The following is a 574,488-nucleotide window of genomic DNA, read 5'->3' on the forward strand; positions in this document are numbered from 1 at the left end:
CAAATCAGAAGTGATGGGACAGGCCACTGGAGACCTGAGTGCCAGGAGGGACACAGCCATGTATCCTTTTAGATGGTGTTCAGGAGAAAGCAGAGAAGGGTGAGGGTGGGTTGAAGAACTTTGCCATCACCTAGTCACAGCTAGAAGGCTAGTACATGGAGGGCAGGGCAGGATGGGGATGGATGGAGAGGAAAACAGGCTGGAAAAGGGAGCAGGGGCTGGGTGGGATGAGCCTAAGGAGTTGGGGTTGACTCTAGGCTGATGGGAGGTTTTGGAAGGTCTGAGCAGGAGTCTGGCTTGATCCAGCTGATGTACAAAGGTCTCACACTCCAAACAGAAGGCGCAAAGCTTAGCAGCATGTGCAGGTCCCAACTGCTCGTCTGTGGGAAGTAAGAGGCAAACGAAGAAACGACAAGAAACAATGTCCTGTGTGTCTGTAGGGCCTGATGAGGTTCAGGTGAGGCCTAGAGTGGAAGGCCATGTGGTGTGCACTGTCAGGTGGCTCTGACTTCATGGCCCTAGTCTACGCATGACTCTTGACCTGACTGCTTGGAGGCTCAGACACTTCCTGTGTTCACCTGTCCTAACCTGTGGGGCTCTGTCATCTGTCTTGTGTGTGTTCCGTTTCAACAACACGTACAGCACAGCTGCCTTGGCCTGGGAACTCACCTGGGAGACTGGGGAGAGGGAATGGAGATGTGGAAATCGTCTGTTTGGGCTGCTGTAACAAAACCCCAGAGGCCGTGCAGCTTCTAAACAACAGAAGTTTGTTTCTGGAGCTAACACCTCTAAGAGAAGAACCCAGTTGATTCAAAGGTCTGTTTTCTGGCTCATAGATGGTTAATGTTTGAGGGCAAGGGATTTCCCTCAAACCTCTCATAAGGGCACAAACCCCATTCATAATGGCTTAGCCCACCACTATTATGACCTCCTCACCTTCCGGTCACCTCTTAATACCATCTTGAAGATTCAGTATACAAATTTTTGCAGAGAGTTGTGCTTTTTGAGACAGGCTGGCCTGGAACTTGCTGTGAACTAGAAGATGAACTCCTGAGCCTCTTGCCTCTACCTCTCAGGTTCTGGGATTATGGATGTACGGCCCTATTACTAGCTCAAGAGATGAATTTTAATGGGGAGTGGGATGCGATCCAAACATTTAGACCATAGCAAGTGGTTTCCTTCACTCTCATTTGATCAGGAGGCCTAGAATCCCTATGGGTCTTTCTACAGTTTGTGGTGAAAGGTGTAGGGTTGTCTACATGCCCACCATCCTGGATTCCTGAGGGCTGGAACGCCTTTATGCTCCAGGACACAGCACAGTGCTTGGTCTCTGATGTGTATACGCATTGATTTGTGCACAGATGATGGTCCACAGTTCCTGGATCCAAAGCAGCTTGGCATCAGAGACTTCTGGGACCATCCTCTAACCACATCTCTTGTTCCTATCTGGCCTTCGTCTTTCTTATCTGTAAATGGAATTCTTGTCTCTGTTCACTTTTTCAGTCACAGCCAGCTCTGAATGGGGATGGTAGCCTGTCATGCTCCAGGACAGCAGGTTAGTTAGAATCAGCACTGGCCTTAAGAAACTCAACCAGGAAAGCGTTTGTTCTGCAACACAAAGACCCAAACTTGATTTTCAGAATTCATGTAAAATGGCCAGATGTGGTGATATACACCCGTAATCCCAGCACGGGGGAGGCAGAGACAGGGTTCCTGAGGCTCACTGGCCAGACAGTCTAGCCTAATTGGTGGAGCCTCAAGCTGGTGAGAGGCAGGAGATGGATGGTTCCTGAGGTTGTCCTCTGGCCTCCAGATGGGTGCACACACATGGGTACACACACATGTAAACACACACTTGTGTGCATGCACACACACACATGCATAAAGAAAAAAAAAACAAAAACAAATCAAATCTGACAAGCTGAGAAGGGTCCCCAACACAGAGTGCAGTTATTTGGACATCAAGGGGAAGTTGTCTTCATGGGGAGGCCCAGGAGTTTCAGAGGAAGATATCCTCTACACAATTTCAGAGGGTTGAGGTCCTTTAAAAAACAAACACTGGAAAATGTATTTAATTTATGTGTAGGGGTGTTTTGTCTGCATGTATGTCTGTGCACTGTGTGCATGCCTGGTGCCCATGGAGGCCAGAAGAAGCAATCAGATCTCCTGAGAGTGTAGTTACAGATAGTTGTGAGTCACCGTGTGAGTGTTGGGAAACGAACCCAGGTCCTCTGAAAGAACAGCCAGTGCTCTCAACTGCTGAACCATTTCTCCAACTGGTTGGGCTTCTTGTCTGCCTTAAAGGATAAGCAGGTGTCCATTAAATTGATAAAAAAGAGAAAAGTCAATCAGAACAGAAGGAAATACACACACACACACACACACCCACACACACACACACACACACACACCCCAAAAACAAACAGACAAAACCACCACCCCACCTCCGAAGTTATAGCTGAGGTTTACTCAGGTGGGGAGGGTGGGGAGATACAGGGCTGGAGTGGGGAGCCAACCAGAGGTCTTGTGGAACCTTGTAGGCAACTCGAAGGGGACTGTGCTGGCTAGTTTTATGTCAACTTGAAACAAACTACAGTCATTTAAGAGCAGGGAACCCCAGTTGAGGAAACACCTCTGTAAATCTGGCTGCAGGCAAGCCTGTAGGGCATTTTCTTAATTAGCGATTGGTGAGGGAGGGCCCAGACCGTTGTGGGTGGGGCCATCCCTGAGCTGGTGGTCCGGGGTTCTATAAGAAAGCAGGCTGAGCAAGGCATGAAGAGCAAGCCAGTAAGCAGCACTCCTCCATGGCCTCTGCATCAGCCTCTACCCCCAGACTCCTGCCTTGTTTGAGTGTTGGTCTGGACTTCCTTTGATGATGAACAGTGATATGGAAGTGTAAGCCAAATAAACCCTTTCCTCCCCAGTTTGATAATAGAACCCCTAATCAGAACAGAAACCTGCGCACCGTCCTGAAGGAAGGAAGGCAAGTGGGACACCACACAATGGACATTGCTTTTGTTTTGTCCTGCCTTTGGAGACAAGGTCTTACTCTGTAACTCTGGCTGGCCAAAAAAACATATGCAGATCCCCCGCCTCTGCCTCCAGGGTGCTGAGAATGCAAGCCTGGTCACTATGCCCAGCTTGTGATTCGGATTTTAGAGAAACCTCTCTGCTGGGGCAGTCCTCTTATTATTCTACTGTTACCCTCCATACCAGGAATGGGGGCCCAGTCACATGCTTGGGCAAAAATCAAGCTTAAACCCAGCCGTCCTGTCCTGTCTTCGGCACCCAAGGGCTTAATCTCTGTGCTTGTCTGCAGTTGTGAAGGCATTGGGTGGAGAGTCCAGGGCTGATTTAGGGGGGGGCCCATCCCAATATCAGGGGGAGAGGAAGAAATAAAATCTTCCTACTCAGTCTCTGGGCTCAACAGTGAATCCAGACCAATGAGCAGGTTTTCTGTCCCATCTACCACAGGTCTGGGATTCTGGGACCGGTTCCAAGTCAAGGAGAGGGTTCCTGTGTCATCGCTGTTACTGTTACAATGGTCCTCCCAGGAGATGATGAGCAGGGTGAATGTCACCCCAAGTGCCCAGGGAAACTGAAGTCCTCTTTACCTTATCCTTCCTCTGCAGGAGCTCTGGGGAAGGGTACACGCCCCCAGTAAGGTCCTCGGAGGGTTTCTCTGGCCTCCCCTGTCTTTCCAGAATTCTGTTCCTCTCAGAGGAATCCCTGGATTCAGTCTGGATGGGGGGACACTCCTATTGTGTCACATGTGGGTGGCCCGGCCCAGTCTGGTTGTCTCTGGGTCAAGTCTGGCCTTGACCTGTCTAAGGCTGGCCTGTGACAATTTCCTTGGGGGCTGAAGGATTTCTCTATCTGAGAAGGGCAGAGTCCCCGTGGGCCAGAGCTGAGAAAACAGACCTGTTTCCTGGTACACAATTTCCACTCAGCTGTGTGGTTTCTGTTTGTGTTTTCCATGGTCCACCGTTTGCACTGCTGCTACACCATCTACATTTTGCTGAACGTTTCTAGGGACCAGCTGACGTCAGGAGACCCCAGAACTGTGCGTAACATGGCTGATTCATCTCCCCAGGCAGCGGACATCTCGACCTGCCCCTGGAGCTCTGCTTTGTCTTCTGTAGGTCAGGGCGCTGGTTTAATTTTTTAATAAATAAAATGGAACCTGACTCACGACTCAAGAGAGGCTACAGCTTGCTCAGTACCTCCAGTGTCTCCATGGCAACAGAGCCATCCGTGAGCACTTGAAAATGTCATTATCAACAGAGACCTTGCATATCCCTTCTCACCTCACAGCAACAGCCTTGGAGCCTCCCCAGCTTTCTCACCCTTGAGGTGGGAGGCTGGATAAATAACCCAGGCTGGACCACACCCCCTCCCAAGAGCAGGAAGTTGAAACTACGCATCCTTGTCCAACCTGCCTACCACTGGGATGTCCTTCTGGAATGGGTTGGGTGGGGGACAGGAATCTCTTTTATGCTGGGACAGGCACTAAGAGTGGGTGGGAAGCCTACACTGGAGCCCCAAAGTTTATGGTTGTCATTCCTAAAGTTGTCTGGTGGATAGACCGCATCGCGGCTGAGGCCTAGAATTCAAATAACGTCCAGGAGCTGATGGCTACAGTGATGACTGACCACCTACCAGCTGTCAGACGGAAGGTAATATCCTATACATCTTATTTTCACGTCCTCACCGGAACTACTCACCTAGTGACGATCTAAATGAGGGCATGAGTTTCAGCTCATTTAGTAACGATGATGCGGAGCATGTGTGACTTGCCAGACACCCCATCAAGCACGTTAATGTTTAATTTCAAGCAGAACACATACGGTTACCCCTGCTTTACAGATGAGTGGACTGGGATCAACGGAGGCGAAGTAACTGCCCAAGGCCACTTATTGAAGGGCGAAGCTGAGTTTCAGGTTCAGGACTGAGTTTGACCTGTGTCTGTGGTCTTGTGACTGCCGAAGGCCCAATGGGGGTTCAAGTTCTGGGCTCAGTAGACAGAGCTTCCAGGACTGCCTGGTTTAAATGTCCTCCAGGAGCCTAGACTGACATTTCTTCCCTGAGGTGGCCCCTGGTGGCCCTCGTCAAGGTGACCCGAGGAGACTGGGTGTTTCTCGTCCACTAGCACCTACGGTTTCAGATTCAGAGGCGCAGGCTACAGGACCATAGGCTAATGGTAAAGAGCTACCACTTGAGAATGTATAGTTAACTGAACTCCTGAGGGTGGGGACCATGTCTTCTTTGAGGCATGCTCAGGGTCTAGCAAGGATGTGGCCCAAGGTCGGGGCTTGATAGCATTTGTAGATCTCAAATGAAGAGTGAGTGGGCACCCCCAAGACCTTCACACTTCCCATTCCTCCACTGCCTCAGCTTGGTGGGACTGTCTGCCAGGCTCTGTCCACTCACTGCTGTGACATCCCCTGCAATGGACAAAGCAGGCCACTTGCTGCTAAAGGAGTCTTTTTTTTTTTTTTTTCAAGACAGGGTTTCTCTGTGTAGCTTTGCGCCTTTCCTGGAACTCGCTTTGGAGACCAGGCTGGCCTCGAACTCACAGAGATCCACCTGTCTCTGCCTCCACCACCGCCCGGCTAAAGGAGTCTATTTTGATAGCAGGAAGAAACTCAGTCTCTAAGCAGGCTTTCCGGAGTGAGGTGAGATGCATCACTTGGGAGGCTGAGGAAGGAGAATTGAGAGTTCAAAGCCAGCCTGGGCGACATAGTGAGACCCTGCCAAAGTTAAAAAAGAAGAAAGAAAGAAAAAGAAAGCATGCAGGTGGAGAAAAGGAAGGAAGAGGTAGTGTCCTGACCTCCAGGTCAAGATCTTAGGTGACAGCCCACAGTGCAGGGGACAGCTTGGGATCTCTTTAGCTTTCTTCCTCTGAGAAGTGCTTATCTCTAATAATAGTAGTAGTCATAGTAAACTGTATTTCATTTTTCTGAGACAATTTCTCACAGTGTAGTCTTGGCTGGCCTTGCATTAACAGAAATTCACCTGCCTCTGTCTCCTGAGTGCTGAGATTAAAGTTGTTTACCACCACACTTGGCAAGTTTAAATTTAAATGTATTATTATTACTGTGTGCATGTGTGCATGATATATGTATGGGAGTGGCTGTGATGCCACCCACATGGAAAGGCCAGAGGACAACTCTTGGGAGTTAGTTGTCTCTTTCCACCTCTACGTGGGCCCCATGAAGAGGACTTGGATTTTCAGACTTCCACAGCAGGCTCCTCACCTGCTGAGCCCTCTTGCTGGCCCCTAACTTGCTTTTAAAATGTATATAAAAAGTGGATAGAAATTCTAAAAGCAAAAACATTAGCAGACACTTTTCTGGAAGTGAGGCTACAGGTTGTACGTGTTCTTCTGTTTATCTCCATTTTCTAGTTTTCCAACAACAAATGCAAATGCAAACTGTATTACTTTCTTTTTCTTTTCTTTTTTTTTTTTTTTTTTGGTTTTTTGACAGGGTTTCTCTGTGTAGCTTTGTGCCTTTCCTGGAACTCACTCTGTAGCTCAGGTTGGCCTCGAACTCACAGAGATCTGCTTGCCTCTGCCTCCGAGTGCTGGGATTAAAGGCATGTGCCACCACCGCCTGGCTACTGTATTACTTTCTAAGTAAGGAAAAAAACCAATACATAGTACGTGTTGTGATTTTACTATGATCCACCTGAATCTCAGTCATAAAAATACCTTATCAGTAGGGTGGTTCAACTGGTGAGGTGCTTGTCACCCAAGGTGAGGACCTGAGTTCATTCCCTGTCTCCCACATAAAAAGCCAGAGGTGATGGCACATGCTTGCGATGGCACATGCTTACAATCCCCGCACTGGGAAGGCAGAGTCAGCTGGATCCCTGGGGCTTGCTGGTCAACCTCAGTCTGATTGACAAGCCACAGATTTTAGTGAGAAACTCTGTCTCAGAAAAATAATGTGGACGGCACCTGAGGAGTGACACCTGAGTCTGATTTTCTGCTTCCATACACACGTGCTCACACATGTGCCCTTATACTACCATACATGCACACCTACCCATGGGTGACCATGCACATGCCCTCTTCAAAAAATACATTAAAAAACAATTTGTAAGTTTGTTATCCCAGTCCTTGGGAAGACAATGCGGGAGAACTGAGTTTGAGATCAGTCTGGGCTATGTAGTGAGACCCTGGATTTTTTGTTTTTATTTTTTTATATTTTATTTTTTATAATAGAATCAGAACCTTATGATTACACCAGGAAAAATCCCTTAGAAGATGTATATTTGTATAAACAAGGACGCAAGAAACTGTTCAAAATATGGGAAATGGCTTTGCAATCATGAATCCTTTTTAGAGTTTATTCACTTATTTTGCGTTTGTGTGTATGTATGTGTGCCTGTGAGAGTTATGTGCACCATGTTCATGCAGGAGCCCAAAAAGGTCAGAAAAGGGCATCAGATTCCCTGGAACTGGAGTTACAGGTGGTTGTGGGCCAGATGTGCATGCTGGAAACCAAACTCAGATCCTTTGCAAGAACCCTGCATGCTCTTAACTGCTAGACATCCATCCCTCCAGCTCCATGATTTCTTCCATTACACAAAAAGAATAACATGGCATAAATATACACGAGGGGAAATATGTTAATACACTAATGGTCTGGTTCTAGAGGGGAGGAGCTAATATGCCTTATATTTCCCATTCTATGCTTCAATTTTCGTGACTCCTACCCCCAATGAAATCATGCTCTTCTTATTCTATTTTACCTTCGTGTGGAGGAACTCAAACTCTCACTTGTCCTAGACCTGTGCTTCCTCTCCTCACCTGCACCTCCAGACCCTTCTCTTCTTTACTTAGAAACATTTTTACTCAAAGAAATTTTAACAGTACAGAAAAGCACTTTGCAAACAATAATAAAGCATATATTCTTCTCCCTCCAACATTAAAATCACTAATATTTTATCCTATGTAATTACAGTTTGTATTTTAAAGAAATAAGCAGAGTCCATTTATAAAGGTACAGTATGATCATGGAAACTATTTCAATTAGAGAGACCTGACTCATGGGGACAGTCCAGCATGGGTGCTCCTACCAGGCCCGGCAAAGCCATGATTAGGAATTTTTAACTTCCGTCCACCTTTAGCTAGAGGCTTGGCTCTTGGTGACTATTTCCAGGATGGAGGCAGCCTGGGGCCAGGGCGCCAGTTTAGGCTGGCACTTCCTTTGGAACCTCAGTGGCAGGCTGGGAGAGGCCAGGAGCAGCCAGTACTTCCCTCCTGAGGTCAGCCGGTGCCCAGCTAGTGTTTACACACAGGGTGGGGCCTGTGCCTCCGGCTCTGAGCCCTTTGCTCTCAGGGGAGCTGGTCCTGGGCAGGCCACAAGCAGAGGATGGTGAAACCACTGTCTCCTGCAGGCCCAGAGACCACAGTGTGGGGAGGATTCTGGGAAAGAGCACCCCCACCTCCAAAGGTGGCCAGATGGTCAGGGAAGGCTGTGAGGACCCAGAAGGAAGAAGTTATAAAGAGGATGAGGTGGACTCTGTCACCTTTATCAGTCACCTGCCCATAGGAAGGCCACTGGATGAGGACCCAGAGCCTCAGAAGGGCAAATGAAGGCACTTGTCCATGGCCTTCTGGCTCCAGTCATCCAGGTTGAGATTGATGCTGACTCCGAGGCTGGGACTCCTGATATCACAGCAGATGGTGGCATCCTGTGGTGCTGTCACGAGAGAGACTCAGCCTGCAGCAAGGCTGGGGACATGTGGAGATGGCTTTCCAGGAGGTGGATGTCTGGGGATGAGACATTCGAGGGTGTCTGTCTTTTCCTGAGTTTGCAGAGAACAAGACTTTCAGGGTCCACAGCCTGCTCTCCAGGAAAATATTTCCGCAGGACTGAGAAGGGGTGAGAGTAGCAGACCCAGTACTGGGTCCACCGGCCCTGCCAAGTCTCAGTCCTTCTAAATCTGGCGTGCATCCCAGAGAAAGACCAGGCCTCGCTGAGGCAGATCTTACTTCCTTGCCTCAAATGCCAGCACCCATGGAGCTTCTGTGCAGAGCCACAGACAGAGTCACAATAAGTTCCCTGGGTAGCCTGCATTTTATTTTTGTTTTTGTTTTTGTTTTTGCAGGCAGTCCTGGCTGTCCTGGAACTTACTCTGTACACCAGGCTGGCCTCGAGCTCATTTATCTATCTGCCTCTGCCTCAGGAGTGCTGGGATTAAAGGTGTGAGCCACCACTGCCTGGCCTACTTGCATCTTTTATCATACTAGATTGGTTAAAATTCTGTCTCTGCCACCTTCAGGCTGTGTGATCTTAGGCAGGTTCCTTAGTATCCCCAAAGCTTGATGCCTTTATAAAACTGGGATGCGCTGGGTGGTGGGAGAGGAAGAGGCAGGTGGATCTCTGTGAGTTCGAGGCCAGCCTGGTCTGCAAAGTGAGTTCCAGGACAGCCAGTCTGGTTACACAGAAACCCTGTCTCAAAAAACCAAAAATAAATTAATTAATAATATTAATAATAAAACTGCGATGCTGCTAGTAACAATGACAGCAAAGGATCATGTCTTGTCCTGTGACTGGAGGGTTAAACACGATAATATGCCAGAAGTGACTGTGGATTTTGCACTCACCAGGAGAACAGCAATGTGAGGTAAGGGCACCTGTGTCTCCCCTCAGCCTCCCTCCTGCCTTAGATTCAGTCCTTAGTCTCCAGTGGCAGAGGGGCCACATAGCCTCTGTCTCCTTCCCCAGTTGCTGAGCAGTCCCCTGATGGGAATGTGGCAGCAGCTGGTAAGCAACCAGAGAGAGGACGGTGGAGGGAGAAGTATCGCTGAGTCTGAGATCCCAGGGACATGGTGCCAGTCCTTGGGTGCCAGCATGTGGACATAGACACACAGACCCCAAATCTTCGCACTTCCAACTTCGATAGCCACATATTGGGCTCCCTTTTCTCCCTTGTCCCTGCTTCCTGAATATTCTCATAGGTAGGCTACTGATGTCTCATGCTGCCCAGGCTGGTGTCGTCGTTGTCGTCATCATCGTCCTCGTCATCATCATCATCATCATCATCATCATCAACAGTGGTGGCTGGTCCCATTGACTGACTATTTATTTCATACCAGGCAATGAGAGATCTTCTCCACAGTTTGATGAAGACACTGAAGTACCAAGAGGCTATGTTGTTTTCTGAAGTCACAGATAAGAAGTGGCCCTGCTGTGATTCTTACTAAGGCTAGGGGAATGTGAGTAGCAGTAAAACCCACTGAACAGGAAGGCATCCCAGACTCTCCTATTGCCAAGATTCATGTGTGGAACGCAGTGGGGTCTGGCAGCCAGCAGCATGACCACCTGAGTTGGCAACCACGGGGTACTGTGGTGGCTTAGTTACAGAATGAGGTCCTAGTAACCCTCACATGTGGTGTTTACCTAGCACTTTGCCCTGTGAGGTTCTTCCCAGATCCAGCAGGGGTTGGAAGCAACTCCCGTGACTATCTCCTTCCAATCTGGGCCAGGCAAGGTCTAGGTAGGGCACCAGTGCCAGATCCAATGACAGAAATGGTTGCCAAGTTCAAAGGAAGTGAAGGGCTGAGGGAGTGGGCAGACAGGCTGTGAACAGCTGTGAACACCACCGCTAGCCCTGAGGCTGCACAGAGCGGAGGAGGTGCAAGAGTTCGGTACTTGGGGCTGCCACCAAGAGAGCAGTTATCATCAGAGATGCCAGGGATTGAGAAAAATGCTCGCCTTCCTGCTCCCATCTTCCTCTAGCACTTGCGTGGAGTAATTCTAGTCAGAAGCCAGTGGGCAAGGAGCTCTGAGGCATGAAATTTGCCTCCAAGGTGCTGAGTGGAGAAAGGCAGGGGATGAATGTGTCCAACAAAGCATGACTAGGACCAGACCTCCTACGGCTACCTCCTGTCCCCATGGCCACTCCCATCTGCCAAGACCTGCTCTTGGGTGAAGAACTGGTTGACAGACTCCCACTGCCCATGACCGTATTTCCTCTAGGAAAGAACCTCTGCCCACCCCGAGACTGTCTTCATCTTCTGCCTTTCTCTGTATGTAGTTTTGGCCACAGGCTGGGAGCTGTTTCCAGGCTCAGCAGTGTCCAGGGAGAGAGAAGAAGAGGGTTCCCTGAAGCTCTCACATAAACACAAGAACGTTCTTCCTAGAAGCTCTCACTTCCCTTCTGTTTACTGGCCTTAACTAGCTCACATGCTCGGTCCCGAGTCCATTTCTCAGAGCTGAAGGGCCAGGTGTTTACAGACTGTTGGAAAAGCTGCCTCTGAATACAGAAGTACAAGCAAAACAGAAAAAGATGCCTGTCTCATGTAATACTTTAGATAAAAACAGTCCAAGACTGGTGGGAGGCTTGGCCATCATCTGCACACAGTTTCCCTTTTTAGCTCTGAGGAGAGTGATTCAGTTTCTGTCACCTCCTAGTCAGGGAGAAGGACAAGGGAAGGGTTCAGGAAGCAGTATACACTCCCTCTGAGGGCACAGCTTAGAAACAATACAATTATTTCTACTCACTGTACATTTGTGAGAGCTTAGATTCATGGCCACGTTCAGCTGCAAGGGAGGCTGGGAAATGTAGTTTTCACCAAAACGGAGCCAACTGCTCAGTCAAAAATCAGTTTTACTCTTTTTTAAATTTAATTTCATGTGCATGTATGTTTTGCCTGCGTGTGTGTGTGTGTGTGTGTGTGTGTGTGTGTGTGTGTGTGTGTGTGTGCGCACTTTGTGTACCTTGTACCAAAGAAGACCCGAAGAGGGTGTCAAATTCCCTAGAACTGGAGTTGTACACAGTTGCAAGGTGCCGCGAGGGCGCTGGAAACTGAACCCAGATCCTTTGGAAGAGCAGCCGGTGCTCTAACCACTGAGAAGTATCTCTAGCCTCCAGTTTTACTCTTAAAGAAGGGGAGAATGGATATTTGTGGATCAAGGAAGTCTTGTTGCACAGGAATTCAAGCCTGAGTTTCTGGGTCGACTCTTGGAAGGGTGGTGAGCCCATGCTTGAGTTGCATACTGGTCATCTCTGCGGAGGCTCAGGCTTTTGCTTGTTGCAACAGCTGAGCTGCTGTTTGGAGTTACACGCGGAGCTTTGCATTTCCTCGGCTCCCTGAGGGAACTGAAAGGAGGAAGGAGCATTGGATAGTCAGTCACCCAGCACAGTTTACTTCATTACCTGCCTGTGAGGTCCTCAGACCATGGAGGAGGGACAGACTTAAACAGCTAACGATGGGCCAACGTGACAAATGGTCACGTAGTAGCAATAGAAGGGCCATATAAAGCCCAGGGGAAGCAGATGGAAAAACTGAGAGAAGTGTCTTCAGGGAGGGAGAAGAGCATTGAGAGTGTGTTTCAGCTGGGTCTTAATTGGTTTGTGAGAATTTCACAAACCCTTGGTAGGGAAGGGGATTTAGACAGAGAGAAGAAGACTATAGAGGTGTGGAGGCTCTCAGGGTGTGTCTTGTGTAGCCAGAGAGCAGCAAGCTAGAGGCCTGTTGGGATAGGACAAGGAAGAGCACCGGAAGCCCTGGGAAAAAGGCAAGCTGCGTGACAGACTTTGGAAGTCAAGAGGGTCAAGACAGGGGAGGTGTGATCAGATTGATATCTTTTTCTGAGGTAGAGACTGGAGAATGACTCGTTAGGGAGCTATTTCATGAATCTGAGTGAGTAAGAAGACAGCCTACATCACACCAGGGGTTTGGTGGGAATGGAGGCTGCGAGCCGGTTCGCGTTCTACCCTAGGGTAGAATGACACAGCTTGGTAACCGGTTGACTGGGGAGGGTTGACTGAGGACGAGGGGGTAGTGGTCGAAAGATGGTTAAATACGATCCTGAGTTTACATGTCTGTGCTGGGAACACAGAAAAAAAAGAGCACAGGAAGTGAACGTTTGGGGGGTGAGAGGAGAAGACGCTGCCCCACTGTCCAGAGCCCAGTCTGCTGCAGACTCTCAAGGCATCTGAACACTCTCTCTCTGTTCTGCAGAGCCCCCTCCCCCAATCTCCAGCTGGTTAAGTCCTCATGTTCTCCAAGAGCCTCGTTTGATTCCCATAATCTGGGTCAGAACCCTTTTCTAGAGTCCTGTCTCTCGCTTCCATATGTCTCACTGAAAGCGACTGCTGTCCCAGAAAGCCTGTCATTTCCCTGAGGGCAGGACCCATGTCTGCCCTGCTTCCTGCTCTAGTAGCAGAACAGAGAGCAGAGCCTGCCTAGCACGCGGTGGGTGTTCACACTCAGCTTGGGGCATTCGCAGCTGCGCCTGGAAATAGGAGTTCACCAATAGTTTAGATCCAGGCCCACCAGATCAGTGGTTTTGACCCAGTGTCACACTGGCCATCTTTGATTGTCCTGACTGAGTGTGTTCATGCTACTGGCCTCAGAGGAGGAGTGACTAGGGATGCTACTGAACACCCTTCCAGGCCAGGGCAGTTCCCCACAAAGAGTGATCCAGCCCAACGTGTCAACAGTGTTGAAGCTGAGAAGTCTGGCTGGAGAGACGGGCAAGTCAGCTGGCACAGTCCAGTTCCAATGCGGCCTACTGGCTGTGACGGCCCGAGTGAGTAAGAGCAGAAGCATAGTGGCTGTCACAAGAAATACGGACTTGTGATGTGCAGCCAGGAACCACCTTGGATGGAGCCTCAGTCAAAGGGCCCACCTTGGGCGGTTTCCCCTTAACTGAACTCCAGGCCATCAGCCCAGCCGGCCCAGCCTGGCGCTCGTCTCTCTCTGACTCACCCCGTTTGGATTTCTCCCACTCTTTAGTGGAAGGGTACCACTTTCTTCCCACCCCATCTGCCTTGCTGATTATTTTCAGCTTGGCTTGCAGAGGTCCAACGCTGCAATTACTCACCAACCTCAATGGCTCCTTCTGAAAATAACATTTGGGTGGAAAGAAACCTCAGTCTGGTGGGCTGGATTTTATACGAAATGGTTAAAGCATGGGTGTGGGTATGGGGGTGGGGCAGAGGACAAGGGAGTGGCTCACTGGTACAATTAAGAGAAGAATCTGGAAGAAAGAAAGTGGTAAGGGCTGCTGCGGAGAGAAAATAGGCCTCCTGGACAGGGGTCCTCCCTCACTCTTCCAGAAGCTGCATGCCAAGTCTTCATGCATGCTTCTAATTGAAGGTTCTGTTTGCTGTAATAACTTGTCCCCTCCCCTGATCTCTGAGGCCTGGGAAATCCATGTCTGCCTGGGGCCAGAAGAATTAAGACTATGGGCATACCAATCTTTATCCAAGCTAGTGACCAAATTTTCCGACCCCAAAATAGGAGACACATGGTTGACATAGGATTTTTGCTCTCGGTCCAGGAGAGAACGGCATTCTGGGATATGTAGTTTTCAGATTCGTAAGTGGAATTTCTGATTACATGGCCAATAGAGGAAGAGTAGAGAAGGGCCGGAAGATGGCTCCCTGGGTAAAGTGCTTGCTGTGCAGCATGAGGACCTAGTTTGTCTACCCAGCACTAGTAAAACGCTGAACGCGGTGGAATGCATTTGTGACCCCAGATCTAGGGTATAGGAACAGGCAGGCTGGGTGGTGGTGGCACACACCTTTAATCCCAGCACTAGGGAGGCAGAGGAAGGCGGATCTCTGTGAGTTCGAGGCCAGCCTGGTCTACAGGCACCAAAACTACACAGAGAAACCCTGTTTCAGAAAAACAAAAACAAAAACACAGGCAGATCCTGGAAGCTTGCTGGTCGGCTACTCTAGCCAAAACGGCAAGCTCCAGGTTCAATTTTTAAAAAAGATTTATTTAGTTATTATGTACATTGAGATTTTGCCTGCATGTATGTCTGTGTGAGGATGCCAGGTCCCCTGGAGCTGGAGTTACAGATAGTTGTTAGCTGCCAAGTGGGTGCTGGGAATTGAACCAGGGTCCTTTGGAAGAGCAGCCAGTGCTCTTAACCTCTGAGTCATCTCTCCAGCCTGCTCCAGGTTCAATTTGAGACCCCATCTCAAAGAAAAAAAAAAAAATAAAGAAAGAAAAAGAGAAAAAAGTGGAGAGCGATTGAGCAACTGAGGCAGACACCTGATGTTAACCTCTGGTTTCCACATGTGCACCCATGTACGCGCAAGCATCCGGGCACACACGTGCATAAACACACACACACACACACACACACACACACACACACACACACACACAGGATCCTTGGGGGGGGGAATTATAGATTTATGGAGTACTTTGGTTCAGAGAGGAAAATGAAAAGCAAAGGTAGATAACCTTGTCCCAACCCTTGCCAGGTGTAGTGGGGGTTTTTGTAGGATGAGGTGGAGACTCACTGGAAGCCCCTATGGGATTTCCAAGGAGGTGGGGGGGGGGGGGGAGAAGGTCATGTGAGGTAAATTTTAGAAAAGAAGTGGGGATAGTTCTACATATTTGTTAAAAGTTTATTTCTGGAGTTTTATTCCAGATGGTTTAAATCCCTGGGTGGACTTCCAACGGCAGCTTGGCATCTCTGGCTCTCCATTTCCTCACTTAAGGTGAGTAGGGCAGGGCTGAGGGGACACATGGACTTGATGTTTCAGGAGCGCTGCAGTGGCGAGGGCACTGGAGAACTGAGGCTGAGGGGGTCTCTCCTGAGAGAGTCCAGTGTTGGAATCCTTGCCCTTGTCATCGTTCCCGCCTCTGAAGTCAGAGCCATCCCACTGGTTTTCTGGAGCCATAGTACCTGGGGAAGGAGCCTCAGACAGGCAATGTCCTGTGTTCTATGGGGGATGTTTCCATCATCTGGGACTGGGAAGGAAGGGCCTTCCTCTCTCCAGGACTCACTCTGCTCACTGGTTCAATATGATTTCTCTCGTCCCTGGTTCTGAGAGAGAGGTATTGGAGACGCAGTGGCAAGTGGGCACAGGCTGTATGCTCCAGGAGCTTTTGGTCCAGTGGGCTAGCAGGTCATTGCAGTACAGTGCTATTAACTGCCCTAATCCACACAGGTGCCAAGCCAGAACACACTAAGGGTGGAGTCCGAAATCCACCTCACCTTAGAAGAAAGGAAGGTCATTAAAGAAGAGTCTTCTAGGCTGGGAAGTGAGTACTGAGTTGGCCAGATCAAAAGTGTGGGAAGAACACTGGGCGGTGGTGGCGCACACCTTTAATCCCAGCACCCAGGAGGCAGAGGCAGGGGGATCTCTGTGAGTTCAAGGCCAGCCTGGTCTACAGGGCTAGTTCCAGGACGATTGGGGGTTACACAGGGAAATCCTATCTTGAAAACAAAACAAAACAAAACAACAAAAAGGTGTGGGAAGAAACTGTTACTGGGACTGGAGAGATGGCTCAGCAGTTAAGAACACTGGCTGATCTTCCAGAGGACCTGGGTTCGATTCCCAGCACCTATAGAGCAGTTTGCAACCATATGCAATTCTAGTTCTATGGAATAAGATGCCCTCTTCTGGCCTCAGGGCACACAAATGATGCACAGGTAACACATACAGATAAAACACTCATATACATAAAATAAAAACAAATAAAGCTGTGTGGGGATACGATTGAGGAGATTATCTTTAAAAAGAAGGAAAGAAGCTATTACTATGACCATTCTGTAGTTAAGGCAACAAAAATCTCAGCTCATAGCTGAGGTGAGCCTCCTCCCTCCTACGCCTGGATTGCCTGACACTGGATTCCCGGAGGCCTTCATACAGACCCTGGCTTTGAAAGAAGGGTGTGATTTGGAGAAATCCTTGGGTTCTTCTAGCATTGGGCTTTTGAAGGGAGGCCCTGGAATCAGGCTGATGGAGTTTGCCTCCTGGCTCTGTGATCTCAGGCAAATTGCTTAACTCCTCTGGGCCTCCCTTTTCTTCTCTGTAAAGATGTAGAAAACAACCACTTCCTAGAGCATCATGAGGCAATTGAATGTGTACAGTGCTTAGAATAGTCCTGGAAACGTTGTCAAAAACCTGAGTACAATGGTTATTATTACCTCTAGACACCCCCAATGTGGTAGGTAAGCTAATTTTAGCTAGCACAAAAACATATTTTATTTGAATAGTTCTGAGTTTATTTTCAGGCTGTGGTTTCTCTAATGTTATCGCTTAGGGCAAGGATACATAAAAAAGGGAATCGATTTAAAGTTAATTTAGAGAAACAGTTAATAAAATAAAAGTCAATTAAAATCTATAATACAGGGCGAATGTGGATATGGGAGACAATCGTGATATCTGCAATTTTTGTGAACATATTGACGTGACATGTTCCCTCCCGCAAAGAAAATGTTCAGGGCAAGATAAGAGGTACAGCATCAGAGATCGGGAGGATCGGGAAGGGAGGCGACTCAAAAGCCAACTCTTCAATTTCTCTCTCCAGGCACGTTTGGGGCGATTTCGGCCCCTGTGATTTTTTTTTTTTTTTTTTGGATCACTGGGTCAGTCAGCCAATACCTCCGGAGAAGTCTAATTCAGCTCAGATCGCAAGCGCAGCTGCCAAAGGTCTCCGCGCCTCTGGCTCCGCCCCTCTTCCCCGCCCAGCACATCTGGAGAAAAGCTTCCCGCCGCGGGGCGGGGCAGAGCGCAGCCTGCGCATGCGCGTCGGCGGGCCCGTGTGCGGCACCGCAGGCCTCCACTCCCAGGACCGCGTTGCAAACTGTTGCATCAGACAGCGGCCCGGGCCGCCAAAGGTTTCTAGGAAGATAGCGAGGTTTTGAGCTCCTCCTTGGTGGCTTAGGCGCGTTAACTGCCCCTTCCTGTGTATACAGCCGGCAACACAAACCCCTAAAATCTCAAGCTCGCGGGTCAGGGTGTCATCCGAGGGACTCTCGCTCCCGCCCCCACCCACGGCCGGCAGCGGGCAGGACCGGCTGAACTGTATTGGGTTTACTTTCTTAACGGCAAGGACCCTGAAGGAAAGAGCTGGGTTTGATTTCTCTTTCCGAGTACAAGAATGCCCCTGAGGAATTTCACACTCTGTGAAAGTGCAAAACTCATTTCCCCAGATTAAGCGCTGCAGACGGTTCCCCAAAGGGCTTGGCAAGCTCCCAGCAGAAATGCGCTGGGAGAGTTTCCAGCTCTGTACCCCGGGCAGCTGAACGTGCAGACGACCCTGCGCTAGGAAGGAGGTCCCCTGGCCACTCGGAACGTCTCTGTAGGAAGACACAGTCCTTCCCAGATAGGTCTACCTTTGGTTTATTCCAGGCCCCAGTGTGGTTGAGATTTGGGGCTTCCGACAGAGAATGCAGAACCACACATTCACGCATAGGCGGCGCCTGTATAGTTTTCTTGACTCAAATAGCTCAAGCGTGCCTGACTGCAGACAAATTTGCCTGTCGCTTCTCCCTCACTCCTCCAGGTTCTAGTCCCGCTGCCGTCCTCAAAGGCATCTAGAAGCGCTGGAAAGTCTTGGGGGTGGCACGTTAAGAACACTAAGTGGTCTGGGGATGGAGCTCGGTAGGTGAGCGCTTGCCTAGCACGCACGCATCCCTGCCTGCCAATCCCAGCACACAGTGAGAGTACCATCTGAATCTCACCTCCATTCTTTTCATTTTTAAAAGTAGGTCAAGGCCAAGATCATTCAATGCTAATAGGTTTTCCAGAAAAAAAGAAAAAAAACTGGTATTTTACCTTAAGTATTCTGTCTTTTTTAGGGTGTGGATGGTGAAAGTCTATTTTGACTGAATAATCTTGAGAGTTAACAAAAGCCCAGTGTTCTTCCTTCCCCTGATTATTGAGACTCACTTAGTTCCAAAATGGAATTAAAAAAAAAAAAATGACTGAAAGCCTGGTAAGCTTTATCCAGTGTGTCCCAACAGTCGATGCTGTTTAAAGTAGCATTTTCCCCTCAGCAATGGAATACTATGTCAGTTTGGGATTTTCATTGTGATATGTGCTTCATAAACATGGCACGTTTTGTTTCAGTCTGAGTAGCAGCACTTTTATGAGCCAAAGGAATGGGATCACAAGCCAGCGGGAGAAGCAAGCTATTTACATCCTGGAGCCAGGCAGGAAAGCTGGAGCAGTGAGGCCTGGGCTCATGCTGGGGTCTTTGCTATATCCCTAGCATCAGTATGTTGCAGGCTATCATCCCAGATCTGTGGAGTGAGTGCTCTGACAGAAGGAAAGGCTGCACCCGGAAGGACCACGAAGAAGCCTACTGTTTTGCAGGAGATAGCTGAGGACCACCTGAGGCCTCTTGTGCTGGGTGAAGAGGGCTAATTCTTCTGGCTTAAAGATACAGTGCAGTAGAGACAGCTATTAAGTGACAAGTCTCCTGAGATCCTTTCTACACGGTTTCCCTGTCTGGAAAAGCCACCAGCTGGTAATGCTATAGTTAAGCAATCATTCTACACAACCACACCTCGGGATGTGATCATTGGTAGCCTCACCTGGATTGAATTTCCCAAACAAACTTCTGGAAAAGTAAGAGGCCTGAGTTACAGATCCAGGGGGCAGGAAAAAAACAATCCCCTGTAAAGCTATATCTTACACCCGGATGGTTAGAGATGCAGGCGTATTCGAAAAGGGTGATTCAGTCTCTTCATCGGAGCACACCCATCAGACACTAGACCAGCCCAGACCCAGACAAAGCTCCTGTTCTAAGAGCCATGATTGAAATTCCTCGTGGAAAGTCTGCCTTTGAGACACTCAGAACACCTCATTTAATTCTCATTTCCTTTTTAAGTCAGGTCCCTCCTTCCCGAGAACCACATTTAAAGCTGCTAGCTGGCTTCCCTTCTGTTTTTGCTCTTTGTGTGCCAGCTTCAAGGGTGGGGAGAGCCACGTTAATTTAAAAATATAGCACACATAGCAAAAGGGGGGTTGATTTAAAGTAAAAGCCACAGGAAGGGTTTTCCCCTTCCCTCCGGTGTTTTTCAGACTTCCCTAGATCCACCTTTATTTCCTCAGAGCCCAGACATAGAAAGTGAGCGAGGCTCATTGGCTGCTCTTCCAAACTGAAGCAAAAAGCCTCCAGTGGACTGCGGCGGGTTTTATTCTCCTGTAGGGTCTTTCTAAGCACTCTAGATTTGGGTCAATTGTGTCCTACCCCTTTGGATCAATTGTATCCACTTTTGGGTTTTGGGAATGTGGCTTTAAGGGTAGAGTTCCTAGATCAAATCCTGATCTCATTATTTATTAGTTTTCTGACTTTACATCAAATGGGAATCATTCAGGCCATAGTGAGTCAAGGTCTAAAAAGGGCCTGGAGCAAAAGGAGCGACCAATAGGAGGCGGCTATTATGAAAATAGACCGGTTCATCTGTCGGCTCCCTCCTTAGTTTCCATCTCCCGTTTTGGAACGGAAAGAAAATTCGTTATCTATTTCAAGTGGAGGATCTACCTCCATTTTAAATCACTCGTGAGCTCACCAGAAGGGGAGGCCAGACCGAGCTGAATTTGCAAATACCTAGGCCTTTTAACCGAATGGAAGCCCGGTCTTTGCGCCTTAACAGAACAAGAGCGAACCGGTTGGGATTTGGGAAGCCTTGAAGGGATGTTAATCGCTCAGTCTAAAGAAGCAGGTCTAAGATACGGGGGTGGGAGGAATTCACCTGAAAAAGGAAAGCCGCTGCAAGGTGTCTGTAGCCTGAGCTGACGGCAGTGAAGCTCCATGCGCGTGCGGCAGCGCCCTCTGCCGGCAGCGGGGGCGCAAATCTGGAGCCTGGCCCCGCGGCTGGTCAAATGGGACTCCGGATCCCTTCTGCTGCCTCCGCCCCCGCTCCGTCCCTTCTCGTGATCGCGCAGCCGGGTCTGGGACTGGATTCCAGAAGAGGCGTCCCCATCCTACGCCTGAAGGCAGGAGCAAGGACGCTGCTCTAAAACACCCGGTTCATCAGCAGAGCGGAGGCTGCAGGAACCTACCCAAACCCACCTGGGGCTGCTTTTGCCTCCCGGAAACCTGGGCAGAAGCCTGCGGGGCGGTCGGAGGTGGTTTGGAAGTGGCATCGCCTATGGCCAAGACCGAGGGTTCTGCGGACAGAGAGGAGCCCTGGGTTCGCTTTCTGCCTCATCCAGCTAGGTGACCTTGGGCAAGGTACTTAAATTTCCATGTGCCTTGTTTTCCTCATCTTTAAGATGGAGAGAACGCTCCCGATCTTAACGGGTTGGCTTTGAGGATTACACGAGAATAGACAGCCTAGGTTGGGATTCTGGCATTGACATTGGCTAGCTGTGTGCCCTGGGGCAGGTTACTTAACCTCTCTGCCCTGGTTTCCTGCAAAATGGGGATCATAACGGTACTTACCTCCGAGGGTTGTTGCCTGCAAAGCGCTTAACACTGCCTTGGCAGAGTAAGCGCTCAATAAACTGTGGCTATTATGGCTGTTGTCGTCATTATTGTCCTTAAGAGTGCTGAGCACAGGAGCAGAGCTCTAGCTGGCTGGTTATTATTAGTCTGTTTCTCGGGTCTGGCTATTTCTTTCCCGGCATTGTTAGAAATTTTTATTATTATTATTATTTTATACATAAGCTATTAGCTCAAGTCCTTATCAATAGCTGAAAAACTAAGAGCCTTCCCGAATTAGCAAAATCTAGGTTCCCTGGGAGGAGAGCCAAGGATGCGGTAGCGGGCTGCAGGGACCCAGACCTGCCGGGAGGAAGCCCGCGCCGGGGTTAGTGCGCGTCAGAGCCGCGGTGACGTCGCCAGGCCCTCGGGCCCCGGAGGCGCGGCCTGCGCTCGCTGGGCGCCTGCGGTGGCAGGGATGGCCGGGTGGTACCCAGAGCCGAACTCCAGCTGCTTTGGTGCCCGACTTTCCGAGCCCCGCGCCTGCCGCTGAGGGGCGCACCCGGGGCTGGAGATGCCAACCTCAGCTCGGGTGTTCCCGCCCCGCCCAGCCTGGCGCACCGCTAGCCTCTTGGAGACTGCTCTGCATCGTCTTGATCCCCCCTTTCCCGGTCCTCTATCCTCCAGAAACCCATTCCTCATCATCCCGCAGGGCCCCAGCTCAGTTTCTGCTTCCTCTGCGTTTGTTGTGACCGACTCCTCCTCGGTTTCTGGCTCCTCCCACTTGCCCGCAGCGCCGGGAGCACGCCCCGCAGGTCCACTTAGCTTGCCATGCACGCGTCTCCAACTCGCCGCATCTTGTCCCCGTTACTCTCCATCGCAGTGAAGGTGACACCACCCACCCGATCACTCGAGATGCGTCCTGGATGCTTTTCCCAGCAGTGGCTACTCCAGCCTAAGCCGCTCTGTCTGTGACCTTGTAAAGTACCCTCACTCCGTTGGCTATTAACATGTTTCTTTCCAAGACCTACTGAGTCTGTCCTGCTTCGTTCAGATCCTTTTTCTAACAGGCCGTGAGCTCCCTACACCCCAGTTAACTCAAGCCTTGCAGCTTCTGCAGGGCGGCCTGGTGCTCCAGGCACTCCCTATTTTCCTGAGCACGCAGGTCTGCCATTTTCTAACGCCTCATAAGCTAGTCCCAGTTTAGACCCTGCCTGGGTCGCGCTATTTAAGGTGTTCAGTACTTACCCCACCTCCGATTACCTTCCTCTTATTCTCCTGAACTCAAGAGTTTCCGCTTCAAGGATGTCCCCTCCTCCTGTTCTACTATCCGGAAATGTTTTTGGGCCCCGATTTTGTCGAGCTCAGAGGAGACACACGACCTTTCTAGGTGGCCAAATGTCTGTGCCCCGCCCCCATTCCACTCCTTTCTTTCCTTAGCTGGGTTCTTTCACATGGAACACCCTTCCACCCATTCTGTTTTCCTCATCCCCCTCCCCCATCCTAAAGAACACCCCCCACGCCTTCTCCCCACCCCACCCCAACCTCGACTTGATAGGTCAAAGGCCAATTTAAAAAAATCTAAAGCTTACAAAACTACATTTATAAAAAGCTTACAAAAACTGCTTGTTTAAACCACATGTTTTCTTTTCTTTGTTAAAACGTAACATTTCCCTATTCAATCCAGTTTCTTAAAAGGAGACAAACCCTTTGGATCTGGATGGAGTCCTCGGAACCAATTTCTGTTCCTTCCCAACAGAGTCACGTTAGTGTTTTGGTGCTTCATTCCCACGCATGCTTTTGTGGTTTTACTCCATACCTTGGTGCCTGTAGGCACTTCAAAAGAGTCATCTGAAATGATTTTAAACGTTGAAGAGATGCTATTAGACTGATGATTGTGTAACTTGCTTTTTTTGACTAGGCAGCATGAACCCACATTAATGTATGTATTTCTAGATCTTCCTTTCTCACTGCCCACGAGGGGCCCATTTTATGAAGTCAGCACACTTTATTTTCCCAGTCTCCTTCTGGAAGATATTTAGCTCATTTTCACTTTATTTTCTGTTAGAAACAATGCTATAATAGCTTTTTAAAAAATCCCATTCCCTGGAGTGAAAGCAGACTTCGGGTAGATAGTTGGGTGTGGGATTGCTGGGCTCAGGACATAGAAACTGGAAGCTTTGTTGGGCACGGCTCAATGGGTTTTCAAAGTGGTTGTACTAATTCACAGTTCCACGAGTTATGTGAGAGTTCCCCCATGTTCCACATCCTCAACACTTGCTAATGTCAAACTTTAAAGATGTTGCCAAGCCGATGGTGTGAAGTGGCATTTCAATGTTTTAATTTGCAATTCCCTGTTTACAAGTGATAGAGATCGGAGCATCCTTTCTCTTTATTGGCCATTTGCCTTTCTTCTTTTTTTAAAATTGGCCATTGGTTTATTTGACAGTGCAGTATTGATCATGTCTTAGTATGTGTAGGAGTTCTTTATATATTCTGGGTACTAATCCTTTGTCAGTCTGTGGCCCATCTGGTGTCTTTTATTCCATTCAATTGCAGTTTTAAGTTGATACGATTATTGGATGAATATCTGATTTTTCTGTTAGACAATGAGTTTATGAGAAGAGGGACTATCTCTTGTAATAAGTGCAATATTAATACATACCGGGAAGTCAATAAATACTTCTGACTGAAATGTATTGATAATTGACATTATTATTATTATTATTAATGTGTCTGCTCTCCTTCCTCTAGCTTTTCCCCTCAATTGCTTGAGAGCAGGAATCTGGTGATATTTTATTTCTTTGTGTCCCCAATGCCCACTGAAGCACAGTACTTTGATCACAGAGCATGCATCCAGTGGTTTTTAAGTTCCTTTGTGGTTTCTCTTTCTATTTTTCCACCTCATTCTTCTCAGGTCATCTTCTATCTCTGAGCCCGGTTTTAGCTCTGCAAGAAGAATAAATAATAAATATCTCCTGTGTGTTTGTGGTAATATACGAGATATGTAAAAATGAAGTACTTGACACTTAGCTATCAATAAATGGTGACTTTCAGTGGCCCCACAACAATCATTTTGGTCACTAAAGGTACACTGTCGTTAATTTTAACAGAAAGATCTTTCAGAGACAGAATAAAAGTGATCCTCCTAAAGATGTGGTGACCGAGTTTTTCCCCCTTTTTTCTTTTTCTTTCCTTTTATTGGCATTTGACCCACAATGAAGGCTTGGTTCCAATGTGGACTCTGAAAAGCATCAAATATCATTCTTCTGCCTTTCTTTTCTAAATTCCAGATATATCAAAGCATGTGAACTGTACATAGAATTCCAGCCTTTAAGAGGAAACATAAAGGCCAGTCCTACATCTTTGGCCAGAAGTCAGAGAGCAGAGAAGGTCTGTGAGCAATGCTAGAGCCAGTTTGAGGTGGTGCAGCTGAGACAAAAGCAGAATTCTTACATCTGTTTCCCACATCTGCATTGATTGCATGACCTTTGATCTATTTATAAAATGAAAATAATAACTCTTGCTTTTTATGGAGCAAGGATTTTATGGTTAAAATTCACTAATTACTCGTTGAAAAGTCTTTGAGATTCCTGACATGAAAGGCAGTTTGCATTTATTTAAACAGAGCTTCCCAAAGGTAAACGGCCTTGCAGAAACACTGTCCCCACAGACATAGCATGTGCGCTGTTTTGCCAGAACATGAGGCCCAGGAGAGCGGATCTAACCCCCTACAACACACCACCACCATTTGTAAGTCACCTACAGGCCAGGCGAGCTCAGGCAGCTGGCTGACCCCCTTTCGCCTACAGCCTGACGTTGGCATGAATGAGCAGTTTCTGGGCAGCCGTATTTGATCATGAGAAACTTGCCAGGAGGCCTGTTATCTCCAGGGCTTCATCCCTGCAGGAGGAAAGCAGGTGTCTATACTGAGTTCACTGTGATTTGAGCCCTCCAGAGTGAGCGCTGAGCCACAAGGACTGCTGGTATAGGTACTTTCCAGAAAGGCCTGGGAGATGCGTCAGGAGAAGGTGGACTGAACCCAGAAAGGCCCAGTGGAAACTGAGCTTTGCCTTACAAGAGCACAGACACACGGCAGGGCCATCTCATGCAGCAGCCTGCGGGCTTTGTCCTTCCTGTACTGCAGGGAAGCAGCAGCCATGTAGTTAGTGTGTGGGCTGACTGAGGAGAGAGCCATCCAGGCAGATCTCACTGCTCAACCCCAAAAGATCACTAAACCTCTGAGCCTCAGGCCTCAGCTGTGGGTCAGGATAAACACACCAATCTGTCAGAGTTACCAGGGAGCTCACAGTCAGTGCGTGTTAGCTCAAAATACCAAAACTCCATTTAAGACTGAGTACATTTTATTTCCTTTAATTAAATTAAAAAAAATTTTTGTGTGTGTGGTACTGGGGCTTGACTCAGTACCTTGAACTTGATAGATAAGATTGTACTGCTAAGCTCCACTACCAGCCCTCTTTTTACTTTTTATTTATTTTTTAAATATGGGGTCTCACTCCTGGTCTCCAACATGCATGTGTGGAGGGAAGCACACACATACACTAGAGAGAGAGAGCGAGAGAGCGAGAGAGCGAGAGAGAAAGAGCGAGAGAGAGAGAGAGAGAGAGAGAGAGAGAGAGAGAGAGAGAGAGAGAGAGAAGAAAACGAAAATTTACGCTTGAAAAATTTTTTCAAGACAGGGTTTCTCTGTGTAGCTTTGGAGCCTGTCCTAGAACTCACTCTGTAGACCAGGCTGGCCTCGAACTCACAGAGATCTGCCTGCCTCCCTAGTGCTAGAATTAAAGGCTTGCACCACTACTGCCCAGCTTAAATTTTTTTTTTTTTTTTTTAAGAATTGGAATCACTATAAATATGGTGTTTGGTGAAACAAACATCTTTCCAGTGGTACACCATCCTATTAAAAAATCAGGGCATGCCTTCACCTTAATACAGACTCCTCTATCAGTGGGAGAGAGTCAGGTGGCACCCCTCCTGTACACTTAGCACATGGCAATGCTCTTCTATTGTGTTCTTGTTCACAGAGGTGGGTGTTGTGGAATATTTGTTTGTTAACTCTGTAAAGATGTGTTGCTGTTTCACCTTGTCTGCCTAAGGCACCTGATTGGTCTAATGAAAAGCTGAATGGCCAGTGGTGAGGGTGCAGGTAGAGGCAGGCTGTCAGTAGGAGGAGGGATTTAAACTCGGGAGGAGAAGGAAAAGAGATGCCAGGGGCCAGCCAGTCGACACCAGGAAACAGGAAAGTAGGAAATATAAAATGAAAGAAAGGTAAAAAGCCCCTAGGCAAAATGTAGAGGAATAGAGACAGGTAAAATTAAGTTATAAGAGCTAGTGGGACAAGCTTGAACTAAGGCTGAGCATTCATAATTAATAATAACGTGTCTATATTTGGGAGCTGTTTGGCAGCCCAAAGAAAACCCCAACTACAGAGGGGATTTCTTTCTGGTACCTAATTGCATAGAAGAAAGACACTGTTTTTTGGGTTTTTTTGTATATCATCTTAGTTTATTGATAATTGATAGTGAATTATTTTATCCGTTGCTTCTCAGCTAATTATCTTGAGTTACTTTATAGTCATAGCCCCTATGATAATTTGGTTTTCCTCTTTTCTATTTACATGCCTTTTTTGTTTATTTGTTTGGTTTGAGAGAGGGTTCCACTCTATAGCCCAGGCTGACCTGGAACTCATTGTGTAGCCCAGGTTGGCTGAAAGCTAGAGGCAATCTTCTGCCTGTGCCTCCTGAGTGCCACAGTTACAGGTGTGAGCTACTACCCTTAGCTGCTGCCATAGTTCTGCTTCTGCAGTATCACTGTAGAGGCCCCTGCTTCCAGAACAGTGTCAAATAAACGGTGATGGTGTTAGTGGCCGTCTGTATTTTATTTGGGTCTCTCAGACATGCTCCCAGCGTTTAGGCTTGGCAGAGGGGCAGCTTTTGGGTTACCCCCAGAATCTACTGTGTTTTCTTTCTGTCTGTCTGGTCTCCTGTAGTGTCATGCTTGAAGTTTCTCTGCATGTTCTCCATAGGTAGAATTCACCCATGAAAGCGTCTGCTTTGACACTTCTTTTGAGTGTGTGTTTCTACTGCATTCTCAATTCAGTCTACCAAATCTGCTGTTTCCCCCACTGTGTATGGAAAAAAACCCCAAAAACCTGAAAAAGCAAGAAAATAAAAAAACTCTCCTGGAATTATTTGCAATGTGTTTTATTTCCCTGGAAAGCCGCCATCCTTGACTGTATTGGATCTTTTTGCTTTGTTTTCTGTGATGGGGTCTCTCTAGGTAGTCCTGGCTGGCCTGGACCTGTATTTGATTTTTTAAAAGTGGCGTTGGGGGTTCTTCTGATGTGCCAGCCCTGACTCCTGCTCTCTAAGCGACTTCAGCTGTGGCTCACTTGCCCAGCTCGGCACTTCGATTTAATTCCCACAAGATCTTTGCCAAGGGGGAAGCAGAGACTCAGAGAGTTAAAAGTAACTCACTGGAGGCCACTGGGCCACAGGCGGGCACAGCTGGCAGACTTGACCTGTCTGCCTCCTCGGACCCATTCTAGGCACACGGCTTCCTACCTGCCAGTTCCACATTCTCCATGTCCCCCGCTGTTAAAGCAACCTAGACACCCACAGTTGGTAGGCTTTTCACTCAGCCGGCTTCCTGAGGTGCCCAGCAGGGTGACTCCCTCTACCTCCTACCACTACTAGCTATTTTTTTTTTGAGGCTTCCTGTGTACCTAACACTGTCCTGGGCACCACTGAGAGAGCAGCTGTGGCAGAGATTATAATCCAGCCAGGTCGATTTAGCTGTGTCATGGGTTCTCATTTAAACTGGGCGGTGGTGACACACGCCTTTAATCCCAGAGGCAGAGGCAGGTAGATCACTGAGTCTGAGGCCTCCTGGTCTACAGAGTGAGATCTACAGCCAGAGCTGCACAGGGAAACCCTGTCTCAACCCTCCCCTCAACAACAACAACAACAAATCTCATTTAAGGGCTAGAGACACAACTTGGAGGTAAGAGTGCGGGATAAGCATTCATGAGGCCCCAAATTCAATCCCCAGTAACACACAGGTACATCCACACATCCACAGAGGGGGCACAGAGAGAGCAGATGGGGTCAGGTCGGGGAGAGACTCTCACTGAGATATCAGAGCAATTGACAGAAAAAAAAAAAAAAGGAAAAACCACGCAAACCCATTATAGTGCCTTGAGGTGCAGTTGTAGAGAGAGTTCACACTGGTTTCAGTCACCCATGGTGGACTCTGGACAACCACCTATCTTTGTCTCTCTGCCACCACATCTACGGAATCTTGACCGTATCACACACTTTGTTCAGGGGCTGGGGGTGCATTTTACACTTGAGGGTGTCTGAGAAGCACACCAGTGAGTCACAAGGGAGTGTCCGTCTCTCCCGATGTGTGTCATGGTCTTGGGTTTGACGACACATAAACAGTGTTTGTTAGGGGCATAGAAGGGGAAAAGGTGAGGTGAAAGGCCAGGTACAGATTCAGGATCGAAATCTACAGTCTACGCCGCCGCACCACGGGAAACACCCTCACGGCTCATTCCTTCAGCAAACACCTACTCTGCCTGTGATCCTGGATGCTGACAGAGGACAAAGACTGATCCTGTGAGCCGGAAACAGAGGAAGGTGTGTAGGGGGGACAGAAGGGGCTGTGTCAGGAGCATGAGCTGACCTCAGAGGTCTTTTCTGGCTGCTTTTCTGTTCTAGATGTAGGGGCTGTGTTTGGAAAAGCCATATGATAGAGAAACGATCTCAGGCTAGCTAGTCGGGCTACTTTCTAGCTGTGTGGCCTTGGTCCAATGACATAACATTTCTGAACCTCAGGAGTCCTATCTATAAAATGGGAAAAATGATAATTCAGGTTTTTTTTTTTTTTGTTGTTGTTGTTGTTGTTTTTGGGTATTTTTGTTTTTTTGAGACAGGGTCTCACTGTGTAGCTCTAACTGACCTAGAACTTTATAGACCAGGCTGGCCTTGAACTCACAGAGACCCACCTGGCTCTGCCTCAAGGTGTGCTCCACCACACCTGGCTTTTTTGTTTTGAGTGCTGAGTAAGAGTTGGATGAGATGTAGTTCTGAAAACCCTTAGCTGAGCTGGAAGTATGAACAAGCCATCACTGAATGGTCCCTTCCTCTCCTCCTTCAACTCTCTTAGCTCTCTTCTGCCTGCCTCCCTCCCTCCTCTTCTTTTTCTGCCTCTCCATCCTCTCCCTCTCCTTCTCCTCAGCTTTACTTCTACTTAAGGACTTTCCAGGCAAGGAATCTCCCGTTCTGCTTGTTGTACATTCTGTTTTGATCTTGGCTCAGAGAAGCCCACTGTACTGAATACATTGACTCTCCCTTCTCTGGAAGTTTCTGGCATTTTCTGTCAACCTTGACAAAGGCCTGAAGAAAGACACTTCCCTCCTGGAGGAAACTGGGAAAATGCAGAGCCTGGGGCTTTGTGCTTTTGCAGTGAGGACTGGAAAAGTTACCGATTCCAAAACATAAAAAGAAAATATTTAAATCTAGAAATGTCTGGTTGAAAGTCTTATTGCAACTTGATATGCCACGTTTGGTGGATATCCCTGGGGGAGGCCTGACCTTTTCTGATGGGAAAGGAGTGGGTGGTGGGGGCGTTGGGGGGGGGGGGAGGGGGAGGAGAGGAGGGAGGGAGGGGAAACCTCGGTCTGGATGTAATATATGAGAGAAGAATAAATAAAAAAGTTTACAAAATATGACATTGTGCTAACTTCATTAGCTATTCCATTTAATGTTTGGTTATTTTTGAAACCTGAGACCCAGGCTAGCCTTGAATATATGGCAACCCTCCTGCCCCCCCTTTCCTTCTTTGGAGTTTTGGAATTTCAGACATGTGCCCTTAATATTATAATATTATTTGTTTGTTTGTTTATTTTGAACAGGGTCTCACTATGTAGTCCAGGCTGGCCTTGAACTCACAGAGATCCTCCTGCCTCTGTCTCCTGAGTGCTGGGATTAAAGGTGTGAGCTACCATGCCGAGTTCCTTAATGTTTTCTCTAGATCTGCAAACAACCCGTAGATTGGATTCTTCTTAGTTTTCAAAAGTCCCAGATATGCACAATAATTACTGAGAAATTTGTCTCCAATTGTAAATGAAGAGACCTATTTGTCAGTTGTGAACTAAATGAGTGTGTTTAGTTAAATACAAAAGCAAAGTTAGAAAAAGGCTTTTCAAATTTGTACAGTTAAAATTGTTAATATGGAATATTTTAAACTGTTTCATGAGACAGAGGCCTCTGTAGGGCAGTCTTTCAATAGTGTGTGTTGTGGTTGGAGGTTGTTGACTTTTTAATACTTTCATTATTTTTCTGCCTTGTGATAGCTGATTTTCTAGCCCATCACGAGATATGCAATATTTGGAATTTGAAATAACTTTGGAAAATATTCACAATGTAATAAAAAATTGCAAAATATTAAACTATAGTTCAATTTGATCTCCAGTAGTTTAAAAATTCATGCGTGCATTAGAAAAGACACTAGACAGAATTTTACCAAAATGTTAGTAGACTCTCTAGGTAGAACAAGATGCATAATTATCTTATTTTTTTTTATACTTTTGAGGCTTTGCGAATTTTCTACAACGAAAATGCATTACAATCAGAACAACAATTTTTGGTAGTTACAATTTTTTTCCCTTACTACAAAAGTAATTTATACTCATTATAGAAAAATCACAAAATACATATAAAGTACAAGGAACGAAAAGAAACATGCAAATTCCACCCACCCAGAAACAGGCACTGGGTCCTTCCAGATCTTTCTCTGCATACATAAACATTTATATTTTTATCACAAAACAGGATCATTCTGTGCAGAGTACTGTTTTGAAACCCGATTTCCCCTCCCGGTCTATGTTGAGAACGCTAGAAAGTGTCAACAGCAAACTTCTAGGAGATGATTTTTAATGGCAGCACACTGCTAGGCTTTGAGGATAAGCCATCATCTACTTAACGCCTAATATTAGACATTTATGTTGTTTCCAGATATTTATTTTTTCTCCCTTCCCCCCTTTTGGTTTTTTTTTTTTTTTTTTTGAGAGAGAGGGTTTCTCTGTGTAGTCCTGGTTGTCCTGGAACTCACTCTAGATCAGGCTAGCCTTGAACTCAGAGCTCTGCCTGCCTCTGTCTCCCAAGTGCTGGGATTAAAGGTGTGTGTCACCACACCAGGCTAAGATTCTGTGTTGTAATTGGATATAGCAGAAAGGCTGTTGGGTCTACTAAGGGTGTCTGTGCGGACAGGTCAATTTCATCGTGCCTACATGCATCAGAGTCCCTGCAACTCCAGTTATAGATGCCTGTTAGCCTCCATGTGGGTGCTGGGAGTTGAACCCAGGTGCTCTGGAAGAGCTGCCAGTGCTCTAACCACTGATCCATCGTTTCGGTTCTCAGATCTTGATAATAACCATGTGATAACCAGCTATGCCATGTCAGGGCTGCCACAGCCAATGGGTCAAGGTCAGCTCCAGCACGGTTTTGTTTGTTTCAGTAGCCGATGCTCACAGCTTGAAAGAGCTCACAGCTTGCCACCATCTTGGACTCTGTCCAAGATCTGTTAAACCAGCCTGGCCCCCTCCACTGGACATGGCTTAAAGCCGTAGGGTTAGGCTCCGAGCAGCGTGTGTGGGGGATGGTAAGACATTCAGGAAATCAGGAGCATGGACATAAGGGCTGAGTGGATAGCCAAAGAATGGTCCAGAGATGGGAATATGGAGAGATGGGGATGCAGGGAGATGGGGAAATGGGGAGATGGATGGCTCATGCAAAGCGCAGACCAGTAGCATTTGTCAAGGGAATGATACTTTCTAACGGTTCCTTAGGAAAACAAGGAGCTCCTGAGAGGCTAGCAAGGCCTCGGCTTGCAGGCATAGCCAACCTTTTAACATTGTGACACAGCGGGCGGTGGTGGCGCACTCCTTTAATCCCAGCACTCGGGAGGCAGAGCCAGGTGGATCTCTGTGAGTTCGAGGCCAGCCTGGGCTACAAAGCGAGTTCCGGGAAAGGCACAAAGCTACACAGAGTAAACCCTGTCTCAAAAAACAAAAAAAAGCCGGGCGGTGGTGGCGCACGCCTTTAATCCCAGCACTCGGGAGGCAGAGGCAGGCGGATCTCTGTGAGTTCGAGGCCAGCCTGGGCTACAGAGGGAGTTGCAAGAAAGACGCAAAGCTACACAGAGAAACCCTGTCTCGAAAAACCAAAAACAAACAAACAAACAAACAAACAAACAAACAAAGAAACAAAAAACGCTGTGACCCAGCATGGTCAACCACAAAGTTCATGATCAAGAACTGAATGGCTGAGTTAGTTTTTTAAAAAAGCACAACAACCTCCTAGTATTTGAGGAGTCTGCGTTGGTCTACCTTTCTTAGCAGTCACTGGCTGCACAGGTCCGGAAGCCCAGGGGAAGATGGTGTTAGAGACAGTAGTAAATTAGAGACTGAGTATAAGAGCAACTGAAATTTGGGTCATCAGATGCTCTTCTAAGCATTTAAAACCGTCTTAACTGGGGCTGAAGAGGCGGTTCAGCAGTTAAGAGCCCTGGCTGCTCTTCCAGAGGTCCTGAGTTCAATTCCCAGCACCCACATGGTGACTCAAGACCATCTATAATGGGATCTGATGCCTTCTTCTGGTGTGCAGACATACATCGAGACAAAACTCCAATGCACATAAGTAAATAAATCTTTAAAAAGCCTTAACTGTCATAATCTCTACAAGGTAGGGACTCACCTGCTTTTTCAGGTGAGAAAAGGGAAGCACAGAGAGGTGAACTGACTTCTCCAAGATCATACAGTACTTGGAGAAAAGAAATCGAGATTTAGACAAAGGTCACCCACTTCTCACAATTCATCCGGCTCTGCTGAATTTTTTGAGGCTGAAGGAAGCAGTCTGTTCGAGGCCTATGGATCTGATTAACTCTGATGTCTCTGTGCAGAGCTAGCTTCTAGAGGTAGTGTCGATGGGTACTGGATTAATGAGTGCATTTGAAGGATGCACTTGGCCTAACCTGGCAGGGAGATGGGAGGGAGGAAAGGTTACTGACTGAGAATGGAAGGTCTTGGTTAGAGAATGTGGGGATGAAAGGTTGGAAAGGGAGGACTCAGGGGGAATCAGGCTAGTGGAGCAGGTGGGAGGGGGTGTCACTGATGCACAGTTGTCTGTGAGTCATTACCTCAGCGGCCTGTGGGCTCATCCCCAGCTCCCCATGTGAGAGTCACACAACACTCACTTGTTCTTAGATTTGGATGGCGAAGCGAACAGGCTTGCAAACTTCTCACATGCTAATTAAGAAACTAATTAAAACCCATGAGTTCTTAAGGACATATGGTTTATTTAAGGTTGATCCAAGATTGATGTTGAGTTAAACAATGTTCTAATAAATCATAAAATAAGTTGGCTTTAATAATACTGGCATGCTGTCTCAGTGTGCAGGATCAGTTCAGGGGAATTCATTCTTTTATTTGAGATATGATAGAAAAGAAATGATGTAGACACAGGGGTCTCAGGACCTTTTCAAGGCAGTTCCCTCCTCCTTGAATCCCACAGCAACCCTGCTGGGCATGTGTGCTCGGAATGCCCATAGAACAGGAAACGAATAATCAAAAGAGGTTAAGAGCTGTGCAAGATGGCACACACCTTTAATCCCAGCACTTGGGAGGCAGAGGCAGGCAGATCTCTGTGAGTTCGAGGCCAGCCTGGTCTATAGAGTGAGTTCCAGGAGAGCCAAGGGCTACACAGAGAAACACTGTCTTAAAAAAAAAAAAGTTAAGGGATTCAGTGAATGTGCAAAAAACTTAGAAACTTGGGGCTTGGGAAAAGTACCTGCTGTGTAAGTATGAGGGCCTGAGGCTTGATCCCAGAAACCACATAAAAAAAAAGCTGGGTGTGAGCCAGGTGTGGTGGCACATTTGGGAGGCAGAGACAAGCCTGTGAGCTGGTGGCTAGTCTGGTCTACATAGCAAGTCCCAGGACAGCCAGGACTATGTAGAGAGACCTTGTCTCGTAACAAAACAAACAACAATAAAAAGCTGAGTGTGGCGACGTGTTATAATTCCAACACTGGAGAGGCCGAGATGGGTGGATCCACAGGGCTCACTGGCCAGCCCGCCTAGCCTAATTAGTGAGGACCAGTACCAGTGAGAGACCCTGCCTCAAAAAACAAGGTGTGTAATGGCTGAGGGAAGAGCCACATCTTAGGTTGACCTCTGACCTCCACACTAATGCCACTCCCCCCCCCCACACACATATAACGTGATGGGGGTGGAAGGAAGAGAGTCTGAGACGGTGAGTAAGAGGAGAAAGTATTAAAAACGTGCTGGTCTGGTGGTGGCACACACCGTTGATCCCAGCACTTGGGGGGGCAGAGACAGGTGGACCTCTGTGAGTTCGAGGTCAGCCTGGTCTACAGAGTGAGTTCTAAGACAGCCAGGTCTATACAGAGAAACCCTGTCTGGAAAAGCAACAACAAAATTAAAATAAAACTAAATAAAAATGCAGCCTTTGTATCACCTATACCTACAAGCAACATTCCATCAGTTTTCTGTATTCTGCTCTTAGAAGAGGGTCATTAGGTCCGGCTTCCACTCAGTGAGAGGGGACCTCGCAAGGCTGCGTGCGAATGGCAGGACTCCTTGGGGACCATTTTAGGGTTTCCCCATGGGTGTCTCTCCTTCTGGATCAGCCACATCATTGCATCTTGTCTCTCCTCACTTCCTCACCCTCCAAATAAGATCACTTTATGAACTTAGTAAGTGGCAATGTGGCCAGTTTGGGGCGATTTATGTCTCCTATAGACAGAGGCATTGAACTACTTAGGAAACCAGGAAGTGGAAAATGGTTATAAAGGGATCCAGTTACTTTCACTGCCAGAGCAATGTAAAAATGTAACATGAAAAAAATGGACTTAATTGGTGAAAAATTAATTAGACAATTAAACTTATTTCTGCTTAAATACATTTGGGTGTTAACTGGTAATCTGCTTAAGGTTTATGTGAAGGTGGATTTGCTGTTTTGACTCTGTCCTAGGAGGATGGTCTCGTCTAGTTTGCTATGAACACTGCAGGTCTTGCTGAGAAACCAAGGCCAGTTCATTGTTGTTCCTCTCCAGGAAGGACCAGCGGGGGTCAGACTGCCCCAGAGGGCAGAGAAGCATTTGTTTGGGAAGCCCAAGAGGGAATTTCTGCTCCTGCCTCAGGTCTTTTTTAGGGGGGTCAGACTGCCCCAGAGGGCAGAGAAGCATTTGTCTGGGAAGCCCAAGACAGAATTTCTGCTCCTGCCTCAGGTCTCTTCTAGGAAGGACAGCAAACTCCAGGAGGGCACAGCTTTGCAAGCAGGAGGCAGAGGGGCTCAAACTCTACTGCTGGACAAGAAACTAAGAAAAAAAGCTTTTAAAAAATATTACATTTGTGTATGTGTGTGTGTGTGTGTGTGTGTGTGTGTGTGTGTGTGTGTGTGTGTGTGTGTTCTGGTAAATTATTCCATTTCTGTGTTGGGAAGTGTTTCTGGTAAATATTACAATTGTGTGTTTGTGTGTGTGTGTGTGTGTGTGTGTGTGTGTGTGTGTGTGTGTGTGTAGGGGGTGTTTCTTGTTTTTTTGAAAATTTACTTAACCTCTCTCGATGATTTCTTTCCTTGTCTATAACGTGGGCTTCTGGCACACTCCCCGGGCTGAGGAGGCCAGAGAATGACTTGTCTGTGTTAGTTCCCTTTCCACCATCTGGGTTCAGGAGATCCAACTTAGGTTGTCCGATTGGTAGGAAACACCTTTACCCCCTGAGCCATCCTGCCCTCTGCACTCAACCCAGGCCATGTCGTTGGGGAAGGTAGGTAGAGAGAAAGAAATTGCAGACCGGAAATGAGATCTGCACACTAAAATGCAAAAAGTTTGCCTTAACTGGATCCTAGAAGGGCCTGGGAACTTCAGGGAATCACTGACAACTGAGTGAGGGCAATGGAGCCAAGTCTGAATGAATGAATGAACGAACGCATGCATGGATACATGGTGGTGTCCCCCTCCCACCAGACTCCCCTCTGCTCCCTGGCAGGAGACTAGAAGCTCCCCAGAGGCAATACCTAGCAAACCCTGAGGATGGTGTTCTTCAGTGAAAAAGCCAACCTGCCTTCCAATAGTGTCACCTCTGAGCAGTGAGAGGTCACCGCTTCACCCAGACCCAAGGGCGTCCCACCAGCTTCCGGGATCACCCTCTCCTAGACGGCTCAGCTAGGACTCACCAGCCATGTGAGGAAAGCTCTGTGTTGAGAAAGAGACTAAAACCAACAGACGAGAGGGCTGGGATGCCGCCCAGTGGGTAGCATGCCCATCTAGCATGCCTAAAGCTCTGAGTTGGATGTCCAGCACCAGGTACACGCCTCCAAGCTAGGGAGGTGGAGGCAGGAGGATCAGACCTTTAAGGCCATCCTTGGCCACATATTGAGTTTGAGGCCAGCCTGGAATACATGAGACGAGAATCTATCTAAAATAAAAATGGACAAAAAGGAAAGATACCATCCAAGGAACAAAAGAAAAATAATAATTTTTCTCAGAGGCAAGAAGATCTCTCTCTCTCTCTCTCTCTCTCTCTCTCTCTCTCTCTCTCTCTCTATATATATATATATATATATATATATATATATATATATATATATATATATATATATATATATATATCTTTCTGCTCAAATGTTACTTCATCAGAAAGACTTCTTCTGGCCATTCACAGTATCTCTTATCACTCTATCTTATTTCAGTAGGAGAGAACAGAGGCAAAGAGTTGAGAACAAATTGAAATAAGTAATACAGAAACTTTCCCCAGAACTGAAGAGTCCTTTGAGTCTCAAGCACAATGAAGGAAAAGAGACACCACCAAGGCCATTGTGACGTTCCAGAACTCAAGGACAAGGAGCCTAAAAGCTTCCCCAGAAATAAAAGAGTGAATTTTTCCCCTAAAGGATCAGCTATCAGAATGGCCTCAGACTGCTCTATAAGAGTATCTTAGAAAGTAGTGTGAGGCCCCAGAACCCCAAGAAGAAGGCTGGAGCTCACTGAGTGGCCAAGGCTGACCTTGAACCACCTCTACCTCCCTACCTGCCATTCTGTTCTCTGCTCAGTTATCAGTGAAGTACTCCAAGGAAATGGAGGGAATGTTAGACACGCAATTTCTCAAAGACTTGCTGTCTCCTCTCTTGGAATAAATCAAGAAAGAGGGTGACAGGGGATCCCAAACCAGGCAAATAGCAAAAGAAAGTCTTAGGACATAGGAAAGCAAAACATCCAGCCCAGACTACAGGGGACAGAGGGAGATGGGAGATCTCTGAGAAAAAATGGGCTGGGTGAATGACCCAGATTCCTTGGTGGGTGGAAACACTGAGGCTGTTGTAAAGTCTAAGACAACAATCTTGACATTCAGAATTTAAAGCAAAAAACCCACAACAAAACCAAACCACCATCACCACCAACAGCCCAGGGTGCTGGGAAGTGGGCTCAGCAGTTAAGAGGACTGCTTTTGCAGAGGACTGGAGTTCGGGGCCCAGCATCCCCATCAGGTGACTCACAACCACCTGTAACTCCAGCGCCAGGGGTCCGATGCTCTCTTCTGGCCTCTGTGTGTACCTGCAGCCACAGGTACACAAACTCACATACATATATGCTGCAAACTTACAAAGGAAAAAAAAAAACAACAACACAGCTCACTGTTAACTTTAGTTACAACAAAAAAGAGCTCAGGGCTGGAGTTGTAGCTGAGTGGTGGAGTTCTTGCCTAGCATGCATGATGCATCAGGCCCTGGGTTGGAGGGTCAGGGCAGGGAGGGAGAGAGAGTGCCACTGTGGAAAACTGTTAGCTGTTAATTTATGCAAGAGTCATAATCATACTGAGCAGAGGAGAAAGTTACTCATTGTTGGTACATCACAAGAGCAGACAGGGTCCAGGCCTGTCTTTAGACATAGGAAGATAAACACCAGAAAATACATTCAACAGCATGATATTGGTCACTCTGAGTCCAAGAGAAAGTAAAATAAAGTGTTTTTCAGTGCTTTTGACTTTTTTTTTTTTTTTGACAGGTCCTCATGTAGCCCAGGCTGGCCTGGAATTCACTAAGCAGCAGAGGCTGATCTTGAACTGCCTTACCTCCCAAGTGCTAGGGTTACAGGATACTCTGCAATTATCACTCCGAGAACCGTCAACATGAAGTTGGAAAGCTCTGATGTGAAGACAGGCATTCTCAGTTCCCAAGACCTGCCAATGGGGACCAGAACAGAATCGCTGCTGGGGAGACCACTGCTCCCCAAGTCTGGTCAGGCTGGGAAGGCTGTCCTGGTCTGGGATCCTAGCCTGGATGATGATGTATGCCTTCAGGGGTGGTGGGCAATGAACTAAGTTAAAGGACATAGTTTTAAATCTCATTTAAATGTTTCTCATGTCAGAAAGCTTTGTTACTATTTTTAAAGTTTATCTCTGTGTATGTGCATGTATGTGTGCGTGTGTGCGTGCATGCCTGTGTGTGCCCGTGCGCAGGCGCAGGTGCACGTGTGGGCATGCTTATGAAGCCCAGGCAAAAGCCTTTCCTGTTGTTTTCAGGTGCTCTGTCCACCTTAGTTTCTTTCTCTCATCAGCTTGAAGCTCACCAAGCAGGTTAGTGTGACTGGCCAGCAAGTTTCTTCCTCTTCAACGTGGGATTACAGCTGTGCCTCCATACCTGGCTTTTTTTTTTTTTTTTTTTTTTAACATGGGTTCTAGGGGATTGAATTTAGGCCCTTATCCAAACACTTTCCCAACTGAGTCATCATCGCAGCCCAACCAGTCGTTTGTTTGAGACAGCGTTAGGTCTCAACCAAACTCACTATGTAGCGGAGGATGACCTTAAACTGAACCCCCGGCCTCTCCCCACAAGCGTGAGGCACACAGGTGTACAGCTGTATACTCCCATACCTGGCTACTGAAAATAGCACATCTTCAAGTCCCCAGACACCCACCACCAGGGCTAACGTTAGACACCACGAATACCATCTTGTCCTTGAGAGCTGAGGACAGACGTGAGTCAGTCTCTTCACCGTTAAAGCCGGACTCATTCAGTTATTCAACAGCTATTTCCTGAGTACCTACTGTGTGCAGGAAGCCTGGCATGGGGCTGGGGAAATGCTGGATTGGTCTATTGCTGGGCTCCAAGTGGCCAGATGGACAGAGCAGATGGAGGAGGGGGGGGATGGGGACGCGGGGACTCACGGGCATGTGGCAAAGGCCCAAACTCAAGGCTTGTGTTCTGGTGGGGGAGGGGTCCCTGGTGTCCCTTTCACCAGCATGGATAGGACTTCAGAGGATGATCTTCAGAGGACTGGAGTCTGGTTTTGGAGGAGGAGACCTTGATAGGGACTGCATAGTATGTGTCCCACGGGCTTCTGTGGCTATTTTGGGAGGCTGAGGGAACTTTAGGAAGTGAGGCCTACCCTGGAGGAAGCAGGTCACTGGGAGTAGGTTCTTTGCGGGAACCTCACCCTTGGCTCCTTCCTGGTCCTCTCTCTGCTTCCTGGTTGGCTGGGTGATCATGAAGTGAATAGCACTACGTCACCACCAACACATGGGGTCATGTGACCATGGACGGACCCAGGCGAATCTGAGAGCCAGACTCAATCTTTCTTCCCCAAATCCTACTATTCCAGGTAATTTGGTCACAATGACAGAAGAATAACAAATGTAAGCTCTAGAAAATGTCTAGGCCATTCATTCCTTTTGCAACTCACAAATCAGTGACACTCCTAAACCAACTCTGCGGGCCAATAGCGTAAGCAGCTGTTTACTCACCACGTGAAGACACAGCAAAGAAACTTCGGGGTGGGGGGACCCTCACCTCATACCTACTGTTATGTCACAACAAAAGCAAGAATTAAAATCTCAAATACAAGACAGTCACTAACAGATTTTTAAGGATGCGCGTCTGTGTCTGTGTGTCTGAATGCCACAGCGTGCACGTGGAGGTCGGAGGGCATCTTGTGGAGTCGGTTTCTTCAGCCACCTTTGTGTGGACTCGGGGAATTGAACTCAGGTCGTCGGGCTTGCGCAGCAAGGGCTTTCACTGGTCAGCCCTCTCAGCAGCCCTACAACAGTCTTTTAAACTGCATACATTTAACGCCTTTCATGAAAGAAAACCAAAACAAACCGCTACTTGAGCCCTCTTTTCTGCTTGTCACTCACGCAGTTCCTCACACCTGGTGCGGTCTCACACCTAAGCCCTAGTGGGTTTAAAGGCTTCCCCTGTCCACGGCTCCTGTCCCAGGCTAGGGCCCCCCAAGCTGATTCTTCAGGTTTTGCTTCTGCACCAGGGTGGGCTCAGGTAAGTCGGGAACAGAATTTAGACCAGCTCTTGCCATCATGAAAGTAAGAGGAAAGTAGGGGAGTGCCCTGGAGTCAAGACAGAGTTCTCTTTCCTCACACCCTCAACTTAGCTTCCTTCCCAGCTGTGGTCTGGGATTTCCGCCCCAGGGACCTCCCTGAGGTCCTGCTCCACCTGGCTATCCTTGACTGCTGGAAGCCTTGGACTTTGCTCACATCCCATTTCTTTCTTTCTATTTTCCCTTAAATCCTCTTTTACATTTCTTTATTTCATTTCATGTGTATCTGTGCATGGTGTGCATGCCTGGTATTCTCGGAGGTCAGAAGAAGGCACTTGGGGCCCCTCGGAGTCAGCTGAGAACACACCCGGACACTGAATTCTCCGCACGAAGGAGATTTATTACCTGGAGGGATAAAGGAGGGGCGTGCCACTGGACTGGACAAAGGCAGACAGCAAGCCGCAGGGGTGGTTTTTAAGGAGAAAAGGGCAAAGTCTGGGCTCAGGTGAGTTGATAAGTTCCCATTGGACAGGTTAGCCAGTGTAGCCAAATAATGAATTTTGATTGCTGGACCTTGGTGTTTTGTCTCAGGAATGAGTCTAGTGGCCAAATAGGGGAATGGACCTTGGGGTCAGCTTTAGGAATGTAATCTAATGGTTTAGCAAGGGAGAGGGAAGGAGAAAGGGTAAAACCTGTTCATGCCGTGTTTGCCTGCTCCGGCCTGTCAGAGAACCCTTCAGGCTTTGGAACCTCTGGAACTGGAGTTATGGATGGTTGGGAGCCGCTCTGTGGGTGCTGGGAATTGAACCTGGGTCCTCTGCAAGAGCAACTGCTGAGCCATCTCTCGAGCCCCGCATTCCCATTTCTCCAGCGTCTCCCTTGGCTTGGACACTAGTCTCTGTTGGTTCCTGGCTCCTTGCAAAGCAGCCCTCTCCACACTCTCCCTTCTGCCGTGAGGACGTGTACATGTCTCTTCCAGAGTCTTTTCCAAACCCCCAGGGATCTCACTGGTGACCATCCCCAGCTTCTACCCCCAGCATCCCGTTCTCTTCCCTGCTTCAGCCTGAGGTTCATGCTCTAACCAGCACTTCCAGTCTCCTCCTAGACTTTCCTGGGCACCTGAGGTGAGGGCTGCAAACAGGGCACTTGTTTCCTCCACGCCTGGTCCACCCTGTGCCCCGAACGCCTTCCTTCGGAGGCGACCTCGGCACCTTCCTCTTCATCCCTCCCCTGGTTGCTTCAGCCTGGTGGTGCTCACCTTCAATCCCAGCCCTGAGGAGGCAGAGGCAGGTGGATCTCTGTGAGTTCCAAGACAACTAGAGCTGTGTAGAGAGACCCTGCCTTAAAAAAAACCACACACACACACACACACACTTACACACACTCACACACTCACACACTTACACACACTCACACACACTCTCACACACACACTCTCACACACACATGTTCACACACACTCACACATACACACACATACACACACTGTTTAATTTCAATTAAACATTGGTGCTGGCCTCTCTTTCACAAACACATCATCGCCTTCAACCTCTCCCCTGTGAAACTTCTGTTAGAGCGAAAACAAAAGCCAGGCATGGAGGCCACATTTCAGTAATCCCAGCACACAGGACATTGCGGCAGGAGCATTGCTGTAAATGGTAGTCTCTCCTTAGCTGCATAATGAGACCTTGTGTCCAAAATCAAAACAAAAATAAACAAATAACCACCAAAGAATCAAAATAAAAATAACAAGGAGTTAAAAAAAAGTGTACTTCTCAGTGCTGGTGAGGCTGCTGCTGAACAGACACTAACTCACCATCAGAAGTTTGACTTGTCCAACCCCTTCAGAATACAGTTTAGGAATGCATACTAAGAACCTAAATATATTCAGTCTTTGACCCAATAGTTTCATTTCTGAGAAGCTAAGGAAATAACCCATCTATGAAAATGCTTCATGCTTTTATAAAAGCTTATTTATTACATCATTATTTACATAAGAAAAAATTAGAAATTACCTAACTACATTACAATTGAAGTAATTTGACGCTGTGTGCCTATTGTACAGCTACTAAAAAGGGCACTCGCTCACAGGAAGAAAGGCGAAATCACGGTGGTAAGATGCTCGCAGTGGTTACTTCCAGCTAGTGGGATTATGGATGATTTTAATTTTCTTCTTTCTTTGTAATTTCCTATATTTTCCAAATTTTCTACAATAAATCACTACTATAATTAGATGAGAAAGTTATTTTTAAATGATGTTCAGAATAAGTTTGTGGTAAAGAAGAGGAAAAAACCCCAGCCATATACCCGATTGTAAATAAGACACAGTCTGAGCACAAACACCAACAAGAACGTAAGTGACAGCCTCTGTGTGATGGCATCCCAGGCATCTGTGTGTCGATTTCAGCATCGTGACTGCTAAGAAACTTGTCTTCAGGATTTAATTCACACCCCTAAGCATCTCACAGTGACCCCCAAAGACTTTTCAAAATTTGAGATGTAGGAGGCTGGGGAGGTGGCTCAGTGGGTAAGAGCACTCGAGGACCTGAGTTCAAATCCACAGCACCCAAGTGACAGAAAGCTTGATGTGGTTGCATGCACTCATAACTCTGGTTAAGGGGCCAGAGAGAAGTGGGTCTGAAGGGCTCACTGAGCTCCACCTTGGCTGAAATGGTGGGATCCTGGTTCAGTGAGCTGTCATGTTTCCAGGTAAGACTGAAGAGAGACACCTGACTCCTGCCTTGGCCTCTGCACACATGAGCACTGGCTTGCACACCTGCATACTCACATATGTGCACACTCTTGTACACTTATACATATCACACCACACCCACACCCATCACCACACCCACATACCCCCCCATTTCAGCCCACATACACCACACACACACACACACACACACACACACACACACACACACACACACACCATACCACACCACACCACACCACAATCCTATACTACCCACCCCCGCCACCATCACAGATTGAGATATAATTCACATACCTTAAGATCCACCCTTTCAGGGCTGGAAAAATGGCTCAGCTGTTAAGAGCACTGGTTGCTCTTCAAGAAGACCCCAGCTTAATTCCCAGCACCCAAACAAGGCAGCTCACAACTGTCTGTAACTCCAGCTCCAGGGGATCCGACATCCACACAGACATACATGCAGGCAGAACACCAATGTACATTAAAAAAAAAAAATCCACCCTTTCATATGTACAACTCAGCGGAGTTTGATATCTTCACAAAGCTGTACTTGCTATTAGCACTCACTCCCCATTCCTCCCTGTCCACAGCCTTGCCAACTGTCGGTGTTCTAGTCTGTGATGCATTTCCCTATTCTGGACATTGTGAAAGATCAAGGGATATGTGGTCCTTTGTCTGGCTTCTTTTGTGTAGCAGAATGTTTTCCAGGTTCATTCCTTCATGAGATGGCATGGACCAGCTCTTTCTTACTGCTGAGTCACAAGCATTCTGGTGAATGGACGTACCACACCTTGTTTATTCACTTGATGAACTGTTGTCTGCATGCTTTGGCTATCATAATTCACACTGCTATCAATATCTACGTGTACATTTTTGTATGGGCATGTGTTTTCTTCTTCTTTTTAATTGTGTGCCTGGACATACATGCACAGCTTGCACGTGGGGGTCAGAGGACAACTTTTCTGGAGTTGGTTCTCTCCTTCTTTTATGTGGGTTCTAGGGTCAAACTCAGGTCCCCAGTTTTTCATGGCAATAGCTACCACCTCCTCCCCCCTCTCCTCCTCCATCTCCCTCCCCCCTTTCCTTCTCTATCTCCCTCCCCCTCTCCTCCTCCATCTCTCTCCTCCCTCTCCTCCTCCATCTCCCTCCTTATTTGAAACAAGGTTTTGCTACAAAGCCCAGCCTGGCCTGGAACTCCCAGGGAGCTTCCCGCTGCCTCAGTCTCCTAAATGCTGGGATTGCAGCTGTGTGCTACCATGCCTGGCATGGATCTATGTTTCAGTTCTCTTGGGTCTGTGTTTAGGAGTGGCTTGTGGGGTGACATGATAACTCCATGCTTAGCTTTTGGAGAGACTGTTTTCCAAAGCAACTACATCGGCTTATGTTCCCACTCATGATGCAAGAAGATTCTAGTTTGACCATATCCTCTCTGACACTTGCTAATGTCTGCCTTTTTTTTTTTTTAATTGCAGCCATTTTGGTATGAAATGGTTTTCGTTTACAGTTCCCTGGTGACTATGGACATCAGACATTTCCCCCCCAGGCATCTTCTCATGTTCTCATTGATCAATGATCAGTACATCTTTGGGGGAAATATCTGTTTAAACCCTTTGGCTTATTTAAATATTTACTTATCCAGTTACAGACAGGGTTTCACTATGCATCCCAGACTAGCTTTGAACTTGCTGTGTAACTCAGTCTGGCTTCAAATTCACAATCCTCTTGTCTCTGCCTCCAAAGTGCTAGGATTACAAGTGTGTACCAGCTGGGCAGTGGTATCACATGCTTTTATTTCCAGCACTCAGGAGGCAGAGGCAAGCAGATCTCTCTGAGTTCAAGGCCAGCCTGCTCTATGGAGTGAGTTCCAGGACAGCCAGGGCTACACAGAGAAACCCTGTCTCGAAAAAAAAAAAAGAAAAAAGAAAAAAAAAAGAAAAACAAACAAACAAAAAAATAAAACCTAACCAAACAAACAAACAAATACAAGTGTGTACCAACCCAGCTACACTTGGCCCATTTTATTTATTATATATTTTACAATTTATTTATTTATTTGCATGTACGTGTGCCACGGCACACACGCGTAGGTCAGAAACAGGTTCTGGGAGTCGGTTCTCACCCTTCCATCCTGATTCTGAAGCTGGGTCTCTCTGCTTCTGTGCTATGTACTCCAAGCTTGGTGGCCTGTGAGCTTCTGGCCAGTTCTCCTTCTCTGTCTCCCACCGCCCTACAAGAGTTTGGGGATTAGAGATACAGGCTGCACATTCGACTAACGACAGGAGTTCCAGGCTTGCACAGTGGGCACCTGCTGGATCCACCTTGTCTCATTTAAGATTAGGTGGCTTGTCTTACTATTGATGAGCTGTATTTCTCACATATTCTGGATGCCTGTCTGCTATCAGATGAATAATTACATACTTGTGTGCCCATCTTTCCTTTCTTTTTTTCAAGATAGTATTTCATGTAGCCCAGGCTGGCCACCAACCCACTGTGTAAACAATCTTATTTTCAAACTGCCAATCTTCCCACCTGCATCTCCCAAGTGCTGGGATTCTTTTCAAGACAGGGTTTCTCTGTGTAGCTTTGGAGCCTGTCCTGGAACTCACTCTGTAGACCACGCTGGCCTCGAACCCACAGAGATCTATCTGCCTGCCTCTGCCTCCCGAGTGCTGGGATTAAAGATGTGTGCCACCACCGCCTGGCAAATGTTGGGATTCTAAGTGTGCACCACTGCAGCTGGACCACTCCCTTGGTGTGTTAGAAGCACAACCTTGCAATTTGATGAAGTCCAGCTTACGGTCTTCTTTCTTTTTAGTATGTGCTCTTGGTGTCCTATTTAACAGGTGTTTGCCCAACCCAGGGCTGTGAGGATGTACGCCTATGCTGTCTTCTGAGAGTTTTGTAGTTTCAGCATTCACAGGCAGGTTTTTGGTTAATTCTGAATTAGTTGTTGTGCATAGTGTGAGACAGGCAGGTGTCCACCTTTCTTCTTTCTCAGGGACCAAACCCTGTAAAAATACTATTCCTTCTCTCTCCCCATACTGAATTATCTTTACACCCTTTCACAAACTAGTCGACATACATAGAGGCCAGGTGACATTTTACATTTTTATGTTATGTGTGTCTGCATGTATGCTTGCACATGTGTATGCAGAGCCCTCAGAGGCCAGAAAAGGGTGTTAGGTCCCCTGCTCCAGGGACAGCTTTCCAGTGTGCTGGGGATTGAACTCTGGACTCCTGGAGCAGTAACAGCTGCTCGTAACCACAGAGTCACGTCTCCAGACTGACATTTTATTGTAGCTTCAGGCTCCCATTTTTTTTTAAATTTTTTTACTCTCTTTTATTTATTTCATAGACAGTATTCTGCCTGCATGTATCCCTGCAGGCCCAAAGAGGGAACCAGACCTCATTACAGATGGTTTTCAGCCACCATGTGGTTGCTGGGAATTGAACTCAGGACCTTTGGAAGAACAGCCAGTGCTCTTAACCTCTGAGCCATCTCTCCAGCCCAGGCTCCCATTTTTGAGCTGGCCCATTCTCTATGCCTTTGTGCACGCTGCCCTTTGCCTGACTTCTGGTCTTGGTGGCTGATGTCCTCACCCTCCAGGCCCTGTCTATATGCACAGCCTTCCATTCCCCTCCAGGCAGTCCGACTCCAGGAGCATTTTTCTTATATTTCTGTCTACCCCTGCTCTGCTTCCATGGTGTTCTTGTTAACAGCAAGTGCTTTTAACCACTGAGACGTCTCTCTGGCCCTCCACCTTACTTTTTGAGACAGTGTCTCTCACTGAACGCAGGACCTATTGGTTCAGTAGGCTGGCTAGCCAGGAAGCTCTAGAGATCTATTTGTCTCAGCCTCACCCAGCACAGGGACAGAGATGCCTGCCACCTGCATAGATTTTATATTGGTGCTGAGGATCCAAACTCAAGTTCCCATGCTTGACAGGTACTTTACCAGCTAAGTTATTTCTCCAGCACCTCAATAGAGTTTGATTTGCATTTCCTTGACTAAAGATGGTGACTATTTTTTTCATGCACTCTTTGAGAAGTGTCTGCTCGTTTTATTTTGTACTTTTGTACCTTTGTTTGTTTGTTTTGAGATAGGGTCTCTCTGTGTCTCCCCGGCTGGCATGGAGGTTGCTATGTAGACCAAGCTGGCCTTGAACTCACAGAGATCCATCTGTCTCTGCCTCCTGAGTGCTGGGATTGAAGGTGTGTGCTGCCATGTCTGGCTCACTTAGTTCTTTTGACGTCTAATAGTTTTCAGGGGTGGGGTTGAGACAAGATCTACTGTAAACTCCCTGTTTAGCTGAAGCCGACTTTGAACTTCTGATCCTCCTGCCTCAACTAACCAAGTCCTCGGGTTACAAGTGTGTCTCTGTGGCCAACCTTGTGTTTAACTGTTTGAGTTATTTATGTATTCTAGGCATTAACTCCCATTGGATGGAGAATTGGCCTGGATCATGGAAGCACTCTTCACTCTGCTGATTGTCTCCCGCGCTGTGGAAAAGCTTTTAGATTCGATGTGATCCTATTTGTCAATCCTGCTATTCTTCCTGTGCTCTTTGAGTCCTATTAAGAACATCCTCTCCTATGCCTAGCTCTTAAAAAAAAGGTTTATTACAGTGTGTGTGTGCGCGTGTGTGCGTGTGCGTGTGTGTGTCAAGGTGGTGGGGGTTGCTCAGAGGACAGCTTTGAAGAGTCAGTTCTCTACTTCTACCATGTAGGTCCTGGGGATTGAACTCAGGTTGTCAGGTTTTGCGGCAAGCACCTTTACCCACTAAGCCATCTCACTGGCCCTCCTGTGCTGAGATCTTGAAGTAGTTTTTTCCTAGACGTATCAAATTTCCAGGTCATGCTTGAAGATCTTTGATCTGCTTCCCGTTGATTTTTGCACAGGGCAGGAGGTAGGGTGCTAGTTTCTTCTGCTTGTAGAAGTCCATTTCCCAGCACAGGACACCTGCTCTCTTGATCCCCCACACCCACCATGCCGTACATTCTATGCACGCCTGTTTTTCTTTGTTTACTGCCTCTTCTTGTGTTTGAATGGAAGCTCTCCGGGGGCAGGGCTTTCTTTGTTTGTTATCTTATATTCCCAAGCTTTGGAATCCTGTTTGCACGTAGTAGGGACTCGGCACATATGAATTAATGAACGGATAACTTTTCATGATTCCATGAGAACGTATAGGGAAGGAAAGGTGGGGACCACTTCACCAAGCACACACGCTTACAATGCTGTCTGAATAAATAGACTCAACCTGGTAGGGGTAGATTGTGAGTGTGGCAGGGACAGGTGTTCCAGACTGCCCTAGTTAGGGGTCTATGGATGTGGTTCAGGTACCAAGGTCAAGAGCAACTTGGGGAGGAAAGAGTTTATTTCCTCTTACAGCTGGTAGTCCATCCTCAAGGGAAGTCAAGGCAGGAACATGGGAAACTTAAGACAGGAACTGTCTTCGGATTTCTATTGCTGTGAAGAGACATCATTCTCATGGCAACTCTTATAAGGAAAACATTTAATTGGGGTGGCTCACTTACAGTTTCAGAGGGTCAGTCCATTATCCTCATGGTGGGGAGCATGGCGTCATGCAGGCAGACATGGTGCTGGCTACATCTTGATATGTAGGCAACAGGAGTTCGACTGAGACATTTGGCAGTATCCTGAGCATAGGAAACCTCAGAGCTGGCCCCTACAGTGACACACTTCCTCCAACAAGGCCATACTCACTCCAACAAAGCCACACCTCCTAATAGTGCCACTTTGTATGAGCCTATGGAGGCCAATTACATTCAAATTACCACAGGAACCTAGAGGCAGAAACTGATGATGCAGAGGCCATGGAGGGGTGCTGCTTACTGGCTTGCTTCCCATGACTTGCTCAGCCTACCTTCTCATAGCACCCGGGACCATCAACCCAGGGGTGGTACCACCCACAGTGAGCTGGGTCCTCCCACATCAATCATCCATCAAGAAAACGTGCCATAGGGTTGTCCACAGGCCAATCTGGTAGGGGCATTTTCTCGATTGAGGTTCCTTCTTCCAAAATGACTCTAGCTTGTGTCACATTGACCCGAAACTAGCCAGCCTGTAGACCACAGATGTGTGCAAAGGCCTGGAGACTGGAAGGGAGTGTTGAACTTGAGAAACTGAGAGAAGGCCAGTGTTGGAACATGAGAGGAAGCTTGTGCAAAGTGGGCAGGAACTAGGCCTTGCAGAGTCTGAGGGAGCATGGCCAGTCTCTGTCCTTGGTTGTAAGAGCAGAGGAAACCCTTGGCCACAAGGCAAGACATGATTAAATTGACATTTGGAAAGCCCCCCCTCTCCAATCCAATTATCATTGCTAATGATGATGAGGAAAAAATGCTTGCGTCTGTATAGTACAAACAATATTTTCCTATCCTCCATGCTAGCCTGTTTATTGAATCTGTCAGCAAAGGCTGCCAGACACGAAGACAAAGTACTCCCTTCTTAGAGGATCTGTCCCCTGAATCCCAAATCAGGTCACATGGTCAGACAAAGGATATTTAAAAAGTACACACAAAGCTACATATTCTAATCACATTTAATTATGCATTTGACAAATGGCCTCAATTAAGACACCACAACGTGCTCAGCTGTCGTGACTGTTGCCGAAAGTTAGACAAAAGGTATTTCGGGAAGGAAGCCCCATTGCAAGACCCTGTCACTCTTTAGAGAGCGATGTGTGCTAACATCCCGAGGCTGGAAGTTCAATCTATCATGACCCTAATCTGAAAGTCAGTCAAAGTTATTATCCCTTAGAAAAACAGAGTGGCTTTCCTGTGATTCCAGGGCTGACTCCTATGGTGGGGTGGTCAGGAAGGTCTGAGACCACTACCCAGGAGGGGCCCAGGGCTCAGGGTCCGTTCTTTTTGAGCCAGGGTCCCTTCAATGAGCTGTCGGCTATAAATTGGAGCTCAGGGATGGACGCAGATTTTTCTGTTTAGGAAAGACACTGGGGAGATGTAGCTCAGCTAGTGGGGTGCTTGCCTACCACGCACAAGACCCTGGCCTCCCTCTCTAGCACCACACAAAACCAAGTGTGTTGGTGATGCCTGTAATCCTAGCCCCAGGGTCATGGAGGCAGGAGGATCACAAGTTCAAGGTCATCCATGGCTACACAGCAAGTTTGAGGCCAGCTTGGAGTACATGTGATTCTATTTCTAAAAACAAAACTAATTTTTAAAAAGGAATACATGACATGAATGAAGAGGCTGAACTAGGCCTGCAAGTGAGGTCACTAGGTGTGACCTCGCCAATTGACTGACAAGCTTGAGAATCCTTCTAGAGTTCTCCTGGGGAAAAGTGGGAAGAGAGGGCGGTTTTCTGGAGCAGGCTTAGAAAGAAGTGGGGCAGCCTCCAGGGATGGGAGGATGCTGGGGACATCAGTGAGTCACCCTCCCCTCTGAGGTGTTAGGAGCCACATGGAAGGACTGGGAAATGGGAGGTTGAGGCTGGCTTCTTAACCGCCTCTCGATGGGGAGGGAGAAGGCTTTTCCCTGAAGCCGAGGGCTGCTTGTCTCTTCCACAGGGAGGAAACCCTTCCCCACACTGGATGTGGGGTTCAAGAGCTTTTCAGATTAAAACGTGAGAATTACCAGATTCTGAGGCTGGCTTTCCTGTTGACCCAGGAAGACTCTGATCTCTGAGCAGGAGGCTTTGAGGTGTGCTCTCCTGACCCGTCAGGCTTCTTTCTCCACACTTTGGGCAACAGTGATCCCAGGACGGAGAGCTGGGGAGACAGCTCAGTCTGCAGTGCTTACCATGGGAGTACAAGGACCTGAGTTTGATTCTAGGCCAACGAAGAGACCCTGTCTCAAAAAATGAGATGGCTGACATCCGAGGAACAATACCCAAGGTTAACCTTTGGTGGACACACATGCATGCATGTAGGTGTGCACTCCCCTCCAAACATACACACACAGATCAATGGATCAATTGGATTCTCATATGGGTGTGGTGGTATACACTTTTAATCTTAGCACTCATGAGGTAGAGGCAGGTAGATCTCTGAGTTCAAGGCCAGCCTGGTCTACAGAGTAAGTTCTCTGCCAGCCAGGGCTACATTGAGACCTTACTCCAAACAACCAAAAGAGTCTTTAGATGATGACTAGTGACCATGGCATCCTAAAGGGTGAGTCTGGGTTTCCTGACAACTGCTCACTCTGCCCTCTTTTTCTTAATGAGGGTAGATTCCAGAAATGTCTCCGTTTTCCTAACAGTCCTCCAATAATCTGAAAGGGATGTTTGGCATTTCAAGGCCTCTTGTCCTCTGAGGCTACTGAGCTCCATTGTTCCTTCATTCATAGTGGAATCCCTGAGTGCCCACCCTCTGCCAGACCTGGAGGCAGACAAAACTGCCAGGCATGAGTACCATGTCGGCTGCAGCCTTGTGCCAGGACGGAGAATATTCCTGAGTTTTATGAGGCCTGAGGTTTGTAGAGTCTGGGAAAACAGACTTTAAGAAGATTACAGAATCATGAAGGAAAGCCCTGTGTCCCTTCCAGTGACATTTGGCAGGAGGAAATGGATGACTGAGAGAGGCCATTGTGTGAAAAAAACAGTAGGTTTAACTGATTGCTCTTGGTGTGCTTTGCAAGACGTGACCATGTAAACCCATCGATGGAGACTCCGTGAGAGCCTTGGGAAGGGCTTACACATCCGTGTCTCCATCCCTTTGTTCCCCCCTCTCTAGGGAGGAGCAGGAGAGACGGATAGTTCCTGGAGTACCCTTGGCTTCAGGGAGGACCTTCTTTTGATGCCCACACTGCAATGCCACTCCATCACAGTACTATGAGGTTCATGCTGTCCTGACTTCATTTTCCTAAGGAAGAGCTGGAGACGCCGGGAGGTTGGGCACTTCTCAGGCAGCTAGAGTATGGCAGGCAGGGCTTTAAACCAGGTTATCCTGAGCCCAGAGTACACCTCCAGCCTGCTCTTGGCCTCTTCTTGGAACCCGTTATGGTTCCCCAGAGGAGCGAAACACACACAAATGTTCCCTCAGTTCATCCAGTCTCTGGAATGTTTCTTCCGCATGGAGGTCACCCCATCTGTATGGAACATTCCTCTCCACTCTTAACACAGCGCTCACAACTTTATTTTTATTTTAAACTGTATGTATGTGCGTGTCTATAGGTGCACGTACACATGAGTGAGAGTGTTCACAGAGGTCAGAGGTGTCAGACGCCTGGGAAGTTTGAGTTCCAGTTGGTTGTGAGCTGTCTGACGTGGGTGCTGGGAACTGAACTCTGTCCTTTGCAAGAGCAGGACATGTTCTTAACCACCGAGCCGTCTCTCCAGCGCCTCCATAGCACTTTTCATCATCTGACATATTATGTATTTATTTTCTGTCCCCACCTTCCCGTGTAAGGGTGTGAGCTTTGTGAGGAGAGGGACCCGTGTGTTTTGTGGCTGTCATATCACTAGGACACTGGTAATGCAGAAAGCATTTTGTACGTAGGTCTTGAACTAACTAATGAATGAACTTAGCAGTTATGGTACCAGTCTGGTTTTGGCAAATACCTGAAGAATGTCACACTCAACAGGTGTTCAAGTGGTTAGAAGACTGAAAAGCTTCCAGACCAGGAACTGGAGACTGGCTGGAGAAGGACGGCTAAGCATGCGTATGTATGCATATATATATATATGTGGCGGGGGAAGGTACGGGATGGTGGCAGTCCAGCAGGCTGCTTGGCATGCCTCCCAGCCTTGTCAGCCTCCTTGGATGTGGGCCTCTGTGCTATATTCACACATCATCTAAGTGGGTTCTTAAACACAGGCACCAGCTACCCAGGGATGCTATGGTCTCCTTCCTTGGAGATCTTTAAAAATAGTCGGAAGCGCTCAACTGTCCCATATTACTGAGGAAGGGAACTGCTGGCAGTACTGCGCTCACAGTGTGTCGGGCACTGTGAGTGTCGTCTCGTGCCGTCCTGTCGGGGCTTCCGTGAGGTTGACTCTCTTCCCCTGAGTCCCATTTTGCAGATGGTGACAGGTAAGTGACCTTCCGGCCTCTGACTGCAGAGCCTGTAGCCTTCTTGGTACCCTGGAGGCTCTTGCAAATTTCTCTTGTAATCCATCCTTTTTTAGAACTTAACACATTCTAGATTAGAATAGTACGTGGTACGCTAAGAGACTGACATTAACTACCAGACTTGTCATAACAATGATGGCAGGGGCTGGAGGGATGGCTCAGCAGTTAAGGGCACTGGCTGTTCTTCCAGCGGACCCAGGTTCGATTCCCAGGATTCACATGACAGTTCACAGCAGGCTGTAAAATTAGTTGTAGGGGACTTGACCCTTTCTCAGGCCACCATGGGCCCTGCACACGTGGTGCACAGTCATGCAGGAAAAACACCCACACACATAAAAACAAACAAACAAACGAAAAACCCCTTACTTAAAAGAGCAGCAAGGGCAAAAGACGTGACTGTAGTCATGTGACTGAATTATTGATTTTAGAGTGGTATTTTAAAGGCAGGGGTTTAGACTTGGCTCATGTTCCTCCTTCAGTATTACTCTATTCTTCTTTGTGTGTCTGTGCATATGCATGGGTATGCAGGGCACCGGGGCCTGTGTATGCACCAGAGGTTGATGGTGTGCGGGGCACCAGGGCCTGTGTATGCACCAGAGGTTGATGGTGTGCGGGGCACCGGGGCCTGTGTATGCACCAGAGGTTGATGGTGTGCGGGGCACCGGGGCCTGTGTATGCACCAGAGGTTGATGGTGTGCGGGGCACCGGGGCCTGTGTATGCACCAGAGGTTGATGGTGGATGCTTTCCTCAGCCACTCTCCTTAGTTTTCAATGATTATTTTATTTATTACTCTCTATACATGTGTACACATGTGTGTATGTGAATGAATGTGGGCGTGCACATGTTACAGCATGTGTTTAAAGGTCAGAGGGCAACTTCTGGGAATCAGTTCTTTCCTTGCACCATGGATTCTAGATTTTTCAGCTCACGTTGTTATGCTTGTATGGCGAGTGCACACCCAGTGGGCTATGTCAATGGTCCAACATCTTATTTGGTTGAGACAGGGTCTCTCATGGAACCCAGGGTTTAATGATTCAGTGAGGCCAGCTGGCCAGAGTACCTCAGAGATAGACCTCTGTCTCCTCAGTGTGGGGGTTACAGATGTGAGCCACCACCATGGCCGTTTTTTTGTGTTTGTTTTTGTTTTTGTTTTTTTTTTTAAAGTTTGAATCCTGGGGATCCAGGCTCAGGGCCTCATGCTTGTGGAGCAAGCCCTTTCCCGATGGCCTGACTGAACCACCTTCCCAGACTTAGCGCTTTTCTGTTTACAGAGAAGTGGTGTGAGTGTAAATTGTGTCCCCTACAGTAAGTCTAAGAGTGAGCATTAAAGAGGTCACTGAATTAAAGAGGTCACCCCGGGATCATTGCATCCCCGAAGTGGAGGTGCTGCTCCATGACGGCAGTGATGACTCGGTACACGCCATGTCAGGGAGACAGATGAGTACGGAGGCAGGGAAGGGAAGGTGAGGACTTGGAAGCCACCTCAACTTGACCTCTTATTCTTGGCATTAGAGAAACAGTGTGCGGTTGACACAAGACATCCCTGGGTTCATAGCCTGTCACCTACTAGCTGGCTGCCTGTGAGAGTGAGACACTCTTTTCTTTTCTGCTCCCCATTCTTGAGTCACATAAAACAGAAAGTAGCTATAGCCCGAGCTGAGGGAACTCAGATTCCTGAGCTGAGAGACAAGCTCTGCCAAGCTCCGCTGCTCCCTCCCTCCCACCCTCTAGGCAGGGTGCTTTGATGGTTGTTTCCACTGTGGCAATATCCACTGAGGGAGGGGGCTCTCTGAGGCAGATATCAGAAGCACAGGTTAGTCATGGCTAACTGAGCCTCGGCTCATGGGTCTGTAAAATGGGCTGATGGCACCTCCTTACAGAGGCTTGTGTGTAGGGATCAGAGGAAGGTCTGAGTGAATGTGTATTGTTGACATAGGCATGACCATGTTGAGCTCTCCAATGCCTCAGTCCCATGGGAGTGGCAAAGCTTTACCTCTGTGAGGCTCACTAGGGGTGGCAAAGCTTTCCTCCAGAGTCCAAATGGGAGTGACCAGTGTGTGCAAAGACTAGCAGCTTCTTCCTTCTGATGTTTACAGCCCCAAACTGCTCATCTACAGAGACCTTCTATGAGACTAGCTAGCCCTCCCCCTGTGCTGTGCATAATAGACATGTTGAGGTTCTGTAGGGTAGTAGCAGACCCCCACCTCATCCCAGCTTTATTGTACCCATGTCGGTGTATGTGACCTTTCTTCATTCCCTTACCATCCCTACTCAGGGTTCCAGGACCCAAGCTGAGTGGCTCTCAGCACTAGTTATAATGTACAAGCTGGTGTGTCTAAGCCAGTGTGTGCACAAAGCCCTCAGGACAGTCACTAGTCAAATGCTTAATATTCCTTTTGCAGATGGCTCATTGCGGTGATATATTGTGGGGAATCACATGCTTTTAATCCCAGTACTTGAGAACCACACACCTTTAATCCTAGCACTCAGGAGGCAGAGATCCGTCTGTGAGTTCAAAGCCACCCTGGACTACATGAGATTGATTCAGTCTAGGAGAGAAACAGAGCCAGGCAGTGGTGGCACACACTTTTAATCCCAATACTTGGGAGTCACATGCCTTTAATCCCAGCATTAGGACGGTTGATACAGGAAGTGATGGCTGGGTAGAGAAAGGTATATAAGGTGTGAGGAGACAGGAACTAAAGGCTTTTTCAGACTGAGGAGTCCAAGAGGTAAGACATGGCAGTGGCTTATTCCTTTGTCTCTCTGATCTTTCAGCAATTAACCCAGTAACTGGTTCCAGGTTTTTATTAAAAGAACTTTTAGAATTCAAGCAACAGCTCATGTTAACTTTTATTTACCCAATTATTGATTCCAGTGTGCAATTTTAAAAGGAAAAAAGCGTCTAAGTATGGTAGTGTCATGCCTGTATTCCAGCATTTGGGAGGCTGAGGCAAGAGGATCTTGATTTCTTGGTCTAGGTTATATAGCCATGTCTTAACTCTAAATAAATAAGTACAGCTATCTCCATACAGCCATAGCAATATCAGTGATTCTCTTAATTTCTCTCCTTCTTCTGTTCTTACGGGGGAAGGTGGCACAGGCTTGTAGTCCCGGCCCTGGGGAACTGGAGATAGGAGCATCCCTGGGGCTGACTAGCCAATCAGTTTAGCCAAATCAGTGAGCTCCAGGTTTAGTGAGAGACCCTGTCTCAAAAACTAAGATGAAGAATGATAGAGGAAGAAACCTGACTGGTCTGTGGCTTGTACATGAACACACACACACACACACACACACACACACACACACACACACACACGCATGACTTAAACTGAAATAAACAAAATAATAAAATCTTTTCCACATGCATGGCTACAGAGAAGAGTAAGCCTGGGGCCGTGGGCCACGCCTTTAATCCCAGCACTTGAGAGGCAGAAGCAGGTGCATCATTGTGGGTTTGAAGCCAGCTTGGTCTATATATTGAGTGTCATGAGAGCCAGAGTTACATAGAGAGAACCTGTCTCAAATAAAGGGGTGTGGAGAGGACAAGGACAAAGATGGAACACAGCACTTTGTTTCTGTAAGGCAAGGACCCTCCCTTTGAGCTACATGGCCAATCCAGCAAATAATAATTTCTTGATATCTTTTAATATGTCCCATTGTCATAGTTACTTTCTACTGTTGTGATAACACACCAGGACCAAGGCAACATACAGAAGGAAGAGTTTATTTGAGGCTTCCAGTTCTAGAGGAGTCCATCACCACCATGGTGGGAGCACAGCAGTCCATCACCACCATGGTGGGAGCACGGCAGCAGGGGGTGGGCATGGCTCAGGAGCAGCAGCTGAGAGCACCCATCTCAATCCACAAACAGGAAGCAGAGACTTACCTGAGGATGGTGAGAGGCTTTTGAAACCTCAAGCCTGCCCGCAGTGACACACCTCCTCCAACAGGGCCACACCTCCTAATTTTTCACAATTAGCCACCAACTGGGGACTAAGTTAAATGCCGGGGACTTATAGGGGACCATTCATTCAAACACCACACTCTATTCACATTTCCTTAGATTTTACTATATAGCCCTGACTGCCTTGGAATTTGCTATGTAGAACAGGCTGCCAACTCCTGAGCGCTGGGATTAAGGGTGTGTCCACCACATCCAACTCCTTGATGACTTTGAAATCCCACCAGGAAACTCGGTTGCCCAGCCCATCCTCTTCACGGGCTCATGGAGGATGAACTTACTGCCATATTTGCCTAAGCCAAACAGAACTGGAAAGGTTACATCGGTTACAGGGGAAGCCCGTGGACTGCATTTCCAGACTACGTAGAGTTCACTCGAAGTTCCCTGCTGTGGTGTATTCAGGTCACCCTCTCCCTGGGTGCCTGCTGTATTTAACACTGCCACGGTTAATGAAAGCTTTTGTAGTTAAACACGCACATGGCATCCTCTTTTCCTCCAGGCTGCATGTCCTGATCTTGCAGCATAGTTCAACAAACATTTATCCAGTGCCCGTTATGTGCACGTTTCTCCTTATAAACTTCACTGTGGAGAACTCATGTTGAACTTCAGAGCTGTTTATTCCCCCTCCTGGTAAACCTGATTTGATTGTCTAAGATAGGAGGGAAGGAACAGCCACATTACAGCCTCACCATGGGTGGAAGGGGGCCTCCAGCGGCTTCTGGCACAACAATTTTACAATTTAAACATGAAAATTAACGAAGTGGGGTTTTTTCCTTTTAATTTTTTTTAATAATTTTTTTATTTCATATGCATTTGTGTGCATGTGTTTTGTCTGCATGTATGTCTGTGTGAAGGTGTCAGATCCCCTGAACCTGGAGTTACAGTTGTGAACTGCAATATGAGTGCTGGGAATTGAACCCTGGTCCTCTGGAAGAGCAGCCAGTGCTCTTAACCGCTAAGCCATCTCTCCAGCCCTTATTTTTTAAACTGCCTATGATGGTTTTTCCAGCAGAGCAAAGAGATTTTCAAAGAAAAGTCTGAAGGGTGGAGCAATGGCTCAGTGGTAAGGGTGCCTGCTACCAAGCCTGGCAGAAGAGGAGAACTGCAAACAGTCTCGGACGCTACGCGTGTGCCGTGGCATGCCCTCCCAACCTGCTACAAAAATAAACCGATACTTAGATCTCTCTCCCTCAAAAAGTTCTTAGGTGCCAGGCAGTCCCAGCACATGGAAGGCAGAGGCAGAGGCAGATAGATCTCTGTGAGTTCAAGGCCAGCCTGGTCTACAGGGCTAGTTCCAGGACAACCAAAGCTACACAGAGAAACCCTGTCTTGAAACAAACAAACAAACAAACAAATAAACCAACAAATCCCCTCCCCCAACACACACAAAGTTCTTAGGCTTTTGTCTGGGCAACTTAGCTTTCAGGATTTGTGATGAAGAGGGAAAGCCAAGAGTTCCAACCTGGATCTAGAAGTCAGAGAAGCCAGAGAAAGTCAGCCTTCAAGACAGCAAAAAGAGAAAGAAAAGTTCCTTTTAAAGCCAGCGTTAAAAAGACCCCACACTGGAGCTGAAGAGAGGGCTTAGCGCTTTAGAGCACTGGCTGCTCTTCCAGAGGACCCAGGTTAGTCTCCTCACACCACACAGCTGCCTCACAAGCATCCATAAATCCAGTTCTGGAGGGCCTGACCTCTGGAAGCACCACAGTGAACAACAGCACACTCATACACATAAAACAATAAATAAATTAAAAGAAAACACTGCAATCAAAAGTCTTAAAAATGACCATACTCTTGGAATTGATCCCAAGGAAATAAACTGGGCTAAACTCAAAGATTTATCCATAGGAATAGTAACCTCAGCATTGTTTATAGCAATAAAAAAAACGGGAATAATCTAAATGTCCAATCAGAGGGGACTGATTAAGGCTGGCCTGAGAACCTATTCAGCATCCTTCTATGATGGAATGTCACGCAGACATTAAAAATGGTATCGCTCTCAGCCAGGATCCGTGGCTCAGGGAATTTCTGAAATCCCATGCATAATTGTTGGGTGTGTGTTTACTTCTGGAAGGAAGGTTCTTAGGAATTCTCAAACAGGGACATGACCCAAGAGAGTATAACAGTCACTGTTGTAGGAAGTAATCAAAGCAGAAAGATGTTGGCAGTGTACTACTAAGGGAGTAAGTGGGAAGGATAGGCTGAAAGCAAATATAAGTGATCTTACTTTTATTAAAAACACATACGCATGTATACATGTGTATAGGAAAAACATGAACGTGTTACTAACCAGAGCAGCAATCATGGTGTGTTGGTTACTTCCCACATGACTGTGGCGAACGCCTCACCGGACAAACTTAAAGCACGAGGATTCATTTCGGTTCACTTTCAAGTGCTGTGGTCTGTCCCTGGTGAGGGAGACATGGTGGCTGGGGGGCATGGTGTCTGGGGGGGATGGTAGTGGGGAGGCATGGTGTCTGGGGGGGATGGTGGTGGGGAGGCATGGTGTCTGGGGGGATGGTAGTGTAGTGGGGAGGCATGGTGTCTGGAGTTGCTCAGTGATGGCAGCTTGCAGAGATGTTTAGTCACATCTTGGTGAGTCAGGAGGCAGAGAAATGAGATTAGAAGCAGAGACCAGCCTCCAGCCCTCTGTGATCACCAGCTCTCACCCCAACTGGACTGGTTTAGACTCGCTTGGGAGACACACCTCTAGGTGTGTCTGTGAGGGCATTTCCAGAGAGGATTAGCTGAGGAGAGAAGATCCACACTGAATGTGGGCTGCACCTTGGCACAAGAGTGAATAAAAAGAACGAAGGGAGCTGAGCACCAGCCTTCCTCTCTCCCTGCTCCCTGTCTGTGGACACGGTGTGACCAGCTGCCTCACATTCTAGCTGCCACAGGAAGAGCTCTGCCATGACGCCTTCTCCACCATGATGACCTGGACCCTCAGAGTGTGAGCCCAAACAAGCCCTTTCTTTCTTCAGCTGCTGCTTGTCAGCTGTCTTTCCACAAGGAACAGGAAAAGGTGACTAATATGACCTGGAAGGCCCAGGTGACACATTGTGCCATCCATCCCAAAGGTTTCCCAACCCTTCCAAAGCAGAACCGGTTGGGGACCAAGTATCAACTCATATGAGCCTTTGGGGAGACTTCTACTGTACACCATAGCAAGTGGTGATCTCAGCAGAGAAGTTGTTACTATTATTTCTTTTTGTCACAGGAGCTTGTGACTGTAGTCCACGTTGGCTTTGAACTCATGTAGTTCAGGATGTCCTCAAATTCCCGATCTTTCTCAGATTCCTAAATGCTGGGATGGCACATGGGAACCACAATGGCTGGAGATTCTCCTCTGCCATTTCCCCCTCCTTTTTTGAGATAGGATCTCATGTATCTCAGGCTGGCCTCCCATTTATTATGTAGCTGAGTCTGACCTTGAACTTCTGACCCTCTGGCCTCCCAGACTCTGTGATTACAGGTGTGTGCCACTGCATCCAGTTTCTTATACATCCACATTGCTTATACCTTAACTTAGCGGCCAAGGGATCCCTAGTGGCTTTCTTTAGTTTTCTAGACCTTCAGTTCCTCGTCTGTAAAGTAGGTTCGATAGTTCTGACCGATAGTTGTGAAATGCCGGGGCTTGGCATGGGGAGGAGTTCATGGAAGGCTGACTGTCGTTAGAAATGCGAAGGTGAGGCAGTGTGGCACAGCAGACAGTACGTGGGCAAAGAAGCACACAGCCTGGGCCCGGCCCAGATTTAAGACTCATTCTCTAATGTTTCCCTTATCCAAGCTTTACTTTTCCCATCTGTAAAATGGATACAGTAATACCAACTTTGCTTTAGCAAAGTGGAGAAAATGAGACATTTCAGTATGTGCATCCTGGGCATAACAGGGGCTTAAAAATGATAGGAGTAGCTCAGTAGTTAAGAGCACTTGTTGCTCTTGCACAAGACCCAGTTCAGTTCCCAGCACCTACACGAGACAGCTCACAACTGTCCCGTAACTCCAGCTCCAGAGTCCAGCGTCTTCTTCTGGCCCCCTCAGGCACCTGCACGCATGTGGTGTACATAAACCCATGCAGACACGTACACCCATGTATACAGAAAAAAAAAAAAACCAATAAATAAATGGTAGGAATGCTTCCGCCAGAGTCTGGCAGCATCCACTGAGCCTCAGGTAAACAGCGCTGCAGGAAGGAAGCTGACCTAGCTTGTCTCTGTGATTACAGAGCGTTACCTATGGCTTTATTATTTTGTACTTGTCCTAGGATGAGTCATTCTTATTTTTCTCTGTACCAAACACAGTTTATCTGCTCTTTCCAGAACTGAGATGCCGACAAGAAGCTACAGAGGGCTTTTAGGGGCTGGCAGAACTTAGCCAGCCTCTCCTGGTTCCCTGTGTGTCCTGCACCCAACCCCCACCCTTACTGGCATATGACCTTGAGAAGGCCATCTTCTCTTGCAAAATTTTATGAGATTTTGGGTGTGTGATGTATATGTATATGAATTGAGTGTGATGGCACATACACACTTGTGACCACAGTGCTCAGGAGGCTGAGGCAGGAGGATCTAGAGTTGGAGGCCAATCCCCAAGGTTCCACTAACAAACTACACAGAATATTTTTTTTATAAATTTTTTTTAAAAAAATGATTTATTTCTGGGTAGTGGTATCATATACCTTTAATCCCAGCAGTTGGGAGGCAGAGGCAAGTGAATCTCTGAGTTCAAGGTCAGCCTGGTCTACACAGCAAGTTCCAAGACAGTCAGGGCTACACAGAGAAACTCTTGAAAAACAAACAAACAAAACAAACAAAAGATTTATTTATTTTTATGTGTATGTGTATGCGATATCTATGTATGTATATATGCATGTATGTATCACATGCATGCCTGGTGTCCTCGGAGGCCAGAAGAGGGCAACAGAACTGGGTAACTGGAGTTACAGAAGGTTGTGAGCCACCATGTGAGTGCGAGGAACCCAACCTGGGTCTTTTGCAAAAGCCGCCAGCACTCTTAACTGATGAACCATAGCTCCAACAGCAACCTTGAAATGAATATTTATTATGTACTTAGCACTCTGTGTGTGTGTGCGTGTGCGTGTACGTGTGCGTGTGCGTGTGCGTGTGTGTGTGTGTGTGTGTGTGTGTGTGTGTGTGTGTGCTGCTGGGGATCAAACCCAGGGCTTTGTGTGTGCTAACTAAGCATGCCCTTTCCCACTGGCCCCCAGTCCTAAGACCTTTCCCCTGTTGCCTTATGTAATGCAGGCTGAAGGACTTTTTGTGTGCTAACTAAGCATGCACTTTCCCACTGGCCCCCAGTCCTAAGACCTTTCCCCTGTTGCCTTATGTAATGCGGGCTGAAGCTTCCATCGCCCTCACAGTCAACATCTAATCCACTGGCAACTTCTCTGGACTCTTCTTGGAAAATATATCCAAAATGAAATCATCTCCCTTACTTCACAGTTACTATTCTTGCCCAAGTGACCATCATCTCTCACCTGGATTTTTTTTAATTAAATAAACTATTTTTAAAGCATCTCTAGCCTCATAGCAAGTTTTACAATTTTTAAAAATTTATTACTGTATGTGTGATGCATGACTGTGAGCATGTGTGCATCACAGCGTGAAGGTGGAGGTCAAAGGATGATTTTTGAAGTCAGTTTTCTTTGACTATCATTATGTGGGTTCCAATGATTAAATCAGGTCCTCAGGCTTGCCCAACAAGCCCTTTACCTACCCAGCTAAGGCATACTGCTGGCTCTGTTTTTTGAGACAGAATGTTACTGTAGCCTGGTACTTGTCATGGAGTCAACACTGATTTCAAACTCATGATGATGCTCCTGCATCACCCTTCCAAATGCTGGGATTACAGGTCTAATTTTATTTTGTGTGTGTGTGGGGTTTGTCATAGGATCTCACTGTATTACATCAGCTGCCTTGAGCTCTTGGCCTCAATGCTCCTCCTGCCTCAGCCTCCTGAGTGACTGCAGCTACAGGCTTTGCTAGAAAACCTGTCCCCCTAGCTAATTCAGCAGGAGGAGCAGAGATTTCCTACAAGCCCCTTCCTCTACACAAGCTTGCCTCCCTCATTAGTGCCTCCACCAGAATGGTGTATTCATTGTAAGCAATGGCCCTGCATCGACACACCATTATTACTCAAAGGCCAATTTACTCTTGGTTGTCTTACAGTCTGCGGGAGGGGCAAACATATACTTACATGTATCTGCCATCATACCTCACCAATACATTGCCACTGCTCCCCGCCAAAATCCCTCAAACTGCTCTGCCTGTCTGTCTCTCTCTCCTTTCTAACTCTACCACCACTAAGCATGTGTCTAGCTCTCTAGTTTTGATTTTTCTAGAAAGCCAGGTAGTTATAACTAGTCAAGTAGCCTCTTCAGTTTGGCTTCCTCACTTATTGTCCTAGGGTTACTATTGCTGTAACCCTGTTGCTTAGGGTTACAGGCTAATGAAACACCATGGCCAAAAGCAAGCTGGGGAGGGAAGGGTTTGGTTGGTTTATGCTTCCCCATTGTAGTCCATCGCTGAAGGAGGTCAGGACAGGAACTCAAACAGGGCAGGAACCTGGAGGCAGGAGCTGATACAGAGGCCATGGAGGCATGCTGCTTACTGGCTTGCTCCTCACAGCTTGCTCAGCCTGCTTTCTTATAGAACACCCTACAGGACTGCCTACAGCCCTAACTTCTGGAAGCCTTTTCTCAACTTAGTTCCCTTCTCTCAGGTGACTACATGTTATGTCAAGTTGACATAAAACTAGCCAGCAAAGGAATATACAGTTGTTTCCTCTGAGTCTTTTCATGATCTGATAGCTCACTTCTTTAAATATAATTTAAATTGTATTTACTTACTTTATGTGCCTGAGAGTTTTGTTTCTATGTCCATGCACCACATGTGTGCCTGGATCCTCGGAGGCAGGAAGAGGGTGTTGGATCCCCTGGAGCTCATTTCTTTTCAACACTGACTATTCCATTGCCACCGTTTATTTACCAGGTCACATAATCAAGGACATCCTGGTTCCTCCATGATTTGGATGAACAATAATGCTACCCCAGCTGTCTCTGCAGATTTTGCTTCCCTTGTGTAAGCATGAATGTGTGCAGGAAGGCATGTTCATATACATGCCTACGTGGTGGAGGTTGGCAGGGAGGCACTGGAGATCAAAGCCAAGGCCTTGTATGTGCTAGGCAAGTACTCGACCACTGAGTGTCTTTCCACCCTTTCCTGCAGGATTTTTGTGTAAGCATATTTCCTATTCCTTTAAGTAAGTGAAAAAAGTGTGTGTGATTCCTAGAGTGTATGTATGGTAAGAGTCTGTTTGTTTGGAAAGAAACTGCTAACTCGTGCTCCAGTCTGGCTCTGCAATTTGGGGTTCCTAGCAGGAGTAAGTGGAGCCCCCATGGTTCTACATCCTCACCAGCTCTTGGTGCTGTCAGTATTCTGGACTCTGGCCATTCTCGTAAGAGTGTAGTGATGCACGATATGCTGGTTGCTTTCATTTGCATTTCCCTAATGGCAAAGGAGAGGAAATAAATGTGGCTGTTAGCTATTAGTATGTATTCTCTGGTGAGATTTTTTTTAAGGCCTTTGGCCCACACTCATGTGTGTGTGTGTGTGTGTGTGTGGTTTGTGCATACTTGTGTGTAGGTGCACATACATGCATACATATGCACTTGTGTGGGAGCCAGAGGGGTTGTGTGCAGGCTGGAGGAGGAGGTTGGGTGTCTTGCTCCATCACTCTCCATTTGAGACAGGGTCTCTCATTGAATCTGTAGTTAAGCTGGTGGCCAACAAGCTCTGGCAATCCTCCTGTCTCTGCCTACCAGGGCTGGGGCTACAGGCACATGAAAACATGCCTAGCTTTGTATGTGGGTGCTAGGGATTTGAATTCAGGTCCTCATGCTTGTACAGCATGTGCTCTTACCCACTGAACCATATAGCCACAGCCTCCATTACAGTAAGACTATTTTCCTTTTAAAAATATTTATTCTTGAGAATGTCATATTTGCAGTTTGTGGCTATTCTTGGTTATCAACTTGACTACATCTGGAGTTAACTAAACCCAAGTGGTTGGGTACACCTGTGAGGGATTTTTTTTCTTAATTAAATCATTTGAAATGGGAAGGCCCACTTTTAAACTGGATCCTTTGAAGTGGGGAAATACACCTTTAATACAGATCTTTTGAGGTGGGAATATTCATCTTCAATCTGGACCACACCTTCTGTTGGCAGCTTATATAAAGGACACGGAAGAAGGAAGCTTGCTCTTTGCCTGCTTGCTCTCACTCTTGATGGCAGGTCCATTCCTTCACTGGCATTAGAGCCTACTTCTTCAGGATTCTGGTGTATACTGAAGATTGGCTGAGACATTTAGGCTCATGGACTGGATTCTTGAACCTTCCATTGTTGGACAGTCATTGTGGGATTAGCTGGACCACAGCCCATAAGCCATTCTAATAAATCCCATATATATACATATATATGTATATATATGTATATATTCATTCTATAAGTTTTGTTCCTTAGAGAACCCTGACCAATACACATATAATGAAATATATTTACTCACATTTCCTCCTTCAATTTCCCCATGTCACTCAATATCCCTCCCTCCTAACTTTATGGTTTTTTTTTATAATCCACTAAGTCCTCTTAGTGATGCCCATATATGCGTGGCTATGGAGTTGCCCACTGGAGTATGGGAAGCCTACAAGTGGTCACATCCTCATCAATAAAGAATGATTCTCTCATTGCCCAGCATGGTGGCCCATGTCTTTAATTTCAGCACTCAGGAGACAGAGGCTGGTAGATCTCTGTGAGTTCTAGGCCAGCCTGGTCTCTAGAGCGAGTTCTAGGACCACCAGTACTATGTAGAGAGACTTTGTCTTAATAAAACAAACAAACAAACAAACAAAAACAAAAAAGAATGCTTTTGTACTCCAGCAACCATTAGCTCCTCAGTTAGTGGTGGAGCCTGGAGTTCATCTATACCGCACACCGCCCCCCCACCCCATCTAGGCTGGAACGTTGACTGGCTTGATCTTGTATAGGTCTTGAGAAGTAACCATGGTTGCTGTGAATTCATGATTACTATAGATATATCAAGTCCAGAAGACAGCATTTCACAGTATGCCCCCCTACCCCATCTTTCAGCTTTTGCATTCTTTCCATCTCCTCTTCCAGTGTGAGCCTGGTATTGGTGGGGTTAATACAGGTATCTCATTTAGGTGTAATGCTCAATCTTTCTTCCTCAGCACTGACCAGTTATGCATTTCTCCACTGACTGCTTCCCACTGCAGAGAGAAGCTTCTGTGACCAAGGTCAAGAGTAGCTCAGGTTTTGTATGTTTTATGTATTCTTTAAAATTTTTTAATATTTTGTTTTTATTTTTAAATGATGTGTGTGTGTGTGTGTGTGTGTGTGTGTGTGTGTGTGTGTGTGTCTGTGCATTTGTAAGTACAAGCATACATGGAGTCAGCTGTTGGACGTGGGTGCATAGGACATTGGTCTTATGCAACAGCAGTACACACTCTTAACTGCTGAGCCATCTCTCCAGCCCCATGTATATTCTTTATGTATTACTTATAGCAACTCCTTATTAGATATATTTGCAAATAGTTCCTCCAAGCCACCATTCTCTTGACAATGCATTTTAAAATCTTTCATTTCAATGAAGACCAGCTTATCTTTTATTTTTTAATGGATGATACCTTTAGACTTATATATTAAAAGCTATTGTTAAAATCAAGGTTGTCTTTCATGGTACCAGAAGGCGCCACACAAGCTTCTAAAGCAGGGAGGTGACTAACGATCCTATCCAGTTGTGACACCTATGAACCATACCAACAAGCAGCGTGACACGATAACCCTAAGGGTGCAGTAGAGGCACACACATTGGTGGTAACCAGTGCCTCTGTAATTGGGCTTAACACCCACCCAACAAGAGGAAGACTGTGCCTGGTACTGGAAACCTGGCCAACTACTCAGTGCTAGTTAAGTCACTGTGATTAGAGGGGAATCTACAACCACTAAATCCCTAATCAAACATGATCCCTAACAACAATCTATAAACATTTGTCCTTTCACTCACAGAAAGGAGTATTCTTCACCGCTCGTCAAGAAACTCCTTTCTCACAGCAGATAGTGACCACTGCAGAAAACCACAATTAATCAAAATGCAGAGGTGTGTAGTTCAGTCCCAGTGGATACACCTACAAAACTCCCACACCCAGGAGTCAGGAAACAATGTGGTTAGGAGGGTAGAAAGACCGTAAGGGCCAGGAGATCAGAGAGTCTGCTGTGCGATTATGTCTCCCAGTCACATAAGGAGCCATACCAACAGAGTTTCATCATCATGACTGCCCAACATGAGCGGAGCAAGGATGACCGCAACAAAGATGCCAAGGAGGACACCCACCAGCTCTAGTCTCCTTTAACATCGTACTGCCTGTTTGAGACCTTTGGCCCCCAAATCCATCTGTTGTTTACTTTGTATAGACATAATGATTTGTTTGTCTTTTTATTAGTGCTGTGCTGAACACACAGTTTAGATAGGGAGGAACTGGCAACCTGAAAATAGTGAGCCGCCACATCATGAACATAGGCTATCTCTCTATTCATTTGGTTCTGCTTCTGTTTCTTCCATGAGAGTTTTGTATTGTTCCTCAAGTAAGTTTTATACACATTTCATTAGATCTAGCTCTACATATTTTATTTTGGGGCTGTTGGTTTAATTGCTATTGTGTTTCTAATATCAAATTTCACTCGCCTGTTGCTGGTTAAAAGCCCAGTTGACTTTCTTATGTTAACTTTGCATCCTGCTCCTTGACTGTCATCCTGTTCTTTGCTGTTCTTTCTGAATATCTTATCTGTTCAGCCCCTGACATCACTGTTTTTACAAATCAACTCTCCAGTCTCTAATAGTAAACTCTCTTTATCAACCGAGGAAATTTGTCTGTGTTCCTAGTTCTCCTCAAGTGTTTGTGTGTGTGTCTGTGTGTCTCTGTGTGTGCACATGTGCCATGTGCCATGTGGCACACATGTGGAGGTTAGAGGTCAACTAGTGGGATTTGCTTCTCTCCTTCCAACCATGTGGCCTCTAAGGATTGGACTCATGTTGTCAGACTTGTCAACAAGTGTCCCTTACCCCTTGAGCCATCATCTAGCTGGTCCATTCCTTCTGTTTACTCCGGATTTAAATTGTTCTTCTTTTCCTTGCTTCCTCAGTAGAATATTAGATGTTTGATTTTAGATCTTCCTTTTCTTCTCTTCTGTATGTGCTATGCTCTAAATATTCCTGGGGCTACGACTTTCACTGCATCCCACAACTTTAATAGATGGTATTTTAATTATAATTTAGTTTAAAAGATTTTTGGAATTTCTTTTGAGTTTTTTTTCTTTGATCCATGTATTACCAAGTATGTTATTTAATTCCCACTTATTTAAGGAACTTTTCCAATAACGTTTCTCTTTTTAAAAAATTTCTGGGTCAGCTGTATCTGGTTCTGAGAGTGGATGTATGATTATGTGTATATATATATATATATATATATATATATATATATATATATATATATATATATTCACACACATATACTTAAATTTAAATTTGTTGAGGTATGTTTTGTTGCCCAGAATGTGGTTAACCTTGATGAATGTTCCATATGAACTTGAGATGAATTTATGTGGTTGTGGTTGCTGGATGAATTGGTTAATGGTATTAATTATAGTCATTGAATTGATGGTGATGTTGAGTCCAGTGGCATTTTTGCTGATGGCCTGCCTGCTGATTCTGTCCCTCTCAGGTCTACCCATTTTTGATTTATGTTTTGATGCTCAGTTGGTAGGCACTTACACATTGAGGATTGATATCTTCTTAGAAAATTGCCCCTTTAACATTATGAAACACCCTTCTGTTTCCTTGATATCCGTTACCCTCGATGGCTGTCTTTGCTCCGCAACTGTCTGAAATGCTGCCTTCTTCTGGGCAGTGTTAGGGTGAGGCTTGTATCCTGCCCATTTACTGTGAGTCATGTGGGTCTTTGAGTTGAAAATAGAGTTCTTTCACATGGGCTGTATTTGGAGCATGATTTTGATCCACTTTCATAAAATTTGACTTTAAAAAAAGCCATATATGTGTGTGTATATGTGTGTGCATGTGTAGGCACATGGGCATGCAGGTATCCTTGGAGGCCAGAAGAGGGCATTGGATCCCCCGGAGCTGGAGTTGCAGGTGGTTGCAAGCTGTTCAAAGTGGGTGATGGGGACCAAACTTGGTTCCTCTGTAAGAGGAAGAGGCATTCTTAAACACAGAGCCATCTCTCTAGTCCCAGGATTATTTTTGTTGTATTTATTTATTTATTTATTTGTTTATTTATTTATTTATTTATTTATTTATTTATTGCTGAGGATCAAACCAAGAGCATTGTGCTTCCTGTGAAAGCATTCTACCATTGAGTTCTACCCTAGCTCTTAAAATTTTGTCTTTTAATTGGTGAATTTTGCTTTGTTTGTTTGGTTTTGGTTTTTCGAGACAGGGTTTCTCTGTGTAGCTTTGCTCCTGTCCTGGAACTCACTCTGTAGCCCAGGTTGGCCTTGAACTCACAGAGATCTGCCTGCCTCTGCCTCCCGAGTGCTGGGATTAAAGGTGTGCGCCACCATGGCCGGCTAATTGGTGAATTTTGATCACTAATGCTCCAACCATTCATTGGATCCTGGTGGCTACAGAACTGAAGACAATGGGTGCCCTTCCCTTAGAATCCATCAGTAGTCAATGGTTTAGGGGGAGGAATAGGACCCTGTGAGGCCCTCTCCAATCCATGATTGTCCTTTGACAGATCCAGTCTAGTGCATGCTCAGTGTGGACAGCCGCAAGTGAGAATCATGATTGCATTCGTTGTATACTGCCTAGAAGACAGCATTTCACAACTTCCCCCTAACTTCTGGGTCTCACGTTCTTCCTGTCTCCTCCTCTGCAATGTTCCCGGAACCTTCAAGGGGTGGTATAAATGTCCTTCTTAGGGCCGAACACTAAACAGTCTCTCTCAGCCCCTGGAACATGACCTCCCCAGCCATGGTTTTTGACCAGGTTTTACAGTACCTGGCATGAATTCCTTCTTGTGGGGCAGCCTTTAAATCTAATCAGAGAAGGCTTGGCTGCCTCCTTAACAGTCATGCCGCTATTCTACCCCCTGGCCCATCTTGTATGGCAGGTTAGTATTGCAGTCACAGGGTTCACAGCTGGTGATGTTCTTCTTCAGCAGCCTGCATACCTCCGTCTAGCCCTGTGTGTGTAGCCGGCTAATCCAGCTAGACTGGCTATAGTGAGCCCCGGGGAGCTCCATCTCTACCTCCACAGTGCCGGGGTTACGGTCATGCTGCTCCATGTGGCTTTTTTCTGTGGGTTCTAGACTATCAACCCAGTTCCTCATGCTTGTGGCGCAGCACTGTACCGACAGCCATCCCTAGCCCAATCCTTAACTTTTGAAAGATCACTTTTCAGAGTCTATGATTCTAGGCTAGTGAATTTTTTTTTCATCAACACTAAATGTGTTACTCTGCTGTTGTCTTCCTTCTACAGTTCTCAAGGGGAGTTAGATATAATTTTACTTTGTTTCTCTCTAAGTTAAGAGGCATTTCTCTTCTGTTTGCCTTCAAGGTTTTTAGTATTTTTTTTTTTTTTTTTTGGTTTTTCGAGACAGGGTTTCTCTGTGTAGCTTTGCGCCTTTCCTGGAACTCGCTTTGGAGACCAGGCTGGCCTCGAACTCACAGAGATCCGCCTGGCTCTGCCTCCCGAGTGCTGGGATTAAAGGCGTGCGCCACCACCGTCCGGCTGGTTTTTAGTATTTTTTATTTTTTCCCTTTAGATGTTGAGATTTTTATTTCTTTGTTGTTGTTGTTTGGGGTTTTTGTTTGTTTTGTTTTTATAGAGCCTTAGTAGCACAGGCTGGTCTTGAGTGGGTGATCCTCTTGCCTAGGCCTCCCAAGTGCGACAGTACAAACATGAAACACCTATTTAATTACTTTTTTTTTTTTTTTGACATTTATCCTCTGAGCATCCCAGATCTGTGGTTTGGTGTTTGACAATTGTGGAGATGTCCTCAGTTACATTTCTCGTCTTCTTGTCTATCTTTCTTCTGGCATTTCCATCATGTATAGGTCACACCTTTCATAGCTGTCCCACAGTTCTTAGGCATTCTATTCTGTTTCAGCCTGTGTTTTGTTTGTTTGTTTGTTGATTGATTTTTGTTCTTGCTTTTCAATTTGCAAGTTCTATTGTGGTGTCCTCAAGCTTGGCTCCTTCCTTATCCACACCTGGTCTACTAATGAACCTGTCAAGCTTATTCTTCATTTATGTTACAGTGTTCTTGACCTCCAGTGTTTATCTTCTATTCTTTTTAGAAGTTCTCTCTGCTTACCTTGCCTGTATTTGCATGCTGTTTATCCATTAGAGTTCTTAGCATCTTTTAAAAAAAAACCTCATTACTTTATTTTATGTGTATGAGTGTTTTGCCTGCATGTAAAGATGTGCATCATGTATGTTCTTGGTAACTCAGAGGCTAGAATAGGGTGTCCCTACAGCTGAAGTTGTAGACAGTTATGAGCCACTATGTGGGTGTTGGGAACTGAGTTCTGGTCCTTTGCAACAGTAGCAACTGCTCTTAACTGTAGCCTGACATGATGGGTAAAAAGGACTATGGTAAAGTGTCATTAGCGATGTACTGGTAAGGTTGGAGGGAGGGGGACGTTCTATAGAGCTGCGATTAGACCTCAGTGTTTTAGTGAGCCTGTGTGCCCGCCACTGAATTTCACAAGTATTTCTTAGTCCCCTGTCCCCTTAAGTAAGAAACAAATGACCAGAACGAGCTGAAGTTGGATATCTCCCTTCCGCAAACCTCAGTGTTTTAGGCTCTGGGAAAACAGCTTATCCGGCAGAGGGTCGACCTCGCTAAGAACAGGGTACTCGGGCCTATTTCAGAATGTCTGATTTCCAGGCCAGAAGCAACGGATTTTTTTTTTTTTTGTTTCCTGTACATGTGTGTGTACATGTATGTGTGTATGTACATGTATGTGGGTACATGTGCATGAATTCAAAAGCCAGAAAGGTATGTGGTATGTCTTCCTTTGCAGCACTCTGTCTTAATGCCTTGAGACAGGGTCTCGCTCTGACCCTCATCCTTGCAGTGAGGCCCGCTTGCCAGCAAGCTATTGTTTATCCTCCCGTCTCCATGACGAGAGGCTGCGGTTACAGAAACATGCAGTCATGCCTAGAGTTTTTACATGGATGCTGGGGATTTAAACTCAGGACCTCAGGCTTGTCCAGCAAACACTCTTACCCACTGGGCCACCTCTAGCTCCAGCAACAGGGTTTTAAACTCTAGTGCTGACTGTGGAAACCTAGTTGAGTTCTTGTAAGGAAACCTCACAGGAGTATAGAAACCTCATCTGTGCGGGCTTTTAAATTTGCCTTTTTCACACTGAGCCTCCAGCAATTACTATTCTGGTTTTCCTACCCATGGCTGGTTTCTGCAGAGCCCCAATGCTTCCTGACGCTGCCTTCACTTTTGTGTCCCTCCAAATCTTAGGGATGGCAGTTTGCCCCGTGACCTCTTTTCTAACAGCTAAGAAGAGCAGTTGATTTTCTGGTTTGCTCAGCCTTTGACTTGCTGTGAGGATGGAGTGGCAACTTCCAGACACTTTGCAGCCTAGAGCAGAAGTCAGAAGTCTCACTGACTTCCTGCTGTAGCTTTCTTTTTTGTCTTTGCCCACAACACAGGAGCTCAAATAAACCTTGGAACAGCCAAGCTGTATTACTTTCCGGGTCAAAATCCTCCAGGGCCCCCATGTCACTCCAAGTAAAGGCTAAGACAGAAGCTCTATATCTGCCCCATCGCCAGCACTCTGTGCGTGTGCGTGCGTGTGCGTGCATGCGTGCGTGCGTGCGTGCGTGCATGTGTGTGTGTGTCCACATGTACGTGTGAAGGCCAGACATTCTCTCACTCAACTGCCCTCTACCTAATTTTTTGTAAGATTTTATTTTTAATTTGTGTGTGTGTGTGTGTGTGTACAGGTGCCCATAGAGGTCAGAAGAGGGTGTCAGATCCCCTTGGAGCTGGAGTTGCAGGTGGTTATTGAACTGCCTGATGTAGGTGCTGGGAACCAAACTTAGTTTTTATTTTATTTCATCTGCATTGGTGTTCGGCCTGCATGTATGTCAGTGTGAGGATGTTGGATCCCCTGGAACTGGAGTTACAGACAGTTGTGAGTTGCCATGTGGGTGTAGGGAATTGAACCCGGGTCCTCTGGAAGAGAAGCCAGTGCCCTTAACCACTGAGCCATCTCTCCAGCCCCCAAACTTGGTTCTTTTGCAAAAGCAGCAAGTTCTCTTAGCCTCTGAGCCATCTCTCTAGTCCCTCCACCTTATTTTGTGAGAAAAAAGTCTCTCTGAATCTGGAGTGAACCAATTTGCCTAGACTAGCTGGCTAGAGAGCCCCAGGGACCCTGGAGTCTCTGTCTCCCCAGCATTGTGATTACAGCTGAATGCTGCTGTGCCCAGCTCTTTGTTTTATCTTTTGAGAGAGTCTTGCTTTGCGGCCTTGGCTGGCTTGAAATACAAATTGGTCATGAACTCAGAGATCTGCCTGCTTCTGCCTCCTGACTGCTGGGATTAAAGGTGTGCACCACCTCACCCAGCCTGTGTGTGCTGCAGATCTAAGAATTCAGGCAGTCCCTTTGCGGACAGTCACTCTCTAGTTCCTGTGCCCAGCTCTGACTGGGTCTTACAGCAAGACCTCCTCCTGTGGTGTCTTGCCTTTACTGTTCCTTGAATTTCCTAAGTGCCTTCTTACCTCCAGGTCTCTGCATCTGCCATTCCCACTGCCCAGAACAACCTTTCCCTGTTTAATTCAGCTTTTCCCTTCCTTTGCTCTAGGTTCAGTGAGGCGTTCTCTAATCCCAGTGTAGATAACAGTAACTCCCCCTAGCCACCCCACTGGCTCCCTTCCCTGCTTGATTTCCCCCCCTAAAACACTATCCGATACACCATATGTTTTACCTTTAAAAAGTCGTATCTTCCCTCTCTGCCAGAACGGGAGGCCGGGGGGCGGGGGGTGGGGGGTAGGGATTTTAGATCTGTGCTGCTTGTGCCGTGGCCGTAGCGTGTAAGTCTCTGTACAGCATTTGGTGGATGGACGATTACCACACTTCCATAGATGAGGCCAGAGACGCAGTTACAGTTCAAACTCGGGTCTCCCTGATGCAACGCTGTGTGCTGAGCGACCATGCTACATTGCCACTCAATTTCATGTTGCATATTGAATAGCCAGCGTGTTCTCCCAAACAGCTATTTCCTACACTCTGGCAGCTTTCCATTTCTTGGCTCTTGCTGGAGTTGATTTTCCTTAGTTAGGAAGAACTCTCTATGAACTGTAGCCTAATCGTTCCTCAAGATCATTGCATTGGGAAATGGGCTGAAAGGAGAAAGCCCAGTGTATCACCAGCAGGGGCCACTCCTCTTACTCTGGCTCCAGCGCAGCCTGTCTGCCCGCTAAGGTCCGAGCGACACCGCTTCTGGCCAAATTCAATCTCAGGTTAAGTAGTCCATATGATACGATCTTTAAAAATATTACAAAGCCCCAAAGGCCCAATACTGCTCCTCCAGTTTGCATGTCTGATAACCTTCCAAGTGCTTCAAGGACATTAGCTATTTCGAAGCTTTATTGATATATACTAACTGTGCAAAATAATGAGTTTCTTTGTGACATTTTCAAACATGCATATTACTTTGGCCACCCCCCCTCCAGTTCCCATATCTCTGATCCTCACCTTCTTTCCTAATAGTCCCTTTCTACTTTCATTCCCTGCCCCCCTTTCAAGTAGATTCCACATTCAATAGTTGTCTTTCTGACTCTGGCTCATTCCATGTAACATAATCATCTCCACTTTTGCCCATTTTCCTGCAAATGACATGATTTCCATTCTTCTTTATGGCTGAGTAGTACTCCGTGTGTGTGTGTGTGTGTGTGTGTGTGTGTGTGTGTGTGATTGTCACCTTTTCATCAGGATAGACACTGAGGCTGGTTTTATAGCTTGGCTATTGTGAATGGTTCCCATTGTGATGCTCACAACAGTCAAGTGCTGTGTGCAATCGTTTAGTGTACAGTTCCACAAACTCAAATCTCGACTGTTAGTGTGCATTGTGTGAACAGGGAGAGATGGGGTGTGTTGGAGCTTTGTGCAGATCTGCCTTCCTTTGGGTGGCAGCTTGAGTTTCCCTCACTGATTGAAGCCTTAGCTTAGCTGTCAGTCAAGGTGACAGAGAAGAGGGCAGACGGTGTTTCATTCAAGCCAAGCCAACGGGACTCAAGGATGAGGAATCTCAGCTACCGTGGCAGAGGATGAACAAAGGCTGTATAAAAACCAGTGTTCTAGACGGGCATGGTGGCACATATCTGTAATCCCAACACTTTCGAGGTGGAGGCAGGAGGATCAAGAGTTCCAAGGCCATGCTCTTTCCTAAAATGAGTTTGAGGCCGTCCTGTGACATGTGAAATCCTGTCAAAGAAAAAGAAGAGGAGGAGAGGAAGGGCCCTGATAAGATGGCAGACTGCCCCTCTTCTGGGACCTCTAAGTTGTTTATAGTTCACCTACCTCACTCTCAGTGACGCTTGATTCTGTGAGCTGACCCATCTTTTTCCTCATCAAATTAGGCAAGGGTTGTTTCTATTGCTTGAAACCAAGAAACACTGCCCGGCACAGGGAAGAATTATGGGAAGCTGATCTCCTGTGAGACTGGGACCCTCTTCTGTCAAGACAAGATGGGGTAAGTGAATGCTCTGTGCAGAGTAGGTCTCCTGGCTTGTCCCGGGGCCTCATGTTATGAAGCCCCAGAGTCAATGAGCATCAGGCTCAGGCTGAGAAGGCTGTGAGAGAAATGGGCTTTTTGGGTCCGCTTAAGAACGTAGATGAGAGACAGAGGGGTTCCAGGAATATTAAGGATGCTACAGAGGTAGGGCAGGCAGAAAGAATGTGACCCAAACTGAGAAAAGAACTTCCTGCTTTGCAGAGAACATTCTACAAAGGCCAGACTTGCCTTGTTCTCAGTCCTGATTCTCGTGTTTGGATAATTGATAAAATTATTAGACACATTACAGATGGAAGGGCTAAGCACTGGTAGATCAGAGGCAAGTCACTGAGTGCCCACCCTCACCCCGGAACACAGCAAGGCTTTTCTTTCAGATGTTTCCTCCCACTCACTCTGTCTCTCTGCCTAGCCGTCACCCATGGTTGCAATGCCAACCACATGCCTGTTGGACAAAACACACCAAGTGTTCGTTTGCTCCCTCTCTTGGGTAAATTCTCCCTTCTAGGAACTCCATGTTATATCTGTGGGGAAACTGAGCTTACCAAGCTGGGAGTGTGGCAGCCAGTACTTTCCTGGGGAACTTAGGCATTCATTCAGTTCACACGGCAGCTGGTGATGTAGAGACCTTATCCCTGTTTGCAGATGAGGAAACCAAGCTCCTGAGAGGTTTAAACAGCTAAGCTACATCACACAGCTAGCACACGACACAGCCGACTCCACACCTCTTTTTCAGTCCTGGGTTTTAATTCTGATTTTGCCTCTTACTACCTCTGAGACGTCTCTGCAAATAAACCTCTCAACTCCTGAATCCATTCATTGATAAAAAAGATGAGAGAGATTGGAAGTGAAGGTGGTTACACATTCTGTGCTAGGAGTCGCTTAGTGGTTCCTAGGAAGACTGTGCGAGGAGACCTTTCATTAGGAGATACTTGTGTTTGCTTAGTGATGTCTGCATGGTCCAGGAAAGGAAGAAAGAACCTTTAGGACACGTATTAGTGACTCCCATGATCCTGAAGTATTTTAGGTTGATGAATATCACGGTCCCTTAATTTATTACGTAAACAGTGTTCTGCCTACATGTATGCCTGCATACCATAAGAGTATACCAAATCTCATTATAGATGGCTGTGAGTCACCATGTGGTTGCTGGGAATTGAACTCAGGACCTCTGGAAGAACAGGCAGTGCTCTTAACCTCTGAGCCATCTCTCCAGCCCCACTTCCTTAATTTAAACACCTTAAGCTCATGAATAAGCATCCTTTTCTGTTAGTTAGATCTGTTTTCTATACTGTTCAAAATCTGTCTTCATGGATCAATTGACTGGGCTTCTAAGGGATCCCCTCTAGCCTAGACAGCCTCTGTGTAGCTGTTCTCTATTGCTGTGCAACTGACCATGCCAGGAAGTCAAGACTCCCTCCTCATGGTGCAGTGTGCTATCAGAAGCTCTGCTCCACATGTCAGCTGGGGGGTCGCCCCGTGCCTGAGTTTAGCTGTGAACTCGGCTGGGGTACCTTTCTCTGTGGGTAGAATGTCCAGTACATTTACCTATGTTCTCTTTATCGAGCAGGGTATCCTGGATAGTCTTCTACACCGGTGGCTTGGATCCGAGAGGGAACACCAAGAAGACAAGGCCTGGTATGCAGACTTACTAAGTCTCTGCCTGTGTCACACGTGCTCCTGTCCCAGACTGGAGAAACGTCGAGTCAGTGTGGTAAGGTATTCCTCCAGATCTTAGATAGCAGACTGGCTCAGTCCAGCAGGGGCCTGCAATGCAGCAGTCGATCATGGTACCCGGTTGCAAGGATTTTCAGGAGTCCTTACACACACACACACACACACACACACACACACACACACACACACACATGACCCTCAAGTGTGTTGTACTGATGCATTCGGTGCTGAATCCTGAGAGGTTAGAGACAGGATCTCTGTATGTGTGGTGTTTCCAGGTCAGTGGATAACGGAGAATATGTCCTGAAAGAATACCGTAACCCATCCCAGCATAGAGTTGTTTTCCACAATTTTACTGTGGATTCATTGCTTCTAATATTTTCTAAGATTTATTCTTTATGTATTTATTTATTTATTTGATACAGGGTCTCACTTTGTAGCTCTGGCTGTCCTGGAACTCACTATGTAGACCAGGCTGGCCTTGAACTTACAGAGATCTACCTGCTCTTGCCTCCAAGTGCTGGGAATAAAAGTGTGAGTCATTATGCCTGGCCTAAGATTTATTTATTTATTTATTTATTTATTTATTTATTTATTTATTTATTTATTTATTTGCTTATTTACTTATTTACTTACTTACTTACTTATTTATTTATTTATTTATTTATTTATTTATTTATTTATTTATTTTCAAGACAGTGTTTCTCTGTATAGCCTTGGTTGCCCTGGAACTAACTCTGTAGACTGGGCTGACCTTGAACTCAGAAATTCACCTGTCTCTGCCTCTGAGTGCTGGGATTAAAGTCATGAACCACCACCACCTAGCTCCAAGAATTATTTTTAATCTTTAGTTATATGTATGTGTGTGGGACAAGTGCATGTGAGTGTAGAGGCCCATGGAGGCCAAAAGAGGGTGCTCGATCCCTTGAAGCTGGAGTTATAGGTCAATTGTGAGCCATCCAACATGGGTGCTGGGAAATGAATTCCTATCCTCTACAAGAGTAGAATGCATTTTTAATCATTAGTCCATCTCACAAGCCCCTACTCCCCCCCAAAACCCAGGTTTTTTTGCATAAGCCAAATGGCCAGCCCATAAAAATTCTTAATCCATAGCACAAATGGGAGGGCTTCTAAAACTCACATATTAAAGTACTAAATCCTGACTTTTTGTACCTGTGGAGGCACTAAAACTGATACTTACTTAATATTCTCCATCCAGTTTACTTGCTTTTAACACTTAACATAACTGTATTTTAAAATAAGATTTCATGTCAGTGCTGAAAAAGCAAAACAAGTGTGATTTGCCCTAAGTTTCAGATAGCCATGCAAGTGAATTAGGATAAAATGAAAAATAGGAATAACATCAAATGCTGGTAAGGATGCTGAGAAACATACTCATCCATGGCTAATGGGAATGTAACGTGGTAGAACCATTCTTGAAAATGGTGTGACAGTTCATTTTCAATGTTAAAAGCAGATTTAATATACAAAGCCTCAATTGCTTGCCTGGGCATTTATTACAGAAAAGAGACTTCTTTTTTATCCATGAATATTCATATCAGTATTGTGCATAATAGTTAGAAAGCTGGAAGCTTGCTAAATGTTGCCAAAGACACAAATGGTTACATTGATTATGGTACATCCTCACCATAGTACTCAGCAATAGGATGAAATGAATGGTTAATAACACACACATCATCTTGGGTAAACCCAAATGAAATGATACCAAGGGAAAGAAAGGAGTCCATAAGGTAGCATATAATAAGAACATTTAGAAAAGTCAGAGTTCTAAAAGTGGAAAAGAATTTAGGGATGAGGGAGAGAGGATGAGTGTATCAAAATTTGGGCAGGAGAGAACCTTGCTGGTGGTGACAGCTCAACAAGGCTCACATATTGATAGCCTTGGTCACACACGCACGCACACACACACACACACACGCACACGCACACGCATACGCACACGCACGCACGCACGCACGCACACATGCACGCACGGTGCATGTAGAACTCACATGAGAGATGGCTCAGTAGGAAAAGGTGCTTACCACCAAGCCTGACTACTGGAGTTTGATCCCTGGGACTCACACGGTGAAAGGAAAGAACTGACTCTCCACAAGCTGTCCTTTGACCTCCACATGTGAGATATCACACACGTGCGTGCACACACACAAAATATATTAACTAAAAACTAATAAGACAGTGAACCCTGTGGAGCATTACCTACCAACTTCTTGGTTTTGATTCAGTGTGGCTGTGAGGTAATAACATGGGGAGACTGGGTGGTGGGTTCGTGAGACTTCCCTGAACATTTCTTTGCAACTTACTGTGATCCCCTAGAATGAAAGTTGAAGTTGTGAAAGGTTGTAGGAACTGCACCTGGGTTCCCTGAAGGAGCGACAAGTGTTTTTAGTCTCTGAGCCATCTCTCCAGCCCCTTCACTGACCAGCTATACCAGCTTTATGTTGAAGTGTTAGATACCAAGGCAGAGATTGACATGCAGGAAGTGGGCTTGCTGTCAATATATGCTAATAAAATGTTTTTTAAACAGAAGAAAACCCAGCTGTGAGAGTCGGGGGACATGAGTTTGAGCAGAGATGTTGAACTGGTGAAGAGGTTTAGCAGCTCTCTTTTCACGATGGCTCTTTAGAGTTGCCTTAATTTGTCAGCGGCCTAAGATATTTTATCTCTTCGTTAGCAAGTCTTGGATGCAGCCTTTCTTCCTCCAGGGATGGGCATACATTTTGGGTTAAACCCCCTTTTCTGCCTTCTGGCTAAGAGCAGTGCCAGGAGAGGAATTGAACTGTGAGTGGTTAGCAACCAACTCTTCTGGAACATGGGAGAACAAAAGTTTCTTCCACTTGGAAGGGACGAGGAAGCATGTGTCCTTCACTGGAGTCCACTACAGTCCACCATTCACATCTGCATGCAGGATACAGTAAGTTGGCCTCCTCTGGATGTGGCTCCACGATTCTCTGTGTGAGCAGATATCAAAGAAGGGGGTGGTAAGAGAAAGAGCACCCCCCAGCTTTCCATGCTGCCGCTAGTCCCTCTCTCCTTGTGGGCACTGCTGTTGGCCTGGCTGCTGACTTGGCTCAGGCTATGGTTCATGAGCTTGTCCATTTACCTCCATGTTGGACAGAGAGATTGAAGAAAGGATCCCAGGGAAACTTCTAGGTTGAAACACATTGATTGTCCTTTGCAACTATTTTATAACAGTCCAACCTCCTGATGATGGCCATGGTCAATAGATCCTGCCAGCATGGTAACACCTTTCTTTGCCTGATGGCCTCTTGGCACAGACACTTAAACAGAGAGCTTAAAGTTGAATTGATTTAATGTGTCACTGATAGTAGGAAACTTGGAGAGCCAAGGATACTGGGTCTCTGGAGCTGAGGTCATTGTCATTGGGAGCACTGACAAACAGAGCCATCCCTGTTTCCACTAGCTGGCTCCTGGATATATTCTACCTACTTGGGACACAGGATCATATAATGGTCATTGACTTGGGGTCCGAACTGTGTCCTGAAGGTGTATTTCATCTTTGCAGGACATCATCCCAAAGTAGATGCTTGAGCTGTACCTTTTGTTTTGTTTTGTTTTGTTTTGTTTTTGGTTTTTCAAGACAGGTTTCTCTGTGTAGCTTTGCGCCTTTCCTGGAACTCTCTTTGTAGACCAGGTTGGCCTTGAACTCACAGAGATCCGCCTGCCTCTGCCTCCTGAGTGCTGGGATTAAAGGCGTGCGCTACCACCGCCCAGCTTGAGCTGTACCTTTAAGACATAATTTAGGGAGCCAGCAAGATGCCTTAGTGCTTAGTGAGTAAAGGCACTTGCCACCAAGCCTGAAGACCTGAATTTGATCCCTGGGACCCATATGGTGGAAGAAGAAAACAAACTTCTGTAATCTGTCCTCTGACCTCAACACAAGTGTTATAGTGAATGCACAGGAGTGCATGCATTCACATGTGAACTCACGGGGACACACACACACACACACACACACACACACACACACACACACACACTCAATCAATTAATGTAATAAAAATTCAAAGGAAAAGATAATTTAGGGTGTGAAGATGGCTCAGTTGGTCAAGCGATTATTGTGCAACCACGAGGATCTGAGTTTGAACTCTGTTATCCATGCCTGTAACTCCAGTGCTGAAGGGTAGAGAGACAGGTAGCTCTTTTAGAAGATAGAACCTTGCTGGAAGAAGTATGTCATTGGGGTTGAGCTTTGAGGCATTATAGCCTTGCCTGACTTCCTGTTTGCTCTCTGCTTCCTGTATGTAGATAAAAATGTGATCAGCCATCTTCCTGCTCCAACCAGCATGCCATACTTCCCCACCATCATGGACTCTAGCCCTCTGGAAACATAACGCAAAATAAACTCTTTTTTCCTCATGTTGTTTTTTTGGTCATGGCATTTTATTGTAGTAACAGAAAAATAACCTCCACACACATCACAGAAGTGCTTAGCAATGGTGTTTGTTGCTGGCAGGTGGCGGTAAGTAGATCCAGCCTTGCTGTATCCTTCACTCATAGCTTTTTTCCCTGCCACCATGGCTACTCTGTTCATGCACCATTATACCAGAATTGGAGAGCTTGATGATCCAGCCTTGCTATATCCACTCCCCATTATTCTATTCTAGTATTTGGCATCTGATCCATGTTGGTTCCCTTGGATGAGTGTTAGCCCAGTAAGTTCCTCCTATTTCATGCATAGTCCTATAGACTTGCCTCTTTCCCAGATCACCTTGCCCCATCTCTTTCCTTCTAGGCTTTGGACCACAAGATCAGGTCAACCATTCCTGCCTGGGATTCTGTACATGTTCTTACTCTCGACTGCTTTTCTTTGCACACAGAGTAGATGGCGAAGTGTAATGGTTAATCTGATGGCCAACATGATTGTATCTGGACTCGACTAAGAGCTGGGCCTCTAGGCAGGTCTATGAGGGTATTTCCAGGGAGAATGAACTGAAGTGGGGACGATCCCTCCCCTAGAGTGGATGACTCCTTCCAGCAGGTCCAGATATAAAGAAGAATGGAGGAGTCGAAGGAAAAGGCGGTATGTCTGCCTGCCTTCCCTTCCTGCTAGGAAATGCATCTACACCCTTGCTGCTGCTGCAGCCTTGGCAGGCGTCAGGGCTCAGCTTCTTAAGCCTTCCAATATGGACTGAAGACCAGCAGCTCTCCAGGAACCCACAAGCCTTCAGCACCAGGTGGACTGGTGGGGCCTCCAGGCGCATGGACTGAGCACCTACCAGGCTCTTAGCCTCCCCAATGTGCAAACAGTTAGCGTGGGACCCCCTGGGCACTGTCATGTAAGCCAGGGGTTCTCAATCTTCCTAATGCTGCTACCCCTTAATACAGTTCCCCATGCTGTGGTGACCCCCACCATAACATCATTTTCATTGCTACTTCACAGATGTAATTTTGCTACTGTTAGGAATTGTAATGTAAATATCTGATAGGCAGATTTTCTTAGGCAACCCCTATAAAAGGATCATTTGACCTCCAAAGAGGTCACAACCTACAGGTTGAGAACCACTGACAAAAGCCACTCTAAGAAATGCCTCATTATTTCTCTACCCACTTTCTGCAACTGCCTTATCCATTTTATGCGTCTTATATAGATATTCATTTTATGTGAATGAGTGTTTCGTCTGCTTGTATGTATGTGCACTATATGAGTGCAGTGTCCATGGAGACGAAAAGAGGGCCTCAGATCACGAGGAGCTAGAGTTACAGATGGTTATGAGCTGCCATATGCACTTCATCTAGGTGCTGGTAGGTACTAGGAACTGAACCTGGGTCTTCTGCAAGAGCAGCCGGTGCTTTTAACCAATGAGCCATCCATTCCCCAGCCACACAAATGTATATGTATACTTATCGTATCAGTTCTGTTCCTCTAGAGACCCTGACTCACATACTAGGAGAATTGTCTAAAGCTCTGCATATTGAGGGACTCGCCCTTTAAAACTACCCCCCTATCACTGGATCTCCCTCCCTGAGCAGAGCAGGAACCCTGCGGCAGTTTGTTTTCAGTTTTCATGGGCATCCTGAGTTGATCCATCTGTGAACCATGTTCAGCCTTTTACTTTCCTCATTAGCTGTCTGTGAAGACTCCCCATGCAGCCGTCTAGGAGAACCAAGGGAGAGGAGCTGGTACAGAAGTGGCTGGTGGTGCAGTAATGTGACCACCTGTTCGTGCAGTTTACATGTGCCCTTACTGTCTGCTTGGGGTCGGTCCTGATGGCTATTTTTTAGTCAATTTGATACAAGCTAGAGTCATCTGCAATAGGGAGCCTCAGCTGAGAGAACGCCTCCATCATATTGGCTTGTAGGCAAGTCTGTGGGGGCGGTTTCTTGACTGATGATTGATGTAAGAAGGCCCAGCTCACCATGGGCAGTGCCAACCCTGGCCAGGGGGTCCTGGGTAGAATCAGAAAGCAGACTGAGAAAGCCAAAAGGAGCAAGCCAGTAAGCAGTGTCCCTCCATGGACTCTGCTTTAGTTTCTGCCTCCAGGTTCCTGCTCTGACTTCCCTCAAAGAGGACCATGACATGGAAGTGTAAGCCAAATAAGCCTTTCCCTCCGAGTTGTTTTTGGTCAGCATTTTATCACAGCTGTAGAAAGCAAACCAAGTATCATCTCCATCTTAGGATGGGGTGTGTCGAGGCCCATATACCTTTAGGACTTGGTGGGCCTGACAGAGTCTAGCTTGGAATTGGCAGCTCCAGCTGGGCAGTCACTCCATGTCCAGAATCAAGCCCTTCTTGGAAGAACACTGGCCGCCAGGTTCTGAGAGGCTATGTAATTCTCTGTTGTAGACAGCATGGGCTTGCCTCAGACCCTCTAAGTGCCATGTTGAGGTCTTGGGGCTTTCCAGAAACTATCATTTTCCTACCATAGATACCACTCGTTAGTACCTTTGGGCCTTCTGTAGCCTAGGCTGCACTGTCTGCAGACTTCCTCCTTCCCCTGGACCACCACCGGAAGCTCACTGCCTTCCTTGTCATTGAGACAATGTTTACAAGTATTGATCACAGTGTCTCTGGAACCTCAAAAGGTCTACCAGGTTGTGACAGGCAGACCCTATGACAGTCCCCACGGATCCCTGTCTCCTGACATTCACTCCCTTTAGTTGCTCCTCGCCTTAAGTGTGATGTGGGTCTGGAAACTTCTATGGAACAAAAAACGGCAGTGGCTATGGGATGGCAGTTGTAAGGTGAGAGTCTTCTGTCTTGGCTGTCTATCATAGCCAGTTGCTTTTGAGGGGGCGCTCAGAACTCATGGGGAGGCACTCATGGAAGAGGTGAAAAGCAGCTCCTCTGAGGTTTGCAAGCAGCCAAGAGCGATCTGGGAAGCAGATGTTCTGGTCTGCAATGAACCTCCAGTCAATGGCCAACATGACTGATACCTTGCCTGTCACCTCCTCAGAGTCTTTCCAGTTGGGTCCCTGATCATGGCATACAAACTGCTGGAGATGAGAATTCACTCTTTCCTGGAGTCCAGTTCTTCTTATAATCAAGTTCTTGTCCTTAGTTTTCCCTGCCCTCTGACGCGATGAGACCCCCTTTATATGCTGCCAACGATACCCTTGAGCATTTACATTTTGCTTCTATCGGCGATTAATCATTCTTGGCCTTTCAATGTCTTTCTCAAATGAATCGGTGCTGCTGCCACCCTCTAGGCACCATGACCTCACTCTATAATCTTTACAAATACTACTTATGCAGAGGCATCAGAGGCTTGGCGGACTGCACCCCGCAAGTGCATCAACCCCCACCTGTGTTGTGTACCAGCTTGCCATCAGGGAACATCTCAGCAATACACTCTATGTGCCAGGGCCCTCCCTGTCCCCCATACTTTCAGTAGTGGTTCTCAGTACCAGTCAGCCAGCAAGTGATACAGCTCCCAAATGCCATTTTGGAAACAGTTTTCTTTAGGCCACCCAACTGTGGTAAGTCAGGTTTCCTGGGAAACGGACTCCAAGCAGGGATTGGTATGCATGCAGTCTAAGGAGGAGTAGTGTGGGGAGCAGTACCTGTGAGGGGAAGGAGAAGCATCTGGGCTGGGTGGAGAGAGATGCTAACAGTCACTGCCGAAGCGGAAGTGGGTTTTGTGGGGAGGTCAGAAGCTGAGTTGGCTCTGTTCAATCAAAACAGGAGATGCCAGGATTTTGTACCCTGAAGCCGACTGCCCTCACAGAGAGAACACCATTTTGGGAAGTGCAGCTTCTTTTGGTCAAAGAAGCTTTTGGCAATTTCTGGAAAGGGCTCCTCGCAGCTGAGTGATGAGGGGGCATCTGACCACACCCATCCTTCTCCTTTCACTGATGGATAGAAGGAACTTTCCCATCTAGGAAGTAACAGAACCAGAGCCCAGTCGCTCTCTGATGCCTCTGGAAGGAGGAGGAAGAGAATCCGTCCCCATGCCTGGGATGGCTGCCAAGGCAAAGAACAATTTAAAAACACCCAGTCTATTTTTGCTATTTCCCAGTCTCCATTTTGGTGCCCTTTTCTTACTCTTGAGAGTCCCTTTGCCAGACTTGGGAGAACAGGAAGCAGATTCCAGGCCTGGGTGTGGAGAAGACGATGCTCCCTGGGTGGGCATAGGCATGCTCAGGGTGGAGGCCATGAACCCATTGGCTGGGGGAAAGGAGTTTGCAAAGACAAGTAGAGAGATCAAGTAGAGAACAAGGCTGAGGTCAAGTCTGTAGGTCTTGAGCAGTCAGCTAGAGAGGCTGAACAGTTCTCTGTCTGCAGTAATGAGGGGAGGGAGGGCTCTGAGCAGAGGGCGGTGAGTAGGGATGATGTCCAAAGGGTTGCTTGAGGAAGATTTACTGTGTTCTCCAAGGACCAAGGATGAGCTGGCAGAAACAGAAATGAAGCCAGAAAATCTGGTTAGAGGCTGTTGTCAGGAACCAGGAACGTAAGGAAGCGCAGACTGTGAGAATGGAAACAGAGGATGCTGGGAGAGACTATTATGGTTTGGATGTAAAACGTTCGCCACAGGCTCATGTGTTTGAACACTTGGCCTCCAGCTGGTGGTCTATTTTGGGAGGTCATAGAACCTTTGAGACTGTGGCCTAGCTAGCAGAAATGGGTTCCTAAAAGTGGGCTTTAAAAATGATATCTCGGTCGGGCGGTGGTGGCGCACGCCTTTAATCCCAGCACTCGGGAGGCAGAGCCAAGCGGATCTCTGTGAGTTCGAGGCCAGCCTGGTCTACCAAGTGAGTTCCAGGAAAGGCACAAAGCTACACAGAGAAACTCTGTCTCGAAAAACCAAAAAAAAAAAAAAAATGATATCTCTTCCAGTTCTGGTCTGAGCTTCCTCATCTGCCACAGTGAGTACTTACAAGTTCCTGCCATAATGGATCAAACTGCCATCACCTTCCTGTTCATAACTGACTATATTCCCTGAACTTAGAGCCCAAAGAAATCTTTCCTCTCTAAAGTCTCCTCTCCATGTACTTTGTCACAATAAAATGACTGTAAGATGCTGGCATTATGTAGGAAGCATGTCAGGAATCATGCATGTTAAAAGCATTCTTCTTGGAAGACGTCGACATGGATAACAGGACTTTAAGTGTGTTAAACTATGAAACTTACAGCAAGCTCCCTGAAGACGAGGCATCTCAGGAGGTTTGCATGGGAAAGCAGCAGAAATTGCTTTCCCACAGCAGAAATCTGTGTACCCTCAATACAACCAACACCATGTGTAAGAGGGCAGGCAAGCTCAGAAGTATGCATTGGTGAACTTAGTAAGGATTATATTTAACAACAGGGATCGTGGATAAGGCACTTGCTGTGTGCCCAGTACTGTTCTCTTCATGAATATCAACTCAACCATTCATTGTCATCATTATGTGAGATAGATATTTCACTGTCTGTATTTCTCAGATAGAAAAATCAAGGTACAGAGGAGGTAAGTAATCTGTCCAGGCTTACCCCAGTATCTGGCCAACTTAGGATGCCATAACAAAATGTCATAAGATGAATGGCATGTAAACCACGGGAATTTATTTCTCACAGTTCTGGGGGGATAGAAGTCCATGGTCAGTACAGTCAGGCTCTGGTGAAGGTCCACTTTTGAATTGCAAGATGGCCTACCTCTCTGTAGCTTCATGGGGCAGAAGCAGAGTAAGGGAGTTTCCCACACTGATGGATTCTCTGGAGAATCCCACTTGAGGCTTCCAGTCTCTTGACTATTCACCTACCAAAGGCCCTGTCCTCTAATACCATCTAGCCAGGATTCAACAGATGGATTCGGAGTGGACACGGCACCTGGCCCACATCACTCAGGAAGTGGAGGGACTGGGACTCCAATCCAGGCAGTGCCTCCACCCTCCCTGCTGCTCATCCCTGTACACTGCTGCAGACATTTCACGCTTAGGATGATGTGAGATAAATCACAGCAGCCATCGGTTCGGCTCTCATTTCTGCTGCTGGAATAAAATACCCTGACCAAAAGCAACTTAAAGGGAGGAAAGGGTTTATTTGGCTTGTGGTTCTGGCTTACAGTCTATCATTGTAGGGAACTTTAATAGACAGGGGAGCTTGAGACAACTGGTCACACTGTATCCACAGTCAAGAGCTTTCTTCTTCACCAAAGTGCTTCATTCATTCATGCATGCATGCATGCATTGCATTACATTCATGAGACCACTCATTGTTCTGGAAACTACTATCTCTGTAGCTACTTTTCCTCTCATCTCTGGTCACTGCTACTGTCTCCTCCAGATCCCCAGTCTAGAACTCCAAGATCCCTGATAGGCAGGTATCTTAGTTAGGGTTTTATGGCTGTGACAAGACATCATGACCATGGCAACTCTTATAAAGGAAAACATTTAATTAGGGCTGGTTTATGGTTCAGAGGTTTAGTGTTGTAGAATATTATTTTAACTATGTAAAGATGTGTTCCATTTGTTTTTGCTGCAGAATATTACTTTAACTGTGTAAAGGTGTGTTACATTTGTTTATGTTGCATTTGTTTAACATGTAAGGATATGGGCTTAATCATGTAAAGATGTGTTACATTGTTTCACCTTGCCTGCCTAAGGCATGGGATTGATCTAATAAAAAGCTGAACAGCCAATAGTTAGGCAGGAAAACGATAGGCCGGGCTGGCAGGGAGAAAGAAGAAATAGGAGGAGAAATCTAGGCTCAAGGTGAACAGGAGAGAAGAAGAAGGAGAGAATGAGGGACATGCCCAGGGCAAGAAGCCAGGCAGACACCAGCCAGCAGACATAAAGAAGCAATAAAGTAAGAGATACAGAAGTAAGAAAGGTAATAAGCCCTGAGGCAAAAGGGAGCTAAAGAGAAACAGGTTAAGTTAAGTTAAAAGAGCTAACCAGAAACATGCCTAAGCTAGGCTGAACATTCAAAACTAGTAAGTCTCTGTGTCATGATTTGGCAGCTGGTTGGTGGCCCAAAAGAAAAAGCCTGGTACAGTTTAGTCTATTATCGTCATGGTGGGAAGCATGGTGGCATGCAGGCAGACAAGGAAGTTCTGCATCTTGATCTGCAGGCAGCAGGAGAGACTGTGTGCTACACTAGGCCTGTCTTGAGCTTCTGAGACCTCAAAGCCTGCCCCCAGTGACACACTTCTTCCAACAAAGCTACGCCCACTCTAGCAAGGCCACACCTCCTAATAGTGCCACTCCCTGTGACCCTATGGGGACCATATTCTTTCAAGCCACCACACCAGGGAAGCACTTGGAGTGTGGATAGGGCTGCTGGGTGGGAATTAGAGGACAAGGCAATTAGTTACTCCATAACGGAAACAATGTTTCCCATTTAAAGACCTTGCCCAGGCACCCTTCTCAACTTGACCTTTAAATACTTTTTAGAAGCTTTTTCTTTCTTTCTTTTTTTCTTTCACCGTCTCAGAGAAAGCTAAGGGATGCTATGTAATTGATATTTTAGTGTATCAACGAGTTAGCTGACTTGCTCAATATGTATTAAATTCTCTGTTCCCCAACTTCATCAACTTCATTTGTATCTATAAAAACAGCAAAGCAAAACTGTTTAAGGACTGGCAAGATGGCTCAGCAGGCAAAGGGGCTTGCCCCCCGAGCCTGACGACCTGGCTTTGGTCTACGTGTGGAAGAAGAGAATCAGCTCCCACAAGTTGTCCTCTGACCCACTGTGGTGCGCACACATGCATACACACACAACCTAAATGACAGCAGTGTGTTTTAAATGTTCAATTAGGTAAGAGAACATATGCATCTGTAAGTACCAAGCATAAGAATATGACGGCTTGTAAACAGCCATGCTGGCTAGTTTTATGCCAACTTGACACAAGCTAGAGTCGTCTGAAAAGAGGAAACCTAAATTGAGAAAATGCCTCCATAATGCCAGCTATAAGACATTTTCTTAATTAGCGATTAGTAGGGGAGGGCCTGGCCCATTGTGGGTGATATTATCCCTGGGCTGGTGATCCTGTGTTGTACAAGAAAGCAGGCTGAGCAAGCCAAGGGGAGCAATACAGTAAGCAGCATGCCTCCATAGCCTCTGCATCCTGCCTTCAGGATCCTACCATTTGAATGGACTTCAGTGATGGACTACAATGTGGAAATGTAAGCCAAATAAACCCCTTCCTCCCCGACTTATTTTTGGTCATGGTGTTTCATTGCAGCAATAGTAACCCTGACTAAGACAAGGGCCTAATTGACCGTCATTCCAACGCTGCCAGCTCCCTGTGAGCTCCTCCCCTGTCCAACTCCCCCAGGGAGCTGTCCTGAATTTGGTGTGGATTGTCTTGCTTTTGATATCTTCATGCCATCTGTGTGCAGTTCCGTTCAATACAGAGTTGACAGTGGCTTGTTTTTTTATATCACACCACATTAGTGAGATTCATTGAGACATTCTCGGCTGTATTTAATTTTCACATCTATTTATTCATTTATTCATTGACATGTGTATGTCTGTGGTGTGTGTTCATGTGTGTGTATATGCACATGTGTTCCCGTGCATGTGGAGGCCTGATATTAACATCAAGAGTATCCATCGATTGCTTTCCGCCTTATTATTGAGTCAGGGTGTCAAAACTGAACCCAGCGCTCACTGGTACTGCTGAGGTAGCCATCTTGCTCTCAGTATAACTGTCTCTGCCTTCCGAGTTCTGAAACTAGGAGGTGCAGCCACTGGCATGTACGTGGGCTCCCGGGATCCGAACTCTTGTCTTTGAACTTATGTGGTGAGCACTTTGATGATGTAGTCATTTCTCTAGCAGCTGCACACTATGACCTCATCAGTACATAATGATTGGGCCCACATAATATTCCATTAGGTGGATTTATCACAATTTATTTATTTAGTTTCTTGCTAAAGGATGTTTAGGTTGTTCTTTGTTTTGCTTATGAATAAGGGGGATAGGAGCATTCTTTTACATGGTTTCTGACCTATATGAGCAATAACTTCTGAGGAGCATTGGTTTTCCAACTGGGATTGATAAATTTTAGTGGATGATGAGATAACTTTAGTAGATATTGTAAAGGTTTTTTTTTTCTTTTTTATAAAATGGAGAGTTACCTGGAGGATGGCTCAGTTGGGTAAAGTATTTGCTGTACAGGTTCAAGGATCTGAGTTCAAATCTCAGCACCCACATGAAAAGATGTGGTGGCCTGATGTCATCATCACAGCTCTCTCTGGGGACACCCAGACAGGTGGGTTCCTAAGACTCCCTGGCCAGCCCACCTAGCCTAATTGGTGAGTTTCAGGTCCCAGGGAGAGACCCTGCCTCAAAAAACAAGATGGATGGCTCCTGGGGAACAACACTCAAGGAACCTCTGGCTTCCACACACACACTCTTGCACACCACACACATACACACACACACACACACACACACACACACACACACACACACACACAGAGTAAGTAAGTAAGTAAATAAATAAATAAATAAATAAATAAATAAATAAATAAATGGGGGAGGGGGAGAAGCAGAAACTTCCGGAGTTGGGATGTGCAGAGTTCATCTGATGGTTCCTGGAAAAGTTCAAAAGGCCTTGCTCTGGGTATGGGGGTGGGATGCTTCTTGCTATCCATGGCGAATTTGAATAGTTTCACAATCTGTCACAGACTGATACCTTTTGTGAAATGCAATAAAAATTAACTACTTGGAAAATGAAATTAAAAAAAAACCAAAACCCCATCAAAGATAAGTTCAGTTTTAGTTACTATGTCTAATTTATGTGAATTGTAATTCAGTAAACATGGCATGGCAATGTTTTCACTGCAGACTCTATGCAGAAGCAACCAAAGTGTCCCTGATGGATGAATGGATATGTAAGATGCAGTGTGTGGGGTGATATAACGGCTCAGTGGGGGAAGTGTTTGCCACAAAGGCTGTTGATCTGAGTTCAATGCCCAGATCCTACGTAAGGGTGGAAGGAGAGAACCGACTCCATGAAGTTGCCCTCTGATCTCCTTATGCCTGCCATAACACATGCACGAGTGTGTGCACACACACACAATACATACATACATACATACATACATACATACATACATACATACATAAATGTAAAAATGTGGGGCTGGAGAGATGCCTCAGTGGTTAAGAGTGCTCCCTGCTCTTCCAGAGGACCTGAGTTCAGTTCCCAGCAACCCATCAGGTAAATCACAATTGCTTATAATTCCAGCTCTAGATGATCTGACCTCCATCTCCTGGCCTCCTGCACACATGTGGTACACACACACACACACACACATACCATAAAATAAGATGTATAATGTAAAAATGCAATATGCTATAGACTTTGTTTCATCTTTGCAAAGGAAGGAAGCTCTGTCACATACGATGATGTTGGAGTCTTGAGGACAGGATGCTAAGTTAAATAGAACAGTCCCTAAGGGACAAATACTGTGTGGTACCACTTGCATGAGGTACTTGGAGTAATCCAAGTTATAATGGAAGAGAGAATGGCAGCTGCCAGGCTCTGGGGGAAAGAGAGATGAGGAGCAATTGGCTATGGAATTGTAGTTGTGGGGAGACAGAAAAAGTTCTAGAGATTGGTAATGGGGATGGTTGCAGGACAATATGAACATACTTAATGCCTCTAAACCATATGCTTTACATGATTAAAATAGTTAATTTAAAGTTATATATATTTTGTCAAGGGGCTGAAAATAAAGAGTAAAAATAAATATAGCATGTCAGGCTGCTATCCATCAATTTTGTTTGTTTGTTTTCTTTTTAGTGATTAGTCTGAATTTCCATGCTTCTATAAGATCATTCACATACTGGCACCTGTCCATGCCTGGCACTTTGAGTAGCATAGTTCCAGACTATAAATCTAATAATACATTAATGGAAACATGGGCAGGGTACACAGTCACCTTTACAAGATAATCCTGAGTTTGTTCCAATTGTCACTTCAGCTAGCAGGTGTGTTGGGAGCTCCCTTTGCCCCTCAGCCTGGCCAATGCTCTCATGCCAATCTTCTGGACAGAAACTAATGTTTTCTTTCTTGGTCTGATTTTGCATTTCTCTGTTTACTAATAAACTCAAGCCTCTTTTGCTATGTTTATTGACCATTTTTTTTCCCTTTGTGAAATGACTTCTTAAATCTTTTGCTCATTTTTTTCTATTGTGTTGCTGGGTTTTTTTTTTAACTATTGATTTGTGGGGTTTTGTTGAGTTAATAAATATTTATTAAATACCTACCATGTGCCAGGTACTCTCTCCTGTATTATATATTATGAAGAAAATACGCTGAAATTCCTGGTCTCATTTTTGAGTTTATAGAAACTGCCAGAGACATATACATACCCCCCACACACAATTTTATCTCTCTCTGTGTGTGTGTGTGTGTGTGTGTGTGTGTGTGTGTGTGTGTGTGTGTGTGCATCATACCATGGCCTGCAGAGGGAGGTCAGAAGATAACCACCCACAGGTGTCAGTCCTCACCCTCCACCTTGTTTGAGGCAAGGTCTCTTATTTTTTGCTAGGCTAGCAGGCTCGCGGGCTTCTGGGATTCTCCTGTCCCCTACTCCATCTCATAGTAGCAGTGCTGGGATTACAGGTGCACACTACCGCATCCAGCTTTTAGTGGGTTCTGGGAATCCAAGCTCAGCTCCTCATGCTTGTGCAGCAAATGCTTTATCCACTGAGCCAAAGCCTTTGACATTTGGGCCAAAGTCCTGAAGGAGAGACAGGGAATGAACATGTAGACAGCTCTAAAGTTTCTGTGGGTTCCTTTATCAATTATTAATATATGCATTACGAAGATCTCTTCATGATTTGTAACTTAACTTTGCACTTTCTTTAGCGGGGCAGTGTGGCGCGTGCCTTTAATCCCAGCACTTGGGAGGCAGAGGCAGGTAGATCTCTATGAGTTCGAGGACAGTCTGGTCTACAGAGTGAGTTCCAGGACAGCCAGGGCTGCACGGAGAAACCCTGTCTAGAAAAAAAAGTATGTTGATAATATAAGTTATTGTCAGGGGCCATGTGAGGGGACCATCAGGCTGTTGTTGGTTGTTTTTGCTCTTTTGGGGGGCCAGCCACCCAGCTCCAAAATAAATCACGCATGGAGGCTTATTCTTAATTATAAATGTTTGGCCTTAGTTTGTCTTGTTGCTAGCCAGCTTTTCTTAATTTTAAATTAACCCATCTGCCTTTTGCCTCTGGGCTTTTAGTTTCTCTATTTCTGTATACTTTTTTTTTTTTTTTTTTTTTTTTTGGTTTTTCGAGACAGGGTTTCTCTGTGTAGCTTTGCGCCTTTCCTGGGACTCACTTGGTAGCCCAGGCTGGCCTCGAACTCACAGAGATCCGCCTGGCTCTGCGCCACCACCGCCCGGCCACTTTTCTTTTTTACTTTGTTGCTGGTTGTATAGCTGGGTGGCTGGCCCCTGGAGTCTTCCTCCTTCTCTGGCTACTTCTTCTTCTCCTCCCAGAATATTCTGTTATCCTCTGCCTGCCAGCCCTGACTATCCTTTCTCCTGCCTTGCAATTGGCCATTCTGCTCTTTATCAGGGTTTTAGACAGGCAAAGTAACACAGCTTCACAGAATTAAATAAATGCAATATAAACAAAAGTAACACACCTTAAAGTAATATTCCCCAGCATTCTCCCTTTTTTCCAAACAAAAATGAAAGGTTTTAACTTTAACATGATAAGACTGTATACAATAAGAACAACTATCAAGTAAAGATTACATTCACAATGTAAAGAATTCCAATTCATTCATGTCCAGTATATTTAAAGAAAATGCTCTAGAATCTATCCTATCTTAGTAAATCCAAAATTTTATACCCAATTTTCTTTCTATCATGTCTAAGGAAAACTGCAGCTATAACTATCTAGTCTTCAACTCCATCAAAGGCCCCAGAAGGATATAATATTACCTAAGTAAACAAAAAGTGCATTGCAAACAACTTCCAAAAACTCTAGTAATGACAGAGACATCTGACTGCATGGACAGTCACCCAAAGTTCCTCTGCAACATTGGGGTGCTGTGGGATGGTCTGTATATCAAATCTGTTGCTCTGATTGGTCAATAAATAAAACACTGATTGGTCAGTGGCCAGGAAGGAAGTATAGGTGGGACTAACAGAGAGGAGAATTGAGAGAACAGGAAGGTGGGAGGAGACACTGCCAGTCACCACCATGACAAGCAGCATGTGAAGATGCCAGTAAGCCACGAGCCACGTGGCAAGGTATAGATTTATAGAAATGGATTAATTTAAGATATAAGAACAGTTAGCAAGAGGCCTGGCACGGCCATACAGTTTGTAAGCAATATAAGTCTCTGTGTTTATTTGGTTGGGTCTGAGCAGCTGTGGGACTGGCGGGTGATAGAGATTTGTCCTGACTGTGGGCCAGGCAAGAAAATTCTAGCTACATTGGGGCATTCATCTTCAGCCTAGAGGCCCATAGTATCTGGCAGACTTTTCAATGAAGCCAGTAATTTGAAAGACTGTCCCACCTATATTGGCAAAGTTCGTCAGTCACTTTCCTCTGTGTCCTGCAGAATGTCTGGCAGTTTCTTTTGTGAAGCAAGAACCCTGCTTTGTTATGGCAAAGTTCAGCAGTCACTTTCCTGTGGGTCCTGTATGTTCAGTTTATACAACATACTGCCAAGCAGTCCAGGCAAGAGCAGCTCCTTGCCCAAATGGCTAGCCTTGCCACATTGAAAGCAAACTCCATAAGGAGTTTCTCTGATGCTCGTCATCTCTGAAGTTGGTGCTTCCAGGAGCAGATGTGTCTCATTGTTATGAGAAGCCCTAAATTAACAAAACATTTTAAATGCCATATTCTGTAGGTCTTTGAAGGGGTTGAAGACCATCTATCTATCTAAAATATATCTCTATATGATCTGGAAAGCATACTTAACCTATCTACAATTTTGATTGTTATAAATGACTAACCTATGTTTCCTGATGATCCTATATAGTTTATAATAATAGCTTTCAAAAGCTAGAACTTCATCCTACATTTCCAAATGAACTGCATAGGCATAATATCCCAAACAAAAATAGAAACATACATACAATATGTTATAACAAAAATAACCTTAAATTTGTATCAATATATTAAAAATCCTTTAAACAAGAGTAGAAATATATATACAGTGTGTTGTAACAAAAATTACCTTAAATTTGTATCAATATACAACATTCCCCTAAATGTTAACAAACATCCGTAACAAATAACCAAAAACCACCCACACCTCCCAACTCTTGGGAATGTGGGCGTAGTTTTCTCTAGACTGCTTCCTGTTGTCTGTGGGCAAAGGGGTCCCTGAAAAAATTTGAGATAATGGCCAAGTCCTGGGAATACCAACAGTAACCTTTGCTGATAGATATCACCTGTCAATATTCAGGAGGTCTCCCCTGATCAAATCTGATCCATATTAACCTTGAAGGAATCCATAGCATCTCATCCCCTGTGGGAACAAAACTCCGAAGCATTTTTTATTTCCATTTGACAAATATACTTTTTTATTTTTTTTAAAGTTAAGGCATTCCTAAAGTATATAGGCTGATTTATTTCATCAGTCTCTCTTCCAATCCCATGTCTCTTAGTAGCTGTTTGCTTATTAACAGTCAAAAGATTCAAAATCAACACAATACTATACAGGATCCAGATTTCCTGTGTGTTTCCCATTTTACCTGGCTTTTTTCTTTCATATTTCTTTTACTCCCAAAGACTTTATTTTTAAATTATGTATTTCTTTCTAAAGCTGTCTATACTTATATTCTTCCTTTCTTAAGCCTACACACATTGTGAAACACACTGGAACCTGTTTAGAGTTTTTTTCCATCCAGACCTCTTTTACTGCATATCTTTTAGCCTTTTTTGACCTTGTGAGCAAACTTTAAACTGCTAAGCTGCACAGGCTAGGACCTCTGACTGTGGCTTTGGCAACTGGCTCCTCCTACTTTTCCAGTCCTGAAAGCCAAGCATAAGGTGCTTTTGATCAGGAACTGCATTCAACATTCTTAGAGCTCTAGAATTCCATTGCTTGCACTGTGGCAAGAGTTTTGCTTAGTTTTTTGTTCCTACTTAATGTACTGGCTGCTCAAGGGCTCACCAGCAGGCAGAAACTCTTAAAGGAGCCATATCCTCTTTTTTTTTTCTCTCAGCTTTCTTAAGCCCTACCTGGAAATACTGGCCCACATTGGAACGCCAAAGTGTTATTGGTTGTTTTTGCTCTTTTGGGGGGCCAGCCACCCAGCTCCCAAATGAGTCACACATGGAGGGTTATTTTTAATTATAAATGCTTGGACCTTAGCTTGTCTTGTTGCTAGCCAGCAACTTGTTATGGATTAACAGAGTGTAAGCAAGCAAGGTATTTTTTCTCAGCCAGTTCTTTTACCTCATCTCTGAGGTAGAAAATCTTGGGGAACAATTTGAAGTTTAGAAAGGCACACTTTCAATAGGTGAGTGAGGGACTCATTGAGGTCACGGAACAAAACAATGGCACCCTGGCTATTATTGGCTGAGGTACCTTACCTTTCTCTCTAGGATGGGCTGGTGATCAAAGGTGATGGTCAATTCCTTGTACCCATTTCTGCCCTCAGCTTCCTGATAGGGTTTCATAAAAAACTGTTGACGAGTGGGTATGCACCCTGAGGATTTAAAGTGGTGCTGACTGGTTTTCATGTATAAAAGTTTACATTTGTGCCGGGCGGTGGTGGCACACGCCTTTAATCCCAGCACTCGGGAGGCAGAGGCAGGCGAATCTCTGTGAGTTCAAGGCCAGCCTGGTCTCCAAAGCGGGTTCCAGGAAAGGCACAAAGCTACACAAAGAAACCCTGTCTTGAGAAACCAAAAAAAAAAAAAAAAAAAGTTTACATTTGTGATTCTTTTAAGATTTTTGATAAGATTACCTTTTGAGATAAATAATAAAGTGACTGATCCTTTCTTTGTAACTGAAAAAAACGCAGCCTGCAAGTAAAAGAACTGGCTGAGAAATACCTTGCTTGTTGTATGTGGGTTCTTGGGTATAATTTGTTTTTCACCTCTAATACATAAAATGCTTAATCATGTAAGGGATATGTGGAAAACATGTTGTCTTTTTACTTATATTCATCATAACTATTGACTTAAAAATAGATTTTAACCACATTGTAATTTTTTTTGTTTGTTTGTCAGGGTTTCTCTGTGTAGTTTTGGTGCCTGTCCTGGATCTTGCTCTGTAGACCAGGCTGGCCTCGAACTCACAGAGATCCACCGGGCTCTGCCTCCTGAGTGCTGGGTTTAAAGACATGCACCACTGCCGCTTGGCACATGTGGTTATTTCTGCTTTGGAGCACTTAGCTTAATGCCATTGGCCCAGTTGTTCACTCTGTACCTTCTATACTGGATTGCTTACTATGTCTTATAGACTGTTTTTATATATAATAGGACAGGCCTTTTCATCTTAATTTAAAAAAAACCAAATCACTCCCCCACTTTGTATTAAGATGTGTTAATGGCGGGTTTAGTGTGACACATCCATGCACGTATCCAGGGTGATTGATCCAGTCCAGTCTCCCTTCCCCACACCACCTCTGCGTTCTTCCCAACCCTCAGCCATCACTACCCTCCTTCCATGTTTGACTCATCTTGCTTACTCTGTATAAATGATAAGATTTAATTCTTCTTTATGACAAAATAATATTCCATTGTGCATATATTTTACATTCTCTTTATCTATTCATCTGTTGATGGCACCTAAGCTGTTTCCATATCTTGGTGATTTTGAAGTGCTATAGTAAACATGGGGATGACGGTATTTCTTGGTAAGCTGATTTCATTTCCTTCAGATGTATACACAAGACTGGAATAGCTGGATCATATGGAAGTTCAGGTTTTGGAGGAATGTCCATATTGCTTTCTATAATGGTTGTGTCAATTTACATTCCTATTAACACCGTAAAGAATGCCTTCCCTCAAACCCTCACCAGAGTTCGTTGTATTTTATTGTTGGTAAATAGCCATTCTAAGTGAAGCAGGATGAAATCTTACTAGGAATTGTGTTTTTTTGTTTGTTTGAGACAAGTTCTGGTTATGTAGCCCAAGCTCCTCCAATTCTTAACCCTCCTGCCTCTGCCTCCTACATTCTGGGAGTACAGCTTTGTACTTCCACATCTGGCTCACTGTGGTTTTGATTCGCCACTTTATTCTTTTTATCAATAATGCCCTGGGTACTTTTCAGACCCTACCCTTCCATATAAACTTTAGAATTAGCTTGTCCAATTACCTGAAAATCACTTTGGGATATCTGACTGAACTTGAATTGAATCTAGATGTATTTGAAGAGAAATGATTCCTTTTAAACTACAAGTGTTTAATTTAATAAGAACAAAGCTCTTCTTTCTACATACTTAAATATTGTTTCATATTTTCAACGAGACTAACTTATCTCTCTTTACAAAGGTCCTCTGCATCTTATATTATGTTGATTCTTAAACACTTTAATTATTGGTACTTTTACAAGTGGCATCTATTAAAACTATGCTTTCTGGCTGGTCGGTGGTGGCACACACCTTTAATCCCAGCACTTGGGAGGCAGAGGCAGGCGGATCTCTGTGAGTTCGAGGCCCGTTTAGGCTACAGAGTGAGTTCCAGAAAAGGCTCCAAAGCTATACAGAGAAACTGTCTCGATACCATCTCCCCACCCCCCAAAAAAAGAAAAACAAAAAAACAAACAAACAAAAAAACTATGCTTTCTGCCGGGCAGTGGTAGCACACACCTTTAATACCAGCACTCAGGAGGCAGAGGCAGGCAGATCTCTGTGAGTTTGAGGCCAGCCTGGTCTACAAAGTGAGTTCCAGGATAGCCAAGACTCTTCAAGGAAACCCCGTCTCAAAACAAAACAAAACAACAACAAACAAACAACAAACAAACCCAACACTCTGCTTTCTGGTTGCTTCTCGAGCACACAATATAACTAGCTTATTTTCTCCATGTACCTTTTCAAATTTTAATTTAAAAACTTTAAAATTAATTCTAGCAACTTATGTACAAAATCACCCATGTTTAAATACTTATATTAACTCTAATAAAAGTTATTATTATGTCTTCCTTTTAAACTTATGCTTTTCTTTTCTTATTGCGCTGGATAGACTCACCCCAGTAGAAAGGGGAGCTGATGTGGACTTTTTCTCTTGTTCCTAGTTTTAAAGGGATGTTCCAGATTTCATTTTTTTTGTTTTGTTTTGTTTTGTTTTTTTGAGACAGGGTTTCTCTGTGTAGCTTTGCGCCTTTCCTGGAACTCGCTTTGGAGACCAGGCTGGCCTTGAACTCACAGAGATCTGCCTGGCTCTGCCTCCTGAGTGCTGGGATTAAAGGCGGGCGCCACCACCGCCCAGCCCAGATTTCATTTTGGAGACTCACACTTATCATGATTTTTTTTTTTTTTTTGTAAAAACTCTGTCAGGGGCTGGAGAGAGGGCTGAGTAGTTAAAGAGTATAGTGCTCCTGCAAAGGGCCCAAGTTAATTTCCCAGCACCCATGTCGGGTGGCTCACAACAGGCTGGAACTTCAGCTCCAGGGGGATTTGAAGGCTCTTGCCTGAAAAGTCACCAGCACTTACGTGTGTATACCCACACATGAACACATACACATAATTAACAATAATTTTAAAAACTATCAGATAGAACATTTTTATAGGTTTATTTGTGTGTGTGTGTTGTCTGCATGTATGTTTGTGTACCGTGTGTGCGAAGTGCCCATGGTGGCCAGAGGAAAGCACTGGATCTTCTGGAATTGGAGTTACAGTCCACTGTGAGCTGCCATGTGGGTGCTGGGAACTGGGGAACTGAATACAAGTCCTCTGCAAGAGCAGCCAGTGCTCTGAACCCCTTAACCATGCCCCGCTCCCCGAGGCCCAGGTAGAGGGTGAATTGGTAATAGGAAAGCAAATGTTCTTTTTCTGTGATCATTTAGTCATGTGGTTCTTCTCCTTTGTCTGTATGAATGTGGCTAATTATACTAATTGTTATTTCTTTTTTTGTGAGCCATAGTCCAGACTGGCCTCAAACTCACTTAGTATCTCAAGTTGACCTAAAACTGGGGCTCCTCTTGTTCCAAGCTCCAGGATGCTAGGATGACAGGCAAGTGTCATTGCACCCAACTAGTATACTTTTCCATTGTTGAATCACACTGCCATTTCTATACTTAACACAACTTGATCATGATACAGTATTTCTTTCTTTATTTTTTTTTTTTCTGAGACAGGGTTTCTCTGTGTAGCTTTGTACCTTTCCTGGAACTTACTCTGTAACCCAGGCTGGCCTTGAACTCACAGAGATCCGCCTGCCTCTGCCTCCTGAGCACTGGCATTAAAGGTGTGCACCACCACTACCCGGCTAGTATTTCTTTATACACTGCTGTGTTGTGGGATATTTGTTTGCACTGTGAAACTTTGAGACTGTGTTAATAAAATTAACTTTGAATCAGGGGGTGGAGCCAGTGAATAATTGACAGGAATTAGCCACAGAGAAGACAGAGAAGCCAGGAATACAGATAGAAAGATGAACAGTAAGGAGTAAGAAAGGACTTAGAGATTCATGTCTTTTTTTTGTTCAGGACAAGTGGAGAGAGGTTCTTTTGCTGGGACTCTGGCCAAAAAGGAAGGTCAACTGGTAGCTTCTCAACTTCTATGATCTAACAGGTTTTCACCCCAATATCTTATTCCCAAGTCTTTATTGGTAAATAGAATGACAGAGACTTAGTTAAAACCTATATTTGGTGGCCATGGCTAAGCTGGTGTCAGCGGGACCAGAAATCCTGCCAGGCTGTGGTCTGAGCAAGGTATGGCTACTAAGCTGACAAAAATATTTGGCGCCCAGCATGGTTCACCAAATACAGTTGGATTTTCTTTGGACTACCAGCTCCCAAATAATGACATGGAGACTTCTTATTAATTATGAAAGCTTAGTCTTAGCTTAGGCTTGTTCCCAACTAGCTCTTAAATCTTAAATTAACCCATTTATATTAATGTAGTTCTGCTACATGACTTGTTACCTCTACTCAGTACTGTAAGTCCTACTTCCTCCATGTCTGGCTGGCAAATTCCCCGCCTTTCTTCTTCTTTTTTTTTTCATTTTTCTTTATTAAGAAATTTTCTACTCACTCCACATGCTATCCACAGACCCCCCTCCTCCCTCCTCCCACCCCTAGCCCTCTTTCCCAAGCCACCCTGCATCCCCACATCCCCCAAATCAAGGTCTCCCATGGGAAGTCAGCAAAGCCCAGCACACTGAGCCTAGGCAGGTCCAAGCCCCTTCCCACTGCACCAAGGCTGTGCAAGGTGTCACACCACAGGCACCGGATTCCAGAAGCCTACCCACAGACCAGGGACAGATCCCGATCTTCATGCCTGGGTGCCCTCCAAACAGTTCGAGCCAAACAAGCATCTTCCGTATCCAGAGGGCCTAGTCCAGTCCCATGGGGGCTCCACAGCCACCAGTCCACAGTTCATGGGCTTCCACTAGTGTGACCGGTCATCTCTGCACGTCCTCCCATCATGATCTCGATGTCCCTCACCTGCAGTATCTCTCCTCTGTCTCATCAATTGGATTCCCAGAGCTCAGCCTGGCACCTGGCCATGGATCTCTGTATCTGCCTCCATTTGTCACTGGACAGCCACTCTGGAAATCAGTATGGAGGTTTCTCAGAAAATTGGGAATAAGTCTTCCTCAAGACCCAGTTATACCACTCTTGGGCATATATCCAAGGAATGCTCAATCTTACCACAAGAACACATGCTCAACTATGTTCATATCAGCATTACTCGTAATAGCAAGAATCTGGAAACAACCTAGATGTCCCTCAACTGAAGAATGGATAAAGAAAATATGGCACATATACACAATGGAGTACTACTCAGCAGTAAAAAACAATGATATCATGAAATTTGCAGGCAAATGGATGGATCTAGAAAATATCATCTTGAGTGAGGTAACCCAGACTCAGAAGGACAAACATAGTATGTACTCACTCATAAGTGGATACTAGATGTGAGGGAAAGGATGGCCAGACTGCAACCCACAACTCCAGAGAGGCTAGCTAACAGGGAAAGACCCTAGGAGGGACACATGGATGATCCTGCAAAGGAGAAGTGGATGAGATCTACATGAGTGGACTCGGGGGGTGGGGGGAGGCAGAGAGTGAGGAGTGGGGAATGAGAACATAGGGAAATGGGAGGGTTGAGCTGGAACAGGGACAGAGTGGGAGGGCAGGGAAGAAGATACCATGACAGATGAGGACATCATCAGGGTGCTGGGGAGGCTCTCAGGAATCCACCAGGCTGACCCCACCTTGGTCTGCTGGCAGTGGTCCAGAGGGTGCCTGGACCAGTCTACTCTGGTGACCAGACTAGCAAATAACCTAATTGTCATCATAGACCCACCTTTCTTCTTTACAGAGTTCCTATCTCTTCCTGGAAGTCCCCCCTATCCTTTCCTGCCAGCTATTGGCTGTTCAGGTCTTTATTAAACCATTCAGAAGGTACCTTGTAGAGACACATCTTCATAGTGTATAAAAAGATTATCTCACAACACTGCTGAACATGATTCTAGTATTCCTTCTCTGAGTGTATAGATGATGAAGCTGACCTCTGGTTTCTCTTTTTCTTTCCCTTCCCTTTTCTTGGAGTGTGTATGTGTATGTGTGTGTGTGTGTGTGTGTGTGTGTGTGTGTGTGTCTGTGATCCTGTGTTTGTATGCATTTGGAGACTGTGTCTCCATATGTAGCCCAGGCCAGCCTCCAGCTCTGGATTCTCCTGCCTCAGCCTCCCAAGTGTTGAGATTATTGGAATGCTGCACTATGAGCAGCTCCTGGTCTCTGATTTTCTTGACCAATTTCATGCCCTTACACTCTTCCAGTCAATTTGTCACCGTTGTGAAACACAGATCAATGACATCTATCTTAGCAGGCCCTTTTCCCTCCTATGCAGGCCACTGAATGGCCTTTCCATTCTGACCTTCCCTCCACACACTGACTCATAGGTAACAGGCATGTAGAGAACAAACAGCTTCTAGAAGGCCACTGGAAGCCTGTGGAGCTGAGGCCCTCAAGGATTGGCTGGTTGCCAGACCATATCTCCTCTGCAAATCTCTTCTGTCTATAGTGTTCACCTTGATGGCCAGCCTGGGCTATACTTTGAGGGCGGAGACCACGTCTTCTTTGTGTCTTTGTCCCCGGGGCTTAGCACACTGTCCCCATAAAGTACTTGCTCATAAACATCTGAGGACTGAGTTCACCCAGCTGAGCCAGAGGGCTCCTGGCTCTGCCACACTGATTTTTAAAATTCTTTTTCAAAATGTTCTAAAGCCTTAAAATATATATATATATATATATATATATATATATATATATGTATGTATATATATATATTTTTTTTTTTTGCACACATGACAAGCATATGCTCTGCCTCCCCAGACAGACAGGGGTTGTTTTGCAGGTAAGACTCACGTGCACTGAGGAATTTCTTTTAACTTTCCAATGCTAACCCCTGCCCTACACAAACCTAAAGTCCCTTCAGAATCTCAAGCCCCTGGTGTTTTCGCCCACACTCATTCTGACACATGGGAACTCTGTCCATATAATCTTGTGGGACTGCTTAAAATCTGTTGCTAACTGAAACATCGTATGGACCTGTGGCCACGTGTACTGCACCCCACCTGTCTGAAAGGCCTCTGTCTCCAGAGTCCTGTGGATTTTCATTCTTCTCGCTGGCCTGTGTGGAGGCTTCTCCACAGTCTGTGTTTGTCATCTATGCCGGTTCAGTGAACAAACACAAACATGAAAGGTGGCCCCCGAGACGCTGAGCCCGGGCTTCCAGCATGCTCCGGTCAGCCCCCTCAGCCACATACTCAAAAGCTGAGCCTAATGTTCCACAGCTGGCCGTATAGTGTGTCCCTCAGCTCATTTAAAGCCAACAGGCAGTTCTGAGATGCATGTCAGATGAGAAACTTGGAGTGCTTGTTTGATGGGGGGGGATCACTAAGAGTGTAAGGAGAGAAATTGAAAACGGACTGAGGCACAGCCTGTGGGAATTGCCGCTATTTTAAAATGCTTGACTTTGGGGCAGGAGTCATTTATCCCTTGACTGTTTGGAGTACTGGGTAGAGAAAACTGAGCACAAATTGTAGACAAGGCCCCTGCCCTCAATAAGCTTATAATTTATGCCACATGCTTTATTTAGCTCAGTCTCCCACAGGGTCTTTCCTCCACATCGTTCTTTTATTTATTTAATTGCATGATCGAGGCTGAACCTTTATGGAACACTGATAATAATGTAAGAAACTTGGAGTTAAGGTCCCAGTGGGCTTGTAAGACAAGCTTGATTAGGTTTTTGTGCTTTTTTCTGTTTATCTATTGCTTTGGGTTGTTTGTTTTTTTCTTGAGAGTCAGTTGAAAGGAAGGAGCCACCATCTACTTGCCTCTTTCAAATCCCCTCAAAGCACAGAGGCTCCTTAACTTATGAAGTTGGGTTGTGGCTCAGTAAACCTTAGTCATAGCTACTATTGCTGTGGGAAAACACCGTGACCAAGAGCAAACTGAGGAGGAAAGGGTTTATTTAGCTTATACTTCTGCATCACAGCCCGGCATTGAAGGAAGTCAGGACAGAAACTCAAACAGGGTAGGAAACTAGAGGGAGGAGCTGATGCAGAAGCCATAGGCGGGTGCTGCTTACTGGCTTGCTCTCCATGGCTTGTTCAGCCTGCTTTCTCACAGCACCGGCCCAGGGATGGCTCCACCCACAATGGACTGGGCCCTCCCCCATCAATCACTAATTAAGAGAACACCCTACAGGCTTGCCTACAGCCCTGTCTCCTGGAGGCATTTTCTCAATTTGGGTCCTCAGCTCTCATCTAGCCCATGTAAGTTGACATAAACCTAGCCAGGACAAGCCCATTGTGAAAAAGACCACATTTGGAAGATGCAGCGAGTGCCCCTGCATTATCCTACCTGACACAGCGTAGTCAGAGTCTCAGTTGGCCATCCTCCTGATCTGGGGTGACCAAGCCACACTCGAACGTCATGACTAGCCCGGGACAAATTCTTAATTCAGAATTGGAAATACAGGACTGGGGAGACGGCTCAGTTGGTAAAGCACTTGCTGCACCAACAAGAGGATGCTGTGGAATAATCCTCTGCACACTGTGCGAATAGATGTCACTGTGATTGGCTTAATAAACAAGCTGACTGACCAATAGCTGAACAGGATAAAGTTAGGCAGGAAAGTCAAACTGAGAATGATGGGATGAGGAAAGGCAGAGTCGGGAGTCACCAGCCAGACACAGAGGAAGCAGGAGATGAAAGTGCCATGATAATAAAGGTACTGCCATGTGGCAGAGTGTAAATAAGGAATATGGGCTAACTTAAAATATAAGAGATAGTTAGTAATAAGTCTGAGCTATTGACCCAGCATTTACAATTAATGTAAGTCTCTGTGTTGTAATTTGGAAGCGGCTCCCAAGAGGTGAAAACTCTGCCTACAAGAGGACCCTGAGTTTCATTCCCAAAACCCTTGTAAATAGATGAGCATGAAGGCACACATTTGTAATTCCAGCACTGTGGAAGCAGATACAGCAGATCCCTGGGCACACTGCTCAGCCAGCAAAGATTCATCTGTGAATGTCAGGCCAATGAAGAGACTCTGTCTCAAAAAATAAGATTGACAGTTTCTGGGGAATTATACCCAAGGTTGACTTCTGCTCTCTATATGCACGTGCAGACATATATACTCCTCCCACAAGTACATACATACACACACACACACACACACACACACACACACACACACACCACACCACACCACACCACACCACACCACACCACACCAAGATGGATGGCACCTAAAGAATGACACCCAAGGTTAACCTCTGGCCTTCATGTGCGTATATGTGTGGATATGCAGCCCCCAACACACATCCAGGTGCACATACATACATACACACAAATTCAACAGGAGTTCCATGAATGAGTATTCCTTTTGTATGGTTTTCATTTTTTCCCTTGATTTTTTTGTGGGAACAAGGTGTCACTCTATCCAGACTAGCCTTGAATTTGTGGCAGTCCTCACAAATGCTTGGATTGTAGGCACCAGCCATCACCTTCAGCACATTGTTCTAAAATAGAAAAAATCCTAAATCGATTCGTGTGAGTCAGGGGTTGTTTGTTTTGGACATTTCCTAAACCTGCATTTGAATCCTGGCTTCCATTTTCCCTCCATGAAGAATTTCAGGACAAGAATCAGCTCTTGAAGGAGGAGGAGGAAGAGGGGAGGAGAGGAAAGAGAGGAGGAGGAGAAGGAGGGAGGGGAGGATGAAAGGAGGAAGGGGGAACAGAAGGAGGGAGAGGAGGGGGAAAAAGAGGGGAAGAGAAAGAGGCTACGAGGAAGAGAGAAAGGGGGGGAGAGGAGAGGAGGAAAGGACAGAGGGGAGAAAAGAAAGAAAACAAAAACCGAGGACAACAGGGTGGCTCAGCCAGTGGAAGACACTTGCTGCTAAGCCCGGGGGACTGTGTTATCCTCAGGACCCGCAAGTGGAAGAAGAGAGCCAGCCTCCGGGAGCTGCCCTCTGAGCCCACACGTGTGATGCGGCACATATTTACACACACACAAATACATACATGTAAGTTTACATGTTTTTAATGAAAACAATGGTTTTTCACAGATTAGCCAAACTATTTTGATCTCAAAGAGATAGCAACCCTGGTCTTCTGTCTGGGCAACAGTGCCCAGCCTAAGACAGCTTTAACATTATTAAAAGAAAATCCCTCCAGCTTGGGGATGCCACTCAGTTGGTAAAGTATTTGCTTAGGATGCCTAAGAGCCCAGTACCATGAAAGCCCACGTAAGCTCACACGCTGGTCATCTCAGCACTTGGAGTCGAGGCAGGAGGATCAGAAGTTTAAGGCCATCCTCAGCGACACAGAAAGTTCAAGGGATATATGAGACCCTGTCTCTAACAAAAGAAAAAAGAAAAACAAACAAAAAACATCACTGGATGCTGGGCGGTGGTGGCACACACCTTTAATCAGGAGGCAGAGCCAGGCGGATCTCTGTGAGTTCGAGGCCAGCGTGATCTACAGAGGAGATCCAGGATAGGCATCAAAGCTACACAGAGAAACCCTGTCTCAAACTTCCCCCCCTGGAACCAACCCCCCCCCCAAAAAAAAAATCACTGGAGTAAATGATTCCAGTGGTGAAGAGTGGTCCGTCTGTCCCCAACCATAGCCTGGAGTGGAGAAGCTGTGGTACAGCAGTTAAACCTCTCACAGCTGACGATGGGTGAAGAAGTCAGGCATCTCTCTCAAGGCTCCAGGGGAGAAGTATCGAGGGGCTGCGTTATCCTGGAACTGCTTCCGCCTTGGGGCTGCTTTCTTGGGATAATTAGGGCTCCTCTGCCACAGCCCCAAGTCAAACCCATCCGGGCTTATGTTATGACACCTTGCAATGTTTGTTGACACTGTTTCCCTCCTTGAATTGCATTCTGTCTTCCGGTGGCGTGGCGGGGTGGGGGTGGGCAGGGGGGGGGGGGCTGTAGGGAGAACAAAAGTCAGTCTCAAGCTCCCACTGGGGCCAGTGCAGGCCGCTCTCCCCACCACGCCTCCGGTAAGATTTTGTCCAGTTTTCCTGTTTTAACTCTCTCCCCACCTCTGCAGGCTCTGCCCCTTTCCCTCGGGAGGTGGGTTTTCATAGTGGATCTCATGTTCCTGACTTTCAGCTTCCAGTACTCACTTAATTCCAGCCATTGTTTCACTTTAAAATGCACATTAAAGAGCTCATCGTTCTCTCTGAGTCTTTTCACCTTGCTGTGTTTATAAATGGAGTGATCGCCCTTGATTTATGAGTTAGCTGAACTGTGTGTAATTATTCCTTCATCTTTACTCATGGATTCTCCCATTCCTTAATCACTCTTGTTTTTCCCCAACCTGCCACTTTCTCTACATTTGTCTGGTAATGAGGCAGCCACGGGGCTGTCCGGTTCCTGTTCCAGGGACTCAGTATCTGAGAGGGCTGCTAATGGGCTCAGGACCAGCCCTGGCCCCTCTGCACGATGAATCAGCCTGTTCCTGTGATTTGTTTGTTTGTTTGTTTGTTTTCCTTCCTGCCCCCACCAGCACTGAACACTTTCATAATTTTAGCCATTCCATTGTATTATTAAAAGTGCATTGAACACAATACGATTCTTCATCTCTCGTCTGTCTCTCTAGTGTTGTGGAGGAAAGGATTGTTCTTGATCTGTGAATGTGTTTGTTCATGGGAGCTTCTCAATCCAGCTCTGCCTCCACTTCCAGATGTTTTTCTGAATCTCCTGTTGTGTGGGGCAATTTAAGGATAGGGATTGGCACTGGGGCTTGTAACCTGGGATGTGGTGTAGAGTGCTTGCCTAGTCATGCGTGGAGTCCTGGGTTTGGTCCCCAGCACCACATTACAATGTATAACACCAGCATCCAGCATCCTCCACTCCGTAGTGAACTTTCTACATGGGTGCTAAGGATCTGAACTCAGGTCCTCATGTTGCCAGCCCTTTACCCACTGAACCATCTCTCCAGCCTCCCTGGCTTCTTAGCTCTTCTTATTACGTCTAAACAGCACTGTGTCTCACAGCCTACCTGTGGGGAACTCAGACAGGCTTTCTGGACAAATCCTTGGTGTGGTCATCTGGCCGGTGGGGTGGGGCTGGGGGGCAGGAGTAGCAGCACATTTTTAAAATGTCAAGTCTGAAGAGCTGCTGAGGTGGGTGGCTGGGGCTGGAGACCTTGGGACATTAGAAATATGAGGGGATGTGAAGGCTGGCCGGATGGCTCCGTGGGTCAAGGCACTTGCCGCCAAACCTGACGACAACCTTTGTTTGATTCACAGGACTAACATGATGGAAGAAGAATCTGACTCCTGTAAAAAGTTGTTTCTGACTTTGATAAGCATCCCATGGAGCTTGCACACAGACACATACATACATACATACACACACATTAAAAAAAAAGCAGTTGTGAGAAGTGATTCACTTGATACTTTTGTGAAGACAAAACACAAGCAAGCTGCTGGAACTTGCCACACCTGAAGCTGATACAGCCTCAGGCTGACAGTGATTTCATTTTGACTCTATTCTGATCGCCTGTAATTTTCAGGCTCACCAGGTTTATCTTGGGGTTAACAAATCCCGTATTGGGTCTGAGTGCAGAGGCAGACTGTGTTGGAGAAGTTTAAGCCAGTTCTGCACAGGGATGTGCAGAAAAAGTCTTTCTCCTTTCTAGGAGAAAACACTTGTGTGTGTGTGTGTGTGTGTGTGTGTGTGTGTGTGTGTGTGTGTGTAGTATGTATAGATACATACAACTTTCTATATAAATGTAAGGTATAAATTCATATATTTATTATATAAGTTTTTGTTTTGAGTGTGTGTGTATACAAGTATACACAGCCCTTGTTATTTTCTTTAACGAACTTTACTGAGGGCTGGGGAGATAGTTCAGATGGTAAAGAACACGCCATGTAAACATGAGGACCCAATACCCCAGTAAAAAGACAGCTTTGGAGGCATATATTTATAATTCCAGTACTGGGGAGATGGGAACTGTAGATGGAAACCTCCTGGGATTTGTTGCCATCTAGCCTAGTCTAATCTCAGAACCTCAGGCTCAAAGAAAGATCCTGTCTCAAAACAGAGAAACAAACAGGATGGATATGGCTACCAAGAAGTGATAGACAAGGCTAACTTCTGGTTTCCACGCCAACATGTATATATGCACATCTGCACACATACGCACTCGAAAATAAAAAAAGTTACTGAACTACAGTATACATTTTCTAAAAATGCACCTGTTTGAATAATAAAATTCAAAAAAAAAAGAAAGAAAGAAAAGAAAAAAGTACAATTTAACCAAATATAGTGGCACATACCTGTGATCTTAGCCTTTGGGTGTCTGAGGGTGGAGGATCATGAGTTTAAGGTCAGCCTGGGCTACATGGTGAGATCCTTTTCCTTGTTTGTTTTTTTAAATCATATAGTTCAAACAGTTTTGAAGCCCATGTAACTGGAAACACATTCAGGTTACCAGACATTCCCATCTCCACAGAAAGTTCCCTTTGTAATCCATCTGCCCCTTTAACCTCACCCTCACCCCATACCCATCTGTTCCTGGGACCTACAGACTGGTCTCAGCAGTTCTGGAGTTTCCCGGTACATGCCAATGTTTTTGTGTCTGGCTCCTTTTTCTCAGCACGTGATCTGTGAGATTCTTTGAGGACATTGCATGCCTCAAGGGTTCCTTCTTATGCTGCTGAGCTGTGGTCTGTCGTTTGGATCCACCACAGTTTGTTTGTCCATTTGCTTACAGATAATATTTGGGTGGATCCAGCTTGGGGTTATTGAAAATAACACTGCTGTAAATAGGGTGCACTAATGTTTTGTGGGCTTCATTTTCTTTGTCATAAGTGCCTGGGACTGGAAGTGACAGTCGTATGGAAATGAAAATAGCTTTAGAAATCAGGAAACTGTTAAGTGGTTCTACCATCTTATGTTCCTGCTAGAATCCTTGCCAGTGTTCACTGAGGTCAGCTAGGATGTGTTTTTATAGCCAGGTTTGTGGTGTATGCAAATGGACTTAGAGAACAGTGCATTACCCAGCTCCACTCAGTCCACAATTACTGTGGTAAGACCAATGGACTTGCTGGACAGAGATTGGTTGTGTCTAAATCCGTTCATCACCTTGCCAGGTTCTAGGTTCTGCCCTTTCATAACTCCGACAGCAGGTAAATATGTCTATTTATGCATTTCTGAAAATGGATGTCATTGTAGTTATGTTTAGAAATAGTAGGAAAGGCTGGGGAAGGCAGAGGCAGGCATACCTCTATGAGTTCAAGGCCAATATTGTCTACTTAGTGAGTTCCAGCCAGCCAGAGCTACATAGTGAGACCTTGTCTCAAAACAAAAAGTGTGGGGGGTTTGGGGGTCGGGGAATGCATTCACATTATCAAAACTGAATAGACTCCTGGTTCTAGGTTAAGGATTGAAGAGAGGAAGGTGGCTGTAATGTCAGTAAGTAAAGGAGAAGCGCTCAGTCAGGCACCCACCTCACACTGACAGGAGCCTAAGGATAGCACTCCAAAGGCTACTGTGGGAGGCTGGAGCGGCAAGATAAAGCAGTATTGCATAGTATGGAATTAATGATTGAGTGAATAAATACGAGCAAGAGAGCAGAGGCAAATCTCCCCCTGAGGAAGATTTTAAATAATTGCTGCAGGTATCCTCGAGGGGTTCAGTTAAGTCCCTACTCCAGGGAGGGCTGCCCTCAGCGACTTCCTTCCAGAGCAAGCCACAAGGAAGGGGCAAAGTAACACTCCACAGAGAAAGCCAAAGAGCAGTGCCCAGGCATCAAGGGTAGTGCCAAGGAAAGACACTGGTGTAGCTGGAGAGTTTTCTCTCCGGGTCCCACCAAGGCCCGGTAGTCCGACAGCCCACTTATAAAATAAACACACAGATGCTTATATTATTTAAACTGTTTGGCCTAATGGCTCAGGCTTCTAGATATCTAGTTCTTACATCTTAAATTAATCCATTTCTATAAATCTATACCTTGCCACGTGGCTTGTGGTTTACCGGCATCTTCACATGCTGCTTGTCATGGCGGCGGCTCGCAGTGTCTCCCTCCGCCTTCCTGTTCTCTCAATTCTCCTCTCTGATAGTCCCGCCTATGCTTCCTGCCTGGCCACTGGCCAATCAGTGTTTTATTTATTGACCAATCAGAGCAACACATTTGACATACAGACCATCCCACAGCACTTCCCCTTTTCTTTCTTTCTTTTTTTTTTTTTTTTTTTTTTTTTGGTTTTTCGAGACAGGGTTTCTCTGTGTAGCTTTGCGCCTTTCCTGGAACTCGCTTTGGAGACCAGGCTGGCCTCGAACTCACAGATCCGCCTGGCTCTGCCTCCCGAGTGCTGGGATTAAAGGCGTGCGCCACCACCGCCCGGCCTCTTTTTTTTTTTTTTTAAAATAGGAAGGTTTTAATTTTTACACCTCTCCAAAGCCAGCTTGGTATATTTGGGAATTTGGGCATATCTTCTCTTACTACTTCCTGCTGGGGGGGCGCTGTATCTTATGGGGACACAAAGAAAATTTTAGGATTATGGAGTAGTCTGTGAGGGTGTATCATCTGAGCCAGTTGCCTTGAAATGGTTCTGGATGTTGGATCATCTGGGCCTTGGTGTCATCAGAGACCTTTTAGGGGGTCTTGGCTGGTCAAACCTGATGTATCTTAATCTGGAACAAATCCATAGCCTCTTGCTTTCTGTGGAAACAAAAGCAGAGCCTCCTTTCCAAAGCAACATATCCTTACATCCAAATTTTGAAGTTAAGGTACCTTTAAAATATACATTTTGGCATAACTCAACAGCTTTTGCAGTCAAGCTTTTTTTAATTTTAGACAAAAAAAGGGGAAATGTGGTGGTATTGTGTTCCCCAAAATATTGTGTACCCTAATAAACTTATCTGGGGTCAGAAACAGAACAGCCACTAGATACAAAGGCTAGAAAATGGTGGCACTCACACCTTTAATCCTAGCACTCCAGAGGTAGAAATCCCTCTGGATCTCTGAGTTCAAGGTCACATTGGAAATAGCCAGGCATGGTGACACACGCCTTTAATCCCAGAAAGTGAGCCTTTAATCCCAGGGAGTGGTGGTAGAAAGCAGAAAAGTATATAAGGCGTGAGGACCAGAAACTAGAGCATTTGGCCTGGTTAAGCATTTGGCCTGGTTAAGCATTCAAGCTTTCTAGCAGCAGTTCAGCTGAGACCCATTCTGGATGAGGACTCAGAGGCCTCCAGTCTGAGGAAACAAGACCAGCTGAGGATCCAGTGAGGTGAGGTAGCTGTGGCTTGTTCTGGTTCTCTGATCTTCCAGTTCACCCCAATACCTGGCCCAGGTTTGATTTTATTAATAAGAACTTTTAAGATTCCTGCTACACACTGGTAGACCATGCCCTTGAGGACAATGACAGTAGTCTCTGCAGTTTCTGCCCCCAACACACAGGCCCAGCTGAGTCGTGAGAAAGATCCCAGTTGAGGAGCATGTAACAGAATACCTGACTGGTACTCTCAGAACTGTTAAGAGTCTGGGACTGGAGAGATGACTCAGTGCTTAAGAGAACTTGCTCCTCTTGCAGAGGAACCAAGTTCAGTTCCCAGCACCCACATAGTGCCTCACAACCATTCATAACTCCAGTTCCAGGAGATCTTACACCCTCCCTCCTCATCTCTCAGGCATCATGCCTATACATAATGTAGTACATACATGCAAGCAAAACTCATACACATAAAATCAGTCAGTCAATCAATCTTTAAAAAAACAACCACCTGTCAAGTTCCAACAGGCAGTACTAATTGGACAAAATAAAGGAGAAGAAGACATGCAAGGGAGGGGTGTCTGGGGGTGCCTGGAGGAACTGGGTGCTCCTGGATGGGAGGGGAGTTGGAATGCATGTGATCAAAAAGCATTCTTGATATGTATGAAATTGTCAAAGAATAAGTCAAAGGTCATAGAAACCAGGAAAGTCTGAGAAAATGTCTCAGCCAAGAGATGCCTAATGGCGACAAGAGGAGACACCATGACTAAATAAATATAATGTGGTGTTCTGGAAAGGGAGTAGAAGTGGAAACTAGGGACATTTGAAAGAAGTGTGGACTTTGCGTAAGTTAATAATGTGTCAGTGATTCAGGCTCCTGCCTTAAATGCTTGAGGCCATGGCTTGATCCTTCCTCAGCACTGCAAAATCAATAGTAATCATGATGGACCAGGTCAAGCTCACAAACTGTAGTGAATGAGCCCTGTTGTGTCCTTCACAGCTCTAGGCATTGACAGTTAGGGTGGTAAGGGAACAAAGAGGCAGGTACACAGGCACAGGAAAGCTGGGGTCAAATGGACTGATTGTCCTCTAATGGAGGAGTCCAAGTACCCTGGGCGCTCAGCATGTTTATTACACACAGTCGAACAAGGAGGTGGGGTTATTACACACAGCCGAACAAGGAGGCGGGGTTATTACACACAGCAGAACAAGGAGGCGGGGTTATTACACACAGCTGACAAGGAGGCGGGGTTATTACACACAGCCGAACAAGGAGGCGGGGTTATTACACACAGCCGAACAAGGAGGTGGGGTTATTATACACAGCTGAACAAGGAGGCGGGGTTATTATACACAGCTGAACAAGGAGGCGGGGTTATTATACACAGCTGAACAAGGAGGCGGGGTTATTACACACAGCCGAACAAGGAGGCGGGGTTATTATACACAGCTGAACAAGGAGGCGGGGTTATTATACACAGCTGAACAAGGCTTAGCTAACCTCGGTAGGAGCAGGCTCGGTAGGGGAGCAGTCTTCAGGCTGCAAACATCGTGCGGGTGGGGAGAAACCTACAGTGGACATTTTCTGTACACACTACCAAATTTAAATTCACACCTGAGGATGGCTTTGTCAATTTCGCATGGCTCTGAGGCATTGTCCTTCACATGGCCGGCTCCTATCAACAACACACATCCACTCAGGACATCGTTCCCTCCCCAAAGAACTCTCCTCAGACAAGGCATTAGTAATGGGGAGGTGGTGCATGAGAGTTCTCTGCGTTATGTTCACAACTTTTTAGTACACTTAAAACTGGTCAGAAATGAATATGTTATTCAATTTCCTTTTCCTTCTAATAGTAAACTGTCTAAATAAAGTACAGTGCCTTCGTTGGAATATACCACAGCCTTTAAAGTAGATGTGATACATGTTTATGTGTGGTATAGAAAGGTATTCTCAAAATATTGTTCAAGTTTTTAAAATCAGTAGTAAAATAGTTTCCATTTAGTAAGTAAATATACATGAAGGAAAAGAATGCAAGGCTATCAAACATGTTCAACGAGGCTTTCTGTAGGTAGGATGGTGTGTGTGTGTGTGTGTGTGTGTGTGTGTGTGTGTGTGTGTGGCCAAAGGGCACCCTCAGGTGTTGCTTCTCAGTTACCACCCTCCTTGTTTATTGAAATAGGATCTCTCCCTCAGTCTCACTTGGAGGTTACTGAGTGTGCTAGGCTGGCCCAAAGCTCCACCTGTCTCCAGCCTCCCAGCACAAGGAGCACTGGTGTGTGCCTTCACACCTAGGTTGTTTTTGTTTTGTTTTTATGTGGGCTCAGGCTCTGGGCATCAAACTCAGGTACCCTATATTTACATTGCAAGAACTTTACCAAATTACCTATCTTTCTAGTACCCAGTAGAAGTTTTTTTCTCTTTTATACTATTTTTTTTTTTCGAGACAGGGTTTCTCTGTGCAGCTTTGGAGCCTCTCCTGGAACTTATTCTGTAGCCCAGGCTGGTCTCAAACTTACAGAAATCCACCTGCCTCTGCCTCCTGAGTGCTGGGATCAAAGGCGTGTGCCACCACCACCCGGCCTCTCCTTTATTCTTTTAAAAGTTTGTCCATATGTGTGAATATGTGCACATGAATGCAGGTGCCTGTGGAGGCCAGAAGAGGATGTCTGATGCCCTGGAGGTACAGTTACAGTCACCCAGTGTGGATGCTGGGGATTGAGCTTGGGTCCTCTAGAAAAGCAGCAAGTGTTCTTAACCATGGAGCCATCTCTCCAGCCCAGGAGAATTTCTAATTGTTACTTTGTTCTTCAATCTGCTGACCTTTGTTTGTTCACTTTTCTCTGATGTCTTAGTATAATATGGATGGTGTGGTAGGCAATTCTAATGTGAATTTAAATGACTGGATAATTCCCTTTCATGGAGGGGGGGACATGTGCCCATGGTAGCAAGTGCTCATAACTGCTGAGTTATTTCTGTAGTCCTATGTTTGACCCATTTTTTAAAAATAAGGTTTTGTGGGGCTGGAGAGATAGATCAGATGGTTATAAGCACTTACTGCTCTTGCAGCAGACTTGGGTTCAATTTCTAGTACCTACATGGTGGCTCACAGCCATCTGTACCTTCAGTTCTAGGGGACTTGACACCCTCTTCTGATCTCTCTGGGAACAAGCATGTGCACATACTTTGATGTAGGCAGAACGCTCCTTTGTTTTTGTTTGTTTGTTTTTCAAGACAGAGTTTCTCTGTGTAGCTTTGGTGCCTTTCTTGGAACTCGCTTTGTAGACCAGGCTGGCCTCGAACTCACAGAGATCCGCCTGGCTCTGCCTCCCGAGTGCTGGGATTAAAGGTGTACACCACCACCGCCCGGCTTGGCAGAGCACTTCTACATATAAAATAAAACAAATAGGGCCTGGAGAGATGGCTCAGTGGTTAAAAGCACTGGCTGCTCTTCCAGAGATCTTAGGTTCAATTCCCAGCACCCACATGGCAGTTCACAACTCCAGTTCCAGGAAATCCAACACCTTCACACTGACATACATGCAGGCAAAACACCAATGCAGATGAAATAGAAATAAACAATAATTTAAAAGGAAACATTTAAAAAATTAAAAATAAAAAATAAATTAAAAAAAGGTTTGTGTTTAATGTCAATAGGGTTCAAAAACATTGGGGTTATAGAGGCTGGAAATGAAGCTCAGTGGTAGAGAGTTTTTCTAGCATGTGTAAGACTATCCTGGGTTTGATCAAGAGGAGGAAGAGGAGGTCATAAACATTATGACAATGAGTGGCACTGCTTTGGCAGCCTGAAGGAGTGTAGGGGTCAAAAAGAGCACCTTGAAGTTTGAAAGTGTGAGAAGCCAGGAGAGGTCACTGGGGAGGGTACAACCTTAGTTACACTAGAGATACCAGGATTTGAAAGGATCATGGAGAAGAGCTGAGGCTTGACATCATCAGGCAGGGTTAGAGTCCCCGAAGAGAGCCCAGGAGAGGCTATTGGTGATGATGCATCTCAGATGCAGGCGGACCCCAGGATATTGGGGATGCCAGGACTATGAGATGCCCACCAAGGATAGTGGCAGGTGTGGAGTGGAGCTGTCCTGAACCTACAAGACAGCTGCATGTGCTACAGAGGGCAGAGCCAGAGAAATGAAGTTTCCTAAGCCCTTTGGAACCCAGAAGACCATGAGTGAGTTCCAATCACTGTACACTGAACTGTTTATGGTGCTGGATTTTGGTTTTGCTTTGATCTAATTGTAATTGTGCACTGGTTCTTCCCTCTTGAAATAAGAAAATATATGTTAATTTTGATTTTACAGAAGCGCACAGTTGAGAGACTTTAGGTGTTTTAAAGAGACTAAACTTTCAGCTGGGTGATGGTGGCACAAGCCTTTAATCCCAGCACTCGGGAGGCAGAGCCAGGCAGATCTCTGTGAGTTTGAGGCCAGCCTGGACTACAGGGTGAGTTCCAGGAAAGGCACCAAAGCTACACAGAGAAACCCTGTCTTGAAAAACCAAAATAAATAAATAAATAAAATAATAACAAACTTTTAAAGTGTTGGAATTTTTAAAGACTGGGACTTTTAAAAAGTTGGAATATATTTTATGATAGTGACATTAACATGAGATCTTTGAAGTTAACAAGAAAGGAAAGGTTGTGATTTAATAGTGATATATTGATGTGTCAAGCTGACAAGGAGTTGATTGTGTTGATAAGTTTTTCTGTTTTAAAATATTTATTTTTTTTACTTTTTGAATTAAAATATAATGACATCTTCTACTTCCCTATCCTCTTTCCAACCCCTCCCATATACTCCCCTTACTCCCTCTCAAATTCATGTCCTCTTTTTTTGTTATGTATTCTTTAATTGATATGTGTGTGTGTGTATATATATATATATATTCCAAAATATGTACATACAATGTACTTAGTCCATATAATGTTGCTTGTATAAACATGATTTCAGGGCTGATCACTTGGTATTGGATAACCAATTAGGGAGCTCACTCCTGGGGAAAACCATCTTTCCAGCTCTCAGTATTCATTAATTGCCTGTAGTTCTTTGTCTGGGGTTGGGTGCTGGTTAGTTTTTGTCAAATTGACACAAGCTAACATCACCTTGGAAGATGGAATCTCAATTGAGAAAATGCCTCCATCAGAATGCCTATGACAAATCTGTGAGGCATTTTCTTGATTGATGATTGATGTGGGGGGCCCAGCCCACTGAGGGTTATGCTATCCCTGGGCAGGTGGTTCTGGTTCTGTTTAAAAGATCAAGCTGAAGGCTGGGCAGTAGTAGCACACACCTTTAATCCTACCACTCTGGAAGGCAGAGGCAGGTGGGTCTCTGGAGTTCAAGACCAGCCTGGTCTACAGAGTGAGTTCCCGCACAGCCAGGGCTACACAGAGGGAAAACAAACAAACAAACAAACAAAAAATAGGCAAGGATCAAGTCAGTAAGCAGCACTCCTCCTTGGCCCCTGTTCTAACTCCTGCCTCCATGTTTCTGCTTGTGTTCCTGCTCTCACTTCCCTTTGTGATGGACTATGAACTGTAAAATGAAATGAAGCCTTTCCTCCCCAAGTTTGTTCTGGTTGTGATTTTTACTGCCATAGAAAGCACAGCCAGGATGGATAGACAGGCAGACAGACAGCTAGAGATACTCTGAAATGTGATTAAGAGTTAAAGATCATGCCTGGCACGGTGACACACTCCTTAAATCCCTCTCACTCAAGAGGCAGAAGCAGGTGGATCTCTGTGAGTTCAAGGGTTGCCTGGCCTCCAAAGTAAGGCCAGGCTGTCAGGGCTACACAGTGAGACCCTGTCTCAAAACAAACAAACAAACAAACAAAGAAGAGTTACGAATCGGGGCTGGGGAGATGGCTCATGGGTGTGAGCTCTTCCTGAGCAAGCATGGAGACTTGAATTGAACTCCTTAGCATCCGTGTGAAAAGCCAAGAGGAGTGGTGAAAACAGCCACTCAGTAAAATGTTGGCCAGACTCTCACAGAGTTCCACCTACGTCCCTTCCTGGCCACATACTACCATTGTCCATTTGGCCGCAACCTGTTTAAGTGTACTTACGTGTACGCCAGAGCCTTTGCTGGTTATTTCCAGCATCACATCGGATCCTTCGTAGAAGATCGCCTTCTGTTGGAGTGTCTACTTTGCTTTTCTACGACTGTGATAAAACACTAACTGAAACCAACTCGGGGAAGCAAGTGTTTATTTGGCTTACACATTACAATCCATCATCAAGGGAAGCTAGTGCAGAGCTCAAGGCGGAAAGTGGAGGCAGAGGCCGTGGAAACTGCTGGTTCCTTTTTTTTTTTTTCCTTTTCTCTTTTTTATTTAACATAATTTCTTTATTGAATCTTTGGGAAGTTCACATCATGCACCCTAATTCTGCTCACCTCCATGTCCTCCCCTCACTCCTGCAGTGCTCCCCCGCAAAGAAAATAAAATCAGCCAAAACAAAGCAAGCAAGCAAGCCACAAAAGGAAAACAAGCAGAAAACAGAAACCTTCTATTCATTCCTCCATCTTTCCCGCCCCTCCAACACCTCTTCATTCGTCCTGGTGGCACGGGGAACCTCCATGTCACACAGTCTACCCTTTTTTCCAATCAGCTTTTTTAGCAAATGTTTTTTGCAATGAGCCACTGGTCTGGCTCAAGGCCTCTGGTTTCTGGTACACCATCATCACTGGATCCTCACTGGAACTCCTCTGGAATATCTATCCCTTGGATCCTGTTCGTATGGGTCCAGAGGGCCAGTCCCTTCATAAGCTCCATCAGGTCCTAGATGGGGTAGATGTCAGGGCAGGTCAACCCAGGCTATGGGTCTGCATGGTAGTTGAGCTGGTCAGTCCAGGCCACTGTCCCACCCCCATGCCCATGCCATCAGGGTCAATTCTCTCTTGCTTGTGGTGAGGGGTGGAGCCATGTCTCCTGAGTGAGGGGGTGGGGTGGGGTGAGGCAGTGAAAGGACCAAGCAGATGCCATAACAGGCTGCTCAGTCTTCTCTCAGAGATCAGGCCTCAATTTCAGTTTCCTGAGACTTGAGCAAGCAGTCTCTGGGAGGGCCGTGAACGAAAGATATAGTCCTTGCAGTAGCTCCCTTTCTGCACGTACTCTGCTCAAAGTTCAGCCAGTTGTTTACTGTCTGGGACCCCTCACCAACTTATAGCTATGTGCGTGAGTCAAGGACAGAGCCTAGACCACTGAGCCAGCCCCCACAGTCAGTATGTGCTAGGCCAGTCAGCCCCCATGGCAGCTCAAGGACAAAGCCTGGGACTTGTCCCAGACAGCCCCCAAAATGATAATTGTAACCCCCAACCAGTAAATTCACCCAATTAAAAGAGAACAGAGACCTTCAAAAATAAAAATAAACCAATCCGAGTTGCACCCGTGCCAAACCCCCAATCCCCCCAACCGCCCTGAAGGGCTTGTGGTTTTTGCCTTTAAATAGCTAGCCTCACAAAGAAAGAGCAACTCCTCCCAGCCTCACTGTGTTGGGTGTAGGAATGAGTTCCCTGTCTAGGCTTGTATCTATAGAATAAACCTTCTTGTTGCATTCTGGACATCCTCAGTCTTCAGTGGTCTCTTTGGGCATAACGGCAGCTCTCCTGTGAGGGCTGGAACCAGCTCTCTTGCTTCAGTGTCCAGCAAGGGACAGGACCAGCTATCCTAGGGTCAGCAAAGTGCAGGGCTGGCTCAGCATGGCCCTCTGATTTCATCACACGTGGTTCCTATGGTCTCCTGAGGTGACACAGGTCACAGACACCAACACAGACCCAAGCTACACCAGGACCACAGACTCAGACATGGCCCTTGGGAGCAGCCTGGTTCTGGTTAGAAGCACAGGCCACTCAGATCAGGATATCTCTGGTGGCAGCACCCTCCACCTCCCCCAACAAGCCCACAGGTTGTGCCCCAACCTAGGGCTTCCATGTACCTTTGGTGGCAACTCAGGTCTTGGACTTCAACACAGACTCTGGCTGGGGTAGGACCATGGACCCATACATGGTCCTTGGCAGCAGCTGGGTCTGGATTTCACCATTGTCCCAGGTGGCAGTGCAGGCCACTCAGATCCACACATCATGGCCCTTGAACACTCACATGACCCCAGATCTCGGGCATCCAGATGTCCTTCAATGGTAACAGGTGGAAGCATTACAGCTTAAATGGAAAGGGATCCTGGCAGTCGGGAGCCAAGGAGTACCACAAAGTCACCATAAGCGTAGCAGCTAACAATCCTGCTCCAGGAAAAGGTTTCCCCAATGTAACAACTCTGCCCAGGCAGGGGAGAGTTTCCCCCTCCAAGTTGTTACACTTCTGTTCAGGTCCCTCTGACTGTAACAACTCTGCTCGGCTAGGGGAAGGTTTCCCCAGAGAAAGTGTTACAGTTCTGCTCCGCTCTGGTGAAAGATGTTACTTCTTTGCTCTGCACCATCTGCCTAAAGGTCTCACCCAAACCTCATTCAAGAGATTTATTGGGAGGGAGGAATTCGCGGCCTCTGCCAGGGTGGAAAGAGGCAGCCGCAAACTGCATAGGCACAGGGCTGATAGAGGGCTTCTTAGGGGTGGAGTTTTTCCAGAACGGAGATTTTTCAGAGTGGGAATTGGTCAGATTTCAATCCCTGAGCTTGGGCAAGCTCGGAGATTGGCTGGATTTTGTGCTCAGAGATTGGCTGGTTTTCCTGCTCAGGGATTGGTTGGTTTTTGTACTGAGTTGATCAGGGGCGAATATGTTTCTTTGGCTCTGGTTTCAGGGCCAAAGTGTGTTTCTTTCACTGGCCCTTTTTAACCTTTCGGCTCTGGTTTCAGGGCCAAAGTGTGTTTCTTTCACTGGCCCTTTTTAATCTTTTGGCTCTGGTTTCAGGGCCAGGGTGTGTTTCTTTGGCTGGTCCTTTTACCCTACAACAGGAACCTTGAACATCAACACAGACATGGCCCTCGGCTGCAGCTCTGGCCCAGATGTCACCATGGCTTCAGGCAGCAGCTCAGGTCACTCAGTTCTGCATGGCCCTGGATGCAGCATGGCCCTTGGCCACCAACATGGAGGCAGGTGGCTGGCCTGACCTGGGGCATCCACACAGCCCTGGGTGGTAACACGGGCCACAGAGTTCAACACAGAGCCCAGTAGGACCTTTGACCCAGACATCACCACGGCCCCAGGTGGTGGCTCCGGCCACCCAGACCAACATGGTCCCTGTGGCAGCACGGCCGTCAGACATCAGCACTGTCCTAGGTGGTGGCCCAGACCCTGGGAATCCTCATGGCAACAAGAGCCACGGACATCAACACAGACCCTGGCTGCTATAGGGTCTCAGACCCAGACATTGCCCTTGGCAGTAGCCTGGACCTGGTTGACACCATGCCAGCGGGTGGTAGCACAGGCCACTCCGGCTGCAGCATGATCCCCAGACTCCAACAAGGTGATAGGTTTCGGCCCAGACCCCAGGGGCTTCCACGTGGCCCCTGGTGGCAACATGGGCCACAGAGTTTAACACAGACCCTGGCTGCAGTAGGACCACAGACCAAGACATGGTCCTTGGCAGCAGCTCGGGTCTGGATGTCACCACGGCCCCAGGTGGCAGCCCAGATCCCAGGAATCAACATGGCCCTTGATGGCAACAGGAGCCACAGACATCAACACAGACCCTGGCTGCAGTAAAGCCACAGACTCAGACATGGCCCCCAGCTGCAGCCCTGGTCCAGACATCACCATGGCACCAGATAGTAGTATGTGCCACTTAGATCTCTATGGCCCCAGATGCAGCATGGCTCTTGGGCACCCACGTGGCTCCAGGTGGCTGATCAGACCCCGGCAATGACAGTTCCCTCAGTTGCAACAGGAGCCCCAGACATCGACTCAGATCCGCGTGGCCAGGAGTGGCACTGTCCACAGTGGGTCAGGCCCTTTCACATCTACCAGCCATCAAGAAAATAGTCACAGAGCGATCTGCTGGAGGCAGATCCCCAGCTATGTTCTCTCCTCCCTGGTGACTCCAGCTTAAGTCAACTTGACCAAAAGTAGGCGGCACAATAGGTGGCATGCATCTCTAACCAGCGTAGTGTGGCTTTCTCTTTAGTTTAAAGACTTCATTTTGAAAAAAAGTGCAAAAAGCACATAGTTCATTCATAAATTTTGTTTTGAAAATGCAAGCCAAGGCTGAGGAGATGGCTCAGTGGGAAAAGGGCTTGTGGCAAAGGCATGAGAAACTGATTTCGAGTCCCCAGAACTTTTACGTCAAGCTGGATGCAGTAGTGCACATCTCTATGGGAGGCTGAGACAGGAGAATTCCTGAAGCTTGGGGGCCAGCTAGCCTAATGTACACAGTAACAGACGAGATCCCCTGTGTCAAATAAGGTGGGAAGTGAGGACCAACACTTGAGGTTGTCCTCTGACCTCCATGAATGTGCCATGATGCATGCACACTTGCACTTACACACATAAAGACACACGTGCACACACACAGACAAAAATGAGTGCCAAGCATCCCCAAGTACTCAGAGTAAAAGTGAGCCTACTCTCACTTACACCCCCAGCCCTAAGCCGCTTCCCCATGCTAATCATGGGGAACAGTTTGCTAGGTGCCCCAGCTTCTGGGCATTTTTCTAAATATGCAAATCTGCGGGTTTTCAAATGTGTACCAATAGGGCTTCCCTGTATATATTGGTCTGCAACTTATTTCTTTACCGCAGTGGCCCGGTCAGGTTTACATTTAATTACATAGACATTTGCATCAGGCTTTTAAACGTCGACCCACTAGTCGATATTAGCGCCACAGTTTTCTCTCTCCCAGTAGACATTAGTGATATTAGCAATTTTCAGTCTAATAAACCGAGCTGCAGCCAACGGCATTGTAATCTCAACCTTGTGTGAATATCTCCAGGGGACAGATGCCTACAAGACAGATCCATGAGCTAAAGAGTTTCTGTCATTGCATTTGAAGACACGCTACCACGACAACCTCAAAAGCTGGCCCCGTCGCTCTTCTATCAACAGGATGTGAGAATAACCCTTTCTCCATCCTTGCCCACACTGGACATTATTAGCCTTTAAAAAATTCTGTCCATTTATGTATGTGTTTGTGGACACGTGCTGCCGTTCATGTGGAGCGGAGAGGAAAACTCGCAGGAGTCAGCTCTCTCTCTCCTGCTACCCTGTGGGTCCTGGGGACTAGAACTCATTGGTTACAATCACCTTCACCCACTGAGTCATTTCTCTGACCCCTGGATATGATTACTCTTGAAAATCTTTATCATCTGGTAACTGAATATTGATAACTTAGTGTTTAGCATTTCTCTGACGATTAGTGAGATTCAGTAATTGGTGTTTTGTTTGTTTGTTTTGTTTTTAGTTACTCCTGTCACATCACCTCAGAAATTGTTAACACACTTTCTAATACATTTCCTTTCCTCGGCTTCTGTAAAAACCTGCACCACACCCTTGGCTTTGCTTCTAGACCCGGCTACTGTTAATGAGTTGCCCAAATGGTCTCCTCCTTGTTCTCCTGATTTTTATTTTTTATTTTAAAATATTTTATTTTTATTTATGTGTATTTGTGTGTGTGTGTGTGTGTACACCCCATGTGTCTGATTCCTTTTGGAGACCAGAAGAGGGTATCAGATCCCCCAGTACTGGAGTTACATATGTAGGTTGTAAAATATGCAACCCTGGTGCTGGAAACTGAACTTGGGTCTTCTGGAAGAGCAGGAAGTGCTCTTAACCACCAAGCCACCCCTACACACACACACACACACACACACACACACACACACACACACACACACGGCCACCTTCTCCTTGGCTCTCGTCCACTGAGTCTTCAGATGACGTCTACATCTGATGAGTCCTGTGTTTATCTCCATCCTGGACTCGTCTCACACTCTAGACTGAAGTCTACTGGGATGTCTCAAGGGCATTCATCAACGCAACTCAAGAGCTCATTCCCCAAAGCTAGTCCTTTTATACGGTTCCCAAACTGAAACAGTCTCACTGACTCCAGTTGCCCATCAAAAACCCAAGGAATCATTGGCAGTGGTAGCACACCCCATTTAATCCCAGCACTTGGGAGGCAGAAGCAGGAATAGCTCTATGAGTCCCAGGCCAGCCAGTACAGCCAGGGCTACACAGAGACCTTGTCTCAACAAAACAAAACAACTACCTGAAAAATCATCCTTGGCAGCTGATTCACCTGCCGTGACTCCAGCATTCAATCCGTGTCTGGTCTATGGGAGCTATGGCGGAACTCTATCAAGGATATCTATCCTCTCTATCTCTGCTGGAACTTTGACAGTAGATTACTAATGGGTTTCCCAAAAGCCACTTGGCCGTGGCCAGCATGTCTCTGCAGTATCGCCAAAAGGAATTTTCAGAGCAGGTTTGATCCTGTTGTCTCCTGTACAAAGATACACAAACTTGCCAGACACAAAATTGTTTAAAGTTATCAAAATAAAGGAAGAAAAAGGAGAGGAAAAAGAAATAACATCAATATTGACAATAGCAAATTTTGACTGGGTGGTGGTGGTGCACACCTTTAATCCCAGCACTGGGGAGGCAGAGGAAGGCAGATGTCTAGGCCAGCCTGGGCTACAGAGTGAGTTCCAGGACAACCAGTGAGACACGGAGAAAACAAAACAAAACAAAACAAAAAAGATTTTGCAAACATACTTAGTATATTCAGATGATGAGGCAACATTTTTTTTTCTTAAAAAACAAAAAACAAAAAACAAATGTAAAGTCAGATGTGATTCACACGCCTTTAGTCCCAGGACTTGGAAGGCAAAGACAGGTAGATCCCAGAGTTCAAGGCCAACTTGGTCTACAGATTAAGGTCCAAGTCAGCCAGGGCTACACAGAGAAACTCTGTCTCAAAAACGAAACAAACCAAAGCAAATGTAGTTCTAATAATTTTTTATTTGGTTTTGAGACAGTGTATAGCCCTGGCTGGCCTAGAACTCACTCTGTAGACCAGGCTGGCCTTGAGCTCACAGAGATCTGCCTGCCTCTGCCTCGTGAGTGCTAGCTAAGTTTAAGGTTGTGCACTATCATGCCTGGACGTTTCTCTTTTTTTGAGAGCGAAAGATCTTGTTATGTAGCTAGCTGGCTCTGAACTCTCAGCTATCCTCCTGCCTCAGCCTTCAGTGTGGTGATCACAGGCATTTGCCACACTTACCTAGCTCCAGCAATTTTAAGGATCAGATGATTGTTGTTATTTAAGGGTCCAGAGCAATGGTTTGTAATAGACATACAAAATGAATCTCGTGTATAATTTAAGATCTAGTATGCCCATTTAAAAAAGTAAAAAGACACAGATAAAATTAATTTGAATGATATATTTTATTTAATCCAATATATATAAATTTTTCATCTCAACATATAATCAGTATAAAAATTACTAATAGGACATTTTTCATTCTTCCTTCACACCGAGTCTTTGAACTTCCGTGCATATTTTACATTGATGGCACATTGCAATGCAGTCTCTAACTTTTCTTCAGACATACTTTTAAAAATGTGTATGGTGTATGTACATGTGTATGCATATATGTATGGGAGTCATTTAGAGGCCAGAAGTCAACAGTGGGTGCCTTTCTGATCACCTTCCCTCTTTGTTTTTCCTGAGACACCACCTCTCACTTAGCCTGGAGCTCGTCGATTTGGCTAGACTGCCTGGCAGGTCAATGAGTGTCAGGGGTCCTTTGTCCTGCCTCCCCAGCACTGAGGTTACAGATGTGTACCACCATGTCTGGGTTTTCTGTGGGTGCCTGGGATGCCAACTCAGGTCCTTAGGAGTGCACTCCAGATCCACCAGGCACTTTACCATATCAGCCATCTCCCTGGCCCCCACCAGAAATTCTCAGCTCTCAGGTTTGATTTGTATAAAATTTACTATTGGAGAGTAGATTCCTGGGCTGAGTAGATGGGTAGGTGGATTGAGCTCAAGTGTGGGGACTGGGGTTGGGGTCCTCGGGACCCATGTAAGAGCTGGACTCAGTGGCACACATCTGTAACCCCGTGCACCTTGGGAGATGGGTCAGAGAGACAGAATTTCTGGAAGTTCATAGGCCAGCCAGCCTGGGTTCACAACAGTGAACAACAGTGTTCCTACCTCAAGGTGGAACATGCAGACCAACACTTGAAGTTGTCTTCTGACCTCACGTGCGTGCTGTGGAGCTCATGCTGGTATTCACACATGTGAACACACATATACCCATGAGCATGCACATACATTCTACACATGTGTGTCTCTCTCTCATACACACACACACACACACACACACACACACACACACACACACACACATTTTAAAGTAGATCCCTGTTATCCCAAACCTAACTAAAAGTTTTCCAATAACTGAATCAAAATTTTTATTTTAATTAATTAATTATTTTTAAATTTAATTAATTTTTAATTAATTAATTAATTTTGAGATAGGGTGTCACAGTGAAGCCCCAGCTGGTCTGGAATTTGACATGTAGACTTGGATGAGTTTTATTTCAATTAATTTTCTTTTTAGGCAGGGTCTTACTCTGTAGCCCAGGTTGTCCTAGAACTCACTATGTAGTCCAGGCTGGCCTTGAACTAAAAATTATCCTTCTTTTTCACTACCTGAAGTTCTGGGGTTACAGGCATGAGCTACCACACCTGTTTTAAACATTGGCTTTTAGGGCTAGAGTGATCCTTCAGCACTCAAGAGCACCTACATTCTTGCAGAGGTCTCCAGAACCTTGTGGTGTCTCATGACCATCCGTAACTCAGGTTCCAAGGGATCCAGTACCTTCTCTGAGCGCAGAGCACACCAGGCATGCATGTGGTGCACATACACCTGCAGCAAAACACTCACAGCCGGGCGGTGGTGGCGCATGCCTTTAATCCCAGCACTCGGGAGGCAGAGACAGGCGGATCTCTGTGAGTTCGAGGCCAGCCTGGGCTACCAAGTGAGTTCCAGGAAAGGCGCAAAGCTACTCAGAGAAACCCTGTCTCGAAAAACCAAAAAAAAAAAAAAAAAAAAAAAAAACACTCACAAATAGAAAATAAAATAAACAAATCCTTAGAAAAATAAAAATAAATATATTGAACCGCACATTTAAAAAAAAAATACATTGGCCCAGCACTTGTAGGGGGCAGAGGCAGACGGATCTCTGTGAGTTTGAGGCCAGCCTGGTCTACAGAGTGAGTTCCAGGACAGGCTCCACAGCTATAGAGAAACCCTGTCTCAAAAACCAAAAACAACAACAACAACAGAAGCAACCAAACATTGGTTTTTAAATTCAAATGTAGGATAACTAAAGGTGAACAAAATTAAAATTTCAGTTCATCAATAGAAGTAGCCACATTTCTACAGTCACACATGCCAAATGGCTACCACATGTTAGGGTAACTTAGCTCTAGGAGAAGATCAGAGTGGACATTGCTTAATTCACTGTAGACTTTCATAATGTTATAATCAATTCCTTCAAAGGGTAAAAATTTCATAACCCTGGGATGGTGGGATGACTCTGTGGGAGAGGGTGCGTGATGCCGAGGCTGGGGACCTGTGTTTCAGGCTGGAAGGGAGAACTCTCTTAGGTTATCCTCTGACCTTCTCATGTGCATCATCATGCACCTGCATGTGTCCACACATACTCACACACACACACACAAAATTAATATATAAAAATTGTAAGTAAAATGCTTCCAAGTAAATGTAACAAAACCACATAAAAATTTATGAGAAAACTGTAAATTCTTGCTTAAAGGCATAAAAGAAGATCTGAAAATAGAGAGACATAATCCAGAAGCCTGGAAAGAAAGACTAGGTTTAGGTAAAGGTGTGAGGTCTTCTGAAATTCATCTATGATTTTAATGTGAGTCCAATCAAAATGCCAAGAGTGGACATTTATGTGCATGCATGCATGTGTATATGTGTTCATGTACATGCATGCATATATGTGTGTGCACGTGTGTGCACCCACACTCACTGGTTAAGCTAATTGTAGTATTTCCCTAAAATAGTAAACAAATGGAATGGCCAAGAGAACAATGAAAATAGATGGTTTGTTCTTTCCAATATAAAACTGTAGTGATTAAAACGTTATGTTGCTGGAGCAGGAAGAGACTGATCAATGGAGGCGGGCTCCTGAATATAGAGACTCATGTATAATGAAGGCGGTATTTCACACTAGTGGGAGAGTATTGATGACTTCATAAAAGTTATGAGTATCACTGAATATCCTTACACCACATCGCAAGTAAATTCCAGAAAGTTCATCAGGATTGGAAACTGACAAACTAGGAATGTTCTAGAAGATGAATCTTCAAGGATTTAGGGTTTGGGAAAGGTCATTGGTGATATTGTCCTAAGTCACATGGAACATGGGAAATTATTGACAAGGTGTGACCCTTTATACAGGGCCAGCCTTGGTAATAGACATTCTAAGATCCGATTAAAAACAAAGAAAAAAGTTATAGCAATTTGTCTTTTTTGTCTTTCTTCACTGCCCACCCCCACCACACACACACATGTGGTTTCTCTGTGTAGCCCTGGCTGTCCTGGAACTGGCTCTATAGACCAGGCTGACCTTGAACTCACAGAGATCCTCCTGCCTCTACCTCCACAGTGCTGGGATTAAAGTTGTGCACCACCACCACCCAGCAGCAATTTTTCTTTTTAGGAACTTTTTTTCTAAAGGAGCAATCAGAAGTGTTGCAGAGATATTTGTAGTAGTATTTAATGTCATTCCTTACAACAGTGAGAAATTTTAAAAGTAGGCAAAAATTGGAATCAGTTTGCAACCGTTAGGATACTACTGAAACAAATTACCGAATATTAATTCAATGGAATGAAATGGAATTCTATGTAGCAGCTCAAAAGGATGGCACATTGCATTAGTGGACAAGATACTTGTAAGCGTAAACAGGAAAATGTAGGTTCCAAGGGTTTGTTAGGGGAGGGAGCGGGGAGGGGGGAAGGGAAAGAAGTATGGAGGGAGAGAGAGAAGAAGAGAGGAAAAGAAAGGAGAAAGGGAGAAGGAAGGATGAGAATGAATGGAGGAAGAGAGAGAGGGGAGAGAGAGAGAGAGACACAGAGAGAGGCGAGCAAAAAACAGGGTGGGGTGGGGTGGGGTGGGGGAGAAGGAAGAGAGGAAGCCTGACTTGGACCAAGCTCTCTTAAACTGAGCTAGGATCCTGAGAAGGCCACAGGATGTGTGTTGATCTGATGACATCTTGATTCTTATTTTGTGTCTTTTGTTCTCTCCTAAAAGACAACCAAAAGTTATAAACAAACAAAATAATTAGGGTGAAGGAAGCGAGCAGCACGGCAGAGACAAGCTTCAGGGCTTCAGGTGGTGAACACTGCCAACGCTGAGCGGTAAGGTAAGCCCCCTTCAGGCAGGCAGTCCCCTGGCTCCTCTGTTCACCTGGCAAGGGCCAGCTGAGCCTGCAGCCTCCGGGCTTCTGTGCAGAGGGAGTCCAGGAAGAAGGGAGATAACATGGGTAAGTGTCTTGGGGATGTCTGAGTAGCCAATAGCCATCCTGTTTTTTCCTTCTAAAAGAGGGTCTATCACGTCATAGCTGACCCAGCTGGGGTGAACCTCGGGTCAAAAAGCTGGTTTGTGCATCTACTAGACTTGCCCCACTGGGCAAGAGAGCTGGCTGCAGTGCCCATGGCCACTTGGGGCAGCTACACAAAACATCTCTTAGTTGGGGCGGTGGAGCACCATTCTATTTCATGAGGCTCCTGGGGTGTTAAAACAAACAACAACAAAGAAATAAGGTTACAAAAACGATGGCATATTTTTAATGTTTATATTGAACAAATTAATGCTTTTAAAGCCGAACAACATTGTGCCACAAAAATGTCCTGTTCACAGGATAATTACAGGATTTATTAAAAAATATTAATTCATAGTGCGCTACAGGCGGTGTGGTCCAGAGCCAAAGGGGCCGGTGCCAACCTCCTGTCCCCTCCTGCCACAAGCCCCCGGGCTGGGAACCCTGGGTAGAGCAGAGCGAGGAGGCAACTCCATGCAGTTGGCAGCAGACAAATGCGGGGGGGGGGGAATTACTCCTCTAATATCTCCCCGAATTCCCAGGCTCCATCCCAGGTCTTTCTGAGGGCCACTGCCCAGGTGCCACATATACCCTGACATCCTTCCCATGAGGTCCTCCACTCTCTAATCCCTCTTAGTGACTATCTATACTCCAGATTCTTCTCTTTCACGGATGCATTTTTCCACTTGAGACCAGGGTCCCTCCCAGGGAGAAAGGGGATTTTTTTTTTTTTTCTGCTTCTATGGAGCCCTGTCAGCAGAGAGTTCATGCATATTCTTCCGAGGTGGAGGAGGACCCGTTGAAAAGATGCTGAGTGGCAGGGAGAAGAATGTCACCTCAACATCCCTCCGCCAAGCCGCCCGCCCGGGAGAGGTTTGGCTGCAACTCAAGGACGCAGGTTCCAGCAAGGGCAGACCTGGCCGCCTCCCTACACCCTGGCTTCCTCCCTGAGCTGCACAGTGTGTGTGTGTGTGTGTGTGTGTGTGTGTGTGTGTGTGTGTGTGTGTGTGTGTGTGTGCTGGGTTGTTCCTCCAGGATCTCTCCTCCAGGGGATTATCCTAAAATTGACCTCTGAAGTCAAGAGTCAGAGACCAGATATTTGTCTCCAAGGGGTTCCTACACTGACTACTCCCCAGAAAGACACAAGTAGCTGGTTCAGCTTAATGGCCTTATTTCTCTGTGATCTCCGAGGTGTCTAGGCTATGAACCATTAACAAAGCAGAACCCCAGTGGCTTTGGGAACCCCATTTCTGCCAGGGGCACCAACCTTTCTTCTTAGTTCCTGCCTCAGGACAGCCGCTAAGGGGATGCTCTGGGGCTTTCTCTTCCCTTCTTACTGAGAACCAGAATTAATTCATTAAGTCAACAGATGTTTTCTGAGTACCTACTTTGATCTCAGTTCCTCTAGGTGCTGGAAATGGAGGGAATGGATAGATGAGGCAGAATCACTCTTCCTTGGAATGTATAATATCACCTTTGACCTCCCCTCCCAATATATACAAAATACAAACAGAAACTTCATAGAAAATTGGGTCTCTTTTCTCTGACCCACCAGACATACTATTTGAGAAAGAGAGAAAATGAATGAGATCTGGAGGGATAGATGGAGGGAGAGGGCAGAGAGAGAGAGAGAGAGAGAGAGAGAGAGAGAGAGAGAGAGAGACAGAGGCAGAGACAGAGACAGACAGACACACACACAGAGAGAAAGAGTGCATTCCCAGTTCTGTGGTAGTTTCCTACAACAAGGGACCCATTTTGTCATTCCTTGTTCAAAAATGTCCCCCACTTGTGGACACGCGCACACATTCACAGTACCCATACTGTTTGCATTCCTAACATGTACAGCTAGAGAGCTGGGAAGTCGGCCTCCCACATCATACAGAACGGATTGGCAGCTGGGACTGAAGGCGATAGAAATAAGCTATTGATCAAGGGTTATAAAAGTACTGCCACTGGGATCCTGTGATGCTTGTGAGCCGAGGGTAGCCATAAAGTGCTACACAAATGCAATAACATTTATAACCCGAGGCAAGTGCTTTTTACATGAAAATAAAAAGCTGATCCTGTTTAATTTTTTCACTTTCCTTGGGTCGAGCTGGCCTTTGACAATTCTGTGAACCAGAGCCTAAGCCAGGCCCCTCTGGATGGACTGGTCTCTTAGTCTGGTTAAATGACAGGGTCTTGTGTGGGTGCCTTCTGGTGGTCTGTGGAGTTACCTGCACTTTTAAAGTTCATCTGGGAGAAGCAGAGAAGTGGATCCATTCTACCACTCAGAGAAGCCAAATGATGCCTTGGTCCTGTGGGTCATGTTTGGTTTGCACTGTGGATGCTACTACCTACGTTTGTTATGAGCTGAACTTTTCACTCAAATGGATACTGGAACATGCTCTGGAGAGCTTCTCTCAATGACATTTGTAAAGAGAGGTTCTTCAGCTTTGGAGGTGAGATAAGGCAATAGATGTATCACAACATCCCAAAAAAGGTGAGTATTTATTCCTAAGAACACCAGCTATAGGTTACTCCATAAGAATGAGCTACACAATCAAAATAAACCAGGAAAAAATATCTTCTGGAAAGTGTCATGCATCTTTGAAACCTAAAGGCTTTGTTAAGTGCCGGGCGGTGGTGGCACATGCCTTTAATCCCAGCACTTGGGAGGCAGAGGCAGGTGAATCTCTGTGAATTTGAGGCCAACCTGATCTACAAAGAGAATTCCAGGACAGGCTCCAAAGCTACACAGAGGAAACCCTGTCTGGAAAAACAAAAAACAAAGCAAGACAAAACACAAAAAGGCTTTGCGAAGTCTTGTAGTGAGGAAGCAAGTTGTCCTGACCTCTACATGGGTGTCCCAGCATGTGTATGTATGCGCGTGCACACACACACACACACACACACACACACACACACACACACACACACACATAAATTCATGTAGAAAAGTTTTAAAGCTAACCACTCCCAAGAAAGCAGAGAATTATGGATTGGAAGCTGTGTGGGTTGCTTCTAATTGTAATCCAACACAGTGCTTCAGGGAATCTTATTCCTAGTTCACACCCTATTGCTGTGGAATAATCCTCACAACTTCTGCCTACACCTTATCCCATCCCTGTTTCATACACAAGGAAAAGTGAGTGAAGCATGAGTGAGTTACCTGTCTAGGCGTTACTGGAGTTGTTCAGGCCCTGACAACCTAACACACTAGGCTGGACCACTCATCCTTAATGGGCCAATTAAAGACATAAAGAAGAGGGGAAAGCAGGGAAAGGAGATTTACTCAGTGGAAAGTGGAAGAGGTAAAGTCCAATGGCCCCTTCCCTCAGTTCAGCTTCTTCTTTGAAGTCTTGATATTAAGGTTTAGGTTTAAACAGAAGGCAAGAGGTTTCTGCAAGACTTAGTGCTCCTGGGCTTCAGAGACGGCTTAGCAGTTAAGAGCACCTCCAAAGGCCCCAGATTCTATTCCCAGCAACTATGTCAGGTGGCTTACAACTGGCCAGCAACTCCAGCTCTAGGGGATCAGACACCCTTGTTTTGCCTTCTCAACACATGGTAAACATTCACAGACACATAAATATAAACAACATAGATCTTTATAAAAAGAGCACACACTTCTGGTCATGGTGGGACCTCAGCCGCCATCCTTGTCTCCAGTCTCTTCTCTGATGCTGTCTGTCCACTGGAAGCTTCTGTCCCTGTGAGACCCCATCTGGCTGGCAGGGGGGCTGCAACCTTCTCCTTCTTCCAGCGTGAGACTCCCTGGGCGATTCCAATAGAGGTGATGGTGGTAGTTATCGTAGTCAGATTTTCCTTTGGGCCACCAGCTCACAAATAATGACTTCTTATTAATTATGAAAGCTTGGCCTTAGCTGAGGCTTGTCCTACTAGCTCTTACAACTTAAATTAACCTGCTTCCATTAATCTACTTTCTAACGTGGCTTTTATCTTTTTTTCATTCTGTATGTTCGACTCCCTCCATGTCTCGTTGGCATCTTGCTGGCATAATTCTCATGCCTAGATTTTTCCTCCTCTTCCTCTCTCTCCCCGGAAATCTCACCTATCCCTCCTGTCTAGCTGTTGGCCATTCAGCTCTTTTTTTGTTTTGTTTTTTCAAGACAGGGTTTCTCTGTGTAGTTTTGGTGCCCGTCCCAGATCTCGCTCTGTACACCAGGCTGGCCTCGAACTCACAGAGATCTGCCTAGTTCTACCTCCCGAGTGCTGGGATTAAAGGCATGCGCCACCACTGCCCGGATCATTCAGCTCTTTATTACACCAATCACAGTAATACATCTTCACACAGTGTACAAATATCCCACAACAGTTCATTTTCTCAATAGTCTGATAGCCACAGGTAGGGGCAGAGGTGTCTCTCCGTATACCTTCCTTACTTCTGCCAAGACTGTTAGCTATGGCCCCTAAACTAGAAGATTTGAGCCCAGACACTTCCAACTCCAGTCCCATACAGTCCGCCATAGCTTCCTCTATAGCATCGGTTCTCAACCTGTGGGCCACGACCCCTTTGCAAACTTCCATCTCCAAAATTATTTACATTACAATTCATAACTGTAGCAAAATTATAGTTATGAAGTAACATGGAAATAATTTTATGGTTGGGGTCACCATAACATGAGGAACTGTATAAAAGGGTCACAGCATTGGGAAGGTTGAGAACCACTGCTCTATAGGGTAGAGTCTGGTGTTTTCACAGAGGGAGAGCTGCTTTTCTTTGGAACCCTTGCCTCAGGAGTCATCCATTCTCAAAGACTCTCCTGGTCCTTCTCAGCCTGGGGTTAGCCCACAGGCCTCAGCAGAGTTCCCAGGACCCACGGAACCTGACTCTATGTAGCCACGGGCAGGAATCCAGTTCTGCCATTCTCTATTTATGTGGCCTTGGGCAGTCACTAGACCCCTCGGCACCTTGCTTTCCTTATCTATAACACTTTAAATGTGTACAAAACATCTGGGCCGGAATGCTTAGTAAAAGGAAGTAGTTATTTCTTTCCTGTTAATCATTAACATCTTCATGGGAAAAATAGGCATTAGGAGTATTTTTGGGATCCCTGCTTTAAACTCCACTGATTATCCTGGCATGACAGGACATGGATAAAGATGAAAACCAGAGGAGGAAGGCACTGGAGAGATGGCTCAGCGCTTAAGAACACCGACGGTTACTCCAGAGGGCAGGGTTTGATTCCCAGCATCCATGCGGCAACTCACAGCCATTTGTAACTCCAGTCTTGGGAGATTCAATGCCCTCTTCTGAACTCTGAGTGTACCAGGCACCCATGTAGTGCACAGACACATGCAGGCAAGCACACTCATAAGACAAGTTAAAAAATAAATAAATAAAACAAGGGTCTGGAGAGATGACTCAGCAGTTAAGAGCACTGTCCAAGAGGATCTGGGTTCAAATCCCAGAATGCACATAGCAGCTCACAACATCTGTAACCCCAGTCCCAGGAGACCCAACACCTTCTTCCAGCTTCTGCAGGCACTACACACATGATGCACAGACATACATGCATGCAAAACATACGTATACATAAAGTAAAAATAAATAACTTTTACAAAGAAAAAGAAAAGAAAAGAAAAATGCTCCTTTAAAGGCAGATCATTGAAGACAGAAAGCTTTGGGACCTGTTTCTCGCTGATATATAAGTAAGGGTGAAGCTAAAACCTCTCTGAAATTACAAGTTTGGTAAAATGAAAATGAAACACTACTGTAAAATATTAGATTTTTAAAAACAACTCCACTTTATTCGTGTGTGTCTGTGAGGAGCACATGTGCCACGGGACAAGTGTGGCAGTCAGAGGACTACTTGCAGGAGTTGGTTCTCCTCATCCACAGTGTGGATCCCTGTGGACCACACTCAGGTCGGTCTTGGTGGCAAGCCCCTTTACCCTCTGAGCCATCTTGCTGACCCAAATGTTAGATAAAGCTCTGTGTGTCAGTGTGTGTGTGTATGTGTGTGTGGGTGGGTGGGGGGGTGTACAGGTGTATATACACAGGTGTGGGTGCTCAAGTAGATGTCAGAAGTCAGTCTCTAGTACCATCCACTTTTCTTTTTTGAAACAGGCTATCTTACTCGCCTAGACTCATCCAGGTAGGTTCATCTGGCTGGTCAGTGAGCTCTAAGAATCCTTCAGTCTCTGCCTTCCCAGCACTGGAATTACAAGTACATGATACCATGCTTGCCTGTGGTGGTTTGAATGAGAATGGCCCTCGGAGGCTCATTATTTGAATTCTTGATCCCCAGTTGGTGGAACTGTTTGGGAAGGATTGGGGGGGGTGGCCTTGTTAGAGGAGGTGTGTCACTGGGGGAGGGCTTTGCAGTTTGAAAAGCCCGTGGCATCCGCAGTTGGTCCTCTTTCTCTGTTTGCCTTGTGCTTCTGGATCAAATGTAAGCCCTTAGCCTCCAGAGCCATGGCTGCCTGCTTTGCTGCCGTGCTCCCTGCCATGACGGTCGTGGGCTCACCCTCTGAAACCGTCATAGTGGAAATTAAATTATCAATGTATATCAGTTTTGTTTTTTTTTTTTTTTTTTTTTTTTTTTTTTTTGGTTTTTCGAGACAGGGTTTCTCTGTGTAGCTTTGCGCCTTTCCTGGTACTCGCTTTGGAGACCAGGCTGGCCTCGAACTCACAGAGATCCGCCTGCCTCTGCCTCCCGAGTGCTGGGATTAAAGGCGTGCGCCACCACCGCCCGGCGTATATCAGTTTTTGAAATAATTTAGTGGTACTATTTCAAGGACAATGGGTATAAAGCTGTGGTTAGATCCGCAGATTTCTGAGCATTTACGGCAAAACACACCTGGGCGATTTGATGTGACTGTGGCTTGGTTTTAGGTGTCCTGGGATTGCAAGTCCTAACAAACTTCTTTCATAAGTTGCCTTGGACATGTTGTCTCTCCACAGCAGTAGAAAAGTAACTAACACACTGGCCTTTTAAAGGGGATTCTGAGACTCGAACTCAGGTTCACATGCTTGTCAAGCAGACACTTTACAGCCTAGGTTATCTCTCAGCCAGTAAAAACTAGGTCTAGACTGTAAGAGTCAGAGATCCTCCTCTTCATAACGGGAGTACTGGAGTCTCAGAGCAGTGAAAGTGAGGCCAGTTTCCTTTTGGTTCCACAGAAGCTGGGTGCCAGCCTGGACAAAAGGCAAGATGGCTGCTGTTCTGATTTGGCACCAAAGAGTGGTTTTTCTATTTCCAAAGGAATTCCCCTGCCCTCTGACTTTCTCGTCGGGTGAGTTCTTCAGGTAAGTACAGTCTCTTCCACTTGCCTAGTATAATCCTTCTGGGGATGATGATCCCCTCCCCTTTTCTGATTTAGTGAGGTCAGCCTGTAGCAGATTGTAACTTTTCAACACTAAGATAAACTCAAAAGCATCCAGGCAAGCAGGCACCAACTACTAGCCAGGAAAGACAGGTGCCTAGTGCCTCCTCCTTGTCTTTGACTCTTTGATGCTCTAAATGCATCTCATAACTGAAAATGGACCATAATGATTTGTTACTTACATAAACCCCCTTCTTCTAGAGACCTATTTATTTCTTTATCTTGAAACACTTGGGGGATCAAAACCCGGGCCTTTTCACACACTAAGCAACATTCTGCTCCAGAGTTTATTTAACTGAAATGTTTATTAGATCTGTCTGTCTATCTATCTATCTATCTATCTATCTATCTATCTATCTATCTATCTATCTGTCTATCTATCTATCTATCTAGTGTATATGCACATGTGTGAATGAGCCCTGGGCATACATGTGGAGATTAAGGAACAAGTTGTGGGAGAAAGTCAGTTCTCTCCTTCCACCATGTGGGTTCTGGGGAATCAAACTCAGGGTGTCAGGCTTGGTGGCAAGTGCTTTCTGAACCGTTTCACCAGCCTGAAGGGCTATTTTTAAAAAGAGGTCACAATGCCAGGAGGTGGTGGTACACATTTGATCCCAGCACTTAGGAGGTAGAGGCAGGTGGATCTCTAGTACTTGGTAAATGGGAGCAAGAGGAGCAGGAGTTCTGGGTCATTCTCCTCAGCAGCAAATCAACTTTGAGGGCCAGCATGGGCTATATGACATCTAGTTTCAAAACAAAACAAACAAACAAAAAACCAAAACCAAAAACCGAAAACACCACTACCAACAAAGACCTAGCTGGGCCCTGTGGTGCACAACTTTAATCCCAGCACTGGGAGTCTGAGGCAGGCTAATCTATAAGAGTTCAAGGCCAGCTTGATTTACATATATAAGCGCCAGGCCAGCCAAAGTTAGAGACCCTGTCTCAGATAAAAACAACAACAACAAAACCCAAACCAACCAACCAAACAAATGAAAAACCCGAGGGAAAATAAATAAATAGTAAGAAGCAAGGCTACTGTCACAAGTTGTTTGATTTTCCTGGTTTTTCACCTTTACTCTTGCCAAACGTCTTTCTTTAAAACAAAATGTCAGTAAATTGACTTAGGTTTCCATAGCTCATGAACAAGAAAGCACCATGTTAATGTTGCCGTAGTCTCCCTCGGTTTCACTCTGTGATCTTTGGGGTTTTGCCTAAGTTGCTGAGGCGGCGAGGACTTTGGAGGGTGAAAATGAGCTGTCTCTAGGCATAGTCACAAAGCCTAGGTCGAAGCATCTGGTCGAGGAACAGGTTGGTTCCCATCAATCCTCCGATGTTTATCAGATGGAGTGATGTGTACCCAGATTGGAAGGGGAATGAGTTTCCTTCTAGTAGATGGACCTTGACAACACAGTGTTCTTGGAAAATAATAAGTTTGTGCTCACGCTAATTGAGGAACTAGTTTTAAAATGAAGTGTCTGTGGCTTCCACATTACACTGTAACAAGCCAGGTGCGAGCCTGCACCTTCAGGGAGTGGAACATCCCCTGGTGGCTGTTGGGAAATACTTCTTGTCCTCTGTTCTTACTCTCAGTAAATTTGAACATGGCACTGTCTCAGGCCCTCGGTGCCCTGCGTCTGCCGCCGAAATGTTCAGCCCCAACCCCTCTGCTGCTTTTTTCTTGTTTTGTCCACTAACCCAGGTGCTGAAATGATATAGGTAGTGTTGTCTTGAGTTCAAGTTTAATTCATTCTCTTTTGTTTGATTACAATGCTACTTCTAAGTTCATTCTTTTACAGTTTAAAAAATTATTTTATTTATTAGTGTTATTATTGCATGAGTGTGTATGATGTGGGGGTGTGGAGGTCAGAGGACAGCTTTTGACAATCAGTCCTCCCCCTTCTCCCAAGAGCTCCTGGGACTGGACTCAGGTTATCAGCATTGGTGGCAAGTGCTTTACTTGTCAAATGTCTTGCCCAGGCCCTGTTTGCCAATTCTGTCTCACCAGTTCTTTGCAAGCAAGAAGAGAATTAAGCATGATGGGCCCATTTTGTGGATGGGGATTATACTGACAATACATTGTCCTCAGCATCCTAGTGCTGAAGACTCTGGGCTTCTTCACACGATGAACGTAAATGGGTTTTCATCAAAGAGGGCTATGTGGTGGAAATGAGGTTTAGACTCCAAGGTTTTTAAAATCTGGGAATCTTAAAGATACTCATTCGTTCGGTCACTCTTGGTTGTTGTTGGTTTTGGTTTTGTTCTCATGTAGCCCTGTCTGACCTGGAACTTACTGTACAGGTGAGGATGACTTCGGCCTCCTGACCCTCTTCCTCCACCTCCCAAGTGCTGGGATTGTCAGCCTGCACCACCACACCTGAACTAATATTTTTCATCTTACTGGTTCTCCCAACATCGACATCTGTGCGTGCCATTTTAGAGGTGAAGAGTACGGGGCTAAAGAGAAAGGAGATGGACTAGATAGAAATTGAAGGAATAAAATCTAGGTTTTCTGCTTCTCTATTCCCACCACTTTGGGGTATGGGTCTTCCATGGGTTCTGGCTTGGATGCCCATGGCTGATTAGTTTAACACTAATGAGTGTCAGGTTCATCCAAAGAGCATGACCTTAGTATGTAAATTATTCAGCAATGAGGTTGATATAACTATTTATAGGTCATAAATCAGTTATGAACTCAGAAATATGAGAGCAGGGTCCTAAACAGAGAGGCAGCTGTTCCCTAGCAAGGGCTTAAGCATGCAGAGCTGAATTTGGGCATAATTTTTTTTTTAAATCAGATCCTGTGTGCATGATGCTGGAGAAGGGGTTACAGAAAGGCTCAGAGTTGAGTCCAGGTCTTGGGCAAGTTCCAAACGACTGATAAAGACTGCCTGATGGGACCAGGTGGATGGTGCACACCTTTAACCCCAGCAGTCAGAGGCAGGTGGAGCTCTGTAAATTTGAGCCCAACTTGTTCTACATATCGAGTTCTAGGCCAGCCAAGACTATATAGTGAGACTCTCCAAACAAACAAAACAAAACTACCTGATGTACAGGCTGTGCCGAGAAGGATCCCAAGGCCAAGTTCAGATGCCAGAAAACCCATGGGCCACAGAACAGCCATCCCTGGCTTGTTGTTGTTGTTGTTTTCCCCCTTCATATTTATTACATAGCACTTAGAGATGCTTTATGACACCTACCTACTGGGAACACTAGTTTTCTAGTTTACGTCTCTGTTACTGTGATAAACACCATGACCAAGCCGGGCAGTGATGGTGCACACCTTTAATCCCAGCACTCGGGAGGCATAGCCAGGTGGATCTCTGTGAGTTCGAGGCCAGCCTGGTCTACAGAGCAAGTTCCAGGACAGACTCCAAAAGCTACACAAAGAAACTCTGTCTCGAAAAACCAAAACTAAAACCAAAACCAAACCAAAACACTCCCCCCAAAACAAACAAACAAACAAAACAAAACAAAAAACACCATGACCAAAAGCAATGTGGGGGGAAAAGGGTTTATTTTAGCTTACCGGTTATAGTCCATCATCGAGGGAAGTCAAGGCAGGAACTCATTGCAGGAGCTTAAAGCAGAAACTGAAGTAGAGACAATGAAACAGCCGTGTGACTCTTTAACACAGCTCCTCATGTTGTGGTGACCCCCAACCATAAAATTATTTTTGTTGCTACTTCATAACTGTAATTTTGCTACTGTTATGAATTGTAGTGCAAATATCTGATGTGCAGGATATCTGATATTCGACCCCTGTGAAAGGGTCCTTTGACCCCTCCCAAGGGGGTTGCAACCCCTGGGTTGAGAACCGCTGTGATGGAGGACTGCTGCTTACTGGCTTGCTTCCCCTGGCCAGCTGTCTTTCTTATATAGCCCAGGCCTACCTGCTGAGGGATGGACTAGGTCCTCTTACGTCAATTGACCATCAAGAAAATGCCTTACAGACAATGCCTCCAGGCCAGTCTGATGGAAGCAAATCCTCCGTGGAGGTCCTCTTCTCAGACGCGCCAAGATGATAACCAAGATCAGCCGTCACAAGTAGGTCACGCTTACTGCTGAATCAATATGTGGATGCATCTCCTAGTGAGGGGGGGAGAATCCAAACTGCTCCCTTTCAAAGATTCCCCAGAAGGAGGAGAAGCTACAGCATACTGAAGAAGAGGGAGGAAAAAAATCTCAGGGAACAGCTGGGATCAATCAGGATCCGGCTGGATTTGGGGGCATTCCATGTTTCTATCATTGGGGGGGACTCCTCTGCCACGGACCCCCCCCCATCCTGCTGAGGCCTTACCCATGGTAGGATGGTGCTCTACCCTTGGAGCACCCCAGTTTCTTCTTTTCTTCTGTAGGAGAGTTTCTTTTCTCATATAGTATTCCAGTTGGTCCAAGTGCAAAACTACACCTTATTCACTGTGAGGGAATGCTGAGTTTAAAGGTCCAAAGTCTCTCATAAACTGCAAGGTGCTGTGGACACTTGGCCCTGGATAAAGCCCTGAAAGAGAGTCCACATTCGTGGGCACAGGCGTTTGCAGACCCTGACTCCAAGGATTATGATTCTGTGGCTGCTGCCTCTCTCTGCTCTCTCTGTGTCCATAGCAAATCACTCTTCGGACTTCCTCTGGTCTCGGAGCAAATCAGGTCATGTCGTGTTTGGATGCCAGGCACACCCTGTGGCTTCTGTTCAGAGCTGCACTATCTTCACAGGTACATGGTTCATCGCCCTGGCTGCCACCTCCAGATATGAGGCTTTCTCTAGCTTGACCATAGACCTACCCTTCTTGCTGCTGTGAGTTCTGGGGCTCTGTGATAACACCCCTGAGCCATTCTGATTCAGTTCTTCTGCTGGACAAAATGCCCCCCCCCTTTTTTTTTTTAAAGAATTCTTGAGATCTCCATAACTCTCTTCCTATTGTCCCCAGGGGCACCATCCTAAAAGGATAATGATTTACTTTTATCGAGAGCTTAAGTGCCAGGCTCATCCAAGTCCATATGAGTGTTACTTCATTTAATCCTAAGGACAATCCTATTATTACCACCCAGTTAACAAATGGAAGCTGAAGCCCTGGAAGGAAATTGTCAAGATCATATATCAAGTGGCGGGTGGATGGTGATGTGACTTTGGCGATCTCAGTCCAGCTGATCATTTTGCTTATCTCCACTTGATAATTCAAAATCACATTTGCAGCTCAAAGACAGTTGCTTGCTATCTTGTCTGGGAAAGTCTCACTATCTTGTTTTTTTTTTTTTTTTCAAATTCACTATAGTCTTTTTTTGTTCCCCCAAATGATGAAACACATGTTTATTGTAGATCCCTCTGACCATTGGAAACACCAGAGAGAGCTGAAGTGTGTTCGCTTTGTGAAAATTTACCAAAAATGAGCAAGGTGTGATGTGTACTTCCCTTTTTGACTACTCCGCTTCAACCAGGGTTTCCAGAGAAAGAGTGTGTGGACACGCGACTTGGTGGTCAAGAGCACTTACTGCGCTCGCAGAGGATCAGGGTCAGTTCCCAGCACCCACAGGGCAACTCACCAGTTCCTGGGGATCTGACGTCCTCTTCTGGCCTCCATGGGTACCACATGCACAAAGTTCACATATATACGTTCAGGCAAAACACTCACACACATGAAATAAAAATACATGACTCTTTTAGAAAGTTCCCAGAAAAGAAACTTTCAGATCCCTTTATTTATATTTTAATTTAGAAACCCCACCTTGCACCCTATTTGAGGACTGCCATGAAATTTGCCAATGCTTGGAGCAAGGTGAATTTCCCAGCAGCATTTAGTTAATATAAATGTTCAAGGAACAGACACCATCGTAGCTGGTCAGGCTAAGCCTGACCCACAAGCTTTATGAGCATGGTAGAGAGGTGACCAAAACTTATGAGAGCCTTATTTCAACGGAAGGAGGACCGTAGGTTATTTCACATACCTGTGTTCTTACTGATTAACTAGAAAGATAGAAGTTGTATACACGTTTTATAATGCTACTGCTTCTGACTGGGATTGGGCATGTAACACATTTTAAAAGGGGCTTCATTAATTAGTGTTTCAGAATTCCAGGTGTCAACGCTGGCAGGAAAGAAGTAACAATAAACGAAACGGTAGGCTTTTGTACAATGTGATTGGACTTACCAAAGGACCTCCATTGACCAGGCTTGTTCCCCACACTGTCAGCTTTAAGTCTCATAACAGCTCTGTAAAGTTGCACCAGTTCTTCTGGGTTTTGCACATAAAGAAACGGCAGCTTATGTCAGGGCATTATTCACCCAAGGCCAACACATACTTATAAATTCTGGAGTTCTTAATTCCTCAAGAGTAAGCCCTGCTGCTTCTCACCAACATTCTGGAGCCCCATGAGCCTGCCGATGAACTATCACTTTCCTGTGCCGGGCAAGACAATAGGTGCATTGAGAAAAAGTGATTGCTTACAGTCCACAGAAGCCACGATCCAGCTCTGGCTCTTTCACGCCAAATTTGGGAATACCTTATACTAGATAGTGCCTTTGCACCAGCCCACAATATAATTTATTTATGTTGATAACAGATAAACTAAAGGTGGAAATAACAAGTTGATAAAATTCTTTCAACATCTCTAGGCTTGGAAGAGAGCCCTGTGGTACTTTAGTGGTTCCAGCAGCTTTAAGGCAGATATTTCTACAGCTCTGATTGGGATCATTTTAGGTTCTGAAGTGTGTGTGTGTGCATGTGGTGTTCCTGGGTATTGTCCATCTTGTTCTTTTTAAGACACAGTCTTTCATTAGCTTAGAACTTACCAGTTCAGCTGGGCTGGCTGGCCAGTGAGCCCCACCAATCTGCCAGTCTCTGATTTCCTCAGCAACAGGAATGCAGACATGTGCCACTAACCCTGTTTTTTTAACCCTGATTTTTTTAACCCGGGTTTTGGGGATCAAACTCAGATCCTCATGCTTACACAGCAATTACTTTACCAACTGAGCTATTGCCCCAGCACCCCATTTTAGTTTTTAATGACAGGCTCCCTGATGTAAACAAGCTGCTTTTGGAAAAGGAATTACAGTGTTTTTACGGATATACTAAAACATGCACAGTTACTGGGGTAAGCCTATCCAGGGTGTTGGGTCTAGTTCAGTGGTTTCCTCTATCCTTGGTTCCCCACCCCAAATTCAGTTAATTTGATATTCCTCCTCCCCCCCCCATCGCTCTCTCCCCCTCTCTCTCTCTGACACACACACACACACACACACACACACACACACACACACACACACACACACCCCTCATTTGGTAATGTTGAAACATACTTTGGTTGTTGCAACTGTGTGCACGCTGCTATCAGTAGTTAGTGGACAATGGCCGAAGATGCTGCTGGACATGCTGCAGTGTCCCTTACAACCACGGAGACGAGCCCGCCCCCCAGAAAGACAGTAGTGGCCCAGGTTGAGAAGCTCTGGTTTAGTTCATCCTATTACACACACACACACACACACACACACACACACACACACACACACCCCTCAAGCTGACCACGGAGATTATAGAGAGTAATGGAATGGAAGCTACTCTTTAGGGAGTGGACTGCTTACTCTCCATATTTGTCTCAAGCTTGTACCTGTTGCTTTTCCAGTCACTGTCCCACCCCCCCCGCCCCCCGACAGGTACACAAAGCTACAGTTAAGGCAAAGAGTTTTCAGACAGGTCTCAGCACTTAGTGGGTGGAGCTAGGAGGGTCAGGGAGTTCCAGGCCTGCCTGGGACACATGACATTCCTTTCCTCTTCCCTCTCTCCCTTACACATACACACACGTGAAAAGTTTTTGAAAGTGATCCTTTGTGTGTATGTTCATACACTTCACGGCACATGTGTGCCATGACACGGAGCAGAGGTCAGTCCGGGTTCTTGCCATCCTTCACGTGGGTCCCAAGGATGGAATTCAGGCTTGACAGTCAGTGCCCGTACTTGCTGACCCATCTCGATGGCCCTAAGAAATATCTCCTTGATTTCTGATTTTAAAGGGATCTCTTCCTATATAATTGTCTCTGATGTTCTAGAGCTTGGCAGAATTTCAAACAGTAAAAACATACCCCCCCCCACCCCTGCCAAGGACTAATTGGCAGCTTTCTCATCCAGTACTGGCCCTCTTTCCTTCTTACACAAGCGCTATTTGTGTGTGTGTGTGTGTGTGTGTGTGTGTGTGTGTGTGTGTGTACATATATACATACAGAAAAAGAGAGAGAACCAGTCACTGTGCAAAACACTTTACTGAAGTATCTCATTCCATTTTTTCAACAGACCTATGAAAGTGGTATCATTCACACACACACACACACACACACACACACACACACACACACACACACACACTCCTATATGGTTTTCCCATCAGAATGAAAATTATGTAGAATTCTAATTATTATTTTAAACAAGGCATTTAAAAATAATTGTAACAAAATAAATAGAAAAGTAGAAACCACAAAAATACAAGAAGCCAGGCATGATGGCACATGCCTGTAATTTCAGCACTTGGGAAGTAGAGGCAGGAAAATGAGAGCTCATCTTTGGCTACACAGCATGGAGTTCAAGGCCAGCCTGGGCTATGTGAAACCCTGTCTCCACAAACCAACCAACCAACCAACCAACCAACCAACAAGCAACAGCTAAAGTTCTAAAAGAAAATTTCAGCATCTTTCTAAATTTGGAGATTGGAACATTGAAAAGACAGGAACATATAGGAAAACAATTATTTGATCTATTGGTTATTTAACGACATTCATAATGTGACTGGCAAGATGACGGGATGGGCCGAGTTTTTGCTGCCAAGCCTGTGGACCCGAGTTCAGCCCCTGGCAGTCACGTTGGAAGGCAGAGAGCGACTTCTGCAGGCTGGCCTTCAGCCAGGTGCATATACAAATATGCCCACATTAAAAAAAAAAACTAAAAATTTCGACTTTTATTTTTGTTCAACAGGGATATGGTGGCAAACTTGCCTTTTTCTTTTTTTAGCTGTAGACTGACCTACCTCGTTCTAGGCAAGCACGCTATCACTAAGCTGTATTTCCAGTCCTTCTGTTTTTATCTTGAACAAGGTCTCACTCATCTCCCTGGCTGGCCTAACACTTGTGCCCGTTCACCTCAGCTTGCAGAGTAGTTGGGGTAACGAGCCTGAACCACCAGGTTTGGATGAAATTAAACTTTTCCAGGGGAGGGCTGGAGAGATGGCTCAGAGGTTAAGAGCACCGACTGCTCTTCTAGAGGTCCTGAGTTCAATTCCCAGCACCCACATGGTGGCTCACAACCATCTGTAATGAGATCTGGCACCCTCTTCTGTATACATAATAAATAAATCTTTAAAAAAAAAAAAAACTTTTCCAGGGGATAATCAGGCAGTGACTGTCCATGTGTGACTATCATTATTGATGCTTCTGTTGTGTGTGTGTGTGCGTCGTCTGGCCTGCTGCTCTCTTCTGAAAGCTGAACACTCACCTCAGCGGAGTTTTTGATAGTAGACTAGATTTCCAGCTCATCCCTGAGAGTTCTGAGAACACTTGTTGCTTCCCTTTGGCATGTATGATTTTAACCCTTACACCAATGACCAGGAGTCATCCGTGTCATGTACGGAACACCAAGGTTCTGAGGGCCGAAGTGCTTTGTCTAGGGCCACAGAGCTTGTGTGTGCCTACTAAGTGCTCCGTGGCAGGCATACAACGATGCTTATAGCATGAGAGCACCTCGGGACCTTGCTGCCTTGACTAGACGGAGACAGATGAACCTCTAAGTCATAACTGCACTGTCAAGGCAAGGCAATGACGCTTGTTCACCTTCTCCAGCTGTGCAGGAAATGAACATTTTGGGCATGAGGAAAGATGGACGTCTCATGCAGTCTCACACACCGAGCACTGTGTGAGGCACTTTCCTGAAGTATCTCAGCTAACCATCTTTTCTTTTGCTTTCCTTTCTCTACCCTTCCTTCCTTTTCTTGAGACGGGGTCTCACTATGTACCCCTGGCTGTCCTAGAACTAGCTATGTAGACCAGGCTGGCCTCGAACTCACCAGAGATCCGCCTGCTTCTGCCTCCCGAGTGCCTCCTCAGCCTCATTCAACCTTTCCAACAGCTCTGTGAAACCTGGCTCATCATCATCATCATCATCGTCTGGGTGCTAGGGATTGAGCCCAGCGCCTCACACATGTTAAGCATGACACTCTGTAACTCAGCTACAAGCCCAGCCCACCACCTTCACTGTACACGAGGACTACTGAGGTGGTGGTGGGGGGGAGTGAAATAATTTGCCCAAAGCAGCTTAGTCGAAAAAGAGACATAAGTTCTTAGGTACCAGAATCCAGGCTCGCGCAATCCCATTATCCTTTACTCTCATTGAGTAAAAACGGAAAGATTGCCTGTCAAGGAATCACAGGGTAGAATGTTCTTCTCCATAAATGTTGAGAGCCTCAAGAATGTTAGACATTACATAGCTAAAACATTTGAAACCAGGAGTGATGGCTCATATCTGTAATTCTAACACTCAGAAGGCTGAAGCAGGTGGAGGCTAACCTGGGCTACACTGTGAATTTTAAACCAGCTTGGGCCACAGCATAAAACCTTGTCACAAGACAAAACAAAATAAACCAACACTCCAAAATAATCCCAAGCCTAGGAATCAAAACAATGATAAAAAAAGAAATTGATGTGTAAATATCTGTTATTTTACAATTCTGATTTCTAATTGCTGTGCGAACACTCCCTGCTGGAAGTTCAATGACTACTCCATCTGAACCCTCATGAGAAGGGATGCACCAAGGATAGCTGCTACATCCTACCCTCCCAGTGCTTGGCTCTGTGATGTCCCAAGAAAGCTAAAATTTAAAAAAAAAAATTGTTTTTTGCTTTTTTAGAAGTTGAAAAAAGTAAAAACAAAACACATTTCATAATATGAAAAGCATATGCAAGTCAAATGTCAATGTGCACAAATAAAACTTTATTAGAACACTCATTTAGACACATTTGTTTACATGTAGTCTGTGGTGGATTTTGTTACAGGAACAGAAGAGTTGAGAAGCTCTCAATTGACTTAGGTACAAAAAAAACCAACTAAGATATTTACAATCTGGGCTCTCACAGAAAATTTGCTTATCTGCTATATAGGGTTTACACATTCATGCCCCATTTGAACATGAGCCAACCCCACCCCCACCCTACCCCACGTTTCTGGAAAAATAAGAGTTTTTTTTTCTCTCCCAAAAAGAACACCAAGGTTGCCTTCCTCTGGGAGGAAAAATGTTGACATCTTCCATTTTGGGATGATTTGAAATGACACCCTTGGATTACTGTTCCAGTGGCCCGCTGCTACAGCTCCCAAAGGCCTACCACCATCTTCAGGACGCTGGTTATCTAAGTGCTGAATGCTGAAGTTAGTCTGAGCGCACAACTTGTCCCTCTTATTTATCTTGACTGCATTCTAGGTTGAGTTTCACACTATGAGTTCATCCAGGCTTCCTGAATCATTAATAGGTACTTTCATTTTTACTCCCAAACTCTTACACTTTCTGCTGTGATCTCTTTTTAACATACAACTACTACTTAGTGACCCTATACATGTAAAATAAACTTTTTTCTTTTTTACTTTTAAGAAATCAGTTTTAAAAAAATGCTTCCTCTTGAGAAGCTAAATTTAAATTTTGCAGCTCACAGAAGAAAATCTCTTCCTATCCAGTGATCTCAGAGCCCCTCTGGTAAGATAAAGAATGTGCGCTTATTTTTAAATACTATTTCTTGGCGAACATATTATTTAATGGAAAAGACGTGACTAGTAACAAATCAAGTCCAAGGCTCTTCCTGGTTCTGCCAATGGCTCACTTTGACTTTGGGCGAATCCTCTCCCTGTTGCTCTTCATCTGCAAAAACTGGACTTCATGCCTGTGGGAGCTGCATGGTTAATCAATGCCTGGAAAATGCGTAGTGGCAGATGCTACAAAAGTGCTGAGCCTTAAAAACAAAACCACCCCCAGCCCCCATTGGCATTCCGTTGAGGTTGAGGTTTATTGTTATTTAACATAGGAAGGCTAACGCTACCTTAAGTCCAGCATGCAGCTCAGAACAGAGATCAGTGTCCAGATGGGATTTTTTTTTTTTTAAGAGCTAGGCAATTTTACTTTTTTTTTTTTTAAATTGTGGTTGGGGGTTATTTTACAACCCAACAATTCACCCGTGCAAAAGCATTAAGCTTTAAGTTGAAAACTATCGATTTAATAATTTAAATGAACCTCCTCAAAGATTTAAAAGAAAAAAAAAAAAAAAAGAGGCCCTCCCCGCCCCGCCAAGAAATCTCTGAAAACAAGAATTCTTGTGATGTCGCCCACCCCCCTGCAGGTCTCCATGTTACAGATCCTTGGAGGTGGACTAGGCATAAAATACTTTCACTAATAAAATATGACAAACCGCCGGATTATACGTGGCCGATTCCCAGTGATTGCCCTGCTACACAAAGCAGAAAAGTAAATGCCATCATCCCCCTTAGAACAAAAGAACTTAGGAATAAAAAACATGGAGAGGGGGGCAGAAAGCAGCAATAAATAAAGGTGAGCGAAGGACCCCGTCCCCCGCCCCTCCCCGGAGCTAGTGTGGGACTCTGTACGGCTAATAAAGTGGTTCAAGGGTAGTTATTTGCAAAGGGGGCGGGGTGGCCGGGGATTGCATGTTGCATTCGACTTGAGCTTGCATCTTCTCCTGTTGCCTGGACCACTCGCTCCCCCATTGCAGTGCTTCCTCCTCGCTCCTGCCTTCTTTCCACCCCCACCCCTGCAAACTGCTGTTGCACTGGAGGGAGTTGGGGCTGCTCGGGGAGCACCCCCAGCAGATCCCGACGGCGGGAGGGGACCGGGGCTCGGGCCTGGCCGGGCTGCGGCGCGGCGGCGGGCCGGGAGTTTGGCGGCCGCTCGGCCCCAGCGCCGCCGCCGCCGCCGCCGCCGCTGCACCGGAGTTTGGCTGCTGCTGCCCTACTTCACTCTAGTTTAGTTTCACTCACTTTACATCCGGGTTTTTTCCCTAGGCAATGGGTGCCGCAGCACACCCCGTTCCTTAGGCAAAGTGAAATAAATTCGCCGCACCGACACGTCAAGTAGTCCGCCCGCCCGAGCGCCGCCGCGGGCCCCACCGCCGCCGCCCCGGGCCCCCGCGGGGTCCTCCCCGCGCCTCCCGCAAGCCACGGGCTCATAGGCAGGGGCGCGGGGCGGCCGGGGCCCGCCGCGGTCCAGCTCCGCCCGGCCCCCCGCCCGCCCGCCCGCCCGGGCTCCCTCGTCCCCGCTTCCCCGGCCCCAGTCCCTCTCGCCCGGCTCTCGGGAGCGGCGGGGGCGCGCACGGCGGCGGCGGCGGCGGGCCGGCGGGGCCGCGCGGCGGGCTCCCGCGCGGGCGAGTGTGTCTGGGCCTGGGCGGAGGGATCCCCGGGCTGAGGCGGCGGAGGTGCTGCGGCCCGGGGCCGGGTGGTGAATGGGCTGGTGGTGCTCGCTGCTGCTGCTGAGAGGAGGAGGAGGAGGAGGAGGAGGAGGATGAAGAGTTGGGCTTGTTTGTCTCCCACAGTTTCTCTCCTGCTGCTCTGATCCCTCCCTCCCCATTCCGGCCCGGGGGCCTGTGTGTGTCTCTCCTGGAGGAGGAGGAGGCTCCAGTTCCTCCCCCCCCACCCCCTCCTCCCCACCCCCCCCTTGCCTGGGGAAGAGGAGGAAAGAAACAGCCCAGAGAGAGAGAGAGAGATAGAGAGAAAGAGAGAGAGAGAGAGAGAGAGAGAGAGAGAGAGAGAGAGAGAGAGAGAGAGAGAGAGAGAGAGAGAGAGAGTGAGGAGAGGAGGAGGAGGAGGAGGGCGAAGGGAACAACCTACCATCTTAACACACTAATATCTAAAAAGTGCGAGAGGCCCAGAGCAGCAGCAGAAGCAGCAGCAGCAGCAGCTCCAGCCTCTTCCCTCCCTCCCCATGAAGAAGAGTTCCCTCCTCCTCCTCCTCCTGCTTCTCCTGCTCAGAGTTCCTGCCTCCAGCTGCCAGGGGGACAGCCAGCCAGCAGCAGGAGGGTGCAGTATCCCAGCTTTTCCATTCTCTCTTCTCCTCACTCTCCTCTCTCTCTCTCTTTTTTTTCTGGAGTAGCTCTATTTCCCCTCCCTCCCTCCCCCCCCCTCCCTCTGTCTTGTCTCTGGTGTTTGTCTCTGGGAAGGAGCAGGGGCTGCTTGCTTGGAGTTTGTTGTGGGGGGGGAGGTAGGGGGAGGGGAGGGGTGTGTGGGAGGGAGGAGGGAAAGGGGGTGTTCTCGACAGGACCCCTCAGTCAACTTGAGATTTCAGCAGTAACTTCCCCTTCGGGGCGCCCCCCTGCGTGCCCTTTCCCTATTCCTCTCCCCCCCCAGGAAAAAAAAAAAAGACAATGGGAATACCTCGGCTCCCCCCTTCCTCCCCTCTGCCCTCCACCCCTCCCTCGGATAGATTGGAAGTAAGTTTACGAGCAGCCTCGGGAGCCTGGGCGCTGAGTGCAGGGCCGGAGCGGGTGACAGGGGCGGCGCGTCGGGGGTGGCGGCGAGGGGGCGACCCAGCGTCCCGCCGGGGGGCCGGGCTGGGGGGGCCGCGGGCCGAGGCCGCCCCCCCCCCCACCGCGCGAGTGCCTGCGGCCGGGGGATGGCCGCCTGGGCCCCTTCCCCGCCCCCACCCCCCGGGATGCTGTCGGGGGGAAGTTTTTATTATGGTTATTTAATTTAATTTTTTTTTTTTTTTTTTTTTGGGAAAACCATCTTGTTTGGTGACTGTGAGATCTGGTTTAAAAAAAAAAAAAAAAAAAAAAAAGCTGCGGCTGCTGACGCCGCCGGGCCCGAGTGTGTGTGAGTGAGTGTGTGTTGGTGCATTTGTCTTGGGTGGCCGGAGCAGCGTTGGGGAAATTCCGCTTATTCTTCTTCTTCTGCAACTTGTTATTCCGAGGAGTCCGCCTGCACCCCTCACCCCGGGGCGGCCCTCCCGCCGTCGCCGCCGGCCCGCCGCCCCGGGACCCCGCGCGGGCCGGGGACTCACAGGCCCCTCCGAGAGGGGCCGCGGCCGCCCCTCCCCCCCGGGCCGCGGGGGGAGGGGCGCGCGGAGTGGGACTCTTTCCGTTTGGTCCAGCCCCGCGGTGCACGCAGTTCCCAACACTTCTCGTCATCCTCTCTCTGCTCTCTTTATTCTGCTGAGCGGTGCTGTTAGGATTTCTTTCTCTCTCTCTTTTTTTCCCTACCTCCTCCTCCTCCTCCTCCTCCTCCCTTGACCACGCTCGCTCGCAATGGTGGGTAGCTGCAAGGTGGCCCTGGCAGGGGAGGGGTTTGATGTGGACATGGGGGCACCGGGCGAGAAAGGTCTCCTTTCAACTTTGTCTTGTGGCTTGCACCCCGGGAGGAGGCCACATGCCGATTGTGGGGTGTAGATGTGCTGGGAGTGATTTCTAAGTAGTTGAGTTGTTGAGATGAGGGTACGACGGCTAATGGTAGACAGGTTTTGTTTTCGTGGGTGAATCCGGTGTCATCATATTCCGGTCATATGTTGAAATATTCTTTGTTTAGGTCTTGAAGTAGAGGATCTCCCTCTGCACGTCCACATTGTGTTGTTTTTAAATGATGTCTTCGGGAGTATGGATTTCTAGAATCTCAAATGTGATTTTAAGGTCTCGGCATGTGTGGGCCTCAGCACTGGCCTTGACAGTGAACTTTGTGGCTGGTTTTTTTTTTTTTTTTACTTCTAAGATTTTACTCCATAGCTGGGATGCTAGTTATACTTAATGGTAGGTATCAGGAATGTAGAGTCTTGAGCTGAGGAAGTTAGAGAGGGAAGGGCATTTATTTATTAATAATTGATAGCTGAATGTTAGAATCAGATTCATTTGGGCTGGCTGAAGGTTTTTTTTCTTCTTTTTTTCCTTTAAGGCAGTTGTGCATTCTAGGAAGGAAGCCCTTTGGCAGACGCTCTTTATGGTGGCTCTTTGGGGGCGCGCGCGCGCGCGGGGCGCGGGGGGGGGGGGGTCACCTTTTAGAGAGATCTTTAGCATCATCTGTAGCTTTTATTGAGGGCCTGTTCAGGGGGCTCAGATTGAGGCTAAGAAGTGTAAGGCTACTTTTGGGAAAAGTCTTTTATGTTATTTGTTTACATTTCATGTTTCCTCACAGTTGGGCAGTAGAAATAAGTAGGTCAGCTCTCTTATTGGTTTTTGAAGGTTAGCCCCCTCCCCCCTTTTCAAAGTTTTACCATCTACTTGGTTTACAGCCTTGTAGGAAAGCATGCCCGAAAATTTCCTGGGAATACTGTTACTCATTTTAATTTCGGTAAGTTCCTTGCTGTTTTCTTCTGTCTTCACTTGTGTATGAAATCTGTTGTGAGCTTTACACTAGCTTACTGAGGGCCATTTTAAATGTCTAAGAATACATTAAAAAAAAAATCTCAGGACATGTTTTGGTGGCAAACAGGAATTTTTGAGTGTAGTAATGCACATGTTTATTAAGAATTTCAGTCCTCAGCTCTTGAGTACGTGTGCTCCTATCCTTAAGTGAAGACTAGTAATAGTGCAGAGAATTCTCAAAGCATAAACATCTTTACTAACGTGTTAGAACTGTTCTAGGGGCTTTCTTGATTAGAGACTTGGGTTTGGGTAGCACAATATGTACATTTTGACTGGCATTACTTGGTTGCCTATTATAAAAATCTTTTTTTTTTTTTGATTTTTTTTCTGAAGTGCTATTGAAGACATTTTTAACTTGAGATTTTAGATGACTTCACACAAAGTCATCAAAGTGGTCAAACTTTGGACTCAGGCAAATCTTTATGGAGCTGGAAGAATAATACATTGAAAAGACACCTGCCTGGGCCATACTTTATTTTACAGGGATAAAAGTGACGGAAGGGGACTCTATTTCCTTTGGCTTTCAGTGGCCAGTTCTTTTTCCTGTTCAATTATCTGGAAGGAGCTGCTTCAGAAACCCGTCTGTTTAACATGAAGATCTCTGGTGCATCCAGCAGGAGGTGCTCCACAAGTTAAAGGCAATCTCTTAATTTTGAGGGTCTTGCTACTTCCTGAAGCTCTCTTAGCTCGTAAGCAACTGGAGTAAAGTTCCAGGAAGATTTAGAGTAAGTCTGTTCTAAAATACTGTTAATAAATAGCCTTTGCTCTTGGAAATCTGCTTTGTACTCGCCTATGATACTATGCAGAATAAGTTTGTTGTTGTGGATGTTGGGGTTAAGAGTAGGGTACTGTTAGGATTATTTTCTTTCAAAGGGGAGTTAGTGTGGTATTGATATGTGGAGTGTAGAATTTGAAAAAATTCTTTGAAGTTGCAATAAACAAAAAGTAAGTGGCATGATGTCGGCTTTAGGTCTTGCAAACATGATAATATAAATAGGATATACAGACATTTTTGGAAAATGGGATATTGTGTGGGGGAAAAATGATTTTTTCAAAGACTGTGATTTTTTAACTATATGTGAAATTAAGTGGAGTGCTCTGTAATTCCAGTACTTGGCCTGTAATCCTAGTAGGCTTGGGAGGCAGGCACTCTGAAAGTCATGGCAGCCTGGCCTACATTCTAAGACCTTGTCTCAAGAAAAATAAATAAACTTGAAGGAAAGTTACACCTGTGTGAATATATCTTTGCTGGTGTGTCCATTAGTAACTTTTAACAATGACTGTAGAAAACTAAAAGTAGCCACTTTAACATTTTCATGGCCTTCATGGTACATGGTCCTTTGAACTTCTTAGTGTTAGATGAATGGATTGTGAGTCAAAATAAGCTACTGTGATTGCTTGTAAAGTTTTGTATCAAAGTTTTGAAACTTAGAAACACAGAGAAAATTTGATGGACCAGCTTTCAATTTTGTAGATACAGTATTGTATTTTTTTTCCAATAAAATCAAATTAAGTAGTACATGTGAAAGTTCTTTGTAAATTGCCAGAAGCCATGTAGACATTGTTGATGAGATAGATAACCAATTAAAACATAAACAAAGTTCTGTTTTAAAATGCTAAGTTCTTCCATATCAGTTAGGACATTAATGCTTAAAAGTACATGCTGGACACTATGAACCCCCCCCCCCCCATTACCCCAAATCTCTTTGTTACACTTTTGAAGCTTTTGTTTTTTTTTTTTTTTTAAAGAAATGCTGCTTAGGCAGTTTTCCATAATATAAAAAAATCATTTTTTTCTTTTGAAGATAGTGTGAAATGTATGTCCCCTATTAAAAGTTTTCTTCCTTTTTCTGTTGTGTGGTAGTGTTGACTTTAGTGAATATTTAAGTTCCTGGACTCTTTGTAGACTTTTATTAATACACAGAGTAACAAATGTCCCTGCTAAAGTTTTGATTGACTGCTAACTTTCTGAAAAGTGCTTCCTTGTTTCACAGTGAAATGTACATTGCTGTGCATTAGTGTTAGGTAAATATATATGTTATTTTGTTTTCTCCTTTTAAAAGGTTATGTGAGGAAATGACTACTCAGTTCTAGAGGCTTAAATGCTTGTGTGTGTGTGTGTGTGTGTGTGTGTGTGTGTGATGTGTGTGTGTCTGTGTAAAATTAACCAAAAAGTGTCTTTCTTCATAGACTCTGATTACAAATTTGGAATGATAAACTTAAGTTAAATAGAGTTAATTGGGAACCCTTGTGTTTAGGAGTGTAGTGTTCTGAATTTTATAAATGAGTGTTCTTCATGAAATAGCCCAAGTTAGAAAGTAAATATGGAAACTTGCTCTTGGGAAGGGCAAGAAAGGCATTAAACTGTTTAGATCAAAAGGAAACTTCTCATGAACATGATAACTTTTTATGCCATGGTGAACACAGGTTATTTATTTATTTATTTTGTAAAGAAATTCTGAGGTTAAAGTTACATCAGTGTGCCTTTAAATTTTTATAGACTTAGTGTTTTAGTGCTGAAGGCTTTTATGATTAGTCTCCTATCCAAAAGGAGACTGGAAGAGATTGAAGTTTTAGTCCTCTGACCTTTGCCAGAATTCCTTTATGTGTCTATTCAGATAGGTGAAACATTTGAATTTTCGTATTGTTTTGTGCTGGCTTTATGTTGACTTCTCAGGAGCATTTGCCTGTGGATTTTTATGTGGGCCTAAGTCATCTTTAGAAGTGTAGCATTGTGTCTTGATCATATTAACCGCACCAAGTGTTTATTTTTGGCACTTTGGTATTTATTTATTTATTTATTTATTTTCTGTTTTTTATTCACATTTTCTATTTCTTTTTTTTTGTATTTATTTTTAAGTGGTAGTATGTTAATACTGCATAAAACTTACTATAGATAATTATTTCTTCTTTAAAAGATTTATTATTTTATGTGTATGTATCAGTGCCTACATGTATGTCTGTGCACCCATGTGCATGCCTGGTGCCCAAGGAGGCCAGAAGTGGTGTCAGATCCCCTAGTGCTAGAGTTATGGGATATTGTGAGCTGCCACGTGGGTGCTGGGAACTAAACCCAGATCCTCTGCAAGAGCAGCTAGTGTTCCTACCACTGAACCATCTTCCCCCTGGATAACTATTTCTAAAGAGCATAGTTTTTTCTTTGTATGCTCCTATGTATATACAGATTTTCTTTTTATAGACTTTTATATAATTCTTTGAATAGTTATCATCTGCAACAATGTTGGAATAGTCTCTTTTTTTCTTTTTGAGGTGAGGTCTTGCTAAGGAGCTCAGGCTGGCCTAGAATTTTTGGTAATCCTCAGGCTTCAGTTTCCCAAGTGCTGGGACCGCAGGCATGAATTACCATGCCCCTCTTGGGATAGACTCTGAAGAACAACGTTCCAATTGCTTGTCTGTCATCGGGGTGCCTGGCTGTGGGGGGGTGAGTCTTCCCATGTAGAGACTGGGGTTCACTCATCACTACTGCTTTGCTGGAGAAACTTTCATTCACAGACTCTGTGGCATTTTGAATCCACCCCCTCTATTCTCCTCCCAACATTCTGCAAGTCCCTCTCCTCTGTTCCCCTTACTTTTATTCATTAAAAAAAAAAAAAAAAGAGTTCATGTACAGTTTCAGGAAACTCTTCTTTCCTGTATTTTCGAATCCACTAAGGCAACATATTTTGCTTTTTAATGTAGAGGAAAAATCAAACCAGTAATATGTAGGTAGGAAGGGGTGGGGCCTAATAGTTTTATTTTGACTCTGTTTGTGGGCCTTGGGGAAAAACATAACTCAGACACAGAGGCCAAAAAGATGGGTTTTGTTTTATTGTTTTGGCTGCATTGAAAATACAAACTGTCAGTGCTTGAGGAACAGGAGCAGCAGAAAGGAATTGATTTTTTTTTTTCCTGCTGCAGATCCAAGTGTTGTTAACCATGTGCATTTCTAAAGTGGCATGCTTACAAATCAGGCAGCACTTGATTTCTCTCCCTCGACAGAACACTGAAGTCTCCTTTTTAACATTTAAGTAAGTACCCGAAACTTCAGGGTAATGACAGTAATTTCATGATAAAAGTGGGTGATAGTAACCATGGCAACTGCTATCTCTGGCCTTATGGACAGTCCTGTTGTATTGATGAGGCTTCAGATACTTTAGTAGCCTGTCACTTTTATGGTGAAATGTGTTAGCACATGCTGCAGGTGACTTTTAGCTGGATTGTGTTAATCTATGTGCCAGCTTATCTCTCCTTGTTAGGAGTTTCTTGGACCATATTCCACAGCATGTTTGCAAAGGTACTGCTGCCTGAAAATAACCCACCACCTGTGGTAAGCCTCCTGATGCAGACTGCACAGTTTTTTCTCAGCTGCCTTCCAGAGTCTTGGAGAAAACAGGGGTGTCAGTAAGGAACTATATATACATAAACTATAGTTCAGATTTGTCAGCTTTGATTTGGACATGTTATTGGTAGCTTACAAAAACTTTTGTATTTTTGCCGGGCGGTGGTGGCGCATGCCTTTAATCCCAGCACTCGGGAGGCAGAGGCAGGTGGATCTCTGTGAGTTCAAGGCCAGCCTGGTCTACAGAGTGAATTCCAGGAAAGGCGCAAAGCTACACAGAGAAACCTTGTCTCGAAAACCAAAAAAAAAAACTTTTGTATTTTTGAAGGAAGTCTGTGAATGAGAGAATTAGGCCTACAGTTAGATAGGCCTATTTTTTTCTAAAAATTCTTTACAGAAATGTGGGTATAGAATTAAGTGTGATGAGTGGTGGGCAAAACCGTTAAGAAAGGATTTGACAAAAGAAGAACTTAGATATTTTCTTGTGAGGATGTGTATGCATATTAGTGTGAGAATATATTCCTAGTGGGCAATCCTAGAGTATAGGAAATGCTTGGCTTGAATTTCTTGAAAAATTTCGAGAAAAATTATTTAAAAATACATCTTGAATAATTGTTAAGACACTGTACAACAAAAAATTTTTGTGGGGAGGGGGAGAAATGATAAGAATGTTGCAACCCGGTCCAACGAAACTTATTTTAAAAAGTATACACAAAAGCTACACAGAGAAACCCTATCTCGAAAAAGACAAAAAACAAAAAAAAAACATTTCTATCATACCAATTATTTTTAAAACATTTTGTGCATTTAAGGTTTTTCTGGTGGGAAATATTAATGCTAATTGATACTTTCTCTAGTATGTGCTAGAGAAGCAGTACTAGAGCAGAGAACAAACAGATTTGATCTTTGATTGGACCCTGAAAATAAGACCTAATCAGATTGCACTCCATAGTTCAGTCTTTCCTGAAACTTGTGGTGAGAAGCTGGTTTACTTACTACAAGTCCCAGGGTGCACTGCAGCTTTTTCTTAACTTCATATTAAAGCATTGCATGCTGGGGCATGTAGTTGGTTTAACTAGCATGGAGAACTCTTCTTTCTTGTCTGCTCCATTTTATATATAGGTCTCCAAGCTTCTAAAAACTTTATTTTTTTTTTTAAAGAAAATTCATTAATTAATAAAATCATGATATTCCACTTCTGAAATTCTAAAGTGAAACTTTATAAACAGCTTAGTGTTCTGGTTTATCTCAGTGCTTTTACTGGCTTCTATAAGATTTAAATGCAGAATAACATATTCAAAACTTGACTTGGAAATTGTAAGTGGTTTCTGTATATGTGGGGAATAGGTTACTAAAGAAGTATGGCAACATTGCTTTCTAGTGTGGGCAGTAGAAGCCTGTTTGATAGGCCTAACACATATGCTCCTTTTGCCCCAGTGGGGACAGAGTGGTTTTTATTCCAGTGTTTAAATTCAGAGTTGTGTGATGCTTCTCTAATAATTGTCAGTACCTTCTAACGGGAGAAAAATTCCTGAAAATAAATGATTCAGTGTAATTGAATTATTTCATTTTATTTATTTTTGAGACAGAGTCTTGCAGTAGAGTCCAAGCTGGACTTGAACTCACAGTCTTATTGCTTCAGGCACCCCCCCCCTCCTTTTTTTTGAGACAGGATCTCACTCTAGTTCAGACTGGTGTCTTTTCCTTGTGATCCTGTTGTCCCTGCTCTGGAGTGCTCGTTGTACAGGGCTTGCTCTACTTCACCTTGCTCCATGTAGATGGAATACTAGAAGATGCAGCCTGAAAGGGAGAGAGAAAGGGAAGGTTCTTAAATAGTTTAGATTTTCATTGGTAAGATTGCAAAACTTTCTTTTGAAAGTTCTTTATTAACTCTTTTAGGGCTGTTACAGGGATTGGGTGCAGAAGTCCACTTACTTAGCATAGTGCTTGGCATGCAATTAAAGCTCAGGAAATGCTTAGAATTAGCAGCAGCCATTTTTATTTAAAATGCTTCCTTCACCTTTTTACTTCTTTTCATGTTGTAATTTGATTAGAAGTTCACGTGGTTTTTAAAGGCCTTGAGATTTTGACTGGTAACGATGTGGCTTAGAATGATTTTGCTGTGCATTAAGTGTCTGTGTGCCTCAGTTTTCAACCGAAATGACACATGCCCAAAACAGGACAAATGAGCCAGTGGCAGGGTGTTGGCAGGATTCAGCTGTACCTGTTCAGTATTATTGTATTACTGTGTTTCATTGACTTCAGAGAGTTTAAAAGATGACGACAATGTCTTCGTTAGTCACGTTTGTACTGTTAGAACATCCAAATAGCTGATTAATAAAAATAAGATTCTGCAGAAATGCTCTTAGTGTCATGATGAGTGCAACTTTGGGGAAACCCTGTCATGTTTTGAGGCACATACCTCTGAATGCAGTGTTAAGGAATTGATGTAGAGGAGGCGTGGATGCATTGAGCTGCGCTCACCCCCATGAAATGTCATTTTAAGTCTGAGTTGTACTTAAAAAATGTGGGCTACACAGAGAAACCCTGTCTTGAAAAACCAAAAAAAAAAAAAAAAAAGTGGGTTCAGAGGATTTTACATTTTAAGTATTTACATCCCCCCTTCCCCAGCTCTGTTTTAAGGTATTGACTTTATTAGGCTCTTAAACTTTTGGGATATTTTTGCTTTTATCTATTTGAGATGAGAAAGGGATGTTTAAGGTAGGACAGGGATACTTGGGAATATTGAAAAATATAAACAGGAATTCCGGTATTTGTGCCTTAGTTGGGATGTAGAAGCATCAGATAATTGTCTTTTTACCTGCTTAACTGGTATCCATTCCCTAGTGTGGACTTCTTAGAACATTATCATAGACTACTGCTGAGCTATTTACTGAAACTATTTCTTGGAAGTATTCAAAGTATCAATTGACTCTAAATCTAACCTTGCCCTCCCGCAAGATCTTTTAGAAGTGTCAAAAAATATATGGAATCTGGTTGGATATGTTTCTATATTATAAATTGTTTTATTTCTTTTCTATTAGTTTGTTTTTAAAGTTAATATTAAAATGAATAAATTCAGTTACCATGAGTTGGATATGGATGACTGAGAGTAAGGAGGGAAATGGCTTTGATATTAACGGGCTACCACAGAAAATAATCACGCTTGTGTGAATTCTCCTGTAAATTGATTGCCGTATGGATTCACATAGTTCCTGAAACACTACAGCAGATCAGGACAGTAAAACTGGGTGGTTACCTGTCTTCACTGTAGAATCTTCAGACATACTAAAATTACTGAACACTGTTCTCCCTTCTCTTCATGAGATGTCCCAGGTCACTGCATATCACATGATGATGTGGTATAAGGAATATCCAGGGAAATTCAGTCTTGTTGGGGGTTAGTTTCCCCAGTGGAAAGTAAATATGAGCTTGCTGTTAAAAGGACTAGATGAGATCGTATTCATGAATGTACTTTATAGATTAAAATAGTATATGTAAATTGAATTTATATTTAAAATACCTATTTTGTTAATATTATAAAATTTTAAGTGTCTGAGTTAGAGTGTAAATGAACCAAAAATTAGTGATCTACTCTGCCCACAGTAGACAAGTTTTAAAGCATTTTGTTTATTTACTTACTTGTATTTTATGTTGTATGGGTGAGTGCCAGCATGTATCGGTGTGTCCCACATGCCTACATATGTGCCTGGAGCCTGGGGAGGCATTGGATCTCTTGGAGCTGGAGTTACAGGCACTTGTGAGTTGCCTGATGTAAGTGCTGTAATCCGAACCTGAGATCTCTGCAAGAGCAGCCAGTGCTCTTAACCACTGAGCCATCCCTCCAGTCTCATTAGACAAGTTTTTGTGAGAGGAAGTCTTGCTGTGAGGCCCAGGCTGGCCTGGAACTTCGGTCTCAGCTTCCTGAGTACTGGCATTATAGGTGTATACCACCATCCCTGGTTCTGACAAGTTTTTTGATGTGTTTAGACATAATTTGTAGCTTGTTCTTGATAGTAGATACTCTGATATGTTTATGTATACATTATAGTGTAGATATGAGAAATGTATCAACAGGTTGTAATGTTTTAATTGTGGCCATTCTTATGTTGGAAAATATTTTCATGTCTTAATAGTGAGTGTACATCAATGTATGTTGTTGGGTTATCTATTAATATTACTTTGTTATTGAGTATATGTATATAGTGCTAATAAGCTTTTACACATAAGTATCTTGTTTAATTATCAGAAATAGTTGAGGATTTGCTGTAATTATCCTACTCCATTTTAGAAGTGTGGAAGTCGGGGTTTCCCGGGAGTCAGGTCGGTGGCAAACACTGCAGCTTGTATCCAGGCCCTGTTTCATCCCTGAGCTCCTGCTCTTACGGGTGCAGAATGCTCTCCAAACTGTGTTGTCCACAGAAACTTAGGGGAGCAGTGTGTAATGTACTGAAGTGACCCCAGCAATGCGGGGTCATTTGGAGACTTCTGTGGTGGTGGTGGAGCTCTGGTGACTGCATAGGAAGCACTGGATGGCCTGGAAGCACAGGCATTTAAGGCAGTGCCTGTCTCGTGGGTGAGCAGGGTGCCTCATGTGGCATAGGTGTGGCCTAATGTCCATGAAGGTCGGCGGGTGACACTTTAGTATGGGCTTTACAAATCTTTTTGGTACATACAAATTGTTTACATTTATGATTTTAGTCTTTATATAGCTTCTGGACATTTTAGAACGTAATTAAGAACGCTTTCTTTGAAGAAATAGTATAAAAGCAGTGTCAGTTATGAAAGTCATTAGAGCAGCATGCATGTAGAGAAGAAAAGTTAAAGGTTTCCTAGTTCTCACCCTGCTTGTGTTTCTGTGCAGTTACATACGTATATATGTATGTGCATACATCTGAGAATGAGTGGAGCCGGGCGATGGTGGAGCACACCTTTAATCCCAGAACTCGGGAGGCAGAGGCCTGCGGATCTCTGTGAGTTCGAGGCCAGCCTGGTCTACAAAGCGAGTTCTAGGAAAGGCGCAAAGCTACACAGAGAAACCCTGTCTCGATAAACCAAAAAAAAAAAAAAAAAATGAGAATGAGTGGAATTGCAGCATAATACACTTTTGAAGTTTTCTTCTTTCAGAAAGATGACCATATAAAAACCTGCTTATTTTTGAAAATAAGGTTCATGTAGAGAATGGGAACAGGGTTGGAAGAAGAGAAATGGGTAAGACTTAAGTGTCCGATTATAAACCTAATGTCCCAGGACTGACTGTTCCTTACGGGACAAAAAGTATCCTAAGTACTTTATTTGTGGCCACCATTACTTTTAAAACACTTCTAAAAAGTCAGCTTAAAGTGACAGTACTGTTTTCTGTACTGTATTTAGGAGGCACCATATGAAACTTAAGATTTTATAGCTTATTTTGGAAGAAACTTACAAAGATAGCAGTTGTATTTTCAGATGAACCTTTCAATTTTGTTCTTTTCAAACTGGTAGTCTTTTGTCAAGCATTCACTTCATATTTACAAAGTAGAGCTTTAAAACCAAGATGGTGATCGAGTAGTATTTTAAATAACGAACCTCTTTAGCTTAGTGGGCAGAAAGAGATGCCGCCTGGGAATTCGTCTTGTGCTTATATCTGCATTTGAGTAGTGTTGGCTGCCTCACCCTGTCAGCTCTGCCCACTCACTCTGCCACCAAATGCCTTGTTGATAATGCCACTAATTTTTTAAGATTTTTTTTAAAGGTAAATTATTTTAGTGCTTTTTGTTTTGATTCTGTTTTGAGTGTTTTAACTTGTTGCTGAGGTTATTTGTCATCATTCACCTTAGTAATTTTTAAATGGAACATTTTCTTGCATAGCTAATAAAAAGTTTTTCATTATAGTAGTTTTTTTTTTTTTTTTTTTTTTTTTAAAAAGCTTTCTAACCCTAAAAATACCCTCTGCACCTCAAGTGCTTTCTGCTTCTTTAGACCCACAGCTGGTCAAGTGCTGAAGCTTTACCTTAAGACTGGGTATGACAGGGTGTCAGTGTTTTAATAAGTCAAGGTAAGAGTGTTTCTCTCTGGTAGCATTCATAAATATGCTTTCATCTTGAGTGGCTCAGACCACGCCTGAGAGAATATTTTCTTCTTCCTCATAAGAGTCTTCTAAGCAAAGAGCTCAGGAAGTCTCACTGGTTGTGAGACTGAGGCACACACAAGAATCCTAGTTGGTTAATGGCACAGCCTGATTTCCCACACTTTTAAAATGTCCTTGGTCTTCTTGACCCATGGTCTCTACCCTTTTTAAAATCATGGCTCCCAGCAAATGTGTAATAATCTGAACTGGTATTTAATATCTTCTGTCAAACATACAGGCAAGTTGGAATTTTAAAAGGCTGAGATTTAAAATGCAAGTTGGGGGTGGGCTTTCTAGGGGTCCACACCCACTTGGATACTAACTGCACTGCCTGGGCCATTTTTTCCTGCAAAAGAGGAGTAGCCATGGGGACAGCTAGAGGATAGTTGGTGAAAGGTGTGGGGCTTTTAAATTGGAGTGATGTTTTGCAGCTCTTTAGTTTTAAAGAATCAGCCTTTCTTTCTTGTGAAAAGCTGAAAGATTGAGAGTAAAGGCCTTGAGAGGTGAGCTTAAAAGACAGAAATACAAGCTTTATTTGTTTTCATCCGAGTTGACCAAAGGGAGGAAAAAGGCTTTCTCCCCTGCTAGTTCCCAATCCCGTAGAAATGGCAGTGCTTTTTTCCTGTTGTTGTTAGGCAGTTTATAGAACGCAGGATAGCTTGGTAAGCGTCTTCTCTGTGCCTGATATGACGTAACACTGTAGAGTATGCGGCATGCATGTTAAGTACAAGTGGTTGTATTTGGCTCGTTGCTGCTGCATTTTTGAGGATGTCTTAGGAAGCAATTATCACAAGCTAGGGTGGATACCATGCAAATCATTGAAATCATCATTTTACCAGGACCAAACTTTGTAACTTGAATGATTCTGTTTAGTATTTGTTTACTTCTTACCCACCCCCAACACTTCAGAGCAGAATTCTTTTTCTGAAAGGAACAGATGCTGTTAACTTATCAGGACTTGATACTAAAAAGCCTACAAAATTCTCTGTGCTGTTTATTTTCTTTATTTAATCTATATGCAAAGCATATTGTAATGATTGCTGTTAGAAGGTTTTAAGCGGACGGCGCCTTCCCACCCTTGTGCTCAGGAGATAGATTAGGAATGCCAATTTCACAACTTGATATAAAGAAATGATGACCACTGAAATAAAACAGTCCGGGTGAAAGGCAAACCAGATAGAAACGTACAATGAAAATGTCTTTTAGTAAAATGTTAGCATGCTGTACTTGGAGCAGATGCCACATTAATTCAAAAGAGAGCCCAGAAAATGTGGCAACTTTACGATGTCAATGGAGGGAGCTGCAATGGCTCCTGTATGCACTGTGAAGTTCTCGGCACCTCCTGGTCCTGTCCTGTGCTGCTCAACTCTGTTTTCTAGGTATTAAGTGTCAATATACAAATTCTTAATTCATGCTGTAGATTCTGTTTGTGTAATTAAATGCATTGTCATGCATTTTAGATATTAGGGTAAGGAGCCCAGTAACTTAAAATACAGCAGTGATTTTTTTAAATTTAAATATGCATATCAAGATACTTAGAATCTGAGGCAAAAATTGACTTTTCTCTGTGCCCTTCCAGTTACTTTCATAATAAGCTTGTTTAAGAATTGAGTCTGTCAAAGAGGCCCAGTGCTTTTCGGATGTAGGATTTGGACAAGTTACAGAATTACGAGTGTTTGCATTTATTTTTTCTCATTTAAATTTATAGTTATCATTGGACATTTGTTAGGATTTTTAAGTAGCTTAGACTCATTCATTCCTTTTGAGGTATGTTGTTGTTTTAATGGCGTTTTGGAAGGAGAAAGGGTGATAGAAGGGTACTGTACACATTCAGATGATTCCAGAGTGACATTCATTTTATAGAGGATTGCACTGGGATGTCTCCAAATTGCCTGTTTCTTACAGTGCATAGCGGGTGTAGGTCTGAGTGTAGAGAAGGGTGGACTGGGGGCTTTTAACCAGATTTCCAGTGTGTAGCTTCCTGAGCAGGGCAATGGTCTATTTGCCAGGGATGTACCCATGTGTCTGGTTCACATGCTTAGAAAGCACTGCTACCAATCTTTCAATTAATCCAAGCATACAATTTACTCATTTGGTGCAAGGTTGAAAGTTTCATTTTCATGTAATTCAAGGCAACTTTTCAGCATGACAGTAGAGTGCAGTTGTTAAGAACCTTGATGCTTGAGCCAGTATGCAACAGGCATAAATCTTGGCTTTGTCATGTATTAGTTTGTGACCATGGCCGGTTCACTTCTCCTGCACCTGCCTCAATTTCTGCAAAGTATGCATAGATAATACCCCCTTCTGAGGTGGTTTTGAAGAATAAGTGAGTGGACTGTAAACTAGGGAAGTGCTGGCTGTGTTTAGGAAGTACTTAATGGTGCCTGTTGCGCTCTGCTCCTTTCTCCTCCCTTCCCACAACTGAGACAAATGTCGCACAGTGGGAACAGAGCCTGCGCCTTGTGGCTTGCCCTGTTGAAATTTCAGTACAACTACTTAAAAATTGAACGTGTAATTTTGAACTATTTAAACTGTCTTCCATAAAGATGGATCTGGTACATGCCACATACAGACTACTGTTCTGGTCAAGTGGGCTTAAGTTTCTTTGTCTATGGTACAGGGTTAGTAGTAGCAACCTCCCTAGGATTCATGTGAAGAGAGTCAATGAGGGCATCTCAAGACACTCAGTAAACAAGATGTAGTATTGCTGTTGATGCAGTCTGGCTAAAAGTTCATGGGAACAGTGTTAATATGGAACAGTTTAGCTGGGAAACAGGCTCTCCTCTCCAAAAAAAAATGCTCTTTTGAAAAAAAAAAGATACATCATAAAAAGTATATCTAATGAGTTCTTATTTATGAATACTCCTGGGAAAAATAGAAAATACATGGGAATATGTTAATTTTAACTGAATCTTTTAAAAATATTTGAGTACTTTATTAAAACTGGTAGTGCTGTAAGCCTCTCCTCCGCCCCTAGCAACCAGAAACCAGCAGCAAGACCATGAGGGAGTTTATAGTGGGCCCCTCAGCATCACTTAACATCAAGTCAAGAGTAGACTATTCCAAGGTGCTAATCAGCCAGTCTGTTGGAGTTGACCAGTTATATATTCAGCCCTTAATGTACGCTCAGGGGTAAGACCTGACAGGAACAGCTGTGGAGCCCTGGCAATGTGAAAGACTACACAAGTGCTTTCTAGGAGTGACAGGCATGGTCTATTTGCTTTCTCATTTGGGCGTTTGCCTCTGTGAGATCCCCTTTCATCTGGTATCTGGTCTTACGCTACTTGTTATGTTCTTTTTCTTTCTGCAACTGTCATAAGCTACCTGTGCCAAACCTAGGAACAGGCTGGTGACAGGTTGATCATCAGAAAAGCCACAGTGACCTCAGAATTAAGGGTTTTTATTTTTTGGTGAAGAATTTAGTTTACTATATCAGAATGTTTGTATGCCTTTTGTCTTCTCCCCCCTCCTCCTAGTAATTGAAGAAGGGGAAAAAGATTAAGTATGTAATAGATTTTTATTTCATTGACTGCTGATTTGTATCTCAAACATTTGTGATGTGTAATCTCTCTGGGATTCAGCAAGTGTAATTTGTACTAGCTTACACAGACACCTGAATATGTGTCTAATCTGCTCGCAAGCATTTGAGTTAAAGTTACCTAACAGTACCCAGTATTGTTCTGTTCTCATTACCCATCTGTACCAGCTGATGAAGGCTTGGTAGGTGAGTCAGTATGTTTACTTATTTTGTCTGCACCCCTAAAACATTGTTTTTGCTTTCTGATTAGAAATTTCAAGTTTGTTCTAACAAAGTGCTATACTTTTGCCCAAGAGGTATTTTAAAAATTAAGCAATATTATAGAGGGTATATAGTTTCTGTCATTAAAAATAATTACAGGGGTTGGGGATTTAGCTCAGTGGTAGAGTGCTTGCCTAGCAAGCGCAAGGCCCTGGGTTTGGTCCTCAGCTCCGACCAAAAAAAAAAAAAAAAATTACAGCATCACTTTACAGCAAATAAATAGGTAAAGTCTTACAACTTTAAAAAATTAGCATAAAATAAGTCTTTAAATTTTTATTTATTGTGTGTGTACATATATGTGTGCATGCATGCTTGCATGCCATAACACTTAGAAATGAGAGGACAGTTTTGGGGAGTTACTTCTTTTCTTCTACCATGTGGGTTCTGGGGATTACACTCAGATTGGCAGCCTTGGTAGCAAAGACCCCTTACCGGCTGAGCCATCTCACCAACCCTGTTTTGTCTTTTGGGAAGGTGATTGGAATAGCACCCAGTCAGGGTACCTGCTAGGTAAGTGCTTTGCTACTGAACCATATTCAGTGTTTCCTTTTGCTCTCTAAAGATAAAACTCAGGGCCTCAGGCTTACTAGACTAATGCTCTCCCACTGTGCTACAGCCCAGCCTCAGTGTGTTTCCTTACTTGAGCCATATGCAGGGTGTCTGAAAGTTATTTCACATGGTTGAATGAAAATTGGGACATCTTAGAAGTGAATTTCATTTTAATAAATATATAGATTAGAAATAGACTCTGTATGTAGCTGTGGTTGATGTTTTCAGAACAGTTTTTCCCTGCTCAATGTGTAGAGATTGGTGCCACCTGTGTTGGGTGAGCACATGCTTTGGTCATACCAGATCATGTCCAATAGCTGCATATAGCAAGATACTGCCTCCTCACACAGTGTTTCTGTGTTCCTTTTCTCTCCTTGCCTCCTATTGGCTTCCATTGTCTTTGTACACTTTCACTTGTATGTTGCACACCACCCCTCCAAAGCCATCATTTTATTTCTGTTTCTTCTAAAAACAAAATACTGTTGTAATTCCTAGTTTTTAAGCAGAGAGCCATTATCATAGCCTTAAAGCTTTAGTAGTTTGTGAAACTCCATTCTCCAATTTCAGCCCTCAACTGGGCTTTGGATAAGTAACTTAAAATTACTTGCAAAGTAACTGAATATTGGTGAATCGTTCTAAGTCTGAACAAAGGGAGAGAATAGAAAAAGACCTTAAAACTGGGCCTAGTAGGGCACACCTTTAATCCCAGCACGCAGCAGGTGGAGGCAGGAGACCTCTGAGAGTTGGAGGCCAGCCTGGTCTACAGAGTGAGCTCCAGGATAGCTAGAGCTAACTAATGCAGAGACTCTATCTCAAAAAACAAACCAAAACCAAAACAAAAGACCTTTTACCTCAGAGATTGCTTTATTTCTGGTAGGGGGTGAGGTAGAGGTTCAGGACAGTCATGCTGCTTCAATAGGGACTTAACAGGAGAAGAAAAGAGATATTTTTATGTTAATGATTTTGCAAGTATTTTCACTTATTAATATAGAAATTGGACCGTGTGGTGGTGGTGCACGCCTTTAATCCCAACACTCCAGAGTCAGAGCCAGGTGGATCTCTGTGAGTTTGAGGCCAGTCTGGTCTATAGAGCAAGATCCAGGACAGGCACCAAAACTACACAGAGAAACTCTATCTCGAAAAACCAAAAGAAAAAAAAAAAAAAGAAAAGAAATTGGAATTGTTTTGATTTGCAAAATACAAAATAGGCTTATGTTGCCTTGTTATTGTGTATTGGTAACTTATGGTTCGTTAACTGATTGATAGCTGCCAAGTAGCAGCTAGTGGTTTTTGAATTCTTTGTTTGTTTTTTGTTTTTTGAGAAAGGATTTTTCTGTGTAACAGCCCTGGCTGTCCTGGAACTCATTCTGTAGACCTGACTGGCCTCAAACTCAAAGAGATCTGTCTGCCTCTACCTTGAGTGCTGGGATCAAAGGTATGCGCTACCACACTCAGCTTGAATTGTTAACTATGTTTTTCAGTTGGAAAAGTAAAACTTGGAAATTTTATTTATTATTTTATATGTATGGGTGTTTTGCCTACATATATGGCATTTGTGTACCTGGTGCCCAGGGAAGCTAGAAAAGGGGATTGGATCCCCTGGAACTGGAGTTGTAGATGATCATGAGCCACCAGTTGAGTCTGGGAATTGAACCTGGGTGCTCTGGAAGAACGGCCAGTGGCATGCTTTTAGCCTTGGAGCCATCTCTCTAGTCCCTAAAATTTGCAATTAATTGTGTTTACTTAAGTTAATGATTATGTTGGATATAAATTCATTAGCTTCTAAGGCAGTGGTTCTCAACCCTCCTAACACTGTGATCCTCTAGCACAGTTCCTCCTGTTGTGGGGACCCCCAGCCATAATGTTATTTTTGTTGCTACTTCATCACTGTGATTCTGCTACTGTTGTGAATCGTAACAGGGTAAAAGGGTTGTTTACCTGCCAAAGGGTCACAGAAACCAGGTTGAGAACCATGGTTCTAAGATCTGTATGAGGGTTTAAAAAAAATAGGTAGTTTATTTTAGTCTTTGAGAATTTTATGCATACATACATGTATTCTGTTTTATTTATTTAATTTTTGAAGCAGGGTTTCACTATGTAGTCTTAGCATCCTAGAATTCACTGCATATACCAGGCTAGCCTTGAATTCATAAGAGATTTACCTGCTCATGCCTTTCAAGTGTTGGGATTAAAGGTGTGTACCACCACACCTGGCTATCTTTTAATAGCCACTGCCCACTCTTCCCCTAACTCTTCCAGGATCCACTTGTTTACTCTCTAGCTACCCCTCCCCCAGCCTCATGCCCTCTTCCCCCTCCCCCCATTTGCTGCCTCTATAGGCATGGCTGTCCAAGCCATCCACTCACTGAGCATGGTCGTCAGACTTTTTTTTAAAGTAATTTTTTAGATTAATATAAAAAGTATACCAAGTTTTTCTTCTGTTACTTAATGATGTACAAAGAAAAATATTTGAGACAAAACCCCTTAACTTTACAGCATTAAAAAAAAAAACTTACAGAAGTTTAAAGTCTTATAAAGGTAGAGTGAAAATGTATAAAAAAAATCTTGTGTACTTGTTACCCAACTTCAGCAGTCACCACAATTTTGCCAGTCTTTATAGTGTGAATACCAAGAGGGCCGGTGAGATGGCTTGGCCAGTAAGATGCTTGCCAACAAGCCTGATGAATTGTGTTTTGCTGTGTGTGATAACTAGAGCTCACACCTGAAAGTTACCCTCTAACTTCCGCATGCACACTGCTGTGGCACGGATATCTTCAACCCCTCCCTACATAATGTGAAAAACAAATAAAAAATATGTACCAAGAAAGAAATGTTTTCAAAACACGTAATGCACATACATGACATTGATATTCTCCAAGGAAAAAATGTATGAGGGGGTGCTGCTTCTTTTATAGATTGTTAAGTCTAATGCTGGCAACCCCTTCTATGGCGGTATGCTCTCAGCTGCTTTTCAGATTATGAAGATGGTTAAGCCACCACTAGCTTAATGAAAGACCATTCCTGCTGGAAAGATTGTAGTTTTCTTACCCTTTTTATTGTTTAGAAATTCTTCAAAACTCTTTAAAAATTTTTCTTTTCTTCTGAGACAAGATGTCATTTATTTAAGCTGATCTCAAATCAGATATGAGTGGTTAGATAACCTTGAACTGGAATTCACAATGTAGGTACCTAACTCCCAGAGATCCGCCTGTTTCTGCCTCTAGAGTGCTGGAATTAAAGGTATGCGCCAACTGCACCCAACAACTTCTGATCTTCTTGCCTCTATATCATGTAAGTGTTGGGATTTCAGGCATGCACCATCGTGCCACCTCATGTGGTGCTGGCCATTGAACCAGGTCTTCCTGCATGCTGAACATGCACTTTACCAATTGAGCTACATCCTCAGACCCTTTTTTTTTTTTGCTTTTTCGAGACAGAGTTTCTTTGTAGTTTTGGTGCCTGCCCTGGATCTCGCTCTGTAGACCAGGCTGACCTCCAACTCACAGAGATTTGCCTGGCTCTGCCTCCCGAGTGCTGGGATTAAAGGCGTGCGCCATTGCCACCCAACCATCCTCAGACCTTTAACTTTACTCTTCTTTTAGGTTGCATCTTATTGTATGTACACTTGACTATCTGTGACTTTTGTATTTGACACCTATAATTGTCATTTTTAGCATCTGTAGGATACTGTATGACAGAGCTGTAAATTACTGTCTCATGTACTTCCTTGTGAGTATTCTGTTTGTATTCAGACTGATTATGTATTGAGGCATTCCTGTTCTAACTTGTAGAGTAGTTTGCTGAGGCAGGAGTTTGAACTGTCTGTTGACTTTAGACCAGGTACGAGTGATGAGGAGCTTAGTTATCTGTTCTCTGTCGGCTTCTCTCTGGAGCAGTAAGTTGCACATGTCCCTGCAGTGTGGGACCCATTCATTACCAGTCAGTAAAGGTGATGCTAGCCTTACTGAATTTCTTTCATTTTATTAGTTTAAATTAGACCCAGAGGGGTAATTATTCCACCCCAGTGCATGGAGAAGTCTAGTCAGTGCAAGTTGTGCATTGAAACCCCCCAGTGCAGTGCATAGAAAATGCATCTTTAATGTTATGATGTTGTTTGGCATATTTAGTTTAGTGCAAGGAGCGTACTTACTTAACAGGACCTTTAATAAGCTCCCTCTACACCAAAGATATATTTTTTAAAATTATACTTAAGAAGACTTTGTAGTATTCCCCAGTAGAGTTCATCTAGAGCAGCAAAAACCTTTCTCAAATAAAACTTATTCCTTTAACCGGTATTCATTTAAGTGGGTTTCTCTGTACTTGGTTTCCATGGAAATAGTGAACAGCTAACGTTATTTATAAGGTGGAAGTAAAATAGGGTGCCTAATGGGACCCCATGCTGCTCTGATGAAGAGACTTAGGGAAAAAAATCCATGCTCATGGGATTTTTTTTTTTTTTAAACAAGGTTAATGGAAGCCCTTATTTCAGTCTTCTGTAATAGAACATAGTTTTGGTTTTAAAGGCTAGCATTACCATCAGGCAAACAACTTCTTTTGAGGTCTGTATTGCTTTCACTTTCAAGTTTTAGGACTACTTAGGATAGAAGCTGTATGCTTCACACTGCTGTTTCTTGGTGGTTTTGTTCCAAAAGTTAAGAGTCCTAACATATTATAATAGTTTCAGTTTCTCATCAGCACGTCTCAGAGTACAGAGAAGATGGATGTTCATCAGTATAGCAGTGAGGGTAAAGAATCCATACGTTGACTACAAAGTTTTTAGAGGTAAATCACATGGGAACCAGTTTTAGTCTTTAGGCCCAAGTCAGGGTTCTGTGTATGTTGCTCAAATTAGTAGGTGGAAAGATTCTGATTTTCTTTGGAGACAGACACAGGGAAGATCTTAATTTCTCTTTCTTTTTTAGAAAGTGGATTGTTGCCAGTGCCTATTAGCTAAAATAAATGTCCATTCTTTAAATCTGTGGATTGGGTTTGGGAAAAGCCTCGCCTGCCCCCTCACTACTTCAGTAAGGCCTGCTCTTAGTTTCCTAGCCCATACCAAAGCCTTGCCTTTCTAAAGTCGGGTCAACTGAAAGAGTATCATTCCCTTTGTGTTGGTTTGCAGAGGGAGGAAAGAGGTGAGAGGAGAGAGATCAAGAGAGGGGGAGGGAGCGACAGAGACTACCTGTTCCATAGCCTGGTGCATTGAGCAGCACTGCACTGAGAGAGAGGCAGGGTGGCACTCAACAGGCCGAGGTGTTGGTGCTTCATGTAGTTCGCTTAGGCTGCCCTTGGCAGTTTGTGATCGTGAGCCATTTGTCTGGGAGGCTCTGGTTTTTGGCTATCAGGACTGCAGGGTTTCTTCCATGTTTAAAAACAGGGTTGTAATGTACCTGGGGCTCCTCCAGGGAAGAGTTCTTGTTTTGTGGTGTGCATATTTCTTTGGATAAGCTTCTCATTGTATTTGATTTTACTGTACCTTAATCAAAAAGCAAAAACAAGAACCTCGGTTGCTTAACCCTGTCCGGTTTGTTTTCATGTCACATGCTTCATACTTAGAAAGACACAGGTTCTTCTGTGCATATTCATATTACTTTATAACTTTCCCTTAGTGTCAGTTTTTTTCTTTAAATGTAGCGCCCCCCCCCCCCCCCCCCCCCGCCTTCTTTTTAAAATCTGGTGTTTACCTTAGTGGCTTTTATTTGAATTGTCATTGTGCTTTAGAGACATAGGATTTTGGGTCTCTTGCCCCATTTCTGAGAGAAGAACTCCCAGGAGTTACAGTTAGTGTGTTAGCAGGGCCTCTGTGGTGAAGAGCTGGGCATTCATCCTCCTCCTTGGTGCTTATGGTCTGTGCTCCAAACTCCCATTAGTGTTAATAGGAGGCACTTGCTAAGTCCCTGTACACCAAGATAAGCCCAGGCTCTTTTATAATGCCTTGTAGATACCTCGGTTGTTTTGTTGATGATGGCAGGAGTTTTGTTCTTGAGGTTAACTGACTATTAAGACTGAGTTTGAGTTGTCTTGGGATATGGAATGAGTTACTAAGTCTGATCTGTAATTAGAAGTTTTCATTGTGATTAGACTCAAAACATTTATGGCTTGTGAGCTGTAGAAACTTTTGATGATTTTTGTACTTTGTACTATGATGAAGCAAGACCTCTTTCTGTTTATTTCTTCTACTATTCTTCAACCACAAATAAGTTTGCGAATATTGTAGGAGAACTTGGTAAAAGTCATCATCATCATCACACTAGTATTTCACTTAGAAGCATTTCCACACTTACTCTCTGGCCTCTGAGTCTTTAGTCAGCTAGTGTGGTTCACACTTTACAAGCATATTGAAGTTGATATGCACTACTGTAGAGCTTAGACACTGCAGCCACTGGTCAAATGTTAACCACGGTTCACTACACCTTTCTGTGAATTAGGGATTCTTATGCCTTTCATTTATACACACACACACACACACACACACACACACACACACACACACACACACACATATAGTTTAAAAGAAGATTTATTTCTTAGATGGAAAGCAGTGATTCTGGAGTTTTGGCTGTACTTTGTTGCCTGTTATCTTTGTGGATTTTTAGTTAGTCCTCTGGATTTCTTAGACCTCTGTACTATGAAATGAAGGTGTGGCTCGGGCTCTCAGAATTGTTCCTTCTAGTTCTAGGCTATCTGAGGGTATGAAGGCACAAAAGGCAGGGGAGTACTGTAAGGTAGGCAGTGTTTTCTAACCTGACTGCCCATCGGGATCTTCTGGGAGAACTATGGGGGAAAAAGCCTAAGTATCTGGGCTCTAAGTAACATATTTGGAATCCAGAAGCTTGAAGGATAAGGCCAGCAACTCTATGTGTATTAGCTTATTTGTGCTTTTTTTTTTTTTTTTTTTTTGGTTTTTTCGAGACAGGGTTTCTCTGTGTAGCTTTGCGCCTTTCCTGGAACTCGCTTTGGAGACCAGGCTGGCCTCGAACTCACAGAGATCCGCCTGGCTCTGCCTCCCGAGTGCTGGGATTAAAGGCGTGCGCCACCACCGCCCGGCTTATTTGTGCTTTTAATTTAGGATTGAAAAGTAATGTATAAGTATCATTTGTACACGTGTGTACCCTGTATATGTGTGCATCTGTGTTTTGGCATACACTTCTGTGTGTGTGCACATGCCTGCATACGTATGTGCGTGCGTGCGTGCATGTGTGTATTCCTGTTAGGGACATAGAGTTGTATAGATTACATTAGGTAGTATGTGGTTAAATTTTAAAATGATGACAGGGCTTAGGGATGGAGCTCAAAGGTACAGCACTTGCCTAGAAAGTGTAAGGTCCTATATTCTGTTTCCAGTGCCACAAAAGAAAGAAAAAAACAATTGAGAAAGATGATAAATACTTTGGAAGTTTAAAGAAAGAGTTACTAGGAATAAGGATGGAAGGGAAGATCTCTGTCAACCAGTGAATCTTTATCTGGTCTCTAGTTTCTGAATGAGATTTGCATAGTTAGAAGGTAAAAGGATATAAGAACATGAGCTTGGTATAAGAAAGAACATGAGTAAAAGTATGAGGAGAAGGACAATTATGATTACAGCTTTAGTTTTTATGTTAATATTCTCTGAACCTCTGGTAGATTTCATAAACAGTTTTGAGAGTGAGCTATGACAAAACTTGGAGGAAGAGAGTGTGCTGACTAGTGGGGAAAACAAGGAGAGCCCTGAGCAGGGCGTGCAGCTTGGAATGACTGAAATGCAGACAAGAAGCTAATAGTGCAGGGGTAGGCTGAGCCCACGTCATTAGTGCTCGTGGACCACTGTTAAAGGACATCGGCTCTCTCTCTGAGTTTGATGCCAAGCCACTGAAGGATTTTGAGTTGAAGGGTAGTGATCTATCTTGGATTTTGAAAAGTTGTTGAGAGACTACTGTAGTAGGGCTGGTGTAGAAAGGGGGAGACAGGCCGGGCGGTGGTGGCGCACGCCTTTAATCCCAGCACTCGGGAGGCAGAGCCAGGCGGATCTCTGTGAGTTCGAGGCCAGCCTGGTCTCCAAAGCGAGTTCCAGGAAAGGCGCAAAGCTACACAGAGAAACCCTGTCTCGAAAAACCAAAAAAAAAGAAAAAAAAAAAAAAAGAAAGGGGGAGACAATCGTCGAGGTCAAATGATACTGATGAGTTGGACTGAAGAAGTGGTAGTGGAGCTGAGACACATGGTCAAAGTAGGTAATGCTGTGAAGGTAGAGGCAACATGGCTAGTTGTATTGGATGTGGGATATGACATTCAATTTTTTTGCTGGAAGACTGGGGTTGCCATTATGGAGATGCTAATGGCTGAGGAGGAGGCTGGAGGCTACAGAGTCAAGAGTTTAATTTTGTGCTGTGGAGTTTAAGATACCTCTGTGTCAAGTATTGAGGGGTGGGCACAGTGCACAGGGGTCTACAGGACTTACCATCAATGGAATTCTGCTCTTTCTCCTAACCATTTATCTCTGTTTGCATTTATTTCAAACTTAATGTGTTTTGTGTTGGAAGTTAGGAAGGACAGACAGAAAGCTATAAAGCTTAAAGCTTGTATATACAACTTAGTTATTGGAAGACTGTCAGATATAGTGAGGGAAGAAGAGAGACTGAATCTTGTAGGTGAGGTAACATTTCCAAGTGTTTTTGAACAATAATTACCTGTGCTATTCTAGTCCCTGATCAAAATTTATGATTGAGCACAGGCTATAAACTTAATTGTTGGAAATTTGTAGTGGGCATATAAAATTTTTAACCTAATTTAAAACATGATCTAGTGTTAAAATTTTCTCTGCAAAATTTGTTTATTGTTTAATGTAGATTAGATGCAAAGCTCTTAGATGCTTTACAAAAGGTACTTAAGAAGTGATTATTAATCATCTTTGATTTATTGATAATGTTTTAAATTTCATAACCATACCAGAAATCTGAATGACTCGTTTCTTTGCCTGCTCTAATTAAAGTAGCTACCTGTGAAGTTCTATAGAGGAGAAGTTTATAAAAAAATGTGTGAAGTTATGTTAGCAAAATAATATTCATCTCTAAAAGCAAAAGAAAAAAATTGTATTTACTCTAACTTGAGTATTTTTGAATGCCTTTTTGTTGACTTATTTAAAACACTGTGTAGCCCAGGTTTTACTGTGTGGCTCAGACCAGCCCGGAATTCTCCATGTTCATCCAGGCTGTTCTGGAACTCTGAATCCCCCTATCTTAGGTGCCTACCACTTGTTAAGGTTGCAGGCACATGGATAGTCTCCATGTCCAGCTCTTGAGTATATTTTTCAAGAAGAAATCCATATTTAAAATATTTAAGCAGATTTAAACAAGGTTTTGAAAGACCTCAGTTACAAGTATGAAATGTAGTAAGAAACAGACAGACCCCTATCAATCTGAAGTGAGGAAATAAAACTTCAGACTTGCGTACATTCTGCACATGGATAGTGCAAAATGTGCAGACTTAGATGTCAGTCTTACATTTGGCTGCTCAGCATTACTAAATTATAGAAAAAAATATTTGCTTTTCTTTTCTTTTTTGGATACTTTCCACTTGGTAGTCAGTTTAACAATCAGTCTTCCAAAGAAATCCTTGAAGTCTTGATGTGCGCACTTTTAAGATGTTAGTCTGAGAGTATTTGCTCTTCTTGGGTGTCTGAGTCTCCTTGAGGGTCTGATTGATGCTATGGACCCGTTTCCCTGAAGCTACATCTCTGCTCACGCATACAGAATCTACTGTCCATCTGTTGCTGGTGGTAGCCCTCTAAAGCCCGCTTGTGATTATCCTTAAGCATAAAGGATATTGAGTTCTAAAATTTGCCCTAAGTAGCTTACGTGTAATTTTTTTTCTCTAAAACTGTGCTGAGACAATTTCTCCATGTTTATTTTTGCTCATTTCTTAGAAGAGCAATGGAGTTCATGCTACTTCAGAGCAGGTGATGTCTGGTGGAGGAGTACGCTCAGTCACTGGGGCCCCAGGCCTTCGAGTTCTTTTCTCCTTACCCACCAACCAGCTGAGTGCCTTTTGAGAAATGTCTCTCAGGCTTTGCTTTCTTGTGTGTTTTCTATATTCTTTATAAGCAATTTATAATCAGTTTCATGATCTTATGGCTTCATGATTTTCACTTTATTAGCTTAGGGTTGGATGTGCCACTGAATTTTGGAGAAAATGCCTGGGCAATAGATACATATGCATACATTGTACTGTCTTTTTGCTGACTTCTCAGAAGAGTTTATGTCATTACACTTTTCTTGACGCTGTATTAAAAAGAAGTTAAACTCATCCTATCCTGATTGTGTTTGAGTATCAATGGATTTTATATATCCTGGGTATATGTATATATATATTTTTTTATTATATATATCACAATTATCTCTCAATTCTTCAGCTCACCTTTTCAATCATACTTTAAAGAATTTATTACATTTATTTATTTATGTGTATGTCCATTCATGCCAGAAGATGATTTGCAGGAATCGTCCACATTGTGAGTTTCCACAATGTGGCTTCCACAATGTGAGTCCTGGGGATCATTAGGCTTGGCTATAAGCCCTTTGACCAACGGAGCTATCTTGCTGGTCTTCATGCATTATAAGGTATTTCATTTTGTGTTTCAAATGAACACAAGTTCTGAATTTTAGTTTAGTCTAATTTGTTAGTCTTTCTCTTTTCATTATATTTTAAAGTGGTATTGTCTTACTTCCTGGTAAATGGTGTAGAAAAAACAGTTTTAGAAACTCATTCATAGCCGGGTGGTGGTAGCACACGCCTTTAATCCCAGCACTCGGGAGGCGGAGCCAGGCGGATCTCTGTGAGTTCGAGGCCAGCCTGGGCTACAGAGTGAGTTCCAGGAGAGGCGCAAAGCTACACAGAGAAACCCTGTCTCGAAAAACCAAAAAAAGAAAAAAAAAAAAAAAAAAGAAACTCATTCATCTATGTAGTTAATACAGTGGAAGACTGATGTCTAAGGCGTTATCTAACAAGAAAGTTGGGGAACTAGGAATCTGAGCCTGGAGCAGTTTGTTTCCATTCAACCAGTCTACTGACTTGACCACTTATTGAGTGCTCACTGTGTGCCTGGCACTGGTTTAGGTATCTCTTGAGTGGTACTGTGGACTCTTCATTATAGTAACTGAAATAATGAGAATCTACTTTTTTTGTGGGCCTAATTATATTTTATTTGAAAGGATTTTAGAAGTTGAGAGGCAGTAATCACAAAAGCTAACTGTATCATTAAGTCACAAAGTTGAAGAAATTTTATTTAAAAAAAAAACGAAGTGGTTCCAAAATAGCTTTTAGTTGTTGAAGACAGCAAAGACAATGTAGGATTTAGAGGATAAAAGTATTTAAAAGCTTGTTAAAGAACACAACAAACAAACAAGCATGAAAAAAATGTGTCTTAGATTTTAAATCCTTTCATAAATTAATATAATTTCTTTTTTCTTCCTTTTTTGTTTTGTTTTTCAAGACAAGGTTTCTCTCTGTAACCACCCTGGCTGTCCTGAACTCACTCTGTAGACCAGACTGGCCTCAAACTCACAGAGATCTACCTGCTTCTGCCTCCTGAGTGCTGGGATTAAAGGCGTACGCCACCACACCCAGTAATGAGTATAATTTTTATGACACTTCACTGACATTCAAACAGCAGAAAACTCGTCTCTAAAGAGAGTCTCAGCACTCTGGGAATTGGTTAAGAATTTACCCTGCATGTGGGATATGTATGAGAAACAACTTAGGAGACTTAGAATATCTGCAAATGTGAAACTGTTTCTGTAAATTGCACCTGTCGACCCTAAATCCAGTTAGTAGGGGTCAGCTATGGCTCAAAGCTCCCATCCTTGGCAGAGAGAGTCATATGAAGCAGGAAGACACTTAGAGTTTAGTTTTTAGTAACTGCATTATTCTACGGATCTGTTGCATGATTTTTCTTGTGGTTGGGAATCCATTCTAATCCCTATGATTAAAATAGCTATTTAGATGGACTCCTGAGAACTTTGAAAAGAACTGTAGTCAGAGAAAAAGGAGGAGCTGGGCATGTTGGCGCACACCTTTAATCCCAGCACTCAGGAAGCAGAAGCAGATGGATCTCTGTGAGTTTGAGGCCAGCCTGGTCTACAGAGTGAGTTCCAGGACAGCCAGGGATATGTAGAAAGACCTTGTCTTAAACACAAACAAAAGAAACAACAATAACAGCAACAAAAAAGAATGAAGAATAGCCAGGTTAATGTCTTTTTGGAAATAAATGTAGACTGCACGAATCAAGGGCCTTTTAAATAACTTTACTGTATGCTTAATATGACTGTACGTGGTTAACAAAAATTTCTCATCTGAGAGACAGGATCTTTGAAATACACTAAGGAAACAAGATACTGTTGGAGTAGCATAGGTCAGCAAACATGTTTTAGGCATAATGAAGACTGAGCATGTCGTGGAGTTTAGATAGTTTAGTGCTCAAAATGTTAAGGACTCCATTTTAATTTTAGTTCCCTAATACTAGGTCAGAATATAAGGATTTCTTTCTGCCTTTATCACTAGTTATGAATGTGACAAAGAAGAACCATTATGGTTTGTGGCTTACAGTCCCAAGCAGTGATAGAAATTTAAGAATATGGATGAAAATTTAATTAAAAATCTGATTATATTATTTATTACTAATATACTAATATTATTTTATACTTATTATACATTATATAATATTGTGACTTTAAAGCTTTGCATGAAGCAAATCCATTTAAAGATTTATTACCAAAAGACCTTTTAGGTGGATCAAACTAAGGACTTACAGTATTCTTTATGCTTTATTGTAAAGAGAGTGCATCGGAGCCATTTGATTAAATAAAATACATATGGCTAGGTCTTTTATCAGTCTACAAAATTTCCACATACGTTCACATGCATTTACAGCCGAGAGCAGTGCAAACAAACGTTAAGTGTCACATCACAGCTACATGAAGCTGGCTGGTAACACTGCATGGTTGGAATAGCTCATAGTCCCTCTTGTTGCTTTCCAAGTGTGGTTCGAGCTCAGGTGTGTAAGTATTTGGAAAATGTGGCAGTGTGCTGGTCTCTCTCTGTGTGGGTGTGCTTATCACTCACTTTTCACTGTTTTTGCATGTTACCTGAAAAGCACAGAGTATCAGTTGATAACTGTTAGTTTCATTGGTTGACAGCTCAAGGTGGAGCTAAGGTAGTTAAGTTTTTTTAGGAACCAAAATTTTTGCTCTAATTTTGTCTCAGGATGTCTGTGCCCTTAGCAATGCCCTCCCCATTGTTCAAGGGTCACCTGTCCTTATTTTTCCTGGTCTTGAAAAGCTGTGTTAAAGCAGAGGTTTAACTGCTCTTGAGTTCCTTCTTTGCTGTAAAAACTTCTCATTTCTTCCTTGTGTACTGTTGGGTTTTAAATTTTAGAGATTGGTATTTGTTTTTTGGGGTTTGTTTTTTTTTTTCTCCTTTAAAGTCAGAAATCTTTTGAGTCTTTAGCTTTTGATGACATCATAAATCTGTTTGTAGTTTTAACTCTGCTTTTCCTTCTGTTACAGGGGATTAGAGAGCTGAAGGAGAGCCAGTTTCCCCAAAATTGGTAAGTACTTTAAGCAAGCATAGTGTGCCTGATTCTAGCTGGACTCATTCAGATATTAAGTGACATTATAAGTGATTTTTTTTCCCTCCAAAAAAAGCTTCCTTCCTCAAAAGAAAGGCTTGGCTGTTTGCACTGAAAGTGAATTTTTAGCTTCACATAGCTGTATCTGAAATACATTTGTGTTTCTTTCTCATAACTCCACTAGACTTGCATGCTCCTGAATTTGATAACTCATTAAAAGTTGAAGGTCCTCTTGCCAAAATGCCCTTAATGCAGTAGTTAGGCCTGAGGATTCAGTCAGGAAAGACAAGTTCATGTTCCCATTGTGTTCTGTATTACTGTGTTGTTACATTTGAGGCTCCCCTATGTATAGACTGGCCAGGTTACTGTAACCATGGGGCCTTCTTCACCTTGAAGTTGGAGCCTCTTGATGTCTATATTCTTACACTTGACATTAGATTGGCTTCAAGTCTGAGATTGCTTTTTAGTGTGTGTTGTTTTGTATAATTTTTAAAAGAAGAGAGAAAGAGACAAGCACATTTTTCTTGATAGTTACTTTCATAGACTTTTTAACAGCTTGTAACTTATACTTATTCAGTTTTTGGATGTCTTAATTCAAGATCCTAGATTGTACTGGGTGATCTGATGCAACTAAGCATCTGACAGATATTTACTTTATTTGGAGAGCATGTGCTTTGAAAAAAAAGAAATCAAGCTTTATTTGTGTAATTCTCTAATGTAAGGCTGCTTAAGAAAATATAACAACAACAAAAAAAAAACCTCTGTCCTCAAATAGTAGTTAACTTATTGTGTAGAATAGTTAGAGCAGATATTTGGTTTTGACTTTTTGAGACAGGATCTCACTCTGTGTAGCATTGGCTGGCCTGAAACTGGCTATATAGACTAGACTGGCTACGAATAAATACACAGATCTGCCTACTGAGTGCTGGGATTAAAGGCGTGCACCACCACCATGCCCAGCAGATTTTTGGCTTTGTGGTCCTACTAGTATCTCTCTGGGTTTTGAAACTGGGATTTGAATGTATGAGGGAGTCTCTTGAGCCAATGTACCTTGAATTTTGCTACTATTTAATTCTATTGCCTTTCCCTCATGGAACCTTGTAAACTAGTAATCAAGACCCTTTACCTTGTGGTGTTCTAGAACCATGGCATCTGTCCTGCATAGCAATTGCTTTGCTTACATCCCTGACAGGTTGTTACTTACTCAGGTGCACATTGAATACTACATTGAAAAAAAAAAAAATGGAGACCTTTGTTTTCTGTAATGAATGTGTTTTGAGAAACTCTGGTTCTACAGAAACTGAAGAAGTATTTCTGAGGTTGGGGCTGGGGTGGGAAAAGGGTTCTGTGGTCAAATAATTTGGGAAATGCTGCACTAAACTAAGTTAAACAGGTTTCTTTACTGCAGGACTTCTCAGAACCTTTAATATGCTAATGTGCATTGTGAATCTCCAAGATGGGGATATGATATGCAGCATTCTTGAATACTTCTAATGACAGGGAGCCCACTACCTCATAAGGTAACCCATTCCTTTTTTGTACAGCTCTAATCCTTAGTTCTTTATACTGATCTGAAATCTATCTTCCAGGACTTTACTTCACTAAGTATGATATGATTGTTTATGCTGGGACCACCACACCTTCCTGTGCTACCGTTTTTTTTTTTTTTTTTTTTTTTTTGTAGTGTATATTTATAAGCTTCTGGCCAGGCTTGCCTGAACAGCTCCCACCCTCAAATCATTGAGTGACTTTTCAGTAAATGTGGCAACCAGTTCTAAAATCTTAGACACTTTATCACTGTGCTTTTGTGCACCACTTCCGACCTTCGTTTTGAGTTTCTGTAAACTAAATTTTACTTCAGTGTTCCCCTTGTTGGGTGTGGTTGAGATTTTAAATGGCATGCTTCCTTTCCCTACGGAAAGATAGGAGGTAGAAGTATGTAAGTGTGCAGGCAGTCTGTGTCCCAGAAGCTGAGTCTGACGAATGCACTGGGATGAGCCTGATGCTGGTAAGACATGCAGCCTCTGAGGAGATGTTGTGGGAATTCCTGGCCTGACCCAGAATCCACAAGAGCCCTTGGGCTGCAGTGCTGTGAACTCTACATAGTCTTTAGAAAAAGAAATGACCTGTTCTCTTCCCTGTAAACCCAGATAAATAGATAATTTAACAGATAAGAAATGTTTATTAATTAGTAAACAACAGATAATTTAACAGATAAGAAACGTTTATTAATTAGTAAACAACAGTAACTATTTAGTTTAATAGTTTGGAAACACCCAGCTAACTGTGGTGGTTTTTGTCAATAGCTGTCATACCAGGACTTGAGCACACAGCCTGGTCAGCCTCTAAAGTCAGGGTTGTCAAGTTTTATGAGGTACATTTTCTGTTGATTTGTGGAGTGTCACCAAAGAAATACCACCCTGAAAATAAGTCAAGATATAATGAAAATTTGCAGAATAATAAGGAAAAAATTAGATTTTCCTATTTAAAAAACACCTGTGAATGTAGATCAGAAGCAGATGCTTGTAAACATAAGAAATGCATGGTATAAAGAGCACAGAGCTCTTTTTAGGGACAGTTTCAGAGCACACTGTGTTATGAACTTATTAAAGTAACTCTTGGTTGGCCTGGCAGATTTGGATAGGAAAAGAATTCTTGTCAGTTTTGTAGTGAAGTATTTTTATTTCTTAGCAATAAAAGAGATTAGAGCTTCCCTACAAGTCCTAAGAGTCATAGCAGAAGACCCAGAGGTCGTGTGCCTTCATGGAGAATGTTCAGAGCAATAGCAGCCTCATTCTTAGACAATTTGGACTTTTTAAATTTTTTTTTTTTTTTTCAATACAGGGTTTCTCTGTGTAGCTTTGCGCCTTTCCTGGAACTCACTTGGTAGTCCAGGCTGGCCTCGAACTCACAGAGATCCACCTGGCTCTGCCTCCCGAGTGCTGGGACTAAAGGTGTGCGCCACCACTGACCGGCGGACTTTTTAAATTTTATTTTTTATTTTTAGATTCATTTTTATTATTTTGGGTGTACAGGTGTTTTGCACGCATGTACATCTATGCACCAAATGAGTTTCTGGTGCCTGAAGAGGTGGTGAGCCTCATATGGATGCTGAGAATCAAACCTGGGTCCTTTGCAAGAACAGCAAGTGATCTCAGCCACTGAGCCAACTCTGCAGCCTGAGAATTTGAGAAAGTTTAAGCATGGAGAAGTATGTCAATAGCCCAAAACTTGGTGGTTTACAACAGGCTTTTCCAAGCCCTTTACTTGATTTAAATCTCATAACAGTCCTGATATAGGTGACATGAGCCCCATTTTCCCAGGGGATAAAATTGGCTACACGATGGATAGTTTTGTTTTGTTTTGTGGGAGGTAGTAAATATTCTTTCTTCACTATCCAGCTACCTTTTTTTTTTTTTTTTTGGATGAGATCTAATTATTGTTTGTTTAGTTTGTTATGATGTTTGGGGTGTGTGTGTGTGTGTGTGAGTGTGTGTGTGTGTTTGAGACAATGCCTCTTTTAGTCCAGGCTGGCCTTGAACTCACTATGTAGCTAAGGATGACCTTGAACTCCTGATCCTTCTGCCTCCACCTTCCATGTGTTAATGATTACAGATGTGTACCCTGGTATCTGGCTGTTTTCTGCTTTGTTTTGTTTTGTTGCTTGAGAAGCTATTAGGTTACCTGATGGTTTAATGTATACAGTGTTGAAGGCAGAAGGTTGGCATGTTGTGCTCGGCAAATGCTCTCTCGGCAGATGCCCTCAGTGATGGAGGTATGTGTAGATGTTGGGTAGAAAGTGTCTGTTACTGTCTTGTGAGTCTGTTTATAGTCACCTTTCAGTCTCTTATCTTCTCTCTCTCTTTCTCTCTCTCTCTCTCTCTCTCTCTCTCTCTCTCTCTCTCTCTCTCTCCTCCTTTCCTTATTAGAATTGGGCAAATGTAATAGATTATCTTTTATACATTTAGAAGTAACAGCTTTTGGGGGCTGATGAGATGGCTCAGCAGGTAAAGGCATTTGCCATCATGCCCGAGGCCCTGTTTGACCCCTTGAACCCACATGGTGGAAGGAAAGAACCAACTCCTTCAAATTGTCCTCTGACCTCCACACATGCTGCATGGCATGTTTGCTCTACCCAGTAAATAAGTGATATTCTAAAAATTTTTAAAAAGTAATACTTTTTGTGAAGCTACAGACTGCCTCTAAATATTATTCACATGATGCTGCATATGCTAAGATTCCAGTGGTTTTTTTGTTTGTTTGTTTGTTGTTGTTGTTGTTGTTTTCCTGAGACAGGGTTTCTCTGTGTAACAGCTCTGCTGTCCTAGAATTCACTCTGTAGGCTAGGCTGGCCTCTGCCTCCTGAGTGCTGGGATTAAAGGCATGTACCACCACTGCCTGGCTTCTAGTGTTTTTTTTTTTTAAGGCTCCAACATGTTAGCTTGAGTTTGTAAATTATAACTTTATGTATTTTAATTTTATAGACCAATCTCTTAAAACAACTGTTCAGAAAGAGACCTTTCTGAAGAAAGATTTCAAAATCGTCTTCTAGTCCTCCTTGAATTTCTTTGTGATCAGTCATGATCTTTTTTAACCCTTCAGTCTTTTTCTAAAACAAAATGGGTAATTGGCATTTAAATGCCTTTGTATATATCTAATAAGCAGACAACAACCTGAAGAGGAAGTACAAGCTGCCAGCTCCTCATTAGCTTGACTGGCAGGCTTGTTGTACAAGGCATGCTTTGACATTTAGAGTCTCCAGGTTAAAACCTTGTTTTTACTCTTTGCTCTGTCCTCTCTGCCCTCCTTCCCTCTACCCTCCTTTTTCTTTCTTTCCTTGAGACAGGATATCATGTAGCCTAGGTTGGTTTCAAACTCATTGTGTAGCTTGGACATTGGCCTTGAACTCCTCTGTCCACTTCTTGAGTGCTTATATTCCAGGAGTGTGCCATCACACCCAAGTACTTTTTTCTTTTTTGAGGTTTTTTTTTTTTTTTTTTTTTTTTTAGGTTATAAATGTTTCTGATGCTTTATTTATTGTCATTTATTTTTTTCTTAGTTGATAGGAGATATGCATTGCTTCTGGAAAAATTTGAGAATATTGATACTCCCCAAAAGAAGAAAGCTAAGTAGCCCTTTCACCCAGAGATGGCTTTCAGCAGGATTATGAAGCGCCATCAGACCCACCCTAGGCAGTTTAGAGTTTATTATTATGCATCTTCAGCAGCATAGGCAAAACCTTCCTTCTTAGATTTGTGTTTCTGTCATTAGTACAGACTGGTGGTTTTATAGTCATTGGTCAGTCATTAAAATTGTTGTGAGTATATATTCATGTTAGGATGAGTTTCATAAAGCTATTTTCACTCACATGACTTTAACTGAATTCACACTTTTTATTGGTCATTCTTATCTCTTGTGAGAATTTTTGTTAATGTGTGAAAGCCTTGACTGTATAAACAATGTTAACCTTTTGTGGTGGGTATTGTAAGTTCTCTGTGTCTGTGATATGCTTGTTTTAAGAGTTGGGTTCAGCTGAGCTGTGGTGTCATGTGTGACCACTGGTGCAGTGAAATAGGCCTTTCTGATTTGGAACATGCTTTTGTAGTGGGGCTATCCTTCACGTAAAAAGAATTGTAGGGAATCTTTTTGGACACATTTTCTGATAGAACTTTGCAAAAATTAAGACCATGTGTTTTTAAAGAGTTGTAATGTAAACTGAGTGTGGTAGATTACATTTATAGTCCCTGCACTCAGGAGGCCAAGGTAGGGGGATTATGAGTTCAAGGCCAGGCTGGTATCTACAGGAAGTTTAAGGCAAGTCTGGGCTACATAGTGAAACCCTGTAAAACAGAACTGTCATGTTGAAATTAAGAGTTTGAAAAGGGAGATTATTTTAGCATTTAAAATTGAAGTAGCTGGTATAGTTTTGAAATTAGCAATTGCAAATCGAGAACGTGTAAATGACAACAAGAAGTCTTGCTCTACATGAGTTAACTAATGATTCTGGTATTTATTATAATTCCAAACAGTTTTTAGGATAGTAAGTGGCTGAAATTCATGATATGTCTCCTTTTAAAAATTATTTCCCCTAAATCTGCCTGCCTGTACGAATTTAAGTTTGGCAAAGTAAATCTTCTAGAGATGTAACTTTGAAAGAATTTTGTACTTTGAGAATTTAATCTTTTTTAGGTTAGAATATTCTGATTTTATATAACATAGTGTATAAACCCTAGAGGAGAGATTGTCATTGATGTTTTAAGCCCAGAGAGATTAAGTAAATATAATGGAAACTAGAACTCCTAAGAATATATTTTATAGTTAACAATTTCATCATAGGTCTGTGAATTCAGTTTTATAACAGACTTTGAGAAACTCAGGCTGATGAGGACTGTCAGTGGATAAATGGTTGCTAGAGAGACTGGTGGTCATGAGTCTCGTCATATTGTTGTCCAAGTTTCCTTCCTCACTGCCAAAAAGCAGCACTAGCTACAGCTTTTATAGGTATAAGGAAGAAAAGAGGTTTTTAATAAAGTTTAAATTTATTCAGACAAAAAATACATTTGAGTTGATAGAATACCCCAAATTATGACCACATTTAAAAAAAAGGAAAAAAAAAGGCTAAAAGAAAAATTAGCCATTTGGTTAAGCTGCAGTAGTGATGGTGTAGGACAGGAAGGTGAGAGTAGGCGTCCCATTTACAATCATAAATCCAGCAGACGACATCTTTACGTACAGTTACGCATATGGTCGGAGAGATGCACTGTCAAGTTTGAAAAGGAGACAGTAGTCACTGCAAAGCTAGAAACATGTACCAGTGTTAGACCATCTCAAAATCTACCCATTAGGGGGGTCCCTCAGTTCCTGGGGTGACTGCAGTGCTGCAGTGCGTCGTATTTGGATTAAATAGTAAGTTGTTAATTAAAACACTTAAGTCACTCAAGGCTTTCCCGTTGTTTTAGGACTTGTTTCTAGAATAGAGTAAGAGTGCAGTCAAGTTAAAATACCTTCCCACGGTGCTTTAACTTAGCCCCCGGGAGACTGGGAACTCTCCAGTCCACTCTGATTTGAAAATGCTTGACTGACCATGTTTTGTGTCTGAGTGCTCTGGATGATGACAGTCTCCCCTGTTAGTTCTCCTCTGGGTGGAAGTGGTCTTTCAGCCCCCTGCCCTCAGTGCTGAACACACAGTGGGTATTTGTTGTCTTTCTTTTCTTAGTTATTTGAAGTATTCTGTAGAGGAATGCTCAAAAGAAGAAAACCCAGGAAGTTTTGGTACTGAACTGTTTTTTAAAAGTCCTTTGGGGATACTTTCTTCGTGTTACAAAATAAAAGATTTTTAATTTAATTATTTTGACAAAAATTTTCTTCATTGATGATCCCAAACATTCTATGATCTCTACAGCTGCAGCAACAAGAGGAGCTTGTTATTTTAAAGGGAGGTGAAGACACTGTAGAATCAGCAGGCAGAAGAAAGGGGAGAAGGCAGAGGATGGAGTTGCAGACCCTACAGGAGGCTCTGAAAGTGGAAATTCAGGTTCACCAGGTATGTCGTGTGTTGGCTACCCATGTATACTGTGTTGCTAAGGAAACAGACCCAGCTCTGTGTTTTGGTCAGGTTATACAATCATTCCAAGACTTAACCAATGACCATGGCATTTGCCCGCAGTTACTGCCCCACAAACGCACTCCTACTGCTTTTGAAAACTTTAAGAAGATATCCCTGACATCTTTTCCAGAAAAAAAAGGGACTGGAAATAGTTTTTTTTCATATCCTAAAGGTATTTGGAAAAAACAACGCTTTTTGCAGTTTTTCTGGCCCATTTGAAGGCCTTTTAAAATACACATGATACCTTCCTTGTGTGTTTTGGCTCTTTTAAATTTATTTTTGATCTTTTGAGACAGGGCCTCCATGGGTTGACTTGGTTGGCCTGGAACTCCCCATGTAAACTCCACTGACTTTGAGCTTGCGTCAGTCCGAATGCCTTTGTTTCCCCAGTGCCGACTTTACTTCACCGTAATAAAGATGAGATGAGCTTAAGCCAAGTGTGTACATACTTACTACACATGCTAACACCTGTGCTCCTCTGTGACTCATCTTTGTGCCTCACTGAAGTGTTTTATTCCTTTTTGATGATTCCAGTCTTTGATAAAGATAATCTGGTTGCTGTTATCAGTATTTAAAATGTTTTAACCCTTATATTTTTATCTCAGATAAAAGTAAACAAACCTTTAAAGTATATAATTATTTATTTATTTATTTATTTTGGTTTTTCGAGACAGGGTTTCTCTGTGTAGCTTTGCGCCTTTCCTGGAACTCACTTGGTAGCCCAGGCTGGCCTCGAACTCACAGAGATCCGCCTGGCTCTGCCTCCCGAGTGCTGGGATTAAAGGCGTGCGCCACCACCGCCCGGCTAGTATATAATTATAAAATGTATATATAAGTTTTATGTTCATTTTATACAGTTGTTTTTATAATATGATAAGCTTAACAATATGTATTTTAATTTGTATATGTTGACACGGAAATATATAAGCATAAACATATAATTATAATCAAGACAGAAAAATAACTACATTGTTAACATTTATTGTATAAACAAACTATTGCTGTTTGTTTCATTTTTTTAGACATCAGCTGGGCATTAGGTTTGAGGCATACAAATAAACATACATGTGCATAATCCTTGGTATTCAAAAGTGATAAATGATGATTTGGCTACTTTTGACCATATAACATTTGTGAATTTGGGGATGGAATGACGGATGAAGGGAACTACTCTGTGTTTGATATTTTGGGTTGAACTCAGGACTTTGCACATGTCAGTGACTGATCTACCACTGAGCTGCATTTCCAGTTAGAATATACTTTTATTTTAGGGTCTCCTTTCAAACTCTTGTCAGTCTTCCTGTTTCAGCTTTCTAAGCACTGGGACTACAAGTTTGAGCCACAACACATACATTACTTTTTAAAAGCGTTTGCTTGGGGGTGTCCTTTCTCTGTTTTTTTCTTGTGTGAGCTAATACAGCATTGATTTCTGAAATTGTTGGGATATACATTGGGTTTTGGATAATTACTGGGTTTTCCTATTGCCCCAGAATTAATGTGGATTAGAGCTGACAGGAAAGCTCTAAGTTTTGTGCTATGTGTGTCGTTGTTGTTTTCCACTTGGAGCTCTTGTTTGGAAGTTCCTGCTGCTGCTTTGGACCTTGTGGATCTTTGCTCAGTAGTCGCCCTGTAGGGTATGCTTCTCTTAGTACACAGTATGCACATCTTGTTTTGTTTGGCCTTGCTTTTGGTCTTTATCGAGGAGAGTAAATATTTATTCATAAAGCCAAAATTTTTTTGGATCAAAATTATTAAAATTATTCTTTTATGTGTATTGCATGTATGTGTACCACATGTGTGCCTGGTGTCTGTGGAGGCCAGAGGAGATTATCAGATCCCCTGGAATTGGAGTTACAGAAAGTTATATGTAAGTGCTAGGAATTGAATCTGGGACCTCTGGGAGAGCAGCCAGGGTTCTTAACCACTGAGCCATCTCTCAGCTCCTGGATGAAAATATTTTAACATAGAGGAATATTGAACCCATTTCAGGTCAGTGGCAAGTAACAAAACTTAAATTCATAATTGTTTAGAGCTGATGTCACCAGTAGATTTTGGGAATATAGTAACAATTTGAAATCTGTGTGAATCAAAGATAATTTTATGGTGGTATATGTGATTTCTAGAATTTTTTTCTCTTAAGAAATTTTAGAATACGGTTTATATTCTTTTAATTTTTCATCATAAGACACATGTCTCAAATAAGTATTTCTTGAAAGAATTATCTATAAATTGAACTTTTTTTAAAAAAAAGATTTATTTTTTAAATATGTATAGTGTTCTGTCTGCCTGTTTGCCTGCATTCCAGAAGAGGGCACCAGATCTCATTATAGATGGTTTGAGTCACCATGTGGTTGCTGGGAATTGAACTCAGGACCTCTGGAAGAGCAGGCAATGCTCTTAACCTCTGAGCCATCTCTCCAGCCCCTAAATTGAACGTTTTAAGTATTATCTTATTTCATAATTTAAATCAAGTATATCACTTACATTAAAATAACAATTTTGAAAAATTTAGTCTTCATGATAATGTTTTAAAGTCTAAAGATTTATAATTAGGGTCAGCAAGGTGACTTGGTAGGAAAAGGTGCTTACTGCTAAGCTTTATGAGTTCGATCCCTGGTATCTACATAGTAGAAGCAGAACTGAGCCCTGAAAATTGTTCTCCACATGTGGGTGCACATGTATGCTCTCTCTTTCTCCCTCATACACATTCTAAATAAAAATAATAACATAGCTGGGCAGTGATGGCACATGCCTTTAATCCTAGCACTCAGGAGGCAGAGGCTAGTGGATCTCTGTGAGTTTGAGGCCAGCCTGGTCTACAGAGTGAGTTCTAGGACAGCCAAAGCTGTTAAACAGAGAAACCCTGTCTAGAAAAACCAAATAAAATAAAATAATAAGTTATACTTGTTGACTCAGGGATATGTATTCTTCTAGTTATTTTAAACACCCTGAATATACGCTGTCAATTTGTTTATATATTTAACTCTTTGTTTTAAGTATAAAATTATAGCCTTTTGCCAGGCGATGATGGCACACACCTTTAATTCCAGCACTCGGGAAGCAGAGCCAGGTGGGTCTCTGTGTGTTCGAGGCCAGCCTGGTCTACAGATCCAGAACAGGCACCAAACTACACAGAAGAAACCCTGTCTCAAAAACAAAAACAAAAACAAAACAACCCCCCCTCAAAAATTATAGCCTTTTAAATTAGATATTTAGTTAAATATTTTATATATATATATATATATATATATATATATGTTTGTGTGTGTCTGAGTATATGTTCTATGCACCTTGTGCATGCAGTGCTCTACTAGGTCAGAAGACAGTGTCAGATTCCATGAAACTAGGGTGATAGGCAGTTGTGAGCCACTTGCTATGAGTGCTGGGAAATAGACCTGGGTCCTCTGCATTAAAGCTAAGTCATCTCTTCAGCCCCCAAATTATAATCCTGTTTTCATCTTTAATTATTATACATTCTATTTGTGTAATTTGCATACCAATTAATGTATTTGAAATTATTTATTTATTTGTGTGTGTGTGTGTGTGTGTGTGTGTGTTTGTGTGTGTGTGTGCATGCATGTGCGTGCACCCACACAGGGCAAGCGTGGATATTGATATCTTTTTCTATCCAACTTTTCTTTTGAGACAGGGTCTCGCACAGAACCTTAAGCTCACTGGTTGGTTGGACTGGCTGACCAGTGAGATTCCAGGATCCCCCTGTCTCTGTCTCAACCCTAGAGTTACAGGTGTACCTCCACACACCTGGCCTATTTTTGTTTGTGTCAGGGATCCAGACTCAGAATTTATGAATGAAGCGCTTTATTGACCGAGCCATCTCCTTAGTCCCCTATCTTTCTATTTTTGAAAAAAAAAATAGCAATAAATCCAAATGATAGTCTTTATTCTGAAAGCTGGTCCTGTTCTGATTGGCTGTATGCTGATGATGCTTGTAGTTCTTGAACAGGATACATTCAGGATAGCCAGAAATGATGCCAGAGCATGGGTCTTGGGTGCTAGGGGGAAGCCAAAGCAAGAATGGACTTTTAACTAAATATTAAAGCAAAAAACACCTTTTGATGCATTTCTGTTTAGGGAAGGAAATTAGGTAAAAGTTAAGCTTTTAAGGTAAAAATCTGTATTAAGAAGTTGCCTAGTGTTGCTGTGGTGGGAGTCTGGTTTCTTTATGTTTTTGCATGTGTAGGCAGAAGCACCAGTGTGTACGTAGTTTATGGTCAATAAATACTTAAGTGATGGTGGCCATTTTTTTGGGGGGTCACCTACATTTAATTGTGTGTGTGTGTGTGTGTGTGTGTGTGTGTGTGTGTGTGTGTGTGTGTATACACTGGAATCTGTTTCAGAGTATTAACTCCATATGGGATGGAGACTAGTGTAAAGCAAGCAGAAGTTAACAAACTTTCTCAGTAAAGGGCTGGATGGTGAAGTATTTTAGACTGCAGGTCATTCATAATCTGTGTCACTCTGCTGTGCTGTTGAGCAGACAGGTCAGCCACCGACAGTGGATAAACACATGGGTGTGGCTCGGTTCCTAAGACTTTATTTAGGAAGCAGGTGGTGGTCTGGGTCTGGCTGCTTGGCTGTTGTTTTCTTATCTTTGATATAATATAGATCATGGAAAATGGTATCAGTCATTGAGTGGAAAATGACTTTGATGACGCAATTCCAGTTGAATGTCACCTGGGGTATGGATGGCCTAGTGAGTTCCTCGTCTTGTCTTGTTTGTGTAAATGTGGTTTAACTACATGTACATAGAAAAGCTGATTTATTTATTTTCTGGAGAGGTAGATCTTACTAGTCAGTTTTTAAATTCTAGTGCCATGGGCTACATCAATTGCTTAGAGGTTAAAAACCCTTGTCACTTTTGCAGAACCCAGGTTTGGTTCCCAGCACCCACATGGTGGCTCACAGCCATCTGTAACTCTAGTTCTAGGGGATCTGACACCTACCTCTGACATCTGAGGGTGACAGGCCTGCATGTGGTGCAAACATGAAGCAGAATATCATACACATACTTACATGCAAGCAAAAAACTTATATACTTTAAATAAATAGATAGCAATAAAAAAAATCCAATGTTATGGAAAAAAAAAACCCTCTTTCAGCCTCAAAAATAACTTTACAGAGAATAACCAGTTCTGCAGTAACCAAATCAAAAAGGACACTCAGACTTTATTTTTTATTTTTAAAGTATTAATTACATTTATTTATTTTATGTGTGTGTCAGTTTGTGTGTCACAGCACACATATAGATGTCAGAAGGCAACTCTGTGGAATAGGTTCTTTGCTCGACCAGGTGGTTTCTAGGAATAGAGCTAAGGTTTTGAGTCTTGGGTGGAAATAACCTTTGCCCACTCAGCCGTCTCCCCAGCCCAAATCAGTTTCTAAAATGGAAGTGTGGCAAGATTTGTAAGGATGTAGACATTCCATTCCATTGGGCTCATAGACAGTGCATTACTGCACAGATTTCGATGAGGCTACTGAAGAGGTAGTTTTGTCAGACATGAAGCAGAATTTCATCATGTACACTTTGTGTATTTGATGGCCTCAGCTATCCAGAATGCATTTTAGTACCAGGAAGAAAGACTTTTGTCCAGTTAGAATACATGTCATATCATTCACCAAGCCTTTCTTGGGCTATTGCAACCGGGTCACTCATCTTAAAATTAGTCCAGTGTGTTTATCACATAGCATTGGAAGCAGCAAGGCTGAGTTGGTGTTCATTGCTTTTAGAAAGTGGCACAATAATAGCAGGGTTTGTTAGCTGATTGCTTGATAATTAAGAATTAAAGGGGTCGACAAGAAGCTAAATGGATAGAGGGCCCTGCTACCAAGCCCAAAGACCTGATTTTAATTCCTGGGACCCACATGGTGGAAAGAGAGAATGAACATCTGAAAGTAATCCTCTTACTTCCACATGTGCACCATGGCACTGGTGCACATACACAAGTAAAATATTTAAAACAATATATATTTAATTAATATATATAAATAAACAAAATATTTAATTTTAAATATTTAAATAAAATATCAATATGTAATAAAAAGAAATATTTTAAATAAAATATTTAATTAATAAAAAAAAGAACTAGGCCAGGTGGTGGTGGCACATGCCTTTAATCGCAGCACTTGGGAGGCAGAGGCTGGTGGATCTCTGTGAACTCAATCAAGGTCTACAGAGCTAGTTCCAGGACAGCCAGGACTACATAAAGAGAAACCCTCAGGAAAAAAAGAAATAAAGAAGAAAGAACTAGACTAAAAAATCTAAAAGGCATAAGGACTCATTATAACATTGTGGTTTGGGGCTTTTTGCAAGTCATATTGTTATATAGTATTGTATATTATCATATTATCACTCCTCTGACTAACTATAAGAGTTTGGTTTCTGTTTAATAAAGTAGATGAGTGTATTGTATATTTTATATTTTTTTATAACAACATTTTAAAAGTGCCTTGTCACCCAAAGAGTGTGACAACTCTTTCTACTATTATATGAAAATTCACTTGGAAAAGAGCTAATCCTAGGTACCCAATCCTGGGTTTTAGGAGGCAGCCTTCTCATATTCCTTTATTGTTTAAATCCCTCTGTCCACAGCTATTGTTACTCTTGGGTTTTTTTTTTTTTTACCAGTTGGGTTAGATCAGATGATATCTATTTATTATTTGATGTGTATGAGTGTTTTGTCTGCATGTATATTTGCATCATATGTGTGCCTGAAGCCTACAGAGGCCAGAAGAGGGGACCCATCTCTGGGCCTGTAGTTACAGGGGATTGAGAGCTGACAGCACAAAGTCACTTGACACGAGGCTCCTTCTACTGTGAGGTACAAACCAGTAGGCCTGCCAGACCTTTACTTTGCTGGATACAAACAGCCCTGTTTGTGTCGGTACAGCTTCTTTACAGACCTTGTTTGGGAATCCAGATGGTGACAGTATTTTAAAGGGCGCCTTTAATCCCAGCACTCGGGAGGCAGAGCCAGGCGGATCTCTGTGAGTTCGAGGCCAGCCTGGGCTACCAAGTGAGTTCCAGGAAAAGACGCAAAGCTGCAAAGAGAAACCTTGTCTCGAAAAAAAAAAAAAAAAAAAAAAAAAAAAAAGGGTATTTGGCCTTTGGAGCATCCTACTTATTTGTTTTGTTTGTTTGTTTTAAGATAGGGACTCACTATGTAGCTGTGGCTGTCTGGAACACACTATATAGACCAGGTTGGCCTCGAGCACACAGAGATCTGCCTGCCTCTGCCTCCTGTTTGCTGGGAGTAAAGGCATGCATCACTCTGCCTGGCCTGTACATCCTGCTTATTTAAATTGCAGAAGTCACTATCCTCCTCCACACTGACAAATCAGGTACTTTTTTATTTTAAAAATAAAGGGATAGTTGATTCTTTATTCTGTTACAAAGAGTGCTTCAATAGTCTTTTACAGACCTCACCAAAACTTTTGGTCTATTTTGATGGTGATACTGATTTATTTTTATTTTTTTTTTTGTGCGTGCATGTTTGCGTGCATGTGTGTGTTCCCAAACCTAGATAGCCATAGGAGTTAGGATGTGAAACTGACGGTTCTTTTTCTCTTTATTACTAGAAACTGGTTGCTCAAATGAAGCAGGATCCACAGGTAAAAATTTCTGTTGTTATTAACTTAATTTTTAAATGTAAAATCAATTGAAAATGACAATAAACTAGTAAAATGCAGATGTTAGTTAAATTTAAAAGTTTCATCCCAAACAGCACATATATTTGCATGTTGATATTTATGTTTTATAGGTCTAAAAAAATCCAGTTGTATAAAATTGCTATCATTTCAACCTTGTTACTGTTATTTTGCTTTTTTGTTAATTGCTATGAATATTTGTTTAAAAAAAAAGGTTTAACAGGCTTCATATAGCTTAAATTTCTTTCTTTAAAAAGCTACTTTTGAAGGGAGTGGGGTGTATATGTGTAACAGGCTTCATATAGCTTAAACTTCTTTCTTTAAAAAGCTACTTTTGAAGGGAGTGGGGTGTATGTGTGTGCACGCTTTTAATCCTAGCACTTGGGAGGCAAGGCAGTGCATCTCTGAGTTTGAGGCCAGCCTGGTCTACAGAGCAAGTTCTAGGACAAACAGGCAAACAACTGTTGACACTCTACCTGGCTGGCTTGAGGCTGTCCATCCTCCTCCCCTGAGCTCTCAAATGCTGGGATTACATGCTGTGTCTCCATATATGGCTTAGATTAAATTCACATATTCAGAATTAAGCAGGCTTTTAAAGTCTCAAAACTTATGAAATGCCCCCAAACCATTTTTAATTGTGTGGAGTTTATATATAGGACACCTGAATATCGGATTTACTACATCCACAGTAAAAATTTTAGAATAATTTATAAAAAGTTTGAAATTTACATTTTGTTTTGTTTTTTGTTTTGGGACAAGATCTCATGTTCCAGGATAGCCCCAAATTTCCTATGTAGCTAAAGATGACATTGGCTTCCTATTACTCCTGCTTTTAATTCTCAAGTGCTGAGATTATAGGTATGTGCCACCATACCTGGCTTTGAAATTTCTATATCTAAAAGAACCCTTAAAAAGAGTTTAGAGGTATCTTATATAATATAATAGTTGATAAAATGTTAAATTTAATTTTTATAGGAGTTTTGACTTGGAAATTTTATTCTCTTCTATGGAGAATTCTTTCTCCAAAGTTACCTTGCCCTCTAGTGATTCATATTATTCAGGTAGTGTCTTCTTGGCATCCATTAGACAGTGGGTCATACATGCCTCTCTATAAAGTAAAATAAATTCTTGAAGAGTAGTACTAAGGCAGATTAATTTTTTCTTTTTAAGTTGGTACAGTATTCATCTCGACTCAGTGGTCTGACTGTTGTATTAATAATTCATTGACTCTGAGAAGTAGCCTTTGTGGCCACATCTGCCTTCCATCAGAAACATGCCTTTTTTAATGTTTATTTAGTGTGTTCACAATTTAAACTGAATTTAGGGAACCAAGTAGCAACAGATTGCCAGGTCCTTTATATTTAATATGGTGATCTATATTGTCAATAATTAAAGTAGTTTCAGAAGCCAGCAGTTCTGATAATTCATGATCATATAACAGTAAATTCTTAACCTGGAAAATCTGAGGGTCAATAACTTATTTGACAACAGTTTAGGTGCCTTCAGAGAAGCCTTATGTTAAATACACCTGAACAATCCCAAATGAGGTAAGCTGAGTACAGAAAGAGTATGTGCCCCAACCCCGACAGACCAGGCAGGGAAATGAGGAACTGTGTGAAACAAGTAAGTCTCTCACTGGGGTAACATTCCGCTTTCCTGCTATGTTAAGCACTTGAAAACTTTAATATCCCATTCCCCCACCTCCCTACCCCCACCCCCGCAAAAGGCAGACATGCTCAGTGCATTTCATCTCAAATAGTACTATTTTTCGATTCCTAGAATTTCAGCATGTTGATTTGAATGATGTGCTGTTAAGGCAGTCACAGTGCTGACAGCTTTCCAAATCTAGGCTAAAATAACAAATGTATTTTACTAAATAAGAGAGAGGACAAGTAGAGAAAAGCCTCTTATCTTTGTTGATAATGCCGCTAAGCAGCGGGGTAGCGTCCTTTAACCTCCATTTTCCTGTTTTTGTCTGATTAGTGGAGCTTTAGGTTTTCTGTCAACTGATACTTTCCATAAAGAATAACAATATTTTAGGAGAAAGGTACTATTAGAGTGCAAGATGAGATTGTATAAAACTTCCTGTAATTTAAAACAGTTAAGAGGAAGCTGCTCCATTCTGTTTTAGGGGTCGATGTTATGCTTATAATTTAATGCATGGAAAATTTGATAGCTAAAGGTTGCTTCAGCACTTGTAATGCAGTATATGCATAAACTTCCTGATACTATTATGTTAACAAATGAATATCTTTCTCACAGATATTTTTTCTTTCCAATCAGAATGCTGACTTAAAGAAACAGCTTCATGAACTCCAAGCCAAAATCACAGCTTTGAGTGAGAAACAGGTAGGGGAAGGCGGGGACATATTTTTAACATTGTGTTCTAAAGATATGTGTGCTTGAAGCTTCTAAGAGAACTGCTGTTTTTCTTCATGTGTGAAAATAAGTGTGGGCAGCCAGACTCAGTTTAATTTTGCTTGAGCTGTTTATCTATTTTTATTTTTGGTTGAAATCAGTCTCTAGAGTATCCCATGAGTATATGCTACTGGCAGATACCTAAAAGCAATGTGGCAGGCTGCCGTTAATGTGTTAATTAAACTGTAATTTACCCATAGGGGAAGGGGCAAAGAAAGTGGGAGTGGGTGTGATATGGAGTCCTGTAGCAGCTGTGTCGTCTTCTTAACTGTTCAAAGATTTGAGCTGACATTTAACTTATTAGGTGGCTCTCCATGTAGGTCTCCTATTGTCAATGTTGTCAGACTTTTATGCTGATGTTCATCAGATGCTGACTTACTCTTTGAAAACTCTTGGATGGAATTTGTTGGAGTCATTCTATGTAGGGCAAGAAAGGCCATCTTGTGTTTTGTACAAGGACTTCTGCAAAGTGCTCTGGTCACTTTGTAGACCAGCTTCCACTTTACCTGCCACCAGGTGGAGTGTGACAGTCACTGGTGCTCTAGGTACATGCCTGTGGTAATCTATGAATCATCCCCTTTTCTTCTTTGCTCACTCTTCTCCCTCTAGTTAAAAGAGCAGTTTCTGTCCTGGAGTAATGAGCAAATAGCTGTGAACCAGTTGACAGTTCAGTGCTAGTGAAATCTTCCTGAAGAGTTTTGTCAAAATGGTCTTCAGTACCTGAGTTTTATGTTGTAGTCTAAATAATAGCAACAAATAATTTTTTTCCTGCAGACTTCTGATCATGTTTTTCATTTCATTGAAGGGAGAAATAAACTTTGAGAACCACAGATAGTTAATCTCCTAAGCTGGGTGAACCACTGTTTTTGATTCCTCTTTCTTTGGTGCTTTCCAATCTTGTCCCTCCACAGACAGTGTTTTAGATTAGGAGGAGCCAGAGTAAAACTGGGAGGTGATGGGCTGCAGAGGAGGGAAAAATTTGTAAGAGAAAATGTAAGCAGGACTTGTTAGTGTGTGACTGGGTTCTCTAAAGTGAAGTATGTTGGTGACAGTGTCTGCCTTTACAGCTCTGTTTCGTTCTGAGCCTTCTGATAGTTGCAGGGTTCCTTTGACAAGATGCCAATGAGTGAGTCACTTTTGCTGAAAGTTTCATGTATTCTAGCAGAGAGAAGTTGAAAATGATTAGTGGAATGGGGGTGGGAAATGCTTTTACAAAGTTAAAAGAACTCAAGGTGCATTTCAGGGAAATGGGGCAATCAAAGAAAAAATTACATTTATTTGAAAATTTTGTTTGTGACAACTAGTGTGAAGGTTTGTGTCTTAGTCACTGTTCTATTGCTGTGAAGAGACACTATGACCAAGGCAACTTTTTTTTTGGGGGGGGGTTTCAAGACAGGGTTTCTCTGTGTAGCCACTGGCTGTCGTGGAACTTACTCTGTAGACCAGGCTGGCCTCGAACTCAAAGATCTGCCTTAATCCCTTCTGAGTGCTGGGATTAAAGGCATGCACCACCACCGCTTGACTACCAAGGCAACTCTTACAAAGGAAAACATTTAATTGGAGTTTGCTTACAGTTTCAGAGGCTTAATCCATTCTCATCATGGCAGGGAGCATTGTGCTTGAATAGTAGCTAAGAGGTATATCAGATTCACAGGCAGAGCATGGGGTATGGGAAGATGGGGATGATGGGGTGGCGGGGAAGGGGGGTGCAGCAGAGAAATAGAGGGAAGGAGGGAAGGAAGAGGGAGAGGGGGAGAGACTGGGCCTGATGGGATTTTGAAGCCTCAAAGCCTGCCCCCAGTGACACACTTCCTCCAACAAGGCTACACCTCCATATCCTTCTAATCCTTTCAAAGAGTTCCACTCCCTGCTGACTAAGCATCCAAATATATGAGCCTATAGAGGCCATTCTTATTCAAACCACTTCAGTTTGGTTTATTCTGTAACTTCTTATTCTTGGCTGACCTCACTTAGAATTATAGTTGTCTAGTCATCACTGACAGAAACATCAGAAAGACCCTAAGCTGAAATGCAGTCTTTCAGATTTGTATTTGCCTAAACTATAAAACAGCCTTCTTGATAGACTAGGACAGGACCGTGTTTAAAGAAGCTGTCCAATGTGAGTGCTGACTCTTCCTCAGCATTCCAGCGGAAATCTTGCTGTTACTCATCAGACTGAAATCTAAAAGAGTTTGATTTTGTAACGAATTTCTGATGCTACCTGTTCTTCCTTGTCAAAGACTACTTAGACCTTGGCAAAACTTTTCCTTTCACTTTAGTAGCTAAAATCTGAGTTATCTTACTCATATGACTAATAGTTTAGCTTAACATTATGTTTTTGTTGTGAGAAAAAGTTAAATACAGAAAAGTCTGAAGAATAATGTCATAGTTACAGTTAAAGACTTAATCCTTGGTTGTTTTTTTGGTTTTTTTTTTTTTTTTTTGAGACAGGGTTTTTCTGTGTAGCCCCAGAACTCACTCTATAGACCAGGCTAGCCTTGAACTCATAGAGATCCACCTGACTCTGCCTCCCGAGTGCTGGGATTAAAGGTGTGCACGGCCACTGCCCAGGTCTCGATACATTCTTATATATCTATTTGTAAAGTTAATTGTACAAGTAAAATATAAACATTTTCTTATTTTTCTTTATTAAAGAAATACAACATTGCAGATAGTCATCAATTCTTAGAGTAGACTTACTACGTTCTTATTCATTAATGCAACTTCAGTCTTTGATAGTGCTTTGTTTGGGAAAATACAGTCTTCGGTGAGCATCCTCTGTGGCTAAAACCCAATGAATTTCCTTGAATGCTTGTTTGGAAATTTCTAGTGCTTTCAAACTGTAGCTTGAGATTCCTGAATAGAAATTCTAGGGTGGATTTAGAAGGCAGCTTCACCTACAGGGATTCAATTTGTCTCTGACAGTTAACTCAAAACATTCCTAGATTCAGTTGGCTAAATAAATTGTATGCTATGTAGCCAATTAAAATCATGGTTTAGTGATGTAGAATAGCTTCTGCTAAGAGACATTTATGATTTAATGTACGTTACATGTGTGTTGGAATACAAATGTATGTGAAAGCAGTATCAGTAGAAAATGTTGGGAGGTGGTGATTTTACATATAGTTGTGTAGCTGGAATTTTCTCCAGTCCCACTCCAGTTCCACTCAGGCCCCCGCAGCTCCACAGCCCACTTATAAAATAATCACTCAGAGCTGGGCGGCGGTGGCGCACGCCTTTAATCCCAGCACTCGGGAGGCAGAGCCAGGCGGATCTCTGTGAGTTCGAGGCCAGCCTGGGCTACCAAGTGAGTCCCAGGAAAGGCGCAAAGCTACACAGAGAAACCCTGTCTCAAAAAAACAAACAAAAAATAATCACTCAGAAGCTCATATTAATTAAAATTGCTTGGCCATTAGCTCAGGCTAACTATTGACTAGCTCTTATATCTTAAATTAACCCAATTCTATTAATCTATGAGTTGCCACGTGGCTTGTGGCTTACCGGTACTTTTACATCTTGCTTCCTCTGTGTCTGGCTGGCGACTCCTGACTCAGCCTTCTTGTTCCCAGAATTCTCTATATTGCTGGTCCCACCTATACTTCCTGCCTGGCTACTGGCCAATCAGCATTTTATTTACCAATCAATCAATCAATCAATCAATCAATCAATCAGAGCAACACATTCATAGTATCCCCAGCATAGTTGTTTTTCCCCCTTATTCTCCTGTGTGTGTTTTTAAAAAATCTGCATAATACATATGTTTCATTTTAAGATAGGGGAAAAAAAAACAAGAAACATTATTCAAAAAAAATTTTTTGACAGCGTTTTTGGTCTGTCCCTGAATAGTTAGCGTTTGAAAACTGTGTGACATTCTCTTCATGATAGATGATCCACTCTAATCAGAGAATTCAACTATTTTGAACCATAGTGAGGCTAACGTGTGGAAGCAGTTATTCATTTCCTTAACAGGATTTATTCTCATTCTACACTTCCCCCTCCATTTATATCTGACAGGCAATATGTGGTCCGTGGCAGAATAGAGAGATTCTGATTCTGGAGCCAAAATGCTCAGGTGCTTTAGTATTCTGTTTTAATTCTAATTTCTTGTAAAAACAATCTTTTTCCTCTTCCTCTTCTTCCTCCTCTTCCTCCTCATCTTCCTCTTCCTCCTCCTCTTCATCCTCCTCCTGTTCTTCCTCTTTCTCTTCCTCCTCCTCTTTTTTTTTTTTTTTTCTCTTGAGAGTTCTGGGGATGGAACCCAGGGCTCTGTGCATGTTAAGCAAGTGCACTATTATAACTGCACTACACCTCTAGCCTAACAGGCAGTCTTAACATTCCAAAGTGTGTCTCTTGTCCTAGGAGGATTTAGGCCAAAGTTGATGTTTGTTCAAGTAGGCTTTCCCTGCCTCAGTTTGCCAGCCTCCCTCTCTGGCTTGCCCACACTGCTGAAAGTTGTTACTTGCTCTGAGGAGCCAACCCTGAAGCCCCTTTCTCCACTCCTAATCTCGTTGAAGCCTCTTTTTTTTCTTTATGGTAAATGCCGTTTGCAAGCCGGTTTGTCTGTGAATGAAACCCCCACATAAAGATGGCTTGAACGGGCATATTCCTACTTCTCTGTCGTCCAGAAGCTCTGTAGTGGACTAGGTTGGAAGGAGCATGTCTACAGTGTCAGCGACCCAGGCACCTCCTGTTCTGATGCTCTGCCATTCTCAGCATGAAGCTTCACATCAGAGTCCTAAATAGCAACTCCATCTGGTGACAAGGGGGAGATCAGCAGAGAGGGAGCCCTGTATTTTTAAGGATGTTTACTGGGAGCTTTATGTACCTTTCCAGTTAAATCTCTTTGATTTGAACTTATTTACATGGCCTCACTAGTTGCAGGGAAGACTGGGAAGTGTAGTTTATTTCTGGAGGCTGTGGCCAGATAAATTTAGGCACGGCATACTGCAGCTAAATACAGTTTCTACCACTGTAGCATATCACTGATTATGATCACATATCTACTTATAATTACTATTTTTGTTTTGTTTTTCGAGACAGGGTTTCTCTGTGTAGTTTCGGTGGCTGTCCTGGATCTTGCTCTGTAGACCAGGCTGGCCTCAAACTCACAGAGATCTGCCTGGCTCTGCGCCGCCCCCCCCCCCCCCCCCCCCCCCCCCCCCCCCCCGCCAGTGCTGGAATTTAAGGCTTGCACCACCACTGCCTGCCCCATAATTACTATTTTTAAAACATTTTACTAAATGGTTTCAAGAAGACAGAGTCCTGACAGTGGGAGTGGGGTGTCTCACTCTTCTGCCTGCTCTTGCGACCCTTTTTCTCCTCCTGGGTTGTTTCACCCAGCCCTGATGTGAGGGTTGTGCCTGGTTTTATTGTGTCTATTTGTGCTGTGTTCCGTTGATGTCACTGGGAGGCTTGTTCTTTTCTTGGGGGAGATAGAGGGGTTGGGTCTTAGGGAGAGGAGAAGTGGGAGGGACTGGGAGGAATGGAGAGGGGGAAGCTGTGGTTGGGATGTATTGTATAAGAGAAAAATAAATAGAAATTTTAATAAAAGAAGGCAGGAATTTTTTTCATTTTCTTCTTTATCCCTAGTATATTTCCCATAATATTTATCATCTTTAGTTTTTGGAGAGAGGTACACCCATGCCATCGTGTGTATGTAGAGGTTAGAGGACACCTTGCAGGAGTGGTTTGTGAGTTCCAGGGATCGAACTCAGGTTCTCACCCTTGGCTGCAGGTGCCTTTACCCTCTGAGCCATCTCATTGGTCCTTTTATAATATATGACAGAGAATAATATGTACCACAGAAAAATATTTTGTAATTCTTTAACAAATTTTGTCTGACTGATCTTCTCTACTTACAGTTTTTTGTTTTTTTTTTTTTTTAACTTTAAAGAACAGTGTGTCTTGCTTTTTAGATTTAATGTATTGGGAACATTTTCTTGGTTTTTGAGTGTTCTTTTTGTTTGTTCACTTTGGAGACAGGGTTTCACTACATTGTCCTGTAGACTGGCCAGGAATTCACTGTGTAGCCCAGGCCGGCCTCGAGCTCAGCTTCACCTGCCTTTGCCTCCTGGGTGCTGGGATTAAAGGTGTGTGCCATCACTCCTGTCTTTGAGTGTTCTTTTAAAACATGATTTTTCACAGCTTCAAGCATTTGTCTGACTATTCGTAATTTAAGAATGTTTTCCTGTTGATGATAGTTATTTTTCCTATTATGAGTATTTTTATGACTAATACCTTTCTTATTATATAAATCTGTTGTTGCTCTGATTGCCTTAGATAAATTCTTGATGTACACTGGATGTATTGATCAGCTCTTATAACAGTTCTATATAACAAACTAGTTTTACTGAGTGACTTATAATGATGTATTTATTTTCACACTAGATCTACAGGTCACTTAGAGTTTTCTTGATCCAGGGGGGCTTTGGTCAGACAGATCTGCTACTGTTTTGGGTTGGCTGGGCCTGCCTCTATCTATGATTGTAGGTATGCTTATATTTACCTTAATGTATTTATTCTGAGACCTAGGTATACTTATTTCATCTTTTATCACCAGAGCACAAGGCCAAGCTACCAAAATTCATGCTGAGATTCTGTTAGCATCAGACTGCTACCATCTTATTAATCAATGTGGCCAGACCTTGCAAAGTTGTATGATAAAAGATGTGGATGTAAATTTTAAAACATAACTAAAAATAATCCACAACTATATTTGGTTAAAGGCTAAGAAGAAAACTTTTCCCGCACTAAATAACAAGCTAGTCATGAGGTGCATGCCTATAATGCAGCACCAAGAGGTTTAGGATTACCTCAAGCTCTAGGCCAGCCTGGGCTACATAGTGAGTTCCAGGTGAGCCTAGGCTGAAAACAAATGGGAAGAGAGATAGTGGTGCATGTTTTCTTTCATATGCAGACTCTACACACACAGAAAGGGTCTGATTGGATGGAGGAGAGGAAGGATGAAAGCAAGTAGTGGGGGGGTGAATATGATCATGGTGTAATGATATATTTTTGTATGAAAACGTTAGACTTGAAACTCATTGAGTGCTAACTAGAGGTATTAATAAACAAAACATAATAATTTAAAAAAGCTTTTTACTATATATTTCCAAATAACCTCCAGAAAAAGCTTTCTCAGAGCAGCATATATTAGCTCTGCTTCTCTCCAGAAGGAGCTCAGGGGGGACATAGTGCTCTGTGTGTTGTGCAGATCATTGGTGTGCAGTCTATGTTGGTGTGCAGTCCATGTTGGTTGTGTGCAGTCCATGTTGGTGGTGTGCAGTCCATGTTGGTTGTGTGCAGTCCATGTTGGTTGTGTGCAGTCCATGTTGGTGGTGTGCAGTCCATGTTGGTGGTGTGCAGTCCATGTTGGTGGTGTGCAGTCCATGTTGCTTGTGTGCAGTCCATGTTGCTTGTGTGCAGTCCATGTTGCTTGTGTGCAGTCCATGTTGGTGGTGTGCAGTCCATGTTGGTGGTGTGCAGTCCATGTTGGTGGTGTGCAGTCCATGTTGGTGGTGTGCAGTCCATGTTGGTGGTGTGCAGTCCATGTTGCTTGTGTGCAGTCCATGTTGCTTGTGTGCAGTCCCTGCTTATCCAAGTTGGACTTTTCAGAGAACTTGCCGTTTGCCACTCAAGGATCTCAGTTATTTGCTCTTCAATCTTAGTTTTTGTTTTCCTTTCATACTTCCTTTTTCTGTATTCTTTCTGGAAAGATAAAATCCTTTGTTGTCTCTGATCTTCTGTATGTTTTTTCCTGTCTCAGGTAAAGTTTCTCTGTTACTTTGTACAGATTGTTTAGCACAATAGATGAGGTACTCTCCTAGGTTTAACAGATCGTTGCCATGTATGGAGCCATTCTCAATTGATCATTTTAGTAAAATTGGTTCTGAAGTCTTTGGAAAGTCTGTCTGCTCTAACTAGGTATATTTCCTATTCATACAACAAGCCAGTTGTGCTGCTGTACGCCTTTCATCCCAACATTTGGGAGGCAGATCTCTGTCAGTTCAGGGCCAGCATGAACATAGTAAGTTCCAGGCCAGGCAGGCTACACAGTGAGACCTTGTCTCAAAAAAAAAAAAAAAAAAAAAAAAAATCCTTCCTGTGCATAGAACAACAATAACATAATCATCATAATTTATTTATTTATTTTGGGTTTTTTTGAGACAGGGTTTCTCTGTGTAGTTTTGGTACCTGTCCTGGATCAAGCTGGCCTTGAAGTCACAGAGATCCACCTGACTCTGCCTTCTGAGTGCTGAGATTAAAGGCGTGCACCACCACCACTCAGCTAGAACAACATAATTTAAACTAAGTCACTTGTATTACTTGGCTTCATGCTACTGTAGTGAAGCACCTGAGGTCATTAATAAAGAAGTTGATAGGTTTAGAGTCCAAGAACATATGGCTCCATACTTTGACGCTCTAGTGAGGGGAGCACATCATAGCAGGAGCACAAGGCATAACAGACTTCTCATTTCACAAATCAAGTAAGAGAGAGGATGAGACTGGGGCTTAGTGACAATACCTCCAGTAAGGTCCTACCTTCTGAAGACCCATATTACTTCCCAGTAGGGCTACCCACCCTGAGGACCAGGCCTGAGCCTGAGCCTTTCAGAGACACTTTCAGTTTTCATGCCATGGATGACAGTAGGTGACTTGAACAGTGGTGAGTGGATAGGAATAGGGGCCCTAGGAATTCATTTCTAGTCCTGACTTTCTAATGGGTTAGTTGTTAAGGTTTCATATTTAAATCATTTAGTGCATCTACTTCCTTATTTATGGAAGATTTGTATGACAATGCCTTTAGCTGTTAATGAACATGTGTCTGTTAATCTCAGGTGGATCAGATTGTTCTACAAGTAAGTGTGTCCAGTCTGGGGAATGTGAATTCTGTTCAGAAGGGAATTGCTGCATTTAGGTGCGTTACTTGTCTATGTAACTCCATCATCCTGTATGTAAAACACTGATTTCTAAGGAGCTAGAGCATTGATATTTAATGCAGGTGTGAGTGCATCATTGTAATACACACACTGAGACATTGACTTTGCAGCTTAGCCTTCACTTTGTAGTTCACCAGACTAGAATCCACAGCAGTGTACGCTTCGTTCAGTTTTAGATAGTAAATTACTTTGTAGGATTTTACCTATTAAATGTTCTTGGAAATAGGACATTAAGCACAATAGTTAATGTTTCTTTTAGTTCTCCTTGATTTGGGGTTGGGCTAATTGGTTACTGTGCTCTAATTTTGGTAACCTGATACTTGATTATCTCTAGTTTCAACCAGTACCCATAGAATGTTCCCCGGTTCACAATTTAGCTAGTGTGATCGGCTAATATTCTCAGCACAATTTAGAAGTGTTATTTCCTTAGAGATGCTTTTATTATCTGTCTTATTTATCCTATCTTCTTATTTATCCAAAGCATACACATCCCCTGTAAGTCACTCTAGTTCATGTTGCCTGTGTCATATTTGTGTGAAACTACTTGACTATTTGTTTGCTCAGTTTGCTGTCACTTGTATACTTAGGATATCAGCACCTCATCCTTTACATCTAATATAGCAAATACAATTTTTCAGATTTCTGGGGAAATTTTTATTTATTTATTTATTTATTTATTTTTTGAGGCAGGGTTTCTTTGTGTAGCTTTGCTCCTTTCCTAGAACTCACTCTGTAGACCAGGCTGGCCTCGACCTCACAGAGATTCACCTGCCTCTGCCTCCCGAGTGCTAGGATTAAAGGCATGTGCCATCACAGCCCGGCCACTTCTGGGGAAATCTTATGGCTTATCTTGGGCAGGGGTGGAGGAAGGATTTGAACATTTGCAATAAATGTGAAGGTTTTAAGACCAAGGTTTCAAGTGAGTGACACGATGTAGTTCACAGTACTATATTTTCTAACCTATCTTTTATTTTTATTCTTGTAGTATAGTTGTCTGTGGCCAATATTTTGTACTTGTCTGGTTAAATATTTGATGATGTCTTTAAGAGAGAGAAGCTTGGTGGAGTAACATTGCTGTGTCATTGCAGAATGCTCACTGTAGCACCATGGAGTAAATCAAGGCAGTCAGTGGCTGAATACTGCCCTCTGTAGCAGCAGTGTTGGGGTGTGTTGGGGGGAGCTGGGGGATGTAAAACTGTCCTCTCAAGAGTTTGTTCTAATCATTTAGTTTCAGTGCTGGCAAGTGGAACAAGTTCAACTTGAAATTCTTAGCTCTCACGTGAGGTGCGCTACATGTTGACCCAGGTGACTAGACTCTATAGTGTGTTCTTTATCTCTTTGCTGGTCTCCTCCTTAGCTTAGAGCCGTCACTTTGAGCCAGTGAAAACCAAGCCAATGCCTCTTCTGGTGGAACTGTTTTCAATCTTCATGGACTCTTTTTGTATTTCAAAATGTTGAGGGGCTCTGGCTATCGGATAGCGTTATTCTGAGGTGTGTAGATAGGTGGTGTAGATGACAGGTGCTTTTACAGGAGCCAGTGTGACTCTCACTCCCCCTTTCAATTTCATTAGGAACTTCCTTTGTGCCTTTGATTCTCCCCGTTTATTCCATTTTTCCTAGGCGCTGTACTTTTTTTAAAAAAAATCTTAGGTAACACCCCTTTCCACTATAACACACACACACTGAGCCTCAAACTCTTGGTTAGCCAACTCTGACCTTGAACTTCTGATCCTCCATACCTCAGCTTGCCAAGCACTGTGATTACAGGCATGCACCACCACACCAGGCTAATCTGCTTTCTGAAACTATAATTCCAAGAACCTGACACACCAATTTATTGCACTTGCATTTATTGAGAATTTACTATGGTGGGAGGAATGGTGGTACCCCGGGAAGGTACAGAGAATGACAGTCTTTGTGTCACTTCCTCAAGCCTGGCCCCTGTAAGGCACTGATGTTCATGAGCACAGACACTTCAGCAGTTCATTCTCTCTGCTTTTCTTGCATCCTTCTCTTTCACTCACACCCTATAAATCCTCAGTGTCAATCTTTCCTCCCAAGGCTCTTCTTAAACCTCATGTTCTTGCAACTGGAATTTCTTTTCTCTTTGCCTGGCACATTCCTGCTTACTTTTTGAAGACCCGTTTGACTACCGTCCTCTAGAAAGCTTTCCTTGGCTCCTCTCTACTCTCTTCCAGGTATAGTACACACACCTTCTGGTTTGTCCCTTACTGTAGTACTTATTAGTAGCCATTGGATTGTTGTGTAATCATCTGTAAGGTCCTGTAGGGCAAGAGCTGTTGTTTTACTAACATCTGTACTCATGAATTCTGGCCTGGTATGCACAAACAGGATATGTTTGAATATATTAATTCATTAAACATCCAGGAGGCTAATGAGGTAGCCAAGGATGTTCATATCAAGGAGGTTCACCATTAAAAGATTCCCATTCAGATAGCCCCAGTCCTTCCTTTTTGTGGAGAGAGATTTTTTAATTGTTTTAAGATTTCTTTTTCTCTTTTCTGTTTTCTCTCTCTCTCTCTCTCTCTCTCTCTCTCTCTCTCTCTCTCTCTCTCTCTCTTTTTCAAGACAGGGTTTTTCTGTGTAACAGCCATGGCTGTCCTAGAACTCACTTTGTATACTAGGCTGGCCTTGAAATCATAAGAGAACCCCTGCCTCTGCCTCCCAAATGCTGGAATTAAAGGAGTGAGCCACCGCGCTCAGCTATTTTATGTATTATGAATGTTTTGCCTGTATGCATGTCTTTGTAACACATACATGTTTGGTTCCTTCCAATATCAGAAGAGGGTTGGGTCTCCTGGGACTGGAGTTACAAGTGGTTATGAGTCATTTTTTGAGTGCTGGGAGTTGAACCCTGGTACTCCAGAAGAGCAGCCAGTGTTAGTAACCACTGAGCCATCTTTGTACCCCTGGCAAGATTCTTAATATCATTTCCTGTGTTACAGTTTTAAGGATGTTCAGAGTAGGTTCACATCAGTTTCATAAAAAGCAAACTTTTATGAACAAAGTTGTAAAAGTAATAAATGAGTCTGAGGTCAACTGTCTTGGAATCTGCCTCCAGTGTTGTTACATGACTTCCCTCTGAAAGCTTTCATCCTCTACCCCATGCCTACCTCTCTATAGCATCCATTCACTGCTGCGGGCCGCAGGAATATATCATAAGAACTCAGCTGGTTATGGCAAAGTCACTACCTGGAGGAATCAGGGAATTCCTCCAGAGGAAGCCAAATCCCAAGGAGTTTTTGGTGTTACTTGGCTTGTTATATATCAGCTGTATTCTGTTATGAAAATCATGTGTGCCTTCATAGTTTTCCCAGTTGACTTTCCCCCAAGAAGGGCTAACACTCTCTGGACATACACATTCCAGGTATTTGGAGAACAGCCTCAGGAAAGGCTTTCTCTGGAATCAGATTATCTCCCTTAGCCACTTTCAAGGACTACAGGAAACACCGCCCAGGGGAGCATCCAACTTTCAAGGACTAACAATGATAACAGCCCACAGGCAAGTCTCCTGACTTAAGGTAAATTCCACAAGGAGACACCGCCTAAGAGAGGTGGGCGTTAAGTAATAGCTTTACACAATTTAGCTCGGACCCTCCCTTTATATACCGGGACTTCCAGGGCACAGGGCGGAGAAGAGAAAAGAGAATGGAAGAACTAGATGGGTAAGAACTTGAGAGGAACAAACTGAGATGGGGAAGAACTAGATTGAAGGGCTAGAAGAGAGGACTAGAGGAACGAGATGGAAGATGAGGAAGAGCCAGGTGGGGAAGAACAAGACAAGGAAGAGCCAGATAAGAGAGAAGGAGACGGGAGAGGAGCTGCTGGGGGAAAGAACTAGATAGATGAGAACCTAGAAGGGACAGAACTAGATGAAGGAATTAAGATAGAACCTAGAGGGGACAGTAGATAAATATAGAGAAATCAGGCAAGAAAGGAGCTAGACATGAGAGCAGAATAGAAGCTGTGCACAGAGAACTATCACAGAATAATAAAGTGTATGAACTAAGTTGTTTCGTGTACATAGATTCATTTCTTTTTATCAAAGATTAATTATCAGCTGGTTGTAGATTCTTCCCGAACCCTGGGAGGGGACTATCGAGGGGCCCCCATAGTCCCTGATAATTCACATTTGGTCCTCTAGACTTATCAAACGCTTGATTCCTTGGTTATGCTCTCCTATTTCTTCAACCTAGGGCATGTCTCCTGCCTGCCTTCCTTAGTGTAACCTAAGCCCACTGTCTTTGTAGCAGCACTTACAGGGTAGTGCCGCACAGGAACAGCCAAGGGAGACACTTCGCAAACAACAGTGGATAAAAACAGCCTGCTGTAGCATGTGATGTGTAAGTGTTAGCTCTTGTAGGCATGCTGTGGAAGTATGCTTTAACTGAATGGGAAGATAGGTGAAAAGTGAAAAAAAAATTTTAAAACATGAACAGTATATATAATTCCTTTTAAAAAATATAAAATACTAAGAAAATCATTTGGCAATTAGGCCTCTGTACTGGCCTGCCTGTAGGGTCCTGACAGGATATATCCTCAGCTGTAGCCCCTGTGCGCATTCGCTACGATTCCTTATTGAAAGGCCCACCTCTCCTCTCCTTTCTCTTTCTCTTCCTTTGCTCCCATCCCCAGGGACTGGGCTCTGCCCCCTTTGCTGCCCCTTCTCTCCCCTCCCCTGCCCTCAATAAACCTCCCACATGGGAAAAGAGAGAGAGAAAAAGGAACAGAAAGAGTCATTTATACTTGAAAAAGTATAAGAACACGTTCAGGTTACCTAGAATTATTGGACACTGGTATTCTCAGTGCTCTAGGAAGTGAGATTCAAGAGCGTGACCACAGAAACTTAGTGTTCTTAAACATAGATGTTCTTTTGTTGTTGGAATTTATTTTTGTAAGGAATACATGCTCCGTTGTTTTTTGTTGTTGTTGATCTGTTTGTTTGTTTGTTTTTGAGACAGGTCTCAATATATAGCCCTGGCTGTCCTAGAACTTCATATGTAGGCCATGCTGATCTCACAGAGATCTGCCCGCCTTTGCCTCCTGAGTGCTGGGATTATGGATGTGTCCTATTACACCCACCTTAGGCCAGGTTTTTAAAATCCATTGATAATACAACTACAGAAAACTACACATTTAAAAGTATATTTATATGTCTTGGCCGATGACTCAGATTTGTTTTTATAGATTGAAACACCTGGGGGACTAGTGCCCTTATCAGTAATCAGAACATTAGCATCACCACAGCAACATTGTTGTGCCTGCTTCCATTCACCCCTTCCCTCCCCAGAGATTCTTTTAACAGTAGAGATTAATTTGGGGACCTGGCTCTATGCTTTCCTGTTTGATGTATTCTATTTAACACTATTTATAAGATTACATCTATTTCTTTTGACATTTAAAACTTTTGAAATAATTATAGATTCATAGAAAGTTACCTTTTGAAATTTTAAATCACTGAAAAATGCTTTGTTGTTCTTGGTATAGTGAAATGCTTTCTTTTTTTGTAAATTAACATTCTCTCGATCTGTGGCTTGTAAATAACTCTTATCATATACCTTTAACCATTTGCTTCTCAGTCTCCTAAAGCCTGAGTTCTCTGACGTGCTTTTCTGTCTGCAACATGGACATTGTAGTTTCCTTTTGTTTCAGGTGCTGTCACCTGGTAGGTAAAGGAAGTCCATCTGAAAGTCACTGATGTAAGTGGGCTCACTGCTTCTGTCCTGAGAACTTGCTTGGGTCACTTAGCTCATGAGCTTCGCAGCACCAGGACCCAGGAATGTTCTTACTGTCTTCTTGGCTACTCATAGCTTGTGACACACTACTTCCTGTCACAGAATGACTGTTGAAGCTCAGTCTTTGCATATTTACACAACAACATTCTGGGCAAGAAAAGGCCTCACTGTCTTTTCCAAAGAGCAAAGAAAACTTTAATTAGAGGCATTAGAATTGTCATTGGTCACAGTTCTGCCTCATGCCAACAGTTAGCTCCTGGAAGGAAGAGTCCAAGACTGATTTACGCCCTCAAGCTGGAATTCACCTCTCAAGTGTTTGGAGGCTGGATAGGCAAATAGGAGGATTGTTTTTTGTTAGGAAGCAGAGGGATAGGGAATAATAAAGACCCCAAAGCTATCAGCATCATCTACCTTTCCATTCATGTAAATTAGATGTAGTGATAAATGAAGACGTGTGCTCACGTACTGTAGTATCAGTAGCCATTTGTGCTCCTCACTGGTTCTGTGGATTATTTTAGAAGTCTACTTTTGCAACCCTAGCTAGCAATCTGCTTTTAAAGCAAAGCCATTTTACTGTTGCTAAAACAAACGTTATTAGAAAGTTGGCCTTTTACAGAAAATAATGTAACTTATTTCAAATGTGAATTACAGATATTTTAAAGTAGTTTGTAAACCGCCACCACCATCATCCTATGCTATTGAAGCAAAGGAGCCTGGTGTCTTTTGCTCACTAATGCCACCACATTGGCATTTCAGGAATGCCACTGCTTAGCAAAAACCATATAATATTTTCATTTTCTTAAAATGTTGAATACTAAATGACAGGCTAAGTCATACATCTTTTTATTTCTTTTCCTGGCAAATTAGAGTGAAATAAAGAGACAGGAAGTAGTTTCCTCTTTATTAAGTACCCTCTCATGGTTCTTGGTTAGTTGAGGCGCTGCTTTGCAAAATTACTTTTTCAGAAGGTGTCCCCAAAGGTGATTTGCTCCTGTGTCAGGGAGTGGACTGAGGTTGAGTCACAGGGTTTGGGCAGCCTTCGTCACAACAACTCTGTCTGCAGGTGACAGTGATGATCAGTTTCCCTCAGTTACAACCCCAACAGTCCTTTGCTCTGAAAAAATAAAGCTCCAGAACTTTTCAGCTGATGTGTCTGTCACTTTTCCTCTGTCCCATCCTTGTTACTGTCTAATAGAACCTCTTCCGCCCTTTTGCCGTAACAAACTGTGCCGTTTTCACCACAGATGTTAAAGGTAGAGATCCGTCGCTGACTTCACCTTATCCAGTGCCTGTGTCTTCTGTTACGGGGCAGGTGGGAAGCCTTTTCCCTCCAGAACAGAGGAGCCCTTTCAAAGTTGTATTGTCTGAGAATTCAGTGAAGCTGGCTAGTGTGTTTAACTAGTAAAATTTGAAATATTCTTTTCTGAGCATGTGACCTCATTTATTTTAGTATAGAAGTTTGTCATGAATTGAAACAATTTTACATAAGATTTTGAGTTAATCCACAGTTACCTTTAATTGAGAATGAGATAGTAGTTTATCCTTTTTTTAAAAAAAAAAAATACCACTTACAAACTCATCTTTTCCATGGAATTTGACTTTAAAAAAAAAAATCTGTAGTGCTGGGTTGGAAAGATAGCTTGGTGTTTAAGAGCATTGGCTGCTTTTCCAGAGGACTCAGATTCAGTTCCCAGCACCCACATGGCAGCTTATAACCATTCATAACTCCAGTTCCAGGGACCTGATGCCCTCTTCTGGCCTCCACAGGCACAGAACATATATGGTGCATAGACATAACGTGCAGGCAAAATACTCAGACACATAAAATAAAAATAATATTAAAAAAAAAAGATCTGTAATGAGTTGTGTATTGGTGGCTCACTGGGTGTAATCCCAGTACTTGGGATGTTGAAGTAGGAGGATGGGGCATTTATAAAGAGACTTACTACATAGTAATACTCCATCTCAAAAAACAATCAAGATTAAGTGAACTCTCCCACACCCAAAACCTCCAAATCAAGTCCATGATAAAAGTCATGGTTACCACAGTTGGTTGAAAGCTGTTTATGCACCTCTGTCTAAAACCCTCGGAGAACACACACTTTTCTCACTGCAGTTTACTTGTCCCATGGATATGAGCTCTTCAGATGAAATGGTGTCTACTGTTCATCAGGAGTGCTTCCCGATGCCTCAGCACTGCTAGCTGATACAATTAAATAGGACTTCTCAAACAGTTTAGTAACCCTTTGTAACTTCCTTTCTCTAAATTTTAGTTGGCTAATTGTCATTTTTAGGTATAAACCCCTTCTAACTGGTATTTTAGAGTATCCTTCCAAAGGAAAATTGATTAGTTCTCCAAAGACTGGTGATTCTCTAGAGCAGCTAGAGATCTGCTCCTGGGCCAGTCTGGCCTACTGCATGATTTTGTAAATGAAGTTGTTGGAATCCAGTTATTCTCTTTCACTTATGTATTGTCTAAGGCTGCTTTCTTGTATTCTAGTAGTGGAATAATCTCAACAAAGAAACTTAAAAAAAAGCTTTTTGCTAGTTACTGGCTGGTTGTTTATAGAAAGTTTGATGACCTTACTCTAGAGGTCTAGAGAAACAATAAGAACAATACTCAACTCTGAAATATTGGCATGCTTTAACAGTGTAGGGCAGGGGGCTATCCTGGACTACTTGGGCTCTGTCTCAATAAAAGCAAAAGCAAGCAAGCAAGGAACAAAGGAACAGTCTAGGAGAGGAATTAGTGCCACACTGAAAACAGGCTTATACTGAAAACCAAGAAATGCCCTTATACACAGGTCAGTCCCTCACTTTTCACACTTCATAATTCTTTTGGACACTTTATTTTACGCCCCACCTTATAGCTGTATTAAGATATAATTACTATACAGTAAACTGCACCTCGTAAGTCTGCAGTCCTAAAATGTTGACAGTGTGACATCATTACAACAGCCAAGTTAAGGAGCCTATCTACCACCTCTGGACATTTTCTTATGTCCCTATTCCTTGGAGATCCTACTCTTCTTCCCCTAACCTGGTCCTCAGCCAAACACTAGTCTACTTCTTGTTGCTGTGCATTTCCTTACAGATGTAGGGTTTTAACAGCTGGACTTGTACAATGTATACTTTGTATTGATTCTGATTTTTCTTTAGCTATTACAAATAAGCTTCTATGGTCATTGATAAGTGTCTGTGTGAAGCACAGACATGTCTTGGGTCAATATCTCAGGATGTCCAGGGTTATATGGTAGCTATGTTTTCTATTTTAAAAAAAGATTTATCTATTATTATTTTATGTATATGAGTGTTTTCTCTGCATTATGTCTATGTACCATTGTTGTGGCACAGCACTTTTCCTGAGGAGACACAACACACATGTCTGCCCACCCACGATAGGGATCCAAGGACAGACCAAAGTACAGATACCACCAAAGCCCAATTTGTTGAAGCAATGAGTTTTATTGGGTTTACTTCCAGGAATATGGGTGAGAGATTACTTACAGGAGCAGAAATGATTCAAAGACAGCTGCATTACCAAAGCCCACCCCAGTATAGGTGGCGATTCACAAAGCTGGGAACATGGAGCTCACTGCAAAAGCCTGCAGGCAGCTCAACAGGTTGGAGAGTGCCTTTTCCAGAGTGACTCTGGTCTAAACCTCTTGCAGGTAGCTTGGCTGGTTTCCGCTTCTTCCAGGCAGTTGGTCTGGTCTCAGAGTCTTCTTTGCAGCGTTTCCCCTCTCAGTCTTTGCAGCTCAGCTTGTCTGAGAGTCTTCTTTGCAGCTTAGCTTCGCTTTGTTTGAGAGGGACTCTCAGCTTTTATTGTATTACTCTGGCAGGGAGGGGCCTTAGTGAATCTGGTCAGTTTTAGGGATTTCCCTAAGTTCTTTTGTTTCCCTTCCTGTTTAAGGAGCTTCCCTACAGAGTGGAATGTTTCAATCTCAGAGGAAGCTGTTACACAACTGTGTGTGTGGTTGTTGTGCTAGGAGCCAAAAGAAGGCATTGGAGCCAGAAGAGGGTGTTCAAATCCTTTGAACTGGATGGAATTATAGATGGTTGTGATCCACTAAGTGTGTGCTGAGAACCAAATCTAGTTCTCCAGAAGAGCAGCCATTGCTCTTAACCACTGAACCATTTCTCCAGCCCATTTTTAACTTTCTAATAAATGCCAAAATGTGGCTTGCCATTTTGTATTTCCACCAGCAAGCATAGGAGAAAGTTAGTCATTTTGCATCCATACCACTTCATTCTTAAATTTTAATATACCATCCAGGTATCACCATTAAAATTAACATTAAAATCAGGACACCTGGAGATTTGGAAGGAATATTGCAAAAGAACTTGTAGCTAGAGTTTTCCTGCCTGGCCCACAGTCAGTACAAATCTCTCTCACCTGCCAGTCCCACAGCTACTCAAACCCGACCAAGTAAACACAGAGACTTATATTGCTTACAAACTGTATGGCCATGGCAGGCTTCTTGCTAACTGTTCTTACAGCTTATATTAATCCATTTCTATTAATCTATACCTTGCCACGTGGCTTGTGGCTTACCAGTACTTTACATCTTCCTTGTCCTGATGGCGGCTGGCAGTGTCTCCCTCACCCAGCTTCCTGTTCTCTCAATTCTCCTCTCTCTTAGTCCCGCCTATACTTCCTGCTTGGCCACTGACCAACCAGTGATTTATTCATTGACCAATCAGCAACACATTTGACATACAGACCATCCCACAGCACTTCCCCTTTTCTTTTCTTAAAAAGGAAGGTTTTAACCTTTACACATCTCTAAAGTCAGCTTGGTATATTTGGGAATTTGGGCGTAGCTTCTCTTACTACTTCCTGCTGGAGGGGGGCGCTGTATCTTCTGGGGAAACAAAGAAAGTTTTAGGATCATGGAGTAGTCCATGAGGCTGTATCGTCTGAGCCAGTTGCCTGGAAACCATTCTGGATGTTGGATCATCTGGGCCTTGGTGTCACCTTTCAGGGGGTCTTGGCTGGTCAAACCTGATGTATCTTAATCTGGAACAAATCCATAGCCTCTGGCTTTCTGTGGGAACAAAAGAGACTCTTTTCCAAAGCAACATATCCTTATATCCAAATTTTGAAGTCAAGGTACCTTTAAAATATACATTTTGGCATAACTCAACAGCTTTTGTAATCAAATGTTTTTCTTTAGTTACGAATATCAAAGAGAACATAATCCAGATTCTTTGTGTGGTAGCCATCTTTACGTGGCTTATTTTTTTTATATTAGCTTGAGCCTATTGCTTTAAACTGCAGCCTTCTAAGCCTGAAACGGCGCTGGCGCTGCTGGCTCTGCCCACTTCAACTTCCCAACATGGGGTGATACGTTTTCCTCCAGCTCTGGGAGCCATCAACTCTCAGAAATAGTGGGTCTATGCTTCTATCAAAGCAGCGTGTATCCCAGAAACCTCTTTTTTTTTTTTTTTTTTGTACTAGCAAAGTCTAAATCCACCATGCAGCTTAATGTGCCACTTGCAGAGGCCTCATTCCCACCATACTGCAGGTCGAGCGCACATGCTAGGAACCCACCAGTAGCTCAAACTGGCAGCTGCTACTCATTTGAGAGAGACAATTAGGAAGCTGTTTTAAGCTCCGTTTTAGAATCTTTTTTGTCAGTTTTTAGGTGGAAACTCTTGCCACCACGTTGGACACCATTTGTAGCTAGAGTTTTCCTGCCTGGCCCACAGTCAGCACAAATCTCTCTCACCTGCCAGTCCCACAGCTACTCAAACCCGACCAAGTAAACACAGAGACTTATATTGCTTACAAACTGTATGGCCATGGCAGGCTTCTTGCTAACTGTTCTTACAGCTTATATTAATCCATTTCTATTAATCTATACCTTGCCACATGGCTTGTGGCTTACCGGTACTTTACATCTTCCTTGTCCTGATGGCGGCTGGCAGTGTCTCCCTCACCCAGCTTCCTGTTCTCTCAATTCTCCTCTCTCTTAGTCCTGCCTATACTTCCTGCCTGGCCACTGACCAATCAGTGATTTATTCATTGACCAATCAGCAACACATTTGACATACAGACCATCCCACAGCAAGAACTCTAAGCTTAGATCCTTGCATCAGCAAGAGAAGATGCTGTACCTGTGAAACATGCACAGGATGCTGGGAATAGTGGAACAATGAAAAAGAAAAATTTTAGTTCACAGAAAGGTTGGAAAAGGAATTACTCTTCCAGTAAATAAATGGAAGAGACTTTGATCAGCAAAGGAGAGAATGTTTACGTGGATCAACTCACAAGGCTGTGTGTTTGAACTAATAGAAGTTTTGAAACTACTGAACAAAGAAAACGTAGAAGAGAAAATCATTCCATGACTAACATAAGGAATTTCACCACCACTGAAGGGCATGTAATACCATATTAATATATTTAACTTAGTGCCTAATACTATGAATAGAAAAAAGCACCCCTCCCATACCAGGGTGGATCATTGTAAAACAATAAAAACAGGAATAAAATACCTAAGCTTCCTTAGAGGAAGAGGAATACAAAACCATTTGCAAATGGGAGATTGGTCCAAGATATATCAAACCACTTAGCAACCCAGGAAGCTAGGACTCATTGAGAGAATGTTTTTAAAGTTCTGTAAACCAGTGATTTCCAATGTAGAATTCTATGTTTAAAACCATCTCTTGATCATATCTGGGAGAAGAAGAAAGAGTTTTAGAAGTGGAAGGTCATAAAATGTAACTGTCACGTATCAGCTTTGAGAATATTTTTCATGAAAATAAGAAATTAAACCCAGAAGATGAAGATAGGAATCTAGAAAATTCAATACAGAAAGGATGACAAAAATATGTTTGAAGAGTCTTGTATAAAAGTCTTAGAGAGGCTAAGCAGGCAGGCCATAGGGTATGTGTCCTAAGCCATTATTTGACTTTTTATAGCTTCTTTGGGGAGCATGGGGAATAATGAAGATGGGAATAGAGAAAACCAGGCAAATGATGAAACGAGGCAAGTTTTAGCTCCAGGAGTAACAAAATGTGCAAGAAGGTATGTATAATTGTAGGGTAGTAGTTACCTCACCAATCACTGTTAACTAAATAGTTCTATTATAAACATTCAGTACTAATTCAGTAGAAATTATAGTCAGTCTGATGGGCTTGGGTAGGAGGAATAGTAATGGAAGTAAAGTTCAGTTATCTGTGGTAGGAATTCAGTGCAGTGAGTCAAATAAAGTCACATACACACTCTGTGATATATGTGAATGTAATGAGATGGTAAATATCTGAAGGAAGTTCTCAGAAGAGTTGAAAGCTGTTTGCTGAAACAATAAAGGTTTGAAAAGAGTTGGTACAAGGCATTTGTAATTTTTTTAATTATTAAAATTTTTTATGTTATATGTATGGGCACTTTGCCTGCATGTATGTATGTGTACCACATGCATGCGCAGTGCCCTCAAAGGCCATAAGAAGCCACTGGATTCCCTAGAAACTCGAGTTATAGACATTTGTGAGCTGCCATATGGGTGCAGGAAATAAAACCTGGGTCTCTGCAAGAGTAACCAGTGCTCTTAACCACTAAACTCTATGTATTATTTTAAGACGAAGTCTAGACCATCCTTAGATAGGTTGCTTAGGCCGGCAACTACCCTGAACTGTTACTTTAGTTACTTTTTCATCACTGGGACCAAAATATTTAAGAAAGGGAAGGTTTATTTTGGTTATGGTGTTAGAATCCATGTGCTTGGACAAAATGTCACTGCCACTGGAGCCGATGGCAGAAGAACTTCTTTACCCCATGATAGACAGGAAACAGAAAGGGCATTCAAGTAGGGGCCTGTGAAAGATATGGACATATCCCCGTAACTGTTCACTCTACAGAATCCCAATATGCAGTTGTGTTATGAATCCAGCAAGGAATTATTTCATGGATTAAGTTAGAGCCATTGTGATCTAATTGTCTATGGAAGTGCCATCACAGACATACCCAAAGCTGTGTGTTACTTATCTTCCAGGTACCCATTGACCCAGACAAGGTGACTAGTCCTAAAGTCTACTACCTGTCACCAGGCAATTTTAGGGCTTCTTAGGGATCTTTCCATCTTTGAGGAGAAGCTTCATGGCCACTACATTTGGCTAAGATGTTACTAGGAGTTTACAGGTTAAAAAACAAAGGCATATACATTTTAGTTTCTTTTCTTGGTGCAGAATATAATCTAGGTCACAGCAACAATGAAAACATAGTGCTGCACCTGAGCCTTTCCCCATTGGATAGTTACCTTTACCCTTAAACTGATACCCAGAAAATGTAAACCTCATGAGGTCTGGGATTTTGTCTGTTTTGTTTATTGATGGACTGGTACTCAGCATTTGCTGAATAAATGGCTATTCCTTGAGTTATTTCAACCTCATTACATGTGTATTGAGAGGTTTTCCTGAGCTCATCATCAGGGAAATGGGTATGTAAACAATTACAGTAAGTCTGAAATCAGATGATTCTTGTATGGTGCTCAGAAAGGGGAGATTCTCCTGACTGAGAGATATCAGTAAAGTGCTACCAACAGAGCTGATGTCTGAGCTAAGTATTAGACCTTAACAGGCCTTTCCCACCAGGATGGGTATTAAGTGTGGGTTGTGTTTGCTTTGAAGCCTGCATATGTCATTTGCCCTGTTGTTGTAATTAACTATTACTAACCCTGCAGATTTAGGAAGATTCCCAAGAAAACAACACCCAGACTTTGGAATTGATGTTTCAAAGTACATTAACTTCCTATATGAAAGTGTTATGATGATCCATATTATTTTATACAATTAATATATACTAATTTTTTTCTGTTTATTTTATTTTATGTGTTTGGGTATTTTGTCTTCATGTATGTCTGTGTTCCATGTACATATCTGTTGCCCACAGAGGCCAGAAGAAGGTACAGAATTCCACAGTTATGAGCTGTGGGTGCTAGGAATCTAATTCAGGTCCTATGGAAGCACCGAGCACCGACTGCTCTTCCAGAGGTCCTGAGTTCAATTCCCAGCACCCACATGGTGGCTCACAACCATCTGTAATGAGATCTGGCGCCCTCTTCTGTATGCATAATAAATAAAGAAATCTTTAAAAAACAAACAAACAAACAAACAAACCAGTTAAGTGCTTTTAGCCACTGAACCATCTCTCTAACCTATGCGCTAATAATTTTTTTAAGTTCTCACCATACTTTAAAACTTAAAAATGGAAATGGTAAAGAATGCTACTGCCACAGCTATAGTTTATAAGAAACATTCTGCACTCTTACCTATAATGCTCTATAAACAAAAGGCCTGGTCCTGTACTACAAGAACCAAATAAAATTTCATTTAAATTAAAATGAAGTGCTTGGATATGTGTGTCAATTTTTTTATGATTCATTGATATATGTAGCTTTTTTCTCGTCTACCAACTACTAGTCCTGATCATTACTGGTTAAGAGAGCCTCTACTGTAATGTGACAAGTTACTACTAGAATGAGGTGTGATCTTTCAGCATTTCATCACCCACAGGTGTTTATGGTGTGCATTCTATGGAGGTACTCTACACAGCTTCAGAGCACAGCTGATATGGCTTCTTTTCTTGAGGAGCTTGTCAGCCAATGGCATTTCTGAAAGTACCATGACTTAAATCATAATGACTATCTCAACAGTTGTAGAATAGTTATCAAAATAAAATCTCGCCGGGCGGTGGTGGCGCACGCCTTTAATCCCAGCACTCGGGAGGCAGAGCCAGGCGGATCTCTGTGAGTTCGAGGCCAGCCTGGGCTACCAAGTGAGTCCCAGGAAAGGCGCAAAGCTACACAGAGAAACCCTGTCTCGAAAAAAAACAAAAAAAAAAAAAACAAAAAAAAAAAAAAAAAAAATCTCGTCTTTGTAATGAGGGCCAAAGCCATAGTTACCTGTAGACTGTTGTTTCTTAACCCCAGCTTAAACCTTGAGTAAACTGAAAAGATTTTGAAAAATGTTGCATCTAGGCCTGTGTTGAATCAGAGTCTCTGAGAGGGGGCCCAGGAATACAGGCACGTGTGCAGGTTAACTGAAGTTAAAATAGTTGGTAATGCCCAAACTATATCTAATAATATCACGTTGATTTGACATTGCTTTTTTCTTCCTGAATCATCTGGGGACCAGTCTGTATACATGTGAATTTGTCAAAATTAATTATTTATTGGAATCTTGCTAGAGAACAGACTTTACATATTATAAAATTCAGGGATTAGTATGATATTAATACTTTGGTTTTCAGCTTTTCCTTTGAGGAAAAAAGTTTCAGAGGTAAGCTGACTTATAGGTAGACATTTGAAACTTTAACCCATGTGTTTTAGCTTTCAGAAATGCTGTATGGCTCAGAAGCTTTATTGAAGGCAACATGCACGCACGCGCGCGCGCGCGCGCGCGCGCACACACACATACTATATTATTTTCTTTAAACATTTAGCTTATATGAAACACTGACTGAGGTTCTTTTTTTTTTTTTAATCAGGAATAACATGTAGTTATTACATGTGGTGAGCAAGATATTGACAACATCTTGAAATAAAATCTCAATCTCTTACCTCATTTTGAATTTTTTGGGACGGTGTCTCATTATGCAACCCAGGCTGCCTGTGACTTGCAGCAATCCTCCTGCCTTAGTTTCCTGAGTTCAGGTGTGCACCACTACACCTTGCAAAGTAAGAACTCTTAAGATGAGTCCATCTGCTGTTGATCTAGAGTCCTTGGAATTGCAGGTGTGGCACATGGATGGCTTTTCTTCCTCGTTCCTGTGAAGCACAGTTGCACATGTATGTGTTTGGCATACATGCACCACTCAAAAGACTGCAGGTCTTCTTAGGCATCTCTTTTCCTTTCCAGAGCAAGTACGTGTACCAGAGGAGGTTATGGCGCTGGTATCCGTGGAGAGAGATGACCTAGTGTTGCATCATGCCAAATTCCAGAATACACATGTTATCTAATTATGAATTTGGGGTTGGAGAGGTGTTGCTAGAGTTTTCCTGCCTGGCCCACAGTCAGGACAAATCTCTGTCACCCGCCAGTCCCACAGCCACTCAGACCCTACCAAGTAAACACAGAGACTTATACTGGTTACAAACTGTATGGCCGTGGCAGGCTTCTTGCTAACTGTTCTTACAGCTTAAATTAATCCATTTCCATTAATCTGTACCTTGCCACATGGCTCGTGGCTTACCGGCATCTTCACATGCTGTTTGTCATCATGGCGGCTGGCAGTGTCTCTCTGACTCAGCCTTCCACTTCCCAGCTTTATTCTCCTCCTTGTCCCGCCTACACTTCCTGCCTAGCCAATGGCCAATCAGTGTTTTATTTATTGACTATTCAGCAACACATTTGCCATACAGAACATCCCACAGCAGAGAGGCAATCTGAATAGTTCAGTTCTGCCCTTCAAATAACACCCTTTTGAAACAGGGCACACAGTCTAGACAGTGAAGTTTCACCTTGTATAGTGCTAGCTTCCTTTTGTTCTTGGTTTGCCCTGTGTGAGAAGTTGCCCTGCTCATCCCCTAGTGTGTCTGAATGCACATGAGCACTCTTCCTGCTTCTTGAAGGTAGGATTGCTCACTTCCCTTTCTGTGATCCTGTTGCTTACCCCTTAAGGTGAGCGTGGTGAGACTGCCTAGGCAAGTATCACCAGGAAGATGGAAAGGGAGAGAGAAGGGAAACGTTTGTTAGTCTGTGAGGCTTGAGCTGCTTTCATAAAGATTCCAGAGCTCCACCAGGGCAAATGATGAGAAACTGGTGGACAACAGAGTTATCTCATGGGTACTAGAAGGAAGGAGCAGTTTAGCCCATTCGTATCTTACTCCTTCTCTCCCTCCCTTCTGTTTTGTTGAACTAGAAATGCCTTCTATGTAGTGCTTAGCAGTTTGAGAAGTTTGTAAAGTAAACAAACATGCCCTCTGCCCAGAGTTCAGGAACCAGAGGCAGCAAGGTTGAGTTGTTTGGCTGATGTATTAGTGAGGATTTTCTGACTTCTAGTAATTGAAACTCAGGTAAACATTTTTGAAGCAAAAGAAATTTATTGGCTTATGTAGCTAGCAAGTTTGAGGATGTGGCAGTGTGTCTCAGGTGTGGGTGAACTGGAGAGTTTTCTGGCATCATTGGCTGTGCACAGACTAGCTTTTACTGACAGGTTGGCTTTAGCAGTTGCAGGTTTGCAAGTGCCCGCCCCCCCCCCCCCCCCAACACACACTTGCTATCCCTAGAAGTGCCAGTCTAAGACGTTGCCACCATTTTCAGGTCTTTTCTTGAGTCAAACTTTGTTCATTGTGGTCAGGGGACCACAGTCTCTTCATTAGCTGTGCTGGCCATGTGCCATCCCTGAAGCAGGACTGGGATGTTGACTGTTGTGTTGATTGTTATCAGGAGAGCAACTTGGGAGACCACCTTTGTTTTGGAGTTCTACTAGTAGATGGAGACACAATGTGGGAAAGTAGTCTTGATAGTCTTAGGTTGTTTCTATGGCCCCAACATCACATGAGACTCCTGACTTCTGAGCAGAAGAATTTCTTTTGTTTACCTTCTCCAGCATGCTTTTCCCTCCTATCACATTCCTTTGGTTTCTTAGTATAAAGTTATTGTTTCTAGTTCTTCTAGCTCTGCTGTGGAGCAGGCTGGACAGTTTCCTCCCCTCCTTGGGCTGAGACATAACTACCATTCTTTTCCTTCAAAGACAGTATTACTGTAGTGCTTAATATACCAGATCAACGAGAACTCCCAGGTTCCTGGTGTACAGAAGACTTGTCTCTAAAGATCTGAGTGGGAGTACCCTGTCTCAGGGTCAGTTAAGTATCTCTGGAAGCCTGAGAATCCTGAACATTGGAAATGTGGGCTTCGAGACTTCTGTAAATGCTCTTGTGCCTATGATGGCTCTGACAATGGAGGCAGGAGGTAAGTTAAATGCTCTGGTTTTCGGTCAGTCACTAGAATTAAAAAAATGACCTAACTGTATTTTGGGCCCCCAAGCAGCATTGAAACGACATGCCACCTGCTGACCTAATCCATTTCATTTCTGGTACTAGGATTGCCAAAGCAATTTGCTCAATTTGCAATTGACTATTTGCTCTTGAAAACAACAATGATTAGATCTAGTGTTAGAAATCATCCACTTTATCACAAATTAAAACTTTGAAGGATACAGTTAATCCTTTTGGAAAAGAAGTCATTTAAGTATATGATATGCATCCCTCAGAGACTAACTGCACTTTTAGAAAACCACCCTTCACTGCTCTTCCAGGAAGGACAGACTGCTGATGAGATCCAAGACAGCAGAAACTAAGTGCAGCAGAGAACTAGGCACTGTATTTAGCTTTAGGTAAAATTTGCAATTTACTAGGAAAAAAAAAATCTGTGTACCATGCAAGAGATGAACTCACGTTAATCAGCGGCTGCTTATCTGGTGAATGGAAGAGAGGGTGTATGCTGTTGCAGTCCTGTGCACTGAGGTTTGGGACATACTACCCTCGATTCAGAGTGTGCCACCCTTCCTTCTCCTTCAGTTTCAGTAAAACCATTTTTCTCTTCATCAAAATGAAACAGGACAATTCAAACTTGAAAATTGCAGTTGCAGAACTGGGACATTGTTGCTAACAGTCACCTATAGAACTGCAGCCGACATGGTAGTTGTAGAAGCACCAGCTTCCCACTCGTCCCAGAGACCCTGACCTCAGGAAGTACCGAGCTGGCAGAAGGAAGGTGTCTGCTTCCAGTTCCACCTCTTCTAGTTCTCCTGGCTCTTGTCATTCTCCAACTATGGAATTTGCTTTCCCTGCATGGGCTGCTCAGAAGCCAGCTCTCCTGCTCTGCTCAACACGCTCACAGTCAGCAGAACAGGAAATCACACTGATCAGTACACCACTCTGTTGATCAAAGGAAGTCAACCACTTTTCTTCAACAAGACCCAGCGGTGTTAGTCACTACGCCTTCTCCTGCCGAGAGCAAGGCCGCTGGAAAGCTGCTGGCAGCGTGAGTCTGTGTGTAGAGAGCATGGATGTTCCCTTTGCCTTGCCTGTGGCCAGGACAAGACAAGGGGGTGAGCAAAGGAGTGAAACACAGTAATGACCAGACTCTTTTCCTTTCTGAAGCTGGGGGTGATGGGTTTCTTTTCGGTGGCAGTCCCTGGTGGCAGTTCTTAACTTTCCTGGGGAAAAAAACTGAATAATTTTTTTAATTATAGAAGAGCAGAGCCCCTCAGCAAATTGAGTGTGTGGTGACTACATGAAATATATGATAGAATATGATTTTACTTTGATTGAGTTAATCACAGGTCTGACAAATTATAAAATTTAAGCGAGCTACATAGTTTTTAATATTTAATCTTGTGTTACATTTCTTTTTACAGTTTGCTAGGTAGTCTTGTTATTTTTTTAGGGAACCTGCAGGTCTCAGTGCTAATTTGTAGGATATAGTCAATAGTGTGCTATTTGTGGCTCTTTCCTGTATGTAATTCCCTTCTTTGTAAGCTGTTGGCATTTTAGTACAGTTTATAATATGGAACATGGAAGGGACCCCCTGAGTAGGACAGTGGCTGCTCTTTGTCACTTGCAGCTGTGTTTGCAAGGGAGCATGCTGGCAGGCAGCAAGGGGAGTGCTGTGACAGGTGGGAAGAGCAGGAGCAGAAATACACTTGCCTTTCTCTTGCCCTCTCTAGTCCCTCCTCCACCCTCCTCTACCTGACCTCCTGTTTTTCGGTTTTTTTTCCTTTCCCTGCTAAAGGCCATCTGTTATTCCCCCCACATTCTGTTTGGCTTGTCAGAGCTACTATACAGGAATGCACTGGAAGCTAGCCTGTGCTTGACCTGTACTTGACCATAGGTATTGGGTCTGGGCTCAGTCTGATGTGTCAACTGAAAGGTGAGGGCCTATCATAGAAGATTTCATATAGCAGTTTGGGACAGCACAGTTTACTGTCTGGATCTGAGGAATAATAGAGAACTTTTAAATTCTGGCACTGCAAAATCTGTAGTACTTTGTGTTAGAGGTGGAAGTAAGGTTATTCTGTGTATAAAGAAAGCTGCTTCTTTGCCTTGGTCTAGGCTTGAGTATAAGGGAGCAGGGAGAAAAGGAGGAAAATGCCCCATCAGTCAGTATCTCCTTTCTAAAAGTGAAGCTTTGCCCTCCCTGCTGTGAGTAATGCACATTGTCACTGACACAGCTTGTCATCTGGCTGAACTAGTTGAGCTATTCCCTGCACAGGCATCCAGCTAAGGATTTCCTTTCTATGGTCTCCCTTCAGTTATCTTCTCCTCGGGCATTGCTGGTGGGAATATAAAACGGTACAGTCACTTGAAAGACAACAGTCTGGCAAGTTTCTCAAAATGCTAAGCATGGAGTTGCCATGTGATTCACAGTCTCACTTGTAGTTAGTTGTGTACCCAAGAGAAATAAGGCAGATGTTAAGGCAGAAGCTCCAACATGAAGGTTGATGTCCTCATTGTTCATGATAGCTCAGAAGTACTAAGGGAAGCACATCAGATGATGAATGGCTAAAGAAAATGTGGTGTATCCAAGGAAGGGAATGTTATTTAACAGTTCAAAGGAATGAAGTACTGATGTATGCTACAGTGTTCATGAATCTTGGAAATTTTAGGCCAAGCATAAGAAACCAGTCACAGAAGGCTACACATTAAATGATTCCATTTATATTAGATGCCTTAAACATACAGATTCATGGTGATGGTGATGGAAAGTTGATCAGTGTTGCCCAGGGGCTATTGGGGTTCTAGGAGTGTCTGCTGATGCATTCAGGGTTTCTTTTTGGGGTGATGAAAATCTTTCTAAGTCTGTTGTGGTTGTGATCACACCACTCTGTGAAGGTGCCTGAATTGTATACTTTAAATGAGTGGATTTAGTACATGTGAGTTATCTCATAAAGCTGTTAACTATTTTGCCTTTCATCTGAGCGAAGACACTGAACTATCTTTCTTAAGGTAGCAGTGTTAGAAGCCACATTCTCAAGATGCCAAGATAGTAACAAACGTGACTTACTTGTTAGCGTGTCATTGTTGGCCGTTCTCACATGCTTTATCCAGTTTGATCCTGGTCAGACCCCATTATGCAAAGGAAATTGACACGCATAAGAAAAAATGGTGGAACAAGTGTTCATTCTCGGGCTTTGTGCACAGTAGCCACTGCCCTCCTAAGGTATGCTGCAAAGAGGAATGACTCGGGTACTTCTCAGACTGATTGTCCTTAACCATTTTGCTTCTTTAATGGAACTAAAAAAGTCACTTTTGGTCTCTGCATTGCTTTCCTTATCTAGAAATGGAGATGATGATACTTTTCACTCCAAAAGTCATTTTCTTCTTCTGGTTTCTGTATATAGAAATGGGAGTTGGGGTGTTCCCTGTCCTGGGGTCATATGTATATGTATATACACACTGCTAGAAGACAGCTAAAACCTCTGCCTGACTGGACAAGTGCTTCACAGTAAACCACTGAGGAGCATTGTTTCTCTTCTGTTTTATGCTTTTCAATTGTACAACCTCAGCAGGATTAATAATAACCACTTATGTCCCTGTTCCCTGAGGAGCAGAGTGCTGTACCGACATCATCCTATCAGCCCCTCATCTTTGCAAGCTACGTGGGAACTGATGTCCCAGGAGCTGGAGTGGAGTAACTTGCCTGAAGCTCTGTCTCAGGCTGGCTCTGTACTGTACCAATTGCTCATTTATTTGTCCCTAGTGGTATTTGTTTGGCCAATTACATCTATTTCTATGGGTTTGTTACTTGTTAAACATGAAAAAAGGCTGGAATGGTGTCACTAGGTGAGCTTAACTCTATTGTAAGTAAAGCTGTTTGTTTTGACCTGGCTGTGTCATCCTTGATCCAGGCTACAGAGCAATACAGAACTTCTGAATGTAACTTTAGTGCGAGCATTCACTCTGAGGAGCAATGCTAACCTACAGTGTGCCCTGCTGTACAGACAGGAAAGGTGCCTAATGAATGGAAATGGTTCTCATCTGTACAGACACTTGTCACACAGAGAAGGCTGACCTCCAAGGCCTCGAGCTTTTCATTGTATTTACATGTAGAAAGTTCATTTCCCATGATTGCCATCATCCCTCTGCCAGGCTTTTTGACAGAGCATGTTTATGAGGGGACCCAAGGTTGATGAGAAGGACCTCTGTGAGACTGTCTGAGAGCAGTTGCTCATAGCCTACCAGAAAGCAAGGAGACACTGGGAACGTGGGGTTCTGGCTTTCTGCAGCCTGGTGTGCAGAGGCACTAGTTTGATGAGGCGGCTCTGCATGCTTTTGTTGTTGCTGTCGAGTGTGTTTCGGTTTTCTCGTTTTCTTGTTTGACCTCTCTACCCCAGAATGGAGTTCTCCCTGCAGAATAGCCTTGTTGGTGTGTTGCCCCACTGGAGAGAGGGCCCCGCTGCTGCTGGCACTGTCCTGTGTACAGTTAATTAAACTGCCTGCTGCAGGCCTGGATTGCTGCTGCTGCTGCTGCTGCTGCTCACTGATGTGTGCGGACTGAGTGAAGCGCATGTATGTAAGCTTGGGAGCACACATGGAAACAAACCCTGAAAACCATAAAAGATGGGAATTGGGGTAAAGCCTTCAGCTTTTAAATAAGCTTGGTAATCTGGCTAGCTGAATGCCAAGCTCACAAAGCTGAGAATTGCATTTCTGAAGATAAGATAGGCCCTTTTTGTATTTTTATCTTTTCCTCCCAAAATGTATTGAGTTTTAATATGGTGCTTTATCTCTGTAAGCAAGGAAACAGAGCCAGTGGTGAATTCATGGGCTGCTAAGTCCAACTCAATAAGGAGTTTCTTTGCCTTTCTCTGATGACCACATCCCAAGAAGCTAGTCCTTGTACAGATTGCTCCTCCTAAAACACCTGGCTGTCATTCCCACACTGCAGCATGAGCTGTGGCTTAGGGGCTCACAAAGGGCAAGGAGTGCTTTCAAAAGTCTGGTACATGCCCTGTGTAGTGACGCACGCCTTTAATCATAGCATTCGGGTGGCAGAGGCTGGTGGGCATCTGTGAGTTCAAGGCCAGCTTGCTCTACAAAGTAAGTTCTAGGACAGCCAGGGCTACACAGAGAAACCCTGTCTTGAAAAACCCAAACCCAGACCAAACAAAACAAAACAAAAGTGTGGTGCAGGGAGGCTGAGCTGGCTCAGCAGGTAAACGTGCTTGTTGTGAAAGTCTGTAGACGTGAGTTGATCCCCAGAGCCCATGTGGAGGTATAGGGAGAGAGAGATGTGGTGGCACACACCTTTAATCCCCCCATTGGGGAGGCAGGGGCAGCTGGATCTCTGTGAGTTCGAGACCAGCCTGGTCTACTTAATGAGTTTCAAGACAGCCAGGGTTACATAGAGAGACTGTGTCTCAATTTAAAAAAAAAGTGTAGGGAGAGAATGGATTCTACAAAGTTCTCTCTGACCTCCATACCATGGCATGCACACTTGCTTGCCTTACTAATAGTATAATGATGCTGATGATGTCTGGTACTTACATGTTTTAGAGAACAGATAGTGATTTAAAGTTTGACTCCTGCCTTTTTTTTTCACTGAACTCAATGTTTAGAGAAAGAATCCTTTTGTCTAGCACCCCTCTTTTGAAACATTTTGTGGTACTTTGAGCCCTTCTTGTGATTCTGTCTATTAAGACTGAGATACAAGCTGCTTATTTAAGGGACTCTGAGTCATTTTCTTTTACTTTCCAACTTGCTTACTTGGGTAAATCATACTAGGGAGTCATAGTAGAGTCTTAAAAATGTATCAGTGACTGAACAGACCACTCACCGCATGATAAAGGTAGCATGTTCGCAGAGAAGAACAGACTGCTGTTAGCATGTGCTGGGCAAAACAGTAGAGCTGACCCTGTCGATATGAGTGAGGGGAACCTGGATCTGAGGGTCTGCGAGCAGGACAACTGGCCTCGCTCCTTGCTGTAGGCTGTATTGGGTGAGCTAGCTGAGGCAGTGCTAGAGAGCTCGCCTGGGTAGTGATGATGAGGGAAAGCTAATGAACTGACCAACCCACCTACCACCCAAGCCCAGAACCAGGACTAAGAATTGGCCCACTCCAACATCCACTTCATCTGTGAACTGTTGGGGCATGTGAAGGGGACGAACCTACAGATCCAAAACAGCAGGATCTAAATGACACGGGACAACAACAGGATATCCAAGATTAGCCCCAGTGAGATTGGAGTGCATGATGTGAAATCCACAAAGAATCAATAAAAGGGGGAAAAAAGAGTTAGCCTGTGCACAAAGAACAGATCACTGTGTGGTAAAGAATTAGTGTGTGCACAAAGAACAGATTACTGTGTGGTAAAGAGTTAGTGTGTGCACAAAGAACAGATCACTGTGTGGTAAAGAGTTAGTGTGTGCACAAAGAACAGATCACTGTGTGGTAAAGAGTTAGTGTGTGCACAGAAAAGAACAGCTATGGTAAGGAGTCAGCATGTGTGCAGTGGAGAAGGCTTGAGAACCCAGGTGGGAAAGAAGGGAGAGAGGTGTATATAGCCCAGATTTTCCTCAAACTCCTGATCATCTTGCTTCTTCCTCCCAAGTGCTAGGATTGCAAGCACGTGGTCCTATGCCCAGCTCAATTGATGGCAATAATCATGTGAACCAAGATGGACAGACACAAACATGATATTGAATACACATGAAACCCTCAGTTTTCCTTTAAAGTGTTGATTAAGAAAATAGACTCGCACAATTATTGCAGGGCCCCCTTGCTTGGACAGCATGGAGCCTCTACCTCTAACTCGACTTGTTTGAAGGGTTTGATCAGTGCCTGTTGCTTAAGTGGGGTTCTTTAACATCTGGCAGGTAGATAAAGCTTGTATTTTGAGGAAATAAGGCTTCATTGGCCTTTATAAATTCAGGGAATTAAATCAGTTCATCCTAGACAGATGTCAGATCTATAGTTAAGAGAGAGCAAGAAATTTTTTCCTTACAAATGGAATCTTGTTTCCTTAATTGTGGGATCTTGGACTATTTGCCTACAAATAAAGTGTTTAAGAATATAAGCCCAGAGCCATGCATGGTTGTGCACACCTTCAATCCCAGCACTGGAGATGACTTTGAGGCTAGCCTGCTCTACCTAGCATGTTCCATGGCTATAGCAGTGAGCTTCTGTAGATTTGGACAAGATCAGCTGATCCTAAAATTCCTAGTTGCATCTTTTACCTTAGTATAGATTTTCTGATAGTTATTTTTATATTAGTTAAAGGCACATTTGGGTTTTGTGTGTGTGTGTGTGTGTGTGTGTGTGTGTGTGTGTGTGTGTGTGTGTACGTACACATGTGCAGGAGTGCATTCTACAATGTTTGTGTAGGTCAAAGGACAATGCAAGAGTCAGTTGTCATTTTTTGCCTTGTGGGTCCCAGGGATCTAGCTCGGGTAGCCAGGTTGGTGGCAGGCACCATCACTTGCTGAGCCATCTCACCAGCCCCACATTTTGATTTAATAATTGTGTTCTCAATGAAACCTCAAGTCACCTCTAACTATACTGAATAGTGGCTTGTCAGTTGGTGTCCCTGTATCTTGTTTTAGATGCTGTTACTTGTCCCATTTAAATATTAGTACTTGTGTTTAAACTTGATTCTAGTCAATTTTATTATGATAGGTTTATCATCTTCTCAAGTGCAGCACACCTGATGCATTGTTACTATATGATGAAGGTAAAAACCAATTTACAGCTGTTAACCAAAGTCCTAACCTTTCCTCCGTTTGCTTGATTTACTACAAATTAATTATGTTACGCCCAATGAAAATCATTAATTACATAATTGAAAGCAGTTGCAGTGGTCCGTCTTTTGCCCTTACAGCCAAATGTAGAACTTCCAGTGTGAAAGGTAGAGACGTGGTTAGAAAACCTCCTTCTGGAATCCTAAGTGAGCACTCACTTCCATGTTGGTGGGTTAGGTTGGGTTCTTGGAGCCCATAGCCAGCAATGCACACCCTACATTCAGGCTGGAGTGTTCAATCCTTGATTCATTTGCCTGATTTAAATATTCATGCTTCATCAGAAGGAAAAGCTGCTGACTTCTAAAAGTGGGCCAGGTTTTGTTTTTGTTTTTGTTTTTTAAATGGCCCGTTTGGCACTCTGTACTGTGTTAATACTGCCTTAGAGAAGGGGATAGTTTGGCAGGACTCACTCTATCACTTCAGGGGCTGATGGAGGGGGAGGGCATTGTAGATATTAATAACTAATGGACTGTGATAGGATTTTCTTTGCTTTATCTGCTTGCTTTTCTGGGCGTGGGCTATTGTATGTTGGCCAGAAAGCATTTATTTGATGTGTATATGGGGGATAAAGGTGATGGTGGAGGTAGGTCAGCTGTATCTTCAGATACATGATGTTCCAGAACAGGCTGCACAATCGTATACATTTGTTTTATTTTTCTGTCTGGATGTGGGAACTTTTGAAAGCCATCTTTCTGTTCATTGTTTTGTTATGAATCTCATTCCTACATTAATCATTTCAGCTTAGGGACTAGAGTGTACTTTTTAAAATTTTTAAAATTTATTTTATTTTATGTGTGTATGCCTGTGTGAGTATGTGAACCATGTGCATGGAGGCCAGTATTAGATCACTTGGAACTGGGGTTAGAAGTGAATCACCCGATGTGGGTGCTAAGAACTGAACCTCAGTCCTCTGCAGGAGCAGCAAGCACTCTTAACTGCTGAGCTGTCTCTGCAGCCCCATAAAATGTACTTTATATTGATTTGACTTCTTACATCTAAGAGACCATATGGAATTTAAACATTCACGTGTCATGTTTTAATCATTACAGAATTAAAAATTTTCATGTCTTTTATGAAGAGTAAGATTGAAGATGTGAGGAAAGAGGAGGTGACAGCAGTCTGAGGTACTGAGGGGAGGGGATCTGGAGATCCTGACTACCATGTGTCTTGGTGCATGGGACTGCTACAGCAAAGCATCTCAGTATGCATAGTCTGCAGATCACAGCCCCACAGGCTGGGAATCCAAGATCAAGATGCCAAAAGATTTAGTATCTGATGAGAGCTTGTTATTTGTGTCCTCACACGGCAGAGGGACAGACCAGCTGCATCAGGCCTCTTCTAAGGGCATGAATCCATTTGTGAGGATGGGCCCTTACGATCTCTACCTCCTAAAAGCCCCATCTCTTGATATTGTGAAATTGGAGATTGAGTTTCAACAAATGAATCTGGGGGATAACTACTTAAAACATAGCCTTATTCCTTAGTCATGGGACTTAGATGAGACTGAGAGAGCTGTCCAGATGAAATGTTACCTATTTCATCATTCTCTTCAGTTTCCCAGTGTTTACAGAAAACATTCAGTAGGTTCAGGGCAACCTTACAGAGTGTTCTTGGCCCATCCTGTACCGTTGGTTCAACTCAGGTGGTAAGGAACTCTTCCAGAGTTTGTTAATCACATGGCTCCTTCTAGTACATACTTTATTATGGTCAAGTCCTATCTCTCAGTTTAAAATGGCCAAAGACCCGTCTAGTGGTCTTAACCTGACTCCAGTATCCAATCTGTTGAAGAATATGATTCGTTATGTAACTTCCCACAGTTCCATTTTTTTTTTTATATGAACATAATGAACTACATTAAGTGCCTGGAACCCTGAAAAATAACCAGAATATTGTGAAACGGTACTTTTGAGGAATTATTTGTTTGCATTCATTTAGACATTAGTTGTGAAGATTATTTTGTAAAATAATGTTAAATATAGCAGGAAAGTTACATTCTAGGGACTGGGGATTTGATTTGGTTGGTAAAATGCTTGCCATATAGGCATAAAGACCAAATTTGGATCCCTAGCACCTATATACAGTCTGGACATGGTGGCACATTCTTCTACCCGGTGTTGGGGAGGAAAAGATAAAAGGATCCTTAGGGCTTGCTGCCAGGCAGTCTAACCAATAGGTAAGCTCTAGGTTCAGTGGGAGACTCTGTCTCAAAAAATGAGGTGGGCATGATGAAAAAGACACCTCCACACACATGCATCCACACATGCACACCAGCCTAAACACACATGTACATTTTTCACATTATTTTACAGTCCTGGAAATTGGATCCATGGCTTTGCACTGAATCACAACCCAGCATAGAAATCACTATTTTTTAACGGATAAGCAGACATCAAGAATTTTAGAAATATGTTAGATGAATCTTGTTTTCTAGGATCACAGAGTGCAGGATTTTAAGGAATTCAGGGCCACAGCTTTGTTGTAAGGCACAGAATCCTTTTGTAATAAGAATATTTCCTGATGAGGGTTTAAGAACTAAATGTTGCCGGGCGGCAGTGACACATGCCTTTAATCCTAGCACTTGGGAGGCAGAGCCAGGTGGATTTCTGTGAGTTCGAGGTCAGCCTGGTCTACAGAGCAAGATCCAGGACAGGAACCAAAACTATACGTAGAAACCCTGTCTTGAAAAACCAAAAAAAAAAAAAAAAAAAAAAGAACTAAATGTCATAAGTTCAAATGAAAGCTGTACTGGTCATGAAGGGTGGAAATATATAGAGAGAGATACAGATATAGATCGATATAGAGATAGATAGAATATAGGTTCATCACAAAGTTCACTGTACTGTTCTTTGAATTTTTCTATATGTTTGAAGTCTTACAGAGAATCATCAAAGTCAGATTGCTTACTAGTTTAAGTTGGAGTCTTTGTGTACTGGGTGTGCTGTAAAGTAACAAGCCAGGCAGTACCTGTACCTTGGGAATCACGTCTTTGCATGCATCCTTCTCCGGGTAGATCATGCCATCCAGAAAGACATAAGAACCTGGGTAGTTGAAGCTAAGGGAAGCAACTCTGAGTTTGGGATTGACATAGCATGAATATGACCTGGATGATGAAAAATAATCTATTTTTAATGTATGTAATAGTGCAGTAGAAATTGTTCCTGCTCAGGAGAAATGAGCACAGTGCTTGGATCATTATTGACACAGCTGTTTCCCTGAGTCTCATAATGAAGCCATCCTCTGACTTTCTTTTCTGGTCATATGACTATGTATTCCAAATAGTGTTTATATGGAATGAGAGGATTCAGTTTTTAAGAAGATAACAATTTTTGCTTCTGTAATGTGTTGTAGGCTTTTGAAAAAGAGAAAGTTGAACTTTAATACATGTTTTTTGAAAAGAAAAAGAAGTATTTGTATTTCAGGCTTGCCACACTATCTTCGCTATGGAAAGTTGGTGAGGGAATCCTGTTTATTATGATGGCATGGTCACCACTGGTGCCTTAATGCAGGTGGAATCAACCTCGAACTCTTGACTGAATCTATCAAGAATGTGTGTGTATGTGTGTGTGTGTGTGTGTGTGTGTGTGTGTGTGTGTCATCGCGCACGCACGCATGCAGTCTTCTATTTTGAGCTCCAAGACTGTAGTTCTTTGAGTGAATAGATTTATATTTAACTAAAAGGGAAGGAGGAGCTATTCCTGGACTGTTGCTGTTTAAATCTTCAATTCATGAGAGAGAGTCTGGGATATAATGAAAAATTGCAGTGATGTTTAAACTTGAATCCTCTACTCTAGCACAGTACACAGTTTTGTGTAAGGTAGTTCAGGATTGAGCAGGCATTTGTTAGCAGCAAGACTCTTGATACAGTCACACATAATTTTCAGTGTGTTGGGCTGTGGTAACTACCGAGCTCTGAGTTTCTAATATATAAGAATGAGTCACCCACTTTCTCTTTTCAGACACTCACTTTGGCTTGAACAAGAGCAACAGAGCTCTAAGCCCTTAACCCCGACCCCACCTTCCTACAGTCGTTATGTAATCACGGTCTCTTCTCTTTATAGTTATCTTGCTCTTCTTTTAGAATTAGAGAGTGCTTTAAACACTTTATTGTCTACGTAATGTACTACTTTTCTTTGTTTATTATTGCCAGTAATGTCATCATTGTAGTGTAGGGATTTTGGTCCACCTCTATCCTACTTGACCTCTGTTTTTCCTCCATCCTTTACTGAGGTAGGACTACTATGTTTGATGAAATTCCATTTCTTTGTGATTTGTGTTATATTATTTCTGTTTGCATAAATCCAGTAGTGGAATGATAACTGCCAAAGGTTGTTCCGTTTTCTGGCATGTTTCATACTCAGAAACTAGCACAGAGAGACGTGGCAGGTTAAATTTTGGTACTGTGGCAGTTTTGCACCGTTAAAAAGGCTATAGAAAGTCTACCCCTCACCGATGCCATTTTCACTGTCTACAGCAAACTCATTTGAGGACTTTTTCATCATTTTAACCATAGGAAAAATTTCAAGTTATTTCTGATGTTAGTCGGGCTGGGGGAGCTGTGGGCTCTAGTTTGGGCCACGAACCTGACAGGGATCTGAAGTTTTAGTTTTCTCTTTGTAGTTTTGCCCTTTTGTGTTTACTATTAGAAAGGTGGAGTACTGAATTTAATTCTGTCATGTTAGAACTAGAAGTGAGCCTGTGCCTATCCTGAGTTTTGAGATCTTTTTTTTTTTTTTTTTTTTTTTTTTTTTGGTTTTTCGAGACAGGGTTTCTCTGTGTAGCTTTGCACCTCTCCTGGAACTCACTTGGTAGCCCAGGCTGGCCTCGAACTCACAGAGATCCGCCTGGCTCTGCCTCCCGAGTGCTGGGATTAAAGGCGTGCGCCACCACTGCCCGGCTAAGATCTTTTTTATTCATAGAAAGAATAGACTATTAGAGAAAGGAGCTCTAGGTTTGAGTCGGTCTTTCCCATACTGATGCCTACAAGCTCCTGAGAGTTAACAGTGCAGTAGGAAAGATTATGCCGAACTGCCTCCTTCAGGATTGTGTCTGCCACCTTTCCCAGAGTGTACTTTGCGGTCATTATCCCAAGGCAAAACCTTCTGTTTTTCATATGTAATTGACTAAGCTAAACCTTTATTTCTAACTCTAGGCGGGCAGGAAAAAGTTTCAAGTTAGGAAGAAATGCTGCAGGTTGGACCTGGGGGAATAAAGCTTAAGAGTCAATCCCCACTTCTACCCCCTCTCCACTGAAACAGCTACCCAAGAAAGCAGGAGCTAGCTTCTCACGTTTTCATTCTTTCTCCTGGTGACATTGAGACTGCATTTCTTCAGTGAATACACACAGGCTGCTCTCCTTACCCTCAGAAGATCCCCTCTGGGTCCTTCCTGCCCTATCCCCCTTTCCCTCTCCTCCAGTCACTCTCGGCTCCTGATCCTCCTACAGCTACAGGCCTGCTTTCACCTTAGAACTTTGTATCACATTCTTAAACAATGTAATTACATTTATTTATGTGAGAAGTGGAGTGCACACACACCATGTCTTATGTATAATGTCAGAGGACAATCTGAGGAATCAGTTCTCTCCTTCTATCATGTGAGTCCCGGATGTTGAACTAAGGTCATCAAGCTTGGTGGTAAGTGATCTTTCCTGCTGACCCAGCTCTTGGGTGGTTGGTCGCACAACTAACTCCTTCACTTCTTTTTTTTTTTTCCACGTTTTTTTAAAATTTATTTTTCTATTATCAGCTCGATACAGTATAAATTCTTATCCTAATTGTGAAATGTTTCATTGAGGCTTGCCCAGTGATTGAGTAAAACCAAAACTTATTATAAGCCACAGTCATCCTAGGGTCCCCTCCTGCTATATAGCCTCCCTGGTTCTGTGGGTTGCAGTCTGATTGTTCTTTGCTTTATATCTAGAATCCACTTATGAGTGAGTACATACCATGTTTGTCCTTCTGGGTTTGGGTTACCTCCCTCAGGATGATATTTTCTAGTTCCATCCATTTGCCTGCAAATTTCATGCTGTCATTGTTTTTCTCTGCTGAGTAGTACTCCATTGTGTATATGTACCACATTTTCTTAATCCATTCTTCAGTTGACAGGTATCTAGGTTGTTTCCAAATTCTGGCTATTACAAATAGTGCTGCTATGAACATAGTTGAGCTTGTATCTTTGTGGTATGATTGAGCATTCCTTGGGTATATGCCCAAGAGTAGTATGGCTGGGTCTTGAGATAGATCGATTCCTAATTTTCTGAGAAACCGCCATACTGATTTCCACAGTGGTTGTACAAGTTTGCATTCTAAACTTAATAGAAGGGAAAGTAGGAAATACTCTTGAACACATTGGCACAGGAGATCACTTCCTAAATATAACACCAGCAGCACAGACACTGAGCACAACAATTAATAAATGGGACCTCTTGAAATGAGATGCTTTTGTAGGGCAAAAGACACGGTCAGTAAGACAAAAAGACAGCCTACAGAATGGGAAAAGACCTTCACCAACCCCACATCTGACAGAGGACTGATCTCCAAAGTATATAAAGAACTCAAGAAACTAGACATCGAAATACTGAACAATCCAATTAAAAAATGGGCTGAAGAGCTAAACAGAATTCTCAAAAGAAGAATAACAAATGGCTGAAAGACATTTAAAGAAATGCTCAACATCTTTAATCATCAGAGAAATGCAAATCAAAATGTCTCTGAGATACCACCTTACACCTGTCAGAATGGCTGTGATCAGAAACACTAATAACAGTCAGTGTTGGAGAGGATGCGGAGCAAAGGGAACACTCCTCCACTGTTGGTAGGAATGCAAACTCCTTTACCTCTTTAAAGAACCTAAAACAGGCCGGGCGGTGGTGGTGCACGCCTTTAATCCCAGCACTCAGGAGGCAGAGGCAGGTGGATCTCTGTGAGTTCGAGGCCAGCCTGGTCTACAGAGCTAGATCCAGGACAGGCACCAAAAACTACACGGAGAAACCCTGTCTCAAAAACAAAACAAAACAAAACCCTAAAACAGTATCTGGCACATCAATAAATGGTTTTGGAGGATTGGGGGTGTATCTCCAAGGTAGAATGCTTGCCTAGTGTTCACAAGGCACTTGATTTGACCCTCAGCACCATCCCAAGAAACCAAGCCAAACAACAGTAATAAGAGTATATATATTAAATACAGCATGGGTGGATAACAGACTAGACTTGGTGTGACTTAAGTTAGTAAAGTAGAAGAAATCTGATGTGGCACAGGGTCAGAGATGGAAAGTAAGTGAGAGGTAAGGAACATGGAAACTGGAGTTAAGATTTAGCCTCTAGAGAATAAGTGTTTCAGAAGACAGGTGCCCATGAAGCTACCGATGAAAAACGGTTGACTCAGAGAAGTCAGCATTTGAGAAAGTTCGTGTCAATCAAGGTTCTTTGGGGGCAAGAGAGACTCATCCTGTTGCTTAAAATGTTAAATTCTCAAGTAAATAGAATGCACCCTAGATTTCTCCTCAGTCCAGGACAAGAGCAGCTGAAAAGAGTTACTTATAGAAGAATGTGAGCTGGGCGGTGGTGGCGCACGCCTTTAATCCCAGCACTCGGGAGGCAGAGTCAGGCGGATCTCTGTGAGTTTGAGGCCAGTCTGGGCTACAGAGTGAGTTCCAGGACAGGCACCAAAGCTACACAGAGAAACTCTGTCTCGAAAAACCAAAAAAAAAAAAAAAAAAAAAAAAAAGGAAGAAGAATGTGAATCAGTTCTATAGTATATTATTTTCTGCACTCCCTCTGAAGATAGAAGAAGAAAGCAGGAGAGTGTGACCCAAGAGCTCTGGACTTCTTAGGGAAAGAATCTTCATGGTGTGAGGATAAAAGACCGACAGTTCTAGATTGCAAAGTATGCTATGAACACAGCCATCCTGAAACATTTTGCAGAAGGATCTTTCCAGCCAAAGTAGTCAGAGAATCAGGGACAGTAAACAAAACCGTCAATTATTTGAAAAGATCATCAAATTTAACAAACTTTTAGCTATCTGAGCTGGAAAGATGGCTCAGCAGTTAAGAGCACTTCCTGCTCTTCCGGAGGACCCCAGTTCAATTCCCAGCACCCACATGGCAGCTCACAACTGTCTGTAACTCCAATTCCAGGGGATCCAACACCTTCACACCGACATAAATTCAGGCAAAACACCAACACACCTGAAATAAAAGTAAATTAAAAAAATTAAAAAAGAAACAAATAAACCTGTAGCTATCTAACCGAGGGCAAAGAGAGAGGATTGTTTTGGATAGTCTCCCTATTGCAGACAAGGTACTGAAAGCTGCTTTCAGCCATTGTTTGCGGGTGACATGCTTGTCTACTTAAGAGAAGAGGAGATTTGGGGTATGTGCTACAACTAGTAGTGGTGAGGTTTCACATAAGGTGAAATCAGACCAAAGCTTTTATTTACTGAGAAAGGAATCCCTGTAACAATTAGCCAAGTCATTGGAGTTAGAGACGTAGCCAATGGTAAGGTACCTGCTTGTCCTGGGTTCAATACTCTGCAGTGGAAAAAAGTTCAGTCACAAAAGAAATATGGTAAAAGCTCTAGGTAAATGTAACTAGGAATGTGCAATACCTGTCCCTTTTCTCAAGATTCACTTTCTCTTCTGGCCTCTCAGTGTTCTGTTTTCTCTCTTCTATTCCAGGCTCCAGCCATTGCCGAGCTTTTTCTCAGTAACTAAATAGACACCATTCTTTCTGAGCCTTCACACTTACTAGTCTCCCTTCTGAGGTACTCTTTCTAACATCTTGGCAGAGGCTTGCACATCCTCAGGCCTTAGTGTGAAAACCACTTCCTTGACCTCTTGACTAGCTTAGGTCTGAATGTTCTTTGAATATATTCTTGTCTTTTTTACCTAACTGTCTTTCTCTGCTTCTAGTTTTAAACTCCACGAGAGTCAGGACTTGGTGTACTTATTCAAGGGGGTAGTCTCTATATATGACATAATGTAATATACTCAGTAAATACACGTAGTCAATGAATCAATTGCTAGAACCAAAACATACTAAAAAGTGGTTGGTGAAATAGTACATTGTTGGTAAGGAACAAACTGATGAGCTAAATAAAACACACTCAGCAGTCAAACTTTCATATCAGTTGGAATTTTATGCATAATAGTAATAGTTCAGGTCAGTACAGAAAGAGGTATTATTTAATTAAACCATCTAAGACCAGTTAGTTTATATATTTTAGAATGAATAGCAAGTGAGTCTCTGGGTTGTGACTTTCAATTACAAATTACGAACTCAACTCAAACTACCCTTAGCCAGAAAGGGTTGTTTATTGAAGGCTGTGAAAGGAAAGCTGTAGTCTCCCCTCCAGAATTCAAGAAGTAGCAAGGCTCTCAGTCTTCAACTGATTAGCGAGCTATGGAGATACTCTCTTGTGCTGTGTTCTGTTTCATTTTCTAGTGTGGCAGAGAATGTAGCCTTCGGGCTTTGTTACCTTTGGAAGAAAAGCAAACTGTCCAGCTCTCTGTGTTGAAAATCCCTGGGGAGGTACTTTGATTCATGTGACTTGGGTCATACGCCCACCCTCCCAATCTACAGCTTAGAACAAGCCCTGTGTCCAAGGAGACCGGGCAGTGTGAAGAGTCGAGTGCGAACTGCAGTGTGGGCTCTGGGAGTCTATATGTGCGTGTGTCTCAGGGTGATGGGATAAAGAAAGCCTTTCTCAAACAAGATAGGGAGTGTAGCTGCCATCTGAGGTGATTTGTGATGGTTTTCGGTTGGTCACTCTGATTGTTTTTGTCCTCTCGTAACCTCTGTTTAGTGTCATATGCAAAAATAAAGTGGATTAGAATTTTATATAAAATCAAAAAATATTAAGAACTGAAAGAAAATGGGATTTTTATTCTTTTTACTGTAGTGGTGGAAGATCTTCGTTAGCATATGAAAGCCAGAAACCAGGAAAAGAGTTAATAACATAAGAGGATAAAAGGGGGAAAAAACTCTTCTTTATGGTAAAGGCAGTAAAATAAAAATTATAAGAATGATAAAATGTCTCAAACTATTTTCACACATCTGACAAAGGGTCATCAGATTTATATGTTAAAGAGTGCTTAACCCAAAAGGATGAGCTCCCAAGGGCAACAAGAGCAGTAATAGGCAACTCACACACAAAAAAGTAAAAATGTTAGTCTGTGTCACAAGAGGAAAACAGTAAGTATACGAGCAATGAGCAGCCTTATACAATGGAAGAAGTACGATTTAAAACCTCGTCTGTGAGCTGTCAATGGTTCAGTGGGTAAAGTCGCTTGCAGCCAAGTCTAATGACCTAGTGTTGGATCCCTAGGACCCACATGGTGGGACAGGAAACTGACCCTATAAGTTGTCCTCTCTTCCTCCATTAAAATGCCGTGTGTCCTCTACCCATAAATAAATTAAAACAAAACAGAAAACCTGTAGCCTGGCTTGTTGGTGCAGGAATATAATCCTTGCTACTTGAGAGACTATAACAGGAGGATCATAAATTCAAAGTCTGTCTGGGCTATGTACAGATTGAATTCAAGGCCAGCCTGTACAGATTATTGAAACCTTGTCTCAAAATAAAAAATTTAAAAGGATCCAAGGGCTGGGTGTAGTGGCACATGTCCTTAATCCAGCACCCAGGAGACAGAGGCAGGTGGATCTCTGTGAGTTCCAGGCCAACCTGGACTACATATTGAGTTCCAGGAGTTCCAGGCCAGCCAGAGTTACATAATGAGATCTGTTTCAAAAAATAAAAATAAACAAATTAATAAAGGTCTGGGGATGTAGCTTAGTGATAGGCTGCCTACCTAGCGTGTGCAATGCTCCAGGTTCAGCTCTTAGTGCCATAATGCTATACATATGCACATATACATACACATAAAACCATGAGATATTGTTTTGACACATTGGCAAAAATTAATGTACACAGTGTCAACAATGGTTACTGGTATAGAGTTGAGAATCTTGTGTACTGCTGGCTGGCTTACCGCAATGAGAAACAAGGTTTGTATTTTGTAGCAGATCTCAAGTGTGCATCTATATGTCCCACCAGTTTTTCTCCTAGATGTATATTCTACAGCATCCTTGTCTAGTGTGGCTACTACAAATGTAAAGTAGCATGTTATAGTCCCTGCATTACAAGAAATAAGCAGAATTAATTTTATTTATGATCATCAGTTTTAGTTATGCATTTTGTAAAATGTACTATTTCACTATAAATTTTAAAGTATTTGGATTAAAATCTGAAATACTTCAACATATGATTAACATTGTAAATTTCCAGTGAGCTATTTTACACTTTTTCCCTACAAAATCTTTGAGTCTGATGTTTGTATTTTCCACCTGCAGCACATCTCATCTGCCATAGCCATGTTTCTATGTTCAGTAGCCACATATGGCTAACAGATACTGTATTGGACAGTGTAGCTGTAGAGATGCCCTTACTGGCGCACAGAGGGACTTGCTCTAGAATATTTATATTGGCCTTTTTCATAATAGCTGAAAAAATTCATAACAGAATCAATCTGAACATCTAAATTGTGGTACATTCTTACAGTGAAATACTATACTTCAGTTACAAAGAAAAATGAACTACAGATTTGTTAATCAATAGGAGAATTTCACAATATTGGAGGAAAATGAAGGTTACAGAAGATACTTGAGAGCTAACAACATATAATTGGGGACTGTGTAGTTGAGTAGTGGAGAACTTGGCTAACGTGAGGATGTGAGGACCTGGGTTAAATCCCTAGTAACACAAGCACGCACACAAACATACATACATACACACACACACACACACACACACACACACACACACACACACACACAGAGACAGAGTTACAAATGGGCAAATGCATATGTAGTAAAATTACAAAGAAAAAAGTGAGTGAAAATTGAGACTAGTACTTGCCTCTTAAGTCAGAGATGGTTACAGCTGGAGAGAAACAGCTTGTAGATACTCAAGATACTGTTGCTAGCCTGTCCATTAGATGAACACACACACACATGCACTCATGCACAACCTGTTCATTACAGATGAACACACACACTCAGCCTGTCCCTTAGAGATAAATGTGCAAGTACATATACACATGTCATTAATGCTCAGTATACAGTTGATGTTCAGTTTCACTAATCAAAGGATAATAAGATAATAATGGAGTGGGGTTTTTTGCCCATGAAATTGGTTTAAAATGTGAAGGTGTCAGGCTGATATGCTTACCACTGATCCCAGGACTTAGGTAATTTAAGTCCAGAAGTTTGAGCATTTTAGGCCATCTGTGCTACATAGCAAGTGGTAGATAGAGAGATACTGTCTCCAACGAAGCAACAATGTGAAGTTCATGTACTTAGAGAGCAGCAGTGCTCATAGATTGAGACTCTGCAGCCTTTTGGATAGTAGAAATACAAATTTTAAATTGGTCTCTGTGCGTGTACACACACATGTGTTTTTGTGTTTATTTTAATTTAGGGTTGGGAATATGGCATACTGGAATTCATGCATGTCTGGTGTGTGTAAGACACCTCAGTCCTCAGCACCAAAAGAAAAAAATTAAATGAAAATACATTTTTGTTTTTCTTGGGAGATGGACATCATTTTATGTAGCTGGGGTTACACTAAGGACGCTGGATGTTGCTCTAGACTTACTAAGTTAGACTCTGGTGCCAGCCTGTCCATGTTTGAGAAATTGATAGAGATTGGCACAGTTCCCACTCTTCTTGCTTCGAAGTGTTGGGATTAAATCTAGACTCCCATGCACATTATAGAGTGTTCAAACACTGAGCTGTGTCCCTAGCCCCAAACATTTCTCTTTAGACCAGCATTTACGATTGGGTTTTGACTGATTTGGCTAACAATAAATAAAACCGTGGTTTTCATTTTGGTATAGAAAAGAACAAAAGGTTGTGCATTTGGGGAAATTGGACAGCTATGTGACCCCAGTACAATCTAGACCTTGAACCTGCTGCTGGCTTAATCAGGCATTCATGTCTCATTCTGATTGAGAGTCACTTCTGAGTATTTAGGGATACTTTCACTTTGAATAGAGTGCTAATAAAGTCTCTGGAAGAGAAAAAAGCATTGAGTTCTTTTCTGAACACTATTTGGCCTCAGAGTTAAACACAGAGGAAAAATGCTTTTGATTTGACCTGCCTCTGTGCCTGTTAAGATTAACAATCTGCCGAGAGCCTGCTAACCGAGCAGTGGAGGTACACATAGACTTCTGCATTTTCGCTTTTCAGGAAGAGTGAATCTGTGCTGCTTCTCCCTCTTTAGAGGATAGTTCCCACTGGCTTTCCCTTCCTCTTGAAGCACATGTCCTTTAGGGCCCAGGAGGATATGATTCTTTTTGGTTCTTTGTTTTTGCCAAGGAAGTGACATAATCCAAACTTTGGTTTCTTTTTTTCTTTTTCTCTGTGTAGTCCTGGCTGTCCTGGAACTCACTCTGTAGACCAGGCTGGCCTCGAACTCACAGAGAACCACCTGCCTCTGCCTCGAGTGCTGGGATTAAAGGCGTGCGCCAACACGCCTGGCTCCAAACTTTGGTTTCTTGATTGTGAACTTGGCAGGCCCGTGTGAAAGGTAGGTAGTTCCAGTCATTTACTGCAGTTGAGGACTGAAAAACCATTTCTGACACAGACAGGAAGCAGAAGGCTTGGGGAGGAGTGGTTGGAATGGACATGTTGCAGAACGAAAAATAGGGATTAGGCATTGACTGAAATGGCCATATGACAGGAAGAAGTAATTCTGCCGTTTTGAGCTGGGTGGTTAAAATGTGCTGCTCAAGAAGAACACTGAGCACTCAAGTCCTCCCTGACGTGTTGGGCCTCAGGGAAGTTTCCTCCCTGGAGCTCCTCATGAGTCCTCCTTGTTTGCTGTGCAGAACAGAGAAAGACCTGAGAACCAATATGGATGAGTCAGCATTCTCTGATCAGTTAACTCTCGACTCCTCTTGGAAATACACACTCTTTCTCTTCCTCCTACCCCCTCTCCTCTCCTTCCCTCTATTGTTTGGAAGAAATAATATTCAAGTTCTTAAAAATCTGAATTTAAAAAGACTTAAAAATAGTTGAAGGAGACAAAAATACTTGAACACTTTCTTTCTTTCTTTTTTTTTTTTTTGAGATAGGGTTTCACTTTGTAGTTCTGGCTGTCCAGGAACTCACTCTGTAGACCAGGCTGTCCTTGAATTTACAGAGGACAGATTACAATAATCCACCTGCCTCAGCCTCCCAAGTGCTGGGATTAAAAGGCATGCACCACTACATCCATCTTGAATACAAAATTTGAGATTTAGTGAAAATTGGTTTTGTTCTCTATGCTACAATTGTTTTAAAATGTTAAATTTTTATTTTTGATTTTGTGTTCAAGATTGTTTAAAATTATTTTTAGGTACATTCAGAGAGTAGACTATGATAAATATATAACAATAGAAAATGAAAACGTGGCTGGGGTTTGAGACACATCCAAGGTACAAAGGAGCAAATATGTTGAGTGAGGTGTTAACAGTTCTTTATATATAGTGAGCACTATAGTTAATAATTGTAGTGTATACAGGATTGTTTGATAAATAAGTTGATTACAACTGTTCTTAGGAGGGTGGCTAGTAACTTAAATGATGGATATGTTCATTTGTTTCACTATTATAACCATTTTATTGCATACATGTGTTTTATATTATGTGTCTTAAATGTACACAGTAAAATTTGTGTTTTTTTTTTTTAAAAAAGTAGGTCAGTGAGATGGCTCAGCTGATAAAGGCCCTTGCTGTGCCAGCCTTATGATCTGAGTTTGGTCCCTGGAACCCATGTAAAGGTGGAGGGAGAGAATTGGATCCATAGAGCTCTTCTTCGGCTCCGCATGCGGATGTGTCATGAATGTACCCATCATCACCATCATAAATAAAATTAAGTTTAATAAAAGTAGAATAAGGAAAAGTATTTCTACATCTCAGCCTAAGAAAGAACACTTTTCTTATTGTGTATATTTAGATTTCTTTTAACAGATGCTAGTATTGAAATCAGGTGTTAATCTCCACAGCTTTAGAGAAGAACTCTTAATGAAAATATTAAGCAAATCATATGGCTAGAAGAAAGATAATGCCATGTCCTCATACAGTAAAGAAATAATTTTTGATTGAAGTAGGAGTTCTAGAGATCAAACATAATTTTTGGTTGTTTTGACACTTGCTTAAAAAAATTGGAGACTAGAGGCCAACAATGTACCTTGGTCATAGTCCCCACAGAGGGTGGGATTCTAAGGCTGCAGTAGCTTTGAGTGTCTTAGCGAGGTGCTGTTCAGATACAGTCAGCAGTTTGCTCTATTGTTTAGTATTTATTCTTTGTCCCAAAAGCTGTAATGTACAACACCACCCTCCTCTGTTAGCTGGGTATGCCAGGGCTTCCTTTTCTTTTTCTTTCTTTCTTTCTTTCTTTCTTTCTTTCTTTCTTTCTTTCTTTCTTTCTTTCTTTCTTTCTTTCTTCAAAGGGTAGTGCGTTACTTTCAGTTTTAAGAATGCATTTCCATGAGAAGAATAATTATCAAATCAAGTTATAAACACCATCCAAAGAATAAGTCTTTGAAACACCTTCAGAAATAAAAAGTATTTCACCTCCCTCTTCCTACCATTATTAACTTTCTTCTTGGCCTATGTTGTTATTTTTACTAACTACAAAACAGCTGGGGGGGAATTTAAAATAATTCTTAACTAAATTGTTACTTTGCATCTGGGTGTGCTACTGGAGATGATGTGGAATAGATTATATTTAAGGAAAATTCGAGGATGAGTACAGCACAGAAGAAGTGTTTGAATCTTAAACTCGGAAGGAAGTGTAGGATAATCACTAGGCTGTTTTCAGAATGGTCACTTAGTTGGGGCTCTAGAAAAGAGGAGGATGTTGTTTGGAGGGAGCTTTTATGTGAGGGAAATTTCAAGTCGAGAAACTATTAGACTTGATGAAAGTCAGTATCAAGTAGTGTCAACTGGTCAAAGAGCATCTTCAGCTGCCAAGTGCAAAAATACATCATCATTAACTTCTCCAGTCAACCCCTTAACTCCTCACTTTCCTGTCATGAGAGCCAGGGCTCTTTCACAACTACACTGTGTTTTAAAACACAAAGGTAGATAAATAAAGCATGATTACATGGGTGTGAGATTTGGGTCTCAATTTGGAGATCCTCCAGGATTGAAAGTACATCTGACGGTCTGTTCTCTTTGGGCTCATGTAGTCCTTCATGGGTGCAGAAAGACTTGTTAAAGTAAAAGAGGAGGTAAAAACACCTTGAAAGGCAAGCTTTTCCAATGGGAAGGAGCTCTTCCACATAAACAGCAAGGTGAGAATTATAGCTGAATCAGGAAGCCGCAGAGGAAGAAAATTTTTCTTAAAATGCAGTAGATATAATTGTTATTTTAATTATGAAGCAATGTATATTTATTGTAAAGTCCCCTGCCAAGTCACCAAGGCAGAAATTGCCTTCAAGCTCACCACTGTGCACATTTTGATACTCAGTGTGTTTCATTTCCATTGGAATTAATGTGAGATTGTTCTAGAAGAACCAAGAGGGATAACTGTGTTCAATGCTTAAAAATTGAAATGATTTTGCAAACTGATACCAAATAAACTCTGGGAAGTTGAAGTTTGGGTGGATAGTTAAGAACACAGAGTCTGGAGAGATGGCTGAGCAGTTGAGAGCATAGAATGAGTACTCTTGCAGAAGACCCCAATTCTGATTCCAGCATCCCTATGGGGTGGCTCACAACTGCCTGTAACTCCAGCTTCGGGGACTCCCAACTCCCTGTTTTGGCCTCCTTGAGCACTATAATCAGGTTCACAAACCCACACCCATACAACCTTTTTTTTAAAGAATACAAATAAAGTTTTGGGTTTTTTTCAATTCTTTTTGTGTTGTATTTTCCAAATTCATTTAAAGAAAAATTTTTTTATGCCCCAACTACTTCTGGCTCAGGCCTTTTGTTAGAGTGCCATCTGTTAAATCATTCTAACTCTAGTAAATGTTAGCCTGTTTGTATTAATAGGCTGATGTGAAATGGTAGTTGACTGACACCACTTTTACCTCGGCACAATGAAGGTTGTATGTTGCATCAGGAGTTTCTGTGACGGCCAAATAAAAATTCTTAATGTACTTAATACAAATAGGAAAGCAAAATATTGGCAACTTTGCCCGTTACCTTCCCCATGTGAATTACATGCCAAAAGCAGGATGGAGAATATGAGATTGTATCCTCAACACTGACTTCTGGGAAGGAAGCGTTCACTCAGGAACAAAGGCATCTCCTCATGGCCTTGGCAGTTAGCCCTGTTGTGCTGGGAGGTGAATAGGGAATGTCTTTTGCACTTGGGTGTTTTAAAGTTCTTAAGCATTACATTTAGTTGATTGGTTTGCTACTTTCTTGAGAAGGAGTTGTATGCGTTAAAGACTTAATCAAATTGCATTGTATTTTGTGTGTTTCCTGTGCAAGCGTCTGCATTCAGGTGTAGGTAGCACTGTTTGCCAAGCCCAGAAAGGGCAGGGTGCTCAGTTGCCTTTATAAAGGTAATTTCTTGGTTGACTGCGATTGAGTGCAGAATTATAATACTGAGAGCTTAATTTATAACAGAAAATGCAGGAGTGCAAACCTGTTAAAGCCCTTCTACATGTATAAATAAGGTAAACAATGGCAGATTAGCATGGAATATTGGTTGATGTGAGTAATCTTAAAAACAAATTTCCTTGGCCTCTGCCTGTCATACCTGTTAGCGTAGAGAAAACTTGTAGGAATCAGGGCATCATCTTTGAAATACAAAATCAGAGTGGAAAAGCAGAATGATATGAGACAGCTGCTGCCTGGATTGGCAGCCTATTTATAATCCGGGAGGCTTGTCGCTAGATTGCCGTGCTGTGTGCTGTGCGCCTGCATCAGATAGGAATGATGATTTGCCTGTGTGTGTGCATGCGCACGGGTGTTCCTGCTCCCAGACTTCTAATTTTTCAGCAAAGGATCCCCTAACCTGCATAGCAATGGAGCATGCCAACCAAAGCAGATTTTAGAGTTGCAAACACTCAACAGTCTCTCCTCAGGACCTGGGCATTCTTGCGTTGCTGGGGAAGAGCTCTGGTGGGCCAGGCATTTAAAGACGCCAGGCCTTCCCTGCATTCTTCTCCAGGCTGCTTCTGCTGAGTGAGTCATGTGGGGCAGGATGTCGCATTTCAGTACCTTTTGGCTATCTGTGCACGTTAGACAATAACCATTGCCAAGCCAACGAGTCTCAGTTTTTTTAATTACGGATTTAAATGCCCACAGGAGCTCTGCTCATATGTTAATTCCACTGTTTGATTTTAAAGGATTTTTTTTTTATATTTTCTAATTCAGATTATAAAAGGCAGTCAGCCACATAAACTTGTTTTGGAGGCAAGCAGGGTAGGAAAAGGTAGCTGAAGCCTTTTAACATTTTCAGTTTGAGAAGGGAATCAACCTTCCTCCTAAGGTTTATTTTCAAGTGTGTTAATAGACAGCCCCTCGACACTTGTTTTCACAAGAACCCTGAAGCACTGGAATGGTCCTCAGCCCCAGCTCCTGTCAGCTCTGTACTCTGTGTGGTGCCTCCTGGTGTCTACGTCATAGATTCTCTGCAACTGAGTTTTCCTCCCAGGCAGTTTCCCCTAAGGCACATTTTACCTCAAAAAACATCCTGTGCTGCTGTGCTGAGGTGTTTCAAAGCACTCTTGTGGAATTTTAATTTTTAAAAATACCAAAAAATTTAAAGCCAAATATAACAGAGTCTGGGGTATCCTGGTATTTTGGTTTATCCTTAGCCCAGATCTCTCACATATATGATTTGTTACATATATTAGTTTCCTCTGATGATCTGTCAGAGACATATAGAAGCCAGAATGTATTTACTAAGAAGGTATGAGCTGGGATTCTCTTTTGCTTAAAGGACATTATTGGGATGTTGGCAAAATCTGAAGAAGGACTATAGATAATATCCCTCTATCAGTGTTGAATTTCTCCTTCCCTCAACACTGTATTTTAAAAAAATTAAGCCGGGCGGTGGTGACGCACGCCTTTAATCCCAGCACTCGGGAGGCAGAGGCAGGCGGATCTCTGTGAGTTCGAGGCCAGCCTGGGCTACCAAGTGAGTCCCAGGAAAGGCGCAAAACTACACAGAGAAACCCTGTCTCGAAAAAAAAAAAAATTAAGCCGGGCGGTGGTGACGCACGCCTTTAATCCCAGCACTTGGGAGGCAGAGCCAGGCGGATCTCTGTGAGTTCGAGGCCAGCCTGGTTTACAGAGTGAGATCCAGGAAAGGCGCAAAGCTACACAGAGAAACCCTGTCTCAAAAAACCAAAAAAAAAAAAAAAAAAAAAAAAAAAATTAAATGTCCAACAAAAGTTGGAAGGGCCTGCAGTGAGCACCCAAGCAGCTGTGGGCCCATTACCAATACATGCATCGTCACACATCTGTTCTCAAAACAGCCTGGCTTGGTTTGTTTTTGTTTTTGTTTGTTTGTTTTCCGAATGGAAGCAAAGGGATATTATTTCTGTAACTTGGAAGAGTCCAGAAAATAGTGGGCAGGGGGTGGAGGAGAGAGGCAGGGCAAGCCTAATAGGACAGAGCACAGGCTTAACACCTGGGGAACTGGGTGAGAAGCACATGGGGACTTCTGTCATCGCAACTTTTCTATAAGCCTGAAATTATGGTAAAATGGCCTTTTGTTGATTTGAGCAGGGTCTCATGGAGCCACACTGGCCCCTCTAAGGGTAGCCTTGACATCTTGGGTTGCTGGAGTTACTTGTGTGTACTATCACATCCATCTCAAAATGGATTTTTAAAACTTATAAATGGTGAAAAATTAATTGTATTAGAATATTGTCAAGATTCTAGAGAATCATCCCTCAGATTGAAGGAATCTTTTATAGCCAGAACAGCAGCTGAGTAGGATTTTATTATGATCTCATCAACAGGACACCTCTGCGAACTTAATCCACTGCTGTGGAAGGTCCAGACTTGGTGCTGAAAGGGTATACATGCTTCATCAGAAGTCACCTAGAAAGTAATGCAGCCTTCCCTTGCCTGTCAGGCCCGTATGGGTAAAAAGGACACAGGGTACTTTAACAGAGAAGAAATTCTGTGGTGGTGGTGAGGCATGAGAAGACTGCCATCCCCTTTTCTTTCGAGAGTACCCATACCCTAATGGAAGAAAAAGGGTTTTAAAAATAAAGTTCACAGGGGCTGGAGAGGGCTCATGGTTAAGAGTATTTGGTGTACAGTCATGAGGACTGGAGTTTGGATCGCTGCACATACAGAACAAGCCAGGCATCCTGTGCAGACCTGTAACTCCAGTTCCAAAAGAGGCAGAAACAGGAGAATTGCAAGCCTTGCACACTTCCAGCCTAGCCAACAAAATATAGGTCCCCCATCACCAAGGTCCATAGAAAGACCCTGTCTTAAAGGAATAGGCAGAGCATGATGGGAGGAAGACATCTGATGCCCTTTTCTGACCTCCGCACACTTGCACAGATGTGCACACCCACATGTGTATGTGTGCATACATTCACATAGACATATACATACAAATATATGTTAGCCTTTAAAAATATACCTGTGGGCCGGGCAGTGGTGGCGCACACCTTTAATCCTAGCACTTGAGAGGCAGAGGCAGGCAGATCTCTGTGATTTTGAGGCAAGCCTGGTCTACAGAGCAGGATCCAGGACAGCTGGGGCCACACAAAGAAACCCTGTCTTTGTGGGGGGTATAGATCTGTGTTTTAGTTAGGATTACTATTGCTGTGGTGAAACACCATGACCTAAAACAAGTTGGGGAGAAAAGGGTTTATTTAACTTACACTTCCATATCCTAGCCCATCACTGAAGGAAGTCAGGACAGAAACTCAAACAGGGCCAGAACATAGAGGCAGGAGATGATGCAGAGGCTATGGAGGAATGCTGCTTACTGACTTGCTCAGCCTGCTTTTTTATAGAACCCAGAACCTCCAGCCCATGAGTGGCACCACCCATAATGGGCTGGGCCCTCCTCCATCAATCACTAATTAGGAAAACGCCCTACAGGCTTGTCTGCAGCTAGATCTTATGGCGGCATTTTTTTAACCGAGGTTCCCTCCTCTCAGAATATTTTAGTTTGTGTCAAATTGACATAAAACTGTCCAGCACAGCTGGGCAGTGATGGCACATGTCTTTAATCCTAGCACTTGGGAGGCAGAGACAGGTGGATCTCTGTGAGTTCGAGGCCAACCTGATCTACAGAGCTAGTTTCAGAAAAGCCAGGTGTGAGCAGAGAAACCAGTCTCAAAAAACAAAACAAAAACAACAACAAAACTACCCAGCACATTATGTATACATACACTTTAATAAAAATAAAAGGTATGGGGCTGGAGAGATGGCTCAGAGGTTAAGAGCACTGACTGCTCTTCCAGAGGTCCTGAGTTCAATTCCCAGCAACCACATGGTGGCTCACAACCATCTGTAATGAGATCTGGTGCCCTCTTCTGGCCTGCAGTCATACATGCTGTATACCTAATAAATAAATAAATCTTAAAAAAAAAAAAAAAAAAAAAAGGTATAACTTATATGCCTGAGAGAAAATTCTTCCTCTTTCCTGTGATCTGCCAGTTACATCTTTTAAGGAAAATTCTTTGTGGGTAGGCAGTGTATATTTTCTTTCTCTTTGTGACTGGGGAGTCAGTTTTGTGCTGCTAAAATAGAATACCATAGACTGGGTATGATGAGGAGCAATAGAAATCTACTTGACTTGTGGTTCTGAAAGGTGGGTAGTACAAGATCAAGGGGCCACAACTTGTAAGGGCTGCCTTGCTACTCATAACATGGCAGGGAATATCACATGGAATGAGCGGGGTAGGGGAGAGAGGGACAGAAAGAGAGAAAGGGGGAGAGAGGGTTGTGTGACTTCCTGGGGAGATATAATAATCTAGTCACCCCAAGTAGAGAGGTCCCCAACAGACCAAAGAAAGGATCCTCTCCATCTTGGTCACCCATCAAGGTTATTGGGGCTTCTTACAGGTTCTACACCACAGGGAATTCCCTTCAGTCAGTTGTTCACCTCTTATGCAATGGCTGCTGGAATCTCAGGGAGGTGACATTTGAGGAGGGTCTTCTGTCTCTTGAGTCCCCCTCTCTCCATGAGTGAGTGTTAATATGCCAGATATCCTGAATGTCTCGTCTGGGTTATCACAGCTGCTGTACTGCCGCACAGCCAGAGTCAGTTCAACTCAGAGGTATGCATGGGTTGAATAACTGCACGTACGGATGAGGGCAGAGACTCTCCTCGTGACCCAGTCACCACTTAAAGGTCCCACCTCTCAACATTTATATTGGAGATGAACCTCTAGGGGACAGCATTCAAACGTAAGAAATAAATCATTGATAGGATCAAGAAGCAAGTGAAACAGCATAACAAAGTGTTGTCTTGAGTACAGCCCTTTGTGGAGTTATTCATTTGAAAGAGTGTTTAGTAACAAGGGCTAATAACCATCTAGACTAGTCTGGAAAGAGGGGGTCACTGTGGTAGAGGAAGGAAAAGAGGAATTGAAGAATATGATTGGCTTTGAGGTAGGGTCTCACTCTGTAGGCCAACGTGGTCCTGAACTCATGCTCTCCCTGCCTTAATCTCCTTAGTGCAGGTGAGCTCTACCATGCCCATTGCAAGCATTGTTTTAGTGGGAGGAAGATATCATTGCTTAAAACAAGTGGACAACAACAGAAAGGAGGGCATTACCAAGAAAATGAACCAAAAGGGGAGAACGGGAACAGAGGAGGCTAACTTCTTATAGTTGAGGTATGAGTAGGAGAATTAGAAAAGTCATGAGAGGTACTAATTTAGTGGGAAGTAACTTTACACCTAGAAAAGACTCTTGTGATGAGAAGAAAAGGAGGAAGACTAGTGACCTGGTTGGTCACAAAGCTGAGAAACATCCCCATATACCACCTGCCCTTTGCTTGGTGCCACAGGAGGCAGGTGTCCCTTTGAGTCTGGCAGTGCCAGCATGTTGCAGGCATTCTGTGAGAAAAGCATCTTGTGATTAGAAAACCTTTAGATGTGCCATTGGGTGTTTCTTCATGTAAGACATTGAACTTGGTGTCTGGTGGACTCTGCAGTCTCCTTCCCAGAACATACCTCGTATCTCAAGGGACATCAGTATTCCTCGCAGCACCCTCTTTAGAAAGAGCAGTTTTCCCTCCTAGTTTCCATACATGGTTTTGGAAATGGATTTTGATACTTCCTGAATGTTGTCTGTCTTCCGACATGTTGCCTAATTCCATCTAATTAATAAGCTCTCTTGTTGAGCACAGAATAGTCCAGTTCAAGGCAGACTCATGGACCGTTCAGAGCAGAGGGGCCTACGTGACTATCCATCAGTTAGTTGTCCCTTTGCACCTTCCAAAGTCCTGGCTTCTTTTCCAGCCCAGAGAATACAAATTCTTTAACTGTTGCTTTTTTTTTTTTTTAATTTTCAATTTTTTCTTTCTCTGAACTACCTCCTTATCATACAAGGCATAAAGCTTCACTCTATGTACTGTAATGGAAATCAACACTGTTTTATTCTATGATAGAAAAATGAAATAGTCATGTGTATATGTGATTAACTTTACTTCTTTTATGCTCTGTTCTTTTCATTTGCTTGGCTTTAGAGATGGGGTCTCATTGTGTAACTCATACAATCCTCCTGCCTCAGCCTCCTGGATCTAGTAATTGCAGGTGTCCAGGATCATGCTGTTATTTGTTTCTCTCATATGTCTCATGAAAGAAAGTATTTGTGGGCCAGCAAGATGGCCAGTAGAGTTGCCTACCTTCAAGCTTGATGATCTGTGTTGAATCCCTGGGGCCCACATAATGGAAGGAGAGGACCAACTCCTTCAGGATGTCTTTGACTGCTACACATATACCATGGCACACATGAACCTTCACACACATATATATACACACACGTGTAGGCACACACAAAATAAATTCAATGAACATATTGTTGACATGCGCCTTCCACAGGCAGACTTTTCTCTGTTCAGTCTTTTAATGCCTGCCTTTTCTGTTGTCCTTTTTTCCCTTCCAAAGTGAATTATTCTGCTTTCCCTCAGGAATTCCCAAAATATGAATAATAGAGAGAGAGAGAGAGAGAGAGAGAGAGAGAGAGAGAGAGAGAGAGAGAGAAAATGGCTTTGTCTTTTGACTGCTTTCCATGGTACATTCTGTGATGCCCTTGGCCCAGTGAGAGTACTACTCTGCACTGACAGTATTGTGGTAGTGGTGGGTGTGTACTTCATAGTTTAGAATTCAGTGTGTTTTTAAAATATGCCTAATGATCCCTTTCATATATCTGACATGCCTAAAGAGTTTTTCCACTATGCCTGTTATAGTTTTATCATGTCAGCATTAAGTTCAAATTGTGCAATATTTGAGAAAATTCATGATGTACAGACTGAAGAGGATAACATTTCATATATGAGGTCTCCCAATGGTATGAGAGACGAGGGGAGAGAAAAGATAAAAGGGGGAGTAGGTAATATCCAGGGCCTGCTTCAGAAGACAGGACAGTCATGGACACATACATAGCACTGTACCTGCCGTGGAGTGCTGCCGCCATTGCCTGTGCATAAGGTTCTTCCCTCCTCCCACTGGACCCAGGCCAAGCAGACTGCCAGAGCAGGCTCTCCTGTTCCTTGGTGGCAGTTTCAGTGAAAAATTGGTTTGCTGCAGGACACTAGCAGCTACTTCTGGGAATTCCAGTGAGATCCCCAGACATGTCACGGGGTGTTTGCTCTACAGCCCCAGCATGTATAAATGAAGTGCCATGTTGGGAATGTCGGAGAGGAACAGAAGACACTAGGAGATGGCATGACTGGTGCCACAAAGTAGGGTCCTTACCCAAGAAAAGTGATCATAGTCCCTGTCAGCATGCTCCTAAGTGGCTGCCCATTCTCTTGTGATCAGTAGTGGAGAGGAACCCCTGATTCATGAGGGTGTTTCTGCCTCTCAGTTAGTCTAGGTTCCTAACATTCATATCAAGTGGCCCTTTTCAAAATGGTGGCCACAGAGGCAGTTGGAAAGTATAGACTAGTGAAACATGCTTTTGAACAGTGTGGTTTGGGGTGGCATCACCAGTGACCTCAGTTATTAGTAACCTTGAGCTTCTTGTGTCGTGTGGTTCTTTCTGCAGAGGTTACAGAACATGCAGGTGTGATGTGTCTCTCCTCCTGTGTAGTGTTGACTTAGACCAAAGCTTAACTTAACTGGAGCAGGATGAAAAATCAAAGGAGCCAGCCAAATCTCACTAGAGAATAAAGAGGCTAAATTTCTCTGGTAAGACTGGAATGTAGCCTGATTGCTGAAGTTAACACAGAAGGTCTTGACAGACATATTTGCAAGTGGACATGGTGCAGTCCATAGCATCAACAAGAACAGGAAACTCCATCATGCCAACACTAGAGCCAGTGTTGGGCCATGGTGGAGTATTTTTAACAAAATTCCTCTTGGCCCTACTTTGAATAGACTTTGTCTAGACTGATCATATCCATGTACTGTATGGGCTTGATTCTATCCACAGAAGTTTTAATAAGGTCTGTAAGTTTAAGAGGCTCAGAATTTTTTTTAATAGAAGCCATCTGTGATGGCACACATTTCTAATCCCAGAACTAAGGAGGCAGAGGCAGGTGGATCTGAGTTTGAGGCTACTAGTCTACAGAATGAGTTCCAGAACAGTCAAGGCGATACAGAGAAACCTGTCTCAAAAAACCAAAAACCAACCAAACAAACAGACAAAAGAAAATAGATTAGACTTACAGTAACTGTGAAGCTTATATTATTATCCTTCTTTTGTTTGTCTATTTATTTTGCCCATGTTTTGACGAGATGAGTTTGCCTTTCCTTGTAACTGGCTTCTATGTGGCTTGTGTGTGCTTACTGCCGACAGTGACAAGATGTGAGTTCTGTGTGGTGCCCTGGGCCGTGCTGCATTCCTCTGAGATGCTGTCTTAGGAATTAGTGATGTGCACCTGTGACAGTACATCATGGTATGCAGTAGGCGGTGTCATTAAGTGAGCATCACATCTGCTCCCACCTGGATTCCTTCTTCAGAGAACGTCGTTGTTGTTTTGGTCTTCCTGAATTTATCAAAAGATTCAGTGTCCATGTCAAAATTCTGTTCATATTTGCTAAACTGTCCTTTGCCAAGTCATGTAATATATACTTGTACTTATAGCTCCTGTAAGAAGTTGAGTCACATAGATAGTGGGATTTAAAAGGAATTCAAATAGACATATAAATTAAATTATTCACAGACAGCTACTTTAGGATAACTATTTCTCTGTATTGACAAGAGATGAGGTCCTTAGACAGTTTTTTTTTCAGTTTTATCAAAATTTTGTATTTTCCTCCATAGATTTGCTCAGCTGGCCATATATACCAGAGCTGAAATTTGAACACTGTACAGTAGAAAAGATGGTACTGAGTAGGGGAGATGGCACCCAGGTCTCAGGATATTCTGGAGGCTTCTGTAAGGTAGTGTAGGAAGCATGGGAATGCCCACAGATAGCTGGGGGAAAGAATCTAACAAATCAGCACCTTTCTCTGTATGTGCCAATTGAGACCCTAAAGGTAGGGAACTTAGAAAGATAGCATGCACTGTGGACAGCTGCTGGCATTTTCCTTCTCTTTGATGCTGTGTTACGTCACTTTCCATTGTTGTAGTTTATCTGAAATCGTTGATGTAAGCTCAGAGTTCCAGAAGGGTTAGCACATAGTCCTTGGTCCATTTGATCCCAAGTCCCTGGTGAGGCAAAACCCCATAATGCCAGGACCTTGTTGCAGAGACTTACCTCATGGTGTGCAGAAAGCAGAGAGTGAGGAAGGACCAGGTTCAGCCTTTAAAGATACCATACCACAGTGACCACCTTCTACCCACAAGGCTGTGCTCCCAAAGTTGACACCATCTCCCCTAACAGCACCCCCAGCTGAGGACCGAGCTCTTGGGTTGAGTTGCATCCAAGAACAGATAGTTTTTTTCAGTTGAACCTGGGTTTATTTGTAAAAGAAAGATGAGTTGTTTGTTTTTTTATGTCAGTCTATATATTTATCATAGTTTTCAGGGACAAAGCTATGTCTTTTGAAGCAAAATTGAAGTTTCCTAAATAATAAAAGTACAGGGTTTATACTTCAGTGCAGTAGGGGAGAGGGGGAGGGAGAGAGACACACAGAGATAGACAGACAGACAGACAGACAGATGACCTAAGAAAAAGTAGTAAGAAGTGTGGCTTCTGGCTTCTCAAGAAGGAGTCACTACTGTTTGCTTTTGGGCTTGTGTAATCTTTATGTTGTAGTATCTAGGGAAACAACATCATGAGCAAGGATAATGGCCCCTTTTCCCAGTTTGTTTTGTTTGAAGAGCAAATCTAGGTGCTCTGTGAATCTAGAAGAGAGAGAAATTAATCTGATAGGGAAGCTTTGTGTGAGAAATGATGTTTTATCTGGATCTTTAAGAATAGATAGGGTTTAATTCCTGGGTTTTACCCAAAACCCCCAAGCACACATCTCACAGAGATACTTGTACATTCATGTTTATGGCAATGCTCTTCACAATAGCTAAGCTGTGGAGTCAGTCTAGGTGTCCAACAGCAGAGAAGTGGGTGAGATGTGGTATGTGTACACAACGGAATTTTTCCATCCATAAAGTAGAACCAAGTTATGGTGTTTGTAGGGAAATGGTGCAAGTAGAGATAATCATATTAAGTGACTTCTGCTGTTGAAGAAGAACAACTCTTATGTGCATTCTCTCATGTGTGGTTCCTAGACTCGAATACAGAGTCGTTTATACAGCATTAAAGTGGGAGTGAGACTCTCTGGGGAAACAGAGGGACTGGTGGATGTCAGCACTCAATGTACACTGGTATAAAACCTAAAACGTCAATCACGGGGGCCAGGGAGATGGCTCAATGGTAAAGGTATCTGCTGCTAACCTGTGTTTGCTCCCCAGAACACACAAGGTAGAAGGAGAGAACCAGCTCCTCAAGGTTGTCTTCTGACCTCCACACACATGCCGTGGCATTTGTCCACACAGGTGAACACACACAATCAATGTTTTTTAAAAACAAATTTTAAAAGCTGGATGTGCTGGCACACGCCTTTAATTTTAGCACTTGGGAGGCAGAGGCAGGCAAATCTCTGAATTCTGTGGTCTACATAATGAGTTCTGGGACAGCCGTGACTGTGTGGAGAGACCCTGTCTCAAAAACCAAAACAAACTAACTAGTTATTTAAAAAGAAAAAAGAGCCAAGCAGTGGTGGTGCACGCCTTTAATCCCAGCACTTGGCAGGTAGAGGCAGGTGGATCTCTGTGAGTTTGAGGCCAGCCTGGTCTACAGAGTGAGTTCCAGGAAAGGTGCAGCTACACAGAGAAACCCTGTCTCAAAAAATAAAAATAAATAAATAAATAAATAAAAAAGGAGAATGAGCACCTAGAGATATAGCTTTGAAGTGAAAAACTCTTGCTGCTTTTTGCAAAAGATCCAGACTGGGTTCCCAGTGTCTACATAATGACTTACAATTGTCTGTAACTCTAATTCCAGGGGATCTGATGCCCTCTTCTGGCCTCTGAGGGTACCATGCACACACTTGGTGCATATGCATATATTTTTACAAACATTTATGCACAAAATAAAATAAATGAATCTTTTAAAAAAGAATATGTAAGGTTTAGATGGGAGAGGTGTTTTAGTGGTAGATAAGGAGTATTTTAAACAAGGGTACAGGTCAGGGACAAACATTTCATATTCTGGGTGTATGAGATATTTAAATAAGTGCTTGAAGACATGGACATTTGGGGAGACGAGGTACAGTTGTGAGGGCTTTAAACATCTTACCCATGAGTTTAGGCTTTATTTCATTACTAAGGATATGCTGGGAAATCTTAAGCAGAGAATGACATGGTGAGGTCTCTTTAAGAAGGATTGTTCTGCCCCCAACTGGATCAGGCCCTCTGGATAAGTGAGACAGTTGATGAGCTTGATCTGTTTGGGAGGCCCCCAGGCAGTGGGACTGGGACCTGTCCTTAGTGCATGAGCTGGCTGTTTGGAACCTGGGGCTTATGCAGGGACTCTGCGCTTAGCCTGGGAGGAGGGGACTGGACCTGCCTGGACTGAATCTACCAGGTTGAGCTGAATCCCCAGGGAAGTCTCTGCTCTGGAGGAGATGGGAATGAGGGGTGGGCTGGGAGCGGGGAGGACAGGGGAATCCATGGCTGATATGTAAAATTAAAATAAATTATAAAATAAAAAAAAAAGGATTGTTCTGCCAGCAAAACATCTGACTGCCCTTTGTGGGGAGATGTCAGTTAGGGACTTAGAAACTGTCTCAATGTAGAGCCTGAATTGTGGTGGGTCAGAAGTACAAGGCAGTGCCAGGACTATGAGCTGTATCTGAGTGAGGATGAGGAGGTGAATATGCCTAGGATTTTCAGCTTGAGCACCTGCAATGTCGTTAAGATGGGCAATTTTAAGAGGTCCCGAGAAGGCCAGGTTGGAGGTGTTGATGGGACAGTATGGTAGGAATGTGAGTAGAGTGCGGGAGAGGCAAGGCTGGAGGTGCAGACTTGGGCTCTGCAAAGTTCTTGGTCCCGTGCTCCCCTCCGTGTACTTCCTCCTCTCGAATTTGGATACTTCTACAGTTGAGCACTCCAATTTGAAAACCCCAAATCCAAACATTCCAGAATCTGAAACTTGAGGAGCAGTGTGGCAATAGAGAGCTTTAGATTTTAAGTTTTTCAGATTAGAGATATTCATCAAGTAAAGTCTATGCACATATTCCAAAATACCCAAACTCTGACATGTGAAGTATCTCTGATACCAAGTATTTTAGATAAAAGATCCTCAACTTGTGTCTGCATTTAAGAAGTGTGTAGGGAGCAGGGCAGAGGTGGTGAATGCCCTTAATCCCAGCACTAGGGAGGCAGCCTGGTCTACACAGTAAGTTCCAGGACAGCCAGGGCTACAAAGAGAAACCCTAAGTCTTAAAACACCAAAAAAAAAAAAAAATAAAAATAAAAAAAAGAAAAGAACGAAAAAAGAAATGGATAGGGGCTGAAGAGATGGCTCAGCAGTTAAGGGCACTTATTATTCTTACAGAGGACTGGGTTCAATTCCCAGCACCCACGAGGCAGCTCACAACTGTCTGAAACTCCAGTTCCAGAGGATCTGATGCCCTCTTCTGGCCTCTGTAGATGGGAATGTGATATATGTACATTTAGACAAAATCTCATGCACATAAAATAAAATTTTAAAAAAGTCAGTAACTTTTTTATAAATAAAGTTAAATAATTGTCTGAGCCCATACAGCCAGTCACAAGTGCAGAATCTTATCCAAGTTATGTCCTCTTCCATAGTCCATGTTGAAAATAACTATAGAATTTATTATAGTTACCCTGGGAGTGAGAAGATGGATGGGGCAGGGGAGGTGAGAACAGAAACTTGAAAAGCATCTGGTTTGAATGTCTCCAAGGGAAATTCACAAATGAGCACATAAGGGTGGAAAGGAGGATGAAGATGGAGGAGTCTGTGGCTGAAGATCAGGGATTCTTTCCGGCAGTGACAGGTGACTCAGGAGTGGGGATTGTCCAGTCAAAAGGAAGGCATGTGAGGGAGAGCATGGTAGTTTGCCTCAGGTACCACTTGGACAGGGAAGCTGTGAGTAGGTGATGGAGTGAAAGATCTGGAGTGGGCGTTTGTTTCTGCTTCTTGTACATAGTATTCTAAAATTATTATAGCTAATTTATAAGAAGCTCTTCTTGTTCCCTTTTGGTATTTGCATATGCAATTTTAAAATTAAATAAAGCAAGGCAGGATTTAAGAGACATTGCTTTGTAGTTAGTAAATAAAAACTGCTCCTGAGATAGGGATGTAGCTTGCGTATGAAGCACTTGCTTAGAGTGTTGAAGGCTCAGTCTCTATCACCCAAACCACGACCACCCTAAGGCTGTCCCTACCTCTCCTCCACAGGGGTCAGAGAGCAGTCCTCAGCCAGACCTCATGAATTCAGAGAGGAAAGGCTCTGATTGGTACCAAGTGGAGCTGTCTTGAAATCATAAAGTTCTGGAGCCAAAAGATACCTTAGAAATTGCCATTCTTATTTCAACACTTGAGCTGTTGAAGTCTTAAAAACATCCTACCATTCACCAGACTCAGAACTTAAGTTACCATTAGAAAAGTTGAATTTTGTCCTCCAGGAGCCCACATGCTAGAACAATGGCTCTCAAACTTAGGGTTGCGACCCCTTTGGGGCCAACAACCCTTTCACAGGGGTCACGTCACCTAAGATCATTGGAAAACACAGATAGTTACATTACGATTCACAACAGTAACAAAATTACAGTTATGAAGTAGCAATAAAAATAATCTTATGGTTGGGGTTGCCGCAATGTGAGGAACTATATTAAAGGGTCGCAGCACTAGGAAGGTTGAGAACCACTGCCCTCAAGGCAAGATCAAAGCTCTGATTCTTTGAGGAAGACAGAAAAGGGGGAAGAACGCTGTGGGTCTGCATTTGTTTTTCTTGCTGTCTGACTTCTGGGCCAAGGCTTTGTACACCAAAGTAAGAAACCTGCTATATTTCCAAAGCTAAGAAGAGTACTCAGAATTCTGTGTTGTGATTGTTGTTGACTTGTACTATTATGAATTATTGGGAGATGAGACCCCCAAATACACTCAGATATGTCCATACCAATATTCCCAACAGAGCAAGGCAGAAGAGTGTGGGCATTCAAAGTAGGAAACAAAGATTTGTGTCCTGGTTCTGCCATTTACCCAAGTCACTAATCTATGTGAGCTTCGCTTTACCCTTCTGCAAAGTAAATCTCTCCACAGGATTCTTACAAGGCATAAGTAATGTAATGTATCAAAGAAATGCTCTGTACACTGTAATGTCAGTTGTATTTATAGAATGCTGACATTTGAAAAATAGTTGTATGTCTTAGACTAATGCTACACCTGTTCCCAGGTGACTTAATCATTGAATTATTAAACTTCCATTATTAATTCTTAGAAATGCTCAAGAGACTTTATGAGTATGGGATAGGAGAGAGCTTTTAGTTTTTGTCTTTGAGTGATCTTCTTCAGTTAATTCTCAAACTAGGATATTCCTCTACTCAGTTTCCTTCCTTCCTTCTTTCTTTCTTTTCTTTTTTTTTTTTTTTTTTTTTGTGTGTGTGTGTGGGGGGTGGGGGTGGGGGGGGATGGGGAGGCAGGGTTTCTATGTAGACCAGGCTGGCTTCGAACTCACAGTGTTGGGATTAAAGGCATGCACCACCACGCCACTTGTTTTCTTTTAGGGTGATAGTGTTAAGTGACTCTGTAAGTGTTTCTTAGACTTCTCAAAAGTTTTTGATTCTGGGCTAGAAGCAGGAATAATCTCTGTCTAGAAGCTGAATAAATTGGGATATTTATTTAATAATTAGAAACTGTAAGTGACCAATAGCGTGTCCACTTCTTTAAAAATTGATTTTTAATTTATTCTTTGAGAATTTCATAGGTGTATACAATGTATTATGATGATATCCATTCCCACGTCTCCCCTACCAACTTCCTGTAAACTCTTAACTCATCACCCTTCCAACTTCCTGTCCTCTTTCTTTTTTTTTTTACATCCCCTCCAGTTAGAGTTGTTCATATGTACATGGACATAGGGTAATCCAAAGGACCATGAGCATCCTAGGAGAGGCTACATCCCTGAAGAAAACGTGTGCTCTTCAACTGCCAATAGCTCTCAGCTAGGGTTGGGGCCTCATGAACCCTCCCCCATCCACATTGGAATGTTGACTAGCTTGATCTTGTGTAGGTAACAACAGTGGCTATGCGTTCATAAATGCAACAGCCCTGGCATCCCAAGGGTAGCATTTCACAACACCCCTCATCTTCCATTGCTTACAGTCACTCTCTGTTCTACAATGTTCTCTGAGACTAGGATGTGTATGTGTAATATAGATAGATGTCCCATTAAGGCTGAATGCTCACAAACACTGATTCTCAGCACCTTGACCAGTTGTGAATCTCTGTATTAACTACTGCTCACTGCACAACATTTTTCTGATAAAGGTTAAATACAGTACAGCTCTATGGAAATAAACATAAATATTTAGAAGACAGTTTGACAACATGATCATTTAGCAAAATAACAACAGTAGGTTTCTACCTCAGGTTCAAGACCTTCCTTGCATGGGCTTTTGAACAGGATCACTGTACTAGGCATGAATTTCCACCTGTGGAACAGGTCTCAAATCAAATTAGAAAGTAATTGATTACTCCATAACAGTTATGACACTATTGCATATGAGCACATCTTCTTTGGCAGGTTGTATTATAGCATGCAGGGTCCAGCAATAGCTAAGACCATTGATGTCTTCTTTCCCCTAGTGGTTCTACATAGCACCTTCAGGCACTGTGAAAGCTAGCCATCAGGAAGTAAGGTTACTAGTCAGTTTAAGATAGATTTCTCTGTCATGCAACCAAAATGTTTTCAGCAATAGGCTCTTACCATCTAATTGTGTAGGCACAGAGGGAAGGGGTGGAAGAGGATGGGGAAACAAAAGGGTAAGGGAGGAGGGTAAACTAAAATGAAGAGCGTGAAAAATCCATATTTATACCTACTGTCTTGCAACCCAATTAAATAATTGGAGGGGATAGTAGGATGCACATGCAATGAAAGGACAGGGGAATGTTCAGGGTTAAAGATTTAAGTTAGGAGGGGCGAGGAGAAAGAAGAAAATATAAGGATAGGTTAACCAAAACCAAGGATACATGAAAAACCCTTATGGAAACCTACTAGTTTGTAAACTCATTTCAAAATACAACTTTTTAAGTGGAGGAAGTTTGAACAGAGGTAACCCGCCTAGGTGTACAGTACTACTTCAAAAGATACGGGTTATTAAATGACAGTCTCAGTGTCGGGTGTAGGATACCTTCCCACATGTTACTAGTCAAGGAGACGGCAGAGGTTGGCAAAACAACAAAGGCCATTGTCATTGCTCTTGGCGCCCTTCTCTCTACTTTTTATGGAAATGTTATATAGGCCAGAAAAAATGCAAGATGATGTGAAATGACCTTGAAGTTTATATATTCTAGGTTCAAAGATAAACAGTATATATCAACATTGAACTAACAGAACTTATGTTGCAGGGTGGATTTTGGGATTATGATTATGGCCTCTGGAGCCAGATCTCATGGTCAGAACTGTACCCCTCTGCTGTGTCCTACCTTTGGGCCCTGGAAAGTCCCTGTTCTGGCTTTAGCTTCTTTTGCAAATTAATAGTATCTGTCTCTTTAGATTGCTTAGAATATTCAATTATGTAATATACACTGTACTTAGAGTGGTATCTGCCACCATACTATAATAACTAGAGCTGCTGTTATTATCACATATTTAGATACTACTGTATAGTTCAGACATTTGATGTAATAAAGTTTCACACAGCATAGGCTGGTAGTCAAGAAAAACTTTGTAGAGAATTGGAACTTATCAGAGCCCTCAAGGATACATGGACAAATAGAGTTGAGAGAAAGACATGTACTCCAGGATGAGCATCAATAACAAAGCTTAAATGTGGGAATCAGTGTGCTGTTTAAAGAGCAGGGAAGGAGGTGGGGGGATCCCAGTTGGTACAGTACTTGCCTAGCAGCTTGAAATTCTGGCTTTAATCCCCAGCAGCACATAAACTGTGTATAGTGGTGCACCATGTAATCCCAGCTGGGGATGTGAAGGCAGGAGGAACAGTTCAGGGTCACCCTCTGCTACATAGCAAAGTTGAGGCCAGACTACATGAGACCCTGTCTCAAAATAAAATAAAATGAAGAATAAATAAGTACAGAAATAGCTTTATTTTTTTCAAGATAAAAAGACCAGGGAAGAGACTGGTCTGATTGTAGGTTCTGATTAAGAGGTAGGATGATTATTGGTCAGATCAGTCATGGGATGGAAGTAAATAAGGATGATGAAAAGTTTGTTAGGCTGGAAATAGCATTCTTCACTTGCAGAATTTGCTTATGTCTAACAAAAATTACTTTATTCAATGGATTTATTTATATGAGTATATAAATGTAATTTTCCCATTTTTTTCAAATAAATGAACTATTCTAGCTACTTTTATGTCAACTTGACATAAGATAAAATTGTCTGAGAGGAGGGAACCTCAGTTGAGAAAATGACCTCCATAAGATCAGGCTGTATGAAAGCATTTTCTTAATTGTTGATTGATGGGGAAGGGCCTAGCCCATTGTGGGTGTTTCTGTTGCTGGGTTGGTAGTCCTAGGTTCTGTAAGAAAAAAGGTTGAACATGCCATGAAGAGCAAGCCAGTAAGCAGTACCCACCCGCCACACACACACACACACACACACACACACACACACACACACACACACACACACACACACACACCCATAGCCTGTGCGTCAGCTCCTAACTCCAGGTTCTGGCCCTATTTGAGTTCCTGTCCTGACTTCCTTTGATGATGAGCAGTGATATGCTGAATAAACCCTTTCCTCCCCAAGTTCCTTTGGTCATGGTGTTTTATCACAGCAATGGAAAACCTAACTAAGACAAGAACTCAGAGAGGTGTGACTTGCCCAGAGAACTAGCATTAGGTTTGCGTGCGTGCGTGTGTGCATGTCTGTCTGTCTATCTGTCTGTCTGTCTGTCTGTCATGGCCCATGTGTGAGATCAAAGGACAACATTTAGGAAACAGTTTTTTCCTTCAACTATGGGACCTGGGGACTGAACTCGGGTCGCGAGGCTTGTGTGACAAGTGCTTTCACATGCGGAATGGCACTGTGCTTTTGTGCTTCAGTTTCAGTCCCGTTCCCACTGTTCTTGCTGTTTCTCTTTCTTTTCTAGTACACAGGGAGACTGGATGTTCAACCCAGCAACCAAAATATACACTGTCCTAGTCTTCTACCATTGACCCATGGAATAGCTGTTAGGATTGACATTCTCTAGTGACACAGATCTGGGTCAAGATGTGATGTATGCCACATGTTTTCTGACTCCTGGGGAAACAAGAAGGAAATTTTTATGAAGTTTTAGCTAATCTCAGAACCCAGTCATAGTGGCCTGAATAGGTCCGCAATGGAGAACTTTACATTTTCTTTAATAAAGGTACCTACACATAGGAAAATTTCAGTTGAAGATCACACAAATATTACAAAGTTTTATTGGATTAGCATCTGAACATTGCGTGTTATTATTGTGTGTGTGTGTGTGTGTGCGCGCGCGCACACACATGCGCACACACACATGCGCACGCGTACACACACACACACACACACACACACACACACACACACACACACACACACACACACACTGTATAAGAAGACACTAAAACATTTCAAGAAAGGTACCTGGGACTGGAATTCACTGGCAGAGCACTTGATTCTCCAGCTGTACCATGGAGACAGAACAGAGCCAGAAGAGACAGAATGGAGTAGACTCTGGTCACTTTCTGCTCATCATTCTGTGTTCATTTCTACCTGCCAGTCCATGAATAGGAAAACAATGAATAAGTCTTACTCAGAGCTCCTCTTATTTCAGGCATGGTAAGCCCAAGAAATACAAAGAGAAAAAGTGGAAGCCAATAGATATGCTGTTAGGAACGTAAGTGACGTAAGGGAGATTGTTGTGATAGATCCTTGTGCATTCTTAGCAAAATGGCAGAGCCTGTTATCCCAAGCCTTGAAAATGATTAAAATAAATCCTACTCATTAAAATGTTAAAGAATGTACATTGTTATGTTATATAAAGGGTACATGTCTTTCTCATCAATTTTTGCCTAAAATCAATATAACTGATTAAAATAAAAACCATGGTGGATCCGATATTCATGTTAGCAGCTTATTCTTGATATGAATAAAATTTAAAGTAGGATTTTTGCATATCTACTGTAAAGAGCCACCAGTTGCTGGTGCTTGGGCTTCTTAAAGGCCGTGTGGCCATTCCTCTCTTAACCCCACTACTGTTTTGTGTATTGTTGGGCACATGGTATGTATGCACTGACCTAGTTTGGTAGATAGAACACTCACATCATGTTGGAAGTAAGAAAGGTCAGTATGGCTGGAGAAGTGGCTCAGCGGTTTAGAGCATTTACTGCTCTTGCAAAGGACTGGAGTTAAATTCCTAGCACCCATGGTGGATGGCTCACAGTGGCTATAATTCCAGCTCCAGGGGTATCTGATGCATCTGGCTTCAACAGGCACTTGCACTCATGTGCATATGCCCCCACACAGACACATACACTTATTTAAAAATAATAAAAATCTTTTTTGAAAAAAGAAGAAATGCCATCATTTTGATTAGTTGTTTTTAAATTTTTTTCCCATAGGGAATCATCTGTGTGATGCCAAAGTACCTTTAGGATTAAAACTCCAAATATCTGGCATAGACAACACACTTAATAAATAATAAATAACTGCTTTTGTTATTGGTATTGTAATGCTTTCATTGACTGCTGTTTTGATTTTTGAAATACTCTGTACTCCTCAAATGTACATATTGTTGGTATGCATTGATTTCTACTCTGTGCATTTGAAGAAAAGGATAGAATGCTGTTCCCTTATGTGTGGGAACTGCTAGTTTTAAAATATTTTGTACCATTTTTTAATGTAGGAGTGTTTGTTACATTAGTGTAGTTCTTTGATTAATACCAGGGAGTTGGTTGAAATCAGATATTTGACCACATGAAGAGATGGAGTAGGTTCAACTGAAATTTCACTGCCCCCGCTAGATGGCGTTAACTCATTAAGTGAAAACTTCATCCTGCTGCCCAGGCAGCCCGTACACAGTTGATTTGAATATCTGGAAGGTGAGTGGCAGCGGCACCTTCTGTTGAGTGGCCTGTGGTTTTCATAAAAGTTTGGTCTTATTGATTCAAACTAAAATGCTCCAGTATATATACTACAGTATTTTGTTAGGTGAATATTAAGTCTGGCTTTGATTTAAGCTTTTCCCTAATTTTATACCCTTCATAAACTTGATGTTTTTTCTTAGTTTATTACCATATTATCATAATTATTACTTGGGTTTCTGGGAATGCTCGAAAACAAATGAAACTGGGAAGCAGAGTTAAAGCAAGTAGGTCGTGCCAGAGAACTAGATCAACAGGACAGAGAAACAGTTGTTGCAGTTCTCTCTCGTTGAGCTAAAGGCAGTTATCATCTACAGAGACATTCCACATTAGATAAACCCATTTTCAGTTTGAAGTTATGCTTTCAGACTTCTTTTTTTTTTTGTAGGTTCTAAATAAGCCATTTTTGTTTTTTGTTTTGTTTTTTTTTCCACTGTTTTTATGAGTTATAGAGTTGAAGTTTTTAATAATATTTATTATTTTTTAAATTCTTATTACATCATTTCCCCCTTCCCTTCCCTCCCTAAAATCCCTCCCATGAATTTCCTTGCTCTCTGTCAAATTCATAGCCTTTATCTTTAATTGTTGTTACATACATAGAGTGCTTTCCATGTGCAAAAAAGTTGCCACAGTTCATTCGAAGTGTTTTTTTTTCCCTCCCTTGATGATCAGACTCACACATCTAGAGCAAATTGTTTTAGAGTTGATAAGATGCTCATCTTGAGCAATGGAGACTTAATTGTGCTAGGGAAATTATTATTGTAGTCATTGCTCATGGGAAGTAAGTGGTTGATGCTGGTGACTTCCTTCTTGTTTGCTGTGCTATTTCAGTGAAAGGCAGTTCAGATTTCTTACTAAAAAGATCAGTTCACTTACTTGCATATAATAAAAATCTGTGAAGAATCAGGAGCTTTTGCCAGTACAGTCAAAATAACTGATTTTATAGTCTAAATAGAAAGGTCTGCATCCTGTTAATCAGAATGTCTTAAAGGAGGGGTTTGCTTTTACTATATCTTTGGATGAGAAAACCAAAAGTTGCTTCTTTTCAACCAGAAGTTTAATACATAAAAGGAATATTGTGACTTATACACATACATCTGACCACAGCAGTGCACACTAATGCTTATGGGTCTGTGTCATGTGTTCAAATATAACTGACGGGGGGGAGAGCAGGTATAGGAGGAGTTGGAGAAAGCATGATGGTGAACATGATAAAAAAATGTATTATATGGATGAAATTCTCAAAAAATTAATAAAAGATTATACTAAAAGTTGAGTTGGATAATCTCAATTTCCATAGAGAAGTCTGCACAGCAGAACTGGTGTTGTAAGGGACAGAGTTATTGATGCACAGCACTCAAGTTCATTCCCTGTGGGTTTGTTTAGGTTTTGTAGGCAGTAAATGGAAGAAAGAACATGAATAAATTTTGAATGACTACAGGTATATGTATGTGTGAATGAGAGAGTGGGAGGGAAGGAAAGGGTAGGGTGTGGTCTCAGAAGGTAGTAGCTGTTTTACAAGCAGATCTTAAAGTATGAGTCCCGTAGTCTGTGGAAACAGTTTAGTGGAGAGAGCTACCCAGTCTTGGTGGGATCTAGTATGCATCCATGGCGAAATATAAGACTGTAACAAAGTAAATACTTCTTCCTTTACAAAAGTTTTATGTAGCTCAGGCATTTCTTCATAGGATATGTAGCCAAGGTTAACCTTGGTCCCCTTGCCTCCACTTCTGTATGCTGTGATCACGGGTGTGTACCCACTTGATGAGGTTCTGGGGATTGAACCCCAGGGCTTACATATAGGCAAGCATTTTGCCAACTTAGCTTCAAAAGTAAATACTTGTGTGCTGTGCAAAATAACATAAAGAAAAGTGAGTTTGTGTTGGATAAATCAATGAACACAGTTCTCTAAAACCCATTGAAAAGAAGCACATTCGATATTCTCTTATAATTATTAATCAGATTGTTTAAGAAATATCAACACTGAACTAGCCAGATGGCTCAGCCAGTAAAGGTTCTTGACACCAAAACCGATGACCTAAGTTTGATGCCCAGTACTTAGATAGTAAGGAGAAAATTGACTCTCCCAAGTTGTCCTCTGGCCTCTACTCACACACTGTGTTCCATTTGCTTGTGTGTGTGTGCTTGTATGTACACACACACACACACACACACAAATAAATGTAATAAAACATTTTAAAGAAATAACATAAGTCGCATAATCTCAGAACAATGTCTCCCCCTAGGATCTCATTTCTTATCTATTAAAAGTAAGAAGATTGTTTTCCTTTGGTAATATGCATCCATGTGTTACTGGGTCCAAGATATATCGGATTGATTCGCCTTGTTATACAGAAACACCATCTATTAGGTCAGATCATTTCTTAGAAAACTGTTGTAGTCAAATGTGGTGGTGCACACCTCTAATCCCAGCGCTTGGGAGGCTGAGGCAAGAAGATTCTGAGTTCCAGGCTAGCCTAGGCTACTTAGCAAGGCTCTATCGTTCATAAATAAATGAACAGAGAGAATATTGACTATAAAGTTCCTCAGTATTGTTTAGTTTTTATGAAAGAGTAAAAATGAATAATCTTACCAGTATATGTAGCTGGATTAAAAATATTTTTAATTAAAACATAAAAAAGACATATGGGCCACAATGTGTTGTTTCAGTACACCTGTACCTTGTGTGATATTCAAATCAGGACAACATAGCTATCTCTTGGAAGAAACGTTTTTCATTTCTTTGTGGCAAGAATAAAGTCCATTCTTCTGGTTTTTGTGACATGTTTAGTTTATCAACATTAGCTAACTTCGGAATGTAGTACCAGAACTTCTCCAACACTTAGTATCCATTGTTCAAACTTGACCACCCCTCATACCCCAGCTACTCTTCCAGCCTCTCAAATTATTTTACATAAACCAGAGCAAAAAAAAAGAGGGAAAATATTTATTCATTGGTATATCTTTTTAATTTTTTTACTTTATGACTCCACTTAAAAAACCAACTGTAATTTTGAAGCAAAGATTCTGAAATTACCACTTTTCTAAAAATACTACTTAAGGCTGAAACTTAATATATCGAAGCATTTTTGTTCTGGAAATGGTACATGTTTTCATAAAGATGTATTTCTAAATGGAAACAGCACCAGGCTCTGAAATAGGGAACCTTTCCAAAACAGACTGTAGTTGGCTGGGTGAAGAATATTAGGTTGCAACACTCAAAAAGGAAATCCTGGTATAGGAAACAGTTGATAAAGGGCAAATGTCTGCATAGTCTAATGAAGCTCTTCAGTGTATTCTCCTGTGCCTGTGTGCAGAATCTTGCCAGGACCTCCAACGTGAACTAACCTCGGCTCTGTTGAGTGCTGGGCCTTGCTCAGTGCTCACTTTGCTGCTGTTGTACATAACCTGTTGTTCTTGCTGTGAGTGTCCTCTCATCCTGGTGAGACCTCCAACCTTGTCTCACTCTGCCCTTGTGAGATGTCGTCATCGCACTGGGTCAGGGCCAGGTTTGGGTTGCTTTACAAGTCTAGGTCGTTGGTATTTTCAAACTATCCATTTATTATTTACTGTCATTGTTAGTTCTCTGGAGATTGAATGTATCAACTTTTTAATTTTATAAAGGTTTTATTTTAGAAGCCGTGGCAGGTTGGCTATCATCCCACTTTCACTGTGGAAACTACCAATAAAGGAAGGCCTAGTGATGACTGCATTCACACAGGTGGTATGGAAAGAAAGGATCCTATTTGGGTCAAACAAATTTTGTTTGTTTCCTTTAGCCCAAACTCTTTCCTCTAAGTAATACGCAGAACTATCTTGGTTCTCTGTTTAAACAAAACCCTTCAGATACAGGTTCTTTTTTCAAAATAACAAATACCTTGGCTTTACAAAATGTTCTGTTGAAGAAATTGTTCTAGTACTGCTTTATAATCTCAGAATGTTTCTAAACAATTCTGAATAGACTCATGCCATTTGGATAAAAGTTACAGAAACAAACTGAGTTGCAAATCGAAAAGAGTTTGAAGTCTGAGTACACAATCTTAGTTATGTTTCTGCTGCAGACACCTCTCTGTGTAGCCACTGTCCATCAAACTAAAAAGTAATAGTGTCAGTCTACTTAATATTTTAACATTGGGTGCTTCGTTTGGGGGACTGTACTTTCTGTTACAAATTTCAATTTTGGTTTTTGCAGAGGGACTTGAATATGTATGTAAGCCAGGAGCTCTGGGGTGTGTGTGTGTGTGTGTGTGTGTGTGTGTGTGTGTGTGTGTGTGTGTATCTGCACTCATGTGTGCATGCCCCCTGTGCTGAATCCATTTGCATGTCTGCACACTTAGAGCATTTGGGGAGAGCATGTTCCCTTATGACTTTGTAAGGCTGTGCAACCCTCCCTTGTCCCAGTGGTAAACTCTGTCATTAAGTCAATTCTTTTGCTAACTTTGACTACAAAACATTTCCCAGCTCAAATGATGAGTCTACATGGTGTTTGTTTGTTATTCAAAATAATGCTTTTACAAAACTAGAAGTGTTCATTGGGGGGTAACTCTCAAATCACAATTAATAAATGAAAAGTGATAATCATAAATTACTGATGGGGAATAGTAATAAGCAAATTTCACAAAATATAACTGTAGGTTACAAATTAGTGTCCTCTGGAACATTGGCATCTCATTATTTTGAGCTATGAAGGCCAGATACAGTAACATCATGAGGATGAAGCAAAGGACAGAGTCGCGCAGAGGAGCCGAACTCGATGTTAAGCAGCACCGTGTGCCAGGTTGTAATGATTCAAATCACTAATGAAATCCCTGTTATTTGGGAGGGATTTAAACAAAAAAAAAGAACCAATATTAAGTGAGGTAGTAATTTTCCAGTAGTCAAATTTTAATGAAAGCATTTACTCATGTAAACTGGAGTTTTATTTTTATATATTAGTTTTGCTGTCTTATTTGTTTATACTAAAAATAGTGACTCTGTATATTTTCTTGTGAAATCCTTCAGAACCACTTCTAGAAATGGCATCATTTTGCCGTAAGTGTTTTGTTTTCTCCCCATCTAGTTTTATGAAGTAGTGTTAACTCTGCCTTAATTTGATTTGGCATCCCTGCAATTGAACATTTGTAAGTATCTTGTATTATGGCCCATCTGGGTTGTCATAGAAACCAAAGACCTCCATCCTCTTCCCTCTAGTTAAAAATGGAATGCAAACAGGGCTTCAAAGTGACGTTCTTCTAGTGCGAGTGACAGCCCTGTGAAGTGCAGAACACCAAGGTTGCTTATTGGTTTTATTCTCCCATGGCCTAGCGTTCCAGTTCATTCTGATATGTGCAGCTTTCCTCTTGAAATATCTGTGAGCTACTAATGGGATTTTTAAAATCTGAGCATCAGAAAGAGGGAAGAATGTAGTTAGTTCCTTTCCTACTCTGCTAAAGAAATGCAAAATTAGCAGTGTTTTGTTCTCCCTGGGTTATTGTCTAGTCTCTTGACACCACAGTCTGTGGTGCGTGTGGCAGAAGCTTGAGCAGTTGTTGCAGCTTTCGATTTCCATTATTGTCCCATTATTTATTTCCTAGGTTATATCAATGCGGCGTTATCTCATTAGAGCCTACAGCCTCGTGGGTTAAGTACACACCAATAATTTATTACAATAGAAATTTACCAATATGCCAATATATAGTGTCCTGTCATTGTACATAGTGAGAAAACATCCTTTTTTTCCTCCTGAGACAAGATTTTATATAGCCCAGGCTGGCCTAAAATTCACTTCCTCTGGGGTTATAAGTGTGTCCCACGTTGCTTGGATCCTTACAGAACAGCTTTATGGCCTCACTCCATTAGTCACAGAACCCTTGACTATACCTAGATAGTTTTCAACCCACATTGCCTTTAGCCTCTCTTCCAGAACCATGCATAGCTCTAAATTTTTTTCTCCTTAAATGTCTGTGATATTTCTGCTCCTAAAGCAGCTATGTTAATTAACTCCAGTATATTTTTGCAGTCGTAATATGTGTTTATCATGGATATTTTTGAGTTATTGGTGTGGCATTATTAAATTTAAAGTGTCAAATTCTCATTTTCTTTTCTTTTTTTTGTTTTTTTTGTTGTTTTTTCAAGACAAGGTTTCTCTGTGTAGCCCTGGCTGTTCTGGAACTCGCTCTATAGACCAGGCTGGTCTCGAACTAAGAGATCCACCTGACTCTGCCTTCCGAGTGCTGAGATTAAAGGTGTACACCACCACAACCTGACTAAATTTTCATTTCAACATAGTTTTTTTTTTTTTGGCGGGGGGGCGGGGGTATTGAGACAGGTTTTCTCTGTGTTGCCCTAGAACTTGCTCTGTAGACCAGGCTAGCCTTGAACTCACAGACATCTGCCTGCCTCTACCTCCAGAGTGCTGTGATTAAAGGTGTATGCCGCCACTGTCTGGTGTAACATAGTTTTAAATACAGAAAAATAGCACAAATAGTGATCTGTAATGTGCAATAAGTGATAAAGAACTGAGGACTAAGTGTGTATCCCAGCAGAAATACTCACAAGGGTGAATTTGAGCTGTCATTAGTTTGTGGAGCATGGGAAGCTTGGGGTCAATTTCAAATCTGTGCTGTTTTTGAAAAGGATGTTATAAAGCCTTCAAGTGACACCTGCAGGTGGACTGCTGCTGCCTAGAGTTTGGGAGCTATACTTGCTTACCTCTAGTCCCACATCTCAACTAATAGCCAGTGGTCACTTTCAGCAGTAACTTGAGAAGCATTAGGAATATTAACCCATGTTAGTGAGTGACCCTGTGAGTCCCCGTGGCCTAGGAAGAAGCAGGATCTAGCTGCTGCTGCCATCAGTAAAGGTACGAGGACACGCTTTCCAATAGCACTGTATTCCTTGGCATGTAGTGTAGAAGCCGATTCTTCATACTAAATATGTTGCTGTTGTCTTTACAGTCTGCTGCCTTTACTTACCATTTTACTGGTGCTTTTTGATTTGTTTTGTTTGCAAGTGTGAGGCAGTTGAGAGAGGGTTAAGTAGCCTCAACTTTCTAACCAGGTTAAAAATTAGAATCTCTCTTAGATCATGATTGTCATTTATCAGTGTCTGTTTAATAAGTCTGGAAATGTTGCTAGTTGTTCATTTAATGTCACGTTGCCACCAGCCTTGCAGAGTACTGTGCTCCCTGAATGCCATGTAGGATAGGCCTTTCTGTTCACACGGAGTGACTCATTCCTGAGAGAAAGGCAAAGTGCTTGTGAACACTGAAACTTGAAGGGCTTGAAAAGAATAATGTGATGAACTTCTCACTTACTGACATGCAGAAATCTCTGGAAGGCATCAGTCTTCACGTGCCTGTGCTTTGTCATTGCCAAATAAGGAAGATGTGCTCCTTTCAATTTGTTTTTTCCTGCATATCATCAGTGTACACTCCTGACTACTGAGCCAGCAATTCCTTCTAAACTGTATTTGAGTCCTGCAGATAGATTTTTAAATCTCCCTTCTCAAATAAGCTTTATTTTTATAAGGAACAGAGCCCAGGGAAGTTCTTCCATTCCTTGTGGGTGGGTGATTAATGGCTGATCCATTAGGAAACTGTGCTCACCCAGTGTCGCGAGAACTCACCTTTTCCCAAAGTAGTAATTTTCAATTAGTGTTGACAACCTGTATTTAATGTTTTTATCAAGAACAAATTTCCTTGGGTTTAGTATTGCTTAAAGTGTATACTCCCCAATGTTTGACCTTGTCTTTTATTTGAGACCTCACTTTCTCTGTTTCCTTCTCTGCATACCTAGAATATTCCAACAGTTTTGCTGTTAACAGTATAAGGAGTAGAGTAGTTTTACTCCGCGAGCATCTTGTGTCCCCTGAAGCAAGGAGAATCTTCTTAAAGAACAGGCACATGTGCTTCTTTGTAATGTTGCAAACCAGTAGGACTATTTACTGTGTATTGCCCCCATCCTTGTTCTGCCCACCATTCTATTCATTGCTCTAACATCTTTCAAAATTAGGATGAGAGCGTGATTAGCGAAGTACATGTAAACAGCAAGCAAATGAATAGTTGTGGATCATTCACAGGATGTTCTAAGAACCTTTCCTAAATTGCATTCAACTTGTGGGGTCACTTCACAGATAGAAACCCACAGAAGACTGAATGGTTTGTATTTGCAGTTCATACTCTGGTCCTCTGAGACTCCACAATCTTTTCAGCCTCCCTCCGCACGTGCATGTATATTCCTGGGTAGTGGGTTGATTGCTGCTGATGGTACTAAAATGTTTTGATAGGAACAAAACCGTACTGCCTTCTTCCTCATGAGCCCAGTGCTGAGATGACCTGTTTGCACGTGGGCCTGTGGTGTATCATTTTTTTCTGAACAGGAGCAATAGAATAAGGTCTGACTCTAGGTGATTGAAGTGGCGGTTTTAGATTCCAATAAGAGGACCTATTGCTGGTGAGGGAGGTTGAAATTGCAGAATGAGTTTGCAGCATGAGGCAGGTCTGCCCAGCAGCGGGTTGATTTGCACCGTGAGACAAGCAGCACACATAAACAGATGGCCCAACAATGAGTCAAAGCGACAGATCCTGAACAGGTACACTGGCTTTTGCCTGATTCCAGAGAGTGGGATTTTATCCTGCCAGTCCGAGGGCTAAAACCAAGCATATAGTGAAAGAGGCATGTTCATTGAGAAATGGAAAGCCTGTGTTGTCGGGCAGAGGAGAAGCCCGAGAAGCCCGACTGTCATGTATCTAGACACCGAGAAGCCAGCATTGCAGGATCCGTTTCTTACAGACGTGAGCTAGCTTTGTCTTTTGGCATGTGCACATTCAACATCCTTTTGCTGTGAATACACCAACATGTAACACAGTGAGAATATAGTAAAATTATGCTGGGTTTTTATCTCATATTGAGGTTAAGGAGAACTTTTTTTAAAAAATACCTCGGTGGTAAGCAATATAGAAATATACCACAACCTCAGTTTGTAATGGTTTAAACAAGGAAAATGTTCATGGAAAAGCCAAAAGAAGAATGTAGTAAATTTCACTCATCCAGTCATCTGTCTTCAGCATATGAGGGTTTCTACAGAACATCTCTCTGCCAAACACTTTCAAAAGTACTTAACGCTGGGCGGTGGTGGTGTAGCCAGGTGGTGGCGGTGCATGCCTTTAATCCTAGCACTCAGAAGGCAGAGGCAGGCGGATCTTTCTGAGCTAGAGACCAGTCTGGTCTACAGAGTGAGATCCAGGACAGCCAGGGCTACACAGAAAAACCCTGTCTCGAAAAAACTAAAAAATAAATAAAAAGAAATAAAACAGTACTTAAGCATCTCACTAATTTTCAAAACCAAGATTTTGTGAAAGTTGTATATACTTGTAATCCCAACACTTCAGAGGCTAAGATGGGGGGATTGCTGAGAAGTTGAGGCCAGCCAGGGCAACATGGTGAGTTCCAGACCACTCTGGACTACATAGTAGAATCCTGGCTTTAAGACAAAACAGGGAGTACAGTAAAGATGCCTGGAGAGTGAACTGATGTATGTGCTGCCTGGACTCCGGCCTCTCAGTCTCCTCCTCCTCAGGGTGTGTTGATTCTTATGCTCATGTCCCCTGTGCACACATGTGTCCCAAGAGGCAGAGCTAGTAGCGAGCAACATTGTTGGGAAGATTGTTGATAGTCCTTAGGTCTCTGTAGTTAGGCTTGTAGAGATGCAAGATACCATGGTGAAAAGCTTGCTCTGAAATGCTATGAGGGCCACGAAGCCATTGGTTAAAGAGGTACAAATGGAGCTACCTTTTGTTTCCCCAATAATTGGGATCCTATTCAAGATAAATTGTGCCAGCACCTACTTTCTAAACTGGCTTTCATTTTATCTTCTCAAGCATGCACACCTAACCGTTACTGAGGGTAGAAAGGCACCACTCTACCTCTGTGCATATGGAAAGGAGTGCTCTGGGCACTGCATCGAAAACTGTAGGAGAATGCATTAATAATGGATTTTTTCCTCTCACTCTCAAAAAGGAAATCATTTATGTGACCATTGTCAAGAAGGATGCAAATGGACATTTATTTTTTTTTAAGTGAGTCACTGAGCAGTACATAAAGAGAAATGCCTTAACAACTAGATACCAACCCTTCATGACGTGCAGCTTGTAGACCCAGTGTGATCCAATTTGATGTAGGTCACCTTGGAATGGTGTCACCTTATAAGCTTTAATGTATCTAATACTATGTTCTGTGTCTCCTACCACTATTAAAGCCTAAAATAAATAACACCGAAGTGATTGTTTTAATACTGTGAAGATTATCAGAAGATCTTCAGATCACATTTATTGACATCAGCTCCTGTCGTTCCAGCTTTCTGCTTTTGGTTTGTCTTTGCCTCCAACTGACTATGTGAGCCAGTAATAGGACTGCTCGCAGCTTCCGCTTAAGTCTGCAGCATTAGAGTATTCCTTTTGTTGCTGTGCTGTTCTTGCAGACTCGGTAGAACCTTATCAAATGCAGCCAGTTGGTGCTGCTGGTATGAAAGCCCAGGAGAGCTCTCATGCGGAAGGTTAATGGAGTGTAATTATAAAGAAAAACGAACTGCTCACCTACTCTATCTCCCTCTACCTCCACCACAAGTGACAAGTGCTCTGATCTTTTGTAAACCCTGGAGCGGAGGTTTAACCATCTAAAATTATGACAGTATAACTGTCACACAAACAAACATCCTGTGAAGTATAGGTGTGCACCCTATGTAGGAATGATGCCCCCCTGTTACAGGAGCCTTGGTGAGGACAGGGTTGCCTTCAACCACAAGGAAAGCTGCTTGTTAAACACTGTACTTGTGTGTCACTTCTTCATTTCCACTCAATTTGTTCCATTTTCCTCTCCTGAAGGAGCTTTCTGCCCTCTCTGATTAGTGGCAGAGCTGATAGCCGGCACATGAGTGGATCTGTCTCACTGTCTCACCAACAGACAACAGATAGCCCTGCCCTGTCCTCCACACAGTCTGTCTTATCTGTCCCACACCATCCTTAAATCAGCTAGAGTGAGGCAAAGTGTGAACACACAGCTTTGAGCATGCTAGGCAAGTGCTCCACCACTGAGCTACACTGTTATCCGCCAGCCCCAGATTCCTTTTAAAGGGTATCAAAATAATCATCTCTTCACAATCTGAGCATCATGAGCAGATGTAGGGAGCTCAGTCAGGTAATATCTGAGCTTGGTCCCTCCAGCATCTTCGTGTAATCCTGAGATTATGTGCATTTCTGTGAGTTTAAGACAGAATTAGATTCTAATGTCCTTTAGTTAAAAATATCATGGGAATATTTTTAATAGGGAAAATGCAGTGAGATGGGTCACGAATGGAGAAAGAGTAGGAGATGTTCAGGGCTTGATGACTTGAACAGGCCTGTGTTACTAGCATCACACTGCCAGGCCATGCTGTGAAGTTACCCTGCTCCTAGAGCTTCCAAAGGGTGAGCTAAGCAGTGCCAGGCCGATGGGTTGATTGAGTGCTTCCGCCAGCTCAGCATAAAACTGAAATAAGGCGTTGCGGAATGATGCAGCTACAACACCCCCTGACATCTTGTTCCTACAAAGCCTGAAACATACCACTCTTGGTGAGGCTGTGCTGCCTACTGAGATAAGAAGATGCAGCATCACATATGTTAGGCCTGTAGAGGCCAAGCAGAAGTGATGTCTGTGTCCCTCTCACAGCAGCCCTACTGACTGAGCCCTGGACCTGTGTGGCAGCTGGGGGAGGAGCAACAGGACCGTACACGCAGTTCTGAAAGCAAGGGAGGTTTTAAAACCGCTTTCTGCGGTTTGTAGTATTATACTCTAGCCACTTTGCATATTGGTTTTGATCATCCTCACTCTATTTTTAAAGACGGGAAGAAAAAAATACATATAGTTTTTATGGCAATATGATAAATCTGTTAGTAATTTTTTTTCTTTTTCATTTTTCTTTTGTTTTTTTTTGGGGGGGGGTTTCATGACAGGGTTTCTCTGTGTAACAGTCCTGGGTTTTCTAGAACTCACTTTGTAGACCAGGCTGCCTCGAACTCACAGAGATCTGCTTACCTCTGCCCCTGGAGTGCTGGGATTAAAGGCTTGTGCCACTACTGCCTGGCTGTAATTAAAATTTTGATTCCAAGATCAGGTGCCAGCCCAGCACTGGAAGGCAGAGGAAGACAGTTCTTGTGAGTTCAAGTTCAATCCAGTCTACATAGTGAGTTCCAGGACAACCAAGGCTCTGTAGAGAGCTCCTGCCTCAAAAACAGACAAACAAACAAAAAAACAAACAAACAAAAGTTTATATCCAGCTTCGTGCTGGTGGCTGGTAAATAAGCTTCCTATGATTTCCTTCTTTAAAAATCCACTGGAGCCCAGCGTTTCCCTGTCCTAATACTGCCAGTGTCCATTCTGTTTATTAACCTGAAGTCATTGTTTTATCACTGAATCCTTTTTCGCTCGAGACTCTCAGGATTGTCCTTATACACCTTAGATAGGGAGGCGTATCATTCTCATTCTCGTTGGGTTAGCTTCATTATGTGTTCCTGCTCAGCTGCTAGAGAAAATGTCAAAGTGACAGAAGTACAGTATTCTTTTTGACATTTTAAAGCAAGTTATGCAGCTCTGTCCAGTTTCTTTGAGAACATCTGCAGCCCTTCTAAATACTCAGAACTCTTTGTAAGAAGTGTGTGTGATATACACACACACATGTATGTATGTATGTATGTATGTATATACTCACACACTACTTTTACCTTGTTATGACCAAAATATTTGGTGAAAACAGCTTAAAGGTGAAAGAGTTTATTTGGCTCAGAGTTTTAGGGTGAACAGCCCATAGTGGCTGGGAAGACAGGGTAGAGTTCCTAACTACGGGAGTGTGAGGTAGAAGCTCTTCACATGGTGGTAGACCAGTGGGCAGAGGACATAGTGTGGAGCCAGAGTGACTATAACTTTGAGAAGCCTGCCCCTGCTGGGGGCTGGGGCAGTAACTTGGCTGGTTAAATGCTTCTCATATGCAAGCATGAGGGCCTGAGTTTGTGTCCTTAGCACCCACACAGATCCAGCATGGCAGCACATGCCTGTAATCTCAGTGCTGGGGAGACAGGGGCGGGAGGATCCCTGGAGCTTGCTGGCCTGACAGTCTAGTTCAGTCTGTGAGCTCCTGGGTTAGTGAGAGACCCTGACTAAAAATATGGTGAACGGTCCAGCAAGATCATTGGGTAAAGGTGCCTGCCACCACACCTGACAGCTGAAGTCTGATCCCCACAACCCACATGGTAAAGGAAGAGAACCGGGTCCTACAAGTTTTCCTTAACTTCCGTTTGCATGCTGTGACACACACACACACACACACACACACACACACACACACACACACACACACACACACAGAGCTTTTTAAAAAGGTGAAAAATAGTTGAGGGAGATAACCACCTACAGATTCTACAGCCTTCAAAATAGTACCACAAGCTGGAAAGCAAGCATTCAAAACCTGAACCTTAATTAAGCCAAGCATACTGGCACACACCTTTAATCCCAGCACATGGGAGGCAGAGGTGGTTGGTTCTCTGTGAGTTCCATGCCAGCCTGATGTAAATAGGAAGTCCCAGGCCAGTTAGGGGTACACAGTGAGACACTGTTTCAAACAAAAACAAAAAGCCTTTGGGAACATTCCATGTAGAAACCATTCATTGTAGGACATTTACTTTGGCATGGTGGTGTAGTTGATTCTGGAACCATCTTTCAATAATCTGCTGGGCAGCAGTGGCACACACTTTTGATGCCAGTACTTCGGAGGCAGAGGCAGGCAGATCTCTGAGTTCAAGGCCAGCTAGGGCTACATAGAGAAATCCTGTCGGGGGGGGGGGGGGGGCACCTGCTTCTCCTGTGGCCGACCTTTTCCTATTACTGCACCTTCTGGCTTCCCTCCTGCTCGGCTCCTTCAGTTCACAGAGCAGGTCACCATTTTCGCTTGGATCCTACGAGCCTGACTCTGCTTGCCAGCACTTTCCTGCATCTGGAGACTGATGACCAGTAAAGCATGCCATTCCCCCAGCCTAGAGCTCCATATCACGGTATATTCTGTCAGTGTACTTGGATGCTACTGTCAGCTACTGTCAGCCCCAGAGAATCTGGTTCAGAAGAATGAGTTTCAGTGATTAGATCGGTGGGGTTGAATGCAAGCTAGGTTTTTGAGGCAGGGATTCCATATTTTAGTCCCTCCCCCACTTTTTAACTATCAGATAGCTGTAACTTGATTGGCATCAGCCACCATGTGCTTCTGTTTTCTCACTGGAATCATTTACTGTTACTTTCATTCACCCCACAGTTTCAAGAATCTTATTTGGTGTGGAAAGTACACAAGTGGAAAGTAATGCATAAACATGGCGGCGGTGCTTATGCTAAAAACGATATCATTAGGGGAATATTTGTATTAAAATGTTTCTTTCAAAATGTAGGGTTCTTGCTGGGCATGGTGGCACATATCTTTAATCCCAGCAATAGGGAGGCAGAGGCAGGGCAGATTTCTGTGAGTTCCATAGCAGCTTGATCTAAATAGGGAGTTCTAGGCCAGCCGGGGCTACATAGTGAGACAGGTCTCAACAAAACAGACATACAAAAACCCAAAGAAAGAAATATCCAAGTACTATGAGACAAGAATCCTCAAATGCTTGAAGTTACTTGTAAGTGTTGTGATTGGATTCTGAGTCCAGTAGTCTATTTGCTTACTGTGATACCTTAGGTGGCTTCAGCAAGAGATTCATTTTTCAGACCTCTAGGGTGTGGTTGCTTAAACAGCTGTTTTCTCCAACCCTACAGACAGCTACCATACAATGTGGAGAATTTGATTCCAGTTGTTCCTTATGTTGGCTCACATGTTGAGAGGTTACATCTCTGTAAGGTGTCTGAGGCTTCTTTGGTATGTAGGCTCCATTTGGGATCATGTTATTATTGCTCTTTCATTCTCACTTTGTGTTTTTATATAGTTATCCTTTTCCTCATGTCCTGGGATGTCTTGTGGTCTTATTGCTGTTGGCAGCTTGATTCTTAGGTTTGCAGTCTTTTCTAAAATCATACTCAGCTTCTTTCATTATGGTAAAACTGTGGTTACTCAGAAGGCCATTTGGATTTTCTGGTTATCTAAAATCCTTTTGACTCACCTCTTGTGGAAAGTTTTCTGTGTGATGATGAGGTCTTCTCTCACTAACATGATAACTACTGTCTTCAGGTTAGGAGTTGATGGCCTCTGGAGAGCAAAGATGCTTTGACTCACGGTGTTCAGAGTAGTCCTTTTCTTCCTATTGTTCTCTGTTGTCTTATAGCTGGCTGGCTTCATTTCTGTGCATTGCCTTTCTGGTCACAAGTGGTCATCCTGTTATTGTTAGCAGAGTGCAGTTTGCACAAGGTCAATGGCTTGGAACTCTCAGGGAAGCTGCTCCTCAGTAACTTAGATTCTCGGGGTACATCCAGGCTACTGAGTGTGAGGATTAGTTTTCTGTGCTCAGTGCTGTAGAGGAGAAGGGAATACCCCCAGGAAATAGCATGTTTGCCGCTAAGAGACTCACATTTTAACAGCAACTGGAAGAGCTGAGGCTAACTGGACAAATAATTGATTTTAGCACCTGTCACAGATCTTCTTTAGTGACAAAAATTAGGCTGAGATCCTTTATTTCTGCGAGTCTCTCTTTTCCTAAAGCAACATGGAGGAAAGTGTACAGTTTGTGTATTTAAATCCGTGAGAGATTATTCCTGCTTTGCCACTACTGACTTAAGATTTCTAGGACTGGAGTTTTAAAACAAAGAAGCAGCCCTGTTCTCACTTCAGGTTTCTTCTGTTTCTGATGTAGAAAACTCAGACTGAACACAGAGCTATGCAGTCACATTGTGTCACATGTCCCAGAAAAGCCAATTGCTGGAAGTTAGCTATCCACATACGTGATGGACTTGTGCCTTCCGAGTTGTTTTATGTAGGGTCTTGTCAGAAAGCCCATTTGTAATGTTGTTACTTTTCTGTTTAAGTGATTCTATATAACAAGTACTAAGATAAATTCAGTTATCCAAACCCAGAAGGCTTGACAAGTTAAGATGCTGTTGACTCAGTAGCTTTAGAATCTTTTAAAAAGTATGTTTATAGTCTCATTATAGATGATGGAAATATGTTCTGAAGCACCAGGACTACCATGTTCAGGATGGTAAAAGTTCAGCGTTTATGGATTTAATAGTTACTTTTGCTTAAATATCAAGAAAATAGTCAGTTTTGCCAGTGCATATTTTCTGTAAAATGTTTACTGCCTGACATGGTACACATCTAATACTGCTATCTTTTTTTCTCAAGAGAAACTTTAGGATTGAAGTTTGTTGAAAGGTGGTGTCAGTTTGGACAGTGTCGCATCTGTGACTTGGTAGATGGTTCTGCATAAACTTCATCATTTCATCTATTTACCTCTTCCTGTATCCACTGTTGTCCAGTGTTTCTGTGAAAGGGGAGTTTCTTACGTTATCTCAAATGATGTCCCAGGAAGACAACATGCTTCATCTCACTAGTAATCCTGAAAAAGACAGGAGGGTTGCTTTTGTTCTCCTTCCAGTTTTAGGGTCATCACTGTGCTTTGTTTTGTTTTGTTTTTTTTGAGTCTCTCTAGGTAGCCCTGATTATCCTGGAATTTGCTGTGTAAACTAGGGAGGATTTGAACTCACAGAGATCTGTCTTCCTCTACCTCCTAAATGCTGGGATTAAAAGCTTATGCTACCACACCCAGCAATCATCACTGTGTTAAATTGTATTTTTATATCCAACTTGTCAGGACAGCTACTGTGTAACCATCTAAAGTCACAGTTCTTTTGTGAGGAAATGGGTAGCAGCTTTAGGGCAGAAGAATGAGATGATTTCAGTAGTGTATTAGACAACTCTGACATTAACAATGCAGTGCTGCCCTTTAAGTTATAGGATATAGCTGTGGGGTTTGGAGTGATGAGCTGGTGGTATGTGTGGCAGTGCTCTATAAACAGCTAGTTACAGGGAGACAAGCTTCTTGATGAACTGAAGCTTTAATTTACAAACTGACAACTTCCATGTCATAGCTCATTGAAGGACAAACACAATGAGTGGGTGCTTTCTCATGTAGCAAAAAGCTCAATTGTGCAGATTGTGAATGATTTTTACTAATAATGGTTTTCTGCTACCCTCACTACTGTGTCTGAGGTCAGTTCATGTTTAAATTCTGTTGTTGGTTGTTTTTGCTCCTTTGGGGGGCCCACCACCCAGAACCCAAATAAGTCACACATGGAGCCTTATTCTTAATTATAAATGCCTGGTCTTAGCTTGGCTTGTTTCTTGTCAGCTTTGCTTAACTTAAAATATCCTGTCTACTTTTTGCCTCTGGGCTTTTCCTGTTCTCTTACTTCTGTAAATCTTACTCTTACTCTGTGACTGGCTGTGTAGCAGGGTGGCTGGCCCCTGATATCTCCTTCCTTCTCCCAGATTTCTCCTTCTGTTCATCCTCTCTGCCTGCCAATCCTGCCTGTTTCTCTCTCTTGCCTCACTATTGGCCATTCAGCTCTTTATTAGACCATCAGGTGTTTTAGACAGGCAAAGTAGCACAGCTTCACAGAGTTAAACAAATGCAACATAAACAAAAGTAACACCTTAAAATAATATTCTACAGTAAAATTCTACATTATTTTATATGTTCTAACTTATGAAAGTCCATAGAGATACAAAGTGTCTTGAGCCAGATTTCAACACAAAGAATGTTTCAGATTGTGTTCGGTTTCTGAGATAAAAAGGCAGTAAGTGGCATTCACTCTCTTGATACTGTATTCTTTTGTTTATAATTTAAAATGACAACAACAACCAAAACATCTTAGCCAGTGGGTAAAGATGTTTGCTGTCAATCCTGAAGATCTGAGTCCCATCCCCTGGATCCACATGGTAGGATGATGAGAGCTTATACTCCTCCAGATTGCCCTCTGACCTCTACATGTGCACTGTGATGGTATGAAAGTGAATGGCCCCATGGGCTCTTATAATTGAGTGTTTAGTTCTCAGCTGGTGGGCTATTTGGGAAGGACTAAGAGGTACAGGCTTGTTGGAGTGGGTGTAGCCTTGTTGGAGGAGGTGTGTCCCTAGAGGTGGACTTTGAGGTTTCAAAAGCCCATGCCAGGCCCAGTCTCCCCCCCCCCCCCTTTCTCTTTCTCTCTTTTTACCTCCCTCCCTCCCTCCATTACTCCCTCCCATCATCTTGCCAGTAAGATGTAAGCTCTCAGCTACTGCTCCAGTACCAGGCCTACCTGTCTGCCACAATGCTCCTGGCCGTGATGGTTATGGACTGACTAACCCTCTGAAACTGTAAGCTCCCAATTAAATGTGTTCCCTTACAAGTTGCTTTGGTCATGGTGTCTCTTCACAGCAATAGAACAGTAATTAAGATGTGTATATGTTCTATATGTCCCCAACACATAAATGTGAAATAAATCATAATAATTTTTTTAAATCTAGCCACTTAGAACTAACATTAAAACAGTTGCTTTGAGCCAAGTGTGCTGGTACACACTTTTAACTCCTGCAGAGGCAGGTGGATCTGTGTGAGTTTGAAGCTAACCTTGTCTATATAGTTAATTCCAGGTCAGCCAGAGCTACATAGTGAGACCCTATCTCAAACAAGCAAACAGCTCTTTTTGTAGCATCCCCTAGGTAGTGACTGTGTCAAGATGAAGCTGAATGAATATCCCCTCCTCAGCCACCGGCTGTCAGAAACTCATTGAAGTAAATAGTGACTACAAGCTTCATGGTTGTTCTACCAGAAGCACATAGCCACAGAAGTAGCTGCTGATGCTCTGTGTGAGAAGGAGGGATTGTGTGGTCTGCATCAGTGGTGGGGATGATTAACAAGATTTCTCCTGAAGCAAGGTGTCCAGGCCCACATGGTAGAATGTGCCCGCTGTTGAGTAAGGGGCATTCTTGTTATAGACCAAGGAGAACTGGAGAGAGGAAGTGCAAGTCTGTTCATGGATGTCAATCTAAGTGTTCTCAACTTGGTTATGTTAAAAAAAGGGAAGGGAGATATTCCTGGACTGACAGATACTACTGTGCCTCATTGGCTGGCGTCCAGAAGAGCTGCAGAATCTGAAAACTTTTCAGTCTCTAAAGTCTCTAAAGTCTGCCAGTATATCGTCAGAAAGCCCCTAAACCAAGAAGGTCAGAGCCTCCTGTTACTGCACGTGTCCTGCGACACAAACACTGATGTATTGCTCTGAAGACACAATGCACTAAGAAAAATGAGGAGGAGGCTGCAGAATATGCTAAACTTTTGGCCAAGAGAGTAAAGGAAGTCAAAGAAAAACACCAGGAACAGATTGCCAAGAGACGTAGGCTGTCCTCGCTGAGAGCTTCTACTTCTAAGTCTGAGCCCAATAAAAAATAAGTCTTTGAGTAACAAATTATCAGACCTTGAAACAAACAATCAAAACATTTGATTTTATGTTTAAAAAAATCTTGTGATTGGAATATAATTGACATTTGAAATAAAAGTAGCATTTAACTGTTGACTTGAGTTGAAAATTCATATCCTCAAATTGTATTATTATTATTAGTTACCTTGTTTTCACACTTCCCTAAGCACTCTTCACCATTAATATGTTGGATCCTTAACGTTTTCTTGAAGCCAAGAGGACAGTACAGTATAGCTTGGGATTTAAGGAGACAGAGAAGATGTAGATTTGAGGAGACTGGCTTGACTCTTGCCCTTTTGGTCTTTCATTATAAATATGACGACTATGGACCAATAGCTGAGGAGCCCCCATGGTACTGGACTGGACCCTCTGAATAGGCGAGCCAGTTGTTTGGCTCTGCTAACTCCCCATGGGAGACCTTGCCTTGGAGGAGGTGGGAATGGGGAGTGGGTTGGTGGGGAGGAAGGCTGGGGGCAGGAGGAGGGAGAACAGGGGAATCTGTGGTTGGTATGTAAAATGAATAGAAAATCTCTTGATTAAAAAAAAAAGAAAAAAATATGATGACTGCTATTTCTAGCATGCAGTGTTCCTTTGTAATCTGGGTGTAACCACTATTGGACCCAGACATACAGGTCTTTACCTTTTTATGGTAGTGGGGATTGAACTGGGGCCTGGAATATACGACAGAAATGCTCTGCCATCACGCTGCACCTCAGCTTCTGTGCTGTGTACTGAGCTCTGTAGCTCTCTCTACACCTTTTCCTGTTGCAGGCCCCAGGCTCTTAGGACCCCTTGGTATGAGTAGAGTTCCACTGTGGCAAAATTATTAGTGTTTCATTGCCATACATACAAAATTTGGGAAGAAGCTGGCGTTGTGCTTACCTGTTAGAATGTGAGTGAACTAAATAAGGAAATTTATTTTTAAAATAAAAACTGCTTTTTATTATTAAAATAAACTGTTTTTCCAATAGACTTACTCTTTAGAGATAGAGTGTAGATCTCAATGACATGGAGACGAAATGTAAAATTCCTTAGTGCAAATAACTATGTACGCATGCATGATGGAGTGTGTGAGACAGAATCTCGCTCTAGTACCCAGGCTGACGTTGGGCTCACAGCAGCTTTCCTGCTTCAGCTTTCTGAGGGCTGGAATTAAAGGTATGAGCCACTGCACCTAGCTGAAGTATGTGTTCTGAAAGAATAAACCCCAAAGCCTTTTTTAATTAAGAAGGTAAGCCACAGCCTAGTCAATATCATGATATGTGTTCTCTGCCGTCTGTTAAACATCCATACAGACAATTATTGGGAAAAGCTTTGGTAATATGAACTCCCCTGCTCCTTAATTCCTTTCTATCAAACTGTACCAATTCCTTGATGCCTTGCAGAAGCTGTTTGTCTAATTCTTAACTAAAACTCATCTCAGAGAGTTCGGGGAAAGCCTTCTAGTATCTTACAAGTGAATAAAATGCAATTATTTTTAGCAAAATATATTTTTACAGCCACTGCTACCAGTACCCCCTCTCCTCCTCCCTGCTGGAATTCCGTCCTGTGCTCCCCCGGGAGCGTTCTCCTATAGCGCACTGCGTAGTTTCCGATTGAGTCTGCTTATTGCATTGAGTGGGGAGTTCACTGTGAGCTCACTGCTTTCCTCCCATTTTTGTGCTCAGAAAATGATGTTTTGTGTTTCTCCTCACAAAATGGTGGAGTCTCACTTAATTCTGTCTCTTTAAACAACACACACCTTTTGTTCAGAGTTGTAGTTTGACCACTAAGGTTAGTAACACATGCAGTTTTGTTTCGTGTTGAAAAGGGGTCTCTGCCTATTCGAGGCTGGCCTAGAGTCCTCCTGTCTCCATGTCCTGAGTGCTAGCTAGGATGGCAGGCTGTGCCACCGTGCATGGCCACATAGAGGACAATTGTATGACACGTTCTGAAGACTGTCATGTCTGTTTGCTGCATCTGCAGTTTCTCTGTTCACATATAATTTAATACTCTGGTTTCATTTTGAGCAGTGGATGAGTCTGAAGACCTGGACATATGCTTGTTGTATTTTGGATGTGAAGATGAATGAAACTGGTTCTTCACATTTTAGTTTCAGAACTTCTTAGTCAGCCTCTTGTTTAAAGGTAAAGGTCACATTTCAGATTCTACATTAGTTCTTGGGGATAAAGGGTAAATGTTTAAGGCATTACTTTGAAAGATTTTTTGAGAGGGTGTGGCTTTCTCTTAATTGATTCAGAATAGATGCTGCTGCACAGAGCACAAACTAGTTGAGTGACCTTGTGCAAAAGCGAAAATTTGAAGCACCAGCATCCATCCAGCTGTGGAGAAAAGGGTCGAGAGCTTGAGTTTCTTCTGAGAGACATGCTCTAGAGTCTGTGCACAGATGTGATGGAAACAAGGAGCGACTCCCATGGGAGTGGTAGGCTTGCCCTCCTGTTCCCCATCTCTTTCTGTGTTCATGGACGGGGAACTTGGAACTGCTGCTTGAGCTAACAGGCATATGAGCCTGTATTCTGTTTATTGGATCTATACAGTTCTGAATGTCACAGTATCGATCGCCGATACCCTGTGAACTCTTCTGCCTGAACAAGCCCAAATGAAACCGTGTGATATAAGAGTCAAGGAGGTGAGGGGCTCGTCCGTCACAGACTAGTTTATAGAACACTTGACAGAGGGATTGGGGGGCAGGACCAGCCCTTCTAGGAGCAGGCCGCACTGGCCGCTGTTTATAGAAAATACACTGGGAGAAGTCTAGAAGCTGTTTACTTTCTCCCTCCTGTCTACCATCATTCTTTCCTAATTTTCTTTTTCTTTTCCTTCAGTTACCACTTCCTTTAAAAACAAAAAACAAAACAAAACAAAAAAACAAACCTTTTTAAGCATGCCTTTAACCCCAGCATTCATGAGGCAGAGGCAGATGGATCTCTGTGAGGTAGAGGCCAGCCTGATCTACATAGTAGGTTCCAGGATAGCCAACACTGTATAGAGGGACCCTCTCTCCAAAATTAATTAGTAATACTAATAATAATCTTTAAAAACCTTTTAAAACTTTTTAGTAATGTCAAATGGCCAGTTTGTGATATTTAATCTTTCCTGAGACCTTCAGGATTATGAACTGAGATAATTTGCCACATTCAAAGATCTTTCTCATATGTGAACACCATTGAAAATCTGTTTATACTAGAGTTACCTCCAGTAATGGCTGGCAAAAAACAAAACAAACAAACACACAAAAACCATGATTTCTTTGTTCAAAACACAGTGGTGACAGTGTAGGCCCATCTGCTGGGTGATGAGAGGATGTCTTTGGTATGAGGCATTGAGAATGCTGCCTGATCACACTTGGTAAGGATTTCTGATACACCATCGTTGTCTTCTCTCACTTGTACCCAGATCTGGTGCTGACCCACGTCCTCTGAACTGTTTTTGTGTGTGTCTGAGTATCGAGACTGTGGGACTTAGAAAATCTCTCAGGCATGCAATGCTCCCTCGGCAGCCTGGCCTTGCTGGTGTGCAGGGCACCTCTGCAACAGAGCTCTCTGCTTTCCGTCCTTGGACTTCTGACTGCACTCAACTCAGATATTTAAGTGACAGGAAGCAACAACATTCCCCAAACCTTGAGCTCTCAAAAATTGCAGACAAACACAGCCATGTGCCTATGGTATTACAGTCGGTGAGAGCAGCAGGGACAGGGACCAGACTGTTCTGGTCTGGGCAAGGCTTTCAAATACTGGAACTGTCTTCTACAGGAAACTTTACCCAGCTCATGAGATCTGAACCGTCCAACCCACAGGCTTTTTTCCTTTCTCTTGAGGACTGATGTAGCTTTACAGGTATTTGGGTGTAGGTTTCCCTCCCCACCAGCAGGTCTCAGGACTTTGTTTTAGGCTCTGGGGAGGAACTGTTATGAATGCAGTGTGACTCACTTGACTCCCACTCCGCCTCTGGTTCTGATTGGCCATCACCCTGCTCTAGCCAGCTGGCTGAAGAGTTCTCTAGCCTGCATCTCTTTAGGTCTTGCCTCTGCGGTTCCTTGCCGTTACCCACACCACGGGGAACAGGTCCTGGGCTTTGTGTCTTCATTGTAGTTCACTTCCGTAGGCTAATCAGGACAACACACTGTAGTTCCTATGGGTGGCTGGAGAGGAGAAAACGCCATGTCCTCCTGTGCCTGGTACACCACTTCACAGCTCCTCCCTTCCCCACCCCCTCTCCCTTTGGCAAGGGCCACCCTTTCGTGTCCTCCTGCTTTCTCACTCTGTTTGTAGAAAGATTTGCAGGAGTCTTTTTCTCTGGTGACGCCTACTTGATATGTGATGAGGAGGAAGACTGAAAGCAATTCTAATAATATTTCACTTCTAAGCATCTAAGTGTCCAGACAGGCACCAGGGTTAACGTCTCAGTGCGGTGCTCACAGTTTCCTGCAGTTCGCCGCCATGAACTGCAGCACCTCCATTGCAGGGCCTTTTATACTCAGGAAATAGTTTGAAGACTTCAACATTATTTTTATAAGTATTTTAAAGTGTATTAAATTTTTATTCTGCTTGTGTCTTCTCCAAAAGCCTTGGACTGCATTAAAAAATTTTTTTATACCCATAAAGGCAGTGCTAATATGGTGTGTAATGTACAGTTGGTTCCCTTCCCTAAATTGGCCTTTATGTAATATTTTCATTATTTGAAAAGAATTAATAACAATATTTTAAAACTTTTCAGGGATGTAAAAGTTAGTATTAACTTAAATGTTTTTTTAAAAATCTATTTTATGGATATTTTACTACTCCAACATGCTAAGTGAAGTAACTTTCGGGTTCAGGTTCTCTAGAGACTTTGAGCAGCAAAGTCAGTTAGAGCCACATTAGTAATTTGCAAATTAACCTGACTGTTCTGGATTCCATGAGCCCCTTATTTAAAGCTTTCTTTTGAGGGCATGGGGTGTAGTTCAGTGGTAGGCTGTTTGACTAGCATACATGAGCCCCTGGGTTTGACCCCCAGCATTGCATAAACTAGGTATGGTGGTGACACATATATTCCCAGAACTCCAAAAATGATCAGTTCAAGGTCATCCTTGACTACACAGTGAGTTTGAGACTAGTGTGGGAAAACCTTATACTTGAGACTTTATCTCAAAAAGTTAATTAATCAAAACTATACTAACCTCAACTAGCACTAAGCTCCATTTTCTTCAGTCATAATCTATATCAGAAAATATCAACCTTTATTATCAAAAATTTCACTTGAAAGTGTTGGAGGAGGAACGATGTTTTCCTTTTGCTAGTGGTTGAGACAGGAAAGTCAGAGACCGGCCTGGCCCCAGATGGTGGGGCAGCTCCTCTGAGCCAGGGACTACTCTGTACACTCTGTGCAGAGGATGAGGAGTGTGCTTAGCAGCACAGTGCTCAGCAGAGTGGAGCTGTGGGCAGAGCCCTGCATCCTCGTAGCTCTCACTTGGTAATCAGATGGACTGGTTGTAGAGTCTGGTGGGGTGGCTAATGGCTGTGTGCTTGCCTAGTGCGCATGGTCAACCCCAGTGCTTCCCAACCTTCCTAGTTAGGCTGCAACTCTTTAATACACTTCCTCATGTTGTGCTGACTCCTAGCCAGAAAATTATTTTCTATAATTTTGCTACTGTTATGAATCATAATGTAAATATCTGTGTTTTCCAATGGCCAAGGTGACCCCTGTAAAAAGGGATCATTTGATCCCCCAAGAGGTTGTGACTCACAGGTTGAGAACCACTTTTCTGTGCCAAAAAAGGAGAGGCAGGTAAGGAGGGATAGATTACTATAATAATGAAAAAAATCAAAAAATACACTTTTTTTTAAAAAAGCACGGCCCAGGAAGTTTATAAACCTTGACTTTAAATTTTCTTATTTCTTTTTTTTTTTTTTTTTTTGAGACAAGATATCACTATGGCTGGTCGGTAGTGGTGCATGCCTTTAATCCCAGCACTCGGGAGGCAGAGCCAGGTGGATCTCTGTGAGTTCGAGGCCAGCCTGATCTACAGAGTGAGCTCCAGGACAGACATCAAAACTATACAGAGAAACCCTGTCTCGAAAAACCAAAAAAAAAAAAAAAAAAAAAAAGGATATCACTATGTATCAGAAACTGTCCTTGAACTCACTATGTAGACAAGGCTAGCCTGGACTCTCAGAGATACACCTGCTTCTGCCTCCAGAATGCTGGGATTAAAGATGTACATCACTTCATCCAACTTGACTTTAAATGTCTCTTCTATGTAATTAAACTTCTATTCTGCCTAAACAGATAGCATATGATTCTATTATATATTCCTAAAATCTGTCCCAGCTAAGAAGTCCTACTCAGTAGTTACACATTTCAGTAGTTCAGAATGCTTTTTGTTTGTATAGCATACAACAGTTTCTTCATTTAAAAATAAGGGTGGGGAGAGAGAGAGAGAGAGAGAGAGAGAGAGAGAGAGAGAGAGAGAGATACTATGGATTGAACTGAAGGCCTTGTGAATGTTACCAAAGTGCTGTACCACTGAGCTATGTCCTGAACCCTACTTAATGTTTCAAACTGGGATAGATACATGATGCTTGCTTAAATTGTTAAATATCAGACAAAAAGTTAATAATGACCAGTAATATGCCAGTCAGTTCTGAGTACTCCATATAGATCAGTTCAGTTGTTGCTCATAAGAGGTGCTCTATGGTCTCATTTTACAGACCAGGGCACTACGGGACAGGTTAGTTAAAAACACGTGCCCAGCATCGTATAAACTGGGCATGTGTTTAGACAGTGTGGCTCTAGAGTTACATTTATACGGCTGTGCTGTTCTGCTCTTCCAGCCTCACATGGTAAATGGACAATGGCCAAGAAATCTGAACTGGCTGTAGCGGCTCATCCCTATAATCCAAGCATTTGGGAGGCTGAAGCAGGACAATGAGTTCAAGGCCCACTGGACTACGTAGTGAAGCTACCTGAAGGAAAGAGTGTGGCAGGGGAGAAAAGAGAAGAGAGGAAGAAAAAAAGGAGGGACAGTGAAAGGGAGGGGCAGTAGGCTCTGCTTCACTTTTTAAATCTGTATGCCTCAGTTTCCTTTATATATAATACGTTTCTTATAGCAGTGGTTTCATATTAATTAAAGTATCTGTAAGGTTCTTTAGTTCCTCATGTTAGAATCTGTAAATTAGATGTAGTAAATGTTAGAGGAAGCTAGAGCGTGAACAGCCTTCTGATGGGTCTTTGTCTTTCCTCGGTAGAAAAGAGTAGTTGAACAGCTGCGGAAGAACCTAATAGTCAAGCAAGAGCAGCCGGACAAGTTCCAGATACAGCCATTGTCACAGTCTGAAAATAAACTACAAACAGCACAGCCGCAGCCACTACAGCCACTGCAGCCACTGCAACAGCAGCAGCAACAGCAGCAGCAGCAGCAGCAGCAGCACGCCCAGCAGTCAGCAGCACCGCCCAGCCTGACTGCATCACAGGTAACCATGTGGGTGGAGCAGCCAAGGCTGAGTGCTGGGTGTTGATTAGTTATTGATCACGTAGAACTGGGTCCTGCTTTAGCTATCCTAAGCTCACCTAACACTAAGCACGTTTTCTGGCTTTTGTTTTGGGTTTTACTATCACTGTAAGGATCAGTTAAATTCATTGGCAGAAGGAAAGAGCCTTCTAGGGAGCAAAAGTCAAATGACTGAGTTGGGAGTGTGGCTCAGTTGGTCGAGGGCATAGCTAGCATTCATGAATCCATGGGTTTGATCCTCAGCACCACATAAAACCAGGTGTGGTGGTTTATGCCTGTGATCCCAACACTCTGAGGTGGAGGCAGAGGGATCAGAAAGTCAGTCACCTTTGACTACATAAGAAATTAAAGTTTGAGGCCAGCTTGGGTTGCATGAGATCTTATCTCAAAAAAAAAAAAAAAGGAGTGAGGAAAAAAAAAGTTAAAAGATTTCCATTGGGAATGGAGCTCAGCAATAGAGTGCTTGCCAACCATGCCCAAGCCTAGCAACACATACACACACACACATGCGTGAACACACATGTATGCATACATATATGCTAAATGATTTTCTACTTGTCATCAACACCAAAGACAAATCACTCCGAGCACCTCAACTGAATTAAAGCCTGGAAATTTCTGGGAGTGTTTATTTGTATTTGTTCTAAAGTGATTTGACCCCTTCTGGAACTGTTTTTCTGAAATTCTTAGCAATTAGGCATAGAGCTGTTCCAGTGCCCATGCTTTTGGGACCACGTAGACAGAAGCATTCAAGAGGGCGATATGTTTTTATTATCCACAGAGATAACATGTTTGCTTCAAGTCCACATTCTTGGAATGAGGGTGCAGGTGAGACTCAGAATGCCTGATGCAGCTGTGGAAACGTTTTACTGGAAAGGGCATTTTACCTAGCACAGAATGTGAGGAGAGAGTCAAGACACACTGAAAGGGCATATTTGGAATTGACATTTGAATAAGAAAATTATTCAAGCTTGACCTCTACAGCCTTAGATATATTATGAATGCACCTTTTTAAAAGGAACCGATGGGCCTGGCGAGGCAGCTCAGTTGGTAACATGCTTGCTGTGTAGCCATGAGGACCTGAGTTCTAACCCCAACACCTACATAAAAAAGACTAGTGCGTGGTCACGTGTGTATGTTTTTAATATCAGTGCTAGGGGAGCAGAGACAGGAGAATCCCTGGAGCTTGCTAGCCAGCCAGCCTATCTGGATCAGTAAGTTCAAGATCCCAGTGAGAGATCCTGTCTCAGATACCAAGGTGAGGCCTGAGAGATGGCTCAGCAGTTATCAGTGTTTGGTGCTCTTGGAGAAGACTTGGGTTCAGTTCCCAGAACCCACGTTGAGAGGCATGCAACAATTTGTTAGTGCAGTTCCAGGAAATCTAGTTCCTCCTTCTGGCTCTCCAGGCATCTGCATGCACAGGGTGCATGTGCACACACCAAATGAATAAATAAAAAACAAAGCAAAGTTGATGATAACTGGAGAACAGCACATGTCTGCACACCTGCACACACTCATACCCAAATAAGTAAATCAACCAAAAAAAAAAAAAAAAGAGGGATGAAGAGACTTGGAAGTTAGGAGTATTCACTGTTCTTACAGAGGACCCCAGTTCAATTCTCAGTACCCACATGGTGGTACTGCCATCCATAACTCTAGTAACAGTGGATTCATGCCTTCTTCTGGCCTCAGTAGGCACCAGGCATGCCCATGGTGCACATATGTGCCTGCAGACAAAACACTTATACACATAAAAGAAGTCATTTTTTTAGGAGTCTAGCTGGGCATGGTGACAAATGCCTTTAATCCCAGCATTCTGTGAGGCAGAGGCAGGAGGATCCTGTGAGTTCAAGGCCAGCCTGGTCTATAGATGGAGTTCCAGGACAGCTAGAACTGTTACAAGAGAAACAGTGTCTTGAAAAACAACAACAAAAAGATTCTAATGTGTTAGGTTGCTGGCTGTATCTCAGCAATAGAGTACTTGTTCCCCATATGTCAGATCCTATGTTCCATCCCCAATGTCTTAGTTAGGGTTTCTATTGCTGTGAAGATACACCATGACCACAGAAACTCTTATGAAGGAAAACATCTAATTGAATGACTTACAGTGTCAGAGGTTTAGTTCATTATCATCATGCATGGCAGTGTGCAGGCAGACATGATGCTAGAGAAGGAGCTACATCTTGATCCCACAGGCAACAGGAAGTATAGCTTGAGCATATATGAGACCTCAAAGCCTGCTTCCATGGTGACACGCTTCCTCCAACAAGGCCATACCTGCTCCAACAAAGCCACACCTCCTAATAGTAATACTCCCTATGAGCTTATGGGGGCCAATTGCATTCAAACTACTACACCCAGCATCACAAAAATAAATGAATAAGAGTAGTGAACAGTAGGTATTAGTCCTTGGAATTGGGTATATCACAAAACCCTTTAGGACTGTTGAAAGCTATGTACCCTTCCCTAGAAAAAATGTACGTTAATACTTAGTACAGTTACTTTACATATTCAGAGTGGTTTGGGTCTTCTGAAACATACCAATACTGAATCTTCACTGTGTATGTAGAGGAAATCTAATTATTATTTGTAGTCTTAGGACTAGTTCATGTATAACTTTTTGTTGTTGTTGTTGTTGTTTGGTTTTTCAAGACAGGGTTTCTTTGTGTAATAGCCTTGGCTGTCCTAGAACTCACTCTGTAGACCAGGCTGGCCTTAAACTCACAGAGATTTGCCTGTCTCTGCCTCCCAAGTGCTGAGATTAAAGGTGTACACTACCACCACCTAGCCATGTATAACATTTTGAAGTGAAGAATTGAACCACCTATTAAAAAAACTAACAATGCCTAGAATTTGATAGAGGCTACTGAATACCAGCATAATACGCAGGGTTTTGCATGTGTAGTGGACATGCTCTTCACTCTTAATCCTACAGTTTAGGTTTTTAGAAAGGAAAATTTAAAACATATATAATAGGTGGTATTCAGTAGAGCCAAAGTTGAACCCAGAAATTCTGAATGAGAAATCTGTCCATTCAGCTACTTGTCTGTGCTGCCAGGCAATGCCAGGTAAGGGGATGCCAGCACAGTGTGAAACCTAGGAAGAGAAAGGAGGTCGGTGAGTTGATTCAGCAGTTAGGAGCATTTGTTGCTCTTACAGAGGACCAGAGTTTGATTCCCAGCATCCATATGGCATCTCTGTCTGTAACTCCATTCCCAGGGCATCCAACACCCTCTTCTAACCTCCAAGGGCACTAGGCAAACATGTAGTGTAAAATGCATGCATTCAGTCAAACACTCATACACATAAAATGATAAAGTAAAAAAATAAATAAATAAATCCCTGTCTTCAATCAGAGAACTAGGGCATCAAACACTTTCCCACTAATCATCCAGTACTATCTGTAAATTAGACATTTTTTTTTTTCCTCCAACAGGGTCTCACGATGTAGTTCCAGCTAACCTGGAACTTACTGTGTAGACCATGCTAGCCTCAAACTCAAATCTCTTCCTGCCTCTGCATGTGAGAGTATTTGCCTGGATGTACATGTACACATCACATGCATGCAGTGCCTGCAGAAGCCAGAATAGGGCATTGGCTTGCCATTGGAGTTACAGCCAGCTGTGAGCTGTCCAGGCTGGCTGGCTGGCTGACTGCCTGCCTGCCTGCCTGCCTGCCTCCCTCCCTCCCTCCCTCCCTCCCTCTCTCCCTTCCTTTCTTCCTTCCTTCCTTCCTTCTTTCAAGGTTTCCTTGAACTTTTATAACTTCCCAAAGATTGCTTATAAATTTACTTTTCCTGGGGTTTTAGGCAGAGTTGAGTTAGGTTCTCTTTTCAAAATGCAGTTAGATCAGAGAGTATTTACATGGAAAGAACAGGGTAGAATTGTTGTTTGGTGATACGCGAGAATTTACTGTTTTAATACATGGAATTTTCTATTCAAGTAATAGTCTATGTTACACAAATCAAGCAGATTTATAAACAAACACCTAATTGGTAGCTTCTCTGTTCACCTGAGTTCTGCATTGGGCTGGTGGACAGCAGGGCCCAGCACTGCCTCCAGAACAGTGTTGCATAGCTTCTCTCCATCTGGTAGCACACCTGATACATTTAATTGATTTAGCTAACCTTGATTTTATATTGTTTTGTTTTGTTTAATGCAAAGGCTTAATGCTAAACCCAACGGCCCTCTGGGTTTCTGTTGTTTGTCTTTGCAGTGAGTTCCATTCAGTGTTTATTGACTGCTCTCTGTGTGCTTGATGGTATACAAAGAGCAACAGTCCCTGCCAAGAATCTGGCATATTATGGTAATTCATTTTCATTCATTTTGTAAATATTTATTGAGTCCACACTGTGTAAGCACTGAGCTAGGAAATGTGGAGGCTAGACTCAAAGTACCAGTGAAGGACTGAAAATACCAGAGAGAAGGTAATTTTCACTAGATGAATCAAAAGCACTTCTTAAAGAAGGTGGCATTAGACAGGATCCGGACCAATGAATGGGATTTCCATGGTGGAGCAGAGAGTAAAGAGCATATAGATGTAGATAGGAAGACAATTAAAAAATGGAGAATTTATAAAAAGTCAATTTGGAACCTGTAGAAGATCTCAGTGGCTAAAAGTATGCACTGCTCTTGTAAAGGATTAGAGTTCACTAACTAGCACCCTTGTCCCTCAGCTCACAACCACCTGTACTTCAGCTCCAGGGGGGATCCATTACCATCTTCTAACCTCCATGAACACCTACACTCATATGCACATTCTAACACACACACACAAGTTTTAAAAATCTTTTAAAGAAGGGCCAGGAGAGGTAGGTTTTGCTGCTAAGAGGTTAAGAGCCTGTACTTTCCCTACAGAAGACCAAAGTTCAGTTTCTCAGCTCTTGTGTTAAGTAACTCAAGCTGCCTCTAACTCTAGTTCCAAGGGACCTGATACCCTCTTCTGACCTCCCCAGGCACTGCACTTACATGCACAAATCCCCACTCAAACACACACATTTACACAAAATTTAAAAATAATAGATCTGGGCAGTGGTGGTACACACCTTTAATCCCAGCACTTGGGAGGCAGATGCAGGAGAATCTGAGTTTGAGACCAGCCTGGTCTACAGAGTGAACTCCAGAATGGCCAGGGCTACACAGAGAAACCTTGTCTCAAAAAAACAAACAAACAAACTATATATATATATATATATATATGAATAAAATCTTTCTTTTAGAGAAGAAAATGCAAAGCCAGGTGTAGTGCTACAGTCCCAGCACTCAGGAGGATGAGTCAGGAGGATGGAGAGTTCAAGGCCAGCCTGGGCTCCATAGTGAGTCTGTCTCAAAACAACAGAAGTAAACAGAAAACAACAAAAGCATGCCTTCTGTCTTAGTTACTGTTCTGTAAGTTGACCAAGGCAACTTACAGAAGAAAGCATTTAATTGGAAGCAGTTTCATAGGGGTAATTTATGATCATTAAGGTGGAGGTGTGGCTGCTGGCCAGCTGGCATGATGTGAAAGCAGTAGTTGAGAGCTTACTTCCTGATCACCAAGCAGGAGGCAGAAAGTGAGTGAGACTGGGCCTGGTTTGGGCTTTTAAAACTTCAAAGCCTATGCCTTCCCCCCCCCACCACCACCACTCCACCCTGCAGTGACACATCTTCTTCAACAAGGCCACACCTCCTGGTCTTTCCTAAATAGTCCAGCACCTGGAAACTAAGCATTCAAATTTATGAGTTTATGGGGGACATTCTCACTCAAGCCACCACACCTTTGAAGTAGCAAGTGGGCTCATGTAGCTAGAACATGGAGTGTGAAATGACGGCAAGAAGGGACTGCCTCTAATGCATGATAAAACTTGGGTATTTGATAATCATATAAAGTCATTAAAAGTCCTAAGAACAGATAGGTTTAAGTATGGTATATATGAGATCTGTAACTTCTAAAAGGAATAACTAATGTTTGTGATCGGAACGGGCAGCAGGGAGATATTATGTGGGGAAGTTTCCTACGCTGAGGGACCCTGCTGTGAGGCGGCAGTGTTTTCTAGACATGACAGGGAAGCTGTATCCATGAAATCTCAACAATGTGGTTGCCCAAACAAGACCTGAGTATTGACAGCATCAGGCTGTCAAGGCCATACCCCTAGATGGAGAGCTACAGGCAGTCAGTGGCTGCTGGGGGGAGAGAAACAACCTTCTCATTTGTAATGATAAAATGCACATAAAAAGAGGTATGTAGTTATTAAAACAAAGGGGAGGACGAGCTCTATTTGTGGTTGAGTATACAGTGGTGACTTCTTACTCAAAATTAAGCAGACACTAGAATAGATGTGGAGGTTAATTGGAGCCCATAGAAATATCCCTTGAGGGGGCTGGAGAGATGGCTCAGCGGTTAAGAGCACTGTCTGCTCTTCCAGAGGTCCTGAGTTCAGTTCCCAGCAACCACATAGTGACTCACAACCATCCATAATTCGATCCAGTGCCCTCTTCTGGCCTGTAAGCATACATGCAGACAGAATACTGTATACACAATAAATAAATAAATATTTTTTTTTAAAGACACTTGTTATTTAAAAAAAAAAAAGAAAGAAAGAAGTTCTGGTTTGTACATTGGATCATATGTTTGTAAGTTTAAATGCCTCATATCTTACAGGCTAACAGTAAAAACTTGGCAAAACATACAAAGGTATTTAGCCAAGCTTTGTGGTTCACACATGTAATCCCAGTGTTCAGGAGGCTGAGACAGGTTTGATTACCACAAGCTTGGACTACCAAGTGAGACTTTGTCCCCAGAAAACCATTTTTAGGATCTGGAGGGATGCTCAGCAGTTGAGAGCACCATTGCTTTTGCAGAGACCTGGGTTTGGTTCCCAGCACTAATATGGCAGTTCACAGGCATCTCTAACTCCATTTCCTCTTCTGACTTCTACAAGCGCTCAGACCCACATATGGTACACATACATACATACAGGCAAAATGCTGATACACATAAAATAAATAAATCTTAAATTTTTAATTAATTAAAGTAAAACAAAAAGGACTTTGCTCTTAGTGTTACTATATATATGTCTGTGTGAACTTCTAGCTGTCAAGTTCACGTTTTGTCATAATTAAAGAACTTTATGCATCTATAATACCTCATCAGACTTGAGCAGCATTAACTAACCAGATCTAAACACAACTTCCTGGAAATCATTGTCTTTGATTCTGGATCCCCATCCTTCCTGCATCTTCTCTTCTTCCCGTTGGGAAAGCTGAGACATTCTCAGTATGTTTACAGGTCAAAGTCCCTTCTGCTCTAAACCCTAACACTCCAAGAGTTTGCTTCATGTAATTCCCAAATATTTGTAATAGAGTAAGCAGCAGACCAGAAGTGAGAACCTTAGCTAAGCCGTGAATACATTCTTTAAGAAGCTTTCACTGTGACATTCATACTACATCTTTGGCCTATATGCTACATAGAATTACATAGATCCTAGAAATATGTGAAATGAAATTAGAGACAGTTAAATACACGTAAAGGAAAATAAAAATGCTGAGTTACAGTGTGAAGTAACTTGTCAGGTTTAATGTTATGGAGCCATTGAGTTAATGGTAAGTATATAATTTAGGTGGATTTGTGTTTTTATTCAGTATTTGCTAGAATAATCAGTTTAGAGTTAATCCAGTATTGATAATGATTTGCCTCAACTAGAGGTGCTTCAAACAAAAGTGTATTGACCTCATTTAAAGCAATATCAACACACAAACTGCTTTAAAAATCTGTGTCATTGAGTTCTGCTGACCAGTCCGCAGCCTGTGTTACACTAAGATTGAAGGCCGTCTGGTATGGCTTGCTCGCTTACCACTTCAAAAGCTCTTGGTTTTCAAGCATTTTAAATTGAAAGATGAGGCTGATTGCATACTGTGTTTAAAACTCTACGACAACTGTCTTTGTGAGAGAGCCTATGCTGCTGCATCTCCGGTGATAAAATGGCAGTTAGCTGTTGTCGCTTTCAACCCTGACCTGCTGCTGCCCAGGTGCCATTTCACATTTGAGACAGCAGTGGCAGGTGGCATGAGCTGCCTGTGTTGTGCCTTGGAAACTAAAGCTAAGATTTGGGGGGGTTTAATTGTAGACACCAATAAGGATTGCTGATTAAATTGTGGTGGGATGGATGAGGCCACCTTATTATGTTTTTCTTGTTGTTGTTAAAAGGAAATTTTAAAAGATGAGTGTGTGTGCATGCATGCACGCACATGTCAGGCAGAAAAGGTAAGTAATTATACACACTCAGTAGCTGGATACATGGTGCTCACATGGCATAGAGGTGAAACTTCTTCAGGGAGGTTTTCCCCGTGTGTGGAGGAGAAAGGGCTGCCATGGAACTCCTGCAGAACTGGGCATGCTCTCACCCCACCACCCAGCTGCTAGTTCCTTGCCACATGTGGCTGAGAAAAATGTGATGAGTACAAGTGCAGGACTGACCTTTTAATTTTTTAATTGAAGTTTATAAAAAGCCAAACTGTAGAGTACATTTTAGAAGGAGAAGTTAAAGTGGAGTAAATAACAGAACCAGTGAGTTGGAGATGAATGTTTGTGTTCCTGAAAGGTCTGCATCTCGAGGGATTGGTAGTAGTGCCAGGTAGATGTGTGTGCCGTGTAGTGAGTGGTTTCTATAACAGACCTTTGTAATTGTTCTAGTAAAACATTAGGCAAATGCAGCTTCAATGCTTCGGAGACAGCCTGGAAGAGTCAGGTCCTCACTGACACTCCTCCTCTGATTCCCAAGGCTTTTGGAAGCCAGGTGTTTGTTCCCACCTTGTTGGTTTCCCTGACTCTTTGATCACTTCCACATCAGTTCTCCAGAGGAAAGACTGTAGGTAGTGGCTCAGCCCCCTTTGGAATAGAAAGCTGGCATTTCCTGTGCTCGTTAGCAGCATCATTATCTGGAGCTTGGGGTTTACTACCTCTGAGGCAGCGGTTATGCTGGTCCTCTTGTGAGTTTCCCTTCTACTTCCCCAGGGGGACCCTCAGACAGATGGAAAGACACTGCCCTTTGCCTTGTGTCACGGGCAGCAAGTAGCCAGATGGGTGAGGTTATAGCAATCAGGGGTAGAGACAGTGTGCAACTTACATATGAGTTAACTCACTTTATCAGAGTTAAGTACACTCATATTCTGTACCTGTAGATGTGCACTGTCCATTGCTTAAAACCTGTGTCTATATGAGTGTGTACTCACTGCAGTGAGCTTTCCTGTTTACAAGTGACCCTAACTTGAGAAACTAGAGGGTTTTTTTCTCTATAGTAAGACGCATATTCTATATCACAAATGTTCATTGGATAGACAAACTTGGTTGCTTTGTTTCCTTTGGGAGTTCAGAAACATAGTGTTCAGTGGGCTCACATTCCAGTGTCCTAATGTCTGTTCTCCGTGTCTCCTAGAAGACTGTAACTACAGCTTCTATGATTACCACAAAGACACTACCTCTCGTCTTGAAAGCAGCAACTGCGACCATGCCTGCCTCTGTTGTGGGCCAGAGACCTACCATTGCTATGGTGACCGCCATCAACAGTCAGAAAGCTGTGCTCAGCACTGATGTGCAGAACACACCAGTCAACCTCCAGACGTCTAGTAAGGTCCCTGGGCCTGGGGCAGAGGCTGTCCAAATTGTGGCAAAAAACACAGTCACTCTGGTAAGCCAGTAGCTGCTCCTCGTGTGTTCACATGAGAGGGTTCAGGTTGTGCATTGTAGAGTGTTTCCATTTTAGGCTCCTGCTGGGTTTCTAAACTCCTATCATTTTCCTAGCAAAGCAAACTCCCCTGTGGGCCTGTCAGTTAACTACAGAGGTGTCCTGACACCAGGGACCGGATTTAGTACACTGTCTGAGGTCAAATTAGGACTTGGTTTGGGAGGGAAAATGTCCTTCACAAAGACACACGCTGTTTCACTTCTCTTTCCCTCCATTCTGTCCACTGCCACCTCCCCACATCCCCCATGAATTCTGAGTGCTGAAACTCCCTGTGCTGTGGTCTGCTTTGAGGAAAACCCCTGCTGCCTCCTTTCTATTCATTATCCCTCTAATTTGAATGCAGCCAGAAAGTACTTAGAGGTGGTTGGGGCACACTTTAAAAATATTAAAGAAATTCAGAGATGAATGTGTCAAAGGCCAAGTCCTACCAGAGGGAGGATCCCTTGGAGGGAATACTTGTACAAGACTGTCCATGAGATTTCCAGGATCGAGCCATTAGACACTGTTGTTCTTGGCAGTTTATGAGAACCAGGTCCAAATTGTGATACTCAGTTATCTTCTTCAAATGACAAAGCTCTTGGTGTTTTTGAATAATGACCAATAATGAATAAAAGTAGCAACCAAGTGAAGCTTTGTCCCTTACCCAGGAGTCCTTAGAGAAGTAGCCCTATCATTCAGCCAGGTACTAGGGTTCAGAGTTCTCGGTAGGAGGAAAGCATTTCAGTCATTCTCTGTTGAGTAAAGCTTGAATCTGTGGGGGGAATCCATTCAGACAGGCAGCAAGTTTGACTTTACTTCAGATATAGTTTTGACTCTTAAAATACCTAAGTGTAAGAGAGTTCATGAGTGTCCAAGATTGCTGAGCCTACTTTGTTCTGCAGAAGGTATGTGAGGAGACAGGCGTGTGGTAGATCACTTTATGGGATCGAGTGTGCAGCAGGAAAGATAGTTTCTAAAGCAGTGTTAATTCACATAGTGAAGTGCATGGCCAGAGCTGGTGGGAATGCTGTGTGCTGTGTGCTGTGGAGGGCAGACACCTGTGTCCTCTGAGTGTCTGCCTCGGACACTGAATTGTGACTGCCCTCTCATGTTTATCTGTCTTTCTTGTTTTTTGTTTGTTTGTTTTAAGCAGGTTCAAGCAACACCTCCTCAGCCCATCAAAGTACCACAGTTTATCCCTCCTCCTAGACTCACTCCACGTCCAAACTTCCTTCCACAGGTGAGTAAGCCAGTGAGAAACCCAGTGGTGGGGGCAGTGGCATGCATCCCCACGGGCTGCCCATGGAGTGGAAGTGGAGCAAAACTCCCTGAATGGAAGGCAGCCGAGACGATGCCAGCGGAAGCATCGTTAGTGGTACTACTAACTTGCCTGAGGGAAATACAGTCAAAACTGTCCTGGCAGTAGGGGGCAGAGATGTGTACCGCTTTTGATGTCTTTTCCCCTTGCTAAAAGGAGACAGAATCAACAGCCAACAGCCAAACAAGTCGTTGTGAATCCTGCTTACAGAAGTTGGAGTAGGAGTTTGCATTGGGCTTTTCTGCCCAGGCCTAAGCAGTACTGCTGCTCCTCACCCCTGGCAGTTCTCCGAGCACTAGACCAACCCTAGTGGACTCCAGGCAGTCCATCCAATAGAGAGGCCAAGAGTTTCTCTCTGAGGTGTAGCTTTCAGACAGAGGAGAGAAGAGTCTGTCTGTGAGGGGTCATGCAGTGCCAGCATGAGAGGAGGCCATCCTGTTATTCTCCAGATACATCTTTAATAAATACTGTGGGTAGCAAACATTGACTAAGCTTTTGTGCCCTGGATATGCTGATTTTCAAGGCACAGTTCTCAGCTGTCTGAGAGTAGCATCACAGTTTCCTATAGGGAATTACAGTGTCCATAAGGGATGTATGGTAGGCTGAGCAGGCAGAAGGGACACTGACCATTCTAGACAGATAGAGAAAGTGCATTCGTGATTTCCTTGAAGAATCTATGTTCGGTGTGAGGCCTAAAGTCCCAGTAAAGTCTGTCTGATAAAATTTTGAAGAAGGAATTTAAAAAATGTCCCAGACTGAGAATACAGTATAAGCTGTGTGTATGGAGTGGAGACACACACATGTGTTCAAGGAACCAAGGAGATTGCTGTGGCTGTGCAGAGACCACGAAGCTGACCCAGTTAGACTTAGAGAAGAGCCTGGGAAAGCACACTGGGGAAGAGCCTGAGGTCCTTGCCGCTGTGCAGAGATGTGGGCTATGTTCTAGCAGCAGTGGGGATCTGTGGAAGTATCTTCAGGCGAGTACATGATATGATCACACTTAATGTTTTAGAAATTCCCTCTTTCTGCTATGCAGACAACAGGTTGGAAGTACTTAAGACTGAGTAGGAAGAGCAGTTAGGGCATTATCAGAAATGATGTGAATCCAATGTCATAGAGGCTGTCTGTTTTCCTTCTCACAGTAGCCCTGTGTAGAGTTTTCAGTAAGGAATCAAAAGGACTAAACATGGACTAAACAATGAAATCAGTGTGGTGTAGATTTCATGAAGCTTTTGTGTTTTAGGAATATATGTCCATGGGTGTTGATAACAATGTTAAACATAGTTCTTACCACTATCTCAGAAGCAGCCATCACAGGATCATTTTAGGTTGAGATAAATATTCAGACTTAAAAGACTGTCATGAGCCACCTTTGGCAGCAGTCAGCCTGGAAATGCTAGAAGCCTTGGCTACCTCCAGTAACACAGTATTCTTCTCTCTCATAGGTCCGCCCCAAGCCTGTGGCCCAGAATAACATTCCTATTGCTCCAGCGCCTCCTCCCATGCTTGCAGCTCCTCAGCTTATCCAGAGGCCTGTCATGCTGACCAAGTTTACACCCACAACCCTCCCCACATCCCAGAATTCCATCCACCCCGTCCGTGTCGTCAATGGGCAGACCGCAACCATAGCCAAAACGTTCCCCATGGCCCAGCTCACCAGCATTGTGATAGCTACTCCAGGGACCAGACTCGCTGGACCTCAGACTGTACAGCTTAGCAAACCAAGCCTTGAAAAACAGGTATGGCAGACTATATACACACCCGCTGTGGCGGTAGCCTTGACCTTGAAGCAGTGTCTGCTAGACACTTTCTAAATATGCTTTGTCAAGGGTTCTTTACCTCAACACCAAATTGACATCCTATTGCTTTATTGTATGATAATTCACTCACATCCAAAGAACCTTTTCTCCTAAAGAAAGTTGGATTGTTTTCCCACCTTAGCTGGCAGAGTCTTGTGTGAGTGAGCTCCCCCTGCTGGCTCTGATGCAGAAATTCACAGCTAAGGTCCTTGCCTCAGTGAGAAAACACGCCTCCAATTGCGCACGCGCGTGCGCGCACACACACACACACACACACACACACACACACACACACACACACACACACACACACACACACACACACACACACACACACACACACACACACACACACACACCTGAATCAGAAAACACAATGTTAGCTTCACCCAGTAAGAACCCAAGTGTGGGCCTGACTATAAAAGTAAGTTAGGAGCAGTAAGCGGAGCAGGGAACGGGACTTCCTCAGGCAACGTGTGATCAAACAAATTTTAACTTCTGAAATTCGCCCTTTGAGCTCTAGACTAGATGCAGCAGACATTTGTTCACGTGTTGAAGCCCTACATTCACATTTTCTAAAGTCAGGTTTTCCTGATAAGTGAGTGAGGCTAGAGCAAAGCTGGTAACCTCCAAAGAAAGCTTCCAAGTAGAACGAGCACTAGAGCAAGGGTCTCCAGGATGTCACTGTCCATCCGGAGAAAGACCAGGGATGAGAAGGAATTCTTCAGACAAAAGCAGTGTTTCCAGAAAGTTGCTTTAACTAGTCGTTGGCCTGCCCAGCATGGTGGGGCACATCTATAATCCCAGTACCCAGGAGCCTGAGGCAGGAAGATTGCCACGACTTGGAGCCAGTCTGAGCCAGGACCACCCTACTCCACTATAGAGCTCCATGCTCCTGGAAACGGCTGCACAGTGCCGCTTCATCACTAGACCTCACTTTTCTTTATGAAGAAAAGCTTTTCTTCATTTTATTTTTCTGTTTCTTTTTCTGATCAGACAGATAATATGTGTGATTTTAAGAAATACTAACAGAAATAGAAATTGTACTCTCCCCCTAATATTCACTTTCTGAAATTTTAACAAAAATTTACCTCCAGTACTTGCTATTAATATTTCCAATTATGTGCCTGCTGCAAAAAGTCATTATCCTGGTCTGTTTTTAATTGCTCAGACTTGACTTCCCATTCATGTGATAATAGTCTCTGGTGATTCTCAGTCTTCTGCCTGAGTGGGTGGCCAGCCGTGATTCAGAGAGGCTGGCCCCTGGCGGGGGCATCACAGAGAATGCTGCTGCCTTGGGCTTCTTGGACAGAGGAACCTTGCACATATACTCCCGGGCCTTGGACTCAGACCACTCATCAGTGCAGCAGATTTGAATTACAAAACCGTATGTTCAGGAAACACACAAGACAGCGTATCACCATTCCTGTGGAACCTGCCCAAACACCAGGAAGTGCTTTGAGGAACATTCTGAAATAAATTATTAACACAGCTCTAGATCAGAAGCTTAGGCTGCTTAGCAGCAGCTGTGCTTCGGTGCTCAGATATGGAAAGTCAGATGCTCAAGCACAGGCCTCAGGGGACAAGTCCTCGAGGGCCGTGCCGACCCTCAGAAGTGCTGCAGGGAGGGGCGGGGCTGGAGAGATGGCTCAGTGGTTAAGAGCAATGTCTGCTCTTCCAGGGACTGGGTTCAATTCCCAGCACCCACATGGCAGTTCACAATTGTCCATAGCTCCAGTTCCAGGGCACCCGACACCCATGGCAAAACACCAATGCACATAAAATAAATAAATTTTTTAAAAAACCTGCAAAAAAAATTTAAAAAAAAAAGAAGTGCTGTGGGGCCTCTGCACCTCAGAAAGCGGTGTCCACAGAGCCTTTTCCATCCTTCACCTTTGGTAAATAAAGAAAAAGCTGTTTTCATTCTCATCTTGTTTTCCCATTTCTTTTTTCTGATTATACAGGGAAATAGATATGATTTAAAAATTGCAAACATCACAGAAATATGAATTCTAGAAGATGCTCTCCCCATAACCTATGCATTTTCTGTAATTTTAATCTGTTACTACCAGTAGTTAATTACTGTTAACATTTTCTATTATGTGCCTGTAGATACTTTCTGTTTATATACTAACAGGATTTTAAAGCCAACTGTGTGTTTTAACCTAATCTTCTCTAGGTTTGGGGCATCTGTTCATGTCTTGCACTTCCGTGTGCATGGTTTTATGGTTTGACTTGAAGAGCACAGAAGTTCTAAGTTGAAGGCCTTCTTGCTAGTAGTATATCCTGGCATCTTCTCTCTGCTAGAGTCTAGGAACCCAGTCATTGCTAGTTTAGTCGGCAGGCCATCTGGCATAGCAGTCCTCCAGATTAGCCCAGTTAACAGGGACTCTCCTTAGACGAGATTCCATTCTTGGGTTCCCTTCTTCAGAGCTTCCACTGAGCTTCTCTTAGGTGGGCTAACGTAGGAGACAAGTAGTCACCTGTTCACAGGATTACTAAGCCTGTGTTCTCCAGGCTTGCTAGGTTTGCTATTTCTTCAAAGGCAATAACCTTATGCACTTCTTAAAAATCTGTTAGTGAGCACTAGGGATGTAGCTCAGTGGTGGAGCTCTGGCCCGGCATGTACGAGGACCTGTGTTCCATCCCTCACACCACCAAAACAAACCCCAACAACAACAACAAAGTCAAGGGCCAGCCACTTTGCTCCTCATGGTGTTTGTATGCAGAGATGAAAAGGAAAGAATCAAAGCCTGTACCACACAGAGCTGTCTCTGGTGTGTTTGGAGCAGGCATTGAGGCTTTGCCTCAGGGAAGGGAGCATGGCAGACTCTGTTGACGCGTGGCCTCTCTTTGTGTGATGTAGGAAAGAAGGGGTGGAGTTACCCTAGCAATAGGCTCTCTGTCTATCGGGAGTCTTCTTACCCACCCTCACTAGAGAGTCTCAGGTGTCTCCCTTACTGAAGCCACATTACACTGTGCTTCTGAGAGAGGAGAAGAGGAGTTTACAGAGCTTGAAAGCTGACAGCACCAGGAGCACCATAAAGACACGTGGGCTTTGGTTCCAGACCACCACAGTTAAGACATACAGTAAGTCCAGGCCCACGACTTACTTGCTCTCCCTGGTACATTTAGAGTCTGTATACACTGCGCTGCAGTCTCAGGCTACAGCAACACTGTGGTGTCCAAAAAATGTGCATATCTCAGTTTTAAAACCTTCAGCAAGTGATAATGTTGCAGCTAGTTGAAGGTCTTGCTCTGATACTGATGACTGTTGACTGATTGAACTCCTTCATCAGTTACACTCCTTTCAGGCGGAATTTCTCTGCAGCATGTGATGTAGTTTGGTGGCACCTTTCCCATGACAGGACTTCTTTCCCCTGACAGGACTTCTTTGAAAAACCAGAATGAATCTCTGATATTCTCTAGATAAGATTCCATCTCAAGAAAACGTTTACTGTTCTCAACATAGGGAACAGCCCCTCCCTGTTGAGAACTTAATCATGGGATGAGTGCAGCGCCGCCACGGCGCCACACTCCACTTCTGATTCTGGTACCTACTGTTCCCACCACCTCTGTTGCTTCTGCGACAATCTTGAACCCCTCAAAATTGTCTGTGAAGATTAGGGTCAACTTCCTGTTAATGCTTATATTTGACCTTCTCTATATATGTCTTGAATTTGAGCATCTAGAATATTGAATCCTTTCCAAAAGGTTTTCAATTGATGGTAGCTATTGCCTTATAAAATGTATTTCTCAAATAATAAGATTTGAAAGTCACAATTGCTCCTTGACCCATGGGCTGTAGAATGGACATTGTGTTAGCAGGTATGAAAACAACGTTAATGTCTTTGTACAACTCCATCAGAGCTCTTGGATGACTGGGTACATTGCCAGTGAGACTATTATTTTGAAAGGAATCTATCTGAGCAGTAAGTCTTAGAGTGGGCTTACACTGTTGATAAACCATTCTGTAAACAGATGTGCTGTCATCTAGGCTGTGTGCTTCATGTATACAGCACAGGCAGAGTAGAGTTAGTGTGGTTATCAGGGGCCCTAGGATTTTCAGAATGAGCACTGGCTTCAACTTAGTCACGGTGGCATCAGTCCTTACCAGGAGAGGCAGCCTGGCCTGCGAAGCTTTGAGCCTGGACACTGACTTCTCTCTAGCTATGAAAGTTCTTGGTGGCATCTTCTTCCAGCAGAAAGCTCTTTTCTTCTACTCGAGCATCTGCTGTCTGGGGTAACCAGGCTTAGCTAGACTGAGACAGCCTGCTGTGGCCTCTGCACCAGCGCCCTCACACCTCCTTGTCCTTTTGTAATACAGTGGCAGTGTCTTTCCTCAAACCCACAAGCCACCCTTGGCTGTCCTCGGACGTTTGCAGCTTCTCTGAGCCGTCATAGAGTTGAAAGGACATGGCTTTTGCCTTGGACTAGCCTTTGTCTTGTGGAATGTTGTGGCTGGTTAGGTCTTCCATAGCAGTAGTAGGCTGTCACTTGCGTGTAGTTCCTGAGTTCATGGAGAAGCACGGTTAACTTCCTCCTTTTCCTTGGGGTGTGTGACTTGGATGTCTGGTAGAAGAGAATCCCCTTTTAGCCTGTGTTAACCTCACTAAGCTTAATCATTTTCTAACTTTTGGTTTAAAATTACAGACATGTGGCTCTTTCTTTCACTTGAACATTTAGAGGCCACTGTGGGTTATTGATTAACCTAATTTCAATATTCTGGAGTCCTGCAAAATAGGGAGGCTCGAGGAGGAGAGGGAACGAAAGCCAATTAGATCACACACATCACTTATCAATTAAGTTCACCTTTTTCAGTGGATGCTGGCTGTGTGTGGCACCCCAGTTACAGTAGTAACACAAGAGATCCACAGACCACTATAGATAGAATCTTGAAAAAGTTTGAAATATTGCAGGAATTACCAAGCATTACAGTAGACACACTTTATTCACAGTGTTGGGGAAATGCCACTGATACAATTGGGTGACATAGGAATGCCACAGACCTCCATCCCTGCCAGTGTCCGTGAAGTTTAGTGCAGGAAACACAGTAGAAGGAGATGACTTGTAGTAGCCCCATGCCTCCCACCACCCACGTGCTTCAAGGACTGTGCAGTGGGACCAACAATGGCTGGTGGTAACATGTGCTAAAGTATATCCTGATGCAGATCCAATTTTCAGGGAATTATGTTTGTCTATTTCTTCTCCCCATCCACACCCTGTGACAAAGACCTCTATATCCCCAAGGCTAAACTGCTTTAAAAAAAGGAGAGGAGGGAGTTCTAGAGGAGAAAAATGGCAGACTACCGCCACCCAGGCCCCACCTTTCATAGGAATCTCAATAGTAGTGTCCTCTCCAGCAGGCATGCTTAGGAGAGTATACATCAGTGCTGTCCAGCCTTCCCTCCCAGTGAGCCTGAGCTGAGAGTACTAGTGACCATAAAGCGGTTTTGCCTTGCCTCTAGTCCGAATTGACATCATTCAAATAGTGAAACTACCTGGACACTTGCCTACTGCCCCTGTCACATGGTGAATTTGAAATCCAGGATATCAATAATTACCTTAGTTCTGGACATGACAAAGTTTGGGGAGTCTGTCTTTTATACATCCAAAAAGGAGCAGGAGTTCATCAGACAGGTGTAGAGGAATGTGTGAAGCAGGAGATAGAAGTGATCAGTGAGTTGGGTAGACAAGTGGACTTCCTATTTTTCCACTTGCTATAGAGCATGACTGTAAGTGATATGTTAATTTCATTCTTAATTCCTCTTAAAATAATCCAACAAGCATGGCTATAATTGACAGTAAAAAAAAAAAATGGGAAAGGCTTATTTTCAAGGAAGCAGCTGCTGCTTGGCAGTAGCCAGTTTTGATCATACAGAAACTTAGAAGTCCACAGTCCAGATGCTTTGAAGAATTGCCTAGTTTTTAAATACTGGTAACTATTTAAACACCACATAAGCAAAAAGGTAACGTCTTCAGGGCAGCTTCAATCCTAATAATGCTTTATTTGCTCTAAGAGAAGAGACCAAACTTTTAGAATCATCGCTCTTCATTTCTTACTTTTTTTTCCCCTTTGGCTTTTTCGACACAGGGTTTCTCTGTGTAGCTTTGAGCCTTTCGTGGATCTCACTCTGTAGTCCAGGCTGGCCTCGAACTCACAGAGATCCGCCTGCCTCTGCCTCCCGAGTGCTGGGATTAAAGACATGTGCCACCACCTCCCAGCATTTCTTACTATTTTTTAACTGAAGTGAGATTCACTTCACAAATAATTAGCCATCCAAAAGTAAACAGTTTAATGGCATTTAGTACATTTACGGTGTTATGCAACCACTGTCTGTCTAGTTGCAAAATATTTTCATTACTTTAAAATAAAGCCCAGTGTCTATTAAGCAGCTACTTTCTATCCATCCCTTTGTTTGTCCTTGGCAAGCCCCCCGCCCCCGGGTCCTGCTGTCTGTGGCATTGATGACTGTTGTCGTTTCATATAAATGGGACAATTTAATAAGTGATCTTTTATGTAAAACTTTTCACCTCTAGCGTGTCTTCAAGATTTGTTTACTTTGTAACATTGCTGATACTTCTTCTTAATGACTGGCTTATATTCATGCATTTTTGTGTGTATCACAATTTGTTGATGGACATTTGAGTTGTGTCTACCTTGTAGCCATGGAGACTAGTGAGTACCATTGGGAGTATTCATGCACAAGCGCCTGTATGTCATTTACAGTTCCTTTGGATGTATAGCTAAGCAGATGATTGCTGTGTCATGTAATGCCATACTTCCTGTAAGTCACACTAAGTAATTTTCATTCCCAACAATAATATATGTGCATTTCATTTGCTTGATAGTCATGCTAATAAAAGAATGTTTTGTTTAAAGCTATCCTAGGGCATGTGAAGTATGCAAAGAAAGTGAGTTTTTTCATCTCCATAATTATTAATACTATTTAGTTTCTTTTCATGTTTATTGGCATTTGTATATATTCTTCAAAGAACAATCTGTTCAAACCCTTTCTCCACTTTTTATTTCAAAAAATTTCTAGATCTATTTATTTTGTGTTTGGTAAGTGTTTTGTTCACATGTGTGTCTGTGCATCATGTACCCATGGAGGTCAGAAGAGGGCATTAGATCCCTTGGAACTGGAGATATAGACAGTTGTGAACCACCATGTGGGTGCTGAGAATCAGACCTGGGTCCTTTCTCTGCAAGAACAACAAGAACTCTTAACCACTGAGCCATCTCTCAAACCCTCTTTGTCCACTTCTAAGTAGAATCGGTACTCTTTCTCTTGGCAAACTGTAGGAATTTTTCACTTAGTGTGCCCTTAGCAGACAACATTATTTTTAATATTTTCTCTTGTTCTGTAGGTTCTTTTTACTTTATTGTTGCTGTCCTTCAATACACTGTTGTACCCTGCAACTTTGCTGAGTTTATTAGCTTTTGGTAGTGGTGTGTGTGTGTGTGTGTGTGTGTGTGTGTGTGTGTGTGTGTGTGTGTGTGTGTTAAAGAGTTTTTAATTTTCAAATTACGTGTGTGTGCAGGTACCTGCAGAGTCCAGAAGAGGGCTTTGGGTCCCTGGAGCTGGAGTTAAAGGTGGTTGTGAGCTGCTTAATATGGGTGTTGTGAACTCAACGCAGGTCCTCTACAAGAACACAAGTGCCCTTAACCACTGAGCCATTTCATCAATTCCTAGGACCCTATTTATTTAAAGGACTTTGACTAATATTCTTTAAATTTGGTGGAGCTCAGATGAACCATCTGATGTTGTTTGGGGAAACTTTGATTACTGTTTCAGTCTAGTGTTTCAATGTTTGTTTAGACTTAACTGTCTCATATTGGGTCAGCTTGGGTAATGTATTTCTAGAGATTTGCCCATTTCTTTTGTGTTACCTGATTATCATACAGTTATCTGATGTAGTCTCTTTAAAATACTATTTCACTACTATAAGTAAGATTAGGAATAATGTCCCTCTTCTGCTTTTTCATTTTTTTCCTTGGTCTCCAGAAGTTTATAACTCTTGTTGATGTTTTTTCCCAGAGGACCAAGTTTGAGTTTTTTGTTCATTTGTTTGTTTATTTTGAGACAAGGTCTCACTATGTAGCCCTGGCTTGCCTTGAATTCACAGAGATTCCCCCTGGCCCTGCCTCTGCACCTGCCCCTCCTATGTTTAAAGTCATGTTATATTACACCAGGCAAAATCAACTCTAAGTTAAAAACACAAAAGGAATAGATGTTTCCTTTTTAAAAAAAGATTTATTTATTTATTTTATTTATTTTTTTTTTCGAGACAGGGTTTCTCTGTGTAGCTTTGCGCCTGTCCTGGAACTCACTTGGTAGCCCAGGCTGGCCTCGAACTCACAGAGATCCGCCTGGCTCTGCCTCCCGAGTGCTGGGATTAAAGGCGTGCGCCACCACCGCCCGGCCGATTTATTTATTTATTATATGGTGTTCTGTCTGCGTGTATGCCTGCAGGCCAGAAGAGGGTACCAGATCTCATTACAGATGGTTGTGAGCCACCATGTGGGTGCTGGGAATTGAACTTAGGACCTCTGGAAGAGCAGCCAGTGTTCTTAACTGCTGAGCCATCTCTCCAGCCCCAGCATAGATGTTTCTTGTGCCAAAATACAGAGATGAAAGAATTGATCTGAAAAGGGGATATAAGAATTTTAATATATGCACCCATCAAGAAAATCCCAAGATTTATGAAGTAAATACTGACAGAATTGAAGAGACAGACTGTCCCACACCAATGGCTGGAAGTATTAATTCCCCAGTTTAGATAATGGCTACAGCACGTAGACAGGAAAACACGAGTAAATAAGAAAACTGAACAAGCTCTATGCTGATCTGCCCCAGAACACACAACAATAGTCTGCTCAGTGTTTCTCCCGTCCGCTCTAGAGTGAGGCTCCAGCGGAAGCATGACTTACCTATCCACTCTGCCACTCTGCCTTTTAGTTGTGGGGTGAATCCAGTTGGACTTCAGTGGTCACCAGTGCGGAGGTACTTGGCTGTGTTGCTGTCTGCATGTCTTACATCGTCTTCTTCCCTTGTTCTTTCAATACTGGCCTTTTTGTGTTTCTTTTTCCTGGTGTACATTTTCATCTCTCCACTATATCCTTCTTTTCCATGTATATTTAATTTTCTTAGTAGTTATAATGAAGATTACAGTTAGCTTTAACAATCTCATTTTAATTAATCCCAGTTCAGTTTCAGTGACACAGAATCTCTGCTCCTGTGCAGTTCTGCTCTACAATGCATGTTGTGTCAAAGTTACATCTTTATAGTGTGTAAGTATAGTCCAGATTTAACAGTTGTCCATACATTCATCTTTATGTAGGAAAAGAGTGAGCAGTTACTAATCAGAACTGCTGTGATGCGGCCTGTGTCGTACTTTGACTGGAGTTCTCTTTGTGGCTTCAGGTGACAGTTTGCTGCCTGTCATTTCTTTACGGCAGGTGTGCTGGCAGTGGATAAGAGGGCCTTAGCTTTTGTTCATCTCAGTCTCTTAATTGATCCTTCATTCTTCAAGGATAGTTTTAACACAATATAGGATTGTTAGGCAATGGCTTTGTTTTTTCTGGGTTTTGTTTGTCTGTTTTACGCAACCCTTTAAGAACATTGCTCCTCTGCCTTCTGGTCTGCAGCTTAGCTGGATAGTTTGGGCTCCAGGCCTCACAAGTTTGTAGTCAAAGGCCAGAGCTGCAGCTGTCCCGAGGCTTAACAAGAGTTGGGTAGTTTATGTCTAAACTCAGTCAAGTGACTCTTGGCCTTGCTTTTTGCTGGTTGTGGGCAGGAGATTATTTCATCCGGCCTGAGTGTCTCCATAGTCCTGGGCACGTGACAGCTGCCCTCTCCTAGAGCCAGGGGTCCTTGAGAGAAAGGACCCTCCCCCTCATGTTTGGATTGCTTTATTTTTGTTTAGATGTGGTTTTTTCAATGTTCTTTATGCGACTCAGTGTGTTCTGCTTTTCAGAGAGAGAAAGAGAAATGTGGGCGTGGGTAACCCTTGGTGCAGAGGGGCTTGCCCTGCCCAGGAGCATTGCTGCCAAGTGTTTGTTCAACCTTGGAAATAGGAGAGAGAGGCTCTCAGGGAACTGTTGATCTGTTCATACAGGAATGGAATACAAACCCTGTGGCTGACCTGTCTCACTCTCCTGTCCTTCCACACTCAACGTCATGAAAATAAGCTAATTCTGAGTACCTCAAACCTTAGTAATGTCACTATGAATGGCTTTCCCATTAAAGGTTTGCTTTATGGAGGAAATAGGCCCTTTTTGGGCTAAATTAAAAACTATGTGGGTAAGGAAGGAGAAGGGGATTGAGAAAGAGACTGAAGTTTGCTTGATTCTCCTGGAGGCCAGTGCTTTATTGAATGCAAGCATGAGGTGCCATGCCAGCTCAAAGGCGTACAGTAACAAGGAGTGCACAAGCAGCCGCTGCTCACATGGCGGCGTGTAGTACAGAGGGAGACTGACTTACGGCAGGGCGGACACTGCTTTGAGCAGTGCAGGGTGCTGCTTAGAGCAGTGGGGCAGCAGCTGGGCCCCGGTGCAGTGACTGCCCCAGTATTGATAAGCACATCTTATACCTATGTAACAGTGTGCAAAGCCAGAGGCAAAGTATGAAAAGAGACTTCAGTATCTTTTTTATGGGGCTGAAGTCTTGCAGTCAGCTCTTGCCTATCAATAATCAGATTTTATTCTAATTTACTTAATTACTTGTTGTTACCTTACAAAAAGACCATTGCACCTACAATTTTCATTAGTTTTCTAAAAGTAAATTAAGTTTGTATTTATAGTTTTATGTCTACTGTTCTAAAACCATTTTATTTCTACAGAACTCACAAAAGAACTAGCCATTACTCATAATAAGAACAGTAATGCAAGACTGCCTGTGTACTAGCTACCATTTGTGTCAGCAGATAGTAATGTGACCGGTGTTTCTGTGTTGAAGTGAATGCTTCTAGGAGTTGGGAGGGATTAGAACTTCAGCCTCTTGCAAGGCAGTTTTTAAGCACCCCAAGTTAAGGTAGTTCTGGGTAGTGCTTGGGGTTGTTCTGAAGAAAAGCTTGGGATAGAAGAACTGTTATGTCACACAGATCTTAAGCACATGTGGACACAGAACTTGTCCTGTATATAACAACAATGGGATGTTTCTGGACATCTCCACATCCCACAGCCAAGGAAAACAGCCTCTACTTTAGTTTTTCTTTGCCTTTAAAAAAATATTTCTTATCACCTTTTAATTTCATATGTTTGGATATTTTGCCTGAATTTATGTCTGTACACCATGTGTGTGCCTGGTGCCCAAATAGGCCAAAAGAGGTTGGTTACAGATGGTTGTGAGCTGCCATGTAGCTGCTGAGAACTGAACCGAGATCCACTTCAAGAGAAGCCAGTGCTTTTAACCTCTGAGCCCTTGTTTGCCTTATTATTTCCTGGGCAGTGAGTGTGCCGTGGTGCTCATGTGGGGGTCAAGAGACACTCAGGGAGGTTAGTTGTCTTTTTCCACCATGTGGATCTTGGGGATCAAATTTCTGGTTATCAAACTTGGCAACAGGTACTTTACCTTCAGCACTTCTGTTTTTATATGTAAGAACTATATACCTTTATCTGATTGTATTTATAGAGTCATATTTACCCCAGTCATGAAATCCAGTGTCTCTTGCTGGACTTTGACATTTTTTCTTCCTCCTCAACAAGATGCATCATATGAACTTATCTGTTAATGTTTTGTATTGGAATACATTATTAAACTGTTTTCAATTCTTTTATAAAAAAACTAATTCTGAATTTTTGCTTAATTGTTCTCTCCTAGACAGTTAAATCCCACACAGAAACAGAGGAGAAACAAGCAGAGAGCCGTACCATCACTCCACCTGCTGCCCCAAAACCAAAACGAGAAGAGAACCCTCAGGTAGGACCCTCTGCACGGCCCGCCAGCTCAGGGCGCGGGGTTTAGTCCTCGCGGTGTTCCTTTCCCTCAGCGGTGCGATTACCACGTCAGGTCGACCTGGGGCAGGGTTTTATAGCACAGAGTCCTGAGGGCCCAAGTATGGGTGCTGAAAGGAAGAGTTCTGAAACCATGTTTTTATATAAATCCTGTAAACTTGGTGCAGAGGATTAGTGATTAATTTCCCAGGTGTCCTGAACATTCCTAAGGAAGGCGGTACTGTGCTTGTCTCAACAACGTCTATAAGGCAGCTGAGGGAATCAGCTGATGTCTCTTTACATTGTGGATTGCCATTGTGTGTTCAGTTTTGTTAGGCTACTTTATTATATTAGAGCAATAAATCCCAAAGGAATTAGTATCTCAAAAGTAGAGTATGAAAGTGGGTTGAAGAAGGTAATGTCCATACTCACTATGACATAAGCAGTCAACAAGCCCCGCCTAGGCAACGGGCTGTCTGTGTGTCCCTGGATGAGAGGACATTCTAGCTTGATGCTCTTGCACAGGCAGAAGTGAAGGAAAACACAGATGGTGGTGTGGTTATGATGGTAAATAGCTGGGGATGGAGTTTATGGGAGCCTCTGTCCTCAATGCATTCTCATAGTGAAACCATACCAGACAGTGGCATGAAGATGATGATCTATTGAACCAGCAGGTACCAAACATACTTCTCTCTGATGTGAAATCAGCTGGATTTTTTAAAGGGCCAGAACTTGAACCAAAAAGAAGCGCTTGTTACCAATATTGCTGAAAAACTTGTAGATCATTCACAAAAAAGTAATGGCAAATATTACACTGAGAGGAAACAGCAAACTTAGCAAAAAGAAACCTTTTTGAGACAGGGGCTTGCTCTATGTTCCTAGCTGAGTTGGAATTGGCTGTATAGCCCAGGCTGGCCTTACACTTGCAGACTCCACCTGCTTCTGCCTCCCTGGTGCTTGGATTACAGGCATTCACCATCATGCACAAACACCGTAGTTTATTTGTAAAAAGAAAGGATATCTCTTGTCAGTGACCCATTGCAGGTACCGTCATGTGTAGTAGCAAATGCTGTCTTCCAGTTGAATATAGCCTTCTGAGATTACTCTCTTGGAGAGGGTGTGTGTGTGTGTGTGTGTGTGTGTGTGTGTGTGTGTGTGTGTGTGTGTAAGACCAAACTTGTTAGTAACTATGGGAATGTGTTGACCAATAGTTGAAGGTGTCTTCATTCACCAGAGACTCTTTCCTTCTCTGTTCTTGGGTCTGTAGGAGCCATGCAGTGCTTCAGTAGACAGTGAAGACATACTTTTCAGATCGCAGCAGCCAAAGCAAAGTATAACCATCAGTCCATTGCTCTTTCCGGTTGAAAGATCTTACGTTCTGTCTCAGGGATACAGGTGCAGGGAAACTGCCCCATGATAGTTAGTTTTCATGTTACCTGAAAATCCCAGTATTAAGCAGAACCACCTACCAGTGTCCCTAAAAACACTAGCTGGTGTTCCTGCTGTCTGGCCGTGGGAGCAAATGTGAGGAACCAGCGTCCCAGTGAAGAGTGGCATGCTTGGAACTCAAAGCTTGCTGCTGTGAGGTTCCCTAGCCCTCTGCATACTCCTCCACTGTGGGTACTCTTTAAGAAGATTCTGCTGAACAAAAAAATCCAAACACCAATCAGTCCAGATGCTGATGTGTGACTTTGCAGAAGTGGGAAATGTTGACCCTTGTCAGAACAGAAAGCCTCTGTGGTGGCTCTTCACGTGAATCCCACCTCTGTCAAGGCAGCTTTCCTGCTCTCTGACTAGGAAACCTATGATTGGCCTTGTGAGATCCCAGACTGAAATATATTCTTTTGTTTCTCTGTCACAGAAACTTGCCTTCATGGTGTCTCTAGGGTTGGTAACACATGACCATCTAGAAGGTAAGAGAAGATATTCTCAGCATGGTCTTTTTCCTAGTTTTGTTCCTAAAAGTACTCTTTGCCTGAATTCCTAGATCAGGAAGTTGGGGCACAAATAGAGTATAATTCAACCAGTGTGGACTGGATTTCCTTTAGAGGAAGAATTGCCTCCTGTCCATGTAATGCCCAAACCCTCCCCTTCCTAGTACCATTCATACTCCTGTCCTTCAGGAAACGTCCTAGCTTCCTGAATGAAGGTGACTCCTGGTCTTTGTCTCACAACAGTGCTCCTTTGACAAGTCTCTGTGTTCCAGTGATGGGCCATCAGGATCCTAAGGACAGTTCCAAAGCTCTGCAGCCCCTTGTTACTTAGTTCGGGGTGCTGAATTTGAGGAATTTGGATTGGTAGTCTGTGGCTACAGTTCATACAGACCTGTATGCACAGCAGTCTAAAAATAAATGAGAATGACTGTGTACAAGAGTGGTCCACATGAGTGCCTCATTCGCAAAGCGGTGCACTGAAGGACAGTGTGGCCTTCCCTGCTGAGAGACACGAATAGTGTGCCTGCTTCTGTTGAGGCCTTAGTGAAACAAAGCCTTGCCCTGTTCCTTACTGATTGCAGGAAACCCAGTACATTAAATGGCCAACTTCTGTTCCTTAGCTTCCTTGTTCCTGTCTTCTAACTGAAGCCTTTCTCTTCTCAAGAAATCCAAAGCAAGAGGCAGGAGCGGAAGAGAAGGACGACCGCGAACCCAGTGTACAGCGGGGCCGTCTTTGAGCCGGAGGTACTGCAGCCAGCACTGGCCCTGCCTGTGCTCTGGCTTCTGGGTGACTTGTTAGTCCCTCCCACTGAAAGCCTGCTGCTAAGAGCAGTGTGACTGTCCTCAGCCTCATCAACTCTGTGAAGTGACATGCTTCTCTCTGCTCAGAATGCTCCTGTGTTATCCATCACTGCTTGCCTCTTAAGGTTTTGTTTTGCTAACTTTGGGTAGATACAATCCTACCTTACAGTTTTAGTTCATCCTGACTTGACCACACTGTCATGGAGCAGAGGCAGGCCCCTTTGAAGTATTTGGAGTATTCTCTCAGAGCCAAATACATATACTAAAACACGTTAGCGTTGAGACCTTGGGATGGTTGGCACAGACTGGTTAGCATGTGATAAGCATGTTTGCAGTGTTCATGGTAACCATGTTATTCAATAGTCACCTCTCCTTCTTAAATCTCCAAAGCGTAAGAAGAGCGCAGTCACCTACCTTAACAGCACAATGCATCCTGGGACGCGGAAGAGAGGTGAGTGCCTTTTAAAAACCCTGTCTTGCTTCTGCCTCTGCTTTCCATGTTGTGTTCTTTTTCTCCTCCCTCCTTCTTTTCCATTGTCCTAGAACCTAGCCCCTCTAGTCCTTGAAAATAGTTTTTTGTTGTTTTCTGAAAATATGGAGGAGAAGAGAGATTTCTTAGTGCTCTGAACACAGGGCTAAAAGCTGACTTTTTGAGTCCTGGCTAAGCTGGCTCAGGAGAATGGCTTAATGCAGCATTTCTGCCCCAAGTATACCAGGCCATCCATGAATAGCTCAGTGAACAGAACACCGTGTGAAAGGAAGTGTTGTGAAAGGAAGTGTTTAGTATCATTAAACAGCTGAGCACTGCTGTTGCCAAGGTGTTCCTAATTGCCTCTTGCCGGTGAGGGTAGAAAGGGACTGAGCTTCCATGATCTGCAGACTTTCCAGGAAGAGAATTTAAAATCTTTTATCATGAGCATCTCTAGCTAAGGAAGAAAAGGATGCTGGGAAAATAGGCTCCTCAATGCAAACATTCCTATCTTCCAGACCTTACTCTAGGCAGACCAAAACAGCAGCAACTCTCATCACACAAGTCTAAGTAGGTCTTAATAGTTCAGGCTTTGACTCATAAACAAGGTACTGAAATCACCCTCTGATGTTAGTAATATATCCCAAGATCCCTTTTTCCATGCGGTAATGTGTCCCTGAGTTACAGTTACAAGCTGGAAAGGTTGCCGAGTGAGTGACTAGCATACTGATCTTTGTGCATGCACACAGACTCTCAGAGCCGTTGGAGACTTTGGAGGTCACCCTGACCTTTGTCTGCCTTGGGCAGACCTACCAATGTGCATTATATTCCTGAGGCACAGCCAGCCTCAGTGACGATCTTTCATCTGTCCTGCCCTGAAAGTGACCAACCCATCTAGATGGGAAACCTTAAGTTATTGCTCTGTACTGACTCCTGGGCCACAGTCATAAGGTACTTTTTGGTTTTGTGTTCAGCTATTTTTTAGTGACCACACTGTTCTCAGACAAGAGGTCCCCAGCCAGTGGCCTCATTTAATTGGCCTGCTGGGAGGTAGTATCTGCTTAGAGAACAGGGGTTAAGTGAGCCAGAAAGGTCAGAGGCTAAAGCCTGCATTTGCAGTGCTGTGGACAGGCCTTATTTGGATAAGCAAAGAGTTTGCCGTCGGTTTCCTTCCTCACAGCACTAGGTTCTGTAGGAAAAGACCGGCCAGTCTGTCTTTGTGACACAGACTCTGTCTGACTGATAGAGGCAGTGCTAGTGTGGTGTCTGGCTGTCATAACTTCTGTGCACGACCCTGAGAGAAACTGACTGGTGGGAAAGCCTTCACCAGTGCTTGTAGGCTAATCAGGCTTCACTGGCTTTTCTTAATTTGGTGTGTTGGGTTTGTACTCATGATCACTGACAGCTTAGAGGCTGTCATCCAACTCTCAGGAGACACGGGTCTTGATTTAGGTGTGTGGTAAGAGCGACTGCCCTAGACTTCCTGTGACCCTGGGCTCTGCTTTTTTAGACTGCTTATAGATTGCTTCAGACTGGACCTTTCACAAAAATGCCCCGTCCTTCCTTAGCATGCAGTCCATGCCTATTGGTGGAGCGAAGCAGTGGGGCAGCTCTTAGAGCAGCACACAGCTACCGAGGCTGGAAGCCTGTGCCTTCACTGTTACACTCTTAGAGCACCACACAGCTACCGAGGCTGGAAGCCTGTGCCTTCACCCTTACACTCTTAGAGCAGCACACAGCTACCGAGGCTGGAAGCCTGTGCCCTCACCGTTACACTCTCACACCCCAGCTCTTCCAGAAACTCCCTCCCAGAGTAGTTGACTGGAACTCTGCCTCCTCACACTGCCTTCCTCCACTCTTACCAGCAGTAAAAGGTCTAAACTGTTGACAAGAGAGACATGGAAAAGCAGAAATGCTGAATAAATCCATTCATAAAAACAGAGGGTCATTAGGAGATGGCTGCAGAAAAAAACCTTAGTGACTAATGCACAAAACACAGGAAAGAAACTCTGTTCTGGCTTTAGGCTCCTTCATGACCCCTGGGTCCTCCTATTAGAAACCTCAGATTGTGGGAGTCCAGGAATGATCATGATCTGCGGAGATGGGGTCTTTTTACAAATGCTAGCACCTTTTACTACTCTCCAAGGCTCCCTTCTCCTCCCTTCTTTTAGAATTCATGTAGTTGTTTCTAATGGCATTGAAATCTTTGCTTCTTTTCTTTCCTCTGGCCTGTGTATTAACCTTCTGTCTGCTACCTCACTTCCTTTTCCATGCTAGCCAATGAGGAACACTGGCCAAAGGTATGTAAGACCATTTTCCCCTGTCTTTCCCTACCCCTTTTCCCCTTTTGTTCCCTTCTCTTGGTATATAGGTCGTCCTCCAAAATACAATGCAGTGCTGGGGTTTGGAGCCCTTACCCCAACATCCCCCCCATCCAGTCATCCCGACTCCCCTGAAAATGAAAAGACAGAGACCACATTCACTTTCCCTGCACCTGTGCAGCCTGTGTCCCTGCCCAGCCCCACCTCCACAGACGTAAGTAACTGGGGGGCATGCACTCTCTCCGAGAGCTCACCTGGGAAAGCCATTGTCCTGTGTTGTCTCCTCACCAGATGGACCCTTCCTCCATAGCCCGAGAACAGCAGCAGACCCTGCAGAATGCCTGCTTACCATGCCAGGCAGCTGTCTTCTGGGGTCTCAGCTCTTTCTGTCCTAGAGAGTCATGTTCACATAAATCCAGGGAGCCCAGGGTTTCAGAGTCTGATTTGATCAGCTCTGCATGAGCTCTCAGAGGAGGGTGGGGACGTGGACTTACACATTTGAGCGGTCTCTGTCATTGGAGTGTTGGAGATAGAGCGTGAGTAGAGCAGAAGTGTCTAGTAGCCCTGCTGCTGTGTTAGGCACACCTCTAGAAGTGTGACATTTTCTGTTTGGAGCTGGTCAGAAGCAGGTTCCTGCACTTACAAAGCAACAAGTTCCCTCAGCAGATCCTCACTGAACACTGTTCTGCTGAGCGAATGCTGTTCATGAGGCTGGGGTGCAGCAAGGAACAACCAAGCAGTGTGCAAGCACTCAGGGCTTGTGTTCTGTAGGAAGAGGTGGACAACAAAGGGACAACTATGTAACCCGTCAGGCAGAGATGAGCACCAGGAGGAGAAATGGAAGGGACAAGGTGCAGTGGCAGGACGGTGAAGGCATGCATCATCCATGCAGAGGGAGAAGGGACCGGAGAGGTGACAGGCCTGCTCACACAGGGCTCTAAGTACAACAGGAGACCACCGGTGCTGGGACATAATCTCCGTCTACAGATGTTCCCAAAGATTCTCAGACCTGGGGAAGGTTGCAGCAGTGGTGTAGTGGACAGTGGCACCATTTGCTCTGATTTATCAATTAACTTGCTATGTTTGTGTCTTCCTTTACATGCTTGCACCCACATACATGTGCAAACGTGCATGTATGCACACTTTTTTCTGAGGCAATTAAAATTTTTCACTTCTAAGAATGACAGTGTTCTGGTGTATAGCCACCATGTGGTAATGAAATTATGGGAATTTAACATTGGTTGTGTACTACTCAGTGCATATTCCAGTTTTTCTACTTGTCCCAGTAATTGCCTTTGTCCAAGGTCACTCTTGGTGTTTGTTATCCTGTTGAATCTCTTTACTCTCCTTTATTCTGAAAGAGTTTCTTAGGCCATCTTTTTTTTAATTACAATTTATTCATTTAGAGTATGTGTATCTGTGTCTTTGTGTATACACCTATGCCACGGCATATGTCTGGAGGTCAGAGAACCGCTTTTGAGAGTCAGTCCTCTCCTTCCACTTTGTGGTCCCCGGAATTGAACTCAGGCTTGGTGACATGTGCATTTATCCACTGAGCTGTCTCGCCAGGCCCTCAGTCCATCTGTGTCTTTCCTAACGGTGGCATCTTTTTCAGTTTGATGGTTGCCCCACTGGGTTGTGTCCAGAAATAGACGGAAGCACCTAGAATCAGGAATGACAGGTTCTTCTCTGTGTATTGCAGCAGGAGGCATGTGACATCAGCCTGTTGGTGGTGGTGTTAACTTTCATCTCTTGAGATAATTTCCATTGAGTTTTTTTGCTTGTAAAAGTCTGTTTTCCCTCTGGCGGGAGACAGCTTTGAGAGCATGTGGATAGTAAGTCTAGTTTCCTAACAGACTGATAACCAAAGACTTCAGCCTCCTTGGGTGGCTCCTGATGCTTATAGAACCAGCTGGATTTTGAAAGGAGCACTGGGGAGAGAGGGACCTTGGGAAGGATGGAATGAAGCAGGGAGACCAATAAGGAGGCTGCTGTGGTGTTCTAGGCAAGAGATGACACCTGACTGGTCCTGATGGAGTGTAATGAGGAGAGAGAATTGTCAAGGATAGCTATGAAGTTCCTGGCCCAAACAAGCAGCAGGCTGATCCTGCCCTTGACTGACGATGACAAGAGGAGCAGGCTGGAGCAACCAAACAGGAATGTCTTTGTCCGTGCCCTCAGCCCTTAGGAATTGCAGAGCTTCTTGTTAGCCATCTTCCGGTGCAATGTTCCTTGAGTTGAAGGTTTTCATGACTTACTAATGGCACTCCCCACTCCACGAAAATGCTACCTGAAGCCCTGAGTTAGAATTTGGGAGACAGCGAACAAAGTATTATCTTTGGATAACTGGGGTCATAGGAGAGGTCTATTTCTAGCAGGTTCCATTCCTGCTGTTGCTGTAGGTACAGACTCTTCCTGGTTCTAAAGACTTGGCGTTCCATCTGTCCTTCCTTTGGCCCTGGTCACCGATGCAGGGTTTCTAACTTCAGGCTGATGTGCACCAGGAGACCCTGTCAGAAGCCATGTTTGCTGGTACCAAAGCCTGTTCCAGTTTTTCCCCAATCAAAGAAGTCAGCAGTCACTGACTCCCTGTGCATTGATGCACAGTGCTGGGGGAGGGGGCTTTGAACCTCTGCCTTCGAGTTTCTTATACCCTCTTGTCTTGGTCTGGGTTCTTTGGTTGAGTTTATGCTTTTCTTTTACAGACTAGACCTAAAGGATCCACTCTGGTCAAATCACAAACTGAAAACTTTTGCTAGATTTCATCTTAAAACACAAAAATAGTTCTTTGCAGAAATCTAAAGGCAAAATAACGCTTTTCTGAAATCACTAAAAATGTTCAGAATTTCCTAAGTTAAACCCAATGGGATACATTTTTTTTTCTAAAGATAATTGACTTCTACTTTTACAGTATCCCAACAACAGCCGTGATTAAAATCAACACACAGAGTTCTGTGTGTTTGCTGCTGGGTAGCATAAGCCTCGACATTAATTAAACAGTAACAGTTGAGAGCCAAGCATTTCCTGGGGATCAATAACTATCTAGAAGGACCTGGTAATACAAGACGCAGCCAGACACTAGTCCTCAGGATGGACCTTGTTGCTGCTGTCATTTTTATGGGAAGGGAAGATATGTTGACTAATTATACATTTTTAGCACACAGTAAAGCTGGAGTTGGTAGAGGCAGCATGTTCCCAGCAATGTCATGATCAGGCACATTTCAGCTTACCATTTGCTTATGACCTGTCACCAGAGTTAAGCCTTTTGATCTCCACTTTTTAGGCAAAGACTGACCTTGATGGATGAATTGTCTCTGTATTTTATATTCATTCTGACATTCTTGGAATTTTTTATTTAAACTGTTAGGCTAGGGCAGTTCTCAAAATATGGTCTGGAGTCACTGGCACTTTTCAGGGGTACATAAACGAAAATTATTTACAAGATAATACTAATGCGTCAGGCACCATTTCAACCTTCTTTCTCAGGACTAGACAAGGGATTTCCAGATACAGCATCCCATGTGCTGTCATGGCTGTTTACTGCTCACTTGTGTTCTGGAGTTGTTCTGTTTCGGTGTACTGTTGCTAGAACTTCTGAGATTCTATAATTAACTCAGAAGTCCTCAATGATTTGCAGTACATAAAAAATCCCAATACTTGGGCTGGAGAGATGGCTGCTCTTCCAGAGGACCTGGGTTCATTTCCCAGCACCCACATGACAGCTCACAGCTGTCTGTAATTCCAATTCCAGGGGGTCCAACAACCTCACAAAGACATACATGTAGGCAAAACACCAGTGCACATTAAAATAAAAATAAATTATAAAAAAAGAAAGAAATTCTACCACTCAAACACTAGATACTGCTGTAGTGTATGTAAATATGAAATTTGAAAGATGGGGCTGGAGAGATACATGTATAAGTGTACATGCACACATACACACAAAGGGAGTTTCCTGCAGAGAGAAACTGTATAACTGGAAGATGCATTCCCTCAGTGGTGTGGTGGTGGAGGAGGGCCTGGGCATCACTTCCTGTCTTGCTGCTTACTCTGCAGTTCTGTGGTAGGCTTTCTAGCAGAATACCGCAGACATCTTAAAGCAGTGTGCTAGCACTGATGTGTTATGTCCTCCAGCTTGTGCCCTGGTTTTCCCTTCCCTGTCGTCCTCATCCATGTGTTGATTCGCATCCAGACAAGTTGCACATTGACTTGGTGAACCACACCTCTTTAAAAGCTCTTGTTTTGTTTTCCCTGTGTTCTTTCCTCTGGATTTTAAATAGATCTGTGTTGTTGTGTTTTGATGGTGTGTTCTGTTCTGAGGGCTCCAGAAGCACCTGAGCCCTGGAACTATCACAAAGGGGGTGGTAGAGTGGACTGGGGCTGCCTCTCTTTTTTCATCTAGTGAAATATTTTATGGAGAAGAATAAAGCCTCCTGCTGGATGATGGTCTGTTGAGCAGCAAATGCCAAATGCTGGTTCTACAGAGCATCATCAGCTGCTACTGTGGCTCCTCCAGTTCCACATGTTAGAAGCTTCGATAAGTTCTCTGCTCCCGGCTTGGGCCTTTCACTTTTGAATATTCACTATACTTTCCCCAAGTAAGCAAGATGCTCAGTTTATTTTGTGCCTATGTTTCCAAATTCTTCTCAAATTCCCTCAAATAATAGATAATAAATGCTGCTCCTCTCATAGTGTGGATCTCTGGTCTGTGAGTTAGATTCTTGGCATTGGAAGTGCCAACCTGTTACCTAAGCCATTGATTTTGGTCCAAGCAACTGAAGATCTTTGCTGTAAACTCCAATTTATAAGGTTAAATTCTCAATCTAAATTTGTAAGTTTAAAGAAAGTCCTTCATGTTTAAATTTCAAGTTAAATTGCCACCCCAGAAACTGAGATTTGTGAGCAGTTGGAAGTTTGTGCTATCGGCGACTCCTTTCCTAACACTAGCGTGTTGGAGGGCCATCTCTGGGCCGCCAGCTCTCTGTCTGTTGAAAACACTTAGTGTAGTCACGGTGTACAAGGTAACGTTGTGTGCTTACCTTCTTCCTTGTCTTTCTTACCTTTCCTCTCCGGCTCATAGGGTGATATCCACGAGGATTTTTGCAGTGTTTGCAGAAAGAGTGGCCAGTTGCTGATGTGTGACACCTGTTCGCGTGTGTATCATCTGGATTGCTTAGACCCTCCTCTGAAAACAATTCCCAAGGGCATGTGGATCTGCCCCAGATGTCAGGACCAGGTACTGGGGGTGGGCCACATGGATGAGGGACCTAGGAAAAGAAAGACAATGCCTTGGAAATTCCTTTCTCTCTCATTCTGGGGAACAAGCTTTTCTGGTCATTGTTCTATAGGCCCCATCCTCCTGGCACAGCATGCAGGCACAGCATGCAGGCACAGCATGCAGGCAGTGTCACTACCTTCTATGAGGAATGACTGACTCATTTTCCCTTTTGAAGTGCAGACCCTCGGTCCCTCATACTGGCACATGCCTCTAATCCTAGCACTTGAAGAGCTGAGCCAAGAGCTTGACAAGTTCAAGGCCAGCCTGAGCTACATAGTGAGACCACCACAAAAAAAAGAAAACAAAAGAAAAAATAAGTTAAGATACATAAAAGCTCCTCCTGGGCCGGTCTGGTTGTGCACACCTTAAGTCCCAGCAATCAGGAAGCTGAGACTGGTGGATCCCTGAGTTTGAGGCCAGTCTGGTGTACATGATGAGTTCCAGTCAAGCCAGGGCAACAAAGTGAAATACTGTATCAAAAACACTAAAATAAAATAAATCAATAAAGCATGATTTGAGACCATTTTTTAAATTTCCCTCTTTTTTTTTTTTTCCTTTTGTAACACCAGGACCCAAATCCAGGGCCTCGTGAATGCTGCTTAGGCTCCCCACTGTTGAGCTTCATCTTAAGTCCACAGTGTATCGAGACAGGGTCTCTCCGGAGCCCAGGCTGCCATTAAACTTGGGTCTCCTGCCTTGGCTTCCTAAGTGCTGGCCTACAGCTATGACCACACCTGTCTTGGTCCTCATCCGGTCGCCTGCCTCTGGTGTAGTCTGGGAGCCCTTCGCCTGCTTTCCTCTCATGTGGCCTTCCTGACGGTGGCCTACACAGGGGCTAGATTATAGATTTACAACTGTATTTAACTTCCTTGGAGTTTTTGAGGGAGATAACAACACTGCATTTGAAACAGGCAGCCTGTGTCAAATCATAGGCAAGATTGCCTGAGGTGACTACCACCATGCTAGGGTCTAGCTTTGTACGCTGGTTCTAGCTGTAGAAAGTGGTTGGAGTTAGATGGCTATTGTTTGCTTGATTGAATGGATGTTTTCATTTTTGCCTTTGTTCTGAGACAGGATTACTGTGTAACCCTGGCTGACCTGGAACTCTCTGTAGACCAGGCTGGCCTCAAACTCACAAAGATCCACCTGCATCTGCCTCCCCAAGTGCTGAGATTTAAGGTGTGCTCCACCATGCCCAGCTCATGTGACATTTTTTTTATGTTTTTACGTATTTGTTTTATGTGCTTCTGTATATCTGTGTACCTTGTAATATGCCTAGTGCTCTAGGCCCTCTGAGCCTAAAAGAGGGTGTCAGATGTCCTGGGACTGGAGTTATAGACTCCATGTGGGTGCTGCCATGTGGGTGCTGGGTTTTGAACCCTGTACATCTGGAAGAATAGCTAGTGCTCTTAACCACTTAGCCATATCTCCAGCCCCTCATGTGGCTTTTCTGAAGATACAGGGATGCTTCCAAGTCTCTACCTCTATCTGTAGTCTGATTTTGGGTGATGCGGCCACAAGCCTCCCTAGATCTTCAGCCACAGACGCTGGTGTTTGCTGTGACCTTGGTTCTCAAGATAGAATTCTAAATTCTTTTCAGATGCTGAAGAAGGAAGAAGCAATTCCATGGCCTGGAACTTTAGCCATTGTTCATTCCTATATTGCCTACAAAGCAGGTAAGGTCCGCCTTTTCAGAAGAAAATGCCACTAGAAGGTGAAGTTGATTTTGTTTTCAAAGGAAAATGAGAATGCGTTATTGAATGGAGTTGAAAGTGTGTGGACCACCTTTTGAGATGGGAGCTGTGAAGGGTAGCACCTTACCCATGTAAAGCCTGGCCCAAGCCCCCAAGGCCAGCACACCAGAAGAAGGAAAGTCCAGGTGGTCAGGTGCTGTGTCCTGGCTGTGTGGCTGAGGGCACTTTAGGCGGCTGTCTTTGGTGAACTTCCTGACCCAGGAAAGCTTTGCAAAGAATCGATCACTTAAAACTTCCTTTCTCCCCAGCAAAAGAAGAGGAGAAGCAGAAGCTACTGAAGTGGAGTTCAGACTTGAAACAGGAGCGAGAGCAACTGGAGCAGAAGGTGAAGGAGCTCAGCAGTTCCATAAGTGTAAGCACCTTCCCTTCTCAGCGCTGGACACGGGTGGGCTCCATTCCTGGGTGTGGACGTCCTGGGTGTGGACGTGAGCAGCTGGGGCAGCCGAAGTCTGCCTTCGGAGTTATTAGTGTGCGGTGCTCAGGAGCCATGGCCATGGGACACGTGGTAGATACTTGCCCAAGCTCGGAGTGTCCTTGTGGCTGCTGTCTGAGAGGGTTTTCAGTCTCTAGGGGCAGAGATTGAGTAGCACCACCCAGTGCCTGTGCAGTTTTGTGTGCTTGGGAGGAGCCTAGAGCCTCTCCTGACCCTGGGCAGACCCAGGCCCGCTTGAGTGACTCTTATAGAGACCTCATTTACTGGACTAAGAGAAGGACCACCAGCTGGTAACCGACCTAGAGGGCCTGGTTCACTGGCTGGAGTCCTTTGTCCTTGACCTCAGGTCTCCTAAACATTACTGGTCCACCCAGGCCCTCACCTCTAAAATATGAGTGAGTAAGTGGTCCTCCACAGACCCTCCAGTCAAATTCCCTGCATCTCTCACTGGCTTTTTAATCCCTGTCACCACGGCAGAAGCTAGCTCCAGGGCGACTCTTTTGGTGACTGTAACATCATAGCATCATCATAAGTGCTCATATCCGATAGATAGAGTTGGCTTTCACCCTGTCCACCGGCCCCGCCTTTCGCGTCTTCCTCCTTTGCTAGTGTCTGCCCCTACCAGGTGGAGCAGCACAGCTGTGCACAGGGACTGGTTTATGGGGGCATTTTCCCCTGGGGCTGCTGGGCCCGGAGGCTGAGTGTTCATCTTGTGACTTGCTGCAGAAATGTATGGAGATGAAGAATACCATCTTGGCACGACAGAAGGAGATGCGCAGCTCCCTGGACAAGGTGAAACAACTCATCCGCCTCATCCATGGCATCGACCTCTCTAAACCTGTAGACTCTGAGGCCACTGTGGGGGCCCTCTCCAATGGCCCAGACTGCACCCCCCCTACCAACGCCGCCTCCACCCCTGCCCCCTCCCCCTCCTCGCAGAGCTGCACAGCGAACTGTAACCAGGGGGAAGAGACTAAATAACAGAGCCCTCCCTCGAGGAGATGCCACAGCCCAGTGGCGAGGAGACTCTAGAGAAGCAAAGCCGGATTTCTTCTGGAAAGTACAGAATTCTTTTGGTTCTTTGGTTCCAGAGAGAGAAAAGATGCTTGTGCCAGTGGCACCGAGTTTGCCAATTGATTCTTCTTGTTCTGTGTGTACATGCAAAGATTGGACCATGTTACATGAAATAGTGCCAGCTGGAGGTTCTTTGCCAGCACCATGCCAAGTGAAATAATATATTTACTCTCTCTATTATACACCAGTGTGTGCCTGCAGCAGCCTCCACAGCCACGGTGGGTTTGTTTTTGTTCTGTTGGGTGGGGAGCAGGGACGGGCGGAGGGAGGAGAGCAGGTTTCAGATCCTTACTGGGAGCCGTTTGTTTAGGTAGAAAAGACAAGTCCAAAGAGTGTGTGGGCTTTCCTGTTCCTAAACTTTCACTACCATAAAACCAAAAAAAAAAAAGAAAAAAAAGAAAAAAAAAAAGGAAATAGAGGTTTAACTAATCCAGTGCCCAGAGGAGGGCCAGGAAGGCTGGGGGGGAGCCAGGGTGGGAAAGTATATGACATAAGCAGTATTTAATGTTCCTGGAGGGGGCTAGTGCCGGGAGAGCCCAGGTCCCCTCCCCAGCTCCGCTCTCCCACGGCCTCCAGCAGCCCTGCCTTCCCTCTGCTTGGGTAGTGCACAGCCCCAGGTGGTCCCCAGGCTGGGAAGCAGGGAAGGGAAGGTATGCGTGGTCCAGGAGGGAGAAAGGCGGATCACAGGTTTTACTTGAAAACAAGCTCCATCCTTTTTCTATATTTATAAGAAGAGAAGGTTCTGAGCAGAGCAGCATGACCCAGGTGTGGCACGATCACGTGTGTGTGAATGGAGACGACCCTTTTCTCTTCTTCAAGTTTATTTTTTATTTCTGTTCTTGTTTAAACAAAGTTTTATTTCATTGTTTATTTTACCTTTTTTGTTTTTGTTTTTTTGTTTTGTTTTGTTTTGTTTTTTTGTAACAAGAACTAAACTAAGGAATAGAAAAGCTGTTTTCAGGCTGACGGTCCTGTTAAGGGTAGTGAGACCTTGCATGGTAGACTAGGCGTTATAGTGTCAGTGAGGTCAGTGAGTCTTTGTGCGTCCTGTGTCATCATTTGGGCACTATTGGTTTTTGTTTGTTTTGTTTTTTGGTGTTTTTTTGTTTTGTTTTGTTTTGTTTTTTTAATGCAAGGGCAAAAAAATCTTTGTACCTGGGGAAAACAACAGCAACTTTCTTTTTTTAATTAAAAAGGAAAATAAAATAAAAGATATTGAGGTCTTCCTAGTGTTACTTAAATTAAGATCAAGGTAAGAAACATTGTAAAAAAAAAATTTACAAAAGTGCTATTTGTTTCCTAAAAAACGGTGATTTATATTAAAAAGGTGTCAGAACTGGAGAAAATGCCGTGTAGTTATAATTTTTTAGCACAGAACCTGCTGATCACGATGACATTTTGCTGTGTTTGTGCCTCTAGACTGGTGGGCCAATGTTCAGAATGGCAGGTCCTCCCACCTCCTCCCTCCTCAGACTGTGCTGTCTTTTTGGTACAGGGATCGCATCTCCTGTGTTTTAAGCCAAAATGGAGTGTGCATGGTGGGGTCTCCCCACGGTCTCAGACCTTGCTGGAGTGCAGGCTTGTGCCCACCTAAGACCTTCCTTTGGTGCTGTTCTCAGTCTCTCAGCCACCAGCGTTATGTATGCCTCGGGGGCACCTGGGGGGAGTGACCAGTGAGGCGCCTCACTGCCTGTACACTTGGCCTCTGGGGGTGGGGTGGGGTGCAGGCTGGCTGCATCAGAACTAAGGAAGGAGAGTCCTTGAGGGTCCCTATGTCTCTGAGAGCCCAGGTGACCTTCAAGTCCATCTTGCACTGAAGAGAGAGGGCTGAAGCTCCAGCTGTCCTCTGCCTCCTGGCACCAGGGTCAGAATTCACTCCCATTCCACCCACCCACACGCTTCTTGGGTGTCCCTGGGCTAGAATCCACTATGCTTGCCTTGCTTGGCCTGTTGTGGCCTTTTCTTCTTGGAAAACTGGGGTTCTAAAAGGCTCTCTAGCCATCTCCCCTACAGTACCATGGGGAAAGTCACTATGAGATGCATGCTCCCACTGGAAACCTTTGGCCATTGCATGGCCTTGAGTGGAGGGACAGAGACCTAGGCTCTGCCGTCAGGTCCACATCAGCATCTCTCTGGAGCCATCCAGGCCCCCAGGTCTAGAAATAGCAGGAAAGGCCCTTTTGCTTCTTCCTTGCCCAGTTAGGTCCAGGGAGAAAGAGCTGGAACCTGACAGTACCTACAGCAGGGAAGGGTGCTTCTGAGAGTGAGCAAGGCCCGTCCACACCAGCCGTCCAATCCTCTCCCAAGCATTTGAGAAGAGGGCATGTAGTTTGGCCATGCAGGCCTCTGACTTCAGGTTGACTGAGGGGGGCAGGAAAGAACCTTCTTTTCTTCTTCAGAGACCAAGGTGCTAAGTCTAGTTCGTGAGCTTTGGAGAAGCCTGGACTAGTCGGAGGAATCTTTGGCAGAGGACCAGAGACCAGCAGCAGGCCGATGCCCCGTCTTGGCTCCTCAACCTCCCAACCCCCTGTTGGACTTGTCTGGGCCCATAGGCCAGGGCTTGGCACACAGTGCCTACCTGCCCCTGTGATGGAAAGAGGTTGAGAAACCAATCACTACAGGCCTTTGCCCCAGAAGAGCTGCTTGCTGGTGACCATGCAGGAGCTGAGCAGCATAGAGTCCCTTCTTCTGATGTTTGGAAATGAGCTGTTTGAGTCGACTGGAGCGGAGTAAAAAAATGGAGCCCTGCTCCAGGCCTCCACTGTGGGCCCTGTTCCTCCATCTACATGCCCTTCACTCTGTCAGCACAGAGCTCCTTGTCCCCTTAGCCCTGTGAGTACCTGTGACCGCGTGGGACACACAAGCTGCTCCTCCTGAGCTGCCCCCACCCCTCCGTCTTCCCTCCCTCCCCCCCCCCCCCCCCCCCCCCCCCCCGCAGTCTATTGCTCTTGCAGCCACATGTGGGAGGCCCACTGACTCGGCAGTTGCTTTGGAGGGCCTTGGACTGGGAGTCCCCTGGGCCCCCAGACCAGGCTGTAAAGGCAGGGAGGCCAGCACCATCCTCTCGTTTCTCACTTGAAGGGGCCTTTCTCTCTCTGAACCCACAGTCTTGCCTGCCTCTGCTGACTCCACCAGTTCTCATCTCTTCCTTCCTTATCTGCCTGCTGACGGCACCCTTCAGGGAGGACTCAGCTAGCGACAGTCCCTGGATGGCACTACCTGTGTGGGGCCTGTCTCTGGAGCCAGTGACAGCCACCAGGCAGCCTCCAGCTGGCCCCCATCTTGGTGATTGATATCCTCTAGGGCTCCCTCTCCTGCTGCTGCTGCTGCTGCTGCTGCTGCTTCCTGTCTGAAGCCCAACAGGCAATGCTCAGGGTCCATGTGTACCCAGCACTGACCCAGGGTTTCCAGCTGTCTGTCTGCATGTTCAGCTGCCTCTCCACCACCTCTTGATGCTTCCTCTTGGGGCTTCTGGAGCCTTCTTGACTCACCACCACCACCACCACCCCGGCTCACACTTCAAGTGGTCTCTTCCCATTAGGTCCTTCTTGGATATGGACCTTACCTAACTAAAGGGCTGAACTCTTGAGGACACTCCTCCCAGGGGCAGGAGTAGGAGGGACCGGTGGCCCTTTTCCGGACACTGGCTTCTCCAGAGCCCATGGCTTCTGTTGAATGCAGGCTACTTTGCTCTGTGTAAATGACTGTGGACCTTGTCCCGCCCCTCATCCGAGCACCCTTGGCAGAAAACGGGAGTCTCGTTTCTCATCCTGCCTTCAGTCTATGCTCCTGTCAGCTCCTCCCCAAGGAGATGGGTGACCCACCGGGAAGATTCCGCTGGTCCTCCCCCAGGAATGAAGAGTCCTGAGAGCCAGGGTGGCACTCTTTAGCAGTTCCACATGGCAGCCTTGGCCCCTGCACCCCTCTCCAGTGTCCTCGCTCTTAGCCCAGGGTGAGTGGCAGTCGGGTGGGTGGGCTGAGCAGACCAGAAGCTCATAGGTAAGAGCCAGCCAGACCCAGTCCTGTCTGTGTCCATGCCCTTTGTGATTTCAGTCTTGGTAGAATTTGTATTTGGAGTTTTGTGCTTCAAACTTTCTGTTTTGTTTGTTTGGTTTTTGTTTGGAGGGGGTGGGGGGGTACAGAGCAGCCGATCAATTTGTATTTATTTATTTTAACATTTTACTAAATAAAGCCAAATAAAGCCTCTCAGCCTCTTGGTGTTGCGTTTGGGGCTAGGGTGGGAAAGTGTGGGTGAGATACTCCATCTCTGGTTTGTGGCCCTTGAGGGTTCAGACTGTCCCGGGACTCTACTGGAATCTACTCCTACTGCCCACTGACGCCCTCAGACCCTAAGAGTCCTTGATTCCCCAGCCAGAGTACAAAAAGTGGTTTTTAAAACTTTTCTGGGGGCTGGAGAGATGGCTCAGCGGTTAAGAACACTGACTGTTCTTCCAGAGGTCCTGAGTTCAATTCCCAGCAACCACATGGTGGCTCACAACCATCTGTAATGAGATCTGGCACCCTCTTCTGGCCTGCAGGTATACATGCAGACAGAATACTGTATACATAATAAATAAATAAATCTTAAAAAAAAAAAAAAAAAAAAAAAAAAAACTTTTCTGTGGGGTGAGAGAAATGGCCCAGGGCTTAAGACCTGGGTTTGGTTCCCAGCACTTACATGGTGGCTCACAGCTACCTATAACTCCAGTTCCAGGGGTCTAAAGCCCTCTTGCACATACATACATATATACAGGCAAAATACTCACATATAAAATGAAAAACCCCAATTTAAAATTTTTTTATTATGAAAGGGGATTGGGGGAACTAGCCCCAAACCAGCTGGGGCAAAGAAGGGCTGGACCCCAACAGGGAAACCAGCCAGGAACCCCGCAGATGCTCCACCCCAGCCCCTCTGACAAAAACCTTAAATAATTTAAATAGCAGTAAGGGTGGGCACCCACCAGGGTTCTCCAGTGTCTTCCGGGAGTGTGTGTGTGTGAGAGAGCCTTGGCCAGGGGCAGCTTGGCAAGCTCAGGCCCGGCTTTGGGACTGCTGCAGGGCAGTGAGGTATTTCAGGGCTGCAGCCCCATAGTGCCGTGATAAGTCCTGGTGGAACTCCTCCTTGAGGGCCTGGAGACAGTCCCGATAGGTGGGGCTGGAGCGGAAGCGGGAGATGTCCAGACTTGGAGCATGGGGCAAGTGGATGGAGAAGGCCTCGGGCAGCACCAGGAGTTCATATTCCTATAAGAATGAGAACAGAAGCCAGGGCTGAACTAGGGAGGAGCAAGTGAGGGCTGAAGTGCAAGCTTGTGCCATGGCCCACCAGGAAGGGGCAGAGCACAGCCAGGGGGCAACAAGGTACCCTCCTCACCTGAGCATCCAGCTCTATGATGTGGGCCACCTTGTTCCAGCCAAAGCCCACAAAGCGAGGATCGTATCGGGGACAGTCACGGGGCACCACCACATAGGGCTCATAGTCAGCTGCCCATTGCACATGGTATGGTGCCTGGGCCTCCCTCCAGTGGGCATAATCGGTGGGCGCATGACCCTGTGGCCATTCATGGTACCTGCATAACAGGATCAGGTGGGAACAGGGCTGAGACTAGGAGTTTGTGAGCTCAAGGGGGGTGGGGAGGGGCAGCATGGAATCAATGGGGCAGAACATGGTCTCTCTTACCTAAAGATGTGGAGAGAGCCTGCATCCAGTAAGGTCAACAGCTCTGCCTTGGAGTTAGGGAAGCTGAAGCGGTAGTGCAGGGTCTCAAACGCAGGCACCACCAAAGCAGCCTTCCGCCGACTGCCCAGCTCCAGCTGCTCGATAGAGGCCCTGGGGAGGGGCATGCGAGGAGTACTCAGCCCATGGGGCTCACCCCTGCTGAGCCACAGCCACCCACTGAGGCCTTCCAGGTAGCCAGTCCGGCTGTTTCAGATAGCCTTGCCACACAGAACTGCTGTTTGAAGTAAGGCATTGCTTCCCTGACTCAGTGGTGGCCCAAAGAAATAGCCTAAGACAAGCCCTGTTTTGCAGAAGCCATTGAGCCCCAGAAAGAAACGGACACAGCAACCTGGGGTTCCCAAGATACCCTGACCCCGACGGTGTATACCCCAAATGCTGCCCCTCTCCTGCCCTCCAGGCCCACCTGAGGTAGTCATAGAGGGAGTAGGCAGGTAAGAAGTCGATGTCACTGAGGAAGACGTAGGGCGTGAGAGCCTGGGCCAAGGCCACATTGCGGAGCTGGTTGACTGGATAGAGGGGACCGTCCCGGTACACTATATGGTAGGCTACATCCTTCCTCGCAGAGAGCACTGGCGAAGTTTCCACGAAATGCAGGAACTGCTGAGCCTCTGCATCTGTCAGGTACAAGGCCAGGCTCATGGGGCCTGACCAGTGCCTGCACAGGGCTTCCAGCATCTGCAGCCTGGGGTGAGGTGGGTGGTCAGCCCTGCTTGGGTCCCTGGTGCACAGAAGCCCAGGATGGCTAGAAATCCTCCCCAAAGTTAGCGGCTGCAGAGCCCCATCCCGTGACTAAGCACCTTACAATCACACAGAGCTGGTCTCTTTTCATCCTTACAACTACCCCCTGGGGTTGCACCCACATTTGACGGACCAGCAAACTGAGGCTTATTCATGGTCCCCCAGCACCCCAGGGGCAGTTCTAGGCAACAGAAAGACTTCCAAAGCCCAAGCTTTTCCCATCATATCCAATGTCTCCAACTTCTGAGACTCTTCCAGGGACCAGCAGCTCACTACCACACCATCAGGCTACCAGATAAAATAGTTCTCTCAAATCCCATCTCAGCCTATACCATGCTACCCGGGGCTGCCCTCCACACCCTCACCGGTCCATAGAGAGCTGGGCCACCAAGGTGACATCATGAGGCCGGGGAGGTGGCGGCTGGTGGGGCAGGAAGGTGATATGCACACGATGTACAGTGAGCTGCTGTTGCCGGAATTCAAAGCAGGGCTCTTCCTCATCCAGCTGTGCCAGGGCCTGTTGCAACTGAGCAGGGTCCAGGGAAAGAAAGAAGGGGGCTGGCCCAGGACAACGTGCCCTCCAGCCAAGGCCCACCTGAGTCCAGAGCGGCAAAACCTCCCAAAGGCAAGGTAGTGTGGCCCCTCTTACCTGCTCAGCCCCAGGAGGGAGCTGGTTGGGGCATCCAAAGAGCTCTCGCCGCAGCAGTTTCCCATCATACCCCAGGAAGGTCAAGTGCAGGTTTCGGAAGAATTCTGCATGCTTGTTCTTCACTCGAAGCTTCTTTGGTGAATTCCAGTGGATCACCTGGGCTCCGGGAGGTGTCAGCGGGGATTTAGACCAGGGAGTGAGCCACAGTCCCCTATCCTGCAGTCTCCACTCACCTTGAGGTCGGCTGCCTCCAAGTAGCAGCGCTCAGCCAGTGTGTGGTCTGACAGCTGCACATTCCAGACACAGGGCAGGGGATGCACCAGCTCGGGATGCTCCTTGATGACAGCATTGAAAACGTCCTAAGCAGTGACAGACATCACATCTCAGCCTCCAGCCTGCCCCTCAGTTCTGTTCCCACAAAGAGTCCTCCAGACCTGGTCAGCCAGAGACGTGGCCATCAGAGTAAGGAGCTCCCGTTTGGCCGTCAAGGTCCACATCTGCTCCCAACCAGTTTGCCGAAGTCTGTCCAGCCACAGCAGGATCACACCTGTCAACAGGGTGAGAGGTTGCCATGCCCACCAAGGACATCCAGATCCCGAATCTTTTGAAATGTTTGTTTTGTAGTACTGGGGGGAGCCCAAATCCTCATACATTCAAGACAATCTCTCTGCCACTGAATTACACCTGCAGCTCCTTTTTAAACTTGAGTTTGAGGGACTGAAGAGATGGATTCATGTTTAAGAACACGTGTGGCCCTTGCAGAGGACCCGGATTCAATGACCAGAACCCACATGGTGACTCACAACCCTCAGAACTCCAATTTCAGAAGCTCCAACACCACCTAACCTCCGCTGGTACCAGGCTGCATGCAGTGCACACACATGTATGCAGACAAAACTTTCATAGACATAAAACAAATTTCCAAAAACAATTATGATGTTGAAATAGGGTCTCACTAAGCTTCTCAGGCCGGCCTCACACTCGCAATCTTTCTGCCTCAGCCTCCCAAGAAACTGGGGTTACCAGCAGCAACAGGCAACGTCACACCAGGCTGCCAGGTGTTAATTGGAGGTCAGTCAGGTGTCACCTAATGGTGCGTTGATCAACAATATAAAGCATACACTATGGTGGTACACAATTATATGAAACGAAAACAACAGACAACACCACACCAGGCTGCCAGGTGTTAACTGGTACAGGTGCTTTGGTCGACGATATAAAGCATACACTATGGATGGGACGTGATTATATGAGATAAAAAAGTCACCCCCTGAGGCTGGGTATATGGCTCAATTGTAGTGCTTGTCTCTCATGCATAAAGCCGCGGCTTATGCCCCAGTATGGCAGAAACCAAGTAGCACATATCTGTAATCCCAGCACCAGAGAGCTAGAGGCAGAAGGATCAGAAGTTCAAGGTCATCCTCAGGTACAGAATGAGTTCAAAGCCAGACTGAGTCCTTGTCAAACCAACCAACCAACCTGCAACCTAGTATTTTTCCTGTGCTGCTTCCATTTTCAACTACACAAATACTTGCCATTGTATTACAGTTACCTGCCTGTCAGTAAACACGCAATTCAGTAACATGCCTGTTGCTCCCAGACCACACCACAGCCTAGAGAAGAGTAGGCCACTCCATCTGGGTGTGTGTAAATACACCCTCTGCTGTTTGTACAGCAATGAAATTGCCTAATGGCAAATCTCTCAGAACGTGCCCAAATTGCTAACACGGAACTATATTTTCTGAGGTTCAGACATAATCACCCATAATTCCCTTGGGTAGAGGGGAGGAGAAGAGCCCTCCCCAGCTGTCTTCTCACAGTTGGTAATGGCAGGACTATCTTAACTCTTCCCATGAAGTGGATGTGAAAACGGGGTCTTAAAGGAAACAATGAGTTGACCACAGCCATTTGGTCCAAACATGCAAAGTGGGAGAGTTCTCTTCATCCCCTGTCCCTTCCACAATGCTGCCAGAGTTTCTTGGGGGCTTCTTAGCATTCTGTGCCCATCCCACCACTGAGGCCCAGCTGCCCACCCCATCCTGCCTCCCTCACCACTGTGCCCACCTGTGTTAAATCCCCTGCCCAAGGCAGGCCAGGGCCTATGGTTCTTCCAGAGGTTGCCCAGGTACCAGTCGCTCTGGTTCTCCACGAGACCAACCACCTGCTTGTCTGGGAGGGGAGGGCAGGAGGGAGCTGCCTGGGGATGTGGGCTCAGGGCTAGTCCACAGCAGGAACCTGGGTAAGCCGGGGAGGGGGCAGGCTAGGGCAGAGTTGCAGGTGTCTCACCAGAAAAGTGAGCAAAGAGTGCCCATAGCTCCGCAATGTCAGAGGAGAAGGTGACATCAGTGTCCAGGACAATGACTCGAGCCAGGCTGAGAGGCAGGATGCTGGGAAGTACTAGCTTCATTAGCCCATATAGGCCAGAGTAGTGCGTGTTGGGGATCCAGGAGATCAGGGGCTGGGGGGAGGGGAGAGCATACCAAGTGGCACAGTGGAAAGCAGCCATGGCCCCCCAAAAGGTGAAAGATTTGGGCTCCAGGTTTGGTAGGACACGGTCTCTCCCCTCCTACCACCCACCGCTGGGGGTAAGGAGAGGATGGGCCTAGCTAGGCAGGAGCGCAGGGGGGGGGGGGGGGAGAGACGGGACCGGGAGACACGACACGGGAGGGGTTCCTGCCTTGAGCTCTTCAGCATCGTAGAATCTGATCACCACAGCCGGCACCATCCATGTTCGGAAGAGCGTCTCCAGGATGTTTCTGGCTACAGCATCGGTTACCAGGTGGAGGTGCAGCGGATTTTTCCTTTTGGGTGGAAAGAGCCTGGCATGGCTGTGCAGGAATCGAGAGGCCCTATCTCCTACAAGGAGCTCTTGAGGATGTTCCGATGAACCCCGCCCCCCCCCCCGCGCCCCCTTCCTAAAAAGAGGACTTCAGTTTCCTCGGTACAGAGGAGGAAACAAACTCAGAACAGTGGTGCGTGGTGGGTGGGTCCTGATCCTCATCCAGGAGGCCTGTCTGTACCTGTAGAACAGCACGGACTTCACGAGGGTGATGACCTCTCGGCTGGAGTTGTATCCCGCACACACGATGGCCACATGCAACAGCTGGGGAGGGAACAGCTAGGTCAAGCAACAGTCCCCAACTTCTACTGGCCGGCCTAGTCAGCCTGACCTAGAACAGTGTAGCCCCACCTTGCATCAGAGCTGGGGAAAGGGTTGCCTAGAGGCAACGCCTGAATTTCACAAGTGGAGAAACTGGGGAGTGAAGGGGGCGTGCGTTCTAAGCGTCCTCAGATGTCCCAGCCGGGTGGCCAGATGTCAGGTACTGTGATTCTCATAGATGCCTAGATGACTGGGCTGGGGTCAGGAACCCTGGGGGTGGCAGCCGCCAGGGGCCACGCTCACCTACCTCGCACTTGGGTGGCAGTAGAGGATGCAGGCCGGAGGCGGAGCGGTTGCGGCTCCCGTACGGGTCTCCATCGAAGGTGGCAGCTGCCCGTAGTCCGTCTGAAAGGACACGTGGCATAAGCAGGCAGAGGGCACATTGGGTCCCCACCTCGCCTGCCCAGCTCACAGTGCTCACACTCAGGGTCTCGGCCGAACAGGAAGAAGCCAACCACCAGCAGCAGCAGCAGCAGCAGCGTGGCGGCCCCCAGTGCCCGGGGGCGCCCTCGGGGCAGCATGGCTGTCTGAGGGACTCAGGGCGGGGAGCGACCCCGGGCAACGGACTCCATCGCGGACCCTGCGGACCAAAGACCAGAGGAGGGGGAGCTCTGGACCGCGGGGCCCGTCGGCTGCTCTACCTGCCCGGGCACAGCCGTCGGCCTCACCTGCTCCGGTGGCTTGGGGAAGGCCCTGTTCCTCCTGCGACTGCGGGGTAGCGGGGACTAGGGCAGAGCCACGAGCCAGCCCCGCCCCCAACCTGGGCTCAGGTTTCACCTTTTGCTAGTCTGGGCTGGAAGGGGCGGGGAGACCCCTGACAGGGCCCCACCCTCACCCTGCACTGGACAGCTCCGAAACCCGCCCCGAACCTACAACCCCCTTTCGGGTGGTTTTGCACCAAGGCACGGGAGGGCTTAAGGCCGCGGGGACAGCTATCCGGGATGGCCTTGTGCCCGCTACCTGCACCCTCCTGGCTCTGGGACCCCATTCCTCCCACTAAGGGGAGGGACCCGTGACCCAGAGCTCAGGATCAAAGGATTGGCCCTGGCACCGCGGGAGTCCAGGGGCGGGGGATGGGAAAGGAATGTCCGGTCCAAGGATTGGAGACACCTGCTCAGGTCGGGACAGGACGCTGGGCCTGCTAGGGACACCTGTAGCCTGCGCGTCCTCCCTGGCCCTTAGTCCAGGTGGCCCAGCCCGGCCCAGCAGCGACTGGAAAACACGGGCACTGCGCCCTTTTGAAGGCCACCTCCTCTCCTGCACAAGAGCTGGCAGAGGGCCTCATTGCCGCCTGGGCAGGGCCGTGGATTCCCCCCGCCCTTGTCTAGAGTGCGTTGATTGTGCCGGGCTCCAAGGCCTGGATGCCTTCCTCCCTCTTCTCTCCTCCACCCCTCAGCAGGCCTCAGGCATGTCTCTGATCCTGTAGGGGTGCAGGGAGCTCTGGGTTGTGAAGGAGACTGGCCATGGTCGGTTGAGCACGTACTGAGTGCCAGGCCCTGAGCTAAGTGTTTGCCAAGCCTCTGCTCAGTTAATCCTCACATCACCCCTGAGGACACAAGATGAGATTGTCCCTGAAGAGTGAAAGGAACCTACCCCCTCTGGCTATTTGTTACTGCTCCTGCACAGACTCCCAGCTGTGACTAGGCCTTCCCTAAGGTCTTCTACCTCGGGACCTGCCCCTGCCCTTCCTTCCCCCGGAATGTAGAACTCTCCACATCTCTTGCTATCTTCCCAGCTCAAGGGTAGCTGAAGTTGCTTGTCTGTTCTGTGGCTCTCCCCCACACCCAATTCCAGGGGTTCAGTGTGTGGAAACTGGACCTGCCCTCCAAGGACTCCACTAGGCCTCACCAGGAGCTCAGGCTGGATCTTTAGCCCAAGATCCAGCTGTATAAAATGAGGCAGACCCATAAACAACAGCCTGGGACTGGCTCCTCCCCCTGGATGATCAGAATGCCTTTCTCTAGGAGATGGGGAATCAGCCTGTGAGCCTTTGGAGGTTGCTATGGAAACCGAAAGCTGCCCCTTGTACATTTAGGAATTAAGTGAATCTAGTCCTCTGAGCTGAGACCCCATTTGAGCCAGCCCTGCCCAGGACTTTACTTTGTGATCTTGGACCTGTCCAGCACCCTCTCTGGGTCTCTGGTGTCCTCATCTGTGCCTGTCCAACTGGTCTTTCTTCCTCTGTGACTTGGGACAGACTGAAGGAGAGAGGATCCAGCCCGATTTATCCAGAGGCCTTTGCCGCCCAGCCCTGCGGCCAGGTCCAGGCAGGAATCCAGCAGGGAGGGGCCTCCTTCCAGTCTGCCCAGCCTGCACACACCTCTGCTCTTTGTCTCGGAGCCTAATCAGGCTTCGGATCTAGAGAGGAAATTCGGGCAGCCCTGCTGCAGACAGCCTGGCTGGGTCCAGTCCCCTGTACTGGAGAGAAGGGCCCTTCACTATCTGGATGTGGAGGGGAGGTGGTATTCCACTCTGTCGTCCAGGCCTCTCCTTCCTCCCCAGAACAAAAGACTGGTAAAATCTTACACACATGTACTTGTCCACATGTACACACAAGTACAAACACACACACCCTCACTCCAGCTGCAGCAGAGGGCTGGAGGAACAGCCCAAAAGGCAGTAAAGTCATTGAGTTCCTGAGCCTAGATCTTAGCCAAGCCTGCCTCATCATGTCATGGCTCATGCTGGGTTAGAGAATGCTCCCAAGGGCCTTTCGGTCAGGGCCTTGCTGTGCTATCTGGGACAAGCAGTTGGGCCTCATCTGTGGACAAGAGTTCCCACCAATCTGACGAGGTTGATGTATTAGTTACTTTGCTCGTAGCTGTGACAAAATGAATCCCTCGCAGAAGCAAGCATAAGGGGAAATTTATTTTGGTTCACAGTTTGAGGGTGTAATCCATCATGGTGGGGCAGCTGTGGTTTCAGAAGCCTGCGGTAACCGGCCATGTTGTATCCTCAATCAGGAGACAGGGAAAGATGCTCATTGATGCCCAGCTTGCTTTCTCTTTTATTCAGCCTAGGACTCTAACCCACGAAATAAGGAGACAAACAGCTAGGCTGAGTCCTCTCGCCTGGAGACACGCCCACAGACCCACTCAGAGGTTTGTTTCTACAGTGATTCCAAGCCCACCAAGTGGACAGTGAAGACTGAACCATCCACCACAAATGCCAATAGGATGAGGAGTACATTGTGGCACTTGGGACGGGCTGAGGAATGACTTCTACGGTGCCCACACCATAGACTCTTCTGAGGTTCAAGCACCTCTCCCTGAATCTTTGTCTGCAGGCATTGGCATGAGTGTGGTTGGCAACAATAGGATCATGGCTCCACATAGACAAAAAAAGGGAAGGAAGTGATAGTGTATTGTGGCTTCCTGGTGAGTGTGGTGCTTAAAATGCCCTGCCTCTGGCTCAAACTAAAGCAGCATTCCAATCATGACTAGACATAGCAGGCATTTTAAAAATAATTTTAATTTAAGTTTTAAAAACAAAGTCTTACTCTAGCTGAGGCTAACCTGGAACTCACTATACGGATAAGACTGGCTTTGTACTTTCATCGATCCCCTTGACTCTGCCTAAATGCTGGAATTACTTACAGGGATGAGCCCCCATGCCCAGCCTTTTATTTTACGATTTATTTCATCATATATCTATATATGAGTTTGGCCTGCATGTCTTTCTGCATACCCACATGTGGGCCTGCCTGGTGCTTGCCAAGAGATCATAAGAAGGCATCTAATCCTCTTAAAACTGGAATTACAGATGGTTGTGAGCCACCATGCAGGTACTGGGAACCAAACCTCGCAAGAGCAACAAGTGCTTTTTCTATGCAGTGCCATACCCAGCTTTTAAAAAGATTCTTAAGTGAACATTTCTTAACCCCTGAGCCATCTCTCCAGTTCCTTTATGAACATTTTTATTAGTGTTTATGAATTGTACAAAACAATGCGCTTCGCCTGTCTTGATGGTACTCGCATTTAATCCCTGCACTTAAGAAGCAGAAGTAGGCAGCTCTGTGAATTTCAGGCCAGTCAAGGATACATAGTGGGACCATCTCAAAACAAACAAACCAAAATATGGGCTTCATGATGGCATTTTCGTACATGCATGTGATATACTGGATGGGCATATCCTGTCCTTGTCTGAAGATAATATTTGATAGGGTATTAAACAAACGTGTTTAATTCAACGGATACCATAAATTCGCGGGCGGAGTCAGCAATGGCGCAGAGTTGCCACGCCCCCTCTTCCCACAGCCAATCAGCTGATTCCCCGGAACGGGTTTCCCCGCCCCCCGCCCCCCACTTCTACAGTGCCTTGACTTTAGCAGTTTTGTTGCTCGGTTCAGAAGTGGATCTCTAGCAGTTACCCCAACTCTTGGGGCTCAGCTGAGAGCCAGGAGGTACATCTAAGGGTCAGAAAACGCTGACATTCGTTCCGAGTTCAAGATCCAAGTCGGCCCCCCAAAATTTTGTAGACAGGGAAATCTGAGGTGCAGATAAGGGAAGTTTATGCGCAGGTTCATCCCTAAGTAGAGAGCAGAAGGCTAGGCCAGGGTATTCTCCGCCGAAGTAGTCATCTGGCTACGGGTTTTGGGGGTCCACATGCCCTGAAGGAGCTGGAGCCGGAGCCACGGCACTAAATCTGCTGGCTAGGTTTGCCTCAGTTTCCTCGGCACTGGCTTTTGTGGGGAACTGGAAACTGGCGGTTTGTGAGACCCATTTACGACAGTTTCGAGGTTCCTTGCGCCTTAAATCCCAAGCCCTTTGCTGTCCCGCCCTCTCGCTCGAGCCTCTCGGCGATCTGCTGGGAAAGCCTGAGACTTCGTGTTCCCTTCTCTAGAATGAACTGCTCAGCCTGCCGCCAAGCTGCAACTGCGCAGGCGCCAAGACAGCCAACCAAGAAGGTTGAAGACCGCATGCCTGAGGCTCTAGGAGCTTCAGGGCGGAGAGTGAGGGAGCCAATGGCTGGAAGGAGGGAGGGTGGGAGCTCACGGTTGCTGGGAGGAGGTGCTAGAGATGGGGTGAAGGGGCGTTCAGGGCCTTCGCGCGTCTAGCTAGTCCTGGGCTGCGGAAGTTGAGCAACTGGGAGGCGGGCTTAGGGCCGGAAGCAGGAAGGAGGGCGCAGGACGCAGGGCGCCGCGCCAGCTGTGCTGTCGGCTAGTGGGACTGTCGGTGGCCGGAGCAGGATGGAGAAGCTGCGACTCCTGGGCCTCCGCTACCAGGAGTACGTGACTCGTCACCCAGCCGCCACGGCCCAGCTGGAGACGGCAGTGCGGGGCCTCAGTTACCTGCTGGCAGGTGCCACACTGACCTTTGACCCATTTCTTCGGGAGCCTGACCCGTGACTTATGGCCCTTTCCTTGCGGACTCAGGGTAGTGGTCACCGTGTTTGAGTTCTGTCTAGGTTCCTGTGGCGTATACAGAGTTAGGGGGCCCAAAGCCGCAGGGTGGAACAAACGCTCACCAACGCCTCCTGTACCTTCTTTCCCAGGTCGCTTCTCCGATTCACACGAGCTGTCTGAGTTGGGTGAGTTGGGCTCTGGACTGGGGAGGGACAAGGCTTCCAGAGGACCACCCTGGCTCCGGGGCCTGGGCTGCCCTTTAGATCAATAAACTTGTCTCTCAGTCAGACAAGTTCAGCTGTCCACTGTCCAGGACCCTTGGTGTTCCCAGAGTAGGGAGACCTTCGAGGGAGGACCTCGACTGGCCATTCACTCCTGGTTTGGCTCAGGATTAAGCGACTTTTCTGCCCTTTCTAGTTGATCAGTCCTATGAGTATGAGGAGGGCACTGTTGTAATGTCTAGCTGAGGGAATAAAAGGTCAGTGAAGCTGGGGAATGGTCCCTGATGTTCGGACCAAATGCCACAACCCCCATACTATAAATGCCTCAGCTGTGTTTGCTTAGCTAGCGGGGGCAGTGATGGTCATGAAAGGGTGAGGTAGATTTTGAAAAGGAGGGGACGATCTGCAGAGAGAGCAAAGGTGACGTGGTGGAGCCACACATCTGGCTGTTGGGAGTACGACAGGCAGTTCTGAATAGCTCAGTAACCAGTGTGCTCCAGCAGAACAAGGGCTAGCTTGTCACTGTAATCAGCTCAGTTATTATTGGTTCAGATGCCATCCTCAGGAGAACAGGGCTCTCGGGAAGTGGGAGAAGAGGCATGTTGGTTTCCACACAGTCTGTGGGTAGCTGAGTAGGACTTGTGACAGGTGATCTGTAGAGCTCTGGGGTAAAGGTGAGAGGGGTGAAGGCCACATCAGAGCCAGCCTCTGAAGACCACGCTCTGCTTCTCAGTGTACTCTGCCTCTAACCTGCTGGTGCTGCTCAATGATGGGATCCTCCGGAAGGAGCTTCGAAAAAAGTTGCCTGTGGTGAGAATTCTGCCGGGAGCTGAGGGTGGGGAGCTCAGGGACTTGGGAAGAAACCAGGAATCACCGGCACACATGTGGTACATGTTGCAGTCTCAGAGTGTGAGACATGCCCGTGTCCATATGCGCCTCAGACCAGTGTTCATTGTCCTAGTCTCATATGCATGAAGTGTCAGGGCGATGGGAAAGCCTATCCCAAGCCAGCCAGCCTGTGAGCAGTGGAGTTGGTGTCTGAACTCAGGTGTGAGGCCTGGAAAAGGGGAAGTCCCCACCTGCAGAGAGCCTCTTTCTCTAGGACAGCACTTGGGGCTAGAGAAGCTCCCTGACCTCTGGGCTTCTTGCAGTCGCTGTCCCAGCAGAAGTTGCTGACATGGCTGAGCGTGCTGGAGTGTGTGGAGGTGTTCATGGAGATGGGGGCTGCCAAGGTGTGGGGTGAAGTAGGCCGTTGGCTCGTCATTGCTCTCATCCAGCTGGCCAAGTAGGTTGGGTTGTGGAGGGCAGGACTGAGGTGGGGTGACCCGGGCCAGCTTTGAGGGTGCTCAGCAGAGCAGCCTTACCACCTGCTTTCTAGCCACTTCCCCTAACTGTACTATACTCCCAACTCAGGGCTGTCCTGCGCATGTTCCTGCTGATCTGGTTCAAGGCTGGCATTCAGACCTCACCCCCCATTGTTCCGCTGGACAGGGAGACCCAGGCACAGCCCTTGGGTAAGCTGCTTCTCTGCCTTGAAGTAGGATGGGACATGGGACTGCACTGTGAATCTGGAGCACATTTCCCATCAGCTCAGCACCCATTATTCTCTAAGAAAGACAAGGTTTGGAGAAAATCAGAACTTCAACTTGGGGGGTTTTATTTATTTTTTGTGATCCTAGCGCTCAAACCCAGGGCCTTGCGCATGTGAGGCAGGTGCTCTACCACTGAGATACGCTCCCACCCTGAACTTGAACTTGTGGTGTCAGAGTCCTCCTTCGGTCTTGTGGGTTTCAGGAAGTAGGACAAGTAGGTGTCCTGCCAACAGTGACTCTGGGCCTGGTTCTGCATCATGAACCACAGCCTCAAGAGGCAGCTCAAGACTGCTTTGGCCCCTCTGTCAGCCTTGTCTCCTCCCTGCCTTGAGTGGAGACAGTGATGTGCCTTCCACATCAACATGTTGACAGCAAAGGACTGAGAGAACATGGCCTCCTGGTCCCATAGCCCCAATAGTTGTGGTTGGGCTGGGCCTTCCCTTTCTTCCTCCAGTGTCTTGGAAGCCTAGGTTCTTGCTTAGCTGTGACTATGATGGCCGCCTTCCTGGGCCAGGGTAGGTTCCAGAATGCTTCCCTCTGTGGAAAGATTTCTTAGTGAACCACAGTCCCTGGGTGTGATTACCTTTGCTCAGGCGCTGCCTCGGGACAGGCTCTTGTGTTCTCCCAGTAGCTCCTCAAGCATTCGCTGTACACATGTTCTCTGCAGGCTCTGCTAGGAATGTGTCCCTCTTACATTATGTCCCGTCTCTACCTGCTAGATGGCGAGCACAACCCAGGCAGCCAGGAGCCATCCTATGTGGGGAAACGGTCAAACAGAGTGGTGCGAACACTCCAGAACAGTAAGTGGAAGATGTAGCTGGACTGGGCACCTAGGTGCTGAGGTCAGTGTGAGCCTGAGGGACTGGCTTCTGTCCGCACCCACTTCAGCTTCCGGCTGACTTGCCTATCCTTATGTTCTAGGCCCATCCCTGCACTCAAGACACTGGGGAGCCCCCCAGGAGCGGGAAATTCGGCAGAAGCAGCAGCAGGAGGAACTGAGCACACCCCCAACCCCTCTGGGGCTGCAGGAGACCATTGCAGAGTCTTTGTATATCGCCCGGCCCCTGCTGCACTGTATCCTTAGCTGTGCTGGAGGTGGGTTGGGGAGGAGCGGAGCTGGACCCTGCACTGGAGACATCCTTGACACCTTGACCGTCAGTGCTCAGCCTGGGCTTCTGGGGTCAGCGGTCATGGACACCCTGGCTACTGTCTGGTGTGGTAGATATGACTAGGTGAGTGTCCGCAAGGGATTCCATTCCTTCCATGGGGCTTTCTGCTTGCTGTTGGGTTATCGTAGTCTATGGCTTTTTCCCTCTCAGTGACATAGTTCATCCTTGTTCCTATGTCCCTTCCCAACAGCCTGAGTCTCCTGAGTGACAGAAAGAGCCTGACCCGAAGGGAGCGGCTAGAGCTGAGGCGCCGTACAATCCTGCTGCTGTACTACCTGCTGCGCTCACCGTTCTATGACCGCTTCTCTGAGTAAGGACCACCTCACATGGGCGGGGCCATCCATGCTGCATGGAGAGAGCTGGGGTCGGCTGAGTACTTGCTGGTTCTGGAGCTGTTCAGGAAGCAGCCACTAGAACCACCTGCCCTTGTCAGGCCAGTGTGAGTTTATAAGGGGAGATTAAGAGTTCTGCAAGGCCACAGTTGAGACAGACCACCTGTCTCCAGCTCTTTTCACCACAGGGTATTCACTTTTCAGAGCAGGTGCTGCACTTCAAAGGGGCTGGCCCATCCCACACTGATCACCTATGAGGGATCAGAGCATCTGCCTTAGCCAGAGAAATCTCTCAGAACAGCCTGCCAGGGTACCTGTGATCTGTGGTGGAGTATCTGACTGAGCAGGAGCTGGACTGTGAGGCCTCTGGGCTCAATTCCTCACCTAAAAAGTGGGGATAGTGATGACACCCATCTGAGAGGATGTTGTTGGGGTCAGATAACTGAATGTGTCTGGCTGTGCTTGGTATCTGCAATGAGCATGTGATAAATGTTAGGTCTTTTTTTAACCTCAGTGCTGCTGGGGACGAAACCCAAGGCCTCAAACATGAACCACACCTCTATCCCATATGTGTTCTTTGATTGTTCCCAATATCATTTTGTCCCACCCCAAGTTCCCCTGTGGAAAGTCCCATATCTTAGACAACAAGCATCTCTTTGAGCCAGCAGGGACCCTTAGCACCGTGTCCCCTTCCTGCTCTGAGCATTGGCTTGTGAGGTTTCTAAGTAGCTCAGCTCTTCTACCAGTTTACCTCCCTCCAGAAACCTCCAGGGCATAGGCCTTGCTGCAAAGGGACCTTTAGGAAGCACTGTTGTTGAATGCCAATGGTAGGAAGGTCGAAAAGAGGGGAGAGTGAGTGTTGTGATGTGTACCAACTGCCAAGTGGACAGAGCTGTGAACAGTAGGTGCAGCTGTAGATAGGTACAGTGCCAGTGACCTGTCCTAGCCCCTTGTTTTCTGAAATGCCTGGTGCTCAGTCAAGGCCTTTAGCTCCGGTGTGCGGGGACCCACCCCACCATGCTGTTCTCTTCCTGTTCAGAGCCAAGATCCTCTTCCTACTCCAGCTCCTTGCAGACCATGTCCCTGGCGTTGGCCTAGTAGCAAGTAAGTATGGGCGGGACAGTGTGGCTGTGGAATGTCCCTGAGGCACAAATGGCCCTATCTTACTGTTTGTTCTCTTTTTGGTTTGATTATTGGGCAGTCAAGTGTGAACCCTAAATTGGTGTTGGGAGGTGACACTCCAGGGCCTAAGTTGACCCATGGAGGTGTGGAGGTGGCTGGAAGAGTACCTGTGTGTAGGATTATTAGGCCACATCAGGTGGCAAGCCCTCTCCTGACTCTGTGACCTGAATCATAGGAGGCAGTCTGATCTGGTAAGGCAAGGAGGGGCCTTGGGGCCTCTCTGGGTACCTGACCATAAAGGAAGACATGCTGGTCATGCTACTTGGCTCCCCTGAAGCCAGGGGTCCTTGTCTGTAAATCACATCTCCAGCATGGCGGCGGCAGAGAGGCAGGAGACAGAGCAGATGGTGCAGGTGTGAGCTGCTGTGCTGGTGGCAGTGCCCGGGGGCCTGGGGCAGTGCCCGGGGGCCCGGCTTAGCCCTAACTCCTCCTCCCTCTCCTTGCAGGGCCGCTCATGGACTACCTGCCCTCCTGGCAGAAAATCTATTTCTACAGTTGGGGCTGACAGACAGCAGGAGTGGGTGCAGGTGCAGGGCGGGTCACGTGGTGTGCTCTGTTGCTCTGGGTGGGCCTTGCCCCAGCCCTCCAGTCCCCCGGGCCCTCTTCTCTAATAAAACGGACTCTGGTAGTGTTCCAGCATGTGGCTCTGTGTCCACCAGCCGGCACCTGCCCTGGCAGTTCTGCTTTCTCAGCCCTGGTCACCACAGCTGTTCCTTCTCACACCTTCCTGGGATGGAGCCACAGCAGCCTGCCTTGTCACTGGGCAGGAAGTCTCCGTCAGGTCCAGGGGGGCAGCTTCATCTCGGCACAGCAGACTGATTCAACTTTCTCCAGCATGGGTCACCATTTGAATGAACTGCGTGACTAGATGCTTCCCTTCTCACTGGTCTCTGGTGAAGACGAGTGGAACCAGGCCATGGAGAACCATGGTCCACTATGCCTTCTAGCCATGGTCTCTGTTTCCCCTTTCCCCCACAGGGCTAAACAGCAAGCCCAGCCCTGCACCCTAGAAGCTCTTCTCTATGGCGGAAGTCAGATCTGCCGGGGCTGGGACGAGATAGAGTGCGAACCTGGATCTGTGTGTGTGCGCCATGCAGGCTATTGTGGGGAAGTGAGAAGAGGGCCTGAACTTCACTGTCCTTAGTGTCTGTCCTCCCGTCTCTCCCTTTGTCCTTCTGTTTCTGTCTTTTAGACAGACTCACTAGCCTCAAACTCATGGCAGTCTCAGTGAGGGACTCTAGGGTTAAGCTGTCACCCCTACCTTGTTCCTGTCCTTTTGTTGCATGGACTGTTCTCAGCAGTGGTGCCCTTGACTTTGGAGGACACTGTTTGCACCTGTCTTTCAGGCCCCCCTCCTCCAATGTGCTCTCATAGCCCCAACTCAACCTGACATGCTTGCCATGTGATTCTGAGAAGCACACCCCTGGGCTCTGAGCAGCAGTGGCAAGGGCAGCCTGTCAGTCTGGGGGCTCTGGAACCTGTGACCCTCTGCTCAGGCTCAAGCATCCTGGGTGCTGCTTACACTGTAGCAGGCTTCAGTGCCATGCAACCTAGGGTCCCCAGCCTCACAGTTCCCGACTAGCAGGTCACCTGTGTATGTACTACAGTGGGATCTTGAAGGTGGAGGTGGTGTGGCAGAGGAGAGCAAGGCCTTCCAGCAGGCGGTGAAACTCAAAACTGCAGGGCTTGTGTTATTCTGGAGATGGGTGGAGACTAACCGCCAAGCCACACCCCTCACCCTGAGGTCAGTTTCCTGACAGCAGCTGGGGCAGGGAGGGCTGTGTGTCGAAAGCAGCTGTGCAGGGTCTTGGTGGAGACAACACTGAAGTGCTGTGCTGTGTGGACATACGGAGTGGATGGCATGAGGCCCAGGGAAAAGTTCGGTAGGGCACCATACCCTTGGTGTTCTGTGCAGAGACGAGAGAGTGGGTGACATCAGCCATGACATGGGCGACGCTCAGTCAAGGCAATGGGGCAGGGGATGAATAACTGCAGCAGACCATGGGGACTGTGTGGGTAGAGGAATAGGGCGGTACCCAGGAGTCCAGTGATGGATGAGGCTTTGGAGTTGGCTAGCATGGCATTCCAGGTCCCTAGAACTGAGGAAGGGAGGTTTCCTGGCAGGGACATAATACTAAAGCAGTGGTATGGAACAAGAGTCTTCTCTGGGCCTGGCAGTAGTGGTGCACACCTTTGATCCCAGCTCTTGGGAGGCAGAGCTCAAGGCCAGCCTGGTCTACAACGTGAGTCCCAGGACAACCAAGGCTACACAGAGAAACCCTGCCTCCAAAGTCTTCAAGACGTGAAGGAAGGCAGTGCTGGTGCTGATGCTGAGCTCTGGAACTAATGTCCTTTGTGAGGTGGCCCTGAGAACTGGCCCCAGGTTCTGTCCTGCTGGGGGAGGGGCAGGCAGAAGCCACAGCAGGGACTGTATAGGAGATGGTTCTCGCCATGCTGGGGGCTCTGTATCCCAGGGCTGGGCTCAGCCTCTTCCTTTTTTACCTCATCCTGGCAGGCGCCCTCCTTCGACCGCAGCCCCAGAGGTAAGGTCAGAGCCTCAGGGCCTAGAAGACTGGACAAGGCTGACCATTATCCTGGGAAGGGTTAGTTTATGGAGACTCCACCCTGGGCTGTCCCGCAAAGGAGAGTGGCTATGGCCTTTGGGGCCAGGGCTCAGCACAGCAACATTTCCCATAGGTCTCTGCGATCTGTTCCTGAGGAATTCTCAGCCCCGCTGGAACTCGCACAGCCGCTCTCAGGCCTAGTGGATGGTAGTATTTCTCTCCCCTCCCCACCCTCCCTCCACAGCAGGTGCCCCTAGAGGTCCCCTAGGGCCAAGTCCTGTGTCTCCTCCTCCCAGACTGCCTCTTCAGAGCTGGCTACAGCCCTATTCCAAGTCAGCAGCCCTTCCCTCCACCCTTATCTTCTTCTCTCTTTAGACTATGGGGTCAGACCCAAGCACCCGTGGCCACGAGGGCCCCGACCCCTTCTCTCTCGGGCCCAGCAGCGCAAGCGGGACGGGCCCAACATGGCTGACTATTACTATGATGTGAATCTGTGATGGGAACCCCGCATAAAGCTATTCTGGGCAGCAAATGCTTGGCTTGCTAGCCTGTGTGTAACAAGAAGGCCCAGCAGGGGTCCGAGTGAATACACCCACTGTGGTCCAGACAGGAAATGGCACTTTAATAGTAGTAGCCAGGTGACAAGACAGTGATGGGGTTGGCTGGGACCAGCTGAGAGGCCTCCTTTCCCTGCCAGGCAGGCCTTGCTGTAGCCCTCTCCTTGCTAGCACACACAAGCCTGCCAGGGCCAGCATGCTGGCCAGGCTGGAGGTCGGAGCTGCCTGGAGGCCCCACGGACAACGTCGGCTGAGAACAAGGTCTTCACTGTCGTGTATTGCCATTTCCTCACTGGAAAGTCCTTGGGAGGTGGTCGGGCTCAGCCTGAGCTCGGGGCTCTAGGTGAGGTGGGGACAGGAAGGTGGGCACTTCCAGGTGGAATGGGCTTTGTCAAGGCAGGAGCCAAGAGCCAGAGAAGCCAGGGTCCCCGGCATGAAACAAGGCCCAGGATAGGGAGGGCAGTGCCTCTGTTCCTAGGGGATCCCTTTGTGGTCAGAGGCCTGACCCCCCCAGCCCCACCTTTCCCCAGTCCCCAGAGAGCCTGTACCGTCCTCCATAGATGAATCTAAACCCATATATTACAATAAACTGCATCTGCCTCTCCCCACACCCCGGCCCCCACCCCAGCAGCCCGCACTTCCCCATTCTCTTGTGGCAGTACCACATCCTGTCCATAGCCAGCTGTCCTACTACTGGCCTGGGGCTGAGGGGCTGCAGAGGGTAGCGGTGCTGCTACTCCAGGTAGATATCTTCTGTAGGACAGGTGTACTCCACAAACTGCTTGTAGAACTGCTGAAATGCACGCCTGGAAAATGGGGGACACTGGGTGACCAGGAGCCTCGAGCCAGGTTCTTCCGAAGGCTCTTGGGGACTCTGGGACGGCTTAGCTCTGTTCTCTGGGCAGTTATTTCCCAAAGAGGAAAGGACTAGTTGAGAAAGGGCCCAGTAGCTAATTATCAAGGAAGTGGTCCAGACCCTGGGCTCCTTAGCACCTCCCAACCTCTTCCAGGAGTGGGGCTCCCAGGACAAGGGTGACAGTAATACACTGGGCATGAAGAAGCTCCAGTCTTGTGACAGGGCATATTACCTGGGCAGACCCTCACCAACACACACACACACACACACACACACACACACACACACGCACGCACATGCATGTACACACACTCTTACCCTACAGACTCTGCCAGGGCTTTGGTGGAGTCTTCAGACACAAAGACATGGCAGGCAAACCGGTGGTCAGCAGGGTGCTTGGTGATGAACCCAAAGTACCTGTGGGAAGGTAGGCAGGCATCTATCTGTAAGACAAGGTTCTTACCCATCCCCACCCATGATGGCCCGGGACTGCCACTGGGACGCTCATGTCTGCCTCTCCTACTTACTTGTTGTTCTTTGGATGGTATCCACAGAAAGAGATGTTTTTTAGCTGGAAAAAGTGGCTACATTTATTTCCCTACAGAAGGGATGAGAGAAGACAGTTTGCAGGGGGAAGCGGGCAGGTGGGCCAGTGGGGATAGGGCAGGTCCACAGGGAGAGGAGAGGCACGCGGCAGGCGAGAAATGAAGGGGAAGGAGACGCACATGGGGCAGGAAGGCTGGGGCCTGAAGGAAGTCACCTTGGCCTCCTGAGCATCATCGGCTTTGACGCCTATTTTGACACCCCTGACACTGATCTCAAGGACACAGCTGGAGGGTGGGTTAAAGTGCACGGTGAGCCGGCGGGTGGTGGCAATCTGCATGAGGAACAGAGCCATGTTGGAAGCTCTGTGTTTCTCTGTGGACCCCTCATGTCCCAGCACTGCCTCCAGACCCTTGTGTACTCTTCCCCGATAGTGAGGGCTGGCTGAGGATAGGCACCCCCCAGGAAAAGGCAAGGAGCCAGATGTGGGTACCTTTTGCATAGCGGCACAGAGGACATCATTGCCCTTGTGATAAGGAACCTGGACGGAGCCCAGGAACTTCACCCGGAACTGGTCAATCCAGTCGCTGTTTTTGGCAAGGGCTAGGAAGCAACCATACAATAAGCAAGAGAGCCATCAGCAGGGGGCTCAGAGCCAAGCCAAGAAGGGACGGTGCAGCATGTGGAGTGACTCAGGCAGCAGAGGATGCTGCCATCCTCACATGCCCTGATTGGCTGCGCCTCACTTACTAACTGGGTAATGGAACCTCTGCTCTCCTCCCCGGCGGCCTAAGACCTGGGGTGCATGTTCACTGGCAGCCAGGTGGGTGGGTAGAAGCAGGGGTGGGTGGGTGGGACCAAACTGGAGGAAAGTACTACCTGCCATGTGCTCAGGCTCCTTGGTGACCTCAATGGCATAGTAGGCAGGAAAGACACCTCGGGCTCCGGTGCGCATGTTATAGGCCTCGTACCAATAGTCTTCTGCCTGCAGCTGCACCAGCAGAGGGTCGTCCACTTCCAGCTCAAGTTCGTCTTCGTGTCGAGGCACAAACCTGTCCCCAAAGGCATGTGAGGTGCTGACCGTCAGGGTTCTTTAGCCTAATGTGGGGTCCTGAGCCACTGACATTTACAAAATACCCATGCGCCTGTCACAGTGCTGTCTCCTAGGGGACACATGACACTCAGATATGCATCTGCTACACAAGATTTCAGGGGCCAGGGAGGAAGGGAGCCTAGGCCTTGATAATGAAAAAGCCATGGAAAATGAGCACCTTGCCTAGAGGCAAGATGGGGCGCAGGTTCTATGCAGGGCAGGTATCTCTCTGGCCCCTCACCAGGTTAGGTGCATAGTCCTAGCTTCCTCATGACACCCCAGCACTGTGTCATTAAGCTAAGTTCCTACAGGGGGACACTATCCCCCAGCAGCAGAGGGATGCCAGTGATGGGCTGGTAGAGGTAGGGAAGGGGGGTAGGGAAGGGGGTAGGGAAGGGGGTAGGGAAGGGGGTAGGGAAGGGGGTAGGGAGGGGCAGCCCTCACCTGAATATAGCCCGATGGGATTGCTCCTGCTCCTCCCCATTGATGACACAGGAGAACAGCCCAAAGGACTCAGCACCTGTAGGAAGTCAAGAGGCTGGAGGAGGTGGCCTCAGCTTGGGGCAAGTAGAAAGCTCTGTCCTGCTCTCAGACAGACCATCAGCTCTCCCTGGCCAGGGTCCCCCCCACATTCCCCGCTCACTGACTCACTGGAGGAGCGAGAGCGGCCACTCATGAAGACGTTCAGAAACTTCTTAGAGAAGTGGACATCGGGCTCATCCGGTGTGGAGTCCTCCGAGAGGCAGGTGGGAGGCCGGGGCTGAGGGGCCTCCTCATACTCCTCACCAATGGCTGACTCATAGGGTGAGGAGGCAGAGGCACAGTTGTCATAGACAGTAGCAGAGTCGCTTTCATCACTGTAGTCTCCGAAGCATGGCCGCAGGCTCACCAGCTCAAGCTGGGCATGCTCATCCACCACCAGTGTGTACTTGACCGAGTCGTAGGACAGGGCGCTGGTGTCCGAGCTCAGTGAGGCCCGTGGAGGCGGCGGTGGCTCCCCGAGGCTTCCCCGCCACCCTCCACCTGGTGGCTCAGCTCGCTCTGGGGATGACAGGCAGTCGAATCCCTCATCCTCTTCACTGATGGAGGGGTGTGGCCGCCCTGCAGTTGCAGAGTAAGCCGCAGGGTCCGGATCAGAGCTCACCGACATCCGGCCCTCAGTGGGTGGCAAGAAGGTGGAGGTGGGCTCTGCAGGGTCTGGGGGCCTCTGCACCGGGGTCAGGTAGATTTCCTCAGTGGCCTCGAGCCGCACATCTGCCTGATAGTGGATTCGGTCTCGATGGGAGTGGCCGCGGCCACCAGGTGCAGCGGCAGGAGGACCACTCGGAGGTGCCATCTGAGTGGCAGCACTGCGGCGGCGAGGGCTGTCGGTGGAGGTGCCGCGATCCTTGGTGGGAACGGGACTGCTCTGGGGCGGCAGTTCGTCACTCAGGCAGATGTGTTCATGTGGAGGTGTCTGCTCCCCTAGAGGACAGGCGAGTTGGTACTGAGAGATGGGCCCCACTCCGGATACCTGCCCCCTCCTCTTCCCAGTTGTCCTCTGCAGCCAGTCACTGGCGACCTCAGCCCAGGTGGGCCAGGGGAAGACACTGGGTCTCCAACTCAGGGAGAGAGGTCTCACTTACCTGTCTTCAGAGGGGAGGATGACCGAGACACGCGGTCCTGCCAACTGTGCTTTTTGCCTAAAGAATTATTATTCAGCGTGTCCTGTGCAGAGAACAAAAGGCTCTTATGAAGAAGCAGTCAGCAGTGCCCGGCACAGGGAGGCCCTGGTCCTGCCCCCATCAGGCCATCCCTAGGCTGTTCCCACCCCATCTGGCCTTGCCAAAGGCCTCTCTGCCAACCTCCCTCTAGCAGGCAGCCAGGGTGGGAAATTACCACCCTCCCCACGGGCCTGCTGGCTTGGAGACAACCCTCAAGAGATGCAATGGTGGTGCTGGCCAGCGTGGGTGCTGAGTAGAGGGTGCGGAGGGGGAAGCACAGCTCCCAGGAGAGTCAGAGCAGTCCCAGCCGCTGACGGAAGACATGTTCTGATGCTCAAACCCAGCCCTGGTGAAGGACGGGAAGACTGGCCCAGAAAGCTGGGGTCTAGCAAAGTGGTGGGGGCACTCTGGTACAAGGAAGGGTCTCCCCAGAAGCTGGCCTGTGGACCTGGATGAATCATTCAAATCATGACTCCATAACACTCACCCCCACGTCACCCCACGTGACTGAGGACTGACAGATGTAGTGTCAGCAGCCCTCCTTCCTGGATCTCCCAGAATGCTCATGCATGCCACATTCAGCCTCCTGAGACCCCTGAACAGTGCCCATGCACAGGGCTCTCCACACACAACTTGGGCTCCCTCTCCAGGGAACACGATAAGCAACACACACACATTCATGAACTGAGCTGCCAGAAGCCATGCCAGAGGATCCTGGGAAAGGGACCAACCTCTTCCCTGCAGCCCCTCAACTCTCCACCAGTAGCTCCACCTCCCCAGCTCCTTCCCTCCCAGTACCTCTCCTGCCTAGGCCTACAAGACAATGGGTCAAGGCAGCCCCGCTTTGGCATCCAGCCACCTGCCAGGGGCCCTAGGCCCCAACTCAGTCAAACAATTCCATCCTCCATCTCTATTGCTGCTTTCTGGAATGTCCAGCTGCTGAGATGTCCAACTGGCTGCAGACCCTAAATTCCCATTCCATCTTCATCCCATTTCAGATGCTCTTTTCTCCAGGCCCTGCTGCTGCCTCAACCTTCACCAAAGCCCCCAACCCAAAGAGGACCCTGTCACGACTGTAGGAACCCAACTCCTTTGTTAGTCCCCTGCGACTCTCCCCACTGGAGTCCCTGGCAACCCCTTCGTCCCTTTCCAGAACCTATACCCAGTCTGCTGGGATCAGCCCTTTTCAGGACAGACTTTCCTGCCCCTGGACAAGTCCTTCCTCTGGCCTACCTGCAGAAAACCTGCTCCTTCCCAGGCACCATGCCAGGGTCCTCGACGCCACCAGCAGGCCCACGCCCCTACATCTTCCCTGTCCACCCAGGGCGCCGCCCCCTCAGCTCTGCCCGGAGCAGCTCACCTGAGACCGCGGCACCTGCGGGAAGAGGTTGAGCGTGGTAGGCCGCTTGGGCCGGTAGGTGTCTCCGCTGCCCGTGCCCGGGCCCTGGCCTTGGCTGCGAGGCGCAGGCTCCTGGCCGGACTCGGCTTTGGGAGGCCCCACTCCCGGCCGTTGGGCAGCGAGCTCGTCGTCCTCCTCCTCGTCGTCGTCCTCAGCTCCGGGAGTGTCACCTGCCGCGTCGATCAGGTCCATCTGCAGCATCTCCGCCTGCAGCCGGCTCCCTGCGTTGCCGCTGCCACCCGCAGACAGCAGCCCGGCGCGCGGGGGCTGCGCGGCGCGGACGGAGGGGCGTCAGGGGAGGGGCCTTGTGAGCGGGGGAGGGGTCTCGCGGGAGGGGCGGGTCTGATGCCGCTGTGCCACGCCTCCCCACCGGACGAGTCCATTCGGCAGCCGCGAAGGGAGGGAGACGGGGAGCCGAGCAGAGACCCAAGCACTGGGCCACTCCCGTCCGCTCCCCCCAACCCCCCACCCACCACGAGGCCGCGTCCCCAGGCCAGAAGGAACCGCCCACGCCTCTCCGCTCCCACGGTCCCCCCCCTCCGGACTCCTTGCACCCTCCCGTTCCCTTGGCAACGGCCAGTGACCTCACTCTGGTGGTAAGCCGAGCCCAGAGTGAAATCACCACTGTTGCCACGGAGACCTAGGGGTCGCCCAGGAATTCCGGCCCCAATAGGGATGGGTGAGACAGCTGGCGTTCGAAGGGGCCATTGAAGCAAACTGGGAAAAGTGCGTGTCAGCCAGGTGAGAAGGACTGCAGTGGGGACTGGAGGCCCTGACTGGACCCCAAGGGGGACTCTGAGGGGGAGCTCCTGCCAGTCAGCTCTAACCTGAACACTTCCCTCATCCAACCCTGCCTTTATAGTCCCTATTTGCTACTTCCGATGTTGCCACTAACTCCTGGCACCTTGGACAGATCCCCTGACTGTATACTGCTGTCTTCCAGGTTACCAGAGAGGAGAGGACACTGCAAAGTGTGCATGAAAGCCACTGAGACTTGGACTAGCTCCCACCGGGGGATTGCCCTAGTTAGTCGAGCACTACCAGGGTAGGGGTGGAGGTGGTTCTGGCTAACTGCAAAAGACCCTCTTGAAAGCTTTGCATGTAGGAGACAGTAGTTTCAAACTCCAGAACAGGTATGGGACCTTCGAGAAGTCGTGACCCAGCTCTGGGACCACTCCCCAAGCCCAGAGGAGAGTGCCACTGCCTCCATCCTTTCTGGCCTGGCCAGAAGGTAGAGGATTGGGAATGGGAACTGGAAAGTCGTCCTCAGGGCTTGCCTTCCTTTGCCTGGAAGTTTCTAAAAGTACTAGGGATAGCAGGAGGTCTAAGACAAATACCCTTCCCTAGCTCACTCTACAGCTATCTAAATGTCACATTTAGCTACTCAAGTACCTGGTTAGATAAAGTGCTGGACTCGGACACTTAGCCCAGTGCACTTGCCTTCCCCATCCTGCAAGCAAGTCTTTGGTTTGTGTTCAGACAACAGAACGGGGATTCCCATCTATCCTGGTACCCTGGCACTCAGACATAACGACAGGAGACAGCCTGTCACTATGGTAAAGCCAAGGGGCTCAGAGCAATACCAATACTGGAAGAACCCCTCGGCAGGCACCACTGAAAGCCCCGAAGGCTGGTAGTGTGGTCAGGGTGGTGCAGCAGCAGCAACAGCAGCAGCAGCAGCAGTCACAGGAGCTAGTCCAGCAGCACCCTGGCTCCCTTCTCCTGCCCCAAAGCACTGCAGAGTCTACCAGACTCCACCCTATACCGCTGCGGGTCCTCTGCCAAGAAGCTCCTGAGAGGCCCCTGCCTTCATTCTGGCCCTCACTGCCTCTGTCCTACATCGCAAGCCCTCCTGCTCCCTCTCTGTGAGCAACTGAAGGAGCTGCCTCCTGCCTTAGCACTGAGAAGACAATACAATATAAAACATTAGGATTTTGCTTTGAGCACCCAAGATGTGCCAAACATTACACTAGGTGCTTCCTGCATTGTTCATTCACTTCCTAGGGGTGCCACACCTACTCAAAAGCTCCTTTGTAAATAGAGGGGTGCCTTCACTTCTGTCCCCATCCCTCCACCCCACGCAGACTCTCTAGACCCAGCCCTTACCCGGAGAGACAATGTGTCTTTGCACTGCAGGCTGATTCCACACTCATCAGTGATCTCTGAAAGGTCTTCATCCTCAAACTCCTCCAGACTGATGTCGTGGGTGAGCCTGGCGGGGACAGAAACCAATGTTACAACCTAGGGGGCCTAAGCCTCAACTAACCCTGCTGGTGTCTCCCTCTTCTCGGGGGAAGCCTCTGGAAGGCAGGTGACAGCTCCCAGATGGAGGACTCAGTCTGTCTGTACCAGTGGCAGGGGAAGGATTTGGGGTTGGAGCCAAAAGGCATTCCACCTAGGGTGGCGGAGGAGGCAGCTCAAGGTTCCTCCAGCATCACCAGCTGGGAGTTCTCCATCCTGCTGCCAACCAGAAGGCGGTCCTAGAAGGCCCAACTGTCCAGAGCCTCAGTTCTGTTGGAGAGATGCCTCCATGGCCAAAGCAAGTGCCAAGGCTAGTTCAACCCCAAGAGGCGCCCAGAGCAGGGAAACCTTTGCACTCCACAGTAACAAGACCCAAAGGCTACCAGAAGGCACAGCAGGGACCCCTTTCTCTTACCCACAAAAAGTACTGAGCCAGGGTAATAGTGAGGGGGACCTGGAATCTGCCTGTTCTAAGAAAAGCTATGACTTTCTTTTACATTCTTGGTCTCGTCTCTTCAACTACACAATCTCCTGAGCAAATGGGGTCAGGGAGGGCCCAGGCTCGGGCTTGTGACAGACCACAAAGAGCCCTTGGGTACCAGACACTCGCAGGCTTCCCGGAGCCCAGGCCAGCCTGTGTGCCCACCTGGGGATGTACTGCTGACAGCCACTGTGATGACGGCCTGTGCCCTGTACCTGCCCATCCCAACCCTGGCACTTTGTCTGGCTCGGCCTAAGTGGGACATCTGGGGAGCTGAAGCGAATGCCTGGGCCTTTTCCCAGAGACCAGGAGATGAGGCACAGAGCAGAGGCACACAAGCTCATCCAAGGTCACCCAGGAAAGGAAGGACGGGGTGCAGCTCCCAGGGAAGCCTAGAAGGCTCACACCTCTGTCTTCTACCTCACTCAATCTGAACAGGGGCCCTGAGCTCAATGGAGCGCCTCCCGACTCACCCCTCCCCCACCCGGAGGTCAGCCCCCAGGACCCTACCAGCGCTCCCACTGATCCTCCAACCAGCTGTCATTGTCTGGGCTCGAATCCATCTTCAGTACCAGCTGCATGGAGAGCCCTGCCCGGCCAGGGGGCTGCGGGGCTCCAGGGCTGCCCTCTCATGCCCAGAAGGGTGGGGGGGGCCAGAGCTCAAGGCAGGGCTGAGGCTCCTAGCCTCCACCAACTGGGCCTGCCTTTCTGCATCCTGCCGGCTGCAGAAGCCTGGGGAGCTCATTAAAAATAGATGGGCCCGAGAGGAGGCCGCAGCTGCCCACCCAGGCCCCAGCCCCAACTCTTCCTGGCCCAGCCCTCAGATGCGGGCAGCTTCCTCCCTAGGCGGCCCGACGCGCTGCGATGTCGCCGCCTCCCCCGCGGGATCAGGTTACTGCAATCAATGCTACTGGCTCCACCTGCCCTTCCAATGCCCCTGTTGGGGGCTGGAGTGACCCTCCCTCCTCCCAAGGCCAGGCTTGTAAGCTGACGGCAGAAATCTGGTATTTTTTTCCCCCTCAAAGCCAGACCCTGATCTGCTTTAAAGGGCCAGCGCCACACTCAGGGTGCCAAGTGGGAAGATGGAGGGGCTTCCAAGGTGCCCCAAAAATGGACACCCGAATTTACACAGTCACAGGCTCCGCCTCCACACCTCGTCTGCAAAGCTTCTGCACGCGCGCCCAGGGCCAGGGAGGTTGGGTCGGGGATTGGGGCTTCTGGAGAGAGAGAGCAATGAGGACCCACTTGGAGCATGGTTGGGAGTCATTTGGGAGTGATTTTGACTGGGTCTGGAGGTCTCTAGTAACAACTGTCCTGGAAGATTCGGACCCCAAGGGGTAACAGGTTTCCAGACATGAGGGTGTGGCCACCAGCTGGCATGGAAGTGGCCAGGGGGCTGGTCCAGAGACCAGAGCATCCTCCGCAGTCTGGCCTTTTGGCCCTGTAGCTGACACTAAACGCAATCTACCTGTAAGGTGTGGGACTCAGGCAGCATGGCAGTTCCTGGGTCCCACTGGGCATCTTCTCTGGAGGTGTCCTCAGATGGCCCAGCTCTACTGGTGCCCTCTGTACACACCTCACTGCCAAACCCTGGTCCAGTTCCTGCATCCACCAGACAAGGGGGTGCCCCTGCCCGCTGGCCTCAGTCTTCCTATACCTGTACTACCCCTCCTATGGGCATGAGGCAAAGTCTCAAGGGACACCAGCATCCCTTCTCTCCTCACTCAAAACCCTCCTGGGCTCTCTGCAAGGGGGCAGATTCTAGCCTTGTGTGCAATTACCTATTTACTGAGCCTTGCTCCTCAAGAATGGGTACCGGGCCCCAACAGTCCCAACCTGGGACTTGCATGGTACACGTGGAAGGCCTTCAAACTGGGCATGCCTACCCCTCTCAATAGGGCAGGCGTCATCCTCTGGTTGGACCCATCAGAGATGCCCTACCCATCTGGCTACAGAGTTGGATGGAATGCGGCCCCCTTATCATCTACATTTCTCCCTTCCTGGCTCCCATCTAGACTGGATGCTCCTGGAGGGCGGAGCTGGTGAGGACGTCAAACACACTATGTGCTCAGCAGACACATGCCAGGTGTTGGCCACAGGAAAGCCTCGGTCTCTACCCCTCCTCTCAAACTGAAGGGTTTGGAGTCGGGCTGCAGGATTCTACATGGCCAGAGGATGTGTCCCTGTGTATCCACGGCCCCTCAGCATGGCCTGATGAGCCCTTTCCTGAACAACGGTCTGAGTGGGACAAGCCAGATGAGGGCACTGGGTTAACTGGACAAAGACAGGAAGAGCTATGGACTAGGGGTCAGGAGCCTTCCATTAATCCTTAGTTGCCTTCAGGGCAGGGAGGGTGTTCTTGCCTTCTCTCACTCCTAAATTCACCCAGGAAAGAAGCCCCAGGGGATGACATGTTCCATCCATTTAGAAACCTTGGTGTCAGTACCCTTGTCTGTCTTTGGGGTGATTCTCCTAAGTGGAATGAGCCGGGCAGAATGACCCCGGGTCAGGCCTGGTAGTAGGAGCATTGAGAGCAAATCCTCCCCCTTCTTAAGATGCCACCAGCAGGGCCACCAACCTTGCCACATTTCTTTACTACCTTGGGATGGGGCTCTGGGCCATCTCACAGAGGAGGGTGCCCTAAGGCTCAGGCACAGGGGTAAGACGCGGTTTCCTTTCTGCCTGCCACCTCAGAATGAGTCCGAGTGTCTGAATTAGAGTGTCAGGAGGAGGCCACTACCAAAGAAGAGGAGGAAGGACTGGCCAAGGGCTGTCCTCTGTTGTCGCCTCACTCTTCTCTAGGCACTGGTGGTCTAGATCTCCCGGGCAGAGCCCAGAGACACTTCGAGAAGGGAAGGGACTGGCAGCTCTGTGTTCAGGGACACCAACAGTAAGGAAGAAGAGAGGGGGGCTGGAGTAACAGGGAGTCGGGAAGGCAGGAGGCTCCTCCCGACCTTGCCCTAAGGCACTTTCTTGGAAATCTGAGCCCTGGTCTGGGAGGTGGCACAGGAGAATCACACAGCCCTGGCAGCTTGGCAGCTTCTTCCTCGGGGCTGGACCTCGGGCAGCCTCCCAGGGTAGCAGCCCGACTTGCCCATGTTGTGCAGACAGACGCACAGCATAGCCATGCTCGCTGGCCCTGTGTCTGAGTTTGGTCACTGGACACCACACCGACTTGGGCATCTGTCTTCCTGCAGTACATACCCTCTTGCAGTGACGGCCCCCAGAACACCTTGCTCAGCTTGTGGCCATGACCACACCCTACGCTCTGCGGCGTCCTGGGCTCAGGCAGAGCTGCTCCGGGATTCTCCTGTGCTTTCAGCTGCCCGGCTGCCTCCGTACTCTTGGCCGTGTGTCCATCCCTGCAGCAGTTCCGGCTGGTCCTCGCCTCCTCACGTACTCCTTCAACCCAGGCACAGGCTGAGGTGGCTGTACCCAGGAAGTGAGGGCCGAGCACAGCGCTGAGCTGTCACTGAGTGAGGCCAGGTGTGGGCTGTCAGAAGCCACTCTTGGGCGTTGTCCTCCAGCTTCCTGTCTAAGTTAAGGAGACTAGCTAAGGAACCTTTGGCCCCAGCCATGGCGCCCCTGGGGGCTTCTTGTGATAGAACCCACCTGAGATCCAGGGGTCCGGCCTGTTCTGGCAGCCCTAAATCTTACAGAGCTGGCTCGCAAGAGATCCTGAGGGTACCCAGTGTCTAGCCCCTTGGCTCCTCTGACTTTGAAGAACAGGACACTCCACCTTTCTGGTGGCTCTTAGCCCCGCCTAGTGGCAGTTTTGGAAAGACAGTAGTTTTCCTTTTGGGTTGTATGACCCACGGTGGCCCCCCCAAAGGGCAGCTGGCCAGTAATGTAAGGTGCCGCGAGGTAAGGGTTGGGCAAACTCCAGCATTCCCGGGTCTTTACATGTTTGCCATGCAAAGGCCTAGGTCAGTTCCCTTTTTGGATCCAACTTCCTGTGTTCTCAACAGAGAGTCTAGGGCAGGCTATCCGGGCCTCTGGGAAAACAGCCTGGCTGAATCTGGAAGGCAGGGTAAGCCAGGTTCTCAGGGTACCCTCATCCCCCTGGCCAGTGGACTAGGTAGTCTAGCTGCTTCTTGATCTAGAATTAATCCCCTTCCATAGGGGATGCATCACCACCATCAGCAACAGGAAAATGTCAACTCGAGAAATGAGTTCCTCCACGGGACAGCCCCCACTCTGGGTTAACCTGCTAAATTTTCCCAAAGACTTCCGAGATATGTGGCAAGGATTCTGTGAACAGTGGCTGACTCAGCTTGGAAGAAACACCCCCAAATGTACAGTTCCACATGTGGAAATCCCTTACATACAAAACTGTGTGTGATGTTGTCCTGGGTGGCACTGCTGACCCAATTTGTGGGACCCTTTAGGCACCAAGCTAGAACTGGGTCACTAGAGCCATGCAGGAGTCTAACCCAGAGTGGGATGGGAAGTGTGGGGCACCGCATTCCACTGAACAGACAGTTTGTGCGTCTTCTGGAATAAACACCACAGAGTCTGTGTGTGAATATGGAGAATGACAACCAAAGAATAAGCAACAGGGCAGTCTGGGCCTGGAGACAGCTCCACCCACAGCTCCACCACAGAGTGCTGGCCTCGCATGCAACGAGGTGCTTGAGCCCCGCACTGCACGGACCTGTGACCCCAGCATTTGGGAGGCAGCAACAAGAGGGACTCAAGCAAGGTCCTCTTCAATTACACAGCAAGTTCCAGGCCAGTCTGGGTGACATGAGACATGGCCTTTTTAAAAGGTGGGGGTTAGATGGAGGAGGCAGGCTGGATGGCCTACGGCTTCCCTGGGAAGACACACACAAGACCCATAGGGACAGGAGCTGTGGGAGGGGTGAAATCTGAGGAGCTTGCCTTTGCTGTACCCGGCAAACATCTGGTTCTGCTTCCCACTGCCTAGCCCCGGATCCCCGCTGCTAGTCTCTCCACGGCTAGTCTCAATCTCCCAAACTCACCCCTTCCTATGCAAAGCTATTCACACAGACACTAACTAAGCACCCGTTAGATGATGGAGTCCTTGGCTGCCTGGGATGGGGGTGGGGAGTGGTGGGGGGTAGGAGCTGTGTGGCCCTTACTTGCATATTCAGTAACAGAACACAGAACACAGTACCAGGAGAGGTTCCCAGAGTTGTATATGAATGTGAGCAGAGCCAGGGGACAAAGATGATATTCTAGAAGACCCCTGAGCTGGGGATGGTGACACCGTTTATAGGAACCTTTAGTCCCCAAGGCAGAATTAGGTTGTACCACTTCCCAGGGATCCAGAGACCCAATGAGGGCTTGAATGCTCGAAGGCTGGGGTAGAACTCCTTCCCTGGCTACAGGTGGGCTGTGTGACGCTAGCCAGCTCCTCTGTTCTACACCATAGGTTCACCAGGAGCCAAGCCAGAGGCAGCAACTGGCCTACCTCACCACACATGGCTGGCTACCGGACCACCTTGTCCTCCACCATCCCCTGGGTTCTTTCTGAGGTGACAGCCATCTTCTCTGAACACTGACACTTCAAGGAACATGGTTCTAGGACATGCCCTCCCCCAAGCTCCATACCCCAAACCAACTGCCCACTCGACTCCACCCACTGGGTCAGCAAAGATCACCAATCTGAAATCTGGAAAGTGCCAAGGTGACTAGACCACGGCCTGCCTGGTTCTCATCTCCCAAGGAACGCCAGTACCAGCTGATCACTGCTGTATCTTCCTCATCCTCCGACTAGGTCCCTCCCTTCCAGTGGGAGGATCTGATCTGCCCCATCCTGTAACCATCTCCCATCCTGTCCCCCATGCAGGCTTCTCATCTGCCTGCAGGATGGGCAGGATGGCTGGTTAGACCACCAGTCTCCTGGCCTCCCCACTTACTCTGTCCAGCAGCCAGAGCGAGAGCAGACTATCCGCCGGCTGCTGTCAGTCCCTGCCTGACCCCAGGCCAGCACCCACTGCTTGTGGCTGAAGAGTCCAGCCTCCTAACACAGCCTCCGGCTTCCTGCACAGCTCTGCTCTCCGCACTGGCAGACAGGTCACCCTGCAGGCTTGCCTGTTCTAGCCTGTCCTCCCCCACTGTACTTTCCTCCTCTGTGAGGACTGCTCGACCTTCCCCTGTGGGCCCTGGACCTGTACGGCCACCACACTTGGCCTAGCTGGTCAGACACTGTCTTCCTCTACATTGTCACCTGCATGGGGGTCAGATCCAGGTCAGGACCTCTGCATACTGCCCTTCCTGGTGAGCCCGGCAAAGGAAGACAGTGTACACAGCTCTGTAAAGAGGTAAATGGGACCCCTGCTCTGTGGTGAGCATCCCTCATGCTCGGGCAGAGCAGTAGGGTCAGTGGAAACCCCAGATGGAGTCTGGGTCCTGGGCTCCATCCCAACCATGTCATTAACTTGCTGTGTGTTCTTGGGGAAGTCACTGGCCCTTTCATGTTTCTACATAAGAGAGAGATCTCCTGGACTGTTTTTCTTTTCTCGAATTTGCTTTCTTCCGCAGTGGTAGAGTTGGAACTTAGGCCCTCCAGCATACTTAGCACTGCATCATACCCCAGCCCTGATAAGTTGATAATCTGAGATCTCCCTTATCCAGAACTCAGTCATATACCCTTAAAGCAGGCTGTTCATATTACTTCTCATGAATACCCCTTTGTTCTGTGGCTCTTCCATTTGGGATGACTGTCCCCGGTTCCACCCCTTCATCCCACACATCCAGGACCAATAGATCCATTGTGTAATGCTCTAAATTCTCTCCCCTAGAGCTTCCTTTATGAAGAACATGGATCAGTTAAAAATATCTTTTTGCTATGCTGTAAGTAACTTAGTAACTTATACACATGCTAATCCAAAAATAAGAAGCCAAATGGTACCCAAACAGGTAAAGTAAAAAGCACAAAGTCCTCGCTCCACCCCACATCCAGACAAACCACTAGGGACCAGATGGAAGATTTCCATAATCAGAAAAACCACCCAGAACACACTCATTTAAATCAATTTCCAACAGACTCTCCCATCTTTCAAGTCCACACATGCTTATCCCTCCAAAGGTGCTCCCCAGTATCCCAGGGCTCTCTTTTTTTAGTGGCAGAATTGAAATAAGACTTTCTGGGTTCACATCAGCTCCTCTACTTCTCTATGCCTTGGTTTCCACATCTGAAAGCAGGGGTAATACTGACCTGTTCCCATGGTTACAGGAGGACACACTCTTGTCCACAACAAGTTCTTAGCATGGTTTCCCTGAGTTCAGCATTCACCACTACTCTGTTTGTTCTCTGGGGAAATGTGCCCAGGACATCCATCCTCAATTCAATAATAAACCAGCGAGGCACTGTTGAGAACCTATTCTGGGCTGAGTAACGGGGACAGCAAAGTGTGAGTATGCACCACTTACACATTCTAGAAGCTCACAGTAGCAATGGGACACACACACACACACACACACACACACACACACACACACACACACACACACACCCCTGAGTTCTAGGACCATCCTGAGCAGGGCCTAAAGAAGACATTTTAAGAACAAAGAAAGACCCAAAGGGCTTAAGTGCCCAGTCTTGGAGCACATAGCTAAAAAGAGCAGTTGAACCCACAACCTACCAAAGAGCCACAAGACAGCATACTTGCTCAGGGTTGAACCGGGCTGGACCAATGGTTGCTTAGGCGGGACCAGAGAAAGGGCAGGGGAGGCTGCTGAAGTAGGCAGCAGGCATGCAGGGCCCAAGACACTGCCCAGCATTATTCCCACGAGTTTGCTTTGTCTCACAGCCAGGGCACAGTGTCCTGGAGGGCCAGCCCACTCCTCAGCCTTTTGGTATACTGTCACCCTCATTCTCCATAGCCCAGATTTGGTCATATGCTCCCTGGCTGGTATCCTTCATCTTAGCTTCTCAGACCTCTATACTAAATGATAACTTCCTGCCAGAATTGGGGGTGTGAGCCTATCCTGGGCCAGAGGTAGGGCCTGTAGGGAGGGGGAACTGAGCAGGCTCAGACCTGGTCTCAGGTTCCAGTCCTGACCCAGTCTCAGACTTTTCTATGGTCCCTAGGCTAGCCCCCCCTGCCCTCTGTATTTTCCAATGTCTCTGCTCTACAAAAGGCAGACCAAGGTACACCTTCAGGGTGGTTGTGAAGGTTCAGTGAACTACCCTGGAGAAATGCTTTGACAGAAACAAGCTGTGCAGCTTCCTGCCGGGGTAGAAGGCTACTTGTTGAACAGTGACTTGATATGTACTATCTCCTTCCCAGGCTGGAATCAATATTAATTAGCCCACTCAACAGATGGGGCCAAAGGAGACAAAAGCATGCTTGGATCAGGCAGTGAGGAAACAGTGGAGGTGGGATTTGAACCCATGGTCCTCACAGTTTATTTTCTTCCCCTGCAAAGTTCTAACCTGCTAGGGAGAATCTGAAGTCTTAGCCTGGAGGCTGCAGTCCTCCAGCCTTCCTTCAGGTTTGGAACCTTCCTCTGGATGCCTCCTTCTGGTTCTTTCAGCTGGGCTCAGGGCCCCCTTGGAGGATTCGGGGACCGATCATATCATTTGAGATCCCTGGGGGGGTCTCTGCCCACCTGAGGACCTGGGAGCCAGAGACCCCTTCAACAGATGAGTTGGCGCCAGAGCCCAGCTGGGGCCTGGCTGGGACAAGGGCCCCAGGAGAGAGAAGGGCGCCTGCTCCTGAGATGGGGGAACAATGAGCTAGGTCTCAGCTTCTTTCTCCTGGATTCTGGAGCAGTGACACCCTTCTCTTCTTCCTCACCAACTCTCTCTCTCTGTCTCTGTCTCTCTCTCCTGTGTGTGTGTGTGTGTGTGTGTGTGTGTGTGTGTGTGTGTGTGTGTGTGTGTGTGTGTGTGTAAGAGAGGACATTACCGGCACAACACATCACCCCTTATGTCTCTGAAATTTACCTGGTCTAATACTAGACTTGGGAGGTGGATAGAAGGGGAGCTCAGGTCAGGGTCCTGAGTATGTATCATAGTAGGGACCTCCAACGACATCCTTGGATATTCACAGGCAGGTTCCCCTCCCACAAGCATATTGGGTTCCACTGGTTGAAAGCGATTCTTCTGCCTATACAACTGACCAGGTGGGAGCTGCCCAAATCCAGACCTTGCCCACGATAGCCTAGCAATCTGGTCAGGCGAGCTGGGGGAGGGGACCACCCTCCTTACAGCATCAAGGTTGTTACCTCAGAGAACTGGGGCCCTCGGGCCCCCAACCCCTAGCTTGCCCCCACCTTGGGCCAGAAACCTTGGAACGCAGTAGGGTAAAGTCTGGACGGGTTGCTGCACCGAGAATTCCATCTAAACCCCAGACCCATTCTCAGCTCCAAGGTGGAGGGGGAAGTCGATCTCCCAGGTCTCTGCCCCAGATCCACCCCGAGCACCCCACCTCAGGACATGAAATGGTGGAGGGAGATGGGGGGAGGGGGGGACACGCGGTGACCACCAACCTGGACCAACCTGGGTTGCAGGGTCTGGGGGCTCGGCCCGGAAGTCACGCCGCCCTCTGGGTCCCCGGGGATCCCGAGGCTCCAGGCCAAGCCGAAGGGCGGGGCGCGCGCGGCCGCTATGCTCACCTGAAATTGGGAGGCGAAGCGATGTGCAGTCCCAGGAATGGGGAGGCGGCCGGCGGGGACGCGGCGCCCCCGCCCAGGCCGCTCTCTCGCTCCGCCATTCCCGGGCGCAGCCCTGGCCATCCGGGCGGAGCGCGGCGCGGGAGGCAGCGGCGGCGGCGGCGGCGGCGGTGGAGGAGGAGGCGCGGCGAGGAGGCCGCCGCCGCCGCGGGGCTCGGACTCGGCTGGGGCGGGCGCGGCTCCGGACCGCGCGCCGCTTTGCCTGCGGCCCCCGCGAGAGCGCCCCGCGCGCGCCCCCGGGCAGGCTGGGGTCTCGTGGCCCCGCCCCCGCCCCGCCCCCCGGCGCTCTCCGAGGTGCTGACGCTTTGGTCCGGTGGCCCTGGGTCCGCCCGGCCTCCCCCAACACTCCCCCAACCCCCGGACTCTACAGGCACCCGCAAAGCTTTGCTTCCCAGAGAGTGGGACCTAGATCCAGGGCATCAGGTTGCTAATGGCAGGGTCCTGCTCCCCAAGTCCGTCTTTGGCCCTCCACAGCAACGGGAGTGGGAAGGAGGGTTTCGGAAGATGGCAGAGAAAGGAGAGAGGGTGGTGGAGTGGAGTCCAAAAGCAGTCAGCTTTGGAGCCAGGTGGCCTAAGACCACAGCTTGGTTCCACAAGTAAACAGGCAATGGGGGCTTGCATTGGTGACCTCACAGCTATAAGGCTTGTCTTTCCCATCTGTAAAATGGGGTATGATTTCTCCATGTCTGTGGTGAGGAAGAAACAGAATAGAAATGCTTGCAGGGAACCCCCACCTGTGCACTGGGATCATCTCTCCCAGAACTCTCTCTAAAGGGGCACCTCTGTCAAGACCCCCTTGAATCCCATTTACCCATGATGACCTGAGCACTGCTCTTGGCTTCTTAGCCCTGTGAAGTCTCTTTATGCCAGGACTCAGGTTGTCCTGGAAGTTACTATGTAACTTAGGCTGACTTTGAACTGGTGACAATTTTGAGTCTCTTGCTAAGCCTGAGGATTAGTGTGAACTCCCATGCCCAGTTCTCCAGCACTTGTCTTCCCACTGTGTTCTTTGCAGAGCACGCCTTTTACACCCACACACTCCTGAACTGGTTTCTCCCACCCTAAGGCCCAGGACTTTCCTCTTGCCCCAGAGCAGACTTTTTGGAGGAGGCCTGTTGGTTGTTTGAAGGCCCAGGATCTTCCTCTTGCTCCAGAGATGGCTTCTTGGGGGCCTGTTGGTTGTTTGAAGGCCCAGGACCTTCCTCTTGCCCCAGAGATGGCTTCTTGGGGGCCTGTTGGTTGTTTGAAGGCCCAGGACCTTCCTCTTGCCCCAGAGATGGCTTCTTGGGGGCCTGTTGGTTGTTTGAAGGCCCAGGACCTTCCTCTTGCCCCAGAGCTGGCTTCTTGGGGGCCTGTTGGTTGTTCCCCACACTCGCTGAGTTTAGCCGCGGTTTCTTCCTGGTCCTGTATTAGGCTTTCTCACACTGCATGGACTAGCAAGGCCAGGGCCCAGCTTGGGTGGGTCAGAGTGCCTCCCACCCACTTTCTTCACTCCTCCGGCCACAGGCCCTGCCCTTCACAGAGGTAGAGCAGGACAGACAAATGCTCTACAGCCTGCGGAGTTCCGTTTGCAAATCTTGACTGCCAACTGGGAACGTTGCCTCCTTTTCTTTCCCAGCAAGAAGCTGCAGGCACCTGCCTTGCAAAATTCAATCTCCCTGCTTTAGCCCTAAGAACATTCTAGAGCCCAGAGCCAGACGCCTTGGCTGCCTCTCCCTCCCTGCCGTTGATGCTTCAAGAGGTGTTTGGTCACTTTAACTTTCTCTTTTGGCTCAGGCCTCTCACACTAGGTCCTGCCCTAACCATCTGCCGTTGTTATGGTGCCTCCCTTCTGCCCAGGAAAGCAGTCTTGCCTAGTTATCATGGCTAACATGTGCTTGCTTCAGATAGGCAGCATCCCCAGGAAGTCAGAAGCATGTGAGTATGTAGGACAGTCCCCTCTTCTAGAACCTTCTGCTCAAGAACAAAGGTATCTCAGCTTCTCCAGCCCAGCCAGAACTACATGAGAAGCCCAGAGAGGGAGGTTGGCCCTGGTCTTGGTAGGAAGTAGGCCAGTGGGGGCTTGGAGGCAGAGCCAGGAATGAGTCCTAGAGTAAAGCTCCTCCTGTCTGTAGAGCAGATTGTGATTTTCTTTGGCTTTGCCTGAGCCCCTCTCCCACCAGGAACACCCATGTGCACGGCACTCTGGCCAGATGGCCCAAAACAGAGCCAGCAACCACGCCTCGGGGCTTGACTGTGGCTTCCTTAACTGTGTCCAGAGGGCACACATGCATTCTTAGACTCTCATAAAGAATGGATGCAGGGCTCTGGATCTCAGTAGGCTGCCTGGTGCCATCGTGAGGTGACATTCAGGAACCTGTCTCGTGCCCGGCATTGTTTCAGCTGACTAACTGACTCTGACCAAGCTCTAGGGTTGCTGCCAGCTTGCTATAGTAGTTTACACAGCCTCCTCTATCCAAGGAGAAATAAGAGACTCGATTACAAGAAAACCAACATGGCCTGGCTTAAAAGCTTTACCCAGGTTCAACCTCAGCAGCACCAGGTTCCAGACCTCCCACAAGATCAACTACACAACACAGCTTTATTCAGACAGGGTCAGACATTTATAAAATGGTAAATTCACAAACAGACTGTGGGAGAAACACACCTTCCCAGCAACAGGGAGCTCTGTAAAGTGCTTCTTGCCTGTGACCACCTCTTCTCCATGCTAGGTCCCAGGAGCAGGACATGGGGCACTGCTCCGTGACAGCCCTCAGAGCCACTCAGGCTAGGCAAAAGGACACATGAAGCCACCCCAGGGCTCCTGGCCAGTCCATCCTGTAGCTCTGGGGGTGGGTGGACTGCTTCATTCATTGGAAAGCTGTCTTGAAAATGGGCCAGCATGTCAAGGAGGTGGGGGGACAGGTGATCCTGCCAACTTGTACCTTGGGAAGAGAGCCATCATCAAAAAAGCACAGAAGGGCATTGTCCCCATAGCTGAAGGTGTTGCAAAATAAATACTGGACCCAGACCTAGCCTTTGATCCTCTCAGACCGGCTCTCCAGGCTCACTTTGCTTTCCCTCCAGCAAGATCGCCTGCCTCTTTGGGGAGCAGAAGGCCAAACCCTAGGGTTCTGAACACACATCACCATGCCGTTCCTTCACACGATCATAGGATGTTTCTAGTCAGAATGATGGACATAAACAGTTGGACTAAAGGCAGCTCTCTAATGAGAAAACCTGAGGCCATCTCAAAAAGAAGCCTGTCAGATGTGCTGGACAGCTGGAGGAGAGGGGAGCCTGGCCCCAGGGTTCTGGTCTGACACAGTGAAGGGCAGGGCCAAGGGTATTAATAACTCTGAGGCTAGGAAAGGTCACAGGGGAGGTAGAGAGGAAAAGGCCCAAAGGCCAGCTTAATAATGTTACATGTGAGAACAAAAATCCAAACAGGAACACACACACACACACACACACACACACACACACACACACACACACACACACACCCTGCACTCACTCCACACACATACACTGTGGCTCAAGTGCAGGCCACAGGGGCGGAAGGAAGACTTGCTCAGTTACCCACAATCCTTTTCATAACTTCTTTCTCCACATGACCCAACAGTGGGAAGGAGAGACGGCTCCCCTGGAAAGCAAGGTTTGGCTTCTCTAGACCAAACCTTCTACTGCCTCTCTGGGAAGGGGATGGTGTGCCAGGTGTGATTTCTATTTGACCTTTCACCTACTGCACCAGGCAGGACCCCACACCTCAGTCCCTCTGTCTGAGTCCCTTGAAGCCCAGTCCCGAAGAGCTGACACGGCAGTATGGGTGCTGATCAGTCCAGGGTGGGCCCTGGAAGCCCGCAGAACACAGACTGGCTAGCTTGCCTGGCTGAGTATCAGCAGTACTTGCTGGAGCATGTGCCTGAGAGTATGGCCAGAGGACCAGGGGCCCTTATGCCATGGGACCTGGTTTCCTCCACCAGCTCTGATCCTGGCCTGTCTACAGCTCCTGGGAGGCTGAGGCTGGCCCCTAGCTGCTAGGGAAGGACAGAAGACTGGAGTCTAGTCCTCACTTGGCTTCTAGAAGGTCCTACAAAGACAGATATGCTGTCTGAGGCTGGCATAGGCAGGACTGAACATACAACACACCAGTCTGCAGTCTTAGACATCGAAGGAAGAGCCCACCAGTGGCATGGGATTTTAAAAGACTGGCCAAGCTGGTTAAGTCTGAATGGGAAGCATCTATTCCAGCCTGCTTAGGTTCTAGTGTCAAAAAGTAGGAACTAAGCCAGCAGGACTCTGGCTGTCTCTGGACCCCCACGCTTTAGGTGAGAGTGAAAAAATGTGGCCCTCTCTTCAGCTGTCTGAAGAGAGGAGGGAGGAAGAGGAGTCTGGGGAAGCAGAGACCAGAACTCCAGCTAGAGTCCTACCACCACGCTCCACTGGGACAAGGGAGAAGGACTCCCAGGGACAGATTTGGGCTGAAGGTCACTGCTGTGGCTTCTTGTCCTGTGTCTGGAGTTGAGGAAGCAGCCCTGGTGACAAGGATGATCCAGAGACTCCTCCAGCCCAGGCAACATTCAGGGTCACGAGAGTGTAAACAGATGCATGCACACGCAAATGGCACACCACGCCTTCCTCTGCACACACACACACTGTTCGCTGTCTGTTGGTGACTGGCTTCTCTGTAGGCCGTGGCAGCTCAGGCACCCGGGCTTTGTCATGGAGCGATGGCTCTCCAGCTGAAAGAGAAAAACACGTGCAAAGAGGGTACTCAGGAGGCTGCTTAGTTGCCCAGGCACCAGCTCCTCTGGCTGCTTCTCTGGGGATCCCCAGACTGGGAGTGGGACAGCCTGGTGAACATGCTGCTTGGGCCACAGTCCCCAGGGCCAGGTTGTTGCTGGGCAACCATGGGAGTGGCTGAATGCTACTTCTCTGAACCCAGGACAACTGCTCCCTGCAGACCCTCTACCCAGGGATGAGGGCAGTAGAGGACAGGGCTACATGGCCATCACTTGACTTCTTGAAGGACACTTGCTCACAAATGGCAAGATCACAGCATTGCTTCTGAGATGGAGAGTCGGGAACAGTAGCTGTGTGAGAAGTTGCCTGGTTCTAGTGATTCTGAAGACTAAGGCAATGACTGTGTTTAGAACCAGCAGGGCAAACTTCCACACACCAATCACAGAACCCTGGCACAGGGCTACAATGGCAGGATGGGGTGGGGGAGAAGGAAAGGAATGGGGACACAAGATGAATCATTTTAAAGATTTAGAACATTCTGGATCTGGGGCAGAGAGAGAGAAATGGCCCTATCAGATACCAGGGGGCAGGGTAAGCCCATCATAATTACTGGGCTGCCTGTAACAACAGGCTGATGGAGTGGTCACAGGGCAGGATTGCTCTTGTGTCCACAATTGATGTCCCCATTTACGTGGCTCAGGTTCTGACTCCCAGCACCTTAGGTTGTGACTCTCTTTAGGTAAAATGAGGTGACTAGGGTGACATAAAATGGAAAAGGAACTTTGATCCAGACAAAACAGAAGGAAAAACCTTCGCAAGCACCAGAGACCATGACCTTGAACTCCAGACTCCAGAGCCAAGGATTTGCTTCTGTGGTGCTTTGCTATGGAGGCCCTCGCAGACCCTCACAGACCCAGACAACCTGTTATACCTCCATTTTCATGAATGAGAAACTGAACTGACAGGAGTGTCCATACAAACAGCCAAGATAGGAATTCCCAGGCCCTCAGGACTCAAAAACTGTGAGCTTCAAAAAAACTACTAATTTTATGTGTAAGAATGTTTTGCCAGCATCTGTCTGTGCACCACATTGAGTATGTGGTGCCCCCAGAAGCCAGTCATGTTCCCCTGGAGCTGGAGTTACAGTTTCAAGCCGCCATGTGGGTGCTGGGAATTGAACCTTGGGTTATCTACAAGAAGCCAGTGCTCCTCCAAGCATCTCTCCTCTAGGCCCTGCTGTTTTGTTTTTAACCAGTAAGTGAACTTTATAATATACCTCACCAAGACTTTTACAAGATGTAAAAAGGAAGAAATTCAACATAGTGGCATAGAGATAGATACCTACACAAGATAGAATGAAGGTATTAGAAATGAGAAAACACTCTTAAAAGTCAGACACATTTGGAGACATGGATCCTAACTTAGCCTTCTAGCACATTCCATCCTATTTTGGTTATTTTTCTTATGCAGTTGAGGCAGCCTTGGACTCCTGATCTTCTTGCTTCCACTTCCTAGGTGCTGGGACTAAGGTGGTCAGAGCTCAGGCAATCCTTCTAAGGCCGCACGCTCCATCTGAAGCCCCTGCACCTGGAGAGTGACACTGTCTAGATTACAGAAGCTGGGCAGCAGGCAGAGCAGAAGCGGATACAGGTGCGGGCAGTTCCCCGGACCTTGTCCTTTAGCCGAGTGCAACTGCAGCCATGCACCTCCCCATGGAGAACGTGCTGCAGCAGGCAGCCATGCTCTTCTGTGAGGAGCACTGTTTTACGGAAACACTGACTGCAGTTTCTGAGCAGAGCTAGCCTGCTGTTAAACCTGAGATGGGCTTCCTCCTGAAACACCAACTCCAGCGCACCTCCACTTTGTTCCTTCTGCCCTCGACTCTTGGGGGCTCATGGAATTATGGACATACCTTTTTAAATTTTAAATTCATTTTAAATGATCCAGAATGGCATAGTATGTGATTTTTAAAAAATGTTTTGCCCCTTCCCTCTTCTCTTCATAGACAGGGCTTCATATAATCCACGCTGGCTTTGAATTTGCTATATAACTAAGGCCCTAGACTGCTGACCCTCCTTCCTTGGTCTTCTGGGTACTGAGACTCCAGGCAGGCATCACCATGCCTAGTTTACCATGTGCTATTCTAACACATGTACACATTACGTATTCCTGAGATCACTTTAAACCTAGTTCCACCACTATTTATCATTTATGAAAAGCACTCAGCCTTCTCTCTTACGGCTCATTTCCATGTCAGGAGCTAAGAATCGGAGCTGAAGTACACCTGAACAGTCTGCAGCCAGCAGCATAGGCCTGGGATGCAGAGCCAGGCTCTTTAGGAGGGCTGGGCTGTCTCCGTCTCCACAATGGATAGACTGTCAGTGACACACCTGCCACATACTAATTGCACAAGTGTCAGAGTAACAAGGAGGATTCTGGAAGTCACGTTCTAGGCAACGAAACCTCAGCATAACAAAGCACAGGCCAGGGAGGGAAGGGGCTCCTTGACCATGACCCTTGTGCGTGGAGGGGCTTCTCTCACTAGATTGCTGTGCAGAGCCGGAAAGGAAAATGAGGCACACATGCTGTCCCACGGTAAAATCACTGGATCAATGAGAGAAGCCGGCGCATAACCGGAGGCTGACGGAACCCTGTGTCAGCAGCTCTGGGGGTTAAGGGAACCAGCTGACAGGATTGCTATTTGGAAGCTCACTGTTTTATTTTTTCAGTTTAGTGAACATTGTAAAAACTAAATGTAGAACATTCGGTTGGCGTGGGTTTGAGGCAAGCATGGAAGCCACTGATCCTAGAGATGTTGTTCTGCACACTGATTTAAATCATAATGACTGCTCATGAGACAGCCAGCACCAGAGACAGCAGGGTCACAATGCCATAGAGCAGAGCCAAGAGACTAAAAGTGGGGAATGCACTGGCCTGCAGTCCAAGTCAGGTGACTAAAATGGACAGGGATGGGCAGGAAGGGGCACGTGTTCCCATCCACACAACTCTGACTGGGCCCACAGCCTCCTCGTTGTGGCCCACCAGTCAGGTGAGCAGAGTCCCTCGGAAGCACATGCAAGACAGCACTGTGCCCTCCGTGGCCTGGGGTACTTCGCTCATAGTTAAGACTTTTCAAACAAAGGCTTTGGTTTTCTCCCTGACATCCAGACATGTGTGTCCCAGCGGCAGGGCAGGTGACAGAGCGACAAAGCACTTCACAGCTGCGAGGGCTAATCTTGGGTGTCAACTTGATTGTATTTGGGATCAACCAAGAGCCTTGCTTCTAAGCAGGTCTGTGAGGACTTGCCCTGGGAGGACTAACTGAAGGCTAAGACTGTCCCCAGGGGCAGCATCTTCTAGCAGCAGCCCAGATAGAGAGGTCCAAGAGAGGCAGGGCTGTCTGTCTGTCTGCCCGCACTCCTTGCTGCTAGGAGCATCTATCCTGCTACGCCCTTCTTCACTGACATCAGAATCCTTCTTTAATCTTCCGATTCCTATTGAACCCTCTGGCCTTCACCACCAGCCTTGCAGACTGTGCAGCTTCCTGGGTTCTTAGCCTCTTCAGTGTGCAGATGGCCACTGTTGGACTACCTAGCCCATTGTGTAAGACAATCTAATACTTTCTTTTGTAAACATGAACATTCTGTAGGTTCTGTTCCTCTAGAGCGTCTAATACAACAGACGAGGGTCTTGAGGTCCAGATGCCCCAGCCTGCACACAGGAGGCACTTTTCTTTTGGGGTTTCCAAAAACATGGCGCTCCCACTGTCTGTCTTGGAAAGAAATCTGCGCCTGCCACATCCTCTGACTTCCTGGCTCCTTTCCATCTTCAAGAGCTTTGCCTGGCTTAACCACCTAAATGAAGATGTAGAGCAATGCCATTAAAACAGCCCTGGAGGCACTCGGGAGGCAGAGCCAGGCGAATCTCTGTGAGTTCGAGGCCAGCCTGGGCTACCAAGCGAGTCCCAGGAAAGGCGCAAAAGCTACAAGAGAAACCCTGTCTCGAAAAACCAAAAAAAAAAAAAACAGCCCTGGAGATCCCAGTAGGTGACACATGGGCACCCAAACTATAAGGCAAGAAAGGCACTCCTCTGCACGGCTGATGTCGCTTGGCATCAGCATCAGGCCTCTCAAGTGACTCTTGCCCACCTGGTTCTCTGTAGGGCCCCATCCAGTGTTTGGTTCTCCTCCAGATGCAAGGTTGACCATCCTGTTCCACAGGTGGCTTCTCTCCCAGAACTCCCTCAAGGGGCCCTTCTGCCTAGTATTATAGTCTTCCAGGAGCATCAGATCGCACAGACAAGAATCTCAATAATACCCATCCCAGCAGGAAGTACTATGCTCCGGGACTTCTGAGCTAGGCCCGGGATGAGGCCTGCACACTGTGTGACACTGCTGGTGTCTACCATGATCTATACTTCCTAGCTAACTGCGCCCCCCGCCAGGGGCCTGTCCTAGACACAGTCCAAGCCAGGGGTTCTTAAAGCGCAGCTTCTGTGTCAGCAGCCCCTCTGCGCCCCAGCCTTTCCGTTCTCTCCTCCTGTGCAGCTGCATCTTCTTTTGAACACTATGGCCTCTTACTAAAATACCCCAGCTTACACCGTCTCCTGCTACTATTATCACCTAAAGTGGAAGTGGGGGATGCCAGTCCAGTGCACAACATGACTGAGTCCAGGACCCGTCATGGGAACTGGGAACATGCATGTTAACTGAGTGAGTGAGCCCAGCCACTCCTACCGTCCTGTCCCTGCCCTGAAGAGGCACTGAAAGCTGGGTTGCAACAGCCATCTTTGGCCCACCAGACAAAAACTCACGAGCTTTACCTTTGAGGCCCCTGAGAGGGAAGAAAAACGGTCCTATCTGTTTTAGCCAAGCGGGAGGCTTGGTATCCCAGGCTGAGTGATTTCACATCATTATCTGACAGGCCCTGGACCAAATGTGTTTTACAGTTCAGGGTTTTCCGGACTTAGGGATCTGCATAGACTTCAGTGTTGAAACTCAAACAGTTATGGATTCAGAACATTTTGGATGCAGGAGCTCGGATGCAGGGATGCTCAACCTGCATCTGCACTCCCACATGTCCTTGACTGACACCTGCACTTAATCTTGGGAACAACACCCATTTTTCAGGAAGGAAAACTCTCTTCCTAGAGATTAAGTAATTTGTACAAAATCAAGTAAACTTTGATTTTTCTGTTATTTAAAACACTCTTTACCCTGCCTGAATCCAATTCTTCTTCAGGTTCCCTGGTGTAAAGTTCATTTCACATTCCTTGATCACACAGCCCATCACCAAACAGCTCTCTTTTCATAAACTGAAGGTCTGTACCGTTATTTTCTGGGAACTGTAGCCTATTATTCTCCCTTTTCTAAGTTGCTGTGGATGGATCCCACACTAATATGAATGCTTTATATGTCACTTTCCCCATACATCTGCAGGCAACAAGCCCATGTTGTACCGTACGTCATAACTTACTGTGCAGTCTTGACTCTCACACCTAACCTTTCTGTTTGTTAATGTTGCCTCCAAATCAGGGCATTACCCAAGCAAGTTCATTAGCCACAACACGCTGTGCTTAGCACCACAGACAGCATGGCGTCTATGGCGGCTGGCTCCTCCAGGGATGAGGCAGCACGGCCTTGCCCTCCTACTGGCAATGTCTAGAGGGTAAAAGCACCAAGTGCCTGCCATCTCACTGAGCACACAAACCGAGACACTCCACACAGACAGCCCCAGTGAGGCCCTCAAGTGATCAGGACCAGAAAAAGAACCAAACAGCTCTGCAGTGAAAAGCACCCTCTAGTCTACTGATGTAGATGCACAGAACAGCCTGACATACGATTAATGGAGAACCGAAGCTACACGTCTCCAATATTGGCATAAAAGCCTTCCCTGCCTTGGGGAAGGAGGAACAGGGAGAAGGCAGATCTGTCTGTCTTTTTTTCCTTTTGGAGTGGTTCAGGAACCTTCCAGAAAAGATGAGCACTGACTGGGATGTGCAAAGCTCATCTCTGTGAAAAGAGGAAAGACCCTGTAAGCAGAAGCAGAGACCAGCTGGGCCCTCTGGTCCTTCCAGGGCTGAGCCCATCCTTTCCTCATGCCCAGAGCTCAGTGTTGCCCTCATCTGGTCTGCCTAGAGAACACAGCTTCCCAGCTGCCACTCACAACTTCACATCCGGGTCTCAGATTTGCCTCCCATTAGCAGGCAGAAAGGGCAAGTGAAAAACAGAACAAAGCTAAACCGGTTTCCTTTTCCCCTAGTCAGAAAACAAAGGAGTTAAACTGCTAAATTTCTTTCTTCCAAAATAAATCCTTCTTTCCTTAAAAAATAATAATTTCCCTTTAAATTTTATGAGGTAAACTGGACATGATGACTCACATCTGAAATCCTGCCACTCAGGAGGATAAGGCAGGAGGACTGCTACAAGTTCAGGACTAGCCTCAGCTACACAGTGAGGCTCTATCTGGAACAAATAAACGAGCTCCCCTAAAGGTTTACAACAGTGGTTCTCAATCTGAGGCTCTCAACATGGGTGTCAGACACCCTGCAGATCAGATATTTACATTACAATTCATAACAGTACCAAATTACAGTTATGAAGTAGCAATGAAAATCATTTTATGGTTGAGGGGAGTCACCACAACAGGAGGAACTGATCAGGGTTGCAGCATTAGGAAGGTTGAGAACCACTGCTTCAGAAGATAAGAAAGCCAGAATGGTGGAATTTTGAGCCGAAATCCTACTCTATCAGATTTTAATCTGGTTTGCTGTTTGAACTTCTGGTTGGCAAGGATCAGCTTTCTAAACCATGTCATTTCCCTCTGCAAGGACTCACTCTCAGGCATCCTTGCTTGATGGCTCTTGGGCAGGCATCTCTGTCACCCTAGCCCGTTTGCTCAGTTCTTCACCGGGAGGTTCCTCAGCTGCTTCTAGCTTGCGTTTCGGGGAAGCTGGGCCACTGCACAGCGGTTTGGAGCCTGTGGAGAGGAGAGACAAGTACGGTTACATACCACAATGGTCTCACGCTGTACAATGACTGCTCTTTGGGGACAGGGAGCCCTGCCCTGGCCTCCTTTTCAGCAGTGACCTCACTTAGAGCTGTGTGAGGAGGGCCTGGCCTGGCCTGCTGGCAACGGGGCCAACTTCTGGTCTCAAGTCCCTGGCTCCAGACCAGAGACTGATGTGGCATATCTGCTGCCCTTGCTCGGAAGGTGAGGCATTCCCTTCGCAGCCCTGGGAAAACCCTGGGAGTTTGGGCCACTTCCACACTATGGAGCATCACCAAGCTGACCAGCACCCTCACTCTCTCCCTGCTGCTCCTACCTAGACCCCGGGCCACCTTACTCCTCGCCTCCCCATCCTTACACTGCTCCTCACTGTTCTCTGTTTATGGGGCAAGCAGTGGAGTTTTAAAAGCTCAATGGACCTTGTCCCATTATGCCCTGAGTGGAATATAGGCTTCATTAGGCATAGAGTCACTTTGGCCTCAGTCCTGAATGACTGAAGTGCTGGTGGCACTTCACAGAAGGCCAGGGAGGCCAGAGGCCATGTAACTACTCACTCATGTTGCTGATGCTCCCAGCCTGGCTAGAGCTGGGCTCTGCCACAGGGTGACTGAGGTCTTCCACACAGGAAGGGACAGATGCCAGAAGACCTGGGAGACAAAGACAGAGTCAGAAGAGGGCTGTAGGTCACGAGAAACAAAGGGGCTAGGAGAGCAGGACCTCCTAGGAGAGCACTGCCTCCACCTTTCCCAGCACCCCAGGCTGCCCAGGGAGCCTGGTCTGGCTCAGCCTGCAGTGTTCTTCACAGCCTCAGGGTAAGTCCTCCCCAGAGTGAGTGAGATATCAGTGGGGTAAGGAGTCCTTACAGAGTCCCCGGTATCGTGACAGCTGCTGGTAGATCTGCTTCATGCGCTCAATGTTGAGCCGACTAGTCTCAGCATGGTTGACGATGGGCCGAGGGTAGTCCACGCCAATGATGCACTTGGCGGCCTTCTGAACTGACTCAGGGGCATTCCAGGGCTCATAGATGTAGCGAGAGGGAAACCCTTTCAATTTGGGCAGGTATCGCCTGAAACACACATATTGGGTGATGTGTCAGCACACTGTGGCTCTTCTTCAAAGGGCCCAGAGTCCCAAAGGACGTCCCCGTGGTTCAGAGCCAGAAAGTCTGGTTAGCATTCTCACCGAATGTAGTCTCCACTTGGGTCTGTGCGGCGGCCGAAGCCCACAGGGCAGTAGCAGTGGAAGAACTGTTGGAAGAAAGCACTGCAGGACAGCCACATCCAGCTGCCCGCATTCACGCTGAAATCTGCATCCAGGAGCAGCTCATCAAATACCTAGATAGGGGACAACCAGCCTTCTTGGAGACCTGATGCTCTGGTTCTTTCTAAGTCACTATAATACCCCAAGGAGCCAAAGCCCTTCTGTTGAGGACACGGAGGACGTGGAAGGGATCTCCTGGACCCAGGGATCCCACCCCAGCCCCCAGCCTAGAAGGGGGCTGACCTTGGCTAGGCCTGGTCACAGGGTACAGGCCAGCATGCACTCACCCGGACCCCGCTCTCCCAGCTGACCCAGAGGTCCCCGCGGGTGAGGAAGCAGGCCACAGCGTGCCGGGCCAGGTGGTGGATCCAGCCCTCCTGCCTCAGTTGAGTCATGATGGCGTCAATCCAAGGGAAGCCCGTCTTGCCCTCGGCCCACTTGGCCAGGGCTTCAGGATTGCGGTCCCAGGGGATCTGGATGCAGATGGGGTTCCCCTCCATTCGGTCAAACCTGGGGTTGTTGGTGGCCGCTGTGTAGAAGAACTCTCGCCACAGGAGTTGTCCAAACAAGGAGAGGGGGGGTGTGCTGTTCCTCTTCACCTGAGGGGTGGGCATAGCACACAAAGGTGAGCACCTGCCTGGTTCTTAGCGCTGTGATGCTCAGGTCTCTTGTACAGAGCGAGTGTAGTAGTTCCCAAGTGCAGGGGCTCCAAATCCCCGACATGTGCAGAAGGACTAGACTTACAAGTTTCACAGTGTGCAACATGCAGGCCCTGCTCTGAGCACCAAGAATGACTTCAGATGGTTAGTAGTGGGGGAACGTTGCTATGGGACTCTGCTATGGGAACCAAAGTCCTCAAGACTACTCAGGACTCTGTGGCTCTACCTTCTAGAAAGTTGAAGAGATTTTACACATCATCAGCAATTAAAAGCTATAAAGTCTAGACACCTAATTTTTTATCACTGAACCGAGAGAAGTTAACTGGTGCCTACCTAGAGCCTTCACTTCCACTAACTAGTGCTCATGGTACTGGAACATACTCTGCACGCTACCGGAGGGAAAGCTAAACACCATCCCAGCCGCAAACCCTCTGATGAATGATGGTGTCCTGCCTGCTCCATACACTGGTACAACCGTGGCACCAAGTGTGGGAGCAGCCGACCACTCTCTGATGGGATTTAAGCCACTCCATGAGATGGAACCCATCCCTGACACTGCCCAGGTGGCCAAGAACCTTGGGGGATAGGCCATGGACCTCGAGAAAAACCAAAGGAACACAGCAATAAAATGACTTCTAATGACATTCCACTATCTCCATAGATCAGCATCTCACTCAGCCATCATCAGAGGTGCTTCCTCCTGCAGTAGATGGGAACTAACACAGAGACCCACAGCTGGACAGTGTGCAGAGAGTGAGACTTCAGAACACTCAGTCCTAAACAGGATGTCTCCATCAAATCTCTCACATCAGAGTTCAGGGAACTCTTTGGAAGAGGAGGTAAAAGACTGTAGGAGCCAGTGGGGATAGAAGATACCAAGGAAACAAAGCCTTCTAGACACAACAGGACTGAAGCACATATGAACTCCTACTGCGGCAGCATGCACAAGGTCTGCACAAGTCTAAACGGGATGGGGTCTCAGCTCTGAGAGAGGAAGTGGACACAAGCCCCCACCCCTAACCTAGAAGCTACCTCTAATTGATAACCACTCACAAAGGAAAAATAGTTTTCTCCAATGAGGTCTCACTGGGTAACAAACCACACTTAAGGGCAGGCCCCATGCCCAGCACTAGATAAGTAGATGCCAACACAAAACAAACTCAATGGTGTTTTGTTGGTTGTTTTTTTTTTTTTTTGTCTGTTTGTTTGTTTTTAATTTAACCTTACAGTTCTTTTGCTTATATATTATGATTTCTGGTTCTGTGTTTTTATGGGATTTCTGTGTGTATGAATGTATATGTCTCTGCGTTAATATGTGTTTCTTGGGCTTTTTCTTTGCCCCCGCCCCCAACCTTGCTCATTTGTTTTGTCTTGTTCAGGTTTGTTTTTATTTTATCTTATTTTTTATTTTTTTCTTTTTCTTTTCTTTTCTCTTCTTTTTTTTTTAGATGGCTGTTTGTATTCTAATAAAAGAGAGAAAGAAAGAGTGTGGATTTGAGTGGGTGGGGAAGTGGGGAGGATCTGGAAGGAATTGGAGGAGAGGAAACTATAATCAGAATATACTATATGAAAAAAAAAATCTGTTTTCAATTGAAAACAATTAAGAAGTACCAAGTCTGGATTTTGGTTAAATAATGTATAAGCAACAGTCAGAGACGTGAAAGGATCGGGTGGGACTACACAGTGATTTCCCCCTCCCCTGATGACTTATCCACCAAACTGCCAAACCCCATTCCACGAAGCCATGCTGGCTAGGCAAAGTAACAGTAAAAAACAAAGGTACAGTATGACGGAGGAGCCTCTCTGTGGAGTGCTTTCCCAGAGCCTCCTCCGGGCTGCCTGGCACAGTCCTGATGCAGCCTTTCAGGCCAGCCCTCCATTCCTGAGTGACAGACAGCAGCCTCTCCTGGACTTCCTGTCAACTGTGGTCCCAGCTCCAGCTGTCCTTGTTGCTGAGGACTGCCTCTAGCCTCTGCTCACTTCCCACCCTGAGTCCCAGTTTGCACTATCAGCTGCTAGAGAATGCACCACTCCTAAAGCCCCTAGGCCAGCTTTTCTGTCCCTTCCCCAGAACCACAGGGGAATCTGGGTTCATGTCAGTGACTCAGTCATGAGCGGCCGTCACCTCTGACTTCTCTGAACTGAGTGTCTCGGGGCTCTCACAGCCCAGCTCCAAAGCCAAAGAGAAGGGCCCTTTCTGGGATGACCGCCAGCCATGAGTGCTGTGCCTGGGGCGACAGCGCATGCTCGCTGTGCCTCACCTTCTTATACAAGTCCCAGAGGCGGTAGTAGAAGAGGCGGCAGGAGAGGCATCCGAAGCGCAGGTAGGGGCTGAGGCCCGTGGGGCTGGCCAGCAAGGAATTGGCATTCATCCGAGGTCTCTCATAGTTGGCCACCCAGGCCTGCAGAAGAGAGAGGGGACAGAAGGAAAGGCCTGGGTGTTAGAGTGAGGGTTCTTCACCTAAGGTCAAAGAACAAACAACAAAGGCCTGCCCCGGAGCCGGCACTTTGAGCATCCCACTCTCCAGCCTGGGACTCTAGGAAGGACAGCCGTCCGTGTCCTTGCCCTGACTTCCAAGTTCAGTCTACGGGATGACTGAAGGACTTACTTAGCTCCTCGGCTACCTAGCTATTAAATAAGAACATTTACCGTCTCTGGGGATTAAATGATGTAGGAAAGAACGCTGGAAGCATGGAACAAACTCTGTAATTACACAGAAGCGGGAAAGGCATCTGCTTTACAGAAAACAATACTCCTCGCTCAGTCCCTGTTCTAGTCACCAGAAGCCCGAGGCAGCCCCCACTGAGTCTAGGACACCCAGGGGCTTTTCACCATTGTTAAAGAGTCAGGAAAACAGGAAACTCCTAACCCATTTCCGGAGACCAACAGAGCCTTTCTCTCCTGAGACCTTTCCAGTCTTACAGTACTGGTCCTCTTCTCCTCATCCACAGCCCTAGCACACTGCTCTCCTTTCCAAGGAGACTCTCACTAGCTCTTAACAATACTCGGAGTGTTCTGCTATTATCTTCTACAGAGTAATGAGGCTCAAAAGGCTTCTGTTACTCTCGTGGGATTGGAGTCTGGTAAGAGAACCTGGGAGTCTCACTTCAGACTCCAGTCTCCATGCTGCTCTCTCTGTTCCTGACACCTGTCCTTCCTGCCCACTCCAATACCTCCCCATCAGTTCTCAGGTGTCCTTCCTTCCTATGGCAAGCAGACAGGCGCAGTTTATGAAAAACCTCACCCTTCCTCAGCCAGGTGGGGAAACACCTCCACTTTCAGGTACCCAGTATCATTGACAAGCTTTTCCGCACCCTCTTCCCCTCTGAATGAGAATGAGGACATGGCTGCTCCGAGGCACAGTTGAGGAGAAGGATTTTACTGTAGATATGAGGAAAAGTTCAGTCAGAGGCATCCGGAAGGGTACAGACTGAACAGGATCATGAGAGGAGAGAGGATAGGAGTGTAAGAGAGGAAAAGAGAGAGGAGAGAGGGCAAACAGACCAAGAGAATGCATATCCAAAGTGGTTGGATTACATAGAAATCAGAAGCTGGGGGAAGGGAAGCCCAGCGACTGAGCTGAAGAGGTTTAGGGTAGGGACAGGGTGAGGAGCGCTGGGAGGAGCCACAGGTACTGGGTGAGACTTGTCCAGTGTGTCTTTGGACCAGACACTCTCCCCCACCATTTCCATGCCAAGAATATGAAATAATGATCTCATTTCTCCTCTGAAAACCAAATATCCCCCAAAACAAAGGACTTATGACAACCATGGGCCTCTTGCACCAGGCCCTGCCTCCACAGTCAACCTGTCTCCATTACCCCATCCCCATCACCACTTTCCAGCCACCTGCCTAACTAAGCCTTGCTCTTTGACTTGGTACCCACCAGCCTCCAGTCCCTCCCACACCACTGACTCCTCAGGCACTGCTGTCCGTGTATTCTGGGTGCTCTCAGCAGTACCACATCTTGCTGCTCACTCCCCATTGCTGTGGGATGTCTTTCTGTATGCTGTGAATATGTGTTGTTCTGATAAAGCTGTCTGGCCAATGGTGAGTCAGAATAAGGTTAGGCGGTACATTCAATGTTACAGGCCTGGGCTCTGCCTTTGCCCCTAGGCCCACCTCTGAGCAGGCACATGTCTACAGCTGCAGCCCAGCTGGTTCCACCGGCTGCCTGGTTCCACCGGCTGCCGTTTGCAGACTTGCTCTCTTCCTTAAGTTCACACGTGCTCTGGACTCTGCAGAGAAAGCAACTTTATCCACCTCACTCCTCAAGAACAGACCTAGCCATCATCCTTCCCCATGTCCCGGTACTGTTCACCCAGACTTCTCAGATGTGTACTGTTCTTTCCATCCACTACTGCTAAGATCGTATCGAGACTGGAATATGAAGATAACCTCCTCCAGGGCACTGTCCACACTGGGAATGGAGTGCCACCAGTACTGCTCAGAGGACTGAGAAGGACACACAGCTCCGAAGCAGCTCACGTTTCTCTGGCTTCTCCTTCCCCTGTTCCTTAAACACTTGGCTGTCCCCAGAAGTGGCAGATGTGGTCCTTGTCTGCTGCCTATCTCCCCTGCACTTGCACTTGGTTGCTTAAGTGTCTTCTCTTAGCAGACACTGGATACTTCTGCCAGCACATCTCCTTGCTCCCTGTCCCCTGATCCTGCAGCTTCAACCCCCATAACATTTTCATTTATTTAGTGTGTGTGTGTGTGTGTGTGTGTGTGTGTGTGCGCGCACCTGTATACGTGTGTACATGTGTGCAGGTGTGGAGGCTAGAGGAGATGCTGGGTATCTTCCTCTATTGCTTTCTAACATATTTCCTTCAGACAGGTACTCTCACTGAACCTGGAGCTCATTTTTGTGGGTTCTTTTTGGGGAGGGGCTAGACTGCTAGGCAGCCCCAGCAATCTTCCCTGTAACTAGAGTTACAGGTGTGTGAGGTCACGATCATCTTTTTTTTCCTTTTCTTTCCTTTTTTTTGGGCAGAAGCTTATGTTCCATCTACATTAAACTGCATGACTAGCTGTGCATGTGGGTGCTGGGATCTGAACTCAGTCCTTCTGCTTGTGAAACAAACCCATGAGCCACCTCTCCAGCCCTCAATCTTTTTATTTTAAATGAAACGCAGACAAAGAGACCCACACAAATGTGTGGCTTTGTGAATTCTTCTAAAGCAAACATCCAGGTAATCACCAGCAAAGATCTGGAAACAGGACCTGGCTAGCCACCCGGGAGGCTGGGCTCCTCTCCCCCGCCTGTGACATCAGCTCCTGCTTTTATAATGATAACTTCCGACATTTTTTAGATGTTTACGTTTTTCTACTTTTGCAAAGTGTTCTTAGAGCAGCTTCGTTCTTCCACAACTATCCTTGGATTTTTAAGTACCCGCTGTCCTCCCACCTAACTGTGCATTCCTCAGTCCTATAGCTTAGTCTCAGCCATTTAAAAAGTATTCACATTGAAGTTTCTTTTAAGCATATACTCTGCCACCTCTTCCTTTTCCTTTTGATGTTTCTGTGGAAGGACACAGGCGCTTGTGTGGATTCTGCTACCTGCACGCTCATGGTACAGTTCGTCCTGTGTATTGCCTCTAAGTTGGCTGGTACCAGAGACTGGAATGAACTTGAGTGTGATCCTTTGTGAAGTCTACAGTACGGGGCACATGATGCTCGTCTGTCTCTCTGATGGTGTCTGTGATCAGTAATGCATGTGTCATCACTGAGGCTGCAAAATGGTGGCACTCTAATTCTACTACCCTTTTCTCATTTAATAATCAGAATACTGGAGCTCAGCATTTAAGAGCACTTGCTACTCTTTCAGAGGATCCAGAACCCACATGGCAGCTCAAAGCAGTCTGTAACTCCTGTTGCAGGGGATCTAATGCCCTCTTCTGGATTCTGTGGGCACCAGGCACATACGTGGTGCATAAACATACATGCTGATAAAACAGACATATAGAATTAAAATAAATCAATCTTTTTTGAAGAATCAGAATGTCCTTACAGAGAACTCCAGAGGTAAAGAACATACAGTCTACCCTCGTTTGGTAAGAGCATCAAGGGTTTTAATGGAACACCTGCCTTCTCTAAATCTCAGTTCTAGTGGGCAAGGCAGATCTAATCCTACTTTCTGACTCTAGGAGTGGGCTCAGGATGTGAATGTGGTCAGGGGAAACACTCCATCCCCGGCCACAGTAACCGAGCCAGGGAAGGGCATATGACCCAAGCCAAGCCAAGCCAAGGAAAATATTTCTTTGGACTTTTACTGAAGCTTCTGAAAAAAGAGGCAAGCCCCTTCCTCTGGTGAGCTAGACAGACAAAAAACAGGCTGAGCTGACTACCTTCTCCACTGCTAAGGGTAGCCGACCTGATAGTGGACTCACACAGAGGACAGTGAGGCCAAGAGATGGAGGACATCTGCTCAGACGTTCTTGGGACACCTGGATCTATCTATACCCAAAAGCTGCACCTTAGATTCCTCATATTCGTTTGAAAAGCTCCTCTTTCAAAAGCCAGTTGCAAGTGAAACCCCGATTGATAATTAATCCTGATGCTCTTTGCTCTTGCAGCCCTCTGAACCCTGCTCTCCTAACCCTTAGGCCATCCATAACTATACAAAATGTTCTTCTGGAAGCTTCTCCATGTCTGTCCTGCTCATCAGCCTTTCTGGCTCATAGAACATCCTGATATAAATGGCTGCTCCCTTCAGATCTTAAGAACCCAAAAGTTTCATTTCTTCAACTCAACACCTCCGGCTGTCCCCAGTGAGCGGGGAGTGGGCTGGCATCCAGGGGTGTAAGGAAACGGGCTCCTGACTTGATGATTTGAAGGGCAGTCCTCTACAAGATACTTTTACAGGAATAAAACTGAGACTCTATAGGCCACAGGTTAATAACTCTGACACTCCTGAGTCTTGCTCTTCCTGCCATTCCCTTGGTCATCTCCACCCCTGCATCTGACCACATTTCTGCCTCCAAACAGCCTAAGACTCTCTGGACACAGTGCTTTGTTTTTCCCTTTCACCTGCTGCTAGGACCATGAGGGGTTTGAGCATGTCTGGAAAACACTCTCCCACCACGCTGCAACCCAGCCCTGGGCAAAGCTCTTGATGTGGACATAGAAAGCTGGTCCCTTGTAGCTGCTGACTCAAACTGGAGGAACTTGTTTTTAGCCTGGGGGCTGAGAGAAACAACAGGATGGGAATACTGAGTCTGCTGAGCTGAGGGAGGATGGGGCCATCAGCACAGCCTTCAGTGCTGGATGGGTACGCCTGAGGCTTGGAAAGTGTCCTTCCTAAGCAGGCTGCCATGGACCCTAGCTCCATTGCTATCATCTACCTGCTGGCAAAATGCCATGTCACTTGAGTGGGGACAGAAAAAGCTGTGCTTTTAAGGGCCAGACTGTAGAGGCTACAGCATCAGAGAACTAGGAGGCAAGAATCCTGAGTCTGTGGAACCTGCCCTGCTCCTCTGGTCACAGGCAGGTGAGGACTATGGACATTGTGGGACAGAACCTCTGGGGCCTCAGACTCCCTTCTTCTTGCTGAGTCCCACCACATAGGTGGGCCATTTGCTATCTGGGTCTAAGCAAACGGGAAGTAAAGCTGTGGAGGAAACAAACAAAGATGGGGAGGGCCATCTGACACCAAATGATTGACCTTATGGACTTTACCAACTGAATATTTCTATGATTTGGTTTTTTTGGGACACTCTGTAGCCCAGTCTGGCCTAGAACCTAAAGCAATCCTTCTGCCTCAGCCTTCTTCAATGCTGGGATTGCTGGCATTCACCGAGCCTGGTTAGATGCCCTTTCAGCAAGCGGAACCTGTCCACAGAAGAAAGTTAATCTGGTGCAAACGGTGTGCGCATATGAAACTATGCCTCCCTATGCTACTTACCAATGGTGTGACCTCAGGCAGGTTACTCAACCTCTCTAAGCCTAGCTCTGTGATCTATCAGATGCCTGTGGAACTGCTGGACAGATGAAGGGAGACAATACAACCAGGCACTTCAGCCAGTGGCCAGCACAGGGACGGACTCTAACCAGGAGCTGCTGTTAATTCTGCCACCAGAAAGTTTTCAGTGTTCAACCACTTGGAGAAAAGAGGCTCCAGGGACATGAATCTGATCCATACCCCTGCTGTGTGCCTGCAGTTCTGGGGTTCAGAAACAGGGCCATACCTTCCGTTCCAAGTGCTTATCCAGGCGGGCCAGAGCTTCTGTCTCTCCTCCTTGCCAGACGGCTGGGCCAAGTCCCTCCGTGGGGAACCCTACAAAGGAGCAGCGGGCGAGAGAGAGAGCACTGCAGGTCAGGTCACCCGATTAACAGTTATACAAACGGTGATTCTACTGCTCATCTGCTCTTTGGATGAAACCACAGACCTTGGACTTGGGGCTACTGGGATGAGAAAACCCTTCAAGTGAAGAAGGCTAGCTTTATTCCGATGAGAAGAAGGGCGGCATGGGGACAGAAGAAGGAAGGTGGACTTATTAGTTATCCTTGTGGAGAAAAGCCCAATGACAGGCCAGAGCCAGACAGTGCCTCTACTATTGGAGAGAAGAAACTACACAAAGAGGCTCCCACCAGAAACAGCAGCCTGGGAGGGCACAGGCAGAAATTCACTGGTCATGGGGGTAGGGGTGGGGGTAATAGCAACTTTTTCTGGTTTTGTTTTTTGTTTTTTTAAGGCAAGGTCTCATGTAGCCCAGGCTGGCCTGTTTCTCCTGCCTCTGTCTTCCAGGTTCTGAGATTATAGGCATGTGCCACTAGGCCAATATTTTTTAACTTTGACAAAGAAACAGAAAGCCATAACCCACACAGGGAGCAGGAGCCTGTGTGATGTGGTGCAGAATGTACGCACCCAGCTCCTCTAGGGAAGGCACGCCATAGGTGTCATCATGGTTCTCCTGGATCTCAGCCCTGCAGTTCTCCATCTGCTGGCTGGTCACAGCGCCCACTGGCTTCTTGGGCAGCTCCATGCGGCTGATGATGGCCTGAAAGCGCTTGTAGGTAAGGGGTGGTTTCTGCCCATTCAGTTCGATGATTCTGGGGAGCCCAAAGTACATCTAAAGTCACTCCTGAGGCCCTTTATTTTGGGGTCCCTGACCACCCAAAATAGAGCACAGACTCAGAAGCTCTGAGGGTCACTCTCCTCATCAGCTTACGGTCCCACCCCTGAGTAGAAACGGGGGGCAGGGGAGGCTGTATCTCCATTTTACCGAGAGGGAAAATGAAGCCCAGAGAGCTGGAACAGGTGCCTCAGGTAATGGAGCAAGGCAGGGCCAAAGCTGGGACTCAATTCCAGGTTCCCTGGTATCCACGTGGAGCAGCCTAGAGACAGAGACTGACCATATCTCTCTAATCAGACAGAAAATCCCCCATGGGCCTTCTGGGCATGTATGTGACCACACCAAGGCTCTCTCTACCCAACTTCGAGCATGTACGGTGAAGGCTGTGACATGCTCCTTGCTTGGAGGATCAGCCCTGTTTACTAGAGCAGAGATGTAGAGGTCAGTTAAGGCTCCCTAAATCAGAGGCTGTGGTAAACAGCAACAACATCAAGAGGTGTGAAGTATGCCAAGTATTTTTCACACACAGAAGAACAGGCATGAGGGCTGAAGAAGAGAATGCCACTGCTTCCATAAGCATAAACTTGGACGGTTTGCAGCCAGATTCCTGGGCTGCTGCTGGCTGAGAAGAAGCTTATGCAAGGCCTGCCTGTCTGGGTGAGTTCACTTCCCTATTTGCTCTCCCTGCCCTGCCCCCATTAGCCCAGATAGAAGCTGGCTGCTGCCTCTGCAGTCCCGCCCCTCCTCTGGCACGTGGCAGGGGAAGGGCTCCACTCCAAGCCGCTCCTCCTGAGGGCTTGGCTCACGTGCACAGCTGTGTGACCCAGCCTTCTGGCAGCCAGCCTTTGATTGCAGGAGGAGGGCAGGGAGCAAGCAGCAGGGCAACAGAAGGGTGACATCTCCAGTAGGGAATGGGGGACAGATGCACAGAGGCCGGCCACTGGGGAAGGAGACTCTGCTGTGGTTACCAGCACCCTGCAGGGGTCTCTAGAGCCCTCAAACAGCATCAAAATGCATGGCCTGGAAACCCAGAGAGGCAGGGCAGACGGGGACTCAGCCGAGGGCTGGAAACTAGGTCTGTGGGAACAGAGACCTGCTGGGAAGAGTGACAGGTGGGGTCTGTCAAGGTCAGAAGATGGAGTTTGGGAGCTCAGCAAAGAGGGGAGCATGAAGCACAAAGAGCTAACAGCAGATTTATGAAGACCCTGTGTGGAGACGGATCCTCCCTGCTTCCACAGCTTGGCTTAGCTTAACCAAGCCTTTGTTATCCAAACTGGGTAACCTCTTGGTGACTTCTTTAGCCCCAATTCTGGCCCATTCTTGTCCAGTTTATAGAAAGTACCATACCTCATCAGCCAGGTGGCCCTCTTGCTGAACTGGTCCAAATTCCACTGGGGGGGGGGGGGCAAATCACCACGCCTCACCACAGGCAACCTTACCAAGAGCCCCCATGTCTTACCTGTCCAGGTCATAGAGGGTGTGAGAGTTCTCAGTCACCACCTCGACACCAGCCTCTTTGGCCATCTTCATAATGGCCGCATCCCGTTCTTTCCCAAAGGGTTCAGAGTCATATTCAAAGGTCAAGCGGGTCACCCCCCATTCCTGTGGGGAGATAATTTGTTATGCTCAGGACTGTTTGAGAAGTGGGACCGGGACACTCACTTCTTCTCAGGTGGTGAACAGGGCCGATCCTGGCTATGTTACAAACAAAGGGCACCAGACAATCGTTCAATTGGAAAGCAAAGAACCCGAGGCTCAGAAAGTGTGAAATAGGCAGTCAGGAGAGTCAGGCCAATAGCACTGCCGTGGTGGAGTCCGTGGGAAGGCTCCGCGCATTCACTGTGGCCTTAAGGTGGGACAATGAAGCTATAAATACTATGTTCCCAGGGGAGCCCCTGGCCCACAGAGAGGCACTGACTCACAGTGGAAATGGGTGGGGGAGACACACACCGGATCACTAGCTCCGGCCTGCTCTGCAGTCTTTCCCAGGCCTCCTCAGAGTCTAACTTGTGGCCTAGTTTTCTTGGCAGACTTGTGCTATGTAAAGTGTCTTAACGGTTTCCACAGCAACACTCCCAAGGCCAGAAGCAAACAGAGCTAATGGCTCTCAGAGTTGGAGAAAGAGGAGCAACCCTCAGTCCAGAGGTTGGGGAAAACAAACTGGAGGGCTGCAGGTTGTGAAGAGGGGAATTCTTTTCTGAGCCTTCAGTCACTTTTGGTAGGAATAGCCTGGTCTCCTAGCAACGCCAGGAGAAAGCTGCCCCAGTGAAAGCTATCCAGACAAGTCACAGAAAGCCCTACAGCATGTAACTAGCAAGAAGCAAACAATCTAACCAGTCTGTGGTCACAGACCTTTAAAGCTCTGAACCACTGGCAGAAAGCCTAGTTCAATCCTGCCCGGGGAGTGAGTTCTTCGCAGGGTGGGTCTCCAGCTGTCAAAGCACAAACGCACTGAATGTTTCCTCAGCCCTTCTTCTGATAAGTGGTTTGCATAGACGGCATCATTACGTAGTCACAAAACCCCGTGACTCAGGAGCGTCTCACTAAACGATGGCCCATCCTTCGGGGAATTCTCCTGTGTCTAAACAGCGTTTGTCCCAGGCGATGAAGCTGCCCATGACCTGCCTGTTCTGCCCATCGTCGTGTGAACTCAACAGAAATCATGTATGCTGTACACCCATCTCTAGGTCTCGTCAGCCAGCATGGGGCCTGATAGCCAGCAGCAGCTCAGTAAACACATAGGCAGTGACTCAGTGTCATCTATACTTTGGAGCAACAGCCTGTCAGGCCTCCGAGCTGCTGGGAGAGGGAGGGGCAATGTGGAGGGAGGGATAAGAAAGACACAATGCTTCCTGTTACTGTTGTCTTGGTTTTGCTGTGGTGCTTGGGATGGAACCCAGGGCCTCATACACAGTAGGCCAGTGCCACAGCCTAACAAATGCATGTATATGGTACGTAGGTAAACACACAGCTCTGTATCAGAGAGCCTGAGACCACTTCCTGGCCAGGGAGCACACGCTCTTTCCTCACCTGTAAACCTGGGGCAGCAGAACCTAGCCCCAGGGGCTGCTACAGGGGGGGGGGGGCGTTTAGCGTGTGTTACAGTTGGAACAGGACTCACAGTCAGCCCTCAGAGAATGTTAGTGTAGTGTCCGGTGACTCATAGATATGTACAAAATTATGGGATGGGGGGAGACACACTATGAAGCTATTTGCTTTGACATCAGATTTTCCCTCCTGGCACAGAGTTTGGAGTGCTACTGAGGATGAAGGAGAAAGCTCTAGAATGCTCTATCTGTGAGAACTTTTGCCTCTGCTTGGGCCCTAAAACATGCATTTTAAAGGGGCTAAGAGGAAATAAATGGGCTTGCCTCCAATATGGCCCCCAAATGAAGCTTTTACTAATTGCTTACCACAGAGAAACAGGGACGCTCCCTCAAATGCCTGACTGACTTTTTCCCTAATAAGCAGAGCAAGTTGAGGTGGGCAGCACCCCTTGTTAGACAGGAAACCCCACCCTTAAAGTCTTGGCAGGAACGAACCCTAGTAAAATGTACTAGCTTGAGCCAAGGAAACATAAGGAAAGCCAGAGGCAGTGGGGTGGAAGGACTTAGCACACTGCATGTCTGGGCTGAGCTGGGATCTTTCCAACACAATGCTGGTTTTACCGAGTTTTTTTCCCTTAAAAAAAAAACTCCAGTTTTTCCCAGTTTGCCAGTTTCCACCCTGCTGGCAAACTGACCAGCTGTCTCTGCGTCCAACCTCCCTAGCAGCCATTTTAGTGGCCAGACAGGCACCAGTATTTCCATTCTGCCGGCCAGAATAGCATTTCACTCTGTGGGGAAATGCCAGGCAGCAGAATCTCCCTCTCAGTCCTCCACACTCACCTTGAAGAGCCTTGGAAACACATCAGCTGGCTGTCCCCGGACTACAAACAGACGGGAGTTGAGCTTTCTTAAGCTTGTGTCCAGATCTTCCAGAGATTGCAATAGGAACCTGCAGAATCCACAAAGGCCTCATTAGTAACATGGGGTGGGGTGGGGTGGGGTGGGGAGTGGAGGTGGTGGATGACAGGACACAACACACACACACATACTCTCTCTTTCCTTCCTAAGAACCCAGCCACCGCTTATGTCAAAAAGTTGGTATGATACATGTAGGGCTGGGGGCCTGGCCTGAGCTCAGTCCAGGAGTGATGGGGTTAACTTCCAGCTTACTAGATAGCTGTGTGATATGAGGCAGAGATTTAACCTTTTTATTTGTTTTCTCATCCATGGCTTGGAATTAACAGTAGAGCCTGTAGACTTGCTAGTACTCATGGAATCACTAAGAAAATCCAATCAAATGCAAGGAAAACCTCAGGCACAGAGCTGGACATAGAGTCCATGTGATCAGTGTGAGCAGCTCTTATTACTATGTTTCTGTGTGTCTGTTAAATACTAAAGCCACACCCACAAGCTGGGCTGTCTCTGAGGCTCAGTTTGGGAGGTGGCTCACTTTCCAGGCCTCTCTGTGTCCCACAGTCCCTTGAGCCTCAAGCATGGTGTACTTGTTTTGTCTATGTAGCTAGGCTGGTCTTGAATTTGTCATCCTCCTGCCTTGGTCTCTCAAGTGTTGGGATTACAGGCATGAGACACCATGCATGGCTTGAGCTGCAGGCATTTCTGACACTTCAGCCCTCGCACATGAGCTTTGTTTGTCTGACTGCTTATTCTTCTGGCCTCTCCATTCCTCTGGCTCCTGGGTTCTCACCAAGAGAGGCAGGGGCTTAAAGGTGTTCTGGACAGATATTGTGGCATGCTTGGGTATATGATAAGGACACAAATACTCATGAGCCTGTGTAAGAGAACTGGGTCACCAGGCAACAGGGAAAGGAAATGAACCTTTGCTGAGTCTGTCAGTGTGTTATTTTAAATTAAATTAACATTTAACCAGGTAACTATTGATGTGGTTCAAAACCCCAGTGATAAATGGGTACAGAGTGAAATGTTCTTTCTTGCCTTCCCAAAGCAACCAAGACTATCAGTTTGATCATGAATTTATTATGCTTTGTATTTTCCTAATTTGACCCCTCAACACATTTTGAAGGAAATTGAACTATTCCTATTTTGCAGACAAAGAAACAGACAAGAGAGGTTAGGGAAACTAACCTCTCAGTTTTACCAAAACTGAGAGCTATTAAGTGACTGAGCTGGCATAGAGGCCCAGGCTAATCAGACTCTGAAAGCCGTATTTTCTTCTCAGTGGCCCATTTCTAATCACTTCAGTCAAGTAGGCTCTCTGCTCCAGGGCTGAGAGTCTCCTGAGCCTGGAATTCCTCTCTCTGACAGACACAAGCCTCATCTAGGTGGTCCATTCACATGCCTATCGTCCTCCTCAGGACCCGAGCCTCAACAGGCCAGCTTCTACATCACGGTCCCTGCAAAACATGCTGTAGATCCCCAGCTACATTCCCTGACTACTGGAGGCTTACAGAAGCCAGGAGGGTGCCAATCAGAACTAGACCCCGCCTGCCTCTGACGTACACAAAATGTCACAATTCCATGGCCAATGCTGCAGGCCCACATTCCAGCAGGAGCCTAGCCCACAGCATCACCTTAGCTAAAGAGCACATAGGCTCAATCAAGGGTTGAGACTGGAGACTGAAAGCAGAGGCTGTTATGACCACTCCTCAAGCTCCCCTGCTGTGAAATTCTGACTTAAAAACCTGGCACCCTTTAAATAGTAAGTGATCCACAAACCTGCTCGAATTGGTCTCCCTTGGGCCTTGCTGCTCCCCACCAGCACACATACAGAATAAAAATAAAAATAAGGAAGGCTCAAGGGAGCAGAGAGCCTTAGCCACCTGAAACAGGAGGCTTTGTGAGGCACAGTGCAGGGCACAATTCCACAACATCTCAGGAAGATGGAGGTTCTTCCATCCGAAGCCCCAAGATGTCCCAGCCATACACTTTAGGGTCTCTATCTTCACAGCTCACCACGCTGCAGAGAACATCCATCTGCAGCTATTAAGGCTGCAATGCACAGGAAATATAGGTTCTGGAGTACGTTGCAACCTGCTTTCTACACAGCTTTATTTTTAGGACTCATTATCTAAAGAGCTTCCTGCAGCATCTCTGCAGCACAGATGAGTACCCTTGTCTTCTCTGACAGACGGCAGAAGGCAAAGCCTGCAGCTAAACAATGGTGCAATTTCCAATGGCAACGGCTATATTTACCAAGTACTTCCGGAGCAAAGCTCTATCTTACTTACTTTATATACATTAACTCTCAGACAACCCCACGAGGTGGGCGCTATTACCATGCCTATTTTACAGCTGAGGAAACTGACATTCAAAGACAAAGTAACTTCCCCCGACACAATATACTTGGTAACTGGCCAGAACTGGTGGCCTGGGGACCCTACAGCTCAGGGTTTGTTCTCAGCTACCAGGCTCCTAAGCCTCAGCAGTGAGCACACCCACGGCTCTGAGCAATGCACACTGAGGTGGATGGTATTGCCTAGGGCTCAGCCCTTAGGGAGCATCAGAGCTCAATTCACACTAACACCTTTTCTGCAGATCTGTGCATGACCAGGAACTTGCTAGAACAGACACACTCCTGGGCTCCATCCTAGACCGCCATGAACTGAATTTGCCCTTCCATATGATTGTCTGGGAATGCACTTGTCCATGAAAACTGAAGAAGTTCCACCGTGGAATGCTCTTCACTTTGACCTTGATGTACAAAGTGCATTTTTGTTTCAAATTTGTTCCTACTGAGCCCCCACCCCCACCACATCACATTTTTGTTTCAGACTTTTTGGCCCTTAAGAAATACTTAATTGTATCCACCATCCCTCCTCCCCAGGATGAACTTAGAACAGCATCCCAGAAGGCAATAGGAAGAAGACACAGGGAGGTCTCTGTATAGTGTCTAGCCTCCAGGCAGCCACGGACAGGGAAGCCAGTTCTATGGCATCACCTTTTGGATCTGCCTGGTGACAGCTCTGCAGAGCACAAAGGAACTGGAGCAAGCTGCTCCTGGAGAGCACCGGGCAGGCCTAGGCTTTCTTAACCAGGGAGAACCTGGGCCTTCCCTCGCTGCTCCCTTCGAACCCTCCTCTGCACCTGCCCACTTCTCCTTACTTCAGGAGGGGGACTCCAAAGGAAAACAGCTTGAGTGGGCACTGGAAGGGGTGGTAGTGGGGGCTGACCCTCCCCCTTGCTCCAAGTGGCGATCACGTGGCAGAGCACACAGCTCACCATTTTCAAAAGATGTGCACCAGAATTACCTAAGTCCCATGGAGTCAGGGCAGACAGAACTGGAGAAAACCAAACTGGGATTTCCAAAAATTACAGAGACAACTGTCATTCAAGAACTCCAGGAGGCTACCCCTTCAGAACAGGCTAGTTATATACACATTGTACTCAGGGAGAACTTCTCTAGGGATGGCATTGGCTGTGTTGAGAAACAGTTTTCTGTTAACACAGAGGAGAGGGGTGATAGTTCTCTTGGATACAGATGGTCCTTGACCAAATTCCTCTGCTTCAAGCAAGCTTATCTCACCATAACAATGATATTATGGGCTGGCGGACAGGTAATAGGATATTAATAGATAAAAATTCACTTCTAAGAAATTAAGAGAGTTTAAAACCCCACAAAAAGGATAATTTAACCCCACAGTCTGTAGCAGAGACTGCTTCCTAAGTCTCATTCATATAGAAATATAGGCTTTTCTTTTTTTTTTTCTTTTGGAAGTGCTTAATTTTAAAGAGCTTGATTGAAGTTTTCACCCCTCTTGGGCAAACGGAACGTGCCCTTGGCTTACAGAACAGTGAAGCCCCTTGCTAGAATTGCAGTGTGAACAGCTCAAGGAACACAAATTGCTCTCCCAGCAACTACAGATCCCATCTCCTTGCTGACCAAGTTCCTAGGCCACCCATTTCAACAGTCCAGATGTCCAGCTGCATTCAGCTCCAAGCACTTGGGATGAGGCAAGCTCTTTCTCACCAGATAACAAGAGTTCCCAGATGGTATCACTGGCTACTGAGAGAAATGGCTAAGAGAGAACATATTTCTGTAACTCCCTCTGTTCTGGAAGCTCCTGAAAGAGATGCAGCACAGAGCCAGCAGAGCCAAAACGATTTCAACGGAGTAGGAGGAGAACCCTGGGCAGCATCTAAGCTGTGACAGGGAGAGGAGGGAAGTAAAAATGGATCAAGTCTGACCCATTTTAAAATCTAGAAGCCACTCATAGCTGCCTTTTGTTTGGGGTCTTGCCTGTAACACCTCCTTTTGTTTGGGGTCTTGCCTGTAACACCTCCTTTCTAGATGCAGCAAAGCTGGGGAAGGGCGGACAGAGGAAAATGGCACCAGAGCAAGAAAAACATTCCTGGGAGTCACAGAGCTAGAACTGACCCATAGGCTTCCTACCATCACCAAGGCAAGCAACAGGACAGTCTTCCATGCCAGCAGAATATACAAACACTGGTGCTGTTGGCACAGAGAAAGCACATACATCCATGTATATTCTGGTTGCCTTTCTCTTTAGCTGACACTGTAGCTATTTTAATCTGATTCCATCTGCAGGAGGGAACCAGTGTAACAGAGATGACAGACTCTGATCTCCCGCTTCTGCCAGATGGACCCCACCCTTCCAGAGAGACTTTTCAGAGCCAGAGCCGGGTTCTGAAGCAGTAGGGGGCAGGGCCGTTATGCTGTGGCCCCATTCTCTTAGTCTACTCCCAAGTTCCAGAAGCAGCGCTGGAAGATTACACATGCTGTAGTTATGCAGAGGTGCAGCTGGAGTGGGAGGGGGCAACTCCTTGCCTCCAACCCTGTGCACCAAACAGCCTCCAGGCCTGCTCTCCAGTCATCAGGAGCAAGGGCGATGATGGGGCTGCTGGAGTGTGTGTGCCTGCTGCCAGGTTCAGGAGCAGTTACCATATTCGATCTGTTTGGTGTTATTTCACCTCATTCTCCTAAATGCCAAAGCTAATTAGACTTCTGGTCAATGCATTGAAGCAACACACTCCCCAGGTTGCCTGGCTCTCTGTGGTTCTTTAGTGCAGCACTTCTGACACTTGGCTGCAATGGCTTAAAAACAAAAACAAAACAAAACAAAAAACAACCAACCCAGGCCAGGACAACTGAATCATAAATCAGGGAGGGGAGCCCAGGAAGCTTTCAAAGATCCTTAAGAGATTCCAAATATTAAAAACACATCTGTAGTTTGTCCCTCATTTAATTTGGTTCATGGCATTTAGGCCTCCTCCACTGTGGTTGTTTACTTGCCTTTCTCTACTCAAACGTAGGTTCTGGAAGCTGTGGGAGCACACCTGAGCTCACTGCCATACTTAGCAGCAGCCCACCAGCTACAACTCACAAAATAACTCTCAATTAACATCTGCATTCCCACACGATTTGAGATTTCACTCAGGCATCTGAGCTGCCTTGTTCCTTTCCTGCTTCATTCTCTTGAAAGTGCAACTACAAAAGGGTGACCCACAAAAACCCATAAAACCAAGTTCCTAGTATACTGGAGTTCAACCAACTTTGTGGTTCCTTTATCTCCACTACCACAAAGGAAGAAGCAGCCACAGGCAATGCTCCCCACAATCTCAGTAAAAGAAAAAAAAAAAACAAAACAAAACCTTCATGACAACATAACAAACAGTCAGATTCTATTGACTCTGTCTAGATTGGCACACTGCCAAAAAGAAGGCGAGGGCAAAGTCTAAGGCTTGGTTTAATGTCCACAGTAGAGATGGTCATTTGCCAGTGTTTGTCAAATTCAACCTTCTATCTATGGAAACTGGAGCAAGACAGAGTAATAGCGCAGCCTGAAAACAGTGTGGGCTGGCCCTCCACAGGCCTATCTTTAGTTGTTCCCTCTGCGTAAATGGGACAGGAAGGGGCATTTAATAGACAAGCTACCAGGAGCACTTGCAAACCCCTCTTGGAGAGGAAAAGAATGGGGTGCTGAGAGCCACTGTCTCCTGGGAATTACCTTGCTCCTCTGTGCAGCAAGGCCATAAGCAAACATCGCTCATAACAATGCAAACAACCCAAGCCACTGCTAGGAAGCATTCAAAGAGTGATGGGTACATGATGTATCCAAACCTGTTTCTGAATACTGGCTACAGAGAAAATACATTAGCTGCCTATTTATTAATTGGGTCACACAATGTGGGGAAGGACTCATCCTCCTGGGAGTTATCAGGGGCTCTTGACATTGTGGTTTTGTGGTTCCTTACCCTTATATCAGCTCCTAAAAGTCTCATCTGTAATGGTCCCACTGTCCTCTAAAAATCGTATCATGACAATGGGAGGAAGGGCTGGTAGGCAATGCCATCCTCTTTGAATATTTTTTTTAGCAAAGTTATAACTGCAGAAGGGGTCCCCTCAGATCAGTTAAGGGGGCTACCTGGGAGATAGCTCAGCGGATAATGGCACCTGCCTCCTGGCCTGACAACCTGAGTTTGGTCCCTGGAGCCGCATGGTCAATGAGAACTCGCAAGTTGTCCTCTTAACTCTATATACCTCCATGGCACGTCCTTTCCCAATAAACTTAAAAAGTACATGTAACAGTAATTTGAAGGGTTAAGAACTACTCTGGAGGTCAAGACACAAAGTGGCACTGCCCGAAGACGCCCTTAGGGTCTTTTTAATGCTGGCTAAGGCTAAGCTAGGGTCCCCAATCACCACCAGGGTGATTGTGTAAGGATGTTAGCCAGGATGGGAAAACGGGGTGGGAGATAGTCAAACAAATCCGAGGCTTAGGGAAGCCTGAGGGGGCTTGGTCAGAGAGGGGCTTCTTCCCTTGAAGAATGCGTTTCCTCACCCCTCCACGCCACCCCATGGCACATCTCTAAAAGCCCAAGACCAGAAAGTCCCCATTCTGTCAGGAACAGGCTGCAGGTCTTCGCGTTTCTGACGAGAGTTTCGTCAGCACGGAGGAGTCATGACCTCCGTCTCCCCCCCCCCACCCCGCCCCCGCCCGACTGTCGTGGCCTTCAGAGGGGCGAGACCGCTCTGTCAGCGGTGGCCGCAGGCCGGAGTCCGCTCGGTGTTCCCACCCCGCAGTGCAGGGTCTCCTCACCTCCATCGGTTGATGCCCACAGACGAGGAGGCCGCGAACCACGGGTCCAGGATGTAGACGCAGCGCACACAGCGCGCTCCGCGCACGGCCGCCAGCAGCGCGGGGTTGTCGTGGAGCCGCAGCCCTTTGCGGAACCAGTGCACCGAGGACGCGCCGTCAGCGCCCATCGCCGTCGCGGGGACCGTCGCCGCCACCACAGCTGCCGCCGCCATCGCCGCCCCGACTGGGCCTCCGGCGGCGGCTCCGCCCCTGACCACACTGCAGGTCCTGCTCGGCGCCCGCCCAGCGGCCTATGACACCGCGGATCCCCGACATGGCCCCGCCCCCTGAGGCCGGGCGCGCCTCTGTGATTGGACGGGACACCCCCTCCGCTCTATTGGCCGGCAGCGCCGGCGCAGGCCCCGCCCCCTCACGTTCCCACCATGTGTGGTCCCCGCCCGGTAGCCACTCGCCAGTGACGCAGGATGGCGCTGCCGCCCGCCCCGCGTGGGCTGAGTCTGGAGGGACCCCGGATCTCCTATGCGTTTCGCGTTCCCCGCCTGCTTCTGGGAAGGACAGGGGCTGCGGTGACTCCCGCTGGGAGCTGATAGACCTGTCACCAGACCCGTACTTGCGGTTCATTGTACTGTTCACATGCCAAGCTGAGCGGTGATTGGCCTTACACAAACTGTCCTATTTTCTATTCTCATCTCATCCCAGTTACGTTCATTCCACAAGCCCGGATGAAACAGATGCTTGTTAGTCTTATTCTGCCGATGAGGCAAACTTAGGGCGCCCTAGTTTGAATGGCTTGCGCAATACCGTGAATCCAGTAAGATTCCGCACTGAAATTTCCGATTTCAAAGCTTCTGCTTTTAACCCACTTCCTCGCAGAGAATCTTGGCATTTGCATGCAGCAAGGCGTAAGGATGAAGGAGAAGCCCTTCTATGCGGCAGAAGTGAGTTTGGGAGAAAGGGCAGGGGTTGCAGAGGATGTGGGTTGAGGCAGTAATTGTGCCCTCAGATGAATTTATTCCGTTTACTTTCTGTTTAGTAGACACAGTGCCGTTATCGTCTACAACTCTGAACTGGATTCCGTGTGGGAATCAGAGATGTGGAGGGCATTATTACCCTACCTCTTCTTTGGAAGCCCTATGATTCTTTGGAGATTCCAGCACAGTATTTGCAGATTGATCGAGTGCAGCAAATATTGCATCTGCCCTAAGATGGCCTGAGTGGGCAGGAGTGCTGGAGCTATTAAACGGAGGACTGTTTCCATTTGTCCTTGTGTTGATCCCATGCTAGAACCCTGCCTTGACCTGGGAATGAGCAATGAAAGAATCTAGAATTTAGTCAGCAATGTAATAGTGCTAATTGGCACCACTCTCTACCCAGAGCGTCACTGTGATCCTCATTTCCAGAGCTTTCGTACATGCTGTTCCCTCACATAAATCACACGCCCCAGCCCACAGCCTTTGCATCTCCTGTTTTCCCTGTGGCAGCTGTCATTTTCCAGCTTCCCGGATCTAGCCTGCACAGCACCTCATCTCATTTGGTGCTTTGTTTGATCACTGGCCTTAGCTCACACTAGTGGAATTTCTTAGCTATGGTATGTCTGCTCCATAACACTATAAGCCCAGACATGCAGGGACCTTGGCTAAGTTACAGTCAGTGGCGTTTCCCAGGTCTAGCTCAGGACTTGGCACTGAGGGATCACATGAATCAAAAGGAAGAGACTCAGACTGGCCAGTGCCTTCAAGTCTATCCCAGTGTCTGCCTGACCCTCCTCACCTTTTTGAATCTCCTCTGCAAGTGTTTGCTGAGTGAATTGATGTCCCACATTAAACGTGTTTTTTTATTATTATATTCAATGCCATGTTTAGCTGTGTGTCTGTGTATGAGTATGTGCCCATAAATGGAGTCCAGAACAGAGTGTTGCCCAGGATTGGAGTTACAGGTTATTGCCAGCCTCCCAATGTGGATGCTGAGAACCATCCACAAGTTGGGTTCTCTGCAAGAAAAGTACACACTCCTAACCACTGAGCCACCCCTCTAGCCCTGCATTCCTTTTCTCTTGAGGCATTGTACTCCTTTCTCTTCTGTCTCCTTGGGTCCCCACAACACTGAGGACCTGGCAGGAAGAGAATAGAAGAGTAAGGAGGGGGTTCTTTCACAAATGGCCTTTCAGGGAGTAAATTCTTCTCTTTTTCTCTGTTAGACTCCCAGAACGCTGTGTCTGGAAACTGTGAGCTATCTGCAGTCAAGGACTGCCCTATCTTATTTATAGAGAGGCTGAACTCAAATTCCACTTGCTTTTCTTCTGTGTGACCCTGGACAAGCTCGTTGATTTCTGTTAGTTGTTATCATTTAATTTACCTTTATTATTTTATTTATGTGTATTTTTGTCAGTGGATGCCATGTGGATGTGGATGGCAGGAAGGCCAGAAGAGGGCATTGAATCCCTTGGAGCCGGAGCTATAAGAGGTTCTGAGCCACCTGATGTGGATGCTGGGAACCAGACTCTATTCTTCAGTGTCTTAGTTACTTTTCTATTGCTATGACAAATCACCATAACCAAAGCAACTTATAAAGTATTTCATGTGGAGGTTCACAGTTCCAGAAGGTTAGAATCTATGACCATCATGGTGAGGAGGATGGGTGCAGACAGGCAGACGTAGTGCTGGACAGTAGCTGAGAGCTCGCATCTGATCCACAAGCATGAGACAAAGAAGGCTAACTGGGAATGGCTTCAGCTTCTGAAACCTCAAAGCCCAACCCTAGTGACACAGCTCCTCCAAAAAGGCCACACCTCCTAATCCTTCCCAGACAGTTCTACCAACTGTGGACCAAGCATTCAAATATTTGAGCCTATGGAGGGTTTGAATTCTCATTCAAACCACCACAAACAAGGAGTTCTTTTAGCCACTGAGCCATCCCTCCAGCCCCTGTCACTTTAATAGATACAACAGGGTTGTAATAGTTCCATGGGCACAGTGAGCAGCTGCTATTATGCAGAACAGGCTTTGCATCCAATTTTGCCTTCCTTGCAATTTCCATGCCGTTTCTTACACATATCACGTGTTCCATAAGTGACCAAGTGAATGAGACTTTTATTAATTAAAAAAAAAAAAACAAAATTACAGCAACAATGAAAAACAAAGATGAGCCTAAACAACTCAGTGATTTCTTATGGACACTGCCTGTGAACATCTGAGCCAAGTGGGAGGGCAGTGTGTTCTCAACAGCTAGCGGTGCCGTGGTTCCATCTTGCTATGTCGTCGACTTTGTTTGATGTGGCTTGCGTATTCAGGTTGATAAGGATGACTCATTCCACAGAATGGCTGCCTAGCGCTTGGGTGAATTACCTGGGCAACATTCAAGGGCCAGGAAGTCAGTATGAAGAAAGGGTTTTGGAGGACGAAGTCCACTTTGGAATTTTGTGCTTTAAAATGAGTGTAGAGATACCAGAGAGAGGGCAAACAAGCCTGCACATGACTAAAGAAGCGGAAATTTGAATTCTATTTCGGACTCCTTAGAGCTCCTCGCCTTCCTGTTCACAAGGGCAACGAACAGCTGCTCCTGCTCCCACTAAAGGCAGAAGGAGAGGAGGAGCGAAGGGGAGACCTCGGTACTTCAAGGATGTGACTGGCCAGCTAGAAAGTGAATGCTGTCTGTCTTCCCCGAAGAGCTTTAAAACTAATCGGTTCTGTTTTGTTTGTTTCCTTTGGTCAAAGTCCTCTGTGGAGACGATATGTGACGAATTTCTGTTTTGGACCTGCCCTTTGTATAAATATCTGATGATTGGTGGAAAAGGGACCACGCCGAGGGCGGGGCATGCATGGCGACTTTAAGGTGCTTACGCCATCTAGTGGTCAGACTCGGAAAGTACGAGTCCGTGGGGCTCCTGCCTTAGTGCAGCCACCAATACACCCAAACCTAGTGACAAAAATAATAGTCCTTTCACTATCCAGTTTGAGAAGCTGCTGAGCTTTTTGAAAGCACGGAGCGCAACTCCAGAGTCCCTTAGTTCGGTTTTCAGCTCCACCATTAACTAGTAAGTGGTGTATTTACTCGAACAAGCTTCTTAATTTCTCGATGCCCTATTTTCTTCATTTGAAAAACAGAGATGTAGAGAATGACAGGTGCTGTGTAGCATGAGAGCAAGGTAAATGACAGATGGCTCAAAATTGAGAATCCGGAAGCAGAACCATAAGAATTAGGGGACAAGGGCTGAAGAGCTGGCTCAGCCGTTAGGGGCAGTTGTTGCTCTTCCAGGGAGCTCAGGTTTAGTCTTCAACATCCACATCGTGGTTCACAAACGTCTGTAACTCCAGTTCCAGAGGACCTATGCCATCTCTGGAGTCTGTGGGCACCGGGCATGCAAATGGTGCACACACATACATGCAGGCAAAGCAATCACATAAAATAAAAAATTTGAACATTTTATTCATAACATTATGTCTTTGTAAAGTGTGTGTGTGTGGGGGGGGATGGTTTTTCCTATAATGGTAATGGGTCAACCAGGTACCCTAATGTAAAAAAAACAAAAAACCAGAAGGAGAAACTTGATTGCATCAACACTCACACAAGCTGACTCTATGTCTGATGGGCAAACTGAAACAGCAAACTTCTTCACCTTTTGGTGTTGCAAATAATAATTTCTGGAACAAGACATGAAAAACATCCATCCAGCCAGGTGGTGGTGGTGGTGGTGGCACACGCCTTTAATCCCAGCACTTAGGAGGCAGAGGCAGGTGGATTCTGTGTGTTCGAGGCCAGCCTGGTCTGCAAAGCGAGTTCCAGTACATCCAGAGCTATTACACAGAGAAACTCTGTCTCGGAAAAACCAAAACCGAAACCCAATCAACCAACCAAACAAAACAACAACAAAAACCCCACATCCATTCAGGGAAAGGCTGGTAAGTTGGAGTTTAAAATTGTATTAAATTTAAGAACATCTGCTTATCAAAACAATAAGAAAGTGGGAAAACAAATTACAGAATAGAGGAAGATATGGTGACCCTAATAGCCCCCAAGGAGCTCAAGTCTAAAGCTGGGAGCTGGAATCCTAGCACATGGAGGCCAAGGTAGAAGCACCCCAACTCCCAGGCTAGCCTGGGCTACATAGCAAGAATCTGTCTCAGAAAACAAATACTCAATCAAAATGAATGAAAGAGCTGAAACCCAGAATATTGAAAGAATCTTAAACAAAAAAGAGGCACACAGAGAGCCGCTATGAACTCCTCCTCCAGGGGCTTGACTATGCACTTTCCACACACTGCCACCCCAGAGGACAGATGCTCCAGCAGACGCTGGATGCATGGAAAGAGGCTCACCTCTATTCATTCATTGGGAAACATGAAGTAAAAACCACAAGGAGCTACTATTATAGGCACACCAGGATGGGCAAAGTTGGAAGACTGATAAAATCAAGTGCTGGGGGCAGCAAGGAACAGAAACACTGATACACCACTGTTGGGAGTGTAAGTCACCACAACACTTTCCAAAGCAGCCATTATATTCTGAAAAACCAAACACCCTACAGTAAACAATATTGTAACAGGCCTCCAGACCTTAGCACAACCAACTCCATGATGGAAGTACCATCCAGGCCATAAAACTCTGCATGTAGACAGTCCCATCACCCAAAACGAGAACATAGGCCTAATTTATCAAAGTCCATAGTTTTGGGAAATTCTCTAAATGTACCAACTTTGCTTTTTGGCTTCTGTAGCTCACTTCTGGCTAACTGTTCACTAACTGGTATCAACCCTGGATATGGTTTTTATTTATTTATTTATTTTTTTGGTTTTTCGAGACAGGGTTTCTCTGTGTAGCTTTGTGCCTTTCCTGGAACTCACTTGGTAGTCCAGGCTGGCCTCGAACTCACAGAGATCTGCCTGGCTCTGCCTCCCGAGTGCTGGGATTAAAGGCGTGCGCCACCACCGCCCGGCTGGTTTTTATTTTTAAAAGCTTACTTGGAGAAAGACTTGGGGCCACCTTGGGATCCCAAACACCCAGGGTAGTTGCCAGCTGGCTAGTGAAGAATTTCTATTGGCTTAAATCTCTGTTCGAGCAGTCTTCTCTGGTGGATACCCCAAAACAGTATACAATATGGCCCAGTAATTTAACTTCTAGCATATACCAAACAAAAAAATGAATGTGCGTGTGCCCCCCAAAAGACATGTATAGGCATCTTCACAGGAATGTTATCAGTGACAGTTCTAAATAAAAAGCAATGCAAATGTCCGTAAGGAATGAATGGACAAATACATTTACTATACCCTATCAAAGGAATACTAAACAGAAGTAAAAATGAATAACCTATAGTTATAAATGGAGACAGGGATGAGCCTCATAAACAAAAGAAGCCAGACAGAAAAGACTTCATTTATAAATGAACATATCCACTATGTGAAGTTCACAACCAGGAAAAGTAATGTTTGGTGTTAATAGCCAAAGAAGTCATAACTCAAATGTCCATCATCCAATTGATGGATAAATAAAATATGGTATATCCATATAAAGGAATAGGATTAATCCCTAAAAGGGAAGTTCTGACATGAACTACATCATAGATGAATCTTGAAAACATATTAAGTAGCCAGTCCCAAAATATCATATATCAGAATTCCACTTACATAAAATGTTCAAAATGGGCAAATCTATAGAGGTAGGAAATGTGTTTTCTGGGGTCGGAAGGGCTGGAGAAGATGTATTCTCAGTTACTTAAAAGGCTGAGCCAGGACGATCCCAAGTTCAAGGTCTGCCTGAGCAAGGTGACCTCAAGGCCACCGGGGACAATCCAATGTCTCCAAACAAAACTCAAAAAGAGGACTGAGGGCGAATCTGAAGAAGAAAGTATTCTGTGATGGACGGCATCACACCTTTGTGAAAAAGCTAAAAACTACTCAAGTGTGGACTGTGAGTGGGTGGGGCTTTTGGAGTGTAAACCATATCTAAACAAATCTGTTGGCAGAAAAATTACAGAGCATTGCCACAGAAACGTAAAATGAACTTTAGCCCAGCATAGGACTTCCAAGAGAAAACTTTCCCTCTCAAATTCTAAAATCCATTTACATGGTTCCCATCAATTTTGCTTTTTTTTTTTTTTTTCAAAATTGGTTTTCCGTTGATGTATGAGGCTCTTTATTTACCTGAATTATGTGACTGGCTTTAGTAATTTTGTTTGTTTTTGAGACAGGGTCTCATTGTGCAACCTGGCTGGCATGGAACTTGCTATGTAGACCAGGCTGATCCTTAGACTCACAGAGCCTGCCTGAGGTTGGATTAAAGGCAAGTGCTGCCACAACCAGCTAGTTTATGACAGTTTAAATAAACAAGTCTGTTGTGTCCACACTGAAGAGACTTAAGTTTGCAAGTTAAAAAACAACAACAAAAACTCATATATGGCATTCGATACCTGGACAGCAGTGACTACTTACTCAGAGGACTGGATGGTATGAGGGCATCTATGGAAATTTCTGGAGTGGCTGATGTTCATTCTGTGGCATCCACTGGGACATATTTGATTTATATTTATATATATATTTATGATTCATCCCTGTGTTTGTACATGTGGGGGCTTGAATGGGATACCCCTATATTCTTGGGGTGATACTGTTGGGGTAGATTTAGGAGGCATGGCCTTGATAGAAGATGTGTGTCACTGGGGGCAGGCTTTCAGATCTCAAGAGTCATGCTCTGTGTCCTGTGTGCTCTCCCTTCTTCCCACTATTGGTTTGTGTTGTTAGAGTTTTCCTGCCTGACCCACAGTCAGGACAAATCTCTCTCACCTGCCAGTCCCACAGCTGCTCAGACCCGACCAAGTAAACACAGAGACTTATATTGGTTACAAACTGTATGGCCGTGGCAGGCTTCTTGCCAACTGTTCTTACAGCTTAAATTAATCCATTTCCATTAATCTATACCTTGCCACGTGGCTCGTGGCTTACCGACATCTTCACATGCTGTTTGTCATCGTGGCGGCTGGCAGTGTCTCTCTGACTCAGTCTTCCACTTCCCAGCTCTATTTTCCTCCTTGTCCCGCCTACACTTCCTGCCTGGCCACGGGCCAATCAGTGATTTATTTATTGACCAATCAGCAACACATTTGACATACAGACCATCCCACAGCAGGTTTGAGATGTGAACCCGTAGCTCTCAGCTTTGAGCTCCAGTCTCCATGCTTGCCCGCTTGCTACCATGCTTCCTGCCATGATGGTGATGGACTCTATTGCTCTGGAACTATGAGCCCCAAATAAGCCCTTCCTTGTGTGAGTTGCCTTGATGAGCATCACAGCAACAGAAAGGTAACAAGACAGCATGAATGTTAGACTTTTGTTTAGAAGCTTAAGAAAAAGCAGTGCTCAAGCTGGGACTCGTATGATGGATTCAGAGTCCACTCAACTGCCCCTGTACTTTTTCTTTTTCCTTTCTTTTTTCTTCCTTTTCAAGACAGGGTTTCTTTGTGTAGCCCTGACTGTCCTGGAACTTGCTCTGTAGACCAGGCTGGCCTCAAACTCACAGAGATCCGCCTGCCTCTGCCTCTCAAGTGCCAGGATTAAAGGCATGCGCCACCACTGCCTGGCTATACCTGTCCATTTTAATAGGTTTCTCTGCTAATGCAGTTGGCTAGATCAAGCCAAACTGAAAAAAGTGTAACAACAGGTTTATTTGAGCAAAGCAACTCCCAGACGAGTTCAGAGTGAGGTCAGAGAAGTCACATCCCTAAACTAAAGCAGGGAGACTTTATAGGTTGTAGGGGAGGGGTGATGACATGTCAGCCACAGCTGGGTTTGTGCCTAAGTGTGGTCAAAAGCTGAGCAGTGAGGCAGGGACTTGGGCAGCTGGCGGCAACAGGGGAGGAAGCTGCAGTCGTCGCCAAGAAGCAGAACTGGGCTTTTTGACTCCCTTCCTTTGTTCTGGGGCTCTTTGAGCTGGCAGGGTTTGGAGAGAGAGACAGGAATGGGGCTTTCAGGATCGTGCAGGGGGAGGGTGGAGGTTCCAACTGAATATCCCGACCTTTTTGGGTATATAGGCGCTGGTTCAAATCTGGCTACTTCTTTTTGTTGTTATTGTTTTGTTTTTCAAGACAGGGTTTCTCTGCAGCTTTTGGAGCCTATCCTGGAACTCGCTCTGTAGACCAGGCTAGCCTCAAAACTCACAGAGTTTCACTTGTGAGTGAGAGTTTCACTGTGGTGTTCACCCTGGTGCTCCCTGTGATGCTCACTGTGGTGCTCACTGTGGTGTTTACTGCGATACTCACTGTGACGTTCACAGTAGTGCTCACTCATGGTGCTCACAGTGGTGCTCACTCAGTACTCACTGTTGTTCACTATGGTGTTCACAGTGGTGCTTACTTATGGTGCTCACCTGTGGAGCTCACGGTGATGTTCACGTGTGGCGCTCACCCATGATGTGTCCTGTAGCTTCACTATACCCTCAGTTCTGAACACACAGCATCTGCCCTCTGCACCGTGCATCCTGTCAGGTCCCACAACACCAAGGAACACTGCCTGTAACACCTCAGCACACTATGAATTGGAGTGCTTTTAGCGGGCAGGTACAATTTCTGCTCTTCTAAAACCATCATGGTTAATTATAGGAAACAAAGACTTTTTAATACTTCCCTGTGAGTATTCCTCAGCATACACGAATCACATTAGTGCCTTTTGGATTGTGTGTGTTAGAATGTTTGATTTTAAAAACTGTTGTTTGAGTTGCTAGCTTGTGTTTCACTGAAAATCAAATTTGAGCCGGTGAGGTGGCTTCTTGGGTAAAAAGATTCTGCTGTGAGGCCTGAGGACCTGAGTTATCTCCCGGGACCCACGTACAGAAGGAGAGGATCAATTTTTACATGACTTCTGACCTCTGCTTGTGTACTGTGGTACACACACCCACACAAATAAATAAATGAATAAGCAAATAGAATCTAATAAATGGTAAAATAATCATATTGATTTTGGCTTAGATTAGAACAGAATTTCTGGCAAATGACCCTAAACACACTTCTGTACAGCATTGATGCTTACAGAATCAAAATATCAGTCAACTCTGAAAACACTGAAGACACTGTACATCCTGCAGCGTCAAATACTCAGCCAAGATCCAATTCTTTCTGTAAAAATAAATAAGCACATCCTTCTCATTAGCATGCAAATTTGCTTTCATTGCTAATGAATGGTTAAAATTATATTCATATAAAAGAATTGTTTTGAAATAAATTTATTATTTATTATCAGTAATATCTGATGTGCATATGTGCTGCAGGCCGCAGGAATATATCATAAGAACTCAGCTGGTTATGGCAAAGTCACTACCTGGAGGAATCAGGGAATTCCTCCAGAGGAAGCCAAATCCCAAGGAGTTTTTGGTGTTACTTGGCTTGTTATATATCAGCTGTATTCTGTTATGAAAATCATGTGTGCCTTCATAGTTTTTCCAATTGACTTCCCCCTAAGAAGGACTAACAGTGTAGACTGATCACTCTCTGGACATACGCATTCCAGGTATTTGGAGAACAGCCTCAGGAAAGGCTTTCTCTGGAATCAGATTATCTCCCTTAGTCACTTTCTTCAAGGACTACAGGAAACACCACCCAGGTGGGCGCCCAACTTCCGAGGACTAACAATGATAACAGCCCACATGCAAGTCTCCTGACTTAAATTCCACAAGGAGACACTGCTTAGGAGAGGTGGACGTTAAGTAATAGCTTTATACAATTTAGCTCGGACCCTCCCTTTTATATACCGGGACCTCCAGGGCAGAGGGCGGAGAAGAGAAAAGAGAATGGAAGAACTAGATGGGTAAGAACTTGAGAGGAACAAACTGAGATGGGGAAGAACTAGATTGAAGGGCTAGAAGAGAGGACTAGAGGAACGAGATGGAAGATGAGGAAGAACCAGATGGGGAAGAACAAGACAAGGAAGAGCCAGATGAGAGAGAAGGAGACGGAAGAGGAGCTGATAGGGGAAAGAACTAGATAGATGAGAACCTAGAAGGGACAGAACTAGATGAAGGAATTAAGATAGAACCTAGAGGGGACAGTAGATAAATATAGAGAAATCAGGCAAGAAAGGAGCTAGACATGAGAGCAGAATAGAAGCTGTGTAGAGAGAGCTACCACAGAATAATAAAGTGTATGAACTAAGGAGTTTGGTGTACATAGATTCATTTCTTTTCATCAAAAATTAATTATCAGCTGGTTGTAGATTCTTCCCGGACCCTGGGAGGGGACTATCGAGGGGCTGGACCCCCATAGTCCCTGATACATATGTATTTTCAATATTTTATCTATAATTATTTTGTGTGTGTGTGTATGCACGTGTGCACCCATGTGTACGCACATGTGCACCCGAGTGCATGCTATGGTACATGTGTGGAGTTCTAACACACACAATCCAAAGGCACTAATGTGATTCTTGGATGCTGAGAAATACTCACAGTGAAGTATTAAAAAGTCTTTGTTTCCTACAATTAACCATGATGGTTTCAGAAGAGCAGAAATTTTATCTGCCCGCTAAAAGCATACTTTTCATCTTTAAATGGGTTCTGGGGATTGAAATCAAGTCACCAGGTTTGTGTGGCAAGTACCTTTACTGCTGAGCCGCCTTGTTGGCCCTGTGTCCTTATTTTGTATAACTAGATAGCCAGTTTTGTATAAAAGTTTCTCACTGAACAATGAATGAATCTTGAGTGGAAAAGTCTAATAGCCTGCTGTAGGGTACAGAGTGTCCTGGGGATCTCCCTAGGAACCGAAGAGGACTGCTGTGCGGGCCACAGGAGTTGAGCTTGGCTGCTGGCAGTACCTGGGCTCCTGTAGACAGGGTTTCACCCCAGCAGGAAGTGACCAGGGTGCCTTTTCATCAGTCCATCCTAGGCGTTTCCCAGGCAGCCTCAGTCTCTGCTGACCCTGAACTAAGGACAAGGCCATGAGCAAGTGACCACCTTTCTGATCCTTGCCACATCCAAGACCCTTCCAGCCTAGGTGTGGCCATTAGATGTTGGAACAAGCCAGGAAAGGAGTGGGAGGCCGTGTTCAGGACTCTTGGGACTGAGCCATGAGTCACCTCCAGCTCTCAGGAGGGCTGCTCTCAGTTCCTGCCCTGGGTGACAAGGAGCAAGGCCAGACAGTGGACCTTTCATTGACAAAGAGCTAATACAGTAAAGCAAAAGCACAAACAAAGGACAGTCTGTAGCCTTGTTCCTTCTAAACCAGCAATTTCGTGGGCTGTTGCCCATGAAAGAAGAGTAACTGTAGCTTAAGCTCAAGGAAGGAAAGGGGTGTGTGTGTGTGTGTGTGTGTGTGTGTGTGTGTATTGGCTTTCCGACTCTGATTCTTGCTGGGTGACTTGTGGCAAGGCCCTTAACTTTTCCAGCTGCAGCTCCCATATCTATGAGACAAAGGTCATGGGGCTGGCTGGAGAGATGGTGGAGTGGTTGATCACATATCCTACTCTTCCAGAGGACCCAAGTTCAATTCCTAGCACCTCCATTAGTTGGCTCACAATGGCCTGTAACTCCAGCTCCAGGGGTATCTGCACCCCTGGCCTCTGTGGGCACCCACACTCCTGTGCACATACCCACACAGACACATATATATCATTTTAAATTAATAAAAATAAATAAAAAAGAAAACAGAGTTCATAACCTTACCTCCTTCCTAGGCTATTGCAAGGATTATGTTTGCTAAACTGTGCAGTTTACCCTTCCCCTGAGTGTTGAGTGATGGGGTTAGAATTATTATGATAACTGGTTATTAGGATTATTATGTCACCTCAGGTGTGTGGTTTTCCCAACATTGCTATTATTTTATTAATTAATTTTATTTTTATGCCTTTATTACTTTATGTGTATGGTGTTTTGCCTGCATGTATGTCTGTGAACCATTGGTGTGCCTGGTTCCCAAGGAGACCAAAAGAAGGCACTGAATCTCCTGGCCCTGGAGTTCCAGGTGTTGGGAGCTGCTGGCTTTGGGTGCTGGGAACTGAACTGGGTCTTTTGGAAGAACAGCCAGTACTCTTAACTGCTGAGCTACCTCTTCAGCCCTAACTAATTCATTTTTGAGATAACACTTCTCTATGTAGCCCAGGCTGGACTTGAACTTGCAGAATCCTCCTGCCTCAGCCTCCTAAGGGTTAGGATTACAGGTGTGCATGACCACACCCCATTTTTTACATGATGTTGGGGGTAGAACCCAGGACTTTGTGCATGCCAGGCAAGCACTTTACCAACTGAGCCATGTTTCCAGCCCCTCTCCATTTTTTGTGTATGAGTTATTTCACTGTTGTAAAATATGCACAGCACAAATTAACCATTTTAACCAGGTTGCATCATCCCACATAGAAACTCTGTACCCATCAAACAGCAGGCCACCATTCCTTCCTCCCAATGCCTTAGTTACCTCTGCTCTGGTACCAGCTCCTGAAAACTTACCCCCAATCACATAAGTGTCCCTTTGTGTCTGGTTTCTCCCACTTAGAATATTTCCAAGTGTAGCCATGTGCTTTCTTCTGTTGATGGATACAGCCGTGTGCCACACAAAGGATGGATAGTGGCAGATCTCACAGAGTACAGTGGGTGTCCCAGGAGTGCTGTGGGATGTTCTGTATGGCAAATGTGTTGCTGATTAGTCAATAAATAAAACACTGATTGGCCATTGGCTAGGCAGGAAGTATAGGCGGGACAAGGAGGAGAATAAAGCTGGGAAGTGGAAGGCTGAGTCAGAGAGACACTGCCAGCCGCCATGATGAGAAACAGCATGTGAAGATGCCGGTAAGCCACGAGCCATGTGGCAAGGTATAGATTAATGGAAATGGATTAATTTAAGCTGTAAGAACAGTTAGCAAGAAGCCTGCCACAGCCATACAGTTTGTAACCAATATAAGTCTCTGTATTTACTTGGTCGGGTCTGAGCTGCTGTGGGACTGGCGGGTGACAGAGATTTGTCCTGACTGTGGGTCAGGCAGGAAAACTCTAGCTACACAGGAGATTATAATGAATTTCCTGCCTGTCAGTGATGCTGTGTACATCACATAGAAACACAAAGCAGGTGGTTTAGGCAAAGCACCGTGCCACAGTCACAAAAGTATAGTGTATGACATGGGATAATGATGACGAAGGACAATGATGGTCTCTGTGTCTTCTGTACCATGCTTTGTTCTGTGAGTTTGGGGGCATACTCACCTGCCATACAGAAGGGATCAGGCCTCACACACCTGGTGCCTCAGGAGGCCTTGATGAGGGAGTAACTTCAGCTTTCTCTAAGTGATGAGATTGCTTAATCAGGCTGTTCGTTTCTAGAGGAACTCCTATCGTGAAGTACTGCGTGAGTGTGGTCCGCTGTATCTGTGCAGGGTGTTTGTTTCATGAGTCATCTGCTGACAGACACTGTGTCCACTTTGGGATCTTGTGTGTAGTGTCACTGTGAATATGGGCACCCTTCTTTCCAGGCAGCTCTATTGAGACATAGCACCTATGTCAAAAAATGCACCCACTTAAATGTATAATAAGTCAATGCTTTTATTACAGCCAGAGCTGTGCAGCCGCCTCCACCACCTAATTTTAGAGCATCTCCTCTCCCCTCCCACCTCAGAGGGAGTGAGTGACAGCCTGAGGCATCCACCCATCTATTTCCTGTCTCTAGAGGTTTGCCAATTCTAGGCATTTCACATAAACACAATCATATACCATGTCCATGCTCTTTCATGGCTGTCATTTTTTATTTTTTGAGACAAGGTCTCATACAGCCTGAGGTGGCATGAAGCTTGCTGTGTAGCTCAGGATGACCTTGAACTTCTGGTCATCTTGCCCCTACTTCCTGAGGGTGACAATTGCAGATGTGTACCACAACATCATTTTGCAACTCTGGGGATCAAACTCTGGGCTTCACACATGCTAGGCAAGCATTTTGCCAACTCAGCCACATACCCATCCCACACCATCTTTATTTAGCATTATATTCGAAGGCTGATATATTGCTACTTGTTTATGCCATGGCTGGCTGGCTCAATGTGGGGGCAAGGATTTTCCCAGGCTCCCAGCAAACTCCGGCAGGCCAGAGTGCTGTTCATGGTTTGTGTGGTTGCATTCTTCAAAAAAACTCTTTTTAAGAGCCTTCCACACACTGGCCACTTCACCAGTACTGGCTAAGTGATGAAACACACTGGATGTGGTGACATACACTTGTAATCCCAGAAGTCAGGAGGAGGAGACAGGAGAGTCAGAAGTTCAAAGCCATGCTCAGCTACATAGGAAATTTGAGGCCAACCTTGGATCCATGAGACCCTGTATAAGGCCACAGAGCTGGCAGGGGGCAGAACTGAGATTCGATCCCGGGCAGTCTGGCCGCAGAAGCAGAGCTGCACAGAGAAAGAGGTTTTCTCTGAGAGCGTGCTGTCGTCCAGTGTGCCCAGTGCCTCCTTCTCAGTCTTTGCTTTGAGCAAACCTGGCTCTGGCTTCTGCCTTCCCTGCAGGTTCTGGACTCTCTTGCCCAGTCCTGAGAAGTGTAGGAGAACAGAAGCTGCCTCCCCTTCCCAGCTACCACAGGGAGAGCCTTCTGTAAGACCCCGCGGGCATTTGCCTCTCCCTGTCTGACTACCCGATAGACTTCTTCGAGCCTTTCTGCTACCTGTCAAGAAAACTCTTCTCCATTTTAAGGCCAGTGCAGCCTTCCTGTTGTCCCTCCCTCCCTCCCTCCCTCCCTCCCTCCCTTCCTCCCTCCCTCCCTCCCTCCCTCCCTCCCTCCCTCCCTCCCTCCTCTCCTCTCCTTTTGTGGCTTTATTGAGTTATAATTGGCAAATAAAAATTTTATATGTTGAAGGCATATAGTGTAATATTTTGATGTCTGAATATGGTATGAAATGATTGTTGTAATCAAACTAATTAACCTATTTATCACCTCAGGTAGTAATCTTTTTATTAGTGGTATGTATATTTAAGATTTACTCTTAGCAAATTACAAGTATACAATGCCATATTATTAATTATAGTCTCTATTTCAGTCTTTCTAACCAAATTCCCTCGACCACGAAGCCTGTGTTTGTTTTTATTGGACAGTTTGATCTGAGATCAGAAAGGACAGTAGGCACTAGTCAGAGGAAGAAAGGGGAGACACCACAGGGAGAGGGAGCAGCATGGGCAAAGGTCCTGAGGTAGGTGGGAACATCGAGGATGGATGGCAGAAGGCTCGAGTGCTTCCTCCCGTCCCTGAGCTCATCCATTTTCAGGTGCAGCTGCCTCTTTCACAACAGCGAAATGACCAATCAAACCCTTCCTTTTGCAAAGGAGAGGGAAATCGTCAGGATGCCTCTCCACCATGATGCCTCCCCTCAGCCCACTTTGACCTGAGCTGCATGCTTGCCACTGCCCAGACCAATATGCAGGGATTACTGATGCAATCCAGACCAACAACAATTCACCCCTGGGCTGGGGCAGAGCCTGGCTTCGGGGAGGTGTGATAGGTACTTTCTCAGCTGGAAGAGGGAATTGTGGGTAGACTTCAGTGTTGCTACCAAATGACTGTGCCTTTCCGACCTATTGACATGATTAATTGGTAGGCTAGAATTCACCACTTGACTCTCTCAGAAGAGATCGTGGAGCACCCCCGCCAGTATTGTTCAGGATAACAGCCAGCCTTGCTGCTAGTCAGTCCCTCATTCACACTGTTATATCGCAGTAGCAACACCAACCACAGAACTGGTCTCTCAGACTCCCTGTAAAGCAGCAAGAGGTCAGTAAGGAAGGCTGTGGAACATTCCACCTGCCCCCAAAGTCCAGGGTTGTGGGACGTTTGAACAAGTTGTAAAGATGCGTCACTGGTTTACCTTGCCTGCCTAAAGCACCTGATTGGCTTAATAAAGGGCTGAATGGCCAACAGCTAGGCAGGAGAGGATAGGTGGGATTTCAGGGGGAAGAGAGGAACAGGAGGAATCTGAGGTTCATGGAGAGACACCAGTGAGACACAGAGGGAGTCAGACATACAGAATGGAGGAGAGGTTGAAAAAAAAAACAAAAACCACATGGCAGAATGTAGATGAACAGAAAAGGGTTAATGTAAGTTATACGAACTAGTTGGGAACAAGCCTAAGCTAAAGGCCAAGCTTTCATAATTAATAATATGTCTCTGTGTCATTGTTTGGGGGCTGGAGATCCCAAAGAAAGTCTGACAAGAAAGACTCAGTATAATCCAGAATTGTTTAGTGCTGCAGGAAAATGGCAGAGGCAGCCAGAGAGATCTTTCTGGAAGCTTGTCTCTGTGGAGGTGGAGAAAGAAGGGCATTGCTAACTGAGCCAGGCCATGGTGGCCTCTCACTTATAGACCTGCGGTCACCTTTGCTCCATGGGTCTTGTGTGATGCTCAGCCTCTCACAGATGTGGCAAACTTTCAAAGAATTTAAATGCCAAGAAACCTGCACACACGGCCCTGGGTTGCAGCCAGCATGTATGTTTGCCACACAGCCCACACAGTATCTCACAATCTGAGTTTCCTTTAAAGACCAAGAGACTGAATATAAAGTTCCAGACTTCTGGTTTCTCTTGCAAGGAAGTTCTAGCAATTTAGGCTTGCCATAGTTTGGAGACAGTTACCCCACAAGTCCCCAGTGGGAAGATTTGGACAAAGGGGTGACTTCTTTAAGAGGCGGGACCTAGTGGAGGTGATTGGTCATGATCAGCATCGTGGTGGGACTAATGCTGGTCTCGGGAGTGGATTAGCTCCCACAAGAGTGGGCTGTTATAACAGTCTGGCTGTTCCCAGAGTCTTGCTTCTTCCCTCACAGAGGGCCAGTCTTTGGCGCACACCCATGACACCAGGTAACACGGGACACACCAGGAGCACCCTGGACAGATGTCATGCTGTTTAAATCTTTCAACTATCAGAACAAGGAGCAGATGGTCCTGTTGTCTTTATATATTGTCCAGAATTAGGTGTTTTGATATAGCAACACAAAACGGACTAGACAAGACCACATGCTCAAATGATAGATGACAGGAGTTGGGGAGCTGGCCCTCCAGTCCAGTTCTCTGTGGTCCCCACTCAGTCCACATGGATGTAACTGGTGGTCCATGCTGGTATTCTCATTAGGACTTCATGCCTGTGCCGATTACGTTCATCTTCCCATGACGGCAGCAGGAGGGAAGGAGCAGAGATGCCCTGGGGAGGTGAGGGCAGCCCCCACAGGTCAGGTCTCTCCTAGCAGGCACGGAGCTGTCCCGGCAGCCCTCCCAGTCAAATCCCCAGGTCTGGGTAGCAGATGGGATAAGTCTGTACAAAGTCACACTGCTCTTCCTCCGGGAGCTAGGTCATGTATGCCACATGTGTTATCTCATCCTGTTGTTACCAGGGAAATCGGGGTCTCTGCTTGGGGTTCTTAGTCTGGTTAATAAAATAATTTAAAGGCTGGAGCAATGGCTTGGTGGTTAAGAGCATTGTTTGTCCTTCCATAGGACCCAGGTTCAATTCCCAGCACTAGCATTGAAGTTCCTAACTCCAGTCCCAGGGAATGCAATGTAAGGATTCTGTCCTTAATTACATCATCAGCCTGTGACGGCGTCCCAGCCTAAAAAGCAGCCACGAGCAGCGTGCTGTTTAACCAACATTGGTGCCGTTCAGACTCTGATACACCACCAAGCACCGAGGACCTGCTGTGACCGCTGCTGCCTCTTCCCCCATCCAGCAAGACGGCGAGACCACGAGCACATGTGCATCCCTCGCAGCCTCCACTGGACCCCCACACAGCTACCACTACTGATACCGTCATGATTCTTCACAGTGAGTCTGCCATTCTTGCGGCTGTAGTCTGAGCTATATTCTTTGCGACGGACACCCCGGGGGTTGTCCTCGGGCTGTACTGGCAATGGCAGGCACATTTTCGCTCCTGAAGAGGAGGTAAATGGTGTCTAGGGTTCAACGGTGGACCAACTGCAGTACAGCCGAGCCCTCACCTTCCCTTGACGAAGAGGAACGGTGACTTGAGCTGATTCATAGATCTCTCTCCACTCTTGGGGACGCCCAAGATTGTAGTCTGATCCCGGTTTGTTATTTTAATTTTTTATTTTTCCCTTTGCTACAGCCATGAGACAAATGGGCAGATACGATACATTTACCACCTACATTGGTGGACAGGGGCGGGCACTAGTAAACCTGGCTGCATAACAGTGTCTCGGGAACTTCTGCCAGCGAACGGGCAAATAAGAGTTACTTTATCCCCAAGCTTTCTACTAAAGTTCTAAACCCTTCTCCTTCCCCACTTCTGTGTCTGCCACGTGCAACCTTTTCTGTCTGTCTGACTTCTGCCGGCAGTGGGCAGGCTCAAATGGGCGGGCTTGGGCGGTTTCTACGGCTTCTACTGACTCTAGCCCTAACTCATCTTAACTCCACCCACTCATTCTCACATGCATACAGACAGGGCCCTGGTCTTTGCCTTGTCCCTAATTCCAAAAAATAAATTCTCATGCACCACAAGCTTTTCTCTTCCCAGTTCCCTGTTCTAACTCACTGTTCAGCTAATGGTACAGGACCACCACAGAACCGGAGTCCAGAGATCATCAACATCTTGTCAAACAGAAAGTTCCCAGCCACAGCCAAGAGGGATACATGTCTCCAGAGCTAATGGATGACAGACAGCATCCCACAACGCCTGTCTACCTCAGAAGACTCCCCCAAGAGCCAACCGATGTCCAATTGTCAGCTGGAAGCAGTTTTTGAGAGGAACGACGTCCCTAGTCCCATCCACCTGCTTTTTTTATAATAAGTGAAAGTCTGGGATGTAAGGATTCGGTCCTTAATTACGTCATCAGCCTGAGATGGTGTCCTAGCCTAAAAAGCGGGTGGGCCCTCTGTGCGTCCCTCTCTTTCCTTTCTGCTCCTTCCTTCCATCTGTCCTCTCTCTCCCTCTCTCTCTCCCCCACTCTCTCCCAATAAAGCTCTAAAAAGGTAACCATGGCTCGTGACTCTCCTCCAGCACTCTCTTCCGGTGGCGGCCAGCCACGAGCAGCGCCGTATAACCTACATGCAACACCCTCTTTGACCTCCACTGGCACCTGGCATGCACATGATGCAAGCATACATGCAAGCAAAACATCCATACATAAAATTATATATATGTGCTATTTTTTATTTTTATCTATTTTCTTTTAAAGAAAAGCTGGCAGACTCACGAAGCTACTTGGCTATGTCCCTGTAAGAGACTGTGCCAGGAGGCAGGAGTTCTGGGAAGGAAAGATATATTATTTAATTGAAGGGATAATTATTCCTCCTAGCTCTTTAGCATGGTGTAAGGTGGTTCTGCTTCCTGAGGGTGGCCCTTGGAGACTGACCTGCCCAACTGGAATGCTAGGTCTTCATCCAGGCTGGAGATTCCATTGTCTTGATCTGAAGAAAATGCTTTTACCTTAATGGGCCTTTTCCACTACTGTGATCCCGTCACTCCACTCCCCTCTGGAAGAGGGAATAGTGTCATCCTACTCTACAGATTAGGCAGACAAGGTTCTGAGATGTCAAGACATTACAGTCACAGCCGAGACATGGCCAGGAAACTGAGGCTGCGGCAGTGTGATGATCAAGGAAACAGATGGCAAGGCTGACATTTGCTATAGTGTGGATCCTCAGCCACCCCAGAGGTCATCTGTAAGTCGTAGGCTTGGTTACCATGGATCTAGAACCCTTAGGCAGCAGTGCAGGAGTGCCTAGTGAGAAGTCCTTAGACATCAGGGTGAGCCCCCCTTGTCATGGGCTCTCTAGTTATGAGGTCAGTGATTATTATGATTTTGCTTCATAATCCAGCCAAGATGTGCTGCTCAACACAGGCCCAAAGCAGGGCCATTAGTCATGGACTGAACTCACAAATAGTTAGAAAAACATGCCCTTTCTGGAGTCTTGCTATATTGCTCAATGCAGCCCGAATTCTAATTAGTCTTAATAATAAAAACCCGGTGTCAGATATCAGGGTGAAAGCTGAAAGATCAGAGAAGCAGAGCAGCAGCCACTGGAGAGACTTCTTACCTCTAGGAATCCTCAGACAGACAGGGCCAAGCTCCTGTCTCCACCCCGCCTTATCACTTCCTCTCTCTGCCCAGCCATATCACTTCCTGTTTCCACATCCCAAGTACTGGGATTAAAGGTGTGTGCCATCACTGCCTGGCCTCTAGTGGCTAGCTCACACTCTGATCTCCAGGAAGCTTTATTTGTTAGAGCACAAACAAATATCACCACAGCCCAAGCTATCCTCAAACTTTCTCTCTTCTGGCCTCCTCCAGAGTGCAAGGATCATAGGCAGAGCTATCCTGCCTAGCCAACCATTTCTCATTATAAGTTGATGAACTCAGGTATTATTCGAGACAGTCACAGAAAGCTGCCTAGACAGATTGCAACTTGGGCTCAGCTAACTTCAAAACCTAGAAGTTCAAAGAGTGACAAACTATTTTGACCGGTGGTATTTTTTTAAGATTTGGAATTTGGGGGGCCTTTTACAGGTCTCTCTAGTTCTGTGTTTACCACTGTTATGCCCAGATCTCGGGGACCCCCAAAAGACCACCATGGAGACTGAATCTTGCATGTAAAGGCAAAGAGCCTTTATTTTCAAGCTCCAGGCCTTGGTCTGTCTGTCCCATGCATCAGTGGGAGCAGAGAGCCCTGAGCCCAAGCAGGGTAGAGGTGTTGGGTTTTTTTTTTTTTTTGGTTTTTTTGTTTTTTTAAATCATAGCAGAGGTTGGGGTGAGGGGATTTCTAGGGTTCAGGACCCTGATTGGCTGATAATTGTCTAGGTATCTTTAAAACAAAAATAGGTATGTGCTAAACTCAGGGACATCTGGCCACCTTATCTAATGGTCGGAATGTTTGGGATGTTAGGTACTTCCCCCTCCCTGGTTAGGTACTACCATCCTGGGTAGATCCCTGGATGGTATCAGCTTAAGGCTTTTCCTGGATCTGGGTGCTGCCTGCCAGTAAGCCTGTCACAGAAGCTGTGTCTGGGCCCCTAAGTCTGTCATGGCAGCTGTGTGGTCAAGCTGTTTTGGGGCCCCTCCACACCACCCAGATGATAATGCATGAGGATGATTTGGTTAGAGTTTGCTATGGCGAGGGAGTTGGCCACCATTGCAAATACAGTAGCTGGTAGAGGTAGGCAGAGAAGGGAGGAGGCCTGCTGGGAAGAAAAGGCAGGCTTCAGGGCTGCCACCTTTGGACAGATGGCCCAGGGGGTGCCAGCAGCAAGCTAACTGGGGGTGGGCAGGCTAGGAGGGTGTGGGTTCTGGCTTGGGAGTGTCTGTCCACGGAGGAGGTAGCCTGAGGGAGGAGACCTGATTGTCCTGTTTCAACACTGCGGAGGTGGTTGGCTTTTGGTCTCGGTGGCTGTCAAGGCTGTGGGTCGGAATACTATGGCCATTGATGATTTGGCCATTGTCCGTGTGTTCATGGAGCATCCCAGTGTGCAGACAGGGAGTCTGCTCTGTTCTGTGAGCTGTTATGCTCACCTCTCTGTACTGGGGAGCCCTCATCTGTGACAAGAGGATGCTACCAGAACTTGTCTGGAACACGAATGTACATCAGTGTTTAGACCAGTGCCCGGCACACGCTAAGCCCACAACAGACTTTACTAATCAATCATTACCATTTGTGTGTGTGTGTGTGTGTGTGTGTGTGTGTTCACGTGTGTACACATGCATAGATGTGTGTACATGTGGAGGCTAGGAGTCAACCTTAGGTGTCATCCAATAGTTTTTTTGAGAGGTTCTCTCTCGCTAGGGCCTGGGTTCACCAATGAAGCTAGGCTGGCTGGCCATTGAGCCCCAGGGATTAGGCTGAGCTGGCTGGAGGCTTTACCTGTCTCTGCCTCCCCAGCGCTGGGACTACAGGTATGTGCCCCCATGCCTGGTTTTCCCCGTGGGTTCCAGTGATGGACCTCAGGTCCTCGTGCAGGCTGGCTAGCACTGTACTGACAGGACCAGCTCCCCAGCTTCATAGCTTTTTTGTTGCTTTTGTTCTGTTTAAGAGCAGTTGAAGAAAGGCTTTTACTGGGGGTAAAGAACCACATACAGCAGCCACACTGAATTCTGCTACTTTTCTCTACACAAGCCTCTGTGAGCCTCAGTGTCCTCATCTGTAAAATGGGGTGGGGAATGGCTCCCACCCCACACAGTAGGAATGGCTGTGGAGACGAAGGGCAGGTGGGCAGCTCTCAGTGCCATGTCTGCCGTCAGTAAAGTGCACAGCCAGTGGCAGCTGGTACTGATGGCAACTTCAACGCTGGCCACCCACTTCCCAGAGTAAGTATATGGAGGATCCTTGTCCTAAGAGATTCCAGGCTCAGAAAGGCTGCCTGCTGTAGTTGGGTCCCTGCAGACTTGGCTTTTATATTTCCACTGGGCCCTGTGTCCCTCACTCAGTCCACACACACCCTCTATGTCTTTTTTTTTTTTTTTTATTAAATCACATACAACTCAGGGCATCAGGCCCCACCAACTTCATTAGAACCTGGGATTGTGGGAAATAAGAATCAAAGGCTGGACACAGTCTCCCCATCTTTTTATGACAGGAACAAAAACATCAGACATTACCCAAGGAAATGAGGGTACAAAAGGCAAGAGAAGGGACTAGGGGAATGACGCTACCCTGAGGTTATGAGGGTGTGGTGCTGGGGTTATGGTCTGAGCGCTTCTGTCCCTGGATTCATGTTGGAGTCTTTATGTTGAAGGCTTTGGAGGTGATCAGGTCATGGGGTAGAACTCTCATGAATGGGGCTAGTGCTCCTATATAAGAGGCCCAAGGGAGCTTGTCTGTACTTTTCCCACATGAGTGTGTGGACAGAATGTTTCTCGGAAACACTGGGTCTATGGGTGCCTTGATCTGAGCTTTGCTGTCCCCAGAAGAGTTATAAACCAACTTCTGTTCTTAGCCACCTGGTCTAGGTTATTTGTGATGGGAGCCAGATGGGCTAATTCTGAGAATCAGTGGGCTCCTTTAGCCCCAGTCTCAGAGAACACAAAACGTCTCTTACTGTCACGAGGGGCTCGGGGGTCCAAGCACAAGGGAACAGAGGCTAAGAGTGGACCCCACTACCTACCTGCAGATGGAGGTGTTGGGGGAGGCCGATGATGGAGAAGAGAGTCCAGAAACGGAGCACAGCTAGGTAGCTGGGCCAAGTGCTGGAGAAAGGGATGGTGGCCCCTCTGGGCCAAGAGAAGCCAGGCAGTAAAGCTGGGGTTAGGGGCTGCGGAGGGGTTCATCACCCTACTTAACCTGTAAAAGATGTGTGGCTCCCCCGTTCTAAAGCTGCAAATATGGAGTGCAGAGGTGAATGTTTTTTCATCAGCCACTCCTGGCTGCAGCTCCCATGAATGGGTCTGCCATACCCATTCACACAGAAGAGGGCAGAGTGGCCATTTCCTCCCTTGGCCAAGCTCCCACCTCCCTCCAAAGGCAGGCTGGGGTGTTCCTGATGTTAATAGCACCTGGTTACTCTACCTGCCCTGGGTCCCAGAGATGTGGAGTCACCCAACTCCCTTCAGCTAGCCATAGTGGAGTCACAACCCATCTCCCTTGTGATCAATCCAGCCCTTTAAGGCTGCAGCTGGCCCCAACCCCAGAGACGACATGGAGGTAGACAGGCCCCAAGAGGAGGCAGGAAGGGGTGCCACTCCCAGGAGAGTTTTCCCAAGACAGGTTGGGGCGGACAGGAGATTTGGCAGCTTTCTGACATTCCCAGGAAAGACCCTGGCTCCTCTTAGACTATACTCCAAGGAGGATGTAAACAATATTGCTCAGGGCCACACCAGCTGGCTCTACGGGAAGCCTTCAGTGCTGGGTCTCTGAAGGAGCTCACACCCCAACGGCACTCTTCTCGCTCTCTTTGGAGCTGGGGTCCTCCTGGGTCTTCTGCATCTCCCAGCCCCTGACCCAGGTGTAGGCGGAGGAGCCACCCAGCACCATCAGGTTGCTTGTCCACCACAGGAAGCTCTTAGTCTCCTCATAGTAGAGCACAGCCAGTACTGTCTGCGCACAGGCCTTGGCTGTGCCTGACACATTGTGGGTCAGGGGACTGGTGAATTTGATCTGCAGCCCCGTCACATAGCCGATGGCAAAGCCGAACAGGCCACCCAGCGTCATCATGACCCAGAAGTGGGCACTGTCCAGGTGAGCAAAGTCAAGGAGGGCACGGAGCTCGCCCAGCAGTACCATCAGGGGCAAGAAGAGCACACAGGCATTGACGTTGTTATAGAAGGTTAGGCGCCAGATACTGTTGTCTACCGCCGGCAGCACCTTCTTGGTATAGATGGCATTGAGGGAAACGCAGAGGCTGGCCAGCACCCCGAAGACGGTGCCCACCAGGGACAGGGTGCCCTCAGCTCCCTCTTGGTCTATACCCAGCCAGAAACCACCTGTATCAGAGACAGAAGAGTGACAAGGTGAAGAGGGATGAGAAGGGGAAGGAGAGGGACGAGATTCTGATACCACAGTTCAGACTGTTCTGTGGCCCTTATCACCAGCACATCCGGCATTTAATCCCCCACACCAAACAAGGGCTGAGGGAGTAGAGGCCAGAATGAAAACCTGCCTCTCCCCTTCCCCCTCCCCCAGCCACAGTCTAGCAGGGGGGAGGTATAAGGACAGTGTGGCCCTGTTACCTCTCTAATTACAATGGTGATCACTGTAATGAGGGCTACAACGGACGTGCCTGCAGGGGGAATGTTCTACAGGAGGAGGGCCAGCTGGTGGCTAAAGTGACCTTGGGCAAGGACAGGACTGCTTCGGCTCCCTCAGTGTGAGCATCAGGTCAGAGCTGCTCCTGGCCTGATGTTGCTTGCAGAGTCCCTTGGGGACAGACTCTACACTCTTGGGTCTCCTCTGTTCAAGGAACCTGCATGGCTCCCTGGGCCACAGCACTGGGCTTCCCGCATCTGGCCAGCACTTCCTCTGTGACTCGATGGCCTCAAGCCACCTTCTCAGCTCCCCACTTCTCACTACAGAGCTCTGTGTGTCTGCATCCAAAATGCTAGTCTTTCCAGGGATTCTACCATTCTTCAAGGCCAAAGCTGGCCTCTCCGGGGGAATCCCTTCTAGATCCACCAAGTACCCAGGCCTCTTCCCAGTTTCCTGCTCCCTGCCCTTTAACACAACGCTCTTTGCCTGCCCCTGCCTGGTAGGTGCCTGTCCCTGGCCGGTAGGTGCCTGCCCCTGGCCAGTAGGTACTTGTCCCTGGCCGGTAGGTGCCTGCCCCTGGCCAGTAGGTACTTGTCCCTGGCCGGTAGGTGCCTGCCCATGGCAACACTCTGGTCTCTTTATTTAGATCCTGTATTCTCACAAGGCAGAGGCTTACTGCTTCCATAAGGATCAGAAACATAGAATAGCAGGATCTGCACAGGCATCAGAGAGATCTGGACTCTGACTGCTCTGTAATTTTGAAGCTGAGCTACCTGGGTGAAGTTACTTAACCTCTCTGAGTTCCAATTTCCTTCATCTATAAAAATTGGGGCCATGTTCTTGCTCCCATGTTAACCAATCTACTCTTTGTCTTGTAACTAAAATGATCTTCCTCTGTGGCTCCCCACTGTCCCCAGGAAAGACTACTCATTCTATTGTGTGTGTCCAGTCTGTACTACTTGGGCAGCCTCATGTCAGCAAGGACTCCTCAGTAAGTCTGCTTAGACTGCTCCTCCTGCTCCCTACTCCCTCTAGAACCCCCACAGCCCTTATCAGAGATAGGCCCTCCCTCACAGAAGGAAGGGAGGGGAGAAGAAACAGATGGGGCCAGTTCTGGGGGCAACAGCGATCCACTTTTCCGTGCCACTCAGGTGGGCTGCCATGGCTCTCAGCTGCCTCACTATCAGCTACTGGTTCCTTTGGTACCTTCCTGCATGTAAATCCCCCCACTAGGGGGACCATCCCCTCTAACCCTGGCAGGGCTGGTAAACTAAGTGGGATCCCAGGGTACCTTGTAGGACAAAGGAAGTAAGGAGTACCAGTTCTCTTAGGATGTATGTGGGGGGGGGGGGGCAGGTGGGAGTCCCCCAGTGCTGACAGCTTTTTACCTGCCCTCTCTCTGGCCCAGACCCCTTACTGGATTCAGAAGCTGCTCAATCAGGGGAATATTTCTAGGGCAGATATATGTATCGGCCTGTCCCCACATCCAGAGCTCCCAGCCTGGGCCCTTGAGACACCAGAGAAGACTAAGTAGGCCAAACAAGACAGACTAAAGAACCTGGGCGGGTACAAATGAAGGTCACATTTCCACCTGAGGGAACAGATGCCCTGGTCTCTGTAACCCAGCAGTCACTTAACACCCGCCAGGCATGTTCCCTAACACATGCTGTCCAAGCCAAGAGCCCCGAGCTACATATGACTACTGGGCACTGCAAAGATGGTCACGGAATCAGGTTCTAACTCCTGTAGCTGAGGAGCTAGATGTTTAAAAGTTCGTCTGAATTTAAGCACGTTTGGCCTGTAGTTAATGTGTCTGACTGCACAGTGCTGACTTCCAGTGGGCTGGATCAAAGCAGACTGGCTTGAAACCCAGGCCAGGGAGTGTGGCCAATCTGGGATGGCATCCCAGCCTATCTTAGTTGTGGGGCCCTGGCAAGTAGCCTAGCCTCTGTGAGTTTCCGTTTCCTCAACTGTATGGAGAGGTCCACAGGGAATGCCACCACCTAGAGGGCTTCTGGGTAAAAGAGGATGCTACATGTGTAATGATCAGCACAACACTCACGTCTGGAAAGACAGTTAAAGCCTCTTAAAGCATACATACAGGACCAATGAAATGGCTCAGTGAGTAAAGGTGCTTGTGCCAATCCTGATGATCTGAGTTCAATCCCCAGCGCCCATGTGGTGGCAGAAAGGGCCAGTTCTCAAGTTGTCCTCTGATCTCTGTGTACCCCCTCTCGACACACACACCAAAAAAAAGTAAGAAATAAATTTTAAAACATGTCTACCCACTATTTCAGATGTTACCTCGAGGTAGCAGTGTCAGAGGGAGACAATGGGCTTATTAAAAGATGCTCTGTCCTCTTTAGAGAGAACTGGACAGACAATCAGGATCCTGGAGCTCTTGAGAAAGAACAGTGGCATGGTGGCCAAAGTGTGATATGTTTAAATCCCAGCTACGTCAGTGATTAGCTGTGTGATGCTGGTCAAGTTACTTAGCCTCTCTGTGCCTTGGATTTCCCTCTGTAAAATGCAGACACATTAGTTGAGTTAACGTGGACCAAATGCTTAGATCTGAGTGCCTGGCACATTTTACGCACGCAAGCAGGGACTGTTGTCTCTGCTGTAGCAGTTGCTGCTAACATTTGTTATTTTCACCCTGGCTGGGTCCCTAACTTGCTGAGTGACCATAAGGAAGTTATTTGTTCTCTACAGGGCTCTTCCCAGGACTGATGATGCAAGGGACCTGGGACAGATAAAGTAAAGGTACCTACAGTGTTTTCACCTTTAAGGTACGCTGCCCATCCTGCTGCCCACAGCTCCCGGGCCCCACTCACCAATGATGATGCCGCATGTGAGCAGGGCATAGAAGGAAGTGGTCTGTTTGAGCAGCAGGTAGGACAGAAGCACGTTGAACACGGTGGTGAGCGAGCGCCCCACGTTGTAGAAGGCCACCCCCACGTACTTGAGGCAGAGGTTATTGAAGCTTATCATGCCGATGAAGACCACCGACAGTGGCAGCACACTGCGGGCGACCTTGAGGTCCAGGTGCAGAGTAGGGAAGTCAACGGTGCCGGGGCAGCAGGTGGCCAGGGTGCTGAGGCCTTTGCACAGCAGCGAGGTCACCAGGCACTGGTAGAAGGTGACGAAGATTGGGGTGTCCAGCTGCAGGGAGGGGCTGTCCAGCAGGTACTTGTTGAGGAATACCATGGAGATGGAGGTGACCCAGTAGAGAGAGACCACCAGTGCGATCTGCAGCGCCCGCAGCAGAAACGGCTTGTTCCTGCTGTCTGCATCGGCCTCCTCGGAGGCAACGGAGACTCCAGTCAGCGCCATGCGCAGGATCCTGGACCGCTTCAGAGGGGCCCTGTTCATGGTGGCAGAAGAGCGGGGTCACCCCACGGCCAGAAGCATTCCCTGGTCTACAGGGCGCCAAGCTGCTAGGGTCTGCGGGTGCAGGCTTCAGTTGTCACACGGGGTGACCTAACGGTCCCCTCCGTCTTGGATGAAGTTCTGCTTCCGGATTTGCCCAGATGCACCTCTCCACATCGCGCTCGCTCCCAGAGGAGAGGGTCATGAGACAAGACCCAGGGAAAGGAGAAGGGGCCTAGCTAAGGGTGTGGGCCTTGACAACCACGGCCGGCTGGACGACAGGGGGCTGGTGCCTAATAGGGACGAGTCGCGGGGAGAAAGCAAGGGAGGGGGACAGAAGGGCAGGGTGGAGGAGGAAAGAACACGGCGCGGACCTCGTGGGAAGCGGAGCACCGAGAGGGAGGCGTGGGCTACGTGGAGGGCGGGCTGCGGGAGCGCCCGGAAGCGCTCGCGCCGAGCCTAAGGGAGGGCGTGCTGCAGGGAGGTCACGGAGGCTCAGGGAGGCGGCCCGAGGAACACTGACAGAGGTACGGCGGTGCAAGCCCTCGCCGAGGCCGCGAGCTGAGGGCGAGTTCCGGCTCAGCCGGGCAGGTCCCGGAGGGGCGGGCCCAGCGCGCATTTCCTGACACGCCTCCCGGAAGCCTTAAAGGGCCCGCTCTCCCGGCCTTTCGCCCTTCCCGTGGCCGCCAGGACATCAACGCCAGCCCGGAGCGCGCCAGCACGTCTGCACCTGTGGCCATGGTCCTGCCCTCTTTCTTCTGGGAACCTCCGGAGGCCAGGGAGGGTTTGCAGGTGCTGGAGCCTCTCCCATTTCCTGGAAGGGCTCTGTCATTCTCCCCGCCCCCCGCACTGTCAGTTCCCCTGGCCTCTTCAGATCGACCAGACTTGGTCAGGTGCATCTACACCATCTTCCCAGAAAATAGAATACCATCCCTCCGCTTCTGGAGACCCCCACAACAGCCCTTTGCTCCCCGTCCCCCGGAGCCCAGGCCATTCGGGAAGACCTTGTTGCAGTCCTCTCCTTTCTCCCTACCCCCATTTTCACCCCTTTCGAACCTAGTCGGGAGGACCGCGGTCCCAGAGACCCCAGCAGCACTTCCAGAGGCCGGAAGCCACATCACCTCCGCCTGATACAGTCAATTCTGGACTCCCAGACCAGAGCCTCTCGATGCAGCAACCCGTATCCGGGATCCCTCCGGGATCCCTTCCCCTTCCAGAACGTACCGTCTGTCCGTCCGCCGGACTTGGCTCCGGTGCCCTAGCGCTCCTGACTGGTGCAGGGACCTGGCGCTCACCCCCGCGGTGCCCTCGGGTGTACCTGCAATGCTGCCCAAGCCGCGCCCCCAGTACAACTTCCTGCTTGCTGTCCCCAGCGCGCGCGCCACGTCGGGCTCCGGGGCGAGGTGGGGCGGTGACCCCGGGAGCCCAGCCAGAAGGCCCCTTACCTCTATCTAAGAACAACCCTGTCTCCCACTTTCCGCCCCAACCCTCCTGGGACTCCTCCGTCCTGTTACCGTCGCTGGCGCGTCCCTTGACAAAGCTGCATTCCTGGCTCTGCGTGTCCAAGCTGATGCTTCCAGAAGGGCGTGGGTGGGGGAATCGCTGAATGCTGCCACTACCGGAGGAGGGTACCCCTCCCGGTCCCGCGTACCTGGCTTGAGTGGGCCACCAGCTCCAGGTCTTTTACTCCCGAGCTGGGAGGACTGACTTGTCTGTGCCTTCTTCCTAGCACCAATGTTGGGTGGGCAAGTTTGTCCCAAGCCAAGCTGGCTTCATTGTGGAACTAGCTAAAGCAGTGGGTTCCAGTCTTACTGCTTGTGTGGTTGACCATAAAGATGTCATGTTTAAAATATTTCAAATACTATGATAAAGGGCCTGTAATCCCAGCTGAGGTAGGAAGATCAAAAGTTCAGGGGCTACAGAGAAAATTAAAGGGCAGCCTGGGCAACTTAGTGAGACCTTATGTCAAAATAAAAAGTGGGTGTGTGTACACACAGAGAGACACTGATAAAAGGTTGTGGCTGTAGTTCAGTGTTAGAGTGCTTGCCTGGCATACACAAGGTCCTGGGTTCAATTCCCAGTACAGCAGGGGGAAAGGGGTGGGGGATCAGTACTGCTTGTCAAAATATAAACTTGAAACACATTTAGCTATAGATGTGCTGGTTTTTATGGACAGCTCCTCTCTACGTTGGCATAGAGTGGTACAGGTGGCCTCTGTCCAGCCTGAAGAGACAAGTGCTACTTCAGGAAGAGGGAGGTCTTCCTGCAGTGTCTCAGAAGAAACTGTCCATGGGAGCAGAGGGGCAGCCCTGTGTGCCTCACCAGGGCCTGCATGTGATTTATTGTAACTAAGTAAGGGTATTAGGGGAAGTATTTGTGAGAACAGAATTCTGCCCTTCAGGGGAGGCTTTTGTTGTTGTTGTTGTTTGTTTTTGTTTTTGTTTCAGGGGAGGCTTTTTAAGGTACAATTGTCAGGCCTGCAGCTGGGGAAGGGAGCACTCACAGAAAACATTGCTCAGGACTCTTATGCTCAGGTCACAGGAAGTTGGACTATGGGCATAATTTGTTCATCTTACCAATCTCATTGGTAGCATTTTCCAGAAAGGAGCTTGTTACAGGTGACCTAGATAATTATGTTGAATTTTTGAGTGTCAGCCAGGGAGCTCTTTCCCTGCTCATGAGTGTCCCCTCACTGGCCTTTCTCGGGAGCTTACACGCAGTCACCAGCACAACTGCAGGGGATTGAACAATTGGAAGAAATTGGCTATCAACCATTTGCCTTTTTTTGAGAGGACTATTCTGAGTCAGGCAAGCTGGCATTGGTCTTCAAGAAAAACTGGTCTGTTTTGAGATTATGTTTGTTTGCTTCCTTGACGTTGTGATTTGATTATGTGGTATTCGGTGCAATTGGCCCTGTAATTAAACACCAACCGGTTCATCCTTGGTGAGTGCAAAGTCAATGAACTCAACCAGGAAACAGAAATGTGAAGATGCCTGTGTAGGTGGCCATGGCTGTAGTTCCAGTGTTAGGCAGGTTTAGGCAGGAGAATGGTCAGTCTGAAGCCAGCCTGGGCTACATAGTGAGAACTTGTCTCAAAAACAAAAGCAACAGGGCTAGAAAGGTGGCTCAGTGGGGAAGGGTGCTTCCTCTGCAAGCATGAAGGTGTGAGTCCGGGTTCTCAGTTCGCACAGAAGACACTGAGCACTGTGCATGTCTTTAATCACAGCTTGGGGCACACACACACACACACACACACACACACACACACACACACACACACACCAATGGACCATTGACCTGTCATGTATCAGTCCATGTGTCTTGGGATCATTGGGGTGAACTCTCTGTCCCCAAAGCTTCAGCGTATCATGGTCCCCACTGTTCGATGCAGCTCCCAACTCAAGGCTGGACTTAGTCTGTGCATTGCCTCGAATGAACCAGCTTCAAAGGGGCATAAAATGTGGGGGTTTATTGTAAGAGTTATAATGGGGCCGGGAGAAGTCTGCCTTTTGCTGGTAATTGTGTCAGATACCACTACTGTTCTACTCCAGGAGCGTTTGCAAGCTTTTCTGTAAAGGATCAGAGAGCAAGCATTTTAAACTCTGGATACCAGATACTCTCTTAACATGACTCAACACTGAGTATTGAGTAAATATTCAGTTTTAGTATTAGTAAACACTCAGCAATTTTAGTATTGTAAACAAATGGGCACAACTGCATTTCAATAAAACTTTATTTATAAAAACAAATAGTGAGCCAGCTTTGGCTCACAGGCTACAGTTTTCTTCCTGTATTATTTTATTTTTCTTCCTTACTAATATTACCCATATTTTGTAAGCCAATGTGCCCATCTAAACTACTTACTTCCGGATTTTTTTTGCAGCTAGAGGTGACCATGTGCTATACTTTTGGATAATAAATAGTACTGTTGTCTTTGTTGCTTCCTTTTCCTTTTTCTGCCTACAATGCAGAACTGAGGTGTGGAAGGGAAGCAGCTCTCTTGTGAGCACGAATTGAAGGACAGCATGAGGAAAGTCAAGGACGATGATGGATCAGAGAATGGGGAAATCATTGGCGCTCAGCTTTTCCCTAAACCCTCCTTTGCTCTGAGCTGCCTTCAGCTTATTGTAGGAGATAAATAACTATCAGTTAAAGCCACTGTGGGACTGTTAGTCTTTGCTTTTCTCTAGCCAAACAGAGGCCTTATGGAAACAGTTCTCCTGGGTAGTTCTGGGCTGCTAACCACTTGTGTTGAAGGCCCCAGGAAAGGCTTGGGATTGGATAGTTGCTGGGCCTGGGGCTGTTTAGTTATCAAAGAGTGAACCAAATCCTCAGAGCCGCAAGTTGGTGCAGGACTCCAGAGGTGGGACTGATGTTCAAGGTCAGAGGCGGGGGAGCTGGGGTTAAGAGGACCTGTCAGCAGAAGGAGCACCAGCTTGAAGAGCACAGCTTTCAGGCAAGACTTGGAAAGATGCAGGGATGAGCAGAGAGCCAGCTCTTCTTTTAGTCAGATTACGAAGGCATCATCCTTATTTCCTGAATTGACTTCCGTTAAGCACTTGACTCTGGATGGCGCAGACCTTCTTGGGTGTTCTTTGGGCTGGTCCTTACAGCACCCTGTGAGGTGCAGTCATTAAAATCAAAGCCCAGACTTGCAAGTCTGGCTCAAGAGGCCCTTGAGGAGGAGGAGGTCGAGAGCTCTGGATTTTAACCCTGGCCAGTTTGCCTCCTGAGCTGAATGAAGTCAGCTTACTCTGTTTTCTGCTTAATCTCTTAGGTACCTGGATGTTGTGATTTGGATGTCCTTTGTCCCCTGAAGTCTGTGCATTGGATATTTGTTCCCTAGTATGAAAATATGGGGCTGGGAGGTGGTGGCGAATGCCTTTAATCCCAGCATTCAGGAGGCAGAGGTAGGAGGATCTCTGTGAGTTTGAGGACAGTCTGGTCTATAGAGCGAGTTCAAGGACAGTTACACAGAAAAACCCTGTCTCAAAAAAAAAAAAAAAAAAAAAAAAGAAAGAAAGAAAGAAAGGAAGAAAGGGCCAGGTGGTGGTGGCACACACCTTTAATCCCAGCACTCGGGAGGCAGAGGCAGGTGGATCTCTGTGAGTTCGAGGCCAGCCTGGGCTACAGAGTGAGTTCTAGGAAAGGCGCAAAGTTACACAGAGAAAACCTGTCTCGAAAAACTAAAAAAAAAAAAAAAAAAAAGGAAGAAAGAAGAAAAGAAAATATGGGAAATGTGGGGCCTTGGAGAAGTGGAGACTGATGGGACATTCTTGGACCCTTAGAAGGGATTAAGGTTGTTTTCATGGACTCTCACCCCTAGGCAGATATTCCAAGGGCTTTGTGAGAAAAGCTTGGTCCCTGCCCCACCCAGCCCTCTTGTTTCCTGTTCCGTGCAGGGAACAGGGAAGTCTTCATGCTCTCTTGTGTGTGCTCTTGCTCTGGCCTCTTCATGATGTGTCACCCACTGGAGGGTCCTCTCCAGAACTCAACAGGTATGGGTGGCACACCCTGGAACCGCTAAGTGTCAGCTGAAGAAACTTGTTAGGTTTATTGGTAGCTGCACCAGGCATTTAGCTCATAATCATAACCAAGAATTAACATGCCAGGTCTAGGGAGTGTCCTGGCATTGCTACTTCTTGTCTGAAGGCTATGCCTGGGCTCCAATTGCCCCAATCCTTAGGGTACCTGCTATGGGACAACTCGGTAGCCCTACGGCTGATCCACTGTCCAGTGTTTTCCTCTGGCTCCATCACCCATTGGTTTTATCTCCCACTGCAGCTGTGAGCTTCCTGGTGACAGTGTGCTGAGATAGTGGTGACTAACAGTTACTGTCACAGGCCACCCTGTGGCCTCAGGGCTACACACAATAACTCACATTGCTTCACCTTCTAGAAGGTAAACTGAAGGACTAGGGGTGTGGCTCAGTTGGTAGAGCACTTGCCTAGTATGTGTGAGGCCCTGGATTTGATCCTCAGCTCTGCATAAAACAGGTCAGAGTGATACACACCACTAATCTGAGCATATGTCAAGTGGAGGCAGGAGAATCAGAAATGTAAGGTCATCCTTGGCTGTATAGCAAGACCAGGCAAGCCTGGGCTACACAAGACATGAGAGAGAGAGAGAGAGAGAGAGAGAGAGAGAGAGAGAGAGAGAGAGAGAGAGAGAGACTAAATAAATAAAAGAAACTGAGGTTCAGAGAGAGAGAGAGAGAGAGACTAAATAAATAAAAGAAACTGAGGTTCAGAGAGTAAAGTAACCTATGACCTGCCTAGGGTCATGAGAGCTTGTAAAAGACAGGGCTGGAATTTGAACCTGGGCAGCGACTTACTAGCTACACTGTTATTGTTATTCTACCTCTCCTAGTGTATAGCACTGTGCACCTCACAGCATTTCCTTTTTCCTTCCTCCTTCCCTCTTCCCTCCCAAATTTCCCTCCCTCCTTCCTTCCCTCCCTCCCTTCCTCTCTTCCATCCTTTCTTCTGTGCTGGGGATTGAACTCTGGGCCTCATGCATGTTAGGCAGGTGCTCTACCACTATATCTACAGCGTCGCCCCATTTTTTTCCCTTTTAAATTTCGATACAGGGTTTCCCTGTTACCTAAGCTGGCCTTGAACTCACTCTGTAGTGAAGACGCCCTTGACCTTGTGACCCTTCTGCCTCTGCCTCCTAGTAGCTGGGATTATACCTATATCACCAGGCCCAGCCAAAGCATTTTCACATGTTGGAAAAGCTCTCAGAACATCAGAGCTTCATAGGACCTTAGGGACTGTCTTTGTCTCTAAGAAGAGAAGGGCATGGGTTCAGAAGGAGTGAACGTCTCTGGAGTAATTTCTAAAAAGATTGAACTCAGCTTGCCCAACTGCTTCCAGCCCTGCCAGCATCTGGGCCTTTGCTCCAAGAGCATGAGGCTGAGTTCCAGAAGTCTGTTCTTTGGCACTTACCATGGTCCCCTGCCCTGCACACAGTAGGCCCACAGGAAGTGTGCATTGAGAGAGTAGGAGACTGACACTAAGGTTATTAGACACATCGTTGCAGTCTGACACAGCTTTGGTGTCTTTTACAGCCTGTAGCTTGCTTAGCACATCATAGCTGTACAGGGCTGAGGAACATCTACCCCTGGATTCCTACCCACAACCTCAGAATGAGAATAGAAACAGGCTTTCTACAACTATGGCTGACTGAATCATGAACACATGCCAGTTCAAAGCAGGCCCTAAATCTCATGACTGGTGTCTTCGTAAGGTGTGCCAGGTTTGGAGACAAAGGTACAGAGGTGACGCTCATGCTGGAGGACACAGAATCCCATTCCACAGGGTCCCTGGTACCTAGCACAGGGTGCTGTAGGTGCCCAATGGAGGTTTGGTGGCTGACTGAGCAAGTGCAAGGTGGGGGTGCATGTTGGGGTAGCCCTGGAACGGGAGCAGAAGAACGGAGTGAGCAGGGTTAGGCTTGCTGGCTTGAGAAAGGGTTTCACTATGTAACCCTGGTCTCTATGTAGAAGAGGTTGACCTGGAATTCACAGTGACCCACCTGCCTCTACCTCTGTAGCACTGGGATGAGAGGTGTGTGCCAACATGCCGAGCTAACACTTCTTCTGTAAGAATTCTCTTACAAGAACTCAAGGCACCTCACAGAAATGACGTCCAGCTTATAGTGCTCTAAGGACCCACACCCCCACAAATCCACCACCTCCCTTCAGCACCACTCCAGGATCCAGGGGAAAATTCCAATGGACTCTGGGGACACAAGTCATATTCCAATCACAGTACCTGAGCTTCAGCCTTTAGAAGATCAAATAGTTGAATATCTATGTCATTTGTGAGATATCTGAAACTGTGATTATGAAAGGGACATATCACACACACACAAGGTGCACACTCATATACACACAGACGCACACTCACATACACAATCTCAGATATACACATACATATACACACACATACACACTTAGAAACACACACTTTTGATACAGGAGTTAGTTCTCTTTCCCTATATATATCCCAGGCTTGCCCAGAACTCACGTAGTATAGGCTGTCTTCAAACTCAGTATAATCATTCTGTCTGAGCCCCTTGAGTGCTGGATTACTGATCTATATCGCCACACCCAGCCTTGTTTATTTTTTTAATAGGTTTAGTGTGTGTAACTTGTTGATTTTGTGTGCACATATGTGGGTGGGTGCACCTGTGGAGCCAGAGGACGACTTAGGGGAGTTGGTGCTAGCCTTCCAGCACGTGGGTCTCAGGGACAGAATTTAGACAGTCAGGATGGACAGCAGCTATCTCTACTCACTGGGCCGTCTTGCCACCAGCCCTAGTTGGTTTGTTTGTTTGTTTGTTTGGTTTTTGTTTTTTGATAGTGTCTTACTGTGGAGCCCAGATGGCCTCAAACTCACAGGGATTCTTCTGCTTCAGCCTCCCCAGTGCTGGGGTGACAGAATGCACTACCATGCCCAGTTAGGAGACATTATGTGAGCAGTCTAATCACACCAGGAACACAAACTGGTCATTTGGAAGTATTCTTCATAGCTGACCATTTGTTTTTTTAAACATAGAAAAGTGTAGAAATCTTCTTTTGTGCTTCGTATGAGGCAATTATCCTCATCGGCTGGTGGACACACTAATGTTTATTATGCTGGGTAAAAATGGCTCAATAATTAATGATAATTGAAAGCTATTATTTTCTGTGTGAAAATAATTGTTACCTTTCAACTATTTAAATAAATGGGAAAATGGATAGACAGTTCATGTGAATATTAAAAGCATGTGTTAGCTAGATAACTTTAGAAGGAATATTTCACTCTTTTAGAAGCAACAAATGTTTATATAAATTTAAATAAGATGACTAGGCAGGATAATTGAGATTCAATTACTTTTTATATTTCCTGTCTTGGCAGAATTATTTGGCAGAATAGTATTTTAACATTAAACAAAAGAATTTAATTCCATTTAGATAGTTAATCACTCAAGAAAGTGTCTATTTGAGAAGTATTCATATTTTGTGGTAGCAACTAAAAGAAAAAATATCTGCTTTGCCACACAAAATTTTTACAAGGAAGAAAAATTATTATTAAAATAGAATAGGGTCCATGGGAAATTAAATTCCAGTCAGCCATGATAAAGAATGTAAGAAAAAAAAATCCTAGTTTTCTCTCTGTTGACGTGAGAAAATATGCTGATAAAAAGCAACTTGGAGGAGAGGGTTTATATTAGCTCATGATTCCAGGTTCTGCCATCATTGTAAGGAAATTGAGGCAGGAACTTGAAATAGCTGGTCATAGCCACCATCCAGGACAGAGAGAAATGAATGAATGCATGCTCAGTATCAACTCGCTTTCTCTGCTATGTGCAGCCCAGGACCCCAAACCAGGGAATGGTGCTGCCATCCAGGCCACTTTATCACAGCAATAGGAAAGGAAACTTCGACACAGGGATTCAGTCTGTGACGTCAGTCCTACAGTGATGGCTGGAGACTTGAGCTACTTCACTATCGCGCTTTCAGTGACAGACAGAACAACAGAATGGGAATTGCTGGGATCACAGAAGATGTTAATGCCATCCACTAACTAAACGTGTCTGACTGATGTGGAAAACTTCACCCAGCACCTCAAAGTAGACATTTTTTCACGTGTGCAGGGAACCTCACGAAGGAGCATGTGTCAGGTCACAGGAGTATATTTCCCAACCAAAAATAGAATGAAACTACAAATTAGCAACAGAAAGAAAGCTGGAAAACTCACAGGTACTTGGAGATTAAGCAAAGGGACAAAGAAGAATGATATGTGAATGTAGAATATTTGAGGTAACTTAAAGGAAATGATATGTCAAAACATATAGGATGCGAGAAAAGCTTGCTTAGAGGGACACTCACAGCCACAAATGCGAAAGAAACCATAGCCCTCTCTCCAAAACCTGCCTGGGAACTCCTCAAGAGCAGGGTGGAGCGTCTGCTCGGCTCTGGTGCTGGTGCTGCGGCCGCTGGCATCAGAGTGGTATGTGAGACCGTGAAGAAACAAGGGAAGACATGAAGAAGATGAAGAAGATCAGAGATGGGGAAAGAGCGAGGATTGCTTCTCCTCCTCCTCCTCTTCTTTTTAAGTTAATTTTTAAAGATCAACACTCTCTCTCTGTAACCAGGTTGGCCTCGAACTCACAGAGATCTGCTTGCCTCTGCCTGCTGAGTCCTGGGATTAAGGGCGTGCGCCACTACCGCCCAGCTTTTTATGTGTGTGTGTTTTTTTTTTTTTTTAAGTCTGCATGGACTTCTGCACACCAGAAAAAGGGATCAAATCCCATGATAGACAGTTGGGAGCCACCATGTGAGTGCTGGAAATTGAACTCAGGCTTGCTCTTCTTATAGCAACCCATTCTCGAGGAAATTAAGCAGAGTCCCATGAGAACATTACAAATCTATTCTAAGGACAGTGTCTTTAAGGACCTAACCACTTCCACTAGGCCCAGGGTGTTCAACATCTTACAACATCCTCTACAGCATCTAGAACAGCGCAATCTATGTAAACAGAAGGTACACAAGCTTTTGCCTAGGAACTAAACTGGGAGAAATGAGAAATGACCTAAGAGACAGAGATGAAGGTCTTTTACTGGGTGGAGAAATATTCTGAAGTGGCTGATGTCTGCAGATGTCTGAAAATATACTAAAAGCCATCGACTCGAATATTCTAAATGGGCAGATAGTATAGGAAGGCTTTTTGTTGGGATGACGAAAACATTCTAAAACCATTGTGGTGATGCGCTTAGAGTCCTGAGTACACTAAAAATCACCAAACAGTGGACTTTAAGTGGGTAGGCGATATGGTATGTGATTTATATCTTAATAATGCTGCTTTAAAAAGTCATGGGAATTTATAAGTGAGTTAAGCAAGGCTGCAGAATATAAGATCAATACAAAAATCAATTGTATTTTTATAAGTAGAAGTAAACAAGTGAAAATTGAGGTTTTTAAAATGTATCACTTGAAATAGCAAACAACATGAAAAGCAACAAAATACCAGAAAAAAACCCCACCCTGAAATGTTCTGGATAACTCTAACAAAATATGTGCAAGATCTACTGCTGAACTTTGTCTCTTTCAGTGAGACAAGGACCTAAATAAATACAAGATATTCATGGGTAAAATGATTGCAAATAATGAAGATTCCAGTCTCCTCAGTTTAATGAACAGATGACTATAACTGATCTCTCTCAATTCTGGTAGTTTTGCGTTACATCTCTTAAGGTTTTGTTGTTAGGTACATCTATGTTTATACTTTGTCTTCATCTTTACACAGACAGTCACATGGGGAGAGGGATTCGGATTTAAGCATGTGAATGGGTGGGGAGAGGTACAATCCAATTATATTCTATTCTTGGATAGGACATTCCACACTTCATCTATCCACTCATCTTGTGAAGGGCATCTTGATTGCGTCCAGTTTGGAGCAACTGAGAATAAAGCTATTGTAAACGTTTCTGTAGAAGCTGTTTTTCATTCAGCGGTTGTTTTCAAGTCATTCGGATATAAATACTGAGGGATGTGATTGCTGGCTTGTATGGTAAGACTGTGTTTCTCTGTTTTCCAAAATGACTTTCTATTTTGCTTGCTCACTCACATGAATAAGAGTTCCTGCTGCAGCTGGGCAGTGGTGACACATGCCTTTAATCCCAGCACTCGGGAGGCAGAGGCAGGGAGAACTCTGTGAGTTCAAGGCCAGCCTGGTCTACAGAGTGAGATCCAGGACAGCCAGGACTACACAGAGACCCTGTCTTGAACCCCACTACCAAACAAACAAAAAGCAACAACAACAAAAAAAAAAAAAAGAAAGAAAAAGAAAAAGTTCCTGTTGCTTGGTGTTGTCAGGCTTTTGGACTGATCCATTCTAACATGTCCTGGTATCTTAGTTACTTTTAAACTGATATGACAAAACACCATGACCAAGGCAACTTACAAAGAGTAGTATTTAATTCGGGGCTCACAGTTCCAGAGGGTTAGAGTTCATGACCATGGCAAGGAGCATGGCAGCAGGTAGGCATGGAGCACGGCAGCAGGTAAGCAAGGAACATGGCAGCAGGTAAGCAAGGAGCATGGCAGCAGGTAGGCATGGAGCATGGCAGCAGGTAGGCATGGAGCACGGCAGCAGGTAGGCATGGAGCACGGCAGCAGGTAGGCATGGAGCATGGCAGCAGGTAAGCAAGGAGCATGGCAGCAGGTAGGCATGGAGCATGGCAGCAGGTAGGCATGGTGCTGGCGCAGTGGCTGAGAGTGCACATCTGATCAACAAGCACAAGGCAGAGAGAGAGAGAGAGAGAGAGAGAGAGAGAGAGAGAGAGGGAGGGAGGGAGGGAGGGAGGGAGGGAGGGAGGGAGAGAGAGAGAGAGAGAGGGAGAGAGGGAGAGAGAGGGAGAGACTAACAAATGGCATGGGCCCACCCCCACGCCTCCTTCCCAGACAGTTTCACCAACTGTGGTCCAAGCACTCAATATATGAGTGTGTTCCAACAGCCACATCTGGACTCTCTTGTTGCTCTTCAATCCTGCACCCCTTTAGTGATGCTGAGTGCTGACATCAGGCTATTCCTTGCCCAGAGAGACTCCACCCAACTCCATTTTCAGGATAAGGATGGGTATAACAAGGGCACAACTGGTTTGGCACCACCTTGTGGCACAGACCTGTAAACAGTTTATCCCTAAAAGTAGAAGGGGGTGATATGAACCTATCAAGTACATCAGAGCTAGTGGGCATATTAAGATCATATCAGAAAAATGAAGCCCGAGAACTCATGAGACACCCCAGACTAAGGCAAGGCTATAGTTCCTCCATCTGCACCCCATAATGAGGTGAACACCTGCCGCTGCAGTGGTGACAGCCCCCGCCCCCCCCCCCCCCCAGACCTGTCATCTGACCACCTAGTGTACTGTTCCAGATAGAAAACACGGAGACAATCCTGGTCCCCACCAGACGCAGGAGGGCAGCACACTGCGGTGGGCTCCTATGATGGAGGGCCAGTGGTGTTACGGCCTGGACATTCCTGCAGCTGAAGACCGATAATCTGATGGGCACACCAGTGAACAAGCCAGAAATGCTGCTCCTTCAAACAGAGAGGTGGGTGGGACTCAAAAACCTTTCACTGGGGCTGGAGAGACGCCTGCCTCACTGGTTGAGAGCACTGTGTACATTTATACAAAATTCTAGAATAGATAAATACAACCTTGGGTTGACCAGGGTGGCTGAGGCTGATTACCAAAAAGTATCATGGAACTTTCTGGAATGATGAAATAAATGTTTACTATCTCATCATTTTCCATGTCAGTCACTGTCTTGGTTGTGTTGTTATTGCATGGATAAGTAAAAATTTCAGAACTCCAATTCTACAGATATCAACCTGCATGTAGTTATGTTTCAATAAAGCTGACATTTAAGAAAGGGAGTGGAGCCGGGCAGTGGTGGTGCACACCTTTAATCCCAGCACTCAGGAGGAAGAGCCGGGCAGATCTCTGCAAGTTCGAGGCCAGCCTGGTCTACAGAGTGAGATCCAGGACAGGCCCTAAAACTACACAGAGAAACCCTGTCTCAAAAAAAAACAAAAAGAAAGAAAGAAAAAAGAAAGGGAGTGGAGAAGTGGCTCAGTGGTTAAGGTTGATCCTGCTTTTCAGAGGACCAGAGTTTAGTTTCCAGGGCCCAAGTTGGACCGCTTACCTATAACTGCAGCTCAGGGGAATCAAGATCCTCTTCTGGCCTCCTTGGGCATCCGGACTCATGTGCACACACCCCTACACAGATACACACACATATACACAATTAAAAATTAAGTACATCTTTTTTTTTTAAGGTGGTTGGGGAGATGACTCAGTTGGCCAAGTAGTTATCTCGCAAGGATGAGGGCTCTAGTTTGACCCCCAGAACCCATGGGGAAGAGCTGTGCATGGTGTGCATGGTGTGCATGGCTGTGTGTGCTGTGCATGGCTGTGTGTGCTGTGCATGGCTGTGTGTGCTGTGCATGGCTGTGCATGGCTGTGCGTGCTTGTAATCTCCGACTTGGGGACACACAGACAGAACGGCCCCTGCTTCTCACTGGTCGGCCCACCCAGCCTGACTGTTCCAAGCCAGTGACGGATCCTGTTTCTAAAACACAAGGCAGATGGCTCCTGAGGAAGCCATGATATTGACCTTTGGCCTCCCGGATACCTGCACACATATACATGCTAGAGTGTTCTTAAGAGCACACACAGACACGCACATGTGTGCACACACAGACACACGCACATGTGTGCACACAAACTTGCGAGTATGCGCGCACACACACACACTCACACACTGTTCAAACAGAACTTTGGCCTCCTTTTCTTCACCTATCACTGTCGTTTGTGAACCATCAAAGCAGCCTCCAAAGTGAGTACTTTAGATTCTATTTCTACCTCCCACCTTCCCGTCAGACTTTTGGACTTCTAATTTAGAAATAGTTTCCCGGCAATTATGCGTTTATCAGGCAAAGCTGTTCCAAGCTTCTCTACATTCCACAGGCATCAGCAGAAAGGAATCTGACTGGAAATCCATGTTTACAGCCGTCAGTCCCCGGCTTGATAAGGTCGGTGCGCCCTGGGGAGAGTTCCCCATTTCCCTTGCATTTTGAAAGCAATTTTGTCTGCCTTCTCGGCTGTTTCACTTTAAAAATTCATTTCCAGCCATCCATGCCCACTCTACCTATTTAGCTATGTTTTCACAAACTCCACTGATATTTATTTCCACTCTTTTAGAGGGAAGAGAAAATTGACAGTTCCCAGCCTTGCCCAACAAAAAAAAGCAGGCAGGAGAGACAGGAAAGGGGTTAGGTCATTCAATCAAAACAGCAAAAACCCAGAGTCAGAGAGAAGACCACACACACACAAATTACAGCACCAATGCACGCAGAATGAGCTCATAAAGTCCCCAGATTCTGTCACCACGTCTCTATGTGACCCTAGAAAGTTCAGGTTCACGGGGCGGTGGTGGCGCACGCCTTTAATCCCAGCACTCGGGAGGCAGAGCCAGGTGGATCTCTGTGCGTTTGAGGCCCAGCCTGGTCTACAGAGCAAGATCCAGGACAGGGGCTAGAGAGGTGGCTCAGAGGTTAAGAGCACTGGCTGTTCTTCCAGAGGTCCTGAGTTCAATTCTCAGCAACCACATGGTGGCTCACAACCATCCATAATGAGATCTGGTGCCCTCTTCTGGCCTGCAGGTGTATATGCAGACAGAACACTATACATAATAATAATAATAATAATAATAATAATAATAATAATAATAATAATAATAATAATAATGATAATAATAAAGATCCAGGACAGGCACCAAAACTACACAGAGAAACCCTGCCTCGGAAAAAAAAAAGAAAGTTCAGGTTCAATCCCTCTTTTGTTGTTTTTAATACAGGTGTTAGGTAGTCCAGGCTAGACCCAAAATCACTGTGTAGCTGAGGAAAGCCTTGAATTTTAGCCTCCACCTCCTGAGCTTTGAGATTCTGAGACTACAAGTGTGTATCACCCTTCTGGGCAAATTAAACTGCTTTAACCCACATTTTCAGTCCTAAAGGGTGGGGGCTGAGAACAGAAACGCCTACCTCATTGGTTATCACAGAGGTTCAATGAGATTGTGAGTACAGAATCCCGGAATCCAATAACACAGTGTATTAAGTGCTTACGAAATATGTTAGATGCTATATCTGTTAGTGTTCAATTTTAAAATGTTATTATTATTAATTATGCTACTACCTTAGTCTCACCTACATGGTATATAATTATTACACAGAACAAACAAATCAGTAACTTTAAAAAATATTTACTGTTTCGTGTATATGTGGTGTGTTTGTGCACACATGTGCTCAGGTGCCCACAGAGGCCAGAAGAGGCTATCAGACCCCCTGGAACTAGAATTAGAGACAGTTGTGAGCTGTGTGAGTGCTGGGATTTGAACTTGAGTCCTCAAGTAGAGCAGCAACTGCTCTTAACTGGGGAGCCATCCTTCCAGGCTCTGGGATATTTTTGCTTTGTTTTTGTTAGATTTTTTTTTAATCTTTTCCCCCAGTCTGTGCTGAGGAAATGGTGGCTGGCGGGTGATTTTGTTAAGGTGATATTGTATGAAATAGAATGAGCGGTTGCTGGGCTAAGGAGGTCCAGAACTTAACTTCTAGGAGACTTTAAATCTGTTTGTTGGGTAAAGAATCTTGCTTGATAGGCCTCAGCTCATGATCCTCCTGCCTCAGCCTCCTGACTGCTGAGATTATAGGCCTATGCCACCATACCTGGCTCATTTTTAGATTTTGATGTCTGGGCTCTGATTTTTATCCATTTGGCCAGTGAGTAAATATTCCAGTTCTTCAGTGTCTTGTAAGTCTAGGGTTGTGCTTGCTGACCTGTGGAAGGGGATGCCAGTGCAGGCAGGGATGGCCTATGTAGCTTCAGGGCTCACGTGTACACATGGTTGGAGGGGAGGCCCAGAGGCTGCACGTGACCCAGGAGACAACTGGGCGTAGTCAGGCTGGCACATGCTATCCACCCCTTGACTGAGCAATTGTCCCCAGCACCTGTGGCCATAGTAGGCAGTCCTTGGGGTCCTTCAGAGGTGGTTGATTCCCCAGAGAAATGGTGTACTTGATTTGGACTGGCACATGGGCATCACCTCAGTGGAGGAAGGGATGTTCGGGAGACTCTGGGATGCCTCTAATACTGTCTTAGCTCTCATAGGGTTTCCCTCCCAGGGCTTCCTGGAGGAGGTTTTGCCTGTGGTCTGAATATGGGATGAGTGTTTCCAAGATCTTGAACTCTTATATAGGGAACTGAAAGATTCACACAGACTGCAACGCAGCAGGGAAACTATTCACAGGGAAGTCACGGTACAGATGAGAAAGAGGCCAACTGTCAGGACTGACAGCAAGCTGCATGAGTGAGGGCACTCAGGGCCACAGGAAGTGTCTGGAGTTTTCCTTTACGGATGCAAGAGAGGGCAGAGTTTGGCTATTAGGGCTGTGGTTTCAGTGGTTCTCTATTCTGGTTATCAGGGTTGGATTAAGAGGGCCTTTCCTTACTGCTTGTGTCCCTTCCCATAATGCATCTATGCTCAATTGTGCATAGACATAGCCTATAAATAGGGAGTTCTCCTTAAAAGGTCACACGGGGACACGGTTTTCCTTTTGGGGCATGCGCCCTGTCTCAGTTACTGTTCTTTGCTGTGAGAAGACACCACGAACAAGGCAGCTTATAAAATAAAGCATTAGATGTGGAGGCTTGCTGACTGGTTTAGAGGACTGGTCCATGAACATCCCAGCGGAGAGCACAGTGGCAGGCAGGCATGCCACTGGAGCAGTACCAAGAGCTCACACATGATCCCCAAGTAGCAGGCAGAGAGAGGGCAAGGCAGTCTGGTGTGGACTTTTGAACCCTCCAAGCCCACCCCAGCGACACACCTCTTCCAACAAGGCCACATCTTCTAACTCTTCTCAAATAGCTCCACCCACTGGCAACCAATAAACAATTCAAATATATGAGCCTGTGGGCCATCCTCATTCAAACCACCACATAACTCAAACCAGAACCCTGCCAACGGGACAGAATCCCGGAGGGGCCACCAGAACCCTGCCAACGGGACAGAATCCCGGAGGGGCCACCAGAACCCTGCCAACGGGACAGAATCCCGGAGGGGCCACCAGAACCCTGCCAACGGGACAGAATCCCGGGGGGGGGCACCAGAACCCTGCCAACAGGACAGAATCCTGGAGGGGCCACCAGAACCCTGCCAACAGGACAGAATCCCGGGGGGGGCACCAGAACCCTGCCAAAGGGACAGAATCCCGGGGGGGCCACCAGAACCCTGCCAACAGGACAGAATCCCGGGGGGGGGGCACCAGAACCCTGCCAACAGGACAGAATCCTGGAGGGGCCACCAGAACCCTGCCAACAGGACAGAATCCCGGGGGGGGGGCACCAGAACCTGCCAAAGGGACAGAATCACAGAGGGGCCACCAGAACCCTGCCAATGGGACAGAATCCAGGAGGGGCCACCAGAACCCTGCCAATGGGACAGAATCCCAGAGGGGCTACCAGAACCCTGCCAACGGGACAGAATCCTGGGGGGGCCACCAGAACCCTGCCAAAGGGACAGAATCCCAGAGGGGCCACCAGAACCCTGCCAACGGGACAGAATCCTGGGGGTGGGGCACCAGAACCCTGTCAACGGGACAGAATCCCGGGGGGGCACCAGAACCCTGCCAACGGGACAGAATCCTGGGGGGGCCACCAGAACCCTGCCAACAGGACAGAATCCCGGGGGGGGCCACCAGAACCCTGCCAACAGGACAGAATCCCGGGGGGGGCACCAGAACCCTGCCAACGGGACAGAATCCCGGGGGGGGCACCAGAACCCTGCCAACGGGACAGAATCCCGGGGAGGGGGCACCAGAACCCGACAGATGTGAGGGAAAAGGGAACATGAGGGTGGGGAGAGTCACAGCTGTAGCTGGGCAGGACCTGAGCGGCTCTGAGCGGCAGAAGGTAAATAGAGGGGTTCATAACGGCAGAACAGGCACAGAAGTTTTGCCATCTGAGGCAGTGTAAGTTGGGGCAGCAGGAGAACCCAAGGTATCCCATTTTTCAGAGGGGAAAGCTGAGGTCTAGAGAACAGGGCTTGTCCACAGTGTAATTTGGGGACTAACTTAAAGCTCTGGGGTAGCTGGGGTCTAGAAGGGAAGTAAGGCGCCTTTCCTCCAGGCAGCAAGTCCTATCTCTGGCCATGGACTTCGCCCTAGCTGATGTTTTTGGCTAACAAGAGACCAGATAAGTGTGGCCTTCGATGTCCCGCAACAGGTGTCCAAGCACACCTGTTTCTCTGCCACTGTATTGGGAAGCAGGGCAGCAGGGAGAAGCCGGATCTTCTCTCCTCTTTTGTTGCTCCTATATCGCACCTTCTTGGGGTGGTGGTGGTAAGGGCACAACCAGAGAGACCTTCCTGAGAATCGAGGCTACCCTAAGTAGCTTTGGCAAGGTGGAAGTTGCTTGTGTGAAGTTGATTGCAATGACACCCCCCCACCCCGTTAAAACAAACAAAACCACCGAAAACAGCCTCCCAGCCGTTGCCCAAGTTCCTAGAGTTGGAGGCACTAAGTGGGTTATTAGTTGGGGACTGCAAACCCGCCACAGACACAGTGGCCAGGGTCATTAAACCCGGACAGCTGCCTTCTTCAGCGCATGCGCTCTCGTTTACGCGTGTTGCAGTTTGTAAATTCTGCGGGCGAATTCGACCACCAGCTTGCCTCTGTCCACAGTCACAGCCACTGTCACTCTTACCTGTTTCGTAACGATGTCATCCGAAAGCTCTATCAGTGGTGGTGCTGAAGCAGGAGCCCAAAAAATCAATAACTCCGGGAAGGAAGCGAGATGCTACCAGATGCTGGAACCGGGCTGCTAATTTCCAGCAGAGCCTCAGTGAAATATTAGTGACAATGTCAGGAAAAGAAAAAGTGGCCTCAGAGCAGAAACATACCACGCCAGGAGCGGATTTATGCGGGGTAGTTTTCCACTTGCAAGCGCGCATTTTGCAAGATGCAGCTGCCCTGTGCTCAAGCAGGGTGGAGGATGAAGGCTTTTAGGTACCTTAGGCAGGCAATTAAAAATGTTTTATTTCGCCGGGCGGTGGTGGCGCACGCCTTTAATCCCAGCCCTCGGGAGGCAGAGCCAGGCGGATCTCTGTGAGTTCGAGGCCAGCCTGGGCTACCAAGTGAGTTCCAGGAAAAGGCTCAAAGCTACACAGAGAAACCCTGTCTCGAAAAAACCAAAAAAAAAAAAAAAAGTTTTATTTCTGTGCATGCCATGTGTGTGCGAGTGTTTGTAGAGGCCTGGAGCTGGAGCAGGCCATTGTGGGTGAGCAGCCCAGTGTAGATGCTGAGAACCGAATTTGGGTCCTTTGCAAGAACAAGAGCTCATAACCACCAGACTATCTCTCCAGGTCCAGGCCAGACAATTTTGCCTTTTGTGGGGCTGGGTGTTAGCGGTTTCATCAATAAAATAGAGTTGGACTGGCTTGTTCCCATCAGGGAACTTTGTAGAGACAGATACCGTATCACAGTCCGGTGTCTTCTGACATTAAGCTTAGTTTTTTCAGGGGCTGGTCATTCAAACCCAGGTAGGATGATTATTGGGAGACAAGGTCCTTCCTTCTCCACGGTCCCACAGAGATGGTAGTGGACAGGCTAGAGGAGGTGGTGGAAAGGTTACCCTGAGCACTAGAGAAAGCAGCCGTCATGGTCCCAGTGCCACTGGAGGGCAGCACTAGCACAGAGCTGAGGCCGTGTGCAGAGCCGGGGGAGCTTGCCTGGGCCGTGGGTCCCACCAGGCATCATGCTTGAGGCCACACAAGCATAAGGAGGACACTCAGGTCTTGCTTTCGTTAAGAGCGCATCATCCAGAAGGAGACTAAACAACACACCAAACAAATTTTGAAACAATGTGGCAGTTTCAAAGCTGCAAGAAGTTTCAGCAGAGAGGGTCAGGGAGGCTGGTTGGATGTGCATAGGTGAGAGTGCGTGCGAGCGTGCGTGCGTGTGTGTGTGTGTGTGTAGTGCTGCTGAGATGAGACCTGGATTGGGAGAGCAGCCGGTGATCTGAATAGACACATGTGGATGCGGAAGTGGGTTTGCAGAGGAACTGGGGAGGTCTGACATGAGGAGAGAGGGAACAGAGAAGCCACGTAACTCACTCGTGGTCACAGAGCCAGTGACTTAGGGACCGTGTCTGATGAACCTGAGAACTCATGTTTGTAACCTCAGCTTCTTTTATCTCTCCCCTCTAAACAGGATGGTGACTACAGGTTCGGCCCGGCTCTCCATTTTAGGCCATAATATCCTGTAAGAAATAGGGCAGGGATCGCCGGGCAGGAGCTAGAATACACTCCCTCTCCCTCAAGTTTTCTCACTTTTGAAAGGGCAGGGAGTCTTCACAAGCAAGTCTTGGCTCTCTGTTCTGAACGGACTAGGGCCTCAGGACTTCTAGTGCAGGAGCGCAGTCTGGTGGACAGTTGTGGAGTCACAGGCTCAACTATAAAGGATGCTGTGAGGCCAGAGGATTGGTTTGAAGGTGTCACGAGTGATCACGTATGTGTATGAGTGTGTGCTTTGTTTGTGCATGCATCTGATCATGTATGTTGGTCTCTGTGAGTGGCTATCTCTGTATTTATCTCTGTGTATGTCTGCTTTGGAGTGCATGTTGCGGTTGGTGACTTTCCCTGAAGCCTACTTTCCCGAGTTTATAGGCATGTGCTCATACATGTTGCTGTGGGACTGTGCCTGTGCCTGTGTGTGAGTGAAGTGCACATGTCCAGGTAGGTGTGTGCTTCAGCAACTGGGATGGCAAGATGATAAGTGAGACTCTCAGTCACCAAGGCTCCCCCATTCCTCTGGAAGCTGACTTCCTTTGCCCCTCACCTCCACCCATCTCCCTTTCCTGGGGTCCCCACTGCACCACTTCACTAATGTTATAGGTTAAAGTTCATTTAAAAGTCGAAGATCCCATTCAGAAATGGACCCTTCTTTCTCCACATCCAGATAACTGCAAATTTCTCTGTCCCAAGTGGGTGAACACCTACTGCCCTTTGTACAATGGTCTCCCAAGGACAGAGACCTGGAATTGTGGCCCCCTGAGGGTGGAGATGGAAACAGGCACAGTGTCACTAGGAACTGGCATTGTCCACAGCAAGCTCCGAAGTCACCTCTACACTGTCCTGTCATCTAGCTCACAGGCTGGGCATGACTTACTCTCCTGTTTCATAGCTGGGGACACAGAGGCTCAGACAGGAGCCCCTGGAGACAGTGAGGCAACACACAAGCCATTTCCCTAACAACCTGAAGGTAGGGAGGATTTGTTTCTCTTTAAAAGGCGATGATATCAGCCTTTAGCAGCAATGACCGCTGCCCAGCACAGTGTAGCCAAGATGCGATTTCCTTTTTAATTCTTCTGCATGACTTTACCTTACTTTGCACCTGCTCTGCAGGCTACAGGCTGCTCAGGGCTTTCTGCAGATACTGAATCAGCTGTCCCCTCCCCTTGGAGCTCCAGAGTCCTCTCCTAAAAACATTCTTTTTAGAGCCCTGGGGGAGATCAGCTGCTCTTTGTCTCCCAGATGTGGGATGGTGGAGTCATGTTCCCTGGGAGGATCCAAAGATGCTGGATGGTGCCAGCATGAATTTTGCAATCACCTCGCTGTGGTGCACCTAATTGCCTGATAACCATAATTGAGTCTTGAGGATCACATCAATGGTATTACAGGGAGCATTTTAGGGCAGTTAATGGGAAGTGCAGTGATACTTGCTTCTGATTCCAGTCTGGTCCAGACTGAGCTCTTTCCTAGAGGCAGGGAGTTGAGGAGCATAGGGTGAACAAGGGGTAATAGCTAGGATGTATCCAAGTAAGTCTGCATGGCAGGTGGGATACGGATTTTGCAAATGCAAAAGTAGCGTTTGAAGACTGAGGGGCTCAGATACTGTAGTTGGTCTTTAGGCACCCAGCAGGTCCTTGTAGAAATGACTCCCAGGCTCTGCCTGACCCATCAAAATGGAAACTGTGCTTTTCATAAAATTCCCAGGAGATGGGTATGTGCTTTGAGAGCCACTGAGCACTGGTCTAAGCAGTTCACCAGTTCACTGACTGACTGCCTGATTACCTACAAAGGCCCTGTAGCCTTGATGATGGTTACAGTGCCCATGAGCCTCCCTACCCTCTCCCAGGACAGTGGGGAGGGTAGCTACCCCGAGTCAGGTGAGGGACTCAGTTCAAGGAGGTTCTCTGGAGGAAGATAAAGCTATCTACTGATAGTCCTTCTCCCTGCCATTCTGGCTGTGGGAGAGTAGTCTCCCTCTCTGATCCACCATGGGTTCAGCTACCTGTCTTGCTCCTGTCTATGGAAGCTGTCCAGCAGTGACAAGTTACCAGTTCCAAGTCAGGCCTTAAGGAAGCGTGAGGTGTGTTTGCCCCTGACTGCCACCTTGAGGAAGATTTGCCCAGTTGGTCATGACAGCTTCCTCTGGAGGTTCCAGGATGGAGAGTTCACCAAACCCAGCTGAAGCCTGGAGCCCAGCATAACCCCATGACCCACATATTTATGAGTATGAAAAAAGATTGTAGTAAGCAACCGAGCTTTCTGGAAATGCTTGTTACACAGCATTGCTGTGACAGATGCTGACTGTGTTCTTTGCATGGAAGCGACTAAGTTGAATTCAGACTTTTAGATGTTATCTTTGGATGGGAGAGCAAAGCCTGCCTAAGAGTGAAAGCAACACAGAAACAGAGCTGAGGTATGGCGGAGAGCCTAAGCCTGAGGATGGCTTTTGTTTCCGTGCGTCCAGCTTTACCTGAGTCAGTCGGGGCTCTTCCAGTCTCAGGGAGCAGAAAGTAGAAACTCCCCCAACTCAAACCTGAAAACTCAAAAAAGCCCAGCAGTGATGAGAGGTTCAGGTGCGGCTTGATCTAGGCACTCAATGACTTTCCTCCAGGTCTAAAACTATTTTGAAAATTAAAAAAAAAAAATCAACAGACCCTATGAAAAATCAACAGGTCCTATAACATTTGTTTTGTGTTTTTAAAGAAGGGATTATTACAATCTGTTGGGTGCTGGCATTTGACTGTCTTTCCCTCTGCAGTGAATCCAGACATCAGGGGTTCCAGCCTCAGTACCACATAAGTGAGTGAGTGGAGGTCTCTCGATGACCCGGTTTGTGGAACTGTGGAACTCTTGTCTCACAGAGCCAAGTGTCCCCCATCTCATGTGGTCTTTACAGCTCCCCCACTCCCCACTAAGTACCAGATACCTCACTCTGCCCTGGTCTCCTCACTGTGACCGTATCATGGCTATGACATAACACTTCTCAGCAGCTACGTGTTCACCGCGTTTTGTTATTGTTTATCTGCTTTTATTTTGTCTGTCTGTACGTGTGTGTGGTGTACCTGTGTGGGGTGTGTCTGTGTATGCGTGGAGGTAAAGCTATGTGCTCTGCTCTGTAATCTCCACCTTTCTATTCCCTTGAGACAGTCTCATTGAGCCTGGAGCTGGACTGGCAACAAGCCCCCGGTCTTAGTTAGGGTTTCTATTGCTGTGAAGAGACACCATGACCATGACAACTCTTATAAGGAAAACATTTGACTGGGGATAGCTTACAGTTTCAGAGGTTTAGTCCATTATTATCATGGTAGGACATGGCGGCATGCAGGCAGACATGGTGCTGGAGAAGGAGCTGAGAGTTCCACATCTTGATCTGCAGGAAGCAGGAGACTGAGTACTGGCTGTAACTTGAGCATATATGAGACCTCAGAGCCCACCGTCAAAGTGACACACTTCCTCCAACAAAGCCACACCCGCTCCAACAAGGCCACACCTCCTAATAGTGCCACTCCCTATGGGCCAAGCATTCAAACACACGAGTCTATGGGGGCCAAACCTATATAAACCACCACACCCCCAATCCTCCTGCCTCTGCCTTCTCACAGCACAGGAGTAACAGGTGCACAGCCACATTCAGCTTTTTTGGGGGGGTATGGGGTTCCTCATGTAGCCCTGACTGGTCTGGAATTCACTATGTAGACCAGGCTGGCACAAACCCACAAATCCACCTATAATGCTGGGATCAAAGGCATGCACCACCACATCTGTCTCCTGGGAGGGCTATTTTATTTATTTAATTTCTCTTTAGACCAGGTTTTACATATCACAAGCTGACGTTGAACTCTTTACATAGCTGAGGATAACCTTGAACTCCGGCTCCTTCACAAAGCGCTGGGATTACAGGTGTACACCACTGTACCAGTTTATGTGGTACTGAGGCTGGAACCCATGGCTCTGTGCAAGATGGGTGAGCAATCCCTGTTTAGCCAATGCCCAGAGCCATGGCAGGGTGCTTGAGACTGTGAGCCTCAGAATAGAAGTCCGAGGCGAGAGGTACAAGCATTTGATCTCTCCTCTAACAACCCAGGTAACAGCCGAGTCTACAACACACGGACATCCACATACTCCTCCCACGTACCTGCCACAGCTCAGACTGGAGAGCACACCCCTGGGCAGCGGAGAGCAGACCCCCAGGCCTCGGAGAGCAGACCCTTAGACCTCGGAGAGCAGACCCTCCAGGCCTCAGAGAGCACACCCCTGGGCAGTGGAGAGCAGACCCCGGGGCCTTGTAGAGCACACCCCTGGGCAGCAGAGAGCAGACACGCCCCCCCCCCCCCCACCCACCGTGAGCAGCAGGCGTACCTCTGCCACTCTCCAGTTGCTTAGCTCTTAGCTCTTCCCTTCTGGTGTCTTTATTTTCTTTCTTGCCTCCTATTCTCTAGCATGGATACGCTCCACTGGGTAAGACACTGGAGAACAGTCTATTTTTAATATAATCCACATACAGGTGACAGCGTAGAACTTAGTATATTTCAAGCTTGCACAGCCATCTCCATATTTGGTTCCAGAATGTTTTTATTACAAGAACCCCTCCCCGCAGCGATTCCCTCTTGTCTCCTTCTCTGGCCAGTGGTAAAGGCTCCAAGCACCCATTCTGGAAAAATGTCACCACATGGAATCACATGCCCCCGGGGAGTGGCTTCTTTCTTGTATGCACCTTTTAAAAAAATCAAGGTTCGTCTATATGGTAACACAAATCACTTCCCCTCATTCCTTTTTAAAAGCCACATAATAACCCAGTGGGGGACTGTGGCACACAGTTTCTCCATGCGCCACCTGATGGACATTTGGGTTAGTCACCCTTCATGTACCACTTCTTTGTGTGGACACATCTTAATTTCTCAAAGAGTTTGCGTAATTCTGGCTCCTAGAGGTCTTCTGAGTTTAACTTCTGAAGGGACTGACACATGGATTTCTGGGGCTGGAGAGATGGCTTAGTGATTAAGAGCACTGGCTGTTCTTTGAGAGGACCTGGGTTCAGTTCCCAGCACCCACATGGAGGCTCACAACCATCTGTAACTCCAGTCCCAGTGGATCTGATGCCCTCTTCTGGCTTCTGTGGGTACTACATGCACATGCTCAGACACATGTAGGCAAAACATCCATACACATAAAAATAACACAGATTTCTAATCTCTGCTAAGATTTTGTCCCCATGGAGCTGGAGTGTAGTAAAGGAAACATTATTTTTTTTGAGACTTTATAGCCTATCCTGGTCTCCAAATTGCTAGATAGCCCAGGATGGCTATAAACTCTCCATCCTCCTGTTTCTGCCTCCTCATATTATAGGTGTGGGATTATCCGTGTGCGTGAGCATGCCTGTTGGGAAACTGCACTGTGTATGTTCATGTGGGTGTCTGCATATGCTCATGTGGATGTTGAGGTCGGTGTCTTCCTCAGTCACTGCACCTCTTCTTTTGGTGCTGTGGGATGTTCTGTATGGCAAATGTGTTGCTGATTAGTCAATAATTAAAACACTGATTGGCCATTGGCTAGGCAGGAAGTGTAGGCGGGACAAGGAGGAGAATAAAGCTGGGAAGTGGAAGGCTGAGTCAGAGAGACACTGCCAGCCGCCATGATGACAAACAGCATGTGAAGATGCCGGTAAGCCACGAGCCATGTGGCAAGGTATAGATTTATAAAAATGGATTAATTTAAGCTGAAAGAACAGTTAGCAAGAAACCTGCCACGGCCATACAGTTTGAAACCAATACAAGTCTCTGTGTTTACTTGGTCGGGTCTGACGGCTGTGGGACTGGCAGGTGAGAGAGATTTGCCCTGACTGTGGGCCAGGCAGGAAAACTCCAACAACATTTTGGGGCAGGTTCTCTCACGGAACCTGGAGCCGCTCTCTCTGCTCATGTAGGTTAACTGGCCAATGAGCTCCAGGGCCATCTGACCCCCCACCATGGCCTTACGGACAAGCTGTCCCAGCTGGCTGCTGGAGACCTGAACTCAGGTCCTCATGGTTGCCCTGCAAGTGTTTTACTGGCAGACCTGTTTCTGCAGCCCTGGAAACTGGAAACAGCACCAGGGAACAGTGATCAAGGTTATGAGCAGGGTCGGGGCACAGAAGTGGGAGCCAGGTCTCTGCTCGCTGTCTGGGAACCAGCTTCCATTCCCACGTTCCCAAAGTCTGACAATACATGCCTGTGCCAGCCCTGGCACCGCCACACATGGAAACATGGTCAGTCCTGGAGCTTGGGAGCTCACACTCCAGCGAGCTTCTGTGAGCTGATGGGGTTGGACTGTTAGAGGCTGTGACTGTGGCCAGGGGGCAGTGACATTCTGTTTGTCTGAATGTTTGTCCTTTTTCGTAAATGCTGAGACCAGCTTGTACAAATAGGGAGATTCTGTGCAATAATTTGGCTTCTGGAATCCTTGAAAGAGCAGCAGAGCTGGTGGCCCTGGGCATATGTCACTGCATACCCCAGACAGGTTTGTTTTGAGCTGGGACTGAACTTGCTCAGTTCGCTCTGGTTCACTCCACCCTTTAGACTCTTCTGCTGTGTGGTCCTTTGCTCCACTGGGTCTGAGGCCATCCCTGTGCTGGTTGTGAGACGCTGGATTCTCCATTTCCACATCTAACCTTCTGTCACCCCTGATCCTCTCATCCACACACTCTCTTTGTCCCCTTCCCTGGGTTGGGTGATTCTTGCTGAGGGTAATGGTGGGGATAGGAAGTCAGTTTGGACTCTGGAGAGATGCAGACCTGGGCTTCAGTGTCAGATTCTGGCATTTTCTGGTTATGGACTTAGAGGAGTCAGGTGACCCCTTTGAAATAGAGGCCACATATCACCTGTCCCTGGGATGTCCTGTCACATGGGGGAAGCATCTATTACAGGGACAGACACACTATTTTTTTTTTTTTTCTGAGACAGGTTTCTCTGTATAGCCCTAAATGTCCTGGAACTCACTCTGTAGACCAGGCTGGTCTCGAACTCAGAGATCTGCCTGCCTCTGCTTCCTGGGGGCTGTGATTAAAGGTGTGTACCACCACCATCTGGCCACACACTCTTGGCCTGCCATTGCCCAGGGTCCAGGATGACATACAGCTGGCAAACCTAAGACTAAGTTAGTTCTCCATATGTACCACACCTGGAGACATAGCCCATGGCCAGGAACCCATGGTCGTGACCAGATGGTGAGCACTCTCTGAGCTGCATTTACACCCACCCCTCATGTACCTCTGAGCCCAATATTGGCAGCCGAGGCCTCGCCTCTGTTAGGTGAGGCTGGATTGGGACCGGATAGCCAGCAGCCTGGAGAGGATGGGTTTCTAGGTTCAGGATCAGGAACTACAGACCCCAAGAGTCTCATCCGTGATATATCTAAAATGGGAAATGCATCCCTGTGAGCCCCATTCAATCTCTCCCCTGGGCTAGAAAAAAAGGTGCCTTGTCCTGCTTCCTTTCAGTCACCCCTTTGGGCGTGGCACACAGTAGGTACTCAAGAAATTGATTAATTTTTAAAGTCCTCCTCCTCCCTGCAATGAGCCGACAAGGCCAGGGCCAGCAGGCTTCAAAGGCACACAAGGGACCGAGAGGTAAGCAGCTATGGCTAGAGCTTTAACTTAAAATCGACTCCCAGGTCTTTAGGTGTTTATGCAAATTACATGCAAATCACAGCTTTATTAGCAGTCCTCCTCGGGAAGTCTGACTGGATGCAGCCCTGGGGGATGATCTGGGTGGAGGTCACTGTCAGCCAGGGAGGACAGGTGCCTGGGATGCTGAGGGGTGGGAAGAGAGGGCTGGGTAGGGCAGGAGGGTGGAGAGGAGAGGGGGTGCAGGGAAGGGGGCTTCTGGGAGCCTGTAGGAGCAGCCTGCCTCCAGAGGCCAGTGCTGTCTGCCTCCACCACCAGGCTGTAGAGCTGGCCACTCCTTAGCTGTTCCCGCAGCTTGGACGGCATGGGGCCAGCTTGGCTACGCCCTTTGTATCAGTCCTGCGCTAGTTCCCTGGGCTAACTCCTGAGCCTCAGTTTTGCCCTGTAAAATGGGTTTCATTATAGTCCCTCCTGGAAGGACTGTGTTTGATGGGGCATACCAAGGGCCCAGGCTGGAAGTTCAGTCCTCTCTGGTGGCCCCACACCTTCCCTGTCCAGCTTAGAGCCTGAAGAACCCTGTTCTTTCTGCTTCCCTGTGTAGTGGTAGCCACCTGCCTGTGCCTAGCTGCCGCTGAGACACTGGGAGCCGGTGCTTCTGGGACCTGGCTGCTTCCCAGGAGGCTCTTCTTTATCCTCCCTAGTGGCTAGAGAGGTGCTGGTGGTGTTTCTTCATTTAGTCCACGAAATGAAGACCAGAGAGGTTGGGAGACTTACCTTAGGCCACACAGCCATCTAGAGGCTAACCTGGAGGCAGAGACCCAGGCCCAGGCAACTGCAATGGGGGTCCCATTACCTTTCCTGCAGATCATACAACTTGTGCCCCCCAATTTGAACACTGTGGGGAGTCTCTGGGTCCCCTTCTCTGGGCACGTGGAAGTATCATCCTTGTGGAACATAGTGTGTTTATGGTGCTGACTGGTGTCCTTGGGCCCACAGATCTGTCCCTCTGGCGATACTGGGGGGTGGAATCTTACAGGAAGCACTTCCTGCTAGGGGTATGGGGCTTCCTGTCTCTGGCCTGTACCTTTCCCCCTTTTCTCCCCCACTCAGGCCTCTGTGTCTCCGCTGCTTTCCTGTCCCTTCCCCTTTCCCAGCCTCAGGGCTGCAGTGTTTGGGGGAGATTATGCAGTGTTGACATTGGAATATGAATTAGGCGAGAGAAGCAGCCAAATATTGGAATTAGGGAAAGCGGGAGGCAGGCAGGGATCCAAGAGTGGCTGGGACATCTGTGTGGCGGCTGCTCCAGATGCCTGACCCCGCCGCCCACCTGGAAGCCTCTGGTCTCTGAGCCACAGCAGGCTCTGCCACAGCCAAGCTTTGGCTTGGCAGTGAGGCTGCTGCTGCTCTGAGTCCTGCAAAAGCCTCACCAGCTAACTGCATGCCAGGCCTGGGAGCAAGCAGTTGCTCTGCCGTGATCTGAGAGAGGGCAGATGTGTCCTTCACCGAACTGTCCGAGGGCACACTTAAAGGGCTGCCTCCTTTTCTCTTCTTTTTAGTCCTTCCTTTTCCTTTCACCCTGCCCCTTCCTCTCCCCTTCCCCTCCCCTCCTCCCTCTCCTTCCTTTCCCTCTGCCACGCTAGAGATGAACCCAGGGTTTTGTGCATGCCAGGTAAGCATTTTACCACCCGGCTAAATCCCTAGCCTTAGCTCTCTGTTCCTATGAGTCAGGTCAGTTCTTGCCAAGGTGTGTTCCGTGGAACCCACTTTCTGCAGACTGCTCACAAGCTTTCTGGAGAGGGGGAGGTGCCAAGTGTGTATGTTCGGGAAGAGCAGCAAACAGCAGCGTCGCAGGACTTCTCAGCTCCTTTAACAAGTAAATAGACAAGGTAGTGTGCCTAAGAGCGAGAAGAGCCTTTAGGGGTTCCCCGAGCTGGTCTAACGATAACCTTTCCCCACTAGGTGTCTTTCAGATCAGTGTCCACAGAGCTGATTGTCCTTCTTTGAACTTACCCCGATAGATGCAGACAGCAGACAGGATGGCATGACCCTCACTCCCCACCCCTAGGTTCTTTCTTTTGTAGGGAGATGCAATGTGTCTCCTGGACCCACAGCACTCTGATGGCTACATGACAGCTTCAAGGTCAGCTCATGGAGCTGCAGGACAGGAAGACACCAGGGCTCCAGCTCTTGTGTCCAGGACCTCTGACTGTCCCAGTACTGCCTGGGTAGCTGGTGTGGTGTAAGACACCAGACAGGCAGATGCCAGAGGTATCATGGACCAGCTTTTGAGGGCACCAAGCCGCCTCCAGCCACGTCTCTCAGTGTCCAGTTCTGTCCCCAGCTCCCGTGAGGAGTTTGTGTCTGGAGCGCTTGCCTTAAGTAGGTTGTGAGGGCTGGGAGCGGTCCTGGCTTCCCAGCCATGAAAGGACACCTTCTCCCTCTCCCCTCTTGTTTTCCCAAGGGGCTCCAGGCAGCAGCCTCAGCTTTGCCTCCAGCTCAGTTGGGAATGTTGCAATCAGGAGGCAAAAAGGTCCAGGTCCTGGAAGAACTGAGCCAAGCCCCACAGGGTCCAGAGAAAACTTAAAAGTCTCAGAGATCCCCCCGCCCCATCCTGTGAGGGTCTGGATCTCCTCATCTGAAGGCTAAGGGAATCCCTCCAGTTCTGACAGAACGCAAGTCTATGAATTCCTCAGTGATACCTCTGCCCAGTCTTCTCCTCACACTGTCTTAAGCTGGAGTCCCCATCTCGGCTCCCTGTATGACTCCAGCTGCTTACTAAGGCATGTCCCCGCCCCTGGTGCTTTCCCCTCAAATCCACTCAGACGAGTTTCTTAGGTCTTCACCTCCTCACGTCCTTCTCTGCATCAAGCCTGGGGCCATCTCGGCCACACAGGCCCTCCAGGCTTCCCAGCCTCTGTTCTTGCTGTGTCTCCAGCCTTTCTGCCTTCTCTTTGGGATGAACAATCCCCCCACAACCTCTCAGAGCTCCTAACCCATGCATGTCTGCGGAGTTCTTCTGCATCATATTAAAATCAGCTAAGGCCGGTGTGTTAGCCCCACATCTCCTCTATATCCGTTAGCCTACCTATCTCCCAGTTTTAAATCCTAAATACAAACACACTCTGTCCGAACAGTGCAGAAGTAACCATGCACATGTCCATCCTGGACTCCATTGCCATGGTTCCTGGGGAGTCTGCCACCATGCTACCACCTGGCCTCCCTCTACCCACACGCATTTGTTTGATTAATGTACTCAGTTACACTGATGTTTGTTTGCCTGGTCTCCACTGTGGGACATGCAGATTCCCCCCGCACCCCCCCTAACCTCCCCCCCCCCCCCGTGTGTGTGTGTGTGTGTGTGTGTGTGTGTGTGTGTGTGTGTGTGTGCGTGCGCGTGTGTGTTGAGGGGGGGAGGTGGTGCATATGTGTGTAGGCTCAAGCTCCTGAGTGCATTTATGTGGAGGCTGGAGGAGGAGGTTGGGTGCCCTGCTCTACCGTTCTCTGCCTCGAGCCTTTGAGTGTCTCACGGAATCTAGAGCTAGACTGGCAGCCAGCAAGCCAGCAATCCTCCTGTCTCTGCTCCCTCCCCCAGCCACACCCAACCTTTTCACTTGGGTGCTGGGGTTCGAACTCAGGCCCTCTGGCTTGCACAGCAGTCACCCTCACCCACAGCCGCCTCAACAGGCCTGGCGTGTAAGTTCTAGCTCATGCTCCTACTGCTGGAAATAGCACAATTCCCAGCCCTGGGAACATTGCTGCAGGCAGGGGCTGAGGAGCGGGATTGCTGGATCATTGCAATGGTCACGGCCAGATCGTCTTTAGGGAACATTGGGCTGTTTCCACCTCACAGCAGTCCTGCCCAATGCGAGAACATGACAGAAGTCTTATCTCCGTGTTCTGGACACATAGTAGGCTCAGTAAAATGCTTGCTTAGTATGTCTATTGCCTGCAAAACCCTGGCTATTTTCCCAGAAAAGTAGAATATCCATTGCCTCTGAAAAGTCTGACATCAGCTGCAAGACCGGACGCCTTGACGTGAAATGCTTCCTACGTCCTCTGTTGCTCTCTAGGCCATGAAGAACCCTGAAAGCCTGGACACTTTCTTTGTTAAGTTGGTGTGTGTGTGTGTGTGTGTGTGTGTGTGTGTGTGTGTGTGTGTGTGTGTGTGGTGTGATTTTTGTCTTCAAAGCTGGCCTTGAGGATCCAGGTTGCTATGGCAACCCTAGAGCAAGGCCTTCCTTTCCTTCCATCTTGGGAGCCCTTGTTGCCATAACAACCAATGAGTCCACTTTTCCCAACTGTGTGGAGAGGAGGCAGCCCAGTCAGAGGAGGCCAGGCCATGTTCCTTCTAAGCCCCAAAGAGTCACTGCTACATGGTAACCAGTAGGTGAAGAAAATTCTCAGGGTTCAGGGAGAGTTGGGGTGTGTCCATGATGTAGAGGGTGATGCAGCTAAGCATTCCTCCTCTGTACACTCCCTTTAGGTGGCAGAGCAGGTTCTGACCTGGCCCATAGGGAGGAAGCAGAGACCTGTGCCAAGAGCACCTTGGCTTGGGGATAATGTCCCCCATAGTCTCAGGCAGTCAACGACTTGGTCCCCATTGGTGGCACTGTTGGGGAAGGTTTAGGAGGTGTGGTCTTGCTGGAGTAAGTATGTCTTGGGGGTGGGCTCTGAGAGTTTAAAGACTTGAAACCTTTCTAGTTTTTTCCCCTCTGCTGCTTGTGGCTCAAGACGTGAGCCCTCGGTTTCCTGTGCCCGGGGCCATGCCTCCCACTTGCTGCCATGCTTCCTTGCTCTGAGGGACTCTAATGCCTCTGGAACCGTGAGCCCAAATAGAGTTCTTCTCTAAGCAGCCTTGGTTTTATCACGGCAATAGAGGGGTCATTGCTACACTACATAAATGCAAACCCGGTTCCCCACACCTGCTTGCCCCCCTTGGTGAACCTCATCAACTCTTGCTGGTTGTCTGCACCAGAGACTTGAGGTTCAGACTAGGCTCCTCCCTCTACCCTCAGGCTCTGTAAGTCCTAAGTCCTGTTGATCCCACCTCTGACCTTTCACCTGGGTGTCCATTTGCATCCCAATCATCTGTACCCCAGCCATCTCTCGCTTGGAGACCACGGTCATTTCCCTCTGGGGCTGGTGCTCCTTCTGGGTGCTCCCTGTCCCCAGCACATCTGCTATGACTGCAGACAGGCGACTCTGGTCACTGACTGTCCCTTCAAGTTCCCCACCAGCTTCAGGATCCAGGCTTCCAGGCGTGAAACACTAGAAGCAGTTCGTTCATTTCTGCTTTGCCTAGATTCACCTTCTTCCTTCTGCAAGGTATGATTTCCCCAGCCTTATCAACTAGGTCCATTCCTGTCCTTTTGAGCTTTCATTCCACCTTCCAACCTGGTGGAAGACAGGAGTTTCCACTTGGTTCTCCTGTAAACGGTGTGGGGAGCACCAAGAATCTGAACAGCATCTTTGATGGAACTCATAGACCTCTCTCCCATAAATCTGGGGCAGGTTGGGGGAAGCCCCTGGATCAGTATTGAGCCCCATGAAGAGGAGGGAACTCAGACCTCTGCATGCATGGTGGGGAGGCACCAAAGAGAGCTGAGCCAGGAAGAAGTTTATGCAAGTTAGGGGTCAGAGGCCCTGGAAGCCACAGCAGTGGTCTCAGACAAGTCCTAAAGGAAGAGGCCATTTAAGAGTCTGGACAAAGAGCAAGTTACATTACCTGTTACAGCTAATGGATTAAGGCTGCAAATACACAATGCGACTCTCAGCACCCAGTCCTGATCAACTCTAGGGAACCTGGTCCGGATATGTGTAGGAGGGATGGTGGTCAGGGTAGGTGTGGATGTAGTCAGGGTATGTGTAGCAGGGGTGGTGGTCAGGGCCAGAGGAGAAATGAGACAAAAGCATATGAAATCAAGGTGTCCATCCAAGAAGTCCAACATTCAGCTAGTGGAAAGTTCCAGAAACAGAGAGAGAAGAACATGAAGTTGCCAAAGAAACAATACAAGAAAACTTTCCAGAATTAAAGGACAGGGGTTCCTGATGGCAAGTTCACTGAGTTTCCATTCAATCAAGGAAAAGAACAGCCATACCCAAGGTCATCACCGTGACACTTCAGTAGTGGGTCATGAGTGGTTCTGTAGTTTCTGGGGTAAATGGAATGGGATGTGCATGAGGAAAAGGAGTCATTAGCCTATGCACACATTTTAATGGATCATGGAAACCTTTTAAAAGATTATAAAAGTTCTAGAAATAATAAAGAAAAATTACAAATGAAGAACAAAATAGAAAAAAAATACCCAAAGACAAGATTTATTGGTGTTGGGACTAGGCAGGTGAGCCGGAGTGGTGCAGCTACAGGTTTGGACCCTGCCTTTATTTAAAGTGGAGATTTGGGCTGGTGATGTAGCTCAGTGCTTGCACAGCAAGTCTGAGGTGAGGACCTGATGGGATCTGAGCACCTCCTAAAAGCTGGGTGTAGTGACTGGTGCTTATAACCCCAGTCCGGGGGAGGTGGAAGGTCTTTGAGTCTTGCTGCCCAGCCCATTTAGCCTAATTGATGAGCTCCAGGTCTCAAAAGAGATGGTTGGCATTCCTGATAATGACATTTGAAGTTGTCCTCTGGTTTCCACTTCCATGTGCACGTGCATGTGCACACACACACACACACACACACATACACACACACAAATGCTCATGTACACACATGCACCTGCTCACACCCATGCACACATATGCAAGCATACATGTGTTAAAACATATGTAAAAGAGTTGGAGAGATGCATCTGTGGGTAAGAGCATTTACTGAGCAGGTATGAGGAGGACCTGAGTTCAGATTCCAGGACTGTGGCTGGTGGAGACAGGATGATTATAGGGATTTGCTGGCTGCCCACCTAGGCCTAAATTCTGTGAGAGACCCTGTCTCAAAGAAATAAAATAGAGAGTGGAAGACCTGATGTCCTCTTGTGGATTCCTCGTATGTGCTGGATCCCCACACACGTGTACATATCTCACACACACGCACACACACACACACACACACACACACACACACACACACACACACACGGAGATAAAAAGAAGTTGGACCAGAAATAGGGGCTTCAACAGAGTAGAGGAGAAGGCAAAGAATTCCTTAAATAATGGCTCAGGGAGACCAGGGAGACAGCAGGGTCCCTTGCCCAGGGCAGCAGGAAGCCACAGACCCTAAGGGCTAGGGAGTTTGTTCCCAGGAAAATAAACGGGCTTGGCAAATTACAGGACAGGTTTGGTCATGTGGAAAATTATACTGAGGGCTTGGAAGGATTCCGTCAATTGTCATAAATAAATAAATAAGTAAATAAATAAATAAACAATCCCAAGCTGATGAAAAATGACAGTAATAATTCACCAGAAAAACTAAAAAGAAACAGGGTGGTGATCTGCCACTCGGCCCAGGAATAAACCGTATTTAGGTTGTGATGAGAGTGAAAGATGCAGCAAGGGTTTGGAGAATTGAGAAGCGGTTGTTTGGGGAGCCTGTGGGGAGAGGAGGAATGGATGGGAGAAGAGGCCCGGCTCAAGGTTAAGAGGAAGACGTGCAGGGGCTCGGAGCACACAGGTGTCTCTCAGAGCCAGGGAGGAACTAGCTGCAGCACAGGGTGGAGAAAGCTGGGGCAGGTGGTGCCCGAGTGAGTCTGCTATTTCCAGCCACAACCCCCCCACCCCGCCTTCCTGGAGTCAATCAATTGCAGGTAGGAGACGTTTGGGAGAGGAAAAGTGTAAGCACTGAACACGGGCAGGCTTAAAAAAAACCTATTATCCTTTAAAAAATACAATATAGGAATTATTTGCATAGCATTTACATTGTATTACATATAATAAGTAATTTTGAAATGCTTTTAAGCATGAGAGGTTGAAGGCTATATGCAAATATGACAATGTGTTGTTGGAAAGATGTGGGCTCCTAAGGTCTGGAATTTGCAAGGATCTCGGAGTTCATGGGAGGGTACTGAGGGATGACTGTTACTGCTGTTCACATGGGTTTCAAGTAATACTCGGGTGAAAACAAAACTCATTTATGAAAAGTAGATTGGAGAACCAGTGAGACGGCTTAGTGGGTAAAGGTGCTTACTACCAAGCCTGACTGTAGGAGTTCGATTCCCAGGCCCCACGGGGTAAGAGGAGAGGACCGGTTCCCGTGAGCTGTCCACTGACTTCCACACGTGCACTGTGGTGCGCATGCCCACACAGACAGAGGACAAATAGGAGGAAAGTAATTAGAGATCACGTTTCGTCCTCTGTGAATGGAAGACTTCTCAATGACCCCCAGGAGCAAAGCCTCTGTGAACCACTCAGGTCACGTGCCCAACAAGGACACGGAGACATGCTTCTCACGTAACCGTGGAATGAGTGAATAGAGTTGCTTAAATTTAAAAGTATTAAAAGAACAAAAACTTAGCCGGTGAGGTGGTGCATGCCTTATTCTAGCACATGGGAAGTGGAGGCAGGGGAAGAAAGAGTTCAAGGTTAGCCTCAGCTACATAGTGAGTTTGAGGTCAGCCTCTGCTACATGAGACCCTGTCTCAAAAATCAAGACAAAACTCTCTCTCTCTCTCTCTCTCTCTCTCTCTCTCTCTCTCTCTCTCTCTCTCTCTCTCTCTCTTTCTGCCTCTGCCTCCCGAGTGCTGGGATTAAAGGTGTGCACCACCACCACCCGGGACAAAACACTCTTAAATTGGCCAAACTGGTAAAGCCAGGATAACACAAAAGGATGTTTGTCCTTCATAGGCTGTGGCAGGCAGTAATGACATTTTTGAGTTGAAGGTGGGTGGGTTTGCTTGAGGGCACAGGCTGTAGGGACAGGGTGGGACTTAGAGATGGCTCACCTGCCTGTGTCGTGAGGAGGGTGACACAAAAAGTACTGCACTCACGTGTTGACCTCAGGATCCTAAGTGTGTAGCTATGGGCCTGGCGTGCAGTGGGTGCTTGTGAAGCATGGAGCTTTTCATTAAGCTGCAGGCTCTTCAGAAACAGCCACTCTTTCCTCCATTCCACTTTCTGACTTCCTGTCCCTTTGCTTCCTTTCTGAGGATCTTCCGGGAAGCCAAGGCCTCCATCGGAGATGCCACTGGGCACTTGGTGTGTGTGTGGGCATGAGGTCTGCGGCATCTGCCACTGGGCACTTGGTGTGTGTGTGGGCATGAGGTCTGCGGCATCTGCTCCTGTTTTGTTTTTGTTTTTTCCTTGAAACTACTTTTTCCCCTCACATAATATATCCTGATTATGGGTTCCCCTCCCTCTACTCCCCACCTCCTTTCCCAGCCAGAGCTACTCCCTTCCTGTCTCTCTTTAGAAAACAATCAGGCTTCTATGGGATAATATTAAAACAAAATAAAATATGATAAGATAAAACAAAAACTAATGCATCAGAATAGGACAAAACAAACAGAAAGAAACAAGCCCAAGAAAAGGCACAAGAAACAGATGTTGATGCAGAGACCCACTTGTTTGCACACTCAGGAAGCCATAAAAACACTAAACCGGAAGCCACACTACATACGCAAAGGTCACTTTCCACCTCTTGTTCCGCAGGGTCCCCTGAGCTCAGAGGGGAGGGATTTGACAGAGACATCCCATTTAGGGCTGAGATTTCAAGGTCTCTTATTCACTGCATAATGTCTGGCTGTGGGTCTCTATTTGTTCCCATCTGCTGCAGGGGGAAGCTTCTCTGATGGTGAGCAAGACACTGACCTGTGAGTATAGCAGAACACCATTAGGAGTTATTTTATTGCCATGTGTCTTTTAAAAAGAACAGTATTATATGATTTTACCCTAGGTCCCTGCACTATCTAGTCTCAAGTATGGGTTCCATCTTGTGAAGTGGGCCTTAAGTCAAATCAGATTGCCTGGTTCCTCCCACAAGCTGTGTGCCACCACCGCACTAGCATATCTTGCAGGCCCTAGAGTAGATCCAAGTTTTGTTTACATTTCTCCTTCAGTAGCATGCAGAGTACCTTCCCATACCAAAGATGCTACCACACAGGGATGAAGGCTCTGTGTAGACACTAGCCCGACTTCTCCATGTCCAATGAGTTGAGAATATGTTGTCTTTAACAATGGGGTCTTGCTGTCAGTTTGTGGGGAGCAACCTACAGTGCTGGCAACAGCCTGGGTTGCTTGGAGGTTCCCATGGGACCCCTTTGGCCAAAAACTCACTTAGATATAACCCAATCCCAGTACTGGAAGCTTCATTTGGTGACAAGAGATGGCCAGTTGGGGATGTCTTCTGTGTTATTTGGCGATTTCATTTCGAATACTTTCCGATGTGTAAATATTTTACAAAGCTTCTGTTGTACTAGGTTTTCAGACAAATGGCCCTTAATTTAAGCTGTCTTTCCCCATGTTCCCTCCCTTGTCCTCCTCTTCCCTCTTCTTACCCATTTGATCTTCTCAGTCCAGTCCCCCCACCATCCATCCATAATTATCTAGTCTATCTCCCTTTCCTAGGGAGACCTAGCTGTATCCCCTGCCCACATCCCTTACTCTATACCCATTCTCTGTGTTTTTCTGTTTATATCTATAACTCATTTTTAATTGGGTTATTTGTTTTCTTGACATTGATGTTTTTGAGTTCTTTATGTATTTTGGATTTTAGCCTTCTATTGGCCGTGTAGCTGGTAAAAATCTTTTCCTATTCTTTAGGTTGCTGCTTTGTCCTAATGATGGTGCCCTTTGCATATGAAACTTTTCAGTTTTGTGAGGTCACATTTGTTACTTCTTAATCTTAGTGACTGTGTTAATGGTGTTCTGTTCAGAAAGTCTTTCCTATGCCAATGAACTCGGGTATAGTTCCTACTTTCTCTTCTATCAGGTTCAGTGTATCTGGTTTTGTTGAAGTCTTTGATCCATATGGAGTTGAGTTTTGTGCAGGGTGCTAAGTATGGATCTATCTGGATTCTCCCACTGAAGCCATCCAGTTTGACCAGCACCATTTGTGGAAGATGCTGTCTTTTTTTCCAGTGTGCATTTCTGGCTTCTTTATCAAAAATCAGTATCCAGAGGTGTGTGGATTTATTTATACCTGGGTCTTCAGTTTGATTTCATTGATTGGTGTGTCTGATTTTGTGCCAGTTTTTATGACTACAACCTACAGTACAATTTGAGGTTGGGATGGTGATACCTCCAGCAGTTCTTTTATTATTCAGTTCTTTTATTATTATTTTATTTTAGGCATCTCAGGTTCTCTCTCTCTCTCTCTCTCTCTCTCTCTCTCTCTCTCTCTCTCTCTCTCTCTCTCTCTCTCTCTTTGTTCTTGTTTATTTCCATATGAAGCTGAATATTGTCCTTTCAAGATCTATGAGGAATTTTGATGGGGATTGCTTTGAATCTGTAGATTGCTTTTGGTAGGATGGCCGTTTTTACTATGTTAATCCTCCTAATCCATGAGAATTGGAAGTCTTTCCACCTTATGTTATCTTCTTCAGTCTCTTTCATCAATGTCTTACATGCTTTTTTAAAAAATTACACAAGTCCTTCACTTGATTGGTTAAAGTTACCCCAAGATACTTTATATTATTTGAGGCTATTGTGAAAGGTGTAATTCCCCTGATTTCTTTCTCAGTCTGTCACTTGAATATAGGAGGGCTACTGACTTTTGTGAATTAATTTTGTATCCTGCTACTTTGTTGAAGGTGTGTATCAGCTGTAGGAATTTCCTGGTAGAGTTCTTAGAGCTGCTTATGTATACTATTATATCATCTGCAAATAAAGATACTTTGACATCTCCCTTTCCTTTGTATCCCATTGATCTTCATTGCTTGTCTTATTTGTTGTCTTATTGCTCTAGCTAAGACTTCAAGTACTATATTGAATAGGTATGGGGAGAGTGGACAGCCTTGTCTTGTTCCTGCTTTTAGTCAAGCTATTTTGAGTTCCTCTTTACCTAAGTTGATGTGGCCTATGGGCTTGCTGTAAACTGCCTATACAACGTGGAGGTATGTCCCTTGTATCCCTATTCTCTTAAGGACTTTAAGGGTGTTGAATTTTGTCAGAGGCCTTTTCTGAATCTAATGAGATGATTATGTGGGTTTTTTTCTTTCATTTTGTTTATATAGTGGATTACATTTATTGATTTATTTATGTTGACCCATCACTGCATCTTTGGAATGAAGCCTACTTGATCATGGTGGATAATCTTTTTGATGTGTTATTCAATTCGGTTTGCAAGGATTTTATGGAGAATTTTTGCATCTATGCTCATAAAGGAAATTGGTATGTAATTCTCTTCCTTTCTTGAATCTTTATGTGGTTTGGGTATCAGGGTAACTGTGTCTCTGTAGAACAAATTAGGCAATGTTCCTCTGTTTTTATCCTGTGGAGTAATTTGAAGAGTATTGGAATTAATTCTTTGAAATTCTGGTAGAATTCTGCACTAAAACCATGTGACCCTGGGCTTGTTTTGGTTGGTAGACTTTTAATTATTGCTTCTATTTAACTAGGGGTAATAGGTCTGTTTAAATTGCTTCTCAGATCTTGATATAACTTTGGTAAGTGACATGTGCCAAGAAAATTATCCATTTCTTTTAAATTTTCCAATTTAGTGGAGTACAGGTTTTTAAAGTATAATCTTATAATTCTCTGAATTTCCTAACTTTGTTAATTTGGATATTATCTTTCTGTCTTTTAGTTAATTTGGACAAGGGTTTGTCAATCTTACTGATTTTCTCAAAGAATCAACTCTTTGTTTCATTGATTTTTTTTTTATTATTCTCTCTATTTTATTGATTTCAGCCCTGAGTTTGACTCTTTCTTGTCATCTATTCCTTTTGAGTGTGATTTCTTCTCTTTGTTTTAGAGATTTCAGGTGTGCTGAAAGTTACCATTAAGAAATATCTCCAATATTTGATGCAGGCACTTAGCACTAAGAATTTGCCTCTTAGAACTGCCTTTATTGTGTTATGTAAATTTGGATACACTGTGTATTAATTTTCACTCAATTCTAGAAAGTCTTTCAGTTCTTTCTTGACCCACTTTTTGTTCAGTAGTGAGCTGTCCAGTTCCCTTGAGTTTGTAAGCCTTCTGTTGTATTATTGCTATACAGCTTTAATCCGTGGTGGTCAGATAGGATACAGGGTCTGATTTCAATTTTCTTGTATCTGTTGAGACTTACTTTGTGTCTAAGTATTTGTCAATTTTGGAGAAAGTTCCATGAGGGGCTAAGAAGAAGGTATATTCTTTTGTGTTTGGTTGAAATGTTCTGTAAATATCTGTTAGGTCCATTTGCTTTATAATATCAGTTAGCTCCAGCATTTCTTTGTTTAGTTTTTGTGTGGATGACCCAACTATGGGTAAGAGGGGGATATTTAAGTCTCCCACTATCAGTATGTAAGGGTCAGTATGTGATTTAAGCTGTGGTAGTGTTTCTTTTATGAACTCAGGTGCCTTTATGTTTGGTGCATAGATATTACAACGTCCTCTTGGTGGATTTTTCCTTTGATGAGTATATAGTGACCTTTCCTATCTCTTCTCGTTAGAATTGGTTTGAGGTCTGCTTTGTTGGGTATTAAAATGGCTATACCAGTTTGCTATTTAGGTCCATCTAAATATTTGGAATATCTTTTCCATCTTTTTACTCTGGGGTGATGCCTATCCTTGATGTTAAGGTGTGTTCCTTGGATGCAACAGAAAGATGGATCCTGTTTTCACATCCATTTTGTTGGTGTTTGTCTTTTTATTAGGGAATTGAGACCATTTATGTTGAGTGATAAAAAAATGACTAATATTTGCTGATTTCTGTTATTTTGTTGTTTGTGGGGTGTGTGTGTGTGTGTGTGTGTGTGTGTGTGTGTGTGTGTGTGTGTGTGTGTTTCTCCTCTTGATTTACTGGTCTGGGATTATCTCTTTTTGTATGGGGTTAACCTCATTGTATTGGAATGCTTCCTGCAGGGCTGGATTTGTAGGTAGATATTGCTTAAATTTGGTTTTTATCATGGAATGTCTTATTTTCTCCACCTACTGTGATGAAAGTTTTGCTGTGTACATTGGTCTGGGCTGGCATCTGTGGTTTCTCAGAGTCTGTAGAACATCTGTCCAGGCTCTCCTGGCTTTTAGAGTTTCCATTGAGAAGTTGGGTCTTTTAATATAGGTCTGCTTTTATATGTTACTTGGTCTTTGTCCCTTGAAGCTCTTAATATTCTTTTTTGTTCTACATCTTAGTGTTTTGATTAGTATGTGCCAAAGGGAATTTCTTTTCTGCTCCAGTCTGTTTGGTGTTCTGGAAGCTTCTTGTACCTTGATAGGCATCTCCTTCTTTAGGTTAGGAAACTTTTCTTCTACGCTTTTGTTGCAAATATTCTGGGCCTCTTACCTGCGTTTCTTCTCCGTCCTCTAGTCCTATTATTTTTAGATTTGATCTTTTCATAGTGCCCCATATTTCCTGGATGTTTTGTGCTAGGATTTTTTAAAATTTAATTTTTCTTTGACCATTTCTTCTACCATGTTTTCAATGCCTGAGATTCTCCCTTCCACCTTCGTATTCTGTTGGTGAGGCTTGCCTCCAAGGTTCCTGTTGGAATTCCTAAATTTTTCATTTCCAGATTTCCCTCAGTTTGGGTTTTCTTTATTGATTCTATTTCCACTTTCAGGTCTTGACCTGTTTTATTCATGCTCATCCAGGTTTTTTTCCCCATAGGTTTCTTTAAGCGATTTATTCATTTCCTCTTTAAGGACCTCTATCATATCCAAAAAGGCTATTTGAAAGTCTCTGCTTTATGTTTCAACGATGTTGGAATTCTCATGGCCTGCTGTGGTAGGGTTGCTTGGCTCCAGGGGAGACATATTATCCTGGCTGTTTTTGTGTTTTTAGGTTGGCATTTAGGCATCTGGGGTTGGAAGACTGTAATTCTAAGTTCTGGTATTTGATCTCATCTTTGTTAGGTGAGTGTTTTGTTCCTTGGTTTCTGTGGCCCTCTCTGGTTCTTAGGTGGGTGTGGTGGCTGTGTGTTGCCAGGCAGGGAATTCTTCTGGGATCCAGCTAGGTGTGGCCACTGGGGGTTCCAGGTAAAATGTATTTCTAGGTATTGGGAACTGGCACTTAGGAGGGGTGATGCCGAGGGAGTCCACAGAAGGGAGGAAAGCAGGGTGTTCCACCAGGGTCTGCTTAGTCCCCTGGGAATGGGGGCAGAGATGGAGGAGAGCCACAACAGGTAGTCTGCTATGAGGTTGGGGATGAGACTGGGGGATTAGATACTAGGCTGCCTGCTTTCCTGGCTGGAGTGGCCTGTGGCTTCTCAGGGGATGCCTGCTGGAGTTGCAGGCTGGGATAAAGTGATGAGTTGGGGGAAGGAAGTTTGGAGGAAAAGATCTGTGTGATCCACCAGAGATGGCGGCCGGAGGGGTGGGGAAGCTGCAGCAAGTGGTGTGCCGCATTGCTGGGATGAGACCGGGCTGTAGATATGGAGAGGAGGAGGAGGTGAAGATCTGCAGTCAGCCTACCTGCTTCCCCAGCTGGCCAGAGTGTTCTCAGGGAATGCCACATCTGCACATTTTCAAGGGCCCTGTGAGCAGCTGCATTTCAGGATCTGCACTGAGAGGGGTTTAGTGGCCTTGCCTGGTTTCCATACAAATGTTATTTAGGTGGGAACAGATTGAACTTGAGGGTTCCGGGATTTTCACACGACCTTTAAATACTCCAGATTTGCAGTTTCCTTCTTTCTTTAATTCAAAACTGGATGGTCTTGGAAAGAAAACATTGAATTGGATGCTGTTGCCCTGCAAATCTGCCTCTTCCCCCTCCCTCCCCCAGCCCTTTCTGCCTCCTGGATGCTTCACCCACTCACTACCCAGCAGGCTTCATCTGGCTTCCATCCACACTCCTCTGTGGGAACTGCTTGCTTAGAATCCATCAGCCCCCCAGAGGCCTCAGCTAGGGGCCTGGTGGTGTTTCATTCTTCAAACCAGATTTAAGCCTCGTTGTGATGTCCTCCTGCCTTGGCTTCAGGTCATCCAGGAGCCCTACTTTACTGTGACTAGAAAACAGAAGTGCTGGCTGGGGAGATGGCTGAGTGGGTGAAGTGCTTACCATGCAACATGACGACCTGAGATTGATCCCCAGCTCAACAGAAAGAAGGCTGACCTGATGATGTGCGTTTGTGACCCTTGTGCTGAGGAGGTAGAGACAGGTGGACCCTTGGGCTCACTGGACAGCCAGCCTAGACTAATTGAGGAGGCCCAGGACTCAGTGAGAGACCCTGTGTCAAAGAATTAGGTGCCCAGCTTCCGAGGAATAAAGGACACTTGAGGTTGACTTTTGGCCTCCACACACGTGCAAACACTTGTGTGTGTCTACCACACATCTATGGATACACACACACACACACACACACACACAGAGGTATACACAAAACAAATTTCCCTCTTAATCTGTTTATTCTGATCTTTTCTTTTGCTTCATTGCCTTTGTTTTGAAAACATATTTTCTACATTTATTTATTTATTGCGTATGTATGTGTAAGTATGGGTACACAAATGATATGGAGTGCTTGAGGTCAGAGGACAACTTGTGAGAGTCAGTTCTCTCTTTCTACCGTCAAATTCAGGTCCTTGGGCTTGGCAGCAAGTGCCTTTACCAGCTGAGCTATCTCTCCATCCTCTGGCCCTTCTTTTATGATCTCGAACAACTTTCTGTGGCCCTGTGTGACTGCCTGTGTGGATTACTCCCTCTCCGAGTTCCATCTCTAAATCCCATCTCCGTATCTCCTTGGAGTTCTCTCGGATCTCCAGGGGATGAGACAGGTCGTGTCCCCTGAGATGTCTTGACTTCACCACCTCTAAGACAGCCAAACCGTCTGTCCCCTGGACTGTCTTCTAACTCTTCATCACTGAAGCACTGGAGTTCCCTGCCCCTCCCTCCTCCACTCCCATCTCCCCACCACACTTAGCTTTACTAGAACCACCCCACACCCTCTGATCTCACCAGTGTGGCCTCTGCTGTCCCCGGGTATGTGGTCACTCCCCTGTTGCTCCTGGAATGTTTGGGAGGGTACATGTCACCATCCCATTTTTCTAAAAGAGTCTGAGCATTACCCAGAGCTTGGTGCCGCGGTGCATGCCTATAATCCCAGCACTTGGGAGGGAAGTAGAATGAGGTAGGAAAGGCCAGTTACAAGACACTGATTTGTTGATTTACTTAGAGCACTGCTTGTACTGTTCATTTCCAAGCTTGATGTCACTTGCTACCTGGAAGAGAATGACCTGGAGGAATAGCTGAATCAATGAGTTGTTGCCCCTTAACAACCTGACCACACAGGCAACAGGAGGGGGAGGCAGGACCACCAGGAAAGTTCAAGGTTAGATTTAGCTACATAGGAAGTTTGAAGTCGGCTTGGGCTGTATCAGATCCTGCCTTACAAAAACAAGACAAAAACAAAAATAAAGCAAAAACAACAACAACAAAGAGACTTTGAGTTAACCAGTTAGATACTTCCTGAGAACCCCAAATGGTGCAGAACATCGTTTGGCCTCCAGAGCACAGCCACAACAGCCTGGATGGTCTCATCTCTGTGTCTCTAGAGGCCATGGCCATCTGTCTCGCTGTTTCCAGGTTCAGCCCTCCACTCAAGAGTTCTGGATCCACCCTGCAGGGAGAGGACGAGAGCCTGGAGAACAGAAATTCTCCTAGTTCTTAGAGCAGGGCTAAGACCAGTCTCTCCCCTGCTTCCCTGGTGTCACAGTAACGCTGCCTTGCTCAGTCCCGACACGAATGCTCAAGGGCAGGTTGGGGTGCACATACCCTTCCTCTCTTCTCCCATCAGTGCTCTGCTGTGTCTCTCTGTGTCCCCACAGTCTGACTGTTCTCCAAGGCAGGGAGGGGTCTTAGCTAGTTTTGAGTCACCGACATCAGTGGTCTGATGAAGCTGACAGACACTCTCCTTAAAAAACAAAACAAGTCAGGGGGCAGTGACACAAGCCTTTAATCCCAGCACTCAGGAGGCAGAACCAGGTGGATCTCTGTGAGTTCGAGGCCAGCATGGTCTACAGAGTGAGATCCAGGACAGGCACCAAAACTACACACACAAACCCTGTCTCGAAAAAAAAAACCAAACAAAAACAAAGCTGGGCGGGCGGTGGTGGCGCACGCCTTTAATCCCAGCACTTGGGAGGCAGAGGCAGGCAGATCTCTGTGAGTTCAAGGCCAGCCTGGGCTACAGAGTGAGTTCCAGGAAAGGCGCAAAGCTACACAGAGAAACCTTGTCTCGAAAAAACAAAACAAAACAAAACAAAACAAAACAAAAAACCAAACCAAACAGACAAACACAAAAAAACAGAAAAGATTTTAAAACAATAACACAAAATATTTAGGTATTGGTAGCTGGGGGGGAGTGGGGGGGCACGGAGAGGGGGCAGCCACTAGGTACCACCAGGGTAATGCAAGAAAATCCACAAATGCAGCGAGGGCTTAGGAAATTTTATATCTCTATATAGATATCTATCTATCTGAGGGCTAGACGCTTTCTATCTGAGGGTATTTAGAAATAAGTTTCTATCTATCTGAGTGGTAAAATAAGGAAACACACGCTCTCTGATGTTAACTTTCTCTTTTACTTCATCTTAAAAATGGTCTCTGCCTCTTCTGTCTCCACACAGCTACAAATCTCCACACAAGCCACAGGCAAACCTCTCATTTCCATAGCTCTCTCCCCACACAGCACTTACACGGTTCCTAGGCACAGCTCCTCTACAGCAGCAGCTCCTTCACACGGCTCTCTCCCTCTCACACACTCACTCACACATCTTTCTTTTACATTATCCACTCACTCTTTCACACTTCTCTCAGAAGTCTTCTTCTTTGTCTCTCACTCAGCACACACACACACACACACACACACACACACACACACACACACACACACACACACACACACTCCACTCGCGTTCTGCAGCAGCTCTCACACAGCTCTACACATCTACACAGCCATCTCTCTCCACACTGCCGCTGCCTCACAGCTACACTCTGGACCATTATAAGTTACGTTTTCAGGGTCCTACTCATGCTCAAGACACAAGACAAGTCACTTAGTTTCTCTTAGGCTGCTAATGTCACATTGACCCATGCAGCTCTAAGTGGGTGAGGGATCCCAGACAGTAAACAATTGCCTGAACCTTGAGCCGTGAGGGTATGTGCAGAAAGAACCACTGCAAGGAGCTGTGTCTCAATGGTAGTGTCTGGGTGGGGGCTCCACCTCACACAGCTCCTCCCCAAACCCACCCCTTTCAAAGCCCGCCAAACACAGCTCTTCCCCCAGAGAGGCTCAAGACCACTCCCACAGGGGATATATCAGCGGCATCCCAGAAAACAGACTCATGGTTCTTCCGGTCTCCAGTCCCTGTCTCCTCTCCGTGGGGCCGGAATCGCCCGGAACGCTTCACGCATTAAACCTGGACTTTTCCTGATTCTGTCCGTTTTGGTTTGTTGCGACGGTAGAGAGGTCTTCAGGAGGCCTAAAAATTATCAGTAAGCAGCCTGGCCTTGATTTAGCAATAAACAACACCTGGGAATTAGTCTCTGTGTATTTTCTGCAGGGGCAGTTTAGTTTCTTTTGAATTTGTTCTCAAGTTCAAAATTAGCTGTTTGTGTAAAAGACCGTCTTTGCGACTGAGAATCCTATGCCAGTCTGAATAATGTAAAATATCCTAATATTATTTCTATACATCAAAATTATACAGCCTAAACAGATATCGTCTTCCAGAATATCAAAAACTATATGTATGCCCAGTAAGTGTAAAACACACTACCAAAGGGCTGTGGAAACAAAGCTGTTCTTTATAGGGAAGCATAGCAGTGGCACTTGAGAAAGTTATGGACAAAAAACAGCCAGTCATTTACAGTCAATAACCCCACGGCTTTGCCAAGGGGAGCCACCAACAGGGAATCACATGTCTGATGGGCCGACCTGTTACACACCAGTTGTCACTGCTGTGCATTCCCAAGGCCCCCTGCAGGCAGTTAGGATTGCAGAGGAAGGCGGTTGAAAGCACCTCCTAAAACATTAGAAAACCACATTGTGATATCTTTATCATCACAGTCAAAACACACCTTCATATCAAAGCACGGACGGTGCTCCGTGGTGTTCTGAGACACCTGCAACACCACCTGTGATGGAAGGATGCATGCTATGTCTTTAGTCTGTGGTTTGAAGCCAATATTTATCATGGACGGTGTTACGGTTTGAAACTGGACTATCCCCCTACAGGCTCCTGGTCTCAGTTGGTAGTGCTGTCTTGGGAGGTCCTGGAAACATCAGCAGGAGGAGGTAAGTCACTGGGGGCATGCCCATATTCCCAGGGAAATGGAGGTTCCTTTTGAAATCTTAGTTTCCTTAACAAAAGAATTTAGAACAAACTTGCAAGGAAGTTCAAGGACAATTTTATTAGAGAAATAAGGACAATTTATTGAGAGAAAAACAGCAGGGCAGGAAATATTTTTGTACTTTGGGCCACTGGTAAGAGAAGGGAGGTGGGGAAGAGGGAGAGAGACAGTCATTGTTTGGATTAGGACATGGGCGTGGTGGTCAACACGGAGTCACATGACAGAAATGGGGATGGGGAGAGCTTCTGAGAATAAGTGAGAAAGCCCCGAGTGTCAGGAAAGCATACCCAAGCTTTGGTCAGCATCCAAAAGAGAAATGGAAAGCCGCACTCTTCTGGGTAACTCAGAAAAGCAGGCGGGCTCTGTAGTGCTCTGCGCCCGGGCTCTGTAGTGCTGCACTACAGAAGCAATGCAAGCCCCTGCGCAGACAGGGTTTGAAGAGTAGCTTTCCTGGGATTGGAGTGAGGGGGAGAATCCTTGATCACATGACTGATGGGCACAGTTGCATTAACTTCATTTTATTTATTTACTTATTTATTTACTTATTTATTTACTTATTTATTTACTTATTTATTTACTTATTTATTTACTTATTTATTTACTTATTTATTTACTTATTTATTTATTTATTTATTTATTTATTTATTTATTTATTTATTTATTTATTTATTTATTTATTTATTTATTTATTTATTTATGTAGAGACAGAGTTTCTTTGTGAAGTCCTGGCTGTCCTGGAACTAGCTCTGTAGACCAGGCTGGCCTCAGATTCAGAGATCCGATTGCCTCCCCCCCCCCCCCCCCCCAGTGCTGTGATTAAAGCCATGTGACACTATGGAGGAGGCCATAACAAGTCTCTACCCAGGGACAGAGGTAGAATTAATAATCTCTTCTTTGGGACGAGAAAAAGTAGCTTTACCTTAATGGTCCCCCAAAAGTCCAAACGCATCCACTTAAAACATTTTTTTTTTTTTGCCAGGCGGTGGTGGTGCATGCCTTTAATCCCAGCACTCGGGAGGCAGAACCAGGCAGATCTCTGTGAGTATGAGGACAGCCTGGGCTACATATTGAGTTCCAGGACAGGCTCCAAAACTATACAGAGAAACTCTGTCTCAAAAAAACAAAAAACAAACGAAAACCATTTTTTAATTGTACTTATTATTATTTTTTTTTGTGTGTACATGTGGTATTAAGTCTAAGAGTGTCTTAACAGTTCTTAAGTTTTTATCTACTAGGGAAGGGGAGAGCTTAGTGAATTTGGTCAGTTTCAGAGACTTCCTGGAGTCTTTGAGTTGTTCATTTCCCTGTTTAATGGGCTTCCCCCGCAAGAGGGAATGTTTCATCCTGCCTCTTGTTTCACCTCCCTGTGAACATCCTGTGTCTTAGTGAGATTCCATCCAAAGTATAAGGTTTTAATCTTGGAGGGAACTGCTACACAACACCTGGATGCTATGGGATGGTCTTTGTGTACTCTGTGACTATGTGTTGCTCTCACTGGTTGATAAATAAAGCTGTTGTGGCCAATAGCCAGGCAGAATAAGGTTAGATAGTATGTACATTCAAGAAGGGCGGAGTCAGGGCAGACACCAGCCGGCCAGTCAGCCACAGGGGAAGCAAGACATGTAAGAAATAAGGTAACAAGCTACGAACCATGTGGCAAAGCATAGATAAGAAATATGGGTTAATTTAAATGTAAGAGCTAGCTAATAATAAGCCTGAGCCATTGGCCAAACATTTATAATTTACATTAAGCTTCTGAGTGATTATTTGGAAGTGGCTGCGGGCTGGGGCAGAACAGAGAAAAGCCTCTGTCTACACCTGGATTCTATGAGATGGTGACTGTGGCCTCTTTTAAGGCCTCTCTCACAGCTCTTTGAGCTTTCTTCACATCCAGCTCACATTTACTTAAACACACATTCCTCATATTTGTGTAAGTCATCCTGCTGGGTATGGAGGTCCACACAATACTGAGGACCAAGGAGTTTTACAATCGGTGGAGGAAGCAGACATCCTTTCAGCTAACCATAACCCCAAGCACAACACCAAAGGCATTATGGGAGATCTCTACATATAGATCTCAGGTATCCCAAGGGGGAAGGGTGGGGGGGGGTAGAGGTTAACAGTTCAACCTGACCCTAAGATGAGGGAGGGAACTTTCTGAGAGGAAGAGAGCATTTGAGCTCAGCCTCGTAGAGGGAGGCTATGAACAGTTTTCACAGGGCTCACGTCTTTGATAGAATTTTTCCTTTATCCTGTCCAGGTAGGTATGAAGCATCAGTGATTTACCTTAGTTTTCCAACTTTACCTGGTGTGAAAATGCACCTACACAACCATTTTTTTTCACCTTCAGTATAGTATTTGATAAATCACATGTGATATGCCTCTTAACACCATTGTAAAACAGGCTTTCCATGAGAGGGTGTTGCCTAACTGTCAGCTCATGGAAGTGTTGGGAGCATGTTCAGGGGAGCCTAGGCTAAGCTATGGTGTTTGTCAGTGTAGGCATATTGGACTTAGGATATTTCCAACTTATGTTGGGTGTATGTGACTATGTGTGCCCACTGTAAGTCAGGGGACATCTGTAAATATCTCTGAGTGGGTGGGTGGGGAGCATATGTTAATATGTGTTTTTCTTCCCAGAACTCACACTCTATAGATACCTGTTTTTCTACTGTGTTTCTAGGATGTGAGTCCCTTGGGGTTCAGGACATGGCTCAGTGGGTATAGTACTTCCTGTGGAAGCAAAAGCTTCTAGTTTGCATCCTTAGTACTCATGTAAGAGCTGGTGTGGTAGCATGTGCCTGTCATTTCAGTGCCGGGGAGACAGGAGAATCCTTGGGCAGTTTAGCTTAGTGGTGAGCTCTAATTTTAGTGAGAAACCCTGTCTCAAAAGAATAAGTTGGAGACTGATAAAGACAGCTGACAGTTGATCTCCAGTACACATACATGCACCTCTACACATGTGTACTCCTACATATGCTCACCCAGGCATATACTCACATGCATGCATACGCACACACACACAATTACACACATACAATGCATGCCCCATATTAGTTATTAATATATAACAAACGACCCCCCAAGCCTGTGACTTTGAAGAATAATCTACTATTTCTCATGGGTCTAAGGGTGGTCCTGCTGATCTGGACCAGATCCTATTGCTTCTGTGGGGTCTTGTGGTCCCTGGCAGGGTGGCCAGAGTCTGGCTGGTCTGGGTCAGCCTTGGCTAGGGCAATGTGCCTCTCCACTGTGTGATTTTTCAAGCTGTGTTTACCTCAGGCTGATCGCTGTCCTACTGGCCAAAGTAAGTCACCGTATCCAGCCCAGAGTCATTGGAGGACACTAGCCAAGGGCAAGGACATAGGGAGGCATAAAAAACATGGCCACTAATGTAACCAATCTGTCACCATCTTCACAATCAAAGGATCAGTTTCAAACCCCTGGTGAAGTAGGACAGACCTAAACCAATAGATAAGTGCATACATAAAGTTTGAGTGTAAGGTGGCCATTTATCAATTCATCTAGTGGTGGGGCCTCTCACACGGCTACGTCCAAAGCATTTGAAGAATGCTGTCTGTAGCGGCTGGCTGCTTACGCTTCCATTATTTTCTTAGCTGGAATGCAAACCCATTGGGTTGTCCGTTCCCGTTTGATACACCATCAGTTCAGCATCCCACACGATTTTTCACAGAGATGTGTTTCTTTCCCCCTGAGGACATCGGCAACAGCCTAAAACACACTTTCCCCAGTGCTTGACTGTGAGTTGCTATAAATATCAGACATTCTGTCAGCAGCTCAGGGTCATAGCTCAGTTTCCCTGAACCAACAAACACTCATCCCTCAGCCTTGCATGTGTCAGTAAGAGGTGGCAGATCGGGGCCACGTGGGGCAAGTCATTCCCCAATATTGAGTGGCAGTTGGCACAGAATGTGGTCCTGAGTGTGAATCCTGGCTCACCAAGTACAGTTCATGAGACTCTCAGCAGGTAGGCAGGTAGTTTAGAGCCCTGGACGACATGGAATTTCTTCTACCTATAAAAATGGAGGGAGTTGGTCCTCTCAGCTTGTTTCAGGATTAAATGCACTGTTATGCTTACAATTTTTCTTCCCTCTCTCCCTCCCTCCCCCCAGAAAAAAAAATCATTTTACAATGGTGTGTATTCGTGTGGTTTTGTACACTTGTGGGTGCAGGTGGAGTCCAGAAGAGGGAAACAGATCTCCAGAAGCTGCTTGGCATGGGTACCAAAACCAAACTCCAGTTCGTGGGGGAGCAAGATAAGCTGTTAGCCGCTGAGCCTCCTCTCCAGCCCCTGCCCCTACCCCACCTTTTGATAGGCCCTCATGTATCTCAGGCTGGTCTTGAGCATTATAGAACTGATGACCCAAGATTGAAATCTCAGTCTTCTTATTTTTACTTCTTGAATTATGAGGGTGTAACCTCTTGGTTACGAGGGTCCAACACTTGTCTTATGAGATTCTGGGAATCAAACCCAAGGCTTTCTGCAGGCTGGGCAGGTGCTCTACCAACTGAGCCCCATCCCTAACCTAGTTCTTTGACATTTTTTTGAGGAATTTGGGGGCGCAATAGAGAGGAGACTAGCAGGGTACAAGTGATCTGATCAGGAAAATGGAAGAAGGGAGCATTCTTTAGGGAGGGGAAGGAAGTAAATACAGGAAGAGGGAGGCGGGCAAAATAACAATAAGGGTATCGGAAAAAACCGGCAGGGAATACTACTATTTATCTAAAAAGACAAACCTTTACCACACAGAATTCCATGTATATATACACATATACAGTTTCAATAAACTTTTCTCATCTTGACTGATGGTGCTCCCTCCAAGAGCTACCTAACAAAAATACCAATACCAGCTGTAAGAAACTCTCTTTTGAGTTGTTGGCCAAGGCTGTCCAAGACACCCAAAACATACTGCCTCTGTCTTAGTTAGGGTTTCTATTGCTGTGAAGAGACACCATGACCACAGCAACTCTTATCAAGAAAACATTTAATTGGGGTGGCTCACTTATAGTTTCAGAGGTTCAGTCCATTATCATTGTGGCAGGGAGCATGGTGGCCTGCAGGCAGAGGTGGTGCTGGCTACATCTTGGCTTGCAGGCAACAGGAAGCTGACTGAAACACTGGTGGTATCCTGAGCATAGGAAACCTCAAAGCCCGCCCCCAACAGTGATACACTTCCTCCAACAAGGCCATACCCACTCCAACAAAGCCACACCTCCTAATAGTGCCACTCCCTAGAGATTATGGGGGCCAATTACATTCAGAATTACATTCAGACTACCACAGCCTCTCAGTAAATATCCAGTGTTATTTTTTAACAGACTTTTTTTTTTTTTTGCCAAGACAGGGTTTCTCTGGGCACCAGCCCTGGCTGTCCGGGAACTTGCTCTGTGGACCAGGCTGGCCTCACAGAGATCCTCCAGCCTCTGCCTCCCAAGTGCTGGGATGGTAGCACCACCAGCTGGCCATAATTAAAAATTTCAATGCGTTTACCAATAATACGAATATGGTTCTCTGTCAGTTTGAACAAGAGAACCAAGGAGTCCTACGCCGGTATCTAATGGCTCACAATTGCCAGTAACTCCAGCTCCAAGAGATTTGACACCCTCTTCTGGCTTCTATGGAACCCCAATTCCAGAAACTCATGTAAATGCAGAGTGACCTTGGTGGCCTGCTTGTAATTCTAACTCAGAAGGGGAGACAAGATCCCCAGAGCAGGCTGGCTGCCAAGCCTAGCCCTATCAGTACACTCTAGTTTGACTGAGAGACCTTAATGAATAAGGTGTAAGAGTGATCACGGATGATTCCTGACATCAATCTTGGGCTACTGCATGCACATGCATATGTGCTCACTTATGTTCAAAAACATGTACACTCTCATGCACACCACACACACACCATGGAAAAAGTGTGAGGTGCTGGATTCTAACTCCGTTGACTCTGGCAAATGTTTCACACTAGGTTCACACATCAACACATTACACTGTATAGCATAGCTTATTAATGACACCTCAATAAAGCTGGGGACGGGCCTGGGAGTTAGGAGGGTCCTGCCTGACCTGTGTCTGAGTCTATGGCACCTCTGGATATCAGTTCTCCTCTCCATTGAAGTCTCTTTGATGACTTCAGGGACGCTGTCCAACCAAACCCTGCCTCCATGCAGGGTGAGTCAATTTCCCTTCCAGGCCTGCAATCTTATGCCTGTGTGGAAGTCTCTGAACCTTCTAGACATCTGTCTTCTAGGTTTGTAACTCCCACTTGGAACCTGCTCTGTTCTAATGTGCTGTTTTACATTTTAAGGCATTTCTGGTTTTAGTTCATAAACTTACCTGAATTCTCAGTCAATAAAGTACTTGCTCCGCCTCAGGGCTCTCTAACAGGCTCGAGCATGGGAACATGGTACCAACAGGTTTTGCCCTTTACCCTTCTCTCTCCCTTTGCTAAAAACCATTAGGTTACCTTCCTAAAGCTAGCCCCCAAGGTCCATTCCCTTATCTGGCCACTGATTCACTCCTGAGACAAAACACCAAGGTCCAACAACCAGAATCCATTATTTGGCTAACCTGTGCAATCAGGACTTACCAACTCACCCTAGCATAGACTCTCCCTTTTTCTGCTTAAAACCCCACTCCTGCAAAAAAACACCCGCTGCTGCTGCTGCTTGCTGTCCGCCTCTGCCAGATCCAGAGGCAGCCCACCCTACCCCACTTGCCCCTCCAGGGTAATAAATCTCCTTTGTGCTGAGAATTTGGTGTCTGGGTGTGTTCTGCACTGACTCCAAGGGGCTGCCTCTCCCTTGCCAACGTTGCCAGCATGTTGACTTGAGTTCAGTTCCTAGAATCTTAAAAAAAACCTGCCAAGTGTAATGGCATATACTTGTGATCCCAATGCCAGTGTCCAGCCAGCCTATCCTACTTGGTGAGCTCCAGGACATTGAGAGAGTCTGTCTTTTTTTTTTTTTTAATTAAAAGTAGATAGGGATTAGAGATGGTTTAGTAGTTAAGAGCACTTGCTGCTTTTGCAAAGGACCCAGGTTTGGTTCCCAGCACCCCCATGGCAGTTCACAACAGTAACTCCAGTTCCAGGGCATCTGACATCTGGTTTTCATGGGCAGCAGGCATATGTAATGTACATACACACATTCAGGCATTTCCAAGTACATATAATAAATCTTTAAAAAGTGGATGGTCCCTGAGCAATGACACCTAAGGTCGCTCTCTTTCACATGCATGGGCACACACACACCCCTTCTCAGAATTTACACAGAGTGTGGTTTGAATATCTGACTCTGGTTTATGTACGTTTATGGTGGTTATATTTTCAGTGACCTTGTTCAAATCCGCTCCGTGAAACTAAAGTACCCTTGAGCACTTTTGAGCAATGCTTTATCTATCCATTTCTCCCTGGAGAGATTTCAGTGTTGACTGTCTTCTGCCTGTTCCCCCTGTTGCTCCCACTGCCTGTGGCGGCCACAGAAGAGGCATTAGAATGACAGGAGCGTTTCCCTTCCAGATGTCGTGGGGCTCAAGGTGCTCTTTCAGCAGGGACATCAGGCTTTCTGGAAATAGCCAAGAACTCTCCAACATGGCACTCCCTGATTCACAGCTTACATCTGAGGTTGACTCATTCTCTCCTTCAGAGGTTCTTTCACAGTAACTTTAATTACATCATGGACTCATTGTTTTCTGCCTTGATTTATTCTCTTCCTGCGGTTCTTGTTTATCATGTCAGCAACCAGGCTGGCTCACCTCCGAGGGCTTGTGGGAAATTTTCAGGGCTCTGGAAATAGGATCTGAGTTCATCTGTGTTTCTTCAGCTGGTGTGTGCAGACACCCCTGGGCATGTGAGATACACTTGCAGAAAGAACACTTAGCTATCACCTCGGCCACCTTACAGTGCAGACATAGTCATGTACAAAAAAAAAAAAATGCAGGAGCAGTGACTGGAATTGCCTAGGTTTAGAAGTAGATGGTAAAAGTGGTCTCCAGTATACGCATGTCAGTGCTGGGGATTGAATCCGGGGCCTTGCACATGCAGAGCAGGTGCTCAGCCACTGAACCTCACCTGGCCCCATCACACTTTGTCACCCTTGGCTTTCAGCATCCTCTGGCTTTGACTTTGGCCTTGGCAATAGAGCTTTCTCTGGTCAAGGGAATGGTGACAAAGATGTGTAAGCAAGAGCTTGAACAGCGACAACCCAAACTCTTGTGCAATCAGTGTGCTTGCTTTCTCTTGTGCGCCCTAGCTGTAGTCATGAGAACACACTTGGGCTGGCCTGATGGAGGATGACAGCCATGTGGGGCAGCCGAGACCAGCCTGGACCAGTAGATGCCAACGAGCCCCACGATGACCAGGAGAACCACTCCACTGACCATTCCAAATGTACGGGCCATGGGTGCTTCCAGGGAACCCGGGCTCTGGATTTCATCTTACAATGAGCTAATAATTCCCTCTGAGGGTCACTGGGAAAACCAAAACTAAGTAGCGCTCCTGGGACATGTTGAGAAGATGGTGGCTTCTTCAGTGCTCCATGACAGAGAGGGGACCTGGGGCCCAGAAAAAAAACAAGGACTATCCATATGTTAGCTGATGCCTTTTGGTAAAATCCAAGGCCAGCTTGACCTCCAGCTCATCATGCAGTAACACACTGTTTTCCTGAACTCTCCATTGCTGCCTACTGAGCAGGTCAGGCCTTGAAAAATTCATGGTGCTTCCATTTAAGGGCCTGGAAAAACCAGGCAAAGCCAGGACTTTCCCTTTGAGTGTGTGGTTCAGCTGCATTCCCTGGCATTGAACTGGAAAAGGGCATCTTCTATTGCCTTGGGCCTGGGCTCACTTCGGATCAAGGTTTTTCCAGCACTGCTGGGTGCAATGCATGGCTCTGTCACTCTTTAGCTTGCTCTGCCTCCACAGGTGCATGCTATTTTGATGGACCATTCAGAAAATAGGAGTGTTTCTCTGGAGGCTTAGCTTGTTACTTGGCCTTCTTTGGGGCTTCTCCTAGGGAAAACTCCTTTCTCTTCATTTGAGGCCATTGTCTCTCTGAAAAATGTGACCAGGTAAGCTTGTTTCTATTTATCTCAAGGTGTGTGTGTGTTGGCGGGGGGGGGGGGGGTTGGGGGGGGAAAGAGGGGTGGTGGGGGACAGGGGAGATATAATCAACCCAAGGCTGAAATAAGAACAATTAACTCTATAAACTCCAAGACACTATTCGGAAGACTGAAAACAAAAACCACACACAGAGAACAATTTCCTTCATAAATGGGATTCATCTGGGATGTTTTCGACAAAATTCTTCTGCTCTGGAGAGTTCACTTCTCTACCTTTTCTGGTGGTGGGGTAAGGTGACAGCAGTTGGGGTAATGGACTCTGATGGCCTCGAGGCTTTCAGTAAGTCACATGACAGTTTGGGTGGCAGCTGCTCACCTGTAAAGTGGCATCTATATGCAAGAAGTTTCTTGAAGTGTAAACTATCCCGTACAGTTTCATGGATTAGCTGAACTTAGCTGGGAGGTTCAGTTGTGTGGTTGTGCCAGGGTCTGGAGTCCGAAGGCTGCACAGACTGGGTGTCTAAGGTGGGCCTCTCTTCCCGTGAGATGGCTGGCGGCTGGTGCTGTTGCCCCGAGTACCTACACAGAGTGTCTCTCATGGCTGGGGCTTCTCATCATGTGACACTTGGGTTCTGAGATGAACATGCCAAGACATCCAGGAGGAAGCTACCCAGACTCCCATGTCTTGGACTGGGATCATGGAGACCTCACTCTCTCCACATGATAAGATTCCTTCTCATGCTCATTTTATGATTTCACAGCACAGCTCCTATGTCCTCTGTTACTGAGTCAGTTACAAGTTTATGAGTCTGAGCAGAGAGCCAGCTGGGCCCAGGCACAGGGAAGGCTGTGTCCCTTGCTAAAGATACAAGCGTATGACGGATGCTCCATCCTAATTAGCTGGGAGGGAGCTCAGGGCCACACAGGAGCTGATATCAGCGACTGCTGTGCCTGGCTGTGCCCACCTCTGGGCCCTAGTTCCTCCTCTCTCCACCTGCTGCTTCCTCTCATAACCTGATCCCAGTGAGGCCTGTTAGGCAAGCGAAGGTGAGAAAAACACAGTTCCTGCCTTGTATCTACAAGAGAAGCTAAGCCAGGGGAGAAAGGGAGACTGTCCGGCATGAGAGAGAAGGGGACCGGGTGGCCATCATGATGGGACACTTATGGAAGGGAGGCTGGGCCAGGGAAGTCTTCCCAAAGGAGGCGGCTCAAAGGGGCCAAGGGACAGGGAATGGAGGGCATTGCAGGAGAAGAGAGCAGCTTGAATGAAGTGTGAGTCACCAGGTGGCCTGGAGGAGCAAGTGCCTGGGAGGCTGCAGTGAGAATGGAGTGGGACGCTCTGGGGCGGGGCAGGAGATGCAGGCATGGTCTCGGCTCTTCCCAGGCCTTGACAAGGGCAGAACAGCTCAGAGGGCAGAGACTTGACTGAGGCCAGGACTCTGTGGCTTCTTGGTCTCAGCCCCTTTCCAACAGCTGTCGTCCGACTGCTCTTGCTCGCTCTCACAGGGTTCCCTCCCAGCTCCGTTTCTTGGCGGCTCTTGACAGACTAAGGGTGTTGCTTTTCTGCACCATATACTGTAAGGACTTCAGTTAAACCACCTTGGGCCGGATCAGTAAGCAGCCCCAGGGAATCGATGAGTCGGGGCTGGCTATCAGGCAGACAAGAGTCTCCTCCTTCTGTCCCTGCCAGCCTCAGGACTGTGTTCTTGTCTCCATGCCTAGGGAAATGGGGCAGAAGCAGGTATCAGGTAGACCATGAAGAGACAGGGAAGAAGCACCCATCAACTTCTTGATGCAGCTCTTGGATACTATCCTCTCGGGGAGCCGCCATCCTCTTGGGGGAGGGGCCACCATCCTCTTGGGGGGGGGCCGTCATCCTCGGGGGGGGCATCCTCTGGGGGGCCGTCTTCCTCTCAGGGGCCACCCTTCACTGTCCTTGTTCTGCCGCCTCCCTTTACAGCGGTGGTTCCGGGCGAGACCCGTTTTCTATGAAACTTGACCACAAGGAGAGGGACCAAGGGCCTTTTCCTGACTTGCCCCACAAGAGCCAAGTTGCCTCCTCTCTGACATTGCTTTAGAAAAAACCAGCAGGGTGGACACAGATCCTCCAGCCCGTTGCTTTCTGGCTTTGGCAGGCTGAGATCTCTCCTCCTTTCCCCTGTCCTGTGCCTCAGAAAGCTGACCTTGCAGAGGAGTCGAGGCTCCCTGCTGGTTGGCTCCAGTGTGCTTTGGCCAATGGAAGGCACTGGCAGGAGGCTGGAGGGAAGGAGGAGATGGGAATGCTCTTTGCCCCTCTGTTGGCTTAAGCTCCTGCACACAGCTCTTCTGCCCGTCCCCAGCCTTCTCTAGGTCCAGCCACACTCCTGGGGGCCTCGGTGGTTTCAGCCGTCTGCAGTCTCCAGCTTTCCCAGCATCCTCCTTGGCATCTTTAATCCTGTGCATCTCTCTATAAACAGTTCATTAGAGAGTCTTCAGTTGACCTATTAGAACAGAGTCCTGTTTCCTGCTGAGATATGGGGGAACGGGCAGCTGAAGGTCCCTTCCAACGCTGAACATTTTCACATTCTGGAGGGGCAGGTGCAAGGAACTGGCCACTTCTCAGGATCCAAGGCCTGGCTATCCTGTGATAGATGGTCTCCATGCAGGGATCCCAGCTCCTTGGCAGCCTCCCTACCTCTCAAGTTTTGTGCCTTTAACTAAGATTCCTAGTTATCCTAACTATTTTCCTGTTGCTCAGGTTCCCTGCTAAAAGCATCTTAAAGGTTCACTGAATCTATCATGGTGGAGAAGTGACATAGGCAGGAGCTTGAGGCAGCTGGTCACCCTCCACCCACACTCAAGAGACAGAATGATTTTACTCAGCTCACATCCTTTTTATATAGTGTAGGTCGGTAGAGCCCAGCCCAGGGAATGTTGCCACCCACAGTGGTCAGATCTTCTCACTTCGATTAGCTCAGTTAAGATACTCCCCAACAAGGCATGCCCAGAGGCCTTTTTCCTGGGTGATTCTAGATGTCAGGATAATAACTACTACATCAGTTTTGTGACAAGGCACACACAGACTTCAGAGAAGTGTTTTGCCATGTGAGGATAATGTTTGTCCTCTCTGAAGGACACAGGGCAAGATTTTGGAAGGGGAGTCCTTAATTTGTAATCCTGAGGGGTTTTTTTTGTTTTGTTTTGTTTTGGTTTTGGTTTTTTTGAGACAGAGTTTCTCTGTGAACAGTCCTGACTGTCCTAGAACTCACTTTGTAGACCAGGCTGGTCTCAAACTCATAGAAATTTGCCTGCCCCTGCCTCCGAAGTGCTGGGGTTAAAGGTATGCATCACCACTACCCAGGGAGGTATTTTGAATATCTAAATACCACTTACTGGAGGACTATTCTAACAGCTTTCTAAGCATCTCTAACCTCCATTCTCCATGCAAATTCATCATCTCAGCTCTGAACCCGTCACTCCTGCTCGAAAGCCTTGCTTAATGCTCTTTGGCCAACCTTGATGTTGGAGTTCCCCTTTCAGCTCTGTACCCCCAGCCACTAATGCTGCACGTGGCATTGGTTCACTTTATAGCACTATAATGAAATACTCTGTGCTGGGTAGCTTTAGAGTTTTGTGCAGCTCGCAGTTCTGAAGGGTCAAGGGCATGGCGCCAGCATCAGGCTGGCTTTGGTGAAGGCTTTATGGTAGATGGCTTCTCTGTGGTAAGAATATGCACGAGGGGACCACAGGATGAGGTAGAAGGACACATCAGCCAGGCTCTTTCCTAGCAGCCTTCTCCTGAGAACCACCTCAGGGGTACATGAGAATTGCCTTAGCCCTTGGCAACCAGATGATCTCCAGGCCTTTCAGTAACAGTGGTACCAGTTCAACATTGTCTCCAACAGTCAGACCTCTGTAATGCATCCACATCCCAACCACAGCACAGGCAAGGAGAGCAGCCAGTGCCAGGGCTTTACAGCACGGTTGGGACACTTTATGGAGGAAAGGAACACTAGTGTAGACAGAGGGTGACCAGCAAGGAGGCTGAGGTAACCAGAGCGGGGCCGGTCAGACCCTCCTATCTTAGGCTGGATGGCTTTGGTGAGGTTTTTAATTCTGCATATGCTGGGAAGTCTTTCAGAGAGATAAAGCATGATGAGTGACAAGAAACACTGACGCTTTGATTCCCCCTGGCCACTGAGAGGAGTCAGCAGGCACCTTCGGAAGCCAGGGAATCTGAGGCCTAGCGGGCCCAAGCATTTCTATCAGTTCTTTCCGTTTTGGATACTGGCTCCTAGTAACTGAGTTCCAGGAGAGGCGTCTAGGAAGTATGGGCTAAGCCAGCAGGACACATGCCCTTCTAATATTTCTGGTACATGAAAAGTCTTGTTGGGTCCAACTCGTTGCTTTCTGGTCAGTCCCATTAAGAAAGAAAACATGGCCGGGCGGTGGTGGCGCACGCCTTTAATCCCAGCACTCGGGAGGCAGAGCCAGGCGGATCTCTGTGAGTTCGAGGCCAGCCTGGTCTACAAAGTGAGTTCCAGGAAAGGCGCAAAGCTACACAGAGAAACCCTGTCTCGAAAAACCAAAAAAAAAAAAAAAAAAAAAAAAGAAAGAAAGAAAACATGGCTCCCGGGGAGGACTCCTGCAGGTGTGGCACTAATGGATAAAGACCCCAAACTTACCTAATTCTCTAGCCTCTTCTTCTCCAGCATCCACTCCATCAGCAAATCCTTCAAACTCACTCAAAACATCTTCCGACCTGAACCTCTTTTCTCGAGGGATGTCAGGAAGTACCTTTTCTATCTTATCCCGAAGAGTGTTACCCACACAGACTATCAATCGATCACTGACCCCTGGAGTCGGGCATTTTCCACTTCCCTCCATCCTCACCCAGGGCTATCTTCCTCGGGCCACTTCCCTGTCTCTTACCTCTGTAACTGCTGCTGACCCCCAGGCTCCCAGGCGCGGGGAAGGTGCTCCCAGCGGCGACTAAAGGGTGGGCTGCCCTTCCACAGGCAGGCAGGGGAGTCTGGGTAAAGGGGAGGGGTCTTTTCTTAAGCAGGTGTGAGTAAGCCCGGGCATTCTATCTGTTCCTACTTTGTGTTGTTGCAAGAAGCTCAAGAGTCTGGCGTTTGGGGGTGGCAGGAGGAAATGGGTGGATCGGTCCTGAGTGCTAATGAGGCGCGTTCAGCTGTTCTCAGTTGTTCCGCACAGAGGAAGCAGGAGGTCGGAAGCCTCTAGGCGAAGCTGGGAAAGCTTTCCAAGCTGGGGGCCTGAGAGTCGTCCCAGCCACTAGCTTTGGGGGACAGCAGCGGCTCCCACCGGCTTCTCCTCCACCTCCGCATTCATTGGCTGTCTCTGCCCATCAGCGGCCAGCACCGGGCCTGGTCCCACCCCATCTGCCGTACTGTCACCCGGGATTGGCTGAGCTCTGCAAGACTAGGCTGCCTTGCCTCTCGCCATCAGATTCATTAAACAAATGAATCACAATCCTAATTAATTTGAGCAACAGAATTTATGTAACTACTCCCAGCAGGACGCCTGCTCTCAGTCGGCAGCGAGATTAATTCCTCTCTCTGGGAAATTCCAGCCGCGCTGGTCAATAAACCTTAATGATGACAGAAATTTCCCATCTGTCTCTGTTCTGGGCAGGTAACCCCTGCTACCCAGACACGGAGAGGACAAGGACACCAGAAACTCTGCCAGCCCGGATGAGTCCTGACCCATCTAGAACACACACTAAGCGTCGACCAGAGACAGGACTGCCCAAGCCAGGCTTGTTCTGAATCACCTAAACCCCACAGGAGGTGTTTAACTTCTATTTGTGGAATGAATAAAAACTACAGTGTGTTGCTGGCCTCAAGGGCCGGTGATATGACTCAGCGGGCTGCTTGATGCTAAGTCTCACATCCTGAGTTGGAAGTCTGGAACCCACATGGTAGGAGGAGAGGATAGACGCCTTCCAGTTGTCCTCTGACTTCCACACGTGCAATCCATGGCATGTGCATTGCCCGCACCCAATAATTTTAAAATTTAAAATTAAATGGCATCGAGATTCAGAACTGCAACCACTCCTCTGGTCCCCCACTCCGTTTCCTTCCCATACCTAATGTTGCCTTTTTATTCTTCTGAACCTTCTGGCCTACAGGCTGGTCCTTAATGTCTGCCTTCCTGCCCTTGAACAAGTAATTTCTCTCTAAAACATGCCTCTTGCCCTCTCACCAGCCATGAGGGTGTCTAAGTGAAAAGTGGTTTGGAATTAGTTTTCATTATGACCCCCTACTCTTCTGATAGCACCCTTCGCCTCCTATGCAAAGTACATGGACTTCTTTGGGTAGACAAAACAGAGTGAAAATGTGCCAGTGGGTGCCTGCCTGACTCATGTAATTAGCAATGGGCAATGGTGCACAAGACACAAGATCAGTGCACTTCACCAAGGCTAGTTTCTAGGTTGCAATAATCAGGCAGGCACAGCACCATTTCAGGGAGGGATCAGTGTTTGCAGACATGAGGCAGGGGAATGCCGTGGAGAGGACGTTCAGGGAGGGAGGAACTTGTTGAGGAGGTACCCTTTTGAGTTGTGACTCAGTGGCCAAGAGGAACTAATCACAGGACCAGCATCCAAGAAAGGGGGTAAAAATGGCAAATGTCCTCAGGTGCAAGCCTCTCACATTAGCTTCACTCTGCAGGTTACAGAAAGGACCAAGACTCAGTTGGCCATTCACCTACTTAGGGCTAGGGTTTGAACCCAAATCCCTCACCTGTAGAGGGAGTGTTGGGAAAACACAAATGGAAGAGATAGGAAGAGGTGTGTTGGGATGAGGGGAGGAAGACCTAGACTGTCTTGTCTTCTCAGGCGGAGCCCCAGGTAAATTAGAATTTGTCTCTTTCTGACAACTGGATGAACTAACTATAAGATTTGATTCCCAGGAGAGCCTTCTGACTGCTACCATGTCAGTGTCCCAGACCACTGGATGCGGCTGCTTCATGGATGAGGTTAGCTTCCTCTTCGTTCTCAGACAGTGAGGAAGCAACCATTTTTAAAAGTGTGTGTGTGTGTGTGCGTGTGCATGTACATGCACATGTGCCGTGGTATGTGTGGAGGTCAGAGGATAACCCCTGTGGGAGTCTGTTCTCTCCTTCTACCATGTAGTACTAAGGATCAAACTCATGTGATCAGGTATGGCAGCAAGCATCTTTATCAGCTGAGAGTTAACTTTTTGTTGCACACTATTATGAGCACACTGCAGGGCAATTTTGCAATATGCTTTTCTTCCTGTCATCAAATAATCCTCAGGCTGGGGTGACGGCTTCATTAGTAAGGTGCTTGCCAGGTCACTGGGGCCCTTCCCTCAGAAGTGGTTACTGTTGACTGTAGTTGGTTCTTACCAGAGGATTGTTACAGAAAGAGCAAGCCAGCCTGTACTCCGCTCTTTGGCTTCCTGTTACTTTTGGAAGAGTTCCCACACGATGCCGCCTGCCACCACACTCTCCAAAGAGTGTCCCCACAGTACCACCCACCCAACTGTGAACTTTAGCCACCTGAACTGTGAGCTAAATAAACCTTTTCCTATAAAGCCTTCTTCAGTCATTTCGTTGTAGTAACCATAGTAACCAGTAATGAATGCATACAACCCTCCTAAGCCTCTCCCGCCCATGCCCATTGTAGCACAAGGAAAGATTCAGTGGGGAAGAGGAGAGGGGAAGAAATTCGTTGCTACATTTCAAAACAATATAGGACTTTAGACACACGAATGCTCTCTATGTATTTATATATATAATAAAAATAAAAAATGAAAAATACACATTTTTATATTACGTTTTTGTTCAGTGTGTGTGTGTGCTCCTGTCGCGGTACATGAAGGGAGGTTAGGGCAACTTGTGGAAGACAATTCTCTGCTTCCACTTTGTGTGTTCAGGAGACCAAACTCAGAACTCAAGATGTGAGGCCTGGTGGCCGGCACCTTTACCCACTGAGCCAACTGGCTGGCTACCATAACAGGGTAGGGTGTGTGTGTGTGTGTGTGTGTGTACTAGCTGTAGTAGCCCAGAGTACAAGCCTGGTATTCAGGTGACTAGGGAAGCATTTGAAGACTCAGAAGATGTGTGTGTGTGTGTGTGTGTGTGTGTGTGCGCGTGCATTACTCACGGATGAGAGCAGGAGGATGTGTGCTTCTGACCAAACTCCCCTTGTGCTTCTACTATCACTGGCCTTTTTTGGAGTGTATTTTCCTGTTTGATCTGAACACATACACACACACACACACACACACACACACACACACACACACACACACACCCCTAAAACTACCCCAACACACAAAATACACTCCCAAAGAAAACTCAGGCTGGGGAGTTGGCTCCATAAAGTAAAGTGTTCATTGAGCAAGCATGGGGACCTGGGTTTGATCCCCAGAAGCGATGTAAAATAGCCGAGGGCCCTACTCATATTCCCTGGGGACTCTGCTAGACCTTGCTTCAGACACATCTTTCCTCCCTCACCCCATCTCTGTGTCAGCCACTATACCTAGCACCTCTCTCTACCTGGGAGCCCCGTGGCCACTCTGGCTAGGAAGCAGGCAGTTTCCACTCTGCCTCTTTGTCTGCCATTGCAGTTTCTCCATCCTCATCCTCAGCCCTGCTTGCAGGGACCTGCCCTCCACCCTGCCTCCAGTCTCTGTGGTCTCCAGCAAACCTCACAGAAGATCCAGTCAACCTCTTTTCTCTCATCACTTTGTGCCAGCTGCCTACACCTAGAAACTCTAGCGGCCCCAGCAGGCTGGGGCTCAGATATATGGTTCTCCCATTTCCATCCCCCATGACAACTGCTCCAGTCTCGTTCCCAGCCCTGTAGCCACCTTCTTGCAGGGGCCAGTCTTCCCATCCTACCTCCACTCACAGGGGACTCTGTCAAATTTTGGAGTAGACCCAGCTTTCCTCCTCGTTGTGAACCTTCTCGACCCCTTCACCCATCCCCATTCCTTCATGGTGACCCCCAAACCTAGGAACACTCTCTGCCTGGGACTCCCACACCTGGCAGTGACTCAAGGTGAATCACACTGTCCTTCCTGCCCTCCATTTTCTCCCCATTCTCCCCCTCAGACAGTAACAGCGTGTTTACAAGTGCCCTCCCCCCACTTCAGCTGCGTTGACTGGAGACTCAGCTCTCACTTCAGAACCAGGAATCCTCCGGCCCATTCACTCCGGTCTCTCCAGATAATTCTTTGCCTTACCGCGACCTACTTTTAGGATTCTCTCTTCCCACCACATCCCCAGCTCCTCCTGAGTCTAACCTCCAGATGTGAACAGGACTCCACCAGCTCTTTCTTAAAGTCCTCTAAGCCTTTCTCCTAACCCACCTCTATTCCTCTAAGCTACCCACCAACCTGCATAAGCACTCTCTACCAGGCATCCTACCAGGCAACCCACAGCAGCCACACTTTCCTAAGATCCTGAGAAGCCAATGGTAGTAAGGAATAGAATACCCATGCAACAAAGACAAGACCAGATGTCAACACCTAGAGTCACCTCAATTACCCCAACCCCAGATGCCTGGACATCAGTGCAATAACACAGCCATTAACAGCTAGGACAATATACCTCCACCAGAATCCGGCAGCTCTGCTACATCAGGCCCCGAGAAATGCAATATAGCTGAAGCACAAGACAAAGACTTCAAAATAGCTATTATATATGTTCAAAGACCTTAGAGAAAATATGCATAAATCCCCCAAGTCTATGAAAACACAAGTAGTTGAATGAAAAATGAAAACAATGACAGGAAACTAGAATTTAACAAAGAAACAGAATCAGTAAAGAAAACCCAAACTCAGGTAAAACTGGAAATGAAAAAAATTTAAAGTAAAACAAAAACCTCAGAGGTAAGCCTCACCAATCAAGTCTAAGGCAGGGAAGACAATCTCGGTTATTGAAGATGAGATAGTAGAAATCAATACCTCACCTCAGCTAAAGGAAATATTAAAAAAAATTCTAGGCATAAAACATCCAGGAAATCTGGAACACTATGAAAAAGACAAAATATAAGAATAATAAACAAAAGAGAAGAAACTCAGGTTAAAGACACAGAAAATATTTTCAAGAAAATCATAGAAGAAAACTCCCTAACCTAAAGAAAGAGGTGCCTATCAAGGGACAAGAAGCACACAGAACACCAAACAGGACCAGAAAAGAAATTCCTCATGACATATAATAGTCAAACACTAAATGTACAGAAAAAGAAATATTAAAAGCTGCAAGGGATAAAAGACAAAGTAATATATAAAGGCAAACCTATTAGAATACCTGACTTCTCAATGGAGACGCTAAAATTCAGAAGGACCTAGACAGATGTTATACAGACTCTAAGAGACCACATACGTCAGTCTGCATTTTATGCCCACCAAAACTATCAATCATAATAGACGGAGAAAGAAAAACATTTCATGATAAAACTAAATTTAAGCAATATCTACCTACAAATCCAGCTCTACAGAAGATCCTAGAAGGAAAACTTGAATTTGAAGAGGTTAACCACACCCAAGAAAACACAAGGAATAAAAAACTGCATATGGTGAGTTCGAGGCCAGCCTGGGCTACCAAGTGAGTTCCAGGAAAGGCGCAAAGCTACACAGAGAAACCCTGTCTTGAAAAACCAAAAAAAAAAAAAAAACAAAAAAACAAAAAAAAAACCGCATATGGGTAGGGGGAACCCACACTATAACAACAAAATAATGGCAATCAATAAACACTGCTCATTGATAACTCACAATTTTCAACATTAATGGCCTCAGTCCACAACAAAAAGACTAACAGAATGGATGTGAAAACAGGATCCATCTTTCTACTGCATCCAAGAAACACACTTTACCATTAAGGATAGACATCACCTCAAAGTAAAAGAATGGAAAAAGATATTCCAAGCAAACGGACCCAAGAAGCACACTAGTGTAACTATTTTAATATCTGACAAAATAGACCTCAAGTTAAAACTAATCAGAGACAGGGAAGAATACTATATACTTAAAGGAAAAATCTACCAACAAGATATTGTAATTCTAAACATTTACACACCAAACACAAGGACACCAAAGTTCATAAGAGAAACACCACTGTAGCTAAAATAACACATTGACCCCCACACAATGATAGTGGGAGACTTCCCCACTCTCACCAATGGACAGGTGAGAGTCCCATCTAAAGCTAAACAGAGAAATGATAGTCAAATGTCATAAATCAAATGGATCTAGTAGCTATTTACAAAATATTTCACCCCCACACAAAAGAATATACCTTTTCAGAAGCTCATAGGACTTTCTCCCAAACTGACAACCTACTTGGACCTAAAGTCTCAACAAATACAAGAAAATCAAAATACCTCGCATCCCCATCTGATTAAAACTGGATATCAACAGCCACAGAAAACTTACAAACTAATGGACACTGAACAATAAAATATTTAAAGAAGAATGGATCAAGGCTGAAATTAAGGATACTAAAACTTTTTAGAATTAAATGTAAATGAAAACATAACACCCCCCAAACCTATGGGATACAGTGAAGGAGGTTTTAAGAGGCAAGTTCATATCACTAAATGCCTATATTAAAAACTGGAGAGATCTCATATTAGCAATTTAATGGCACACCTGAAAGCTCTAGAACAAAAAATAAGTAGTAGACTCCAAAAGAAGTAGATGGCAAGAAAATAAAATACAAACAAAAATACAAAAAAATTAATAAAACAAAAAGTTGGTTCTTTGAGAAAATCAGTAAGATTGATAAACTCTTAGCGAAATTAACTAAAAGATCCAGAGGGAAGATCCATATTAATAAAATTAAGAGATGAAAAGGGGCATCATGACAGATACAGAGGAATCTAGAGAATCAATCATAAGGACATACTTTTAAAACTTTGTACTTCATGAAATTGGAAAATCTAAAAGAAATAAATTTCTTGATATCTATGACCTATCGAAGTTAAATCAAGATCAGATATGTATTTTAAACAGACCCACAACACCTAGTGTAACAGAAGCAGTAATTAAGTCTCCCAACCAAAATAAGCTCAATACTAGATAGATTCAGTGCACAATTCTAACAGAATGTTAGAATGACAATACTCCTCAAATTATGTCACAAAATAGAAACAGAAGAGACATTGCCTAATTTTTTTTATCAATTACCCTGCTATTCTAATCACATAGAGACCTAAGAAAGAAAGAAAATTAAAGACCAATATCCCTTATGAACACAGATGCAAAAATCTGTAAAACACTTGCAAACTGAATTCAAGAACACATTAAAAAGATCAGCCACAACAACCAAGTATGCTTCATCACAGAGATACAGGGATGGGTCAACATACATAACTCAACAAATGTAATCCACAATATAAACAAACTGAAAGACAAAACTCATTGTAATCATCTCATTAGGTGCAGAAAAGACCTTTGACAAAAATCCAGCACCCCTTTCATGATGGAAGTCTTTGGGAGACTAGGGATAAAAGGGACATACCTGTATAAAATAAAGGTGATTTACAGCAAACCCATAGCCAACATCAACCTAAACAGGGAGAAACTTAAAGCATTTCCACTCAAATCAAGAACAAGACTAGGTTGTTCACTCTTTCCACACCTATACAGTACAGTACTTGAAGACTTACTAGAGCAGTAAGACAGCTCCAGGAGACCAAAGGGACACAAGGGACAGGAAGATGAGAAAGTACATTGATTTGCAGTTATTTTATACAAAAGTGACCCAAAAATTTCGCCAGGGAACTTCTACAGTTGATAAACATGTTCAAGCAGAGTAGCAGGAAACCAAATTAACAGACAAAAATCAACAGGGCTCCTATATACAAATGAAAGATTTAAAAAATTAAGGAAACGATACCTTTTGCAATAGCCTCAAAAATATTTTGTGGTAACTCTAACCAAGCAAGTGAAAGACTTGTATAATAAAATCTAAGATATTGAGGAAATTGAAGACAAAATCAGAAGATGGAAAGATCTCCCTTGCTCATGGGATCAGAATATAGTGAAAATGGCCAGCCTACCAAAAGCAATCTACAGATTCAATGAAATTCCCATAAAATTCCAACATAATTCACTGATTTTAAAAGGACACTTTTCGGCTCCATATGGAAACACACACACACACAAAATCATGAGAGCTGAAACAATCACAAATAATAAAAGAACTGCTGGAGATATCACCATCCCTGAAGTCAAATTATATACTACAAAGCTGTAGTAACAAAAAACATCATGATATTGGCATAAAAAGAGACACATTGATCAATGGAATTGAAGACTTAGACATAAGTCCACACACCTATGGACACTTTTTTTTTTTTTTTGATAAAGAAGCCATAAATGCACACTGGAAAAAAGATAGCATCTTCAACAAATAGTGCTGGTCAAACTGGATGGCTTCATGTAGAAGAATCCAAATGGATACACATTTATCACCTTGAACAAAACTCAACTCCAAATGGATCAAGGACCTACCTCAACATAAGGCCAATTATCCCGAATTTGATAGAAAAAGTGGGGAATAGCCTTGAACTAATTGTCACAGGAAAAAACTTTCTGAATAGAACACTGATAGCACAGACACTAAGAACAATTAAGTGGTCACAAAACTGCAAAGCTTCTGTATGACAAAGGACAACTTTATTTGGACAAATTGGTAGCTTACAGAATGAGAAAAAATCTTTCTCAATTACAAATTCAATAGAGGGCTAGTACTTGAAATATATAAAAAGCTGCACATCAAGAAAACATAGAGCCCAATTAAAAAGCAGAGTATGGAATTAAGTAGAGTTCTCAAAAAATGAAGCACAAACAGCTGAGAAAACACTTAGAAATGTTCAACATCTTTTGTGGTGGTATTGTATTACCCAAAATATTGTGTACCCTAATAAACTTATCTGGGGTCAGAGACAGAACAGTCACTAGATACAAAGACTAGAAAATGGTGGCACTCACACCTTTAATCCTAGCATTCCAGAGGCACAAATCCATCTGGATCTCTGTGAGTTCAAGGCCACACTGGAAACATCCAAGCACGGTCAATCATGCCTTTAATCCGAGAAAGCGAGCCTTTAATCCCAGGGAGTGATGGCAAAAACAGAAAGATATATAAGGCGTGAGGACCAGAAACTAGAAGCACTTGGCTGGTTAAGCTTTCAGGCTTCTAGTAGAACAGTTCAGCTGAGAGTCTTTCGGATATGAGGACACAGAGGCTTCCAGTCTGAGGAAACAAGACCAGCTGAGTTGGCCAGGTGAGGTTAGCTGTGGCTTGTTCTGGTTCTCTGATCTTCCAGCATTTCACCCCAATAACTGGCCTTAGGTTTGTTTTATTAATAAGACCTTTTAAGATTCCTGCTACAATCTTTAGAGTTCTCAGGGAAATGCAAATCAAATCAACTTTGAGATTTCATCTTCTACCAGTAATAGAACAGCTAATATCAATAAAACAAATGACAACTCATGCTGGCAAGAATGTGGAGTAACTTGTACAGCCACCATGGAAATCAGTGTGGCATTTCCTCAGGAACGTGGGAATGGATCTACCTCAAGATCCAGCTATACCACTCTTAGGCATGTACCGAAAGGACTCTACATCTTACTGCAGAGACACCTGTTTAATCATATTCATTATTGCTCTATTCAAAATATTCTAGCCAGAAGTTGGAAACAATCTAGATATCCATTAACAGATGACTGGAAAGTGAAAATTTAGTACATTTACACAATAAGATATTACTCAAATGTTAACAATGTGAAGTTTGAAGGTATTTGGAGTTAGAAAAAAAATCAACCCAAGTGAGATAACCCAGACCCAAATATGGTATGTATTCTGTTGTGTGTGATGTTAGCTTTGAAGCCCTTGATAGGCTAGCTACTATCTTTGTAATCACAGAGGTTAGGTATAGAGTAAGATACTAGGTTGGAGGAGAAGGAACTCTTAGGGTAGGGGAAATAGAATATATAGTTATGGAGAGTTGGGGGGATGAGGCAGGAATGGGGGGATTAAACAAAGAGAGGGTGGGGGATAAGGAAGGGAATTCAGGAGGGACAGCTAACACTAAAACCCTTTTGAGGGGACATATGGAAACCTACTATAGTAGAAATGTCTTAAAAACATATGCATATATGAAAGTAATATAAATGGAGTCCTCAAATAACAGGACAGATAAAACCCTAACTAGACTTTACTAGATACCAAGTAAAACCTCCAGTGCCAGGAATGGGCTGCATCTAATGGGCGGGGCCAAAGGCCCCAAGGAAACCCCTGAACAACTCAGGCTGTTGTCAAGGCTATTGGTTGCTCTCTACAAACGGATTGTAAGGCCTTATTGCTGAAGACACCTACATACTTCACTGAACACGGAGGAGCCAAGTGCCTAACTAAAAGTCTTCAACCCTACTTACTAGTTAGTGTTCAGAGCACTGGAAGTTAGTTATTCTGCACACTGCCAGAGGAGAAAGCTAAACATGAACCCAAGTACAAACACTTCCATCTAGGATGGTGACCTTTCTGTATGGTACACTGGCACAGTAGTGGCAGAGAAGTTGTGGGAACCACTAACTGATTGGATCTAAGGCTATTCCACCAGATTTAACCCATGCCTGACACTGGTTGGGTGGCCGAGAACCTGAAACTAGACAGGCCATGAACCTAGAGGACAACCAATACTATTTATTGTTTTGCTAAAGAAACAGTCGTACAATAACTCCTAATGACACTCTACTATACCTATAGATCAGTGTCTTGCTTAGCAGCATCAGAGATGCTTCCTCCCACAGGAGATGGGAACTAATATAGAGATCCACAATTAGACAAAGCTCAGAAAGTGAGACACCTTGGAACACTCAGTCCTAAATGGGATGCCTTCATCCAATCCCTCCCCCGAAGGCTAAGGGATGTATGAGGAAGAGGAGGTGGAAAGTGTATGAGAGCCAGAGGAGATGGAAGACACCATGGAAACAAGGCCTTCTAGACACAACAGGACTGCCAATGTGGCAGCATGCACAGGGTATACACAGGTCCAAGCCAGATGGGGTCCAAGCACTGAGAGAAGAACTGGACATGAGCCCCTACCCCTAACTCAGAAACTATCTCCAGTTTAAAACCACTTGCAAAGGAAAAAAATGGGTTTTCTCCAATGGAGTCACTGGGGACACAAACCATGCTTAAGTGGTAGATGGCCAATATGAAATGAACTCAATACTGTTTTCGGAGCTGTTTTGTATCATGATACTTTGCTTGGGAATTTTTTCAGCCTTGTCTTTTGTTTATTATTGTTTCTAACTTTGTGTTTTAAGGGTTCTGTGTACGTGTGTGCATCTGTGCATCTGTGCTGCTCCTGTCTTCTCTTTCCCCTCTATCAGCTTTGTTCCATTCTGGCCTGCTTTTTTTTTTTTTTTTTTTTTTGGCCTGTCTGTTTTCTAAAGAGAGAGAGAGAAAGAAGGTGTGGAGTTGGATGAGTGGGGAGGTGGGGATGAGCTTGAGAGGAGACAAGGGAGGGGAAACTGTGACCAGACCATATTGTACAAAAAATTTAAAACATATTTTGAAAAATGGAGTCAGAGAAGTCAGAGAAACATGACCTTGAACATAATTGAGGGTTTTTTTGGTTGTTTTAGTTTTTTTTAAATGCTTTTAACAGTTTCATAACACATAGACAATGTGCCTTGATCACACCCATGCCCATCTCCTTCCCACTCCTTACGCCTCCGTACGGCCCTCCATCTTCATGTCTTGATGTGTGCGCATGTGTGTTTTGTACCCCATCAGTGTAGCCTGCTAGACTGTTGATCTTGTTGGCTTGATCTTCTGCAGGAGGCTAAAGGTGTTTTTTTTTGTTGTTGTTGTTTTGATTTGATTGAAAACTTTAGTATTTTGTTTTCCTTTCTTATTTTAAAATCATTTTTTGCCTATAATTTTTTTTTTTTTTTGGTTTTTCGAGACAGGGTTTCTCTGTGTAGCTTTGCGCCTTTCCTGGGACTCACTTGGTAGCCCAGGCTGGCCTCGAACTCACAGAGATCCGCCTGGCTCTGCCTCCCGAGTGCTGGGATTAAAGGCGTGCGCCACCACCGCCCGGCAATTTTTTATGTGTATCTTTGCCCAACATTCTGTAACATTTGAAGTTTTTTTTTAGTGTCTAATTTCTAAGTAGCTACTGGGGAGAAATGAGTTGCTTTTCTTTTAGGATGTGGCTGCTGGTAGGTATCACATACTCCAGTGTACGGCTCAAACACAGTCATTTTGGAACCAGTGATTTAGTAATTTTAAATAGAAATCATAAAATCAGAAATTAAATGTGTTAAGAGATCACAGGGGAGGGGCATTAAAAGGAGGGAGTATCCAAAATATGTCATGTATGTGCATAAAATCGGCAAAGAATAAATAGCACTATTAAGAAACAAACAAAATAAACAGGAGTAATCCCATCACTGGGAAAAAGTAAAGATGCTTGAGGTTTGATGGCCAGTCAGTCTTGCCTAATCTGTGAGCTCCAAGTTCAGTGAGAGACTGTGTCTCAAGTAAAAACAAAACAAAACAAAAATAAAACCCAACAACAGCAACCAAACAACAAAACAATAAAAACCAAACCAAAGTCAAAAAGGCAGTGAAACAATTGAAGACATCCAACCTTAACCATTAGCCTCTACATGCATGACTACACACCTGTACACACACAGAGAAAGATCTAGCCAGACAGAGGAGACCGTGGGTGAAGCAGAGAGACAGGGCATGGGGGCAGTTAGGGCAGACAGTGATTTGAGACCCAGAAACTTCTGGGTAGGCACTTAAATAGCAAGAGGTACTTGAGGGTCTGGCTGACTTTATACACAACAACTGATACACTCAAGAGACAGAGGCAGGTGAAGCTTTGTAAGTTTGAGGGGAGCCTTATCTACATAGCAAGTTCTAGGCTAGCCAGGGCTACAAAGTAAGATCTGGTACAAAGAATAAATTTTTAAAAAACTCTGAATTTAATAGAAAGCCAACAATACAACCTGTAACTGGGGTTAGAGACTCAAGATCTAGGCATTCACTTTTAGTTCCTTAATCCAAGTGGTAGATGCTGAGCACAAGTGCTATCTCTGCCTTTTTTGAGTTCACACTTAAGAGTCCCTTCTGGTGAGTGACCCCCACTCCCTGGCACAATTGTCCATAGGGCAGAAGACCTCCCTCCTTTGCTCCCTGAGAGCATCCTCCTGACTCTGCATCCCAGGACAGCTTCTCTATGAGGCCTATGTTTATGTGGGCAGTTAGCTAGCCTGTGGTTAAGTGGGGTTTGAGACATGTCTTCCAAAAGAACAGAACAAGAGGGTCGAGAAGTTGTGGGGAAGCAGCCCTCTTTGTTGGAAAAAGCAGCTGAGCTCAGGTTGAGGCAAAGACTTAAGACTCCAGGAGGGTCACACAGACGGGGACCATTGTGAAGGGTGTGGATAGAATCTAGTCGGGTCATCCTTCTTACTATTATTATAGTATATGATGGTTTCTCCTCCATTTCCTTGCCAAATCCCTAAGCTGCATGAGAATCTAGCTGACTGTACTATCCCCACATCCTCCTGCCCATACCACCACACAAGCTCCAACTGTGAAAATAACTGCTCCAAACCATTGGCCTGGTGGTCCCACCTTCTATTTCCAGTGAGGATGCTGTTGTCCTCATTGGCTAAGCAGAAGTGATTGACAGGTGAGTAGCCCAATGAACAACGACACTTAGAAGCACCCTCCTCCCTCCCGGTGGCAGTTACCGGCTGATGCTCTCATCTCACAAGCAGACTTTGGAGTAACGAGGTTTTGGGGAACTATCACTTCAGCCGTTTAATTTTTTCTTTCAAAAGTCAGAACCCAGTTATCTTTAGTAAAGGGTGGAAGGACACATGGCAGCTTAAGAGTACAAATAAACTCTCCCAGACAATACAGAATGTTTATTAAACCAGCCACTTCACAGAGAGGGTGTTGCTGTGCTAAGACATTGGTAGGCCAAATGAGGGTGTAAAGTGGTTGGTGACCCGTGAATAGCAACAGAGGACTTAGCCCTCACCAGGCTGGAGTTGAAGGTGTCCATCACAGCTTTTGTAGACAGTAATTCTCGGGGTCTGATAGGTCTGGGACTGGAGGGAAACATGATGGCCTCAGTGTTGGGACTTTGGGGGCCACAGTCGTCAAAGTGCCAAACGGATACTAGGCAGGATAGTGTTGGGGTGTTCCTGCCCACGGATGTGGCCTCTTTACAAGGGAATCTTGGAAGAGCAGGCTTAGGGAGGAAAGAGGAGACATGGACCATGACATGATTGGACAGAGATGGAGTGTCCCATCTTTGAAAGGTCTAGCCAGGAAGATGTGGCCTTTGGAAGAACGGCAGTGGAGCACCACTCATTTATTTTTAGAAGATGGAACTAGAGATGAAGAGAGATGAGGCAGAGGGGATTGGTGGGAGGGTATTAGAAAGCAAGGATTGGCTACAATATGAGTTCAGAGCTGGGGTTTCCAGAAGCCCTGGACAAAACACATGCTTGGCACCTGGCTGTCACTCAGTAAGTGCTAGCTATTATTATCACCCCTCTTGGAGGGGTGGTGGAGGGTCCGTCCACTCATGTCTAGTGGTTCAGATGAAAAAAAGTTAAAAGAGAGAGCCAGGGAAACAGGCCATTAAAATTGCCTTTTTTGTCTCCCTACTGGCTTGTTAGAGTTGAAGAGACTGTTGACATTGCAGAATGAGAGGGAAAGGCTAGAGAGTAAGGACGTTGGTGTGTGCTGGGGTCGGGAGCCGTGGCAGCCGTGGCAGCACAACTGGGGGCGATAGCTGTCCTTCCAAACAGGGCTGTTAGCAGTGAGGTGAAAGAAGAGGGGGGCGCTTCCTCGCAGGGCTGGAGAAGGGGACGGGATGGAAGACGGACAGGTCAGGCTGAGCCCCTGTCATGCTATATATAATAGCTGTTGTGGTTGCTGGGGTGTGGGCAGGAACCCACCTACTCATTTCTTCTGGTCAAAAGAACTAGTGTTGAATATGTTTACTGGGATATGTCCCACACATCATTCTCTAAAGTGACAATTTACTCAGGGACCACTGATTTTTGTGGTCTGACAGGAAAAGTCCCTCGGAGAAACCCAGAGACAGATTTTAAAGTACATTTGACAGGAAGGCTTCAGAATACAGAAGAAATAGCACAATGCATTCACTAAGGTTCTGAATGGAGCTCCCATGTTGTCTCTACTTCTCTTTGCCTTCCTTATCCCCACTACTTTGTGTTTCCTTTTATCAAGTCATTGAATCTGAGGCATCTGTTAGGGGAGGGGGAATGCAGAGTTGGGGGGCCCTTGAGGCAGCTAAGAGAAGTCATGTGATGTTGATGTTTAAAGAAAAAGATGTTGGCCCTCAAAATTGCAACTATGTAATCAAAAGGCATGTTTTTGCAACAATTAAACTGAAAAGGCACTTGTATTAGCCTACCCAAGCTAAGAAACTCTGGTCTATGATATAGGGAGAAAGCACGTGGAAGAGGGAGACACCAAATAGGCAACAAGAGACAGGAGGAGAGAGGTGGAAAGGGACAGAGGCATGATGGAGATCTGTGGCAACAGGGCCTAAGGAGGGACAGAGGTGGCTCGGAAATGGGCTAGCACACATATTATTTGCTAAGCTCTCCAAGTCTTTTCTATTTCCATTTCCACTGACTGTGGTTCTAACCTATTTTTACAAAGGAGATGGATAAGGTTCTTCGTCTTCAGCGCTTCCAGGAAGCGTAGCATTTATTATTTCCATTTTCCATTTTCCATGAACCTTTTCCAAAATTTCATGGGTGCCCCAGAGCAAAGTCTCAGTGGTTGTGTGCTCATGGGATTCAGAACTGGGTAAGGTAAGAGGCCGAAAGCCAGCAGGGAGAAGGGAGACAGGACTTGTGAAAGCAAGCTAAGAAGTCAGCTTCTGGAAGCTGCTCTCCTTTTTCATCTCCATGGATGAGGCGCTGAACAAGCACGCGGGATGGCAGTGTGTCAGGAAGGTGGCGTCCCACTCGAGGCAGTAAAACAGTAATGGGAAGTGTTGCATTGGAGGGTGTTGGCCTCACAGTGGGGAGTGTGGTGGCCATGAAGGTGGGAGGGGAGAGCTGAAGACTGGCCCTTCATGAAGCCTGGTTTAGGATGATGCTGAGCTGCTGATTTTACTCATAGTTGGTGACTAGATATTCTCCCTAGTCAACAAAAGGCAAGGGAAGAGGGTTGGGTAAGGGACACAGCTACTGAACAGGGCCCCCAAAGCCAAATGTTGCTAGAACAAGTGGATCTGCATCTCGCCTCACCAAGAGGGAGATTGAACAGGCCAGAGAAATGCTTAGGCAGAGCCAGAGCTGGAGAAGAGGAAAGAGGTTGTGGGAGAGGTGAGCAAGACGGTCAGCAAGCTGATTCTTGAAGCCAACCCAGATGTCTCTCTCTCTCTCTCTCTCTCTCTCTCTCTCTCTCTCCTCTTTTGATATCCTGCTAAGACAATTTCTTCCATACACAGCTGGAAGTAGTGATAACATCCCAAAGCTGTGAGGTTTTGAGGAGCCGAGAGTGAGCAAGTGAGGGAGGCAAAGGGATCTTTATTCTGAAGGGAGGAGGCCTGCCTGTGGCAGGAGATCAAGTGGCACACGAGTCCTTTGTTGTCCTCTGTCTCTCCTAGGCCACGTCCTGTGAGACTTGGTCTTACCTTCTGCAGTCCTCTGTGGCTGGCATCTGTCTTATAGGCAGGGCGAGGAGTGGCAAGTGGGGAGGGAGGTAGAGGCAGGAGAGCTGGGGAATGGGGCGATTGCTTGAGCCAAGGCAGGGTCCAATACAGAGATGGAAAGGTAGGACCCCTGCAGAGATGACCCTACCTAACTCTGTCTTCTGCATCTTGTCATAATCTCTGGTTCTGCTCAGTCTCAGGGCCATTTACCGGTTCCATAAAGGATTCAGAGCCCTCTGCTCCAGTCACCTGACTTCCTGAGCTGATTTTGCTCAACTTATACTGGTGGCCCTACTTGCTAAAGTCAGGTCCCTCAGCCGAGGAAGAGCGGAAGCGACTCGTAGACAGAGCACTAGTTCTTAGACAAGGCAGGGCACTCTTGGGCAACAAGCCCTAAGATCTGCCCACTTCTTTCTCACACGGGCCACTATGAGACTGATGGACAAGTTACACACAAAGGCGGAAGGACAGACCTGTGCAACTGTGACCTTGCCTCTGTGGAGGCAGGAAGGAGCGAGCCACTTAAGTCTGAAATGGTCTGGTTGAGAGAGGGTAGGTGATGAGTCTAGCAGTAATAACACAAGGGCAAAGCTGGGGAGCTGCCCGAGTGACTTGGCTTCCCCAGGAGCTGGATGGAAGAGACGAGACTTCTGGCCTCCATGTTAGCCTACTCCAGGAGTAATCCGCACTTCAGTTCTGTTTGAAGTTCAGGAGTGTCTCAGGTGGATTGTTTGCTTTTCAAGGAGGAAAGAATGACATTGTCTTAAGACTCAAAGGAAACAGACCACCCCATTCTTAGATGGCACTGATCCTTGCTCTTTCCTGGCTCAGTGCTCCTCCTGCAGACCCTCTCCTGAGAATCAGAGAAGCCCCACTCGGGATGTCGCAAAGCTGTGTGCCAGTATTCACTGCTGCATGGGAGGGGAGCGTATTCCCTTTTAACCTCAGCAGCCCGCGATGAGGCCAGAATTACTCAAACAGCACCTTTATTGAAAATATATATATATATATTTTTAGAATATGTGCAAGATAGGCCCATCCAGGTTTTAAATCTCACTGGTAGTTTTTGCCTCATCATCACGGTGCTGGGGCCATCCTGGTCTTGTGCTGAATGGATTCCTCCCTCACTCTGGGGTGTCTCCTGCCTCTGGGTAAGGGAGGAGAAGGCAGTCTACCCTCAATCTGTTGTTAAGTCCCTCCTCTCTGTCCATCTCACCTCCTGGCTTCTTGGTCCTTTGGACAGACTTAGTCCTGGCCACACACATGCTACTGTAGGCCTCTTCACTGGGTTGACTGGGAGAATTTGAGCTGTGGGGTGTGCTGGCTCTTAACCTGTGTACAGGCCATTTAGGACGATGGAGAGGCATTATAAGCTGCAATTATGAATGATTATGAATGGCAGAACAGCAAGGTCACTGTTAGCAAAGGAAAGTCCTGCCCAAGGCTTGTTGGGCACCTTTTTTTTTGAAGGCTTCCAAGACCACTTCCCCCATCCCTGTCTTCATGGTTACAAAATCCAGTCCTTCATAATTTTCCCAAATTAATGTTGAGTACTGTGAAAGGAACCTTTCTTCCAAGAAAAAGGTTAATTTCTTTACAGAGCCCAAAGTTTGGACACTCTCAACCCTAAACCTAAAAACAGCTGCTGTTTAGGCAGAGAGGGAACTTAGGCTTGGGCTGAGGTGACAGGAAGGTGGGCCAGGAGGAGGAGCATCAGGCCGGGGGAGGCTTTGTCAGCAAGTTCAGGCTTTAGCCGGTCTGTGGTGGGTGGGGTGTCTCTGGGGACCCTTGGCAGCCTTGTTGCCATGGGCTTGGCTTCAGGGTGCTTTTTTTTTTTGTACCACAAGAGGTAAAGAATGTGTGTGGCAGAGCTCAAGTTCTGTGTAACTCCAGTGCGAGCTGCGTAGGGGTGGGGTGTCAGTCGGCCTGAGGGAGGCTTCAGAGACACACTGAGGGCCCTGCCTCAGTTGGGAGTTGTGTTTCAAAAAGAGGGAAGAAGAGAAAGTATGGAGGGGAATGTACCTGTCACCGGATGTGGCTTGTTAGTGCCAAGCTGGTGGCAGGAACCCTGAGGCTGGCACCCTGGGCTTACAGCACGGTCCACTGTTGCCGTACACGGGGCGGTTGCGGGCCAAGGAGGTTTCCCCTGGAGTTAACGAGAATTGGTGGGATGAGAGTTGGGGTCGTGGGTTGGAACCATTTTCAAAAGCAATGCATTGAGTTCCTCATCCCCGTACCTTCTTAGGGTGAATAAGTGAGAAAACCCGCTGTTTGCCTAATGCCTTGGAAGGCCAGAGCAAGGAGCTGCTTCCTGCATTTCATTCCTGGTGTTTCCTAGTTCTCCAGAGTTCTCAGCTTTTCCCTCCTCCCCCCTCTTCCCCCCAGTCCTCTGACAATTGGGTGGCAAGTCCTCTGACATAGGTATGATGGTAAGGAAAAGCCAGCTTTGTGGAGAAGACAATGCTGAGTCTGGAACTGCAGATGGAAGCCTTGCCAGAGCAAAGGGGCCTGGAGTCTAACAAAACAGATGTTTTGCTGCTGGATCAGGATCCAGCAGGTCTTTTGAGCTGGTCCAGAGAGTGGCTGAAGGATCCTTGTAGAAAAGCCTGCCAGGACACTTTCTGGCACGGCTCTGAGTGGTATATGTGGTCTCCCTATGGCCAATGGGCAGGGAAGTACCTGGCAGGTAGATCAATGCAATGGTAGGAAGTACCAGGGATTGTCTTATTGACAATTTGTAGGGCCTAGCATGGCCACCTAAGGATAGGTAGGGCTCTTCAGAATCCCCAGGGTCATTTCCGTTTCCTGGGCTCTCCAAGATCTCCTGGGGGTGGTGAGGGGTGGAGACATGTCTGTCCGAAGGAAGAGACAGCAAATGTGAGAGATAGGTTTGTAGAGAGAGGAACAGAGAAGGTAAGAAAAGGTGGCATCCTTTCCTTTTTATGATGCTCTTGTGTGCCATTAGACACAGTTTGACTAAGCTCTGGTACTTAGAGCAGAGCATTCCAGGAAAAACTATTGCTGCTGTGCATGTCAGGTAACCCTCCTGAGCTTGGAGAGAGTCCTCACCTGCACAAAAGCAGGCCTGAGCTCAGTGAGGTACCTTAGTCCTGGTTTCTGATCCACTTAGGGGATGCGGAGGCTCAGTGGAGTGTGAAGGGGGAGAGTTCCTGCAGTTACCTTCTTTTCCTCTTGGTGGTGTGCCACACATCAGAGGAACACATTTTTTCCTTGGGTGATCCAGGAGGGAGCCGCCAAAGGCCGAGGGCTGAAATGGGTGGGTGGGTGGGGGGGACCGTAAAGAATAGCATGACAGGGAGCAGCCAGATCTGCTTAAATACCAGAAGAGGCATGTGTGGGCCTGGGGTAGGAAGGCAAGCGACAGGAAGTGGGAGCCAGAGGCCATTCTTTTGCACCACTTAAAACTCATCCTTTGTATGTGGCATCTTCACCGGGCCCTGGATCTAGATCTGGATAGGACCTGTTGGGACTCATGCCATAGCTGCTGAAACTGATATCCTAATCACAAAGGAGTGGAGGCAGCCAGTGTGCAGAATACAGTATGTTCTGGCTCTCTACTCTTTGAGAAGGTCTGTGTGGTGAGACCATGCCTCCTTTTAAAGCTCTTTACCATTGTCACCACCCAGCTCTGCTTTTCTCTTTGTAGTTAGCTCTCCAGGTGGCTGACACCAAAAGAACTGGGGAGTTTGGCAAAGCAAAGGCTGGGTGGTAGCGAAAGGTGGGGGGTGGTGCAGGGGTACAAGGCGGGGCTTTTCCTTCCCAGTAAAGAGCTTTAGGGTATGAATCTTCTGATTCTGCTCAAGTTTACTCAGATTACACCGGAAGAAAACAAGAACTATACCGGAGGGTGGCTGGAAGGAGAATGGTTAGCCTTTTTCTCTGGTAGGCAAAATGAAGGGTTACTTTCCAGGGTATGACAGGCTCTTGGGTTAGCTATGGGAGGTCATGAGCCCCAGGACATTGTGGGAGAGACGGGGTGACAAGGATGGCGCAGAGTCATTCCTCAGATTGCCTATGTAGAATTTTTAGGCATGGGGATGACCTCTTTTGAAATGAGATGGAGAAGCAGGGTCTGCAGAAGAACGGGTCTGATGGCCACCGTGCGTCTCATGTTTCCTCCAAAGACCTGCTCTCAGAGCTGGTGCTGCAAGATGGCCTTCCTCCCCTGCCTGTTTCCTTTCTTCGTACTTTACGAATTTTTTTTTTCCCTGAAGGGGACCAAAATGGGATGAAGTGAAGGAGAAAGAGAAATTAAACTAACCCCGGAAAGGCTGACCCTGGTGATGAGTCATTCCAGTCGGTCCTGGACCAGCCCCAACTCCAAAGAGCTTCTTCGGATACAAAGTTACCTTTACTGGGCCTCAAAGCCTTTCAATAGTTCAACCGGAACAATAGAAAAGGAAACTATTCACAGCAGCCTTTTCCAAGCTGCTGGGCCCTTCTGGCAAAGAGCCTTGCACTGGGTTCCTTACTCCTGGGGCTGAGGCTTGTGTGGACAGAGATGGCCAGAAGATGGAGAGAACTTTTGAGTCAGGGTTAGGTGGAAGGTGGTTTCTTCCCTGAGTGTGGGGAGCAGACTCTTCCAGCTTGCACATAGTAAGAGCTCAATAAATAGGGATTCATTGTATGGAAAGAAATTATTTGTTGAATTTCCATGTGGGTAAATACACAGAGTTGCCTTCAATAGAGGAAAAAAAGGACCATAAATGTAGAGGGTTGAGCAGGAGATGGTCCACAGAGAGCAGAGTGAACACTCTATAGATTGGGGATGGGATGGGTGTGGGAAAGGGCTGGGTAAAACGAGGTGGAAGAAGGGACAGGTAAAGAGCACACAAGACCATGGCAGCCTAGGGCAATGGCTCTGCCACTTCAGAACCCAGGTATACTTCTTCCTCAGAAAGTTCTTAAGTTTTCATGTAAGTCATAGATCTGGCAAAGGAGGAGAGACTCCGCCTCCCTTTGCCAGAACACATCATGGTCAGAGATCACCATTGCTAGGACATAGGAGGATGAGGGAAAAGATGATTCTCCACGTGATGTTGGAACAGGAGGACAAAGCTATGGGGCCTCAAGGAGGGTGGCCTCTGCCGAGGAGGGGATCAGAATAACAGTGCACCTGTGGAAGAGTTCCGACCCAAACACAAGGCATCAGGTGCTTGTGAGTTCCAGTACGATTCAACACTTGTAGAATCTCTTCATGACTGACCATTTTTGCTGAGAGCAGATACCTCACATGTTGATGTCAGAGGCCCCCAAACTCATCAGGAAGTCAACCTTTGCGGTTACTGTGCATCCACCGGAAGAATGAGCAGTGTGGTGTTGTGACACAGCCACCATGATGGCTGGAGAAAGGGAAGCTAGCCAGTAAATTCTTGATTTGACCTCCGAAGAACAGTCGGCAATGAGGTTCCCCGTTCTCTGAAATGAAACGTTGGAGGTACTTCACCAGTCTGCTCTCCTGGCATGCTAGGCTCACAAACAGTGAAGTCTGCTTTTCAAATTTTGGAAGGTTGACTTTTTTCCCCCCTTCTTCTAGACTAGAGCATTACACGTGTAAATGTGATGTTCAGTCGTTATATTTTACAAAAGAAACATTTTAACTCTGCCAAAATAGAAAGGATATAACCTCAAACGTGACTCTTGTGAGTCAGACTGTTGAAACTGGCCTGGAGAAGCAGTCCTAGAATTCAGCTTCCAATGGTGTGATCTCAGAACATGCAACGTTTTTAGGTATTTGGGGCTTGCTGCGTTGCCTGGCTTTGACAACAGCAGTGGGCCCTACCTGTCACCTGGTGGGTGGGAGAGATGCCAGCAAGTGGCCACCTGCATTCAAATCATACCAGTTCATCCCAGTTTCCCAGCCATGCCCTAGAGTCAAGTGCAAATTACTGATACTTAAAACATAATGTAATGTATATGCCTTCCACGTCTCTCCCTCCCTCTCATTTTACAAATGACCAAATTCTACTCATCCTTCAAAACCCAGCTCAAGTGCCTTAACCTCGTGTCTACTTTGAGATTCTCTTATCTTCTCAGCAGAAGGGAAGTTTGGGTGAGACCTGCCTCCTCTGTACTCCAGCAGCACTTTGTATACTACTTTCTCATTCCCACACTTTGAGTGGTATACTGACATGACGACTTCTCTGCCTAACTGGGAGCGCTTTGGTGATCAGGGTTTCTATTTTACTTTGTGTGTGTGTGTGTCCCCAGTGCCTGATATGCAGGAAATGACTTAAAGTCTAACTCCTGATAGCAGGGTGTTTTGTCAAATTGCTTTAAAATTAGTGGGCAAGCCTGGCATCAGGTCTGCTGGCAATATGCAAGAGGCAGTGATCCGGGTTGGCATCCCTTTGATGTCAATCCAGGTTGGCATTTGTTGGACGTCTGTGGGTTGGGGAGGTACCCTTGGGGGTTGGCCTTGAAGACCTGCTTGTAGACACTGGCAGAGTAAAGCTCCAGGTCTAGAAATAGGGGGCAGAATGAAGACATAGTCAGCTTGCACGTGTGCACAACTACACTTATTGAAATTGGTTGTTATGGAAATGACTGTTGGGAACAATGCCTAGGGCTCAGAGGCTGGGTCCATGTTTCCCGTGTCACAGCAGAAGCTCCAGCAAAGCTGATTTGGTCTAGCTGCACTGGATAGTTCTTAGAGGTGTTAAGAAACTGACTGGCTGATGTCTGTGCTAACTGTCTAGGGGGACTTTCGTCTTACCTCCTGTCAGGGAGCTGATCATCGAAGGCAGGACATTTGCCATTGAGAGTTCTTGGTGTCATGTTATCTTTTCACTGAACTGAGATCTAGCTTCCTTATAACTAGGCTCTTTGGGTACTAGTTCAGTCTTCAACTACCCCATTAAAATCTCCCCTCCACATAAAATATGCAAAGCAAGCCAGCAGCTCCTGTGATTACTGTAACTCTCCTCGGCTCCTCCAGCTACCACCCCACTGTTTCCCATAGTGTGTATTTCTTCTACCCTTCTTTGGGCTTGCAAAAGTCATCAATGTCCCTGACAGTTAAATCATTCATTACCTGAGTATTATAATTTAGTTAACGCAGTCCAAGGAAGTTGTAGGACAGAGAAAAACTCAGTCATCTGGTATTTTTCTGTTTCTCAAAATCTGCCCTGTTATGGAGCAAGGCTGTCCATTTTATTCCAGGGAAAGTGAGAGAAGAGCAGGATGTATGGGAGTCTCCTCAGTAAATCTCTGCCCCACTGCTTCACAGTCTTTTCAGATGCATTCTGAGTCATGATCCTGAACAGGAGACACGAACTGTAGTTCTCTATTTTCTGCTATTAGCATACAGTGAATGATGCTACCTTTATGTCTTGTTTTCCATCACTTAAACAGCACCGAATGGCATGGAGACTGATGGAATATGGCCAGGTGAATCACACAGCCATGGTTCACCTATTTTCCCACCATCTTTGGACACACTTACCCTGGACATGAGTATTATGAAGCACATCACATCAAAAAACTTTGCCTGTGCCTTCCAGTTCTTAGTCATCCAATCAAAACAGGTGACCTGATGAGTGTAGGATGACCCTATGATAGGATGATTTTATCTGAATAGATGTCCTAACATCCATTATCTACAATATGTTGCCAATATCTTCTGGGCAAGCCACTACTTTCTCTTTTCTGATTCTGTGTTTACCAAGCAATATTGTATTCTGATGTCTTCATTGACTTGCTTGGCCAAAAAGAATGTGCCCTGTGGAGGTGGCTTGGGCTGAACCACGTGCCAACTGTAAAGAAATTAAGTTATAGATGAGCTAGAAGATCATTTCCTGAGGAACTAGGTAAATGAGAGCCTTGCCCTTGGAGCGTGCTTGAGGTCAAATCAACTTTGCTGGTGCGGTCTTGAGATATAATGGCTTTGGATCAATATGAAACAGGAAGCAATGGTAGAGCGTAGGGTAAGGACAGGAGAGGTAATACTGGAGTGGGGAGAGTAGAGAAGTCAATTGTCTACTGAAATCTTTGATTATTTATTCATTTTCCCGCCAAGATTCCTAGGGAAAGAAATGAAGAAGAGCTCAGTTCATTTACTAGCTTGTTCACCCATTGGCAGATGCTCTATGAAAGCAATGCAGCTTTTGATAGAGGTTGCAGTTGATTTGTCAGCCCACTGGGAATGCTTCCTCATCATGATGCTCTTTAACTAGTCCCTCAGGTCATCGGAGCAGAGGTAACATTGGGGCATTTTGCTTTTGAACCCCATCTCCAGTCATTCTAGCGGTCCTTGCTTCTGCCCAGGAATGAGCAGGTCAAGGCACCAAGGAGCTTTTCTCTCCTCAGGCACATGGCTTAGGATCAGGAACAGTGGCTTTTTCTGAAAGTTTCTGCTTGGGGAGGCAAAGAAATTGAAGGAGGGAAGGGAGGGGAGAGGAGGAGAAAAGAAATCTTTTAGTTCAGCTTTGATACTTTCCTAGTGTCTCCCTGGGGAGTAAGGCCAAATCCTTTGTTGCTTTGGAGACATTGAGCAAGGTACCTTCTTCGACTTGCTTCTCCCTTGAAGCAGCAGATGGTCTTAATAGATTTGTTTGCCCTCCCCACCACAGGAGTATCTTTGAGGTACTCAAAGGCTCCCCCTTTCTCCCAAGACAATAGCTGCCAGGCCAAAGATTCGGAGGCCCAAGGTTACCAGGTGGAAATTGGAGAAAGAGGCAGAAGTATAGAAAGGCTGACACAAAAGCACTCGTTAAAAACACCGACAACAAACCTTTCCTGGTGCCAGAGTGCTCCTTCCCTCCCACTCATCTCTTCTGTTCTGCTGTTCGTCCCCTGATACAGCGCATCCTCAGGTCCCCCGACTCTGACTCTTCCTTAGTCCTGCGCTCACTATCGCTTCTCTCTGGCCAATATATTCAACATGGCAGCAGGAGGGAAGACGCTGCTTGTGGTTTGAGAGAGTTTCTCGCCTCTGTCTTGGTGAGATACTACTTTCAGAACTGGAATCCAGGGGCTGGAGAGATGGCTCAGAGGTTAAGAGCATTGGCTGCTCTTCCAGAGGTCCTGAGTTCAATTCCCAGCCACCACATGGTGCCTCACAGCCATCTGTAATGAGATCTGGTGCCCTCTTCTGGTATACAGACAGACTGTATGTGTAATAAATAAATTTTAAAAAAAAGAAATAAGACAGAATTGGAGTTCAGAACATCTCTAAATGTGCTCATAATGCTTGTTTTTAATGGATGCCTCCTTGCTAGTGACAGTGTTGGTGTGCAAGGTTGGGTGTTTTCTACAGGTCTCTTGGTCTTCTGGTGTAGGGATGGTGTGGCTTTTAGGAACAGGGGACAGGGGAAAAGGGCAGAAAAAAAAGGATGAATAAAGGGGGGGTGAATGGTCTCTAAATTGTATTAGAAATATACCTACAAGACACTGTTCTTCTTTCCCCTGACATACGATGAAAATAACTCAGTCACTTATCCTCAGTCCCAGGGAGCCTCAAAGCATTGCTCCTTTCATGTGACTCTGCTGATACAAACTGTTCATGTTGCTTGTTCTACCAACATTTACTGTGCCCTTATGTTGAGGGACACCAGTGGGTGACATCAAGGGTGACTCGTCACATCTTCCTCCTCTCTTTCCTCCCAGGATTTGGGGTGGTTTACCTGGGGCTGTTAAATGTCACTGGACAAGTGATAGCTCCTTGTAAGCCTTGGAGACTCTTAGAGTTTTAAGTAGGATTGCGTTCAGTAAGCCAGTAGGGAGGCTGTATCTCATGTAGCCCAGGTATAGTAAAGATCTGCTAATCTGTACATAGACCACGAGTTTCATCCATTTGTTTCTGGTAACTTTAGCTTTCTTTGTCTAATTGGTTTACGTACTGCTCCTTTCTGGTGTTTCTGTGGATGGATGGGAGTCCATACTACCGAGGAATGGAGTTGAATTTCAAGTCTTTCATTTTTCTGGCAGTCATTCCTTAGTTCCCTTAGTTGTACATGCTTAGAGGGTCAGGGCTATGCCACGGGTGTCACGACGACCCTGAGGCAGCCCTGAGCCCTCAGTTGTTGGTGGTGTGTAGAACAGGATGTTCATGAAGCTGGGGCGATGCATCCCCCTTGCAAGCAAGAGTTATGTCTGCTATCCCCAGGCATCACTGCTCAGTAGTTTCTGCTGGATAGACTAGGTCCTGGGACTTTGGTTCTTACCTCTGTCCTTCCATACTCTTAGGCATGATTTTAGAACATGTGTTGAGGATCCCCTCCCATTCAATTCAATTTGGTGTCTCTAACCCCAGGTCTCAGTAAAGGCTAGGCTGAGCGTTGGCTTGCCTGGCTATGACAGGCATTTCACAGGTTCTCTGTAGAAAGCACAGTCCTCAGGGGTCCTTCCTGCCTCGTCTTCAGGGTGCTCTCACTGCAGTCTTCTCTCAGCACAACCAGACTTCCATTTGTTCAGAGCGCCTAAACTGGAGCAGCCCTCGATCTGGGTCCCGTTTATCTTTCTTTGTACCTCTGCATTGAATTTGCCTTCCAGTGTTGTTAGTGTTGCCTCTGAATACATACTCCACTCATCTCTTCTTCATTACCACCCTTAGACAAGGTCCCCGTTACAGGAAGCTTAGGTGTGTACCCCAACAGCTTTTGTGTTTGCCCCTTAGAACAGCAGAGCCATCTTTTAAAAATGTAAATCCAATTTGTTTGGGTTTTTGCCTTCAAAGAATTTTCTGGTGATCCTCTGGGCTTGGAATAAAATCCAAGTTCCTTGCCACAGCCTAAAGGACGGTTAACACATCCCAGCCCATCTCTTTGCCTTCACCATCTGCCTGCTTTCTTGCCTCCAGCCTCCCAATACACCACAGACATTGTTCCCTAGGGAATAACTTTGCCTACCTATTTTCTTCTGTCTGGAATGTTCTCTCCTCTGACCCTTGGGCAGAATCTTTTTTCAGCATTGAGACCTTGGTTCAAATGTTCCCTTTTCAGGAAGGCAAACAAACATAGCTCTGCCGCAGTGCAGGATGCCAAGGCTGCCCAGGTTGGCCAAGCTTAATAACGCACGACACTGAGACTATTTCTTGATGACTGTCCCTCTTCCCTGACAGAAGTGTAGGCTCCAAGAAAGCACACACATTAACTTTCACATATTCATGGTATCCCTGGTATCTGGTATGTGTGTTGTACACAGTAAGTACTCAACCAGTTTTGGATGCATTGAATTGGTCAAGTGAATGCTAAATGTATTGGAAACGAAGGTACGAGAGTGTCTCGGAAGAAGTCTTCCTGTCTTCTTCTTACAGATCTCATGGTAAGGAAACCCCCTGGTTCTTCGCAGTAGTGAAGTGTCGGAAGGATCATCACATCCACCTCTCTGTTGGTGTTAGCTCACATTCTACTAATGAAGAGACTAGCTATGTTAAACTCACACTCACGGATTAGAAAATATGATAGAGCTAAATGGGCTTTCTTGGACTTTTACCTCTTACTTATGACGATACTCATATTCACCACATCACAGTCTAAATTGGGCTTCAGAAAAGCAAGAGATTAAGCAGTTTTCAGAATTTGCATCTGAGTCTGGCTTGATAGGAAGCAAACAGCACACAAAACAAATGCTAGAATCAGTGTTGTCGTCGGCATTGACTTAAGGAGCATAGGACTTAACAGTGCCTGGTGAGGACAGTGAGTGCCACTGACCAGAAGTGTGTCCACTGGGCAGTGGGTGCTATTCCTTGCTTTTGAGGGTGGCTCCAGAGCGTGATTCTTCCAGTAGAGGTGATTTCTGTCTTCCTTTGGGCCAGACATCACTGAGATTCCCTTTGAAAGTCTGAGTATGCCCATCAGTTTTGGGGACTCAACTTATACCTTACTCTGCTCTCCTGTCTGTGTGCACCTGACACACCAAGGCATTTTCAAGAAAATATTGTGAAGAACTTCCATCTCCACTAGAGAGCTGGAGTTGTTTCTTTAGAAAGTGTCCTGTAGGAGTTAAGCTGTGGCTTCACATCTGCTAGCCCCACACAAAGAGCCTAGGACCTTAAGTTCAAATCTGTCTCATATTTGTATATCTGGTAAACATCACTGGTACCAACAGGCCAGCAGAAAAGTATACACTAAGTATACCTGCCTCTAACTAAAGATGTTGAACGGCAGATGGGAAAGGGGCTTGCCAGTGAGAAAGACTTCTTTTGTTGGAAGCCTAGTGATAAGCCTGATGTTCATGAGAGGGAAACCCACCCAGAGATGCTGTTAAACTTGCATATTCTTCAGTGGTCACTGAGGCAGATCCTCTTTCAGCTGCTTCAGGGGGGACTTGGATATAGGGGATGCTGAAAGGGACATAAGGCTGAGTCTGAAGGCTAGGGCTATGGCTCAGCGGTAGAGTGCTTGCCTAGCATATGTGAGGCTCTGGGTACCACTGCATGAAAAAGAAAAAACCCAAAAGACCAAGTCTAAAGAGGGTAACTGAAACTCTTCCAGATTAGACGGAAGTCACGCACTCGAGGCTCGCGCACAGGCTGCAAGAAAACAAAGACAACAAACAACTGTGTTTCGCTTCAAGGCAAAAGCTGCTAGAAAGTCCTGCAAATGACAAAATGATCCAGGAGACACAGGAGTTTTCTTCAGATTTGGGGTGGTGGGGGACCAGAAACAGGAAGACATTTGGGCAAGGTAGCATTTTGGTTTTTTTTTTTTTTTTGGTTTTTCGAGACAGGGTTTCTCTGTGTAGCTTTGCGCCTCTCCTGGAACTCACTTGGTAGCCCAGGCTGGCCTCGAACTCACAGAGATCCGCCTGGCTCTGCCTCCCGAGTGCTGGGATTAAAGGCGTGCGCCACCACCGCCCGGCTGCATTTTGTGAAGCTCAGTTGGGTGTGGGGAGACGGACTGTGTTAGAGAGGGCTTGCCTGGCCCAGCTCCATATCAACAGGAGAGGGATGGTATCTCTACGGCCAGATGAAGAGAAGCCAGCCATCCAATTGCCCCTTCTTTCCTGGTGTGGGATGCAGACTGTCCCCTGAGGAGTTCATTGTCTTTGCTTTCTTGTAGACCGGGAGCTAGCTCCTGAGGGCCGACATCTAATCTAGAGGAACCTCGGCTGCTCTCTTCAGTCATAATCTTACTGCCCTGTCTGGTCTGGGGAAAGGATGGAGCAGCTTTGAAAATATGGATGTTTAAGGCCAGATTAAGTAAGGCTTTATCTCTGGACTTGAACATATCTATCAGCAGGGGCACTCAACGGCTGTCAGGGAAGAGAGGAAGAGAGGACGTGGAGAGAGACTTTTTTCTCTTTTATTTGAGATGAGTTGCATGTTTTGGTTGACATAGGTTAAAACCTTACGACTAGCCTTCTTTAACTCCAAACTGGCTCTGGAAGTCAGTGTGACTACTAGGTCCTGCGGATGGAATGGACTGCACAGGCTCAGGAGCCTTTGACTGGGCTGGAGTGTGTTCTGGCTTGAGGGCTGGCATTAAATCAACCTTGGCCTTAGGGCCTTTGTGCCAACATTCACTTTGTTAGTTTAGACACTTTGCTTGGTCTCTTCCACGTGATGCAGAATGGCGTGGAGCTTTCCATTCAGCATTTTATCTGCTGAGCAGTGAATCGTCTCTCTGTCAAGGTAGTTTTGGCCCTAACCTCTTCAACGACTTTCAAGTGCACAGGGTATAGATTTGAAAATTCTCTGGTGTGGGTGCTTGAAGGGCAAGAGTTGCTTTGAACTCTGTTGTCGCTCGCTCAAACTCTGCTGGTTCAAGTTCCAGCCTGCATCTTCAGACACCATCCTGATTACCTCCTCCTCACATTGTTCCCTATCAATATCTTGCTCTCATCAGGCAGTGGCCACAGACTTTGCTGCTCCTTGTATGGTGACTCTCTGCATTGACAGGGCCAGTTCTTTAGACTCATGTTGCTCTCTTTAATCTCAGTAGTGCCTGAGAGAGAGAGAGAGAGAGAGAGAGAGAGAGAGAGAGAGAGAGAGAGAGAGAGAGAGACTTTAATAGAGGTGTTGGTGGTGGGTGGCTTTGATTCCAAACTGAAATTGGAGGTGAGCTGCTGAAAAGTTTTGGGTTCTTGATCAATCAAGTTGGGTAACACATGCATTTATTCTTTAAAAACAAAAGTCATATGATGCCTGCTTTTGCATTTTAATAAGACTGTGTCTTCTTCAAGCAAGAAGTGGAAAATTCATGGATAAACTGGAAAGGCTGGAAGATCAGGGAGAGTCTGTACTGTAGTCAACATCTCAGGGGCCAAGATATCTAAATACAAGGATAAATGTTTACAGAAGAGTTGGAGTATGTAGGCAATGGCTTGAAGCTCTGTCATGTTCACCTAGGGGGCAATGAGATGCTTGTGTCTCCTGGGATGTTGGAAGAATTCCATAGGCTTATGGCTATCAAAGATCCTACTGCCCATCACGAATAAAGCCCCTGGGCTCATGAAGTGTTCTGATTCTGTCACCCATGCATTTCCAAGCAGGAATCAATCCACTCTTGGTCCGAACACCTGCTCTACTCTCCCTAGTTTCTTCTGGTCAACTGTAAAACATTTCATCCCACCCCACTTCCCTCTCACTGTGGTGTTTTCCCTAGAGACCCTCTTTGGGTGTGTTCTAATGTTATTTCTCTACTGAAGCTATTGCTTCCTAAATATCCCATTGAAAGGGGCTAGGGAGGGGAGGTGTCGGGGTGGCTAGCTCTTTAGGGGTTGATACAATCACTCCCCAATTCCCCAAACCCAGGGATCCATGGGTGTGATGCTGCCCTCTTGCAAAAGGACCATGCTTGAGTTACTGTGCATTCATTCAGTCCTTGGCCAGAACGATGTGTCCAATGGTCTCGGAGGCCTTGTCTGCTTGCCCAAGTTGGGGGCACCACCAGGCAGAGCTGTTGGCTTTTCTTGTGGGGTGTCAGCTTGCCTGCTACTGCTCCTATCCCTGCCTCCTCCTCTTACCTGGTCTCCCCATCACTAGTACAGAATGCCACAGAAACCATTCCCCACCTACTGAGAGCCTCATTAATGTGCAAGGAGACACATAGCTGCTCTCCCTCAATTTCATGCTCAGTGAGCTCGCTGAGGGCCCACTGCGGCCTGCTGTTGTAAGGCGGATGGTGCGTTTCTCATTAAGAGGCATTGTATGCTGCCTCCTTAGCTTCAGAGATGAGGCGGTGGCAAAGGGGGAGTTATTACTATTACTAATGAGAACAGTCACCAGGAGCTTTCCAAAAATGATGTCACAGAGCCCTTAAAAATCTTCGACCCTACTGTGAATTAGAGGGCCTGTCCCCATTTTACCCATGAGGAAATAGAGGCTCAAAGAAGTCGTATAACTAAGAGACCCAGTGGTGCTCTCGATCTTTGTCTTCAGCATCCATGCTCCTTTGAGCCCTGCTGCTCAACACTGTAGTGGTACAAAGAGGTGGGCTGGCTCTGTTTGCACATAACGCCTCCATTATCTAAGTATGCAGTCTGGAACTGTGCTGCCCCCACAGGTACAGCTGGTGTTTATGGTCCAGGTTGAATACTACCTGGAGAGAGCCCCACAGCCTGGCACAAGCTCACCGATTTTCAGATGCTATTTTTTTTTTCCCTCCTCCAGATGTCAAAGCACTCTTGTATCAGAGCTCACAGTGGACCCTGAAAATAATCTAAAGAGCAGGGCCTGAGATGATTATTGTTAGTGGATAGACAAGGAATTTGAGGCTCTGTGGACCTGAGTGAGATGCCCCAAACAATAGACACAAAGCATTTAGGGGTGAGGTAGGACCTCTTCTTGGTTACCAAGCCAAGTCGTTCATTCTCCAAGGAAGCCTAGCTTACTCGGAGCTTTCAGTTGAGGACAGGCAGTCTTCTTAATCCGTGTGCTCAACTAGTCTTGGCAAATTGGCATTCCAACATCCCAAGCATGGAGCCTTGAGGAAGCTTGTAGGACAGTTTCCCTGTTGATTTCTTTGGGGGTTAAAGGTGATGATTTACATTTCTAATTTCAGTCTGGTCCTTGCTCCTTGGGTCATGGTCTTTTCTCCACTGCCAGGGTTATAGAGCTAACTCCTGAGAGGGAACTGTCGTCAGGGGAATGAGCCCAGGTACCGTGCCCCAGGCTAAGAGGTGACGAGTGGTCTGCCAGCAGGGCTGCTCAGCTCTCCTTGGGCCAGGCAAACTTTCTTCCTTTGTAGCTGGAGATGTCGCAGTGGCAGGGGGAGGTGGAAAGGGGGTTCTCAGAACCTGTCAGGTCCAGATGCGGCATGGGAGGGAGAAAGGCTGGGGGCGAAGACTTGAGTTCAAAATGGGAGAGCCTCTAAAGTGAGGCAGGGGCAGTGGAAGGATCTAGAATAAAATTAAGCATATAGAAAATTAGGGACAATCTTTAGGTATCCGGCAGCTACCCAAAAGAAACTCTTTTTTTTTTTTCTTTTTTTGATTAGGCAAAATTCTAGTCAATTGAAAACAGGCTGTATTTCACCCAGAATACAGTTTTGAGTCCCTGAGGTAGGCAGGACCCATTGAAGGTATCTATTTGTCTGGAGAGCTGATCAGATCTGAGCTGAGGCCCCGAGAGCTGTGATGTAACACTGGACAGTCATTTCACATCTCTGAGCATGCTTCTTCAGAGCGAAGATAGACACTCTGGTGACTCAGGAGCAGGAGAGGAAGAGCCTTGCGAGCTGAGGGCTTAGATGCTCAGTGGCTGGAGCTGGGAGAGTTAAGCTTGAATTCTTGGGCTTAACTTGTGGTCAAGACTTGGAGAAAGGTGGCTTAGGAGAGGCCTCAACTTACCCTATGTTGAAGGGGGTCCTCATCCCCACCTAAGATATGTCCTGGGTTGGAAATTCCACGGGGTCTTGGTGACAGGAAGTCCTGTAATCTGGCCTTGCACACCTATCTTAACAGAATGATGTCGGCAGTGAGGACAACTTCGGAGTTCTTAGGTCCAGCATCCCTTGGGGATGCTGTTTTAGCCCTTTGAGCTAGGAAACTCTGTGGATCCATGGGTCAGGTTGCTTGGGCCTGACCTACTTTGGCTTCCAAAGCATGTATATGGAGGACACTTCCATATCTGACGCCCAAAGCGACGTGCTTCTCAAAGCTTAGTTCTAAGGTCACTGGCTTCAGGCTTCCTCATTTTCAAGGTACTGTTTCTGCATCTGAGTCTGGCTGCCTGAAGCAGCCAAGGATGGTGTGGGAGAGTGTCTGCGCTGTCCTGCGCTCCCCTCCCCCCATCCCAGATGGCAGCTGGCCCCGGGGAGCCATTCCCCTGTTTGTACTTTCCTGGGATGAAGTAACAAGGGTGGGGATGTTAGACACTTTGGCAGTCCATTGGGTTAGGTTTGTGGGATTTCTCTGTTGACTCTTTAGATACTTTACCAAATTTCCCAGGACAAGGTGATCCAGGTTCCCACCAACCAGGTTTCGAGGGATCTCTTCTTGAAACTCGGAACCTGCCTCCTCTGCCTCCAGGCGTGTTGTCTGCCAAAGGTGCCTTACTCTCACATTGCCTGCGTCTGTGGTCATGGCCTCTTCACACGGCAGTCACCTGATCACGTCCCTATCTGAAGTGATACACTGTTGCTCCCGGGAACCAGCCATCCAGCGGCCACTCCTCTTCGTTCACTCCACTACATGCTCTCATGCTAATAGCTTGCATTGTTGCTCTCAGGACAAGAAGTCGGGTGGGTTGCCCAAGCCTCTGCAAATAAGTAGTGAAGGAGAAGAAACTGGTTCCTGTCACTGCTCTGGGTCTCTGCACGTTCCTCTACAGCCATACCCCTTGGTCTCGTCTTCATCTCTTCTGTTCCAGGCATTCGGTTCCTGAACTCTCCCTGGGCACAGCCCATACCTGGGGTCTTTTCTGTTCAGGGTTTTCTTAAGCTTTTCTTTTTCTTACGTTCCCATCAGCAGCCTCACCTGTAGGGACGCTGTCTCCCTGGTCAACCTTCTTCATTCTCCGAGGTGCCCTGTTTGTAGTTGGGTTATTTTCTCTTGTATCTTTGGACTTCTGCCTAGGATGCCTTTTCCCCATCTTGTCTACCTGGAAAGCCACTGTGCCTCCTTCCAGGTCTGGCTCAAAGGCTACTCCTTGGAAATCTTCCCAGACAGAACAAGCAAAGGCCCTTCCCAGCTTCCCCTGCCACTGTTTAGCCCTCTGCTTTCCAGTAGTTCACAAACTCTCTGAGACAGGAACTGGATGTTTTTGTCTCTTTAGTGCCTAATATGGGCTTAAAATAGGTGTTTATGACATTTGCTTGCACAAAATGTAAGTTTAGACTGACTGTCTCTTTTTCAACTCTGGCCTGAGCTTTGAAAACTGGAGGAGAGAGGAGGTCAGGGTGGAGGTGGAGGGGAGAGGAGGGTGTATGGAGGGAGAAGCAGAGGATAAAATGAAAATAAATAGCTAGTTCTTCCTACTAATGACTGATTTCCTGATTTGATATTTGGCATTAATTATAATTACTTTCTGGGAGAATATGAAGAACCACCCTGCCTACGTCTTAGGTTTAAAAGCCATCTTATAGTAAAGACAAACTAGGATCATTCCTTTTTATGATTAAATCTCTGTTTCTCAAGAATTGGGGCTATGGCCCACCCGTAACCTTAACTACAAATGGTTCTGTCCTGCACGTTCCAGGAATGGCAATCATGTCTTTGTTTCAAAACGTTATTTATAACCATCTCACAACCCTCCTTTGTTTCAGAAGGTTAGATGACCACCTATGACCACCTTGTTATGACTATGACTGCCTGTTTGGCCCACTGTGCAACCATATCTTTGTTTCAGGAGGGTCTAGCTTGTCATGATTATGTTCTGCTCCCATAACTCCGCCTATTTCGCTCACTGAATCCCTCAGGAAACCCCTTACCTCTCTCTAACCTATACATGTCTTGTCTTCCTCACATACAAGGCTTACCTCTCAAATTCCGCCGCAGGGGAGGCAACCCATGCACACAAATAAAAAAGCTTGCTTTAATTAATTGCTTGCTTTAATTTGGATATGATGGTTTGGGTCAGTGGTCTTTCTCCTTCCAAATAGGGTATTAATCATCACATGTGGCACTCTGCAGAGCTGTGAGGGTGATGGGGTGGCCTGGCAGCTAGGATGCTCAGAGACTCTAAGGAAGATGGACAGGCTTAGAATTTCTAGGAGTGCTGCTTGAGTATAGATGGTTTCAGTCAAGGGAGTCATGCCTGTGTCAAAGTGATCCTCTGTTTAGGGGCTTGAAGGCCACTGTGCAAAGGCCTGGGTCTGGTGAGAGGGGAAAGTGGAGAGGGCCTGTGGTTCTGTGTGTTAAGTCTCAGCAAGAACTAGCCATCTTCTCCTCTGTACACAGTGCTACCAAAGCCTCTGGGGGAGTCTTGAGGCAGTCTCCCTGGAGACGGGAGAAAAAGGACAGGTCCAATGAGATAGTGCCTTTGTTCAGGCTTCCCGGGGGCAGGTTCCTGTTCGGACATCCCTGCTAACTGGTAGTGCGACTTTAGACTTCTGTTTTCTCTTTCAGTTAAGCAAGAGGCAGAGGTGGGGTCAGCGAGATTCCAGAAACACAAGCCATACACAGGAGTCATCTGCCTCCCCTAGCCACATTGTCCAAATCCATCCCTTCTGTAAGGTCGATCCCAATGTGTGCTCTGTGTGATCCTTTCTTATGACCCAGGCTGACAGAAGTTGGTGTCTGCTGCCCTCATTAGAACATGCTGTCTGTCACCCACGGCCTTTTCTCACCATACTTTATCCCCCCTTCCGCACTCCAGGTTGGGTATTAGTAAAGATATTTTAATCTAAACTTTAAGCATGCAAGTTAAGAAAAGGAGAGATGCTCGAGAGCTCCGCCTCACTGCCTTCACTACAGACACTGCAGACATCGTTTTTGTGGGATTTAAACCTATTGTCTTCAAAGGGTTGCTAAGAAACCGACGTGAGAACAAGCAAGGGTGGTTCCTGAGGGGCACCTGATGGCACTAAAATTGATAAGGTCACAGGGGTGAGGGAAGGTGGATGCCTTTACTGTAAACCAAGTTAATAGTCTTGTTTCAGATTCTCAATGTCTGGGGAAAAGAAAAGGACGTGCTAAGGGCTAAAACCATTCGGGCCTTAGGTCTGGTCCATTGTTTCTTCAACAAAACATCTGTGTATGAGAGGAGCATTGACCTTTTGTGTATGGACAACTTTGCATCGGATGTTATTAATTGTGCTGGGATTCTCAGATGGCGAGAAGGTGTACCAGACTCCAGGGTGAGGTCTTCCTGTCTTTCCCCTCTCAATTTTCCTTGTCCTTCTATCCTTCCTCTGCTTCCCCATCTTAAGACTTTTCCTTTGAATCTTAGGGGTTGATGAAGGCCGACGCTGTGTCTTCTGTGGTTTCCTCCATGCTGGATGGGTCTTAGAACCCACTTATCCAGGGATTAAAAGTCTCAACTCATGCAATTTGAGCTCGTAGATTGGGAGGGTCACTATCTGAAGGGAATCTGGAAGATAGGATGTCGTGGCTGGAACCCTCAGCACATAAGCGAAAAGGCATATGATAAGATCATTACGACCAAGATCAATACCCCAAACGGCAGGACCTTGCATATGGCCCCTGATAATCATGATGTACTTCGTTAAATGTTAAGGCAGATTCTGACAGTCAGTTGGGGTTTATAAGTCTTAGTGGGCCAGCACACACGTTCCAGTTGTTGTGCAGATGCACAGCACAGTGAGGACAGCACAGGTCCCCTCCTGTGTCTCCTGAGAATAGCAAGAGCCACCAGGTCTTGGAAAATAAGCTACCTCTGTCATCTGAAATTTCCAGTTTAGGAGTGAGATACAGTTAGCATCATGTTTTAAACAGCATTTAGCCCCTGTTTGGCATCCCCATTAATTACGTTTCCTCTGTGATTAGAATGTCAGCAGACATTCCATTTTGTTCCCAGTTACAAGTTCCCTGTCACAACACACGGGGGCCTCAAAGAACAATTGAATGAATGAATGAATGAATGAACAGACTATTCTCATAATACCTTGGCCTCTTGGGGGTGGATTTTTTTTTATTTAAGGGGGCAATTGACTAAAGAGCTCGGGTGCTGGAGAAGTGTTTGTGAGTGCAGGGAAATTACATTTTTCATTTTTTTTTTTTTTTTTTTTTTGAGATAGGGTTTCTCTCTGTAGCCTTGGCTGCCCCGGAACTCATTCTGGCCTCGAACTTGGAGATCCACTGGCCTCTGCCGCCTGGTGGTGGGATTAAAGGTGTGTGCCACCACCGCCCAGCTCATATTTTTCATTTCTAATCAGACATTTGTCACAGGCCAGGAAATATTTGCAGTCTTTACACTTTGTCTCACCTAGCCTTCCTGAAACACTTTGAGGTGTCGAATTTATTTATATAACTTCCCATTTATAGATGGCAAAACTGAGGCTCAGAGAACGCGATTTTCTAGGGCATCACGTGGCTTAGGAAACAATGGAGTCAGAAAGGGAACCTGGCTGTGCCTAACATTTAAGCACCTTGATTTTACATTCTGCTGCCTCCCTGCAGGTGGGTGGTGGTGGAGAATCTGGGATGCCCTGAGCCAGGGTGGGCACTCTGCCCCAGCATTGGCACAGTGCCTGCAAATGGCCGGTGCTTTTTCCTTCTTGCTTGTCTTTGCTCTCTTTCATTTTCCTTGTCCCCAAGCCCAGAGCTTCCGACGCTCTCCTGAGTTTGGAGACAGACATTTTCAGTTGCAGCTGACAGACTCATGGACCTCCCAGGCCTGTGCTCCTCAGCCATATAGCTTCAAGCTCTAGGTTTGCAGAGCCCTGTGGCAAAGCCTGGTTGGGACCCTTGCCGGTGCAAGGTACTCACGAGAGACCAAGAGACAGGAACTTGTCTCATTACCCCCACTTTTCCAACTGAATTAAGATCAAAGGGATCCTTTTTTGGGGAGCCATGGGGAACAAAGCACAGGATGATCAAGAGGGACCATACTTCCTTGGGGATATAGATAAAAGGGGTGTGTGTGGTGGGTCTGGAGGTGGAAAGGGTGATGCCCCCTTGTAGACAAATTTCTAAATGGTCTTATTAATAATAAACCCAGAGCCAGATATTGGGGTTAAAACCTGAGAGATCAGAAAAGCGGAAAGAAGCCAGTCACGTTCTCACCACTTGGAGATCCTCAGCCAAAGAGAGCTACTTCCTGTATACCCATGGCTCTATGCCTTACTGTTCTGCCATCTCATTTTCTTTCTCCACCCAGCTACATCACTTCCTCTTCCTGCTCAGCTCTGTCACTTCCTGTCTGTCTGTACAGACCTCCAGACTTTTATGGTTAGTGCTGGGATTAAAGGTATGTACCACCATGCCTGGCTCTGTTCCCAGTGTGGCCTTGAACTCCCAGAGATCTGGATGAATCTCTGCCTCCTGAGGGATAGGATTAAAGGCGTGTGCTACCACTGCCTGACCTCTATGTTTACTATAGTGGCTGGCTTTTCCTCCTGATCCTCAGATAAACTTTATTGGGGTGCACAATATACTGGGGACACAATACATCACCACACCCCTTTCTTCCTCTTTTGGGACTCTCACTCTCTGGCTGAGACTCCAAGTAAAGGACTTAAGGGTCAGGCAGGGGCCACCACGTCCTAAAATAGTTAGTTGTGTCATTTGTGACTGTTTGGAGGTTGGGGGTTTTGAGAACCTGCAGTGGAGTACTCGTAGCACACTCAACTGGGGAGCCCAGTTAAGTTAGAGTGTCTCTCATCCTTTAGGGGAGGGCCTCGAGTGGGTGACAGTAACTGGAAGAGCTGCGAGGTGGCCCTAAAGACTCAAGAATAGGAGATGTCCTTAGCGGGTGTCTTCAGCATTACACTCTAGACTCCTGGACTCTGTGGCTTTGCTTAGCTAGCCTTGAGTACAGTAGAAGGCCTTCTCCAGCCTTCCAGGGCATTTCTGGGCCTTGGACCGTGAGGGAGCGAGCAGACATCGGTCTTGTTTTTGTTGGATGAGAAGGCTGCAGTTGCTTTTTTTTTTGCCTCGGGGTCCAAGTGAGCAGAGCAGAGACAGTGCGGGCAGCCTCAGCTTCAGGTGTCTTTGGAACTCTCTTCCGGTTTTCATCCTCTGTGGGTTTTGTAGAGAGATGGGTGACAAGGACAGAATCTGCTGCTGACTTTTCAGTTCTTACTTTCCAAAAGACACACATTGGATCACCCATGTGACACAGAGTCAGGCTCAGGGGACATGAGAAATTAAAAGGGACAATGATGGAGCTAGAATGGGCAGCAGGCAGTGCTGAGCGATAGTGTATCTGAAGGGACAGCAGAGCAGGCAGGAGCTGGAAAGGAGCCTTGCTCCTGCCTTCCTAGAGCCGAGTGGAATAAAAAGAGGAGCCAGGTCTGTGACTGAAGGATGTGGCATGAGTGGGGTGGAGGGCTGGAGAGATGAGGAGAAGTGAGGCTGGAGCTTCCTGGGGGGAGGCAGGGCACTTGCCAGACAGCAGCAGCTTTAGTTAACCGGCTGAGCTTTTTTTACAGCCTTTAGGGGAAGGAGTGAGGGCTGAGTGGACAGATTGCAAGATGGATGCGCTGTGTTCCACTTGTGCATCCATACTTGTATACCTGAAGAGCTGGCAGGGCTGCTACTTCAGGACATGTTCTGCTCAGCTGGCTACTGGCTGTAGGTGACAGGTGGCTTCCTGTCCTGACATAGAATGGGAAAGATATGGCGGTGGAGACCAGTCTCCTTGCCTGGTCTCTAAGCTTGAGGATGGATCCTAGGCCACTCTTTCCAGGCTCTACCATGACTGGTGAATTCCTACCCCCCAGCTCTGCAGGCTCTAAGGGTACTTGAGCTGCCCAGGGTAGCTGAGGCAGGGGCCAAGCTCTTGTTCTTCTTCCCTGTTCTTTCCGTTCTAACAATCCCAGCACCCTCTCTGCTTCTCATCTTTGCCCCCTTTTAATGTAGAATGGTGAGAAGAACATATGCCGAGTACAGAAAACTTGGAGAGGTGCACTCAGAAAAGAATCCAGAAGAGAACAGACTCAAAACCTCACTGTGTGGAGGCAGCACAGCACTCTAAATGTGGTTTCTCTTCCTGACCCCAGAGATGTGGCCAGTTAAGTGTACAGATGCTTGCGTATGCAGTCTAATGCCGAACCTTTCCTCACAATAACAGACTCATTTTCTCACCCCATTGCAATACTTCAAAATAGCATAAGTACAACCTCTTACTACCCTGAAAGAGTTGCAGTTATTTATTTGACCATTGAACTTTTATCCGACTTTTGGTGACATTTTGTTTTCCCCAGTTAGAAGCTCTTCTTGAGGAGTTATTTTTTATGCTTGTTTCTACCTGGACCCGTGGCTGGACCCTAATCCTTAAAGTCCTAAAAAGCTGGTTCTCGATAAAAAAGCACAGGGCCCTCATCTTTGCCCTTCCCCACCGAGGGTGTGCAGTGTGTCCCATGGCCTGCCCTTTAATAAGTGACCAGAGGGACTGTCAGGAAAGCACCAGCTACCACCTACCCACCCCCGTACAGCACAGCCAAATCAAAGGGTCGTGGGTGAAGTGGCTTCTCTCAACACTTCCCACTAACCATGGAATGATGGCTATACCCCTGGACCCAGCTGCTTCAGGCCTAGGCCAGGTGGACACTGTGGGTTCAGGGCTGGGAAGACAGAGCACAGGCCAAAGGCTCAGCCTTCAAGGACTGTCCCATGACACATGGGGCCTCTTCCAGTTCTCCTACGCAGCAGGCCCTGATGGAGCCAAGCCCTACTCTGGCCTCTATTTATGGGTCTATAGAGGCATGGGGACCATCTCTAAAAGGAAAGACAGTCATGGCAATGCTCAAGCATATCTACAGTGTCCAAGAGTCCTGGCTGTAGGAAAATGTCCAGTCCAGGTTTCCCAGCTGATCGCTAACTTGTGTGGGTGACTAGCGCATGCCAATGTACCCATCCCTTCCCATTCATCTATCAAGTATGGATTGTGTAGGCCATGTGTCATGGCCTCCAGGACTGGATTATGGGTAGGTTCAGAGAAGGGCCTGGTGTGGTTTCTCTTCAAGGAGCCCAGAAACAGGTTGGGGAAGCTGGCAGGTATCCAGACACCCAGGACAGAGTCCTGGTGCTCCAAGTAGGGCCGGCTCCAGTCAACGTCATGGGTCAGGGGGGTCTCTTTGGTTGAGAAAGCAGTGTAATTCCAGCAGAGCACTGCGAGAGGAGCAGGGCTTGAGTTGGAGATATGCAAATAGGTCTTACAAGGTATGGTGGGCAGAGGAGGAGGAGGGCAGACACGGCCTGGGGGCCTTTTGGACCATGTCCCTGGGTGTGATTTTCAGTTTCTCCATGGGGTGGGGGTGGGGAGCACTTTCCCATAAGACCAGGAATAAGCAGAAGGGTGAATTCAGGAGGGAGGCGAGCCAAGGCGACTTGGAAAATGGGTTTCAGTCCAAGTGAGGGACTCCTCAGGCAGCTGGCCACCTGGTCATGCTCAGAGAAGGCTTTCTCTGGTGGAACCCAGGTTTGAAGATTGCCTTTGTGTAGGTAGAGCTTTCCTGCCTGGCCCACAGTCAGGACAAACTCTCTCACCTGCCAGTCCCACAGACGCTCAGACCTGACCAAGTAAACACAGAGACTTATATTGATTACAAACTGTATGGCCGTGGCAGGCTTCTTGCTAACTGTTCTTACAGCTTAAATTAATCTATTTCTATTAATCTATACCTTGCCACATGGCTCGTGGCTTACCGGCATCTTCACATGCTGTTTGTCATCATGGCAGCTGGCAGTGTCTCTCTGACTCAGCCTTCCACTTTCCAGCTTTATTCTCCTCCTTGTCCCGCCTACACTTCCTGCCTAGCCAATGGCCAATCAGTGTTTTATTTATTGACTAATTAGCAACACATTTGCCATACAGAACATCCCACAGCACCTTTGAGTTTCACTTAAGAAGAAGGTGGTGTCATCATGGGACCTGAGGTGGCAGTCACAGTAGTACTTGCTATACACGCATGTGGAGCATGAGGCTTCGCATGCAGTTCCCCAACTCTTCCCGCCAACCTCACAGGACCCTATTCCTCACGTAGAGAGGAGGAAGCTTGAGAGCACGTCACACCCTTGGCTTTGGTTCCACCTGACTGCTCAGGCTCAGACTCCTGCATCTTCCTCTAGGTGTGAAGAAACAAGGCTTAGAGAGGCCCAAAGAATGAAGGGCACCCAGTGAAGGCCACTCTGAAGGCCAGGTCCCTGCATTCCAGGCAAGGCAGTAGTGGGGTCCCAGGGGCGGCAGTGCAAAGGTGAGCAGCATTCTGGGAAGGAATAGGGAAGGAAGAAGGAAAAGGGTGCTGGGGAACTGGTGTTCACCATGGCCACGTGGCCTGGGGCCTCCATTCTGGAAGCATTTGAGTCTATCTCCAGATGTAGACTTGTGCCTTGGACATCATCTGACTCTAGGCCTCAGACACTTACACCCTTAACAATCTGCAGCATGGGCACCATACCTCCTGACTCCCACTTCTTTGTATTGAAGGGCACTGCCTGAGAGACTATGTCTTCCTTAGGGTGGCAGGGGCACTGATGCTGTGATCAAGGGTGGGGACTCACAGGACATCACCTAGGTTTAAATATTGTCTCTCATCACTTGCCAGTTCTGTGACCCTGGGGGCATTGCTTACCTGCCCTGAGCCTGTTCCCTCATCTGTAAAATGGGGATAATAATAAGCCTGCCTGCTGTGTGTGCCGCAGAGACAGGGGAGGACTCGGTGGCAAGCCTCCACAGGTTGCTTGTTTTAGAAAAGAAATGCCACTTGCTGTGATTCTCTGGTTCTGGAGTGCTGCTTTTGTCTCCTGGTAAAACCACACTTGAGTAGTTTCCAGTGCTGAGATTTGTCCCCAACATGGGAGGCTTATGGGACTTTGGGTCCTGAGTCCTGCCTGCCCTTGTGGCCATATCTCTTTCTCTCTGGTCTTCTTACCCTGCATCCCAGACTAATGGAGTCATTATTAAAGTCCCCTAATCCTAGAGCCTGAGACCCAGAGTATACTGAGACTCACCTGGTTCAAATCCTTGTTTGTCCTTCAGTCTGAGATGGAGACTGTGACTTCCTCCAACACCACTAAGACCTAACACTGCTAGTCCGTCCAAGCTTTCGTTTTCCCAGGGCTTCTCCCTCAGAGACTCCTGGTGTGGTAGGGGCCCTATAGGGCCCAAGCCCTGGGAATGAGAGGACTCCTGGGCAGTTGGGAGGCCTACTTCAAAGTGAATGGCTGAGAAAAGCTCTTTAGGATGGGGCAGTTTGGAAAAATATACTAGTATGCTTCTGGACGGGGGAAAAAAGGTGGGTTGGGGTATTCTGGCTTTGTCTTAGGGAAAAAAGGTGTTTCAAGCCAGTGAGGAGAGATGGAGGCTTTGAGGGGTTGACTGAGGACAACAGCAAGTTCCAGACTTGCTGGGCAGATGGTATGGAGAGGGGCAGTCCAAACAGTGGTAGGGCAAGATAGGGGCAGGAACATGGCCCTTCTGTTTGATTGACAGCTACTGAAGACTTCCAATACTTAGCAGGTGCAGCATCCCACAGTTCTCAGCCCCAGGTCACTTCTGGGAGCATTATCAATTCCTTTCTTGCTTCGGGTCCTGATCCAATGTTGCCAGGGAGCTTCTTACAACTGACAGTGTCCAGAGATGCCAATTGTACACGTTCGATGTGGAGACAGGAAGACTCTATCTTTCACAAGCTTGCTGAGTATTTGGGCTTCCAAAGATCCTGGGACCAAAGCTAAGAAGTCTGATCCTGGGGTCTACAGAGTGGGGCATTTTGCTCCAGGGAGGACAAGCAGGCAGCTCTTGGAAGGAACAGTGGGGTCTTTATTGAACTTGGTGCTCATGATCTATGTTGCACACCTGCTGTGGTCCACACCATCAGCCACATGGGAGCTCTGCCTCCAAGGAGCTAGAGGATGTAAATTGTGAGGCTGACCAAGATCAAGAGCTTAGAATGGATAACTATTGTAAGAAAGATTGGCAGGTAACTTGTGTCCAGGAGGTCAAGGACTTGCGCAAGGTCACACAGCTAGTTAGCAGCAAGACCACACTTCAGGCCCACTCAAATGAACCCAGTCAAAGCGTATGATATGACCAAAGGTGCTTAGGGGACCTCCCTCATGTGCAAGATGGACCAGGGATGAGCAGTGTATGGAGTCGTTGTTATGGTGGGGATGGAGGATCACTGTAAGACTCGCCTGCAGTCCGTCTACTGGGGGGGACTTGCAATGGCGTGGGGACAGGAAGTAGAGGGCACGAGAGGTGTCAGAGTTCCCAGAATCTCCATGTCCTGGAACTTATACAGAGTGAGCACCCACCAGAGCTCAACTGAATGACTTTCTTAGTAGAATCTGGCAAACTCTCTGGTCCTCATATTTATTGGTGATAAAGAAAACAGGTACCCTAGGACCAGTGTAGGCAGACAGAGTTGCTTCTAGGCCTGCCTCTCCCCCAACACCATTCATTCTTTCTGGTTTACTGAGAACTGTAAGAAATGAATGTTTCCAGTCCCCTGGGAAGAATCTACAGCCTTGGAGGATAGCAAGGTGGCAGAAAGGCAGGACAACTCTACTCTAGACAGGCAGGCTGTATGCAGAGAGCAGGTAATGAAGGCTTGCTGCCTGTCAATCTGTCATATTAAGGTCCCTGAAGCAGGTACACTTCCTAGGGACCTGTGGAAATCCAGCCAGGAACCTGGGGAGGAGCCACCTCTCCACTCCAGCACTAGCCAGAAAAAGATCTCTAAGAGTCAGGAAGACTGGGTCTGGAGCCTGGGCTTGGCACCTGCGGGCAGTGGGACGGGGGCAGATCCCTTGGTCTTTAGGGGCTTAGTTTCTTCAATGGAAACACGATCTGAACACTTCAGCGTAGTGACAACAAGGGGGAGCTCGGAGGCCTTCGACCACCCTGGGGAGACCGAGGCTGCACACGAGTGTAACTGCCAAGGACGATGGCTGAGGTGGGGTCAGAAGGACCGAGAAAGTGTCCTCCAGCGATCAACTGCTAGCTTGAGTTCTTCCCTTCTAACATGCTAACCTGAGCCAAAGGCCAGCCAGTAGCCTAAGCCCCTCTGCCCTCTTGCCTCGGGAGCTTTGGTGGGAACAAGTTGAGATAACAGCAATACAGGAGGCCTGTTGGGGGGCAGAGAGGACTCTACAGTAGGTGCCCCATGAGCACAGACAAGGATTTCTTTATCTAATTTTTCCATTTCTCTTCAAATCCATTCTAAGTGCTACTTCCAGATTCATCTTAAAGGGCTATTTTATCATGACCCCCCCTCCCCAGCACCAATCTACCTTTATAGTCCTGACATTTCCAGCTCTTTGTCAAAGCAGAACACCCTCTTGGGCTATAATGCCTGACTTTGAACTTTGAACTTCGGAAACACTGTCTGTGGTTCCTACACTTTCCTGTCCTGTAACCTAGAAAAGGTTTCTCAACTCCTGAGTTACACTGGAAGCTTGTCTTGTTCATTGGAGTCAGGACTGATGGCTGGAAGTGAGTACTTTCTTGGCCTCCAGGAGTGTGTCTCATCTGGTGGTGGTGGTGGCGGCGGCGGAGGCGGCAGCGGCGGCGGGGTGGGGGGGTGGTGGTGGAGCGGGATGGGACACATCAGCAGAGGTGGAGGGGTCAGTGCCTGATCTGTGCAAGTGCCTGTGCTTGTTCGTAGGGATGGAGATGTGAGAGTCTTACACTTGATCTTAGCCAAAAGGTCAGGAAGCGATGAGACGTGAGAGTCTTCGGAGAAGGCTCCTTTTGATTCACAGGGTTGGAGAAGCAGCCAGAGGTGAATGATGACTGAGGAGATTATATTCAAAGCCTGGGGTGGATGAGAGTGGGGAGGGTGGGGAGGAAGAGCAGGAAAGAGAGGAGACGAGAGAGCAGGCAAGAAAGAGATAGTATCCGAAGTGAGTTCTCTCTATGGGGTCGGGGAGAAGCTAGGCCTTCCAGGGCACATCTCCCTTTTCTGAGAATCCATATTCTGAAAAGCGAGGGGCCTCCAGAGGAACTCTTCCAGGGGGTGGATGGTGGCTTCCACGGGTGATGCAGGGCTTGGGGAAGAGTGGTTGGAGAGGCTGACGAAGGTTCATATGGTTCAAGCGCCCGAGAAGATCATTGCGAAAACCTACCCAGGACCGATGAGTCTGCAGTGAGGGAGAGCAGGGAGGGTCGCAAAAGGCAAAAGGCAAGTCTCTCTGATCAAGTGGACTTCCAGCTGCTCAGTGTTTTTGTCTCACCTGTCCAGGTCCCAGTAGAATCAGTGAGAGAACCATTAGATGGGGAAAGCGAGGCCCAGCAGTGGCCCCAGAGGAGACAAGCCTGACATGCATGGGGCCTGTGTCAGGTACAGGTGAACCTGGCGGTGACAGAAATCAGGCTACCTCTCTGTTCTCCTTGAAAAAACAGTGAGTGTCCCAACCTACGAGGTAGCATCCAGTTCTGTATGACAAGGTCTGGCCAGTGCAATCCAAGCTGCTGTGAAGGCACCATGTTGATGCTCCATCTAAGAAGGAGGCCAGAATGCAGTTTTGAAGGTGGTTTTTACTAGATGAGGCCTGCCTGCCTGACATTAGGACTGTTGATTCTGTACAATAAAAGACAGGAGCTTGGGCTTTTAAAACTACCCTAGACATGCAAATAAAGCTGTTGGAAACTTGGTGATAAATTGCCAGACAATTAGGGCATGTTTCTCCAGGGACCACACACTCTTAAGAATCAAGAAGTTCCAGGGCCCGCTCTGGCATCTGCGTCACCTATTTTAGCTTTGGAGGATTAATTCTGAGAACTAAGTCCAGATCAGTGACCATGGAAAGTATCTGAAATAGTACTTGGTCTGTGAAAAGAGAGAGAAATCCAGGTTAGCATGTGGCCTGTGATGGTTTTAAGTGCTGTAAAACATGAGTGATTCCAACTCTTGGAATCCCTGGGGATGGGCTCTGGCCCACCCAATGGTTTAGTTTTCTGATTACTGTAATTATGTCTCCATAATGCATGTTATAGGTAAGGAAAAAAGATAAGCAGGCCCTAAGCTATAGTACCCTAGGAGCTTTGCAGCCTCAGCCTTTTTTTTTTTTTTTTTTTTTTTTTTTTTAATAACAAAGGGCTTGGACGTGCTGTAGCCTGCTTACTTTGGTTTTAATGTTTCCCTGGGTGTTTTCTGCACAGCTATGCCAATGAGAAAAGGTAATTTTTTTTTCCAATGTAGGATAATGCAGATTTTAGTTGCAAACTTTAGTTGTGTTGATGTTGTACAAACAAAACTCAGGTGGAACAGTTCCAGTCAGCAGAGGACTGTATCACTAGGCCTCAGTTTCCTCATTTGTAAAATAAGACATTTTGTAGCCTGGTGTGATAGCACATATGTGTAATCCCCTTACACACTTGAGAAGCTGAAGGAGCAGGACTGGAAATTTGAGGTCAGCCTGGGCTACATAGTGTCTTGTCTCAATTTAAAAAAAAAAGATAATTTATAAATGTCCAAGTCAGTTGCTTCTTCTGCAAAAACTCTTCTTGGCCATGGCATTTCTATTGGGTGTGAGGTAAGGTAAAGGAGAGGACTCAGGAGAAACACTGGATGAGGAACTGTGAGTGAATCATCTCAATCGGTTGAAGCTCCTTTGGGGCGATGGGTGCTTGTCGGGCTGTGCTTTTTTTCTTGTCAAGAGGAGAGAGAGTTCTTCGTCTTGATTTTGACTCGCACTCTCGATTCTGTGAGAGGCATCCTTCCTCACGTGTCAAACATTTGTTTGCTGACAGGAGACAGTGTCGCCCTGTGCTCTGCCCCTGTGCTCCCCTGGTGGTACCATGTCACTGTTCTGAGGGTACATCCTTCCAGCCTCAGAGCCTGTTATGATGCGATAGCCACAGTCATCTGCAAGACATGTCAGCTGATGGTGTCCTTAAGAGAAGGGGCGTCGAAGGGACAGCGGGTACCAGCCCTGACTCCTGCACTTGTTTTAAACCCTTCCCTGCTGGGTCCCAGTCACTGCTCTCTGCACAAACTCCTTCACAGCCCCAAGGCAGGCTCTGATTTGTTTCTTTGTGAGTCTCTGTCATCACTGACAATGTCTCCCTCTACTTCACATCTGGATACCTGACTATCTTGGCGATGAAGACAGATATTTCTGGCTTAGTTCAGCCTAGTCTCCTAGTTCTAAAAAAGCAAAGGCAGAAGAGGGGGGGACGACAAACCCCCTCCTACCTTAGTCATGATTAGTTATGTACAGGAATGCTTACAACACACCTTTTTCATGTTCAGTAACTAGCCAGCAATTTTGCAAGGCAGCCACATAATTTCCCCCTAGACTGATGCTGTGTCTTAACTGATGCTTCTTGTCCAGTTGCTTCTAAATGTGTCTACGCCCTTTAGTTAAAGGCCACCGGAAACATACAGGGTTTTTTGTTGGCTCACTGCAACCAAAGAAATATATACGCTACTCATGGGATCTTGGAGAATTTTAATAAGAATGCCAGAAACTACTTAAGGATTTGGCCTTGTCTTAAGTGATCTGAGCACTCAAGTACTTGGGACTTTTTTGGACTGAGTCTTGACAGGTAAAGGCATTCATTCTAAATGAGTATCCTCATAGGTTTTTGTTGTTTGTGGTAGTGGTGTGTACATGAGTAGGTGCAGGTACAGGTGCATGAGTGTATGGAGGCCAGAGGTCTAAGTCAGGCATCTTCCTCAATGGTTCTCCATCTTGTTTTTTGATGAAGAGTCTCTCACTAACCTAGAGCTCATCAGCTGTCTAGACTGGTCCATGAGCTCCAGGATTCCTCCTGTCTCTACCCTTCCCCAGCGCTGGGTTACAGTTGTGTATTGCCACACCCAGGGTTTGGTTTTCATTTTTTTTTTTTTTTTTTTTTTTTTTGGTTTTTCGAGACAGGGTTTCTCTGTGAAGCTTTGCGCCTCTCCTGGAACTCACTTGGTAGCCCAGGCTGGCCTCGAACTCACAGAGATCCGCCTGGCTCTGCCTCCCAAGTGCTGGGATTAAAGGCGTGCGCCACCACCGCCCGGCTGGTTTTCATTTTTTAAATGTGGGTGCTAGGCATTCAGATTCAGGGCTTCACGACCGTAGAGCAGTGAGCGCGTTAACCACTGAGCTGTCTCCTCAGCTCCTCAGTCCATCCATCCAAAGGAAATCTTAGGGAATGAACGAGCCTCCTACCATAACTGGTAAAGAAGCAACTATCTCTCTGGTTAGCTAGACCAGGTGGTCATCTCATCACTTTCCTGTGACTCAGAGGCCACTCAAATCTCTATATTTTAGTAATTATGCTTTGGGATATTTGACTGGCTTCTTCTTGGGTTCGGTTCGCTTGCTTCCCTTTCTCTTCACTCAGAAGGGGAAGGGGGGAGACAGACTAGGTCAGTACTGTCAGGGGCTACCTGCCTTTTCCTGCTCCTCACCTTGGACCAAGGGCAGAATCAACTTGTACACGTGAGTCTGCGGCATATGGGTCTTTCCCACTGTCAACGTTTTCTTGTTTAGAGGTTTCGGTAATTGGATAAGAATCTTTTTTTATGCCTTTTGGGAAAATTAGATCTTTAAATCCGATGAAACAGGGCTGCACCAAGTGCAGGAAGACTCTGAACAGAAGACACCAGCAGCAGCACAGGCAGGGACAATAAACAGACTTGTTACTAGTTTTAAGAACAGACCCTGAAGACAGGGCTTGGGTGTACAAGCCCAGGCCAGGAAACCATGCCTCCGACCCAAGTGACATTTTCCTAGACATCTAGAACATAGGCTGTTCTGGATGAGTCTGAAGTGTTTATATGAGAGCAGCAGGAAGGGCTCACCTGGCCTTCCCAGACTAAGTAGGACATTAAGAGCTGTGGATCTTACGAACAGAGGCCCACAAGGTCTGGCCTGCATACTTACATGTGAACTGGCTGAATTTGTTTCCAGAGCCAGCAGTGTGTGAGTTAATGGGTCCAGCAGGATCAGGGAGGGATTGGAGGCATTTCTGGATAGTCTCCACCACGTGAACTACAGTGTGCACAGGAGGCACATAGTGATTCCCTGTGAGGGCATTCGGCCTTGCCCTCTGCCTGCCCTCACCCCTGACCTCTGCCTGCCCTCACCCTTGCCCTCACCCCTGCCCTCTGTGTGCCTTCACCCCTGCCCTCTATGTTCCCTCATGCCTGAAGACTAAGGCCTGACTGAGAAGGAGGCTATGCTGGGCTCAGGACAGGCTTGGGAGAAGGTCCTTGCCTGCGGATGACAATCCACCTTGACCCCTCTGCTGCAGACCAGACTGCAGGGACATCAGCAATTTGGTCCAGTCTCCTGCACATAACTGAGGAGACTGAGAGCCCAGAGGCTGAGCAATCTGGCTAGTGCCCTTGAGGGAGGGAGTCCATAGATGGAGTCAGTAGCAAAGGCTACTGTCACCAAATACTTCGATCGTGTGCCACACACGTGCACCTCACTTTTTGTGAGGCCTTTAGGAATCCTGCGGATGTGAACTCAATCCAGTCCAACATCCCCAGTGTCTCCAGAGGCCAATGGGGACAAATATGCTTCCTGGACCATACACTGCTTCCTTGGTATTGTTCATACCCCCCGCTGCAGACAAGTGCCTCCCGGCACACCTGAAGACACCAGGACACACTTGATTGTTCATAGGCCGCATACTTGAAGGGTAATAAACACTGTTGGCATACGGTGTTCATAGGCAGAATCACTAAATGCTAGACACTCATGTTGTCTCTTGACCTCACCTGAGTTTTGGGCCAGGGAGAGTGCAGGGCTCAAGTCCATACTGCCCTTTTATTGTACTAAGTATGGGCATTTCCACGGCTGCTGCCCAGTCTCCTGAGCAGTTAGCTGCAGTCTCTGTAGCAAGTGGAAGACGAACCTTCTTGGGAAAAGTAGGGAAAACTTGGAAAGTAGGGCTAGAAAGGCCAGCCCTCGGTGTAAGTGGGTTGGTGACACTCCTCCAAACCCCACAGGAGTCTCAAGAGATGCTATTTGCTCCCTCATCCATCATTATGGACTTTGTGACTTCTTGCACTCTGAGGGCCCATTTCTCTTTTAGGGTGTCCCCTGCTCCCCGGCAGCAAGTCATGTGATCTCCTAGTCTTCTGCAACTTTGACAAGATTTCCAGCCCGACGCACAGTGCTGAGGCCTGAATTTTTTGACTTTCTACTCTTAGCTGGCTTCTGATTTGGGGCTTGCCTCCAGTTTCATCGCTAAGGTCTCTTGTACTCTTGGGTGGCTGTGACTTCTTGGTCAGGCCTCGAGCCTCCCACTTAGCCGGGGTTTTTCTCTCCTCCCTTTGACAGTGCTGCTCGAGACATCCATTCACCGTGGAGACCCAGGGTTGGGTCTCCATTCTGACTTCAGGAAGCACCTCAGAGATCACCCCCAAGTCCCCGTGTGTACAGGAAAGGGAGGGATGTGACCAGGACCCCATAGTGGAGCAGGGTGGGTGGCAGTCAGACCCAGCACTCCTGGCTGCTGTTGACTTTCTCTTTCCTGCCACTAGCTTTTTCTCCTTTTTGGGTCCTTCCTGCGCCCCCCCCCCCCCCCCCCCCCCCCCCGCTGTCACATTTTTATCTTACATGAGTGTATCTTGCATTTACGTTTTTTGTCATGTTAACTCATAATGGTTAAGTGTGTGCCTTTTCCCAAAGGAGGTTGCTTTGGGGGCCCTATTGTTGGTAGTGGAGGGGCTTCACATATTTTCTTTGATCCCTGAAGAGTCCTGGGGAGCCAATGGGGTAGGCCATAGGGGTTCATTACCTCAACTGCTCCACTATTCAGGTAATGATGCTGAGACCCATGAAAGGGAAGCTAGACCTTCAGCCTTTCAGTGGAAAATTCTGCCTACCTGCCCACCTACCTCCCTGGTTGCTGAATTCCATATCAGCATACTTAAATACTTAACCCGGAACCCATTGCTTAGGGTTAGTTGTGTGTTGTCCAAAGCATGTTCCATAGAAAGTTGGCCCTTGGTGAAGGTTGGGAAGTACATACAGCCTGCTGGCTTTCCTTTTGCATATGCACACATTAAAGGTTCTGGAAGGGAAACCCTGCTGAAATCTCCTTTTCTTCAAAGTTACTTGACCATAGAAACCTTCATTCTTGGGGATATCACCATTCAGTGGACACACAGTGGGAAACAGGGGTCTAGAGTCTGTTAATCTGGATTCTCCCCTTCTGGGTTCAGGGGAGGGTAGGAGGGTAACCACGACACTTCTTTTTTTTTTTTTTTTTTTTTTTCTGTCTCTTCTTTGAGCTTCCCTAGCTTTCTACCTTCCAGCCCTTGGGGCCATGGGGCACAACGGTTCATTTCTCTGACTCCTTAAGTAGAAGGAGGAAGAGCAGGAGGGACCCATTCATTGCGGGGCCAAGAGAACAGCTGGGAAGAGCCTGTGGAGGGAGTCAGCTGGGAGGCCACCCACAAATGATCTTGGAACTTGGAGAACCAGCAGACAGTGTGGGTGTGGAGGACGAGTACAGGTACAGCTTATTGCCCTTCGAGCCTGTTGTGTGGGGGCCTCTGTTATCACTGTTGCCCTCTCTCTGATTGTGGCCTCTGCCCCTTGTCCATCCACAGTACCCATGATTCTTTCTGGAATCCCTCTCCCTTGCTTCCTCACTGAATTGCAACTTGCATTTATTGCTTTCCCTGGACACTGGCCCTGGGGATCACAGAAAGTCCGTGGTCTCTGCCGCCTACAGTGGCCTTTCTCTTCCTCCAGGCTCAGTTCATTGTGAGCTTCTTAGACCTTGCTACTGAGCACGGCCTCCCCAGGTAGCTGTTAGGTACAGGAGGCCTGGCCTTGCAGTGAACCCCTTGTCGTGATGCCCTCCGTCTCCAGAGAGGAGGGCAAGGATGGCTCGCCATCCTCCCCCACACTCCTGCAGCTCCTCTGCTGAGTCTTCCATACTTATGGTCTTTGAGGCCTCCGGAAAGCCATGCATACTTGGGTCCCTTCCCTGGGCTCACGATTGACTTTTTGTATGCAAACAGTGGTGCCCTTTACTTCTGATGACTTAACCTTGGTCCAGCAACCTACCTAGTGCTTGTACCAGGGTCCTCAGCCCTGTCACTCAATGTACAAGTGTTGCGGATGTGAGGTCAGATGCCTTAGACTCCACAGTACTGAACTCAGTTTACCCAGTGACAAATAAGGGAGCTAGGTGCCTTCTGCACAGGAACCTCCAGAGGGCTAAATGGAATCCACATGAAGGTGTTTTGTCAACTTGAATAAACTAAGCTGCTTGTCAATCTTCCATTTGAGGATGGAGGAGCCTTCTTCAAGGTTTCAGTGCAGATGCAGATGCATGAGAGTTCTCAGCTCAATTGCAGGTGTTTGGCAAAAAGAGCTTTCCAAGGTTTCTGCTGCTGGAACTCCAGCTCTGAATGCCAACCTGTAACTCCTAGTCTTTTCAACCCCCAACCCAGGACCCATTGCTGGGGCTGAGTAGCTTTGTCACATAGCTTATGTGCTGGGGCCCTTGAATAATTGTTACCAGAGTTGTTAGGGTCAGACCCTGAGGCCTGGCAGCCTCTAACAAGTCAGGCTCCATCTCCGTTCCTCAACTGGCCCATTATACAAGTAATAAAAAGCAGAAAAAGGAGATTTATTCAATGTGGCCACACTGGGAAGAGGAACAAAGAGGTCCCCACCCCCCTCCCCAAGTCCCTCTTTATAACATAAAGTTTAGGTTTAAATAGAGAGCAAGAGGTATCCATAGCTAAGCAGTCCTGGCCACGGTGTGGTCCTGCCCATCATTACTGTCTAGGTTGCAGACTCTGCAAGGTGGTCAGAGAAGTTGTCAGAGTTGCGTGAAATCTCTTCCGGGGCCCCTAGCCATTTCTTTCTCCAAGCATGATTATTCCTGGGGAAATTCCAATTCCTTAGGCTTCATTGTTTCAATGGTCTGATAAGCCAAGTGAGCAACACTAAGTGTCTCTTCAGAATATCAGAGGGCTGGAGAGATGGCGTGGCAGCTCAAAGCCCCTGCCTCCCAAGCCTGATGACCTGAGTTCAGTTCTTGGAACCCATGATGGAAACCGAGGACATGTGGCTCCACAACAACCTCAGGAGGATTCAGTTGTGCCTCAAGTGGTGTACTTCCTGTGTGTTGAATGAATGAATGATCCATCTGGAAAAAATAGTCTGCTGTCTTCTTGGACATGGGATCCTTCTCAGATTGTCATTTGGAGACTGCCCAGTAGCTCAGGTGTCTTCTTTTCAGGGAAGCTATCAATAGATCTGTGGGCTGCAAGGGACAGCTGAGTGTCATGTGGACCTGCTCCAGCAATACCACCAGATTGTGCTTTCTGGGCCCTTCTGTGGGCTCCCTACGACTGTGATAAAGCATCCTGAGCAGCTGATTTTAGCTTATGGTTCTAGGGAGTTAGTCATGGTGGTGCCCAGGCACGACAGCAAGTGGCAGGCACGGCGATATCTGCAGGAAGCTGAACGCTCACACCTTTGGACCCAAGCATGAAACAGAGAGGGAACTGGGAGCCGGTGAGGCTCATACTCTCACACCCCCAGGGACACACTTCCTCCAACAAGGCCACACTTCATAACCAGTGCCACCAACTGGGGAACAAGCGTTCAAATGCTTGAGTCTATGGGGGACATTTTGACTGCCCCTGCAAGTGAAAAAGTGCACTCTGAGTCAGCATGGGACAGTTGGACCCTCTGCACACTGCCTGGGCCTGGCACTGAGGGCGCAGTGGGGGCAGGTGATCCCTATGTAGTGAAGTGTAACTCTGGATTTTCCTGTGAGGTTAGCTGGAGCCTGGGTATGCCGGTGACATCCTTGCTGGCATTTGGTTGCAGACCTTTCCTTTCTTCCTGAAGGGAAAGGGATGGAGGACAGACACTGAGTAACCAGACTGGCTTACTGGGAGCTCTGCGTTCAGGGATTTATCCTTGGAACAGAGGAATCTCTTTCTCATCCAAGGCTCAGGCCTGGGTTGGGGGAGGGGTGTCTCTCTACAAAGGGAGGAGGCTGTGGAAGAACTGGCTGGTCCAACCCTGGGCCTAAGTTCCTGGTACACTGCTTTTAAGTCCTTTGTATCAACTTACTTGTTGGTCTCATTGACCTTGCTTTGTGTGATCACTTCCATGATTCATTTAGTTGGTAATTTAGTGACTACCAGCTATGGTAGAGGTGGCCTGGATGCCACTGGGAGGGCAATCAAGGGAGGTGGTCCAGGGTCAGAATGGGCCATAGTCCCCTTTGAAAACCAGGGGGCATAGGCAGTGTTAATGGAGGAAAGGGACAGTGGAGCTTGCAAATGCCCCCTTCCCGCCCCTGCGCTACATAGCATATTAAATGGGACTTTGTCTGGATATGGTCTCCTGTAGAACTGCCCCCCCCCCCCCAACAGCCCCTGACGTCACTGTGCTGTCCCATAGGGTGGGAACAGAGGAAAGCAGAGCTTGGAAGCAGCCTTGCCCTGATTTAAGGAGTGTGACCGGAGAGCTCACCGCGCGCGCACGCGCTCTGTAGCAAGGCATGCACTGAAGGAACTGGCAGGTAGCAGGTAGTGCGAGCTTTGAGAACAGGCATAGTTCCTAGATGCCTCACGGGTTAGACCTCCCCCAGCGCTCTGGCCTCATGCAGAGGTTTAGAGCATTGCCCAGGATGTTGCCCGAGACAGCCTCTGCCAGTGATGCTGTGCTTACCTTTTTGTGTTCCCACACTCTCTCCTTGCACAACTCCTTGTCCTGGTCTCCCCCACAGGCTCAGATCCTGCTGGGCTGCCTGTAACAGCAGCCTCTGCTGTCTGTAGGGCTTCCAGGGAGCCTGGCCTGCTTCTCCCTCCTGGCTCACCACCTCTAGCTCCAAAAGCTCTCACATCTGTAGGCAAAGTCCCCTCCAGGGAGTCCTGTTTCTTCTCCTTACGGTTTTACAAAGTTGAGCAGATATGTCACTGGTGGGGGAGGGGTCGGGCCATCAGAGGGACCCTTTTTAGGCAGTCTCTCAGCCACAGTACTAATGATGGCCCTAATAATAATAGTACCTGACATTTATTGAGTATCTACGGTGCTTGTTACTACTGTCAAACGCTTTAGCTCAGGTCCTTCTTTCCTCTACTCCTCTCAACAACCCAGTGAGGTATGTACTGTTGATGCCCCCAGTTAAGACGGAGGCCGAGAGTGGACAAAGAGCCTGTTGTTTCACTGTACTCTTATCAGGAGACCTTCCTCTTCAAGGAGAGGGACTCATAAAGGTCCCTGAGGCAGAGGCGGCCTTGGTGGTCAAACCATGTCTGTTGAGAGAGGAAGGGTTGGGATGAGACTGATGGGGTCTCAGTGAAAGCTGCTTCTTCGGCAGACCTTTGGTTCCAAGTTCCAGCTCACAGACAGAAGGCTGCTCCTGTGCTCTGCTCCTAACATATCCCTGGATGAGAAGCGTGTGTCAGTCCCACCCGCCTCACCCTCCTGCGTCTGTGCAATGAGAGTGGAGGACGGCACCCCTCTTGTTTCCAAGTTGTTGACTTAGGATGTCTCTCTCTGTGGGGTAAGGAAGGTGTCTACACTGCAAAGCCTTTTCTAGGGGTCTTCCGTAATGCTAGGCCCCGAGGAGCTAAACTGTTGCCCTGTGCTCCAGGCCAGGGCTCTCCTCCTCCTCCTCCTCTCCACTCTTAGCTGGGATGGGAAGCTCTTGCTCACCGACAGTCTGAGGAGCAGGTTGGGAGGTGGTGGTGACCTGGCTGCCTTGGAATGTGTTGTCTTGCTGTTCCTACAGCCTGTCCCGCCACCTGTTGCAGGCTGCTATTGGAAGGGGTTGCCCTCTTAAGAGATACCTTTCCTTTAGAGAGTTAGGGGTCAGCACCTAGTGTGAGGAGACACTTCCAGCATGGCTGTGTTCTGAGCCCGTTACTTGGAAAACAGCTGAGTGGCAGGCATTGAGCCACTTTGGAGAGGCCCAAAAGTAACTCACCCTGGATTGTTCAGATGGGCTGGCCAAAATAACCCTGTGAGCTCGCCTCCTAAAGCCCCCATTTTATCTTCAAACGTGGGGAGGGGGAAGGTATTTAAACAGAGTTGGCAGAGGTGAGGCACTGGGTAATGCTGGGTCAATGGCTGAATCTTACCAGGGGCCTCTTGAAGAGAGCGGGTCTGCTATAGATTGAGAGGGTGTAGGAGGGTATGGAGAGATGGAACTGTGTTAGGGTCTTGAGACCATATCCCCTCAGAATAACAAGTGGGAAGTTTCTCCACTACATGAGGGAGGTGGTACCTCGTGAGGTCAGCCACAGTGCTGGGGACTGCCTAGCTCTGAGCTGATTGCTTGTTGGAACTTTGGTGTGCTCAATTGTAAAATAAATGGCTTTCAGATTATCTGGCTAAGGTGACAGGAGTGTGGATGTGGTGTTGGGGGTGGGGGATAAAGTTTGTAGGACAGCCCTTTCCAGACAGAACCAAACTGTCCCTCTGCATTCCATGGTCTTCAGCTAACCCTTAGATCTAGTACTTGCCATCATCTTGCCTGGTCCTTGACATTCTGTGTCTACTCCCAACCCAGCACATCCCACATCTACTACACTGACATTCAGCTCTTTGAGGGTGGGGGGCTGCTCCTGGTTTATTCTGACCTCCTCTGTGCCTACTCAAGATCTCTGAGCCTGCATTGATGGTCCTTTGTGTTGGCTGAGTGAGAGCTCAATGCAGTAGGTGAGGTCTTAGGACAAGGCGGGTGGGGGGGATGGGTGAGGAAGAAGAATTGCTGTCTGCTGGCAGCCATGCCCAGTCCTCAAAGAATCCAGACTCAGACAGCAGCTCATCTCTGTGAAGCTCAGAGGTTCACAACTTGGCTTCTAGGCCAGCCGGGCCCACGTCTGCGGGCCTCTGGTCAATGGTCAGTGGCAGGTCTCCGACAGGGGTGCAAAGTGTGGGGTAACGTAGGTGATTAGGATAACTGCTGCTGTGGGGCTAGAGAAGGACTCACACACCCTGGACTGCCCATGCTCCCCGCTTGGGTTCCTCTTAGATGCTTAGAGATAGGCTTTGGACCTGGGACCTCACCACTCCTCAGCTCTGTGACTTCCACTTTCCTGACAACTCTCATGTAGGAGGGAACCCAGGAGATACCCGCTCACCCCTTCAGGAGGAGGTACAGCATTTTGTAAATTTACAACAATCTCTGCTCTGATCATGGTGTCTGGCCTGGCCTGGCCCAGTCCTTCCTTAACAAAGGCTCTTAGCGGCCGAATGGCTGAAGCTCCAGCTCTAGCACTTCCTCCTGAGATTTCTTTTTCTTTCTTTTTTAAGTTAGAAAAAAATTATTTTGGCTTATGGTTCCCGAGGTCTAGAAGTCCACAATGGCGGGGAAGACATGGCATGCTGTTGGGAGCAGGGAGCTAGCTGATCACACTAAATGGAGTTACCCTATAGTGGAGTAAGTAACAAGACCTCCACTAGACACCTCAGGCTGAGAAATAAAAAGGTCAATGCCAGGGATGGCTAGTGAGGTCCCATAGACCCCTAAAATTACAGGCTATTGCCAATACTCTCGGTTACCTTCCAAAACTTGATGGTAAGACCCTATTGCTATCTGGGATTTCTTTGTAAGATGCCTAACCTTCCTCTAGGTTCAGGGATCAGGGATCATTGTTGACCCAGTTATCCTCATAATCATTCAAATAGACAGTAGGTGCCATCGTTTTTATTGAAACGGAAAAAACAGGTGCACAGAGATGGCTCTGCTCGCCTAAGGTCTGAAGGCCAGCACGTTGGTGGGAGTGGTATTTGAACACAGGACCGTAAGTCACACTCGATCTTTTCAAGAAGCCATGTGCTCAGCTGTGTCAGCAAAAGCCCTGTTGCTTTTACTCCCATGATCTTTCCCTTAGCTTAGGGTGACAGCTTCCATAAGCTTCTCAGTCTGGATTCCTGGAGTCCAGGGTCCTCAGCCCCAGACCCTGTTAGCTGGGGTCTGTAGGCAGACACCAGGGAGGAGGCAGAGATGTGGGCTCTGAGCCACTGGGCTGTGTGGTAGTCTTGAGGAGTCACCCTGGCCTGAGAAACTGGGATGAAATATCTGCATTCTACATCACACACCCCACTCGGGGGTCCAAGGGCTGCTTGGCTTTCTGAAGTTTGTAGTTGCTCTGGTGCTTCAACCTGGGTCCTGGAGAGTCTGTAGTAGAGGTCAGCCTTGACCTTAGGGGGAAGGGGCAGCCACAGCCCTAAGGTTGGTGTCAAGATTTCTATTGGTTTCAAATGCACAAAAGTCATTGGGATAATAATACCTGGGAAGCTGCAGTTTAGGATCTCTGATTGTTTGCTTTAATTTCCCTTCATTTTTGAATAGTGATTTGCTCCCACAGGTGAAGCAAAGGCTGTATTTGGAAGCGTTTCCTCCTGCCTCTGTCTTGGACCAGATGGCTACTGTCCCCAGAAGCAGCTGTGGTTTCTGTGGGTCTCTCTGGAGATGATCTACACACACCAGCAGACATGTATAGATGGAATTTTAGAATAAGCATCTGCACATTTTTCTGTCTTTCATGCTGCTCTTTTCCACTTAGTGGACTATTTTGGGAAACCTATGTGAGTATCCAAAGCACTTCCTTGTTGGAAATTTAATTTTGCAGTTGGGAAGAGTTCTATCCCATGGATGCAACAGACACCATTTTTCTATTTCGCACAGTTCTTCAGTGGGCCACACAGTGGACCTCTGCAGATATGCACACCCATGTGACTGCAACCCTTAAGAATGGGGCTTCAGAAAGACCCCCTTTGCTCCTTCCTAGTCAAGGCCACTGTGCAGAAGTCACTATCACCTCTGTTTTCTTTAAAATGTGGCTTGCGGGCTGGAGATGTGACTCAGTGGTAGAGTGCTTGCCTAGCATGCACAAGGCCCTGGCAATGCCAAAAATGTGTTGAGGTGTTACATTGGAACTGGATCACAGGGTATTTTGAGGATAATGCATATGTGTAGTAATTGCTCAATAAAGGTGATTGGTGTTCTTACAAATCCCTGGCTGGTGCTCCTGCTGCTGCCTCTGCTTGTACTCTTCAGTTCTACCCCCATCTCTCTCTCTCTCATACACACACACACACACACACACACACACACACACACAAGTACACACTTAATACACTGTTTAGCCACGAAGACAGACTGAGAGGGTCACTATGCACAAGCTAGGTGGAGTGAATGGCCCCATTGTTCCTGGACTGAGTCCTTGGAGTCCTGCAGGTGTGGCACTGACCAGGCCTGGGCTGTCCAGTGGGAGAAGTGACCTCAGTGTCCAGACCACAAGCTTGCCACCCCTGGCAGGCAGGACAACCATTCTTCAGAGAGAGGAAGGGAGAGAGTCTGAGCTCCTGCTGGCCTGGCGAGAGAGGCACTTTGCCTACACACCCAGTATCTCTTAACGGTTAGTCATTGCAGGGGTGGAGGGGCTGGATTAGACGGTATTGATGTTGTAATCCCAGCTCAAGATTTGGTCAAAAGAGCCTCCAGGTGGCCCTAAAGACTGAGGAATGGGAGATGTCCTTAGTGGATGTCTTAAGCGTTACACCCTGGACTCCTGGACATCTTTTTGGTCTCTGTGGCACTGCTTACATAGGCTTGAGCAGAGTAGAAGGCCTTTCCCAGCCGTTCAGGCATTTCTGGGCCTTGTATCTGATGGAGAGAAGGCTTGGACCCTGAGGGAGCTAGATGATGTGGGTCTTGTTTTTGTTGGATGAGGAGGCTGGCTGCAGTTGCAGTTGAAGAAGATCCAAGCTCCTCCTGGCCTGGTACCTACTATACACTTCCTTGATTCCTGAGTCAGGGTAGATAATGCCCTTAGAGCTGGTACCTTGGATAAGAGGCTGGAGTACAGGTAAGAGACATGGTCAGTGAATATCTGTTTTTCTCTTCTCTCTCCCGGGATGAGTAAGTGTGGGTAGTCCTGTTGAGGGTCCCATGGAAGCTCCAGACCTCCATTACCAGGTCTTTCCTTCTTCAGGAAGCACCCCAGACTTCCCTGGTGTGGCACTCTGGACTGACACTCCAGGTCATCCTGCTATAGCATTCCTGAGAAAGACTTCAGAAATGGCCCTGGATCACACTGCCTCTTGACCTTCCCCCCTTTGATTCCTGCCTGTTGGAGGCAATGCTTACCCCTGCCCTGCCTGTTGCCCTTGCCTGCAGAGAATGTTCCAGAAGTGCCTCCAGCCTTCTCAACCCCGGCCAGGGCTTGCTGAAAGGTGGAGCTGGGGACCAGAAGGTATCAAACCCCTTGTCTCTTCCATGAGCAAGCGGGGTGGGCAGAGGGGTAAGTAGGAGGGAAGACTGGAAAAGGCCAGGCCAGAGGCCAGGGAGGGGCATCAGGAGTGGGCTTCTCAGACAAGAGTCAGGCTTCCTGAGGGCTTGAAGTGTGAGGGAGTCGTGGCTGTTCTAGGTAGCTCTTACTCCTAGGATATGGTCTCGGAGTCCTTGTGGCCTCAGATAGTCCCAGAATAAGCCCTTGAATTACTTCCTGGACCCACATACTGCCATTCCCTTTCTATCTCTGCCAATTAGAGGCCTTGCCACAGGACTTGGGGCTGGTATTGCCTGCAGTCTCTCTCTGGCACTTGCCAGACTCTCAGCTGGACCGTCAACTCCGTGCTGAAGTGTCTTGTCCAGGATTGAGTGCAGGAGCAGGGTGGGTAGCCACAGGGCCAGGAGCCTATCTTCCCTGGGTTCAGCTTCTCTTCACCGTGGAAACAGCCCCATAGAAGCCTGAGAATTACACAGGGGAAGAATTTTTAATGCAGCCCATAATCATCCTCTTCTGCTATTTGCCTCCAACTTCTACCACCCCCTGCACCCCAGGGCCTGTGAGATGCTCACAGTATCATCTTGTTAGGTCAGTGGCAGGATTGCAGGGTCACAGACCTTGCTGTTTTGGGTCAAGACTCTGTAGCCAGTGTCTCAGGATCTGGCTCTGGTGCCAGATCTATGGTGATGGTGGTGTTGGTGGTGGTGGTGGTGGTGGTGTTTGTGCTTAAATAAGCCAGACCTGGGCCTGAGGCCGCCATTCCACTCCCACTGCAGGAAGGTGGCGAGAAGGTCCCAAGAGCCCAGATGTCCCCAGCTAGGCCCCTGAGTCTTTTCACTGAGTAAGGCAAGAGCCAGCAGAGCGGGCTGGGAAAGGCTTCTTCCTCAGAAGGAAGTGGACATTTGGCCTTCTTCGACCTCTCCTTCCTTTCGGGAACTTAGGGGACTTGAATACCACTTACCTTGGCAAGCGTTTGCTGAACCACATGAGGTCAAGGAAGGAAGATAAAGCCTGGAGGCTCGGGAGCCTGGAGCCTGCCCCCTCTGTCCCAGTCCCCAGGTCACTCTGCCTCCCTGTCCCTATCAGACCCAGGGAGGCCAAGAGCTTGGGGTAGGGTGGTGCTGGGAGCTGCTGGTAACAAGTGTGTCACAAGATGGCAGTTGTAGTCTGGTCTGGCTCCTGACCAGAGCAAACCCTTGAATTTCTCTGTTCCCTCCCTTCCAGGATTTGGTGGCTTCCTTTCTTCTCCCTGGGGGACTTGGGTCTGTAACTGGGAAGGAGGGGACTTTCTGTTGGAGTGGCTTGAAGGAGCAAGACAGTCAAGAGGGAGAAGGGCTTTTGTCCAAGGCCCCTGGATTTGAGGTCAGAGGTTAAAGGCTACAACTGCCAGAAGGAAGAGCTGTTTGCCGGGAGGTTCCTGGAGACAAAGGTAGCAGAGTTGCTTTGGGCCCCAGGGTACTGGGGAAGGTGGTGGTCTTCCTGCACTCTGGGGGGAGGGAGACCCTCGAAACCTCCTGCAGGAGCAAAGAACACAACAGATAGCCAGTGGTGATGGCTGGTGACCGGCTGGCCTGGGGCCAGCACAGTGTCCCTCTACAGCAGGGGGACAGCTTTCAAGCGGCCTCAGCTGGAGGACCCGAAGGATCAGGAAAGGCTTTTCCTTTTCCTTTTCCACAGCATAGCCTGTTGAAGCTATGAGCTCACCGGGTCTGGCGGCCTCTGGCCCCAGAGAAGCGCAGGGAACAACAGCTTACTATAATACTGAGGATCTAACTTGTGTCTGGTCACAGGTAAGGCTTCAAACACTTGTTTCATTTCAACCATGGAGCTATTGCTCTCATTTTTCTAGAAAAGGAACACATCTGAAACAGGGCAGAAGCAGAAGTAGGGAAGTATTAGAGGTCTTTCTCTCAGGAAGCCGTAGACTTGCGTGGAGGCTGAGCGCATCTCCTTGTGGGTAAGTCATTTGCCCCTTTTGGAGTCCCAGCTTGTCCACCAGTGCTCTCACTGAGCAACCTTCTTCAGCAGTGGACGTGGGGTAGGCTTACCTGCTGGGCCCACCTGCTTTGCCCAGGCTGTTCTGGTTGGGACTTTCTCTACAGGGACTGAAGCGCTTGGGTCTGGAGTCCAGGGACAGCTGGGAGTTGCCCCCTGCATGCCTGTAGCCTTATCAGCGTCCTAGGGAGACACAGGACACAAAGGAGCTCTGCTGCACATCTGAAATCAAAGCCCGGGCCATCAATCTCTCAGAGTCGACTGAAATAACAAGGTGGGTGGCACAGACTGCCATCACATGGACACTTGAAAGAGATTAAAACACTGGGATCCCAAGTCCCAAATCCCTTAACAAATTTCCAGTTGCCTCTGAGACCCAAATGCTGGGGCAGAGGAGGAAATGACTCACATTGAATTCTTGGGAGACCTGTTCAGGGGCTCTGGTCAGGGAAGCACCTATGTCGGGGAGATGCTGAAAGCCCCACCCTCGGCCCACCTGGCCTCCGGTCCTTTCCATAGATACTTCTTTAAACCAGGCTGGCCCAGTGTGGCCCCAGTGGGAGGCCCTGGCCTGGCTACTTACTGTATATCTAACTAGTTCTGCAACCTGGCAGGTCACGTGACTCCTTCGGCTCCCAGTTTGTTCATCTGTAAAGTGGGAATGGCAATTCCTACCACATCAGGCTGCTTTTGAGGATCCAACAAAGCGATCTCAGCCATATTACTAGCAGTCTCTTTACCTACCGTCAAAGAGTCAGGCTGGCTGCTCTTTCTTCCTTTGCCTTGTATGCCCTGTTCTTCCCACAAACTCTAGCTCCTGGAGTTTTCTCCTCCTCCAGAAGCCCTTCTGAATGACCCTCCAAGGCTTTATCTTCCTCTGACTTACTAGGTCACTTCAAAAAATTCACATTTCCAGTGACAATTCTTTCTGAAGTTTTTTTTTTTTTTAAATAAAACATTTGTTTTAAAGTATGTGTGTGTTATGTGTCTTGCATACAAGTGTAGATGTGCAGTGGAGGCCAGAAGAGGGCATCAGATCGCCCTGGAGCTGCAGCCACAGGCAGTTGTGAGCTGCCTGACATAGGTCCTGAGATCTGAGGAGTTCTCTCAAGAGCAGTCTGTGCTCTTTACTTCCACTCCCCACCCCTCACCAGGGACTATTTGCTGTTTCATTGCGTGCTCAGGAGCCAAGCTTCCTGAGCACAAAGCCTTTGCATCTGTTTCTCTGCCCCTTTCCCTGACAGCACTGGCCACAGTGATTTGCACATAGTAGGCACCTAAGAAACACTTATTTTCATTATGTGGGGAGATTCCAGGCGACAAGAAACGGAATCGTGGTGCTCCTGAGACCAGGTCTTTGTCTGTTTTTAGGGTTTGAATATGTTTTCCTCCAATTCCACTCCATCTTCACATTTCAAGCACACCCTCCTCTCCACCTGAATTACAGCAGAGTTTGAAACATGAGTTGCTGGGACCTGAGAATGGGAGATAGAGGAGGCTCCAGCTCTGGCTATTCTTGTCTAGATGAAACTCGGGCGGGGATTAACCTGGGTGAGAGAGAATGTTCTGGTTCATCCAGGGTGATGGGAGCCAGGTTTTCCATGGAGAAATGGGAGGGAGTCTGAAGCCTGGGGTGCTCCTGCAAGCTTGGCTCCCTCCTCTTGGCCATTTCAGAACACAATCACCTACCAGTGGGGTGAATAGGCGACTGAAGCCATGCGACCATTTCAATGTTGGGGCTGAGCCCTGCCTTGAGTGGGCAAGCCCAGTAGGGCTCCTGGACACAGCAGGGCTCCTGGACACATCAGGGCTCCTGGTCACGGCTGCTGCTAGAGCTACTGCTTCAGGGGACCGCATGAAAGGTGGTGCTCGCTGCCTTCTCTGAGGAGGTTGTGGGGGACAGGAGCTTATAATTAGGAGCTGGCAACTGTAACCAAGATAAATGACTGTTTGGCTTCCTGGGACCCTTGGGGCAGGGGCCTTCATGCCATCTGATTGCATGTAGAAACTTTTGTGAAGATATGCCTATTGGGGTCTCCCAGAGAATCCAAGACATTCTATTATTCACTTAGTGAGCAAGCAAATATTCCACAACCAACCACTGCCATGGTTAGGCACTGTGTGTTCTACATCTCTTTCACTCTCTGGCGTTCACAGTAGCCCTAGGAGATAAGAATCAGTATCTCCATTTTCCCCATGAAGAAATTGAGGCACAAGAGAGGCTGCATCATGCAGTCCCACAGCAAACCCACAAAGGCCCCTCTGCCCTGGGAGGCCTCATTTTCAAAACCCTGGCTGTTCTCGGCACCCGTGTCAGGAGTGATCGACCGTGGAAATGAGAGATTCCAGGAGAATTTAGCGATGTTCGAGATGGGAGCTCAGGGCTCTCCCACTGCCTTGGGACAATCTCATGGTCAGAGCCCTCCAAACTACGTACCCATCTTCAGCCAGGGAAACAGGCCGTGGTGGGGCCTGGGTTTGTATGTGGGGAAGCCTTGGTGGTGGATAGGCAGAAGCAGGTTTTCCTTCCCCTCCTGCTCAGGGGCCACAGTTTACCTTGTTTTTCCTCCAGGCCACACTGAGAGTTCAGGGGTCTGTTTGTCTTGTCACTGGCTAGTGCTTGGTGCTTATGACATGCAGGAGATGCTCAGTCAATATTTGTGTAGAGAATGAAGGACCACGGTGATGCAAGGGCTTTGTTGCTGTCCTGGTTCCACCAGGGAGGCCAGATGTAGCTCGGCAGGAAGGGACCGGGTGGAAGGCTTCCTCCAGCAAAGAAACTCTAGTGTCTCACCAGCTCCTCCCGGGCCCTGCCGAGAAGGGATGACAGTCTCTGGGGCAAGAGAAACATTTCTACTTGGGGGTGAAGGGAGCAGGACCAGGGAAGACGGGTATGTGGTGGAAAGCTGACTCCGGTTCTGGGTTCGGGAGTCTCTGCTCTGGTTCCGCTGACAGAGGATAGCTATTGGGACCCAGGGTCAGGTTGGAGCTGTAGCCAGATTTGGAGATCCAGAGGTTTTGGCTGCATAGATAGAGCGGTGCCTTCCCTCTTGGGGGTGCGGGAGAGAGGGCAGGCCAAGAGGTACCGAGGCTCCTACCGCTTGGCCTCCTCAACTCGGAGTGG

The 574,488-nt window shown here is 46.1% G+C and overlaps 7 protein-coding genes and 5 long non-coding RNA genes across 45 annotated transcripts in view; 5 read left to right on the forward strand and 7 right to left on the reverse strand.

Moving 5' to 3' along the window:
- Positions 1–7,319: 7,319 nt before the first annotated feature.
- On the reverse strand, positions 7,320–20,591 carry LOC128101128 (uncharacterized). The gene is made up of 2 exons (XR_008214999.1): positions 20,478–20,591; positions 7,320–12,117 (listed from the first exon to the last, which is right to left on the reverse strand). It is a non-coding gene; the product is annotated as an uncharacterized LOC128101128 (long non-coding RNA).
- Positions 17,610–40,108, forward strand: LOC128101129 (uncharacterized). The gene is made up of 2 exons (XR_008215000.1): positions 17,610–20,959; positions 38,255–40,108. It is a non-coding gene; the product is annotated as an uncharacterized LOC128101129 (long non-coding RNA).
- A 12,933-nt stretch (positions 40,109–53,041) lies between these two features.
- Positions 53,042–82,191, forward strand: LOC128101726 (uncharacterized). 3 transcript variants are annotated; one of them, XR_008215173.1, is made up of 4 exons: positions 53,042–53,239; positions 75,965–76,077; positions 77,687–77,754; positions 82,084–82,191. It is a non-coding gene; the product is annotated as an uncharacterized LOC128101726 (long non-coding RNA). The 3 variants fall into 3 exon arrangements; XR_008215172.1 differs by lacking the exon at positions 82,084–82,191 and adding an exon at positions 78,219–78,328; XR_008215171.1 differs by lacking the exon at positions 82,084–82,191 and having other exon boundaries at positions 77,687–77,930.
- A 70,530-nt stretch (positions 82,192–152,721) lies between these two features.
- Phf21a (PHD finger protein 21A) lies at positions 152,722–344,723 on the forward strand. Of its 21 annotated transcripts, none has more exons than XM_052726562.1 (20): positions 152,728–153,015; positions 155,213–155,271; positions 183,677–183,717; positions 185,147–185,258; positions 191,141–191,281; positions 198,941–198,973; positions 201,272–201,358; positions 301,436–301,660; positions 311,111–311,362; positions 312,549–312,638; positions 314,162–314,455; positions 326,341–326,439; positions 328,315–328,366; positions 329,052–329,131; positions 329,579–329,639; positions 331,935–331,957; positions 337,059–337,214; positions 338,857–338,932; positions 339,259–339,362; positions 340,170–344,723. In XM_052726562.1, exons 4-20 carry the CDS (start codon positions 185,232–185,234, stop codon positions 340,422–340,424), a joined length of 2,055 nt encoding a protein of 684 aa, XP_052582522.1. In that variant the 5' UTR covers positions 152,728–153,015; positions 155,213–155,271; positions 183,677–183,717; positions 185,147–185,231; the 3' UTR covers positions 340,425–344,723. The 21 variants fall into 21 exon arrangements, with proteins under 21 accessions (XP_052582539.1, XP_052582522.1, XP_052582523.1 ...); XM_052726560.1 differs by lacking the exon at positions 152,728–153,015 and adding an exon at positions 153,326–153,425 and having other exon boundaries at positions 154,516–155,271; XM_052726559.1 differs by lacking the exon at positions 152,728–153,015 and adding an exon at positions 153,764–154,733.
- Positions 344,724–345,299: 576 nt separating this feature from the next.
- Large2 (LARGE xylosyl- and glucuronyltransferase 2) lies at positions 345,300–354,966 on the reverse strand. 6 transcript variants are annotated; one of them, XM_052726552.1, is made up of 14 exons: positions 351,223–354,960; positions 351,049–351,146; positions 350,662–350,744; positions 350,319–350,442; positions 349,928–350,099; positions 349,706–349,810; positions 348,076–348,188; positions 347,875–348,000; positions 347,642–347,797; positions 347,358–347,518; positions 346,658–346,936; positions 346,195–346,344; positions 345,889–346,084; positions 345,300–345,758 (listed from the first exon to the last, which is right to left on the reverse strand). In XM_052726552.1, the coding sequence occupies exons 1-14, from the start codon at positions 351,320–351,322 to the stop codon at positions 345,549–345,551; spliced, it is 2,073 nt and encodes a 690-aa protein (XP_052582512.1). In that variant the 5' UTR covers positions 351,323–354,960; the 3' UTR covers positions 345,300–345,548. The 6 variants fall into 6 exon arrangements, with proteins under 6 accessions (XP_052582512.1, XP_052582510.1, XP_052582513.1 ...); XM_052726550.1 differs by having other exon boundaries at positions 347,358–347,797; positions 351,223–354,962; XM_052726553.1 differs by lacking the exon at positions 349,706–349,810 and having other exon boundaries at positions 351,223–354,961.
- Positions 354,967–355,816: 850 nt separating this feature from the next.
- On the forward strand, positions 355,817–361,280 carry Pex16 (peroxisomal biogenesis factor 16). 2 transcript variants are annotated; one of them, XM_052726581.1, is made up of 11 exons: positions 355,817–356,101; positions 356,295–356,330; positions 357,100–357,176; positions 357,518–357,651; positions 357,780–357,880; positions 358,678–358,758; positions 358,880–359,032; positions 359,118–359,190; positions 359,318–359,437; positions 360,499–360,563; positions 361,088–361,280. In XM_052726581.1, the coding sequence occupies exons 1-11, from the start codon at positions 355,990–355,992 to the stop codon at positions 361,144–361,146; spliced, it is 1,011 nt and encodes a 336-aa protein (XP_052582541.1). In that variant the 5' UTR covers positions 355,817–355,989; the 3' UTR covers positions 361,147–361,280. The 2 variants fall into 2 exon arrangements, with proteins under 2 accessions (XP_052582541.1, XP_052582542.1); XM_052726582.1 differs by having other exon boundaries at positions 356,082–356,176.
- A 176-nt stretch (positions 361,281–361,456) lies between these two features.
- On the forward strand, positions 361,457–364,347 carry Frey1 (Frey regulator of sperm-oocyte fusion 1). Its single transcript, XM_052726583.1, has 3 exons — positions 361,457–363,184; positions 363,339–363,412; positions 363,581–364,347. Exons 1-3 carry the CDS (start codon positions 363,081–363,083, stop codon positions 363,700–363,702), a joined length of 300 nt encoding a protein of 99 aa, XP_052582543.1. The 5' UTR covers positions 361,457–363,080; the 3' UTR covers positions 363,703–364,347.
- Positions 363,807–381,824, reverse strand: Mapk8ip1 (mitogen-activated protein kinase 8 interacting protein 1). Of its 2 annotated transcripts, none has more exons than XM_052726557.1 (12): positions 381,667–381,824; positions 371,463–371,568; positions 369,318–369,623; positions 367,880–367,961; positions 366,906–367,718; positions 366,699–366,774; positions 366,041–366,213; positions 365,655–365,764; positions 365,379–365,495; positions 365,146–365,216; positions 364,937–365,035; positions 363,807–364,568 (listed from the first exon to the last, which is right to left on the reverse strand). In XM_052726557.1, the coding sequence occupies exons 1-12, from the start codon at positions 381,762–381,764 to the stop codon at positions 364,496–364,498; spliced, it is 2,124 nt and encodes a 707-aa protein (XP_052582517.1). In that variant the 5' UTR covers positions 381,765–381,824; the 3' UTR covers positions 363,807–364,495. The 2 variants fall into 2 exon arrangements, with proteins under 2 accessions (XP_052582517.1, XP_052582516.1); XM_052726556.1 differs by lacking the exon at positions 381,667–381,824 and adding an exon at positions 372,589–373,015.
- Positions 381,825–384,285: 2,461 nt separating this feature from the next.
- Positions 384,286–415,813, reverse strand: Cry2 (cryptochrome circadian regulator 2). The gene is made up of 12 exons (XM_052726580.1): positions 415,534–415,813; positions 408,338–408,446; positions 405,910–406,052; positions 404,243–404,427; positions 403,563–403,651; positions 397,637–397,777; positions 395,004–395,315; positions 394,639–394,790; positions 394,320–394,522; positions 394,011–394,103; positions 393,285–393,426; positions 384,286–386,447 (listed from the first exon to the last, which is right to left on the reverse strand). Exons 1-11 carry the CDS (start codon positions 415,743–415,745, stop codon positions 393,287–393,289), a joined length of 1,779 nt encoding a protein of 592 aa, XP_052582540.1. The 5' UTR covers positions 415,746–415,813; the 3' UTR covers positions 384,286–386,447; positions 393,285–393,286.
- A 23,206-nt stretch (positions 415,814–439,019) lies between these two features.
- Slc35c1 (solute carrier family 35 member C1) lies at positions 439,020–448,419 on the reverse strand. 2 transcript variants are annotated; one of them, XM_052724821.1, is made up of 3 exons: positions 446,035–448,419; positions 443,986–444,515; positions 439,020–440,889 (listed from the first exon to the last, which is right to left on the reverse strand). In XM_052724821.1, the coding sequence occupies exons 1-3, from the start codon at positions 446,064–446,066 to the stop codon at positions 440,330–440,332; spliced, it is 1,122 nt and encodes a 373-aa protein (XP_052580781.1). In that variant the 5' UTR covers positions 446,067–448,419; the 3' UTR covers positions 439,020–440,329. The 2 variants fall into 2 exon arrangements, with proteins under 2 accessions (XP_052580781.1, XP_052580783.1); XM_052724823.1 differs by having other exon boundaries at positions 445,745–448,419.
- A 49,680-nt stretch (positions 448,420–498,099) lies between these two features.
- LOC128101702 (uncharacterized) lies at positions 498,100–507,865 on the reverse strand. 2 transcript variants are annotated; one of them, XR_008215167.1, is made up of 2 exons: positions 507,357–507,865; positions 498,100–502,437 (listed from the first exon to the last, which is right to left on the reverse strand). It is a non-coding gene; the product is annotated as an uncharacterized LOC128101702 (long non-coding RNA). The 2 variants fall into 2 exon arrangements; XR_008215166.1 differs by having other exon boundaries at positions 507,110–507,865.
- A 58,898-nt stretch (positions 507,866–566,763) lies between these two features.
- Positions 566,764–574,488, reverse strand: part of LOC128100711 (uncharacterized) — a 10,218-nt gene continuing 2,493 nt past the window's right edge. Inside the window, exons 2-4 of one of the 3 annotated variants that reach the window (XR_008214893.1) lie at positions 573,921–574,174; positions 571,418–571,547; positions 566,764–569,830 (exon numbers count right to left, since the gene is read on the reverse strand). This is a non-coding gene — a long non-coding RNA (uncharacterized LOC128100711). Of the gene's footprint in view, positions 569,831–571,417; positions 571,548–573,801 lie in introns of all 3 variants that reach the window. The other 2 variants (XR_008214892.1, XR_008214891.1) reach the window with 2 other exon arrangements.

The sequence above is a fragment of the Peromyscus californicus genome, unplaced genomic scaffold (genome assembly GCF_007827085.1).
Source record: "Peromyscus californicus insignis strain IS unplaced genomic scaffold, ASM782708v3 Scaffold_7__1_contigs__length_154581171, whole genome shotgun sequence".
In the NCBI taxonomy this organism is placed as follows: Eukaryota; Metazoa; Chordata; class Mammalia; order Rodentia; family Cricetidae; genus Peromyscus; species Peromyscus californicus.

Coding starts and splice junctions, on each gene's coding strand:
- Large2 (XM_052726550.1), bottom strand. CDS start 351,322: ATGCTGCCCCGAGGGCGCCCCCGGGCACTGGGGGCCGCCACGCTGCTG. Junction 348,001..348,075: donor CCACGTCTCTGGCTGACCAG/GTCTGGAGGACT, acceptor GTCACTGCTTAG/GACGTTTTCAATGCTGTCAT. Junction 346,345..346,657: donor TCCCTCTATGACTACCTCAG/GTGGGCCTGGAG, acceptor GCCCCTCCCCAG/GGCCTCTATCGAGCAGCTGG.
- Slc35c1 (XM_052724821.1), bottom strand. CDS start 446,066: ATGCAGCTTTGTCAAGGGACGCGCCAGCGACG. Junction 444,516..446,034: donor CAAGGGACGCGCCAGCGACG/GTAACAGGACGG, acceptor CACCATGAACAG/GGCCCCTCTGAAGCGGTCCA. Junction 440,890..443,985: donor CACATGCGGCATCATCATTG/GTGAGTGGGGCC, acceptor TCTCTGATACAG/GTGGTTTCTGGCTGGGTATA.
- Phf21a (XM_052726579.1), top strand. CDS start 185,232: ATGACAGGGAGCCCACTACCTCATAAG. Junction 198,974..201,292: donor AAATGAAGCAGGATCCACAG/GTAAAAATTTCT, acceptor CTTTCCAATCAG/AATGCTGACTTAAAGAAACA. Junction 338,933..339,258: donor CTATATTGCCTACAAAGCAG/GTAAGGTCCGCC, acceptor CTTTCTCCCCAG/CAAAAGAAGAGGAGAAGCAG.
- Mapk8ip1 (XM_052726557.1), bottom strand. CDS start 381,764: ATGGCGGAGCGAGAGAGCGGCCTGGGCGGGGGCGCCGCGTCCCCGCCG. Junction 366,775..366,905: donor TGGCCGCTCTCGCTCCTCCA/GTGAGTCAGTGA, acceptor GACTTCCTACAG/GTGCTGAGTCCTTTGGGCTG. Junction 366,214..366,698: donor TCCCATCGGGCTATATTCAG/GTGAGGGCTGCC, acceptor CTTTGGGGACAG/GTTTGTGCCTCGACACGAAG.
- Frey1 (XM_052726583.1), top strand. CDS start 363,081: ATGGTTCTCGCCATGCTGGGGGCTCTGTATCCCAGGGCTGGGCTCAGC. Junction 363,185..363,338: donor CTTCGACCGCAGCCCCAGAG/GTAAGGTCAGAG, acceptor CATTTCCCATAG/GTCTCTGCGATCTGTTCCTG. Junction 363,413..363,580: donor GCTCTCAGGCCTAGTGGATG/GTAGTATTTCTC, acceptor TTCTCTCTTTAG/ACTATGGGGTCAGACCCAAG.
- Pex16 (XM_052726581.1), top strand. CDS start 355,990: ATGGAGAAGCTGCGACTCCTGGGCCTCCGCTACCAGGAGTACGTGACT. Junction 357,177..357,517: donor TTCGAAAAAAGTTGCCTGTG/GTGAGAATTCTG, acceptor GGCTTCTTGCAG/TCGCTGTCCCAGCAGAAGTT. Junction 359,191..359,317: donor GGTGTGGTAGATATGACTAG/GTGAGTGTCCGC, acceptor CCTTCCCAACAG/CCTGAGTCTCCTGAGTGACA.
- Cry2 (XM_052726580.1), bottom strand. CDS start 415,745: ATGGCGGCGGCAGCTGTGGTGGCGGCGACGGTCCCCGCGACGGCGATG. Junction 406,053..408,337: donor TGTTTCCAAGGCTCTTCAAG/GTGAGTGTGGAG, acceptor ATCTCCCCACAG/GAATGGGGGGTGACCCGCTT. Junction 394,523..394,638: donor CCAAGTGGAGACTACATTCG/GTGAGAATGCTA, acceptor TGTGTGTTTCAG/GCGATACCTGCCCAAATTGA.